At 47.1% G+C, this 576,716-nt stretch overlaps 1 protein-coding gene, 1 long non-coding RNA gene and 2 other non-coding genes across 10 annotated transcripts; 3 read left to right on the top strand and 1 right to left on the bottom strand.

The window, feature by feature from the left end:
* Window positions 1-183,731: 183,731 nt before the first annotated feature.
* Window positions 183,732-186,979, top strand: LOC142558247 (uncharacterized). Its single transcript, XR_012822997.1, has 2 exons — window positions 183,732-183,796; window positions 186,813-186,979. It is a non-coding gene; the product is annotated as an uncharacterized LOC142558247 (long non-coding RNA).
* A 75,903-nt stretch (window positions 186,980-262,882) lies between these two features.
* On the bottom strand, window positions 262,883-546,445 carry LOC142558245 (EGF domain-specific O-linked N-acetylglucosamine transferase-like). Of its 7 annotated transcripts, none has more exons than XM_075670398.1 (16): window positions 546,242-546,445; window positions 544,324-544,490; window positions 519,060-519,157; window positions 515,596-515,704; window positions 512,031-512,131; window positions 481,308-481,412; window positions 478,832-478,938; window positions 438,365-438,468; window positions 403,735-403,821; window positions 392,727-392,798; window positions 390,452-390,535; window positions 390,197-390,265; window positions 387,501-387,587; window positions 384,185-384,276; window positions 383,451-383,553; window positions 262,883-263,108 (listed from the first exon to the last, which is right to left on the bottom strand). In XM_075670398.1, the coding sequence occupies exons 1-16, from the start codon at window positions 546,255-546,257 to the stop codon at window positions 262,968-262,970; spliced, it is 1,542 nt and encodes a 513-aa protein (XP_075526513.1). In that variant the 5' UTR covers window positions 546,258-546,445; the 3' UTR covers window positions 262,883-262,967. The 7 variants fall into 7 exon arrangements, 6 of the variants coding, with proteins under 6 accessions (XP_075526513.1, XP_075526516.1, XP_075526512.1 ...); XM_075670401.1 differs by lacking the exon at window positions 262,883-263,108 and adding an exon at window positions 349,445-349,628 and having other exon boundaries at window positions 546,242-546,444; XM_075670397.1 differs by lacking the exon at window positions 262,883-263,108 and adding an exon at window positions 363,266-363,871 and having other exon boundaries at window positions 546,242-546,443.
* TRNAS-GGA (transfer RNA serine (anticodon GGA)) lies at window positions 516,150-516,224 on the top strand. The gene has a single exon. It is a non-coding gene; the product is annotated as a tRNA-Ser (tRNA).
* On the top strand, window positions 516,431-516,505 carry TRNAS-GGA (transfer RNA serine (anticodon GGA)). Its single transcript has one exon. It is a non-coding gene; the product is annotated as a tRNA-Ser (tRNA).
* Window positions 546,446-576,716: the final 30,271 nt, after the last annotated feature.

Below are 576,716 nucleotides of genomic sequence, written 5' to 3'. Positions count from 1 at the left end.
AGGGACATGAAAGCTAAAAAAACCTCTTCCGGAGACGTTGGCTCAAGAAAGGCTGAATGTTTATTGGGTAGTACACCCAATAACTCAATTGCTGTTTTGTTGTAATTGCTTGAGGCTTGAGAAGTAAAGTAGTCATCAAAACTGCTTGCTAGCTCTTCGCCCCTTGCGACTTGCCACCCACAGGAACTTCCAACTCATCTTCACCGTCTGGTCTTAAAAGCTTAAGTTCACGCTAGGCTGTTTCGCTTTGATCGTTTGCTTGATTAAACCAATGTTCAAAGTATGCACGTTTTGTGCTTTTCAAAAGTTTAGTTACACCACTGCGGCATTTCTTGAATGCTGCTAGAACATTAATGTCTTTTGTTTTCACGAATTTAGCCTATAAAGCATTTTTCTCGCGAATAATTTTGAGATACTCATTCGTAACCCATGGCTTGCGTATTTTAGTGGACCTTCTTACTTGTTTAAACGGAAAGCACCAAGTACATGCTTCCTTCAGAATGCTTATAAACGCATTGTAAGTGTTGTTTGCGTCAGTTACTTCAAGCCCGGAGCTCCAGTTTATATTTTCAATTCTCGTGCGAAATTCCCCTAATGTTTTGCCGTTGATTTGTTGTACGATAAGTGTATCAGCATGATGTGATCTTTAAAACAGTTATTACAACGGCAGAACATATAAATTGGTAGAGGGTCACCTAAACTAGTGACAATCACACCTGAATCTGTACAGTGTTCAGAAGAATTTGTTATAGATACATCTATCAAACTATCAGAGAGATGGCGGATGCGTGTTGGTTCAGAAATAACATTAGCATACAGTGATATGACTCGAGAACCGTTCGCAATTAAGATTTCGGTGTTTGGAGTAAAAAATTGACGTTTAGGTCTCCTCCCATAGTAAGACGCAGTTCGTTCACTGATACAAAGCTGAATAATTTTTCCAAAAAAGAAAAAAAGTATTGGTGTTTCCATCTGGTGGGCGGTATACAACGACGAACACGCATTTTCCACACTGCAGTGCTAGCACTTCATAGCCTTTGGTAGCTATAGAAAAGTCGTAGAGTAAGCTGCACGAAAAGCGCTCTCACACAAGCTGCAACACGCCGCCACCGCGTCTACAAGGTCTGTTGACAAAGAAGGTGTTGTAACCAGACAGGCGCATTACTTCGTTTTCGGACGCATACCATGTCTCGGTAATCATGATAACTTAAAAATGGAAAGAAAATTGATTGAAAAGTGTAGTGAGCTGGTCATGCTTAGCACTCGTAGAATGCGCATTGCAGTGTAGAAAGGTAATACAATAACTGTATTTAGGGGTAACAACGTCGCTGGGTGCGACTGTCACATATAAGAGGGAAGATAAAATAAAATGGTAGACGAAGAAAGGTTTCAAGAACACGACGAGGATGGTGTCAAGAATGACGTGGATTAACCGAAGACGAAAGAAGATAAAGAAGTTCTCAGTGAGGTGACAAGAGATGACTGGTGGAGAAGAAAAAGGAGTATCCGGTGAGATGGAAACCGATGATTGGTGGAGGAGAGAAGAGAGCGAAGAGAAGGATTACGTGGATTAACAAGAAGGCTATAAAAGGGCGAGGAACGGCGAGACACGGAGGGGGCAAGAAGAAAGCAGCGGAGACTCGGCGGGTGAGGGACGGTTCGACCGGAAGAGAGCGACGCCGGCTACTGCTCCGACGTGCTCGTGTTCAACGACTTTGCACCGCAGACTTCCTGCCGTTCCTGAGCCCGTTCCGGGGAGTCCACGGATGACGCTACCACCTGCTACGGCCAGGGGTGTCTCTACCGCTGTTGCCACTCTTCCGGGTGGTGCCCCAACGCCAACATCATCGGCCACACCTCCACGGGCGTTTGGACCGGGAGCGTGTACGACGCAACCAACGACGCCGCCAGCGACGCCAGCCCTAGAACGTCGAACGCCACTCCGACGCCGGCTACGGGACCCACACCACGCCACATCCGCACCGAACCAGACGTAAGCATAGTTAAAGCTCTTTTCCTTCTTCCCTAAAACTCCGATGCCCTCTCATTTCTTCGTAGTTAGTGACGGGCTCAGAAAAACACGCCAGGCCCGAACAAGTTATCGTTAGGCCGCCTCAAATCCCAAGGGCGTCTCTGGGCCGCAACTGTTTCGGAAGCAGGGCCATCGATACCACGTAGTGCGGCCGTACTCAAAGTTTGTCCGCGTGGGAGACTGATGGCCCTCCTTGTCCTTCAAACTTATTGTCTACAAGACAAGGTTCTCCGAGTGCATGTTTCCAAGACGCCGTCGTCCGAATGCACTCTTTACGTGTGCACCGCATTCCTACAGCGTGCACTGTAAGCTGGCCTTCGACACCACACAGGCAGTCGCACCCAACAACAAGGCTGGCGATTGCGTTCCGGACGCGTAGAAGATTACGTCCATGCTCACTGCATGCGGCACGGGGTCAGAGTTGCTAAGCCCTTCTTAACCTCGGCGGCGCCAACACTTAAACTGCGCATGCGCTTTTCCAGCTGCGGCCGCTGCGCCGCGTCGGAAGTGGTTGCAGTGTAGAGCGCCAGACTTGCGCCTGGCGCGGCGTCGCCGACGTGACGTATCCGACCGCAACCGCCGCTCGCCCGCGCGCCGAGAACGTCGGAGTATAACAGAGCCTTTAGGTACTCGGGCGCCAGATCCACAATACCGTGTACAGCGGTCCCTTTCAAGGCTGGTCTGTGTGGACTCGTGTGACCGTCGGCGGACTGCCAACACCGTGCGCACAATACCGACTTCCCGGAATCAGCACTCGCCCTCCTGGCGCCTGCCGCGACGCGTCACCCAACACCGCGCGGTCCGTGACCCCACATAACACAGAAACGGTTGCCCCGCTGAAATGGGGGGGCGGGGAGTGCACCCCCTCTCTATACACACAGCACGTGGCTGATTCGTGACACTTAAGAACACGAACAATCAGAGCGACCTTACACTATGCAAATTGAGGCATGTTGTACCCCCTAAAATTAAACTTTTAATGTACAACAGCCCTCTTACTCCTCATGTAAATTATTGCAATCTCGTATGGGGAACCACTTCCCAAACGAATCTTCACAGACTACTAGTCGTGCAGAAAGAAGCCGTTCGGAATATCATGAATGCCTGTTACGATACTAATACAGCTGCAATATTTCGCTCCCTTAATTCGATTCCCGTACAACACTTGTACGAACCAAATCTTGTTTTAAAGTGCAAGAACAGTCTTCTATAGAACAACATATTTTTCTTAGATATATGCAAATTAACTTTCCCCACACATGTACCGTACAATATGAGGCTAAAGTATGCTTGGCTACTGCCATTTTCAAGACCAAATTATAGATTTACTAGATTAGAATATCGTGTACCGAAGTTACTAAACGCCTTACAGAGTGTTCATATAACCCTAAGTGATATCTCTAAGCGAACGTGGACAGCACAACTTTCAGAATACGGTGCATTTGCGTGGAACCGTTGACACAAACGGTAGAGCAATTTGATTAAAATGTTTATATACCGGTATTTTAATTATATTTCATGAGTATCCTTTGTACGAAACCATGTTGCTGTACTAACTTATACCCTTATGAGTGGCTGTATGAGTTACAATGGCAAGTTTCTGAGAAGTGAATGTTGTAACAATGTTTCAAGAAAATGCTACAGATGTACTTTTCTTTGTTTTTGTTGATGAATATATGCGCACTTTCTTTTTCTATAGCTTATTGTCAAACTAACGGGAAGTTTTCTGGTAAGAGTGCGTGTATATGCATATTATATATACTCTGAATGTATGTACGAATCTGTGCCTGTTGCCAAGAAAAGGGCCAAGGACCTAGTCAAGCTGCTCTAGTGCAGCTTTTAGTTCTTGCCCTAGCGTTCTTCTTCTGCTGTAAAAAAAGAATGCTGAAATAAAATGAAATGAAATGAAACCACCTGCGCTGCCAAAAGCAGCATGCGCGTGCTGAGCATGCGGTCTTGGCAGAAACCTACGAGCGCGGCCAAAATCAGCATGCACGTGCTTATCACGTGGTCTTGGCAGAAAGACCACGTGCGCGCGCTGCCAAAAGCAGCATGATCGTGCTTTGCACGGCATCTTGACAGAAAGCTAACGGGCGCGCGCTCTCAAACGCAGCCTGCGTGTTTTGCGCGTGGTCTTGACCGAAAACTACGTGTGCTGCCAAAAGCAGCATGCGCGTGCTTGGCACGTGTTCTTGGGAGAAAGACTACGTGCGCGCGCTCCCACAATCCGCATACGTGTGCGTATCATGTGGCCCTAGCAGAAAAGTACCTGCGCGGCCAAAAGCTGCATGCGCGTGCTTAGCACGCGGTCTTGACAGGAAGGCCACATGCGCGCGCTTTCAACAGCAGCATGCACGTGCTTAGCACGTGGTCATGGAAAAAAACCACGTCCGCGCCCTACGAAAACCAGCATGAACCTACTTAGCACGTGGTCTTGGCAGAATGGGGACGCGAGCACACGGCCAAAATCAGCATCCGTGCGTTTACCAGGTGGTCTTGGCAGAAAACCACGTGCGCTGCCAAAAGCAGCGTGCGCGTGCTGAGCACGTGGTCTTGGCAGAAAGCCCACGTGCACGTGCTGCCAAACGCAGCCTACGCGTGCTTAGCACCTGGTTTTAGCAGTAAGCCACGTGCACTGCAACAAGCACCATGCGCGTCTATAGCACGTAGTCTTGGCAGAAAGGCCATGTGCACGTGTTGACAAAAGCAGCATGCGCGTTCTAAGCACGTGGTCTTTACAGAAAGACCACGTGCGCGCGCTCCCAGAAGCAGCGTGCACGTGCTTAGCACGTGGTCTTGGGAGATAGACCACGTGAGCGCGCTGCCCCAAGCCGCATGCGCGTGCTTAGCGCGTGGTCTTGGTAGAAAACCACGTGCGCTGCCAAAAGCAGCACGCGCGTGCTTAGCAAGTGGTCTTGGCAGAGACACCACGTGCGCGTGCTAACAGCAGCCTGCATGTGCTTAGGACGTGGTCTCGGCAGATAGACCACGTGCGCACGCTGTCCCAAGCCGCATGCGCGTGCCTAGCACGTGGTCTTGGTGGAAAACCACGTGCGCTGCCGAAAGCAGCATGCGCGTGCTTGGCAAGTGGCCTTGGCGGAGAGACCACGTGCGCGCGCTAACAAAAGCAGCCTGCACGTGCTTAGCACGTGGTCTTGGCAGAAAGGCTACGTGAGCGTGCTGCCAAAAAGAGCTTGCGCGTGCTTAGCACGTGGTCTTGGCAGATAACCACGTGGACGGCGAAAAGCAGCATGCGCGTCCACAGCACGTGGTCTTGGCAGAAAGGCCACGTGCGCGTGCTGGCAATATCAGCATGCGCGTGCTAAGCATGTGGTCTTGGCAGAAAGACCACGTCCGCGCGCTGTCAGAAGCAGCGTGCACGTGCTTAGCACGTGGTCTTGGCAGATAGACCATGTGCGACCGCTGCCCCAAGCCGCATGCGCATGCTTAGCACGTGGTCTTGGTGGAAAACCACGTGCGCTGCCAACAGCAGCATGCGCGTGCTTAGCAAGTGCTCTTGGCACATAACCACGTGGACTGCGAAAAGCAGCATGCGCGTCCATAGCAAGTAGTCCTGACAAAGACCACGTGTGCGTGCTGGCAATAGCAGCATGTGCGTGCTAATCAAGTGCTTTTCGCAGAAAGACCATGTGCGCGCGCTACATGAAGCAGCATGTGCGTGCTTAGCAAGTTGTCTTGGCAGAAAGAACACGTGCTTGAGCTGCAACAAACCGTAAGCATGTGCTTAGCACGTGGTCTTGGCAGAAAACCACGTGCACGCGCTATCAAAAGCAGCCTGCACGTGCTTGGCACGTGGTCTTGTCAGATAAACACGTGCGCTGCAAAAAGCAGCAGGCGCGTCCATAGCACGTGGTTTTGGCAGAAAGGCCACGTGCACGTGCTGCCAGAAGCAGCATGCGCATGCTTAGAAGTGGCCTTGTCAGAAAGAACACATGCGCGCGCGGCAACAAGCCGTAAGCGCATGCTTAGCAAGTGGTCTTGGTAGAAAACCAAGACCACGTGCAGCATGCGCGTAGTCTTGGTTTTCTTAGTCTTGATTCTTAGTTCTTAGTCTTGATGACGTGCAAAGCAGCATGCGCGTGCTTTGCACGTCATCTTGACAGAAAGCCCACGTGCGCGCGCTCTCAAAAGCAGCCTGCGTGTGTTTTGCGCGTGTTCTTGGCTGAAAACCCCGTGCGTTGCCAAAAGCAGCATGCGCGTCCATAGCACGTGGCCTTAGCTGAAAGACCACTTGCGCGCGATGCCACAAGCCGCATGCGCGTGCTTAGCACGTGGCTTAGCACGTGGGCAGCGTGGACAGTGGCGTGAGCGCATTGTCAAACTTCTTTTCTTCAGGCGTGTACGCTGCGGAATCGGTGGTTGCTGCAATCAACGACTCTGGTGCCTAGCTGCTTGCGGTAAGATTGCGGTCCCTGGAACGCATCAGCCCTTCATCTGGACCACGTGGCCTCTTTCCTGGTGCTTGCACGGGATAAAAGGGCGCTCGGACGGCTACGCCGGTCACTTGGCAGTGTGGAGAGTGGCGTGAGCGCATTGTCAAACTTGTGCTTTTCTGGGTTTTGGGGAATGGTTTTACTAATGTTTTCCTTTTGAATTGTGTAACCTTGCTGTCCGTGCTGCCAAGTTCCTGTCGGTTGTTACCATACGTATTTTCTTTATTCATTGTGAAAGACATTTATTGACAATGGCTACTGATATTGGGGACTTGAAAAGGGAATTCCTTAGGGAACTCCGGGAAATGAAATGCAGTTTTGATTTCATAAACAAAGCCTTTAAGGATCTAAAAACCGAATGTAAAGCCCTAAAGACTGTGAACGAGACCCTCAAAGCAACGCAAGCCATGCTTGTGCGGGAGGTTGAGGCACTTAAATAGCAAGTGACAGCTCAAGATCAGTATTCACGTAACAAAAACATTGAAGTGAAAAGAGTGCCGCATAAGAAAACAGAGAATCTCGAGAAGCTACTAAATCAGGTTGGAAGTGCACTCGGTGAGCCCGTCACGAAGGAGGATGTCGAGATTTGTCCCCGCGTTCCTGGGCGCAATAGAGGCAGATCCAGACATAGTGGTTGTTTTCAACCACCGATCAAAACGAGATGTGGTTCTTGAGAAGGCCAGGAAAACTAGGCTAATGACAAAAAACATTGGATTTACCGTAGAGAGACCAGTGTACGTTAACGAACATCTTTGTCCTCAGCTAAAGAAACTACTTGGAATGACCATCACTAAGAAAAAGGAAGCAAACTGGCGTTTCGCAAGGTCTAAGAGAGGCAATGTTTTCGCGCGCAAGAAAGAGGAGTCGCCTGTAGTGCGAATTGCGTGTGAAGCGGATCTGCAAAAAACTGGTAACTAAAGACAGCTAAGAAATCGCATTCAGCCCATTCTTATCTTCTTTATGGTCGCACCCAGCGACGTTGTTACCCCTGAATACAGTTATTGTATTACCTTTCTACACTGCAATGCGCAATCTGCGAGTGCTTAGCATGACCAGCTCACTACACTTTTCAATGAATTTTCTTTCCATTTTCAAGTTATCATGATTACCGAGACATGCGATGCGTCCGAAAACGAAGTAATGACCCTGCCTGGTTACAACACCTTCTTTGTCAACAGACCTTGTCGACGCGGTGGCGGCGTGTTGCAGCTTGTCTGAGAGCGCTTTTCGTGCAGCTTGCTCGACGACTTTTCCATAGCTACCGAAGGCTATGAAGTGCTAGCACTGCAGTGTGGAAAATGCGTGTTCGTCGTTGTATACCGCCCACCAGATGGAAACACCAATACTTCTTTTCTTTCTTGGAAAAATTATTCAGCTTTGTACCAGTGAATGAACTGCGTCTTACTATGGGAGGAGACTTAAACGTCAATTTCTTACGCCGAACACCGAACTCTTCTGAATTGCGAATGTTTCTCGAGTCATATCACTGTTCTAATGTTATTACTGAACCTACACGCATCGCCCATCTCTCTGATAGATGTACTTATAACAAATTCTTCTGAACATTGTGCAGATTCAGGCCTGATTGTCACTAGTTTAGGTGACCGTCTACCAATTTATATGTTCTGCCGTTTTAATCACTGTTTTAAAGATACACATCACGCTGATACATTTATCGTACAACAAATCAGCGGCAAAACATTAGGGGAATTTCTCACCAAAATTGAAAAGATAAACTGGAGCTCCGGGCTTGAAGTAACTGATGCAAGCAACGTTTACAATACGTTTATAAGCATTCTGAAGGAAGCATATGCTTGCTGCTTTCCGTATAAACAAGTAAGAAGGTCCACTAAAATACGCAAGCCATGGGTTACGAATGAGTGTCTCAAACTTATTCGCGGGAAGAATGCATTATATGCTTAATTCGTGAAAACAAAGGACAATAATTTTCTCGCAGCATTCAAGAAATGCCGCAATGGTGTAACTAAACTTTTGAAAAACACAAAACGTGCATACTTTGAACATCGGTTTAATCAAGCAAACAATCGAAGCGAAACAGTCTGGCGTGAACTTAACAAGCTTTTAAGACCAGACGGTGAAGATGAGTTGGAAGTTACTGTGGGTGGCAAGTCGTTAAGGGGCGAAGAGCTAGCAAGCAGCTTTAATGGCTACTTTAATTCTCTAGCCTCAAGCACTTACAAAAAAACAGCAATTGAGTTATTGGGTGTAATACCCAATAAACATTCAGCCTTTCTTGAGCCAACGTCTCCGGAAGAGGTTTTCTTAGCTTTCATGTCCCTGAGAAACAGCAAAGCACGTGATATTAATGGGCTGCAAATAACACCCATTAAATTTGTGCTCGATCTTCTGTCACCTGTCCTCACTCGTATATTCAATATTGCATTACCTACTGGAGTCTTTCCCGAAGCAATGCAACATGATAAAGTTACTTTACTTTTTAAATCGGGGAACAAAAACGAATGTTCATATACAGACCAGTTTCAGTATTACCTGTAATTTCAAAAGGATTAGAAATATCTGTAAAACGGTTATATCATTTTGCGAGAAACATTCTATCATATCAAAGCAACAGTTTGGTTTTCGAAAAGGAATGTCGACAGAGCTTGCTTTACTGTCACAAAAAGAATTCATTCTTAACAGTTTTCAAGATAAAAAGATTACAATAGGATTTGTATTGACTATTCTAAAGCGTTCGACCGGATTAACCAGCTTATTTTGTTTGATAAATTACGACATTATGGGTTCTGCGGCACTCCATGAACACTTATACAGTCATATTTAAGACATAGAAAGCAGTGTGTCTCAATTAAATCCCACCAATCAACTCTTCAAAAAATGTTGCAAGGAGTTCCGCAAAGCAGCGTTTATGGGCCAACATTGTTCAACATCTCATAAATGACATCGTTCATATAAGCAAAAAACACACTTCATCATTTATGCCGACGACAGCAGTTTGTTTTTCCAGTCTACTAGTCTGGCTTACCTTTCGAAAATGGCTCCCTCAGTAAAATGACACCCTCAGTAGTTTACTTAAATGGCGTAAAACTAGCTCGTTGGAAATAAAGAGTACGAAATAAAGCTATTCTGTTTGCTCCACCACAGAAAAAAATTGATACAAACCTAATGTTAAAGCTTGGTGCGGAGAGCATAGCGCTTGTAAAAACAGTAAAGACTTCAGGAATAGTTTTTAATGAGCATTTATTGTGGGATGATCACGTCGCCTGAGTTTCAACGTCCTTGGCCAGGGTTTGTGGCATACCATTTGTGGCAAATGGGATATAATAGGGCTCAGTGAAGTTAGGAGGACAAAAGAAGCATATACAGTGCTAAAAAGCGGGCACGTCCAGTGCTACCGGTGCTTAGCGGAGAGACGAGAACTAGTAGTGGGATTCCTGATTAATAAGAATATAGCTGGTAATATACAGCAATTCTATAGCATTAACGAGAGGGTGGCAGGTCTTGTTGTGAAACTTAATAAGAGGTACAAAATGAAGGTTGTACAGGTCTACGCCCCTACATCGAGTCATGATGACCACGAAGTCGAAAGCTTCGATGAAGACGTGGAATCGGCGATGGGTAGAGTGAAAACAAAATACACTATAATGATGGGCGACTTCAATGCCAAGGTAGGCAAAAGCAGGCTGGAGACAAGGCAGTGGGGGAATATGGCATAGGCGCTAGGAATAGCCGGGGAGAGTTATGAGTAGAGCTTGCGGAACAGAATAATATGCTGATAATGAATACCTTCTTCCGCAAGCGGGATAGACGAAAGTGGACGTAAATGAGCCCGAATGACGAGACTAGAAATGAAATAGATTTCATACTCCGCGTTAACCCTGGCATCATGCAACATGTGGACGTGCGCAGCAAGGTACGCTGCAGTGACCATAGGATGGTAAGAACTCGAATTAGCCTAGACCTGAGGAGGGAACGGAAGAAACTGATACATAAGAAGCCGATCAATGAGTTAGCGGTAAGAGGGAAAATAGAGGAATTCCAGATCAAGCTACAGAACAGGTATTCCGCTTTAACTCAGGAAGAGGACCTTAGTGTTGAAGCAATGAGCGACAATCTTGTGGGCATCATTAAGGAGTGTGCAATAGAACCCGGTGGTAACTCCGCTAGGCAGGATACCAGTAAGCTATCGCAGGAAACGAAAGATCTGATCAAGAGACGCCAATGCATGAAAGCCTCTAACCCTACAGCTAGAATAGAACTGGCAGAACTTTCGAAGTTAATCAACAAGCGTAAGACAGCTGATATAAGGAAGTATAATATGGATAGAATTGAACATGCTCTCAGGAACGGGAGAAACCTAAAAGCAGTGAAGAAGAAACTAGGAATTGGCAAGAATCAGATGTGTGCGTTAAGAGACAAAGCCGGCAATATCATTACTAGTATGGATGAGATAATTCAAGTGGCTGAGGAGTTCTATAGAGATTTATACAGTGCCAGTGGCACCCACGACGATAATGGAAGAGAGAATAGTCTAGAGGGATTCGAAATCCTAGAGGTAACGCCGGAAGAAGTAAAGAAAGCCTTGGGAGCTATGCAAAGGGGGAAGGCAGCCGGGGAGGATCAGGTAACAGCCGATTTGTTGAAGGATGGTGGGCAAATTGTTCTAAAGAAACTGGCCACCCTGTATACGCAATGCCTCATGACCTCGAGCGTACCCGTATCTTGGAAGAACGCTAACATAATCCTAATCCATAAGAAAGGGGACGCCAAAGACTTGAAAAATTACAGACCAATCAGCTTACTGTCAGTTGCCTACAAACTATTTACTAAGGTAATCGCAAATAGAATCAGCAACACCTTAGACTTCTATCAAGCTAAGGACCAGGAAGGATTCCGTAAAGGCTATTCAACAATAGACCATATTCACACTATCAATCAGGTGATAGAGAAATGTGCGGAATATAGCCGACCCTTATATATATTACGAGAAAGCGTTGGATTCTGTCGTAACCTCAGCAATCATGGAGGCATTACGGAATCAGGGTCTAGACAAGCCGTACGTAAAAATACTGAAAGATATCTATAGCAGATCCACAGCCACCATAGTAGTCCATGATAAAAGCAACAAAATTCCAATAAAGAAAGGCGTCAGGCAAGGCGATACAATCTCTCCAATGCTATTCACAGCGTGCTCACAGGAGGTATTCAGAGACCTAGATTGGGAAGAATTGGGATAAAAGTTAATGGATAATACCTAAGTAACTTGCGATTCGCTGATGATATTGCCTTGCTTAGTAACTCAGGGGACCAATTGCAATGCATGCTCACTGATCTGGAGAGGCAAAGCAGAAGAGTGGCTCTAAATATTAATCTGTAGAAAACTGAAGTAATGTTTAACAGTCTCGGAATAGAGCAGCAATTTACAACTGGCACATCTGTTGCAGGAGTGTCACTCGACGAGGTTACGAGTTAGGAGCTCAAAGCTGTGGTCAGATTCCTCGTTGGCGTTCCGTAATTCTCTTCGCACGGGCGCGGTATGTTGCAAAAGTCGCTTTCGCGATCTATCGTCGCGACGATAGATCGGGTTTTTTTATTATGATAAGTACTGAACCACCTGTAGGGCACATGTGGCCGACAGACGGAAGTCTCAGGAGAGCACCTAAGATTGTAATAATGCAGGCGGCGCAGGAACTCCCGGGAACCCAAGGAACAGTGCGGGATCAAAGCTCGAAGCAGAAAGGTACGTAGGTTGGGGCCGCCAAGGCAGGTGTGTGCCAGGGAATGTTCGCACGGACAGCTCCCCTGGCACGTGCAGCGGTGCCTCGCAAGGTCGAGATACATTAAAGGCACCTGCGCCCATGATCCTTCTTTTGCCGTGGTGCAGTGAGGAAGATTAACCAGAATAATATGAAGGGCATCCGGGGTAGTCGCGAATGCGAGTCATGCCAAATGTAGCGCGCGTCGCCTGGCGTGTGTAGTAATATCAGAGTTATGTATGAACTTAATGCGTAATACGGTTTGTTACGGTACCTTAAAGGAATGGGTCTAAAGGACGGTGTAGGTACGCTTTTTCGTACCGCCCTAATCCTATATCCCCCCCCTACAAACATACACACATACCCCCTTTTTTATATCGATGCATACAATTCCTTACCCTGACGAATAGGCCAGTTCAAGATGTCAATTTGTCAGTAACTGTCATAGGAATCACTGTAATAAACACAATTCCACGATCAGATTCTTTACTTTCAGTTTTCATTGTAACACTGAGGACTACATAGAACCTTATTTTCTATATGTGAGAGAAGTATGTGGATATCACAAGCTTAAGCCAATGTGCGCCACACAGACAAAGCAGCGGCTACAACATGAACTGCATTGAGGGCCACACAACACATACGTAATTAAAGATGCAAAATATAGAGGGAAGCTTCAAAATATGCTCTGTAGTGCTGCAAAGTTAACGTATTGTATGTGTACAATAAATGTTCAAAAAAGCAATGCATCAATGTCCCATTTGCCTTCAAGTTTATTATCAAGTTCAAGTTTACTGAAGTTCATTACGAGGATATGTACAACAGGAATCTGCTGACACACCCGCAGTCAAGGTGGCTGTTCGAGGTGTGCTGGCTGCCTCAGTGTAAGAGAAAGCAAGTGTTTAGGTGAATGTCGACACCAGTGCCACTGCTTCTTGCCTCTGACCTGCACATGCCTCCGCGGCATCTTTGTTGGTGGAGTCTGCACAGATGAGCTGGCGTGGCGAGGCATAGGAGTCATCCGAGAGAAAGAGTACCGTTGGCATAGAGAAGTGGCTGTTCACATTGCCTGTCGCTTTCCCTCAATGCTCCCTTGGCGACTAGGGTGACACACCCGCAGTCAAGGTGGCTGTTCGAGGTGTGCTGGCTGCCTAAATGTGAGAAAAATAAAAAAATTAGATGAAAGTCAATACTGGTGCTATTGCTTCCTGAATTACCTGCATTTGCCTCCAAGGCCTCTTGGCTTGTGGAGTCTGCATGAGGGAGCTACTGTGGCTAGGCGTAGGCATTGTCTAAGCAAAAAGAAAAGGTCATTCCAAATGGTGAATTATGGAAATAAATGCATTTCTTATGTCTGCTTCTTGCACTCTTTTTACCTAAAAGTTTTCAAACATAGTGTCCAGAATACACCAGCACTTTGACTGCTTTTGCTTTTTACCTGTAGGTGTTGCTGTGAAACCGTTAGTATGGCTGCATGCAGCATTGTAACACTTGGTGGAGGCATTTGAAGTGGTATCCAAAAATAAAAATAATCATCCTTGTCTGCATGATTGTTTTCAATTTCCAGATGCAGTGGTAACTATAACTATTGGTGCAAGGCCCTCCACATCTATGCGTCAAGTGCCATAGGTCGAAACTGAATTTTTCCTTTAGTGTTTCACAAGGCGTCTGACATGTTCACATTAGATGTGATCCATTTCTTTTTATTTATCCCAGTGTGGAGAGAGCATCATTAAATTGTTTATTTTTGCGTGTCTGGTTCGTTTCTGAATTTATCAAGCACCAGTCTCATGATGCTAAAGTGACTTATTTAATGACAATCAGCAGCTTTTGATTTGCAGAAAAACAACACATTTCCTGACGCATTGTTTGCCATCCCATCACTCGCATAATTTTTCAGAGTATTCTACCTATATTGACTTGCTTGACCTCCACTAAAGTCTGGCATTTTCAAATACAATTCTTCCCTTAAAATCATTCGACACTTCTGATAATTTGTGTACATCGGGCTTCTGATACTACAATTCACCATTTTTGCTTGTTGTTTCTGACTAAAAATGTCTTCTTTAATTCAGAGTTCAAATTTTACCATGGGAACACACAGAAGGGCTTGCCATTGCATATCTGCATAACAGGGAAACGCTTCATTAACCATTTTCAATATCCAATAGAAGATTGATGAATGCAGCTTGCAGTGTGATTTGACTGAATGAGCCATAAAAGTAACTAATCTCACTTGCTAAATTAAAGCACATATTAGTGTGATGTACAACATATGTTACACTAACATGGTGAGCTCTCTTGCTTATACAACAAAATAATCGGTGCGCGAAAAAAAGTTATTTTTTCATACCCCTTGTACACTGATTTAACGAAACTGAGCTGGAGCTGTCCACATGATCTACTGCGAGTATACTCCACAAAAATGCGTCCCAGCTGCTTAGTGGCATTTGAGATTATGTCAGTATTGCATGTGGTGCGTGTTGCCTAAAATAATTGAATGTTTAAATTGCTCGTATGGATCTGATGTGCATATCTGCCGTTTATGGATGCATGTAAAAGACTAATCATCAAGTGCAAGTGAACGGTCCCACAGGCCCGGAGTCGATCATGCAAATAGATTCGCTGCACGAATTTGTGACCAGAAAAGGTATGCCACATCAAATGGAATGCAAGTAAGTGTTGAAGATATTGCACAGTTAATAAAACGCATACGCTATTAATATGTGCGTTCATGCACCCGATTTCGTCCGTATTAAGCCCTCGCCTCTTGATTGCATCGTGACACAGAAATACTCGGCATCAGGCTGTTTTTCAGCTGTGGCCTTTGTAAAAGCATGATTGTTCAAAGTGCAAAACATTCAATGACTTGCTTGTGGATTCGCCAGTACAATTCCGGTGCGCTGGTCCGCCTGTGCAGCAATTTCCTACTGAAGGAAAACCTGTAAATAAAAACACCACTCCGCATGTAAAAAAAAAATGCTCTACTGTGACGCTTCTCAAACGATTGTGATGCATCACAATAGCTGTCTACTCACGTGATGTTCTGAACAAGAAGATACATTCGTTTACTTACATGTGGAGGTATATGCCAGAGTACTTCGGGGCTTTGGTGGCACAAACGGCATGAATGTGCCATAGCGTCCGATGTTGACGCGCGATCGCATGTCAAAGCTAAACTGTACGAAACTACCACGAATCCAAAAAACAAAGATTCGAAACCGAAATTCGTGTCACCCTTTAGTGCATGAATGCGTACGTCGTAGTTTACATAACTCGCGGACTTAGCGATCGCTTTCTGTAAACTTAATATTAACGCATCACCTTCATAAAGCCATAAGGTATGCGATTTTGAAAGACAAAGCATATGGTGACCTGTACTTGCTTTCAGCTCTTTCAATAGTAACTGCGCTGGTCACATTGACCAGCAGCAACAGGGCGGCGCCCTAGAGGTTCCCACTTTTTCGGGCCAACTTTTCCTCTAGAGTTGGTATACTAACTCTATGGTTTGGGGCCCCAAAGAGCTTTGCGGGTGTTAGCGTTGGGGCACGAAGGAGTGAAGAGATTTAGAATAGGGTTTTACGTTTGCAGATAGCGTCTTGCGCTGACAGCGCCACTACGGCGTCAAATAAAAGCTATTAGAAATAATAACATAAAATATACCATTTCATGATAGAAATAGTAATCTTGACTTACGTGTATTTGCGTTTAATTACAATTTGGAGGTTATTCTGTAAGCAGCAAACAATTAGTTGCGCTTAGTTTCAAGCAAACCAACTTTACGTGCCTTCACGAGCCAAGTTTAGCCGTGTTAGGCCTACGAGCCATAAAATCCACAAGCGAATTCGAAATCAGCGGCGTCTAATGAATACGCTAGTTGAGAGAAAGCGATAACCGCAGTCACTTCTCTTAGCTTGCGAACTTCACGCGTTACCACGAATCGAACCTTGTTTAGTGCTAGGTTAGAGCCGTCGCTTCGATGGGTGCCGCCATGTTTGCTGACGCAAAGTTTTTGGGGCCGCTATTTGGGCTCTCGCCAAATCGGTGAAATAGCGTTCCCAACGCAAAAACCAAACGCAGTTTGCGTCTCGCGCATGCGCAGTGGCTTCGACGCTATTTCTTTGGGGCCCCAATACGTTTGGGGCCCCTATTCTAAAACTCTCTAATATGTCAAGCTTCGACATCGTGTCCCTATGCAAGGCAGCATACGAGCGAATTGGCTGCTGCGCATCGGACTGCCGCTATCCGATCGGCGCCAGGATTTGCGCGTTTGTTGTCGTCACTTTACATCGGAAGATTACTAACGCAATAGCGTTTCGCGAGTCCGGTATTAGGGCAAACGCAAGCGCAAGGGGACAGGGTCTGGCCGCTTGACTGTGCCGTAACGGGATGAGCCATGGGATGAGCAGAAGCGCAAATGTGAATGGTCTGCACGGTGCAGCCACCTGGTGGCACAGAGCTCAACCATACACAGTAGCAGTAACGAAGTGTATTCTTCTTTGCTGCTGGTGTGTATTTTTCGCAGGAGTATAATCATCAACACGTTGTTATTATAAATGTTCAAAATGTTTTACACTTGGTTAGAGCAATATTTGCGCTTTCTTTGGCTGGTTAAGCGATGCGCCAACAAAGGGGCTGGACGGTGCAGACCGATCAGGCCGCTCACGTACGTCTACGCTAAAGTTCCTTCATCAGCTTGAGTTTATGCCTCCATTTATTTGCCGAAATGACCAGCTTGCCTGTGGTTACCGGAATACCAGACACCTTCGGCGCTACGACAGAATGCTCGCAACGCACGCTGCTTCGATAGCTCTCGCTTGGGGTCGACGGCCGAGCGGCTAGCGGAGAGGTTTCGCGCGGGCGGGGGCGGGCTCCAAAACAAGCGGAAGTGGACGATGTGACGTCGCATCGTGACGCATAACCAGTGAAGGCGGAGCTTAGCCCCGATCGCTCGGCCAACGAGTTGAGGAGGAAAAGCATGGCTAGGCAAGAGGGTAACTTCTAATCGCTTGTAGCTCCATTAATACGTAACGTTTCACTTAAATTGTGGTGCGAATGTTCTACTTAAGCTCTACCATACGCGCCTACAAAATTTGTCCGAACCGTTTCATGGGCCCTTTAAAGAAAATGGCGAATTTTAATAACACACAACACAGGTAAACAAAAATAAAAAGCTGACCATGGTGGCAACTGCCATCAGCCCGTTTCAAAGGTGGCGCTCCTACCTTCCATCCATCCATCCATACATGGCAATGACGGTATATTGTGATATCGGATTGGCATCGTTCTTGGAGAGCCGGGCATGCCCAACACCTCCTATATACTCAAGGCCTGTTCCCAGAATTTTGACGACACGACAAACCGGCTGAGTCAAGAGCGCAGCTCCTGCGACAGCGACATCACCCGGCTTGCTCTCTCCGCGGCATGGAGGAAGGAAACTGAGGAGAGGCCCTACCCCCTTCGCGCGCTAGGAGAAAAGTGTGGAGGAAATGACGTAGTAGGTTCTCCTCTTTCTTGCTGTTTTTTTTTAATTCTTTGCTGTAGTGGCCCCCGCTTTTCGGGACGTAATGGCGGCTTTGTTATTGTTCTGTGCGCTCACACGTGTAGCTCCGTAGGTTTCGTACCGTGGCAAAGGCGCTGTGCGGGCAGCTTTGCGTTGGTCTCCATGTTTTGTTGCGCTGTGTTATCTGGACCGTGCTCTACCGGATGTTGATATGGCCAGGTGGGACAAGACAAGCTAAAGTTCGTGAAATGAACGCGCATGCAACGCTGTACGCAATGTACCGCGCCATGGCAATGGCTACGGACGAAGGAATATTCGCGGGAAATTTTGCCCTCTTTCGCGGAATCATGCTAACGTGCTAACGATTGCTTAGTATTGCTGCGGAGCGCACGGGTCCGAGCAGCACGGTTGCGCGCAACGCGGCGTGGTTTCGCGAGAAATGTAAACAAGAGAGGAGAGCTGGCCCGATAGGCGGAGCAACGCCATGGGCAACGCCAACTTCTGGCTTCACTTTAGCTTCACAAAGAGTGACGTCAGGACCTGTCCTTAGTTTCCTTCCTCCGTGCTCCGCGGTCATTTCGCTTGGCTGTTAGGCTTCGTTGCTGCCGCTAAAAACGTGGTGTCTTTATCGTGTGTGTGGTACGGTTCTTGTGTCTTGTGCTGCGCTTGTTACTCGGTCGTACCGTCTACTGTGGATATTTGTTCACGTCGTCGTGTCGCGTACAATGCCGAACAAGTGCTGTGTGCCGGGATGCACCGACAATTGCGACACCGGGAAAAAAGTGCGTCTTTTCTTTCCCCAAAGACGAAGACACGCGAAAGAAGTGGATGCGAGCCATTCCACGAAAGGATTTCGCACCAACTGCATAAACTAAGGTAAAGTATTTATATCGATTGTATTTATGCTGCTATTTTTCCTTAGCACGCATTCTTGTATGCAGGAGAATGCCATTCGTGCTCGTACAGTTTGCAAACGATATGAAGTGTTGTGGATTTACCTCATTCCTGACATCGCTGTTGTTATTATCGCCTCTTTCCTGTGTGCAAGGGAATGTTTTTCTGAAACGCAAAATTTTATCTGTGTAGGTATGCGCTGATCATTTCGAACCGAAATGCATCGAGAATACGACGGCATACACCGACTCGAGAACGGGAAAGGTGATAGAAGTGTCATTGCCTGTGCCCCGTTTGCGACAGGGATCGCTGCCGACTATATTTCCCGGCTGTCCTTCGTACCTTTCGCAGGTACAACAGACATCAAGAGAGGCGCCCGTTGTCAGAAGGAGCCGGGAAGAAGCCTCTTAGCTTTCTCGTGCCCTTGAGGATTTCCTTGCTTTATATGCAGAGGAAAAGAAAAAGAACTGTTTTTCAACATTTCAAGAGATGAAAATATGTCTTCAAGCAGTTTCAGTGCCAGAACCTCGGAAAGTCATATATGGGAAAGGGTGTATAATGTTCCTCAACATTGTAAACCAAAATGAACCGTTCCTGAAAGCCTCTGTGACTGTGTTTGAGGACCTCCACGTTAGTGCATGCTTTCAAGGCGCTTCAGTGAAGAGGCTTTGGAACAGTGTTGTGCCTGAAAGTGTTAATGAAATTAGTTCACTTCTGTTTATTTTGGAAAACCTGTGCATGCTTTCTAATGAAAACCAAAGTTGCTAGCACTTGTTGGCTGTCATAAATGAACTTCTTGGGAAAGTTGCAAGTAGTATAGCACACCACAAAAAAGAGAGAGTAAAATTTTTGAAGGACCAGGTGTTGTTGCTCAGTTCAAATCGCATAGAGTATAGCGCACAGCTGATGGTGTATGCTTGCATTTTGTACACAATTTCAGCTCATGCTTACAGGTTTTTAAGGAGCACGAGCAAACTGACCTTGCCTAGTCCAAGCACTATAAGGAAGGTATGGTCCTCCTTTCAAATGTCTCGTGAAGCAGAGGCCTCAGAGAATGCATTTCTGCAATATGTCGCCCACAGGTTCAAGCAGCTGAAACCCCATGAATACCATGTGATTCTGATGCTGGACGAAATACACATCAAGCCATGGCTTGATTACAAGGGAGGCAGCATTTGTGGTGCGGCGGTCAATTCATGTGAAGCTGCAACATCAGTTCATGTATTCATGATACAGAGTATCGTTAGTTCGTTTAAAGAAGTGGCACATATCCTTCCCGTAAAGACACTGAATGCTGACCAACTTCATAACATTCTGAAGAAAGTTATACTGCGCTTGGAGGATATCGGTTACAAAGTTGTGGCAGTTGTCTCCGACAACAATTCGCTTAACAGAAAGACCATGATGATGTTTTCACAGCCGCATAAATTAAGAATTGTTTACCCACATCCAGCAGATCCTTCACGACCACTTTTTTATGTGGTTGATGCTGTGCACCTCTTGAAGAGCATACGAAATAAGTGGATAAATAGAAAAATCCAGGCACGTGCTTGTTTTACCCTCATTTTGACCTTTCGAAAAACAGCGTACATCCAGATTCCACCCATTGCGCATCATTCAAAGATGTAAGAGAGCTGTACAAGCAAGAAGCAACAGAACTTTTGAAGACTGGGTATGGATTAACCTTAAGGGCACTCAATCCAAGCAATTTGGAGCGCCAAAATGTGAAGCTGGCGTTACGGGCTTTCAATTCATTTGTAGCAGAAGGCCTGAGAGCTAACGAAAATGCACCAGCCTTATATCATGCAGAATCCACAGCAGATTTCATCATGACTATTGTTAGATGGAGCATTGTTAACGTAAAAACGCCTTTGAAGGGCATCCACCACCGTAACATATTTGAGCAACCAGTCTCACAAGCTGAAAATGATCCTAGAATTCTTTTCCTTAATTCCATGATAACGTGGCTGGATGTTTGGGAGTTCCTGAAGCATGATGCTGGAGTCCTTACGAAAGAAACACTCACTGCATTGAGGCTGTCTGTGTACTCTCTTTCGGAGTTCGCAAAATACTGCTTGCAGGAGCTTGGCCACAGGTATGTCTTGCTTGAAAAAATTCAGACAGACTGCCTGGAGAGCCGCTTTGGGCAATATAGGCAGCTAGCAGGCAGCCAATACCATATATCTGTGCGGCAGCTATATGAAAGTGAGGGACGAATCCGTCTGCAGAACACTCTGCCTGTAATCGCTGATGAGGACTTGCAGAACATTGAAATCAGCACCTCGAGCAGCACGCGGAGCACTTTCTCGATTTCTGTTACCGAGAGTGACCTGAATGGTTTAAGCTCCCGCATGGCTGTCATTGCCTATGTTGGTGGATACTCACATGCAGCATTGAAAAAACTCAAATGCGACAGTTGCAGGGAAAATTTGGTCACTGCTAGAGAGCAGACTGAAACGGAGGATGATGATGATGATGGCATGCATTCATTAATCAGGCACTTAGATCGAGGTGGTTTGAAATTTCCCTCAGCATTTGTTGTCACTACTGTAATGAATGCAGATGTGATTGTGAAGAAGCTTGCTGAGAAAAAAAATTGTACAGAGTTCCTCAGCGGTTCCGACCAAATGAATCTTGTCAGGACACTCATCGTTGAATCTTTGCCAGAGTATGATGAAATAATACCATGCATCAAAGGGCATTCTTATGAGCAGTTAGCCAGTTTGCTAGAAAACTGTGCGGCTAACATACTCTTGAACAACCTTTGCAAGCAGAGGAATGACTTAGCACGTGTTGCAAAAGAAGAGAGCGCAAAAAAAAGGAAAGCTCGTATCTTCACTGAAAAATAAATATTGGCAAAGCTAAATTGCATATTTGACTAATTTATGGGTGGTAAAACAATCATTGTGAATTTTGCCAACTTACTGCTTTTTTCTGACTTATGCCTGTGTGACCTGTATTCTGTGCTGCTGACAGCAACTAAAAGCAATGCTATCTGTGTACATTCGAGACCTGTCATATTTAACTCTATACAGACTTTTTTTTTCTGCTATAGGAATTTAGGCATACTATGTGAACCCTATTATGCTGGGGCATAGTGTTTAAGGATTGCGCGCATTTGAATGCGCTTTGACGAACTGATAACTGCACATCAAGCAGTAAAGAATCGCTTTGTATCTACTTTATGTTATGACACGTGAATGTTATTGATATGTGCAGATCCCTGCTCCCTATCTGGGCGGCCTTGTATGTACGACTTCATGCAGCAATTTGAATTGCGTCTGATATAGAGCAGCATTACATTTTGGGGCACTCATTCTTTGGCGCTTAATTTGCAAACTGTGCCCTTTTGAATGCACATGTTGTATTGTGTTGATGTTATTATGACTACAGCATTGTGAATACTCAGAATAAACGCTGCGCAATGCGGTTGTCATATAAGTGTATTTTAACGAATGGGCTGATTATTCTGTTATTTAACATGGGCCTTGTTGAAAAACCTTGTCGAACGACCGAGCAAGTAGCGCACGTCGTCTTAATGCTGCGACAGCTTTCGCAACTGAATATCCCGACCCCACTCAGGCACCCCCTCTGCAATTGTTAATTTCTATTTATCTAATGCTAGCGCGGACCACAACAGGGAGTCTGAATTGCTTTTCAAACGAAAGAAAAGCCAAGAAACCGAGCGGTATCACGCACTAAACGCATGAGTCGCACCGCGCCGCGCTCGAGATGGGCCGGAGGGAGCCAGCCGGCGCGGCGGGACGTAGCTGACGTCACGTCACGTGAGGCGCAGGCCTTGACAAGTATAGGAGGTGTTGGCAAGCCCCGTTCCCTCTGTCACAATCATAGAGTTTCTCACTATGACACCTAGAGGGAAATCTGGCGCCACCGTCTATGGGAGTTTCTTAAGGGGACCCTGAAACGATTTTGACGATTTTCTGCAAACGTGCTGAGTCGTTAGAGTAGGTCCTTCTGAGCATTAATTTACGCATCTATGTGCTCTGCGTAAAGCGTGTAATTTATTATAAGGTTTTAAAAATACACATCGCTGCCGATCGCAGCATACTGTGCGGCGGAATTTTAAGCCGCCCCTACCCATATTACGCAAATCACCCATATGACGTCAGTGGGGCGAGCTATCCGACAGGCTGACCAGGGCGCGTGATCGATAATTTTTCAAACTTTATGGTAAACAAATTATTTTCGTAATAGTTGGAATGTTAGTTAATTTGTTTTTGTAAAAAGAAAGTAATATAAAGGGAATGCACAAGAACAATCTTTCAGTACACTTAAGCACTTCCGGCACACACCAAGTGTCGTCTGCTTGTGTTACAACGTGCTCCGTCTTTGACGAGAGCTCCGCCGTCAGTGTCGGTCTGTCTTTTCGCGAGTGCTACGATTCTACTTTGTTGCATTGTGGATTGCAAACCACCCGCCGTGTTTGCTCAGTGGCTATGGTGTTGGGCTGCTGAGCACGAGTTCGCGGAATCAAATCCCGGCCACGGCGGCCGCATTTCGATGGGGGCGAAATGCGAAAACACCCGTGTACTTAGATTTAGGTGCACGTTAAAGAACCCCAGGTGGTCAAAATTTCCGAGGTCCTCCACTACGGCGTGCCTCATAATCAGAACGTGGTTTTGGCACGTAAAACCCCATAATTCTGGACTGCAAACGCAGCGACTGACAATATGTCAAGCTGCGACATCGTGTCCCTCTGCAAGCCAGTAGACGAGCGGACTGGCTGCTGCGCATCGGACTGCCGCTATCCGATCGGCGCCAGGATTTGCGCGATTGCGGCCGTCACTTTACACCGGAAGATTACTAACGCAATATCGTTTCGCGAGTCCGGTATTAGGGCAAACGCAAGCGCAAATGGGACAGGGCCTGGCCGTGTCCCCTTGCGTGTCGTTTCATGGGATGAACAGAAGCGCAAATATGAATGGTCGGCACGGTGCAGCCACCTGGTGGCATAGAGCTCAACCCGACACAGAAGCAGTAACAAAATGTATTCTTCTTTGCTGCTGGTGTAAATTTTTCGCAGGAGTGTAATCGTCAACACGTTGATTTTGTAAATGTTTAAAATGTTTTGCACTTGGTTAGAGCAATATTAGCTCTTTCTTTGGCTGGTTAAGCTCTGCGCCAACGGGTGGCTGGACCGTGGAGACCGATCAGGCAGCTCACGTAAGTCTACGCTAAAGTTCCTTCATCAGATTGAGTTTATGCTTCCACCGTTCAGTCGAAACGTTCCGCTAGTGCATGGTTAACGGAATACCAGACACGTTCGGCGCTGCGACAGAATGCTCGCAACGCACGCTGATTCGATAGCTCTCGCTTGCGGTCGACGGCCAAGCGGTTAGCGGAGAGGTTTCGCGCGGGCGGGGGCGGGCTCCAAAACAACCGGAAGTAGACGATCTGACGTCGCATCGTGACGCAGAACCACTGAAAGTGGAGCTTGGCCCCGTGGCTCGGCGAACGAGTTGAGGAGGAAAAGCATGGCTAGGGAGGAGGGTAACTTGTAATCGCTCGTAGCTCCATTAATACGTAACGCTTCACTTAAATTGTGGTGGGAATGTTCTAATAATAATAATAATATTTGGGGTTTTACGTGCCAAAACCACTTTCTGATTATGAGGCACGCCGTAGTGGAGGACTCCGGAAATTTTGACCACCTGGGGTTCTTTAACGTGCACCTAAATCTAAGCACACGGGTGTTTTCGCATTTCGCCCCCATCGAAATGCGGCCGCCGTGGCCGGGATTCGATCCCGCGACCTCGTGCTCAGCAGCCCAACACCATAGCCACTGAGCAACCACGGCGGGTCGGAATGTTCTACTTAAGCAGTACCCTACGCGTCTACAAAATTTGTCCGTACCCTTTCAGGGGCCCTATAAGGGGGCACCGCGCCGTCATGGGAATGACGGTATATGTGTCTGCGAGGCTCGTGTTGGCTGGTGTTGTGCGAGGCTTCGTCTAAAACACAAATAACGCGTTCTCAAAGCAAAATCTTCATAAAATGTTTCCATTCACGCATATTACATCTTTACTCACCTACAATGCATGACGAAGCGAACAAAAACAAGAAACGACGACAAACTGCTTCAAAGCGATCGCGAACCTTGTTGTCTGTCCTCCAACTTTAGCGGCCCACTGATACTTTTTACGTAACATATAATCATACACGCCATAAGAAGTTTTCATGTTAAACAAAGCATGTTTTTGTGTAATAATAAAACCAAAACAGCTTTTTACGTGCTGTTTTAGTAGAATGTGCTACGGGATAGTATTTCCGATGACGAAGAGCCGAGCAGTAAGAAGACGACGACGACGATTAGAAGCTAGCGCGGGCTGTTGCCTCTGCCAAGCGCAGCGTATTTTCTTGTAAATATATTTGTACATAGCTTTTCGTCTGCGTCTTCCTACGTAACATATCTGGTGGAGGTGGACGTTCCCTGTACCTCAACACGGAGCTTCGCAGTGGACGGTACGTCGAGCCTTCCTTCATGGCTCCCGGCGACGACAACCAGACTCCGCCGGCTCCGACACCTGCTGCCACCTCAACGACCTACATCCTCTCCCCGCTCCCCGTGATCCTGGCGTATTCTCGGGCACAGATGGGGAAGACGTCGATGACTGGATCAGCCTGTAAGAACACGTCAGCCGCAATAACCGGTGGGACCCTACTATTATGCTAGCCAACGTAGTCTTTTACCTCGGTGGCACACCTAGAGTTTGGTATCGCACGCACGAAGATGAGCTCACCAGTTGGGATTCACGTAAGACACAGCAACCCCTACGGTCACCAACTTGCAGCGCAGAAGGCGCTTTCCGGCCGTGTGGAGACGTCAACAGAGCCCTATGTCACGTACATTCAGGACGTCTTGGCTCTGTGCCGCAAAGTTGACACCCACATGACTGAGTCCGACAAGGTTGCCCACATCCTCAATGGCATTGCCGATGACGCCTTCAATTTGCTCGTTTGCAACAACGTAGCGACGGTGGATGCTGCTATAGAAGAGTGCCGCCTCCTGGAACTCGCTAAAAGCCGACGTATTGACCAGCAGTTTGCCCGTCTGCCCAACACCCGAGCGACATCTTTCTGTGCCGACACTCCTCGTTCCAACAACACTGCCGATGTTACCAGGATCGTCCGGCGTGAGATCGAGGCCGCCTATCCGGCTGCCTTCGACTCCAGTCCCACCAACACATCTGCAGTCACGGTCTCACTGATCCAGGCAGTTGTCCGCCAAGAGTTCGAAAACATGGGTCTTCACACCATCTGCTCGGCCCATCGTCCTGCTACCCGCCTGGCTTCTTCGATTCTGCCCCGTCCCGCATCTTGTTACTCACCACGTTTCCGCAACCCATCTGAATGGCGAACTGCTGACGGCAAGCCCATTTGTTTCCACTGCCATCGAATCGGTCACATTTCTCGGCACTGTCGCAGTCGCTGGAGTTCTCCGACCCGGCCTACTTATACTGCCTACTCTCGCCCCCCAGGTGGCCCTTTTCGTCCGTATGCCGCACGCTCCGATAATGCCGCCGCTGATTCTCCTGCACCAAACCGCTCCTATTCTCGTTCGCCTTCGCCCCAACGACGACAATCTCGCTATCCCCAGCCCCGTCGCTCCTATTCGCCGACTCCCTTCGGACGCCGCTCCCAGCCGGAAAACTAGACGATGCAGCGCCTCCAGGCGACGCAGCATTGCTCCCTACGCCGCCAAATCCTCTACTGACGTTGTCCACTCATCTGAACCTTCTTGACGTGCAAGTCGACGTTGTTTCTGTGTCTGCACTCATAGCCACTGGGGCGCATTTGTCCGTAATGAGCGCTGACCCTCGTAGCCAGCTCAAGAAAATTATCACGCCCGCCAGGACGCCTAGCTGTTGTCCGTGTCGCCGATGGCGGAACAGCCCCCGTAATTGGTATGTATGCCACCCGCGTCTCCTTCGTCGATCGCCCAACAATCGTGCTATTCACAGTCATCGCTCATTGTCCCCACATCATTCTCGGCTTAGACTTCCTCTCCGCACATTCTGCTCTCATCGATTGCTCCGCCAGTACTCTCCGCCTCGACCTGCCTGTTCTGGATCCCGCTGAACCGTACTCCAGTCGCCTCAGTTCCGTCGACTTCGTTCGCTTGCCACCTTCGGCACTGACTTACGTTGACTTCGTGTCATCCCCACCAGTCCCCGACGGTCACTACATCGCGGCTCCTATGCAAGACACCATCCTTACACACGGGATCACACTACCTCATACAGTTTTATCTATTACGGCGAATTGCGTCTGCCTGCCAGTGGTCAATTTTGGCTTGACGACACAAGTGCTGCCACGAAGGATGTCTCTGGCCCAACTTTGCTCATTCGAGGATCACTCTGTAGCATCGATTTCGGTAGACTACCATTCAGCCGATCCTCCTCTACCGTCGCAGTCGGCAACTTGTACCATCGCCAACTTACAGAAAATGATTGCACCCGACATGCCTTCCGAGCACGCTCGTGCGCTCTACCGCGTTCTGATTTCCTACCAAGGTATTTTTGACTTTAACGATCGTCCTTTGGCCCAAACAACAGCTGTCAAACATCGCATTAATACCGGCGGTGCCCCTCCTATTCATCGCCGCCAATATCGAGTATCACCGGCTGAGCGTCAAGTTATTCACACCGAAGTTCGCAAAATGCTTGCCAAGAACATTATTGAACCGTCATGCAGTCCATGGGCGTCACCTGTAGTGCTGGTAAAAAGAAGGATGGCTCATGGCTCTTTTGCGTGGATTATCGGCACCTTAACAGGGTTACCAAAAAGGACGTGTATCCCCTACCTCGGATTGATGACGCCCTTGACTGCCTCCACGGTGCTCGTTATTTCTCGTCTATTGACCTTCGCTTCGGCTATTGGCAGATTGCCGTGGACGATCTCGACCGCGAAAAGACTGCCTTTGTAACACCCGACGGTCTTTATCAATTCAAAGTGATGCCGTTCGGTCTATGTAACGCTCCTGCCACTTTTGAACGCATGGACTCCCTTCTTCACGGTTTCAAATGGCCCACGTGCCTGTGCTACTTGGACGACGTTATAGTATTCTCCCCAACATTCGCTACGCACCTCGAGCGCCTCTCAGCAGTCCTGGACGTTTTTCGGCGAGCCGATCTGCAACTCAACGCATCGAAGTGCCAATTCGGCCGTCGCCAGATTACAGTCCTTGGGCATCTCGTTGACGCGAACGGAGTGCAACCGGACCCAGGCAAGATCCATGCTGTTACGCATTTCCCTGTTCCAAAGTGTGTCAAGGATGTGCGCAGCTTCATCGGCCTTTGCTCGTACTTTCGCCGTTTCGTGAAAAATGTTGCGGCCATAGCACGACCACTAACCGAGCTTTCGAAAAAAGACGCCCCTTTCCAGTGGGGCGATAACGAGGCCTCTGCATTCTCGCTTCTAATCGACCTTCTCACTACGCCTCCCGTTCTGGCTCATTTCGATCCTTCTGCGCCTACCGAAGTCCGTACTGATGCCAGCGGTCACGGAATTGGCGCAGTACTGGCACAACGCCAGCGTGGCAACGACCATGCTATCGCTTGCGCCAGCAGCCTCCTCTCATCCTCGGAGCGCAACTATTTCATCACTGAGCGTGAGTGCCTCGCCCGAGTTTGGGTGGTTGCGAAGTTCCGCCCATACTTATATGGCCGACCGTTTTCCGTTGTCACAGACCATCACGCGCTTTGCTGGTTATGCTCATTGAAAGACCCTACAGGAAGACTTGGTCGCTGGGCCTTACGCCTCCAAGAATATTCGTTCTCTGTCACCTACAAATCTGGCCGACTACACAAGGAGGCTGACTGCCTGTCTCGCTACCCGGTAGACGAGCCTGACGACGCCGACAGCAGTACCGCCGATGGCATTTTCTCTGTGTCTGCCTTCGCTAACATCGCCGATGAGCAGTACCGAGACCTATCGCTGCGAGTACTCATCGAGCGTCTGCGCTCTACACCTACCGACGCATCTGTTCGCCGATATGTCCTCCAGGCCGGCATTCTGTACCGAAGGAACTTCCTCGCTGATGGCCCTGATCTTCTTCTTGTCGTGCCAAAACATCTGCGATAGACTGTGCTCTTTGAGATGCATGACGCACCCACTGCAGGACATCTTGGGGTAACCCGCACGTACGAGCGCGTCCGCCGCCGCTTCTATTGGCCTGGTCTCGCTCGCTCCGTCCGACGCTATGTTGCTGCCTGTGATCCCTGCCAGCGTCGGAAAACACCTCAGGTGCTACCTTCCGGTCATCTCCAGCCGATCACCGCCCCTGTGGAACCGTTCTTTCGTGTTGGATTAGACCTCCTCGGTCCCTTTCCCACGTCATCCTCTGGCAATAAATGGGTAGCCGTCGCAACTGATTACGCCACCCGATACCCTGCCACGTGAGCTCTCCCTACCAGTTGCGGCACTGACGTCGCGTACTTTCTCTTGCGTGACATTATCTTAGTGCACGGCGCCCCACGACAGCTGCTTACTGACCGTGGTCGTAACTTCCTCTCGAAAGTTATCGCCGACATTGTGCGTTCCTGCTCTATTCAACACAAGCTCAATACCTCATACCATCCTCAAACCAACAGCCTGACAGAGTGGTTAAACCGTACTTTTACCGACATGCTGTCCAAGTACGTTTCGGAGGACCACCACGACTGGGACGCTACCTTTCCTTATGTCACATTTGCTTATAATTCTTTCCGGCACGACACCGCCGGATTTTCTCCATTTTATCTACTCTACGGTCGCGAACCGACCTTGCCACTTGACACGGTACTTCCTCCTGCTGCGATCTCAACAACCGAGTATGCGCACGACGCCATCGCCCTCGCCGACCATGCACGCCAGCTTGCCCTTGCTCGACTTACGGACTCGCAAACCACGTAGCAGCGTCATTACAACGCCCGCCACCGTGACGTACAGTTTTCGCCTGGTGCACTCGTGCTCCTGTGGTCGCCCTCTCGTCACGTCGGACTTTCAGAAAAGCTCCTTTCGCGATACACAGGGCCCTACCGCGTGCTGCGCCAGGTGACGCCTGTGACGTACGAAATTGCTCCTGTGAGCTCAACCTCGTCATCTACTCTGGCATCTAGTGATGTCGTGCACGTCAGTAGGCTCAAGACCTACTACACTGCTTCAGACTCCGGCCTTTAGTCGCTCCGGGACGGCGCTTTTGCCGCCGGGTGTAGTGCTACGTACGGGATAGTATTTCCAATGACGAAGAGCGGAGCAGTAAGAAGACGACGACGACGATTAGAAGCTAGCGCGGGCTGTTGCCTCTTGGCCAAGCGCAGCGTATTTTCTTGTAAATATACTTGTACATAGCTTTTCGTCTGCGTCTTCCTACGTAACAATATGAATCATTGCGACAGACGGAACGGTGCTTGCCAAGCGTGTCTTCAAGGTGTCCTGTCTCTCCGAGAACGATGACAATCCGAAGTCACAATATACCGGCATTCCCATGCATACCACAGCGCAGCAGCGCCAGATTTTCCACTAGTTATTGTAGTGAGAAACTCTATGGTCACAATGATCCATTTTCTACTAAAACAGCCCGTTAAAAGGTGTTTTAGCTTTATATTACACAAAAGCATGTTTAACTATGAAAACTTTTTATTGCATGTACAGTTATATGATACCTAAAAGTCTCAGGGCGCCGCTAAAGTCGGAGGACAGACGACAAGATTCGCGCTTGCTTTGAAACAGGTTGTCGTCTGTTCTTGCTTTCTTTCGCTTGGTCATGCATTGTAGGTGAGTAAAGATGTAATATGCATGAATGGAAACATTTTATGAAGATTTTACTTTAAGAACACGTTATTTGTCTAGCCATATCCACGTTTTAGATGAAGCCTCTTACAACACCAGCCAACGCAAGCCTCGCAGACACACATCCCGTCATTCCCATGACGGCACGGCGCACCTTAAGAAACTCCCATAGACAGTGGCGCCAGATTTCCCTCTAGGTGTTATAGTGAGAAAATCTATGCATAAAGTTTAACCATCATAGAATTAGTATAACCAGTATAGTAACTCTATGTTAACCATGGAGGAGTTTAATAACAACGAGTTTAATAATATATAACGACTCTGTGGCTGTGACATCAGGTCTTCGGGAGAAAAGGTAGCCGAAAAATTCCGAAAAATTGCCAACTGCGGCAAAAGCTTTAAATAAAACGGACAGACAACCAATTCTCACGGTACCCCACCCCCTATTTTTTGCCATGGAAAGTTTACTTGTGAGAGTGTCTATCATGAAGTGCTAATGCGGAAAATGGCGTGGAACATTTTTTATCAGAATTTTTCAAACTGCAGTGAGGATGTAGTCGTTCACAGGAACCATGCTGGAAATGGTGATAGGTGAGCTCGCTAGCCATAGAGTTAGTATAACCAACTTATAGTAACTCTACGGCTCTAGAGAATATACGCCGGTATTAGTGGGAGGCAGACGGACAAGTGTGGCCAAAGTTATAACGATAACAAGTATGATTTATTTCATCAAGTCGATGTTCCTGCAATTCGTGTTTTACCAATTGCTAAATTATTTCTGCGATAATAGCTATGTGTTTCCGTTAGCTATGTGTTTCCGTGGTTTCCTGTCCAACTGCTTTGGTATTTACCCTGTAAAAACGAAACCAATCGGATTGGAAACGAAACGACGCCTTTACACGTGATACGGAGTTCAGCGTGTTGCCGTAGCAACGCGTGCGTCTTGGTTTCCGAACCATAAAATAATGCGCGAGTGTCTAATAATATGCCAAATTCAATTTTAAGCAATAATTGTGCTTTGATTAATAACAGCTATTCGACTTAAGTGCAGTAATCTCACAGAATACATCCGAAGTACCACGATTTCACTGCCAGGTCTCGCCACTTACTGGTTTTTGAGAAATATGCGGTGGATATTAGCAAAAGGCGATTGGAGGATTGGTGGCTCAAAAGCCACCAATCCTCCAATGCTCTACCAATCATCGAAAAGCACCAGTGGGTTGCATAGAAGCTGTTGTATATGAGCTTCCGCTGTCCTGTGGGAAAAATTCATCGGACAGGCAGGGAGATGTCTTAATGACCGATTACGGGAACATAGCCTAAACGTGAAAAATAAGCAATACAGTCATCTGTCAACTCACTGTCAGGAATGCGGCTGTGCGCCGTTGTATGGATCCTGCCAAGTTCTTGCGAAGCACAAAGATAAAGACGTGCGAGAGATTATTGAGCCTCAGACTATCTGGCGGAATAGTGATACATGTGTTAGTGCCCCTTCGGTCAACTTGTTAGATAAGGAGACGGCTTTTTTGGATGGTTAAGATTTGGATGAGGTGGCGCCACTGTGCATGGGTTAAATAGGTGGATGTTTCCTGAAAATCAAGTTGTTGAAGTTAGCGCATTGGTGGTGTCGTCTCCCTTCCGTCCTTGTTTGCTGGCGCTAAATATGCTTTCAGTTTACCAACACGCCCAACAAATGGCAATCTCTGGACCAACAAAAAGGGGCTTCCGAATTTCTCAAAAAAAGATTAAAAAAGAAGTGGACTCATTTCATACCAAGAAGCTGCTTCTTGCATTCAAATGGCATGACGCGAGGGATGTACATGTCCTAACGTCGATGCATGATGCACGTCTCGAAGACACAGGCAAGGTGGATAGGGTCACAGGCTAGAACAAGCGAAAGCCAGCATGTGTACTGGAATACAATATGTAGGTGGGATTTTAGTTGACAAGATGGACATGATGATGAGTTTCGCTGAAAGCATTAGGAAGAGCCTCAAGTGGAACAAAAGTGTATATATATATATATACATATATATATATATATATATATATATATATATATATATATATATATATATATATATATATATATATAATATATATATATGTGCCTCCTAAATGCCTTCACCCTGTGGTGTGAAAATGGTCGATGCAGAACATTTGGTGAATTTCCCTTGAATGTAGTGTATCGATTGATTCAAGAGTACCACACTGCTTATAGCTTACGCTAGCGACCGGCTAGCGTAAGCTATCACCTGTTCGACTCCGTTTCTCCTCTGGACTAGAACGGCACCGAGGCCTAGGCTACTGGCGTCAGTATGGATTTCTGTATCGGCGTACTCGTCGAAGTGCGCAAGTATCGGCGGCGACTGCATGCGTCGTTTGAGTTCTTCAAATGCGTCGGCCTGCGGCGTTTCCCACTTGAAGTCAACATCACATTTAGTTAGACGTGTCAAAGGCTCGGCGATGCGTGAAAAATTCTTGACAAAGCGCCTGTTGTAGGCACACATGCCAAGGAATCTACGCACTGCCTTCTTGTTGATGGGTTGCGGGAACTGTGCGATGGCAGCTGTCTTTTGCGGGTCTGGACGGACACCAGATTTGATGATTACGTGGCCTAGGAACAGAAGCTCATCGTAAGCGAAGCGGCATTTTTCCGGCTTCAGAGTAAGCCCTGACGACTTGACGGCCTCTAGTACTGTCGCAAGCCGCCTGAGATGATCGTCGAAATTTCCAGCGAAGACGACGACGTCATCCAAATAAACGAGACAGGTCTGCCACTTCAATCCTGCTAACACCGTGTCCATGACGCGCTGGAACGTTGCAGGCGCTGAGCACAGTCCAATTGGCATAACCTTGAACTCATAGAGGCCGTCTGGCGTGATAAAGGCGGTCTTTTCGCAATCCCTTTCGTCGACTTCGATTTGCCAATAGCCAGACTCGAAGTCCATCGACGAGAAGTATTTAGCGTTGCAGAGCCGATGCAATGCGTCGTCTATTCGTGGGAGTGGGTATACGTCCTTCTTTGTGATCTTGTTCAGACGAGGATAATCGACGCAAAAACGTAGGGTTCCGTCCTTTTTCTTTACCAGGACAACAGCGGATGTCCACGGGATTTTCGACGGCTGGATGATGTCGTTGCGCAGCATTTCGTCGTCTTGTTCTCTTATAGCTGCACGTTTTCGCGGCGAAACTCGCTAAGGGCTCTGGCGGAGTGGTCGAGCGCACTTCTCGGTGATTATGCGATGCTTGGCGACTGGTGATTGTCGAATCGTCGATGTCGTCGAAAAGCAGCCTTTGTATCGTCGCAGCAGACTTCTGAGCTGCTGTTGCTTAATCAAGGGGAGACTTGGATTAATGTCGTAGTCTGGTTCGGAAACCATCGTCGTCCGGGTAGATGCGGCGGAATCCGAGAGGACAAACGCATTAGTGCTTTCCAGAATTTCCTCGATGTACGCGATCGCCGTGCCCTTGTTGATGTGCTTGAACTCTTGGCTGAAGTTTGTCAGCAACACTTCAGTTTTCCCTCCATGCAGTCGAGCGATCCCTCTTGCGACGCAAATTTCACGGTCTAGCAGTAGGCCTTGGTCGCCTTCGATGACGCCTTCTACGTCAGCGGGTGCTTCGGTGCCGACCGAAATAACAATGCTGGAGCGAGGCGGGATGCTCACTTGATCTTCGAGCACACTCAAGGCGTGGTGACTACGAGGGCTCTCCGGTGGCATCGCTTTATCTTCCGACAGCGTTATTGACTTCGACTTCAGGTTGATGATTGCGCCGTGTTGATCCAGGAAGTCCATACCGAGAATGACGTCTCGTGAACACTGTTGGAGGATAACGAAGGTGGCAGGGTAAGTCCGGTCATGAATGGTTATTCTTGCCGTGCAGATTCCAGTCGGCGTGATGAGGTGTCCTCCAGCGGTCGGAATTTGAGGGCCTTCCCATGCGGTCCTAACTTTCTTCAAATGCGCGGCGATGTGCCCACTCATGACGGAGTAATCAGCCCCTGTGTCGACTAAGGCAGTGACTGCGTAGCCGTCGTGAAGTACGTCGAGGTCGGTGGTACTTTGTCTGGCGTTGCAGTTGGGTCTTGGCGTCGGATCACGGCTGCGTCGTGTTGAACTGAAGCTGGAACGTCGCGTCGTCAAGTCGCCTTTCGTCGATGTAGTCTTGGCTTCCTGACTTCGTCGGGACGGCGGCATGTTGTCATTAGGTCGTCGAGATGGTTTCTTCGTCGTCTTCGTCGGCGGCGGAGGATCTTCCTCAGTTCGACGAACAGCAACCGCACCTTCATCGGTTGCTGCTTTTAGTTTTCCGGATATGGGCTGACGGACCGGCCCCGGGCTGGGCCAGAGCATGGTCGGCGCTGCGGCGACAGGTAGCGGCCTGGTGACGGAGAACAAGACGGTCGTCGAGGGCTCCATTGAGTAGCGGCGAGGTAGTCGGCGATGGCACGTGGACGCTCTCCAAGCTGTGGACGCGGCGCGTTGACGGCGAACCCTCTCAGTCCCAAGTCGCGGTATGGGCATCGGCGATACACATGGCCGGCTTCTCCGCAGTGATAGCAGAGTGGGCGGTGGTCGGGGGCTCGCCAAATGTCCGTCTTCCTCGCGTAAGTGCGCTGGGCGACGGATGGGCGTGCTGGCGGCGGCGGCGGGGGACGACGGAATTGCGGCGTTACAGGGCCCTGGCGCGGTCGCGGAGGGGGGCCTTGACGGCCTGCGACGGCAGCATAGGTCATCGCTCTTGGCTGGGGCTGCGGTAACTGAGGTTGCACCTCAGGATCTCTAAGCGATCGCTGGACCTCATCTTTCACGATTTCGGCGATCGAGACCACTTGAGGCTGCGACGAAGGCAGGACCTTGCGCAGTTCTTCGCGCACAATGGCCCTGATGATCTCTTGAAGGTCGTCGGAACCCAGTCCTTGGATGGCGTACTGCGGCGTGAGCCCCTGGCGGTTATATTACCGGGTTCGCATCTCCAGAGTTTTCTCGATCGTCGATGCCTCTGTAGAAAACTCAGCTACGGTCTTCGGCGGGTTACGAATAAGTCCGGCGAAAAGTTCTTGCTTGACGCCCCGCATCAGGAAGCGGACTTTTTTCTTCTCCGACATTTCCGGGTCGGCGTGCCGGAAAAGACGGGCCATCTCCTCCGTGAAGATTGCGATCGTCTCGTTTGGCAGCTGCACTCTGGTTTCTAGTAGAGCTTGGGCTCGCTCTTTTCGGACGACGCTTGTAAATGTTTGCAGGAAGCCGCTTCGGAAGAGGTCCCACGTCGTCAAGGTGGCTTCTCGATTCTCGAACCACGTCCTCGCGGCGTCCTCCAATGCGAAATAGACATGTCATAGCTTGTCCTCGCTTGCCCAGCTGTTAAACGTAGCGACCCTCTCTTACGTTTCCAGCCAGCTTTCCGGGTCCTCAAATGTGGAACCGCGGAACGTCGGTGGTTCTCTGGGCTGCTGTAGCACGATGGGGGACGCTGGGGCTGCCATTGGGGTTGCCTTGGTCACAAACTTCTTGGTCTTCTCCGGTAGAAGTCCGTGCTCCGGGGGCAGCTGTTGAAGACGGCGGCTTGCTCGATGCTCCGTGACTACGTTGGTGTTCTCTTGGCTGTCCGGGCTTGGATCACGGCTTGTCGGGGGCGTCCCGTACATGAACGAAAAGCCCCTCCACCAGATGTCACGTGGTGGTGACGTTGAAGAACACAGTAGCAAATACTGTGAAAGAAAACTAACTTTAATTGGTCGAACCTGTGCCAACAAAAACAGGCTACACTTATAGCACAACGATAGCGGCGAACACGGTCGGCGATCGTCGAAAATCTGATCAGCGGGTCAAGTGCGTCGGCTTTTATACAGCAGTCATCGAATGTTCCAGACTAATCGTTGGGACCCACATGCCTTCCACAAAGTTCTACAACATTCGAGTCACGCGATGAAATCAGATAACACAAGGTTCGGCGACAACAGACAGCGCATAGAAGCGTCGATAACTTTCCAGAAACTTCGGATACATGCAGACGCGTCCCGCGCTGTGCGACAACATTTGTTAGGCGGCGAAACGTGGTCGCCCGTTAAATATAAGTACACGTGTCAATATTTCGAAATTTTAAAATTTTGAAAATATAGAAGCACGACATTTACAAAATAATAGCTATGTACCAAGAACAGATATCTCGGTTCTGCAAACGGCAACTATTAGGAAAGTCAATGCTGACGAATTTGGTGTTTCAATTTGTATATTGCGTGAATAGGTTACGTTGTGTACAAGGGTTTTGCAAAAGTCGTATTTCCATAATACTAATTTTTTTAGATTCATGTTTAACATATCTATTTTGTCCGCTGTAGATGTACTATCAGATGCAATTCACAGAATTGTGCTATTATTTTTCATTGTTGAGTTACTGAGCTTTAAACTTGACATGTAGTTCCGTTTTCTAAAAATTTGTCATTTTGGCCAATTTTCAATAAAGAATTGACCGCCTAAATGAAAAATTCGAAACCAACAGTCACTAGAATTTAGGTTTTTCTTTTAAGTTCAACAATGTGAAATTTGGTGCAGTCGTTGCGAGGAAAAACGAATTACCCTTCTACATGAATTTAAATAGCAGCACACGAGCTAAAGCTGCCTCTTAAGGAGGAGGCCGGGCTGCAACATGAGCCTTCCCCCCCCCCCCCCCCGAACGAAATTTCTGGCTACGCCTCTGGGGAGAGGCATTTGCCCTGCAGTGGGCGTAACCAGGCTGATGATGATGATACGTGCACCTAGTAATTAACTTGTTCATTTGGTTTGGGCCGGTGATTTAAACCTTTTTATAAGACAATTAATGTACCACTATACTGAATGTACATCAAGTCAAAACTTTATTACGCTGTATTAACAAGAACTCGCGAAACAATGCAGATTGTATATTCCTGGTATCTCTGCATCCTTACAAGAGAGTCTCCAACTCTGTGGAGTAAAATTATTTCACTTCTACACATTTATTGACACTGTACCATAATCCATGTACGAAGGGACTATGTACATACTGAGTAAGATTGCAACATTTCAGTCATGTAATATTGCCAGTATTTTCCTGCAGCAATAAATATAATGTCCTCATCGACAAGTTCGACAACTAATCATTCATATAAACAATTGGAGTATGTAGGTTTGAGTGAAGCATTTTTGTGCTCTATTTAACCAAGAACAATTAAGTTACTGCATGATGCTCTTTTGCAAATATCAGTGAATTATCAGTGAATATCAGTGAAAAAAAGAGCTCTCGTTACTAATTATAAGCAGCAGACAGCTATTGTCACGAGGATCCCATCCTCGTCGGTGTTTATTGTGGTGCGGTGACCAATGTTGCCTGCCGAGCTTTAGCAGGCCACCTTGCCTGGCGGCGAACGAACATTATACCTGGGGGGCGTCACATGCTTGCTATACCCCCTTACCCCCAGTTTGTTTGTTAAAGAAAAAACAAACGTCGATGTTTTAAATACGAGGCTCTGCCTCCACCCTAGCTCGGTCGACGGTGCCTGCTATTCAGGCGAGTAACGATCAGGTGGCCTCCGCCGTCGAGTACTCTGCCTGGGCACCGGTGCTGATGGGTCGGGTGTGGTAACGCCGGGTGCTGCCTGGGCCAGCCTCGCTTCATCTGGAGGGTCTGTAGGGGTCGGCCTCGTGATTGGTGCTGGACTCGACACCGGTCCGACGGGTGCCGCACCACTGGCAACGGTTGCCGACACCGAGGTGGGTGGTGCTCCGCTGGAAGCGACTGGTGTTGGCGCTAGTCCTCCTGCGGGCTGGAACTCAGTGGCAGTCGAGGGTGCTGGCCAGGACCCAAGGCGAGGCCTGACATGGTCGGCGTGTCTGTGCCACGTGGCCCCGTCTGGCATGCGCACGAGCAGTGATGAGGCGCCGGCAGGAGACACCAGGTGTCCGGCAGACCAGGGTGCGCCCTGACAGAAGTTCCTGGCAAAAGCTGGAGCTCCCGTCTCTGGCAAAGGCCCGGGACGGCACCCTTGGTCAGCAGCCAGCTTCTGCTTCAGCTGCTTCAAGAGCACTGTGGATCGGAGGTGCGGATGCAAGACGTCCAAGGGTGTCTTGACCATCCGACCCAGCAGGAGCTCACAGGGGGCACGGCCAGTGACATCGTGAGGCGTGGTCCGGTACTGAAATAGTATCCGGGCAATCTGCGTCCGGAAATGCCCAGTCTGGCTCTTCATGAGCTTGTCTTTGATGGTTTGCACCACCCGCTCGGCTGCACCATTTGAAGCAGGGTGGTAGGGTGGAACCATCATCCGGCGGATTCCGTTTTTCGTCAGCCAGGCCAGGTACTCTGTGGTGGCGAAAGCAGGATCATTGTCGGACACAATGACATCCGGCAACCCCTGGGTGGCGAAGACCTGTCGTAGCGCTGCAATGGTCGCGCCTGCTGATGGAGTGGTGACAGGTATAACCTCCACCCACTTTGAAAGGGTGTCCACCACCACCAGGAAGTAATGGCCCTTGAAGGGTCCCCCAAAATCCACATGTAGGCGGGACCAGGGTCTCTGTGGGAACGGCCAGGGGGTGATTTCCACACGACGCGAGGCTCGCTGATTCTCCTGGCAGATTTGGCAGCTCTGCACCAAATGAGCGATGTCTTGGTCCAGGCCAGGGCACCAAATATGGGATCGGGCCACCATCTTGGTCTTTTCTAACCCTGGAAGACCCGCGTGCAGCAACTGCAGAATCCTGGACCGGAGACTTTGTGTGATCACCACCCTCGAACACCACAGTAGGCAGCCTTCCTGCAAGCTCAGCTCAGCGGCCTTGTGACTATAGGCCTGCTGCACCAATTCCGCTCCACAGGACACCGCCTTTGCCACCTGAGACAGGACTGAGTCCCGGCTGGTCGCTTGAGATACCGCAGATCTCGAGAGCACCTCCGGGTACGCGTGTTCCAGCATGAACTGTTCAGCAGGTTCTGGAACAGCATCAGGCACCTCTGGCAGGGGCAGGCGGCTCAGGGCATCAGCAGGTCCCATGTCCTTTCCCGGACGGTAAACCAGCTGGTAGCTGTAAGCTGCCAGATTCAAGACCCAGCGTACCACTCGAGGCGATGCCTGCACAGGAACTGCCTTGTCAGGCCCCAGCAGCCTCAACAGCGGCTTGTGGTCTGTGAACGTCTCGAACTTCCGGCCCCACAGGTACTGGTGGAAGCGTTCGACACCGAACATGAGGGCCAAACCTTCCTTGTCCAGCTGGCTGTAACGTTGCTCTGCAGCATGAAGCCGTCGAGAAGCAAACGACACAGGGTGTTCCTGGCCATCTATGTCCCGGTGGGCCAGGACGGCTCCCACACCGTACGGCGACGCATCTACGGTAAGGACGACAGGCTTAGCAGGATCGAAGTGCACCAGCACTGGAGTCATGGTGATTAGCTCCTTGCTGCGCTGGAAAGCCTGGTCCTGCTCCTCCTTCCAGACCCACTGTTGACCAACTCGAAGCAGAAGATGGAGCGGCTGTAGATGCTGCGACAGGTTCGGCAGAAAACTCCTGTAGAAGTTGATGAGGCCCAGGTAGCTCTGAAGCTCCTTCTTGTTCTGGGGCTTAAGTGCCTTGAGCACAGCATCAAGTTTGCGGGGAGCAGGGGCTAGGCCTGCCTGGGAAATGACATGCCCCAAGTACTCAACGCTGGGGGCTAGGAAAACACACTTTTCCAGCTTGAGCTTGAAGCCGGCGTCCTGCAGTCGTGCCAGGACGTTGTGGAGGTTCTGCAGGTGGTCCCCGTGGTCGCTTCCAGTAACCAGGATGTCGTCCAAGTACACCGCCACGTGCCTCATGCCCCTGAAGAGGTTGTCCATCTCCCTCAGGAATATGGCTGGGGCTGAGGCCACGCCAAACGGTAAGCGCGTGTACTGAAAGAGTCCCAAAGTTGTCGATATAGTGACATACTTGCGGGAGGCATCCTGGAGCACCAGCTGCTGGTAAGCATCTCTGAGGTCGAGCTTGGTAAACTTCTGAACACCGGACAATGCTGACCAGAGATCTTCAATCCGGAGCATGGGGTACTTCTCAACGGTAGCGACGGGGTTGATGGTAACTTTGAAATCCCCGCAGATCCTGACACTGCCATCTCGCTTGAGAAGTGGCACGATGGGAGGGGCCTATTCATATGTCTTTACGGGAACCAGAATGCCCTCTCGCTGTAACCGCTGCAGCTCCTGGGTGACCCCGTCCTTCAGTGCGAACGGCAGTGGGCGAGGCTTGAAAAAACGTGGCCGGGCTCCCTCAGGTACATAGATGCCAGCCTTCGTGCCGGCAAATGTGCCGACCCCTGGCTGGAAGAGGGACATGAACTCTCTCTGGAGGCTGGGGACGTCTTGCACCAACATGCAGGCTGGCTTCCTGGTACTCTGGCAGACGAACGCCCAGTGCATGAATCCAGTTTCGGCATAGCAGCGTCGGCGACGACCCCTTCGTTAAGTAAAGGGGAAGGGCTGCCTCCCTGTCGCCAAAGCGAACGCTGACCTGTGCCTGACCCTGGACCTGGGAGAGTTGCCCGGAGTAGCTGCGCAGCATCACGCCCGAAGCCTCGACGGACACGCCGGGGAAGGTACGCTTGAAGAGCTTCCCGGCTATTACAGAGAAGCTGGCCCCTGTGTCCAGCTCCATGGAAAAGGGGTGCCCGCAGATTTCAACGGTCAGCATGTATGGCAGCACAGACGATGGTACAAAGCCTGTGTGCCACATGTCGAAAATCGGCGGGCCCTCGGCCACGACGTGGAGCCTGGCCGAGGAAGAACTTGAGCTTGCTGCCGTATGCCTCCGCCGCGTACCCTTGCGACGGCTACCCTGGCCGCGGGCTTGTGTTGTACCTGGGCTTGAATCAGGCCGCTGCTTGCTGTTCGTCCTCCCCCTTCGGCATTCACGTGCCAGGTACCCAGATTTCCCGCACGTAAAGCATTGCGCTTGAGAGAACTGAAGGGGAGTGGGCACCACCACAGCGACCGCAGGTACTGCCCTTTGTCGCGAACTTGTTGACCGCCGCTTCCGCCGACGGTGAGCCAGTCCTACGGGAAATCTCGCCGGCGTCCTTAGCGCCAGCTTTCATTGCCTGCGCTGCCTTCACAGCGTCGTTCAGCGTCAGGTCGGGAAGCTCCAGGAGTCGCGTCTGCATGGCGGGGTTGTTGATTCCGCAGACGAAACGGTCCCGGAGCAGCGAGTCCAGTTGGTCACCGAAGGCGCAGGCACTCGCTAACCCTCGTAGCGCAGCAACGAATTGCCCGAGGGTCTCTCCTTCCCGGCGGCTCCGGTTGTTGAAGCGGAAACGCTCCTTTAGTGTGAACAGTGCCGGGTTAAAATGCGAGCGCAGTATGGCAAGCAGCTCACCCAGCGTCTTAACGTGAGGCGTGGCTGGCTTGAGAAGGTCGAGCAAGAGGCTGAAGACGCGAGTCCCGCAGCTGGCCAGGAAAATGTCCCGCTGTTTGTCTTTGGGTGTGTCGTTTGCCCGGAAGAACACGTGGACTTGCTCCTCATAAATTTGCCAGGCGGAGCCATCTCCCTCGAACGGCTCGAGCCTTCCGTACAGCGGCATGGCGACAGCAACGGGGGGCGGCGTGGGAGGCTCCGTAGGTACTCGTCGCACTCGTCGCCAGTGTCACGAGGATCCCATCCTCGTTGGTGTTTATTACGAGACGGTCATTTGAGGAATCGCCAGTCCACGGGATTGGCCAGTCGTTTCAGCGGGTGCGAGAGAGAAAATCTTTATTGTGGTGCGGTGACCAATGTTGCCTGCCGAGCTTTAGCATGCCGCCGAGCCTGGCGGCGAACGAACATTATGCCTGGGGGGCGTCACATGTTTGCCACAGCTATATTACCATATTCTGGACATACAATTAGTTGTGCAGATTTATTTTCTATCTGCCAGTTGACAACTGCTACATTAAAGCAATATTGGCCTAAGTTTAAAGCTACATACAGTATAAAAAAGATATAGTACTTTATGCCTATCAAACCGGAATATATATGTACCATTTTGCCTACACCGTTGGCAGATTCAAGTGGAGGGCCCTGGAAGTTTGTCTCTTCCCCTGAGACATGCTGCCTCTAATTCTGACTCATATGACTCTATATCTGTTGTGTAGAAAATCTCTCTCGCCTCGTTTCCGTCTTTTTCTCCTTTTGGAGGAGGACCCCTCTTGATGCTATCCTTGTTCCACTCTCGGCCCGCATCATTTCATAATCGAAGCATGTAAGGCCACAGTTCCTTATGCGATGCAGCTCTGACATCATGCATTCCATACAGAATTGTACATGAGCCTGAGCCCATGCTTAACCATTCTTCTGATCAAATGTTAATTTTTAGACTAACGTACTTTCCTCTTGCATGACAGTTATCTCTGCTGTATTGTTGCTGCTCTCTCATGTATGTATACCAATAAATTATCTTAGTCAATTTCTTCTTGAACATTGAGTCCAATCTTTGCCAACTTAAGTGTGTTTTGAATGTTAATTTTTTTAAGACCTGTCTTCACAATGTGCCTCCACCTCATCCATTTTAGCATCCTCAATTCAGTAACTTCTCCAGACGCGCAAGACGCGCGTCTCAACTGGGCGCGTCTTGCGTCGCATGGCGGCAGCGCGTCTTGCGTTGCGTCGCGTGGCGGCAGACTTGAAGAGTGAACGAGCACTGCACAGATTCGCGGTATTAATCCCCTCTCAAAGAGGCATCGACCCGATGCATGAAAAGAAATAATGCGACTACCAACAAATAAAACGAACCGTGCGAAAATAAAGACAGAGTGTCGAAATACAGCGTCCTTTAACGCGTATCATAGGGCTTCAGGCGGACGACATGAACAACTTCTGGTCGTGCGCGGCGTCGCTGGGATGCAGTCATGGCGTCAGCGATGACTTCATAATCCAGTTCACCTAGCCGACGAAGAACCTTGTATGGGCCGAAATAGCGGCGCAAAAGCTTTTTACTCAATCCACAGCGCCGAATGGGCGCCCAGACCCAGACTTGGTCTCCTGGCTTGCATTCCGCGTTGCGTCTTCGTAGGTTGTAGCGTCTGGTGTCGGTTCGCTGCTGGTCTTTGATTCGTAATCGGGCAAGCCTTCGAGCTTCTTCTGCGCGTTGAAGGTAGGCGGCGACATCGACGTTCTCTTCTTCTGTTACATTGGGTAGCATGGCGTCTAGCGTGGTCGTGGCCTCCCTTCCGTGGACAAGCCTAAAAGGCGTCATCTGGGTGGTCTCCTGCACTGCATTGTTGTAGGCGAAGGCGACGAATGGCAGGATGACGTCCCAGGTCTTGTGTTCGGCATCGACATACATGGCGAGCATATCGGCGATGGTTTTGTTCAGGCGCTAGGTCAGTCCGTTGGTCTGCGGATGGTATGCAGTTGTCCTCCGGTGGGTGGTTTAGCTGTAACGCAGGATGGCTTGCGTTAGTTCCGCCGTGAACGCTGTTCCTCTGTCCGTGATGAGTACATCGGGGGCGCCGTGTCGCAGAAGAATGCATTCCACGAAACATTCGGCGACTTCTGCTGCTGTTCCGTTCAGTAGGGCTTTTGCTTTGGCGTAGCGAGTCAGGTAGTCGGTCGCTACGATGATCCACTTATTTCCAGACGTTGACTTTGGGAAAGGGCCAAGCAAGTCCACGCCGATCTGCTGAAAGGGTCTTGCGGGGAGTTCAATGGGGTTCAGGAATCCTGCTGGTCGAGTGGGAGGTGTCTTTCGTCGCTGACAATCTCGGCAGGTTTTCACATAATGTGCGACATCGGCAGAAAGGCGGGGCCAGTAATACTCTTCTTTAATGCGGCGGAGAGTGCGAGTAAACTAGAGATGTCCCGCTGTCGGCTCGTCGTGGGAAGCCTGTAGAACTTCTTCGTGGAGACAAGCAGGTACAACAAGGAGGTAGGCTGTTTTGTTCGCTGCGAAGTTCTTCTTCATGAGGACATCATTCTGTACACAGAAGGTAGAAAGTCCTCGCTTGAATGAGGCAGGGGGCGAAGAAATGTTGCCTTCCAAGTACTCTATGAGGCATTTTAGGTAAGGGTCCGAGCGTTGCTGCTGGGCAAAAGAGCTGGAGCTGATGAGTCCCAGGAAGGCGCCCTCATCGTCGTCCGGTGGCGGCGCATCTACAGGGGCTCGTGAGAGGCAATAGGCGTCAGAGTGTTTGAGTCCGGAATCGTCAACCACGGTGACGTCAAACTCCTGGAGGCGAAGACTCCATCGAGCGAGGCGGCCAGAGAGGTCCTTCAAATTGGCAAGCCAGCACAGCGCGTGGTGATCGCTGACCATCTTTAACGGTCCTCCGTTCGTTAGGGGCGGAATTTAGACGTAGCCCAGATGATGGCAAGGCACTCCCTCTCAGTCGTCGAATAGTTAGCCTCGGCCTTGGAAAGGGAGCGGCTAGCGCATGCGATGACGTTCTGCAGCCCGTCGCTTTATTAAACGAGGACGGCGCCTAGGCCCGCACTGCTTGCATCGGTATGCACCTCAGTATCAGCGTTTTCATCAAATGCGCGAGGATCGGTGAAGACTGTAAACGGCGCTGGAGTTCTTTGAAGGCTTCTGCTTGCGGCGCTTCCCATTTAAATGACACGTTTGCCTTCGTTAGGTGGGTCAGGGGCTCGGCGATGCGCGAAAAGTTTTTCACAAATCGTAATAATAATATTTGGGGTTTTACGTGCCAAAACCACTTTCTGATTATGAGGCACGCCGTAGTGGAGGACTCCGGAAATTTTGACCACCTGGGGTTCTTTAACGTGCACCTAAATCTAAGCACACGGGTGTTTTCGCATTTCGCCCCCATCGAAATGCGGCCGCCGTGGCCGGGATTCGATCCCGCGACCACGTGCTCAGCAGCCCAACACCATTGCCACTGAGCAACCACGGCAGATTTCACAAATCGTCGGTAATATGCGCAGTCCGAGGAATCTGCGCACAGCTTTCTTATCGGCCGGTGGTGGGAACTGTTCAATAGCGGCTGTTTTCCGCGGGTCTGGGCGTACTCCCTCCCTGCTAACGATGTGGCCTAGAAACAGCAGCTCTGCATAAGCAAGTGGCACTTCTCGGCTTTCAAGGTTAGGCCAGACGACTTGATGGCATCTAGCACTGTCCGAAGTCTTTTCAGGTGTTCTTGAAAGTTCGAGGCGAAGACAACGACGTCATCTAAATATACCAGACAAATTTGCCACTTTAGGCCTGCCAGCACTGTATCCATCACCCGCTGAAACGTCGCTGGTGCGGAACAGAGACCAAATGGCATCACCTTGAACTCAAAGAGCCCATCAGGAGTAATGAATGCTGTCTTCTCGCGATCTCTTTCGCCGAACTCAATCTGCCAGTAGCCGCTCTTCAGGTCCATGGATGAGAAATACTTGGCGTTGCAGAGCCGGTCCAGTGTGTCGTCGATGCGGGGGAGGGGGTAGACGTTCTTCTTTGTTATGTTGTTTAAGCGACGGTAATCAACGCAGAATTGAAGTGCGCCCGTCTTTCTTTCTCACTAGAACAACCGGTGCAGCCCATGGGCTGTTTGATGGCTGGATGACGTCGTCGCGAAGCTTTTCTTGCACTTGCTTCCGGATGGCTTGTCGTTCTCGCGGCGACACACGGTAGGGGCTCTGACGGAGAGGTCGGGCGTGCTGGTCGGTTATGATGCGATGCTTGGCAATTGGCGTTTGTCGGAACTTCGGCGATGACGAAAAACATTGGCTGTAGCTTCGAAGCAGATTGCGGATCTGGTCTTGTCTGTTCCGGAGCGTGGCTGAGTTGATGTCGAAAGTGAGCGAGTTCTCATGGTCAGACGAATCTTCTGCGGATGGGTCGGAGAGGGCGAAGGAATCCCGTACGTCGGATATTTCGTCGAAGAAAGCAATCGCCGTTCCTTTGTTAATGTGCCGGTATTCTTCGCTGAAGTTAGTGAACAGTACTTCGGTCTGGCCGATGCGGAAATGTGCGATGCCTCTTGCGATACCGATTCCTCGGTCTAGAAGCAACTGCGTGTTCCCCTCGATGATGCCTTCAGAGTTAATGGCTTTCATGGCATCTACGGTCACGATAACGCTTGAACGGGGTGGGACGCTCACTTCTTCTTTCAGGATGCTCAGGGCAAAGTGATTTCCCAGAGTTCTCATCGAAGGGATGGCCTTGTTCGTCGAAAGCGTAATCAGCTTGGATCGCAGGTCGATGATCGCCTGATGCTAACTAAGGAAATCCAAGCCCAAGATCACTTGGTGGGAGCATTGCGGTAGCACAACAAAGGTCGCAGGATAGGTGTGTCCTTTGACAGTCACTCGCGCTGTGCATCGTCCTGATGGCGTAATGAGGTGGCCACCTGCGGTGCGAATTTGTGGGCCATCACAAGCGGTCGTGACTTTCCCCAGCTGCGCAGCGAATGTTCCATTCATCACTGAGTAATCGGCTCCTGTGTCAACTATAGCAGTGATTTTCCGACCGTCGCTAGCCACTTCTAAGTCGGATGTCCTGGCTCTTGCATTGCACGTCGCCCTCGGCGTCGGGTTACGGCTTCGTCGCGTATTCGAGTCGCGGGTGGGGCGTATCGTCGAAGCGTTTCTGGGTAGCGGCGTCGTTTCGAAGGCAGTTCGCGTCGTGGTCGGCATTGTGATTTTCTGCGGCGTCGATGGAGCGAGTGAGGCTTCTTCATGCTGCGTATTGGGTGTAGCGCGTCTTCATGGAGCGTTGTCGGTGGAGGATCTTCGGCGTTTCGTTCGTGAGCAACCTCACCTCCAGAGGTTGCCGTCTTTAGTTTCCCCTACGGGGGCTCGGAGACCTTCCCCGTACCGCGGCTGCGTAGCTGTGGCGTGGCGACGCAAAGCGCGACGTTGACGGCGATGGTGAGCGCGAAAGGCGGTTCGGCGTGTACTCCTCTCGACGCAGGTACTCGTCGATTTCCTGCGGACGTTGGCCGAAGCGTGGTCGTGGGACGTAAACGGCAAATCCCCGAAGACCGATACGTCGGTACGGGCAGTGACGAAGAATATGGCCGGCCTCACCGCAATGGAAGCACAACGGCCGGTTGTCGGAAGTCCTCCAGGCGTCGCATTTCCTGGGGCTTGAGCGTTGCTCGTAGGCTGGGCGGGCGGGGGCAGGGAGGCGGTGTCCGGGAACAAGTTGTTCATGTCGGACAGGATGTAGTGGTTGTCGTTGGGGCTGAGGAGTGCGTACTACAGCGGCGTACGTCATGGCCTGGGGTTCTGTGGCCGTCGGGGTGCCAAGTGCCTGTTGCACTTCTTCCCGTACCACATCCATGAGAGTTGCTGCTTGCGGCTGTGCGGAAGATGGCAGTAATCGGCGTAGCTCCTCGCGAACAATTTCGCGGATCACTTCCCGCAAGTTGTCGCTGGTGGTGGTCGTCGTGTCAGGACGGATTGCACAAACAGAGGAAGGGCGGTAGTACTGCCGAGCCCGGACGTCGAGGGTCTTCTCAATCGTGCTGGCTTCTTGCATGAATTCCTCGACTGTTTTGGCGGCTGGCGGACGAGGCTGCCAAATAGCTGTTCTTTTACGCCGCGCATTAAAAACTGAACTTTCTTTTCCTCGGTCATCTCGGGGTCGGCGCGGCGAAATAGGCGCTTCATTTCTTTGACGTAACCACGGACAGGCTCATTTGGCAGCTGGATCCTGGACTCGAGGAGTCGTTCGGCTCTTTCTTTCCTCATGACGCTGCTGAATACCTTCAATAGTTCCCTCTTGAATAGCTCCCATGTCGCTAGGGACGACTCGTGGTTTTCGTACCACGTCCGTGCGGAGCCCTCCAATGAGAAAAATACCTGTCCAATTTTTGCCGCATAATCTCACTTGTTGAACGATGCCACGCGCTCAAATTGGTCCAACCATTCTTCGGGGTCTTCGCCTAGGGATCCATTGAAGGTTGGCGGCCCCCGCGGCTGCTGCAGTATGATCGGTGTCGACATCTTCGGCGAGGTTGCGGTACTCGTAGCGGCGTCTTCTCGCTTCCTGGTGCGGTCCGGCAAGGTCCCGAACTCGGGATCCTCTCCCTGGAGACGTCGGCTGGCTCGCTGAACTGCTGGCTCGTCCTCGGGTGCGAAGCGCTGAGGGCTGGCTTCACGACTTCAAGGACGCGTCCGGAACATGGAAGGCTACCCCGCACCTCCACCAGATGTCACGTAGTGGTGACGGCAGTCTCAGGGACGATGAGGACGGACAAAAGTTTGTCGAAAGAAGACTGTTTATTTGGCTGACTTGCGCCCACAATGCCCTGAATTACCCGGCGACGGCGAGGCGACCAGCGTGCTCGGCGGTCGTCAAACAGAATGCCCGCCGCTGTCGTCTGCGCTCAATTTAAAGCGCATCTTGGCGCGTCTCAACTAGGCGCATCTTGCGTCGCATGGCGGCAGCGCGTCTTGCGTTGCATTGCGTGGCGGCAGACTTGAAGAGAGAGCAAGCACTGCATAGATTCGCGGCAAACCAAGGTATCTGTCTTCTCTATGGTTTACCCTCAAGGCTTCCCTTTCATCTACTCTGACAAATTGGCATGTGGCTATCAGATGTGGGCAGCTTGCCTCACGACACATGCACATGCTCAGCTACTTTTGCCAACCTTTGTGCTAGATGTCAATCAGCATGAGCAAAGCAGCAAAAATGGGGAATTGTGAAATTAAGGCAGAGGTTCGAGCATTAAGGGAAGTCATACTTATGAGGTGAGTACATGTGAAGAAATGTATTCAGAAATGTTGGGAATTTGCAGTTTCCTGTTTATTGGTCTATTAAACTCTCCCTAGCTATTTCAGTTACTTATCATGTGTTGCAATTTTTAGTTGCAATATGTTTTTCTTAAGTGCTGCCACACTTACTACTAGAAGTTTGAGAACCTATATTTCATATTCACTTGGTTCATTCATACCTACTTGCAGCAGTCTTCTCACTTTACATCAGCTATTCAATGCAATGCCCAGATATGTTCTCAGTCTACTTCAGTGGGAGTCACTAATACAGTGAATTATCATGAGTCATGCGTGTTCTTAGAAAGTGCCTTCATGTGATGCAGCTGTAAGTCAAGGTAGGGGATGCTTTGGAAAGCATGTTATGTGGCTTATATGAGAATAATTTTATGCTAGAAAGCACACAAATATTTGTGTTTATTTCTGGTGTTCTTCCTTAATTACTTTCTTGATTCAGCGCATATCATGAAGCAAGAGATCCTGGCTTGTTCTTTCTTTGCATTAGCAAATTACATTAATCATATAATAGCACACATTACATAATTGAGCACACTAAAAGTCACTTGGCGAGCAAAACATGTACTTGTCTTTTTGAATATCCCAGCTTAATGTTTTAGTGTGTGCAGTTTTGAAGTGATTTTTGAGAAGCACTACATCTGCTACAAGTATATGAGGTATAATTACTTGTGTTTAAAAATAATCCTAACCTTCCTTGATAGCTGTCTTTTTTTTACTGGACGATACAAGCATGGTGCTTAATTCCAAGATAAATATGCCTGCTGTAACTGTATGCATCAGTGTTTGACTATTCGATACCTACTATTCCTATTAGAAAAAACCTGATATTTGCCAACCTCCAGTTATTTGCATTGAAGTAGTGAAGAGTTTAACGGCAGCCTGTCTGGTTTGGTGAAAAGAGGCATGGTAAGTAGTTTAAAATTAGATGCCAAACATAAAAATGAAAAATAAGAGCTGGTTCAACTGGAGCTTTCTTCACAATTGTTGTGAACAAGGCTTTCATGTGGGAGCCGAAAGATCTATTTTTTATGCCCGATCTTCATTTGCTTATTATTATTTGAATTTATGTAGCTAAAGAGGTGGCAATATATTTGGAGTACTACTCTTTGCATTTTGTTTCCATTGCTAAGTTTTTTTTAAAAAAGTAACTTCATGCACCACACAAGTACAACTCAAACATTTTCATTCTTTCAAGGACGTCACAACTAGGGGAAGGTATTCTGCACTAACATAATTATTTTGAGATTTGCAGTAAATATGTAGTCCTCATGAAAAGTATCTAAATAATTTTGGCCTAAGCGGTTATACATTAACCATGTAGGCTTCATCAACTTCTGACATCACTTGGTCTTGGCAAACTTATGAGCTGAATGTTTGAGCATGCAGTCACTTCCCACCATATTTGTTTCGATGAAGGTTTACCCTTTGGTGCTTCTGTGGATCTACCCCCGTTTCCTGTAATTACCACTACGGGCTTCAAGGCACACACCCTCAGGAAAACTTTTCATTCACAAAACTGGTTCTTTCACACTTTTACTAAGACAGACATTGAAAGCAAGGATGGCATAGCAGGCATGTTGGTTACAGAAGTACTCTATTAAATAGCTTTATAAGTATTCATCTAGTGGTCATGTCTATATCCTTTTCTGCTGAAGTGCAAATTAGCTGGGGGAGCATGTCTCGTTCTCATGCATACCCCAGCCCAGCCAATCAGAACTTCAGCAGCGGATGAAATGAACATTTCCACTAGGTGGGCACGGAATACATCCCCTGTGCTCTGTCCTATCTTTCCACCCTTCTCCATGTATTTTACTCAGCAAACTACTGGTTCAGCATGTTGGTCACCTTAATCAATCTTCCAATAGCTCAGGACTTAAAAGGTGTACAACACAAATAAGGCACTGTAAACCCAAGCAGTTAGGCTGGCGATTGCTGCTGTTATGCACCATACAGGCTGAAACAATGGCTTCACCGTAGCTTTCCAAGTTAACTTTACTGAACTTTGAATTTAGAGAAGGCAGAATATAAAAACACACTAGCACTTTTCTTATGTGCTTCACCCCTCTGCTTTTTTGTGTTACTAAAATCAGTATATTCAACCTAAATGAAGTAAAAAGAAAAGGAATTGTGACAATAATTTCATTTCACTGTCTTTTTAAAGGTATAGCAAGATCTTTAATTGCATTACGAGTTGTTACTTATGTTTCGATCTTAATGTTCATTTCTCGTGCTCCAAATAGGGCTACAACTGTTCCTTCATCCACAGCTATCAACGCCTAATGGCAACTTTGGAGGCTCTCTGAACTGAGTAAATGCTACGCACTGCATAATTTCTTAATACATTTTCATGGCTGCCTTTAACGTCTATAGTTTCTCATTAAAGCCAGCATCTCTCTTGGGACCACCTTTAACCCTTTGAGACGCTGTCTACACAATTGTTCACAGCAGGAGAGTGCATCAATAGGAAAAGCACTGGTGAAAGTAATGGTATTTAAAATGTGTTTCATACATCTTGAAACACTTATTATTGGAACTGTGCTGCAATTTTGAATAACGTGCAGAATGTTTTAGCAAAATGAGTGGGAAGGTAGATGGCTGGGTGTTTTTAATCTATGTCGGTATGTTGTATGTAACGGTTCACTTCTCTCATTGTTTTTTACAATGTCATGCACCAGGCATAACTTTCAAGTGGCTGGATAAGTGCGTTTCAAGCTTTTCAAAACACGAAATAGTACATGTTCTCATATTTTGTGTTCCTGTAGTGAGTTTTCGCATGGAGTCGAAATTTTGTAAACTTTACAAAATTCTCTAAACAATTGAAAATTCTTAATATTTTCTGCAGCTGTACACTTTCTACGATTCTGAAGATGCAAGAGATGTGGTGAAAGCAACTTTTCAATCAACGGGATAAAGTGGCATCTGAAAAGTTTAAAGAGCTTGTGGTAATGTATGCCTAACAAGAAAGGTGGGTGCTTTGTAGTGCTAGTATGCTCTAAGTATATCGTTTTATGAAAAAATTGCTGACATTCATGTCTGACAAATACCGTATCGTGTTTGCTATTTTTCCTTCTGTTTCAATTTCACTGCATCTATACATTTTACCAGTACAGCAGTAGGGTTCAAGGCTGTTCTTTAAAATGCTCATGAGCACTTATCATGATCAGTTCCGCATATAAGTGGTTTTGCCGAAGAGAATAGAGGAATACAAGCATCATTAGACAACGAGGAATGTGGGTAGGAACACTTTACTTTCAGCACACATTTTTTAAATGAAGTGCCGTTATACTGCTATAATCTGCGCATTTAATAAAAGTACACCACTCTGCTTCATCCCTCCATGCTAAGTGCAAGTATCCTATACCAGGAAGTCAAACCAAGAGATGGGATGTTCAGTCTGTGAAAATAAGAACGAGCTTGAAACATTAACGTGCAAAAACTAAAGCACACTCAAGAAAATAAATGCAGCACAGGAACAAATCCAATGATTCAGAATTACCTTTGAGAGCAAACATATAGTTTCTATGGCACAGTGAAGAAACCTTATTCCTCCGACTTTTTTTGTGCGCGAGAAAATATGAAAGTGCATGCGTTCGCCCCATATTGTGTATCTGTCACCTTTTTCACATACAACAAAGATGTCTCAATGCGCCCGGCTGTCTTTGCATATCCATTTCTCTGCTCTCATACCACGATACCTACAGTTAAAGGCTGTAGTAACGCTTAGCTTGAATGAACCAACACCAGCTTCATGCACTGTGCTGTTGAACATGGCATTGTGAGTTAGATTCATGCACAGCACATTCATGTGCTATAAACATTTGATCGTGATTGTAGGCGAGATAAATAAAAAGAAGGTATGTAAATAGGAATGTTTCCTGGTGAGCTATGCAGAAGTGTTCTCCTGTTTGAACAAAAGCCGAGCCCAACTGCAGTGAACAAGACATCTTACGCAGCATTTGAAATCTAGGTTCTAAATGTGCTACAGATTTTTCTGAACTCATGGTCGAAAATCTAGGTGTTAAAGGTGACAAACATTTAAGCAGGTCTCTGTTCAGACTGATAATGCTATGTTTCGCCCAGTTTGATAAAATGTGCCATATCACTGGTCTCCCAAGCTAAGGCTGCTGTCCAGTTGCAAGTGCAAATCACTCAATTATGTCTAGGGCACGCCTGAACAAGAGGCAGCCAAGATTACTGTGCCACTGAGGTCTATTTCCTGACATCTGATTTCTTCTCAGAAAGCTACCTCTCTAAAAGAAAAACCTTCACAACAAAAAAACCCGAACCTTTCTTGAGAAAAGCCATCACACTGGTCCTTGAACACTAATTACGTAGTGGCTTCTTGTGATGTAATGCTATGTACGTCAGCCCCTTACAAAGTACAGGAAAATTTAATAATGGCAGCATGACAGGTACACAAAAGAGTAAAGGAATAAAACATCACACAGGCTGTCATCAGTTTTCATGACTCCATTTCAATGTGGATGTTTTTAGTAGTGAATACATATTCTCATTAAACTGAGTCATAATATCACAAAAGCGAAGGGCAAGGGTCTTTACATTCTAAACTGACAAATGCGCTTTATTACGACTCACCGCAATACAGGATGTGTTTTGCAGTGACCGGTCATGAAAGGTTTTGGCTAACTACAGCGGCCGTGTCCTGCAGCGAGGCCTCTTATGTATTGCGGTAAAGCCTGTTATTGCGACAAGAGCTAACCTGGCATGTATGGCTTTAGCCAACAAAAGTTCTTAAGACATCATGTATCCTGCCACGAAAATCTGCTTTGTTGAGAGTAGAACATTAGGTTCGTCGCTGACTGAAACCATACTTCCAGATTCTCGTAAATCTTTCCCAATATCGGCATGCTTCACCACAACACAATAATATCTTGCGGTGATAACGGTGGTCGAACAGGCTGGTGCAAATGTTTCGACAGGGGAGCTTGCCTTCATCAGGGCAACTGCTTTCCTTGGCAGTTTTCATATATGTGAGTCTACCCCACTCACAACTGGGGAGATTTAGCTGGACCTTTGCCAAGAGACGTACCGGCAAGCGTTTGGTAGTGGCTGGCAGAGATGTGGCGAAATTCGGTTCCGTAAGGTTAGCTTCACCGCAGTACAAACATGTTAAGCGGTTAGACATAAAAATGTTTTGCGGTGAAACTTAGCAAGGGTACCTGGCCTTTGATGCAAAGCAGCTTCCCAAGAGGCACGGTAATCCCATGGCTAGTTATGCAGTTCCCCGCGTGCGAGTGAGTTCCCCGCATTCGGTGGTTTCCCAGTGGCATACAATATGACATTGATTGACTGTAAATGGGCGACGGCACTATATGCTGATGCAAAAGCGCCGTTTCGCTTTCGAAAACTGCGCTCGGCTAAAGAGAGCATCTTGACTAGCATATGACCAAAGCAGTTGGACAGGAAACTACGAAATCACATAGCTATTATCGAAGAAATCAACAGTTCAGAAAAAATGGCCGTGTAAACATTAACTGGCTTACGAGGTCGACAACCCAACGGTTCAAAGCATCACAGCCACGTCTGAAAAAGCGCTGAAGGCCGCCCAGTACACTTATTAGGCGCCTCGGCGCGCGTAATGTAAGAGGAGACGGCGGGTGCACGAGTACATAATTAAGGAACACATACTATATATGTCGCGTGAAAACGGTGACTTTTCCCTTCTGACGTGCTTCACCGCGTAACTCTAGTCTACTGCGGCGAAGCTGACTTCAGGACGCCGATTTCTTCATCTAGCAAGGCAGGTCCGTTTATCACGCTTGGCAACGTTTGACATTTTCTGCATTAATTTCGTTTGTTCTTTTTTATTTTCTTATCATAGTGACCCTGTATCACGCAGTAGCACAGCTGATGGCGCGTCTTAACTGCGTTAGGAAAGGTAAGCGTGTATGCAGCAGCCACAGCGGCACTGGCTCTTGTTAGTAATGCTGTCCTAACACCATCTCGCTCGAGCGAGATGGTCTTAGAAAAAAAGCGCGATGTGACACAATCTGATGGAGCAGCTCGTCATGCCAGTGTTTTCTTACGTCCTCGTTCTTTCGCGCATCCTTCCCTGAACCAGACTATTCAATAGTTCTGTGCACGCACTGACGATCCTGACGGAGGCAATTCACATGAGCAGCTCTATATGGGATGTCACTGCCCATTCTACAAGCCGGCTGCAATTTGACGCCGCCAGGAGGCAAAATATGAGTTCTAGGTACCCAGCGGTAACGCATCGAACAGCTCACAGCCTCAAGCTGTTATTACACGCATATAGCGCGGAAATATCAATTACTCACGCTCTAAGTGGGCACGGAATACGGACCGCTTCGCAGCGCAACCGGCTCCTTAGACAGACGCCATGTAAACGAACGGATGTGACATCATGGGTTATAGCGAACGTGACGTCATAGGTTAGCGTAGACATTTTGGGCACCTTTCGTCTGCTGTGCCCCGGTCACACCAGACACGGCCTAATGCGGCCCTGTTGTCGTTACTGCACAAGGATAGCCATAGAGTTAGTAGAGCAACTCTAGAGGAAAAGCTGGGCCGGAAAAGTGGGAGCCTCTAGGGCGCTGCCCTGTTGCTACTGGACAATGTGGCCAGCGCAGCTATTATTGAAAGAGGTGAAGAGAAATACAGGTCACCTTATGCTTTGTCATTTAAAACGCATACCTGATGGCTTTTTGAAGGTGGTGCGTTAATACTAAGTTTACAGAAAGCGATCGCTAAGTCCGTGACTTATGTAAATCACGATGTACGCATTCATGCAACGAAGGATGACGCGAATTTCGGTTGCGAATCTTTTTGGATGCGTCGTAGTTTCGTACAGTTTAGGTTTGACATGCGATCGCGCGTCGACATCAGACGCTATGGCACATTCGTGCCTTAAGTGCCACCGAAGCTCCGAAGTGCTCTGGCATATATATCTTCACATGTAAGTAAACGAATGTATCTTCTTGTTCAGAACATCACGCGAGCAGACAGCTCTTGGGATGCATCACAATCGTTTGAGAAGCGTCACAGTAGAGCATTTTTCTACTTGTGGAGCGGCGTTTTTATTTGCAGGTTTCCCTTCTGTAGGAAATTGCTGGACAGGCGGACCAGCGCACCGGAATTGTACTGGCGAATCTACAAGCAAGTCATAGAATCTGTGTAATTGTTACACTTTGAACAATCATGCTTCTACAAACGCGCCACAGTAGAAAAAACAGCCCGATGCCGAGTATTTCTGTTCCACGAAGCAATCAAGACGAAATCGAGTGCATGAACCCACATATTAATAGCTTAGGCGTTTTATTAACTGTTTAATATTTTCAACACTTCCTTGCATGCCATTTCATGTGGCATATCAGTTCTGGTGACAAATTTGTGCAGCGAATCTATTTCCATGATCGACTCCGGGCCTGTGGGACCGTTCACTTGCACTGGATGAGTCTTTTACATGTATCCATAAACTGCAGATATGCACATCAGATCCTTACGAGCATTTTCAAAATTCAATTATTTTAGACAACAGGCACATATGCAATACGGACACAATACCACTAAGAAGCTGGGACACATTTTTGTTGACCATACTCGCACGTAAAATAAGTAGATCATGTGGACAGCTCCAGCTCATTTTCCTTAAATCAGTGTGTACAAGGGGTATGCAAAAATATTTTTTTTTCTCGCGCACCGATTATTTTGCTCTATAAGCTAGAGAACCCACCACGTTAGTGTAACGTGTCGTGTACATCACACTAATATGTGCTTTAATTTACCAAGTGAGATGAGTTACTTTATGGCTCATTCAGTCAAATCACACTGCAAGCTGCATTCATCAATCTTCAAATGGATTTTGCAATGTTTAATGGAACATGTTTCCCTGTTATGCAGCTATGCAATGGCAAGCCCTTCCGTGTGTTCCAAAGATAAAATTAAAGCTCTAATATAAAGAAGGCATTTCTAGTCAGAAACAACAAGCAAAAATGGTGAGTGCATAGTATCAGAAGCCCAAGGTACAGAAATAATGAGAAGTGTCCAATGATTTTAAGGAAAAAATGCTGTTTCAAAATGCAAGACTCTTTAGTGGAAGTCAAGCAAGTCAATATAGGTAGAATACTCCGCAAAATTATGCGAGTGAGGGGATGTCAAACAATGGAACATCGTTCCAGAGCACAAATGAACAAGGACGAGAAGAGAAAGACAACACGAACGCCAGACTTCAACTGAATTTTATTCATGGAAACCAGTGCTTTATGTACACAGGGGGAGGGAGGGGGGGCTGCTAGTGCGCAGGACACCCAAAAATATTTCCATTTTTTAATGGTAAGCTTTAGGTTGCATTTTTTATTCGAATAAAGCAAAAGAATTCTAAGGTTACGGTACTGTTCTATTTATGTTATATTAATGCATAACCATTCAAGACTGCTGTAACCGATCATCTTTTGAAATGACTCGGATTTCACTGTTCTTTCTTTCTATTTTATCTGCTGCTGTTTCTGCCTATTTATCTTACTGTTCTCCTCATAGGTATGAATGTTTTTGATTGTTTGTAAAACATGTAACTATCCCCTCACATACCCATTGGGGCCCAAGGGTGTGATAATGAGTAAATAAATTAACCTGTAAAATGAACTGTGGTGTTCCTTGTACTACACATTTCTTTTAATACCAGGTAAATATACGTGCAGATTTCTTTTATTTCTGATGTCAACAAAAATAAGAAACAGATCTTTTATTTGAGTGTAACAAAGATTTTATTCAAGTGTAACAATAGCCAAACGCAGGCACAATTAAGAGAGAACTAGATATGAGATAGTGCACACGTACATGAGAGATAAATTTAGTGGCAGTGACGCAGTTTAAAGAGCTTCTGCCGTTGCCTTTGTGCTTCCCTCTCCTTGTTGATGCATTTTACAAAAGCCCAAACTTTAAGGAAACATAGAACTTTACAACTACGGTCAAAGCTGGTTTTTCATGCTCTAGGCACCCTATTTGTGGAAACGCCAGTGTATGGAGCTGACCTGAAAAATCACCTAGACTCGCTACATGTAACTTGTTTTTACTAAGGAACACAGCAAAATCATCTTCCATGGCCTTCACAGTGGTTGACAAGGTCTGACTATGATAGACAAGGCCTCCATCGTCAAAATGGGTAGTGCAATATGAAGCAGCGTTGGCACTAGCTTCAGCTTTACTTACGCAAATTAAGCCTGCAGATTTTGGTCAAGAATTTTTGGCAGTGATCTTTCGTGCAACGTACATAACCTGCAGTATACGCGTAGTGCGCGTCGATGGATGCGCCCCTGGTGGCGGCCTTGCGCAGAACACACGGGAGAGGAGCCGGCGAAAACGTGCCGGCGATACGGTTCTGATCATTCCCCGCAAAGCCTCATCAGCGGGAGCAACGGTTGCAAAAATGGATCGTCGATTCGGCGGGAAATTTCTTCTTCTCATTCTTTCCTTTGTCGCGTTGGCGTTTTTTCCACTCGATCATAGTTAGACACGTAGGCCACGAAGTTCGTCTGCAGTGCAGCATGCGGTTTAAAGGCATTTCGCTAAAGCTCGGAATGCTGTTTTCCGCTTTTTTACCGCGTTGCGCTAGCTAGGCAGCAGGACTGCACGAGCGCATTGTGTTGTATGTTAAAGCTACTGAAGTTTGCAAGAACTGAAATTGTTGGTTTTATGTGGCCCGGTAAATCCTCGCACCAGCTGTGCGCACTTCATGTTTTCACATCTATTTTATGCGTGGCTTCGCACATGTTTAACTGTTACTAGTTGCTTCATGCATAACTCTTGTTGATTCTTTTGAGCTGCGAGGTTTTCATCCTACCTCGTTTGTAAAAGGTATAACTCACGCTGTGTCTTATCGGAATGATACCAAGCAAGTGCTTCTTTAACAGCTTTATTCTTTTCGCCCGAGGGCATCTTAGATATTGTGGTTTTTGGGGAAATGTGTTTAGAAAATAGGTAGTTCAGGGGGGGGGGGGGCGAACATTGCTAATAGTTGCTGCATATGGTATTTTTGTTCCATTTTCGCTGAAAAGTTCGCGTCACGTTTGGGAAGTCATCACACCGCGATGCTGTCTGAGCAGACTTGCCACACCGAGTGATTTGTTTGTTTCACAATGTAGTCCCTTTTTGCATGTGAATTTTGTACTCAACCGAATTCTTTCTTATTATGCTTATACCACCGAGGAATGAACCCGGCCTTGTCGCCAGCGCTCATCTACTTTGGCTGGCGCTGCCCTGCCTTTAAATATATCATGTCGCACCTCTCTCTAGTAACATAAAAAAGGTACTGAAAAGTTACTCAGACTTTAGCGTTGTACGTTTCCCACCAGCTTCCTTGCGGAATTTAAAATTTCAAAAACTGCAGCGGGAACGGCAGTTCATCGGCGTATGCAGCAGAATTGCATCGGCGGTACAGCGCTAACACGCGCTTTTATTTACCCGTGCGTTTGGTGACGTTGACTAGTGTACGCGTTTCCATGAATAAATTCGCACTTACTCTTCCTGAGGCGACTTTGAACTTATTCGGCGATGTCACATGTACTCATGGGCAGAAAAATCACAACGGCATATGCAGACATCGCACCGTGCGGATTTGCTTGATATAAGTCTGCACTAACGACGGGTGCTTATTATTGAGGTATAGAAGGAGCATTACGGCAAAAGTATAATCTAAAAAGAACGATCGAGACATCGCATTACTCAACAAAATTTATCGACTATTTAACATGAACTCCACTTCACGTAAATGGGGTTCATGGCGTTTGTCTGTGAGACGCTCCTGGCACGTATGTGGACCATGTTGCCCCAAACACCGGTAACATCGTGTTCATACCCGCTCTCACAGAGGTCAGCTTCTTCCCTACAGCTGTCACCGCAGAAGAAGCAGTCTGGCGCCCGAACAAAGCAGAAAACGCAGCCGCGAACTTCAGCCATCCATGCTGCAAACAGTTGCCGTCTGCTACTGCTCCCGCGCGTACTGTTGGAAGCGCCCGCTAGGTGGCTATCAGTGGCGCCTCTATGGGCGGTGCACGAGGCATATAGTAGTTCAAAGCACTACTGCTAATTTTTTTCTTGTTTTTCTTTTTCCTGGCACTCACGAGGTGCATGCTTAGGATACTCAGGAAATATCGTTAGTATATGGCGTAGGGTTATAGCAGTTGGTGCCAGCCGTTTGTCCGTTCTCCTGGTCATTCTCGCCCATTCTGCCACCGCTTCGTATCAGATGGTGGAGTGAACAAGGATGCACGCCCTTTGTTCGAGCGGTAGCCACTTCTACATAACGGCACAAAGCAGGTCCTCTCCTTGCACTCTCTCTTTAGCTTCGGCGTTTTTTCACCGCCGGTGCATAGTTCTCGTAATGAAGAGCACACAAACACAGCAGCCACGCACTCTCTCTTTGACGACACCAAGAACAAACACGCAACGCTGCAATAAGACAGAAAATGCAAACATAGAAACCAACGCAACTGCTGCGAAACTGATGTGCGAAGCAGACGACACGCGCAGTCTGCACCCACCCGTATGGCAGCCACATCTGCGGGCCACCGTGGGCATTCATTGCAGGCGGCGCCACGCTTTTTCATTGAAAAGAGCGGGTACACGGCACACTAGCCAGTATATTCTAGGCACTATATAAATCACGGAGGAAGGAAACTCAGGAGAGGCCCTGACGTCACTCTTTGTGAAGCTAAAGTGAAGCCGGAAGTTGCCGTTGCTCGTGGCGTTGCTCCGCCTATCGGGCCAGCTCTCCTCTCTTGTTTACATTTATCGCGAAACCACGCCGCTCTGCGCACAACCGGGCTGCTCGGACGCGCGCGCTCCGCAGCAACACTAAACAATCGCGATGTCTCAATGCATTACCGTTGCCGAAGTCGTGTTGAAAGAAGTTAATAATGAACTTCGCAAATTGGGCCGTGAGGTCGAATCGGATGCTTTTACCGGCTTTTATGAAAATAAACATGCTTTATCAGGCCAGCCAAATGAGCTATTCTCATCAACCGCGGATACCGGCCGCTGCCCAGTTCTTGCGCGATATTAAAAAAGGTCACCTTTATCACTGACTTCTACTTGCTTTTCTCTGCTTGGACTTCCTGGGGCGCTCAGACAATCTTGCGAACTAGACGTCTGACGATACGAAAAGAATGTACGCATTCTCACTGCACTGCAAGAAGGCACTGGAGACACGTAGGACACATCGACCCATTTGCAATCCGTTCGGAATTTATGAGCACAACCGCATTCTCGCTTGAGGAATCGTCGTGCTTTATTGAACAAATTTCGGGTGACCGCTACGACAGCGCGCCGGCGAGGAGGCAAAACGTCATCTCTGAATTCGCGTTTAATTGATTGACTGCGCCCTGAGGTGCCTTCTAACCACGGTAAGTGAAGCATCACGGGACCAAAATTTTGCGATAGCTGGCGCACGGTGCAGAACAGTACGTGCGTAGAACCGGCCTACATGCGACCATGGAACAGCCGTTTGATGTGTTCGCAGGCGTGCGTTCTGTGGAGCTTTGCTCACTCTTGCAGCGCATCCGTTAACCTTCAATTCCCTGCGCTTCTCGTGCGCACAGATAAGATACGCCCGCGGTGGGGAGGATCCGTTCCTTAAGTCAAAGCAGTCGCTTCTTTCCCATCTTCCAGGATGACGCGTCGGCTGGCAGACGCACGGTGCCGATGGCAGCAAAATGCACATATTCGGCGTAACGCTCTATCAGCACGTGTATTGAGGTACACATGTGCCGGTGTGCATGAACCTCGAACGCGCTCAGCTTAAAAGACTTCGTACGTGCTGCCGCGAGTACTGCGAGGAACAAGGAACAGTTAAATAACATGTGTTTTAATATGCACAAAAGCAAGTTGCTACTTAACACGAACTATGAATTCATAACGTACGTCTACGTGCCGCAAATGCACCATATGCGCTGTCAAAAGCAGGAATCACTGACCTGCAAGGCGTCCATTGTACAGATTCTGAAACGCATCGGTTTCGGCGTGCGATGGCACGTTATCATGATTCCTCCAAAAGAGCAATATTTCCCGCGGATATTCCTTCGTCCGTTGTCATTGCCGCCGCACGGTACATTGCGTACAGCGTTGCGTGCGCGTTCATTTCACGAACTTTAGTTCCTCCTGTCCCACCTGGCCACAGCAACATCCGGGAGAGCACTGTGCAGATAACGCAGTGCAACAAAACGCGGAGACCAACGCAAACGTGCCCGCGCGGCGCCTTTGCCACGGTACGAAACCTACGGAGCAACAAGTGCACGGAGGAAGGAAACTAAGCAGAGGCCCTGACGTCACTCTTTGTGAAGCTAAAGTGAAGCCGGAAGTTGGCGTTGCTGAAGGCGTTGCTCCGCCTATCGGGCCAGCTCTCCTCTCTTGTTTACATTTATCGCGAAACCACGCCGCGCTGCGCGCAACCGTGCTGCTCGGACCCGCGCGCTCCGCAGCAATACTAAGCAATCGTTAGCACGTTAGTATGATTCCGCGAAAGAGGGCAACATTTCCCGCGGATATTTCTTCGTCCGTAGCCATTTCCGTGGCGCGGTACATTGCGTACAGCGCTGCATGCGCGTTCATTTCACGAACGTTAGTTCCTCCTGTCCCACCTGGCCGCAGCAACATCTGGTAGTGCACGGTCCAGATAACACAGCGCAACAAAACACGGAGAGCAACGCGAACCTGCCCGCACGGCGCCTTTGGCACGGTACGAAACCTATGGAGCAACACGTGTGAGCGAACAGAACCATAACAAAGCCGCCATTGTGGCCCGAAAGGCGTGGCCGCTACAGCAAAGAAATAAAAGAAACAGCAAGAAAGAGGAGAACCTACTACGTCATTTCCTCCACACTTTTCTCCTAGCGCTCGGAGGGGTTAGGGCCTCTCCTCAGTTGCCTTCCTCCATGTCGTACAAAAATCCCTCACGTGACCTGATCCGAGGTGCCTAGGGACAGGATCGTTTAGGGATTTTTGAGAAGGCGCGATAGTGGCGCCGAGAGATGCCGTGGCGTGTTCGTCGCTGGTCTTTATTCTATGTGTTCGTCCTCGTCGTGATTGTCATATGTGATCGTTCTCTGGACCGCACGTTGTTCAACATGTCACTTTACGTACACAATTTCTATGCACAACTGGCTCAGAGTGGAGCGAGACAAGCTCAACGCTCTCATCCGCAAAGTGGTCAAGAGGGCTCTCGGGCTACCCATCAGGACCCATACCGAGGATCTTCTCAAGCTGGGGGTGCAGAACACTGCCGAGGAGATTGCCGAAGCCCAAGAACGCGCGCAACTGACTCGCCTGAGCACCACAGAGGCAGGTAAACACATCCTGGAAGAGCTGGGTTACCACCCTGCGGGGTTCCCGATGGTCAGTACCCCGATCCCTAGGTGCATTCGTGACAAGTTCAAAGTGGCCCCTGTGCCCCGAAACGTCCATCCCGTCCATAAAGAGGGCAGACGCAAGGCCAAAACAGTAGCCATCCTCAAACAGATCAAGCAACGAGACATTAGAGCAAGCTTCGTCGACGCCGCGGAGTAGAGCGATGGGAAGACCTTTGCCATCGTTGTGGTCGACTGCAGCGGCAAGATTTCCAATAGCGCCTCCATTCGCACTTCAGACCCCGGAGTCGTCGAGCAAGCCGCCATCGCCCTCAACCTGCTAGACAGTCGTGGGTCCGAGATATACAGCGATTCCAAAACGGCAGTTAGGGCTTTTCGGAAGGGTTGCTCTTGGGTTGCAGCTGCTCGTCTTCTTAGCAACTCGAGTCCATATGCTCTCACGCATCATTCAACCACTGGTTTCCTGCTCCCGTAGGGTCGGTCGAGGGTGCTCCCCCGAACCTCAGTGAGTCTGCTCACGAGGCTGCGCGTGACCTCACCGACTGCGCTTCCTCTGCAAGAAGCACCGACTCCCCTCCTCCGTACGGCCGCAGGGACGCTCCCGCTACTCACACCGAGATTATTAAATTATTCTGCATGTCTAGAAGGGTCTTTCCACCCCCTCACCTCAAGTTGAATAGGGTGCAAGCCGTTTCGCTTAGGCTTCTGCAGACCAGCACGTATCCGTGTTTGTCTGTTCTCCACGAGGCTTACCCGGCCGTGTATCGCGAGGACGCCTGCCCCTCCTGCGGGCAGACTTCCACTCTAGCGCACATGCTCTGGGAGTGCGGGTCGATATACCCCAAGTTGATCAAGGAGGAGTGGGACTCGCTTCTGCGTAGCCCCGCTCTAGAAAAGCAAATCCTGGCTGTCCGGCGTGCCCGCGACCGGGCCGGTGGGCTAGACCTGCCGGTCCCAATGTGGGACTAGCCGGGTGCGCGACGAGTTCGCGTCCTCGCCGGACCTGCAATAAAGTTCCTTCACTCACTCATTGCTCATATGATTGTGCTTGCGTTGCTGTGTTACTTGGCGGAAATCCGTGAGTAGTGGTGGTGCGGCAGTGCGGCTTTGGCCTCGGTGAGCTCTGGTAGTGCAGAATCTGCGTTGTGTGGCCCGTGCTTCCTTGAGAACCCGCCGGTGGTGACAATTAAAACGTCGAAGTGGCCTAGCGCCTCGGCAACGAGATTCTGCAACCCGCGATGTGGCGTCGCCGTGTCCGACTTTGCTTAACGGACATCGAGGGATGTGCTGCTCGCTGCAAGTCATGTAAATGCAACTGCGTCGATCGCCCACTGTTCAGCGCTGAATGTGTGTTTGGTGTGTTGTGCTTGAAACGAGTGGTGCAGACGTGCAGCGGAGGTGGTAAAGGAGCACAGTGGCTTAGGCGCCCCATTGGCGCGTTCCCAGACATGTGCTTCCGTTTTGGTCTCATTAGCTGCTGTTGCGGGATTGTGGTGTGCTAGCTCCTTGCTTAGTATGAAGTTTAGGATGCTAACACACAGCATGTTCACGTTTTTCCGTGCTATATGTCGTTTGCATGACGACCGTGTGGAAAACGAGACATGTGTCTATGTTCTTTGCGTCTGTGTGTTGTAAATTACTTTCTATTGTGGAAGGTCTGGCAGCCTTATTACGAAAGCAGCGCGAATGTAAACATATCTGTGTGTCTGAAATTTTGAATTACCCATAATACCCTTTACGACTGATAAGTGGGCTACACGGCCTGTGTGAATCAGCTACCGTTTGTTGTGAAGCTCTTGCGTGTGGTGGATTAATGCGTGGTTTCACGTTTATTTCTGTACTGTTGTAAAAACCATTTGTTTATTCACTCAATACAAATGTACGGCTTCTTCGCCGCAGTACATTTTATATACGCGGTGAAGCATACTAAAAGTGGGAGGAGGCCGCTATCACCCAGCGTACTATGTCCACTTAGGCGACCTGAGAGGCGGCGGGTGCGCGAGTGTATAATTAAAGAACTCTTATTATGTCCAGTGATCAGTGGCCCCTTTCCACTTTTAGTATGCTTCACCGCAGTACATTGCCTAGGCTTCACCGCTAAACATCGGAGTATTGCGAGAAAGGTAATAATTAAAGCCCAATTATGCAACGTTTCTTTTGTGGCTTGCTACACCGCAATACAGGGGTGGAAATAAGCATCGGGCAGTAAAGCATACTAAGAGTGGAAAGGGCACATAGCTTAACACTTTGCTCATTATTTTCCATTGTGATATAATTTGCAAGTGTATCTGTGGCAATTTTAGTACATTACAAATTCATATTGCAGGGAAGCTTAATAAAGCACATTCACCATTATGGAACACATTATTCACCTTCAATGCAGGAGCACATCGCAGATTCATGCCCATGCTTTTTGCTGGACTGCACATACTCTTTGAGAATTCATTTGTTGTTCACGCTAATAACATGAAAACGGGCAGAAATTTGGCTATTCATTGGCCCCAAATGCAGGTGCAAGCTACTCTTCCACCAGATGTGTGTTGTCCACAAGAACTGGAGCTATACAAATGCAGATAAGAACAATGATGTTTGAAAGCAGTGTTTTTAGATTTGAACAATATTCCGCACAAGCAGCGCTACCTGCAGTGCTTGTGCCTTATAGCTACAATGTATGGCTGTGCCACCATGCAAAGGCACTATTCGTGAATTAACTTCTACTATATATATTTATGGTGGCCATATAAAGCAAGTACATAGCCGTATTGTGTGCAATATGGTTAAATGATGTCAACTATGATAGCCATTCCTAATCTGAAATGCAATAAAAGAGCAAAAATAGGCAACAAACTGTAATTAAAAAGGACAAGCAGTGCATAGGATAAGTGACAAACTTCCTTTTATTGAAAAAAAAATGTCATGTGCGAGTATGCCACCAGCAGTGGGCAGCAAACTTTCAAGCTTGGGTGACAGAGATAAAACTTAGCAAAAAGCTACACTCTCCTCAAATGGAAAGACGGAGAATGCGGGAGATGGCAATTCAAGACGATGAGCAAAACGTGAACAAGGTGAATGCAGGAGCCAACGTTTCGACAAGTGGACTTGTCTTCTTCAAGGCGACATATGCGTTCCTCGCCACAGTATATATAGGTGGGGTTCTTCTAAAGGGGAGGGGGTGTGAGGCGGGAGCGCGTGGAAACGAGGGAAAGTGTGTTAGCGTGTCGAATTAGTAAAGGAACGCTGTGTACAAGGTCAAAGCCGGGACCCCCCCCTCACCCCAGTCTGTCAACCCACGCCCGTTAGCCGGCGTGTCAGACGCCCTTGACACGCCGGCTAACGGGCGTGGGTTGACAAAAGGGGGGGGTCCGGGACCCCCCCTTTTCCTTTTTCTTCCCTTCTTTTTCTTCTTTTTTTTGTCAGCTGGCGTGTCAGACGCCCTTGACACGCCGGCTAACGGGCGTGGGTTGACAGACTGGGGTGAGGGGGGGTCCCGGCTTTGACCTTGTACACAGCGTTCCTTTACTAATTCGACACGCTAACACACTTTCCCTCGTTTCCACGCGCTCCCGCCTCACACCCCCTCCCCTTTAGAAAAACCCCACCTATATATACTGTGGCGAGGAACGCATATGTCGCCTTGAAGAAGACAAGTCCACTTGTCGAAACGTTGGCTCCTGCATTCACCTTGTTCACGTTTTGCTCATCGTCTTGAATTGCCATCTCCCGCATTCTCCGTCTTTCCATTTGAGGAGAGTGTAGCTTTTTGCTAAGTTTTATCTCTGTCACCCAAGCTTGAAAGTTTGCTGCCCACTGCTGGTGGCATACTCGCACATGACATTTTTTTTTCAATAAAAGGAAGTTTGTCACTTATCCTATGCACTGCTTGTCCTTTTTAATTACAGTTTGTTGCCTATTTTTGCTCTTTTATTGCATTTCAGATTAGGAATGGCTATCATAGTTGACATCATTTAACCATATTGCACACAATACGGCTATGTACTTGCTTTATATGGCCACCATAAATATATATAGTAGAAGTTAATTCACGAATAGTGCCTTTGCATGGTGGCACAGCCATACATTGTAGCTATAAGGCACAAGCACTGCAGGTAGCGCTGCTTGTGCGGAATATTGTTCAAATCTAAAAACACTGCTTTCAAACATCATTGTTCTTATCTGCATTTGTATAGCTCCAGTTCTTGTGGACAACACACATCTGGTGGAAGAGTAGCTTGCACCTGCATTTGGGGCCAATGAATAGCCAAATTTCTGCCCGTTTTCATGTTATTAGCGTGAACAACAAATGAATTCTCAAAGAGTATGTGCAGTCCAGCAAAAAGCATGGGCATGAATCTGCGATGTGCTCCTGCATTGAAGGTGAATAATGTGTTCCATAATGGTGAATGTGCTTTATTAAGCTTCCCTGCAATATGAATTTGTAATGTACTAAAATTGCCACAGATACACTTGCAAATTATATCACAATGGAAAATAATGAGCAAAGTGTTAAGCTATGTGCCCTTTCCACTCTTAGTATGCTTTACTGCCCGATGCTTATTTCCACCCCTGTATTGCGGTGTAGCAAGCCACAAAAGAAACGTTGCATAATTGGGCTTTAATTATTACCTTTCTCGCAATACTCCGATGTTTAGCGGTGAAGCCTAGGCAATGTACTGCGGTGAAGCATACTAAAAGTGGAAAGGGGCCACTGATCACTGGACATAATAAGAGTTCTTTAATTATACACTCGCGCACCCGCCGCCTCTCAGGTCGCCTAAGTGGACATAGTACGCTGGGTGATAGCGGCCTCCTCCCACTTTTAGTATGCTTCACCGCGTATATAAAATGTACTGCGGCGAAGAAGCCGTACATTTGTATTGAGTGAATAAACAAATGGTTTTTACAACAGTACAGAAATAAACGTGAAACCACGCATTAATCCACCACACGCAAGAGCTTCACAACAAACGGTAGCTGATTCACACAGGCCGTGTAGCCCACTTATCAGTCGTAAAGGGTATTATGGGTAATTCAAAATTTCAGACACACAGATATGTTTACATTCGCGCTGCTTTCGTAATAAGGCTGCCAGACCTTCCACAATAGAAAGTAATTTACAACACACAGACGCAAAGAACATAGACACATGTCTCGTTTTCCACACGGTCGTCATGCAAACGACATATAGCACGGAAAAACGTGAACATGCTGTGTGTTAGCATCCTAAACTTCATACTAAGCAAGGAGCTAGCACACCACAATCCCGCAACAGCAGCTAATGAGACCAAAACGGAAGCACATGTCTGGGAACGCGCCAATGGGGCGCCTAAGCCACTGTGCTCCTTTACCACCTCCGCTGCACGTCTGCACCACTCGTTTCAAGCACAACACACCAAACACACATTCAGCGCTGAACAGTGGGCGATCGACGCAGTTGCATTTACATGACTTGCAGCGAGCAGCACATCCCTCGATGTCCGTTAAGCAAAGTCGGACACGGCGACGCCACATCGCGGGTTGCAGAATCTCGTTGCCGAGGCGCTAGGCCACTTCGACGTTTTAATTGTCACCACCGGCGGGTTCTCAAGGAAGCACGGGCCACACAACGCAGATTCTGCACTACCAGAGCTCACCGAGGCCAAAGCCGCACTGCCGCACCACCACTACTCACGGATTTCCGCCAAGTAACACAGCAACGCAAGCACAATCATATGAGCAATGAGTGAGTGAAGGAACTTTATTGCAGGTCCGGCGAGGACGCGAACTCGTCGCGCACCCGGCTAGTCCCACATTGGGACCGGCAGGTCTAGCCCACCGGCCCGGTCGCGGGCACGCCGGACAGCCAGGATTTGCTTTTCTAGAGCGGGGCTACGCAGAAGCGAGTCCCACTCCTCCTTGATCAACTTGGGGTATATCGACCCGCACTCCCAGAGCATGTGCGCTAGAGTGGAAGTCTGCCCGCAGGAGGGGCAGGCGTCCTCGCGATACACGGCCGGGTAAGCCTCGTGGAGAACAGACAAACACGGATACGTGCTGGTCTGCAGAAGCCTAAGCGAAACGGCTTGCACCCTATTCAACTTGAGGTGAGGGGGTGGAAAGACCCTTCTAGACATGCAGAATAATTTAATAATCTCGGTGTGAGTAGCGGGAGCGTCCCTGCGGCCGTACGGAGGAGGGGAGTCGGTGCTTCTTGCAGAGGAAGCGCAGTCGGTGAGGTCACGCGCAGCCTCGTGAGCAGACTCACTGAGGTTCGGGGGAGCACCCTCGACCGACCCTACGGGAGCAGGAAACCAGTGGTTGAATGATGCGTGAGAGCATATGGACTCGAGTTGCTAAGAAGACGAGCAGCTGCAACCCAAGAGCAACCCTTCCGAAAAGCCCTAACTGCCGTTTTGGAATCGCTGTATATCTCGGACCCACGACTGTCTAGCAGGTTGAGGGCGATGGCGGCTTGCTCGACGACTCCGGGGTCTGAAGTGCGAATGGAGGCGCTATTGGAAATCTTGCCGCTGCAGTCGACCACAACGATGGCAAAGGTCTTCCCATCGCTCTACTCCGCGGCGTCGACGAAGCTTGCTCTAATGTCTCGTTGCTTGATCTGTTTGAGGATGGCTACTGTTTTGGCCTTGCGTCTGCCCTCTTTATGGACGGGATGGACGTTTCGGGGCACAGGGGCCACTTTGAACTTGTCACGAATGCACCTAGGGATCGGGGTACTGACCATCGGGAACCCCGCAGGGTGGTAACCCAGCTCTTCCAGGATGTGTTTACCTGCCTCTGTGGTGCTCAGGCGAGTCAGTTGCGCGCGTTCTTGGGCTTCGGCAATCTCCTCGGCAGTGTTCTGCACCCCCAGCTTGAGAAGATCCTCGGTATGGGTCCTGATGGGTAGCCCGAGAGCCCTCTTGACCACTTTGCGGATGAGAGCGTTGAGCTTGTCTCGCTCCACTCTGAGCCAGTTGTGCATAGAAATTGTGTACGTAAAGTGACATGTTGAACAACGTGCGGTCCAGAGAACGATCACATATGACAATCACGACGAGGACGAACACATAGAATAAAGACCAGCGACGAACACGCCACGGCATCTCTCGGCGCCACTATCGCGCCTTCTCAAAAATCCCTAAACGATCCTGTCCCTAGGCACCTCGGATCAGGTCACGTGAGGGATTTTTGTACGACATGGAGGAAGGCAACTGAGGAGAGGCCCTAACCCCTCCGAGCGCTAGGAGAAAAGTGTGGAGGAAATGACGTAGTAGGTTCTCCTCTTTCTTGCTGTTTCTTTTATTTCTTTGCTGTAGCGGCCACGCCTTTCGGGCCACAATGGCGGCTTTGTTATGGTTCTGTTCGCTCACACGTGTTGCTCCATAGGTTTCGTACCGTGCCAAAGGCGCCGTGCGGGCAGGTTCGCGTTGCTCTCCGTGTTTTGTTGCGCTGTGTTATCTGGACCGTGCACTACCAGATGTTGCTGCGGCCAGGTGGGACAGGAGGAACTAACGTTCGTGAAATGAACGCGCATGCAGCGCTGTACGCAATGTACCGCGCCACGGAAATGGCTACGGACGAAGAAATATCCGCGGGAAATGTTGCCCTCTTTCGCGGAATCATACTAACGTGCTAACGATTGCTTAGTATTGCTGCGGAGCGCGCGGGTCCGAGCAGCACGGTTGCGCGCAGCGCGGCGTGGTTTCGCGATAAATGTAAACAAGAGAGGAGAGCTGGCCCGATAGGCGGAGCAACGCCTTCAGCAACGCCAACTTCCGGCTTCACTTTAGCTTCACAAAGAGTGACGTCAGGGCCTCTGCTTAGTTTCCTTCCTCCGTGCACTTGTTGCTCCGTAGGTTTCGTACCGTGGCAAAGGCGCCGCGCGGGCACGTTTGCGTTGGTCTCCGCGTTTTGTTGCACTGCGTTATCTGCACAGTGCTCTCCCGGATGTTGCTGTGGCCAGGTGGGACAGGAGGAACTAAAGTTCGTGAAATGAACGCGCACGCAACGCTGTACGCAATGTACCGTGCGGCGGCAATGACAACGGACGAAGGAATATCCGCGGGAAATATTGCTCTTTTGGAGGAATCATGATAACGTGCCATCGCACGCCGAAACCGATGCGTTTCAGAATCTGTACAATGGACGCCTTGCAGGTCAGTGATTCCTGCTTTTGACAGCGCATATGGTGCATTTGCGGCACGTAGACGTACGTTATGAATTCATAGTTCGTGTTAAGTAGCAACTTGCTTTTGTGCATATTAAAACACATGTTATTTAACTGTTCCTTGTTCCTCGCAGTACTCGCGGCAGCACGTACGAAGTCTTTTAAGCTGAGCGCGTTCGAGGTTCATGCACACCGGCACATGTGTACCTCAATACACGTGCTGATAGAGCGTTACGCCGAATATGTGCATTTTGCTGCCATCGGCACCGTGCGTCTGCCAGCCGACGCGTCATCCTGGAAGATGGGAAAGAAGCGACTGCTTTGACTTAAGGAACGGATCCTCCCCACCGCGGGCGTATCTTATCTGTGCGCACGAGAAGCGCAGGGAATTGAAGGTTAACGGATGCGCTGCAAGAGTGAGCAAAGCTCCACAGAACGCACGCCTGCGAACACATCAAACGGCTGTTCCATGGTCGCATGTAGGCCGGTTCTACGCACGTACTGTTCTGCACCGTGCGCCAGCTATCGCAAAATTTTGGTCCCGTGATGCTTCACTTACCGTGGTTAGAAGGCACCTCAGGGCGCAGTCAATCAATTAAACGCGAATTCAGAGATGACGTTTTGCCTCCTCGCCGGCGCGCTGTCGTAGCGGTCACCCGAAATTTGTTCAATAAAGCACGACGATTCCTCAAGCGAGAATGCGGTTGTGCTCATAAATTCCGAACGGATTGCAAATGGGTCGATGTGTCCTACGTGTCTCCAGTGCCTTCTTGCAGTGCAGTGAGAATGCGTACATTCTTTTCGTATCGTCAGACGTCTAGTTCGCAAGATTGTCTGAGCGCCCCAGGAAGTCCAAGCAGAGAAAAGCAAGTAGAAGTCAGTGATAAAGGTGACCTTTTTTAATATCGCGCAAGAACTGGGCAGCGGCCGGTATCCGCGGTTGATGAGAATAGCTCATTTGGCTGGCCTGATAAAGCATGTTTATTTTCATAAAAGCCGGTAAAAGCATCCGATTCGACCTCACGGCCCAATTTGCGAAGTTCATTATTAACTTCTTTCAACACGACTTCGGCAACGGTAATGCATTGAGACATCGCGATTGTTTAGTGTTGCTGCGGAGCGCGCGCGTCCGAGCAGCCCGGTTGTGCGCAGAGCGGCGTGGTTTCGCGATAAATGTAAACAAGAGAGGAGAGCTGGCCCGATAGGCGGAGCAACGCCACGAGCAACGGCAACTTCCGGCTTCACTTTAGCTTCACAAAGAGTGACGTCAGGGCCTCTCCTGAGTTTCCTTCCTCCGTGATTTATATAGTGCCTAGAATATACTGGCTAGTGTGCCGTGTACCCGCTCTTTTCAATGAAAAAGCGTGGCGCCGCCTGCAATGAATGCCCACGGTGGCCCGCAGATGTGGCTGCCATACGGGTGGGTGCAGACTGCGCGTGTCGTCTGCTTCGCACATCAGTTTCGCAGCAGTTGCGTTGGTTTCTATGTTTGCATTTTCTGTCTTATTGCAGCGTTGCGTGTTTGTTCTTGGTGTCGTCAAAGAGAGAGTGCGTGGCTGCTGTGTTTGTGTGCTCTTCATTACGAGAACTATGCACCGGCGGTGAAAAAACGCCGAAGCTAAAGAGAGAGTGCAAGGAGAGGACCTGCTTTGTGCCGTTATGTAGAAGTGGCTACCGCTCGAACAAAGGGCGTGCATCCTTGTTCACTCCACCATCTGATACGAAGCGGTGGCAGAATGGGCGAGAATGACCAGGAGAACGGACAAACGGCTGGCACCAACTGCTATAACCCTACGCCATATACTAACGATATTTCCTGAGTATCCTAAGCATGCACCTCGTGAGTGCCAGGAAAAAGAAAAACAAGAAAAAAATTAGCAGTAGTGCTTTGAACTACTATATGCCTCGTGCACCGCCCATAGAGGCGCCACTGATAGCCACCTAGCGGGCGCTTCCAACAGTACGCGCGGGAGCAGTAGCAGACGGCAACTGTTTGCAGCATGGATGGCTGAAGTTCGCGGCTGCGTTTTCTGCTTTGTTCGGGCGCCAGACTGCTTCTTCTGCGGTGACAGCTGTAGGGAAGAAGCTGACCTCTGTGAGAGCGGGTATGAACACGATGTTACCGGTGTTTGGGGCAACATGGTCCACATACGTGCCAGGAGCGTCTCACAGACAAACGCCATGAACCCCATTTACGTGAAGTGGAGTTCATGTTAAATAGTCGATAAATTTTGTTGAGTAATGCGATGTCTCGATCGTTCTTTTTAGATTATACTTTTGCCGTAATGCTCCTTCTATACCTCAATAATAAGCACCCGTCGTTAGTGCAGACTTATATCAAGCAAATCCGCACGGTGCGATGTCTGCATATGCCGTTGTGATTTTTCTGCCCATGAGTACATGTGACATCGCCGAATAAGTTCAAAGTCGCCTCAGGAAGAGTAAGTGCGAATTTATTCATGGAAACGCGTACACTAGTCAACGTCACCAAACGCACGGGTAAATAAAAGCGCGTGTTAGCGCTGTACCGCCGATGCAATTCTGCTGCATACGCCGATGAACTGCCGTTCCCGCTGCAGTTTTTGAAATTTTAAATTCCGCAAGGAAGCTGGTGGGAAACGTACAACGCTAAAGTCTGAGTAACTTTTCAGTACCTTTTTTATGTTACTAGAGAGAGGTGCGACATGATATATTTAAAGGCAGGGCAGCGCCAGCCAAAGTAGATGAGCGCTGGCGACAAGGCCGGGTTCATTCCTCGGTGGTATAAGCATAATAAGAAAGAATTCGGTTGAGTACAAAATTCACATGCAAAAAGGGACTACATTGTGAAACAAACAAATCACTCGGTGTGGCAAGTCTGCTCAGACAGCATCGCGGTGTGATGACTTCCCAAACGTGACGCGAACTTTTCAGCGAAAATGGAACAAAAATACCATATGCAGCAACTATTAGCAATGTTCGCCCCCCCCCCCCTGAACTACCTATTTTCTAAACACATTTCCCCAAAAACCACAATATCTAAGATGCCCTCGGGCGAAAAGAATAAAGCTGTTAAAGAAGCACTTGCTTGGTATCATTCCGATAAGACACAGCGTGAGTTATACCTTTTACAAACGAGGTAGGATGAAAACCTCGCAGCTCAAAAGAATCAACAAGAGTTATGCATGAAGCAACTAGTAACAGTTAAACATGTGCGAAGCCACGCATAAAATAGATGTGAAAACATGAAGTGCGCACAGCTGGTGCGAGGATTTACCGGGCCACATAAAACCAACAATTTCAGTTCTTGCAAACTTCAGTAGCTTTAACATACAACACAATGCGCTCGTGCAGTCCTGCTGCCTAGCTAGCGCAACGCGGTAAAAAAGCGGAAAACAGCATTCCGAGCTTTAACGAAATGCCTTTAAACCGCATGCTGCACTGCAGACGAACTTCGTGGCCTACGTGTCTAACTATGATCGAGTGGAAAAAACGCCAACGCGACAAAGGAAAGAATGAGAAGAAGAAATTTCCCGCCGAATCGACGATCCATTTTTGCAACCGTTGCTCCCGCTGATGAGGCTTTGCGGGGAATGATCAGAACCGTATCGCCGGCACGTTTTCACCGGCTCCTCTCCCGTGTGTTCTGCGCAAGGCCGCCACCAGGGCCGCATCCATCGGCGCGCACTACGCGTATACTGCAGGTTATGTACGTTGCACGAAAGATCACTGCCAAAAATTCTTGACCAAAATCTGCAGGCTTAATTTGCGTAAGTAAAGCTGAAGCTAGTGCCAACGCTGCTTCATATTGCACTACCCATTTTGACGATGGAGGCCTTGTCTATCTTAGTCAGACCTTGTCAACCACTGTGAAGGCCATGGAAGATGATTTTGCTGTGTTCCTTAGTAAAAACAAGTTACATGTAGCGAGTCTAGGTGATTTTTCAGGTCAGCTCCATACACTGGCGTTTCCACAAATAGGGTGCCTAGAGCATGAAAAACCAGCTTTGACCGTAGTTGTAAAGTTCTATGTTTCCTTAAAGTTTGGGCTTTTGTAAAATGCATCAACAAGGAGAGGGAAGCGCAAAGGCAACGGTAGAAGCTCTTTAAACTGCGTCACTGCCACTAAATTTATCTCTCAAGTACGTGTGCACTATCTCATATCTAGTTCTCTCTTAATTGTGCCTGCGTTTGGCTATTGTTACACTTGAATAAAATCTTTGTTACACTCAAATAAAAGATCTGTTTCTTATTTTTGTTGACGACATCAGAAATAAAAGAAATCTGCACGTATATTTACCTGGTATTAAAAAAAATGTGTAGTACAAGGAACACCACAGTTCATTTTACAGGTTAATTTATTTTCTCATTATCACACCCTTGGGGCCCAATGCGTATGTGAGGGGATAGTTACATGTTTTACAAACAATCAAAAACATTCATACCTATGAGGAGAACAGTAAGATAAATAGGCAGAAACAGCAGCAGATAAAATAGAAAGAAAGAACAGTGAAATCCGAGTCATTTCAAAAGATGATCGGTTACAGCAGTCTTGAATGGTTATGCATTAATATAACATAAATAGAACAGTACCGTAACCTTAGAATTCTTTTGCTTTATTCGAATAAAAAATGCAACCTAAAGCTTACCATTAAAAAATTTACGCCGCCATCATCACTAGAATAAAAAACAAGTGTATCCTTGTACCTATTGCCTAAGAGGCACGAAGGCGAACGCCTTGTAAAGCCTATTGTAACCCACCCTAATCCTCCTTCATCCACCTTAATCCCCCGAATTCAACCTAATTCACCTCAATCCAATCGCTAATCAATAATTAAATTTTCTAATCATTAATCATCTCTTATACACGGCTGGACATGCTTTGGTTCGCTTCTGGCCTTCCTTGGATCGTGTGATATATTCTGTACCTCACAACACGACCTTGAAACATGGAAATCTAAGGCTTCTGCCTTAAAAATTACGTTTTCTCTTCGCCAGCATAGAAACACATGAGGTTCCCCGCTCGAAGGCGAGCTGAGCTAGCACAAGCTTTTCAAGCAAGCGACCAGCGCTAAAGAAGCCTGTTGTAATCAAAACAAACCCTAATCAGTAATCAGCTAACCACATTTGAACTGTGCTGCTGCTACGGCTTAATAAAAACAAGGCGCAGCAGCCCGCTTGCCGATGCTGTGGAACCACGGCGGGCTACGAAGACCGGATGGTGCCGCGGCACCCACCTAGGGTGCCTCGATGCCAACGGCGGCGCTGGCATCGAGGCACCCTACACCCTGCACCCCTAAAAGCTGAGCATGGTGGCAACTGCCATTACCCCGTTTCAAAGGGGACGCTCCTACCTTCCATCCATCCATCCATCCTACACCCACCTAGAGTTACTGGAAAAAAAATCAGTGACTCTAACACCCACCTGCGCTGCAGTGCTCCTAGCGGCAGCCGCCGGCATTCATTGCATCCGGTGCCACCCGGGAGGCCGCGGACGGCACACTAGCCAGTATATTCTAGGCACTCTATTGTTTGGAAGCGCTATGACCAAAGAGAACAAAAACGCGACTTGATTTTTTATTTTTTTATTTATGTAACTATGTTAGGCGTAATATTGAACTATAGAGACTACCAAGTGCTATCCTCATAGAGTGAATATACTGACTCTAGAGGATAAGCTTCCCATAGGGCCCATGCATTGAAATCGGCGAAATCGGGAACCGCAAGAGCGCCGCCATGTTGCTACGCGCTGAGGTTGCCAGCTCCTGAGACGTTTGCTAGGCTTGGTGACAGTAGTCAGTTTCAATCCGGCAACCGTAGCAGCGTAGCAGCATGGCGTCTCACTTGTAGTGTCGTGAAGTGCTGTGCGTGCAGCCGTGTGTTTGGGCTTTATAAGTTGCTTCTTTATTCTATGTTGCGGAATGGTGTGGGTGCGGTCCATGTTGGCCGTGCAGGTGGCATTTATGCAACCGAAGGATGATCCTGTTGAAGTTTCCGGCGGTGTGCGGTTTTCAGCGGTCACGCCTGTTGCAGTAGTGTCACTCGACGAGGTTACGAGCTCGAAGCTGTGGTCACATTCCTCGTTGCCTTTTCTAATTCTCTTCGAACGGGCGCGGTATGTTGCAAAAGCCGCTTTCGCGATAGATCGTTTTTTTTATTATTATGATAAGTAATGATCCTGCAGGGGGGTGGTGGTGGTAGGGCACATGTAACCGAGAAACTGAAGTCTCAGGAGAGCACCTGATATTATAATAAAGCAGGCGCCGCAGGAACTCCAGGGCACCCAAGGGACAGTGGGGGGATCAAAGCTCGAAGCAGAACGGTACGTAGGTTGGGGCCGCCAAGGTGTGCGCCAGGGAGTGTTCGCACGGACAACTCCCCTGGCACGCGCAGCGGTGCCTCGCAAGCTCGAGATACCTTAAAGGCACCTGCGCCCATGATCTTTCTTTTACCTTGGTGCAGTGAGCACAATTAACCAGAATAATATGGGGGGCATCCGGTGCAGTCGCAAATGCGAGTCATGGCATATGTAGCTCGCGTCGTCGGGCGTATGTAGTAATATCAGAGTTACTTGTATAAACTTTCTGCATAATACGCTTTGTTACGGTACCTTAACGGAATGGGTCTAGAGGACGGTGTTGGTACGTTTTTCGTACCGCCCTAATCCTATACCCCCCCCACTACAAACACACACACATACCCCCCTTCTTTTCTATATGTTTACATACAATTCCTTGCCATGACGGATTGACCAGTTCAACATGTCAACTTATCAGTCACTGTCATAGGAATCACTGTAATAAACACAATTACACGATCGGATTGTTTACTTTCAGTTCTTATTGTAACACTGAGGACTACATAGAACCTTATTTTCTAAATGTGAGAGAAGTATGTGCATATGACAAGCTTAAGCCAATGTGCGATACATTGACAAAGCAGCTGCTACAACATGAACTGCATTGAGGGCCACACAACACATACATAATTAAAGGTGCAAAATATAGGGGGAAGCTTCAAGATACGCTATGTAGCACTGCGAAGTATAACACATATTGTATGTGTACAATAAATGTTCAAAAAACAATGGTCAATGTCCCGTTTGCCTTCAAATTTATTATCAAGTTCAAGTTTACTGAAGTTTATTATGAGCATATGTACAACAGGAATCTACTGACACACCCGCAGTAAAGGTGGCTCTTCGAGTTGTGCAGGCTGCCGCAGAGTAAGAAAAAGAAAGAAATTGGGTGAATGTCAACACCAGTGCCACTGCTTCTTGCCTCTGACCTGCACGTACCTCCGCGGCATCTTTGTTAGAGGAGTCTCAAGAGGTGAGCTGGCGTGGCGAGGCGTAGGAGTCATCCGAGAGAAAGAGTATTGTTTACATGGAGAAGTGGCTGTTCACGTTGCCTGTCGCTTTCCCTCAAATGCTTCCTTGGCCACTAGGGTGACACTACCGCAGTCAAGGTGGCTGTTCGGGGTGTGCTGGCTGCTTAAACGTAAGAAAAAGAAAGAAATTGGATGAATGTCAATACGAGTGCTATTGCTTCCTGACTTACCTGTATTTTCCTCCAAGGCCTCTTGGCTTGTGGAGTCTGCATGAGGGAGCTACTGTGGCTAGGCGTAGGCATTGTCTAAGCAAAAAGAAAAGGTCATTTCAAATGGGGAATTGTGGAAATAAATGCATTTCTTATGTCTGCTTCTTGCACTCTTTTTGCCTAAAAGTTTTCAAACATAGTGTCCAGAACACACCAGCATTTTGACTGCTTCTGCTTTTTACCTGCAGGTGTTGCAGCGAGATCCTTAGTATGGCTGCGTGCAGCATTGTAACACTTGGTGGAGGCATTAGAAGTGGTAGCCAAAAATATGAAGAATCATCCTTGCCTCCATGAATGCTTTCAATTTCTAAATGCAGTGGTAACTATCACTATTAGTGAAAGGCCCCCCACATCTATGCGGCAAGTGCCATAGCTCGAAACTGAATTTTTCCTTTAGTGGTTCACAAGGCGTCTGATATGTCCACATTAGATGTGATGTGCTTCTTTTTATTTTTCACAGTGGGGAGAGAGCATCACTAATTTTTTTATTTTCGCGTGTCTTATTGTTTTTTTTATTATTTCTGAATTTATCAAACAGCAGTCTCATAATACTAAAGTGACTTATGTAATGACAATCATCAGCTTTTGTTTAGAAAAACAACGCATTTCCTGACCCATTGTTTGACTAAGTATGGACAGCTGGGCTAGTTGGTTGTGATTAGCATTATGAAACATCGTTCCAGCGCACAACTGAACAAGGACGAGAAGAGAAAGACAACATGAACGCCAGACTTCAACTGAATTTTATTCATGAAAAACAGGGCTTTATGTACACAGGGGGAGAGGGGGGGGGGGCTGCTAGTGCGCAGGACCACCCAAAAATATTTCCTTGGTCTAGGCAACAGTCATCAGAAGTGTCAAACCAAAAGAAGAAAGGAAGAAAAGCAAAAAGTGAAAAAAGGTGAAAAAGACATTCCCTCTCTTTTTTAAAAACATCACTCAGTACAATCTTGCTCATCTCCCGCCCTACCTAGCTGATCGACAGACCCGTTTGCCCTGAGATAATCAAGTTCTTTTTTCCCGAGTGCAACAGAAGGAGCACTGACACAGTAATCGTCTTCATTGCAGATACAAAATGCTTCCAAAATTTCCCGGTTTTTCTGATTGCTCTACTTGCGCAACACACGTGTTCGTTCGAAAAACGCCTTGCATGCTAGCTTGTGCGAGCAACGGCGAATGTGGTCGGCTAAATGACCAGCGCCACTTAGTGAAGTAGCATTCCTGCGATGCTCTAGCAAGCGTTCATTCAGACAGCGCCCGGTTTGGCCAATATAGCATTTCCCACAGGCGAGGGGAATACTATACACATTGGCACCAGGCACAGGTGCGGGGTGCGTGTTGTGTTTTCAGCACTGGAAAAGCTGGGACGAATTGCAGCCTAGTAAACGAATCCCAGAAGAAGCCCGCCTGCAAAATAAAGCACACCAACGCCCTCGTTGAATGTGACGTCGGTGTTGTGTATAGTATTCCCCTCGCCTGTGGGAAATGCTATATTGGTCAAACCGGGCGCTGTCTGAATGAACGCTTGCTAGAGCATCGCAGGAATGCTACTTCACTAAGTGGCGCTGGTCATTTAGCCGACCACATTCGCCGTTGCTCGCACAAGCCAGCATGCAAGGCGTTTTCGAACTAACACGTGTGTTGCGCAAATATAGCAATCAGAGAAACCGGGAAATTTTTGAAGCATTTTGTATCTCCAATGAAAACGATTACTGTGTCAATGCTCCTTCTGTTGTACTCGGGAAAAAAGAACTTGATTATCTCAGGGCAAACAGGTGTGTCGAATCAGCTAGGTAGGGCGGGAGATGAGCAAGATTGTCCTGAGTGATGCAAAAAGAGAGGGAATGGCTTTTTCACCTTTTTCACTTTTTGCTTTTCTTCCTTTCTTCTTTTGGTTTGACACTTCTGATGACTGTTGCCTAGACCAAGGAAATATTTTTGGGTGTCCTGCGCACTAGCAGCCCCCCCTCCCTCCCCCTGTGTAGATAAAGCCCTGGTTTTCATGAATAAAATTCAGTTGAAGTCTGGCGTTCGAGTGGACGCCAGGTGGCGCCGAGGAGTACAGACGTGTTCGCATCGGCTCCGTCAATAATCTTGCCTAGTAGCGGTCAAAATAATGTGACCACCACGGAATTCCCAGGATTTGTGTAGGAAGACACCGGGAACACGCTGATACCCCCTTTTTTGACAAGTGGACCCGGCTTCTTCCAAGAAGATAAGACCATCGCCCGAGCATGCCGGCCCGCCACGCTAAGCCTAACGGCGTAGCGGAGCGCGGACCCCCGGCAGTCAGCTCCCGGCCCAAGCGTAGCGCCGCCACGGCCCAACTTCCACCGGACAACGACCCGGAACTAGCCCCGGACACCATGGACACGGATGACCAAGCCATCGAACACCAAGCGGGATCTGCGGCCGACGCTGAAGAGGACTTCCTCTCACCTGACGAGGTGATACAGGGGGAATCAACCAGCGACGCCGACGAGAACGAGGAGAAAGACTCAGCAAGGGAAGACGACGAAGCCAAGAACGGTCAGTGGCAACTTGCACTATCTTTGCGAGCACGAAAAGGTTTAAGAAAACAAGTGCGAGCAGCCTCTGATGACAGCGGAGCTCGAGGCGGCGGTGAGGGCAACAGCAGCTGCAACGCCAAGGCGCCTGCGGGAGAGCGAGCTAAACGCGGAGTAGCGTCTATAAGAGCCCGACGTCGAACGCGCGCCGCGCCGCTGCCCAGAAATGACATGAAAATTATCATGCGTCCCAAGCCAGGGCTAGTTGTAAAGGAACTTAAAATCTACGATGTTGCGCGAGCGATAGAACGTGCAAGCGGCGACCCGGAGACCTGCAGGAGCGATAAATTTCTGCTTCGCCTCCGCAACGGGTCAAACATAATCATTGTAAGTACCCCATACGAACAAGTGGCGGAGAAGATCGTGAAGATCAAAACGCTGGAGCTCAATGGCACTAAACATCCGATGAACACCTACATAACCACCCCTGAAGGGTACCTTAAAGGAGTGGTACACGGACTGGAACGCGAAACCCCAGAAGATGAACTTTTAAGTCATCTCCGAGTGCGCACTCAAGGAGTGACAATCGTCCAAGCCCGGATGCTTGGCAAGTCTGAAACCGCAATGATAACGTTCGATGGACCGATAGTGCCACGCTTCGTCTACTATTACGGTGGCGAAATGCCATGTGTGCCTTATCAGCCCACGAGACAATACTGCAAACTGTGCAAAAGCAAGGGACATAGAACGGACGTTTGTCCAACGCCCACGGCAAAGGCGTGCAGCAATTGTTGGCTAAGGGACCCTCCTGAGGACCACACCTGTGAGCCAGAGTGTGCCCTGTGCGGGGGGGCTCATCCCACGGCGGCATCGGAGTGCACCAAGAAACTCAAACGGGTCCCCCAAAGGGGCAGGCCACCACTGTCGCAACGCCTACGCCGACCACAAGCCAACGGAATCCTCAAGAGACGCTGGTTCAGCACGGACCGTGAGGGCTCTGCATCACCAGACGGGGCCCGTTCCAGGTCCCGATCCAGTTCCCGATCCAGGTCCAGCTCCCGAGACCACTCCAACTCCAGGGACAGTGGCCAAGAGAGGGGCCAAACAACAAAACAACAGCAGAAGAGCAAGAAGACGCTGAACAAGGAAGGCAAAACCAAGGTGAGCTGGGCAGCAATCGCCTCCCAACCCCCACACCAAACAACACAACTCACACGCCTAGAACGCGAACTAGAGCTAATGCGAGTGCGAATAGGAGACCTAGAAAGAGAAAATAGGCAATTAAATAAGCAACAAAAGCAGCAACCACAACAAGAACCTAAACCAGTCCAGACAGGACAGAAAGGACAAAAACTACCGAATTTAGAAGGCGACACCGTAATTACCTTGCCGATATTGAAAGAAACCATAAAAGAAGTTATACCCACAATCATAGAGCAGGTGATGATTCAGGTAGATCGAAAACTAGAAGCCCTGGACAAGAAAATCCAGGCACAACAAATAGAATTTACGAAAGCATTGAGAAAACATGCCACAGGCAGTAGCATAAGAGAAAAAGCAGAGAAAGTATACAACAGGCCAGGCCTGTCGGCCATGACCCAGGCGACACACAATGCCTAAACATCAAAAGCACGCTTCCGAAGAGTGCGAAATATGGCAGTGGAACTGCCGCGGGTTCCGGCGTAAAATGGGACAACTGTCGCAGCTGGTGATGACACAAAAAAGGTCACCAGCTATCATTGCATTGCAAGAAGCCGGAACACACCCAAAATTACAGGGATACGAAACCTTCAATACCGAAGGTGAAAACTGGAAGGTCGCAACATTGGTCGACAAGAAAATCACAGCAATATGTCACAAATCCATAGAAGGAACGGACATTCCGCATATAATAACAGAAATCACATATAAAGGCACCAGAGGAAAGAGTGCCTTCATAATTAATGTCTACAGCCCGCCGAGTCAGAAAAGAGCAACGTTCGACAAACTATTTCAAGAGACAGCAAAAATGGCGAAGGGGAGACCTCTAGTGATAGTTGGGGATTTTAATGCCAGGCACTCAAGCTGGGGGTATCCAACCCAGAACAATAAAGGCAAAAATATTATGGGACAAATAGAAGCACTCGGAATGACACTTCTAACAGACCCTGCAATGCCAACAAGAACAGGGAATAGTATCTCCGCAGACACAAGTCCGGACCTAACAATAACCAAAAATTGTCCAAATGCGGAGTGGTGCAACACCCTCGAAAATCTAGGAAGTGACCATTGCATTATAAGTACCACAATCCGCACAGCTCAAATCCGCAAACAAATAGGTACAGCTAAAATAACAGACTGGCGGGCGTACAGAGAATCGCTGAAATAACAAACCACGGACATAAATGATTTAGATAATTGGTGCGAACGCATACGAAATATAAAGCAGAAACATACCAAAACGATCACCAGGACGGACAAAACACCTGAAGTGGACCCTCACCTATTGCATCTGTGGGATGCAAGACGAAGCCTGACCAAAAGATGGAAGCGACAGAAATGCAACCGCAAACTCAAAATGAAAATCAAAGAAATAACCCAGAAGGCCGAGGAATACGCTAATCAACTCACAACGGCCAACTGGGAACGCTTCTGCGGATCACTTAATGGAACCCTAGGGACGGCAAAAACGTGGAACATCCTCAGAGGAATGATTGACCCGCTCAAAACCAGACGCGAAGGACAAAAGAACTTGGAGAGATTGCTACACTCGTACCCAGGCACAAAAGAAGAACTCCTACAGGCAGTCCATAGAAAATGCTTCGGTAACCAAGCTGATTACACCGGACACCCAAACCCAGAAATGGATGAACTCTTCACGGTGGCAGAAGTTAGAGCAGCGATCGCCAGTACAAAACGGAACACAGCGGCAGGGGCGGACCAAATATCAAATACCATGATTAGAAACATGAATGATGAAGCCATAACAGCCCTTACGAACTTTATAAATGACCATTGGGTCAAAGGAACGATACCACAGCAATGGAAACACGCTGTGATAATCATGATTCCGAAACCAGGGAAGAAATTTACTTTAGACAACCTTAGGCCCATCTCTCTTACATCATGTCTAGGAAAGGTGTTCGAAAGATTAGTAAACACTAGACTCCAACGTCATCTTGAAGAAAACAACTTAATGCCTGACACCATGTTTGGCTTCAGACCACATCTGTCAACACAGGACATACTCCTGCTTTTAAAAGAGGAAGTATTGACGAACGTCCCCAAGGCAGGAGAACACATTGTCATGGCTGTCGACATAAAAGGGGCCTTCGACAACGTAAGTCACAAAGGGATACTGGATGGACTTGCAGAGACCAGCTGCGGTCAAAGGACGTACCAATACATCCGAAGCTTCCTCAACCAGAGAACAGCTGTTATCAAAGTAGGAAACGATCAATCTGAAGTCATCCATCCTCCTAACAAAGGAACGCCACAGGGTGCGGTGATTTCGCCTACACTCTTCAACATAGCCATGATTGGACTAGCTAAAAAACTCCAAGAAATCCCCGACGTCCGTCATTCCCTGTACGCGGATGATATAACGATATGGATAACCAAGGGCAACTTGGGAGAGAAGGAGGAAAAGCTCCAACGGGCAGCCAATATAATAGAAAACTATACGCAACAAAGAGGACTGCAGTGCTCTGCGGAGAAGTCAGAACTCATTCGCCTCACAAAAACCAAAAAACAAAGAACTGACCCGAGACTCAAACTCGAGATCAGGCTGGAAGGGAAAATTATTCCTGAGAGGTCAATAGTAAGAGTGTTGGGGATGTGGCTGCAGTCTAATGTCAGATGTTTACACACTTTAAACACGATCAGAAAAACAACGCAACAAATTAACCGGATGATAGCCCGTGTGGCTCACAATCGGACAGGAATGGGGGAACAAGACACCCTCAGACTTGTGAAAAGCCTGGTCATTAGCAGACTAATGTACTCTCTACCTTACCATACCATGAACAGGGAGGAAGAAGAAACGGCTGATAAAATAATAAGGATGGCATATAAGACAGCCCTAAGGTTGCCACGCAACACTTCAAATGAGAAACTTCTAGCCCTCGGCCTCCACAATACATTTGATGAGCTGGCTGAAGCCCAACTCATAGCGCAGAGGAGTCGATTGGCGCAAACGACAGTCGGCAGAGCTCTTCTTCAAAGAATCGGCCTTGGAGAATGCATACAAATATATCAAAACGCCAAAGTTCTACCCTGCCAGATTAGGGCTTTATATGGGGTATCACCAATACCACAAAACATGGATCCGACATTACACGCAGGAAGGAGAAAAGCTAGAGCAGAATACATAGACAAAACTACAAAATACTTGGACACTGCACGATTCACGGATGCTTCACCATATCAGGCCAACGCAAAGAACATGGTGGCAGTTGTCGTAAACCGTAAAGGGAAAATCACGGCCTGTGCTTCGGTTTCCCGAGCAACCATTTTAGAAGCCGAAGAGATAGCCATCGCCTTAGCTATAAGAGAAGGCATAGAGCGCAATGCTCCACTAACAATAGTCACGGATTCTCAGGCCGCATGTAGGAACTATCAGAGGGGACAAATCGGCGCGAAGGCACGCCGGATACTTACCGAAATCAACAGAGACCTTGACATCAGGTATACCCAAACGATAACATGGGCCCCGGGACACGAGGGTGTTACTGGGAACCTCCATGCAGATGAGGCGGCTCGAGGTTTCACTCATTGCCGAGCTGCCCATGGCAACATCGTAGAGGACCCGACACCCATCGATCCAAATTATAAAGCGATCTTGCAACATTACAGGGAATTCAGAAGGCTCTACCCAGCCCCGCATAGGAACCTTTCAGCCGTGGACTCAGCGACGTTACGCAGGCTCCAAACGGACACATACATAAACCTACATAAGTTGCACATATACTACCCAACAGCATACAAGGACATATGCCCGTGGTGTGGGAGCACACCAACGCTCTACCACATCACATGGGAGTGCACAGCTCACACAGAAGAACAAGAAGATAATAACACGAGAGCAAGGTGGGAGGCATTGCTATCCAGCTCCGCCCTCGGGGATCAGCTCAGGCTCGTTCGGAGGGCAGAAAGGATGGCGAGGGCCAGCGGTGCCTTGGAATAGGGGCCCGACCACACGGCGTTACCCCGTTTTAGGGGCAACGAAGTTCTTTCTACTAATAAAGTTTTGTTCTTCTTCTTCTTCTTCTGGCGTTCGTGTTGTCTTTCTCTTCTCGTCCTTGTTCATTTGTGCTCTGGAACGATGTTCCATTGTTTGACATCCCCTCACTCGCATAATTTTGCGGAGTATTCTACCTATATTGACTTGCTTGACTTCCACTAAAGAGTCTTGCATTTTGAAACAGCATTCTTTCCTTAAAATCATTGGACACTTCTCATTATTTCTGTACCTTGGGCTTCTGATACTATGCACTCACCATTTTTGCTTGTTGTTTCTGACTAGAAATGCCTTCTTTATTTTAGAGCTTAAATTTTATCTTTGGAACACACGGAAGGGCTTGCCATTGCATATCTGCATAACAGGGAAACATGTTCCATTAAACATTGCAAAATCCATTTGAAGATTGATGAATGCAGCTTGCAGTGTGATTTGACTGAATGAGCCATAAAGTAACTCATCTCACTTGGTAAATTAAAGCACATATTAGTGTGATGTACAAGACACGTTACACTAACGTGGTGGGTTCTCTAGCTTATAGAGCAAAATAATCGGTGCGCGAGAAAAAAAAAATATTTTTGCATACCCCTTGTACACACTGATTTAAGGAAAATGAGCTGGAGCTGTCCACATGATCTACTTATTAACGCGATAGCGTTAAGGAGCTCGTGTCGCAGAAAAGCCGGTGTCGTCGGCGTCGGTGTCGGCGTCGGCGTCCGCGGCGTTGGCCGTGAGCGATAAATCACGGCAGGCACGGGACGTTACCACTGAGCCACGAGTTCGATGCTTCAAAGCGGTACAAAAGCGCCTCTAGTGAACGCGGTGTTACCTTAGACGGCTCAGGCGTGCGTCGCTTGCTGAGGCGCGCATTTCGTTGTCGCGCCGAACGCTGCGTTGCTTGACGCTCACCGCGTCCGATGCGGGGCGCGTTGTCGCTGCGCCGTAGCCCAATACCCCTTGGCGGGTCGACGGGAACGCTGTCGCGTTCCACTCTTGAAGGCGAAGCTTAAGCGTCCTCCAATTTTTTTACGTGCGAGTATGGTCAACAAAAATGTGTCCCAGCTGCTTAGTGGTATTGTGTCCGTATTGCATATGTGCCTGTTGTCTAAAATAATTGAATTTTGAAAATGCTCGTAAGGATCTGATGTGCATATCTGCAGTTTATGGATACATGTAAAAGACTCATCCAGTGCAAGTGAACGGTCCCACAGGCCCGGAGTCGATCATGGAAATAGATTCGCTGCACAAATTTGTCACCAGAACTGATATGCCACATGAAATGGCATGCAAGGAAGTGTTGAAAATATTAAACAGTTAATAAAACGCCTAAGCTATAAATATGTGGGTTCATGCACTCGATTTCGTCTTGATTGCTTCGTGGAACAGAAATACTCGGCATCGGGCTGTTTTTTCTACTGTGGCGCGTTTGTAGAAGCATGATTGTTCAAAGTGTAACAATTACACAGATTCTATGACTTGCTTGTAGATTCGCCAGTACAATTCCGGTGCGCTGGTCCGCCTGTCCAGCAATTTCTACAGAAGGGAAACCTGCAAATAAAAACACCGCTCCACAAGTAGAAAAATGCTCTACTGTGACGCTTCTCAAACGATTGTGATGCATCACAAGAGCTGTCTGCTCGCGTGATGTTCTGAACAAGAAGATACATTCGTTTACTTACATGTGAAGATATATATGCCAGAGCACTTCGGAGCTTCGGTGGCACTTAAGGCACGAATGTGCCATAGCGTCTGATGTCGACGAGCGATCGCATGTCAAACCTAAACTGTACGAAACTACGACGCATCCAAAAAGATTCGCAACCGAAATTCGCGTCATCCTTCGTTGCATGAATGCGTACATCGTGATTTACATAAGTCACGGACTTAGCGATCGCTTTCTGTAAACTTAGTATTAACGCACCACCTTCAAAAAGCCATCAGGTATGCGTTTTAAATGACAAAGCATAAGGTGACCTGTATTTCTCTTCACCTCTTTCAATAATAGCTGCGCTGGCCACATTGTCCAGTAGCAACAGGGCAGCGCCCTAGAGGCTCCCACTTTTCCGGCCCAGCTTTTCCTCTAGAGTTGCTCTACTAACTCTATGGCTATCCTTGTGCAGTAACGACAACAGGGCCGCATTAGGCCGTGTCTGGTGTGACCGGGGCACAGCAGACGAAAGGTGCCCAAAATGTCTACGTTAACCTATGACGTCACGTTCGCTATAACCCATGATGTCACATCCGTTCGTTTACATGGCGTCTGTCTAAGGAGCCGGTTGCGCTGCGAAGCGGTCCGTATTCCTTGCCCACTTAGAGCGTGAGTAATTGATATTTCCGCGCTATATGCGTGTAATAACAGCTTGAGGCTGTGAGCTGTTCGATGCGTTACCGCTGGGTACCTAGAACGCATATTTTGCCTCCTGGCGGCGTCAAATTGCAGCCGGCTTGTAGAATGGGCCGTGACATCCCATATAGAGCTGCTCATGTGAATTGCCTCCGTCAGGATCGTCAGTGCGTGCACAGAACTATTGAATAGTCTGGTTCAGGGAAGGATGCGCGAAAGAACGAGGACGTAAGAAAACACTGGCATGACGAGCTGCTCCATCAGATCGTGTCACATCGCGCTTTTTTTCTAAGACCATCTCGCTCGAGCGAGATGGTGTTAGGACAGCATTACTAACAAGAGCCAGTGCCGCTGTGGCTGCTGCATACACGCTTACCTTTCCTAACGCAGTTAAGACGCGCCATCAGCTCTGCTACTGCGTGATACAGGGTCACTATGATAAGAAAATAAAAAAGAACAAACGAAATTAATGCAGAAAATGTCAAACGTTGCCAAGCGTGATAAACGGACCTGCCTCGCTAGATGAAGAAATCGGCGTCCTGAAGTCAGCTTCGCCGCAGTAGACTAGAGTTACGCGGTGAAGCACGTCAGAAGGGAAAAGTCACCGTCTTCACGCGACATATATAGTATGTGTTCCTTAATTATGTACTCGTGCACCCGCCGTCTCCTCTTACATTACGCGCGCCGAGGCGCCTAATAAGTGTACTGGGCGGCCTTCAGCGCTTTTTCAGACCTGGCTGTGATGCTTTGAACCGTTGGGTTGTCGACCTCGTAAGCCAGTTAATGTTTACACGGCCATTTTTTCTGAACTGTTGATTTCTTCGATAATAGCTATGTGATTTCGTAGTTTCCTGTCCAACTGCTTTGGTCATATGCTAGTCAAGATGCTCTCTTTAGCCGAGCGCAGTTTTCGAAAGCGAAACGGCGCTTTTGCATCAGCATATAGTGCCGTCGCCCATTTACAGTCAATCAATGTCATATTGTATGCCACTGGGAAACCACCGAATGCGGGGAACTCACTCGCACGCGGGGAACTGCATAACTAGCCATGGGATTACCGTGCCTCTTGGGAAGCTGCTTTGCATCAAAGGCCAGGTACCCTTGCTAAGTTTCACCGCAAAACATTTTTATGTCTAACCGCTTAACATGTTTGTACTGCGGTGAAGCTAACCTTACGGAACCGAATTTCGCCACATCTCTGCCAGCCACTACCAAAAGCTTGCCGGTACGTCTCTTGGCAAAGGTCCAGCTAAATCTCCCCAGTTGTGAGTGGGGTAGACTCACATATATGAAAACTGCCAAGGAAAGCAGTTGCCCTGATGAAGGCAAGCTCCCCTGTCGAAACATTTGCACCAGCCTGTTCGACCACCGTTATCACCGCAAGATATTTGTGTGTTGTGGTGAAGCATGCCGATATTGGGAAAGATTTACGAGAATCTGGAAGTATGGTTTCAGTCAGCGACGAACCTAATGTTCTACTCTCAACAAAGCAGATTTTCGTGGCAGGATACATGATGTCTTGAGAACTTTTGTTGGCTAAAGCCATACATGCCAGGTTAGCTCTTGTCGCAATAATAGGCTTTACCGCAATACATAAGAGGCCTCACTGCAGGACACGGCCGCTGTAGTTAGCCAAAACCTTTCATGACCGGTCACTGCAAAACACATCCTGTATTGCGGTGAGTCGTAATAAAGCGCATTTGTCAGTTTAGAATGTAAAGACCCTTGCCCTTCGCTTTTGTGATATTATGACTCAGTTTAATGAGAATATGTATTCACTACTAAAAACATCCACATTGAAATGGAGTCATGAACACTGATGACAGCCTGTGTGACGTTTTATTCCTTTACTCTTTTGTGTACCTGTCATGCTGCCATTATTAAATTTTCCTGTACTTTGTAAGGGGCTGACGTACATAGCATTACATCACAAGAAGCCACTACGTAATTAGTGTTCAAGGACCAGTGTGATGGCTTTTCTCAAGAAAGGTTCGGGTTTTTTTGTTGTGAAGGTTTTTCTTTTAGAGAGGTAGCTTTCTGAGAAGAAATCAGATGTCAGGAAATAGACCTCAGTGGCACAGTAATCTTGGCTGCCTCTTGTTCAGGCGTGCCCTAGACATAATTGAGTGATTTGCACTTGCAACTGGACAGCAGCCTTAGCTTGGGAGACCAGTGATATGGCACATTTTATCAAACTGGGCGAAACATAGCATTATCAGTCTGAACAGAGACCTGCTTAAATGTTTGTCACCTTTAACACCTAGGTTTTCGACCATGAGTTCAGAAAAATCTGTAGCACATTTAGAACCTAGATTTCAAATGCTGCGTAAGATGTCTTGTTCACTGCAGTTGCGCTCGGCTTTTGTTCAAACAGGAGAACACCTCTGCATAGCTCACCAGGAAACATTCCTATTTACATACCTTCTTTTTATTTATCTCGCCTACAATCACGGTCAAATGTTTATAGCACATGAATGTGCTGTGCATGAATCTAACTCACAATGCCATGTTCAACAGCACAGTGCATGAAGCTGGTGTTGGTTCATTCAAGCTAAGCGTTACTACAGCCTTTAACTGTAGGTATCGTGGTATGAGAGCAGAGAAATGGATATGCAAAGACAGCCGGGCGCATTGAGACATCTTTGTTGTATGTGAAAAAGGTGACAGATACACAATATGGGGCGAACGCATGCACTTTCATATTTTCTCGCGCACAAAAAAAGTCGGAGGAATAAGGTTTCTTCACTGTGCCATAGAAACTATATGTTTGCTCTCAAAGGTAATTCTGAATCATTGGATTTGTTCCTGTGCTGCATTTATTTTCTTGAGTGTGCTTTAGTTTTTGCACGTTAATGTTTCAAGCTCGTTCTTATTTTCACAGACTGAACATCCCATCTCTTGGTTTGACTTCCTGGTACAGGATACTTGCACTTAGCATGGAGGGATGAAGCAGAGTGGTGTACTTTTATTAAATGCGCAGATTATAGCAGTATAACGGCACTTCATTTAAAAAATGTGTGCTGAAAGTAAAGTGTTCCTACCCACATTCCTCGTTGTCTAATGATGCTTGTATTCCTCTATTCTCTTCGGCAAAACCACTTATATGCGGAACTGATCATGATAAGTGCTCATGAGCATTTTAAAGAACAGCCTTGAACCCTACTGCTGTACTGGTAAAATGTATAGATGCAGTGAAATTGAAACAGAAGGCAAAATAGCAAACATGATACGGTATTTGTCAGACATGAATGTCAGCAATTTTTTCATAAAACGATATACTTAGAGCATACTAGCACTACAAAGCACCCACCTTTCTTGTTAGGCATACATTACCACAAGCTCTTTAAACTTTTCAGATGCCACTTTATCCCGTTAATTGAAAAGTTGCTTTCACCACATCTCTTGCATCTTCAGAATCGTAGAAAGTGTACAGCTGCAGAAAATATTAAGAATTTTCAATTGTTTAGAGAATTTTGTAAAGTTTACAAAATTTCGACTCCATGCGAAAACTCACTACAGGAACACAAAATATGAGAACATGTACTATTTCGTGTTTTGAAAAGCTTGAAACGCACTTATCCAGCCACTTGAAAGTTATGCCTGGTGCATGACATTGTAAAAAACAATGAAAGAAGTGAACCGTTACATACAACATACCGACATAGATTAAAAACACCCAGCCATCTACCTTCCCACTCATTTTGCTAAAACATTCTGCACGTTATTCAAAATTGCAGCACAGTTCCAATAATAACTGTTTCAAGATGTATGAAACACATTTTAAATACCATTACTTTCACCAGTGCTTTTCCTATTGATGCACTCTCCTGCTGTGAACAATTGTGTAGACAGCGTCTCAAAGGGTTAAAGGTGGTCCCAAGAGAGATGCTGGCTTTAATGAGAAACTATAGACGTTAAAGGCAGCCATGAAAATGTATTAAGAAATTATGCAGTGCGTAGCATTTACTCAGTTCAGAGAGCTTCCAAAGTTGCCATAAGGCGTTGATAGCTGTGGATGAAGGAACAGTTGTAGCCCTATTTGGAGCACGAGAAATGAACATTAAGATCGAAACATAAGTAACAACTCGTAATGCAATTAAAGATCTTGCTATACCTTTAAAAAGACAGTGAAATGAAATTATTGTCACAATTCCTTTTCTTTTTACTTCATTTAGGTTGAATATACTGATTTTAGTAACACAAAAAAGCAGAGGGGTGAAGCACATAAGAAAAGTGCTAGTGTGTTTTTATATTCTGCCTTCTCTAAATTCAAAGTTCAGTAAAGTTAACTTGGAAAGCTACGGTGAAGCCATTGTTTCAGCCTGTATGGTGCATAACAGCAGCAATCGCCAGCCTAACTGCTTGGGTTTACAGTGCCTTATTTGTGTTGTACACCTTTTAAGTCCTGAGCTATTGGAAGATTGATTAAGGTGACCAACATGCTCAACCAGTAGTTTACTGAGTAAAATACATGGAGAAGGGTGGAAAGATAGGACAGAGCACAGGGGATGTATTCCGTGCCCACCTAGTGGAAATGTTCATTTCATCCGCTGCTGAAGTTCTGATTGGCTGGGCTGGGGTATGCATGAGAACGAGACATGCTCCCCCAGCTAATTTCCACTTCATCAGAAAAGGATATAGACATGACCACTAGATGAATACTTACAAAGCTATTTAATAGAGTACTTCTGTAACCAACATGCCTGCTATGCCATCCTTGCTTTCAATGTCTGTCTTAGTAAAAGTGTGAAAGAACCAGTTTTGTGAATGAAAAGTTTTCCTGAGGGTGTGTGCCTTGAAGCCCGTAGTGGTAATTACAGGAAACGGGGGTAGATCCACAGAAGCACCAAAGGGTAAACCTTCATCGAAACAAATATGGTGGGAAGTGACTGCATGCTCAAACATTCAGCTCATAAGTTTGCCAAGACCAAGTGATGTCAGAAGTTGATGAAGCCTACATGGTTAATGTATAACCGCTTAGGCCAAAATTATTTAGATACTTTTCATGAGGACTACATATTTACTGCAAATCTCAAAATAATTATGTTAGTGCAGAATACCTTCCCCTAGTTGTGACGTCCTTGAAAGAATGAAAATGTTTGAGTTGTACTTGTGTGGTGCATGAAGTTACTTTTTTAAAAAAACTTAGCAATGGAAACAAAATGCAAAGAGTAGTACTCCAAATATATTGCCACCTCTTTAGCTACATAAATTCAAATAATAATAAGCAAATGAAGATCGGGCATAAAAAATAGATGTTTCGGCTCCCACATGAAAGCCTTGTTCACAACAATTGTGAAGAAAGCTCCAGTTGAACCAGCTCTTATTTTTCATTTTTATGTTTGGCATCTAATTTTAAACTACTTACCATGCCTCTTTTCACCAAACCAGACAGGCTGCCGTCAAACTCTTCACTACTTCAATGCAAATAATTGGAGGTTGGCAAATACATTTTTCTAATAGGAATAGTAGGTAACGAATAGTCAAACACTGATACATACAGTTACAGCAGGCATATTTATCTTGGAATTAAGCACCATGCTTATATTGTCTAGTAAAAAAAGGACAGCTATCAAGGAAGATTAGGATTATTTTTAAACACAAGTAATTATACCTCATATACTTGTTGCAGATGTAGTGCTTCTCAAGAATCACTTCAAAACTGCACACACTAAAACATTAAGCTGGGATATTCAAAAAGACAAGTACATGTTTTGCTCGCCAAGTGACTTTTAGTGTGCTCAATTATGTAATGTGTGCTATTATATGATTAATGTAATTTGCTAATGCAAAGAAAGAACAAGCCAGGATCTCTTGCTTCATGATATGCGCTGAATCAAGAAAGTAATTAAGGAAGAACACCAGAAATAAACACAAATATTTGTGTGCTTTCTAGCATAAAATTATTCTCATATAAGCCACATAACATGCTTTCCAAAGCATCCCCTACCTTGACTTACAGCTGCATCACATGAAGGCACTTTCTAAGAACACGCATGACTCATGATAATTCACTGTATTTGTGACTCCCACTGAAGTAGACTGAGAACATATCTGGGCATTGCATTTAATAGCTGATGTAAAGTGAGAAGACTGCTGCAAGTAGGTATGAATGAACCAAGTGAATAAGAAATATAGGTTCTCAAACTTCTAGTAGTAAGTGTGGCAGCACTTAAGAAAAACATATTGCAACTAAAAATTGCAACACATGATAAGTAACTGAAATAGCTAGGGAGAGTTTAATAGACCAATAAACAGGAAACTGCAAATTCCCAACATTTCTGAATACATTTCTTCACATGTACTCACCTCATAAGTATGACTTCCCTTAATGCTCGAACCTCTGCCTTAATTTCACAATTCCCCATTTTTGCTGCTTTGCTCATGCTGATTGACATCTAGCACAAAGGTTGGCAAAAGTAGCTGAGCATGTGCATGTGTCGTGAGGCAAGCTGCCCACATCTGGTAGCCACATGCCAATTTGTCAGAGTAGATGAAAGGGAAGCCTTGAGGGTAAACCATAGAGAAGACAGATACCTTGGTTTGCCGCGAATCTGTGCAGTGCTTGCTCTCTCTTCAAGTCTGCCGCCACGCAATGCAACGCAAGACGCGCTGCCGCCATGCGACGCAAGATGCGCCTAGTTGAGACGCGCCAAGATGCGCTTTAAATTGAGCGCAGACGACAGCGGCGGGCATTCTGTTTGACGACCGCCGAGCACGCTGGTCGCCTCGCCGTCGCCGGGTAATTCAGGGCATTGTGGGCGCAAGTCAGCCCAATAAACAGTCTTCTTTCGACAAACTTTTGCCCGTCCTCATCGTCCCTGAGACTGCCGTCACCACTATGTGACATCTGGTGGAGGTGCGGGGTAGCCTTCCATGTTCCGGACGCGTCCTTGAAGTCGTGAAGCCAGCCCTCAGCGCTTCGCACCCGAGGACGAGCCAGCAGTTCAGCAAGCCAGCCGACGTCTCCAGGGAGAGGATCCCGAGTTCGGGACCTTGCCGGACCGCACCAGGAAGCGAGAAGACGCCGCTACGAGTACCGCAACCTCGCCGAAGATGTCGACACCGATCATACTGCAGCAGCCGCGGGGGCCGCCAACCTTCAATGGATCCCTAGGCGAAGACCCCGAAGAATGGTTGGACCAATTTGAGCGCGTGGCATCGTTCAACAAGTGAGATTATGCGGCAAAAATTGGACAGGTATTTTTCTCATTGGAGGGCTCCGCACGGACGTGGTACGAAAACCACGAGTCGTCCCTAGCGACATGGGAGCTATTCAAGAGGGAACTATTGAAGGTATTCAGCAGCGTCGTGAGGAAAGAAAGAGCCGAACGACTCCTCGAGTCCAGGATCCAGCTGCCAAATGAGCCTGTCCGTGGTTACGTCAAAGAAATGAAGCGCCTATTTCGCCGCGCCGACCCCGAGATGACCGAGGAAAAGAAAGTTCAGTTTTTAATGCGCGGCGTAAAAGAACAGCTATTTGGCAGCCTCGTCCGCCAGCCGCCAAAACAGTCGAGGAATTCATGCAAGAAGCCAGCACGATTGAGAAGACCCTCGACGTCCGGGCTCGGCCGTACTACAGCCCTTCCTCTGTTTGTGCAATCCGTCCTGACACGACGACCACCACCAGCGACAACTTGCGGGAAGTGATCCGCGAAATTGTTCGCGAGGAGCTACGCCGATTACTGCCATCTTCCGCACAGCCGCAAGCAGCAACTCTCATGGATGTGGTACGGGAAGAAGTGCAACAGGCACTTGGCACCCCGACGGCCACAGAACCCCAGGCCATGACGTACGCCGCTGTAGTACGCACTCCTCAGCCCCAACGACAACCACTACATCCTGTCCGACATGAACAACTTGTTCCCGGACACCGCCTCCCTGCCCCCGCCCGCCCAGCCTACGAGCAACGCTCAAGCCCCAGGAAATGCGACGCCTGGAGGACTTCCGACAACCGGCCGTTGTGCTTCCATTGCGGTGAGGCCGGCCATATTCTTCGTCACTGCCCGTACCGACGTATCGGTCTTCGGGGATTTGCCGTTTACGTCCCACGACCACGCTTCGGCCAACGTCCGCAGGAAATCGACGAGTACCTGCGTCGAGAGGAGTACACGCCGAACCGCCTTTCGCGCTCACCATCGCCGTCAACGTCGCGCTTTGCGTCGCCCCGCCGCAGCTACGCAGCCGCGGTACGGGGAAGGTCTCCGAGCACCCGTAGGGGAAACTAAAGACGGCAACCTCTGGAGGTGAGGTTGCTCACGAACGAAACGCCGAAGATCCTCCACCGACAACGCTCCATGAAGACGCTACACCCAATACGCAGCATGAAGAAGCCTCACTCGCTCCATCGACGCCGCAGAAAATCACAATGCCGACCACGACGCGAACTGCCTTCAAAACGACGCCGCTACCCAGAAACGCTTCGACGATACGCCCCACCCGCGACTCGAATACGCGACGAAGCCGTAACCCGACGCCGAGGGCGACGTGCAAGGCAAGAGCCAGGACATCCGACTTAGAAGTGGCTAGCGACGGTCGGAAAATCACTGCTATAGTTGACACAGGAGCCGATTACTCAGTGATGAATGGAACATTCGCTGCGCAGCTGGGGAAAGTCACGACCGCTTGGGATGGCCCACAAATTCGCACCGCAGGTGGCCACCTCATTACGCCATCAGGACGATGCACAGCGCGAGTGACTGTCAAAGGACACACCTATCCTGCGACCTTTGTTGTGCTACCGCAATGCTCCCACCAAGTGATCTTGGGCTTGGATTTCCTTAGTTAGCATCAGGCGATCATCGACCTGCGATCCAAGCTGATTACGCTTTCGACGAACAAGGCCATCCCTTCGATGAGAACTCTGGGAAATCACTTTGCCCTGAGCATCCTGAAAGAAAAAGTGAGCGTCCCACCCCGTTCAAGCGTTATCGTGACCGTAGATGCCATGAAAGCCATTAACTCTGAAGGCATCATCGAGGGGAACACGCAGTTGCTTCTAGACCGAGGAATCGGTATCGCAAGAGGCATCGCACATTTCCGCATCGGCCAGACCGAAGTACTGTTCACTAACTTCAGCGAAGAATACCGGCACATTAACAAAGGAACGGCGATTGCTTTCTTCGACGAAATATCCGACGTACGGGATTCCTTCGCCCTCTCCGACCCATCCGCAGAAGATTCGTCTGACCATGAGAACTCGCTCACTTTCGACATCAACTCAGCCACGCCCCGGAACAGACCAGACCAGATCCGCAATCTGCTTCGAAGCTACAGCCAATGTTTTTCGTCATCGCCGAAGTTCCGACAAACGCCAATTGCCAAGCATCGCATCATAACCGACCAGCACGCCCGACCTCTCCGTCAGAGCCCCTACCGTGTGTCGCCGCGAGAACGACAAGCCATCCGGAAGCAAGTGCAAGAAATGCTTCGCGACGACGTCATCCAGCCATCAAACAGCCCATGGGCTGCACCGGTTGTTCTAGTGAGAAAGAAAGACGGGCGCACTTCAATTCTGCGTTGATTACCGTCGCTTAAACATAACAAAGAAGAACGTCTACCCCCTCCCCCGCATCGACGACACACTGGACCGGCTCTGCAACGCCAAGTATTTCTCATCCATGGACCTGAAGAGCGGCTACTGGCAGATTGAGTTCGACGAAAGAGATCGCGAGAAGACAGCATTCATCACTCCTGATGGGCTCTTTGAGTTCAAGGTGATGCCATTTGGTCTCTGTTCCGCACCAGCGACGTTTCAGCGGGTGATGGATACAGTGCTGGCAGGCCTAAAGTGGCAAATTTGTCTGGTATATTTAGATGACGTCGTTGTCTTCGCCTCGAACTTTCAAGAACACCTCAAAAGACTTCGGACAGTGCTATATGCCATCAAGTCGTCTGGCCTAACCTTGAAAGCCGAGAAGTGCCACTTGCTTATGCAGAGCTGCTGTTTCTAGGCCACATCGTTAGCAGGGAGGGAGTACGCCCAGACCCGCGGAAAACAGCCGCTATTGAACAGTTCCCACCACCGGCCGATAAGAAAGCTGTGCGCAGATTCCTCGGACTGCGCATATTACCGACGATTTGTGAAATCTGCCGTGGTTGCTCAGTGGCTATGGTGTTGGGCTGCTGAGCACGTGGTCGCGGGATCGAATCCCGGCCACGGCAGCCGCATTTCGATGGGGGCGAAATGCGAAAACAGCCGTGTGCTTAGATTTAGGTGCACGTTAAAGAACCCCAGGTGGTCAAAATTTCCGGAGTCCTCCACTACGGCGTGCCTCATAATCAGAAAGTGGTTTTGGCACGTAAAACCCCAAATATTATTATTACGATTTGTGGAAAACTTTTCGCGCATCGCCGAGCCCCTGACCCACCTAACGAAGGCAAACGTGTCATTTAAATGGGAAGCGCCGCAAGCAGAAGCCTTCAGAGAACTCCAGCGCCGTTTACAGTCTTCACCGATCCTCGCGCATTTGATGAAAACGCTGATACTGAGGTGCATACCGATGCAAGCAGTGCGGGCCTAGGCGCCGTCCTCGTTTAAAAAAGCGACGGGCTGCAGAACGTCATCGCATGCGCTAGCCGCTCCCTTTCCAAGGCCGAGGCTAACTATTCGACGACTGAGAGGGAGTGCCTTGCCATCATCTGGGCTACGTCGAAATTCCGCCCCTAACGAACGGAGGACCGTTAAAGATGGTCAGCGATCACCACGCGCTGTGCTGGCTTGCCAATTTGAAGGACCTCTCTGGCCGCCTCGCTCGATGGAGTCTTCGCCTCCAGGAGTTTGACGTCACCGTGGTTGACAATTCCGGACTCAAACACTCTGACGCCTATTGCCTCTCACGAGCCCCTGTAGATGCGCCGCCACCGGACGACGATGAGGGCGCCTTCCTGGGACCCATCAGCTCCAGCTCATTTGCCCAGCAGCAACGCTCGGACCCTTACCTAAAATGCCTCATAGAGTACTTGGAAGGCAACATTTCTTCGCCCCCTGCCTCATTCAAGCGAGGACTTTCTTCCTTCTGTGTACAGAATGATGTCCTCATGAAGAAGAACTTCGCAGCGAACAAAACAGCCTACCTCCTTGTTGTACCTGCTTGTCTCCACGAAGAAGTTCTACAGGCTTCCCACGACGAGCCGACAGCGGGACATCTCTAGTTTACTCGCACTCTCCGCCGCATTAAAGAAGAGTATTACTGGCCCCGCCTTTCTGCCGATGTCGCACATTATGTGAAAACCTGCCGAGATTGTCAGCGACGAAAGACACCTCCCACTCGACCAGCAGGATTCCTGAACCCCATTGAACTCCCCGCAAGACCCTTTCAGCAGATCGGCGTGGACTTGCTTGGCCCTTTCCCAAAGTCAACGTCTGGAAATAAGTGGATGGATGGATGGATAAAACTTTATTGAATCTATTTGAATGTGGTTGGGCTCCTAGACGTCCGGGAGCCCCCTGGCCGACATCTCTAGGCAAGCACGGTCCACCAGCCAGAGCTGGTCATCCGAGCAAGTGGCCCGAAGAGCGGCCTCCCACGAGGAAAAGGAAGGGTTGGGAATAGGCTCTACCGCCATGGGCGTGGGGCAGCTCCACAGACAGTGGAAAAGATCTGCCCGGGGCGCTCGGCAGGTGGTACATTGTGGATTATGGAGACCAGGGTGAAATAAATGTGCCAGATAGGGAGAAATAAATGCTTTGGTCTGGATCTGGCGCCAGATTGAACTCTTATGAGCGGTAAGGGAATGGTGAGGGGGAGGTAAATCTCGTCTGCCATCCCTGTAATACGTGGTAATGTGGTGGTAGGTGCAGATCCCCTCTCCTGGCTTTTCCATGGGGTTGGGTGAGTGGTCTTCCAGGGTCCGGAGGGAAAGACCTCGGACATGCGCATTAACGCGCTCGTTCCCGGGGACACACTCATGCCCAGGTACCCACGTGATAGTCACCTGGTGGGGAAGCGAAGGAATGTTTTGCAAAATGTGTGTGACCGTCTTAGGTGCTACGGCTTGAAGGAAGTAACGGTATGCACTTTGGGAATCGGTGCAGATTTCTGTAATGGCAGAATCCCCAGCCGCATACGCCACTGCTAGGGCTAATGCGACCCCCTCAGCCACATCGGTGCACGCTGTTTTAATCGAGGCAGAGATGTTAATGCGTCCGTCCTCCGTCATGGCAGCGGCCGTGACCGTTCCTCTGAGCGGACCGACCGCGGCGTCGACATAAAGGACGTCTTCGCGATCTTGGTAACGTCGGGTGTAGTAATCAACCCGCGCCTTACGTCGACCCGGATAGCGGTGCGAATTCATGTTTCGTGGCAACAATAAGTGGATCATCGTAGCGACCGACTACCTGACTCGCTACGCCAAAGCAAAAGCCCTACTGAACGGAACAGCAGCAGAAGTCGCCGAATGTTTCGTGGAATGCATTCTTCTGCGACACAGCGCCCCCGATGTACTCATCACGGACAGAGGAACAGCGTTCACGGCGGAACTAACGCAAGCCATCCTGCGTTACAGCTAAACCACCCACCGGAGGACAACTGCATACCATCCGCAGACCAACGGACTGACCTAGCGCCTGAACAAAACCATCGCCGATATGCTCGCCATGTATGTCGATGCCGAACACAAGACCTGGGACGTCATCCTGCCATTCGTCGTCTTCGCCTACAACAATGCAGTGCAGGAGACCACCCAGATGACGCCTTTTAGGCTCGTCCACGGAAGGGAGGCCACGACCACGCTAGACGCCATGCTACCCAATGTAACAGAAGAAGAGAACGTCGATGTCGCCGCCTATCTTCAACGCGCAGAAGAAGCTCGAAGGCTTGCCCAATTACGAATCAAAGACCAGCAGCGAACCGACACCAGACGCTACAACCTACGAAGACGCAACGCGGAATACAAGCCAGGAGACCAAGTCTGGGTTTGGGCGCCCATTCGGCGCTGTGGATTGAGTGAAAAGCTTTTGCGCCGCTATTTCGGCCCATACAAGGTTCTTCGTCGGCTAGGTGAACTGGATTAGGAAGTCATCCCTGACGCCATGAGTGCATCCCAGCGACGCCGCGCACGACCAGAAGTTGTTCATGTCGTCCGCCTGAAGCCCTATGATACGCGTTAAAGGACGCTGTATTTCGACACTCTGTCTTTATTTTCGCACGGTTCGTTTTATTTGTTGGTAGTCGCACTATTTCTTTTCATGCATCGGGTCGATGCCTCTTTGAGAGGGGATTAATGCCGCGAATCTGTGCAGTGCTCGTTCACTCTTCAAGTCTGCCGCCACGCGACGCAACGCAAGACGCGCTGCCGCCATGCGACGCAAGACGCGCCCAGTTGAGACGCGCGTCTTGCGCGTCTGGAGAAGTTACTGAATTGAGGATGCTAAAATGGATGAGGTGGAGGCACATTGTGAAGACAGGTCTTAAAAAAATTAACATTCAAAACACACTTAAGTTGGCAAATATTGGACTCTATGCTCAAGAAGAAATTGACTAAGATAATTTATTGGTATACATACATGAGAGAGCAGCAACAATACAGCAGAGATAACTGTCATGCAAGAGGAAAGTACGTTCGTCTAAAAATTAACATTTGATCAGAAGAATGGTTAAGCATGGGCTCAGGCTCATGTACAATTCTGTATGGAATGCATGATGTCAGAGCTGCATCGCATAAGGAACTGTGGCCTTACATGCTTCGATTATGAAATGATGCGGGCCGAGAGTGGAACAAGGATAGCATCAAGAGGGGTCCTCCTCCAAAAGGAGAAAAAGAGGGAAACGAGGCGAGAGAGATTTTCTACGCAACAGATATAGAGTCATATGAGTCAGAATTAGAGGCAGCATGTCTCAGGGGAAGAGACAAACTTCCAGGGCCCTCCACTTGAATCTGCCAATGGTGTAGGCAAAATGGTACATATATATTCCGGTTTGATAGGCATAAAGTACTATATCTTTTTTATACTGTATGTAGCTTTAAACTTAGGCCAATATTGCTTTAATGTAGCAGTTTTCAACTGGCAGATAGAAAATAAATTGCACAACTAATTGTATGTCCAGAATATGGTAATATAGCTGTAGCAAACATGTGACGCCCCCCAGGCATAATGTTCGTTCGCCGCCAGGCTCGGCGGCATGCTAAAGCTCGGCAGGCAACATTGGTCACCGCACCACAATAAAGATTTTCTCTCTCGCACCCGCTGAAACGACTGGCCAATCCCGTGGACTGGCGATTCCTCAAATGACCGTCTCGTAATAAACACCAACGAGGATGGGATCCTCGTGACACTGGCGACGAGTGCGACGAGTACCTACGGAGCCTCCCACGCCGCCCCCCGTTGCTGTCGCCATGCCGCTGTACGGAAGGCTCGAGCCGTTCGAGGGAGATGGCTCCGCCTGGCAAATTTATGAGGAGCAAGTCCACGTGTTCTTCCGGGCAAACGACACACCCAAAGACAAACAGCGGGACATTTTCCTGGCCAGCTGCGGGACTCGCGTCTTCAGCCTCTTGCTCGACCTTCTCAAGCCAGCCACGCCTCACGTTAAGACGCTGGGTGAGCTGCTTGCCATACTGCGCTCGCATTTTAACCCGGCACTGTTCACACTAAAGGAGCGTTTCCGCTTCAACAACCGGAGCCGCCGGGAAGGAGAGACCCTCGGGCAATTCGTTGCTGCGCTACGAGGGTTAGCGAGTGCCTGCGCCTTCGGTGACCAACTGGACTCGCTGCTCCGGGACCGTTTCGTCTGCGGAATCAACAACCCCGCCATGCAGACGCGACTCCTGGAGCTTCCCGACCTGACGCTGAACGACGCTGTGAAGGCAGCGCAGGCAATGAAAGCTGGCGCTAAGGACGCCGGCGAGATTTCCCGTAGGACTGGCTCACCGTCGGCGGAAGCGGCGGTCAACAAGTTCGCGACAAAGGGCAGTACCTGCGGTCGCTGTGGTGGTGCCCACTCCCCTTCAGTTCTCTCAAGCGCAATGCTTTACGTGCGGGAAATCTGGGTACCTGGCACGTGAATGCCGAAGGGGGAGGACGAACAGCAAGCAGCGGCCTGATTCAAGCCCAGGTACAACACAAGCCCGCGGCCAGGGTAGCCGTCGCAAGGGTACGCGGCGGAGGCATACGGCAGCAAGCTCAAGTTCTTCCTCGGCCAGGCTCCACGTCGTGGCCGAGGGCCCGCCGATTTTCGACATGTGGCACACAGGCTTTGTACCATCGTCTGTGCTGCCATACATGCTGACCGTTGAAATCTGCGGGCACCCCTTTTCCATGGAGCTGGACACAGGGGCCAGCTTCTCTGTAATAGCCGGGAAGCTCTTCAAGCGTACCTTCCCCGGCGTGTCCGTCGAGGCTTCGGGCGTGATGCTGCGCAGCTACTCCGGGCAACTCTCCCAGGTCCAGGGTCAGGCACAGGTCAGCGTTCGCTTTGGCGACAGGGAGGCAGCCCTTCCCCTTTACTTAACGAAGGGGTCGTCGCCGACGCTGCTATGCCGAAACTGGATTCATGCACTGGGCGTTCGTCTGCCAGAGTACCAGGAAGCCAGCCTGCATGTTGGTGCAAGACGTCCCCAGCCTCCAGAGAGAGTTCATGTCCCTCTTCCAGCCAGGGGTCGGCACATTTGCCGGCACGAAGGCTGGCATCTATGTACCTGAGGGAGCCCGGCCACGTTTTTTCAAGCCTCGCCCACTGCCGTTCGCACTGAAGGACGGGGTCACCCAGGAGCTGCAGCGGTTACAGCGAGAGGGCATTCTGGTTCCCGTAAAGACATATGAATAGGCCCCTCCCATCGTGCCACTTCTCAAGCGAGATGGCAGTGTCAGGATCTGCGGGGATTTCAAAGTTACCATCAACCCCGTCGCTACCGTTGAGAAGTACCCCGTGCTCCGGATTGAAGATCTCTGGTCAGCATTGTCCGGTGTTCAGAAGTTTACCAAGCTCGACCTCAGAGATGCTTACCAGCAGCTGGTGCTCCAGGATGCCTCCCGCAAGTATGTCACTATATCGACAACTTTGGGACTCTTTCAGTACACGCGCTTACCGTTTGGCGTGGCCTCAGCCCCAGCCATATTCCTGAGGGAGATGGACAACCTCTTCAGGGGCATGAGGCACGTGGCGGTGTACTTGGACGACATCCTGGTTACTGGAAGCGACCACGGGGACCACCTGCAGAACCTCCACAACGTCCTGGCACGACTGCAGGACGCCGGCTTCAAGCTCAAGCTGGAAAAGTGTGTTTTCCTAGCCCCCAGCGTTGAGTACTTGGGGCATGTCATTTCCCAGGCAGGCCTAGCCCCTGCTCCCCGCAAACTTGATGCTGTGCTCAAGGCACTTAAGCCCCAGAACAAGAAGGAGCTTCAGAGCTACCTGGGCCTCATCAACTTCTACAGGAGTTTTCTGCCGAACCTGTCGCAGCATCTACAGCCGCTCCATCTTCTGCTTCGAGTTGGTCAACAGTGGGTCTGGAAGGAGGAGCAGGACCAGGCTTTCCAGCGCAGCAAGGAGCTAATCACCATGACTCCAGTGCTGGTGCACTTCGATCCTGCTAAGCCTGTCGTCCTTACCGTAGATGCGTCGCCGTACGGTGTGGGAGCCGTCCTGGCCCACCGGGACATAGATGGCCAGGAACACCCTGTGTCGTTTGCTTCTCGACGGCTTCATGCTGCAGAGCAACGTTACAGCCAGCTGGACAAGGAAGGTTTGGCCCTCATGTTCGGTGTCGAACGCTTCCACCAGTACCTGTGGGGCCGGAAGTTCGAGACGTTCACAGACCACAAGCCGCTGTTGAGGCTGCTGGGGCCTGACAAGGCAGTTCCTGTGCAGGCATCGCCTCGAGTGGTACGCTGGGTCTTGAATCTGGCAGCTTACAGCTACCAGCTGGTTTACCGTCCGGGAAAGGACATGGGACCTGCTGATGCCCTGAGCCGCCTGCCCCTGCCAGAGGTGCCTGATGCTGTTCCAGAACCTGCTGAACAGTTCATGCTGGAACACGCGTACCCGGAGGTGCTCTCGAGATCTGCGGTATCTCAAGCGACCAGCCGGGACTCAGTCCTGTCTCAGGTGGCAAAGGCGGTGTCCTGTGGAGCGGAATTGGTGCAGCAGGCCTATAGTCACAAGGCCGCTGAGCTGAGCTTGCAGGAAGGCTGCCTACTGTGGTGTTCGAGGGTGGTGATCACACAAAGTCTCCGGTCCAGGATTCTGCAGTTGCTGCACGCGGGTCTTCCAGGGTTAGAAAAGACCAAGATGGTGGCCCGATCCCATATTTGGTGCCCTGGCCTGGACCAAGACATCGCTCATTTGGTGCAGAGCTGCCAAATCTGCCAGGAGAATCAGCGAGCCTCGCGTCGTGTGGAAATCACCCCCTGGCCGTTCCCACAGAGACCCTGGTCCCGCCTACATGTGGATTTTGGGGGACCCTTCAAGGGCCATTACTTCCTGGTGGTGGTGGACACCCTTTCAAAGTGGGTGGAGGTTATACCTGTCACCACTCCATCAGCAGGCGCGACCATTGCAGCGCTACGACAGGTCTTCGCCACCCAGGGGTTGCCGGATGTCATTGTGTCCGACAATGATCCTGCTTTCGCCACCACAGAGTACCTGGCCTGGCTGACGAAAAACGGAATCCGCCGGATGATGGTTCCACCCTACCACCCTGCTTCAAATGGTGCAGCCGAGCGGGTGGTGCAAACCATCAAAGACAAGCTCATGAAGAGCCAGACTGGGCATTTCCGGACGCAGATTGCCCGGATACTATTTCAGTACCGGACCACGCCTCACGATGTCACTGGCCGTGCCCCCTGTGAGCTCCTGCTGGGTCGGATGGTCAAGACACCCTTGGACGTCTTGCATCCGCACCTCCGATCCACAGTGCTCTTGAAGCAGCTGAAGCAGAAGCTGGCTGCTGACCAAGGGTGCCGTCCCGGGCCTTTGCCAGAGACGGGAGCTCCAGCTTTTGCCAGGAACTTCTGTCAGGGCGCACCCTGGTCTGCCGGACACCTGGTGTCTCCTGCCGGCGCCTCATCACTGCTCGTGCGCATGCCAGACGGGGCCACGTGGCACAGACACGCCGACCATGTCAGGCCTCGCCTTGGGTCCTGGCCAGCACCCTCGACTGCCACTGAGTTCCAGCCCGCAGGAGGACTAGCGCCAACACCAGTCGCTTCCAGCGGAGCACCACCCACCTCGGTGTCGGCAACCGTTGCCAGTGGTGCGGCACCCGTCGGACCGGTGTCGAGTCCAGCACCAATCACGAGGCCGACCCCTACAGACCCTCCAGATGAAGCGAGGCTGGCCCAGGCAGCACCCGGCGTTACCACACCCGACCCATCAGCACCGGTGCCCAGGCAGAGTACTCGACGGCGGAGGCCACCTGATCGTTACTCGCCTGAATAGCAGGCACCGTCGACCGAGCTAGGGTGGAGGCAGAGCCTCGTATTTAAAACATCGACGTTTGTTTTTTCTTTAACAAACAAACTGGGGGTAAGGGGGTATAGCAAGCATGTGACGCCCCCCAGGTATAATGTTCGTTCGCCGCCAGGCAAGGTGGCCTGCTAAAGCTCGGCAGGCAACATTGGTCACCGCACCACAATAAACACCGACGAGGATGGGATCCTCGTGACAATAGCTGTCTGCTGCTTATAATTAGTAACGAGAGCTCTTTTTTTCACTGATATTCACTGATAATTCACTGATATTTGCAAAAGAGCATCATGCAGTAACTTAATTGTTCTTGGTTAAATAGAGCACAAAAATGCTTCACTCAAACCTACATACTCCAATTGTTTATATGAATGATTAGTTGTCGAACTTGTCGATGAGGACATTATATTTATTGCTGCAGGAAAATACTGGCAATATTACATGACTGAAATGTTGCAATCTTACTCAGTATGTACATAGTCCCTTCGTACATGGATTATGGTACAGTGTCAATAAATGTGTAGAAGTGAAATAATTTTACTCCACAGAGTTGGAGACTCTCTTGTAAGGATGCAGAGATACCAGGAATATACAATCTGCATTGTTTCGCGAGTTCTTGTTAATACAGCGTAATAAAGTTTTGACTTGATGTACATTCAGTATAGTGGTACATTAATTGTCTTATAAAAAGGTTTAAATCACCGGCCCAAACCAAATGAACAAGTTAATTACTAGGTGCACGTATCATCATCATCAGCCTGGTTACGCCCACTGCAGGGCAAATGCCTCTCCCCAGAGGCGTAGCCAGAAATTTCGTTCGGGGGGGGGGGGGGGGAAGGCTCATGTTGCAGCCCGGCCTCCTCCTTAAGAGGCAGCTTTAGCTCGTGTGCTGCTATTTAAATTCATGTAGAAGGGTAATTCGTTTTTCCTCGCAACGACTGCACCAAATTTCACATTGTTGAACTTAAAAGAAAAACCTAAATTCTAGTGACTGTTGGTTTCGAATTTTTCATTTAGGCGGTCAATTCTTTATTGAAAATTGGCCAAAATGACAAATTTTTAGAAAACGGAACTACATGTCAAGTTTAAAGCTCAGTAACTCAACAATGAAAAATAATAGCACAATTCTGTGAATTGCATCTGATAGTACATCTACAGCGGACAAAATAGATATGTTAAACATGAATCTAAAAAAATTAGTATTATGGAAATACGACTTTTGCAAAACCCTTGTACACAACGTAACCTATTCACGCAATATACAAATTGAAACACCAAATTCGTCAGCATTGACTTTCCTAATAGTTGCCGTTTGCAGAACCGAGATATCTGTTCTTGGTACATAGCTATTATTTTGTAAATGTCGTGCTTCTATATTTTCAAAATTTTAAAATTTCGAAATATTGACACGTGTACTTATATTTAACGGGCGACCACGTTTCGCCGCCTAACAAATGTTGTCGCACAGCGCGGGACGCGTCTGCATGTATCCGAAGTTTCTGGAAAGTTATCGACGCTTCTATGCGCTGTCTGTTGTCGCCGAACCTTGTGTTATCTGATTTCATCGCGTGACTCGAATGTTGTAGAACTTTGTGGAAGGCATGTGGGTCCCAACGATTAGTCTGGAACATTCGATGACTGCTGTATAAAAGCCGACGCACTTGACCCGCTGATCAGATTTTCGACGATCGCCGACCGTGTTCGCCGCTATCGTTGTGCTATAAGTGTAGCCTGTTTTTGTTGGCACAGGTTCGACCAATTAAAGTTAGTTTTCTTTCACAGTATTTGCTACTGTGTTCTTCAACGTCACCACCACGTGACATCTGGTGGAGGGGCTTTTCGTTCATGTACCGGACGCCCCCGACAAGCCGTGATCCAAGCCCGGACAGCCAAGAGAACACCAACGTAGTCACGGAGCATCGAGCAAGCCGCCGTCTTCAACAGCTGCCCCCGGAGCACGGACTTCTACCGGAGAAGACCAAGAAGTTTGTGACCAAGGCAACCCCAATGGCAGCCCCAGCGTCCCCCATCGTGCTACAGCAGCCCAGAGAACCACCGACGTTCCGCGGTTCCACATTTGAGGACCCGGAAAGCTGGCTGGAACCGTATGAGAGGGTCGCTACGTTTAACAGCTGGGCAAGCGAGGACAAGCTACGACATGTCTATTTCGCATTGGAGGACGCCGCGAGGACGTGGTTCGAGAATCGAGAAGCCACCTTGACGACGTGGGACCTCTTCCGAAGCGGCTTCCTGCAAACATTTACAAGCGTCGTCCGAAAAGAGCGAGCCCAAGCTCTACTAGAAACCAGAGTGCAGCTGCCAAACGAGACGATCGCAATCTTCACGGAGGAGATGGCCCGTCTTTTCCGGCACGCCGACCCGGAAATGTCGGAGAAGAAAAAAGTCCGCTTCCTGATGCGGGGCGTCAAGCAAGAACTTTTCGCCGGACTTATTCGTAACCCGCCGAAGACCGTAGCTGAGTTTTCTACAGAGGCATCGACGATCGAGAAAACTCTGGAGATGCGAACCCGGTAATATAACCGCCAGGGGCTCACGCCGCAGTACGCCATCCAAGGACTGGGTTCCGACGACCTTCAAGAGATCATCAGGGCCATTGTGCGCGAAGAACTGCGCAAGGTCCTGCCTTCGTCGCAGCCTCTAGTGGTCTCGATCGCCGAAATCGTGAAAGATGAGGTCCAGCGATCGCTTAGAGATCCTGAGGTGCAACCTCAGTTACCGCAGCCCCAGCCAAGAGCGATGACCTATGCTGCCGTCGCAGGCCGTCAAGGCCCCCCTCCGCGACCGCGCCAGGGCCCTGTAACGCCGCAATTCCGTCGTCCCCCGCCGCCGCCGCCAGCACGCCCATCCGTCGCCCAGCGCACTTACGCGAGGAAGACGGACATTTGGCGAGCCCCCGACCACCGCCCACTCTGCTATCACTGCGGAGAAGCCGGCCATGTGTATCGCCGATGCCCATACCGCGACTTGGGACTGAGAGGGTTCGCCGTCAACGCGCCGCGTCCACAGCTTGGAGAGCGTCCACGTGACATCGCCGACTACCTCGCCGCTACTCAATGGAGCCCTCGACGACCGTCCCGTTCTCCGTCACCAGGCCGCTACCTGTCGCCGCAGCGCCGACCACGCTCTGGCCCAGCCCGGGACCGGTCCGTCAGCCCATATCCGGAAAACTAAAAGCAGCAACCGATGGAGGTGCGGTTGCTGTTCGTCGAACTGAGGAAGATCCTCCGCCGCCGACGAAGACGACGAAGAAACCATCTCGACGACCTAATGACAACATGCCGCCGTCCCGACGAAGTCAGGAAGCCAAGACTACATCGACGAAAGACGACTTGACGACGCGACGTTCAAGCTTCAGTTCAACACGACGCAGCCGTGATCCGACGCCAAGACCCAACTGCAACGCCAGACAAAGAACCACCGACCTCGACGTACTTCACGACGGCTACGCAGTCACTGCCTTAGTCGACACAGGGGCTGATTACTCCGTCATGAGTGGGCACATCGCCGCGCATTTGAAGAAAGTTAGGACCGCATGGGAAGGCCCTCAAATTCCGACCGCTGGAGGACACCTCATCACGCCGACTGGAATCTGCACGGCAAGAATAACCATTCATGACCGGACTTACCCTGCCACCTTCGTTATCCTCCAACAGTGTTCACGAGACGTCATTCTCGGTATGGACTTCCTGGATCAACACGGCGCAATCATCAACCTGAAGTCGAAGTCAATAACGCTGTCGGAAGATAAAGCGATGCCGCCGGAGAGCCCTCGTAGTCACCACGCCTTGAGTGTGCTCGAAGATCAAGTGAGCATCCCGCCTCGCTCCAGCATTGTTATTTCGGTCGGCACCGAAGCACCCGCTGACGTAGAAGGCGTCATCGAAGGCGAGCAAGGCCTACTGCTAGACCGTGAAATTTGCGTCGCAATAGGGATCGCTCGACTGCATGGAGGGAAAACTGAAGTGTTGCTGACAAACTTCAGCCAAGAGTTCAAGCACATCAACAAGGGCACGGTGATCGCGGACATCGAGGAAATTCTGGAAACCACTAATGCGTTTGTCCTCTCGGATTCCGCCGCATCTACCCGGACGACGATGGTTCCCGAACCAGACTACGACATTAATCCAAGTCTCCCCGTGATTAAGCAACAGCAGCTCAGAAGTCTGCTGCGACGATACAAAGGCTGCTTTTCGACGACATCGACGATTCGACAATCACCAGTCGCCAAGCATCGCATAATCACCGAGAAGTGCGCTCGACCACTCCGCCAGAGCCCTTAGCGAGTTTCGCCGCGAAAACGTGCAGCTATAAGAGAACAAGACGACGAAATGCTGCGCAACGACATCATCCAGCCGTCGAAAATCCCGTGGACATCCGCTGTTGTCCTGGTAAAGAAAAAGGACGGAACCCTACGTTTTTGCGTCGATTATCCTCGTCTGAACAAGATCACAAAGAAGGACGTATACCCACTCCCACGAATAGACGACGCAGTGCATCGGCTCGGCAACGCTAAATACTTCTCGTCGATGGACTTCGAGTCTGGCTATTGGCAAATCGAAGTCGACGAAAGGGATTGCGAAAAGACCGCCTTTATCACGCCAGACGGCCTCTATGAGTTCAAGGTTATGCCAATTGGACTGTGCTCAGCGCCTGCAACGTTCCAGCGCGTCATGGACACGGTGTTAGCAGGATTGAAGTGGCAGACCTGTCTCGTTTATTTGGATGACGTCGTCGTCTTCGCTGGAAATTTCGACGATCATCTCAGGCGGCTTGCGACAGTACTAGAGGCCGTCAAGTCGTCAGGGCTTACTCTGAAGCCGGAAAAATGCCGCTTCGCTTACGATGAGCTTCTGTTCCTAGGCCACGTAATCATCAAATCTGGTGTCCGTCCAGACCCGCAAAAGACAGCTGCCATCGCACAGTTCCCGCAACCCATCAACAAGAAGGCAGTGCGTAGATTCCTTGGCATGTGTGCCTACAACAGGCGCTTTGTCAAGAATTTTTCACGCATCGCCGAGCCTTTGACACGTCTAACTAAATGTGATGTTGACTTCAAGTGGGAAACGCCGCAGGCCGACGCATTTGAAGAACTCAAACGACGCATGCAGTCGCCGCCGATACTTGCGCACTTCGAAGAGTACGCCGATACAGAAATCCATACTGACGCCAGTAGCCTAGGCCTCGGTGCCGTTCTAGTCCAGAGGAGAAACGGAGTCGAACAGGTGATAGCTTACGCTAGCCGGTCGCTGTCAAAAGCGGAAGGCAACTATTCTACGACCGAAAAGGAATGCCTCGCCATCGTTTGGGCTACAGCTAAATTTCGCCCTTATCTTTACGGCAGGCCATTCAAAGTCGTCAGTGACCATCACGCGTTGTGTTGGCTAGCGAATATAAAGGATCCTTCAGGACTGGCGCGGTGGAGCCTCACACTACAAGAATACGACATCAATGTAACCTATAAGTCCGGACGAAAACACTCCGATGCCGATTGCCTATCACGCGCACCCATTGACCCGCCGCCGCAAGATGACGAGAATGACGACGCCTTCCTTGGAATTATAAGCGCGGAAGACCGCTGAATAGCAACGGGCAGACCCGGAGCTAAAAGGCCTCGTCGAATATTTGGAAGGGCACACCGACGTTGTCCCCAGGGCATTTAAGCGCGGATTATCTTCCTTCACGCTTCAAAACAATCTACTCGTGAAGAAGAATTCTCACCAGTCCGCGCCAATTACCTTCTTGTTGTCCCGTCAGGACTTCGTCCAGAAGTATTGCATGCCCTACATGACGATCCGACCGCTGGACACCTCGGATTTTCCCGGACACTATTGAGGATATAAGAAATGTATTATTGGCCGCGCCTGACCGCCGACGTCGCCCGTTATGTCAGAACATGCCGGGACTGCCAGCGACGCAAGACACCGCCGACAAACCCTTCCGGCTTACTACAGCCAATCGAGCCTCCTTGCCGACCATTCCAGCAGATCGGGATGGACTTGCTGGGACCCTTTCCGACGTCAATAACCGGAAATAAGTGGATCGTCGTGGCGACGGACTACCTCACCCGCTTCGCTGAAACAAAAGCAGTGCCGAAAGGTAGCGCAGCCGAAGTAGCGAAATTTTTTGTCGAAAACATCCTGCTGCGACATGGCGCCCCAGAAGTCCTCATCACCGACAGCGGAACGGCCTTTACAGCGGAGCTCACCCAAACCATGCTGAAATACAGTCAGACAAGGCACAGGAGGACAACGGCCTACCACCCGCAGACGAATGGTCTTACGGAGCGGCTGAATAAGACCCTCGCCGACATGCTAGCGATGTACGTCGACGTCGAACACAAGACTTGGGATGCCGTCCTGCCGTACGTAACATTCGCTTACAACACGGCGGTGCAAGAAACAACACAAATCACGCCGTTCAAGCTGGTCTACGGCAGCAACCCGACGACGACGCTCGACGCCATGCTGCCGCACGTCACTGACGAGGAGAATCTTGACGTCGCTACCTATCTCAAGGGCGCCGAAGAAGCCCGACAGCTCGCCCGCCTGCGGATCAAGAACCAGCAGAGGACCGACAGCCGACACTACAACCTCCGACGACGCTTCGTCGAGTACCAGCCCGGCAACCGTGTTTGGGTGTGAACCCCGATACGCCGACGAGGACTCGGTGAAAAACTACTGCGACGATATTTCGGACCCTACAAGGTCATCCGACGTATTGGCGCACTGGACTATGAGGTCGTGCCAGACAGCATTTCGCATTCACAGCGACGCCGCGCACGATCTGAAGTTGTCCACGTTGTGCGTCTTAAACCCTTTTACGGACGCTGACGAACTTCCTTATTTTGTTGTTTTCTTTGCAAGGAGTGCTTTTCTTTTATTACTTTCGTTTGTTTGCAGCATCGATGTTTTTTTGTTTGTTTGCAGGTCGATGCTTTTTAAGAGGGGGGTATTGACACGTGTACTTATATTTAACGGGCGACCACGTTTCGCCGCCTAACAAATGTTATCGCACAGCGCGGGACGCGTCTGCATGTATGCGAAGTTTCTGGAGAGTTATCGACGCTTCTATGCGCTGTCTGTTGTCGCCGAACCTTGTGTTATCTGATTTCATCGCGTGACTTGAATGTTGTAGAACTTTGTGGAAGGCATGCGGGTCCCAACAATTAGTCTGGAACATTCGATGACTGCTGTATAAAAGCCGACGCACTTGACCCGCTGATCAGATTTTCGACGATCGCCGACCGTGTTCGCCGCTATCGTTGTGCTATAAGTGTAGCCTGTTTTTGTGGGCACAGATTCGCCCAATAAAAGTTAGTTTTGTCTTTCACAGTATTTGCTACTGTGTTCTTCAACGTCACCACCACGTGACAATATTTTATACAAAATTCAGGCCGTAAATCGAAATTCCGCTTCCAACAGACGCTATAATTTACCTTCTCTCTCAAATGCAACAAATTTCATTAAAAGCGATTAGCAGGATTATCTCAGAAAAGCGCTTCTGCGTTTTACATGTATTTGAATAGGCCGCGTCGGAGTGAGCCCCAGCTAAAGCTTCCTCTTAAACAATTTGTCGAGGGATCAAATACAAGAATAATAACTGCATTACCATTGTGAAAAATGCTGTAAACGAATTCTTCAATGGTACGGAATGTCCAAACAAGTAAAATGTGTATTTTTTCATAAAAGAATATTCTCGTATGTGCCAAAAATTGTGCCCAAAGTAATTGATGTCAATGCTTCCATGTTTTTGTCTATTTAATAAGTAAAGAAAATATCACACGAACTTTAGAACTATATCAGTTCGAAACTAGCAAAGCAGCGCATGCCACTGATATGAAAAATGAAAAAGCCATGAAATGAACAAGTTGAGGACAAATTTGTTAATGAAACTTAGTCATTCAAGAACCGTGTTTACATTCTTGTATATATGCAATGGCCAGTGAAAAATCCCCATGACGCTGTCATTTGTTCCAATGTATTACGCAGCAGCAGCTGTCACCGGTCGTGAATCCCGAGTAATTGCACCGAAATTGTAGTTGCAACAGAGAGCACGTATTAAAAGCAGGAGTTCTGCAAACCATACGAGGGCGAGTCAAATGAATGTGAGCCAATGGGAATATATGACAAACGGGGTACTTTATTAAAAAGTAGTCTTCATGAGAATTTAGACATTTGCCCCATTGACTAACGAGTCGCGTGATTCCCGTATCATGAAACTCCTTAGGTTGCTGCATCAAAAAGTCTGTAACTGACTCTTTCACGTCATCGTCCGGCACAAATCTTCCGTTGTGCTGTTTTTCGGTTGCCCCAAAATGTGGAAGTCGCAAGGGGACAGGTCTGAGCTGTATGATGGATGTTGCACGGTTTCCCACTTGAACTTTGCTAGTTTTGTATTAACCACATCAGCAACGTGGGGACGGGCATTGTCGAGGAACAAGATGACCCAATTCGTCAATTTTCCACGTAGTTTGTTCTTGATTGCGACACGCAGTGGTTCCGGCGTTTCACAATATCGGAAACAATTGATAGCCTCTCAAGATTGAGCAAATTCTATCAGTAATGGCCCCTGACGATCGAAAAAAAAGTCAACAACACCTTTCCGGCGAAAATTACGGCCTTTGCATTCTTTGGCCGTGGTAAATTCGAATGTTTCGAATAATAATAATATTTGGGGTTTTACGTGCCAAAACCACTTTCTGATTATGAGGCACGCCGTAGTGGAGGAGTCCGGAAATTTTGACCACCTGCGGTTCTTTAACGTGCACCTAAATCTAAGTACACGGGTGTTTTCGCCCCCATCGAAATGCGGCCGCCGTGGCCTGGATTCGATCCCGCGACCTCGTGCTCAGCAGCCCAACACCATAGCCACTGAGCAACCACGGCGGGTTCGAATGTTTCCACTGTAAGCTTTGCCGTCGTGTTTCAGACTCGTAGTAGTGGCAACATGGTTCGTCCCCGATCACAATACCAAAAAAATCGTCATGCTCATTGTGATACCGGATCAGATTATTCAAAGCAGCACCAAACTTCTCCGTCTTCTGGCGGTAGATCAAAATCTTGGGCATCAATTGCGCACACAAGAGCCGATAACCGAGGTGCTCATGAATTATGGCGTGAACCGAGCCGTGACTGATTTTCTGCCGATGAACTGCTCTGCCAGTTCATCGTGGCTTGTCCTCCTTTCTTGTCTCATCAGCTCATCAACCTTTGAAATTGTGCGGGATGTGATTGCACGATGGCATTGGCCCGGTCTTGGAATGTCTTTGCAACTTTCCCATTCTCTGAACCGTTTGCTCCCGTGCTTTACAGTGGCCAATGAAATGCGATGTTCAACGTACACGGCAGCCATACGGCGATTAATTTCTTTTTGGAAAACACCTTTAGCTGTCAAAAACTTCATGACACCACGCTGTTCAGCTTTCGGGGTGTCCATTACGTCAGGCAACAATGTTCAACCCAATTTATGAGAGCATTAAAAACATTTATCCTCACACGTGCGTACCACTTTTGTAAATGAGAGATGCCACTCTGCTAAGCGCATGCCTCGCAGATAATGAACCGAACCATTATTGCGACTCGCACTTCTGCATTAAAAAGGCAAAGATACAATGGGATATACGAATGCGAAGATACAGCTTGATAAATGACAAAATGTGTGACTGGAAACAAAGTTCACTGCACGTATACACGAAACCTCGCAACAAGATATTTAAATATACGTATAAGTCTCCAATAAATCTACGTATCTAAGAAAAAGTTGCTATATATAATGCGTCAAACAAGGCAAATAAACATGTTGCACGATCACAGATTCACATAATCCTAGATTCCGCCCCCAATTCCATCCACTCCCCCTGATGTATCGTGTGCGACGGTAGGCGGCGCGCTTGCTCCCCGCTTTTCTCCTTTGCGCACACACGACTGCGCCACCATCGTCGGCTCGGCCATTCCACGCCCCCCCCCCCCCCACGCTTTCACTCGCACATACAGCATGCGGCACGCGGTCACGATGTTATAACCCTTGGACTTTATACGAAACATGAGAACATGAGGGCGACGGGAGGAATGCGCCTGAAGTGCCCATATAATTGCTATCGCAATAATATAATAAGAGTATCTGGCAACTGAAGCGTCCCGTGGCTCATTACTTTCCACAAAAAAAAGAAGTAACAAAATCGAACTTTCACCATGCGACAATTCGCTCCGCTGCAACAATCTATTCTTTTTTTTTTCCTTCTGTGGGGCGGGGGCACCGAAATGAAAAAAAAACGCATAGGAAAGTATGTTGGCCACAATCGAATGCCTACTTTGGGCACCTAATGTGGCTACGGAAGGAATATCGAAGAAAACATGAGACGCTTGGTCCACTGAGAACGAACTATACGCATACTGCTCGGTATCCTACACCGGCAAGACAAGACTTTCCGGAGAATTTCTGCAAAAGCGAACGCGGTGCAATCCGTCGAGTCCCCACAGTGATGGCGGCGAGCGACCATTGTTTCTTTTTCTCGTCTGCTAGACAGAAAGTGTCCAAAACTCTGCCAGGCGAAAATCCACTCGGCCAGAGAAAACCAGATGGGGCTGCTTGGCGTTATGTGACTCTCGGTGAACGGGCGTTGCCGCGAAATTCAGCACGAGTTCGCTACCTTCGCGGTTAAATGTCTTTTCGAGCGTCAAAAAGACATTCTAGACAGAATCCAGAATGATTTCCGGCGCCGGGGGTTGCTTTCGTCGGCGGTGCATGGACAGCACGAAAACATTTCGGGGAGGGCTGAAGACCCATAAGCCCTAAACCCCCCCCTCCCCTGGCTACGCCCCTGCGTCTCCCATACTTCTCCAACAGCCCCGGTAATTTACTAATTGTGCCCATGTCGTCCCCGCAAACTTCTTAATCTCATCCGCCCACCTAACTTTCTGCCGCCCCCTGCTATGCTTCCCTTCCCTTGGAATCCAGTCCGTAACCCTTAATGACCATAGGTTATCGTCCCTCCTCATTACATGTCCTGCCCATGCCCATTTCTCTTTCTTGATTTCCACTAAGATGTCATTAACTCGCGTTTGTTCCCTCCCCCAATCTGCTCTTTTCTTATCCCTTAACGTTAAACCCATCATTCTTCTTTCCACAGCTCGTTGCGTCGTCCTCAATTTAAGTAGAACCCTTTTCGTAAGCCTCCAGGTTTCTGCCCCGTAGGTGAGTACTGGTAAGACACAGCTATTATATACTTTTCTCTTGAGGGATAATGGCAACCTGCTGTTCATGATCTGAGAATGCCTGCCAAATGCACCCCAGCCGATTCTTATTCTTCTGATTATTTCCGTCTCATGATTTGGATCCACGGTCACTACCTGCCCTAAGTAGATGTATTCCCTTACCACTTCCAGTGCCTCGCTATCTATTGTAAACTGCGGTTCTCGTCCGAGACTGTTAAACATTACATTAGTTTTTCGCAGATTAATTTTTAGACCCACTCTTCTGCTTTCCCTCTCCAGGTCAGTGAGCATGCATTGCAATTGGTCCCCTGAGTTACTAAGCAAGGCAATATCACCAGCGAATTGCAAGTTACTAAGGTATTCTCCATTAACTTTGATCTCCAATTCTTCCCTATCCAGGTCTCTGAATACCACCTGTAAACACGTTGTGAATAGCATTGGCGAGATCGTATTATCCTGCCTGACGCCTTTCTTTGTTGGAATTTTGTTGCTTTATTTATAGAGGACTATGGTAGCTGTGAAACCGCTATAGAGATTTTTCAGTATTTTTACATACGGCTCGTCTACACCCTGATTCCGTAATGCCTCCATGACTGCTGAGGTTTCGACAGAATCAAACGCTTTCTCGTAAGCAATGAAGGCTATATATAATGGTTCGTTATATTCCGCACATTTCTCTATCACCTGATTGATAGCGTGAATATGGTCTATTGTTGAGTAGCCTTTACGGAATCCTGCCTGGTCCTTTGGTTGACAGAAGTCTAAGGTGTTCCTGATTCTGTTTGCGATTACCTTCGTAAATACTTTGTAGGCAGCGGACAGTAAGCTGATTGCTCTATCATTCTTCAAGTCTTTGGCGTCCCCTTTCTTATGGATTAGGATTATGTTAGCGTTCTTCCAAGATTCCGGTACGCTAAAAGTCATGAGGCATTGCGTATACAGGGTGGCCAGTTTCTCTAGAACAATCTGCCCACCATCCTTCAACAAATCTGCTGTTACCTGATCCTCCCCAGTTGCCTTCCCCCTTTGCATAGCTCCCAAGGCTTTCTTTACTTCTTCCAGTGTTACCTGTGGGATTTCAAATTCCTCTAGACTATTCTCTCTTCCATTACCGTCGTGGGTGCCACTGTTACTGTATAAATCTCTATAGAACTCCTCAGCCACTTGTACTATCTCATCCATATTAGTATATATATTGCCTGCTTTGTCTCTTAACGCATACATCTGATTCTTGCCAATTCCTAGTTTCTTCTTTACTGCTTTTAGGCTTCCTCCGTTCCTGAGAGCATGTTCAATTCTATCCATATTATGCTTCCTTATGTGAGCTGTCTTACGTTTGTTGATTAACTTCGAGAGTTCTGCCAGTTCTATTCTAGCTGTAGGGTTAGAGGCTTTCATACATTGGCGTTTCTTGATTAGATGTTTCGTCTCCTGCGATAACTTACTGGTATCCTGTCTAACGGAGTTACCACCGACTTCTATTGCACACTCGTTAAGGATGCCCGCAAGGATGTCGTTCATTGCTTCAACACTAAGGTCCTCTTCCTGAGTTAAAGCCGAATAGCTGTTCTGTAGCTTGATCTGGAATTCCTCTATTTTCCCTCTTACCGCTACATCATTGATAGGCTTCTTATGTACCAGTTTCTTCCGTTCCTTCCTCAGGTCTACGCTAATTCGAGTTCTTACCATCCTATGGTCACTGCAGCGCACTTGGCTGAGCACGTCCACATCTTGTATAATGCCAGGGTTAGCACAGAGTATGAAGTCTATTTCATTTCTAGTCTCGCCGTTCGGGCTCCTCCACGTCCACTTTTGGCTATTCCGCTTGCGGAAGAAGGTATTCATTATCCGCATATTATTCTGCTTCGCAAACTCTACTAATAAATCTCCCCTGCTATTCCTAGTGCCTATGCCATATTCCCCCACTGCCTTGTCTCCAGCCTGCTTCTTGCCTACCTTGGCATTGAAGTCGCCCATCAGTATAGTGTATTTTGTTTTCACTCTACCCATCGCCGATTCCACGTCTTCATGGAAGCTTTCGACTTCCTCGTCATCATGACTGTATGTAGGGGCGTAGACCTGTACAACCTTCATTTTGTACCTCTTATTAAGTTTCACAGCAAGACCTGCCACCCTCTCGTTAATGCTATAGAATTTCTGTATGTTCAGTTTCAGTTTATCAGTTTATAAATAGCAGCTATATTCTTATTAATCAGGAATCCGACTCCTAGTTCTCGTCTCTCCCCTACGCCCCGGTAGCACAGGACGTGCCCGCTTTTTAACACTGTATATGCTTCTTTTGGCCTCCTAACTTCACTGAGCACTATTATATCCCATTTACTGCCCTCTAATTCCTCCAATAGCACTGCTAGACTCGCCTCACTAGATAACATTCTAGCTTTAAACGTTGCGAGGTTCATATTCCAGTGGCGGCCTGTCTGGAGCCAGGGATTTTTAGGACCCTCTGCTGCGTCGCGGGTCTGACCGCAGCCGTGGTCAGTTGCTTGGCAGCTGCTGGTGACAGTCAAGGTGATGATTTTCGCTGTCTAATAAACTTATAAGACAATACATGACCAGCAATGCTGTATGGAACCTAAACAATGTTAATAAAGTCACCTAGAAGTCAGGATGGAGAAGTAACTGAATTGAGGATGCTAAAATGGATGAGGTGGAGGCAGATTGTGAAGACAGGTCTTAAAAAATTAACATTCAACACACACTTAAGTTGGCAAAGATTGGACTCAATGTTCAAGAAGAAATTGACTAAGATAATTGATTGGTATACATACATGAGAGAGCAGCAACAATACAGCAGAGATAACTGTCATGCAAGAGGAAAGGACGTCAGTCTAAAAATTAACATTTGATCAGAAGAATGCTTATGCATGGGCTCAGGCTCATGTACAATTCTGTATGGTGTACATGATGTCAGAGCTGCATTGCATAAGGAACTGTGGCCTTACATGCCTCGATTATGAAATGATGTGGGCCAAGAGTGGAACAAGGATAGCATCAAGAGGGGGCCTCCTCCAAAAGGAGAACGGTAGGGAAACGGGGCGAGAGACATTTTCTACGCAACAGATACAGAGTCATATGAGTCATAGTCATAAAAACCATGACCCAAGGAGCTGCACGACAAGGTATGTAAATTCAAATCTCTATACAGTTAAGCCTCAGTATAACGAAATTCTCGATATAACGGACTATTTAACTTTTCATTACCTGTTCTCCATAGAACACCATGCATTTAGAGCCTCAATATAAAGAAGTGTGTTTGTGTGCAATTTCAATATAACGAAATTTCGCTTCTGCCGCAGAGGAGTGCCAAGACAATCAATGGTAACTACCGCGGACGCGGATAGCCAAATGATTGAATTCGCTTCTGCCGCAGAGGAGTGCCAAGACAATCAATGGTAACTACCGCGGACGCAGATAGCCAAATGATTGAATTACAAGCGGCTGCTTGCAAACGCACCTCTCAAACTGCGTGCAGCGCGACAAGAACAACAGCTTGGAGCCGCATCATGTTCCGTATAAGTTAACGAGTGAAAGAGTGCGAGGGTGAGACAAGAAAGATGGTGGCTTCGTAAGTGCGGCCTTCCCACGCGAGCAATGGCAAAGTGGGGGAGGAAAACGAGCTCGCGGTAACGCGATCAAGCGCGCGCGAGGGTCGGAGAGGGGGGAGCGTAAGTTGGCCCGCGTCTCGGCCATGACTGCGCGTGGCTGCAAGCGCGGCTCAACGCATACGCAGCCGCGCACCTTCATTAGAGGTAATCTGCTGCGTGTGGAAAGAGTGGGTACGCCGAGACGGCGTGGCATCATGTCAGCTGTCTTCCCGCATTTTTAGTATTGGATGTTGCGCAATCTCGAGTTTCGATGACCCGTTATTAGAACGAGAAGCAGACGAAGCATTCGCTCCCAGCTGCGGGCGCTTCTCATGATAGCGTCGGCGCAGTGCGACCGGACGACTCATTGGGGGCGGAGCGTACGCGAAAGCATGGCGTCACTTAATTCGTACCGCTGATGTGAAGATATCAACGTGGCATGAAACCGTATCATTCATCGCTGACTCCTATATTCCTCAAAATAAATTGTTTTCTCATTCAAAGGTGCTTTTTTTATTGCCCAATAATTCGGAAAATTGCATGGGCCCTTTCCGTGCAAAAAAAATTGATCGGCGACTGTACTCATTTGCATAACAGATCGAATTTCAATACAACAAAATTTCTATATAACGAAGCGAATTGCCGATTTTATTTACTTTGTTATATAAAAGTTTAAGTGTATAACGAAATTTCCTGTTCTCTACACGGGGGTGGCAATGTGGGCTTGTTCATTGATCATCATAGAACGGCATGTAGTGTAGAGCAGCAAAAACAAGAACGCAAGAAGAAATGAAACACGGACACAAGCGCCTAATTATGTCTGTGTTTTGTTTCTTTTTGTGTCCTTGTTTTCGTTGCATTACACTACATGCCATTAAATACTTTCACTGTCACATTCATGAGCACTGAAAACCTAGATTCAACTAATATCTTGCCTGATTGCCATAATTAAAGAGAAAAAATGTGGGTATAGTAGGTCTAATTGAGTTCTGGTGATCTTAGTATCACTGACATATAGCTTTTAAGAATGTTTAATCGTTTCTTCTGTTAAGGCAGAGTACATGCTCAACGGTTACAATAAGTGTGAATGTAGGCAAAAACGACATTTTTGGCTCTTGCATCAATTTTATGGTATGTTGCGTGATCTAATCAAGTGGTTTCAATTTGATGAAGTTCTCGATTTAACAAAATAATACCTCACATCCCAATAAAATTTATTAACTAGACTTACTGTACTTTATAACCAAAGTACTGTATAACTATAAGTAGCTACAGCCGTCACGAGGGCGAGCAGAATTGAAATGACATTGCTTTAGTCGAAACACGCCGAGCGCTGCTGCTAAAGTACGAACCACATGCATTGAGTAAGAAAATATCTGCGGGAACCGTGGAACCATACGCAGTAATTCAAAGCAGCACATAAAAGTGCCGCGGACTCAAATTGGTTAGTAAATGCATTCGGAACCAGTCTTTCGATTACTCAATTATTATATCAGCCACACGCTCGCATAGCACGGCCACGTGGCAAACAGCGGCCATGCGGACGGTTCACTATGCGCGTATCTGCTTGTTGCAATATTGGGGCACCCTATGGGTGCATGTTTAAAGCACAGCGTTTTTTGCCTATCGCCTGATCGTTGCAGGTGCTCCGTGGCTGAGTGTATTGCATGGTACAGTATTGGCCCCAGTACCAAAAGTGCACAGGCAGGGCGGTCCGTGCAGACGAAGCGTGAACGCGAGCTCAACACACCCAGTCGTCATTATTCTGTAGCGATTATTTATGCGAAAACGTCAAATGGCCCATTGAGCAAAAAAGCCGGTGTCTGTCGTCTCAACGAAACAGCACCTCAAATCCCATTGGCTGCGACCACGTCACGAGCGCGCCTCGACGGAACAGAGTGTGTGAAATGATACACCTGCTGTCGCTCTAGCGCGCCAGGTGTTACGTGAGGGGAGAGGGCGTCGCCGCGACGCCACGTCATCCTTGCTCTCGCAAGCCGGCGCCCGGTCCGTGTCTCCCCCCTCCACTGGGCTTAGCTGCTGCGCGTGCCTGCCGGCCTTGGTGGCCACTGCAGTTCCTTGTCTCTGGTCGTGCAACACGTCGGTGGCATGCGGTGTTGGCACCGCAGGCTCCTGCTGCTTGCTAGCTCGGGCCCAATGTAGCTTTAGGGTGCATCACTCGCACGCAAAACTCGAAGGACTGCTCAGCGGCGTTCAATTGGGCATTAATGCTTTTGCAATCACAACTCAGATAAGACATGCTTGGCTGTCCTCATTAGTTTTTCTTTAGTTGTCAAGTGGACGCATGATTGTTCACCATTCACAGTCTTCAATCTGTGTCATCATTGCATTGTTATTTCAAATTAGCTGTAATATCACGCAGTTTGATGCTGCCGCCTTCACACTGTGTAGTAGATACACAGTCATTGCCATGCATGCACTCATCATCCTAAAGTCGTTATGCCTAAATCGTGATGACTCTAGAATTGTCATCCCATCGTCGATCATGCCATCGTTGTCACCGCATCAGCATCATACTGCTGTCGGCATTCGACAGATGCATTTCACAGGTTAGCATTCCCTTTTAAGCTTCTAGAACAGAACGCATGTGGTGCTCTACCGCAGTAATATTATAAGAGACACTTGGGTGGAACAATTGCTGGCCTCAGTCGCCAAGCCTCCCTGCCACATCATTTATTTCAATCTCCACAATAATCTTAAATTGTGTCACAAAACTTCTACAGCAAATGTCAACATGGTTGCCATAAGACCTTGTCTCTCATGAAAAACACAACTATATTGTCATGTTCACTAACTTGATCTCCTCCATTGAACTTAGTTCTTGCGTTGAATGGATGCTTTTAGCGTTTTAAATTCTGCTACTTTGTGCCACTGCCTCCTCCTCCTGAATAAGCTAACTTAATATTTATCCACATGCAATTACTAAAATTCACTGAATGCTTTCTTCATGAACAAACACAATTTGTATGTTAACAACTCCAATTCACAAATCTGTCTTTCGTCACTTCTGGCATGCCATAATGCTGAGTGTTTAGGCCCTTGATTTTTCTCATTTTAGATATCGCAAAGAAGTTAACGTAGAAAAATAAACCTTCTGTTGATGACTGTGTGTTTTGTCGTGAAACCACCAAACTCTGGCAGGTCCGTTTCTGATCAAACTAAACAAATGGCCCACTGAGCAATAGAGCCAGCGTCTGTCATCTCACGCGAAATGGAACCTCAAATCCCATTGGTTGTGACCACGTTGTGAGCGTGCCTCTACGGAGCAGAGCAGGCTTGTCAACAAAAAAACTTACTAATTTATTTTACAAATTTTCAGTTGAAACATATCACCTCCTTCTACCTCATTGAGTATGAACCAAAACCTCAAGGTACAGGTGCGAACTTGCCAAACCAATCTTTACTATTCCTGTCAAAGGCAGCTTCAGAACACACACACACACACACACACACATGCACGCACACACATATATATCAATGAGCTACAAGGAGGTAATAAAAATATGTTTCAATTGAGAATTTGTGAAATAAACGGGTAAGTTTTCTTGTTGCCTAGCCAACCAAGGCAAATTTTAATTGTTGATACGCTTGCGGTATGGGAATAAGCAGCTACAATAAAATGTACAGGTTGGTTTTGTATGGCTTCAACTAAATATGAGAGTTGTGTTTTTTGTAGGTATATCCCGGATTGATGAAGCATACTCTAGTTTTGATCTTACACGCATATTATACAGTATATGTTTAAGGGAAGCAGAAGTCCAAGAAAACTTGCAGCACAAAAAGCCATGTGCTCAGTTATTAGCATTACTCAAAAAATTGATATGCATTTGCATTGAAAGATTATTAGTAATATGAATACCTATGTACAAGGAGCCTAAAAAGAACAGAGTATATAATTTTGTAGGTAAATGTGTTAAAAGGACTAGTTATGATGTGAAAATCTCTTCATTTTACTTTTACCACCCCACCTTACCACCATTTTACCGTTACACACACACACAAAAGCAGTTCTGGGTCCGGGTAAATATTCACAGTGAAGTAGGCGCGCGTATGAAGCGGTTTATTTAAACCGCTTCATACGCGCGTTTACTTCACTGTGAATATATATATATATATATATACCATGGCGCCCATTCCGTAACTCGAATGATCCATTGGTTATCTGCCCTTAGCTCAATAAGATAGAAAATTGGACAAGTTGTTGAAGCTCCATGGCAGCTACTTCATGACAGATGCCGACGAAAGTAATAGAACGGGACAGGATGCAGCACTATCAAATAAAGTTTATTGAAAGAAAACAACCAATATATAACACACATCACGTGACCAACACCCGACCCCCTAGCATATGCAGAAACATACCAAAACAACCTTCACATCACCGAATGCATATGTTTTGACAGCAACACACATGTCACGGCTGATTAATCAACGTAAAAAAAACAATTACTAAGGCACAATGCAACTCATTGGCTTTACGTAAGATTAAACACTGGAACCTCGCTATCTTGCAGCGAGATGGATGGCTGGCTAACACAAAGTGAGCCTTTCTTTCTAATGTGATAAGCCTCCATTAATTTATGTGAGAGCTTTTCACAGTGTGTGAACAGCAGAGTAGTACTTTCAAAAACTGGATGACGCCCACTGCTGCAACAATGCACAGAAAGGTGTGAATGCGCAAACACCTTAAAAGAACTGTGGTACTTCTTTCGTCGAATGTTTAAGCACGTTCCAGTCTGACTGATATATATTTTGTAGGCTGCAAGAAAAAGGAATCGAATAAACAACATTTTGTGTGCAACAGACAAACTGTATGCCATATTTCCCTTTGCAGTCCTCCCTGCTCAGACACCCGTTGTGAAGAATGTGCTTGTTTATTGCTTCACATATTCCCTTCAGCTTATTTTTAAATGAAAACCCAATCCTGACCTGGAACTTAGAAGCCACCTTTTTCTGCCTGTGCGACAATTAATAGAGGGGATAACGGCAACTTTGTTCCGCTCTTGCTTCTTAAGCTTCTTCCACCCTGGTTGCACTTTAAGTTCCTTAATTAACGTGTTTCAAGATAAAGAAACCACTGAAACTGAATAACCTGCCTCATTAATCCTTGTCACCAGATTCCTTACACTTTCAAGGATAAGGTAAGGATAGCTCTTGGTTAGGGCATCTCTAATTGCATGAGTGGCAATACTGTATTTAATAAGTTTTGAATGGCTAGACCTATAATCAAGGCGGGACTTAGAAGTTCTCGACTGATATACCCAGCATACGTGATCCCACAGCCTGATATAAGAAGTTGCAGCACATTTTCTTCTGGAACTTCTAATGTGAAGTTCAAATCTTGCTCTTGTTCTCTAAATAGCTTCAGTACTTCGATGACAGCACTGCGAAAGTTATCATTTGCTCATGAAAAACAAATAATCATCCACGTATCTGAAGATTTTAAGAGCAAGCCTACTCAGGTTTTGATTATTTTCTAGTCAACATAACTTAAGATATTACTGAGCACTGGTGCAACACCGAAACCTATGCAGATGCCAGCATTCTGGACACATATTTTACCTTCCCACCAGACCGAAATTGATCTTAAATAGAAATCAAGAAGCTCCAGAAAGCTTGCAACCAGAACTTTGCACCTTTTAGCAAATTCTGGCTAACCTGTTTGATTGTGTATGCAGTCCTTAACAAACTGCAGGAGACGCACCTGAGGCAAAGAATTGTATAGATCTTCTGCATCTATACTAATCCCCGTTCATTTCCCCAGATTATCCTCCTGCAGGAAATGTTAAACACTCTGAGAGCTGGGAGCAAGGAATTGGTCGTTGATTCTCAGCCTGTCAAGGTGTGTCTGCCGAAATTCTGAAACATGAAGCCATGATTTATATTCCGACACAATGGTTCGGAAATGGATTTCCTAAGCTTGTGTGTTTTGCACTGAAGAAGGCGCATAAGAGAGGACCTTTTTCCACCTTAACATCATTTGAGACCGTTGTCAAACCAAACTGATTTAACTTCGCTACAGCTCAACATTTTTTGTCAGCTATATTGGTATAAATTTCATTAAAATTTATGTCAGTGGGTGACACACCCTCCTCTGGAAAAGTGCTTTCCAACATAACAACACAATGCCCTTTTTTATCTCCACGAAACCTCCAAGTTTCTCCCCCATACGTTAGCACAGGTAGAATGCAATGATTCTATGCTTGATAGCACACAATGATATATATATATATATATATATATATTGTATTCAACATCCGGGGCCAGGGAACAAGAGAAGCCAGACACCACTGACCAATTTCTTACTAACAGAGACAGACAGACAATGAACTTTATTTGATCCTGAGGAGCTTCAGCGGAGGCCGCTGTCGGTGACCCGCGGTAGCTGCTGGCCACGTCCAAGTCGGGGCAGGAATACCGTGATGTTCCGCCCTTTCTCGGGCCCTCTGGATTGCCTCTAAAGAATTAATTTTTGACCTTATACATCTTGTTTTTGCTCTTCATGTCCCTCACCTCCATCCAGGTTCCCAAGATTTATATCTAAAAAGCTTGTATATCACCACATACAGGGTCTGTCCTGAAAGTAATGTCAGTAAATTTATTGTGATGTGACTGTATGTCAGAGTGGTCTAACTGGTTGAAACTGGTAGTGACGGAATCCAGCTAAGCAGCGCTTCGTCACTCAGTGTGCTCCGAACATCGGAGAGTGTTGGACGGGCCGGTCCATGAGAGCTGTCTTTCATTTTTGTGCAAGTGAAAATGCAGCGCTCATTAGAACAAAGATTTACGATCAAGTTTTGTGTGAAGCTTGGCAATATCGCGGCAGAAACTGTTGCTATGCTCAAGATTGCTTATAAAGAACATGCCCTGTCAGATCGGCAAGTGTTTCGGTGGCACAAGGCCTTTTGGAAGGCCGGAAAGAGGGTGATGACAAGGACTGCGCTGGATGGCCATCCACGACCACTACGACTGACAATGTGACACGAGTGAGGGAACTCAGGCCAACGATTAAGTGTTCGTTTAATGGCCGACATGTTATAAATTCCGAAAACTAAAGTTCATGAAATTTTTACAAACGATATCGGCATGCAGGAGGCGCGCACAAAAATGGTTCCAAAAGTGCTCACTGACAACGAAAAGTCACGCCGCGTTGAAACGTGCCAAGAAAATCTCAACATCTGCAAACGTGAGCGAAAATTTTTGGACAGCGTCATTACAGATGACGAGACTTGGGTATTCGAATATGACGCGGAGACCAAAAGCCAATCATCTGAGTGGCACATGCACTCTGTCACATATAAGAGGGAAGATGAAATAAAATGGTAGACGATCGAAGAAAGGTTTCAAGAAGACGACGAGGATGGCGTTAAGAATGACGTGGATTAACCGAAGACGAAAGAAGATAAAGAAGTTTCCAGTGAGGTGACAAGAGATGATTGGTGGAGAAGTATCCGGTGAGATGGAGAGCGACGATTGGTGGAGAAGAGAAGAAGACGAAGAGAAGGATTACGTGGACTAACAAGAAGGCTATAAAAGGGCGAGGAAGGGCGAGACACAGGGGGAGAAGAAAGCAGCGGAGACTCGGCGGGTGAGGGACGGTTCGACCGGAAGAGAGCGACGCCGGCTACTGCTTCGGCGTGCTCGTGCTCTACGGCTTTGCACCGCAGACTTTCTGCCGTTCCTGAGCCCGTTCCGGGGAGTCCACGGAGGACGCCACCACCTGCTACGGCCAGGGGTGTCTCTACCGCTGTCACCACATTTCCGGGTGGTGCCCCAACGCCAACATCATCGGCCACACGTCCACGGGCGCTCGGACCGGGAGCGGGTACGACGCAACCAACGACGCCTCCAGCGACGCCAGTCCTCGAACGTCGAACGCCACTCCGACGCCGGCTACGGGATCCACACCACGCCACATACGCACCGAACCAGACGTGAGCACGAACGCCAACCACTCTCAATAGGACGCTAGTGGCAGTGTTACCGGTTCGTGTGTACTGATAGTTTTTGTACCGTGTGTGTTAGTTTTGTTAGGTTTTTGTGCTGCTGTTCGTTTCACGTGGGTTGTATTAAATGCGCGTCTGTGTGAATACACCTGTCGCCTAGTGCATTCTTTCGGCCAGAGTGTTCTCCGGAGGAGATCCGTGACAAAGACAAGTGGCGAGCCTGCCAGGATTCATTTCCTTGTTTCTTTTTGCTTTGTCTCAGATCTTTCCGATCTCTCGACGGCAGAAAGTATGGAGTTGGTAAAAACGCTAGAACTTGCACTCAAGCTAGGGTTAAGCAAGGAAGAGGCGATGCGTCTCTGGGACGAGAAGAAAGAAGAAGCAAAAAGGCAGAGAGAGGAAAGGGCGCAAGCACGCGCAGACGCTCGCGAGGCAGAAGAGCGAGAGGCTAGAAGAGCTCGTGAGGCAGAAGAGCGAGAGGCTAGAAGAGCTCGCGAGGCAGAAGAGCGAGAGACTAGAAGAGCTCGCGAGGCAGAAGAGCGAGAGGCTAGAAGAGCTCGTGAGGCAGAAGAGGAGGAGAAAAGAAAGATAGAACGGGAGAAGGAGCTCCTTTTGTGGAAACAGGCGCATATCGCAGGAGGAGATGAGGGGATCACGGAAGATGATCAGCGTTCCTTAGCGGGTACCGAATCTCCTAGACCGGCCAGGGTTTGTCCAAGAAAGTCAAGGACTCCTTTTGATGACAAAAGAGATAATTTGGACGCGTATCCGCAGCGATTCGAGCGGATAACTCTGGGGCAGGACCAAGCTGCATGCGTTGTCGACTCTCGGGCAGAACTTGTCACACCACCTGAAGTTCCACCGCGGAAAGGAGAACAAACCCCACTGGGAAATGAAGTGGTGAGTGGAGCGCCCAAGTCAAAAGAAGCAATGCCGGTGGTGAGGCAAATAGGGGACCGCCCTGCATTGGTGCTTAGAGACAGCGGAGACAACACAGCTTTGGTTAGGAGAAGCCTGGTGAAGGACGAGGAGCTTACAGGGGAAACATCGACCCTCACTCTCGCAGACGGCACAGTAGGGTACCTTCCTGAAGCCAGAATTCTAGTGTCCACACCATATTATACTAGACAGGTAGTGGCAAAATGCGTAGAGCAACCCATCTATGACCCCATCGTGGGAAACATAACGGGTGCAAGAAGTGTCGAGGACCCCGATCCCGAGTGGAGGATGCTTGACGTTGAAGAAAAACCAAAAGAGGAAAAGTCCACGACAACTCAGGCGAGTGATGGGGCAGTCACTTTCTCGTCGGCAGTGGAGACAAGAGCTCAAGCGACAGGCAGAGCAATGCAGCGTTTGGAAAGAAAGAAAGAGGGTAAGGAGAAGAAGTCCAAAGACAAGAAGCGCCCGAGCAAAGACAAGTCAAGAGACAAGAAGAACAAGAGCAAAGACAAGTCCAAAGACAAGAAGAGTAAGAGCAAAGACAAGAAAAGCAAAGGCAAGGATAGTAAAGAGAAAAAGAAAAAGAAGGGTTTCTATACTTGGCTAAGCAGCAAAAGCAGCAAGAGCAGCAAGAGCAGCAAGAGCACCAAAGAGAAAGGGGGAGGCAAGCGCAAGTCTAAGAAGGCCAAGAAAGGCTCCTCTAAGGAACGCAGCTCGAGATCCAGAAGCAAGGAGAAGGCTGGCAAAGCTAAGTCCAGCAAGGAGAAGGTGGGCAAAGGAAGCAAGGAGAAGGCGGACAAAGGCAGCAAGGAGAAAGACAACAAGGATATGCAAAGTAAAGAAAAGCAACAAAGCAAGGAGAAACACAACAAGGATAAGCACGTAAACAAAGGAAAAGCATAGCAAAGAGAAGCGGAGTAAGGAGTCCAGTAAGTCCAGCTTGGCCTTACAAGAATACTCATTTCAGGTGGAATATATTTGAGGCAGGGATAACGTTGGAGCGAACTTCATGAGTAGAGCCAACTGAGCAGCTCTAGGTATCTCTGGGAGGTATCTTGTTGTTGCTGCTGTGCTATGTATCTCAGGGATGTATCGTGTTGTTGGTGTTTTTGTGGTTGTTACGTGATTATACAAAGGAGTGTGTTGTGGACATTAACATGTTTATTAAGGACACCGTGTGGACAATTGCATTGTTTTGAAATCGCAGTTAAGCTGTGGACATTAACATGTTTAGAACACCGTATGGACAACGGTAGTGATGTGTTAGTGGTGTGCTTTGGTTTGTGCTGGTCGTCGGCGTTGTGCTGTGTGGTGTGCTGGGGCCAGAATCGCCACAGAAGATAGTCGGCTGGCTGGATGGCCTGAAGAGGAGGACGACTTGAGCAGTTTTTCAGGGAAAAACTCTTGAGAGAGGGGGCCCTTGTCACATATAAGAGGGAAGATGAAATAAAATGGTAGACGATCGAAGAAAGGTTTCAAGAAGACGACGAGGATGGCGTTAAGAATGACGTGGATTAACCGAAGACAAAAGAAGATAAAGAAGTTTCCAGTGAGGTGACAAGAGATGATTGGCGGAGAAGTATCCGGTGAGATGGAGAGCGACGATTGGTGGAGAAGAGAAGAAGACGAAGAGAACGATTACGTGGACTAACAAGAAGGCTATAAAAGGGCGAGGAAGGGCGAGACACAGGGGGAGAAGAAAGCAGCGGAGACTCGGCGGGTGAGGGACGGTTCGACCGGAAGAGAGCGACGCCGGCTACTGCTTCGGCGTGCTCGTGTTCTACGGCTTTGCACCGCAGACTTTCTGCCGTTCCTGAGCCCGTTCCGGGGAGTCCACGGAGGACGCCACCACCTGCTACGGCCAGGGGTGTCTCTACCGCTGTCACCACATTTCCGGGTGGTGCCCCAACGCCAACATCATCGGCCACACCTCCACGGGCGCTCGGACCGGGAGCGGGTACGACGCAACCAACGACGCCTCCAGCGACGCCAGTCCTCGAACGTCGAACGCCACTCCGACGCCGGCTACGGGATCCACACCACGCCACATACGCCCCGAACCAGACGTGAGCACGAACGCCAACCACTCTCAATAGAACGCTAGTGGCAGTGTTACCGGTTCGTGTGTACTGATAGTTTTTGTACCGTGTGTGTTAGTTTTGTTAGGTTTTTGTGCTGCTGTTCGTTTCACGTGGGTTGTATTAAATGCGCGTCTGTGTGAATACACATGTCGCCTAGTGCATTCTTTCGGCCAGAGTGTTCTCCGGAGGAGATCGGTGACACACTCGTCCCCTCCCCAGAAGAAAGCGAGGATGGGCAAACGAAGGATCAAGATCATGCTCATCGTTTTTTGTTTTGTTTTTTTACGTCCACGGACTGGTTCATCATGAGTTTGAAGAATCTGGAACCACTGTGAATCCAAATTTTATGTGGATGTCCTCGAAAGACTGAAACGCAGGGTTCAACACATCCGGCCGGACATTGCACACAACTGGAAGTTGCACCACGATAATGTGCTGGCCCACAGTGCCTTCGTCACCGACTAACTAGTCAAAGCAGGGGTGCCAACGATCCCCCAGCCCGCGTACAGCCCGGGCTTGGCTCCCCCCCGCCTTACTTTTTTCTGTTTCCATGCCTCAAACACCCCTGAAAGGCAATCATTTTGGGACAGTGGACGTGATCAAAGCAGCTAGCACCACAGCATTAAAGGCCATTACGGAGGAGGACTACCGCAACGTATTCAAGAGCTGGAATTCTCACTGGAGCCGGTGTATTGACGCAAAAGTAGAGTATTTTCAAGATTTTTAAATTTTTTGTAACAACGAATTCAATAAGCGATTTTTAATCGCCTTACTGACATTACTTTCAGGACAGTCCCTGTACATGTACATTGAAGGCATGTATGTGGAAAGCATTTCAACCTCTGCTTGCTTTTCTGCCATGGAATAAAACGGCCTTTTGTGTCAAAACCATTTACTTTTAAATTATTCCATTTGGTTCATTTTTCTAACTTCTGCAGAGTTGCAGTCACAACTTTCATAGTTAACTGGCTCCGTTTTCATTCTTGCTTCCTAAAATATGCCCTCCTGTCATGCTAATTTGGAAGGCCTTCTGTTAGCAATGGGTATTGTATTTCAAGACTATCAGTGCAATGTTGCACTAAGAAAATTATTCTTGCCGTAAATTATTGTTCAGCTTGATATCATGATACTGCTGCATGGATATTATTTAACTCTGCAAGAGAATGGTCTTTGCGATCCTACCAAGAGTGCATTTCATGGGTATTATTCTCTTTCTTTTGACATTAGCTTATGAGGCTCACAGATATGTATCTGTGTCAACAATAACACCTGGCGTCTAATTTTGTGCAACATTCACTACATTTAATCAGATAAAGGTTGCATGTTTTGTCTCTTGGACCAGTCTGCTCAGTGGTAGGAGGTCGAAACCACAAATGAGAATGGCAGGCCAAGATCTGTGGTGTATGTCCCGTGTTATGCATCTGACAAGATTTCATGGTGGCAAGAAGACATGTCAGACATGATGTGATCTTTTATTGCGCACAGTTATCAGCATGATAATATCCTTAATGCTATAAAGAGTACCTGCAGAAAGCAGTCTATATGTTTATGCCTGTTTGTTGCTTATGGCAACAAAATTAAACGCCCTTTGAAACATGCTCACTTGCTGTCTGATGCACAAAATGAAGAACGCTGTCTTCTCTAAATTTATTAGCAACAAGAAAGCCACCCTGGAAGCAATCATATACGTACACAGCAACACACACTAAAACCTACAAATGGGTGGAATAAAAAGGAACCAGACACCCAACAAGTGTTAAATGTTACTCAAGTATACTCATTCAACCGGAGTTAGAGAGATAGATGGTCGAGTCCCGCACTCCTGCGCATGCGTCTGGATATGTTACTTAAGCCTCAGCAGATCTTTCATAACTATACCCATGTTTGTGAAATCTGGTGCACAACAGGAAGAACTACAATGGCTTGACAGCTGGTTCACCTTTCAGTGAGTTCTATAAGGAGGATGCATCAACACTTCCAGCCAATGTACACATTACCAGATGAAAGCAGCAGCTTATAAACAGCACAACACCATACATCACAAATTATATATTGCCGCATGTTATTAAACTTACATCATTAAAGTAAATTAGAATTAGTGCTAAGGCTGGTGCACAATATATGCATACACTTTAAACAATTATAAATAAGGCAGGAGCTTGGAATATGATTGAATATTGCCACGTGGTGGTGACGTTGAAGAACACGGTAGCAATACTGTGAAGGACAAAACTAACTTTTATTTGGCGAACCTGTTCCCACAAAAACAGGCTACACTTATAGCACAACGATAGCGGCGAACACGGTCGGCGATCGTCGAAAATCTGATCAGCGAGTCCAGCGCGTCGGCTTTTATACAGCAGTCATCGAATCTTCCAGACTAATCGTTGGGACCCGCGTGCCTTCCACAAAGTTCTACACCATTCGCGTCACGGGATGAGATCAGATAACACAAGATTCGGCGACAAGAGACAGCGGATAGAAGCATCGACAACTTTCCAGAAACTTCCGATACATTCAGGTGCATCCCGCGCTGTGCGATAAGATTTGTTAGGCGGCGAAACGTGGTCGCCCGATAAATATAACGTGTCAATACGCCCCTCTTAAAAAGCATCGACCCGATGCTGCAAACAAACGAAAGTAATAAAGAAAAGCACTCGTAGCAACGAAAACAACAAAATAAGAAACTTCGTCAGCGTCCGTAAAAGGGTTTAGGCGCACCACGTGGACCACTGCAGATCGTGCACGGCGCCACTGTGAATGCGAAATGCCGTCTGGGACGACCTCATAGTAAAGTGTGCCAATACGCCGGATGACCTTGTAGGGTCCGAAGTAACGTCGTAATAGCTTCTCACTCAGTCCTCGTCGGCGTATCGGCGCCCATACCCAAACACGGTCGCCGGGCTGGTACTCGACGAAGCGTCGTCGGAGGTTGTAGTGTCGGCTGTCGGTACGCTGCTGGGTCTTGATCCGTAGGCAGGCGAAATGTCGGGCTTCTTCGGCGCCCTTGAGATAGGTAGCGACGTCAAGATTCTCCTCGTCAGTGACGTGCGGCAGCATGGCGTCGAGCGTCGTCGTCGGGTTCCTGCCGTAAACCAGCTTAAACGGCGTGATCTGTGTTGTTTCTTGCACCGCCGTGTTGTAAGCGAATGTTACGTACGGCAGGACGGCATCCCAGGTCTTGTGTTCGACGTCGACGTACATTGCTAGCATGTCGGCGAGGGTCTTGTTCAGGCATTCCGTGAGACTATTCGTCTGCGGGTGATAGGCAGTTGTCCTCCTGTGGCTTGTCTGGCTGCATTGCAGAATGGCTTGGGTGAGCTCTGCTGTAAAAGCCGTTCCTCTGTCGGTGATGATGACTTCTGGGCACCATGTCGCAGCAAGATGTGCTCGACGAAAAATTTTGCCACTTCGGCTGCGCTGCCTTTTGGTAGAGCGTTAGATTCAGCGAAGCGGGTAAGGTAATCCATCGCCACGACGATCCACTTATTCCCGGATGCTGACGTCGGAAACGGCCCCAACAAATCCATCCCAATCTGCTGGAATGGTCGACGACGAGGTTCGATCGGCTGTAGTAATCCTGCTGGCCTTGTCGGTGGTGTCTTGCGTCGCTGAGAGCCTCGGCAAGTTTTGACGTAACGGGCGACGTCGGCGGTCAGACGCGGCCAGTAATACTTTTCCTGTGTTCTCGACAGCGTTCGGGAGAACCCGAGGTGCCCAGCGATTGGATCGTCGTGTAGGGCGTGCAGTACTTCTGGACGCAGCGCTGACGGTAAAACAAGAAGGTAGCTGGTGCGGACTGGTGAGAAGTTCTTCTTCACGAGCAGGTTGCTTTGTAGGGTGAACGAAGACAACGTCGGTGTTCCCTTCCAAGTACTCCACGAGGCCTTTTAGCTCCGGGTCTGCTCGCTGCTGTTTAGTGAAGTCTTCCGCGCTTATTATTCCAAGGAAGGCGTTGTCGTCCTCGTCGTCTTGCGGTGGGGGATCGATGGGGTCACGTGATAAGCAGTCGGCGTCAGAGTGTTTTCTTCCGAACTTGTATATTACGGTGACGTCATATTCTTGCAGTCTAAGGCTCCACCGTGCCAGCCGTCCTGAAGGGTCCTTTAAGTTAGCTAGCCAACACAACGCGTGATGGTCGCTGACGACCTTGAATGGCCTGCCATAGAGGTAAGGGCGGAATTTTGCTGTAGCCCAAATGATGGCGAGGCATTCCTTTTCAGTCGTAGAATAATTGCCTTCCGCTTTTGACAGCAACCAGCTAGCATAAGATACCACCCGTTCAAGTCCGTCTTTTCTCTGGACTAGGACGGCACCGAGGCCTAGGCTACTGGCGTCAGTGTGGATTTCAGTATTGGCGCCCTCCCTCATCGAAGTGTGCAAGTACCGGCGGCGACTGCATGCGTCGTTTCAGTTCTTCAAATTCGTCGGCCTGCGGCGTTTCCCACTTGAACTCGACATCACATTTCGTTAGATGTGTTAGCGGCTCCGCGATGCGTGAAAAATCCTTGACAAAGCGCCTATAGTAGGCACACATGCCAAGAAATCTGCGCACTGCCTTCTTGTCGATTGGCTGCGGGAACTTTGCGATGGCAGCTGTCTTCTGCGGGTCGGGGCGTACTCCAGATTTGCTGATGATGTGGCCTAGGAATAGAAGCTCATTGTAAGCGAAGCGACACTTTTCCGGCTTCAGAGTGAGCCCTGAAGACCTCTCATACTGTCGCAAGCCGCTTAAGGTGATCGTCGAAATTTCCGACAAAGACGACGACGTCATCCAAGTAAACAAGGCAGGTCTGCCACTTCAATCCTGCTAAAACCGTGTCCATCACGCGCTGGAACGTTGCAGGCGCCGAGCACAGTCCAAATGACATAACGTTGAACTCATAGAGGCCGTCTGGCGTGATGAAGGCGGTCTTTTCGCGATCCCTTTCGTCGACTTCTATTTGCCAGTAGCCAGACTTGAGGTCTATCGATCAGAAGTATTTAGCATTGCAAAGCCGATCCAATGCGTCGTCTATCTATGGGAGGGGGTACACGTCTTTCTTCGTGATTTTGTTCAGTCGACAATAATCAACACAGAAACGTAGGGTTCCGTCCTTTTTCTTCACTAAAACAACTGGAGATGCCCACGGGCTTTTCGACGGCTGGATGATGTCGTCGCGCAGCATTTCGTTGACTTGTTGTCTTATAGCTTCGCATTCTCGCGTCGAAACTCGGTAAGGGCTCTGGCGGAGTGGTCGAGCGCACTCTTCGGTTACTATGCGATGCTTTGCGACTGGTGTTTGTCGAATCCTCGACGACATCGAAAAGCAGTCTTTGTATCATCGAAGCAGACTTCTGAGCTGTTGCTGCTTAATCACGGAGAGACTTGGATTTATGTTGAAGTCTGGCTTGAGAACTACGGTCGTCGAGGTAGATGTGACAGAATCCAAGATGACAAACGCATCGCTGGTTTCCTGAATTTCCTCAATGTAAGCGATCGTCGTGCCCTTGTTGATGTGTTTGAACTCCTGGCTGAAGTTTGTCAGCAACACTTTCGTGTTTCCTCCGTGCAGTCGAGCGATCCTTCTTGCGACGCAAATTTCACGGTCGAGCAGTAAACGTTGGTCGCCTACGATGACGCCTTCTACGTCAGCGGGCGTTTTGGTGCCGACCGCGATTACAATGCTGGAGCGAGGCAGGATGCTCACTTGATCTTCGAGCACACTGAAGGCGTGGTGACTACGAGGGCTCTCCGGCGGTATCGCTTGATCTACCGACAGCGTTATTGACTTCAACTTCAGGTCGATGATTGCGCCGTTGTTGGTTCAGGAAGACCATGCCGAGAATGACGTCTCGTGAACACTGTTGCAGGATAACGGAGGTGGCAGGGTAAGTCCGGTCATGAATGGCAATTCTTGCCGTGCAGATTCCACTCGGCGTGATGAGGTATCCTCCAGCAGTCCGAATTAACGGGCCTTCCTATGCAGTCTTAACTTTCTTCAATTGGGCTGCGATGGGTCCACTCATGACGTGGTAATCGGCTCCTGTGTCTACTAAGGCGGTGACTGCGTGGCCGTCGAGAAGCACGTCGAGGTCGGTGTTTCTTTGTCTTGCGTTACAGTTAGGCCTTGGCGTTGGATCACGGCTGCGTCGCGTTGACCTGTGGTTGGTACGTGGCATCGTCAGGTGGTCTTTGGTCAGCGTGTTCTTTCCTGCCAGACTTCGTCGGGACGGCGGTGTGTCGTTCTTGTTATGTCGTCGAGATAGTCTTTGCGGCGTCTTCGTCGGCGGCGGAGAATCTTCGCCAGTTCGACGAACAGCAACCGCACCTCCATCGGTTGCTGCTTTTAGTTTTCCGGATATGGGCTGACGGACCGGCCCCGGGCTGGGCCAATGTATGGTCGGCGCTGCGGCGACAGGTAGCGGCCTGGTGACGGCGAACGGGACGGCCGTCGTGGGCTCCACTGAGTAGCGCCGAGGTAGTCGGCGATGTCACGAGGGCGTTCACGTTTCCGCAAGCGCTGTGCTTTGATGGCGAAGCCTCGCAATCCCAGGTCGCGGTATGGGCATCGGCGGTACACATGGCCGGCTTCGCCGCAGTGCTAGCAGAGCGGGCAGTGGTCGGGGGCGCACCAAATGTCCGTCTTCCTCGCGTAGGTGCGCTGGGCGACGGGTGGTCCTGCTGGCGGCGGCGGACGATGGAATTGCGGCGTTACAGGGTCCTGGCGCGGTTGCGGAGGGGGACCTTGACGGCGTGCGACGGCGGCGTAAGTCATCGCTTCTGGCTGGGGCTGCAGTAATTGTTTTTGCACCTCAGGAACTCCAAGCGATCGGTGCACCTCTTCTTTCACGATGTCGGCGATCGAGGCCACTTGAGGCTGCGACGATGGCAAGACCTTGCGCAGTTCTTCGCGCACAATGGCCCTGGTGGTCTTGCACAGATCGTCCGTGGCCAGTGATTGAATTCCGGCGTAGCTTGTTGGCTTGGTGCGTCGGTCGAATTGCCGGTTCCGCAATCCTAGTGTCTTCTCGATGCTCGTCGCCTTACGAAGGAACTCGTCGACGGTCTTCGGTGGGCTTCTTACCATTCCGGTGAAAAGTTCCGCCTTTACACCACGCATCAGTAGGCGGATTTTCTTCTCCTCGGCCATATCCGGGTCGGCGTGGCGGAAAAGACGGCTCATTTCGTGAGTGAAGATAGCGATCGTCTCATTCGGCAGCTGCGCTCTGCTCTCCAGTAGAGTTTGAGCTCGCTCTTTTCGCACGACGCTTGTAAATGTTTGCAGGAAGCCGCTTCGGAAGAGGTCCCACGTCGTCAAGGTGGCTTCTCGATTCTCGAACCACGTCCTGGCAGCGTCCTCCAATGCGAAATAGACATGTCGTAGCTTGTCGTCGCTTGCCCAGCTGTTAAACATAGCGACCCTCTCACACGTTTCCAGCCAGCTTTCCGGGTGATCAAATCTGGAACCGCGGAACGTCGGTGGTTCCCTGGGCTGCTGCAGGACGATGGGGGACGCTGGGGCTGCCATATGGGTTGCCTTGGTCACAATCTTCTTGGTCTTCTCCAGTAGAAGTCCGTGCTCCGGGCAGGCACGTACCCAGGGGGGGGGGGGGCCCAGGGGGGGCCCGGGCCCCGCTCGAAATCATGTGGCATACCCCCCCTCCCCACCCACACCACCACTACTCACACATTCCTAAAGCGCCGCCAGATCAATGTTGAGACTTGGCAGCTATTCATCGGTCAGCATTATGCTGCCTTTTTCACTCCTTTGAGATGGAGGTAGTTATCGGCATCTCATGTAATGTGAAGGACAGTTATCTCATAGATTCCGTACCCGCGCGATTAACTCGAGATGCATTCAGTTGTCACCATCTATTCAACCGTCACGCGCATATCTGTTGCTTTTGTTAGTTCAACCTTCTTTGTTTAGGCTGATCCTGGGACCAGGAGAGGGATGCGGCTGTTACTCAGCTGGGCTGTACTCTCATGGAACGAGTTGCGGCCGGAGAAAACGCCAATTGCGTTTAACTTTTCCCTTTGCTTCATTATTTCCTTGAGTTACGGCTCGCCGCGACGCTGGCAGATGCCCGGAACCATATACACGTGATATAGGTTAGATAAGGTCGGAAATAAAATAATGTGAAAGAGCATCCATCATGAAACCCTGCAATAACCCTTAAACCCATAAACAAGATCACTGTCGCCCGTTACCTCGTCTGTCTTTCCCTAATTCTATAGCACTTTTCGTGCCAAATTGGGAACTGGAAACAAAAATCGCAAGGAGTTGAGAAATTAGGCGATCTACTAAGAGAGAGAGCCAAGGCAACAACCGAACTGCAAGCAAAAGCGAATAATAAAAAAGTTAAACGTTGTTTATGAGAATTTTTATGGATCAGCATCTTTTTATTTAGAAAGGCAGCAGAGAAAACGCCGCCGGAAATGGAGAACAATTACTTCTTTTGAATGACGCTTCTACAGTTATCGGTCGAACCGCCTCACGTAGCCACTTCTCTGCTGTGCTTATGTGGGTTTTTTTCTAACCTTTCGCGGTGAGCGCAGTACGTCTAGAATCGCATCCTGCGCTCTACGCGGTTGTATGGGACTGGCGGCCGCACAGCGCTACGCATATCGCGGAACTGTGAAAACTGATCAACAAGGCGAAAATAACTGATATTCGAAACTATAACATGAGAAAGACTGAAGAAGCCGTAAAACTGAACGCAGCCTGAAATCAGTAAAAAAGAAACCTGGCATAGGACAAACCATGATGTATGCACTAAAAGATAAGAAGGATAATATCATCAGCAATCTCGAAGATATAGTAAAAGCAGCGGAAAAATTCTAAGCTGACCTGTATATAGTACCCAGAGGAGTCACGATACCTCACTTAGAAACAGTAATGAACAGGATACAGAAACTCTCCTATAACTAGCGATGAGGTCAGAAGGGCCCTGCAAGACATGAAACGATGAAGAGCGGGAGGAGAAGGTGGAATAACAGTCGATTTAATCAAAGATGGAGGCGACATAATGCTTGGAAAACTGGCGGCTCTTTATACGAAGTGTCTATCGATTGCAAGGGTCCCAAAAAACTGGAAGAATGCTGTTGCGTTTCGCCTGCGACACGTGGTTTTGCCGGCGCGACGGCGGCGGGGCGGCGGACATTTTGGCCCGATCGTCGTCACCGCAACACTCATCGCCAGGTGTTTCCAGGCGCGTCTGCGGCGATGCGACCGCCTAGGGATTTCGTTCCAGTCATTGTGCCCGAAACAGGCGAGGCCAAAGCAGGGATCTCCTTCCAGTTATTGGGCCCGAAACAGGCGATGCCAAAGCAGGGATCTCGTTCCAGTCATTGTGCCCGAAACAGGCGATGCCAAAGCAGGGACCATCTTCTCGTTACAGTCATTGTGTCCGACCGGCAGCGCCACGACAGTGTGCTGCGCAGCGCCACGACAGTATGCTGCGCAGCGCCACGACAGTGTGCTGCGCAGCGCCACGACCAGGTGCTACGAGATCGTGCGCAGCGCCACGACATGGTGCTACGGCATCGCTACGACAGTGTGCGTCACCATTAGCCCATTGTACATTCACGTGCTCGTCTTTTGAGGGGTTCCTTCTTGCCCTCAACTGCGAGAGTATAAAAACAGCTGCCCCCGGACGCCAGAGGAGGGCTCCGATTTCTTCTGTTGAGTGAAGTGCTCTCCCGTCTCTCTACTTCGGTCAACCTGACCGCCAACTCTTTGCGATGTTAAAATAAACAAGTTGTTTCGTTGTTACCAGTCGACTCATGCTTTGCCGGGACCTTCGGATGCTTCGAGTTGTACCCCAGGCCGCCAGGCCAACGCTACCCTTGGGGCTTGCGACCCAGGTACAACCACGGGCGTCAGCGCCGAGTTCCCAACAGATCGTACCAGCAGTCCGATCCAAATATCTGGTTGCCAGCGGTGAGATCGCCTACGACTTCAAACAACTGTCTGCCAGCGGCGAGATCGCGACAACGGAGGCCAGCAGCGAAGAGATGCAGTTGACTGTATGCTGAGCAGCTCAACGACGATCCGGGAGCAGTGCAACGAGCCCTGTGTGACGACTGGTTGCCTGCAGCGGAACGACTGCGCGGAATTCCTGCCTGCGAGGTTTGGTGAGTGCGGGACTTTCTTCTTCTGAGCTTTGCCAGGCTTTTTGTTAGTGTCAGAAACAGAGCTGGTAATTGTGGTTGTCGTTGCTGCCGGGTTAGTTTGCGGCAAGACAATAGTAAGCAGTAGAGAAAGCAGCATTCAGAGCAGCCATGGATTTGAAGTCGTTGCGCAAACCGAAATTGTTGGAGCTTGCAAGAGAGTTGGGTCTGGATGTCTCAGACAAACTAAGAAAACCGGAACTGATAACGGCTATTCTTGAGTTAGAGGCTGAGGATGACGAGCTGTCGGAATGCCTTGAGACTATTGAGGAGAGGTCAAAAAGACAGGAGCGCGAACTTAAAGAGCAGAAAGAAAAAGAAGAGCGCGAACACGCTTTGGAAATGAAGCGTCTCGAGGTAGAGATGGAACGCGCTCGTAATGGAAGTCAGGCACACGGTGCAGGAGAACGCGTATTGTTCAAAATGACTGACCTGATGCGGCCGTTTAAGCTTGGAGAGGACATTGGTTTGTTCCTGGTTAACTTTGAGCGAACGTGCGAGAAGCAGGGGTTCTCTCGGGAAACGTGGCCACAGCGCTTGCTCACTTTGTTACCCGGCGAGGCGGCCGACGTAGTCGCTCGCTTGGATAGAGAGGAAGCAGAGGATTTCGACAAAGTAAAATCGAGTCTGCTAAAAAAGTACCGGCTGTCTGCGGAAGCGTTCCGTCGGAAGTTTCGGGAAAATGAGAAAGGCAAAAGTGAGTCATATACAGAGTTTGCGTATAGGCTTATGTCGAACATGCAGGAGTGGCTCAAAGAAGAGAAAGCGTTTGGTGACCACGATAAAGTTCTGCAGTGTTTCGGGCTAGAACAGTTTTATAGTCGGTTACCGGAGAACGTGCGATACTGGGTCTTGGATAGGCCAGACGTGAGTACGGTGGCTAGAGCCGCTGAGCTAGCCGAGGAGTTTGTGACGCGTCGAGCTTGCGGAGCTAAGGACGGTCAAAAGGGTGAATTTGGCTCCAAGTCTGAGAGGCCAAGGTTCACGCCCATGAGATTTAAGGGGGACACGCGTAGTGAGGATGCGAGTGAAAGCAATCCGACCAAACGTAAAGAGACGGCAGCCGAAGCCGAACGCAGAAAGCGGTTCGAGATGAGGCGAGCGGGCGTTTGTTATACGTGCCAGAAGCCGGGTCACTTTTCGGCGCAGTGTCCGGAAACAACACCAAAAGTTGTGTTTTTTTCAATAGGCAGCACGGACGAGAACATGAAGCTTCTCGAGCCTTACATGCGAGACCTCCTCGTAAACGGGAAAGAGTGCCGAGTGCTTCGCGATTCCGCAGCTACGATGGATGTAGTTCACCCGTCTTACGTAGAACCCCATATGTTCACGGGCGAGTGCGCGTGGATCAAGCAAGCCGTGGAAGCTCATAGCGTGTGTCTGCCGGTAGCAAAAGTGCTTATTGAAGGACCTTTCGGAGCGCTTGAGACGGAGGCGGCAGTGTCATCTATGCTGCCACCCCAGTACCCGTACCTATTTTCAAACAGGTCCGATCACCTCCTGCGCGAGAAGGGGCTTTTGTTTGGTGAAGCTAGTGTTCAGGCCTTAACCAGATCGAAGGTTCGGGAGCTCGCTGCAAAGGCGGTAGTTGCGGGGCCGACGTTATCAAACAACGAAAAAGGGTCAGAGGCGCAGCAAGCTGATATTCCGAGCACGCCCGAACTGAATAAACTTGAGTCTGTAACGTTAAAGGCGCCAGATACTGGAGAGGAAAATCCCGACGCGGGAAAGTTAGAAGAGCTATCTACTGATTTGCTCATCGCGCCTACGTCAGACGGACTTGATAGGTTGCTAAAAGTCAGCCGGACGGCTTTGATAGCCGAGCAAAAAAAGGATGGCAGCCTGGAAAACGTGCGCTGCAATGTCAAAGAAGGTATCGCCAGGAAAACTGCGCGTTTTGTGGAAAGAGGTGGAGTCCTGTACCGGAAGTATCTAGACCGCCGAGGAGTGGAGTTCGATCAGCTGGTCGTGCCTCAATGCTATCGTCAGGATCTGTTGCGCTTGTCACATGGGGGTTCGTGGTCCGGACACCTAGGAGTTAAGAAAACTAAGGACCGTCTCTTGCAAGAGTACTATTGGCCAGGGTGTTTTCGGGACGCAGACCATTTCGTGAGGACATGTGACACTTGTCAGCGGGTGGGCAAACCAGGGGACAAATCGAGGGCGCCGTTGAAATTGGTACCTATCATTACGGAGCCTTTTAGACGGCTCGTTATTGATACAGTGGGACCTCTGCCGGTAACAGCCACGGGGTACAGACACATTTTGACTGTGATCTGCCCAGCGACAAAGTTCCCTGAAGCAGTGCCGCTTAAAGAACTCAGCTCAGTTGAGATAGTTAATGCACTACTGTCCATATTTGCGCGAGTTGGTTTTCCTGCAGAAATTCAATCAGATCAGGGCACAGTGTTTACTAGCGCTTTGACGACAACTTTTCTCGAAAGGTGTGGGGTAAAGCTGCTACACAGCTCAGTGTACCACCCACAGTCGAATTCCGTTGAGAAGCTCCACTCCGTCATGAAGTGCGTGTTGAGAGCCTTGTGTTTTGAACATCAAACTGACTGGGAGCTGTGTCTGCCTGGGGTGATGTTTGCTTTAAGGACCGCGCCGCATGCGGCTACGGGGTTTTCGCCAGCTGAACTGGTGTACGGTCGCTCGCTTCGATCTCCGCTTCGCATGCTTCGAGAATCATGGGAAGGTAGGGGCGACGACCCAGTCGTGGTGGAGTACGTGCTTAAGCTCCTCGAACGCTTAAGAAGGGCACAGGAGTTGTCAGGTGAAGCAATGACAAAGGCCCAGCAGAGGGCCAAGGTTTATTATGATCGGACAGCCAGGGCCCGTCGTTTTGAGGTTGGCGATGAGGTCATGATATTGCGCACATCGCTAAACAACAAACTAGACGTGCAGTGGGAGGGCCCAGCGCGAATTGTTCAGAAACTGTCGGACGTTAACTACGTGGTAAGTCTGCCAGGAAAGCGGAAAGCACAGCAAGTTTACCACTGTAATCTGCTCAAACCTTATAGACAAAGGGAAGCAGTGGTGTGCATGATGGTAAACGTTCCTGAAGAGCTTCCGGTCGAGCTTCCAGGACTAGGCTCAGTGACGAACAGGGAAGACACCGGTCAAGTCATTAGTGACCTTATCAGTAAAGCACCGCTGTCGCCTGAGCAGAAAACCGAACTACACCAGCTATTACAAGAGTTTCAAGGTCTGTTCTCTGAGAGGCCTGGTAGGACTTCTGTACTTACTCATGATATAGAACTTACCTCCACAGAGCCAGTACGATCCAAGGCGTATCGGGTGTCACCCCGCCAGAGCGATATTATGGAGGCTGAGGTAAAGAAAATGCTACAGCTCGGTGTTATTGAGGCAGGTGAGAGTGATTATACCTCCCCTTTGATTTTAGTTGAGGTACCGGGCAAGGAACCTCGTCCTTGCGTCGACTACCGCAGGCTTAATTCCATCACTAAGGATCAAATTTATCCGATCCCTAACATCGAGGAGCGCCTTGAGAAAGTTAGTAGCGCTCAGTTTATTTCCACCCTAGATCTTGTCAGGGGTTATTGGCAGGTTCCACTTACAGAAGAGGCTAGTAGGTATGCGGCGTTCATTTCACCAATGGGAACATTCCGTCCTAAAGTGTTGAGTTTTGGTTTGAAGAACGCGCCATACTGTTTTTCAAGCCTCATGGATAAAGTGTTGCGGGGACAGCAAGAATTCGCTTTACCGTATCTAGACGACGTAGCGATATTCTCCGCATCCTGGTCTGCGCATATGACACACTTGCGGGCAGTGCTAACCCGCCTGCGCGAAGCAGGCTTGACAGTAAAGGCTCCTAAGTGCCAGTTAGCACAGGCCGAGGTTGTCTACCTCGGTCACGTGATTGGTCAGGGTCGTCGCCGCCCCTCTGAAATAAAAGTGGCCGCTGTGCGAGACTTTCCGCAACCGCGCACAAAGACCGATATTCGGTCGTTCTTAGGTGTCGCCGGCTACTATCAGAGGTACATCCCTAGGTACTCTGATATCGCGGCTCCCCTGACGGATGCTCTAAGAAAGACAGAGCCTCAAACAGTCGTCTGGGACGAGACAAAGGAAAGAGCTTTTAGCGCCCTAAAGAGTGCCCTAACAAGCCAGCCTGTGCTACGATCGCCAGACTATACAAAAGGGTTCATTGTTCAGTGCGATGCTAGTGAGCGAGGCATGGGCGTTGTACTGTGCCAACGGGAAAATGGAGAAGTAGAACACCCCGTCCTGTATGCTAGTCGTAAGCTGACCAGTCGTGAGCAGGCGTATAGCGCCACCGAGAAAGAGTGTGCATGTCTCGTGTGGGCCGTTCAGAAATTGTCATGCTATCTAGCCGGCTCGAGGTTTATCATTGAGACAGATCACTGCCCTCTCCAATGGCTGCAGACCATCTCTCCCAAAAATGGCCGCCTCCTGCGCTGGAGCCTCGCTTTACAACAATATTCCTTTGAGGTGCGTTACAAAAAGGGGAGTCTCAACGGTAACGCCGATGGCTTAAGTCGAAGCCCCTAACGTAGGAATCAGCCTCAAAATTGTTTGTTACTGATGTTTTTCTTCCTGAGGCAGGATTTTTTTGAACATATTGCTTTTGTTTAGTGTTTCAAAGTGATGATATGCTTTCTAGTGCAATTTTTCAATTTGTGGACGCGTTCTGAGTGATGCTAGACTACTGTAAGGAACTAGGCAGTGGTATAAAAAGGGGAAAGAGCCTGGCAGGGCTTAGTGAGGGTTGTGCCGTGCTTGCTGACTGAGCGGTTGAGTTTTCAGCGTAGTTCTAACGCTTGCCGGGAACGAGAACAAAAATGTGAACTCTCCCGAAGTCACTTTGCAGTGTCCCGTGCGAACCTGAACGAGAGAACGAGGCCTTCTCTGTGCGCTGCGCTCAAGAAACGTCAAGGGACGCCCGACTTCGGTTATGAGCATCATCGAGCGACATCCCTCCGGACAGCGGATGCAGTCCCCTGTCCATCGGGATCTCCTTTCCCCGGCGGGGCGGTCTGTTGCGTTTCGCCTGCGACACGTGGTTTTGCCGGCGCGACGGCGGCGGGGCGGCGGACATTTTGGCCCGATCGTCGTCACCGCAACACTCATCGCCAGGTGTTTCCAGGCGCGTCTGCGGCGATGCGACCGCCTAGGGATTTCGTTCCAGTCATTGTGCCCGAAACAGGCGAGGCCAAAGCAGGGATCTCCTTCCAGTTATTGGGCCCGAAACAGGCGATGCCAAAGCAGGGATCTCGTTCCAGTCATTGTGCCCGAAACAGGCGATGCCAAAGCAGGGACCATCTTCTCGTTACAGTCATTGTGTCCGACCGGCAGCGCCACGACAGTGTGCTGCGCAGCGCCACGACAGTATGCTGCGCAGCGCCACGACAGTGTGCTGCGCAGCGCCACGACCAGGTGCTACGAGATCGTGCGCAGCGCCACGACATGGTGCTACGGCATCGCTACGACAGTGTGCGTCACCATTAGCCCATTGTACATTCACGTGCTCGTCTTTTGAGGGGTTCCTTCTTGCCCTCAACTGCGAGAGTATAAAAACAGCTGCCCCCGGACGCCAGAGGAGGGCTCCGATTTCTTCTGTTGAGTGAAGTGCTCTCCCGTCTCTCTACTTCGGTCAACCTGACCGCCAACTCTTTGCGATGTTAAAATAAACAAGTTGTTTCGTTGTTACCAGTCGACTCATGCTTTGCCGGGACCTTCGGATGCTTCGAGTTGTACCCCAGGCCGCCAGGCCAACGCTACCCTTGGGGCTTGCGACCCAGGTACAACCACGGGCGTCAGCGCCGAGTTCCCATCCGATCGCTCCAGTGTCGCGATCCAAATAATGCAGACATTATACTAATCCACAAAAAAAGGAAACGTTAAAGAATTGAAAAATTATAGGACCATTAGCTTGCTCTCAGTACTATATAAAATATTTACCAAAATAATCTCCAATAGAATAAGGGCAACACTCGATTTTACCAACCAAGGGGACAGGCTGGCTTCAGGAAGAGATACCTTACAATGGATCCCATACATGTCATCAATCAGGTTATCGTGAAATCTGCAGAGTACAATAAGCCTCTCTATGTGGCTTATATAGATTACGAAAATGCATTTGATTCAGTAGAGATACCAGCAGTCATAGAGGCACTACGTATTCAAGGAGTACAGAACGCTTACGTAAAATGCTTGGAAAATATTGCTACATACGTGTGGTATTTGTTTGTTTGAACGAGGTGCGTGGGCGCCATCACTCCAGAAAAGAGGAGGAAGAACGAACTGGGCTCGCGCTGTGAATCTGACCGGTCTTCGCTGCAACCGTTGTTGTAAATATAATATGTAAATAGTTTCTCGTCTTACTGACTCGTCCTTCGCGTAAGAATATCTACAGAGGTTCTACATCTACCTTAATTCTACACAAGAAAAGCAGAGAGATACCTATAGAGAAAGGGGTCAGACAGGGAGACACAATTTCTCCAAAGCTATTCACTGCGTGCTTAGAAGAATTCAAGCTATTAAACTGGGAAAGCTTAGGAGTAAAGATCGACGGCAAATATCTCAGCGACCTTCGGTTTGCCGATGACATTGTTCTATTCAAGAACAATGCAGACGAGTTACAACAAATGATTGGAGACCTTAACAGTGAGAGTGTAAGAGTGGGGTTGAATATTCAGAAGATGAATATTCAACCCACTCTATGCAGAAGATGAATATAATGATAAATAGCCGGGCAAAGGAACAAGAGATCAGGATCGCCAGTCGGCCACTAGAGACTGTTAAGGAGTACGTTTTCCTGGGACAATTAATCACAGGGAACGCTGATCATGAGAAGGAAATTCACAGAAGAATAAAAATAAGTTGGATCGCATACGGCAGACATTGCCAGCTCCTGACTGGAAGCTTACCATTATTACTGAAAAGTAAGGTGTGCATGCAATCAGTGCATTTTGCCAGTGCTGACATATGGGGCAGAGACTTGAGAGCAAGTTAAGGACCGTGCAAAGAGCGATCGAACGAAGATTGCTAGGCATAACGTTAAGAGAGAGAAAGAGAGCGGTTTGGATCAGAGAGCGAACGGGTAAAGACGATATTCTAATTGACATCAAGAGGAAAAAATGTAGCTGGGCAGTTCATGTAATGCGCCGGTTAGATAACCGTTGGACCATTAGTGTTACAGATTGGGTACCAAGAGAAGGAAAACGCATTGAGGACGACAAAACACTAGGTGGAGCGATGAAATTAGGAAATTCGCGGGCGCTCGTTGGGATCGGTTGGCGCAGGACAGGGGTAATTGGAGATCGCAGGGAGAGGCCTTCGTCCTGCAGTGGACATAAAACATGATGATGATGATGATGATCATTGAGGTGGTGGGCCTCCCCCCCCCCCCCCCCGAAAAGAAATCCTGGGTACGTGCCTGGCTCCGGGGCTGCTGTTGAAGATGGCGGCTTGCTCGACGGTCCGGGACGACGTTGGTGTTCTCTTTGCGTTCCGGGCTTGGATGACGGCTTGTCGGGGGCGTCCGGTACATGAACAAAAAGCACCTCCACCAGATGTCACGTGGTGGTGACGTTGAAGAACACAGTAGCAATACTGTGAAGGACAAAACTAACTTTTATTGGGCGAACCTGTGCCCACAACAACAGGCTACACTTATAGCACAACGATAGCGGCGAACACGGTCGGCGATCGTCGAAAATATGATCAGCGGGTCCAGCGCGTCGGCTTTTATGCAGCAGTCATCGAATGTTCCAGACTAATCGTTGGGACCCGCGTGCCTTCCACAAAGTTCTACACCATTCGCGTGACGTGATGAAATCAGATAACACAAGGTTCGACGACAACAGACAGCGGATATAAGCATCGATAACTTTCCTGAAACTTCGGATACATTCAGGCGCGTCCCCCGCTGTGCGATAAGATTTGTTAGGCGGCGAAACGTGGTCGCCCGATAAATATAAGTACACGTGTCAATATTCTCGGAACTGCTTTGATAATACAAAAGTCAAGGCTTTGTTTTTGGCACCACCCACTCCAATTCGTTTTCTTTTTTTTTCCAATTGAAGCATTGGCAAGGTTTGTGCCATGCGCTTCGACCGTGATTCTTCCTTGTTTGCGCACGGCCATGACCATAATACAAGAAAACGCCACAGTAACGCAGTGGTGCCTGCCTACTTTTTCATATACTTTACCGCAATACATTACCGCATACGTATGCTTCAACGCATAACATAACTGTATTGCGGAAAAGCTGATGTTATGGAACTGACATTATGTAACGGATCTTTTGTCATTGTGCTGCTCGCATGAGCAAAGCTCGCAGAACCACAAAACAGACTCGGCTTGCTGCTGGTTGATTTTCTAGCTAACATTTGGAGACGTCCACGTTGTTTACACAAAAATCGGTCAAGTTTCTCGCGCTCGTACGCGCTTCAAAAGGCAGCGTGACCACCTATAATTAAGGCAGTCATAAGCGGCAACGAAATCCACACAAGGTACATCAACTTCCACAAAGCTACTGGACAACACCTTTAATAACTGGCACAGAGGCCACCCAAGAGCTGGCAAACGCTGCGATGACATCCACACAAACCACGTCGCTTTCCACAAAGCTATTGGGCAACACGATCAGTCACAGGCACAGGTGAAGTCCGCAAAACCCTACATGGGGAGAACTACTACGGCCATACTCGATCACTTCGCCACAAGCTCTCACATTTAAAGACATCAAACAGCCACAATCACTTCTCCACAGTCACGGGCACAGGCGAAGCATATGGGCGATGACCGCACATGCATAACGGAAGCACCGATTCAGGGCTCTCGTCGCGTTTAAAACCCCTCCATACACTTTTACCACAGAACACCTATACAAACTTAGAGAAGGGAAACTGTACCTTCCACAGTGCTACGGAAATAAGCGTAGCGGTGGCGTCGTGAACTAAAGTATGCGACCACGGGTGGCGCTGTACAACAGGAAACGGAAACGGGGTTTTGCACAGTTTACCAGGTGTTCTGTGGCTTTACTGGGTTTCTGGCTGCTGCGCCTTGATCGTGCTCCCACAGAACACCTATACAAACTTAGAGAAGGGAAACTGTACCTTCCACAGTGCTACAGAAATAAGCGTAGCGGTGGCGTCGTGAACTAAAGTATGTGACCACGGGTGGCGCTGTACAACAGGAAACGGAAACGGGGTTTTGCACAGTGTGGTCGCTTTACCTACTGGGTTCTGGCTGATGCGCATCGATCGTGCTCCCGCCAGTTAGGTTGTGGTGTGGCAAACGTAGCGCCTACATATGTATGTAGGCGCTACGTTTGCCACACAGCAACCAAACTGGCGGGAGCACGATCGAGGCGCAGCAGAATACATGTAGCACTGAGTCATATCGAGTTAAGGCACACCCTCAACTGACTTTTAAGGGCATCCCGAGCGGTTTTTCGTTTATTACGCCGCCGTTACCCCGAGTTGTGCCGCCGCGCTCCAGCTGTTGCATTTCGTGTAGGGCTACTGACAGAATGCGGTTTCCAGGTGGCACGATGGCCTCGACTGGAATAAACGCTCACGACACCAAAGATTGAGTAAGCCTGAAAATATTTTATTTGCAGTTTACAAGTACAACAAAAAGCACACGTCTACGCATCCACACAAACGCGGTTACATAGTCAAGAACATAGTCAAGAAATGGCTCATTAATAAGGGTAGCACAGACGCACAAGAAAGAAGACCTAAGCTACAAAACGTATAGTCGGCTGCTAAGTATAATAATTTCCCTGTCACCGCGTGTCACTTTTATACAGCATCTTTACAGCACTACCAGGCCGGGTAGTTTGGCGGAAAGAATGCAACAGCTTACGGCCCTCAGCTGCCTCTTCCGTACGGGTGTCATAATTATCCTAATCTCCGCATCAACGTCGTGCAAGTCCGCATACAGGTATCTGTATCTGAACCATATGTGCCAGCTTAATACATGTGTAGTGAAATTATGATAACCACTGCGTCTTATCAAACGTACTGGTTTTGCAAATGCGCATTACAGCTGACGGAACGACATACTGTAAGTGAAGCACAAGAGAACAAGGACAAAAGGAGGATACAACAATTGAAGAAGAAATGAAGAATTAGTAGGCGTACAGAACAAGCGATGACGGAGAACACACAATGATGCATCGAGTGTTCTGTGACATCGGTTTGCGTACTTACGGTGTTATGGAGATCAACGACATAAAAACGTACCTTCAAGCGTACTCCCTCAACCTCCGCCGCATTCGTTATGATAATCAACGCCTAAACAAAATGAGGCACTATTTTTTGCCAAGAGTAGACCTCTTTACAGCAAGTCTATGTAGTGACTCGCAGACGAAACCAGCATGCTTTCGAAAATGTTTTACCGCCGTAGTATTCGAACGCCAACGGCCAGGAAAACACATCGATACCAATAGGCTGTCGGCTGTCGGTGGTTAATCAAGTACAAAAACCTTGACGCTATGACTAAAAAGCAGCTTCAACAATCAAATTTAAAAAAAATCAACTGCCTATTTGCCTGAGGTAAAAAAGCATCCTTAGACACCTCGATTGTTTATGTCAATGGTTTGTGTAAAGTAAAACATTCAGCATGTTCAGCGCCCCTAGCAGAGAAAGCACAAATTAAAGTATTCGACCAAATTACAGTAGCTCCACTTACGCGCTTACGCTGAAACGCGCCTCGATTGATTTTTCGCCCTCTGTGGCCATTTGTTGAACTTGAGAGTGTGCGGGACCGACTTTTACGCCGACCAGGCAGCTTAAGTACCGCCAACCTGCCCTCCTCCTCCACGCGTCTCTCCCACTCACCCCCTTAGCTTCCGGCGTCAAGCGGAACTTACGTAGCTGCAGCTTCCTGTTCCGAGTGGAAGTGACGCTTTGTTTTTTAGCGTTGTTTACTTTCGCGCCTCTGGAGAGGCTTTAACATAGAGTTAGTAGAACAACTCTAGAGGAAAAGCTGGGTCGAAAAAGTTGTTGGGTTGAACCTCTAGGGCGCCGCCCTGTTGCTACTGGTCAATGTGGCCAGCGCAATTACTATTGAAAAAGCTGAAAACAAGTACAGGTCACCTTATAGTTTGTCATCTAAAAACGCATACCTGATGGCTTTATGAAGGTGGTACGTGAATATTAAGTTTACAGAAAGCGATCCGTGACTTATGTAAATCACGATGTACGCATTCATGCAATAAAGGATGACGCGAATTTCGGTTTCGAATCTGTTTTTTGGATGCGTAGTAGTTTCGCACAGTTTAGGTGTGACATGTGATCGCGCGTCGACAGCGGACGCTATGGCACACTCGTGCCTTATGTGCCACCGAAGCCCCAAAGTGCTCTGGCATATACCGTCACAAGTAAGTAAACGAATGTTGAGACTTGTTGAGACTATCACGCGAGTATGCAGCTCCTGTGGTGCATCACAATCGTTTGAGAAGCGTCACAGTAGAGCATTTTTCTACATGCGGAGCGGTGTTTTTATTTGCAGGTTTTCCTTCAGTAGGAAATTGCTGGACAGGCGGACCAGCTCACCGGAATTGTGCTGGCGAAGCCACAAGCAACTCATAGAATCTGTTTAATTGTTGCACTTTGAACATGTCATGCTTCTACAAAGGCCACAGCAGAAAAACAGTGTGATGCCGAGTATTTCTGTGCCACGAAGTAATCAAGAGGCGAGTGCCTAATGCGGACGAAATCGAGTGCATCGAGACTTAGAACGACAGAAAGCTGAGCTAGTTGGTAAGGATTCATTATGCAAAACAGAGGTGAGGCGTGCAGACAGGACACAAGAGTAGAGAAGTGGACGGCGCTCGTGTTGTCCACTTCTCTACTCTTGTGTCCCGTCTGCACGCCTCACCTCCGTTTTGCATAACGAGTGCAGCAACCCACATAATAATAGCGTAGGCGTTTTATTAACTATGCAATATTTTCAACACTTCCTTGCATGCCATTTCATGTGGCATATCTTTTCTGGTCACAAATTTGTGCAGCGAATCTATTTGCATGATCGACTCCGCGCCTGTGGGACCGTTCACTTGCACTTGATGCTGAGTCTTTTACATGTATCCATAAACTGCAGATATTCACACCAGATCCCTGCGAGCACTTTCAAAATTCAATTCTTTTAGACAACAGGCACATATGCAATACTGACATAATCTCAAATACCACTAAGCAGCTGGGACACATTTTTGTTGACCATACTCGCAGGTAAAATAAGTAGATCATGTGGACAGCTCCAGCTCATTTTCCTTAAACCAGTGTGTACAAGGGGTATGCAAAAATAATTTTTTCTCGCGCACCGATTATTTTGCTGTATAAGCAAGAGAACCCACCACGTTAGTGTAACATATCTTGTACATCACACTAATATGTGCTTTAATTTACCAAGTGAGATGAGTTACTTTTATGGCTCATTCAGTCAAATCATGCTGCAAGCTGCATTTATCAATCTTCAATTGGATTTTGCAAATATTTAATGAAACATGTTTCCCTTTTATGCAGATATGCAATGGCAAGCCCTTCCGTGTGTTCCAAAGGTAAAATATAAGCTCTAAATTAAAGAACACATTTCTAGTCAGAAACAAGCAAAAATGGTGAATGCAGAGTATCAGAAGCCCAAGGTACAGAAATTATGAGAAGTGTTGAATGATTTTAAGGAAAGAATGCTATTTCAAAATGCAAGACTCTTTAGTGGAGGTCAAGCAAGTCACTTTAGGTAGAATACTCTGCAAAATTATGCGAGTGAGGGGATGTCAAGCAATGGGTCAGGAAATGCATTGTTTTTCTGGAAAACAAAAGCTGATTGCCATTACATGAGTCACTTTCGCATCATGACACTGCTGCTTGATAAATTCAGAAATAAACCAAAAGACAAGACACGCAAAAATAAAAAACAATTTAATGATGCTCTATCCACACTGGGATAAATAAAAACAAACACATCAAATCTAATGTGGACATATTATACGCTTGTGAAACACTAAAGGAAAAATTCAGTTTCAAGCTATGGCACTTGCCGCATAGATGTGGGGGGCCTTGCACTAATAGTGATATTTACCACTGCATTTAGAAATTGAAAGCATTCATGCAGACAAGGATGATTCTTTATATTTTTGCTACCACTTCAAATGCCTCCACCAAGTGTTACAATGCTGCACGTAGCCATACTAAGGATCTCGCAGCAACACCTGCTGGTAAAAAGCAGAAGCAGTCAAAGTGCTGGTGTGTTCTGGACACTATGTTTGAAAACTTTTAGGCAAGAAGAGTCCAAGAAGCAGACATAACAACTGCATTTATTTCCATAATTCCCCATTTGAATGGCCTTTTCTTTTCGCTTAGATAATGCCTACGCCTAGCAACAGCAGCTCCCTCATACAGACTCCGCAAGTCAAGAGGCCATGGAGGCAAATCAGGTAAGAGGCAAGAAGCAATAGCACTGGTATCGACATTCATCTAATTTATTTCTTTTTCTTTCGTTTAGGCAGCCAGCACACCTCGGACAGCCACCTTGACTGTAGATGTGTCACCCTAGTCGCCAAGGAAACATTTGAGGGAAAGCGACAAGCAATGTGATCAGCCAGTTCATGTAAACGATACTCTTTCTCTCGGATGACTCCTACGCCTCGCCACGCCAGCACACTTGTGCACAAAGATGCCGCGGAGGCACATGCAGGTCAGAGGCAAGAAGCAGTGGTACTGGTGTCGACATTCACCCAATTTCTTTTTCTTACACTGAGGCAGCCAGCACACCTTGAACAGCCACCTTGACTGCGGGTGTGTCTGTAGATTCCTGTTGTACATATGCTCATAATAAACTTCAGCAAGCTTGAACTTGATAATAAACTTGAAGGCAAATGGGACGTTGATGCATTGTTCTTTTGAACATTTATTGTACAAATACAATATATGTTATACTTTGCAGTGCTACAGAGCGTATTTTGAAGCTTCCTCCTATATTTTGCACCTTTAATTACGTATGTGTTGTGTGGCCCTCAATGCAGTTCATGTTGTAGCAGCTGCTTTGTCTGTGTATCGCACATTGGCTTAAGCTCGTGATATCCATACTTCTCTCACATATACAAAATAAAGTTCCATGTAGTCCTCAGTGTTACAACAAAAAATGAAAGTAAACTATCCGATCGTGGAATTGTATTTATTACAGTGATTCCCATGACAGTTACTGACAAGTTGACAATTTGAACTGGTCAATCCGTCCACAGCCTCCTCTATTTTTCAAAAATAAAGGAGGCTGTGATCCGTCATGGCAAGGAATTGTATGTCTACATTAAAAAAAACGGGTGTGTGTGTGTTTGTAGTGGGGGGTATAAAATTAGGGCGGTACGAAAAAATGTACCAACACCGTCCTCTAGTCCCATTTCGTTAAGGTACCGTAACAAAGCGTATTACGCATAAAGTTCATACAACCAACTCTGATATTACTACACACGCCAGGCGACGCGAGCTACATTTGTCATGACGCATTCGCGACTGCACCGGATGCCCTCCATATTATTCTCTTTAATCGTGCACACTGCACCGAGGCAAAAGAAAGATCATGGGCGCAGGCGCCTTTAAGGTATCTCGACCTTGCGAGGCACTGCTGCGCGTGCCAGGGGAGCTGTCCGTGCGAACACTCCCTGGCACACACCTGCCTCGGCGGCCCCAACCTACGTACCGTTCTACTTCGAGCTTTGATCCCCCCACTGTCCCTTGGGTGCCCTGGAGTTCTTGCGCCGCCTGCTTTATTATAATCTCAGGTGCTCTCCTGAGACTTTCGTTTGTCGGTTACATGTGCCCTACAGCTGGATCAGTACTTATAATAATAAAGAAACCCGATCTATCGTCGCGACGATAGATCGCGAAAGCGGCTTTTGCAACATACCGCGCCCGTGCGAAGAGAATTACGGAACGCCAACGAGGAATCTGACCACAGCTTCGAGCTCGTAACCTCGTCGAGTGACACTCCTGCAACAGGCGTGACCGCTGAAAACCGCATACCGCCGGAAACTTCAACAGGATCATCCCTCGGTTGCATAACTGCCACCTGTACGGTCAACATGGACCACACCCACACCGTCCCGCAACATAGAATAAAGAACCAACTTATAAAGCCCAAACACACGGCTGCACCCACACATCACGACACTACAAGCGAGACGCCATGCTGCTACGGTTGCCGGATTAAAACTGACTACTGTCAGGCCCCGCGCACTCTCAAGTTCAACAAATGGCCACAGAGGGCGAAAAATCAATCGAGGCGTGTTTCAGCGTAAGCGCGCAAGTGGAGCTACTGTAATTTGGTCGAATCCTTTAATTGGTGCTTTTTCTGCTAGGGGCGCTGAACATGCTGAATTTTTTACTTTACACAAACCATTGACATAAACAATCAAGGTGTCTAAGGATGTTTTGTTACCTCAGGCAAATAGGCAGTTGATTTTTTTTTATTTGATTGTTGAAGCTGCTTTTTAATCATAGCGTCAAGGTTTTTGTACTTGATTAACCGCCGACAGCCTATTGGTATCGATGTGTTTCCTGGCCGTTGGCGCAGAAGCGTCTCCCCGCAGGCTGGCTGTACCCGGTTTGGAGGCAAACCGGATGTGACGTAAGCCAGTGGCGTACTGCCTGCCCCCAGATAGGTATGTACTTGTACGCCTAGGGAAGGACGCTGCTAGGTGCTGCTGCTAAATCCCTGTGGTGTGTGCCGGCCACATGCCATGCACATGCGGCCACTGCCGGCTCACGTAGGTTCGTTCGCGTGGTCTTGTTACGCCTCGCTGGATCGTGTTCAGTCATGCCGTCCTTGCGCGGCGTCATTGCCGGTGAGTCAGGTTAAATTCTTAAATAGGTCGCGCCTGCGCCTAATTGAGTCTATGAAAGCCTGCACATTCAGTTTTGTGGGCTACAATGCAGTACGGCTGGCGTGAGCTGTCTCCACGATGCGCTTCGAGCGTGTCGATTTCGCCGTTCTTTATGTTGGCGGAAACGACCTTGAAAGCAACATGGATCCACAAGAAATATGCGACAACATCAAGGTAAGTCTACTGAAATCACAAAATTTGAAACAATAAGCGCTAATAGTTGTGTTGTCTTTTGAATTTTAGGCCTTGATTGTTCAGCGAGACGGCCCCCGTCGTGCTGGTTTTCAAGGAGCTCCCTCGCTGCGTAGAACATGCTGATGTGGAACAGAAAATGCAAAATCGTCGCTTGCTCAACCGCAAATTGACGGCTACGCTGAAGCGCATGCCGTGTCTTCGGAATTTGAACCCCGAGGTATGGACCCCCCTTTTTCCAGCGGCATGCCGTTACATACCGTCAGGAACACGCTTGGCTTATTTCTGACTCGGTAAAAAATGTTTCACTTTTTCTCGCTGCTCGCTGCGGAAGAAATGCGGACCGTTTGTCGTAGTTGTGTCTCCATTACAGGGTGGCATTACTGCGGTGAACAAAGCAAGTGTTGCCGTACATACTGTGCGCATTTCACCCTTTGTTGGGCGGTCGGAAAATATTGGTCCCACTTTTCAGGGCAACTTCGCTACTCTGTAGCGGAACTTCGCTACTCTGTAGCGGTGAAGTGTAATTTCTACCATTGAACATTCCTGTGTAGATATGTTTCTGAATCACGTTAAGCACATTTTTTCGTCCATTTCTTTGTTAAACAACGCGATAGAGCGATTGCGCAGGTTGTTTACTTCCCGTTCTACAATGTTTATTTTTCTATCGCCTTCCTTCAAACCACCACAGCGGCAAATGGACTCTTTTTATCGAAATTCCGTGTTTTCATATAAGCTGAATTTTGGTGCGGTTAGGTGTCTAAATTTCTCGTGCCCACAGCTACCAAAACAGGTGATCAAATTATTAGCATCGCGAACAAATCGCATTCCTACATATGCGAGCTGCTACATACGAGCCCTCAAGAATTTTCAAGAAGCATCTTTTTTTCTAAGAACCCTTGTGATATCGGAAAGCCCTGATTGAGGATTCTCATACAAAGCATGCTCAGTAAGTATAATGAAAACGTGCACAAACAATGTATACTGTACTGGGTACTCTGGCTGCTTCTAATCACGTTACAGGTGACCACGAGTAGGTAGAAACGGGCCTTGAGGCTGTATAGTGGGATGTAATATTCCCACTTTTCGCTATTACAGAATCGTAGTCAGCTTTGAGATTTTACGTTATGTGAAAAATACTTCATAAAAAAAAACAGCACTTGTAATGTCTAGGACACAAAGCGGCCTGTTCTCTGCTTGCGTCTATGAAAGGGTTAAGATGCACACACTATTCAAAGGTCGCATTAAGGAAGAAATGAGCGGCACCGTACTGCCTTCATTTCTTCAAACCCTTCAACAAAGCTTGAACAAGAATTGCACGCGAGGGTGTCACTACAGACAGCTGCGGCAACGCTGATGCATGCGCGAGAATATAAAAATGAGGTGCAGCTGTGCGGTGCACGCTGCCGTGAAGTTCGAATTACAGTTTCCCCCTTGCGAAACTACCGGAAAGGATATATTGCAACCATCGGTGTTAATATATTTTCTTGTTTTCAGCCAACATACACATCCCCGTTAAATCAAATAGATCACTGTAGATGGTGGCCACAAGCATATTACAAGAACTGTGAATTGGAAGCTGTTAGCTGCCTGTGGCACAAAGTCATGCAAGGGTACATGTAGTCTTTGTGTGCACATTGACTTCATGTTTTACTAATTTGACTGGCTCCTATTGCACTCTGGCTGAATAGCAATAACACACAGGCCACTTTACGTTCGAACTACTTGAAAGTCTGCGAAAGCTGAAGGTACATTCATAAAAGTTCATAAGTCCATGGCATTAGTGAAAAAAAATCTAAACCTTTTCTGGTACAGCTGTGCGTTGTCAGAAGTGGCTCAATGCATTGCAGTGATTGAACAGGCACATATTGGCTGTACCACTTGGATTTCAGCCTGCATGCGTTGGCTGGACAAGAAATTCTACCATATTTTACCTCCAAACTTTTGCTCACGAGTGGAAAGCGCTGTTTCTGTTGTAAATAGATGTGGCTTGCAAACAAGGTATGTGCATGCTAAGTGTCTTGGTAAAGAAAAGTAAAGGTATGCTGCATGAACAGAAGGTGCTGCAGCCACATAACCTGACCTTTGATCTTCATTATGCTCGCAGATTGAAGGGATGGAACTAAGTGCGTGTCTTTTAAATGCTTGATTTCAGCCAGTTAAATTTGCCAACACGGGGATTCAAACCACTGGTGTCCATCTGCTGTTGGGCTGAACTCTCAATTTAGTGAGAATACTAACCACTGCGTTCATTGGTGCTGACAGATATCAAGTCAGTTGTAGCTTGGCATTACTGTATTACGTCACCAAAATGCTAGAGAACCACTTGAGATCCTTCGATGTCAGCATCCTCATAATCAGTGGGCACCCCATAAGAAAAATAGGTCAATTTTGGATGGTATCCTTGCAAGTGTAAGAAGGCTAGGCCACAGAAACTCGCGTTTCTGATTTGTGCACTATTCAGCCATGTTAAAATGTGGGGAGCCTAGACATCTAAAAGACGAGGAGCAAGCAAATTGAATGCAGCTACCAAGCAAAAAGTGTGGAAGCATAAGCTGTTGATTTTTTTTACTCCAAAGGCACGTTCACACTGAAGACAGAGCGGCTAAACCGGGCAAAGCTCTTGGCCAGGCGGATAAAAGCAGGCGTTAAACGAGGCGGCAAGCCCGATCGCTCGCAGATGACTTGTTTTTCCCGCCCGCCAGAGCTGTCCGCTTTGCCGCAGCCAATCAGAACACCAGACGACGGTGGCGTGTGCGCGATAAGGATGGACGACCGGTGCCACAAGACGGCGACAAGTGCGCCACAAAAACGTTTGGTGCTCCGCCTCGGCGGTGCGGGCAGCCAGGCTAGCCGTCCAGTATACAGGGTGTTACAGCTAATTTGTGCCGAGGCTTTAAAAGAGAAAGACGGAAAGAAACTAGGCCTGCAGTACTCAAATGCAATCAATTCAGTAAACTACCCTTTTGTGCAACTTTAATACTTACAGCTCATTCAGAAACATCTGCTTTATTTTATGAAGATAGCTGCTGTGGTTATTTTTTCAGGACAAAAGAAAGTGCACAAGATCGAAAAAAGTACCATGCAACTATGCACTTTTGAGCAGTGACGAACAAATGAACAATGCGGCATGCAGACAGGATGTAAAAAATATGCAGATCCGACACACTGAAAATTATGTAAGCAGCTTTCTTTGCTGCTTCTGTTCATTGATGGCATTTGGCAGTGATATGTTAAGTGTTACCTTGCATGCACCACTTGTGTTTGTAGTACAGAGCTCACAGGCAGACGTGCACTCCAATGCTCAAGGTGGTGTTGTGCACCATCCATATCCTGTGAGAGTAGTGGTACTGTCATTCCCTTGCATGGCGCATCGCATAGCGGGTGACGTAGAAAAATCCGTTTATTGAATCCTTAGGAGAAATAGTTGCTGCCACGTCCTGTGCCCGACAGAGCAGCGCCTGCTGGCCACCCAGGCTTCCGTCATGCAGCATGGCCTCCCAGTGTTGCAGTGTAGGGACATTGAAGTTTTGATGCTGGACCACCACTTGCATACTGTCGTTTTGACGCCGTGGTGCTGTATTGCAGCTTTGCATCTGCACATCCTGTGTCAATTGCTGGCATGGACACACTTGCCATGTTTATTTTTTCAGAAATAGCATAAACATGCCATACCACACCTTGAACTATCATTATAATATTTTTAGTTTGCCACCACAACTGTCACCATGTCTAGTTGTAGTGTTTTTCTTTTAAAGAGACTCTATACGAAGGATGCTTTCTGATGGCATCTTTACCTTCTCGTATGATCATTCAGCGAGCACAAAGTGCTGCAGCTTCTGCAATGCTTTTGCCTATTCCTTCCAGGCACACTACTCTCAATGTATCATTAGCGCTGAAATAGAATACCACCCGTTGCTCAAAGCAGTTTCAATATAGATTCCAATCGGAAGAATAGGCAGACTTGTGGCAGTATATGACTTTCTATAGCCATAAAAGGCAAGCTAGCATAGTGGGGCATCTCGATGCTTGTAAAAGCATTCAACTGCATGTATCTCGAAATAACTAAGCTCAAGCAGACACTGTCAAAATTCGTGCTTGTCACGGTGAGTTGGTGCGGGAACTTGAAGGTGTCGCTTTTCCTTCATTTTTGTGTGTCTCATGTTTTTGCTAAGGCTCTTGCCACAGCAAAGTTGCACTTGTGGTATTTTAGAAGGGTAATTTACTAATCACCTAGGCGATGTCATTTCCTTCATTTGGTTGCACTTTGTGCATCAGTGTAATAAATAGGTCAAACGGCTTAATACGAAACGTTGCCAGGCCATTTTGGCACAACACTTGTGGATAGCATTTTGGTGTGGCCTGGGCGAGACTGAGAGAAATTGACACATACAAGCACAAAGGCCAGGCACTGTTCCCTTGTGGCCTGCACAACCACTAGAATAGCAGCTAGTCGTATCAATTCATACTGAGTATCACAAAGTGTAACGTTGCAAGAACTGTAGCTTGGTTGATGAGACAAGGCACTTACAGCTGTAGCTGAAACATGTGTGATCAACATGTACAAGGTTACAATACTCTACACCCTTTTTGTATTTAAGTTTTTAACTTTGCCCACAATCTGATTACAGCTTTCCAGAGTTCCTTGGAAAATCCTCCCATGCACCTACCATGTGGCGTGCAAGAAGGCAGCAGCAGCTGTGGGAACAGTTGAAGAGGCGAAGAAAGGTCCACTTTATAATAGGTTGTATGTAAATAAAACTGATCAAACACAACCGACTCGGCTTCCACTTTTGTCAATGCAATTGTCAGCAAAGCAATGGAGCAATTTCAATGGGCGATACTAATAAATAGTGCATAGAAATTCTTGGAAGCCCCGTCAGCTTTCTTGCTGTTAACGGGCTGTGTTGGTGAGGTGGTTTAGGCAGGGAATGCCAATTCACGAGGGATGGTCATGGCCACCATGTTCAATGTATGTGCAGCATTAATCAGTTCTCTAGACCGAGTGCACTAATGTCATGGCAGGCCAGCACTTTGTCACATGATACATTTTCGAACCTCGCATGCTTTCTTTGGGGCTGAGAAAATTAATGAAGCATGAAACTAAAATCGGCATGTTGCAGTTTTCAATTAACCATCACTGCATTTGTCCATTCTTGAAACAAATTTTATTGTACCAAATGCATACAGAATGAGTTTGTCGAATATCCAAGGTACATCTTGCTTGTTTTGGTCAAGCAGCTGGCAGAACAAAACCACAAAGTTCCGAAGCAGAAAGGTAACACTTCTTTTGAAGTACACAATTGGCGAAACAGTGTTGCTAATACACGAGTGCAAAACTTGCAGCCGATTAAAAAAAGAAGGGAGCTGTTACACACCACTTGGTTCCTTGACCATTCATTTTTTTTCTTTTGTGGCTGATTTTTAAAAATCCTTGCTATAGCAAATGCAAGGACATCAGAAAATCAACGCACTACAGATATTGGTGCTATGGTGTAAAGTAATAAAGATATAATTTTGCATGCACATTATTTAGTCTGAAATAGAGGGATACAGCACAAACATTACTCTTCAATCCCAATAAAAAAATATGGAACTCGAGGGCTACGGATAAATCTTGAGGGCCTCGGCTTCTGTAATGTGCAGCTATACTTAAGTACACAAGCATTTTTGGATTCTGCCTCTACCTGGGTGCAGCTTTGTGACCTGGAATGAAAAGCCACAGCCATCGAGCTGCTGCAGTGGCGACATCACAGTAAAAGGTAATAGCGAAAAATTAAAACAATAATATGGCCATGCAACTTGCACATCAGATAGGTCACCTGAAGCTTCTATTTCCAATTTTTCTGGAGTTGCATAGAAGGACAAAAATTTTGAAAAGTGATAGTGCACAGTTTTCATACAATAACAATTATGCATATCTAGCTTTTTTTTTAACCATGCAGATATTTAGCAAAAAGTTTTGAGCACAGAGAGCCCGGTGTTTTTGCAAAGGAGTTTCTAGGTAAGGTGGACACACTTTGCTGGTAATGCGAGTTTCAGAAAATTAATTTTGAAAAATTCAGTCACTTTTTTTATTAGTAACTTGGCGGCAGCCTTCTAAATGGCACATTTGGAGGCAGTTGCATGTGAACGCACACCCTTTCTTTTTCTAAATCTCGAAAATTGCACTTATTCTGAAATATTATCGCGCTCAATTGAGTACAATCAAAACTTGGTGCATCCTCCTCCACATCAGGCGGCAGTGCCCTGTCAAGAAGTGTGGGACAAAGCTTAAATGATAGCCTGACATGGCACACTGACGCACATGCTTGCCAGGCAAAGTGTGTCGTATCAGCAGCTACAATGACTGGCCAAGATGTTTCCATCTGATGAGATAGCGGGACCTTCTTTTCTGCGCTCCCAGCACACACGGTTCCAATATTGCCTCGATTTACCAGTAAAATTCAATGATGAATATCTTGAATTAGGTGCAACTTTCAAGATTTGTAAGAAATGAGAGTGCATTAAAATGTGACTGCCTCCAAATTTGTGGAGTTCCAAAATAGAGGAATTCCTCTGCAAGAATGCCACATTTGCCGCGCTCATAACTTTAAAACAAGAAAATCTGTATGGCAATAAAAGACACCCTGTACGTAACAGTGTGCATTGGAGCATTTCATGCAACCAATATTCAAGCACCTTCTGTCTACAAAGGATTCATAAAGCAAATTTATGCATTAAGACTGGAATCAGTTACGAGCACTGGAAATGCAAACACTGTTACGAACCCTGGTCACATGCCAGGCATTGTGTTGCTGCTCTCTGCGTAGGGCCTATAAATAAAAACCACCTTCAACATCGTACGGTAAGCTACCAATTGCTATGTGTAGGAAGACTTACAGTTCTTCAAATGCAATTATGACCTAGACATTCTAAAGCTTTTCTAATAGTGTACTTTTAGTGAACAAGTACCCCAAACTTGAAAAACTCTGAGGCTATAATGCCATTATTATCTGAAAGATGCACTACACATTTTTTTAACGCAGTAAGGAAACATTCATAATCGACAATGCCACCATAGACATGAGAGTCATATAATATTGCACTGCGTGCAGCAAGGATAGCACAATCTCGCACAAAAGATTAGTCTCTCCCGCAGCCTTTGAGGCCCCCTTTATTATGTCTCGCTTATGATGCCGTGACATGGTACGAAACCATGATGACGTAACTTATGATCATGAGTTACTCTTGAATGAAAGCTTGTGCACACATGCATATTCCTGCATTGTAATTCTGGAGTGCACTTACAGTAAGGACACTGTGAAAAGAAGAAAAGGCCAACAGCAAGAACCAGGCAGCGCAGTGCTATTTGCGCCTTCTCGGCTGTTGTCGGTTTAAGTCACCTTCACAGCAGCAGAGTCGTGTTATGCGGTGAAGCATATTTAGCATCATGCAGTGAAGCATATCTGAAGTTAAAGGGGACACTGTCACGGGGCCCCTGCTGGTGCTTATGGTTACCCGACACTATCAGCTTAAGTACTCGTACTGTGACCTCTTCATGCATTTGGACAATACCAATCGCCATGTGAAAACCTCTGTTCACTGCTGATCTCGCTAAGAGCCTAAATTGTTTCCAAACTACAAATTTCACCAAGTGGCAAACTTGGCAATGCTTCTGGAACCTCATTCTCAAGTACTTTAATACTACCAGGATGCTTCAATGTCAAACTGGATTGAAAACCTGGGATGAGATTGCGCAAGCTTCTAGCTTTCTGACTGTTTGCTTCACCTTCTACATCAGTGAGTAGGCAGTGTTCAATAGGCGCTCCCGCTTCACCAAGCAGATGACCGCTGACGAAAGCACGGTGAAGGCGAATAATGAGAGCGCAAGCAAACATTCAGAATGCAAGATCTCGCCCTTGGATTTAGAGAAAGGAAGGATAATTTCAACACCAAGGAACCCAAGTATGCGTTCAACAACAAAAGCTTCTGAACGGGCCACTTCCACATCAGCACTGCGGAAAGACTGATTAGCTTATCACCCAGCAGAAATTTTCACTCGTGGCAGAAATTTTCACTGCCACAATCGCAGGTTCAAAGATATTTGCATGATGACATTTTGGGCCAAAAAGAAGATCCGTTTGAGTGATGGTGTAAGCGTGGTGCCCACTGTTGGCTCGGCTTGTGAAGAGCGACCTGCTGATACCAGACACTCTAAGCAGCTCTTTTCGATGTCTGAATCGATGGTGACATGCACTAGGTGTCACTGCTCTTTGAACATGTTGAGCTGTTGTCCTTGCTTCATGAGACATTAAGTAACTACAGTTATGACATTGTCAAACAAAAGTGTTGTATTAGAGAATTTTGTTAACCACGAAGCATAATATCCCTGTACATTATTTGCTATGCAGTAAACTATTTTGCACCTCTGGTTGGTGAAAAAAAATGGATTTTTGCAATACCAGTAGTATTCATATTCGAAAAATATTCGCTTCGCACTTCGGTTTCATTATTCAAATTAGCTTTGAAATTGAAAAATTCATATTTCCACACCCATAGTTTTGCTCAAATACCTGGAGCATAAGTCATTTGAGGACGTAACTTCAGGATTAGCAACAGTATGCCACCAAAGAGTCAACACAGTTCAAATTTTTTTACATTCTTTTACAATTGTTTCCTAATGTACATTCATTAAAACCATCTTAAGCCTCAATAATTGACTAAACTTTGATAACAGCTGCATGCTTGGATCGAACGGTGCATGTTCCGGCCACTCTAGGGTAGCAGTTTAGGGGGAAAGATATCCATTACTTAGGAATTCCACTTGGTGACCTTGTGCAGAGAAACCCCGGCTGGACCTTACCATCTGAATCTGCTGCACAATGGCTATCACTGGCTTTTTTGGTGTTCTCGATGGCATCCACTTGCTTGAGAAGCTCGACCTCAATGACGTCTGACCACTGGCAGCACTTATTTCTGTTTATCACAGATGAAAATTGCCTATGAGCTCTTATTTCGCCCAAAACACAGACTTTTGCCACATTTAAGAAAGTGGCACTCTCCAAGTCAGTGTGGTCAGCATGCCTGGCATGCACTTTCATCTCCTGCGTCAGAGTGAGTTACTATCCCAGATTAATGTGCTACAGAGATGACAGAGAGGTTGGCGAAAAAGTTGTGCCCAGACAGATAGAATGATAATATTTATGTCTATTGCAATTCAAAGCCATCTATTAGAGCACCTTGCACCACCAGAGAAATCCTAATGGCTTTCTTTTCTTTCATCTCATAATGTGGGCGGTAACACCCCATTAAATGATCCCTAAGATGGTTTTTGTCAACCCTGAGGAAATCTCTCACAGAAAACTTGTAGACAGTCTTAATAAGTGTTGTCAGATTACTTTTCAATGTGTTCTTTATCATCACTGTGGTGGTCGTAATTTCAATTCATGTGCAGCACTCACACAGTGCGCACTCCTTGCAGACATCTGTAACTAGTGGCAGTTCACCAGCATATTTGAAGGGAGGAAAAAAGAGCGTGGCCACACCAACCACACCACAGCATGTGTATGCATCAGATGACATTGTGGAACCTAATTCTATGTCAGCAGGAAATGCATGGCTGCTGTCGCTATTTCGAGTGCAAATATTTGTCCCACAGGTACAGAGAAGTCATTATGGCAACCACATAATCCAGGCAGCTTAGCGCTGGGCAACTGCAATATTTATGAAGCAGCACACTGCATTCAAAGCCAGGCACTGTCACACTTGTCTGGGAAAATCGGTGCTTGTATACACAGGGGCCGGACCATTTCAAACCACAGTCACATTGGAACTCTGGAACATTGGAACATTGGAACGCTGCCACTGCAGGAATAATTTTCTTCCAACTGCACAAAGAGAAAATTGCAGCAGCAGTGCTTGGTGCAAAGGCAGAACAGCCATGAGCCTTCTCCCATCCACAATTCAGAAATCCGCAACTACATATATGGCTTACAGTGGCATCCCTACAGGCAGCACACACCACCTATATGCCGCCACTTAGTTTGCAACACACTGAGGGTCTCCATGCCTTTATGTAAATGCTCAAATATACTACAGGACAGGATCTTTAGGGAATAAAGGTTGTTTCACGGTCCTCACATCTATGCTGTGACAAAGCCAACTCCAACTGCACAGGTAGAAATTGCTGTGGAAAATTAAATTTTACAGTTCCATGTACCATATTTTCCATACAGTACTATAGTCTGCAGGATCTAATTTGGGCTGAAAAAGCCCCTCTCATTAAGCACCATGGCAAATTTTAGTTATAGGTACATTGGTACGTTGGAAGCCGTCAAGGGAGCATTTTCTCAAACAAATATTTCTAATTAGTTCATTATTAACGGAAATGGAAGAAATTGAAATGTTGCATTTTCACGCTGCCAGGAGGCGAGTGCTAAAAGCAACAGCACTCAACCCCTTTGCCTCCAAGTGATCTTCCTTCGTCATCTTCCCCCATGACGGAGCCAAGGGTTCACGTCACACTCGCATGACAAGCCCTGTCTTTTCTTTCCTTTTTTTCTTCTCTTCCTTTTTTGCTGTGGGGCACACATCCAAGGATGGCATTTAACATTGTTTGGCTTGCGAAAGTCCGTGCCATGGTTGGTGATATTGCAGGCAGCACGTTTTACATAGAGACATTTGTGCATATAACCTTGACTCTGGCTGAAGCAGGGCTTCGTTGCGACCATGATGGCTTTTGTTTAAAATTTCAGCTGTTTTCCCACTGTGCATCATTTTGATAATTTGGAGACAGGATTGTTAGTGTGTGATCTATGCATTGCACTTGTCGGTTTGCAACTTCCAATCTTGGTGAGACGCCTTTTCAAATAACAAAGTGCGACTGAACTTCCTGAAGGCATTTGCCTTCAGGAAGTTCAAGGGAAGCAGCCCACATCCGCATACCTTATTCACAGCTGTCAATTATTTTTTTGCTGCTGCTCCGTATTAAAGATGGGAACCCAAGACTGTGGAAGTAGCGTGGGCTTGGTGGTCTGGAGCTTACCACTGGTTGTCGGATCGAACCGCTGGCACCAATTCTTACAAACTGTGCACCCAGGTGCTCAGGATCGTGCCGCCGACTGCATTTTGCAGCGGCTCGTGAGTCCTCAGGGGGCCAGGCAGGAGATACGGCAACAAGGCAACGAGTAACAATGAATGTTTACTTCACATTGTTACGGAGTGGTCAACTCTGCAAGTTTCCCGATGGAGAGCGACAGACATGCTAGTTTGATCAAAAACTGAAGGCTCAAGTCCATTGGTGAAGACGTCCTGTATAGTGCTTGGAATACCCTTGCTCAAAAGAAGGAGAGAGAAAACACTTTCTACGCTGGCGGCCACCGCTCGATACATGGAAGTGTTCAACAAATTTTCTAACCCCCACTGGCTCAGCAGAAGGAAAGGCACTGACGTGCGCACGCACGCACGCACACACACACACACACACACACACACACACACACACACAGAACGCTGGCACCTTCCCTGCCGAGGACGAAGAGAAAGAGCGAATGCAAACACGAAGCTTAACCGTCCCACTTGCTGAAGGGAGACAGCACTGTGGAGACTACGCAGACATCAGGGTGTTGTGCAAGCCGTGGGTAAGAAGGTGAAAATGCCTGTACAAATGATAAGGTCTTTTTGCTATTGGGGCCTCCTAGGCGTTTTCCAACGGTTGCAGGCGGCTCGGCGTATTTAAAAGGTCCAGCCTTTCACTGTTGCTTTGGCGCCGCGACACAAATCATTGACCACACAGGCGAGTCATAACATCAGTTAGACTAGTTCTTGCGCACGCTCAAGGACACTGAGCTTGAACGACGCCATGAATGCTCTGTCTTTTCAGTGCTATTAGAACTGTTCTTGTATTTTCTGTGTATATGAAGTCGATTATAAATCTCTTAGGCATTTTGCAACGTGGCCTTAGATATCCAAGCACTGAAACGCAGCCACATGATCAGAGTGAGCAGCATTCACTTGCATATCGTGAGTTGCCAGAATAAATTGAAGATATTGTGCTGCGACTATCATTACTGCGTCATGAAGCAACCAGAAATGACAGTACCATGCTTCACAATGCGACTTTCATTTCTCCCCTGGTGCGCTTGTACTTTTCTGGTCCCCTTTCCACTGTGTAGGGCTCCCAGAAAAGCTTTTCTCAAGACAGGGGACCATACTGTGCGCTCAACCAGGTGGCACCCATCACCACAACATTGCCCCAATCAGTCTCACCTTGTCATCTCTCGTCCAGTCCAGTGACGTTTTTCACATTTCAAGGATGAAGGTTTAGCACTGTGTTTCCGATGACTCTCTTTAGAGCTCTGGGACAGCGCTTCCGCTGCCAGGGGTAATGCTACAGAACAGCGATTCCACTGACCCCAAGCAGGTACGCCATGTTTGAAGAGACAAAGATAAAACCTTGTGCAGGCTGTCCGGCATGCATATACATCTTTTTCTGCGCCTCTTTCTAAGCAACAATACTTTCACTGGTGAACAGGAAGGCAGCCTTTGTTTCTTTTTTTCATTATCGTTTCTCAGTTTTACAAGGCCATAAAGAAAAATAAAGAAAACAGGAAAGATTGCAAACCAGCCCTGCAATTTTCCTGAATTATTGGAAACGAATATGTGCGAACAGAGGATGCCAAATGAAATGAACAGCCAGGTGCAACAACAAGTGACAACATTCAGGTGGTGCAGGCGGTTTGGCGGGCCCTAAAATGCCTTAACGAGATTTATTTGAGCGTGAACATGGTGAGAAGGCTGCTTTTGCCTTGCAGTGGTGTAAAGACTGCTGCATGTCTGGAGGTTAAAATGCTCATCATTCTATCATACATGGAAGTATTCCGACTATTTAGTGGAGTCATGGGTAAGCCACTCAAGCCTACATTAGCAAAATGTGTAGTACTGATTACAGCGAACACACTCCCTCCATATTCATGCAACCGAATGCAAACATACTGAAACCTGAGGTGTACCTGACGAGCGTACCTGCCAACAGCCCATAGGACAGGAAAGGCAAATCCCTGTGCACGCATAGTGAATTCGTCACTGCTGTGCATGCTTATTTCGGCAAACTGGCGTAACAGATGAATTGCGAGTGCAATATGTGACTGTAAAGCACGTGGCGCATCTTTGTCACCATAGCTTGAGCTTGGTGAGAATCAAGTGGTTTGATAAATGTACAACAGAGTCAGCAATGGTGGGACAGTTCTTAGAAACTTCACAGCATGCCCGTCTGCCTCTACAATGTAAAAAAAAATTGGCTTTGATCCAAGAGCCAGATCTTTTTGACTGGGAAACATTCATGCACCAGCTTTGTCAGTTTTTTGATGCTCCCACTACTTGTGCTGAGGTCGCGAGAAAAGCCCGGAGAGAGTATAAAATTCGAGAATCATGTACCTCTTACACATTGTGGATGTCCTTGCACTGTGCTAACGCATGAACACCACCACGTCTCAAAATGATCGAATGCGACATATTAAAGGCACAAACACTGTTACCTTATACGTCCTTGGTATGCAGAACCCCAGCACCTCCACCACTTCTAAGGAACCACTTTATTCTTGCCGAGCTAGAGCTATGGCGAGGAAGAAGCGACACACACTACGTACGGATGAGGAAGATGAAGGAAAGTCACATTGCGCTCACAATATCGCTAACGTGGTAGTTTCCCAAAGGAAGCGGTCACACCACTGCATATAAAGTGTATGCACAGGGATTCTCATATGTCTTCCCTGTCCAAGGGACTGGTGGCAAGCACCACAGAGCAGCACTGGTCAGGTGCATTCCAATTAAATTCTTAAGAATTGAGAAAAGGCCGATTCAACACAAAGCAACGATCTGACACCCTTGCCAACAAACCTGTTGCACTGGCATTAAGTTTCAGATATTTGCGGCCACACATAGGTAAACCAATGGGCAAGGTTCTGACTGGTGTTGTAGAAGTCGCGGGGCGCTTTTTTCGTTGCGACGATAGATCGGATTCATTTACAAGTAGTGCTCCAGGAGGGCACATGTAACCGGCAAACAAAGGCCTCAGGAGAGCATTAGAATATAATCAAGGAGGCGGCAGGGTACCCAAGGGGCAGCGGAGGGATCGAAACTGGAAGCAGGGCGGTCCTAAACTGGAAGCAGGTTATGTTGCTCCAACTCACGGACCACCCTGACTCCAGCCTTGTCCGCGAAAGCGGACAGCTGATCTTAAAATGCGTCAGAAAATTCGGAAAGTACGACTTACACACAGCCTACAGACATCATAAATATACTACTAGCACGCGCAGGCCTCGGCGAGCCCCAACCCATGGACCAGTCAGCGTTCTAGCTCTGGTGTCCCCGTTATCGATTTGGTGTCCTGGAGACGCCGCCAATAATATGAAATAGTGACACGTTGTTACTAGTAAAAAACACGATTTAAGCCGCTAACGCTACGTTCAGCACTGCCGCGCCCAACAACTTCTACAACGCCTGTGAGAACTTCACCAAGCAATGGTTGTTCTTGGCAATACTAAGAACTTGTGAATTTTGTGTACCGGTCATGCTTAACTTTGTAGTGCACTGTGGCTTAGTGAAGCACTACGATTGCGTGTAGCATACGTACACATCTTACCTGATAGACGGTGAACAGGGTCTTGTACAAATATCCGCTGAAGAAGAAAAGACTACACCTTCACATGTGTTAAAACATATGCCAAACTTGAAAAAACAGACGTACAATGAACCTCCACACGTTAAAATAGCAAAAGCATCACTTAAAAGGCGAAAACTATTCAAAACTTTGCAAGCGCCATGGCAAGCGCAAATCCGCCATTGCTGCTGATATTGATGTTGATCAGGCTGTCCCCTCGCGATCGAGTCGGCAAGCGCGTGGAAGCGCGTTTCCTTATTCTATGGAAGCGCAATTGGCGCAATGTAGCCAAAATAAATAAAGAAAACTGCATCAACTCCAAATACACACACGCAAAAGAAAATCGTCGGGATTCTCTATAACGACGTTTCCAACCCCTTGACCGATATTTCATACAGCTCGTTGCATTAATTAAAATACCTCCAGTGCATTGTTTTCGTAACGCGCTAAAAAAATTCTGCGCTTAAGCTTACCCGCACAAACACGCGGCGCAAATTCGTAGAACGCCACCAGTGCAGCCCCCCACCCCCCAAGAAAATATATGACTAGTCAATAATAATAGCATACAATTATAACGTCAGCGTCGGCGCAATCAATGGAGAATTCAATTTTATTTGTTATAGAAAATCAAATGCAATGCAGTAAACAATGGATAGAATTAAGCATATATATCTTCCTGGAGTCTAAAAAAAATCTGCCTTGAAACTTGACGCGGTGACGCGGCAAATTGTGAGTATATGATTGAAAATAATTTGTGTTCGTGTATGAGTAAGCTTCTCAAAAGGAGTTTCAAGTGTTTCCATGGTATGGTAAGCTTATATCTTGATTCCTCAAGTTTTTTTTTTATTCATATAGGTCAATTATGTTTAAAAAGCGAATTGGAAATCCCAATGGTTTTGTTTTTTACCGGGGGAACACAGAGTTGAGCCACTGTTTTGAAACAAACTTTTATTTAAAGTAGTTACAAGTAACACCGACACCCTCGCTCATGACAAAACAGCTTTCACTCACTGTGTCCAGACACTTGGTTCAAGTTGCATGTAATGCTTCATCTCCAAGCTTTGCGTGGTTTCTTAAAGGCATTGTGAAATCTACACGGTGTTTTTATTTTACACCTCCTCATCTCATAGCACAAGATCGGAAATGCGTGAACAAGAAGAATCAGGCCAGCACATATTCACAGAAATGAACTCTTCACAGTGCAGTTGACAAGTGCAAAAATTACAGCAGAAACTGCCAGTCATATGATATGAGCAAAACATAACTGTTCTTTTTGCGGGAAAGCCTCAGTCCCATGCCGACATTAACCCATATGGTGGTCATCACTGGCAATGTTTGAAAGATTTTCATAAAATAGAGACTGAATGTCTGGAGTATTTATCATAAGGGAAGTAGAAACTCGCATGTCTTCTAAACAGCCCTTTGCAGTGCTAAATGTATGCTGGCTATTGATAGTAATAAATAGTATGACTGTTACAACTGTTAAACAAGACAAAAGCTCACAGGAACATGAAGGCTTGAAGTGATAAACAGTGTTTGGAGGGAGAATGTAGCTGGAGTGAACCTTTTGACAAAGATTTGTCTCCGTCAGTGCCGCAATTAAGTTCGGCACAGCAATCTTCATGCACCTTTAGCTCACTTTCCCACACCCTCAATGTAGGATGAAGAGGAGAATAAGATAGTGCGTAGAATGAAGTTGAAGTGTAGAAAAGAAATGGGGATAGAGAAGGTAGGAGCACTGTTGTAGATTATTCTTCCAAGGTTACTCTTCCAAAAGAAAGAAAGAAAAATATTAAATGTGTAAGGAAGCATTGCCAATTGTTATTATGCCTACTCAAGTAAGAGATGCACCATAAGGGATGCAATATAAAACTGATCTGATATGTAGGGTGGCCTAAAGCTTTCTGCATAGTCTTTACAATCATTATGACACTGTCTGCTGCAGCTAAATATGCAGAAGTTTTAATTGAGTGCTCATGACCAGAGCAACTTATCCAGACTGCACACAATACCACTGCATATGCCCTCTATTTTGGTAATCTGAAAAATAAAAGTTTATTCAAATGGGCAATAAGAACATCACATGGAACACAAAATCTAGATCGAATTATGAGACATGCCACAGTGCGGGACTCAGTATTATTTTTGACCACCTTGGGTTTTGTGATGTGCACTTAAATTCAACTACAAAAAATTTTTTTTTCATTTCACCACCACTGAAATGCAGCCACCTTTGCTGGGATTGAACCCGCAAGCTCGAGCTCAGCAGTGCAACATCATAACTACTGCGCTACTGAGTGTTTACACAAATTTATAAGTAGCAAAACACATTGGAGGCTTTTGCACACTGAAGCACTACACACCATCCAATGCATTTCCTTACATCCATGTACAGACATACTTACCAGCGGTTCATATGACAAGCATGGAGGCGTGCTCTAACACACTACCATCCAACAGCTGCCACATGACCACTGGGTTTGTACCTATTTTCACAGAACACTTACCAGCAGCTCATACAACAAGCATGGTGGCCTCTCTCGTGCTCTAACACACATACCATCCAGCTGTGACATATGGCTGCACACCACAGACAAAAACAGACGGGCTAATCATCAGAGACCACATGTCATGATTTGTTAACATGCGAGCCCTCAACCTGCTTCAATAAGGCATGACAGCACAGCACTACTGCACCACTTCTCTCTTCCTAACTGCACTGGAGGCTTGTTACCAGTAATCGTGCCCTGCTGACGTGGTTATCTCTTCAGTTTCTATGTTGCTGTCCCTAAGCTGTTATTTAAGGACTTCCTTTTGAGCTTCAGTGGGCCTTGAAAGGCTAGATGATGGCTGCCACAATTTAGGGTTTTTTGTAGAGTGAAATCTTAACAGGCGCACAACTTTTTTGTTGGCTGGTTTATTGAATGGTCTGGCATCTTTCTTTTTGGGTCACTTTCACTTTCAACAAGCATGAAAACTGGCTCAAACAAATTGTTTGCCTTCTCAGCCACACCCTCAGAGACTTCACCATCTGATATTGCCTGTCTGACTAGAGTCCATTTTTGCTCTTAAGAGTGCTGAGCTTGACACTGCTTTGGCTGCTTCCAGCTTTGTTATACTCTGTACAATGTGCAATGCCCGACTTGCCTCACATGCTTCTTCGGGTGAGCTCTCATGGGCCTTGTTGCTGCTAGTTGGATTAGCGATGACCACACAGTGAATGTGCTTGCACACTGTAAAGTGTATAAGATGGTCATAGCAAGTGCACATATAAGTATGCACACACACTGCGCATTCCTTGCACCTCAAAGGACAGCAAGCACCATCTCCCACTTTTGACACTTTATATGAGAGCCCTTTAATAGACTGAGATGGCACAGTCCATATGCCATCTTCATTTAATTTGGCACAAGCTGCCATTTCACTGCCAGACCTGTGATTCTTCTGAATTCTGCTCAGCTTCTTACCTTTTGCGCCTTTCATCATCTGGATAGCCCTTTTCATTAAAAAATGATTTGTGAAGTCCATGAGGGCAGAAATTAGTTTGTCACCATGCTTATTCTGTTTTCTCTCCAGCATAGTATGCTTTAACGTCCTGTGCTTGCTCTCAACGTGCATGTTAGTGTTGACAGCTGCTCTAGTCCTAAAGCAATAGGCCCACTCTTGCGGCCTAACTGCATAGTGGTCATTGAAGTACTTCAGGAAGTCCCTCAGTTTTTCTTCCTCACTAGAAAGGAATTGCTTAAAATAATCTTCAAATGCCTTTTCCACGAGGAACTCTAAGAGTAGCCACACACTATGGTAAACATGTGGCCTTAGCTGTTTCTCTACACACTCGAGTATCTTCTTACGCCAATTGTTATCCACATGCCAGGCACAGAGAAGTTTCTGTTGTGCAGCACCCATGACCATGGACCATGCTTTGTAGAATTGTGACGCATCATCAGATATCAATGTCTTAGCAGCCACTTTTTTGGCCATGGCTGACTCCAGATATTTGAAGAATGCTGTCAAAGTTTGCTCGTTCATCCGGTTGCAGATGAAATAAGCTATAGCTACACCTGATCCTACTTTAGCTAGCACCAGAAGAGTGGTCAGCTCAAACTGGTACTCTGTAGTTCCATGTGTGGATTCAAGACATACAGTACCTGCAGGGCCCAATTTTTCTAGTAGCTCCTTCTGAGGCTCTGTCATCAGAACAAGAGCAAAGTCTGCTGAAGTAAATGTACCACTTGGGTCCACTGCACCTTGTGCCTTGTACAGGCGGACAAGTGTTTCACCTTTTTCTTTCATCACAAGCACCCACGTGTCTACACTGATAGCGTCATTAGTGTGACAATGTTATGGAGCAGCAATGTTAAACTGCTGTTTGATGTTATGCAGGGTTGAGCACTCTGCCAAGTGCACTGGCCTCAGCTTGGATGCCACAGATGTTCTTACCCGCTTTAGAATGGTTTTCATGGGCACACCCCTTCCTAGGTTCTCTGCTACACTGGCCTTTTCCTTGTCACTCATTCTCAAGTGCTGAATTTCTGGCTTATGACCGTAATGGTTTCTTTGATACGTGACTTTTATGGTGGTGCCTTCAGGTGTCGGACTCTGAGTATTGTCCATTGTGACGGTAATAAATGAAAGACATATCTTACCAGACCTACAGCTCCCCTGAGTTTTCTCCCGACGGTCACTATGACCTTCCTTTTTCCTTGCCTCGCCTGATCTATTACAGTAATAGTGGATCTTTGTTTCTCCACTGGCCAGCTTTTTGGGGTCCCTGGGCAAAATGAACCAGCAGTTTTGGCTACCCTCTTCTTCTGCTTTCCATTCATGAAATTCTGTAATAAAAGCACAAAATAGCATTAGATAGTGACAAGTACTATTGGGAGAGAGATGCAAACAAAAATAATCACTCTGAAGGCTTTGGACACGGGCTAATGTAGCATTTATTTTACTCCCTCACCTTCAACTCGACTGTGTCATGAGGTTACCCTTGATACTGCTCAAATTTCTGTTAAAATTGAATTTCAAATATGCCATGCGCCATAACTTCAAAAAATTTATCATATTAGTTTTGTTTTAATAAGAAACAAATATGAAACTTAAGCATGATCTATGCTCACTCCTTCCTCAATATTGAATCAGACTGTACATTCACAGCAATGCTGTTACAATAAGACAAAGACGAACTGGGAGCACGTGGTGCAAGCTACGCCCCAGAACAGTGTGAATCCCTTCCCTCAGTTTCTTCTTGAAAAGCTCCTTCTTTTCAAGAAGAGCTTGATTTTTTACTGTACATAGGGGCTTGGCGAGGGAGTGTTCCATCGTCACGCGGTTATGATCTGGCTTGGGCATGCGCCTGGTTCGAAGAGGCAGCATTATGTGCGATTTCAATAAACCAGTTGCTAGTCTGCGTTCGTCCTGTCTTCTTGTACGTTGGTGTCTTTTCCCAAGCGCAGTTTACGTTCACAAAAAGATGTCTTACCAAGTAGCCTCCTAACACACTCTTCTTAAAGAAAAAAGGATTGCGCATGCGTCAAATTTCGCTATACTTTATGAAATCTACAACCAGAGTCCTTCAATTGAAGGACTGTGGTACTACTAAAGAATTTTCCCAAAGTACGCCGGGAGACCAAGCCGCTGACAGCCGCAATTGCAAGTGTGGTCCTGGACCTACGTCGGCCTCCATTCGGACCTATTGCGGCCTGCACTGAGGCGAAGACTACACCACGCACGCAAGTAGCGCAGAGCAACGTCAGAACGCAGAGCAAATTCCTCCTCTCGTTTAAGTAAAAAAAAAGGGGGGGGGGGTTGCGCGAGCGTCACATTTCGCTCTATTCTATGAAATGTACTGCTAAAGAGCTTGCCCACAATACGCTGGGAAACCATCCCGGCGACATCCGCAAATTCATGTATGGTCCCGGTTCTGCGTCTCTGCCGCATTGCAACGTGCACTGAGGCGAAGACTAGGCCACGCACGCATGTGGCACAGAGCAACGTCAGAACGCAGAACAGCTTACTCCTGTCGCTTAAAAAAAATAAGAACATGTACAAACGTCAAATTTCACTCCAGTTGCTGTGCAGGATAGCAGACAATGCCAAACGTATGTCATGTAGCGCATCGCTGGGAGCGCACACACATGACTATACTATAGATGGATAAACAAACAAATTATATTTAACGAGGACACAAACTTCAAAATACCCCAAGGAGATAAATTAGGCACCTGCGCAAAAGCTGCTCTTCGCGAAACAGATGGAGAAAGAGAAAACAAAGGCCCGCAAAGCATAAACAACTGCCTTTTTGGAAGCACACTGCGCAACAAGAAATTAAAAAAAGTCCAAGATATAATATTGCGTTTAAACGTCATTTGCTCACGATGACTGAGAATAAATTTAATAAAACTGTTCCTCACCCTTATGCACGTCAGCCTCGAAGTTGTGCGCAGCGATGTGGTGCACCGAATACTTCTCCATTGTAGGCAGGGAAGTGCCACATACGTCGCATTTCATCAATTTCTTGACATCCACGGCCATTTTGTGAACGTTCCTGATGTGTTGCAGCATGTTCTTCCTCTGTATGAATAGTTTGCTGCAAAATTCGCAGCGACGATCGTCATCGCCGATGGCAGCTCGATCACAGACGCGCGCCATTCCGAAGCGGAATAGGCGGCGTTTGGAAGCACATGGTTTTTGTGTCATTGCACGCACTACAGCAATACAGAAGAAGAAAACTCCCCAATCACGTGACACACTAGGTATTCAGTGGCCCCATAGGGACAGTTGGAAACCAACTTAGTGAACCAACATCCGGGAACGCAGGGTCACGTGGATGCTGCCTTCTATTGTTCACCGGCCTCAGCCGGCCTGCGGGGAGATGCATGTGTTGGCGCAGGCCCCGCACACTGTCAAGTTCAACAAATGGCCACAGAGGGCGAAAAATCAATCGAGGCGCGTTTCAGCGTAAGCGCGGAAGTGGAGCTACTGTAATTTGGTCGAATACTTTAATTTGTGCTTTCTCTGCTAGGGGCGCTAAACATGCTGAATTATTTAATTTACACAAACCATTGACATGAACAATCGAGGTGTCTAAAGATGTTTTTTTACCTAAGGCAAATAGTCAGTTGATTTTTTTTAAATTTGATTGTTGAAGCTGCTTTTTAGTCATAGCGTCAAGGTTTTTGTACTTGATTAACCACCGACAGCCGACAGCCTATTGGCATCGATGTGTTTCCTGGCCGTTGGCGTTCGAATACTACGGCGGTAAAACATTTTCGAAAGCATGCTGGTTTCGTCTGCGAGTCATTACATAGACTTGCTGTAAAGAGGTCTACTCTTGGCAAAACATAGTGCCTCATTTTGTTTAGGCGTTGATTATCATAATGAATGCGGCGGAGGTTGAGGGAGTACGCTTGAAGGTACGTTTTTATGCCGTTGATCTCCATAACACCGTAAGTACGCAAACCGATGTCACAGAACACCCGATGCATCGTTGTGTGTTCTCCGTCATCGCTTGTTTACTGTACGCCTACTAATTCTTCATTTCTTCAAGTGTTGTATCCTCCTTTTGTCCTTGTTCTCTTGTGCTTCACTTACAGTATGTCGTTCCGTCAGCTGTAATGCGCATTTGCAAAACCAATACGTTTGATAAGACGCAGTGGTTATCATAATTTCACTACACATGTATTAAGCTGGCACATATGGTTCAGATACAGATGCCTGTATGCGGACTTGCACGACGTTGATGCGGAGATTAGGATAATTATGACACCCGTAAAGAAGAGGCAGCTGACGGCCGTAAGCTGTTGCGTTCTTTCCGCCAAATTACCCGGCCTGGTAGTGCTCTAAAGATGCTGTATAAAAGTGACACGCGGTGACAGGGAAATTATTATGTTATTATGTTATTAAAATGCAAATAAAATATTTTCAGGCTTACTCAATCTTTGGTGTGTGCGTTTATTCCAGTCGAGGCCATCGTGCCACCTGGAAACCGCACTCTGTCAGTAGCCCTACACGAAATGCAACAGCTGGAGCGCGGCGGCACAACTCGGGGTAACGGCGGCGTAATAAACGAAAAACCGCTCGGGATGCCCTTAAAAGTCAGTTCAGAGTGTGCCTTAACTCGATATGATTCTGCGCTGTTTGCTTTACCATTGCTCCCGCTGAACCCAAGGGCTTCAAGGAGGCCAGTGGTGCCTAAATCGACCGCTGGATAGACGTCTTCACATTCTAATAAAATATGCTCCGTCGTTTCCCTATAGCTTTACCGCAGCAAGCACATGCTTCTCCTTCCTTCTTATATCTCGCTTTATAGGTGCGTGTTCTAAGGCATCCCGATCTCGCTTCGAAAAGTAATGAGCTTCCCTTTGAGTTATCATAAATGGTTTCTTTCCTAATTTCGCTTTTTCCCCTTAAGTAGTTACTCATGGCAGGTTTCTTTTCCATTGCCGCCACCCATGAGATTAATTCAGCCTCTCTGACTTTCCGCTTGACCTTCTTTGTTGCTGTGTTGCCCACCTCACAGGCCGCATACTTGCTGGTAAGCTTCCTAGTTCTTTTCCTCCACTGTGAATCAATGTTTTGCCTGTACAGATACCTGAACACTCTCCCAGCCCATTTACTTTCCTCCATATTCCTCAGCCGTTCTTCATACTCAATTTTACTGCGAGCTTCCCTCACTTCAAAACTAGTCCAGCCCATATCCCCTTGCACAGCTTCATTTGTAGTCTTCCCGCGAGCGCCCAATGCGAGGCGACCCACTGACCTTTGGTTCCCGTCGAGTCCTGATTGTACCCCTGATTTAAAGCAAACAACCGCATTTCCAAAAGTAAGTCCTGGAACTATTACCCCTTTCCACATACCTCGGAGGACCTCGTACCTATCGTATCCCCATAGCGCTCTGTGCTTCATTATGGCTGCATTTCTCTTCCCCTTGACTGTTATGGTTTTTTCCTGTGTTTCCATATATCCGTTGCCTTCGTTTATCCATATACCAAGGTATTTATATTCTGTTACCCGAGGTATTTCTTGGCCCTGTATCTCCACTGTCTGTTCACTGTTTTCATTGAATACAATAACACCTGATTTTCTAACACTAAATTTCAAACCTAAATTGTTGCCTTCCTGTCCACAGATATTAGCCAGACGTTGCAAATCACTTTGCTTGTTTGCGAGCAACACAATGTCGTCCGCATAAAATAAACCTGGGAGTAATGCATACCACATACCTTGCATACCACAGCGCAGCAGCGCCAGATTTCCCTCTAGGTAATGTAGTGAGAAACTCTATGGCCCGGGGCACAGCAGACAAAAGGTGCCCGAAATGTCTACGTTCACCTATGACGTCACGTCCGCTATAACCCCTGATGTCACATCCGCTCATTTCCATGGCGTCTGTCTTACGGAGGCGGCTGCGCTGCGAAGCGGTTCGTATTCCGTGCCCACTTAGAGCGTGAGTAATTCATCTTTCCGCGCTGTATGCGTGTAATAAAGGAGTGGGGCTGTGAGCTGTTTGATGCGTTACCATTAGGTACCTTGCGCGCATATTTTGTCTCATGGCCGCGTCAAATTGCATCCGGCATGTGGAATGGGCCGTGGCATATCTTATATGGAGCTGCTCATGTGAGTGGTATTGCTTCCGTCAGGATCGTCAATGCGTGCACAGAACCATTCAGTAGTCTGATTCAGGGGAGGGTGCGCGTAAAAACGAGGACGTAAGAAAACACTGGCATGACGAGCTGTTCCGTCAGATCGCGTTACATCGCGCTTTTTTTCTAAGACCATCTCGCTCGACCGAGAGGATCTTAGAACAGCATTACTACTGCTTTTTTACAGCTTTGCTGCGGCTCATTTTAGCATCACTTGCATTCTTTTAATAATACAAATGGCATCGCTGCGCGGAAGAGCGTCTCTTGAAGTTTCCAAACAAGAGCCAATGCCGCCGTGCCTGCATGCATACACGCTTACCTTTCCTAACGCAGCTAAGCCGCGGCACTAGCTCTGCTACTGCGTGATACAGGGTCACTGTGATAATAAAATTAAAAAGAACAAACGAAATTAATGCAGAAAATGTCAAACGTTGCCAAGCGTGATAAACGGACCTGCCTCGCTAGATGAATTGAAGAAATCGGCGTCCTGAAGTCAGCTTCGCCGCAGTAGACTACGCGGTGAAGCATGTCAGAACTGAAGAGTGACCGCTTTCACCGACATATATGTGTTCCTTAATGATGTACTTGTGGACCTGCCGTCTCCTATTACATTACGCGCGCCGAGGCGTCTAAGTGTACCGGCCTTCAGCGCTATTTCGGACGTGGCTGTGATGCTTTGAACCGTTGGTTTGTCGACCTCGTAAGCCAGTTAATGTTTACACGGCCATTTTTTTCCGAACTGTTGATTTCTTCCATAATAGCTACATAATTTCGTAGTTTCCTGTTCAACTGCTTTGGTCATATGCGAGTCAAGGTGTTCTCTTTAGCCGAGCGCAGTTTTTGAAAGCGAAACGACGCTTTTGCATCAGCATATAGTGCCGTCGCCCTTTTACAACACAGTCAAACAATGTCATTTTGTATGTCACTGGGAAACCGCCGAACGCAGGGAACTCACTCGCATGCGGGGCACTGCATAACTAGCCACTGGATTAGCGTGCCTCTTGGGAAGCTGCTTTGCATCAAAGGCCAGGTAACCTTGCTATAATTCACCGCAAAACATGTGCCTAACTGCTTAACATATTTGTATTGCGGTGAAGCTAACCTTACGCAACCGAATTTCGCAACGCTTTTTAGACTCCTGTATCTCTACCAGCCACTACAAACGCTTGTCGGCACGTTTCTTGGCAAAGGTCCAGCTAAATCTCCCCTGTTGGGAGTGGGGGAGACTCACGTATATGAAAACTGCCAAGGAAAGCAGTTGCCCTGATGAAGGCACGCTCCCCTGTCGAAACATTTGCACCAGCCTGTTCGACCACCGTTATCACCGCAACATATTTGTGTTGCGGTGAAGCATGCCGATATTGGGGAAGATTTACGTGAATCTGGAATGTATGGTTTCTGTCAGCGACGAACCTAATGTTCTACTCTCAACAAAGCAGATTTTCGCGGCAGGATGCATGATGTCTTGAGAACTTTTGTTGGCTAAAGCCATACATGCCAGGTTAGCTCTTGTCACAATAATATGCTTTACCGCAATACACAAGAGGCCTCGCTGCAGGACACGCCTGCCGTAGTTAGCCAAAACCTTACGTGACCGTTCACTGCAAAACACCTCCTGTATTGTGGTGAATCGTAATAAAGCACATTTGTCAGTTTAGAATGTAAAGACCCTTGCCCTTCGCTTTTGTAATATTATGACTCAGTTTAATGAGAACATGTATTCACTGCTAAAAACATCCACATTGAAATAGAGATATGAACACTGATGGCAGCCTGTGTGATGTTATATCCCTTTACTTTTATGTGTACCTGTCACGCTGCCATTATTAAATTTTCCTGTACTTTGTAAGGTGCTGACGTACATAACATTACATCACAAGGAGCCACTGTGTAATTAGAGTTCAAGGACCAGTGTGATGGCTTTTCTCAAGAAAGGTTTGGGTTATGTTGTTGTGAAGGTTTTTTTTTAGAGAGGTAGCTTTCTGAGAAGAAATCAGATGTCAGGAAATAGACCTCAATGGCACAGTAATCTTGGCTGCCTTTGCTCAAACGTGCCCTAGACATAATTGAGTAATTTGCACTTGCAACTGGACAGCAGCCTTAGCTTGGGAGACCATTGATATGGCATATTTTATCAAACTAGGTGACACATAGCATTACCAGTCCAAATAGAGACCTGTTTGAATGTTTGTCACCTTTAACACCTAGATTTTTTACCATGAATTCAGAAAAATCTGTAGCACATATAGAACCTAGATTTTAAATGCTGTATAAGTTGGCTTCTTGTTCACTGCAGCTGTGCTCGGCTTCTGTCCAAACGGGAGAGCACTTCTGCACAGCTTATTAGGGAACATTCTTATTTACATACCTTCTTTTTATTTATCTCGCCTACAATCACAATCAAATGCTTATAGCACATGAATGTGCTGTGCATGAATCTTAACTTACAATGCCATGTTCAACAGCACAGTGCATGTAGCTTGTGTTGGTTCATTCAAGCTAAGCATTGTTACAGCCTTTAACTGTAGGTATCATGGTATGAGAGCAGAGAAATGGATATGCAAAGACAGTTGGGCACATTGAGACAACATCTTTGTTGTGTGTGAAAAAGTGACAGATACACAATATGGGGCGAACGCATGCACTTTCATATTTTCTCGCGCACAAAAAAAGCCGGAGGAATAAGGTTTCTTCACTGTGCCATAGAAACTATATGTTTGCTCTCAAAGGTAATTCTGATTCGTTGGATATGTTCCTGTTTTCTTGAGTGTGCTTTAGTTTTTGCACGTTAATGTTTCAAACTCGTTTTTATTTTCACAGACTGAACATCCCATGTCTTGGTTTGACTTCCTGCTACAGGATACTTGCACTTAGCATGGAGTGATGAAGCAGATCAGTGTACTTTTATTAAATGTGCAGATTTTAGCAGTATAACAGCCGTTCATGAAAAAAACATGTGTGCTGAAAATAAAGTGTTCTTACCCACATTCCTCGTTGTCTATTTATTTATTTATTAATACTGTCAACCCTCATAGAGGGTCATAACAGAGAGGACAATACAATTACATAAATCAAATATGGACAATGTCAATGTACGTAACGTTGCCTAACACTTGTCAATTCACTCTGAATAAGATGTTCACTTGAATGCTGTTCAGCACACTTCTGACATTTGTCAAAATACGTACAATGAATATCAAGTCACACATATCACTTGGCACTTCAAAACTAATTCGAAAACTCCCCTAAATATGCTTCAGCAGCATCTTCAAAGTCGGTGACATCTTTTAGGCTAACAATAGCGTTTGGCAATTGGTTCCACATTTCTATCGTATCCAGGAAAAATGAGTATCGATATGTATCACTGTTGGTACAGTCCGGCTTTATGACGTAGTCGTGGTTAGTTCGCGGGTATCTTTTGCCTGGAGCATGTAGATATTTGAGCTTATCAATCTAAAGTTGATCCTGCATTATTTGATGAAGCACCTTCAGCCTATATTTTTTCCTACGTACCTCAAGAAGATAGAAGTTGCAACGCTGTAACATAAGCGTGACCGATTCCTTCCTTCGCTATGTCGAACAAATAAAACGTGCCGCAAGACTCTGTATCCTTTCCAACTTCCTCTTAAGCGTCACTTGATGGGGACTCCAAACAACGGCTGAATATTCTAGTATCATCCTAATGAAGGCGGTGTATGCAATAAGTTTTACATTACGCGATGTGTGTTCCAGTTTTTTTTCTCAGAATATATAACTTTTGATAGGCAGTCATCCAGACGTTATCTATATGTTGGTTCCATGTCACTTTTGCTCGTATTCCTGTATTCTCATCAGCAAAACCACTTATATGGGGAACTGATCATGATAAGTGCTCATGAGCATTTTAAAGAACAGCCTTGAACCCTACTCATGCACTAGTAAAATGTATAGATGCAGTGAAATTGAAACAGAAGGCAAAATAGCAAACATGATGCAGTATTTGTCAGACAATCATGTCAGCAATTTTTGCATAAAACAATTTACTTAGAGCATACTAGCACTACAAAGTTCCCATCTTTCTTGTTAGGCATACATTACCACAAGCCCTTTAAATGTAGTCACAAGAGAGATGCTGGCTTTAATGAGGAACTATAGAGGTTAAAGGCAGCCATGAAAATGTATTAAAAAATAATGCAATGCATAGCATTTACTCAGTCCAGAGAGCTTCCAAAGTTGCCATAAGGGCTTGATAGCTGTGGATGAGGGAACAGTTGTAGTCCAATTGGAGTATGACAAATGAACATTAAGATCGAAACACGTAACAACTCGTAATGCAGTTAAAAAAATCTTGCTATACCTTTAAAAAGACAGTGAAATGAAATTAGTGTGACAATTTCCTTTTCCTTTTACTTCATTTAGGTTCAACATACTTATTTTAGTAACACAAAAAAGCATAGGCGTGAAGCACATAAGAAAGATGCTTGTCTGTTTTTATATTCTGCCTTCTCTAAATTCAAAGTTCAGTAAAGTTAACTTAAAAAGCTACGGTGAAGCCATTGCATCAGCCTGTATGGTGCATAACAGCAGCAATCGCCAGCCTAACTGCTTGGGTTTACAGTGCCTTATTTGTATTGTATACCTTTTAAGTGCTGAGCTATTGGAAGATTGATTAAAGTGGCCGACATGTTGAACCAGTAGTTTACTGAGTAAAATACATGGAGAAGGGTGGAAAGATAGGACAGAGCACAGGGGATGTATTCCGTGTCCACCTAGTGGAAATGTCCATTTCATCCGCTGCTGATGTTCTGATTGGCTGGGCTGGGGTATGCATGAGAAGGAGACATGCTCCCCCAGCTAATTCAGCAGAAGAGGATATGGAAATGTCCACAAGATGAATGCGTACAAAGCTATTTAATAAAGTACTTCTGTAACCAACATGCCTGCTAGGCCATCCTTGCTTTCCATGTCTGTCTTAGCAAAAGTGTGAAAGAACCAGGTTTGTGCATGAAAAGTCTTCCTGAGGGTGTGTGCCTTGAAGCCCGTAGTGGTAATCACAGGAAACGGGGGTGGATCCAGAGTAGTAACCAAAGGGCAAGCCTTCATCGAAACTAATATGGAGGGAAGTGACTGCATGCTCAAACTTGTCAGCTCACAAGTTTGCCAAGACCAAGTGATGTCAGAAGTTGATGAAGCCTACATGGTTAATGTATAACCGCTTAGGCCAAAATTATTTAGATACTTTTTATGAGGAATACGTATTTACTGGAAATCTCAAAATAATTATGTTAGTGCAGAATACCTTCCACTAGTTGTGATGTCCTTGAAAGAATGAACATGTTTGAGTTGTACTTGTGTGGTGCATGAAGTTACCTTAAAAAAAAAACTCAGCAATGGAAACAAAATGCAAAGAGTAGTATTCGAAATAAATTGCCACCTCTTTAGGGCTTGATGAATTCAAATAATAATAATAATAAGCAAATGAAGATCGGGCATACAAGATAGATGCTTCGGCTCCCACTTGAAAGCCTTGTTCGCAAAGATTGTGAACAAAGCTCCAGTTGAACCAGTTCTTATTTTTCATTTTTATGGTTAGCATCTAATTTTAAACTACTTACCATGCCTCTTTTGACCAAACCAGACAGGCTGCCGTCAAACTCTTCACTACTTCAATGCAAATAATTGGAGGTTGGCAAATACATTTTTCTAATAGGAATAGTAGGTAACGAATAGTCAAACACTGATACATACAGTTACAGCAGGCATATTTATCTTGGAATTAAGCACCATGCTTATATTGTCTAGTAAAAAAAGGACAGCTATCAAGGAAGATTAGGATTATTTTTAAGCAAAAGAAATTATACCTCTTATATTTGAAGCAGATGTAGTGCTTCTCAAGAATCACGTCCAAACTGCACACACTAAAACATTAAGCTGGAATATTCAAAAAGACAAGTACATGTTTTGCTCGCCAAGTGACTTTTAATGTGCTCAATTATGTAAAGTGTGCTATTATATGATTAATGTAATTTGCTAATGTAAAGAAAGAACAAGCCAAGATCTCTTGCTATATATATGTGCGCTGAATCAAGAAAGTAATTAAGGAAGAAGAACACCAGAAATAAACACAAATATTTGTGTGCTTTCTGGCATAAAATAATTCTCGTGTAAGCCACATAACATACTTTACAAAGCATCCCCTACCTTAACTTACAGCTGCATCACATGAAGGCACTTTCTAAGAACACACATGCTTCATGATCATTCACTGTGTTAGTGACTCCCACTGAAGTAGACTGAGAACATATTTGGGCATTACATTCAATAGCTGATGTAAAGTGAAAAGACTGCTGTTTGTAGGTATGAATGAACCAAGTGAATAAGAAATATAAGTTCTCAAACTTCTAATAGTAAGTGTGGCAGCACTTAAGAAGAACATATTGCAACTAAATATTGCAACACATGATGAAATAACTGAAATAGCTAGGGAGAGTTTAATAGACCAATAAACAGGAAACTGCAAATTCCCAACATTTCTGAATACTTTTCTTCACATGTACTCACCTCATAAGTATGACTTCCTTTAATGCTCGAACCTCTGCCTTAATTTCATAATTCCCCATTCTTGCTGCTTCGCTCATGCTGATTGACATCTAGGACAAAGGTTGGCAAAAGTAGCTGAGCATGTGCATATGTTGTGAGGCAAGCTGCCCACATCTGGTAGCCACATGCCAATTTCTCAGAGTAGATGAAAGGGAAGCCTTGAGGGTAAACCATAGAGAAGACGGATACCTTGGTTCAATGATAACTGAAAACACCAACATGGAAAATTTGGACAGCCCACAGAATCAGCAGAATTGACATAGTTTGGAAAAACTGAAAAGATGCATTATCATATTTATGTTACACAGGTTCCAGTCAAGATGAAGATTTTCACTGTCTAATAAACCTATAAGACAATACATGACCAGCAATACTGTATGGAACCTAAACAATTTTAATAAAGTCACCTAGAAGTCAGGATGGAGAAGTGACTGAATTGAGGATGCTAAAATGGATGAGGTGGAGGCAGATTGTGAAGACAGGTTTTAAAAAATTAACATTCAACACACACTTAAGTTGGCAAAGATTGGACTCAATGTTCAAGAAGAAATTGACTAAGATAATTGATTGGTATACATACATGAGAGAGCAGCAACAATACAGCAGAGATAACTGTCATGCAAGAGGAAAGGATGTCAGTCTAAAAATTAACATTTGATCGGAAGAATGGTTATGCATGGGCTCAGGCTCATGTAAAATTCTGTATGGTACGCATGATGTCGGAGCTGCATTGCATAAGGAACTGTGGCCTTACATGCCTCGATTATGAAATGATGTGGGCCAAGAGTGGAACAAGGATAGCATCAAGAGGGGGCCTCCTCCAAAAGGAGAACGGTAGGGAAACGGGGCGAGAGAGATTTTCTATGCAACAGATACAGAGTCATATGAGTCATAGTCATAGAAACCATGACCCAAGGAGCTGCACAACAAGGTATGTAAATTCAAATCTCTATACAGTTAAGCCTCAGTATAACGAAATTCTCGATATAACGAACTATTTAACTTTTCATAACCTGTTCTTCATAGAACACCATGCATTTATAGCCTCAATATAAAGAAGTGTGTTTGTGTGCAATTTCAATATAACGAAATTTCGCTTCTGCTGCAGAGGAGTGCCAAGACAATCAATGGTAACTACCGCGGACGCGGATAGCCAAATGATTGAATTCGCTTCTGCCGCAGAGGAGTGCCAAGACAATCAATGGTAACTACCGGCCATGACTGCGCGTGGCTGTAAGCGCGGCTGAGCGCACATGCAGCCGCGCACCCTGCTCTAGAGGTAATCTGCTGCATGTGGAAAAAGCGGGCATGCCAAGACGGCGTGGCATCATGTAAGCTGCTTTCCCGCACGTTTAGTATTGAAGGTTGCGCAATCTCGAGTTTTGATGACCCGTTGGAACGAGAAGCAGACGAAGCATTCGCTCCCAGCTGCCGGCGCTTTTCATGATAGCGTCGTCGCAGTGCGACCGGGCGACGCTTTGGGGTCGGAGTGCACGCGAAAGCATGTGGCGTCACTTAATGCGTACGTACCGCTGATGGGAAGATATATCAACGTGGCATGAAACCGTATCATTCATCGCTGACTTCTATATTCGTCAAAATAAAATGTTTTCTCATTCAAACTTGCTTTTTTTATTGCCCAATAATTCGGAAAATTACATGGCCCCTTTCCGTACGTGCAACAAAAATCGATCGGCGACTGTACTCATTTGCATAACAGATCGAATTTCAATACAAGGAAATTTCTATATAACGAAGTGAATTGCCGATTTTACCTACTTTGTTATAACAAAGTTTAAGTGTATAACTAAATTTCCTGTTCTCTACACGGTGCGGCAATGTGGGCTTGTTCGTTGATCATCATTGAACAGCATGTAGTGTAGCGCAGCAAAAACAAGAACACAAGAAGAAATGAAACACAGACACAAGCGCCTAATTATGTCTGTGTTTTGCTTTTTCTTGTGTCATTGTTTTCGTTGCATTACACTACATGACATTCAATACTTTCACTGTCACATTCATGAGCACTGAAAACCTAGAATCAACTAATATCTTGCCTGATTTGCCATAATTAAATAGAAAATGTGGGTATAGTACGTAGGTCTAATTGAGTTCTGGTGATTTTAGTATCACTGACATATAGCTTTTAAGAATGTTTAATCGTTTCTTCTGTTAAGGCAGAGTACATGCTCAACTGTTACAATAAGTGTGAATGTAGGCAAAAACGACATTTTTGGCTCTTGCATCAATTTTATGGTATGTTGCGTAATCTAATCAAGTGGTTTCAATTTGATGAAGTTCTCGATTTAACAAAATAATACCTCACATCCCAATAAAATTTATTAACTAGACTTACTGTACTTTATAACCAAAGTACTGTATAACTATAAGCAGCTACAGCCGCCATGAGTGGCGAGCAGAATCGAAATGAAATTGCTTTAGTCGAAACACGCCGAGCGCTGCTGCTAATGCACGCGCCACATGCATTGGGCAACTACGGGAACCGCGGTACCACACACAGTTATTCAAAGCAGCACATAAAAGTGCTGCGGACTCAAATTGGTTAGTAAATGCATTCGGAACTAGTCTTTCGATTACTCAATTGATATATCAGCCACACACTCGCATAGCACGGCCACGTGGCAAACGCGGCCATGCGGACACTTCACTATGCACGGATCGGCTGGCTGCAATATTGGGGCACTCTATGGGTGCATGTTTAAAGCACAGCGTTTTTAGCCTATCGCGTGGTCGTTGCGGGTGCTCCATGGCTGAGTGTATTGCATGGTACAGAATTGGCCCCAGTACCAAAAGTACACAGGTAGGGTGGTCTGTGTAGACGAAGCGTGAACGTGAGCTCAACATAACCACGTCATAATTATTCTGTAGCGATTATTTATGCGAAAGCGTCAAATGGCCCATTGAGCAAAAAAGCCGCCGTCTGTCGTCTCAGCGAAACAGCACCTCAAATCCCATTGGCTGCGACCACGTCACGAGCGCACCTCGACGAAACAGAGCGGGTGAAAGGGTACACCTACTGTCGCTATAGTGCACCAGGTGTTGCGTGAGGGGAGAGGGCGTCGCCGCGACGCCACGTCATCCTTGCTCTCGCAAGCCGGCGCCCAGTCCATATCACCCTCCCCCCCCCAATGGTCTTAGCTGCTGCACGTGCCCAGTGGGGCAATGTCTCCACTAATGTCTCTTCGGAGTGCCATCACTATTTAAAAACCTAACATCAGTACCCTAGCAAAAAAAAACTGATAGAAATTTCTACAAGTCTCTTAGGAATATGTATAGGTTGTACAGGTCCTTCTAAGAGTGATATATATTCCTACCTGACCCATAGAACTCTTTACCAGACTGGCAGGCAGCAGATAGATCTCACTGTGCTGCCTACAAGACCAAATAGCATGATGTACGTATCAGTCTTTTAAACCCAGATAGAGACCATCATATGACATACAGAAATCTGATTGAGGCACTGATAAAACATGTTAGAAATAGCACACATGCTGGTGCCCACACGCCTGAAGAGACGTTTTTAAAATGAACTGAATATACAACCCTGAATGCATTGCCTGCCACGTGAACAGATTAACAAACGCAGTTGGGATATTAGAGTATGAAATAAAAATGAAGTGTGCAAACTGTGCAATTATCAAAACCTTTTACAGCTTGTATGCAGATATATTATCCTAAACATGTTTCAACATAAATTAAAGCACACGTTTTCAAAGCACAGCAGTGTTACTTAGCCTGTGAAACTACATTGGGGAAGTTGCATGAGAAAAGTATCAGTCCATCTTTGTAGCAGGTGTGCTCCAGTTCTTTTAATACAAAATTACATTTACAAATTTTGCAAGACGGATGTGCAACATTTAATGCATATCCAAAACAGGATTACTGTCATCATCATCATCATCATCATCATCATTATATTTATGTCCACTGCAGGACGAAAGCCTCTCCCTGCAATTTCTAATTACCCCTGTCCTGCGCCAACCGATTCCAACTAGCACCCGCAAATTTGCTAATTTTGGCGCACCACTTAGTCTTCTGCCATCCTCTACTGCACTTCCCTACTCTTGGTACCCCTTCTGTCACCCTAATGGTCCAACGGTTATCTAATCTGCGCATTACATGACCTGCCCAGCGCCATTTCTTTCTCTTAATGTCTATTAGAATATCATCTATACCCGTTTCCTCTCTTGTCCAAAATGCTCTCTTTCTGTCTCTTAAAGTTATACTTAGCACTCTTCGTTCCATCCCTCTTTGCACGGCCCTTAACTTGTTCTCAAGCTTCTTTGTCAGTCTCCAAGTCTCTGCGCCATATGTCAGCACCCATAAAATGCACTGATTGTATACTTTCCTTTTCAATGATAATGGTAAGCTCCCAGTCAGGAGCTCACAACGTCTGCCATATACGATCCAGCCTATTTTTATTCTTCTGTGAATTTCCTTCTCATGGTCAGGCTTTCCTGTGATTAGTTGACCTGGGTAGACGTACACCTTCACAGACTCTAGAGGCTGACTAGCGATCTTGAACTCTTGTTCCTTTGCCCGGTTATTTATCATTATCTTTGTCTTCTGCATATTAATCTTCAGCGCCACTCTTACACTCTCCCTGTTAAGGTCCTCAATCATTTGTTGTAACTCATCCGCAGTGTTCCTGAATAGAACAATGTCATCGGCAAACCGAATGTTGCTGAGGTGTTCGCCGTCGATCCCTACTCCTAAACCTTCCCAGTTTAATAGCTTGAATACTTCTTCCAAGCACGCAGTGAATAGCACTGCAGAGATTGTCTACTTCTCTGACTCCTTTCTTCATAGGTATCTTCCTACTGTTGTAATAAAGTTTATTTACAAAAGCAAAACAAAGCACTTTCAAGACTGTGGATACTAACTGTAGCTCTAACATGTCCGGCTGAGTTTGTGATTGCCATAAATTAGACACTACCAACGTGATTTCATTAAAGCTACTTTCTGGGCTAGTTTGTGCATACTTGATTTTAAAATTATAACAACGCTAATGCATCCATCCACAAAGGAACAAGGACAAGACACAAGCAACATGACTACAAACATGACTAGGGTTCATTTTACACTCCACTATCTAAATAATAAGCAAGCAACTTTAGCCACATTTAAACAAACACATAAGAGGAAGAACACAGACTGAAGTACCAACTTCACCAAGCCCATTTGTGCTCACAGATGCTGTATAGAACACCAGGTCTATTTGGCATATGCTCTTATATTAATACAACTTCATATGAAGCTATTTTCTCTAGACTATGCATTTTTGCATTCACCCCAAAAGTGTTGTGATATGTGACAGAACACAAGTGAGCTTGTGCAAAAAGAACAAACTGGCATGGCACACTGACAGGAAGCAAGGAAACAAGGCAAGCATCGCTATTGGTACAAGATCTACAGCAATATATCAGAACATGACAACACAGCAATATAATTTAAGCAAAAGTTAGTACAGATCTGAGAACTTATTCAAGTAAGAACATGGATTTACCATTTTTAAAACCACATAATCATGAACAAAAACAGCTAAACATCAGTGCACATATTGCAAAATCAGAAGACACAATTCTTCACTGGGTGCTAGTTCAACCACCGCACGTCGAAATGTGTAAAAGTAGTTTAACCTGCGTAGCCATCAGCATGCGAAAGCAAAGAAGACTATCAGAACAGGCTTCATATATAGTGTTTGGAGTCTTTGATTCAAACCGTAATACACTGTTAAAATAAAATTTCAGAGTTTGCTTGTTTCATTCAGAAAAAAGATAGTGTCTTAGTCATGCCGCCACAGTTAACGGATAAACTTGCACCAGCTACATTGAGTCAAAGGAGTAAATAGAGTGAGGCAGACAGATGCATGGTGTGAAAATGATGCTGTTGTATCAAGTAGCATAACTGCTCAATTAACATTCAGCTGCTTTCCATGCCTCTGCATACAGACTGAGAAGCTTTACCTCTTCACCATCTGCTAGTGAAACACTGTTTGTTCACTGTGATCACCCACTCAAGGCAGTCACGTTGTTAAGTAGGGCCCTTCGCTACATGTAAGGACACCGACCCGAAACTGTGCATAAGTCCTGTAAAATATTGTCATTTTTTGGCTACTGCAGCTGTTCATCAGCAGCTGCATCACTACTGCCAACTTGCAGACCATGCAATTCCCCAAGCACTTGCTCAACAAGACTACAGTAATGAAGAGTGGCAAATCAGGCTAGCTGGTTCATTAGGAAAAGAAGAAGCTATCGCAAGAAAAAATAAACAGTCTAGAATTTTGATGGCTCTGGCTTGTTTAATATATTCAGACATCAAAAATCTGATTATTACAGAATGCCATAAAGCGTGGTGCACTGTTACCAACTGTTGTTTGTTAAAGCTATAACCTGTTATTACCAGACATTCATGTACCATGGCTGAAGACATACTGTTCATCATTACCATGTCTTGAGCACGGGAATTAGTCTCTTTCATAAAGGTTTGGTATTGTCGCTACAAAAATATTGTGGTATATATCCATAAACACGCAAAGGTGCATAACTTCACTGGGTGTTACATAAACTAGTGGCCCCTCTCTTCTGACACAGACTGAAAGATGCTTTGCATAGAGAAGTTCAACAAGAAATTGTTTCTGGCATTGCAGAATTATACAAGAATTTGCTCGAGTAAGAATTCTACAAATGAGAAAAAACACACTTGAGAAGCTGACAAATGCACTGTTTTTAGTCTTTATAGTTCAAGTGTACTGGAGAGAGTGGAATGTTTGTTGGTTGATGACCATTCGCTAATATTCAGTGACACTTGTAGAGTCACAGCAACGGTTGTGGACTACAGCCTGTTTTTCACTTTCATCCAAGTTCAGGCACAGCTTTCCAGTGCCGAACAAAACTGTCTGCTGACCAGCTCTGCTCTCCTGTACACCAAAAAAAACTACTGCTTCTGGTGAAAGCTTTAAACTAGCTTTAGCTGCCTGTAACTTTCGAGCAAGTAGATAACGTTCCAATATCTGCAAAGGAACATCATTAGCTCCGCTGACCAATTTCACAAGAAGTTCATTTCCGCCTTCAAATACAAATACAAAATACAAATACTTCAATACAAAATACAAATACTTCAATACAAAAGCCGCACTTTTAGGAAGATGCAGGATTTGGTGTACATTGTATCTCATTGCACCCAATCCAAACAAAGCCTGTGCTCTCACAACAAACTCCGAGAGAAGATCAGATGATCTCATTATGGTCATCTGAAGTGACGGTGTCTAGTAGAAGTATATAGACACCCTCCACAAGCAAACTGGTATGTCTGACATACTTATCTGGCAAAAAGCCATGAAGGCATGGTAATGAATAATGAAGAACCCACCACTTCCATTCACTAGTTTTCAAGATTGTGAAGTCTAATAATCTTTGTGGTGTACGTGTGAATCAATTCGGTGGCTTGATTGCCAATAACCTCCTGTTTAAAGAGGCAAACTTTGTTGTGAACCAATCTAAACATCTTTTCTCTTTCAATGTGATCACATTTTTATTCTTTTTAAGCTGTTGTATGGTGTATATTTGTTCCAACAATCTTTCCTTTCTGAATCCTGGGCTTCATATTTGATTTATATGTATTGTCTTTTCTGATAATATAAATGCATTATTTCTGACTCATTTTTTGGGCAAATGAGGAGGCTTGCTTCTCCTTGAAGCACATTACACCTATATAACACACATAGATACTGATAGACTACAGATCTGGCAAACTAATATGAATACACTATTACACTAATAAAAACAATACACTAGTAGACTTGTACAAGCAGAATAGCACAGATACGTCCAGAATACAGCTAAAAGTAATTTTATCAGTGTATCACTTGTATCGTTTCATAATGCAATATAAAAAAACTGATATAGTCTTTATTAGGTTGCCCTATCAGATCTTTTGCTAGGGATCTTTGAGGCTAAATGCATATCAAATTTTTGACTAATGCTAATAACTGAACACATGGCTTCTTGTGCTGCAAGTTTTCTTGGACTCCTGCTTCCCTTAAACTTAAACTGTATAATATGCTTGCAAGATCAAAACTGGAGTATGCTTCATCAATCCGGGATACACCGACAAAGAACACAACTCGCATATTTAGTTGAAGCCATACAAAACCAACCTGTACATTTTATTGTAGCTGCTTATTCCCATACCGCAAGCATATCAACAATTAAAACTTGCCTTGATTGGCCAGGCTTGTCAACAAAAGAACTTACCCATTTATTTCACAAATTCTCAATTGAAACATATGTTATTACCTCCTTGTATCTCATTGAGAATGAAGTACAACCTCAAGGTACAGGTGCCAACTTGCCAAACCAATCTTTACTATTCCTGTAAAAGGCAGCCTCAGAACACACACACGCACACACACATATATCAATGAGCTACAAGGAGGTAATAAAAATATGTTTCAATTGAGAATTTGTGAAATAAACAGGTAAGTTTTCTTGTTGCCTAGCCAATCAAGGCAACTTTTAATTGTTGATATGCTTGCGGTATGGGTATAAGCAGCTACAATAAAATGTACAGGTTTGTTTTGTATGGCTTCAACTAAATATGAGAGTTGTGTTTTTTGAAGGTATATCCCGGATTGATGAAGCATACTCCAGTTTTGATCTTACAATCATATTATACAGTATAAGTTTAAGGGAAGCAGGAGTCCCAAGAAAACTTGCAGCACAAAAAGCCATGTGTTCAGTTATTAGCATTACTCAAAAAGTTGATATGCATTTGCATTGAAAGATTATTAGTAATATTAATACCTATGTAGAAGGTGCTTAATAAGAACAGAGTGTTTAATTTTGTAGGTAAATGTGTTAAAAGGACTAGTTATTATGTGAAAATCTCTTTATTTTACTTTTACCACCCAACCTTACCACCATTTTACTTTTACACAAACACACACACACACACACACACACATATATACATATGTGTGTGTGTGTGTATATACATATATATATATATATATATATATATATATATATATATATATATATATATATATACCATGGCACCCATTCCGTAACTCTAATGCTCCATACGATAGAAAATACGATAGAAAATTGGGCAAGTTGTTGAAGCTTCATGGCAGCTACTGCATGACAGATGCCGACAAAAGTAATAGAATGGGACAGGATACAACACTATCAAATGAAGTTTATTGAAAGAAAACAACCAATATATAACACACATCACATGACCAACACCCGGCCCCCTAGCATATGCAGATACATACCAAAACAACCTTCACATCACCGAATGCACATGTATGACAGCAACACAGATGTCACGGCTGATTAATCAATGTAAAAAAACAATTACTAAGGCACAATGCAACTCAGTGGCTTTACTTAAGATCTAACACGGCAACCTCGCTATCTTGCAGCGAGATGGATGGCTGGCTAACACATAATGAGCCTTTCTTTCTAATGTAATAAGCTTCCATTAATTCATGTGAGAGCTTTTCACAGTGTGTGAACAGCAGAATAGTACTTTCAAAAACTGGATGACGCCCAATGCTGCAACAATGCACAGAAAGGTGTGGATGCGCAAAAACACTTAAAAACTATGGTACTTCCTCAGTCGAATGTTGAAGCACCTTCCAGTCTGACTGATATATATTTTGTAGGCTTCAAGAAAAAGGAATCGAATAAACAACATTTTGTGTGCAACAGACAAACTGTATGCCATATTTCCCTTTGCAGCCCTCTCTGCTCAGACACCCGTTGTGAAGAATGTTCTTGTTTATTGCTTCAAATATTCCCTTCGGCTTATCTTTAAATGAGAACCCAATCCTCTCCTGGAACTTAGAAGCCAGCTTTTTCTGCCTGTGCGACAATTAATAGAGGGGATAATGGCAACTTTGTTCCGCTCTTGCTCCTTCCACCCTGGTCGCACCTTAAGTTCCTTAATTAACGTGCTTCAAGATAAAAAAACCACTGAAACTGAATAACCTGCCTCATTAAGCCTTGTCACCAGATTCCTTACACTTTCAAGGATAAGGTGAGAATAGCTCTTGGTTGGGGCATCTCTAATTGCGTGAGTGGCAATACCGTACTTAACAAGTTTTGAATGGCTAGACCTATAATCAAGAAGGAGCTTAGAAGTTCTCAACTGATATCCCCAGCATACGTGATCCCACATAAAAGTAAGCCTGACATAAGAAGTTGCAGCACATTTTTTTTCTGGAACTTCTAAAGTGAAGTTGAAACCTTGCTATTGTTCTCTATATAGCTTTAGTACTTCGATGACAGCTCTGCAAAAGTTATCATTTGCTCATGAAAAACAAATAATCATCCACGTATCTGAAAATTTTAAGAGCAAGCCCACTCAGGTTTTGATTATTTTCTGGTCAACATAACTTAAAATATTACTGAGCACTGGTGCAACACCGGAACCAATGTATTCTGGACACATATTTTACTTTCCCACCAGACCAAAATTGACCTTAAATAAAAATAGAAAGTTTGCAACAAGAATTTTACACCTTTCAGCAAATTCCAGCTAACCTGTTTGCATATGTATGCAGTCCTCAACAAACTGCAATAGACGCACCTGCGGCAAAGAATTGTATAAATCTTCTGCATCTATACTAAAGCCTGCCCATTTTCCCAGATTATGCTCCTGCAGGAAGTGTACAACAGTCTGAGAGCTGGCAGCAAGGAATTGGTCGTTGATTCCCAGCCTGTCAAGGTGTGTCTGCAGAAATTCTGAAACATGAAGCCATGATTTATATTCCGACACAATGGTTCTGAAATGAATTCCCTAAGCTTGTGTGTTTTGCACTGAAGAAGGCGCATAAAAGAAGACCTTTTTCCACCTTAACATCATTTGAGACTGTTGTCAAACCAAACTGATTCAACTTCGTGACAGCTTAACATTTTATGTCAGCTATATTCGTATAAATTTCATTAAAATTTATGGCAGTAGCTGACACACCCTCCTTCGGAAAAGTGTTTTCCAACATGACAACACAATGCCCCTTTCTGTCTCCAAGAAACCTCCAACTTTCTGCCCCATACGTTAGCTCAGGTAGAAGGCAATGATTCTATGCTTGATTGTACAAAATTATATATATATATATATATATATGTAACTTTGTATTCACCATCCAGGGCCAGGGAACAAGAGAAGCCAGACACCATTGACCAATTTCTGACTAAAAGAATTAATTTTTGACCCTATACATCTTGTTTTTACTGTACATGTCCCTCACCTCCATCCAGGTTCCCAACATTTATATCTAAAAACCTTGTATATCACCACATACAGGGTCTGTCCTGAAAGTAATGTCAGTAAATTTATTGTGATGTGACTGTATGTCAGAGCGGTCTAACTGGTTGAAACTAGTAGTGACGGAATCCAGCTAAGCAGCGGTCCATCAGTCAGTGTGCTCCGAACATCGGAGAGTGTCGGACGGGCCAGTCCATGAGAGCTGTTTTTCATTTTTGTGCAAGTGAAAATGCAGCGCTCATTAGAACAAAGATTTACGATCAAGTTTTGTGTGAAGCTTGGCAATATCGCGGCAGAAACTGTTGCTATGCTCAAGATTGCTTATAAAGAACATGCCCTGTCAGATCGGCAAGTGTTTCGGTGGCACAAGGCCTTTAGGAAGGCCGGAAAGAGGGCGACGACAAGGACTGCGCTGGATGGCCATCCACGACCACTACGACTGACAATGTGACACGAGCGAGGGAACTGTTGAACTCAGACCAACGATTAAGTGTTCGTTTAATGGCCGACATGTTAAACGTTTCGAAAACTCAAGTTCATGAAATTGTTACAAACGATATCGGCATGCGGAAGGCGTGCACAAAAATGGTTCCAAAAGTGCTCACTGACAACGAAAAGTCAAGCCGCGTTGAAACATGCCAAGAAAATCTCAACATGTGCAAATGTGAGCGAACATTTTTGGACAACGTCATTACGGAAGACGAGACTTGGGTATTTGAATATGACCTGGAGACCGAAAGGCAATCATCTGAGTGGCACACACACTCGTCCCCTCCCCAGAAGAAAGCCAGGATGAGCAAATCAAAGATCAAGATCATGCTCATTGTTTTTTTTTTTACATCCACGGACTGGTTCATCACGAGTTTGAAGAACCTGGAACCACTGTGAACTTCAAATTTTATGTGGATGTCTTCGAAAGTCTGAAACGGAGGGTTCAACATATCCGGCCGGACATTGCACACAACTGGAAGTTGCACCACGATAATGTGCTGGCCCACAGTGCCTTCATCGTCACCGACTACCTGGTTAATACAGTGGGGCCAACGATCCGCCAGCCCCCGTACAGCCCGGGCTTGGCTCCCCCCCGACTTTTTTCTGTTTCCATGCCTCAAAACACCCCTGAAAGGCAATCATTTTGGGACAGCGGACGTGATTAAAGCAGCTAGCACCACAGCATTAAAGGCAATTCCAGAGGAGGACTACCACAACGCATTCGAGAGCTGGAAGTCTCGCTGGAGCCGATGTATTGGCGCAAAAGGAGAGTATTTTGCAGATTTTTAAACTTTTTGTAACAACAAATTCACTAAATGATTTTTAATCACCTTACTCACATTACTCTCAGGATAGACCCTGTACATGCACCTTGAAGGCATGTATGTGGAAAGCATTTCAACCTCCGCTTGCTTTTCTGGCATGGAATAAAATGGCCTTTTGTCTCTAAACCACTTACCTTTAAGCTATTCCGTTTGGTTCTTCTTGCTTCCTAAAATATGCCCTCCTGTCATGCATAAATTGGAAGGCCTTCTGTTAGCAATGGGTATTGTATTTCAAGACTATCAGTGCAATGTTCCACGAAGGAAACTATTGTTGGAGTAAATTATTGTTCAGCTTGATATCATGATACTGCTGCACGGTTGTTATTTAGCTCTGCAAGAGAATGGTCCTGCCATCCTACAAAGAGTGCATTTCATGGGTATTATTCTCTATCTTTTGACATTAGTTTATGAGGCTCACAGATATGTATCTGTGTCAACAATAACACCTGACATCTAATTTTGTGTAACATACACTACATTTAATCAGATAAAAGTTCATGTTTGGTCTCTTGGGCCAGTCTGCTCAGTGGTAGGAGGTCGAGATCGCAAATGAGAATGGCTGGCCAAGATCTGTGGTGTATGTCCCGTGTTATGTATCTGACAAGATTTCATGGTGGCAAGAAGACATGTCAGACATGGTGTGATCTTTCTAATTATTGTGCACAGAGTTATCAGCATGATAATATCCTTAATGCTATAAAGAGTACCTCCAGCAAGCAGTCTATATGCTTATGCCTTTTTGTTGCTTATGGCAACAAAATCTAACATCCTTTGAAACATGCTCACTTGGTGTCTGATGCACAAAATGAAGAACGCTGCCTTCTCTAAATTTATTAGCAACCGGAAAGCCACTCTGGAAGAAATATATACATACACATGCAACACACACTAAAACCTACAAATGGGAGAAAAAACACAAACTAAGCTAACAATAAAACAAACCGGACACCCAACAAGTGTTACATGTTACTCATGTAGGCACATTCAACCTGAGTTAGAGAGATAGATGGTCGACTCCCGCACTCCTGTGCATGCATCTGGATATATTAAAGGGCCCCTGAAACGGTTCAGACAAATTTTGTAGACGCGTAGGGTACAGCTTAAGTAGAACATTCGCACCACAATTTAAGTGAAGCGTTACGTATTAATGGAGCTACAAGCGATTAGAAGTTACCCTCCTCCCCAGCCAGGCTTTTCCTCCTCAACTCGTTCGCCGAGCGAGCGGGGCTAAGCTCCGCCTTCACTGGTCCTGCGTCACGATGCGACGTCACATCGTCCACTTCCGTTTGTTTTGGAGCCCGCCCCCGCCCGCGCGAAACTTCTCCGCTAGCCGCTTGGCTGTCGACCTCAAGCGAGAGCTATCGAAGCAGCGTGCGTTGCGAGCATTCTGTCGTAGCGCCGAGCGTGTCTGGTATTCCGTTAACCACAGGCAAGCTGGTCATTTCGGCAAATGACTGGAGGCATAAACTCAAGCTGATGAAGGAACTTTGGCGTAGACGTACGTGAGCGGCCTGATCGGTCTGCACGGTCCAGACACTTGTTGGCGCAGCGCTTAACCAGGCAAACAAAGCGCTAATATTGCTCTAACCAAGTGTAAAACATTTTAAACATTTATAAAAAACAACCTGTTGATGATTACACTCCTGCGAAAAATACGCACCAGCAGCAAAGAAGAATACGCTTCGTTGCTGCTACTGTGTATGGTTGAGCTCTCTGCCACCAGGTGGCTGCACCGTGCAGACCATACACATTTGCCCTTCTGTTCATCTCGGCTCATCCCGTTACGGCACAGTCAAGCGGCCAGACCCTGTCCCCTTGCGCTTAAGTTTGCCCTAATACGGGACTCGCGAAACGCTATTGCGTTAGTAATCTTCCGGTGTAAAGTGACGGCCACAAACGCGCAAATCCTGGCGCCGATCGTAAAGCGGCAGTCCGATGCGCAGCAGCCAGTTCGCTCGTACGCTGCCTTGCAGAGGGACACGATGTCGCAGCTTGATATACTGCCAGTCGCTACGTTTGCAGTCCACAAGGCAACAAAGTCGAATCATAGTGCTCGCGAAAAGACTGAGACCAACTCTGACCGCGGAGCTCTCGTCAAAATTGAGTACGTTGTAACACAAGCAGACGACACTTGCTGTGTGCCGGAAGTGCTTAAGTGTACTGAAAAATTGTTCTTGTGCATTCTGTTTATGCTACTTTCTTTTTATAAAAACAAATTAACTAACATTCCAACTATTACGAAGATCATTTGTTTACCATAAAGTTGGAAAAATTATCGATCACGCGCCCTGGTCAGCCAATCGGATAGCTCGCCCCACTGACGTCATATGGGTGATTTCGGTCATATGGGTAGGGGCGGCTTAAAATTCCGCCGAGCACTGCGCTGCGATCGGCAGCGATGTGCATTTTCGAAACCTTATAATAAATTACACGCTTTACGCAGAGCACTTAGATGTGTCAATTAATGATCGGAAGGACCTACTCTAACGACTCAGTACGTTTGTAGAAAATCGTCAAAAGCGTTTCAGGGTCAGCTACTCTTTCTGTATCATAACTATCCCCATGTTTGTGAAATCTGGTGTACAACAGCAAGAACAATGATGGCTTGACAGGTGGTTCACCTTTCCATGAGTTCTATAAGGAGGATGCATCAACTCTCCCAGCCAATGTACACATTACCACATGAAAGCAGCAGCTTATAAACAGCACAAACCATACAGCAGAAATTATATATTTGCCACGTGTTATTAAACTTGCATCATTAAAGTACATTAGAATTGGTGCTAAGGCTGGTGCACAATATATGAATATACTTTAAACAATCATAAATAATGCAGGAGCTTGGAATATGATTGACTATTCTCGGAACTGCTTTCATAATACAAAAGTCAAGCCTTTGTTTTTGGCATCACCCACTCCAAGCATCAACCAATCCAATTCGTTTTCTTTCTTTTTCCAATTGAAGCATTGGCAAGGTTTGTACCATGCGCTTCGACAGTGATTTTTCCTTATACAAGAAAATTGCCCAGTAACGCAGTGGTCCCTGCCTACTTTTTCATATACTTTACCGCAATACATTACGTATGCTTCACAGCATAACATAACTGTTTTGCGGCAAAGCTGATTTTATGGAACTGACATTATGTAACATTGTCCTTCTGCTGCTCGCATGAGCATGAGCTCGAAAAACCACAAAATAAAGACTTGGCTTGCTGCTGGTTGATTTCTAGCTAACATTTTGAGACGTCCACGTTGTTTACAAAAAAATCGGTGAAGTTTCTCGCGCTCGGACGCGCTTCAAAAGGCAGCGTGACCACCTATAATTAAGGCAGTCATAAGCGGCAACGAAATCCACACAAGGTACATCAACTTCCACAAAGCTACTGGGCAATGCCATAAATAACTTGCACACGGGCCACCCAGGAGTTGGCAAACGCTGCGATGACATCCACACAAACCACGTCGCTTTCCACAAAGCTATTGGGCAACACGATCAGTCACTGGTGAAGTCCGCAAAACACTACATGGGCAGAACTACTACGGCCATACTCAATCACTTCGCCACAAGCTCTCACATTTAACGACATCAAACAGCTACAATCACTTCTCCACAGCCACGGACACAGGCGAAGACCGCACGGGCAGAACGCAAGCACCGATTCAGGGCTCGATCGTCACGTTCATCGCTTTAGCGCCACCTATTTAAAAATAATATACGGAGCCAAGCCAAACTATTATTCAGCGTCTATTTGGGTGAACCTACGCTTTCGGGCCCTAACCATTCGAAGGACCAGGGCACTATAACGCTTACCCCCCCCCCCTTTCCACTCCTACGACCAGGTCGCAGGAAGGCAGCCAATGACGTAAGCGGCGAAGCGGACGGTTCGTATTCCGAACCTTTATAAGCATAGAGTTTCGCACTACATTACCTAGAGGGAAATCTGGCGCTGCTGCGCTGTGGTATGCATGGGAATGCCGGTATATTGTGACTTCGGATTGGCATCGTTCTCGGAGAGACAGCAAACCTTGAAGACGCGCTTGGCAAATACCGTTCCGTCTGTCACAATGATTCATTTTCTGCTAAAACAGCACGTGAAAAGCTGTTTCAGCTTTATTATTACGCGAAAACATGTTTTGTTTAACTATGAGTACTTGTTATTGTGTGTACGACTACATGTTACGTAAAAAGTATAAGCGGGCCGCTAAAGTTGGAGGACAGACGACAAGGTTCGCGCTCGCTATGAAACAGTTGGTCGTCTGTTCTTGCTTTTCTTCGCTTGGTCGTGCATTGTGGGTGAGTAAAGATGTAATATGCGTGAATGGAAACATTTTGTGAAGATCTTACTTTGAGAACGCGTTATTTGCGTAGCCATATCCACGTTTTAGACGAAGCCTCTTACAACACCAGCCAACACAAGCCTCGCAGACACATATACCGTCATTCCCATGACGGCACGGTGCCCCCTTAAGAAACTCCCATAGACGGTGGCGCCAGATTACCCTCTAGATGTTATAGTGAGAAACTCTATGGTTATAAGCTAAACCATAAGCATCACCGAACCTTTTCACTTCGAGATATCCAGGCTTAACCTTAGCTAAGCCCCAGCCATTTTTTTTTGTTGTTCAGGTTTCAACCATTGGTTTCTAATATCGGTCACGGGGAACTCATGAAATGAAATTCCTCTTGATGCTCGGCCGCTTGACTTTCACAACGGTATGCAGAAGTAAACCATCGTGCATGAAGAAGCCGCAAACGCGAAAGCCGGCGCCCACGGGGCTGAGAATCACAGTGTCACTGAAATAGAATCTGGTAATCAAGATCTAGCGACACCAGCAGATTACCATGCACTCAGCTAATCGATTGTTTCGCGCGCGTGCGTTTGCGTACGTCCTTCCGTGCTCTCGCTGAAAATGCTTGCTGCCCGTGCGTGCGGCCGGCCACGGGGTCGGGGTAAGTGGGGGTAAAGCCCCTCAATTTTTCAAAAGTAGCGCCATTCTTAGATCTTTCCGCCACCCCGCTCACCCTGGCGAGTCCTCCTCCACGCTTCCTGCCGCCCCAGCCTCCTCCGCTCCTCCATTGGCCAATCTGTGTCACGTGGAAGCAAGCGCCGCGCTTTTATATATTTTTTCTTTCCAGCGCGGAGCAGTCGCCGCGCTTTTGTATATTTTTTCTTTCCAGCGCGCGTCGACCTCCATTGTTGGGCCTGCGCGACGAAAGTACGGCAGGCGGACTGACGGAGTGCGTTAGCGTAACAGAATGTGTAGGGCCGAGAACTTAATTGCGATGCCATGCTGCTGCGCCTTCGGTTGCCGCAACAGACACAGCGAGGGCAGAAAGCTTTTTGCTTTGCCGTCCGGCGGGGGCAACGCAAAAAGAAGTGTGGATTCGCAGGATCGGGCGGGCTGACTTCAAGGAAGTGGCAAAGAACGCACGGCTGAGTGAAGTAAGGGCCACGGCTACTCACAACCTCTTACTTTGAGCCTAGTTCACGCCTTCCGCTTCGAAAAAGTGTGTGTTCATGGTCTGAGTGGATTTTAGCGCGTTGTTTGACTTTTTTTTTCGAATGTGCTCTCTTTGTTTCGTAGTTTCGTTTGCCGTAAAATGCACGCATCTGCAGCTGGCCTGTGACATAAAAGCGACTTTATTCAGGGTGTCTTTTGAGCTCCACCAGGAGTTAGCACATTCTCGACGCTTTTGCAATGCTCACTATGACTTACCATGCAGTCTTTTAGCCTCGAATGTACGCCCGCATGTATTGATTTGGTTTGTGGTGATTAACGTTTTTAACGTTCCAAAGCGACTAAGGCTAGAATGGAGGTCGTAGTGGATGGCTCCGGATAACTTTATCTAGCTCGCCTGGGGATGTTTAACGTGTACTTTGATCGTAGAGTCGTACGTGGGCCGGTAAATTCCTCGTTGGCGTTTCATAATACTCGCGTGCTAGCGCTGCTTTAGAAGTACGTTGGCGCCACGGCGCGATTGTATTTCTTCAATAAATTTTATTTACTAGTTGTAACAACTTGTCATTATTCCGTATTATTGATGGCGCCTCCAGGGCACCAAAGCGGCAACGGGAACACCAAAGCTAGAACCTGGGCTGGATGGGGCTCGTCGAAGCCTGTGCATGCCAAGGGGGTATAAGATCGCGGACAGCCAATTTTGTATGCGAAACCTCCCGGCGACGCCTGCATTATTTAACGTCACGTGCTCTTTAGAGGCCACCGTTAGCCATTACATGTGCCCTCGTGGAGCAGTACTTGAAAAAAAAAAACATATCGTAGCGGTTACCAAAGCACCCCGCAATGAAAAAAACGGCCCTGTTGCCCGGGATTGCTGGCCGCACACAGCCGGAATATCTCACGCGCCGGCCGAACAAAAGTATCCTGCAGGTACATAAATGAACCTACGAAACCACGCACACACACTTTCACGCTGTCAGCACCTGAAACTTTGGTAATTACGCGCGTGTTTGAGTACACCGCGTGCTTGCGACGTGTTTCAGCAACACGAACTCTCAACGTCGCGCGCTTTACGCCTTAAAGGGCCCCTGAAACGGTTCGGACAAATTTTGTAGACGCGTAAGGTACAGCTTAAGTAGAACATTCGCACCACAATTTAAGTGAAGCGTTACGTATTAATGGAGCTACAAGCGATTAGATGTTACCCTCCTCCCTAGCCATGCTTTCCCTCCTCAACTCGTTCGCCGAGCGAGCGGGGCTAAGCTCCGCCTTCACTGGTTCAGCGTCACGATGCGACGTCACATCGTCCACTTCTGGTTGTTTTGGAGCCCGCCCCCGCCCGTGCAAGATCGCTCCGCTCAACGTTACTAGATTCCGCTAGCCGCTTGGCCGTCGACCCCAAGCGAGAGCTATCGAAGCAGCGTGCGTTGCGAGCATTCTGTCGTAGCGCCGAACGTGTCTTGTATTCCGGTAACCACAGGCAAGCTGGTCATTTCGGCAAATGACTGTAGGCATAAACTCAAGCTGATGAAGGAACTTTAGCGTAGACGTACGTGAGCGGCCTGATCGGTCTGCAGGGTCCATACACTTGTTGGTGCAGAGCTTAACCAGCCAAACAAAGCGCTAATATTGCTCTAACCAAGCGTAAAACATTTTAAACATATATAAAAACAACGTGTTCATGATTACACTCCTGCGAAAAATACACACCAGCAGCAAAGAAGAATACACTTCGTTGCTGCTACTCTGTATGGTTGAGCTCTGTGCCACCAGGTGGCTGCACCGTGCAGACCATTCGCGTTTGCCCTTCTGCTCATCTCATGGCTCATCCCGTTACGGCAAAGTCAAGCGGCCAGAGTGTCCCCTTGCGCTTGCATTTTCCCTAATACCGGACTCGGGAAACGCTATTGCGTTAGTAATCTTCCGGTGTAAAGTGACGGCCACAAACGCGCAAATCCTGGCGCCGATCGGATAGCGGCAGTCCGCTGCGGAGCAGCCAATTCACTCGTATGATGCCTTACAGAGGGACACGATGTCGCAGCTTGGCATATTGCCAGTCTCTACGTTTGCAGTCCACAAGGCAACAAAGTCGAATCATAGTGCTCGCGAAAAGACTGAGACCGACTCTGACCGCGGAGCTCTCTTCAAAATGGAGTACGTTGTAACACAAGCAGACGATACACGCTGTGTGCCGGAAGTGCTTAAGTGTACTGAAAAATTATTCTTGTGCATTCTCTTTATGTTACTTTCTTTTCATAAAAACAAATTAACATTCCAACTATTACGAAGATCATTTGTTTATCATAAAATTGGAAAAATTATCGATCACGCGCCCTTGTCAGCCAATCGGATAGCTCGCCCCACTGACGTCGTATGGGTGATTTCGGTCATATGGGTAGGGGCGGCCTAAAATTCCGCCGAGCAGTGTGCTGCGATCGGCAGCGATGTGCATATTTAAAAACTTATAATAAATTACACGCTTTACGCGGAGCACTTACATGTGTCAATTAATAATCAGAAGGACCTTCTCTAACGACTCAATACGTTTGTAGAAAATCGTCAAAAGCGTTTCAGGGTCCCTTTAAATACGCTTTGAATAATGGTCCTTTTCACAATTTCTTCCGCCATTCCAACACGAAATTCTAAAGGCCAGTTAGCAACTGACGAAGAAAGATCTCGATTGAAAAAACTGCTCCGCAGGGCTCGAACGAACTTTTTTGCGAATTTCCTCCCGTAGCGTGTTAGCCGTCGTCTGCTACGGCAGGCCCACCACCGGCGGCGCCACCGTCGAGGCCGCGCCGAGCGGAGGAGGAGGGAAGCGAATGGCGCTACTTTGGGAGATTGAGGGGCTTTAAGTGGGGGTGAGCACTAGCGCCACTGTTCGCGGCGGCGGTTTGAAAAACTAAAAAAAGCCACACAAGCAAAAGCAAATCAGCGGCGCTGGCGCAGCGCCGCACGCCTAGAGGGAACCTTAGAGGGAAATCTAGAGGGAAACCTAGAGGGAAATCTGGCGCTGCTGCGCTGTGGTATCATAAGTTTTTGTGCATGCTTTGAGCTTGCTTCTGTTTTTATTTGCTGGTTTTTTTTTGCTTTTAAATAGTAATTGGGCGTGCGTGCGCTCCTGTGTCGAGGCTTCAGCGACTTCGTTCGTAGCTAAGTACTCTTTTTTTCTTCTTATTAGCTGATGTTTTTGAAGTGTTTTATTTTGCATGGAGCAGGAGCGCAAATTTTGAATTCGTGGTAAGCGTGGTAAACGTAACGGCCTTGTCTAGGTCTGGCGGTTTCCCTCGTTAGGCCTAGGTGCTAGGCGGGACCTATTTGATAGGCCTATTTAACTATCTCAGCTAGCTCTTCGGAGTGATTTGGCGGACGTGCTCGTTGAGCCTAAGGACGTAGGCCTAGCGATGAAACCAAAGAAAGGGAAGGCCGCGGGGGACGCGGAGCAAGTGCAGTGCGACGAGTGCCTGCGCTGGTGCTCCCTCGACGAGACCAGTTTCCAGAGCTTAGCAGACGCGGAGGAGTCTAGCTTTACGTGCAGGCTGTGCGAAGAGGTCAGGGAAGCAGTCCAAAAACTGGAAGGAAATTGGACAGCCAAGTTCGAGGAGCTGAAAGCAGACCTGAGGGAGGAGCGGGAGAGGCGGTTAGCTTTGCAGGCGAAAGTCGCCGAGTTGGTCAAGGTGGAAGCGGTGCAGGCCGCGCAATTAGTAAGAACCGTGGCCGAGCTTGGAGAAGAGAGGGAAAGGAGAGCAGAACTGCATAGTCGTCTCGATGCGCTTGAGACGAGCGCAGCGGAGAATGATGGATCGGGACACCAAGCCGGTGGCAAAAGCATAGAAAGTAGGGTAGACCCTACATGCGAAGTCGGGGGCAGGGTGGCAGAGCAAGCGGTAGTCAGCTCGCCGCCGGTGAATCGGCGTAGTTATAGCGAAGCAGCGCAACACGCCCCGCGGGAGGCGACGCTGCAGCCACAGGGGCGCCAGCGAGCGCGAGGAGAGGAGGGGAACAAGCTAACCCCAAGGAATGAGCTCATAGCCAATGATAAGCATAACCTGGAAGTTAGGAGGGAGGGAAAGAATGCCCTAGTACTTATCGGTGGTGATTCAAATATGAGGAGGTGCAAAAGAGCTATAATGGAGCGTGCAAAGGGTGATAAGCGGGTAGCAGTCGGGACGTTCCCAGGCAGGAGAATGGACGCAGTACTGAGAGAAACAAAAAGCGAGCTTTCTGAGACTGTTGCAGAGCGCAATTTGGTAGTGGTAGCGGCGGGGCTAAATGATGTGTTGAATGGTGAAACTGCAAAAGTAGTGGAAAGATTAGCGGAGGGAGTTGACGATTTAAGGGCGATAGCACAGCAAGTCCAGATCGTGGTATGCACAGTGCCGGAGGTGCAAGGAAGGAACGGAGCAATTGCCAAGGACGTTGTGGCTGTAAATTGTGAAATAAGAAAGCTAAGCCAGGAGAAAGGATTTGAAGTGGCAGACATAAACAGAGAAGTGCATAGAGCAGGCTTTGGCGGAGGCTTTACACGAGATGGCATCCACTTTAATGGAAGGCTAGGAGCCGAGATCGGCTGGCGCCTGGCAGGTCGGGCAGTAGCTTTTTTAGGGGGTCCACTGCGCCTCAGGGCGTAGGGGTAGGTAGAAACAGCGTAGAAAGTGCAACAATAGAGGCTGCATGACGCCAATAAAATGGCCACTAGGAGGTCCCGGAAGAAAACTACAAATAAATTTAACACCAGGATCAGTCAGGTACATAAACATGCAAGGCGGTAGAAAGAGAGCGAGGTGGTTAGAAATAGAACAGCAGTTCAAGGACGAAGAAGTAGGTGTATACGCGCTATGCGAAACACACCTCAGGGATCTAGAAGACCCACCGCTTATTGAAGGCTACGTCTCGGAAGGTAGCAACAGAACAACAACGGAGAGGAAGGGAGGAGGAGTAGGTATGCTTATACACCAAAAGGAACAAATTTGCAAAGAATAAAGTTAATTTGCAAAGAACATGTCTGGGTATCAGGTACAATTGCCGGTAAAAAGGCATGGCTAGGAGTAGTTTATTTAGGGACAGGGGGCAAATACAGGCAAGAGAACAAAGATCTAGTGAAGTGTCTCGATGACGATATAAAGCAGTTTGGAGAAGGTGCCGGTATTTGTCTGCTGGGTGACATGAATGGCCACATCGAGGATCTGGATGGATACACAGATTGTAATGGGAAGTTGATGCTAGACTTCTGTGAACGACACAACCTATAGTTATAGTAAATAGAGAAACTAAGTGTGAGGGACAAATCACGTGGGAGTCCCGTAACAGACAAACGATCATTGACTACTGCTTAATGTCGCAGGGATTGTATAGCAAGCTAGCAATAATGGAAATAGACGAAGAGGAGAAGTACAGCCTCGGAAGTGATCATAAGCGTATTAGTCTACAGTTGGGAGCCCTACTCAAAAGAGACATAAATGCAGGGAGGCCAAAAAGAGTACGCAAAATTAAATGACGCGCAAATAGCGCAAATAGCGGCTGGCATAGAGGAAGCAATTAAGAAACATCCCATGGAAAGGTGGGATTATAATCAGTTAGAACTACTCATTAGTACAAAAATAAAGGAGGTAAAAGGAGTAAACCGCTGGAGAGGAAAGGGGAAGCCACGAAGTTGGTGGAATAAGGAAATTAGAGAGGCCATCGAACAACGACGGTGGGCATCTCGGGAACACAAAGAAGCAAAGAGGGCGCAGTTATCTGAAGAGGAAATAGGCCAAAAATGGGAATATTATCGACAAAAGAAACAACAAGTGCAGGTCCTCGTCCAGGCTAAAATAAAGCAGTCCTCTGATCGCTGGCTGGCTGAAGTTCGCGATGCAACTAAAGGGGGGTCAAGAAAATTCTGGAACCATATAAGCTGGCTGGGAAAAACTAATCACAGAAAAGAGGAACAGATTCACGATGCCGAAGGAAATTGTTTAGAGGGAGATGACGCTGTGACATTGGTTCAGTTATAACAGAGTCATTTAGGAAAGACGATAGGGTAATCGCCCCAAGTGAGGGAGCAACACAGAATATCATAATAGAAAACAGCTTAGAATTGACCAATCTTAACTCGAAAAAGGCGGAAGCAAATGTTCCAAAATGCACGTCCGCGGGGATAGACGAAATTCCAATCAAGTTAATTAATGAACTTGGCCCAAGAAGCAAGGAAACGCTGATAAAAGCATTGGAGGCAGTCATAACAAATAACCCAGGTAGCACACAAAGTCTTAAAAACGTCATATTAAGGGATTCAACGTCTGAAACGGATTTTTGACCAAAATCGACGCATCAAAGATGTTCCAAACAAGATAGCTTAAAAACGAGGGGTGAATACGTCTTGATAACGTTGGAAGCCAGACAGCTTAAAAACGAGGGGTGAATACGTTTTGCAAACGACTCAAAACGCCACCGCCACGCCACGGCGCGTCAGCCTCTTTAGCGGCTTCTACAATATTCAACAACCCATCAACGCGATCCAACCTTGCGCAAGGTGGCGATACCATCGTCAAATCATGTGACCAAGGTGGCCACGTGATTCGTGATGCCGGGCGAGCCGGGCGTAGTCGCGTCGTCATGGCGTCGTCGCGTCACCGCACTCGCATTGCGCTGTGGTGTGTTTGCGGCTGTTCTGAACGTGCTGCCGCTGCCCTTTGCTATGTCAGTGTTGCAGTGTTTTGCTGTCAAGAAAACGATATTCTGTGGTCAGTTTGGGTTGTGCGATATGTTTGTGTAGTTTTAATTTGGAAATCAGTAGTATTTTCAATTGTTATGTGACCAAGGCGGCCACGTTATTCGTGAAGCCGGGCATAGTTGCGTTATCGCACTCGCATGGCACTATGGTCTGTTTGCGACTGTTCTGAATTTGCTGCCGCTGCCCTTTGTCATGTAAGTGTTGCAGTGCTTTGCTGTCAAGAAAACGACATTCTGTGATTATTTTGGGTTGTGCCATCTGTTTGAGCCGGGCATAATAGCGTTATCGCACTTGCATTGCGCTGTGGTATGATAGCGGCTGTTCTGAATGTGCTGCCGCTGCCCTTTGTCATGTAAGTGTTGCAGGGTTTTGCCGTCAAGAAAACGAAGTTCTGTGATTAGTTTGGGTTGTGCGATCTGTTTGTGTAGTTTAATTTGGAAATCAGTAGTGTTTTCAATTGGAGGGCGCGGAGTGGAGGGCACTAATCAGCTCTTCAATTTCATTGTCATGTTATGTGAGGCGCCTTTTCACTGACGCTGTAATTAAGGCGTTAAGGGCAGTATAAGGACGAAAGTTAGAGGGACGAAATCGTGCCTGTGTGTCCCTAGCGTCGGGGTCGGCCGCTATGCGTGATCCTAACAAGAAAGCATTTTGCAGAATGCGAAGAAAGGCGGCAAAATTTCTGTCTGTGCGCACCTTGCCGATCTCCGCAATGGAGCCGTCATCGTGGTATTTTAGTCTCCCGTTTAGCAAGAGTGTTGCAGACAAGGGAACTGGTTCAAACAGGCTTTTTTTTAATGATTCAGTACTAGTGCGGTATCCCAAAAGGTGAGGTGAAATGCTCGCCCTATTTTCTTCCCTCGCGCTACAGCGCACTGACAGAATTTTGCGTGCACCATACCGTGCTTTTATCGTTTGCGCTTCAGGTTCTCGATTGTGTTTTCGCCCCCTTTACCCACGTGATGGGCATTTCATGGTATTACCGGGTACCATATGTGTCTATATATTGACTCCAATATATGAAACGGCCAAATTCGATTTTATTTGACGCCTCAAATGGTAGTAATGTATTGAGTCCCTTGTTATCAATTTTACTATTTGGCGAATGGATACAGCATGTACGCTGCATAACTCGCTTGTGGATACTGCATACGTGAGTCGAGTATGCCTTTGGTATAAAATTAATTGCATGCTTTAGGTAGTACGATTGTTTGCAGTTTGGGACATGTGTCGGAATGTACGCAGTGCGCCCTTCGCGCTTTACGGCGGCCTGCCGAGTTCGTGCGGGTGCCATGTGTGCGCATGGAGTTCGCGAAGCGCTCTCGCAGTTTATATATATATATATATATATATATATATATATATATATATATATATATATATATATATATATATATATATATATATATGTACGTGTTCTGTTCGCGCGCTTCGCACAACAGGGCATGTCGCAGTTCTTTGTCCTTGTGCAACACATTTTCCTAGCGTACGTCTGTGCCTTATTTGATACCGGTTTCACACGGGGCTCTTTTAGCCGCTATCCAGTCCGTTACAAATCGAATTTCTCGGTCGTGATTGGCTCCTCTGCGCGAGCTACGAGAGTGAGCCAGTCGCATCGATAATTTCGATCCGGATCGGGCTTGATCGCGATCGAGGGTGGTCGTGTGACACCGGTTTTACACATGGCTCCCACATAGGGAGCACTTTAAGTTCAATGCTACTGAGTGAAGAGCAGGTGCATATATATGCCAGTGGTGGTATGTGGGCAAGTCTTTCTGGTGAAGCCAATACTTGTGCATTCAAAACATTTCAATTACCAGCGTAGTGCTTCAATGTGTCTACTTCGACAAAATGGGGCACCGGTGCAGATATCTGAGCATACCTGTCCAGGGCAGCAAGTGTGTCTACATTGAAACCACTACCAGCATGTGCGGCAGTTCTATTTCCAGCAGCGGGACTGCACAATGATCAGTAGGGTGCTCTCAAGCTGTTTATCTATGAAGCTCTGCCTGGTCAGTGTGCCAAATATTTTTGGATGTGAAAGTGTGAGTGAAGTGGCAAAGAATTTGCTCTGGGCTACATGTGTTAAGCGTTTTTCTCATTAAGAGTGCTTTTTTTTACTTTAGGAGACTGGAGATGTGCGCAAAGTGTGACATGTGAGTGTGCTAATTAATGTATTTGCTGGTTTGCAAATTATTCGTTGCAACTTTATTTTTGCCAGAGAGGTACAACTTTGCCTCTTGTAAAGGGCTTTTTAGATAAAACACTTACTATTTATTATGACCATTGCTTCCTTTGTTACACAAATGCAGCTTCCAGTGCATTCCAGTTTATTTCCATGTTTATGTAAGTTTCTAATATGAGGCTTGCATATTCATTTCTCACGTTCTGGAGTGGCAAGATGCAGCATTACTGTCTCATCGTTCGCTGTACTACAGTAGTGTTCACTTGTTACACTGAATCCCCCGTTTAAGTATTCTGTACTAATTTCACTTTATTGCTTTTTTGTTGTATGGTTATTTTTTCTGGCCATTACCTTCTTTGATATATCCTGAAGGCAATATTTCCAATTTTGCATTGTTGCCATTTTTTTTATTTCTGTCACAGGATTGTTTTATGATGGTATGCGGTGGTATTTCTTTTTGTGCTTTTTTCAATCTTCTAGATGATTGGTAACTTTGCTTGGAGGCAGTTACCATCCAATTCATACTCTTGCATTTTTCAGTCTACTTCCATTCGCTCCGATGTCACTTCTGCAAACTCTAGTCCATCTAATAGCACGCGCACTTTACTATGATAAATTAGACACTTTAGTACACTTCAGGTTTTTCTGTTCATTTTTGTATGTGTACTTGGAATTTTGTTTATGTGCTAGTGAATGTTCACTTTCGAGTTCATTACGAATCCTTTCTGCGACTTTTGTCATTGTTGATGTACTTTTACTTCTATTTGCATTTCTCACACAGTTTGTTCGAACCTTGCATAAGCATTACATTTTAAAAAAAGTGTTTTTGCTTTGTCACAATGTTCTCATTTCATGCACTCTTGGCATGAAGGGCTTGGTCTGGCCACCTGCCAAGACGTGGCCATTTGTTCTTTGCAGGATGGCATTCCCATTGTGGTTGTAAGCATCGTAGCTTACTAAAGGCGGTATTAAGGATTTATTATTCCTAACAGGCTCATTTTCGTGCGACTTGGTAGAGGATGCGCCGGCCATGTGGGGAACAGTGCTTGGCACTGCGCCATGGCTCTTACAGTCAACACCGACGCTTCTACTCATCTGGGGCGCGATTGGAGATCGTTGTTCGAAACGCCCGATCAGTTTCACCTCACGCGATTGGCCTAGGCCGTGCCAACGGGTGCGGCTGACGACGTCTGCGCGGCATAGGCCAGTCGCGTGAGGCGAAACTAAACGCGTGTTTTGAACAACGATGTCTGATCGCGCCCGTCACCCGCGAAAATTAGCTTCAGATGATCGTAAACCTTTCAAGACCGCTTCTAGACCAGCTTTTTGATAACGTCCTAAAAACGTTTAGAAATTGGTTACGAATAGTTTTGGCAAAGGGATTATTTGTGTCTTTCCCAATCCTATTCCTAGACCAGCTTTTCGAATACGTCTTGCAGACCTGTTCTAGATCGTCTCAAGAAAGTAATTAAGCCGGACATTAGCAGAGATATACGACGTTTTCCCGCCGAAGTTCTCTCATTCGGGTCTTCTTTAACCCGTTTTTATCGTCTTGGATAAACGCTACGAAAACGTTACGTATCTCTTTTGTGCTACCTGGGAAGCCATTTCCGCACAGTTGGAAACAGAGTAAAATGAATTTGATTTATAAAGGGAAAGGTGATAAGAAGAACATAACATCTTTCCGACCAATTACGATAACATCAGTTATATATATATATATATATATATATATATATATATATATATATATATATATATATATATATATATATATATATATATATATATAAATATATATATATATAGGCTGGCGATGCAGGCGGTGAAATTAAAAATGCAGTCATGGGTAGAAAGTAATAGAATACTTGGAGAACTTCAGAACGGGTTCAGAAGTGGTAGGCGCTTAGATGATAGCCTGTTCGTGCTTACCCAGTGCATAGAAATAGCTAAGGCGGAAAATAGACCTCTGTATTTAGCCTTCCTGGACATAAGTGGTGCATACGACAATGTGAACAGGGAACTCCTGTGGAACATATTAAAAGCTGAAGGTATCGGTAATGAGGTAATTGATTTTCTACAGGAAGTATATCGAGAAAATAATGTTGAAATAACATGGGAAGGAATCAAGAGTACGACAACTGTCGAGGTTCACAAAGGATTAAGGCAACGTTGTCCTCTATCACCGCTGCTGTTCATGCTTTATATGATAAGCATGGAAAGAAGGTTACAACGAAGCAAACTAGGGTATAATCTGTCGTACAGATTAGGCAAAAAGGTTGTGGAGCAACGACTACCGGGTTTAATGTACGCGAACGATATTGTACTGTTAGCAGATAGCCAGGAAGATTTGCAAACTCTGGTTAATTTCTGTGGGGACGAAGGAGACAGTTTAGGTTTCAGTTTTAGTGCAGCTAAGTCCGGTGGGATGTTTTTCAACGATACAACTGATCAGGAGCTTACAATACAAGGCCACGAAATACCCCGAGTGGCCGAATACAAGTATCTCGGGGTATGGATAAACAAAGGGCAGATGTACACGGAAAAGCACGAACAGTCTCTACTAGCAAAAGGGCGAAGAGATGCCGGGATAATGAAACATAAGGTATTGTGGGGTTACAACAGGTATGAGGTACTGAGAGGCATTTGGAAGGGAGTAATGGTGCCGGGGCTTACTTTCGGGAATGCGGTCCTGTGCTGAAGGGCAGATGTTCAGTCGAGACTAGAAGTAAATCAGAGAGCTGTGGGAAGATTAGCACTAGGTGCCCACGGGAAAACCACAAACGAAGCAGTACAGGGAGATATGGGCTGGCCATCATTCGAAGCACGGGAAGCTCAGTGTAAAATCCTATACGAAAAACGTCTGAGGAAATTGGATGATAACAGGTGGGCAGCTAAAGTGTTTAAATACCTATACAGAAAGAGCGTTGACTCACAATGGCGGAAAAGAACTAGGAAGCTAACCAGTAAGTATGCCAGACACGAGGACGAAAAAGGACAGAGCACTAAACGACAGGTTAAAAATGCGGAAGGTAAAAATTGGATAAATTCAATGGAAAAGAAGCATAGTGTAGAACTATATCGATACTGGAAACAGCAGATCAGGAAGGAAGCGTTTTATGATAACTCAAGAGGCAGTGCCCTACTCTTTGAAGCTAGATCAGGATGTCTTAGAACGCGGAGCTATAAAAAGAAATTTAACGAAGAAGAAGGCACATGTACTGTGTGTGGTAAATATGTAGAAACGATGGAACACCTCATACTAGAATGTGATGGTATCAATCCCGATGTCGATGCGGCCACAGTCACCCTTCCTGAGGCCCTAGGGTTCAGAGATGATAGTCATGTAAATAAATATGCGGTGGAAATTAGCAAAAGGCGATTGGAGGATTGGTGGCTCAAAAGCAGAGAGGTGACATAAGGTTAAAAGGGTAGGAAGACGTATTTAAAGAAAATCGAGAAATTCAATAACGCACAACACAGATAAAAATAAAAGGCAAAATAAAAATCTGAGCATGGTGGCAACTGCCATCGTCCCGTTTCAAAGGGGACACTCCTACCTTCCATCCATCCATCCACGCGCAGGTCGCCTTGTACAGTAGGTCGTGCATAGAGTTTCTTAAAAAAAAAAAAAAAAAAAACTCTATGAGGTCGTGGTATGGTGGCTAGTCGTGGGACGAACACGCCACGGCCGCCACGGCGTCGCTCGGCGCCAGCATCGCGCCTTCTCAAAAAATCCCTAAACGATGCTGTCCCTAGGCACCTAGGATCTGGTCATGTGAGAGATTAATATAGACCACGATATAGACGAGAAAACCATGGCCAGGCGGCGCTACTGCGCCTCCTGACAGCGCCCCCAATGTGGAAGCGTCAAGCCGCGCGGTCGCGCCGTGGCGCAGTCTCCGCTTTGTTTACATTGTGTTGTCCGCGCTTTTCTTCGCTGCTCGTGCTCACGGCGCTCCGTTTTCGACGGCGGCAGATCGCCTGCTTGCGCAACAGCGATGCAAAGATTGCCGTGCGGTTTCAAGAAGGCTGCCGACGCCGACAGCTTTTTTTCGTGGCGGCAACCTCACGATAGGGGAGCGTCTGCTTCCGAACGTGTACGGCGTTGAACAAATTGTGGACGGTGATGTGATAGTGGAAGCCAAGTGCGTGTCACAGGTGTCCGACAAGATCGCAGACGACGTCGAGTTAGAGGTACGCACCATGTTCAGAAATTTAGCCACTTTTATTTCAATTACAACATAAGTCACACTGGCAGCAGGAACTTCTGTTGTCATACTACTCGATGACTGCAGATCCATTGGGCTGCTTCTTGACGGTTCCGTCACTTCACAAAGGCTTTTTCTGGAGTCTGTTTCACACGTGTCTTGCCGCTGCTCAAGAGCTGCGTCGCTGCAGTACGAAAGCAGATGTCCCGGTGGTGCTGACTGCTGAGAAGACTGTTGTGATTGCCATTGGTCTGTTTGGCACCGCTTCCACCTGCATCGCATATGAATGAAACAGTATGGGTGCCTATTTGTTGTGGGGATTAAATTACTCCCAATAATACGTTTGCAAAGGTAACGTTCCTGTGATTGTGTGCATATATTATTCTACAAGAGCGGTACCACTACAAGTTATGGTACTTGCACACTTAGATACTTAGAAAGCATGGGAAAACAACAAACATAACGCGCACGTCTCGAGCGGCTGCTTTCCGATCTGCCGCTTCCCGACGCACGCGACGACCGCGGCTTGCATTAAATACGGTCTGCTACCACACAAAAGTAGCGCGCGGCCCCTTTCGTTACCTGCACAACTAGTAATTTAAGTTGCAGCGTTTGGAAAAGGGAAATAATTGTCTTGAGCTCGTCCATGCCGATCGCGAGGGAAGGCACAGTGCAATCAAATAAATTCAGGGGTTCTAAGCGCCAAAACCATGCCAAAACCACGAAATCATTATGAGGCCCGCTGTAATGGGGAGTCTCAGGAATAATTTTAACCTCTCGGGGTTCTTTAACGTGCACAAAAATCAAAGCACACGGTAACAAGGGTGTTCTTGCATTTTGCCCCTATCGATATGCGACCGCCGTGGCTGGGAATCGAGCACGCGTCGTAGAGCTTAGCGGCGCAACACGCCTGCATTTACCGCTAACAAACGGCGGATGCCACCACAATTCAACAACGCGACACGACTAAACAAACGGCCGTGCACTAACAACAGGCATATGACTATTCCGCTTTCAAGATATTACACGCGAATGCGAAAGTATGAGACTTACTTGACTCGGCGCATTGCAGTTATCCATGCTTGTCGTCTGTCCTTCTCGTACCACTTCCCAGGAAATCTGTAGAACTTCACGGGCGGCGTACAACCTTTCGTGTTTTCGAGGCTGCTGTGGCAATCAACAACACATCAGTATTGCGTGCCACCTTTCCTGGCTGATGAGGTCGCACTCGGCATCGCAAAAACCACGCGCACGAGCGCTCCCGCCGTACAGAACACAGGCGCGCGCTAGCGCAGCGACGACCCTCGAAACTTCCATCGGTCCGCTAGGGGAGCATTCGGCGCTGGTGCCGCGCGGGCAAACTTTAGGTTGCCTCGTCTATAGACGCACGCACCATAGTAATTTCGTACAATGGCGGCTGTTTCGTCCTGCTGGCCCTGTTAAGTTTTTGTCGAAAGAACAGAGCTGCTTGTGCAGCGCCCAACGTGGACTTGTAGCGCGGCAACACACCCACTTACAGCGTGACCTAGCACATACGCGCAGAGCGTTTAATGTCTGGGAAATGGTATCATATCAAGAGGACGTCGTCGCAACAGCTGCACCGAAACTAGCAAGCGGGGTCATACGTGGGCGTCGGTAAGCCGACAGTTGTGCTTCGCCATTCGAACGTTGGGACTTCGCCGCTCCCTTGAGGACAAGCGTGTTTACCGAAGTTCGTAAGTCGCACGGAATCGCCAGGCGTGAAAGGGGGCACCCGTTGTGCCTATTCGACTGCATGGTCGGTATAACGTAAAGTTATATGTCAACGCTGTCGGGAAGTAGCGAACGTTCTACAGGCGGCGGAACTTGTGTCGAGAAACGGCTGCAGATGTGGAATATCTGAAAGCTCCGCAGGTGCGAACTGACTGCATGTTTGCAACAAGTGCCATTACTCTGCGGCCGACCGCGAACGACATCGCCTATCTTGCTTTCAGCGGACGTCAGCAGTGCCTGCCTGTTTTTTTCTTCGTTCGCCGCGCGATCGAGGCTGCCTTGGAACTACAGGCGCCTAGTTGCGCGCCCGCGAAAATTCAAAGCTAGAGTTTCTCTGTTGGGGGTACAGAACTGTGTGTCCGGATATATCTTTGCATTGTTAGTGCTTTACCGGATGCCTAGCCACGGCACACAGAGCTCCGGCATTGGAATAGTACTGTGTGTGGGGTTGCTTTGATCCCCATCAGCGGGAAGGAAAAAAGAAAAGTTGCTGCGCAGCGGCGCTGAGCCGTGCTCCTACCAGAGGATTCAACGCCTTCCCTCCTCTTACTAAAACCACACATCGTCAGAGTGTGATGTTGCGGCACACAACCTTTCTATCTGCACTGGCTTGCGCTGTCTCCACGTCCGGCGAAGTACTTGCTCCGCAACTTCGGATAAGCGTAAGTTGGGAGTGACGTGTTGTGTTATTAAATGCTTCCTTCGGAACCCTGTAGTTGTAGGGTTATCTGAGCGGGCAACTCGAAAAAGAGGCGTTACATGGGTGATTGTGCTTGCAGCTGGCATCTGGTTGGAACCTGCCACCCCCAGCAGCAGTGACCAGCATCTTTGGCTATGAATCATGGCGATGATGGCATCATCTATGACAGCAGTAGGAGTTGCCACGGTCACCATTTGAGCTCCTGTCACAAACCATGCCATGAAATCTGACTTTCTTTCGTGCTGCAATTGCGGATGACTACACTGTTCATCAGTGGCCATTGCTTACTGTCACTCTCATCACTTTTATCCGCTACATCCTGTAGCACATATTGGGAAGCATGTGCCCTGATGTGATCTAATTTGGTCCATGAGAGGCATGAATTTCTGTCTTTAGAGGCTTTATTTTGTGATTGAATTGTATCAAGTTCTGCTCTAGATCTCTTTTTTTTATTCTTTTGAATAACTTTATCAAGCAATTTGTTCTTTCGGCAGCTCCACCATTTGATTGTTGGTGAAAAAATGCCAGGCACTGCAGTGCATGCAGTGCATACTTGGCAAACCCCCAACTTGCGAACTGTGCTGTTGGAGTTGTTGGATATGCTGCCACATCAAAGTGGCCAATTATACTATGTAGACAGCTTAATGTGCCTGTTATGTTTCATAGGAGTAGTTTTTATTCATTTGGAGTTGCACATCAACTAGAACCAGCCCTGTCTTGCTTGCCACGTGACCTTCAAAGTTTATATGAATATGAAACTGCTTGCATTTTTGGTCAGTTTACAGGCATCAGGCTGACTGCTTATGCATATTTTCTATGCAATTTTTGCAATTGGCCAGCTGTTCTGTGTCACAGTGAAGTCCCATTTACTAAGACAAAAAGTGTGTTACAGCTTTCATAGCTGATTATCCTTGGTGTGTTTCTTGCAGAAATTGGAGCTTTGTGGCATGGCTTGGCATGATATGCGACTTCTGCAGTTCACAAGGCTCTAAGGTAAAAACAGTTCTAGCTTATGTTTCTGATATGGCAACAAATTTGGCTGTGCAGTTTCCTGGCTTGGTGGCCACTCATGCAACAGGTAATGATGCACTTGATGCAATTTTGAGTTCACAGTATGGTGTCAAATTGAACCCAAACCAAAAACTGAACAGAGAAAAATAACGGTTACCGGTTTGGCATGAGACACTTCAAGAATATAGTGTGCTCAGTGGATAAGAGATTTAACAAAGTATTTACTCCTTCAGTTGCAAACCCCTAGCAGATTGCTACGACTCCCGAGTTGTGTGCGAGAATGGGATTGACCTAGGCAGAGGTGCTTGCAGTTCCGCACTTGACCACGCCACTTTTGACCCACAGTCAAAACGTTTAAGGGGCACTGCAGACTCACCGTTTCTGTTGAAGTTCCCAATTCAGCAGTTATAGGTTAGCTTGCTACTATCTCTAGACAAACCGTAAGATGCACAGGCTAGTATATATGGAGAGCAAAAATGTCTGTGTTCTTGAGAAGGGAAAAAAAGAAAGCCAAAGAGTTCATCAGCATGGCTACTTGTAACAGTAACACTGTGTTCGCTAAGGTGAAGGCCGTCACCATCCCGGCGCGCAGCAACAACGATGCTTAACAGCATGAGAAACTCATTTTTTGCAGCGTGCTATGGTTCTTCGTGCGCTTGACCCTCCAAAGCAGATTGCAATGCTCTTCGACTTTTCAAATCTTTCCGAGGGCACAGTGTGTGATTTGGACTACTTTGTCCACACCTAGTCACCGCAACACTGCCCCATGTCCACTTGCGTAAGAAGGAATGTTGCAGTATTTAGCACAAGCTGTCCTTGTTCACCTAGTTCAGGGTGCTTACCTGATTTTAAAAAATGCAGAGAATTGAGCGAGATGTCAATTGCTAACTTCTTTTTTTGCTACAAAATAGAAGTTTGGAATTGTAATTTATAGAATACAATGTGAATGTTGTGCTCTCTGTGCCTCCTAACCGCAGTGCCGCTGATTGCGTTGTCGGCATCTCACTGCGATTGAGATGCCTAACTCCGTCGTTAGGCAAGATAGAAAAACCAAGAGCCTCCATTTTAGAACGCAGCTCTTCTGTGCTCGTTCCTGCGGTGAGTGGTGGTGTCAGCGAAACCGAATGAATGAGCACAGCAAAAGATGAAAAAGCGAATGTGGAGCGCAGCGGCGGATGAGAGACACGAGGAGGAAAGCGGAGGAGAAGACTGTGGCGAAAGGGTAAGAAGAAAAGCATGGTGCTGTGACGATGGCTATGAGATGGCGCCAGAGTAGCACGTGTTTTCTGGGAGGTCTGTTGGCGGTGGATGCTGTGAATCGTGCCCATGTGTGAACTCTTGCGATCCCCAGATTAGCAAGGCGTTCTTGCCACACTTTGCTCCATTTGCAACGTGCCGCACAAGGCAGGTTGTCCGTACCAGCCAATATGTTGCGAAATGAACACATGTATAAAGCTGCGCTCAAATTTCACATTAGGAAATATTGTAATCGTCAGTTAACGTTAGTGTTAGTCACACTCATGCGACAGAAAATGAGGCCAGAGAAAGCATAAGGGAAGGTAATTGTTATGTTTAATTGAAATGTAGAAATAACATCAGAAAATATCAGTGGAACAAAAGATAACTTCCCGCTGTTCTCTTTTTGTCCACTTTTATATTTATTGCCTTATTATTTGTACATTTTAGTTAACTATTAGCTTCCTCCATGCTTTCTCAGGCCTCATTTCCTATCACTTCGTGCGAATGCGACTAGCAGTATTAAGTGGTCTGATGGGATTAGAAAGTTTGCAGACAGGATGGAGCAGGCTGTCACTGTGAGAAAGGTTCATTCTGCACTGGACATAAAAGTAAGCTTGGGACAAAAGTGATTGTTGCGGATAGCTCCCAAAGACTCAAACGCATGGTTTTTTTTTTTGAAGGAGTTGAAATATGTTATACAGCCCCTGACCACGGCTCTAAAACCTTTGGCTGCTTGTTTCATGTGCTCTAACACTGTCCTACCCTTTGTGGTCAGGGCGGGACTCCCGCTGTGAGCTGCACCAGTTCGGATGCCTGGTTTGGCACCGGAGGTGAGAGAGGAAGAGGCGGCCACAAGTGGAAAGGGATATCGTGGATTCGAAGGAGTGTGACAAAACGTCAGTTGCCATGCAAACTTCGATCGAAAGTGTTGGGCTATCTCTTGTGAGGACCAGGTTTATTAGGTTTAATTAAATTAAATTATTACTGCCAGTGGACTCACTTCCCATTGGCATTCACTTTCACAGACGTAATCTGGTGCACTGCTTCTGACTTTCTTGCCATGGGCTTTGCAAATGGAAGGCCAACAACTCCACTCTTCAAATGCCTCGCCAATGATTGTGAGGTGAATCCGCTCCGGTAATGGGATCACCACAGTTGACTGCAAAACGTCATTGAATGCCTACCAAAGAAATGTACTGTACTTTTAAGTCATGTGACTCACCAAAGAATACCGGGAACATCAAACGCTTTTCTCAAGGGCATAGACAGCAGTAATGCATGCTCGATTTGCAAGCTTGCAGAGTCAGCTTGACGCCCTAATGATGAAATCGAGCCCCCAGTGCAGGATGACAAGACAGAGAATGAGTGTCTCTAAGTCTAAAATACAGCAAACGCATCATGTCCTGCCTAGTGTGACTGCAACACGAAATGGACAGTTCTACTACAGTGCCAACGCCGGCAACAGTCGGACTAGTGAGGGATAGCGCCGCCACCCATGCAACAATGTCAACAAGGCCGAACCTTCCTAAACTAAAGTTGATCTGGTTCAGTGGACGGCACAACCCTTTTGGGAGGTGTTGAAGCTGGTAGTGAATGAAATTGAAGAGTTAACGCAAATCTGCAAGTTTCGCTACTTGACATCAGTCATGGACAATGCAGCAGCTTCTCTTGCCAGCCTTCCATTGACTGCTTGGTGCTACGGCAACGCCATTCAGCTGCTGAATAAGCGCTTTGGGAAGAAAGAACACTTGTACAAGAACACCTGAAGAACTTGATCGACACCAAGCCAGTGCACTCTTTGAAGGATGTTCGTGGCCTTCGCCATCTTCGTGACACCTCGGCTGCGCACATCAGGGGCCTTGAGACTCTCGTCGAGAAACAACACTCTTACAGCTCCATGTTGCTTCCCATCATGCAGGGGGCAGTGCCGCGGGACATCCTTTTGACTTTAGCCGAAAGTGCATCATCAACACAGATGGCTCCGCCAGGGTTCAGTAGGGCTCAGTCACCGATAGCTCCTCGCAAGCAGATGAAGGCAAAAGGAGAGTGAGTTCATTTTCAAAGCTCCTCTCATTCTTGAAAATCAAAGTTGGAAGTAGAGAAAGTCGGCCACACTACAATGCATGAATTTCAAGCAGCAAGCAGAAGAAGGCCTAAAGGATCACGCAAAGCAGCATGCGAAAACTCCCAACATGCATGGACCGTCGGCTGAAATGCCACGCGGAAATGTGACTTCACAGGCCTGCTTGTTCTGCAACACTAAGGGCCATCAAATGCAACACTGCGATGCCATGAAAACAACAGATGAAAAGAACGTGCTGCTGCACTCGTAGGGCAGAAGTTTCATATGTATGAAATGAGGACATGTATAGAGAGATTGGCAAGTGAATGTGTGATGAACGAAGTGCCAGCAGAAGCATGCAACCACCATGTGCAAACCATCATACTCTACTGAAAAGATTTTGCGCCAAAAAACAACACACACAAGAAAGACGATGACACCACGGGTGCTTTCACTCATATGTCGAGTGCTTTCACCCTCATTAAACAGTTGAAGTAGCGCCCGTGGTGTCGTCGTCTTTCTTCTTGTGTGTGTTGTTTTTTGGTGCAAAATCTTTTCAGTATGCAAGATCACCAACTAGCCCAGCAGTTAACTCTTCTAAAGTATACATCATACTTTACTAGGCCGCCAGACGCAAACCATGCTGTCACATATAAGCTACCCTTGAAGCTACAAGCACAGGAAACTGCACTGCTCTGAAGAGGACAGTTTTCTTTCAAACTGCGACAGTGGGGTGTAATGGAGAGGCTAGCGAGGTTCAGCTGCAAGTTCTGTTTGATGGAGGGAGTCAGCATTCCTACATCACTTCTGACACTTTGCAGAAGCTTGGATGCCAATTGCTTGAGCATGAACTGCTAACCTTCGGTGTGTTTGGAGGTCACCAAGAAGAATGCGTGCTCCGTGGAGTAAGGGTGATGCTAAGAATGAGAATTGCAAACTAGACGTGTTGGAAGTGAGTGTTACCTGTGGCCAGTTAATTCCCACACTACCGACTAACATAATGGAAAGGTTTTAAATTTTCGGGACTATGAAGCTGCTGATTCCAGAAACGACAGCAGTTCCAAAGCCATTGATCCGCTTGTCTGGTCCTATCAGTTCTGGGATCGGACTACTGGCCAAAGCAGCTGAGAGGTGTGGAAACGGCAATAGAATAGGCAGTTCAACGACCAGCCGAGGGTGATATCGACTACAGTAACTGCACTCAAACCGTTGCTCTGTGAACCTCGGTGGTAGAGAGAAAGGCAGCTGACATCTTGACCAAATTCTGGACATCAGAATCCATTGGCATGAATGAAATCTAGAAGAAAATGTGCCCAGCAATTGAATCCTTCGAAGATAATATCAAAATGGCTGACAGTCACTACAAAGTTTCATTGCCTTGGAAAGTGGAGATTCTATTAGAGGATAAAGATATTGCTCCGAAGAGGCTGTATCAGCTAATGAACCGTTTCAAAAAGTCCTTCCAGCTGCTATAAAAGTATGACACCACAGTGAGACAGTACAGCATACTTGATACAGCAGAATGTGGCAAAGCCTGTACAAAGGACTCCAATGTCGCATTATACCTGCCCCATCAGGCCGTGATCGGAGATTCAAAGAAGCTCTGAGCTGTGTTTGATACCTCTTTACACCACCACTTCAATGCAAGCAAGAACGAGTTTCTTTCGACTAACGCTGTCTGAAACGAAGCCTTTATGTGAATGACCTGTTGACTGGTGCAAACAGCGAAGAAGAGGCTGTACATGGAGGCCACCACAATATTCAGTACCACCTCTATGAAGCTCCACAAATGGTCTTCACATAACGAGAGACAATGGCTTCGGTTAAAGGGGACTGCCTTGCAGCTAAACAATCTTGTATTATTGCTCGGCATGCTGAAAGCTTTGGTCCAAGACCGTCAAAATATCAGCTGGCTTTTGCTTCCTGTGTTAACAGCACCAAGCTCAGAAAAGTGACACCAGCGTTCCATGCTATGAATGAAAGCGCGGATATGAGCTACTGGGATGGTTGTTCCCATTCCTCCTACAAGCTAAAATGTTATTTGAAGAGCTGTGGTTTATGTTGAATTCCAATGGCGGAGTCGGAGCAAGTTTTTTTGCTCGTTTCGGAGCAAGCTTGTTCCAATGGCAGAGTGAGGGCGGGAGTAAGGTGTTCCAAAGAGAGAGTCGGAGGGGATTCAGAGCGGGAGTCGCTCCGTGGAGCAGAAAAAGATGCTCCGCCAAAATCGGCGGAGTGGACCGGAACTCTGCGTGACGTATTTCCTTTACCACTTTTGTCTGCTGGGAGGCGCCACCGGTCACGACTCGCGAGGAAGCAAAAGCTGCTGCACGCTTGGCGAGATATCCATTCCGCACTTTTAACAACAACAGGTGAACGGCGCTGAAGAGACAAGTGATCGGTGCGGCGGGGCTGGAAGGAAATGACAACACGCAAGGTATCCTGGGTACCTCTGTGATAGAACTTCCGCTTCGCCCTTGCTCCGGCGGCGCAGGTTGTGTTCCACTCGCGGATCTGGAGGCGTTGCTCTGCGCCAGAGTCGAGTGCTCGCTCGCGGAGTCCGTCGGCTGCTCCGACTCCGCCATTGGAATTCAACATTAGAAATGTTCAATAGCATGACATCCTGCCGGACGACGTCAATGAAGAATGGAGGGCATGGAAAGACTGAACTGAATAAATGGAAAAATTGTAGCAATTGCTACGAACGGGTGGATGTCTGATTTTCCCTTTATTCATTACTTCTCTCCACCTTGCGGGTTTCCACAGAACTACTACGTTAAACTCTTGCCTTTGCTTCGTGTTGTCGACAAATTCGACTTTTCCCTGCCATCTGCTAGCCGCCTGGTTAGCTCAGCTGGTAGAGCGGCTGCCCCGGAAAGGCGGTGGTCCCAGGTTTGAGTCCCGGACCAGGACGAATTTTTTTTCAACTATGAGGCTTTTCTTTCAAGGAACCCATATGAGTTTCCTTTGTAGCAATTGCTACAGACGGGTGGATGTCTGATTTTCCCTTTATTCATTACTTCTCTCCACCTTGCGGGTTTCCGCAGAACTACTACGTCAAAGACGGAACTGCAGCACACTCCTAAAATACAAGTTCCATGCTAGCACGGAGCGAATGTGAGCAGACAGCCATGACATGCTTACACATCTTTGCAGATGTTTTGGCACGGCATGGAAAGACGGAACTGCAGCACAGTCCTAAAATACAAGTTCCATGATAGTACGGAGCAAATGTGAGCAGACAACCATGACATGCTTACACATCTTTGCAGATGTGTTGGCATGGCATGGAAAGACGGAACTGCAGCACAGTCCTAAAATACAAGTTCCATGCTAGTACGGAGCGAATGTGAGCAGACAGCCATGACATGCTTACGCATCTTTGCAGATGTCAGCCCCAAAGTCTACAGTGCAGTGGCATACTTTGTTATCAAGACAGAAGAGGGAGTGACCTCGACAATTGCTGTGAGCAAGTCCAGAGTTGCACCTGTAAAACCATTGACTCTAGCAAGGATGAAGCTGCCTTCTTGCGTCTCAGCTATGCAGCTACCTGCTGACAACCCTTGAAAAACATCTGGTGCACGTTGTTCTGCGGATTGACTCGGCCATCGCTCTATATTGGATATGTGCAGAAACACAGAGGTCGCAGCCATTTGTGGACGACTGCATCCTAGAAATACAAGCAGGCACCGGGAATCATGCTTGGAGATACTGTCGAAGAAAACTTGGCAAACTTCCTAACTTGTGGCCTTGCCGCCTCCTGTCTAACAATGAGTAAGCTGTGGCGGACAGGACCAGTGTGGATTCGTTAGCTGGAAAGTGAGTGACCTCAAGGATTTCAAGAGATTGTGTTTAAAGAGAAGGAGACCTAGGTACTGCCATGCACAGTATCGTTAGCTCCATGCAGTGATTTCTTGGATGTCAAATGGTTCAGCTTCTTCACAAAACTTATCTGGGTTACTGCTTGAGCACTTCTCTTTGTCTTGAAGGTAAGAAAGGAAAGCAGTAAATGTGGCAGCCTAGCAGCCACTGAATTAAACCAAGCTGAGCTATTGTGGATCCGTCACAAGCAGAAAAAGGGACAGCCTGGGGAGTTGAAGTGTACCCAAGATCAGCAATGCCTTCCTGTGGAGTCACTGCTGAGGATTGTGACACTAATCATTGATGAATACGGAATCCTAAGTATTGGTGAACGGCTACAGCACAGCAACCTGGGGAGATATTGTGTAAGAGTCTACCTAGTGGACATGTCCATTCGTCTGCTGAAGTGCTCATTGGCTGTGGTGCCTCGCTGCCGCTGCTGTGCAGCCCAGCACAGCCAATCAGCACTTCAGCAGTAGACGAAGTGGACATATCCACTAGGCGGACACTTACGGAGTAACTCTTCTGAGCTGTGAGGCCAAACACCTGGTGGGCTGCCTAAGAAAAGTTACAATGCAAAAGGTCGCCTCATTGAAAAACTCCTATTGTCGACAGGTACCTGCCTCTTCCATAAGGAGGAGCTTACCATCTCAAGCGCTAGACACAATATGTACCCTGCAATAGACTTAGCAGTCAGTTCTCCTTGACTTCTACCACATTTCTAATGGTCCGTATAGAAGTGATCAATATCCTAGTGTTCTCAATGCGGCAGAACAGTAGGGCATAGTCCTTGTCTGCCTTGGTGCAAGCTAGAGAGTGCAGACGGGGAGCAATATCAGGAACTTTCATGCATTTCTCAGTTTCAGTTTATTATTCTTTAAATACAATGTATTGGTAAGATACAATATACAGACGAGGGTCCCAAAATTCTATTTAACGTAAGTATAAATGATGTAGTCTCATTTGTTACTATAATAGTTGACACGGTGATAAACTGTATAGAGCAGACACACGGTTCTGCAACCAAGAAACTTGGTCGCAGAACCATCACCCTTGACTCTTGACAACCAAGAATCCCTTGGTGGAATGATGCGTGTAGGAATGCGTGGAAAAACCAAAATAAAGGTTGGGGCCTCCTGCGTCGTCCCTTAATGGCAGAAAACCTTACAAACGTTAGGCAAATGAAATGAAAAGGGCGGCACACGATGTCAAGCACGCAGGGAAAGTTGGGAAAGGTTCCATTTAGGAAACAATTCTTACTCAAATGAGACTTTAATGTGGAAGAGATTGAGAAATTATATGGCCGACAATCGAATCCACTTCCTTTAGTGAATGACCAGGGGGAAAGTTCGGCAGACCAGGCTGACGCCCTTATTTTCACTTTGAATATGTATCTAGTTCGGCACACTACTCCAAGTCCTTCCTAAAATGTATACCTATAGCCGAATAAAAGCCACCGAATCATAAAGGTGGATGCTATGAACCCTACTACCATCCTTTTACTCTTGCAAAACTGCAAGTCTGCAAGTCTGCACTCAGCAGCTGTAGCAACTCCAACTGGAGGTGACAGTTGTATATGACATGATAAAGTACCTTAATGCTGAAACTCAAATGACGTTACTTTCCCTTTCAGTAGAATCTGGGCTGCTGGATACATACCTTCCACATGGGAGGAAGCTACAGTAATTCCTGTCCTAAAGACAGGAAAGGACCAATCTTTAGTATCCAGCTATAGGCTATTAGCAACCACAAGTTGTATCTGTAAGCTTCTTGAGAAAATTATTAATCGACGGGTATTATCTGGAAAATAACAATGCGCTAGATACATATCAGTGCGGGTTTACAGAAAACAGGTCAACTGTTGACCACTTTGTTTAAATAGAAGCAATTATGCGATATGCATTTGTCCACAGCCGATATTCTTTATTGGTGTTTTTAATATGGAGAAAACGTACAATATGACATGGCACTATGGAATTCTGCAAGACATATCTTCTATGGGGGTACGAGGCAAGATGTTGAATCTTGTAGAAAGTTATCTCTCAAACCGGACTTTCCGTGTTAGACTTGGGAACACATTGTCAAGAATTTCATTCGGGAAACTGGTGTACCCCAAGGAAGTGTCTCGAGTTGCACATTGTTTATTGTTAAAATTAACTCTCTTCGTTCTACCATAGCACCAAAAATTTCTTACTCTGTTTACGTCGACAATACCCAGATAGGTTTCAAGTCTTGCAATCTGGCCATCTGTCCAGCTTGTTTTTAACAAAATGTCGAAATGGGCAGACGGGAATGGCTTCAGGTTCGACTCTCAAAAAAAGCACTTGCGTGTTTTTCTCCCTAAAGAGGTTGTTAGCTGCAGATCCTGCCATTGAGCTGCACGGAGTGCATCTTGCTGTACTTAGCGAGCACAAATTTCTTGGAGTATACCTTGACTCAAAGTTAACATTTATCCCCCACATTAAAAACCTCAAGGCAGAGTGCCTAAAAATAGCCAATATATTAAATATATTGTCACAGGCTACTTGGGGCAGTGACAGGAGATGCTTAATGAATCTTTATGGGACTCTCGTGTTCTCGCCTGGATTATGGGTCAGTCGTATATCAATCTGCAACACCAAGCGTGTATGAAGTTTAGAGAATATTGTGAATAAGAGGGAGATAAAGAAACGCTAAATAAACTGTACTTGGTGAAGTCTCAAATAGGTAACTGGGCCAGTGGAAAGAAAGCAAGATAAACTGATGTGGCATTCACCTGACTGAAAATAGGACACACATTTTGGACACACCTCACTGAAAATGAAGCCCCCACCTGCAGCATGTGTAGGGAAATACTCTGCTCACTGTTGTATATGCCCTAATAGAATGCAAGCATTTAGAAACATTTAGAAAAAATTGTTTTCCTCAAACTTGTAAGGAGTGTATACCGCTACACCTTGCGCTGTTCCTTGGAAGAGAACCACATTTTAAAACAAGCACAGTGACGGCATTCCTCAGTGAAGTTGGCACACTGCAAGTTATGTCTACAGAGGGCCATTAGCTACTATGAGATGTTTGCAGCCTTCTCCTTTACATGGAAGGGAGGGATTGCTGTCACCTCATAATTGTCACTGATCTCGCTGCACCTGCTTCAGCAGGTGCACGACTATTGCTGAGACCAAGCGATAACCTCCAGCCTTGCATAAACAGACAGCACTTGAGACTATCCCGTGATCATTCACAGGCACTGTTCTTATCTCCAACCGCTGTCAACTCAAACATTTAACGCCTCACAGTGTGCACATTTATGCTTTCATTGCATAGTTTCTTGGAATGTTGAGGTAATTTTAGGCCCATTTACAGCCATGCTACATACATCACCTTACATCTTGCATAATACTATCTCGCAACATTAAGAATGTTCTGGTGCTTTTGGGCCACAGTTGGCACTTGTGCCATAAAAGAACCATGCATCATCACGATCATCAATATCCAAAGGGGCCTACAAGCACTCTGGCATGTTTTACACCCAATCCCCCCATTTCTTTTCTATTTGAAGTTAGCCATGCATCAGAGCAGTTGATGTGGCTTTGGGAAATGCTTATAAAAAATGAAATCTAGCAAATCACTATCATAGTCTGAAAAGCAGCAAATATTGTAGAGTGTGCAGTTGCATTTTTGGGGCAAAGGGGGGGGGGGGGAATGTTTTCATGCAATGATGACTACCATCAGACGTGTGTGTTCCTTCTTTAATGTTGCATACCCAGCACTTTTATGTCAGGAATGGCATATGCATCTGAGTCAGCAACCCATGGCATTCCTGTCAGAAAAATACTGGATGCAGTATTTAAGAAAGGATGTGCATACTTGATTGGTGGCAATTATTGTACAAATGTGCGATTCTGATGTCTGTTACCCTGCCCCTGTTATGGGATGTGGTATTCCTGTTTGTATTCTTTGAGTTATATATATTTTAGTTCTAAGAAATGATGAAAAGCTAAATCAGCAGGTGTGTGAATCCTTTTGTTAGTTTTATGATGTCTGCATGTTGGGGTAAGCTTTTTATGGTCTGGTCAAGTTTGGTGTAGTGTTGCCTTTGAGGTGTAGATGGTCAGAGTGAGAAGACCATAGCATTGAGGACATAGGGTTTTCCATCTTTTTCGTACACTATGCATTTGTAGTCTCTGAACCTGAAAAATCAAGTTTAACTCTGGCCAAACATTGTTTACATTTGGTCACATGTTGGTAAGCATCAACTAACATAGCCTACATTTTTGCAGCATTATGACATTTTGTACATTGGGTTGTACAAGCACCTTTAGATTGGTTTGTTCATTATGTAGAGGGTCTCGGGTTGTACCTTTTGATGAAATTTGCTTTCTTTAACAGTTTGGAAGTCTTGTTGCTTGTTTGCTTTGGGTCTCACAAGAATAGACTTGCAGCGCATGACAGCAGAACAGACAGAGAAATCTACAGTCATGTTCAATAGGAACTGCAACACGGTGCCCATGGTCAAAGGGGCTCCAAGATTAAATGGCGACAGTGGCGTACTAGAAATTTGTTTAATGAATGCCACTAATTGGAATGGCGTTTACTTCTCAAATTTTTCGTATGTTGGTTCTGCCATGAAGTCTTAGCACCTCTTCGACCGCAGGCAATGTGTTGCGGCTCATATTGAATGTGAGTGTACATACATTGCGAGTAAAGTTGAAATGTGAAAGGAAGAATGGTGACAAACCAACAGGCACAGACAAGCACCAACTTCCAACAAAATTTTATTTTAAAAGAGCATCATTATGTGCATGCTCCCTTTTTAAATTGGGCTGTTTAAACAAAGCTTTCATTAGTGCTTGCCCACTTGTCTCTTTTATCCTTAGTTTTTCCTTTGTGCTTCAACTGTACTTGTCATGGTAAACCAACTACCTCACTCTCAAGCCTTGCAACTGAATCTTAATTAGAACATTGTAATTTTATAAAACAAAATCACAACACTTTCTTGGTCACCGACTGCTGACATTACAATGCTGCGTAAAGGTACCTAACTGAAGGGCTGCTGACACAGTCATTCTTGTGCTGTTCTGTTTCAAAAGCTTCTAGCGTCTCCCTGGTTAGCATCCAGATAAGCTAACAGGGTGTGAAGCTTTAGTAATAGAGCAACACAAATCAATTGTGTCAGCAGCCTTGTCTTGTTGATGTTGTTGTCGATGAGGTGCGGGACCAAATGTTGATTGATTGAGACTGTAAAAAGCAATCTTGCTGTGAAATTTGAGTGAAATTAAAACAGTGGGGAGCGTGAAATCTTCTTGTAATGTTAAACGCATATTACTGTTGGCATTGCGCTGCACCTTTTGTCATTGCTCGGAGTGAAAAAATGGTGGGATGGCAGCACAAACTGAAGGCTTGCTGTATTGTAGCAGTCTTTGTGTTGTACTTAAGACAGTATGGACCAGTATATTCTCTTTTGAGAACTGAGTTATCTGTTGTGTTAACAACCCTGGTATACTACAGTACTGTGCTCTCAGTGTATTTGAAAAGTTAAACACTCGTTTGTATTTTTCTCTTTCAGTTCTGAAGTATGTATTCCAAGAGGATGTCACTTGCAGATTCTGTCAGCACTTTTCCTGGTTTTTCTTCTCTCTATGTGCTACTGCAATTTAATTGTTAAAGTTGTTTTTTTAACAACACTGATATGGGTGCTGTTGCATAGATGGCATATCTAAAAGAACATGTGTATGGTAGCAATGGCTTGACTGAACCATGACTTGTTCTGCTTAGACTTTTTTTTGTTTTGGCAAGCTTGTATACTGTAAAATATTAATTCAACTGCAGTGGAGTGTGCGGGAGCAAATGTTGAATGATTGAGACTATAAAAAGCAATCTTACTGTGAAATTTAAGTGGGGAGTGTGAAATCTTCTTGTAATGTTAAAGTAAACGCATGTTACAGTACATCTGTTGCATTTATGTAATTAGGTGCAACCATTTCCTATTTGCACAAATGCTTATACGACAGTCTCTGTATGTGACATTCTTTCATGGCCTTGTCCTTGCGTTAAGTGTAACTGCAACTTGGTCTGCCGATGAGGTGGCCATATTGCCTTGTCTCGTGGTACCTCTGGTGGGTGATGCATAGCATTCCATGTATCATGTAAGGACTGCTGCCACGAGCTGCATGATAAGACTATTGCAGCAGCATTGCAGCTAAAGGACAAAGAATGGTTTACCTGCTGATGGTCTGCTTCGGTGCTATGACTTCCCATCAACCTTCAGCCTTTTCTCTACATTTTGTGTGTACTGTAGCAGTGTCTGGTCCTTGCCAAGGATATACAAATGCGCAAATTCTTATAATTGACACTGGTCCTGTGTGACACAGTGGTGCACTGCAATATTTTTTCCATGGTTTGTATTAGTGGTGCACGTTGAACTTCGACATGCCCTCTGTTGTGAGGTGCAAGGCATCTGTGCCATAGCTCTGAGGACACCTCCTATGCATGCAAGACTTCAGCGGAAAATACTTGCTCTGCAAGCCTGAGACTGAAAATGCCCAAAAAAAAAAAAAAAAAGTTTGGTTATGCAGGTTATTAAACACAAGGTGTACAGGCCAACTATGCCAAGACCTGAGACCTTGCAAATGCTTTAGACCAATAAGTTTGTTTAAAACAAGTTATTAAACAAAGTGTGTGCAGGGCAACAATGCCAAGAATAACGTAATTGAATGATGTACTGCAAAAGGTTGATGTGTGGGTGTTTTGAATGCAACCCTTGCAAAAGTATATGAAATTTAATTGCATTTCAGCGAAAAGTTTATTGGATGTAGCAAAAAGGTAAATAGAAGTGCTAGATAATTTTTATAGTGACTTTTGTAAGAAAGTTTAGTTAGGTTAGCCCAATTCAGTTTGTCAAAATGTGATGGGAATCTGGCAAAATTGCTTTTAATTGAGTGTTTCAATTAACAAATAGTGCCAAAAGAATAAGCCTCCTTTTAGGACTTTTGTGCCTGATAATATTAGGCACACACAACAGCCAGATAATAGCAGAAGTCAAAAGTGCCTAGTGTTAATGAAGGACTTAGCTTCTAGACTTCTATTGAGTATTTGAGAATATGAAGGAAGAAACAGTGAGGTTAACAGTCAGTCAGCTTTAATTGAAGATTGATCATGCAGCATGATTATGTGTTAGTACTGTTCCACTAATTGCCTTAGTAATGCTGAATGACAAGTGTGTGAGCAGCTACAGTCCATGCAGTGAGAAGTTATCAGGAAGAGTCTGATCAAGCATGTTTGTTGAGCAGATTGCAGTTAATTATGCATTTTGTGGTACGGCAGTCATGATGCCAAAACAGGAAAAAGAAGGCGCACCTCGAGAAACGTGAAATGGCGCAGACTTGGCAACACTGATGTTGACCAACATGCACACGGATCCACAGGTTTAACAAGTGTTGCACGACTATCATGGAACAAAAATTCAGCAAAGAAATCTCGGTGTATCGCGAGATAGGACAGGCGGTACAGCTATTGCTATAAAAGTTGCAGGTATAAAATGGTAGCTTGAATTGCTGTACAGTGCTACAAGCTCATTAATGCCAGCTGGTAAAAGAACTAGTAGGCGATGCTTATAGTGCTGTGCACGTCCCAAGTCTCTGTGCTGTTTACCTACAACGTGAACTGCAACAGCAGTACAGTGCTCTCTGCTTGTTTCATTCTATTTGCTTCTATATTGTGCATTTGACAGGCTCCGCTCCCCTTTAATTATGAACTGATGCAAGCTGCAGCCAGGAAGGGGTGGAGTTGATGACATCACATTAATGTTTGCAGATGCTGGCAGGATTTCGCCCATGTCCTCATTGCAGTGTATCACCAACACTGTATTGAGCACATAGATGAAATTTGGCAGCTGCCTGTGGCTACTGCCTCATTGTGGGGCTGTCATAAGGGTACGTAGAGATGCTCAGAATGGAGTCGCATTCTAGTGCAGCAACATCATTAAAAAAAGAAAAAGAAAAGGTACTGTGCTCAAGTTCCAAGTTGACTGATTCCTGGCTTGTAAAGCAGCTCAGAAGCAAAGTTTGAGCAAAGCAAGGGGAAGAGGAAATATTCCTTTAGGAAAGGTGAGCCAGCTGGATGCAAGTGCTATGGAACATGATGTTTTTGGCACAGGTTTAGACTAGGAATGTGTGAATATTTGAAAATTTTTAATAGTCATTTGTAATTTTATAATATGTCAACACATAAACCGTGTGTAATGAAACACGGATCAAATTTACTATACATTTCATCCCCGTGTGCATAGCACAAGCATAGAACATGTCAACTCACAAGCTACATCACTCAAGAGGCAAGACTTGATTGGCTACACGGTGATCATTCACATTCTCTGAAAAGTCCTGTGTATGCTGACAAACTGCTTATTTATTCCTAATTCTTCAACTTTATAAACAATGCAAAATAACACTCAAGTGTAGTGAGAGAAACGTGCCAACATTATGAATAGTAGGTGTGATCACCGTTTATATTAGTTGTGAAAATGTCTGTGCATTATTTGAAAACTGTTAAAAAAAAAGCTTTCAATTTTTAATTCGTATTCGATTTGGTCTAAAGAAAGGACTGTTTGCACATCCCTAGCTAAGAGAAGACGGCGTGCGGTGCACAGCACAGGTGCCCAACGGCTGTCCAACCCACAGCTGTGCAGAGTGTGCGTAAAGACCTGTTTGATGACAACGGTGTGCAGTGACAATTTTTTTATGTGCTTCCCAGGCAGCAACTCTTAGTTAAGTATCACTCTGCTTTATTAATAATGACCAATTGAAGTTCAGCGTTTCTCTTGTATACCTTGATGTGCCCCTTCTAAACTTGCGCTGGAAAATCATGTTCTGTAGCAAACTATTCAGGAGAAGTAGCGGTGATGGCAGCCATGCCATAAACAGGCAGGCAGGCAGACAAAAAAGCATTAGGTGAGCCCGATACTGCTTCAAGACAGTTTGTCTACTCTGTACATAGTAAAGATGCAGACAGTCCATGTCTCATTGTTGCCGCACTGTTTTTGTTCAAAATACCATCTGCTCCTGTTGCAGTAAAGCGACACCAACACCTGCCTTGTGCAATGCTGTCGGTGGACATTTTTACGTTTATGGCAGATGCCAAGTTATGAAAGCTATGCCTCGTATGTCCGGTTTCATCCCTAGGCTAAATGCACATAATTATGCCACTTGGTTTCCTGCAAGCTGTTCTTAGTGCCAGCATAACTAGGCTCGCTTCCATTAAATACAAGCAGAGAGACAAGGTACACAGGGATTTAGGTCCCATTAATTAATATCATTAATTGACTATCAGGCACTTGTGGCACATTGGAGTATGTGAAGTACTTAACGTCACCATTGTAAGATTCACAAAGTTTGAAATGTCCATGAGCTGGAGACGAGATTGCAAGATTCACAAAGTGTGAAATATGCATTAGCTAGAGATGGAGATAACATGATGTAAACAAATCGGGAAATGCATTTCTCTTGTGTAAAAGGAAAGGTTGAGCCTCTGGGGTGAACCGTGATAGCAGCCAAGCAAAATTGGGGCAGAGGTGTTCGGTGAGCCGTGTACTAATGCCACAATGCACAGTACAAGCACATGGGTATTGCATTGCATGGTGCCTGAGAATTTGACATGCCTCTTCGAGTCGTGTGCTTTCGACTGGAGGCACACTTGGCTGAGGCCACTTAAGTGTGCTATCTGGCACAACATTGCTAGCCACGTTTATACGAATGCAGCAGAAGCATACAATTTCAATTTCCAAGCTTTTCTTGTGTCCCCAGTGTCCCCGGCAGCCATTTGCTGTGGGTATCGTATTTCAATTGCCGAGCACTGTACGAGTAGAGATGGCTGAGCTCGGCTACCACTGCATGAAGCAGCATCTAAGGTCAGCTTTTAAGTGCACTGGCATAGATTGTGTAGATTTGTTCAGGCTGGCAAAAGCAAAAAAGGCATTAGAGTATAATGCAAAGTTTGAAAATGGCAGGCTTGGCAGAAGCAATGCGGACACTGTGAATGCATTTTCTCTGCTGAACTTCCACCAACAGAAGTGTTCTTGCTATCTGACAAATGCAACACGACAAGGTCGTGCAGGAAATTTAGTGTACATATGCTGGCGATAAAAAAAAAAAAAAATACAGACGCCAACCAAGGCGAAAAATTATTTAGAAACCTGCCATTTTGACCCCCACACGGGAGCCTTGTTCAGCATGAAGCTGGGCCAGACGCGTGGCATGCACTGCCCCTGCATCATTTGACGCATGCGCTTGGTCTTTGTCACTACCAGTACATGGCGCTGCACGGAGCATGAGCCACGCACTTGCATCTTCCCTCCAACAGTGTACGCACCCGTATATGTGTAGAAGATGGGCGCACATTTGGGTGATTGAAGGGGCATTTGTGTAGGAAATTGAGTGTGCATATGCTCGTGATAAACAAAACAGACGCCAACCAAGGCGAAAAATTATTTAGAAACTTGCCATTTTGACCCTCACACGGGAGCCTTGTTCAGCATGAAGCTGGGTCAGAACGTCAAGTTTTGAAATAATTTTTCACCTTGGTCTGCATCTGTTTTGTTTCTCGCTGTAATTCTTCCCAACCAGTGATGATTTGCTGAGACACTTGTGCATATGCTGTTAGTGCTGTTTAGTTTGTATGCCAACTATTTCTACTTGCTGCCATCCCGGGGTGTGGCCTTGAGAGTGACATGCCGCGCTTCCTCGTTGCTACAGGTGAGGTGGGTTACACGGAGTCGGTGTACCAGGAGATGACGAGCGCCTGCCGAGGAGGTGAACTGCATACTTACCAGTGCAACGTGTGTAGCTACAAAACCGAGCGCAAGCCGCACATCTTGCGCCACCTACGCAGCCACACGGGCGAGAGGCCATTCGTGTGTGCTTACTGCGATCGCTCCTTTGTGCATAAGCACCACCTGGACCGACATTGCAGGACTGCCCATCCATTCTACGAGCAATGAGCTGTGGCATCAGCGGCAGGGTGCTTCTTGCATCAGGAAGTGCAAACTGACAGGCCAGTTTGTTTGGCAAACTGTCAGCTGAATTGTGATACAGGAAACAGCATGTGAAAGGATGAGGTGTAATGCTGACTATAAGTTATTCTTTTTCACAGATTCAAACTGAGAGAGGTTTACAGGAAAATGGAGGCTCAAACGGATTAACACTGGTTGAACAAGAAATGTCAGTGTAGCCAACATTTCGACAAGGCAAACTAGTCGAAGACAAGTACCCGTGTTGAAATGTTGGCTTTAACAACATTCCGTGTTCTACCAGTATTACCATTTGTTGGGCGTGTTGGTAAACTGAAAGCATATTTAGCGCCAGCAAACAAGGACGGAAGGGAGACAACATTTCTCAGATAGCAAGAACACTTCTGTTGGTGGAAGTTCAGCTGAGAAAATGCATTTACAGTGTCCGCATTGCTTCTGCCAAGCCTGCCATTTTCAAACTTTGCATTATACTCTAATGCCTTTTTTGCTTTTGCCAGCCTGAACAAATCTACACAACCTATGCCAGCGCACTTAAAAGCTGACCTTAGTAGTGCATTGTGGTGTCGTCTCCCTTCCATCCTTGTTTGCTGGCGCTAAATATGCTTTCTGCTACCAGTATTAATCACGTTTTCTCTGAGCTTTACAGACTTCACAGCAATATTATGTAATGTTGCATCTGCTGTTAAAGGGAACATGCGAGCGCGTGCCTTGGGCTGCATACAACACCACGCATAAGAAGTGGTGAAAACCCAGCGCATGCGTGAAACAACGCAAGGCAGTGCATGCTGCACGTCGTTTGCTACTGAACCACCCCTTCGCTTTGCTCATAGGTGACTTCCCTGCTGTGCAATGACACGTCAAAGCCTCCCGTCTAACAAGGAAACATATCATTTCCTGCACTGCAACCTGTGAGAAAAAGAAAGCACCCAAGTACACTCACTTCTGCTGCAGTGTTTTAGAATGCAAACAAGCAGCAACTGAAATATTTTGTTTCGGATACAGTATTTTTGGACATGCCACACAATGTCGGCATGCTGTGTCTTGCGTGCACATTCCACTGATGGAAACGCATTCACAACACGATCAACTGACAATCGTTCCGTCTCTGATTACATCACTCCCTCACTGGCAAAATATTGGAAGAGATATCTTCGAATGATTTGGGTTATAAATATATAATATATATATGTATATATGTTCATGTTTGTGATTCGCCAATGGTAACTTAAAATGGCATTTCGTAGCCAGACATCACTGAAACATGCCGTACACAACAGTGACGAAAACAAACTGTTGTGTGACTTGTGCTCATTTCTGTTGAGTCATATGCCATGCTTCATCCACGAAATGAAAGTTTCTCAGTCTGTCATGTGATTACATCCAAATGCGACGTTTCCACCAGAAAAACAGGGCTTAATGTTGCCATGAATGTTCTTAAAGGTCGGTAATTTTCATGCTCTTAGATGGCTAACAAGTCGGGGTGCAACTTGTCACCTTTAAATTTTGTTCAGCACAATTGTGGCTCAAGACGTGCAATCGCTCAGCCTAACGGCTGCACGCCAAGTGCAGACGAAGCAAAAGGGTGGTTTGGCAGCAGACGACATGCGGCATGCACTGCCCCTGCACCGTTCTGCGCATGTGCTTGGCCACTTCCAGTACATGGCGCTGCGCAGAGCATGAGCCACGCACTTGTGTGTTCCCTCTAACAGTGTACACACCTGTACATATATAGTGTAGAAGATGAGCGCACACTTGGGAGATTGAAAGGGCATTTGTGTGGGTTGGTGCATAATCGTTTATTTTGAGCAGCAAAGAAAGCTTCCTGTGCAGTGAAAATGAAGCTGCATGGTGTTGTCAACAGTGTTTGAACACCATATTGGTTGGTTCAAACAGTGATAAGTTCCCCAGCCCTTTCACCTCCACAATTCTCTGATATATATGTACATGTGTCACTGGGAAAATAACAGTCGGTAGTCTTTGGTGTGTCCCATCCCTTTGATCTATCTCCCCTTTCACAGTTCAGCTGACAGCCATAACCAGATTTTACAGTGGCACAGCACATCCTTGACACTTAATACAAGACTGAAAAAAAGAAAGGCATATCCATTGTTAAACTATGGCTTGCATATAGGGCACCTATGAGCAGGGGTGGTGCCAGGATTTCTATTTTAGGGGCAGCGCATAATTCTCCATTTTCATTGGGGCTGCAAGAGGGGCACTCAATCACATGGCACTTCAAGTTGGTAGGAGGGGTGAATTTAGGGGCAAGAGGAAATGCTAGGGGTTAGGCCCCCTCCCTCCTTTTCCTGTCCTTATTTGGGCCGCTCTCACCCATGAGCAATTTGTGGCTTGGGAAGAAACTTGGGGCTGTGGAGTGGATGGGAAAAAAATAATAAGCCCATAATAATAAGCCAATAAGCGACATCTTGTCGCCGCAGTGAAAACCATGTCTAAAGTCTGCTGCAGCTGTAAGGTGGTCTTTCTTGAGAGCGAAGGACGCGTAGTTTGTTCAGAGTGCGCACACGAGTACTATTTCGGAAAATGTGCGGGGCTGGCGGAAAACTCTTCCAAAGGAAAATCTGATGCTGCAAAGAAAGCGTGGCGATGCCAAGATTGTTGGAGCCCGGCGTCACATGGTAGCTGCAGTGATGAAAGCAAGACCGATGCAGATGTAAAGGCTATCCTTACATCTAATAATCTGAAGCTTGAAAGCCTACCAGCCCTCGTAACTCGAGTGGACGCCATAGAAGAATCTATCATGCACATGTCTGCCATTTTTGAAGATTTACACAATCGGTGTGCAAGAAAATGAGATTAGAGTGCTCAGAAAGAAGGTGCAAGAACTGAAGGAAAGGGATAAAAACAACTTATCAGCTCAGGTACAACTTCGACGAGAAGTAAATGATCTTGAGTTTAGAAATAGGCAGCTTAATTTGGAAGTTCATGGTGTTCCTTCTCTGAAAGATGAAAACTTGCTCACAATATTGAATGAGGTTGCCGATAAGCTCAAGGCGCCTCATCTCGCTGAACAGGACATTGTCTCAGCACACAGGCTGCCCGCTCAGAAAGATAAGATACCCGGCATAATCGTGCGCTTCACAAGGCAGGCGATCAGGGAATCGTGGTTGAGTAAGAACAACCTAAAAGACAGTAAGCCAAACATCTTCATCCAAGAAAACTTAACCAGACACAACCGAGAGCTGCTTCTGGCAACAAAAAATTGGGCGAAAGAGGCCAAGTTCAAGTATCTATGGTGTAACCATGGGAAAGTTATTGTGCGAATGACGGATGGGGCAAATGCAATCCATATTAAATGCCTCGAGGACCTTCATCGCCTTCAGCCAAAATGAAGTGTGTACTGAGTGCTATACTTAAGGAAAGAGGGCAAAGATGTATGAGCACACCTTTTACTCACCAGACAACCTGAACATTATGGTATCTAATTTTAGGTCTTCCGTACTAAAATGTGCACACCTAAACGCCAGATACCTCAAAAAAATATTTTCTTTAGAAGAATTCTTCACTAAATTTTCTTTTAGCTTTTCTGTTATTATGTTCAGCGAAACATGGAGCAGGAACGAGAGTGACGTTTTTAGAATGAAAGGCTACAATACGTACTATATCAACCGCCGTTGTGGTCGCAGAGGTGGCACTGCAATTCTCACTTTGGAACAAATGGTCTGTGAACTGCTTGATTCATTTAGCATAGTGACTCCAGACTATGACGTGTTAACTTTAATTGCAGATAAGGAAATATATTCGGTCTGTTATCGGCAGCCAAATGGGCATATTTCAACATTTTTTTATTTTTATGAAGGTTTTCTTTCATTTGTTGTAAAAAACGAGTATAAGCTGATTGCCGCAGGTGATTATAATATTGATATGGGTGTTAACACACTTACTAGTGCAAATTTTAACAACCTTCTCTTGTCATATGGATTTGACGTTATTAAAGAACCAACCAGAATAACAACTGAATGTGAGTCAGTACTAGAAATCTTCATAACAAACCTTTCATCGCAAGATATAATAGCTGGTGCCCTATCATGTTCCATTAGTGATCATCTTCCTGTGTTCCTTTGTTTACAAGTTGCCCGCACTCTAAACTGTTCGTCTGCTGACAGTCTTTACCAGCCAGTAACCGATACGGCTCTTAACGCGTTTAGGAATGAGCTGCTTCAAATAGACTGCCGTAAAGTCCTGAATATACATGATGCTAACAATGCCTACAATGTTTTTTAGATACCTTCAAAAGATTGTACAATGCGCATTTTCATGTTAAAAGACGTAAAAAGAGTAGAAAAATTCGAAAGCCATGGGTCACACATGAACTGTACCAACAAATGAGAGCAAAAGATAAACTCTACAGACAGTTCTTAAACACCCGCAATCCTGATGATTTGGCTGTCTTTAAACGGTATCATTGCAATGCATGCTCATTGACCTGGAGAGGCAAAGCAGAAGAGTGGGTCTAAAAATTAATCTGCAGAAAACTAAAGTAATGTGTAACAGTCTTGGAAGAGAACAGCAATTTACAATAGTTAGCGAGGCACTAGAAGTGGTAAGGGAATACATCTACTTAGGGCAGGTAGTGACGGCAGATCCGGATCATGAGACGGAAATAATCGGAAGAATAAGAATGGGCTGGGGTGCGTTTGGCAGGCATTCTCAGATCATGAACAGCAGGTCGCCATTATCCCTCAAGAGAAAAGTGTATAATAGCTGTGTCTTACCAGTACTCACCTACGGGGCAGAAACCTGGAGGCTTACGAAAAGGGTTCTACTCAAATGGAGGACGACGCAACGAGTTATGGAAAAAAGAATAAGTGTAACGTTAAGAGATAAGAAAAGAGCAGATTGGGTGAGGGAACAAACGCGAGTTAATGACATCTTAGTTGAAATCAAGAAAAAGAAATGGGGGGACATGGGCAGGACATGTAATGAGGAGGGAAGATAACCGATGGTCATTAAGGGTTACGGACTGGATTCCAAGGCAAGGGAAGCGTAGCAGGGGGCGGCAGAAAGTTAGGTGGGCGGATGAGATTAAGAAGTTTGCAGGGACGACATGGCCACAATTAGTACATGACCGGGGTTGTTGAAGTGTGGGAGAGGCCTTTGCCCTGCAGTGGGCGTTAACCAGGCTGATGATGAAACGGTATCGGAACCAACTAATGAAACAACTGCGTATTGCACGCAAAGAGTACTTCTCACGTTTTTTGAACGACAAAAATGTGCCGAGTGAGTTGCTCTGGGACAAATTAAACACGCTATTGCGTCGCGATAACCAACGTGCCTGCATTTCTAAACTAACGATTGATGGCAAAGTTTTGCACGAGGCGAAACTGGCTGATGCTTCCAATATTTTTTTTACAAATATTAGTACGCCAGGAAGCTCCTCAAATGCATGTCAATATATCAGCACGCGGACTGAAAAATCAATATTTCTACAGCCAGTGAATTTACAGGAATTAATTTCAACAATAAAAAATTTAAGGAACAGCAGCAGTTCAGCAACGCGAGGTAATGATATCTTAGTTGAAATCAAGAAAAAGAAATGGGGGGGAGGGGGGGGCATGGGCAGGACACGTAATAAAGAGGGAAGATAACCGATGGTCATTAAGAGTTACGGAATGGATTCCAAGGGAAGGGAAGCGCAGCAGAGGGCGGCAGAAAGTTAGGTGGGCGGATGAGATTAAGAAGTTTGCAGGGACAACATGGCCACGATTAGTACATGACCGGGGTAGTTGGAGAAGTATGGGAGAGGCCTTTCCCCTGCAGTGGGCGTAAACAGGCTGATGATGATGATGAGCAGTAGAGATATCGACGAAATTCAAGTAAAACCAGTAAGGTATGTCACACATGTTATTGCGCCAGTTTTAACGTATATTTATAATAAATGTTTGACGACATCAACATTTCTAGTGCAAATGCGAACCGCAAAAGTAGTAGTGCTTTTTAAAAAGTGAAGGCGAAATGAATTGGGCAATTACCATCCGGTGCCTATCTTACCTATATTTTCTAAGCCCCTTGAAAAAATAATACACTGTAGCCTTGTAAATTTTGTTCATCACTGCGAAATAATAACGAAACACCAGTTTGGCTTTAGGAAGAATATGTCTACAGAATTATCTCTGCTTCACCAGAAAGAGTATATTTTAACTCAGTTTGAACGCAAGGCAATAGTACTCAGCCTATTTGTCGATTTTTCCAAGGCGTTCGACCTGGTGAATCATGATGTTCTGCTGCAGAAGCTGGACTTTTACGATATACGAGGGTGTGGATTACAGTTATTGCAATCATATTTATCTCATCGATGTCAAGTAGTCCAAATAAACAACACGCAATCACGAGTGCTGCCACTGCCCCGAGGCAGCATATTGGGCCCCTTGCTATTTAACCTGTATATAAATGACATTGTTAACATTAACCAGAACGCCAAATTTAATATATATGCAGATACCAGCATATTTCTTTCTGGTAATAACATCGATAAACTTATCACTGATTGCAATGATACCCTAGTCAAACTGCAGCAATGGTCCTTATCCAATTACATGAAGATAAACGAAAATAAAACAAAAGCAGTTGTCTTCCGGCCGAAAAATAAACCTGTTCCTCCTCATGCCAATATTGTTTTAAACTATCATCCTGTTGACATTGTTGACCAGTTTAAATGTCTAGGTGTTATATTCACTGCCAATCTGTCCTGGGAATCACATATGAATTTTGTATTAGCCAAACTTGCTCGAATAACCGGTGTAGTCGGTCGTCTCTGGTACATGCTTTCTACTAAAACGAAAATATTGGTCTATAATTCACTTTTCTATCCACACGTCAACTATTGCCAACTTGTCTGGGGCACAACTACTTTCTCTAACACACAAAAAATATTCCATATGCAAAAACAGTATCTACGCCACGTGTACAATGCTCGTTATAATGCAACCACTGCAGAATTCTGTCACAGGGCGCGTGTTATTACAGCTCACAAGCTATACCGCTACCGTTTGAGTGCTTGATTTAAATATGAAGTGAAAAAAAAATATTCATAGCCTCGCTGCTTTGGCACATTTAGAAAGAAATGAGAAATGTTATAATACTAGACGTGGAGAAAACTGGAAGGTTGCTGTACCACGCTTGAATTCTGGTATGGAGCGTTTCTGTTTTTCTCTGCCATCTCTTTTAAACTATTATCAGTCACTGAATTTTGATTTATTTAGTTGTTCCACTGTTACACTTAGAGACCTGTTCGCTCATTGACTAACGTGATTTCATCTATTCTGGTGTTTGTTTTATTTAGCTCAAGACTTTTTCTTTTCTTCTGCATTTATCAAGTGTCTTGATATGGCTTATCGCTTGTTCATTCTTTTGTGTTGACTGTGTTTGATTTATCTGGCTCAGGACTTTTTCTTTTATTTTGCTTTGATCAAGTGTCTTGATTTGTTTATCGCTTGTTTATGCTCTGGTGCTGTCTAGACGCTGTCTTATATATGGGTCTGCGGACTCGTCAAGCCGTCAAGTGGCAGCTTTTTTTCCGTAGCCCCTCCATCTGTAGCACCTAATGGAAATTAAAGATTTGATTTGATTTGAAGATTAAGAAACATGAAGGAAGCTTTCTTCAGCAAATGTGAGTAGCTGAAATGCTACTATAGGGATTAAAATGTGGAGTTGCGCAGGTCATCTGCTAGATAGAGCAGATAACCAGCAGTCTCCTGGAGTAATACGAATGCCAGTGGAAAGAAAACACAGTGAAGGACAGTAGAGTAACCCTTGGACATCTTCGGCTGTGGAGTACATTTGCAGGGAGATAAAAAAAATGGCCGATTTTCAACAAAGGTAATTGGAGATTGCTGGGAGAGGACTTCATTCTGCATTGGACTTGTGGAAGTTGATGATGATGGCTGACTTTTTTGGGCAACGTTTTGCCATTCTAACTTGACCTACATGATGTTGCACCATTTTCTGGCAAACTAGTAATGTTGTCATGGCTACTTACGCAACGAGGACTTGAAGAGGTTTAGTGCCCTAAGGGTCTAAGTAGTTGAAGATAGTGTAATTGGTGGCTTTAGACTTTATTTACTACCTAGAATCTTTTAATATGCACCTACAACTGAGCACTTGTTTTTGTTTTGCTTCTGTGATATTGGTCATGTTTAAACTATGGACTTTTCATGATCTTGGGCTGTTGCCTGCTCTTGGTAGCAAAGCTAGGCTATTTGCCAAAGAGTACAGATGGGACAAAGAATCCTTTGTGTAGGGTGTGGGAAAGCAGCTGAAGTGGAAAGAGAACATTGCTTTAGGATGAGCCAAACCAATAAAGTTGAAATGTGCAACACCTGCTTTGTGCAGGCCTTCAGGAGCCACTTTTCTGGCTCCTTGAACATGTATGTTTGACCAGCAAGCAAACACATAATGCTAGCTAGATGGGGACACAATTTATGTAACTTCTCCGACCGGGTATGTGTGTCATCGTTGCAGTTTTACCTTAAAATTGTTTCCTAGATCTGCAGTGAAGCAAGTTTTTCCAAAGGTAGCCCTCAAGGACCTGCATGAGGAAGTGATGTGCAGCGACTAACTTTTAGTGCAAAAAGGCTCGCAGACAGTTGATGCAACTGCTGAAGTGTTCCATGTAGTGAATTGTGGCTTGGTACAGCGAAGTGCAAGTGCTTGTGCGACCAAGTTCTGGATGGGGCAAGAAAGGCACTGCACAACGGGGACCCTGTGTGTTCGTTTGTGATGTAAATGAATATATGGATCCAATCACCCACACAGACCCAGCGGTGGACTCTCTTTTTACAACAAAGCTGTATATGGCTAGCTGATTTGTCCATCTGTCTGCCTGTCTGCCTTTCGCCTGTATGCCGAAAACTTCTGCGGCGCAACCCCATGTGCGTGTGCGAAAAAAATGCGGAAAGAGATGCCCGCAATCGATTGACTGCACTAGTAGTGCGGTTGTTGCTCTCTGTTGCAGCCGAGCGCGCGTATAGCAATTTCTCTCCGGCTCCAAAATAGGCAGGCCATGTGTCATATGTACTCTGAGGAGCTGACAGCTTTCGATCAGCAACGCTGTGAGCAGAACCAGGAACGAGCTCGCCTATGCCGTGCTGATGCTGCAGCCCTGGCACAAGAACAGGCTTGTGCAGCCGTGTGCAAGCAGCAACTGCCTACCAAGGATCCAGCAGCCTTCCAAGCCATCGTTTAAGGAACCGTCAGGATTAACCCAGTGACAAACATGGGGGACAAAAGGAGACGAAATATCTGATCAAGAAACGCCAATGTATGAAAACCTCTAACCCTACAGCTAGAATAGAACTGGCAGAACTTTCGAAGTTAATCAAGAAACATAAGACAGCTGACATAAGGAAGTATAATATGGATAGAATTGAACACGCTCTCAGGAACAGGGGAAGCCTAAAAGCAGTGTAAAAGAAACTAGGAATTGGCAAGAATCAGATGTATGCGTTAAGAGACAAAGGCGGCAATATCATTACTAATATGGATGAGATAGTTCATGTGGCTGAGGAGTTCTATAGAGATTTATACATTACCAGTGGCATCCACGACGATAAAGGAAGAGAGAATAGTCTAGAGGAACTTTAAATCCCACAAGTAATGCCGCAAGAAGTAAAGAAAGCCTTGGGAGCTATGCAAAGGGGGAAGGCAGCTGGGGAGGATCAGGTAACAGCGGATTTGCTGAAGGATGGTGGGCAGATTGTTCTGGAAAAACTGGCCACCCTTATATGCAATGCCTCATGACCTCTAGTGTACCAGAATCTTGGAAGAAAGCTAACATAATCCTAATTCATAAGAAAGGGGACACCAAAAACTTGAAAAATTATAGACCGATCAGCTTACTGTCCGTTGCCTACAAAGTATTTACTAAGGTAATTGCAAATAGAATCAGGAAAAGCTTAGACTTCTGTCAACCAAAGGACCAGGCAGGATTCCGTAAAGGCTACTCAACAATAGACCATATTCACGCTATCAATCAGGTGATAGAGAAATGTGCGGAATATAACCAACCTTTATATATAGCTTTCATTGATTACGAGAAAGCGTTTGGTTCTGTCGAAACCTCAGCAGTCATGGAGGCATTACGGAATCGGGGTGTAGATGAGCCGTATGTAAAAATACTGAAATATATCTATAGCGGCTCCACAGCCACCGTAGTCCTCCATAAAGAAAGCAACAAAATCCCAATAAAGGAGTCGGGCAGGGAGATACGATTTCTCCAATGCTATTCACAGAGTGTTTACAGGAGGTGTTCAGAGACCTTGATTGGGAAGAAATGGGGATAAGAGTTAATGGAGGATACCTTAGTAACTTGCAATTCGCTGATGATATTGCCTTGCTTAGTAACTCAGGAGACCAATTGCAATGCATGCTCACTGACCTGGAGGGGCAAAGCAGAAGGGTGGGTCTAAAAATAAAGCTGCAGCAAACTAAAGTAATGTTTACCAGTCTCAAAAGAGAACAGCAGTTTACGATAGGTAGCGAGGCACTGGAAGTGGTATGGAAATACATCAACTTAGGTCAGGTAGAGACCGCGGATCCGGATCATGAGACTGACGTAATCAGAAGAATAAGGACGGGCTGGGGTGCGTTTGGCAGGCATTCTCAGATCATGAACAGCAGGTTGCCATTATCCCTCAAGAGAAAAGTGTATAATAGCTGTGTCTTACCAGTACTCACCTACGGGGCAGAAACCTGGAGGCTTACGAAAAGGTTTCTACCTAAATTGAGGACGATGCAACAAGCTATGGAAAGAAGAATGATGAGCATAACGTTAAGGGATAAGAAAAGAGAAGATTGGGTGAGGGAACAAACGCGAGTTAATGACATCTTAGCTGAAATCAAGAAAAAGAAATGGGCATGGGCAGGACATGTAATGAGGAGGGAAGATAACCGATGGTATTAAGGGTTACGGACTGGATTGCAAGGGAAGGGAAGCGTAGCAGGGGGCAGCAGAAAGTTAGGTGGGCGGATGAGATTAAGAAGTTTGGAGGGACGACATGGCCACAATTAGTACATCATTGGGGTTGTTGGAGAAGTATGGGAGAGGCCTTTGTCCTGCAGTGGGCGTAACCAGGCTGATGATGATGATGATGATAAAACACCAGTGCCGCGCGTTTCTGCTTCGCTGGTTAACCATGTGTAGGGAGTGCTTGGGAGGTGTTCTTTTTTTTTTCATAAGCTTATGCGCAGTAGAGTAGCACCTCTGGCATCAGGCTGCACGAAGCAAGCATTCTTGAACAAATATGGCCCAGTGTTTCTGGCTTGGCTTTCTGAAAAGCTGGCATAACTATTCATGTGTGCAAATGCATCAGGATCAAAGCTGCACCATTTAATACGTAAACCATGTTGGGTAATGTTGGAGCAGCCGTCCGTGTATGCGTTGCGTACGCGTCCTTGTGTGTTCGCTGGTATCTCCTCTTCAAGTTCATCACATGCCAACTGGCCCAAAAGTTTGCGCTAATAGGAACAGGTTCCATGTGCAATGCTGTAAAATTTATGTATCATTATTTAGCTGATGTGCCTTATTAGATTACAGCCGCTGTCGGGAGTGATCCTTGACAAATAAGGATGTAAGGGTCTCATGTAATGTAAGTAAAGTCTTAATATAACGAAGCTATAAAATTCAATTCGTTCGATTGATATTTAGTTCTACTAAAATACTGTATGTTCGATAAGGGCTGCACTCCTAAATTAGGGGTAAGATATTTCAGAAAAAGCATTTCTGAGATTATTCGTGCATGCGCTGCACCTTTGTTTGCCAATCACAGATTAAGGCTTTCTGCACTTTGTGCGTGCACGTTTGTGCAGTAAGCTTTCATATCTTTCACACCACCTGAAAAGAAAGCAAGCATTGCCAACTGCAGAAGTCTGTTCATGTTTTGAGTGAAGAATGCACTAGTTTTCTTCAGCACGCCATCTTACGCGTTTCATGGCATCCAAGAGCACCTTCACTTTTGAGCAGCATGACATCTGCATGATCATGGAAAGTGCTGTATCAGTGTTTTGGATTCGTCGTGGTTTAATTGGGGTCAAAGGGAACACGCAAAAAAACGGAAGGGGACGGACAACGGCACTGTCATGACGGAAAGACTATTTTAATGATACAAAATAAGTAGATCAAAACAGTTTTTGTGAATGCTAAAATATACAGACAAGGAATGACAAAGGGGCAGCACAAAGCATCGCTAATCATGTGCCTTTTAGCGAGACTCTGTCTTTGGCAGACGAAGCAACAACAAATGAACATCCAACGCAGGCATTTACCTGAGCATGCCCAATGGTTGTGCCATGTCCTACAATTGACGTAAGGTGGAATTCCTGAATTATTGTCTTCATGCGATCTGTTTGTCATCCAATTTGGGAAGGAAAGATGCAGGGATGGTTTGGGAGTGGTGAAGTGTGCGGATTATAATAATAATAACAATTATAACATTATAATAAGGAGTGTGCGTTATAATAATAATAATTATAAATTGGAAAGTATTGGTGTCCCTACTTACCTTGTTAATTGGATTAATGCTTATTTAAAACGCAGGACACAGTACGTAGAGGTTAATGGTTGTAAATCTGAAGTGTTTCCAGTTAAGTCAGGTGTACCCCAAGGAAGCGTTTTAGGCCCGCTGCTCTTTTTAATTTATATTAATGATTTGTCGGCTGCTATTTCCGAAAATGTCTCTGTCAGGCTTTTTACAGATGACTGCATTCTTTTCAAGAGCATAAAGGAGCATAATGATCATTACCCCTTACAAAACTCACTATTAGCCGTTCATCAATGGTGCCTTAAATGGAATATGCAACTTAACCTAGATAAAACTGTCCTCTTGCAAATTTCGTGCAAGAAGCAGGTGTCTCCTTTCTCTTACAGCCTTTTAAATCATTCTATTATGAAGGTCACACATCATAAATACTTAGGGGTTACAATAACAAACGATTTAACCTGGTCTGCACATATTGCAGACATTTGTTCCTCATCATTTTCCAAGCTGTGCTTTCTGAGGCGGAAGCTTAGACGCGCTCCAAGTAAGCTTAAACGTCTTGCATACATAACATTTATTGGACCAAAATTCGAGTATGTGTCGGTCTTATGGGACCCGTTCATAAAGAAGGACATTTACCAGCTTGAGATGGTGCAAAGGAAAGCGATTAGGTTTATAACAAATACAGAAGGTGTGACTCACCTACGACACTAATGAAAACAAATAACATTCAACTACTTCAAGCACGTTGGAAAATGTCCCGTTTTTTGTTCATGCATAACCTTTTAGCACCTAAACTAAACATTTCGCCCCCCACAGTACTTAAACAGCTATCGTCTAGACAAGCACACCACACAGGAAGTCATTTACTGGAACCAATTTTTGCAAGAACTGAAACATTCAAACAGTTTTTTCCCGAGGACCGTTTCCGACTAGAACTGTCTTCCGGGGGCCATTTTCCAGTCCCCTAATTTTGTTAAAGCTCTAGAAGAGCACTTGTTTGAGTGAATGAGTGCTGTATATGTGCGTGTACATGTATATATGTATAAATATGTATATGTGTGTACATATTTTCTGCTTGTTTATTAGCGGCAATCTCTTAAACTGCCGTTTTTTTCTCTTTTATGTCACAGTGTATTTCCATGCCCTGTATAGCCCCTCCTGCATGGGCCATAACTGTTGGCCTGCAGTATTCTGAAATAAATAACACCATGAAGTTACTGTCGCACAGTTAATCAGCCCTTAGCGCCCAAAAATAAGGACATCCCTTCAAGTGATGTCCTCGTTCTGGAGAGCCTGGGTGCTTAAGTTTGCCCCATAGTTTCGTTCCCCTTCGAAGTTGATTCCAGCGGAAGTGATCGCTATTTATAAAGGTGTGTCCAGAAAAACGCTGGAAGGACAGCAAGGTGACAAGGCAACCCAGGCCATGGGGAATAATTTTGAGCCTGTCTGTGCTCAGCTAAGTAAAATGCATGACGACGTGCTGATGTTCTTTTCTGTTAAAGCCCATAATACAGCGCCTGACTAATGGCGCCACGGTATCTTGCGCAGTACGCGGACACGTGGCAATGGAGAAGCCGAACCAAGCCTGAGCATTGCATTCACTGCTGTAGCTGCTCTTGGTAAAGTGGCGCGGACCATTTGGGAATGCCGCTACATCACATGGACGTGGCATTCTCAGCTACTTTCAGTTTGTGTGAGTTTCGCGAGGCAGCAAAACTAGCGCAGCACTATGTTATAACGAAACTACTCAAAACGTGAAAGCTCGGGTGGCGCAGAATGGAGAAAACGAAACCTTTCGGCCACCCATGTTGAAAATTAAGTCAGTGAGTATTTCTTTCTTTCTTTATGTGTCAAATAGAGCAAAACTAGTAGCACGTTTGCGTTTTTATAATACAATACAATGGTCTTTTTATTAAGAGTGGTTGAATACTAGAGATTAAATTCTAATGAGGAGTGCTTTCGTCATTGTGCTAGTACTTGAATTTCCCGGGGGAACCCACATATTACTCTCTTGCAAACCGATCCTTTTCGTCAATAGATCTTACTATAGTCTCCCCGTCTGTACTGCCTGAACTTGAATGGGAAGTTACCGACAACCCTTACGGTAGCGACCACTTCCCTATACTGCTAAGATCACATAAAGAAAACGAATATCCACCACACGCTCCTAGGTGGAAGATTGAGACAGCTGATTGGGAGAAATTTCGATCTCTAACTAGTATCCCATGGGCTGACCTGTCTTCGTTAGAAATTGACGCTGCAGTCGAGGTTTTTACAGCATTCATAATAGATGTCGCATTTAAATGCATATCAGAAGTAAAAGGCTTGGCCTGCAAACGGCGTGTCCCATGGTGGAACGACGATTGTAGGATCGCTCGTAAAAAACAAAACAGGGCGTGGGGGTTGCTACGCGCTTCTCCCACTGCAGAGAATCTAGTCAACTTTAAAAAAGTAAAATCCGAAGGTAGGCGAACCCGCCGACAGGCCAGACGAGAAAGTTGGCAGAAGTTTCTATCGAGTATTAACTCGTTCAGAGATGAGGCGAAAGCCTGGAACAGGGTCAATAGGATAAGAGGGCGACAAGCACATGCACTCCCTTTGGTAAACACAGAAGGCGATACCCTACAAGATCAGGCGGACTCACTTGGGGTGCACTTTGAGAGCGTGTCAAGTGCCAACCATTACTCGCAATCCTTTCTGAAATATAAACAAATAGAAGAAAGTAAGCCACTCATGAGAAAATGTCAACAGAATGAACCATACAACTGTCATTTTAGCATTGCCGAGTTGAGAGCTGCCTTGAGCGCATACAAGAGCTCTGCACCGGGATCTGACAGAATCATGTATGAAATGATCAAAAACTTACACAATGACACGCAGGTTACACTACTCACACTTTTCAACACCATTTGGGATGCAGGGTACCTTCCAACCGCGTGGAAGGAAGCCATTGTGATCCCGGTTTTGAAACAAGGCAAAGATCCTTCCTCAGTGGCAAGTTACCGCCCGATAGCCCTGACAAGTTGCCTTTGTAAGGTATTCGAAAAAATGATTAATCGGCGACTCGTTCATTTCCTTGAACAGAGCAAAATGCTTGATCCTTATCAGTGTGGCTTCCGAGAAGGGCGCTCCACAACTGACCATCTCGTACGTGTAGAAGCAAATATCCGAGACGCATTTGTTCGCAAACAGTTTTTCTTATCCATATTCCTTGATATGGAGAAGGCGTACGACACGACGTGGCGTTACGGAATCCTAAGAGACTTGTCAGAAATGGGCATCCATGGTAATATGCTAAACTTAATAGAAAGCTATCTGTCCAGTCGTACCTTCCGGGTAAAAGTCGGTAATGTACTTTCGCGTCCTTTTACGCAAGAAACGGGTGTACCCCAAGGAGGCGTGCTCAGCTGCACACTCTTCATCGTGAAGATGAGCACGCTTCGCGCTTCATTACCACCGGCAATCTTTTATTCTGTTTACGTGGACGACATACAAATAGCTTTCAAATCCTGTAACCTCGCTGTATGCGAGAGACAGGTACAGCATGGCCTGAACAAAGTGTCAATGTGGGCAGACAGGAATGGATTTAAGATCAATCCTAACAAAAGCTCTTGTGTCCTTTTTACAAGAAAGAGAGGAATGACCCCAGACCCTTGCTTAGAAATGGGCGGACAACAAATACCTGTAAACAAAGAGCACAAGTTCCTAGGTGTTATACTTGACTGCAGACTCACTTTCGTCCCCCACATTAAACATCTTAAAGAAAAATGTCTGAAAACAATGAACATAATGAAACTTCTATCCCAGACTACATGGGGTAGTGACAGGAAGTGTTTAATGAATCTCTATAAAAGCCTCATTCGATCGCGACTTGACTATGGTGCCGTGATTTATCACTCTGCCGCCCCGAGCGCACTAAAGATGCTAGACCCAGTGCACCATCTAGGAATCCGACTGGCCACTGGCGCTTTCAGAACGAGTCCCATACAAAGCTTATATGTAGAATCGAATGAGTGGTCACTTCATCTGCAGAGAACATACATCAGCCAAGCATATTTTCTGAAAGTCCACTCAAATCCTCAACATCCGTGTTTTAATACCGTTAATGACACGACATATGCTACACTTTTTCGCAATCGTCCCTCAATAAGACAGCCTTTCTCGCTGCGTGTGAGGGAGCTTAGTGATGAAATGCATGTCCCACTCCTCGAGCTCCGCCTAATGCCTCCAGCTAAGCTGCTACCTCCTTGGGAGTGGCAGATGATAAAATACGATATATCTTTCATGCAGGTTACAAAACACGCTCCAGAGATTGAAATCCAGATGCATTTTTGGGAACTGCAATACAAACACTCCTGCACGGAGTTTTACACAGACGCATCGAAGTCACGCGAGGGGGTGTCATATGCAGCCATCGGTCCATCCTTCTCGAAATCCGATTTACTGCATCCTGAAACTAGTATCTTCACGGCTGAGGCCTACGCAATATTGTCGACCGTGAAGCATATAAGGAAATCAAAACTCAGAAAATCAGTTATATATACGGACTCCCTTAGTGTTGTGAAGTCTTTGATGTCGTTCTGTAAGCACAAAAATCCTATAATAATCGAACTCCATTCCGTCTTATGTAAAGCATATGTATCTAACCAGCATGTGATTATATGCTGGGTGCCTGGCCATAGCGGCATCCAGGGTAACGTTCTAGTGGACCAGATCGCCACATCAACTGCATCACACACTGTTAATTCTACCGCTGCAGTCCCTGTCACAGACCTGAAACCTTTCTTAAGAAGGAAACTGCGAAACTACTGGCAACGCTTGTGGGACCTGGAAACAAATAATAAGCTGCATGTAATAAAGCCACAATTAGGTTTCTGGCCTCCTGTAACAAAATCACGCCGGACAGATGTCCTATTCTGTCGTCTAAGAATAGGACACACTTTTGGCACGCATAACTTTTTACTCACTGGAAATGAGCCTCCAACCTGCGGTAGATGCGGGGAGAGGCTGACCGTCCTCCACGTCCTCCTGGAGTGTCGGGAAGCCGAATATGACAGAAAGAAACATTTTCCCTTAGCATACCGGCAGCAGATCCCCCTTCATCCTGCAATGCTACTCGGCCCAGAACCGCTATTTGACACCAATGCAGTCCTAAGTTTCCTGAAAGATGTTGTGTTGCATGTTGTTAGCCCCACATGTTCGTAGCGTCTCCTCTCTTCGGAGGATGGCGCTGTGATAGCTCTTTTGTATAGCACGTGCCTCTAGGCCCTTGTGTTTCAAGGGCTCCGGTGAGGCAACAGTGCTCCAGGTATTTTAATTATCTCATATATTTTCTATTCTGTGTCATTCTTTTACGATGGATTTTATTGTTCATATTATACGTCATTAGTCATCGCCATAATTTTATAGCAAGTAGATTTTACGCACTTTACAGTGACTATTTTTAGGCCACTTTACAGCCAAATCACATCTTCCATAATACATCGTCAACTTTACCACTTGTCATGGCGCTCTTTGGCCAAACCTGGCCCTTGCGCCACAAAACACTACACATCATCATCATCATCATCCCGGGGGAGTCTCTAAGCGTGTTCTGCATTTACCTCAATTGTTCGATTACTGAAGCTCTGTTCGCAATAATATTGGCTCCTTAGACGTTCTGGAGCGCTAATCTATCACTTTAGCTTCACCTTATATTTGCCTTTAGTGTCCCTTAATGTGTTGCACAAGGCCGACCGGTTTCCTAAAGTCAGTTTCGCCGCAATGTAGCGGTGTTACGCAGTATGTGCACACAATTGACACGAACACGGTTTGGTTTCGTATCCGATTGCACCGCGCATGCAATAGTCGTCCTCCCAAGCAAAAAGAACTCGGCGGAAGATCGGGCCCGTGGCCAGTTAAAAAGTGGACGGCCCGGTCTCGGCCATCTGGGTCGGGCCGAGTTTGGGTGTTTGCACGTGGCCAGCTCGTTCGCCGGCAGACGGTGCACCGCGTCGTGACCGCCGTTCGTCATGACCGCGTTCGGCCGACACACGGGCCGGCGACTTTCCCACGACGGCGACATCATGGCTTTTCCGCGGCAAGCGTTCTTTTGCTGGCAGTCATTTTCAGGTTTTCATCTTTTTCAAGTCACGTATACGGGGTCCTTTTTCTTGTCGATTTTTTAAAGGCCCTTTGTCGCATATACCAGCGTGTTGCGCTTCAGGGTTACCTGAAGTGGTGGACATTACATTCTTAAAAAGTTGCAAGTGCAGCAGCATCTAATTGAAAAAATCGCGCTAACTATATTTTTAATTAATTGCTTTAAGGCACACGCTGTAATGACAGAATTAGAGGCAGTGAACGTGCAGGGCATATTCATTCGGAACAAATTTTTGTAGCACCAATTTCGAGATATACGAAGTCAGAGTCGGCAAAATGAGTTGGTGTTCTGATTACTTCCCATGAGCATTGCATATATTCGCAGTGCAACAAGAAAATAGCTGACACCAAGGCATTAATTTTTTCCCGTGTACTTTGACGTATATCTTGAAACTGGTTGGTTCCAAATGAATAGGCCCTGCATGCATGTTAACGAATTCATTTCCACTATTGCAAAATGTGCACTAAAGTTCATATCAAAAAGATAGGTGGCAAGATTTTGTCAATTAGCAGCTTATGCACAACTACTGATTTCGAAAATCCACCTGTTAAATGTAACCTAGATGAAGAAGCAAGAATGCATGGTATCTGCAACATGAATGTTAAAAAAATTGACATAAGACTTGGTTAAAACACGTTGGCGGGCTAGTTGGTTAGAATCCATGGTAGAGTGTATAAGCGCGACTATACGGAGGACGTAGAAGCAGACACACAGACACAGCGCCATCTGTTCCTTTCTACATCCTCGTCCAGTCGCGCTTATGCACTCTACCATGACCCTGTATAATGCGCGGTTTAACTCATGCACACGTTTGTGCCTTAAAGCATGCTACAGAAGGCTTTGTAGGCAAATCATCACTACAGTTCATCTTTTGTCATTTTATTGAACTGTTTCGCGCAAGCACAACAGAAGTTGGAATACTTTGTTGTCAGATGCTGTAAAAGTGGATTAGTGGTTGTGCCATAACATGTGAATTAATAAATGGAGTTGTATGGGTACTTGAAGATGTCTTTTCTTGAATTGCATAGTTCCATTCACCGGAGAATGTGCAGCCAATTCACTGCTTCTGCTATGGTCCCGCTCTGGTATCTGAAATAAGGAAGTGTACTATGTAAGTTCCATATATTGGACATGTATAACTATTGTTTCGGTGCTGAATATTGGACCAGACGCTTTGTGGTTTCCCAATAACTTTTGGGCAATGTACTTATGAACAGGTCAAGGTAAATATACCTGATAGCGAAGCTTCAATAGGAGCCCATACGTTCAAAACATGGTGGTTCATCGGCGGATGGATGGGTTGGTATTATGGGCGTCCCCCTTGGAACGGGGCGGTGGGCTGCGCCACCAAGCTCTTGCTATTATACTGCCTAATGTCCTACCTAAGTTAAACAATAAAAATATTAAAAAAATTAAAAATACACTATGAATTCCCACACCCAAGTTTTCTGATCCCCTATTACTAACTGTGCTTTTGTACGCCTCCGTTTTTTTTTTTTTTTGTCGTTTCCCTACTTTTCGTCCACCAATCCTCCAATCGCCTATTGCGGACATGTTTACTTTTCCACTGCTCCCGCGTAACCCAAGGGCTTCAGGATGCCAGTGGTGCCTAAATCGACCGCTGGGTAGACGTCTTCACATTCTAATAAAACATGCTCCATAGTTCCCCTAGCTTTACCGCAGCAGGCACATGCTTCTTGTTCCTTCTTATATCTCGGTATATAGGTGCGGGTTCTAAGGCATCCCGATCTCGCTTCCAAAAGTAATGAGCTTCTCTTTGAGTTGTCATAAATTGTTTCTTTCCTGATTTCGTTTTTTCCTCTTGAGTAGTTACTCATGGCGGTTTCCTTTCCATTGCCGCCGCCCATAAGATTATTTCAGCCTCTCTGACTTTCCGCTTGACCTTCTTTGTTGCTGTGTTGCCCACCCTACAGGCCACATACTTGCTGGTAAGCTTCCTAGTTCTTTTCCTCCACTGTGAATCAATGTTTTTCCTGTACAGATACCTGAACACTCTCCCAGCCCATTTACTTTCTTCCATATTCCTCAGTCGTTATTCATGCTCAATTTTACTGCTAGCTTCCCTCACTTCAAAACTAGTCCAGCCCATACCACCCTGCACAGCTTCATTTGTAGTCTTCCCGTAAGCGCCCAATGCGAGGCGTCCCACTGACCTTTGCTTCCCACCGACTCCTGATTGTACCCGTGATTTAAATCAAACAGCCGCATTTCCAAAAGTAAGTCCTGGAACCTCGGAGCACCTCGTACCTATTGTATTGCCATAGCGCTCTGTGCTTCATTATGGCTGCATTTCTCTTCCCCTTCACTTTTATCGTTTTTTTCTGTGTTTCCATATATCTGTTGCCTTCGTTTATCCAAGGTATTTATACTCTGTTACCCAGGGTATTTCCTGGCCCTGTATTGCCACTGTTTGTTCACTGTTTTCATTGAATAGCATAACACCTGATTTTCTAACAGTAACTTTCAAACCTAAATTGTTGCCTTCCTGTCCACAGATATTAGCCAGGCGTTGCAAATAACTTTGCTTGTTAGCTAGCAACACAATGTCATCAGCATAAAATAAACCTGAAAGCTGCTGCTCTACTACTGTACCCGCCTGTTTGTATGAGAGAGTAAAACCGATATTGGGGGGTGTGGGGGGGGGGGGCTTCCTTCCAACGCCCTCTCCATCTTCACCATGTACATCATAAACAGCAATGGGTATAAAGGGCCCCCCTGCCTCAGGAAAAAAACAACGAGTCAGCCGAAGTGAACGGACGTGTTGTCAGCGCGTCCGTAACCACCGAGACGACGCGACCTTCACCGACCGCCCTTGCCCGGGCCGCTATCGTCGGGAGTCGTATGGGAAGCGGCCTTCTCGCCGTTTCCCTCCGACCGCCTTTTTGAAGCGGACACTGCCTACGCGGGAGCTGCGTTCCGCGCAACGCCTGCTGTCGACGCCGCACGATTTCGCCGCCTACGTCGGTACAGCTCACACGCCGACATGGAATATCAAGTCGCAGACACCTCCATCAGCCCTGCCGAGTTTGAAGCTGACTCACGCTGGATCCGTGCCGTGAAAGCACACCGTGCAGCCGCGGCCCACCAGCCCATCGTCTCGCCACCGCCTGCCTCGACACCATCCAAGTATGCCTGCACTACCACTCTCCGTCGTCACGATCCCCTGCCTCGCCTCCCAGCGGAAGACTTCAAGATCGTCTACAGACCGGGACGAGGGCTTGACCTCAGCACAAGCACTAACGGAGCCCTGCTCCAAATCCTTTGCACTCGTGCGACCATCGACTTCGCCACCGCACGCACCGCCGACCATGTACGGATAAATCCGTACAACTCGATATCCCTCACTGTCAGCACCCCATCTGAGCCGCGCGCTCGCTTCTACCTCCGGGTCTCGGAACTCCGCCTGGGTGCCATATCTTACCACCTGCGTGCCTACATGGCCGCAGATCGTCCAAGACCTACAGTCAATGAACGTGAACATCCCCTACGCCATCGCTGACGCACGCCAGATGGGGCGCTCCCAGTCCATCTTCATCACCTTCGTCGGCGCTTCTACTCTTCCCTCCACCATCGTCTTCAACTGCGGGGTCTACCGCTGCCACCCGTTCCGCCCGAGAGCCGAGGCCTGCACAAACTGCTGGGCTCCTGGCCACCGAGTGGATGTCTGCACCAAGCCCAAGTCCGCCCTCTGTCACCGCTGCGGCCAGGCCCACAAGCCAGTCGAGCCCCCGACCTGCGTCCCCTCCTGCATCCTGTGCAAGGGAGCCCACGTCACGGGCTCGCGCCCGTGCGGGCTCTGCTTCGAGCGGAACGGCCCGTCATCGCCCCAGGCCACCTCCAAGCACCAGCCTCCCCCACCAGCGCCACCCACCGTGCCCATCGATCCTCAAGACCTCCCGGCCTTCCCGCCCCCGCCGCCACTCTGTCTCCCGTGGTGCCCAGTCTGCCAGCCGCCACCGCTCCGTCTCCTTCCCGCCTCTGCCTAGGTCCGAGGCGTCCACCGCCCCCGCCACCACCATCACATCACCGGTAAGCTGGAAACCGCAGCTTCACTCGTCGGACCCCCAAACCGCGGCCCTCGAGGCCACTATCGCTGCCCAGCAGCTCCAAATTCAGGAGCTGTCGCGCCAGCTGCAGGCCGCGCTAGTGCGTCTGTCTTCCCCCGCTCCTCCTCCTACTTCCCCAGCTCCCGCACCTCCACAGCCGCGGTCGCTAGCTGTGGAGCCGATGAATACGGCATCCTCGACTGCATCATCGCGCGCCTCCTCTCCCAACCGCAGTCCCCCGCTCAAACGCCGATCACCTTCCTCCGACCCCGTCGCGCCCGAGCGTGACGTGATTCGCCAAACAACTTCCTTCTTTGAGGCGTTTGAGAAGCGCGTCATGGCCCGCTTTGCGCGACTTGAGGAGCGCGTCGCCAGTATCGACACCCGTGTGGCCGCTATCGAATCCCACCGTACCGCCCTAGACACCAGGGTCGCGGCCTTAGAGACCCGCCAAAGTGCGGCTGAGGCCACCGTCGCATACCTGTCGCTCCCTGCCCCACTCACCCCGGCACCTACCCCAACTCTGTCGGGGGACTCCGCCGTCCATCATGGCCAGACACCCCACGCACCTTAATTTCTGGCAGTGGAACTGTCGGGGGTTCCGCAGCAAGCGGAACACCCTGCAGCTCCGCCTCCAGAACATCCCTCCCGACACTCTCCCCTCCGTCCTAGCACTCCAGGAACCCCTAACTCCCGTGAAACTGCGCGACTACACCTCCTTCCATCCTTCTTCTGGGGTCCACCCAAACGTTTCCACACTGGTGCAGCGCAACCTTGCTGCGGTGCAGCACCAGTTGGACGTTTCGGAGTGTGCCCATCTCCTCCTTGAAATCCTTCCTCGCCGTCGCACTGAGACAAGCCTCTTTGTTCTCAATGTGTACAGTCCTCCCAAAGCCCCTTCAGCTCCTCTCCTCCTCGTCCTCCGCAGAGCCCTCTCCTGCGCTGGCCGCAATGCTCTGGTCGTTCTTGGCGACTTCAATGCCCCACATACCAGCTGGGGCTACCCCCAGAACACTCGCAAAGGCCACTCACTCTGGACTTTCATCCACAACGAGTGCCTTTCGGTCCTTAATGACTTCGCTTGCCCCACCAGGATCGGATCTAGTGTTCAACGAGACACCAATCCGGACTTTACCCTCGCCAAAAATGTCGCCAATTCGACCTGGACTAATACAGGGGTCTTCCTCGGTAGCGATCACTACGTCCTCTGTACAACTTTCCCACTCCCCTCCCTTGCTCGCGCCTCTACTCGTCTGACCCAGATAGTCGACTGGGACCGCTTTCGCTCCACTCGTCTCCCTACTTCCTCCTCTGCTCCTATCACCGATCTCTCTGCCTGGACCGAGACCCTTTTGGCGGACGTCCACACTGCCACATCCACACTTCCTACAGCACCACACTCCACTACGGCAGACAGCAGTCTGTTGCACCTTTGGGAGGCCTATCACGCTGTCCACCGCCGGTGGCAGGCTCAGAAATACAATCGCCGCCTGCGCCTCCGTTTGGCCCGACTCGCGTTGGACATGGAGGAGCACTGCGCCTCTCTCGTTATACAACAGTGGGGCCAGACCTGCGATCGCATGGCAGGCAACCTGGGCCTCCGAGACACGTGGTCGCTTCTCGGGGTGCTGCTAGACCCTACACACACTAAAGCTTCCCAGCGCAAGGGTATCTCCCATCTCCTTCATTCCTCCCCACTCACCGATACTGACTTCCTGGCGGCCCTCCAGGACCACTACCTCTCCACTGACCTACCTACTCCGCTTCCCACCTACTCCGGCTCCCCAAACCCTGACCTTGAGGCGGACGTCTCCGTGGGCGAGGTTCGTGAGGCGCTACTCACACTCCGCACCACCTCGGCCCCGGGGGCGGACCGCATCACTAACAAGGTACTCCGCAACCTAGACACCCCCTCTCTTGAAGCCCTTACTGATCTCCTCAATACACATCGGCAGGCTGGCACTTTTCCATCCTCCTGGACCCATGCACGTGTCTCATTCATCCCCAAACCCGGCAAACCTATTTCCCTCGAACACCTCCGCCCCATCTCTCTCACCTCCTGTCTGGGCAAGCTGTTGGGCATGTCATCCTGGCCCGCTTCCAGACCTATCTGGATGATCATGACTTTTATCCGGACTCCATGTTCGGTTTTCGTCCCCAGCTGTCCACCCAGGATGTCATGCTCCAACTTTCCGAGGATGTCCTACACCCCTCCCACCACAAACGCACTCGAGCTATCCTGGCGCTGGACCTTACTAAAGCATTCGACAATGTACACCACACCGCCATCCTGGAAGCGTCGCTCTCTCCTCCCTCCATGTCGGACCCCGTGTCCATGCTTACGTCACCGCGTTCCTCGCCCACCGCACAGCCGAAATCTCATACGGCCCACTTTCTTCTCCTTCCTTCTCCCTTGGCAACAAGGGTACCCCCCAAGGCTCTGTCTTGTCCCCTCTTCTGTTCAACATCACCCTCTTCCCGCTGGCACGTGCTCTACGAGCTATCCCAGCTCTGTCTCATGCTTTCTACGCCGATGACATCACCCTCTGGGTGACCACCGGCAATCTTGGCGACATGGATACCGCTCTACAGGCAGGTGTGGACGCGGTAGCAACTCACGCCCGGGCCATCGGGTTGAGCTGCTCCCCGACCAAATCGGAGCTTTTGCTCCTTCAGCCTGGGCGGATGGCCCCCCTGTCGCCTTCTCCACTCACCGTCTACCTTGATGGCACACCCATTCCTCTCGTCTCTACCCTCCGCATCCTCGGACTCTTTCTTCAGTCCAATGGCAAGCACACCACCCTCATCACTCGACTCACAAACACTACACCACACTGCCCGCCTCATACGCCGCATTGCAAACCGCCACCACGGCATGCGCGAACACGACCTCCGCCGCCTGGTCCAGGCCTTTGTTCTCAGTCGCTTCATTTATTCTCTTCCGTATCTCTACCTTTCTCGTACCGAGGAAGACAAAGTCAACAGCCTCATTCGCCACGCATATAAGTCAGCCCTGTCCCTTCCCAGATCTACGTCGACGGCTCGGTTACTGTCGATGGGCGTCCGCAACTCCCTGATGGAGCTGACGGAGGCCCATCGCACTGCCCAGCTCCTCCGTCTCTCCCGCACCCGACCGGGTCGCACACTTCTCTCCACCCTTAATCTCTCCCCTCTTATTCCTCTTCCCACATCACTGCCCATCCCTTCCCATGTCTTCCCCCTCCTAACCGTTAATCCCCTCCCTAAAAATATGCATCCCGAACACCAGCCCTCCCGTAGAGCAGCGCGAGCCTCCGCGCTCTGGCGTCAGTACGAACGGCAGGCCGCCGTGGCTTACGTAGATGCTGCCCCGTACCGCCGCTACCCAGCACATGCCCTCGCCCTCACTGACAATTCTCTCCAACCCGCTCTTACTGCCTCAGTATACACTTCTACCTCTGTCGAGGCCGAGGAGGCAGCTATTGCCCTTGCCATCACGCAAACCTCCGCGAAGTACACCTTCAGCGACTCCAAACCTGCGGTCTACAACTACGCGGTTCGACGGGTGGCACACCCGGCCATCGGAATCTTGCGTTCCGATACCGTTCCTTAATAACTTAATAAGAGGTACAAAATGAAGGTTGTACAGGTCTACGCCCCTACATCCAGTCATGATGACCAGGAAGTCGAAAGCTTCTATGAAGACGTGGAATCGGCGATGGGTAAAGTCAAAACAAAATACACTATAGTGATGGGCGACTTCAATGCCAAGGTAGGCAAGAAGCAGGCTGGAGACAAGGCAGTGGGGGAATATGGCATAGTCACAAGGAATAGCAGGGGAGAGTTAGTGGTAGAGTTTGCGGAACAGAATAATATGCGGATAATGAATACCTTCTTCCGCAAGCGGGATAGCCGAAAGTGGACTTGGAGGAGCCGGAATGGCGAGACTAAAATGAAATAGACTTCATACTCTGCGCTAACCCTGGCATCATAGAAGATGTGGACGTGCTCAGCAAGGTGCGCTGCAGTGACCATAGGATGGTAAGAACTCGAATTAGCCTCGATCTGAGGAGGGAACGGAAGAAACTGGTACATAAGAAGCCGATCAATGAGTTAGCGGTAAGAGAGAAAATAGAGGAATTTCAGATTAAGCTACAGAACAGGTATTCGGCTTTAACTCAGGAAGAGGACCTTAGTGTTGAAGCAGTGAACGACAATCTTGTGGGCATCATTAAGGAGTGTGCAATAGAAGTCGGTGGTAACTCCGTTAGACAGGATACCAGTAAGCTATCGCAGGAGACGAAAGATCTGATCAAGAAACGCCAATGTATGAAAGCCTCTAACCCTTCAGCTAGAATAGAACTGGCAGAACTTTCGAAGTTAATCAACAAGCGTAAGACAGCAGACATAAGGAAGTATAATATGGATAAAGTTGAACATGCTCTTAGAAACGGAGGAAGCCTAAAAGCAGTAAAGAAGAAACTAGGAATTGGCAAGAATCAGATGTATGCGTTAAGAGACAAAGCCGGCAATATTGACACGTGTACTTATCTTTATCGGGCGACCACGTTTCGCCACCTAACAAATCTTATCTCACAGCGCGGGACGCGCCTGCATGTATCCGAAGTTTCTGGAAAGTTATCGATGCTTCTATCCGCTGTCTGTTGCCGCCGCACCTTATGTTATCTGATTTCATCGCCTGACGCGAATGGTGTAGAACTTTGTGGAAGGCACGCGGGTCCCAACGATTAGTCTGGAACATTCGACGATTGATGTATAAAAGCCGACGCGCTTGACCCATTGATCAGATTTTTCGACGATCGCCGACTGTGTTCGCCGCTCTCGTTGTGCTATAAGTGTAGCCTGCTTTGTGGGCACAGGTTCGCCCAATAAAATCTAGTTTTGCCTTTCACAGTATTGCTACTGTGTTCTTAACGTCACCACCACGTGACATCTGGTGGAGATGCTTTACGTTCATGTACCGGACGCCCCCGACAAGCCGTAATCCAAGCCCGGACCGCAAAGACAACACCAACGTCGCACAAGAACACCGAGCAAGCCGCCGGCTACAGCAGCTGCCCCCGGAACACGGTTCTACCAGACACGACCAAGAAGACAGTCCAAGAAGATCGTCCAGAAACGACCAAGAAGACATCCCCAATGGCAGCCGCAGCGGCCCCAATATTTCTTCAGCAGCCCAGGGAACCACCGACATTCCGCGGTTCCACATTTGAGGACCCGGAAAGCTGCCTGGAAACGTATGAGAGGGTGGCTGCGTTTAACAGCTGGGAAAGCGACGACAAGCTGCGACATGTCTATTTTGCATTGGAGGACGCCGCCAGGACGTGGTTCGAGAAACGAGAAGCCACCTTAACGACCAGGGACCTGTTCCGAAGCGCCTTCTTGCAGACATTCGCAAGCGTCGTACGCAGAGAACGAGCCCAAGCGCTATTAGAAACCCGGGTGAAGCTACCTAATGAGACAACCGCGATCTTCACGGAGGAAATGAGCCGTCTATTCCACCACGCCGACCCTGAAATGCCCGAGGAGAAGAAGGTCCGCCTACTCATGCGTGGTGTGAAGGAGGAACTTCTTGCCGGAATGGTACGTAGCCCACCGAAGACCGTCGACGAGTTTCTTCGTGAGGCCACCAGCATCGAAAAGACACTCGAGATGCGAAACCGGCAATTCGACCGCCGCACCAACTCTACAAACTACGCCGGAGTTCAGTCACTGGCCTCCGACGACCTACGCGAGACAATCCGAGCTGTCGTGCGGGAGGAGCTGTTCCCATCATCACAGCCTCAAGTGGCTTCGATTGCCGACGCCGTGCGTGAGGAGCTCCAACAACAACTTGGGGTAGCCCCTGAATCGCCGCAGCCTGAGCCGCAAGCGATGACCTACGCCGCCGTCGCACGCCGTCAAAGTCCCCTCCGCGACCGCGCCAGGGCCTTGTCACGCCGCAGTTCCGTCGTCCGCCGCCGCCGCCGCCAGCACGACCACACGTCGGCCAGCGCAACTACGGGAGGAAGACGGACATTTGGCGCGCTCCTGAGCACCGCTCGCTGTGCTACCACTACGGAGAAGCGGGTCACGTCTACCGACGATGCCCATATCGGGAGATGGGACTGCGAGGTTTCGCTGTCAACGCTCCGCGCCCGCGGCAAGGTGAACGCCCTCGCGATATCGCTGACTACCTCGCCGCTACTCAGTGGAGCTCTCGACGACCGTCGCGTTCGCCGTCACCAGGCCGCTACCTGTCGCCGCAGCTCCGACCATACACTGGCCCAGCCCGGGGCCGGCCAGCGAGCCCATATCCGGAAAACTAAAAGCAGCAACCGATGGAGGTGCGGTTGCTGTTCGACGAACTGACGAAGATCCTCCGCCGCCGACGAAGACGCCGAAGAAACTACCTCGACGACATAACGACACGCCGCCGTCCCGACGAAGTCTGGAAGCAAAGAATGCGACGACGAAAGACGACCTGACGACGTCACATACCAGCCACAGGTCGACGCGACGCAGTCGTGATCCGACGTCAAGACCGAACTGTAATGCAAGACAAAGAACCACCGACCTCGACGTGCTTCTCGACGGCCACGCAGTCACCGCCTTAGTCGACACAGGGGCTGATTACTCCGTAATGAGTGGACACATCGCCGCCCAGTTGAAGAAGGTTAAGAGTGCATGGGAGGGCCCTCAAATTCGCACCGCTGGAGGACACCTCATTACGCCGACTGGAATCTGCACGGCAAGAATAACCGTTCATGACCGGACTTACCCTGCCACCTTCGTTATCCTCCAACAGTGTTCACGAGACGTCATTCTCGGCATGGACTTCCTGAAGCAACACGGCGCAATCATAGGCCTGAAGTCAAAATCGATAACGCTGTCGGAAGATCAAACGATACCGCCGGAGAGCCCTCGTAGTCACCACGCCTTGAGTGTGCTCGAACATCACGTGAGCATCCCGCCTCGCTCCAGCATTTTTATTTCGGTCGGAACCGAAACACCCGCTGACGTAGAAGGCGTCATCGAAGGCGACCAACGTCTACTGCTAGACCGTGAAATTTGCGTCGCAAGAGGGATCGCTCGACTGCATGGAGGGAAAACTGAAGTGTTGCTGACAAACTTCAGCCAAGAGTTCAAGCACATCAACAAGGGCACGGCGATCGCGTACATCGAGGAAATTCTGGAAATCAGTAATGCGTTTGTCCTCTCGGATTCCGCCGCATCTACCCCGACGACGATGGTTCCCGAACCAGACTACGATATTAATCCAAGTCTCCCCGTGATTAAGCAACAGCAGCTCAGAGGTCTGCTCCGACGATACAAAGGCTGCTTTTCGACGTCATCGAGGATTCGACAAATACCAGTCGCCAAGCATCGCATAATCACCGAGGAGTGCGCTCGACCACTCCGCTAGATCCCTTACCGAGTTTCGCCGCGAGAATATGAAGCTATAAAAGAACAAGTTGACGAAATGCTGCGCGACGACATCATCCAGCCGTCGAAAAGCCCGTGGGCATCCCCTGTTGTCCCGGCGAAGAAAAAGGACCGAACCCTACGTTTCTGCTTCGATTATCGTCGTCTGAACAAGATCACGAAGAAGGACGTATACCTCCTCCCACGGATAGACGACGCATTGGATCAGCTCTGCAACGCTAAATACTTCCCGTCGATGGATCTGAAGTCTGGCTATTGGCAAATAGAAGAAGTCGACGAAAGAGATCGCGAAAAGACCGCCTTCATCACCCCAGACGGCCTCTACGAGTTCAAGGTTATGCCATTCGGACTGTGCTCGGCGCCTGCAACGTTCCAGCGCGTCATGGACACGGTGTTTGCAGGATTGAAGTGGCAGACCTGTCTCGTTTATTTGGATGACGTCGTCGTCTTCGCCGGAAATTTTGACGATCACCTCAGGCGGCTTGCGACAGTACTAGAGGCCATCAAGTCGTCAAGGCTTACTCTGAAGCCGGAAAAATGCCGCTTCGCTTACGATGAGCTTCTGTTCCTAGGCCATGTAATCAGCAAATCTGGTGTCCGTCCAGACCCGCGAAAGACAGCTGCCATCGCACAGTTCCCGCAACCCATCAACAAGAAGGCAGTACGTAGATTCCTTGGCATGTGTGCCTACTACAGGCGCTTTGTCAAGGACTTTTCGCGCATCGCCGAGCCGTTGACACATCTAACTAAATGTGATGTTGAGTTCAAGTGGGAGACGCCGCAGGCCGACGCATTTGAAGAACTCAAACAACGCATGCAGTCGCCGCCAGTACTTGCGCACTTTACGAGTACACCGATACAGAAATCCATACTGACGCCAGTAGCCTAGGCCTCGGTGCCGTTCTAGTCCAGAGAAGAAACGGAGTCGAACAGGTGATAACTTACGCTCGCCGGTCGCTGTCAAAAGCGGAAAGCAACTATTCTACGACCGAAAAGGAATGCCTCGCCATCGTTTGGGCTACAGCTAAATTTCGCCCTTATCTTTATGGCAGGCCATTCAAAGTCGTCGGTGACCATCACGCGTTGTGTTGGCTAGCGAATATAAAGGATCCTTCAGGACGACTGCCGCGGTGGAGCCTCAGACTACAAGAATACGACATAACTGTAACCTAAAAGTCTGGACGAAAACAATCCAATGCCGATTGCCTATCACGCGCACGCATTGACCCGCCGCCGCAAGATGACGAGAATGACGACGCCTTCCTTGGAATTATAAGCGCGGAAGACTTCGCTGAACAGCAACGGGCAGACTCGGAGCTAAAAGGCCTCGTCGAATATTTGGAAGGGCACACCGACGTTGTCCCCAGGGCATTTAAGCGCGGATTATCTTCCTTCACGCTTCAAAACAATCTACTCGTGAAGAAGAACTTCCCACCAGTCCGCGCCAATTACCTTCTTGTTGTCCCGTCAGGACTTCGTCCAGAAGTATTGCACGCCCTACATGACGATCCGACTGCTGGACACCTCGGATTTTCCCGGACACTATCGAGGATACAATAAAAGTATTATTGGCCGCGCCTGACCGCCGACGTCGCCCGTTATGTCAGAACATGCCAAGACTGTCAGCGACGCAAGACACCGCCGACAAGGCCAGCCGGCTTACTACATCCAATCGAGCCTCCTTGCCGACCATTCCAGCAGATCGGGATGGACTTGCTGGGACCCTTTCCGACGTCAATAACCGGAAATAAGTGGATCGTCGTGGCGACGGACTACCTCACCCGCTTCGCTGAAACAAAAGCACTGCCGAAAGGTAGCGCAGCCGAAGTGGCGAAATTCTTTGTCGAAAACATCCTGCTGCGACATGGCGCCGCAGAAGTCCTCATCACCGACAGAGGAACGGCTTTTACAGCAGAGCTCACGCAAGCCACTTTGCAATACAGCCAGACAATTCACAGGAGGACAACGGCCTACCACCCGCAGACGAATGGTCTTACGGAGCGGCTGAATAAGACCCTCGCCGACATGCTAGCGATGTATGTCGACGTCGAACACAAGACCTGGGATGCCGTCCTGCCGTACGTAACATTCGCTTACAACACGGCGGTGCAAGGAACAACACAGATCACGCCATTTAAGCTGGTCTACGGCAGGAACCCGACGACGACGCTCGACGCCATGCTGCCACACGTCACTGACGAGGACAATCTTGACGTCGCTACCTACCTCCAGCGCGCCGAAGAAGCCCGCCAGCTCGCCCGCCTGCGTATCAAGAACCAGCAAAGGACCGACAGCCGAAATTACAACCTCCGACGACGCTTCGTCGAGTACTAGCCCGGCGACCGTGTTTGGGTATGGGCCCCGATACGCCGACGAGGACTCAGTGAGAAACTACTCCGACGCTATTTCGGACCCTACAAGGTCATCCGACGTATTGGCGCTCTGGACTATGAGGTCAGGCCCCGCACACTCTCAAGTTCAACAAATGGCCACAGAGGGCGAAAAATCAATCGAGGCGCAAGTGGAGCTACTGTAATTTGGTCGAATACTTTAATTTATGCTTTCTCTGCTAGGGGCGCTGAACATGCTGAATTTTTTACTTTACACAAACCATTGACATAAACAATCGAGGTGTCTAAGGATGTTTTGTTACCTCAGGCAAATAGGCAGTTGATTTTTTTAAAATTTCATTGTTGAAGCTGCTTTTTAGTCATAGCGTCAAGGTTTTTGTACTTGATTAACCACCGACAGCCGACAGCCTATTGGTATCGATGTGTTTCCTGGCCGTTGGCGTTCGAATACTACGGCGGTAAAACCGGTAAAACATTTTCGAAAGCATGCTGGTTTCGTCTGCGTGTCATTACATAGACTTGCTGTAAAGAGGTCTACTTTTGGCAAAAAATAGTGCCTCATTTTGTTTAGACGTTGATTATCATAATGAATGCGGCGGAGGTTGAGGGAGTACGCTTGAAGGTACGTTTTTATGCCGTTGATCTCCATAACACCGTAAGTACACAAACCGATGTCACAGAACACCCGATGCATCATTGTGTGTTCTCCGTCATCGCTTGTTTGCTGTACGCCTATTAATTCTTCATTTCTTCAAGTGTTGTACCCTCCTTTTGTCCTTGTTCTCTTGTGCTTCACTTACAGTATGTCGTTCCGTCAGCTGCAATGCGCATTTGCAAAACCAATACGTTTGATAAGACGCAGTGGTTATCATAATTTCACTACACATGTATTAAGCTGGCACATATGGTTCAGATACAGATGCCTGTATGCGGGCTTGCACGACGTTGATGCTGAGATTAGGATAATTATGACACCCGCAAGGAAGAGGCAGCTGACGGCCGTAAGCTGCTGCGTTCTTTCGGCCAAATTACCCGGCCTGGTAGTGCCCTAAAGATGCTGTATAAAAGTGGCACGCGGCGACAGGGAAATTATTATACATAGCAGCCGACCATACGTTTTGTAGCTTAGGTCTTCTTTCTTGTGCGCTTTAAACCCTTCTACGGACGCCGACGAACTTCCTATTTTGTTGTTTTCTTTGCTACGAGGGCTTTTGTTTATTACTTTCGTTTGTTTGCAGCATCGGGTCGATGCTCTTAAAGAGGGGGGTAATGACACGTGTACTTATCTTTATCGGGCGACCACGTTTCGCCGCCTAACAAATCTTATCTCACAGCGCGGGACGCGCCTGCATGTATCCGAAGTTTCTGGAAAGTTATCGATGCTTCTATCCGCTGTCTGTTGCCGCCGCACCTTATGTTATCTGATTTCATCGCCTGACGCGAATGGTGTAGAACATTGTGGAAGGCACGCGGGTCCCAACGATTAGTCTGGAACATTCGACGATTGATGTAGAAAAGCCGACGCGCTTGACCCGTTGATCACACTTTTCGACGATCGCCGACTGTGTTCGCCGCTCTCGTTGTGCTATAAGTGTAGCCTGTTTTGTGGGCACAGGTTCGCCCAATAAAATCTAGTTTTGCCTTTCACAGTATTGCTACTGTGTTCTTAACGTCACCACCACGTGACAATATCATTACCAATATGGATGAGATAGTTCAAGTGCCTGAGGAGTTCTATAGAGATTTATACAGTACCAGTGGCACCTACGACGATAATAGAAGAGATAATAGTCTAGAGGAATTCGAAATCCCATAGGTAACGGCGGGAGAAGTAAAGAACGCCTTTGGAGCTATGCAAAGGGGGAGGGCAGCTGGGGAGGATCAGGTAACAGCAGATTTGTTGAACGATGGTGGCAGATTGTTCTAGAGAAACTGGCCACCCTGTATACGCAATGCCTCATGTCTTCGAGCGTACCGGAATTTTGGAAAAACGCTAACATAATCCTAATCCATAAGAAAGGGGACGCCAAAGGCTTGAAAAATTATAGACCGATCAGCGTAGTGTCCGTTGCCTACAAAGTATTTACTAAGGTAATAGAATCAATCAACCAAATAGAATGAGGAAAACCTTAGACTTCCGTCAACCAAAGGACCAGGCAGGATTCCGGAAAGGCTACTCAACAATAGACCATGTTCACACTATCAATCAGGTGATAGAAAAATGTGCGGAATATAACGAACCTTTATATATAGCTTTCAATGATTACGAGAAAGCGTTTGATTCAGTCGAAACCTCAACAGTCATGGAGGCATTGCGGAATCAAGGTGTAGACGAGCCGTATGTAAAAATACTGAAAGATATCTATAGCGGCTCCACAGCCACCGTAGTCCTCCATAAAGAAAGCAACAAAATTCCAATAAAGAAAGGCGTCAGACAGGGAGATACGATCTCACCAATGCTATTCACAGCGTGTTTACAGGAGGTATTCCGAGACCTGGATTGGGAGGAATTGGGGATTAGGGTTAATGGAGAATACCTTAGTAACTTGCGATTCGCTGATGATATTGCCTTGCTTAGTAACTCAGGGGACCAACTGCAATGCATGCTCACTGACCTGGAGAGGCAAAGCCGGAGGGTAGGTCTAAATATTAATCTGCACAAAACTAAAGTAATGTTTAACAGTCTCGGAAGAAAACAGCAGTTTACGATAGGTAGTGAGGCACTGGAAGTGGTAAGGGAATATGTCTACTTAGGACAGGTAGTGACTGCGGATCCGGATCATGAGAGAGAAATAATCAAAAGAATAAGAATGGGCTGTGGTGCGTTTGGCAGGCATTCTCAGATCATGAACAGCAAGTTGCTATTATCCCTCGAGAGAAAAGTGTATAACAGCTGTGTCTTCTGCCCCGTAGGTGAGTACTGACTCACCTACGGGGCAGAAACATGGAGGCTTACGAAAAGGGTGCTACTTAAATTGAGGACGACACAACAAGCTATGGAAAGAAGAATGATAGGTGTAACGTTAAGGGATAAGAAAAGAGCAGATTGGATGAGGGAACAAACGCGAGTTAATGATATCTTAGTTGAAATCAAGAAAAAGAAATGGACATGGGCAGGACACGTAATGAGGAGGGATGATAACCGATGGTCATTAAGAGTTACAGAATGGATTCCAAGGGAAGGGAAGCGTAGCAGAGGGCGGCAGAAAGTTAGGTGGGCGGATGAGATTAAGAAGTTTGCAGGGACAACATGGCCACAATTAGTACATGACCGGGGTAGTTGGAGAAGTATGGGAGCGGCCTTTGCCCTGCAGTGGGTGTAACCAGGCTGATGATGATGATGACCGTTCCCTCTCGCCCCATCCAAATCATCTGGGTGGCCGCTCACGCGGCCCATCCTGGTAACGAGGCGGCCAATTCCATCGCTCGAGATTCGACTGACCGAGCAAGCCCGCCCTCGCCGGGAATGGATACGCGCGACGCGCTCCTCACGTACCGCGATATCACGCAGGACTATCGCCTCTCTCGTCTCACCTTCCTCCCTCCGCATCAATCCCTTTCCCAGCCCCACCAACACTTATGGCGCCACCTTCAGGCCCATACCTATCTTACTCCTGTACGTCTTGCCCTCTTCCATCGCGGGACGCACTCGCCGGCTTGCCGCTTATGTGACGGCTCCCGCGCCGATTACGCTCACGTCCTATTCTCCTGCCCGGGGGAGGCTGCTTTGTCCAGCACCGAGCCGGATATCCAACTCCGCTGGTGAACTGGGTGGAGGACGTCGCGACTAGGCATGGCCTGGACGCCACAACCGGCAGCCTGAAGGCCGCCCACAACGCTGCTTTTTAATTTGTTTGTACTTTTGGCCTTCTCATCAATAAAAGTTTTTCACCACCACCACCACCCCTGCCTCAGTCCCTTTTTGATATCAACTTTCTCCTCGCTCCTCATCCCTTCCCATTCAAAGCAAACGGTATTTTCTACGTAAATCTCTTTCAAAAACTGTAGACAATCGTCACCTAAACCTTCCACTTCCAAAATATTCCACAAAATGTTGCGGTCTACGTTGTCATAAACTCCTGTAATGTCTAAAAAGGCCTCATATAACGGTGTGCTTTCTACTTTTGATATTTCAGTACACTGAGTAAGAACAAATAAGTTATCTAAACGCCTTCCTATTCTGAAGCTATTCTGAAGTTCTCCCGAAATACCATAATACTCTGCCCATGCTTACAGCTTTAATTTGATAGCCTGCATTGCTAGCCTGTATATTACCGATGGTCTATACGAGCGAATTCTATCTTTATTCCCCTTACCTTTATAAATTAAATTAATTCTACTTTGTCGCCAACTGTCTGGTATTCGCCTATCTTTTTAAGTTTTTTCCACTGCTTTCACCAGAGCTTCCTTAGTTTTTGGTCCTAGTTCATTAATCAGCCTAACGGGAACCTCGTCTAGCCCCGTGGCTGTGCGTTTAGGAATTTTCTCTTCGGCTTTCTTCCAGTTGAAATTTCTAAGCACCAGTTCCTTTTCCACCTGGGTGTCTTTCATGCTCTTTTTTTATCTTTAAATGCAACCTCGTCATTGCCTTGGAAAGATTCGGCTGTTATTTTTCGGATGTAATTTATTGCCGCTTCTCCTTCCAATCTGTTTCCATCTTCGTCTAGGATATGTTCTTGTATTGTTGTTGACTTCCAGCCTAATAATTTCATGTGGTTCCAAAATATTCTAGGTGTGGCCTTCTTTTTCTCAGGTATTTCCGACAACCAACGTTCACTTTCACCTTTTATCATTGCTTCCACCAGTATTTGAACTACAGACTTTTTCTCCCGGTATATTTCCCGTTTACTGGCTACTTCATCCTGCGGCAACTGCGCCTTCTTTGCCTTCCTGTGCTCTTGGGATGCTTTCTGTCGTTCGGCGATCGCTTCTCGTATCTCCCTGTTCCACCAGCTTTTCGATTTCTTTTTTCCTATCCAACGAACATTTTGTTTCTCTTTCGTATTTCTATCATTATTACACTTAGAAGCTCACTATATTCCCACTCTTTATTTGGCCATTTGCCAAGTTCTTCCTCGACTCTAGTGACTATATTTGTTATTTGTTCAGCGTTCAAATTTGGACTCGCCACATTGCACTCCTTGCTCTCTTTCCCAACTACATATCCCATTTTCAACATCATACGTTTATGTTCACTCCCTATGCCGCTATACCCTTCCTCATCAATGACCATTTCTCTCAACTTATCAGTAATTCCTTCTGTCATCAGACAGTAATCAATGGTTGATTGCCGGTTTCCCACTTCCCACGTGATCTGCCCATCACACTTTGGCCCTGTATTCACGACAACGAAGTTATGTTGCTCACAAAGGCCTATCATTGACTTCCCGTTGTTGTCAGTATAGCCATCTAAATCCTGTATGTGGGCATTCATGTCACCTAATAGGATAATTTCAGCCACCATTACCAAAACCCTTAATATCAGCGTTTATGCATTCCACTAACTCTTTATTCTTCTCTGTGCAATTATTTCCGGTCCACAAATACGTTGGCCTCCGCTCTAAGTGACAGCATTAAGCAGATAAACGAAAAATTCTCGCTTTTCCAAAGCAACATGACGTCCATGGAGGAGCGCACTAATCAGCCGATCAGAAAAATGGAATCCATCTTAGAAAACGTTGTAGCACCTGTGCTGGTACCTAAATCTCCTACGCCCCCAGCAACAGCATCGACTAGTAACTGCTCGGTGGCGATCGGCGCTCCGAAGGTTAGCACAGCAACTCAAGAGCAATACGATGGCCACTCAAACTAGCTCATTCAAGATGTGGCAATGGAATTTCATTTCAATTCATTTATTTGCGCTCAGGGCCGTTCGGCGTTACAGAGAGGAGTGGGTATACAAAAATGCAAATGGCTATGCACGAATACATTTTTAGTAGGCAGGTTAATGAAGATGACCATATACAGTAGACGTGAAGACTTGGGTTACTGCGATGGACACGGCGGAGGCAGGAAGGTGGTTCCAGTCCGCGCTTGTCTTCGGAACAAACGAATCAAAATAAAGATTAGTCCTGCAGCTTGGCACGCCAACTTTGAACCGGTGGTCTGTGCAGGATGAAATGTAAGTAGGAGTAATAAAGAGTGGTTGCTTATGAGTATCAGTGGTGAAATATATATTGTGAAAGAGGCATAATCGAGAAATACGATCGCGTAAGGAAAGGTCGGGAATATCTAATGTTTTCTTTAGCGTTACATTGGCTGAACGAGATTAATTAGAGAGTATAAAACGAATTAAGAGAACGATTTTGGATGGATTCGATGGCTTGTATGAGTGATTTGGTGTGAGGATCCCAAACGGAAGAATCATATTCTAGTTTCGGGCGCACAAGAGTATTATATAGAAGTAGATTTAGGGACACAGGGGCAAGGGAAAAATTACGGCGAATGAAACCAAGTGTGCGGTTAGCATTATTAGTGATATGTGCAACGTGCTTTCTCCATGATAGGTTGGCAGTAATGTATACGCCAATATACTTATAATCAGAGACTGAAGTTAAAGAAGAGTTATTAAGGAAGCAGGTGCATGAAGACTGGTTAGGCGTCCGCGTTATTCTCATTGCTTTGCACTTACCAATATTTAGTTTCATAGACCAGGTGTGACACCAAGTGGAGATGTTATCCAGATGAGATTGAAGAATGGCTGCGTCAGGAGGTTTAGATATTTGTCTGTATATTACGCAATCATCATCATAAAGTCTAATTTGTGAGTCAATGGAATCAGGAAAGTCGTTAATATAAATTAGAAAAAGCAGAGGCCCTAGTACGTGTTATGTATCTCCTGGTGCCCCCTACAAATCCGACAGTTTTAATAAAGGCTAGGCTGGTCGTGGCCGCCAGAGTTCTTCTCAGTAATGGAGTCTGTCACTCGCGGCTTCGTGCCGTCGCATGTAAGGTCTCCTCGATTTGGCTGCACTTTTTGCACTAGTTCAGAAAAGTGTCGTGCCAGTGCAGCGCCAGTTCTTCAAGTGTAAGCGTAGCGCGACACTAGCGCTCTCAGTGTAGCGGTCAAATCGAGGACAGAAGTGCAAGAACGTACAGGCCTTCGTCTGCTGCGACTGGGCGGCTGTGGCTTTTCTTTTGTTGGTGTGTGCCGCTAGCTTAAACGTGTGCGCAATGGCCTTTTTGGTCCTGTGGAAAGAATTTATGTATTAGTACCTAGAAATTAGTTCAACTTCGGCATCATTATTCAGAAAGCATGACCGAGCGCGGTTTCCACACATTTCTGAATCATATATGGCACAACGTTTCAAACGACTGACCGATGTGGTTTTTAACGTCGAGGTAGCGGTAAGCTCGTGAAAACTAATACAAACGACTGTGACCTGAGGGAAAATCCCGGCCTTCAGTGCACTTAGCAGCAGCTGAACCCGGAAAGCGCCCTTAACAAGATGCTGCGTACACATCCTGAAGAAAACTGGCGTCCGTGCTGCGTTACTAATAACAGGCGCCGTCGATGCCTTCTACCAACACCCGCATGGCCACGGAGGCGCATGTGTCGTCTGCTATCAAAAGCCTTGCACTACGTGCACGAGAAAAGAACTTGCGGAGAATCTAGTGCCGAAGTGTACATGAACTCGTGCAGCACGACGTCAAATCGAGTGCCGAAGTGCAGGTGGCGCTAGCTGCACTGGCAAATCGAGTGCTAGAGTGCTGCACTCCCTGAACTAGTGCAGAAAATGCAGCCAAATCGAGGACACCTATGAACTGGCTTGTGAGTACAACACTAAGCCTAAATCAGCGCGGAAGGTATTGTTGCTTCATGTACTAGGCCCGCATGCTCGTCGCATCCAGACCCTGCCGCCGGAAACGAAGACGCAGACCCAGTGAAATGCATACTTGACAAGTTTGACGAGTTATACGTCCCTACAAGAACGTCATACAAGCAGCGGCGGTGTTCATCTCGATGGTACAAAAGCCAGGTCAGTCAATTGACGATTTTGTTACTGACCTTCGACGACAGGTGCAGAAATGCGACTTCGGTGCCAAGTGCGGCAGACTCATCGGCGACCGCGTGGTAGTTGGAATCCTCGATTGAGCTCTCCGCGGGCGGCTCTTTCGGGAGCGCGACCTCACTCTGGAAAAAATCGTCTCAGCGTGCAAGGCAGCGGAAATATCAAAGAAACATGTGCAAGAGATCGTAACCAGGGATCAGCAGCCAGAAGTGAATGCCGTTCACACGTATAATCGGAAACCCACGAAGACAACTGGTCATCCGCTAGGTATCTACGAGCCTCAGCAGCCTCATCGCTCATCTCAAAGGTCTAATCGTGAATGTTCTCGCTGCGGAGCCTCGCAACCTCCACAACAGTGCCCAGCTTTTAGCAATAACTGTTACAACTGCGACAAACTTGGCCATTTCGCGCACCTGTGCAAGCAGCCACGTCGGCAGACAGCAGCGCATCGACCGCGAGTTGGACTGCTTCATGAGCATCCACAACAAGACTCGCGGGAGGAATTATACTTGGGCTGCTTGACTACGTGCAGTGTCAATGCCGACGCAACAGACTGGAGCGAAAGTGTCAGTGTTAATGGACACGAAGTGACATTCAAGTTAGACACCGGTTCGAACGTCAACATAATTCCAGAACATATGTTCGAGCAGTGGCCGTGCAGACCAGCAACCAAACCAACCACAGCTAAAGTGACTACGTACAGTGGCCACCAGCTTCCAATAGACAGTGAATGTGAACTGTCTTGTGCGGTAAACAACGAGTGCCGTCTGAAATTTCTGCTGGTGAAGGAGCCACTCAAGCTGATACTAGGGGCCGCTGCATGCACAACTCTGCACTTGCTTTCCCGTGTGAAGACCCTTCAAGCAACGACAAAGTCCACTGACACAGTGTTGCAAGAACAGTTTCAGAAATCACTGAATGATTTCCCTGACATATTTGTAGGAATTGGCCAGCTTCCGGGACGTTATAGCATCCAGCTGCGTGAAGGTGCAGTGTCGACAGTTTGTGCTCCTCGCAGAGTACTTAGTGCACTCGAGGATAAGGTCAAAGCAGAGCTGAAGCGCATGGAGAAGAATGGCGTAATCACGCGAGAGTCAGAACACAGTGACTGGGTCCATCCCGTGGTGGTGATAACCAAGAAAGACGGAACTGTTCGGTTGTGCCTTGATCCACGGAACCTCAATGCAGCACTGAAAAGGCAACACTACCGCATACCAGTACCAGAAAAGCTTTTTGCAAGCCTGAATGGCTCAACAGTCTTCACTGTCCTTGATGCCAAGAGGGCTTTCTGGCAACTGACTTTGGATCAACCAAGTTCACGTCTTTGCACATTCGCAACACCATGGGGCCGTTACCGTTTTCTTCGAGTACCGTTTGGGCTCGCGACAGCCCCCGAGCTGTTCCAGCAGGCCATTGACAAGGTATTTGGAGGACAGGCCGTTGTGAAGCCGTATTTTGATGACATACTGGTTGCCTCAAGGACTCCAGAAGAACACAAATTCCATCTCAGAATTGTTCTGACCATAGCTAGACAAAACAACCTGAAGCTTAAGAAATCAAAACTGAAGTTAGGACTTTCAGCCATTAAATATCCGGGTCACCAGCTCTCCTCAGATGGGCTACCCCAGACCCTGACAAGGTCAGATCGATTGAGGCCATGTCACTTCCATCAAACAAGTCAGAACTGCAAAGATTCTTAGGAATGGTGACATATCTCACGAAGTTCATCCCTAATTTTCCGGCAACTACCAGTCCTCTGCGTCAGCTTCTCAAGGCATCTGATGTAGCGTGGCACTGGACAAGCCAGCACACAGACTTTCAAGCTCATCAAACAAGCTCACAACAGCACCTGTGTTGCGTTATTTTGACCCATCCAAGCCGATTACAATTTCAACAGATGCCAGCTCATACGGCCTGGGATCGGTTCTTTTGCAGGAAAGCAGACCAATCGCATATGCTTCTGCAGCCCACCTCCCCCAAAACGTTATGCTCAAATAGAGAAAGAACTTCTAGCTGTGGTGTTCGCATGTGAGCGGTCCCACATTACACTTTTGGACGCTGTGTAACAGTGGAAACATACCACAAACCTCTTGTTGGACTGCAGACAAAGGATCTAACAAAAATGTCACCAAGACTGCAAAGACTTTTGCTCCGGCTACAGTGCTATAGCACTAAACTAGCGTATGTACCGGGGAAACAGGTAACTGTGGCTGATGCCTTGTCAAGATCCCTAAACCCCGAATCCAAGATGGAAACTGCAGACAGTCATCCAGGACTGTCGGTGTCCAATCTGGTTTAAGCGTCGCCCACCAAGCTCAAGCAGATCCAGGAAGCAACAAGTCGGGATCCAGTTTTGTAACAACTAACCAAGTACATTCAACAAGTACATTGCGCATCGTAAACCACGGTGCATCGACGCAGCTGTTCACTGTGACCGCTACGGACGGCGCTTGCGTCGACTTCTGGCTCACGTGATACCTGATTCGGTACCTGCTAGCGGCGATCAGCTATAAAAGGGCCCTGTGGATTGTGCATCGTTGGGATTTGCGGCGTTTGTGAAAAGCGCTAAACATCGTTCTTCTGCCTTTTATAGCGATACCGTCGACGTCGCTGCTTGACCTGTTGGGATCTCGGGCCACGAGCTTCGTACTGCGGCTGTGATCAGCGCATCGTAAACCACGGTGCATCGACGCAGCTGTTTACTGTGACCGCTACGGACGGCGCTTGCATCGACTTCTGGCTCACGTGATACCTGATTCGGTACCTGCTGGCGGCGATCAGCAATAAAAGGGCCCTGTGGATCGTGCATCGTTGGGATTTGCGGCGTTTGTGAAAAGCGCCAAACATCGTTCTTCTGCCTTTTATAGGTGAGTGCAGGTTCATAGCGTTGTAAACTGTACCTCAGTGCACGCCGCAAATCCCAAACCTAGTGCCTATGATTATATGTGTACAGTATGGGTGTTGACATTGTCACATATCGAGCGCGGATAGGTAGCCATAGCCAACGACTGCAGTGTAGCTGTAGTGAAGGGCTTAGTTTTCATGCCGCTGCCGGTTTCTTTGCTACATGGTGCCCGAGAGGGCGACTGATCGTTCTTATGTTTTCTGCGGCTCATCTGCTAATCTGCTGCGGTGACATTGAAGTCAATTCCGGCCCTGACAAGATAGACAAGGTTCTTGATACGCTAAAGGATGCCGAGTCTGCGCGTGAAAAATTTCACAAGGAAATTAGCAGTAAGATGAAGGACATTTTATCGGGTATAACTGGCCTTAAGAAACGCCTTTCGAAAGTGGAAGCTTCGCTAGACGATTCTTTGGGAAATGCCACATCGTTATTCGAAGTCAAAAAAGGTGTCGATGACATCAAAAGCGATCTTTCATCCTTTTCTGATAGGCGGGATTCTGAACCTATAACATAGTTGAAATCGTTGATGACATCAACAATCGCATGCGAAGAAAAAATTTGATATTCAAAGGCTTGCCCGAAGCAGAGAAAGAAGACTACGAGACTTCTCAAGTTGTCATTGAAAGCTTCTGCAGAGATCACCTTGGCGCCGAGGTAACGGATATTGAACGGGCACATCGCATTGGATCTCGCAGGCAAGGGCAGCACCGGTCAGTTATAGTGAAGTTTCTGCACTACAAGACAAAGTGCAGCATTCTGGCTAATTCGTTCAAGCTAAAAAATTTGAAATTAAAGGTTTGGATAGATGAGGACTTTTCACCTCGAATAAAATTCGTGCGCAAACAGCTTCGCGACTTTGCTCGAGCGAATTGTCAAACCGATGAAAGGTTCAAGCTATCTTTCGATAAGCTAAAGATAGGCAGGAGATTATATCGGTACCAGCATTCCGAGGGCAGGGTCATGGAATGTGTCCAGCGAAATGCAAACCCATGACGCAGTCGCCACATGCAGAAAGACTGTGGGACACCTACATTCTCTATAATTTCCGCCAACTTTCGTAGCATCCTTAACAAACAAGATCAGATTACTTCCCTCATTCACGCTTGTAATGCAGATGTTACAATCGGAACGGAAACGGGGTTAACTCCTGAAGTTAGCAATTCTGAGTTACAAATTTCAAATTCATTCACTGTTTTTCGTAAAGACCGTGTGAATAGAAAAGGAGGCGGTGTCGTAATAGCCATCAGAAAGCATATAAAGGTAAAATACATACTTACTGACAGCAGTCTTGAAACTATTTGGGTTGCATGCTATTTACCAGCTGTAACTTTGGTTATTGGAGCATGCCATAGGCCACCTGACTTTCTACAAAATTTTTCTGAGGAACTGCAGTGTGTATTAGGCTCCATCCAATCCGAATATAATAACTCTCCCATAATTTTGGCCGGCGATTTTAACTTTCCAAGCACAGAGTGTTCTGCTTTAAAATTCCCTAGCACGCGCCAGACACGCGATTGTGCAGATTTTGTTGACCTTTTGGAATATTTTCAGTTGTCTCAACTTATCGAAATCCCTACGCGGCAGAATGCTATTCTCGATCTGCTTCTAACAACACAACCCGAACGTGTTACCGTGGATGTACTAGAGTATATCAGTGACCATCGTGTCATACATTGTACCTTTAAAACGCAGACCATGAAGAAACCGCGACAAAAAAGAAGATTTATGGCTATTCTAAAGCAGATCCCGAAAGTTTCAACTCTGAGCTTTTTGAATTTCACCTGTCATTCATGCAAACGTATGAAAACTGTTCGCTGCAAGATAACTGGGTTCGTTTTCGTGACGAGTTAAGACTCCGGGAGAAATACATTCCAAAAAAAAAATGAATCTATGAAACAGCAGACAAGCCATGGTTTACTCGCGAGATTAAGCGATATCTGAATAAAAAGAAACGTTTGTTTCGAAAGGCAAGAAGCGCAAAATCTGTCGAAGCTAAGTCAGAATATTTATCGTTTTCTAAAGAATGTGCATTAAATATTGAGGCTGCCAAATATAAATTTTTCAACGAGAATATTTCGCAATTCCTAAAAACAGATCCCAAAAAATTTTGGACAGTCATTTCTCCCGCACCTACAAAAGAGTTACGTGTTTTTGACACTGAGTCTGGTGCTGCAATTGATGTCATGGATGTTGCTGAACGGTTTAACTTATTCTTTTGTAGTGTATTTAGTGAAGAAAAGCCCCTGGATAAGTCAACAAATTTTTCTGGTAGTTCTCCATTTATGGAATGTATAACTGTGACAAGTGACGGTATCGTGAAAGCTATTGAGCGTTTACCATCGTTTTCTAGTCCAGGTCCTGATGGTATTTGTACTAAGCTACTAAAATGACAAAGCACACTTCTGCTCTTATACTTACACTATTGTTTCAACAGTCTCTCGGCACCGCCGAAATTCCAGACGACTGGAAATTGGCACATGTAACAAAAATATATAAAACCGGCGACAAAAACAAGCTAACAAACTATAGGCCTATATCCCTTACGTCTGTTGTATGCAAACTATTTGAACACTTATTATCTTGTCAAATCATACAGTACATTGCTAGCAACCACATTCTATTTGCAAACCAGCATGGTTTTCAACGAGGCCGGTCATGTGAATCCCAGCTTCTTGAACTAACTACAGACATTCACCTCAACCTTCACGAACTTACACAAACTGACGCCATATTTATAAATTTTGCTAAAGCCTTTGACCGTGTGGCTCATAACCGCCTCATATATAAAATGAAGCTGAATAATGTTGACGAAAAAGTAATAAACTGGGTTAAAGAATATTTAAGTAACAGACGACAAGCTGTCGTAATCAATAATGTCCGTTCGTCATTTCAACCTGTTCAGTCCGGTGTGCCTCAAGGTTCCGTTTTGGGACCCACTCTATTTTTAATTTATATAAATGATATTCATCAGGGTATAGATTCAGAAGTCCGGTTATATGCCGACGATTGCGTTCTGTATCGGCCATTAAAATGTAAGGGTGACTGTGATAAATTGCAAAATGACTTGAACAGGATTGAAAGATAGTGCTCAGACTGGCAAATGAGCGTAAATACCTCGAAAACTAAACTTATGAGATTTACTACTTGCAGTGAAATTACGAAACACACACATTTTCTTAATGGTGAGGCTCTAGAAAGTGCAGAAACATTTAAATATCTAGGTGTTCATCTTTCTCCGACTTTGTCTTGGCATAATCATATGGGTTGTATTGTTTCCGATGCATGCAAATCTCTTGGCTTCATTCGTCGAACGCTTCGTCAGGCTAATAGTAATACTAAGCTTCTTGCATATACCACCGTACTTCGTTCAAAGCTTGAGTATGCCTCATTTATATGGAACCCGCACCAAACGCATCTTATTAACAAATTAGAATCCTTTCAGAACAAGGCAGCGCGATTTATTACACGTAACTATTCACAACATTCAAGTATCACCAAAATAAAACATGACCTAGGACTCATCCCATTGCAGACTAGAAGAAAGATATCTCTGCTAACTTTCTTCCATCAGCTTTTTCTTAACCCAAATATATTCTCTCAGGCGCACATCTTACCAGCCAAAAAAATTCTCACGAATTGATCACGAATTTAAAGTCGAACAACTATTTGCACGTACTAAACTATTGCAGTTTTCATGTCTGCACTTAGCCATTTCGGAATGGAATCATCTCCCAAGTAATATAGCTGAAATAACTGACCATATTATATTCAAAGAAGCACTTAATGAAACATTCATTAATTAATAACATTAACATTTCTTCCTGCATTTCTTCAGATGTCAGATTATTGTTTGTATAATGTAAGAATTACTGGCGTATGATGTTGTCGAATTAGAAGTGATGTAAAGGTTATATAGCATGTACTACTTCATATAAGGATATTCTACTTACAATGTATATTGTATATTATTGTATATTGTATATCAATTGTTCTCCCCCCCCCCCTATGTAATGCCCAAGCTGGGCCTTTAGGGTAAATAAATCGAAAATGGAAACAAGGATGGCCTGATCGCCCTAGTGATGTTCATCCTATGGCAAGACCATACTTTCACATAAGGAGTGAACTGTATATCACAGACGGCTTCATTTGCTGTGGTCAACGGCTTGTCATTCCAGCAGTTCTCCAGGCTGATGTTCTTGAGGAACTCCATCAGGCACATCGTGGCATAGTGGCTTGTGAAGGGCTAGCAAGCCAGAGTGTTTATTGGCCCATACTCAACAAGCACATTGCCACCCTTGTCTCAAGCTGTGACACCTGCCAATCCACCCAGAAGGCAAACCCTCAGCAACCATTGCTTGACAGAGATCTGCCAGCACGACCACGGGAAAAGTTGGCCATTGATTTCTTTCGCTGTCAAGGCAATACATATATCCTTGTTGTTGACTACTTTTCAAAGTACGTTGAAGTGAAACGTATGGAAACCACTATGGCAACTTCAGTTATTTTAGTCCTGAAGGACATCTTTTCACATTTTGGACTCCCCAATGTGCTTATCTCTGATCAGGGACCACCGTTTGACTCGCAGGCATTCAGAGCATTCCTGCAAGAATGGGATATTGCTCATGAACCGTCATCACCCCACTACCCGAGGTCCAATGGGCAGGTCGAGAGAACAATACAGACTGTTAAGTCCATGCTGATCAAGTCGCACAGCGATGGCAAAGATCTGTCTTTGGTTCTCAACTACCGTGCCACCCCAACCAATGGAGCATCTTTCCCAGCAGAGTTGCTAATGGGCAGGAAATTGAGAACGTTTATACCGACCTTGCCCCATCATCTGAAACCACACTACCCCACAGATGCACATCAGAAGCTCCTCAAACGCAGACAGAGTGCACAGCACAGATATGGAGACAACCACACTCGCATACTTGCACCTCTGAAGAAACATCGACCTGTATGGGTGAGGCGCAAGAATGACTGGAAAAAAGCAGTCGTCACACTGGTTGGTCGTCAACCAAGGCGCTATACAGTGCAAACTACAAGTGGAGCGCATCATGTAACCGCACAAAAACAAGGGACAAAGAAGGAACACACAAGACAGGCGACAGGACAAGACAGGATCTCACCTTTGTCAGGAGCATTGCAGCGGTCAAGTGGACGAACCTCGGGGTAGACTTTGGTAGCGACCATTATATCTTGGCCACCCACCTCCAAGTCGAGCAGAAGAGACAGCGCATGTTCCAGTACACAGACTAGGACAAATTTCGCAAAATTAGGGAAGAGCGAACGGAGAGTGAGGACAAGCCTAGCCTCGAACAATGGCTTGTACAGGTTAAACACGACATCAAAGCTACCACCAAAGAGGTTTGTACCGACCTCCCAGTGGAAAAGATGGACAGCCGTCTGGCTCACCTGTTGGAGGCCAAGCAGTCCCTCCTCGCCAGGTGGAAAAGACAACGGCTCAACCGCAGGCTCAGAAAAAATATATTGGAAATCAACAGAACTATAGAGGAACACTGCAGAGCCCTCTCTAAACAGCAATGGGATGAGGTGTGTAGCTCGATCGACGGGCAGATGCGCAACGGGGGCACCTGGAACCTCCTAAAGCATCTCCTCGACGAGACGAACACTAAAACCAAACAACGCAACACACTGGCGCGCACTTTACATACAGCCAAGCGAGAATATTCGAGCAAGGAAATTTTATCCAAACTCGTGAAGAAGTACCTATCAGTCGCATCGGGCCACACACCACCTTCCCCTGATCGCGAAGGCTCCGAGAACCCTGAGCTCGACGCAGAATTCGGGATTGAGGAGATCAGGTAGACGCTCCACGCCCTCAGCGGCAGATCGGCTCCGGGTCCGGACAAGATCACAAACAAAGCTCTACGGAACCTGGACGAGACGTCCATCGAATACCTAACGGACATCATTAACCAAGCGTGGAGCAGTGGTAAAGTTCCGGAAATGTGGAAATCGGCCAACACCATTCTCATCCACAAGCCAGGCAAGCCACCCAGCCTCGATAACCTCCGCCCAATTTCGCTCACATCGTGCGTGGGGAAAGTTGCTGAGCACGCAATCCTAAATAGGCTTTCACGCTACCTGGAAAACCACATTTACCCACACAACATAATCGGCTTCAGGGTCGGACTCTCGACGCAGGACGCGATGAAGCTCATCAAGCATCACATTATTGACTTTAATACGCGGGACACGAGAGCCATACTAGGTCTAGATCTGGAAGAGGCATTTGATAATATTCTTCACTCGATCGTTTTAAACACAATCTCCAGCCTTAACCTGGGGAAGCACTTTCATTCCTACACGAGATCTTTCCTGTCAGACAGAGAAGCCACCCTTAAGATTGGGAACCTGACTTCAGACATGATCAAGCTGGGGTCTAAGGGGACGCCACAAAGGGCAGTCATATCCCCAACCCTCTTTAACCTCGTCATGACTGGTCTACCCAGGACACTCTCTGCTATCGACGGTATCAGTCATACCATATACGCAGACGACGTTACCATCTGGTGTACGGGAGGTAGTGACGGACAGGTAGAGACTGGCCCTGCAAGAGGCGATTGATGCTACCGAGAGATACCTTGAGTCCACGGGCCTTCGGTGCTCACTGCTACTTTATCGACTCAAGCGCAGAGGCCCGAAACCAAAGGGATGGAAGCCACTCGCCGAATGCGACATAAAACTGCGCACAAACGACGGAGGCTATATTCCGAGGGTGGATGCTATCCTGATTCTCGGCATGATGGTAGAGTCGAGTGGTTCAAACAACCAGGCAGTGCTGCGGCTCACTAAGAAGACGGACAATGCCATCAGACTAATAAGAAGAGTGGCCAACCGGCAACAAGGCCTCGGAGAAGATAACCTCGTGAGGTTGGTACATGCGTTCATAATGTGTCATTCCACTTACGCCGCGGCCATGCACAAATGGCAAACATCGGAGCGGGATAAGCTCAACGCATTAATCAGGAAGGCAATCAAGAGAGCTCTCGGCCTCCCCATATACACTCACACGGAACGCTTACTTCAACTTGGCATGCATAATACGCTAGAGGAAATAGCGGAAGTACAGGAGAGAGCCCAGTTCGCCAGGCAATCTACCACACAAGCTGGAAGACACATCTTACAGGAGCTGGGCGTTCCCCCCACAGTAATCAACATAAAGTTCTGCAGCATCCCTCGAGAGCAGCGGGACCGCATCACTGTCGCCCCGATACCACGAAACGTCCATCCAGAACACAACGTGGGAAGACTTCGGGCGCGCACGAAGGCTCTCCCGGAAAAGGCTCGTGAACGGGCTTCGGAGAACAGTTTCGTAGACGCAGCACGCTACGCCGGCGGACAGGCCTTCGCTGTAGTTAGCGTAGATCATGAAAAGCAAATGAATGCAATCTCGATTCGGACGACGTCCTCTGAGATCGCAGAGCAGGCTGCAATAGCGATGGCCTTATTGGACGACAAGAGGACATCAATCTACAGTGACTCGATATCATCTGTTAGGGCATTTGCCAAAGGAACCATATCCGAGCTGGCCCTAGGTATACTAGGAAGCAAGGAGATCAAACCACACACATTGATCTGGTTTCGAGCCCACATGGGCGTCTTGCGCTGGAGTTTGAGGTATAGTAGCGGCGCCTGGTGGCGGCGCGCGAAACGTTATCTGGGTAGTACCGTCTTGGGTATTATGGCGAAGCACGTTTCTAGCCCGAGTTTTGCGTCGATTCGCACTTTTTTCTGCCCTGTTGCGAGTGCGAAAAGGCTCGTTACTTCTCACAGACCACGCAGACCACGCTGCGAGCTAGCCGCAGCCCATAGTTTAATGAAAATGGACTCTCGATCCGTGAGACGTAATGCTGGAAGCAGAAGGAATCGGCGACGCCGATCCGGGGAGACCTAGCTCAGCCTCAAAAAAGCGTCACCTTCATTACTTCTGCGTCGTGGGCTGCCACGAACAAAAAGGCCTAAATCCCAACATCAGATTCTACCGTTTTTCTTCAAGGCCCCACGAAGCCGAGCGTTGGGCGCGCTGGATAGCTGCAGTTCGTCGCGCTGGGTAAGCGAAACTTCGCGCCATGCTGACTGCTTCGCCTGTCTTGAAGCTTGCTTGATTATCTGCGTTGCTAAAATTCGGTCTTTTGCACCTACATTCACGACGGCAGACCGACGTAGCAGCAGGCATGGCTGGTGATTCACGATTCGAGACCCGGCCACAGCGACAATTAACAATTCGACTGGTGCGAAGTGGTGAAGTGACCAGGTGTGTGCAAATGACCACAAATGGTCGGGCTGATTCGGCGACAATTCACTACCCCACTACGAGCGATGCAGGTTAGCTAGTTAAATGTGCTCATCCATGACTTCAAGCCAGCACGTTGAGGCAGCGCAGCAAGATAGTATTGATTGCAGCACATCTTTGTTCGAGCGCTGTCATTAAAAGCTACATCAAGCTAGCAGCGCACGAGCTCGCGCTGCAGCGCGATTCGCACGTCCGTTACTGCGAGCTCATATGCATTGCATCAGTTATTATGAGTTGCTAAAGGGACAGATGGCCGCTACTACAATGCAGGCATAACTACTTGTCTAGCGGCATGCAGTCAACAAAGATTGCAGGAGGCCCGCCGTTTCGCGGCATGTCGAAAGACCGTTGCCGTCGCGGCGCGTACGATCGTGCGCTCGAGCAGCTCGTACATCGCGGCACTTACCGTCGTGCGCTCGAGTAGTTCCGTACACATGATGTCTGCTTATCGCTGCTGTGAATTCATTTATAGCAAGCATTTCCTCGCGTTTGTGCGCCTTAATCTAGCGGCGTGCAAACCGTACCTGAAGTTCAACTTCGTACGCAACTCGCTTCACTTGCGATTGACACCGCGCTAAAACTTCGCCGCTTATTTCTTCAACGACGTACACGTATTCGGCGTTGCATAATTTATTGCCTCTACGCAGCGTGCCACCCCCGAAAAAATTTTCGGCGCCCGATATTTGCTGCAAGCCGTGGTACAACAAAACCGAAAGTGGCGGGTCCATATTGTAAACTTGCTTTCCGAAGCAGACGACCGAGCTTGGTACTACCCAGTTCAGGACAGAGGGCGCTTTTTAGCACCATTTTCGCAGCGCCTCCTGGGCAATGCAAGAGCCCCATGGGACAGATCGAGGGTGCCCCGCCCAACCTCAATGAGCTGGCACACGGAGCTGCGCGAGGGATCATCAACCGCGTAGCTACTGGGCAGCGTGACGCTGGGGGTACTGACAATCGGGACTCTCCTTCCTCGTGCACCGAAATTACTAAGCACTTTTACTTGGCTCGGAGGAACTACCCCGTCCCACTTTGCAAACTCAATAGACCTCAGGCTTTGACACCAAGGCTTCTACAGACAGGGGAATACACAAACCCCCTACTTCTTCACAAGATGTACCCCGAAGTTCAGACAACAAATGCATGTGAACTATGCAGTGATTAGCGAACTTACCTCACTTGCTCTGGCGATGCCCCGCGTTACGCGGCGATGAAAGCAACACTTCTTCACGCTGGGTTGCGGTCCTACACAGCCCAACCTTGAAGAACAGTTATGGGCTGTCCAACGGGCCCGCGGCGCGGCGGAGAGGCTCGGCCTCTCCGTCCCGACGTGGGAGCGGCCAGCTGCGCCCTAGTGCGCGCCCTAAAGGACCCTAATAAAGTTTTTCATCCATCCATCCATCCACAAATACGTAACGCCCAGCCAAGTTTTTTTTCCACTCATTGTACCTGATAACCAAAGATGCACCTGACACTTTGAATTTACTTTTTTCCATTTGGCTCCCTGATGAATGAGCATTCCAACTTCCCCTCCCTTTCTTTCCGACTTAGTTCTGTTCCACCCTTCCCAAACATAATTATCTATCACTGGCGGCTCTTCTGAGTCTCTAAGGTGCATTTCTGTCACCGCATACACTCCTATTTGTTCGCTATTTAACTGCTCCTCAATCTCTGCCCACTTTTCCTTTCTTCTGCCGCCCTGTATGTTTATGTAGCCTATTGCATGGCGAGCTCTCTTTGTTGCTTTCCTCCTTTTTCTGTTATCGACGGCGATGCTCTTCTGAGGTTCCCCTAGGGAACCTTCTTCATTACCACCTACTCTGGCCTCCTGAGTGCCCGTGGGCCCATTAAAAATGCAACAGCACGACCACCAAGTCGCCAGCCCACTTCTTGTGCCAGCCTGTAGTTGAAGTGAATCCCGTCTCGTTCAAAACCACCACAACTTCTCACTTCCCTGTTTACTTCGACAACCTCGAAGCCTTTTTCTCGGCTTATTTTTCATATCGCCTCATTAGCAGCCACTGCGGCTCTTTGTACGCGACTGTCACGTACAGGCACCTCCGGCACCGTGCACAGCACGATCTGCACCTGTGGGGATAGCTCGCGCAAGTCGTCTGCCCCCTTCGCCAAGCGCTGGGCTAGTCCTGGCCCTTCCCTGTTTAGGACGTCATTTAGCCCACCTGCTACTATGACAAGGTTGCGCACGTGGGTATTTTCAGCGAACTTTTCTTTTGCTCGCTTCATGACAGACCCCAGTGTCCGCCCTGGAAATGTCCCTACCGTCACTCTTTTATCGCCTTTCACCTTCTCCACAATTGCTTCTGAGCACCCAGCCAGGTTTGAGCCGCCAGCGATAGTCACCCTTTCATTCTTTCCTACCTATCCCTGCTTCCCTTTGTCCTTTTCCGCGTGATTCGAACTCGACAAGAGGTACTGTCCTCTGTGCCCCTGCTTTTTCCGTGTGGCAGCCTGAAGGTAGATGCTGCTCTTTCCAGCTAACCCTTCACCACGTTGCACGCATTCGAAGTACTTTTCTTACTCTCCCTCTCCTGTCTCGTCGGGGGACTGCGTTCCATTGTCACGCACATTCTCGCCCACAATGGCGGCCTTGTTCACTTTTTCCTCGGCTGCTTCAGTTCTTTTTTCAACTACCTTCTGTGCAACACGCTCCCTGTTTAGGTCATTTTTGAGCTCTTCCACCGGTTTGACAAGCTCTTCCTGGAAGGCCTCCATTTTCTGTAGCCTAGTATCGACATCACAGTGTGTGCCGGTTGACTCGATTCCCTCTCCATTCTCATCCGTGCCCTCATCTGCCTTGAGGGAACCCCCGCGCACTGCCTGCTTTCCTGGCTTTCTTGCCATGTATTTCACAGATTTTTGTGATGCAAATACTTTAATAATATACTAATGCAGAGCGCGTGCCTTTTAGCAAAAACCGATACGCACAGGATCCAAATCCTCAAAATGTCGCAAAGCAACTCTCATCATTATTTCAAAAGCAATCAATACTGCGGAGACCCAAGATATGACACGCTCTCGCACGCGCTGAACCACGCGCCCACGCTCCCACTTTCCTACCAAAACACGCACAGTAAAACCACTAATAGCTATTAGTTTCTCTAATAACTCAACGTCCCCCCCTGACTGCACGTGTTGAAGCACGTGGAGCGAAAGGGTGCTCTAACCATCCTGCAAATCAAATGTCCACGAAACACACCCGCGCACACGAAATACGAGAGACAAAAAAAAAAAAGAAAAAAGGAAAACCACTCAATTTTTATCATTTCATAATTTATTTATTAGTAAAAATACAGATAATTACATGTCCGTAGTATACATAAGGAAATCCCATAGTCAAAGACTGTATCGGGACCTCCTGCTAAAGACACTTATGATGTTATACAATGTCTAAAGCAACAGTAGTACAGATGAGAGCTAAGAGTAATATCAAAACATGTTTATAGCATATGAGTAATAAGAACACTTGTTAATAGCAGGACAAAAATGTATAAAAAAACGGAATAAAATTGAAAATAAACAAGGAGAGTTTCAGTAAGTATTTGTTAGGAAGGTTTTTAGTTCTCTTTAAATTTTTTGCATTTTTGATGATAGGTGGTAGAGTATTCCAAAGCGATATTGCGGAAAATTCCACAGTCTGTTTACGGTAGTTAGTTCGCACTTTAGGTAGAAGAAAATTATTATTGAGTGCAAATCTAGTGTGACTATGAGCTATTAGGTCACAAGGTAAGAAGCAGATTGATGGTAGCTCCTTAGTCATATCTTTGTAGAATAAAATTCCTCGAATATAGTTGGTGAGTTCTGAAATGGTTAGGATGTTGTTTTCATGTAGTACGGATTTTCCATTAGCAAAGCGTGAACATTTTGTAATTATTCTTATGGATTGGTTCTGGATTACCTGGAGGGATGCCAAGTGAGTGTAATAAGTGTTACCCCAGCATAGTATGCCGTAGTTAATATGAGAGTGAATGAATGAGTGGTATAGCGAGATTATGTGTAAAGTAGGGACGAGTTTTAATTAGAACGCGAATACCGTATGCTATTTTCTTTTTGATGTCAGAAATGTGATCTTTATATTTCAAGCTTCAGTCAACAGAAATTCCAAGAAAAGATGAGCATGTACTGGGAGAGATAGAGTGTGAGCCGAAAGTTAAAGAAGGGGAGAATGCCGAATGTTGTTGGTGTGAGGAAAATACAACAAATTTAGTCCTGGTGGCATTAATAGATAATAGGTTGGCATTACACCAACTTAAAACATTTTGTAGATCAGTATTTAGCTTGTTGATAAGAAGTGACATGTGTTTATCAGAGGAAAATATGGTAGTATCATCAGCGTACAGAATGCACTTATTAGAGGACAAACAGTTAGGTAGGTCATTTATATAAATAAAGAACAGTAGTGGTCCTACGATGTATCCTTGAGGGACGCCAATGTTAGTGGTTTGTTCTTTGGAGTAGGCATTAGACACAGAAACTATCTGAAGCCTGTTTGATAAACAAATTTTTATTTCAACGCATCGTTCGACGCATCGCAGCCTAATATAGTGGGGCGTTTCCCAGTCGGCGGTCATTTGGCAGTGGCGGCAGCATCTGGAAACGCGTCTAACCGTCGTACTCTGCTGTTGCAGGTTAGTAATTTTCAGCTTTCTTTTAAAGTCCTGCGGTTTTCACTTATGCTGTCGCTGCTGCCACTGCTGCCACTGTTGTAGAATCGTACAGTTGTGCAAGCCAATGACTGGTTTACTGTAGTTCCTGGTTGCTGGTTTTTCCTTGCTTTCATTTATTTTTGCCTTCTTTTTTGCGCTATGTCTGAGATTTGCTTAACGTGCCAGCTAGCTGTACAGGACGAAGGGTCTGTGAAATGTAGTGAGTGTTTATACATGCATCATTTCGGGAAGTGTGCTGGTTTGCAAGAAAAGTCCTACAAATCAAAATCTGAGGCGGCAGAAAAGGCCTGGAAATGCGCGATATGCAAGAGCGCTGGCTTGCGGGCTATTCGCAGTGAGGATGACGTTGCCATAAGCCTGGCTTCAATCAACGAGAAGCTCGAGGGCCTGCCGACTCTGGTAGAAAAAGTGAACAGCATGGAACAGGCAGTTCAGTTTCTGTCACAATTTGACGAATTTCAGGAAAAGATCTCTAAGCAGGAGAATGAAATCAAAGATCTAAGAAAAAAAGTGACAGAACTGGAAGAAAAAGAAAAGTTGCATGCGTCCGCAGAATCAAGCCTTCAACAGCAGGTGAATGACCTAGAGTTCCGGAGTAGGCGACTGAACTTAGAAGTCCATGGACTCCCTGTTAAGTAGAATGAAAACTTGATGTCTTCTCTCAATGAGGTTGCTGATATGCTACAGATACCTCAGCTTGTAGAGGCTGACGTTGCATCCGTGCATCGGCTGCCCGCAAGGAGAGACTACGTGCCGGGAATTATTGTTCGTTTCACAAGGCAGGAGACCAGAGATGCATGGCTTAAGAAAAAGAACGACCTTCGGGATGAAAAACCGCGAATTTTCTTTCAAGAAAATTTGACTCGGCAAAACAGGGAGCTTCTACGATCCGCAAAAGAAGTGGCACAAGAGAAAGGGTATAAGTTTGCTTGGTACGTTAACTGCAAGGTGCTTGTTCGAAAGACCGAGGGAGCTCATGCCTTTCACATTAAGGATAGGGACGAACTGGAAGAGCTATAATCGATAGTTTTTTTGTGTATGTGATAAAGGAAGGATGCAAGAGGAGGTGAAGTTTCCCTTGCCCAATGATGTAGATGAAATTGTCGCAGCATTTTCTGCACCCTGCATCAAATGTATCCACCTGAATACGTGATCTGTGAGAAATAAGGTGCCATGTTTGGAGGAGCTGTTCACCAGGTTTTCTTTTGAATTTTCGGTTATCATGCTAACCGAGACATGGAGTACTAATGACTGTGATGTTTTACGTTGCCTAATTATAATACCTATTATTTAAACAGGTCACACTCGGGAGGTGGTGGAGTAGCGCTGCTCATTGCGGGTGATGCTGAATGTGAAATCATTGAGCCTTATACCGTAATGTCTCCAGATTATGAACTGTTGTCATTGTGCACAGATAAGCATGTATTTTCAATGTGTTATTGGCCACCGTCCGGTGATATATCAGCGTTTCTAGAGTTTTTTGACCAATTTCTAGCATTTGTGGCTCATAATCATAATTCTGAGACAATAATAGCCAGTGAAGATTTTAACATTGACATGAGTACGAACAGTTATTTTTCAAACGCTTTCAACATGGTTATATTATCAAATGGTTTTGTCAACTTAATTAATGTACCAACTAGGGTTACACCGGAAGGCGAGTCAACCCTTGATTTATTTATCACTAATTCTATGCAGTCAAACGTTAAATTTGGAGCATTATCGTGTTCAATCAGTGATCACCTGCCGGTGTTTCTGTGTGTAGAATTAAGCGAGTCAAAAGGAAAAAGTTGCCACCAGTATTGTACCAGCTAATTAAAAATAAAGCACTGAAGTCTTTTAGCGACGTCCTGATGTCAACAAAATGGGACACTATCACTAACCTTACAGATGCCCATGAGGCTTACGACAAGTTCTTGGACATACTAACCCAACTGTACCACAATAGCTTCCCTTTCAGAACACGTAGAAAAAGTAAGAAAACGCGGAAACCATGGATTACTCCTGAATTACTCCATGAAATGAAAATTAGGGACAAGTTATATCAACATTTCCTTCAGACACAACCAACCGATGACCTTGTCGCATTCAAAAAGTATCGCAATAAGCTAACAAAAAAGCTGCGACATGCACGCACAGTATACTATTCATCTTTGCTGGACCTTGAATGTCGTCAACATAGTTTGCTGTGGTCAAGGTTGAACACTCTCCTAAATCGAAATCACTCACACAGGCCTTTAACGAAATTACACATTAATGGCAAAGCTTTATCCGGTGTTAAGCTCGCTGACGCATTTAATGATTTTTTCACAAGTATCGGTAAGACTCGGTCTCCATCCCCTCAGGCTAGTAACTACGTATGCGCTCATAATGACAAAACAATGTACCTTCATCCTGTAACACTTAATGAAGTTGCGTCCGTTATAAAAGCCTCGAACAACAGCACCAGTTGTGACACAGACGGTCTTCAAGTTGGCCCTATTAAACACGTGGTTGACATTATTACCCCAGTACTCGCTCATATTTTTAACACGTGCTTGCAATCAGCAATTTTTCCGGCGAAAATGCAGTGTACAAAGGTTACTGTTATTTATGAAAAAGGAGATCGTAATGATCTGGGAAATTACAGGCCGGTATCCATTCTAACCGTGCTTTCAAAAGTGTTTGAAAAAAATTTTGTGTTCAAGGATGACAAACTTCATTGAAAAACATAACTTGTTAACACCACATCAATACGGTTTCCGTAAAAACAAATCAGTCGAGTTAGCATTACTAGAAGAGAAAGAATATATACTAACAGAGTTCGAGAACAAAGCAATAGTTGTTGGTATTTTCGTAGACTTTTCAAAAGCATTTGATTTAGTTGACCATAATATTTTGCTGGAGAAATTGCAGAATTATGGGATATGAGGACAGTCACTATCTCTTATAAAAATCCTACATTTCCCACAGAACCCAAGTTGTTAAACTTCAAAAGCCAGGACTGTCCACAGCGGAGTGCCCCAGGGAAGTATTTTAGGCCCTATACTTTTTAATATTTATATTAACGATATCGTCAACATAAACCCTCAGGCAAGATTTATTATCTATGCAGATGACACCAGTATTTTTTTCGCAGGTAATGACATCCATACTCTCATTAAACGATGTAACAGTACAATGAAATCCTTAGAACAATGGTCGAAACTTAATCTAATGAAGGTAAATGAGAGCAAAGCGAAAGCTGTTACATTTAAGCCGAAAAACAGACATATACCTCTGCATCAAGATATTAAATTAAACTCGTGAAGTATTGAAATAGTCCAGAATTTCAAATGTCTGGGTGTCATCTTTTCCGCGAACATGTCTTGGGATAATCATGTCAAAAATGTTGTAATCAAATTGAGCCAAATAACAGGTGTAATAGGCCGCTTAAGGTATATTCTTTCTACGCGCATCAAACTCTTGCTATGTAATTCCCTTTCTTATTCACATGAACTATTGTCAGTTAGTGTGGGAAAACACGACATCCAACAATGTAGAGCATATTCACTTAGTACAGAAAAAATATCTCCGACATACATACAATGCTCCCTACACTGCATCGACAATAACTTTCTTCATGAACACCGGTGTAATTCCAGCGTATAATCTGTAGAAATATCGATTAAGTCGTGTCTATAAGGCAGAAGTCTATAGGAATATTTTTAATCTGCATAAACTCGCCCAATTGCAAATTAGAGCACCAAATTATAGCACAAGACACTTCGAAGACTGGGCAGTAACGACACCACGGTCAAACTATGGGAAACAGTGTCTGAGGTATACATTGCCCACATTCCTGAACTATTACAATTCCGTTGGTTTCAATCTCTTCTCTTCGTCTCTCAGTGAGCTCCGGCTGATGTATGTGATTGATTTGTAATACTTCTATGACCATTATATGTGTATTTTTCCTTGATGATCTTCGTGACATTTTGAGTAATGTATATGATGTGCAATATTATGTGTGTACGGTATACATGCGTATATTTGAATGAATGAAAGAATGTGATGCTGCCTCTGCCCAAATGAGGGATGGTGGACTTGTCAAGCTGTCCAATGGACAGCTTTTTTTCCTCCACCCCCCATCTGTATCTTACAAGATCTGTACCTTACAAGATGGAAAATAAACTTTCATTTCATAATGAGAGCGCAGGACCACGAACACCGATAGCCTCAAGCTTAGCAAAAAGAGTGATATGGTTTAAGCAGTTGAATGCCTTTGTTAGATCAATGAAAACTGAACCCGCAAATAGACCATCGTCAATTATTTTTTTAATTGGTCAGTTAGATGTATGAATGCCAAATCTGTGGAGTGTCCATTACGAAAGCCAAATTGGCACGAAGAGAGAATATTAAATTTAGTGAGATATTTGGTTAGACGCAATGCGATTAATTTCTCCAGAACTTTGCCGAAAAAGGGTAAAATACAAATAGGGCGGTAGCTATGTATTATTGTACTGTCACCTTTTTTAAGAACTGGAATGACTTTACCGCGCTTAAGCTCGTTAGGAAACACACTAGTCTTGAATATCGAATTAGTAATATGAGACATGATATCAGAAATTAGGTGGGCAATCATTTTAACGGTAGCAGGTAGAACTTCATCTATTCCAGCACTGGTGGGTTTTAGGTGACATATAACGTTATATATTTCTTCTGGCGTTGTGGGGAAAAGAAAAAAAAATGTGTGAGGGAGACGATTAAGTTGAGTTGCTTGTGAAGGAGGGGGTGTGTCATTATAAAAAAAATAGGAGCTGAAGGCGTTGGCTATTTGGTTAGGGGAGTTAAACTCTGAGTTGTATATAATTTTTGATAGATGTTCTGGTTCAGAATTCTTGTTTAGAAAGGAGTTGACGATGTTCCATTTCAATTTGCTGTTATTGCCGGCTTGTAAAATTTTTTGTTCAAGATATAATCGTTTTGCCACTTTTAACTGGTTGTTTATAGAGTTAGGTAACGTTTTATATCGGGCAATAAATTTCGTATTAAAATGCTGGTTTTTAGTTTTTTTGTACAGGTTATCGCGTTTACGCAAAGCTGCTAATAACTTTTTAGACATCCATGGATTGTGAGAGAATGCAATGATTTTTTTACATTTCCTTTTAAAGTGAATTTATGAATAAGTGATATAACTACAGTAAGAAATTTAGAAAATGCTTCCTGAGGATCATTAAATGTTTTTATTTCGGACCAGTCAATATTAGCAATGGCAGTTATGAAGCTCTCGTTGTCCAGACGTACTTGAAGTGAGAAAAAGGGCAAGGACTCGAGTTATGTTTAAAACGTAGAAGCGATGGGTAATGATCTGTTATGTCCTTATCAAGAACTTTTGCCTCTGGTGAAGTTGTTAAGTTAGATAGGACATGATCAATTAGCGCCCCTGTGCCACTAGGAACCTGTCGTGTAGGCACATCAATTAAGCATTCACATCCGTAGCTTTGTAGTAGACTGGTGTAAGAAATAACTGTTGGTGATGTGTCATTGAGTAGGTTAATATTAATATCACCTATTATAATGACATTTTTATTTTCTAGCGAAAAAATATGTAAAGTATGATCAAGATTATAAAAAAAGTCGTCGACTGATGATGAAGGCGAACGATAAATGCATCCAAATATGAAATCTCTGTTATCATTAGAGGGAGAACAATTAATTATTTTAATCCAGACAGATTCGCAATTAGTGATGGGTAAGTGTAGATCATGTCGTCTGCGATAAGCAAGATCAGGAGAGATATATATTGCCGCACCACCATGACTGCTAGTTAATCTGTTACAATATTCTGAATTGTAGTTGAGGAAGCAATAAAGATTTTTGTCATCGTCTGACAACCAAGTTCCAGTCAAGACAATTAATGAGGATGCGCTAGAAGATGATAAAAGGAAATGATCAATCTCCTCAAAGTGTTTGCGAAGACTTCTAGCATTGAAATGAATGACGGAATGAAAACCACTTATGAAACAGTCAACTTGATTAGGTTCCAGGAAAGAGGCCATGATAAGCGGTGAGATTATGAACACTGGTTGCTATGGTATTAGTCTATTCTAGTCAAGTCGGAATGATCACGGATGCGCAGAACTCTGCTGTTAGTAGTCTTTCTAGCCTTGATTTGACAGTTGTCAGTCCAAAGAAACATCCACTTCTTTTCTTTCTTCAGTGATAGGACTTTGGAAAACAGGGCCTTGTTACATGGGGTCAGATGATCGTTTACGAAGATAGGTGCGTTAGAAATGCTAGAGAAGCCTAGACCACTGACACAAAGCTAGGCCTTACGTGCTTTACTGGTGAAGTCATATTTTTTAGTTCGAGAGCAGAAACGTGCAATGATGTTCTTTTTGTCAGTAGACCGTGTGGGCACGCGATGAACAATGTTGAGATCATCAGGTAATATTGTTACGTGTAGCTGACGTACGAGTCTACAATATATTTACACGTAGACAAGCGGTGGCAATGATGGCGACGCTATATCAAGCGGTGGCCACGTCGTCTTCCTTCTCCTCAGTGCAGCCACACTGTGGCGGCTGTTCCGTAGCATCACCCCCGGCAGTAGAAGCGCCGTCCCGGTGCTTAATCTACACATCCGCGGCGAAAGGTGTGTGATATGGCTTGAGTCTCGCCACGTGAACGATGTCACTTGCAGCCGACGATGACGCTGAGAGGCTGGCGGGGATGACTTCATACGTGACATCGGTCACTTGTCGCACCACACGGTATGGGCCAGTGTAGCGGGACAGCAGCTTTTCGGAAAGGCCCACACGTCGAATGGGGGACCAGAGAAGCACCAGAGAACCCGGAGTAAATTGTACGTCGCGATGGTGGCAATCATAGAGGCGTCTCTGATGCTCCTGCGAGGCCTCGAGACGGGTGCGGGCGAGCTGGCGCGCGTGGTCGGCGTGTGCGATCGCGTCGCGGGCGTAGTCAGTGGTTGAACGTGTGGCCGAGGGCAACAATGTATCCAAGGGCAACGCGGGTGCTCGGCCATATAGGAGATAGAATGGTGAATAGCCGGCGGTGTCGTGACGAGATAAATTATACGCGAACGTCACATATGGTAAGTGAAGATCCCAGTCGTGGTGGTCGGTGGCGACGTACTTGGATAGCGTGTCGGTGATGGTCCGGTTGAGGCGCTCCGTGAGGCCGTTGGTCTGTGGGTGGTAGGACGTGCTGAACTTGTGCTTAGTCGAGCAGGAGCGGAGGATGTCCTCGACGACTGCCGACAGAAAGCTGCGGCCACGGTCAGTGAGTAATTGGCGCAGGGCACCGTGCACTAAAATGATGTCATAGAGCAGAAAGTCAGCAACGTCAGTAGCACAACTTGTCGGGAGGGCTCTGGTGATTGCGTACCGCGTAGCATAATCAGTAGCGACGGCGACCCATTTATTTCCGGAGCCCGAGAGAGGGAACGGTCCAAGAAGGTCTAGACCAACACGGAAAGAGGGTTCCGGTGGAATGTCGATCGGCTGAAGACATCCAGCTGGAGGTGTGGAGGGCTTCTTCCGGCGCTGACAGGGCTCACAAGCGGCAACGTAGCGCCGCACGGAGCGAGCGAGACCCGGCCAAAAGAAGCGACGGCGTACACGGTCGTATGTGCGCGAGACGCGCAAGTGTCCAGCCATGGGAGCGTCGTGAAGTTGTTGGAGGACAGTCGACCGCAAGTGGGATGGAATTACGAGCAGAAGGGCACGGCCGTGTGGATCGAGATTGCGGCGGTATAGTGTCCCTTCCTTAAGGAGAAACATCCGGAGAGAGGCGTCGCCAGGCGTTGACTCCAGATGGTCGATGAGGGCTCGTAAGGAAGGATCGCGGCGTTGCTCATTGCCGATTTCGAGCAACTTGGACACAGAGAAAACGCAAGTGATGGTGTCCGCATCAGCCGGGTCGTCGACGGGGTAGCGGGACAAACAATCGGCATCCTGGTGCAAGCGTCCCGTCTTGTATACCACGGAGAAGGTATATTCTTGCAGGCGTAACGCCCAGCGAGCGAGTCGTCCCGTGGGGACCTTGAGCGAGGATAGCCAGCAGAGCGCGTGGTGATCAGTGATGACACAGAAGGGGCGTCCGTACAAGTATGGGCGAAACTTGGCAACAGCCCACACAAGAGCGAGGCACTCGCGCTCTGTGATTGAATAATTGCGCTCGGCGGGTGATAGAAGTCGGCTGGCATAGGCTATAACGCGATCATGTCCACGCTGGTGTTGTGCTAATACTGCTCCTATGCCGTGACCACTGGCATCAGTTCGAACTTCCGTGGAAGCAGACGGGTCAAAATGGGCCAGAATTGGTGGCGTGGTAAGGAGAGTAGTGAGCTGCGAAAAAGATGCGGCATGGTCAGGTCCCCAAGAAAATAGGGCGTCTTTCTTCAAGAGGTCGGTAAGGGGACGGGCGATGGTCGCAAAATCCTTCACAAAGCGTCGGAAATATGAGCACAGCCCTACGAAACTACGAACGTCCTTGGTAGACTTCGGAACAGGAAAGTTCGTAACGGCGCGAATCTTGTCCGGGTCAGGTCGCACGCCTCTGGCGTCCACGAGGTGTCCAAGGACGGTGATTTGGCGGCGAGCGAAGTGACATTTTGACGAGTTCAACTGGAGACCGGCGCGGCGGAACACGTCAAGAATCGCTGAAAGGCGGTCTAGAAGCGTGTCAAATGTGGGTGAGTAAACGATGACGTCGTCCAGATAGCACAAACAGGTGGACCACTTGAACCCCTGAAGCAGAGAGTCCATCATTCGTTCGAAGGTGGCGGGCGCGTTACAGAGACCGAAAGGCATCACCTTGAACTGATAAAGGCCGTCAGGGGTAACAAATGCAGTCTTCTCTCTGTCCATGTCGTCGACGGATATCTGCCAGTATCCGGACCGTAAGTCGATAGAAGAAAAATAAGTGGCACCGTACAGGCAGTCTAGAGCGTCATCAATACGTGGCAAAGGGTACACGTCCTTTTTTGTGATTTTGTTCAGGTGGCGATAATCTACACAAAAACGCCACGTTCCATCCTTCTTTTGACAAGTACGACGGGAGAAGCCCAGGGACTACAGGAAGGCTCGATAATGTCCTTTGCAAGCATCTTTTTGACTTCCTGTTGGATAACAGCTCGTTCTGACGCAGAAACACAATATGGACGACGGTGAATAGGGTTCGCATCGCCAGTGTTTATGCGATGGGTCACGACGGACGTTTGACCTAAGGGTCGATTGTCAAAGTCAAAAATGTCGCGATAGCCTTCAAGAACGCGGCAAAGGGCTGCAGCTTGAGCAGGTGTAAGGTCAGAGGAGACCATCTTCTTCATGTCGACGTCAGTACTGTGCGATGACGTCACGGTATGGGCTGAGCTGTAACGATCTTTCACTGTGAATGGCTCGACCTCATCATCCTGCAAAGCGCGAATTATAGCCAAGGAGATCCCCTGAGGCAGAACTTGCGCGGTTAGCGCGAAATTGACGAGTGGAAGGCAGGTGCGGTTACCAGTAATTTTCAGCACAGTGTGCAGCACGATAACACCATGTGTAAGCATAACGGCCGGAATTGGTGCGGCCACGTAATTGCCGTCAGGTACAGCTGGTGAGGACAACAAGTCTACGTGTGTCATAGAGTGAGGTGGTAGGCGAATAAAATCTATGCAGCTCAGATGGCTGGGAGGCGGGTCCACAGGGTCGGCAAGAAGAGGCAAGTCAAGGCGAAGTGAGCCGGCCGAACAGTCAATGAGGGCAGAATGATGGGCAAGAAAATCCAGACCGAGAATGAGTTCGTGAGGGCAATGCTCGATGACGGTGAAGAGAACGACGGTGTGTCTCTCAGCAATGGTGAGTCGGGCAGAGCACATGCCAACAATAGCGACAGTCCCTCCGTCGGCGACTTGTACAAATCGGTTCGGGGCAGGCGTCAGAACTTTCTTGAGCCGACGGCGAAGAGCAGCACTCATAATGGACACATGCGCCCCGGTGTCAATCAACGCGCACACAGGAACATTGTCGACGAGAACGTCCAAAAGATTCTTGTTCGTCGGTAAGGTGAAGCGAGGATTTTGAGCCAATGTCGTCTTTGCAGCTCCACCTCCAGAAGCTGCGCCGTCTAGTTTTCCGGTCGGGGGTGCGGCGAGTAGGTCGGAGAAGGAGCACGGCGAGACGGGGGCGAGCGAGATTGACGACGGGAGGGAGAAGGCGAGCGGGAGTAGCGGGGTCGTGTCAAAGGCGTCGCAGGGTCAGATGATGGGGTGGGCATAGAAGGGGCGAAGGAAAAGGACGCACTAGAGGGGCGAGGGTGGTAATTAGGAGAATAGCGTGTGGGGGAAGTCCAGCGGCTGCGGCAGTGGCGAGCGACATGTCCAATGCGTCGGCAGTTAAAACAGATCGGCTTGTCGTCCACGGTTCGCCATTCGGAGGGGTTGCGCTGTCCATAAGAGGAAGAAGGGCGCGGTGGGGCCGTGCGTGGAGAGAGAGGTTCCGAGCATGTGGAACGAATGGAGTGCAGGCCGACGTTGGATAACTCTTGACGGACGATGGCCTGGATCAAGGAGATTGTCACCGGAGAATGATCAGGTGACGGAAATGGAGGGGCCGCCGGTTGTGCCGCTTCGACCTCACGACGAATAATGCGGGTCAAGTTGTCACATCGCGACGGCTGGTGGAAGAGGTCGTCACAGGATGACGTAGCAGCTGTGTTGGGAAGTCGCGTGATGTGCTGGGATAACCGGCGGCTTTTAGCATGCTCAAGACGGCGGCACTCCTTGAGGATCGTATCGATGCTGGTGACGTTGGTAAACACCAGTAAATTGAAGGCGTCGTCAGCAATCCCTTTGAGGACGTGATTTACCTTATCGTCCTCAGACATGGTCGGGTCAGCCTTGGCACAAAGGGCCAAGACGTCGAGAATGTAGGACACGTAGGACTCGGTCGACGTCTGTACACGTGTGGCTAGGGCTTTCTTGGCATTGACTTGACGACCGAAGGGATTGCCAAAAAGGTCGCGGAGCTTCTCTTTGAAGAGATCCCAGCTCGAGATCTCCTCTTCGTGAGTCTGGAACCATGCAAGTGGAGCTCCGTCGAGGTAGAAAACAACGTTCGCGAGCATAATAGTCGAATCCCACCTGGGACTGGTGCTGACACGTTCGTATAAGCGGAGCCAGTCGTCAACATCAGGACTGCCGACTCCGTTGAAAACACCAGGATCCCGAGGTGGGGAAATGGCGACGTAGGTCGGGGCTGCAGGCGGAGACGGTTGCGTAGAGGAAGTGCCGCCAGCAGGAGCCGAAGTTGCACTGTCGCCGTTGCGACCGCTGCGAAGTCCATGACGGGTACGGGGAACGTCCACCTCCACCAAATTAATGTTACGTGTAGCTGACGCACGAGTCTACAATATATAGTCTACGTAGACAAGCGGTGGCAATGATGGCGACGCTATATCAAGCGGTGGCCACGTCGTCTTCCTTCTCCTCAGTGCAGCCACACTGTGGCGGCTGTTCCGTAGCAATATGGAACGTCCAGCCTTCTCCCCTAGCATTTCCATGATTGCGACGCAGTCCTCGCCTTGGGAACAGGGAACGCCCTTGATCTCAACATTGCTGAGGCGTGAATATTGCTCAAGTTCTTCTATCTTGCGAGTGAGTGAAGAGTTTTGAGATTTTAGTTCGTTATGCTTATTTACCAATGAGGTTTTTTGGCCCCGTAAGTCCTCGACAAGTTGATTCAAGTGTTGTGCACTTGATTAAAGGGACTCAACTTCCTTTTTTAACTCCGACACATCAATGCCAGAATCTTTCGTTTTTAGCAAGAGTCTGCCGAACACCTTATCAGAGGTGTCTTTAGCTAAACTGTTAAATTTAGCCTCAAGATCCTAGATTTTTTTAGAGTTCAGCATTAGTTGGCATGGTATAAAAATAAAATACAAACTCGAACACAAGCAGGAGGAGCACACAGTTGGTGGCAGCAGTGGCAGTGGTATGGAAAAAGAAAAGTAAAAGAAATAAGAGTTGGTAAGAATACCTGCGTAAATGATGAAGTTTTTAAAGATGTGGCTCATGCAACGCCTCTGCTGCCAGTGAAGGGTGGTCGTCAGTGCGTGCTTAATTAAAGGGAAGCTGCTTCGGGCAGCGACCTCCAGTGGTAGTCTTGTTGATGATGTCAGCAGGCCACGATGAATCAGCGTCCGGGAGGGCAGTACGTCGATGTGTCACCACGAAGATCGATTTTGAGACAGAGGGGGGTGGGTGAAAAGTGTCCGGTTGTGATGCCTCTAATATGGGGCAAAGGTTCGTGTGCTCAATGGTTCGGTTAGTTCTCTTAGGCGGAGCCTCCGAGAACCCAATTGAGGACAAAGCCGTTGGTTTGAACACACACACAAACTTTTAATGAAACAAAAGAAAGCTTAGAATAAGTAGAAGAAAATAGAAAACAGAAAACAAACACTCAAATAGGCATAATCGCAGATAGAAACACACATGGAGCTTGCATGCGGTTAACGAGTACGCGAGTCCGGGCTTGCCAACGAGAGCAGGGACGCGTAACAGTCTCGACGCGGCGACGCGGCGACAGGCTAGCGAAAGGAGTGGTGCCGGTCTCACCATAGGTCGCGGTACAAGCTGATCGACCGGGCGAGCGACATGAGCGCGCCAGCTCTGGCTAGGCGAGGTAAAGCAGGCGGCACGACAGACGGGGCGGCGTTCTGGCCGGGCAGCTGGCGTAGAACTCGGGCCCGTAGTCCGACTGTTCTCGTCCTGCCCACTGGCGCAGAAGCTCACCGGCGTTGAGGAGCTGACGGCACGCTCGGGTAGAAGGGCGACGCACAGGAACAGGTTGGCAGGAGGCCCCGGTTGGGTGAAGTCCTGGTGGGCTCGGGTCCAGAACCCGACGGCCCGTCTTCAACGCCCGCTCCGGTGGTTGACCTCCTCCTAGCGTAGCTTCCTGCGACTCTCCTGGCGTCTCCCCGGCGTCTCCCTGCGTGGCCTCTCCTTCTGCCAGCGCATCACTTTGGCATTCTCGGATTGGCTGCCTGACACCCCGTGGTCATTTCTAATTGGTTGCTTTTCTTGTTATTTTTCATGCGCCGCGCGTTCTCGTGCCGGACGCTCTTCGGCGTCGTTGTTTTCCTTCTTCCACCTCGGCGCGCGTGCACTCAGTGTCGTCTGCTCCGTCCCTATCACCGCACCGTGTCGCGCACCACACATCACACCGGTCAGGGTATCTGCGTAAACTATGAACTTTTTAAAGATGTGGCTTATGCAATGCCACTGCTGCCAGTGAAGGCCGGGCGTCGGTGCGTGCTTATTTAAAGGGAAGGTGCTCCGGGCAGCGACCTCCAGTGGTAGTCTTGTTAATGATGTCAGCAGGCAACGATGAATCCATGCAGTCGCAGCTTCACCACGTGGCGATGATTCAGCGTCCGGAAGGGCAGTACGTCGATGTGTCGCCACGAAGATCGCCGTTTGAGACAGAGGGGGGTGGGTGAAAAGTGTCCGGTCAGGGTGTCTGCTTAAACGATGAATTTTTAAAGATGTGCCTCATGCATAGCCACTGCTGCCAGTGAATGGCGGGCGTCGGTGCATGCTTATTTAAAGGGAAGGTGCTCCGGGCAGCGACCTCCAGTGGTAGTCTTGTTGATGATGTCAGCAGGCCACGATGAATCCACGCAGTCGCAGCTTCACCACGTGGCGATGATTCCGCGTCCGGGAGGGCAGTACGTCGATGTCTCCGCCACGAAGATCGCCGTTTGAGACAGAGGGGGGTGGGTGAAAAGTGTCCGGTCAGGGTATCTGCGTAAACGATGAACTTTTTAAATTTGCGGCTCATGCAATGCCACTGTTGCCAGTGAAGGGTGGGCACCGGTGCGTGCTTATTTAAAGGGAAGGTGCTCCGAGCTGCGACCTCCAGTGGTAGGCTTGTTGATGATGTCAGCGGGCCACGATGAATCCACGCAGTCGCAGCTTCACCACGTGGCGATGATTCAGCGTCCGGGAGGGCAGTACGTCGATGTCTCCGCCACGAAGATCGCCGTTTGAGACAGAGGGGGGTGGGTGAAAAGTGTCCGGTCAGGGTATCTGCGTAAACGATGAACTTTTTAAAGATGTGGCTCATGCAATGCCACTGCTGCCAGTGAAGGGTGGGAGTCGGTGGGTGCTTATTTAAAGGGAAGGTGCTCGGGGCGGCGACCTCCACTGATAGTCTTGTTGATGATGTCAGCAGGACACGATGAATCCACACAGTCACAGCTTCACCACGTGGCGATGATTAAGCGTCCGGGAGGGCAGTACGTCGATGTGTCCGCCACGAAGTCGCCGTTTGAGACAGAGGGGTGGATGAAAATTGTCCGGTCAGGGTATCTGCGTAAATGATGAACTTTTTAAACATATGGCTCATGCAATGCTATTGCTGGCAGTGAAGGGTGGGCGTCGGTGCGTGCTTATTTAAAGGGAAGGTGCTCAGGGCGGCGACCTCTAGTAGTAGTCTTGTTGATGATGTCAGCAGGCCACGATGATTCCACGCAGTCGCAGCTTCACCACCTGGTGGTGATTCAGCGTCCGGAAGGGCAGTACGTCGATGTGTCACCACGAAGATCGCGTTTGAGACAGAGGTGGGTGGGTGAAAAGTGTCCGTCAGGGTATCTGCGTAAGCGATGAACTTTTTAAAGATGTGGCTCATGTAACGCCACTGCTGCCAGTGAAGGGTGGGCGTCGGCGCGTGCTTATTTAAAGGGAAGGCGCTCCGGCTAGCGACCTCAGTGGTAGTCTTGTTGATGATGTCAGCAGGCCACGATGAATCAACGCAGTCGCAGCTTCACCACGTGGCGATGATTCAGCGTCCGGGAGGGCAGTACGTCGATGTGTCACCATGAAGATCGCCGTTTGAGACAGAGGGGGGTGGGTGGAAGGTGTGAGGTCAGGGTATCTGCGTAAACGATGAACTTTTGAAAGATGTGGCTCATGCAATGCCAAGGCTGCCAGTGAAGGGTGGGCGTTGGTGCGTGCTTATTTAAAGGGAAGGTGCTCCGGGCAGCGACCTCCAGTGGTAGTCTTGTTGATGAAGTCAGCAGCCCACGATGGATCCACGCAGTCGCAGCTTCATCACGCGGCGATGATTCAGCGTACAGGAGGGCAGTACGTCAATGTGTCACCACGAAGATCGCCGTTTGAGAAGAAGGGGGTGGGTTAAAAGTGTCGGGTCAGGGTATCTGCGTAAACGATGAACTTTTTAAACATGTGGCTCATGCAACGCCCCTGCGGCCAATGAAGGGTGGGCGTCGGTGCGTGCTTATTTAAAGGGAAGGTGCTCCGGGCAGCGACCTCTGTGGTAGTCTTGTTGATGATGTCAGCAGGCAACGATGATTTCACGCAGTCGCAGCTTCACCACGTGGCGATGATTCAGCGTCCGGGAGGGCAGTACGTCAATGTGTCAACACGAACATCGCCGTTTGAGACAGAGGGGGGTGGGCGAAAAGTGCCCGGTCAGGGTATCTGCGTAAACGATGAACTGTTTAAAGATGTGGCTCATGCAATGCCACTGCTGCCAGTGAAGGGTGGGCACCGGTGCGTGCTTATTTAAAGGGAAGGTGCTCCGGGCAGCGACCTCCAGTGGTAGTCTTGTTGATGATGTCAGCAGGCCACTATGAATCCACGCAGTCGCAGCTTCACCACGTGGCGATGGTTCAGCGTCTGGGAGGGCAGTACGTCGATGTGTCACCATGAAGATCGCCGTTTGAGACAGAGGGGGGTGGGTGGAAGGTGTGCGGTCAGGGTATCTGCGTTAACGATGAACTTTTTAAAGATGTGGCTCATGCAATGCCATTGCTGCCAGTGAAAGGTGGGCGTCGATGCGTGCTTACTTAAAGGGAAGGTGCTCCGGGCAGCGACCTCCAGTGGTAGTCTTGTTGATGATGACAGCAGGCCACGATGAATCCACGCAGTCGCAGCTTCATCACGTGGCGATGATTCAGCGTACGGGAGGGCAGTACGTCGATGTGTCACCACGAAGATCGCCGTTTGAGACAGAGGGGGGTGTGTGGAAGGTGTGCAGTCAGGGTATCTGCGTTAACGATGAACTCTTTAAAGATGTGGCTCATGCAATGCCATTGCTGCCAGTGAAAGGTGGGCGTCGATGCGTGCTTACTTAAAGGGAAGGTGCTCCGGGCAGCGACCTCCAGTGGTAGTCTTGTTGATGATGACAGCAGGCCACGATGAATCCACGCAGTCGCAGCTTCTTCACGTGGCGATGATTCAGCGTACGGGAGGGCAGTACGTCGATGTGTCACCACGAAGATCGCCGTTTGAGACAGAGGGGGGCGGGTGAAAAGTGTGCGATCAGGGTATCTGCATAAACGATGAACTTTTTAAAGATGTGGCTCGTGCAATGCCACTGCTGCCAGTGAAGGGTGGGCGTCGATGCGTGCACCTTCCTAGGCTAGAGCACCTTCCCTCCGCGAGCCCGACGCGTCACAAACTCCTCGGCTAGCTCAGGGGCTCTAGCCACCGTACTAACGTCTGGCCTATCCAAGACCCAGTACCGCACGTTCTCAGGTAACCGACTATAAAACTGTTCCAGCCCGAAACACTGCAGAACTTTCTCGTAGTCACCAAACGCTTTCTCTTCTTTGAACCACTCCTGCATGTTCGACATAAGCCTGTAGGCAAACTATGTATATGACTCACTTTTGCCTTTCTCATTTTCCCGAAACTTCCGACGGAACGCCTCCGCTGACAGCCTGTACTTTTTTAGCAGACTCGATTTCACTTGGTCGAAATCCTCTGCCTCCTCTCTCTTCAAGCGAGCGACTACGTCGGCCGCCTCGCCGGGTAACAAAGTGAGCAAGCGCTGTGGCCACGTTTCCCGAGAGAACCCCTGCTTCTCGCACGTTCGCTCAAAGTTAACCAGGAACAAACCAATGTCCTGTCCAAGCTTAAATGGCCGCATCAGATCAGTCATTTTGAACGATACTCGTTCTCCTGCACCGTGTGCCTGACTTCCATTACGAGCGCGTTCCATCTCTACCTCAAGACGCTTCATTTCCAAAGCGTGTTGACGGTCGCGCTCTTCTTTTTCTTTCTCTTTTTGTTCTTTACGTTCGCGCTCGTCTTTCTCTTTTTGCTCTTTTTGCGTCTTTCTCTCCTGAATGGCCTCAAGGCATTCCGACAGCTCGTCATCCTCAGCTTCCAACTCAAGAACAGCCCTTAGCAGTTCTGGTTTTCTGAGTTTGTCTGAGACATCCAGACCCAACTCTCTTGCAAGCTCCAGCAATATCGGTTTGCGCAACGACTTCAAATCCATGGCTGCTCTGAATGCTGCTTTCTCTACTGCCTACTATTGTCTTGCCGCAAACTAACCCGGCAGCAACGACAACCACAATTACCAGCTCTGTTTCTGACACTAACAAAAGCCTGGCAAAACTCAGAAGAAGAAAGTCCCGCACTCACCAAACCTCGCAGCCAAGAATTCAGCGCAGTCGTTCCGCTGCAGGCAACCAGTCATCACACAGGGCTCGTTGCACTGCTCCCGGATGGTCGTTTTGCTGCTCAGCATACAGTCAACCGCATATCTTCGCTGCTGGCCTCCGTTGTCGCGATCTCACCGCTGGCAGACAGTTGTTGGAATCTCAGTGCTGACACCCGTTATTGCAATCGCACCGCTGGCACGAGTTGTTGCAAATGGGTCGCAAGCCCCAAGGGTAGCGTTGGCCTGGCGGCCTGGGGCACAACTGGAAGCATCCGAAGGTCCCGGCAAAGCATGAGTCGACTGGTAACAGAACAACTTGTTTATTCTAGCATCGCAAAAGAGCGGGCGGTCAGGTCGACCGAAGAGGAGAGACGGGAGAGCACGTAACTCAACTGAAGAAATCGGAGCCTCTCTCTTGGCGTCCGGGGGCAGCTGATTTTATACTCTCGCAGTTGAGGGCAAGAAGGAACGCCTCGTCAGAGGCGCACGTGATGCGCCGCTCGGGCACGTTGAGACGGGCCGGCGCCGGTCAGACCTCCTCGCTTCACAGTTCAGGGAGCTCCTCTCCCCGGCTGCCGCGCTTTGACAAGCGTGGGCACCAACATGCACACACACACACACGCGCACACGAAGACACGTGGCATTGAAACATGCCTGGACGCGCTTGGCGGGGAGGCGTATCGGCGGCGCTCAACGGGCCAAAATGTCCGCCGCTTTGAACGAAGCCCCGGCGTCCGTTGCATCCGCGCCGGCTATACCGCGCGTCGTAGGCGAAACGTAACACGCTTTAATGCCGGTGTCCATCCGACGGAAGCTTTTAAGGCCTGAAATGGTCTGGCGCGGGCGCTCTGTAATGGATCCCGTCTCCACGTCGCGGTGCTTGGGCACACCTGGAGGAGCAGCGATTACACCCACGTGCAGTATGGAGGAGCAAACAGGTTCGCCAGCAGATGATAGCCCAGGGTCGTAGAATTCTGTCAAACGTGGAAGAATGCTTCAGCAAGCGAACACTTGGACCGCAACCGCTGCCGCTTTAATACCGGTGTCCATCCGACACAAGTTTTTAAGGCCAGAAATGGTCTGGCGCAGGCGCTCTGTAACGGATCCCGTCGCCACGTAGTAGAGCTTGGGCACACTTGGAAGAAAAGCGATTACACCAACGTGCGGTATGGAGGAGAAAACAGGTTCGCCAGCAGATGATAGCCCACGGTCGTAGAATTCTGTCAAACGTGGAAGAATGCTTCAGCAAGCGCACACTTGGACCGCAACCGCTGCTGCTTTATTGCCGGTGTCCATCCGACGGAAGCTTTTAAGGCCAGAAACGGTCAGGCGCAGGCGCTCTGTATGCGTTCCCTTTGCCACGTAGCGGAGCTTGGGCACACCTGGAGGAGCAGCGATTACACCCACGTGCGCTATGGAGAACAAACAGCTTCGCCAGCAAATGATAACCAAGGGTCAAAGAATTCTGTCAAACGTGGAAGAATGCTTAGCATGCGGACACTTGGACCGCAACCGCTGGCGCATTAATGTCCGTGTCCATCCGACGGAAGCTTTTAAGTCCTGAAATGGTCTGGCGCAGACGCTCTGTAATGGATCCCGTCGCCACGTAGCAGAGCTTGGGCACACCTGGAAGAGCTGCGATTACACCCACGTCCGCTATGGAGGAGAAAACAGGTTCGCCAGCAGATGATAGCCAGGGTCGTAGAATTCTGTCAAACGTGAAAGAATGCTTCACCAAGCGCACACTTGGACCGCAAGCACTTTAATGCCGGTGTCCATCCGACGGAAGCTTTTGAGGCCAGAAATGGTCTGGAGCAGGCGCTCTGTATGCGATCCCGTCGCCACGTAGCGGAGTTTGGGCGCACCTGGATGAGCAGCGATTACCCCCACGTGCGGTATGGAGCACCAAACAGCTTCGCCAGCAGATGATAGCCCAGGGTCATAGAATATTATCAAACGTGGAAGAATGCTTCAGCAAGCGCACACTTGGACCGCAACCGCTTTAATGCCGGTGTTCATCCGACGGAAGCTTTAAGGGCCTGAAATGGTCTGGCGCAGGCGCTCTGTAATGGATCCCATCGCGACATAGCGGAGCTTGGGCACAGCTGGGGGAGCAGCGATTACGCCCACGTGTGGTATGGAGCAGCAAACAGCTTCGCCAGCAGATGGTACCCCATGGTCTTAGAATTCTGTGAAACGTGGAAGAAGGCTTCAGCAAGCGCACACTTGGACCGCAACCGCTGTAATCCCGGTGTCCACCCGACAGAAGCTTTTACGGCCTGAAAGGGTCTGCCGCAGGCGCTAAGTAATGGATCCCGTCGCCACGTAGCGGAGCTTGGGCACAACTGGGGGAGCAGCGATTACGCCCACTTGCGGTATGGAGCAGCAAACAGCTTCGCCAGCAGATGATAGCCCACGGTCTTAGAATTGTGTGAAACGTGGAGGAATGCTTAGCACGCGGAAACTTGGACCGCAACCGCTGCCGCTTTAATGCCGGTGTCCATCCGACGTAAGTTTTTAAGGCCTGAAATGGTCTGGCGCGGGCGCTCTGTAATGGATCCCGTCTCCACGTCGCGGTGTTTGGGCACACCTGAAGGAGCTGGGATTACACCCACGTGCAGTATGGAGGAGCAAACAGGTTCGCCAGCAGATGATAGCCAGGGTCGTAGAATTCTGTCAAACGTGGAAGAATGCTTCAGCAAGCGCACACTTGGACCGCAAGCACTTTAATGCCGGTGTCCATCCGACGGAAGCTTTTGAGGCCAGAAATGGTCTGGCGCAGACGCTCTGTATGCAGTCCTCTCGCCACGTAGCGGAGTTTGGGCACACCGGTGGAGTAGCGATTACACCCACGTGCGGTGATCAGCAAGCACCTTCGCCAGCAGACGATAGCCCAGCGTCCTAGAATTCTGTGAAACGTGGAAGAATACTATAGCAAGCGCACACTTGGACCGCAACCGCTGCCGCTTCAATGCTGGTGTCCATCCGACGGAAGCTTTTAAGGCCAGAAATGGTGTGGCGCAGACGCTCAGTATGCAATCCCTTCGCCACGTACCGCAGTTTGGGCACAGCTGGGGGAGCGGCGATATACGCCCACGTGATGTATGGAGCAGCAAACAGTTTCGCCAGCACATGATAGCCCATGGTAGTAGAATTCTGTGAAACGTTGAAGAATGCTATAGCAAGCGCAGACTTGGACCACATCATTGCCACTTTAATACCGGTGTCCATCCGACACAAGTTTTTAAGGCCAGAAATGGTCTGGCGCAGGCGCTCTGTAACGGATCCCGTCGCCACGTAGTAGAGCTTGGGCACACTTGGAAGAAAAGCGATTACAGCAACGTGCGGTATGGAGGAGCAAACAGGTTCGCCAGCAGATGATAGCCCACGGTCGTAGAATTCTGTCAAACGTGGAAGGATGCTTCAGCAAGCGCACACTTGGACCGCAACCGCTGCTGCTTTATTGCCGGTGTCCATCCGACGGAAGCTTTTAAGGCCAGAAACGGTCAGGCGCAGGCGCTCTGTACGCGTTCCCTTTGCCACGTAGCGGAGCTTGGGCACACCTGCATGAGCAGCGATTACACCAACCGCAGATGATAGCCAGGGTCGTAGAATTCTGTCAAACGTGGAAGAATGCTTCACCAAGCGCACACTTGGACCGCAAGCACTTTAATGCCGGTGTCGATCCGACGGAAGCTTTTGAGGCCAGAAATGGTCTGGAGCAGGCGCTCTGTATGCGATCCCGTCGCCACGTAGCGGAGTTTGGGCGCACCTGGATGAGCAGCGATTACCCCCACGTGCGGTATGGAGCAGCAAACAGCTTCAACAGCTTCGCCAGCAGATAGCCCAGGGTCATAGAATTTTATGAAACGTGGAAGAATGCTTCAGCAAGCGCACACTTGGACCGCAACCGCTTTAATGCCGGTGTTCATCCGACGGAAGCTTTAAGGGCCTGAAATGGTCTGGCGCAGGCGCTCTGTAATGGATCCCGTCGCCACATAGCGGAGCTTGGGCACACCTGGGGGAGCAGCGATTACGCCCACGTGTGGTATGGAGCAGCAAACAGCTTCGCCAGCAGATGGTACCCATGGTCTTAGAATTCTGTGAAACGTGGAAGAAGGCTTAGCATGCGGACACTTGGACCGCAACCGCTGGCGCATTAATGTCTGTGTCCATCCGACGGAAGCTTTTAAGTCCTCAAATGGTCTGGCGCAGACGCTCTGTAATGGATCCCGTCGCTACGTAGCAGAGCATGGGCACACCTGGAAGAGCAGCGATTACAACCACGTGCGGTATGGAGCACCAAACAGCTTCGCCAACAGACGATATCCTGGGGTCGTAGAATTCTGTGAAACGTGGAAAAATGCTTTAGCAAGCGCACACTTGGAGCACAACCACTACCGCTTTGATGCAGGTGTCCATCCGACGGAAGCTTTTAAGGCCAGAAATGGTCTGGCGCAGGAGCTGTGTATGCGATCCCGTCGCCACGTATCGGAGTTTAGGCACTCCTGGATGAGCAGCGATTACACCCACCGCAGATGATAGCCCAGGGTCGTAGAATTCTGTCAAACGTGGAAGAATGCTTCAGCAAGCGCACACTTGGACCGAAACCGCTGCCGCTTTAATGCCGGTGTCTATCCGATGGAAGATTTTAAGGCCAGAAATAGTCTGCCGCAGGCGCTCTGTAATGGATCCCGTCGCCACGTAGCGGCGCTTAGGCACACTTGGAGGAGCAGCCATTACACCCACGTGCGGTATGGAGGAGCAAACAGCTTCGCCAGCAGATGATATCCCACGGTCTTAGAATTCTGTGAAACGTGGAAGAATGATTAGCAAGCGGACACTTAGAGCGCAACCGCTGCCGCTTTAATGCCGGTGTCCATCCCCCGGAAGCTTTTAAGGCCAGAAACGGTCTGGCGCAGGCGCTCTGTAATGGAAAACGTCGCCACGTAGCGGAACTTGGGCGCACCTGGAAGAGGAGCGATTACACCCACGTGCGGTATGGAGGAGCAAAGAGGTTCGCCAGCAGATGATAGCCAGGGTCGTAGAATTCTGTCAAACGTGGAAAAATGCTTCAGCAAGCGCACACTTGAACCGCAACCGCTGCTGCTTTAATGCCGGTGTCCATCCGACGGAAGCTTTTAAGGCCAGAAATGGTCTGGCGCGGACACTCTGTATGCGATCCCTTCGCCACGTAGCGGCGCTTAGGCACGCCTGGAGGAGCAGCGATTACACCCACGTGCGGTATAGAGCAGCAAACAGCTTTGCCAGCAGATGGTAGCCCAGGATCCTAGAATTCTGTCAAACGTGGAAGAATGCTTCACCAAGCGCACACTTGAACCGCAACCGCTGCTGCTTTACTGCCGGTATCACTCCGACGGAAGCCTTTAAGGCCAGAAATGGTCTGGCGCAGACGCTCTGTAAGCGATCCCGTCGCCACGTAGCGGAGTTTGGGCACACCAGGAGAATCAGCGATTAGACCCACCGCAGATGATAGCCCAGGGTCGTACAATTCTGTCAAACGTGGAAGAATGCTTAGCAAGCGGACTCTTGGACCGCAACCGCTGCCGCTTTAATGCCGGTGTCTATCCGACGGAAGATTTTAAGGCCAGAAATGGTCTACCGCAGGCGCTCTGTAATGGATCCCGTCGCCACGTAGCGGAGCTTGGGCACACCTGGAGGAGCAGCGATTACACCCATGTGCGGTATGGAGCAGCAAACAGCTTCGCCAGCAGATGATAGCCCAGCGTCGTAGAATTCTGTGAAACGTGGAAGAATGCTTTAGCAAGCGCACACTTGGAGCACAATTATTGCCGCTTTGATGCATGTGACCATCCGACGGAAGCTTTTAAGGCCAGAAATGGTGTGGCGCAGGCGCTCTGTATGCAATCCCGTCGCCACGTAGCGGAGCTTGGGCACAGCTGGGGGGCCAGCGATTAACCCACGTGCGGCATGGAGCAGCAAACAAATTCGCCAACAGACGATAGCCCAGGGTCGTAGAATTCTGTGAAACGTGGAAGAATGCTTAGCAAGCGGACACTTGGACCGCAACAGCTGCCTCTTTAATGCCGGTGTCCTTCCCACGGAAGCTTTTAAGGCCAGAAATGGTCTGGCGCAGGCACTCTGTATGCGATCCAGTCGCCAAGTAGCGGAGCTTGGGCAAACCTGGAGGAGCAGCGATTACCGCTGCCGCTTTAATACCGGTGTCCATCTGACCAAAGATTTTAAGGCCAGAAATGGTCGGCCGCAGGCGCTCTGTAATGGATCCAGTCGCCACGTAGCGGAGCTTGGGCACACCTGGAGGAGTAGCGATTACACCCACGTGCGGAATGGAGGAGCAAATACCTTCAATAGCAGATGAAAGCCCAGGGTCGTAGAATTCTGTGAAACGTGGAAGAATGCTTTAGCAAGCGCATACTTCGACCGTATCATTCCCACTTTAATGCCGGTGTCCATCCAACGGAAGCTTTTAACGCCAGAAATGGTGTGGCGAAGGCACTCTGTCAGGGATCCCGTCGCCACTTAGCGGAGCTTGGGCACACCTGGAGGAGCAGCGATTACACACATGTGCGGTATGGAGCAGCAAACAGCTTCGCCAGCAGATGATAGCCTAGGGTCGTAGAATTCTGTGAAACGTCGAAGATTGCTTCAGCAAGCACACACTCGGACCGCAACCGCTGCCGCATTAATGCCGGTGTCCATCCGACGGAAGCTTTTAAGGCCTGCAATGGTCTGGCGCAGCCGCTCTGTAATGGATCACGTCGCCACGTAGCGGAGCTTGGGCACACTTGGAGGAGCAGCCGTAACACCCACGTGCGGTATGGAGGAGCAAACAGCTTCGCCAGCAGATCATAGCCTAGGGTCGTAGAATTCTGTCAAACGTGGAAGAATGCTTCAGCAAGCGCACACTTGGACCGCAACCACTTTAATGCCGGTGTCCATCAGACGGAAGCTTTTAAGGCCTGCAATGGTCTGGCGCAGGCGCTCTGTAATGGATCCCGTCGCGACGTAGCGGAGCTTGGCCACACCTGTAGGAGCAGCGATGACACCCACGTCCGGTATGGAGGAGCACACACCTTCGATAGCAGATAGCCCACGGTCGTAGAATTCTGTGAAACGTGGAAGAATGCTTTAACAACCGCACACTTGGAACGCATCATTGCCACTTTAATGCCGGTGTCCATCCGACGGAAGCTTTTAACGCCAGAAATGGTGTGGCGCAGACACTCTGTAAGGGATCCCGTCGCCACATAGCGGAACTTGGGCACACCTGGAGGAGCTGCGATTACACCCATGTGCGGTATGGAGCAGCAATCAGCTTCGCCAGCAGATGATAGCCCAGCGTCGTAGAATTCTGTGAAACGTGGAAGAATGCTTTAGCAAGCGCACACTTGGACCGCAGCCGCTTTAATGCCGGTGTCCATCCGACGGAAGCTTTTAAGGCCTGAAATGTCCTGGCGCAGGCACTCTGTAATGGATCCCGTCGCCACATAGCGTAGCTTGGGCACACTTGGAGGAGCAGCCATTACACCCACGTGCGGTATGGAGGAGCAAACAGCTTCGCCAGCAGATGATAGCCCACGGTCTTAGAATTCTGTGAAACGTGGAAGAATGATTAGCAAGCGGACACTTAGAGCGCAACCGCTGCCGCTTTAATGCCGGTGTCCATCCCCCGGAAGCTTTTAAGGCCAGAAACGGTCTGGCGCAGGCGCTCTGTAATGGATAACGTCGCCACGTAGCGGAACTTGGGCGCACCTGGAAGAGGAGCGATTACACCCACGTGCGGTATGGAGGAGCAAAGAGGTTCGCCAGCAGATGATAGCCCACGGTCTTAGAATTCTGTGAAACGTGGAAGAATGCTTCAGCAAGCGCACACTTGGACCGCAACCGCTTTAATGCCGGTGTTCATCCGACGGAAGCTTTTACGGCCTGAAAGGGTCTGCCGCAGGCGCTCAGTAATGGATCCCGTCGCCACGTAGCGGAGCTTGGGCACAACTGGGGGAGCAGCGATTACAGCCATGTGCGGTATGGAGCAGCAAACAGCTTCGGCAGCAGATTGTAGCCTAGGGTCGTAGAATTCCGTGAAACGTCGAAGATTGCTTCAGCAAGCACACACTCGGACCGCAACCGCTGCCGCTTTAATGCCGGTGTCCATTCGACGGAAGCTTTTGAGGCCAGAAATGGTCTGGCGCAGACGCTGTGTATGCGATCCAGTCGCCAAGTAGCAGGAGTTGAGGCACGCCTGGAGGAGCAGCGATTACACCCACGTGCGGTATGAAGCAGCAGACAGGTTCGCCAGCAGATGATAGCCAGGGTCGTAGAATTCTGTCAAACGTGGAAAAATGCTTCAGCAAGCGCACACTTGAACCGCAACCGCTGCTGCTGTAATGCCGGTGTCCATCCAACGGAAGCCTTTAAGGCCAGAAAAGGCCTGGCGCAGACGCTCTGTATGCGATCCCGTCGCCACGCAGCGGAGTTTGGGCACACCAGAAGGAGCAGCGATTAGACCCACCACAGATGATAGCCCAGGGTCGTACAATTCTGTCAAACGTGGAAGAATGCTTAGCAAGCGGACTCTTGGACCGCAACCGCTGCCGCTTTAATGCCGGTGTCTATCCGACGGAAGCATTTGAGGCCAGAAATGGTCTGCCGAAGGCGCTCTGTAATGCATCCCGTCGCCACGTAGCGGCGCTTAGGCACACTTGGAGGAGCAGCGATTACACCCACGTGCGGTATAGAGCAACAAACAGCTTTGCCAGCAGATGATAGCCCAGGATCGCAGAGTTCTGGCAAACGTGGAAGAATGCTTCAGCAAGCACTTTCACCAAGCACTTGGACCGCAACCGCTTTAATGCCGGTGTCCATCCGAGGGAAGCTTTTAAGGCCTGAAATGTTCTGGCGCAGGCACTCTGTAGTGGATCCCGTCACCACATAGCGGAGCTTGGGCACACCTGGAAGAGGAGCGATTACACCCACGTGCGGTATGGAGGAGCAAAGAGGTTCGCCGGCAGATGATAGCCCACGGTCTTAGAATTCTGTGAAACGTGGAAGAATGATTAGCAAGCGGACACTTAGAGCGCAACCGCTGCCGCTTTAATGCCGGTGTCCATCCCCCGGAAGCTTTTAAGGCCAGAAACGGTCTGGCGCAGGCGCTCTGTAATGGATAACGTCGCCACGTAGCGGAACTTGGGCGCACCTGGAAGAGGAGCGATTACACCCACGTGCGGTATGGAGGAGCAAAGAGGTTCGCCAGCAGATGATAGCCAGGGTCGTAGAATTCTGTCAAACGTGGAAAAATGCTTCAGCAAGCGCACACTTGAACCGCAACCGCTGCTGCTTTAATGCCGGTGTCCATCCGACGGAAGCTTTTAAGGCCAGAAATGGTCTGGCGCGGACGCTCTGTATGCGATCCCGTCGCCACGTAGCGGCGCTTAGGCACGCCTGGAGGAGCAGCGATTACACCCACGTGCGGTATAGAGCAGCAAACAGCTTTGCCAGCAGATGGTAGCCCAGGATCCTAGAATTCTGTCAAACGTGGAAGAATGCTTCACCAAGCGCACACTTGGACCGCAACCGCTTTAATGCCCGTGTCCATCCGACGGAAGCTTTTAAGGCCTGCAATGGTCTGGCGCAGGCGCTCTGTAATGGATCCCGTCGCGACGTAGCGGAGCTTGGCCACACCTGTAGGAGCAGCGATTACCCCCACGTGCGGTATGGAGCATCAAACAGCTTCAACAGCTTCGCCAGCAGATGATAGCCCAGGGTCATAGAATTTTATCAAACGTGGAAGAATGCTTCAGCTGGCGCACACTTGGACCGCAACCGCTTTAATGCCGGTGTTCATCCGACGGAAGCTTTAAGGGCCTGAAATGGTCTGGCGCAGGCGCTCTGTAATGGATCCCGTCGCCACATAGCGGAGCTTGGGCACACCTGGGGGAGCAGCGATTACGCCCACGTGCGGTATGGAGCAGAAAACAGCTTCGCCAGCAGATGATAGCCCACGGTCTTAGAATTCTGTGAAACGTGGAAGAATGCTTAGCAAGCGCACATTTGGACGGCAACCGCTGCCGCTTTAATGCCGGTGTCCATCCGACGGAAGCTTTTAAGGCCTGAAATGGTCTGGCGCGGGCTGTCTGTAATGGGTTCCGCCGCCACGTAGCAGAGCATGGGCACACCTGGAAGAGCAGCGATTACAACCACGTGCGGTATGGAGCACCAAACAGCTTCGCCAACAGGCGATATTCCGGGGTCGTAGAATTCTGTGAAACGTGGAAAAATGCTTTAGCAAGCGCACACTTGGAGCACAACCACTACCGCTTTGATGCCGGTGTCCATGCGACGCAAGCCATTAAGGCCAGAACTGGTCTGGCGCAGACGCTCTGTATGCGATCCCGTCGCCACGTAGCGGAGTTTGGGCCCACCTGAAGGAGCAGCGATTAGACCCACCGCAGATGATAGCCCAGGGTCGTACAATTCTGTCAAACGTGGAAGAATGCTAGCAAGCGGACACTTGGACCGCAACCGCTGCCGCTTTAATGCCAGTGTCTATCCGATGGAAGATTTTAAGGCCAGAAATAGTCTGCCGCAGGCGCTCTGTAATGGATCCCGTCGCCACGTAGCGGCGCTTAGGCACGCCTGGAGGAGCAGCGATTACACCCGCGTGCGGTAGAGAGCAGGAAACAGCTTTGCCAGCAGATGATAGCCCAGGATCGTAGAATTCTGTCAGACGTGGAAGAATCCTTCAGCAAGCACACACTTGGACCGCAGCCGCTTTAATGCCGGTGTCCATCCGACGGAAGCTTTTAAGGCCTGAAATGTCCTGGCGCAGGCACTCTGTAATGGATCCCGTCGCCACATAGCGTAGCTTGGGCACACTTGGAGGAGCAGCCATTACACCCACGTGCGGTATGGAGGAGCAAACAGCTTCGCCAGCAGATGATAGCCCACGGTCTTAGAATTCTGTGAAACGTGGAAGAATGATTAGCAAGCGGACACTTAGAGCGCAACCGCTGCCGCTTTAATGCCGGTGTCCATCCCCCGGAAGCTTTTAAGGCCAGAAACGGTCTGGCGCAGGCGCTCTGTAATGGATAACGTCGCCACGTAGCGGAACTTGGGCGCACCTGGAAGAGGAGCGATTACACCCACGTGCGGTATGGAGGAGCAAAGAGGTTCGCCAGCAGATGATAGCCAGGGTCGTAGAATTCTGTCAAACGTGGAAAAATGCTTCAGCAAGCGCACACTTGAACCGCAACCGCTGCTGCTTTAATGCCGGTGTCCATCCGACGGAAGCTTTTAAGGCCAGAAATGGTCTGGCGCGGACGCTCTGTATGCGATCCCGTCGCCACGTAGCGGCGCTTAGGCACGCCTGGAGGAGCAGCGATTACACCCACGTGCGGTATAGAGCAGCAAACAGCTTTGCCAGCAGATGGTAGCCCAGGATCCTAGAATTCTGTCAAACGTGGAAGAATGCTTCACCAAGCGCACACTTGAACCGCAACCGCTGCTGCTTTACTGCCGGTATCACTCCGACGGAAGCCTTTAAGGCCAGAAATGGTCTGGCGCAGACGCTCTGTAAGCGATCCCGTCGCCACGTAGCGGAGTTTGGGCACACCAGGAGAAGCAGCGATTAGACCCACCGCAGATGATAGCCCAGGGTCGTACAATTCTGTCAAACGTGGAAGAATGCTTAGCAAGCGGACTCTTGGACTGCAACCGCTGCCGCTTTAATGCCGGTGTCTATCCGACGGAAGATTTTAAGGCCAGAAATGGTCTACCGCAGGCGCTCTGTAATGCATCCCGTCGCCACGTAGCGGCGCTTAGGCACGCCTGGAGGAGCAGCGATTACACCCACGTGCGGTATAGAGCAACAAACAGCTTTGCCAGCAGATGATAGCCCAGGATCGTAGAATTCTGTCAAACGTGGGAGAATGCTTCAGCAAGCACACACTTGGACCGCAACCGCTTTAATGCCGCTGTCCACCCGACGGAAGCTTTTAAGGCCTGAAATGGTCTGGCGCAGGCACTCTGTAATGGATCCCGTCGCCACGTAGCGTAGCTTGGGCACACTTGGAGGAGCAGCCATTACACCCACGTGCGGTATGGAGGAGCAAACAGCTTCGCCAGCAGATGATAGCCCACGGTCTTAGAATTCTGTGAAACGTGGAAGAATGCTTAGCAAACGGACACTTAGAGCGCAACCGCTGCCGCTTTAATGCCGGTGTCCATCCCCCGGAAGCTTTTAAGGCCAGAAACGGTCTGGCGCAGGCGCTCTGTAATGGATAACGTCGCCATGTAGCGGAGCTTGGGCACACCGGGAGCAGCAGCGATTACCCCCACGTGCGGTATGGAGCAGCAAACAGCTTCGCCAGCAGATGATAGCCCAGGGTCATAGAATTTTATCAAACGTGGAAGAATGCTTCAGCAAGCGCACACTTGGACCGCAACCGCTTTAATGCCGGTGTTCATCCGACGGAAGCTTTTACGGCCTGAAAGGGTCTGCCGCAGGCGCTCAGTAATGGATCCCGTCGCCACGTAGCGGAGCTTGGGCACAACTGGGGGAGCAGCGATTACAGCCATGTGCGGTATGGAGCAGCAAACAGCTTCGGCAGCAGATTATAGCCTAGGGTCGTAGAATTCCGTGAAACGTCGAAGATTGCTTCAGCAAGCACACACTCGGACCGCAACCGCTGCCGCTTTAATGCCGGTGTCCATTCGACGGAAGCTTTTGAGGCCAGAAATGGTCTGGCGCAGACGCTGTGTATGCGATCCAGTCGCCAAGTAGCAGGAGTTGAGGCACGCCTGGAGGAGCAGCGATTACACCCACGTGCGGTATGAAGCAGCAGACAGGTTCGCCAGCAGATGATAGCCAGGGTCGTAGAATTCTGTCAAACGTGGAAAAATGCTTCAGCAAGCGCACACTTGAACCGCAACCGCTGCTGCTGTAATGCCGGTGTCCATCCAACGGAAGCCTTTAAGGCCAGAAAAGGCCTGGCGCAGACGCTCTGTATGCGATCCCGTCGCCACGCAGCGGAGTTTGGGCACACCAGAAGGAGCAGCGATTAGACCCACCACAGATGATAGCCCAGGGTCGTACAATTCTGTCAAACGTGGAAGAATGCTTAGCAAGCGGACTCTTGGACCGCAAGCGCTGCCGCTTTAATGCCGGTGTCTATCCGACGGAAGCATTTGAGGCCAGAAATGGTCTGCCGCAGGCGCTCTGTAATGCATCCCGTCGCCACGTAGCGGCGCTTAGGCACACTTGGAGGAGCAGCGATTACACCCACGTGCGGTATAGAGCAACAAACAGCTTTGCCAGCAGATGATAGCCCAGGATCGCAGAGTTCTGGCAAACGTGGAAGAATGCTTCAGCAAGCACTTTCAGCAAGCACTTGGACCGCAACCGCTTTAATGCCGGTGTCCATCCGAGGGAAGCTTTTAAGGCCTGAAATGTTCTGGCGCAGGCACTCTGTAGTGGATCCCGTCACCACATAGCGGAGCTTGGGCACACCTGGAGGAGCAGCGATTACACCCACGTGCGGAATGGAGGAGCAAATACCTTCAATAGCAGATGAAAGCCCAGGGTCGTAGAATTCTGTGAAACGTGGAAGAATGCTTTAGCAAGCGCATACTTCGACCGTATCATTCCCACTTTAATGCCGGTGTCCATCCAACGGAAGCTTTTAACGCCAGAAATGGTGTGGCGAAGGCACTCTGTCAGGGATCCCGTCGCCACTTAGCGGAGCTTGGGCACACCTGGAGGAGCAGCGATTACACACATGTGCAGTATGGAGCAGCAAACAGCTTCGCCAGCAGATGATAGCCTAGGGTCGTAGAATTCTGTGAAACGTCGAAGATTGCTTCAGCAAGCACACATTCGGACCGCAACCGCTGCCGCATTAATGCCGGTGTCCATCCGACGGAAGCTTTTAAGGCCTGCAATGGTCTGGCGCAGCCGCTCTGTAATGGATCACGTCGCCACGTAGCGGAGCTTGGGAACACTTGGAGGAGCAGCCATAACACCCACGTGCGGTATGGAGGAGCAAACAGCTTCGCCAGCAGATCATAGCCTAGGGTCGTAGAATTCTGTCAAACGTGGAAGAATGCTTCAGCAAGCGCACACTTGGACCGAGACCACTTTAATGCCGGTGTCCATCAGACGGAAGCTTTTAAGGCCTGCAATGGTCTGGCGCAGGCGCTCTGTAATGGATCCCGTCGCGACGTAGCGGAGCTTGGCCACACCTGTAGGAGCAGCGATGACACCCACGTCCGGTATGGAGGAGCACACACCTTCGATAGCAGATAGCCCACGGTCGTAGAATTCTGTGAAACGTGGAAGAATGCTTTAACAACCGCACACTTGGAAGGCATCATTGCCACTTTAATGCCGGTGTCCATCCGACGGAAGCTTTTAACGCCAGAAATGGTGTGGCGCAGGCACTCTGTAAGGGATCCCGTCGCCACATAGCGGAACTTGGGCACACCTGGAGGAGCTGCGATTACACCCATGTGCGGTATGGAGCAGCAATCAGCTTCGCCAGCAGATGATAGCCCAGCGTCGTAGAATTCTGTGAAACGTGGAAGAATGCTTTAGCAAGCGCACACTTGGACCGCAGCCGCTTTAATGCCGGTGTCCATCGGACGGAAGCTTTTAAGGCCTGAAATGTCCTGGTGCAGGCACTCTGTAATGGATCCCGTCGCCACATAGCGTAGCTTGGGCACACTTGGAGGAGCAGCCATTACACCCACGTGCGGTATGGAGGAGCAAACAGCTTCGCCGGCAGATGATAGCCCACGGTCTTAGAATTCTGTGAAACGTGGAAGAATGATTAGCAAGCGGACACTTAGAGCGCAACCGCTGCCGCTTTAATGCCGGTGTCCATCCCCCGGAAGCTTTTAAGGCCAGAAACGGTCTGGCGCAGGCGCTCTGTAATGGATAACGTCGCCACGTAGCGGAACTTGGGCGCACCTGGAAGAGGAGCGATTACACCCACGTGCGGTATGGAGGAGCAAAGAGGTTCGCCAGCAGATGATAGCCAGGGTCGTAGAATTCTGTCAAACGTGGAAAAATGCTTCAGCAAGCGCACACTTGAACCGCAACCGCTGCTGCTTTAATGCCGGTGTCCATCCGACGGAAGCTTTTAAGGCCAGAAATGGTCTGGCGCGGACGCTCTGTATGCGATCCCGTCGCCACGTAGCGGCGCTTAGGCACGCCTGGAGGAGCAGCGATTACACCCACGTGCGGTATAGAGCAGCAAACAGCTTTGCCAGCAGATGGTAGCCCAGGATCCTAGAATTCTGTCAAACGTGGAAGAATGCTTCACCAAGCGCACACTTGGACCGCAACCGCTTTAATGCCGGTGTCCATCCGACGGAAGCTTTTAAGGCCTTAAATGGTCTGGCGCAGGCGCTCTGTAATGGATCCCGTCGCGACGTAGCGGAGCTTGGCCACACCTGTAGGAGCAGCGATTACCCCCACGTGCGGTATGGAGCAGCAAACAGCTTCAACAGCTTCGCCAGCAGATGATAGCCCAGGGTCATAGAATTTTATCAAACGTGGAAGAATGCTTCAGCTGGCGCACACTTGGACCGCAACCGCTTTAATGCCGGTGTTCATCCGACGGAAGCTTTAAGGGCCTGAAATGGTCTGGCGCAGGCGCTCTGTAATGGATCCCGTCGCCACATCGCGGAGCTTGGGCACACCTGGGGGAGCAGCGATGACACCCACGTCCGGTATGGAGCAGAAAACAGCTTCGCCAGCAGATGATAGCCCACGGTCTTAGAATTCTGTGAAACGTGGAAGAATGCTTAGCAAGCGCACATTTGGACGGCAACCGCTGCCGCTTTAATGCCGGTGTCCATCCGACGGAAGCTTTTAACGCCAGAAATGGTGTGGCGCAGGCACTCTGTAAGGGATCCCGTCGCCACGTAGCGGCGCTTAGGCACGCCTGGAGGAGCAGCGATTACACCCGCGTGCGGTAGAGAGCAGGAAACAGCTTTGCCAGCAGATGATAGCCCAGGATCGTAGAATTCTGTCAGACGTGGAAGAATCCTTCAGCAAGCACACACTTGGACCGCAGCCGCTTTAATGCCGGTGTCCATCCGACGGAAGCTTTTAAGGCCTGAAATGTCCTGGCGCAGGCACTCTGTAATGGATCCCGTCGCCACATAGCGTAGCTTGGGCACACTTGGAGGAGCAGCCATTACACCCACGTGCGGTATGGAGGAGCAAACAGCTTCGCCAGCAGATGATAGCCCACGGTCTTAGAATTCTGTGAAACGTGGAAGAATGATTAGCAAGCGGACACTTAGAGCGCAACCGCTGCCGCTTTAATGCCGGTGTCCATCCCCCGGAAGCTTTTAAGGCCAGAAACGGTCTGGCGCAGGCGCTCTGTAATGGATAACGTCGCCACGTAGCGGAACTTGGGCGCACCTGGAAGAGGAGCGATTACACCCACGTGCGGTATGGAGGAGCAAAGAGGTTCGCCAGCAGATGATAGCCAGGGTCGTAGAATTCTGTCAAACGTGGAAAAATGCTTCAGCAAGCGCACACTTGAACCGCAACCGCTGCTGCTTTAATGCCGGTGTCCATCCGACGGAAGCTTTTAAGGCCAGAAATGGTCTGGCGCGGACGCCCTGTATGCGATCCCGTCGCCACGTAGCGGCGCTTAGGCACGCCTGGAGGAGCAGCGATTACACCCACGTGCGGTATAGAGCAGCAAACAGCTTTGCCAGCAGATGGTAGCCCAGGATCCTAGAATTCTGTCAAACGTGGAAGAATGCTTCACCAAGCGCACACTTGAACCGCAACCGCTGCTGCTTTACTGCCGGTATCACTGCGACGGAAGCCTTTAAGGCCAGAAATGGTCTGGCGCAGACGCTCTGTAAGCGATCCCGTCGCCACGTAGCGGAGTTTGGGCACACCAGGAGAAGCAGCGATTAGACCCACCGCAGATGATAGCCCAGGGTCGTACAATTCTGTCAAACGTGGAAGAATGCTTAGCAAGCGGACTCTTGGACTGCAACCGCTGCCGCTTTAATGCCGGTGTCTATCCGACGGAAGATTTTAAGGCCAGAAATGGTCTACCGCAGGCGCTCTGTAATGCATCCCGTCGCCACGTAGCGGCGCTTAGGCACGCCTGGAGGAGCAGCGATTACACCCACGTGCGGTATAGAGCAACAAACAGCTTTGCCAGCAGATGATAGCCCAGGATCGTAGAATTCTGTCAAACGTGGGAGAATGCTTCAGCAAGCACACACTTGGACCGCAACCGCTTTAATGCCGCTGTCCACCCGACGGAAGCTTTTAAGGCCTGAAATGGTCTGGCGCAGGCACTCTGTAATGGATCCCGTCGCCACGTAGCGTAGCTTGGGCACACTTGGAGGAGCAGCCATTACACCCACGTGCGGTATGGAGGAGCAAACAGCTTCGCCAGCAGATGATAGCCCACGGTCTTAGAATTCTGTGAAACGTGGAAGAATGCTTAGCAAACGGACACTTAGAGCGCAACCGCTGCCGCTTTAATGCCGGTGTCCATCCCCCGGAAGCTTTTAAGGCCAGAAACGGTCTGGCGCAGGCGCTCTGTAATGGATAACGTCGCCATGTAGCGGAGCTTGGGCACACCGGGAGCAGCAGCGATTACCCCCACGTGCGGTATGGAGCAGCAAACAGCTTCGCCAGCAGATGATAGCCCAGGGTCATAGAATTTTATCAAACGTGGAAGAATGCTTCAGCAAGCGCACACTTGGACCGCAACCGCTTTAATGCCGGTGTTCATCCGACGGAAGCTTTTACGGCCTGAAAGGGTCTGCCGCAGGCGCTCAGTAATGGATCCCGTCGCCACGTAGCGGAGCTTGGGCACAACTGGGGGAGCAGCGATTACAGCCATGTGCGGTATGGAGCAGCAAACAGCTTCGGCAGCAGATTATAGCCTAGGGTCGTAGAATTCCGTGAAACGTCGAAGATTGCTTCAGCAAGCACACACTCGGACCGCAACCGCTGCCGCTTTAATGCCGGTGTCCATTCGACGGAAGCTTTTGAGGCCAGAAATGGTCTGGCGCAGACGCTGTGTATGCGATCCAGTCGCCAAGTAGCAGGAGTTGAGGCACGCCTGGAGGAGCAGCGATTACACCCACGTGCGGTATGAAGCAGCAGACAGGTTCGCCAGCAGATGATAGCCAGGGTCGTAGAATTCTGTCAAACGTGGAAAAATGCTTCAGCAAGCGCACACTTGAACCGCAACCGCTGCTGCTGTAATGCCGGTGTCCATCCAATGGAAGCCTTTAAGGCCAGAAAAGGCCTGCCGCAGACGCTCTGTATGCGATCCCGTCGCCACGCAGCGGAGTTTGGGCACACCAGAAGGAGCAGCGATTAGACCCACCACAGATGATAGCCCAGGGTCGTACAATTCTGTCAAACGTGGAAGAATGCTTAGCAAGCGGACTCTTGGACCGCAAGCGCTGCCGCTTTAATGCCGGTGTCTATCCGACGGAAGCATTTGAGGCCAGAAATGGTCTGCCGCAGGCGCTCTGTAATGCATCCCGTCGCCACGTAGCGGCGCTTAGGCACACTTGAAGGAGCAGCGATTACACCCACGTGCGGTATAGAGCAACAAACAGCTTTGCCAGCAGATGATAGCCCAGGATCGCAGAGTTCTGGCAAACGTGGAAGAATGCTTCAGCAAGCACTTTCAGCAAGCACTTGGACCGCAACCGCTTTAATGCCGGTGTCCATCCGAGGGAAGCTTTTAAGGCCTGAAATGTTCTGGCGCAGGCACTCTGTAGTGGATCCCGTCACCACATAGCGGAGCTTGGGCACACCTGGAGGAGCAGCGATTACACCCACGTGCGGAATGGAGGAGCAAATACCTTCAATAGCAGATGAAAGCCCAGGGTCGTAGAATTCTGTGAAACGTGGAAGAATGCTTTAGCAAGCGCATACTTCGACCGTATCATTCCCACTTTAATGCCGGTGTCCATCCAACGGAAGCTTTTAACGCCAGAAATGGTGTGGCGAAGGCACTCTGTCAGGGATCCCGTCGCCACATAGCGGAGCTTGGGCACACCTGGAGGAGCAGCGATTACACACATGTGCAGTATGGAGCAGCAAACAGCTTCGCCAGCAGATGATAGCCTAGGGTCGTAGAATTCTGTGAAACGTCGAAGATTGCTTCAGCAAGCACACATTCGGACCGCAACCGCTGCCGCATTAATGCCGGTGTCCATCCGACGGAAGCTTTTAAGGCCTGCAATGGTCTGGCGCAGCCGCTCTGTAATGGATCACGTCGCCACGTAGCGGAGCTTGGGAACACTTGGAGGAGCAGCCATAACACCCACGTGCGGTATGGAGGAGCAAACAGCTTCGCCAGCAGATCATAGCCTAGGGTCGTAGAATTCTGTCAAACGTGGAAGAATGCTTCAGCAAGCGCACACTTGGACCGCAACCACTTTAATGCCGGTGTCCATCAGACGGAAGCTTTTAAGGCCTGCAATGGTCTGGCGCAGGCGCTCTGTAATGGATCCCGTCGCGACGTAGCGGAGCTTGGCCACACCTGTAGGAGCAGCGATGACACCCACGTCCGGTATGGAGGAGCACACACCTTCGATAGCAGATAGCCCACGGTCGTAGAATTCTGTGAAACGTGGAAGAATGCTTTAACAACCGCACACTTGGAAGGCATCATTGCCACTTTAATGCCGGTGTCCATCCGACGGAAGCTTTTAACGCCAGAAATGGTGTGGCGCAGGCACTCTGTAAGGGATCCCGTCGCCACATAGCGGAACTTGGGCACACCTGGAGGAGCTGCGATTACACCCATGTGCGGTATGGAGCAGCAATCAGCTTCGCCAGCAGATGATAGCCCAGCGTCGTAGAATTCTGTGAAACGTGGAAGAATGCTTTAGCAAGCGCACACTTGGACCGCAGCCGCTTTAATGCCGGTGTCCATCGGACGGAAGCTTTTAAGGCCTGAAATGTCCTGGTGCAGGCACTCTGTAATGGATCCCGTCGCCACATAGCGTAGCTTGGGCACACTTGGAGGAGCAGCCATTACACCCACGTGCGGTATGGAGGAGCAAACAGCTTCGCCGGCAGATGATAGCCCACGGTCTTAGAATTCTGTGAAACGTGGAAGAATGATTAGCAAGCGGACACTTAGAGCGCAACCGCTGCCGCTTTAATGCCGGTGTCCATCCCCCGGAAGCTTTTAAGGCCAGAAACGGTCTGGCGCAGGCGCTCTGTAATGGATAACGTCGCCACGTAGCGGAACTTGGGCGCACCTGGAAGAGGAGCGATTACACCCACGTGCGGTATGGAGGAGCAAAGAGGTTCGCCAGCAGATGATAGCCAGGGTCGTAGAATTCTGTCAAACGTGGAAAAATGCTTCAGCAAGCGCACACTTGAACCGCAACCGCTGCTGCTTTAATGCCGGTGTCCATCCGACGGAAGCTTTTAAGGCCAGAAATGGTCTGGCGCGGACGCTCTGTATGCGATCCCGTCGCCACGTAGCGGCGCTTAGGCACGCCTGGAGGAGCAGCGATTACACCCACGTGCGGTATAGAGCAGCAAACAGCTTTGCCAGCAGATGGTAGCCCAGGATCCTAGAATTCTGTCAAACGTGGAAGAATGCTTCACCAAGCGCACACTTGGACCGCAACCGCTTTAATGCCGGTGTCCATCCGACGGAAGCTTTTAAGGCCTTAAATGGTCTGGCGCAGGCGCTCTGTAATGGATCCCGTCGCGACGTAGCGGAGCTTGGCCACACCTGTAGGAGCAGCGATTACCCCCACGTGCGGTATGGAGCAGCAAACAGCTTCAACAGCTTCGCCAGCAGATGATAGCCCAGGGTCATAGAATTTTATCAAACGTGGAAGAATGCTTCAGCTGGCGCACACTTGGACCGCAACCGCTTTAATGCCGGTGTTCATCCGACGGAAGCTTTAAGGGCCTGAAATGGTCTGGCGCAGGCGCTCTGTAATGGATCCCGTCGCCACATAGCGGAGCTTGGGCACACCTGGGGGAGCAGCGATTACGCCCACGTGCGGTATGGAGCAGAAAACAGCTTCGCCAGCAGATGATAGCCCACGGTCTTAGAATTCTGTGAAACGTGGAAGAATGCTTAGCAAGCGCACATTTGGACGGCAACCGCTGCCGCTTTAATGCCGGTGTCCATCCGACGGAAGCTTTTAAGGCCTGAAATGGTCTGGCGCGGGCTCTCTGTAATGGGTTCCGCCGCCACGTAGCAGAGCATGGGCACACCTGGAAGAGCAGCGATTACAACCACGTGCGGTATGGAGCACCAAACAGCTTCGCCAACAGGCGATATCCCGGGGTCGTAGAATTCTGTGAAACGTGGAAAAATGCTTTAGCAAGCGCACACTTGGAGCACAACCACTACCGCTTTGATGCCGGTGTCCATGCGACGCAAGCCATTAAGGCCAGAACTGGTCTGGCGCAGACGCTCTGTATGCGATCCCGTCGCCACGTAGCGGAGTTTGGGCCCACCTGAAGGAGCAGCGATTAGACCCACCGCAGATGATAGCCCAGGGTCGTACAATTCTGTCAAACGTGGAAGAATGCTAGCAAGCGGACACTTGGACCGCAACCGCTGCCGCTTTAATGCCGGTGTCTATCCGATGGAAGATTTTAAGGCCAGAAATAGTCTGCCGCAGGCGCTCTGTAATGGATCCCGTCGCCACGTAGCGGCGCTTAGGCACGCCTGGAGGAGCAGCGATTACACCCGCGTGCGGTAGAGAGCAGGAAACAGCTTTGCCAGCAGATGATAGCCCAGGATCGTAGAATTCTGTCAGACGTGGAACAATCCTTCAGCAAGCACACACTTGGACCGCAGCCGCTTTAATGCCGGTGTCCATCCGACGGAAGCTTTTAAGGCCGGAAATGTCCTGGCGCAGGCACTCTGTAATGGATCCCGTCGCCACATAGCGTAGCTTGGGCACACTTGGAGGAGCAGCCATTACACCCACGTGCGGTATGGAGGAGCAAACAGCTTCGCCAGCAGATGATAGCCCACGGTCTTAGAATTCTGTGAAACGTCGAAGAATGATTAGCAAGCGGACACTTAGAGCGCAACCGCTGCCGCTTTAATGCCGGTGTCCATCCCCCGGAAGCTTTTAAGGCCAGAAACGGTCTGGCGCAGGCGCTCTGTAATGGATAACGTCGCCACGTAGCGGAACTTGGGCGCACCTGGAAGAGGAGCGATTACACCCACGTGCGGTATGGAGGAGCAAAGAGGTTCGCCAGCAGATGATAGCCAGGGTCGTAGAATTCTGTCAAACGTGGAAAAATGCTTCAGCAAGCGCACACTTGAACCGCAACCGCTGCTGCTTTAATGCCGGTGTCCATCCGACGGAAGCTTTTAAGGCCAGAAATGGTCTGGCGCGGACGCTCTGTATGCGATCCCGTCGCCACGTAGCGGCGCTTAGGCACGCCTGGAGGAGCAGCGATTACACCCACGTGCGGTATAGAGCAGCAAACAGCTTTGCCAGCAGATGGTAGCCCAGGATCCTAGAATTCTGTCAAACGTGGAAGAATGCTTCACCAAGCGCACACTTGAACCGCAACCGCTGCTGCTTTACTGCCGGTATCACTCCGACGGAAGCCTTTAAGGCCAGAAATGGTCTGGCGCAGACGCTCTGTAAGCGATCCCGTCGCCACGTAGCGGAGTTTGGGCACACCAGGAGAAGCAGCGATTAGGCCCACCGCAGATGATAGCCCAGGGTCGTACAATTCTGTCAAACGTGGAAGAATGCTTAGCAAGCGGACTCTTGGACTGCAACCGCTGCCGCTTTAATGCCGGTGTCTATCCGACGGAAGATTTTAAGGCCAGAAATGGTCTACCGCAGGCGCTCTGTAATGCATCCCGTCGCCACGTAGCGGCGCTTAGGCACGCCTGGAGGAGCAGCGATTACCCCCACGTGCGGTATGGAGCAGCAAACAGCTTCGCCAGCAGATGATAGCCCAGGGTCATAGAATTTTATCAAACGTGGAAGAATGCTTCAGCAAGCGCACACTTGGACCGCAACCGCTTTAATGCCGGTGTTCATCCGACGGAAGCTTTTACGGCCTGAAAGGGTCTGCCGCAGGCGCTCAGTAATGGATCCCGTCGCCACGTAGCGGAGCTTGGGCACAACTGGGGGAGCAGCGATTACAGCCATGTGCGGTATGGAGCAGCAAACAGCTTCGGCAGCAGATTATAGCCTAGGGTCGTAGAATTCCGTGAAACGTCGAAGATTGCTTCAGCAAGCACACACTCGGACCGCAACCGCTGCCGCTTTAATGCCGGTGTCCATTCGACGGAAGCTTTTGAGGCCAGAAATGGTCTGGCGCAGACGCTGTGTATGCGATCCAGTCGCCAAGTAGCAGGAGTTGAGGCACGCCTGGAGGAGCAGCGATTACACCCACGTGCGGTATGAAGCAGCAGACAGGTTCGCCAGCAGATGATAGCCAGGGTCGTAGAATTCTGTCAAACGTGGAAAAATGCTTCAGCAAGCGCACACTTGAACCGCAACCGCTGCTGCTGTAATGCCGGTGTCCATCCAACGGAAGCCTTTAAGGCCAGAAAAGGCCTGGCGCAGACGCTCTGTATGCGATCCCGTCGCCACGCAGCGGAGTTTGGGCACACCAGAAGGAGCAGCGATTAGACCCACCACAGATGATAGCCCAGGGTCGCACAATTCTGTCAAACGTGGAAGAATGCTTAGCAAGCGGACTCTTGGACCGCAACCGCTGCCGCTTTAATGCCGGTGTCTATCCGACGGAAGCATTTGAGGCCAGAAATGGTCTGCCGCAGGCGCTCTGTAATGCATCCCGTCGCCACGTAGCGGCGCTTAGGCACACTTGGAGGAACAGCGATTACACCCACGTGCGGTATAGAGCAGCAAACAGCTTTGCCAGCAGATGGTAGCCCAGGATCCTAGAATTCTGTCAAACGTGGAAGAATGCTTCAGCAAGCACACACTTGGACCGCAACCGCTTTAATGCCGGTGTCCATGTGACGGAAGCTTTTAAGGCCTGAAATGGTCTGGCGCAGGCGCTCTGTAATGGATCCCGTCGCCACGTAGCCGACCTTGGGCACACCTGGAGGAGCAGCGATTACACCCACGTGCGGAATGGAGGAGCAAACACCTTCGATAGCAGATGATAGCCCAGGCTCGTAGAATTCTGTGAAACGTGGAAGAATGCTTTAGCAAGCGCAAACTTGGACCGCATCATTGCCACTTTAATGCCGGTGTCCATCCGACGGAAGCTTTTAACGCCAGAAATGGTGTGGCGCAGGCACTCTGTAAGGGATCCCGTCGCCACTTTGCGGAACTTGGGCACACCTGGAGGAGCACCGTTTACACCCACTGCGGTATGAAGCAGCAAACAGGGTCGCGAGCAGATGATAGCCAGGGTCGTGGAATTCTGTCAAACGTGGAAAAATGCTTCACCAAGCGCACACTTGAACCGCAACCGCTGCTGCTTTAATGCCGGTATCACTTCGACGGAAGCCTTTAAGGCCAGAAATGGTCTGGCGCAGACGCTCTGTAAGCGATCCCGTCGCCACGTAGCGGAGTTTGGGCACACCAGGAGGAGCAGCGATTAGACCTACCGCAGATGATAGCCCAGGGTCGTACAATTCTGTCAAACGTGGAAGAATGCTTAGCAAGCGGACTCTTGGACCGCAACCGCTGCCGCTTTAATGCCGGTGTCTATCCGACGGAAGATTTTAAGGCCAGAAATGGTCTACCGCAGGCGCTCTGTAATGCATCCCGTCGCCACGTAGCGGCGCTTAGGCACGCCTGGAGGAGCAGCGATTACACCCACGTGCGGTATAGAGCAACAAACAGCTTTGCCAACAGATGATAGCGCAGGATCGTAGAATTCTGTCAAACGTGGAAGAATGCTTCAGCAAGCACACACTTGGACCGCAACCGCTTTAATGCCGGTGTCCATCCGACGGAAGCTTTTAAGGCCTGAAATGGTCTGGCGCAGGCACTCTGTAATGGATCCCGTCGCCACGTAGCGTAGCTTGGGCACACTTGGAGGAGCAGCCATTACACCCACGTGCGGTATGGAGGAGCAAACAGCCTCGCCAGCAGATGATAGCCCACGGTCGTAGAATTCTGTGAAACGTAGAATGCTTAGCAAGTGGACACTTGGACCGCAACAGCTGCCTCTTTAATGCCGCTGTCCATCCCACGGAAGCTTTTAAGGCCAGAAATGGTCTGGCGCAGGCACTCTGTAAGCGATCCAGTCGCCATGTAGCGGAGCTTGGGCACACCTGGAGCAGCAGCGATTACACCCACGTGCGGAATGGAGGAGCAAACACCTTCGAAAGCAGATGAAAGCCCAGGGTCGTAGAATTCTGTGAAACGTGGAAGAATGCTTTAGCAAGCACATACTTCGACCGCATCATTCCCACTTTAATGCCGGTGTCCATCCAACGGAAGCTTTTGAGGCCAGAAATGGTCTGGCGCAGACGCTCTGTATGCGATCCAGTCGCCACGTAGCGGAGCTTAGGCACGCCTGGAGGAGCACCGATTACACCCACGCGCGGTATGAAGCAGCGAACAGGTTCGCCAGCAGATGATAGCCAGGGTCGTAGAATTCTGTCAAACGTGGAAAAATGCTTCAGCAAGCGCACACTTGAACCGCAACCGCTGCTGCTTTTATGCCGGTGTCCATCCGACGGAAGCCTTTAAGGCCAGAAAAGGCCTGGCGCAGACGCTCTGTATGCGATCCCGTCGCCACGTAGCGGAGTTTGGGCACACCTGGAGGAGCAGCGATTAGACCCACCGCAGATGATAGCCCAGGGTCGTACAATTCTCTCAAACGTGGAAGAATGCTTAGCAAGCGGACTCTTGGACCGCAACCGCGGCCGCTTTAATGCCGGTGTCTATCCGACGGAAGATTTTAAGCCCAGAAATGGTCTACCGCAGGCGCTCTGTAATGCATCCCGTCGCCACGTAGCGGCGCTTAGACACACTTGGAGGAGCAGCGATTACACCCACGTGCGGTATAGAGACACAAACAGCTTTGCCAGCAGATGATAACCCAGGATCGTAGAGTTCTGGCAAACGTGGAAGAATGCTTCAGCAAGCACACACTTGGACCGCAACCGCTTTAATGCTGGTGTCCATCCGACGGAAGCTTTTAAGGCCTTAAATGGTCTGGCGCAGGCACTCTGTAATGGATCCCGTCGCCACATAGCGGAGCTTGGGCACACCTGGGGGAGCAGCGATTACGCCCACGTGTGGTATGGAGCAGCAAACAGCTTCGCCAGCAGATGGTACTCCATGGTCTTAGAATTCTGTGAAACGTAGAATGCTTAGCAAGCGGACACTTGGACCGCAACAGCTGCCTCTTTAATGCCGGTGTCCATCCCACGGAAGCTTTTAAGGCCAGAAATGGTCTGGCGCAGGCACTCTGAATGCGAACCAGTCGCCACGTAGCGGAGATTGGGCACACCTGGAGGAGCAGCGATTACAACCTCGTGTGGTATGGAGCAGCAAACAGCTTCGCCAACAGACGATAGCCCAGGGTAGTAGAATTCTGTGAAACATGGAAGAATGCTTTAGCGAGCGGACATTTGGACCGCAACCGCTACCGCTTTAATGCCGTTGTCCATCAGACGAAGGATTTTAAGGCCAGAAATGGTCTGCCGCAGGCGCTCTGTAATGGATCCCGTCGCCACGTAGCGGAGCTCAGGCACGCCTGGAGGAGCAGCGATTACACCCACGTGCAGTATGGAGCAGCAAACAGCTTCGCCAGCAGATCATAGCCTATGGTCGTAGAATTCTGTCAAACGTGGAAGGATGCTTTAGCAAGCGCACACTTGGACCGCAACCGCTTGAATGCCGGTGTTCATCCGACGGAAGCTTTAAGGGCCTGCAATGGTCTGGCGCAGGCGCTCTGTAATGGATCCCGTCGCCACGTAGCGGAGCTTGGGCACACCTGGAGGAGCAGCGATTACACCCATGTGCGGTATGGAGCAGCAAACAGCTTCGCCAGCAGATGATAGCCCAGCGTCGTAGAATTCTGTGAAACGTGGAAGAATGCTTTAGCAAGCGCACACTTGGAGCACAATTATTGCCGCTTTGATGCATGTGACCATCCGACGGAAGCTTTTAAGGCCAGAAATGGTGTGGCGCAGGCGCTCTGTATGCAATCCCGTCGCCACGTAGCGGAGCTTGGGCACAGCTGGGGGGCCAGCGATTAACCCACGTGCGGCATGGAGCAGCAAACAAATTCGCCAACAGACGATAGCCCAGGGTCGTAGAATTCTGTGAAACGTGGAAGAATGCTTAGCAAGCGGACACTTGGACCGCAACAGCTGCCTCTTTAATGCCGGTGTCCTTCCCACGGAAGCTTTTAAGGCCAGAAATGGTCTGGCGCAGGCACTCTGTATGCGATCCAGTCGCCACGTAGCGGAGCTTGGGCAAACCTGGAGGAGCAGCGATTACCGCTGCCGCTTTAATGCCGGTGTCCATCTGACCAAAGATTTTAAGGCCAGAAATGGTCGGCCGCAGGCGCTCTGTAATGGATCCCGTCGCCACGTAGCGTAGCTTGGGCACACGTGGAGGAGCAGCCATAACACCCACGTGCGGTATGGAGGAGCAAACAGCTTCGCCAGCAGATGATAGCCCACGGTCGTAGAATTCTGTGAAACGTAGAATGCTTAGCAAGCGGACACTTCGACCGCAACAGCTGCCTCTTTAATGCCGCTGTCCATCCCACGGGCTTTTAAGGCCAGAAATGGTCTGGCGCAGGCACTCTGTATGCGATCCAGTCGCCACGTAGCGGAGATTGGGCACACCTGGAGGAGCAGCGATTACACCCACGTGCGGAATAGAGGAGCAAACAGCTTCGCCAGCAGATGATAGCCCACGGTCGTAGAATTTTGTGAAACGTAGAATGCTTAGCAAGCGGACACTTGGACCGCAACAGCTGCCTCTTTAATGCCGGTGTCCATCCCACGGAAGCTTTTAAGGCCAGAAATGGTCTGGCGCAGGCACTCTGTATGCGAACCAGTTGCCACGTAGCGGAGCTTGTGCACACCTGGAGGAGCAGCAATTACACCCACGTGCGGTATGGAGCAGCAAACAGCTTCGCCAGCAGATCATAGCCTAGGGTCGTAGAATTCTGTCAAACGTGGAAGAATGCTTCAGCAAGCGCACACTTGGACCGCAACCACTTTAATGCCGGTGTCCATCAGACGGAAGCTTTTAAGGCCTGCAATGGTCTGGCGCAGGCGCTCTGTAATGGATCCCGTCGCGACGTAGCGGAGCTTGGCCACACCTGTAGGAGCAGCGATGACACCCACGTCCGGTATGGAGGAGCACACACCTTCGATAGCAGATAACCCACGGTCGTAGAATTCTGTGAAACGTGGAAGAATGCTTTAGCAAGCGCATACTTCGACCGCATCATTCCCACTTTAATGGCGGTGTCCATCCAACGGAAGCTTTTAACGCCAGAAATGGTGTGGCGAAGGCACTCTGTCAGGGATCCCGTCGCCACTTAGCGGAGCTTGGGCACACCTGGAGGAGCAGCGATTACACACATGTGCGGTATGGAGCAGCAAACAGCTTCGCCAGCAGATGATAGCCTAGGGTCGTAGAATTCTGTGAAACGTCGAAGATTGCTTCAGCAAGCACACACTCGGACCGCAACCGCTGCCGCTTTAATGCCGGTGTCCATCCGACGGAAGCTTTTAAGGCCTGCAATGGTCTGGCGCAGCCGCTCTGTAATGGATCCCGTCGCCACGTAGCGGAGCTTGGGCACACTTGGAGGAGCAGCCATAACACCCACGTGCGGTATGGAGGAGCAAACAGCTTCGCCAGCAGATGATAGCCCACGGTCGTAGAATTCTGTGAAACGTAGAATGCTTAGCAAGCGGACACTTGGACCGCAACAGCTGCCTCTTTAATGCCGGTGTCCATCCCACGGAAGCTTTTAAGGCCAGAAATGGTCTGGCGCAGGCACTCTGTATGCGAACCAGTTGCCACGTAGCGGAGCTTGGGCACACCTGGAGGAGCAGCAATTACACCCACGTGCGGTATGGAGGAGCAAACAGCTTCGCCAGCAGATCATAGCCTAGGGTCGTAGAATTCTGTCAAACGTGGAAGAATGCTTCAGCAAGCGCACACTTGGACCGCAACTACTTTAATGCCGGTGTCCATCAGACGGAAGCTTTTAAGGCCTGCAATGGTCTGGCACAGGCGCTCTGTAATGGATACCGTCGCGACGTAGCGGAGCTTGGCCACACCTGTAGGAGCAGCGATGACACCCACGTCCGGTATGGAGGAGCACACACCTTCGATAGCAGATAGCCCACGGTCGTAGAATTCTGTGAAACGTGGAAGAATGCTTTAACAACCGCACACTTGGAACGCATCATTGCCACTTTAATGCCGGTGTCCATCCGACGGAAGCTTTTAACGCCAGAAATGGTGTGGCGCAGGCACTCTGTAAGGGATCCCGTCGCCACATAGCGGAACTTGGGCACACCTGGAGGAGCTGCGATTACACCCATGTGCGGTATGGAGCAGCAATCAGCTTCGCCAGCAGATGATAGCCCAGCGTCGTAGAATTCTGTGAAACGTGGAAGAATGCTTTAGCAAGCGCACACTTGGAGCACAATTATTGCCGCTTTGATGCATGTGACCATCCGACGGAAGCTTTTAAGGCCAGAAATGGTCTGGCGCAGGCACTCTTTATGCGATCCCGTCGCCACGTAGCGGAGCTTGGGCACACCTGGGGGAGCAGCGATTAGACTCACGCGCGGCATGGATCAGCAAACAGTTTCGCCAGCAGATGATAGCCCAGAGTCGTAGAATTCTGTGAAACGTGGAAGAATGCTATAGCAATCGCACACTTGGACTGCAACCGCTGCCGCTTTAATGCCGGTGTCCATCCGACAGAAGTTTTTAAGGCCAGAAATGATGTGGCGCAGGCGCTCTGTATACAATCCCGTCGCCACGTAGCGGAGCTTGGGCACAGCTGGGGGGCCAGCGATTAACCCACGTGCGGCATGGAGCAGCAAACAAAGTCGCGAACAGACGATAGCCCAGGGTCGTAGAATTCTGTGAAACGTGGAAGAATGCTTAGCAAGCGGACACTTGGACCGCAACAGCTGCCTCTTTAATGCCGGTGTCCTTCCCACGGAAGCTTTTAAGGCCAGAAATGGTCTGGCGCAGGCACTCTGTATGCGATCCAGTCGCCACGTAGCGGAGCTTGGGCAAACCTGGAGGAGCAGCGATTACCGCTGCCGTTTTAATGCCGGTGTCCATCTGACCAAAGATTTTAAGGCCAGAAATGGTCGGCCGCAGGCGCTCTGTAATGGATCCCGTCGCCACGTAGCGTAGCTTGGGCACACCTGGAGGAGCAGCGATTACAACCACGTGCGGTATGGAGCAGCAAACAGCTTCGTCAACAGACGATAGCCCAGGGTCGTAGAATTTTGTGAAACGTGGAATGCTTTAGCAAGCGGACACTTGGACCACAACCGCTGCCGCTTTCATGCCGGTGTCCATCTGACCAAAGATTTTAAGTCCAGAATTGGTCTGCCGCAGGCTCTCTGTAATGGATCCCGTCGCCACGCAGCGGAGCTCAGGCACGCCTGGAGGAGCAGCAATTACACCCACGTGCGGTATGGAGCAGCAAACAGCTTCGCCAGCAGATCATAACCTAGGGTCGTAGAATTCTGTCAAACGTGGAAGAATGCTTCAGCAAGCGCACACTTGGACCGCAACCGCTTTAATGCCGGTGTCCATCCGACGGAAGCTTTTAAGGCCTGCAATGGTCTGGCGCAGGCGCTCTGTAATGGATCCCGTCGCGACGTAGCGGAGCTTGGCCACACCTGTAGGAGCAGCGATTACACCCACGTGCGGTATGGAGGAGCACACACCTTCGATAGCAGATGATAGGCCACGGTCGTAGAATTCTGTGAAACGTGGAAGAATGCTTTAACAACCGCACACTTGGAACACAATTATTGCCGCTTTGATGCAGGAGTCCATCCGACGGAAGCTTTTAAGGCCAGAAATGGTCTGGCGCAGGCACTCTGTATGCGATCCCGTCGCCACGTAGCGGAGCTTGGGCACACCTGGAGGAGCAGCGATTACACCCACGTGCGGTATGGAGGAGCAAACAGCTTCGCCAGCAGATGATAGCCCACGGTCGTAGAATTCTGTGAAACGTAGAATGCTTAGCAAGCGGACACTTGGACCGCAACAGCTGCCTTCTTAATGCCGGTGTCCATCCCACGGAAGCTTTTAAGGCCAGGAATGGTCTGGCGTAGGCAGTCTGTATGCGATCCAGTCGCCACGTAGCGAAGCTTGGGCACACCTGGAGGAGCAGCGATTACAACCACGTGCGGTATGGAGCAGCAAACATCTTCGCCAACAGACGATAGCCCAGGGTAGTAGAATTTTGTGAAACATGGAAGAATGCTTTAGCAAGCGGACATTTGGACCGCAACCGCTGCCGCTTTAATGCCGTTGTCCATCAGACCAAGGATTTTAAGGCCAGAAATGGTCTGCCGCAGGCGCTCTGTAATGGATCCCGTCGCCACGTAGCAGAGCTTAGGCACGCCTGGAGGAGCAGCGATTACACCCACGTGCAGTATGGAGCAGCAAAGAGCTTCGCCAGCAGATGATAGCCCAGCGTCGTAGAATTCTGTCAAACGTGGAAGGATGCTTCAGCAAGCGCACACTTGGACCGCAACCGCTTTAATGCCGGTGTCCATCCGACGGAAGCTTTTAAGGCCTGCAATGGTCTGGCGCAGGCGCTCTGTAATGGATCCCGTCGCCACGTAGCGGAGCTTGGGCACACCTGGAGGAGCAGCGATTACACCCACGTGCGGTATCGAAGTGCAAACACCTTCGATAGCAGATGATAGCCCAAGGTCGTAGAATTCTGTGAAACGAGGAAGAATGCTTTGGCAAGCGCACACTCTGACCGCATCATTGCCACTTTAATGCCGGTGTCCATCCGACGGAAGCTTTTAACGCCAGAAATGGTGTGGCGCAGGCACTCTGTAAGGGATCCCGTCGCCACATAGCGGAACTTGGGCACACCTGGAGGAGCAACGATTACAACCACGTGCGGTATGGAGGAGCAAACAGGTTCGCCAGCAGATGATAGCCCAGGGTCGTAGAATTCTGTCAAACGTGGAAGAATGCTTCAGCAAGCGAACACTTGGACCGCAACCGCTGCCGCTTTAATACCGGTGTCCATCCGACACAAGTTTTTAAGGCCAGAAATGGTCTGGCGCAGGCGCTCTGTAACGGATCCCGTCGCCACGTAGTAGAGCTTGGGCACACTTGGAAGAAAAGCGATTACACCAACGTGCGGTATGGAGGAGAAAACAGGTTCGCCAGCAGATGATAGCCCAAGGTCGTAGAATTCTGTGAAACGTGGAAGCATGCTTTAGCAACCGCACACTTGGACCGCAACCGCTGCCACTTAGATTTGATAAAAGTCAATGCACTTTTGGCGTCAAATGTTTAAAACAACATTAAACCTCATATTTATACTTTTTGTGCGCAAACAGGGACGAAGAATAGGGGCAACACAAGGACGAGCGCTTTACACGCTCGTCCTTGTGTTGCCCCTATTCTTCGTCCCTGTTTGTTTGCGCACAAAAAGTATAAATATGAATATGTTCCAACTAGGCAGACTCGCAGTTATGCTTCAGAACATTAAACCCACAAAGTTCCGGAAATGAAAATCTAAAGTATGACTTTGGAAATGTCACTGGATCTTTCGCATGAAAAGTTTATTGTGAGAGGATCTTTCGCATCAAAAACAATAGTGAGAGGGACGTATTTAGCACAATCCAGAATAACTCATGTTCTTGAGGTAAATACTTAAAGGATGTCACAGCAGTAACTGGGACATTGTACTTGTAAGGAAAAGAACAGCCACGATGAGGATAGACACTTATTGCTCTTAAAAAGACACTTTATTGCTCTTAAAAAGCAATAAGAAATATTGTCAAAAGCACTAGTTTTCATCACAGAGTGGTCGAGGATTCAAAATGTTCAAGCAGCAAGTCTATTGTTGCCACTTGTACACCACAATCGCTGGCGACACACAAAATATAACGCAGCGTATGTGTGAGTGGATTGTTCTTTATGTTTTAATTTTTTCTTGGGGGAGAGGGGGGTTGGCACAACCACATGCCATCATTTAATGGTTGAATAATTTGGTAGGCTAAAAGTGATGAATCCATACACATGCAAACTGTGTTGCAGTGTCCAATTCCAGTAAAACTGGCAAACCCTTTTTGTTGGAACAAGCTCAATTCCACAGATGACACAAAAACCTGCACACAAATCAAACATTTGGCTCCAACTATTTAAGCTATGCCATCACTGGTGGAAGTGTCAGCTGTAATGCAGATCAGTGCTTTAAACCTGGGGCAACGACGAATGACTCAAGGAAATCCTCTGGGACCATTTTAGACGTTTCCCAGTGATGATCATCATCCATTGGGAAAGTGTGCAATACATAGAAGTGAAAGAAATTTTTGGCAAGCTGTCTGTGTAAAGAAGCTGAGTTTTGCACATAGTGAGAAAATGCAATACTTTAGACTTGTGAGATGTTAAACTCGACATTTAACTTCGTCTTATAGTAAATGTCAGGACCATAGCTTTTGGGGCACATCACCCTATCCCGCTGGTTGTTGACTATGGCTTGTGAAGCAATGCATTTTAAAGGGGCCCTGAAACACTCTTCTAAACTGATTAATCATCAAATGGCCTGAGTATTAAAGGGCGTCAACTTTTTCTAATATTTCCAAGTATAAGTGGAATTATCACATCGAAATGCCAGGTTCCTCTTCTACTCTCTGCTAGCGTGCTAAAGCTACACAGGAGAGAAGCCAAGAAGGCAGAGCCTTGCCCAAAAGTTGAGTGTCAGGGCAGTGAAAGGGCTCGTTGCATCGCTCTGTGGTGACTGCGGTAGACTATGCGACGCAGCACGCCGCTGCTGTCTTGGAGACCACACACACCATGCGCAGCTGCATGCAACTGTTGTGTGTAGATTGACAGTGCAAAGGTTACATAAATTTTTTTTCTGGCTTTTTGAGATTGCAGGTATACATATGTTTCATTTATTTAACTAAAATTCAGCAACTATGTGTTAGTGAGAATGTTCTCGTGATCATGAAATTAGCCAATAGCTGTTGGGGGGTCCAGCTGCTTGCGATGACACTGCATGACAACATTCAAGAGCAAGTGATTTCTCGCCACTTTTGACACGAGGTTGTAAAGTCCCTGCTGCATGCAATGCAATAATATTTGGCTCATGTTTTTGCAGTAGCCTTTTGTACAGGTTGGCAAGGTTTTCTTACTTTGTTAAAAAACAGTGTTCAGAGGCCCTTTAAGAAACATTCCCGGCAGCAGCAGAAATGTTTTGCAGCAATGTTTTACATAGGGTCTTGACACTAGCAGTTTTGATTCTTTCAGATAGCATACGAGGGTTTATTGGCCAGTTACCGTCTCCTAAGTTCACATATAATATTGTCACGGCTCACTGGAGACGAGAGCGGAAAGCGGTATTTATTCGAGAGAGTTAGGGCTAGCACTCAGTCCAGACTTCTTCTCTAGCGCCTCGCTTGCACGGACGAGGTCGTCGTCTTTTTCGTCAACGTGGTTGGGCACAAATGGTGTCGCGGCATTTGCCCCTCTCCAGAAGGAGCATCGTCCCGATGCTCGGCGGGTAGCATCCGGTGTCCAGCAAACCACAGAGTGTCCATGTCACTCAGAAAAACAAGGTTTCATGCGCACCACGTGCACAGTCTCAGGCAGGTCGTGACGGCGCCTCGAGCAGGATGGGCTGTCAGGAACGACTTCATAGTTGACGTCGCTAAGGCGTCGTAGAACCTTGTACGGCCCGAAGTATCGGCGCAGAAGTTTCTCCGCGAGGTCTCGGCGGCGTACTGGAGCCCAAACCCAGACTCTCTGGCCGGGCTGGTAGACGACACATTGATGGTGTTGATTGTAACGTCGGGCATCACGGTCTTGCTGGCTGGCTATGCGAACGCGCGCGAGCTGTCTTGCTTCTTCGGCGCGCTCTGTAAAATCTGCGGCGTCAGTCTCGGAATTGCTGGAATCATGAGGAAGCATAGCCTCCAGCATTGTAGTTACTTCTCGACCGTGGAGGAGACTGAATGGCGTCATTCTTGTTGTTTCTTGCCGAGCCGTATTATAAGCAAACGTTACATAGGGTAATATTTGATCCCAGTTCTTGTGTTCCACATCGACATACATGCACAGCATGTCTGCGAGAGTCTTGTTGAGGCGCTCCGTAAGTCCATTGCTTTGCGGGTGATAGGCGGTCGTCCTTCTGTGTGCCGTGCCACTGAGGGTGAGTACATTTCGCAAAAGTTCAGCCGTGAACGCGGTTCCCCTGTCGGTTACGATGACCGCTGGAGCACCGTGCCTCAGGACGACGTTTTCGATGAAGAACTGTGCGGCCTCGGCTGCTGTGCTGCTAGGAAGTGCCTTGGTTTCAGCATATCGCGTGAGGTAATCTGTCGCAACTATGATCCATTTATTTCCGGCAGCAGATATTGGGAATGGACCCAAAAGGTCCATCCCAATTTTTGCAAACGGCGTTTCCGGTACTGGAACGGGATGTAATAATCCGGCAGGTTTTGTAGGTGGCACTTTTCGTCGCTGACAGTCAAGGCACGTTCGAACGTAGTGCTTCACCTGTGCTGCGAGCCGTGGCCAGTAATACTTCTCTTTGATCCGTGCTAATGTTCTTGTGTAGCCTAAGTGACCTGAGGTAGCTTCGTCGTGACAGGCCTGCAAAATTTCATTGAGGAGAGTTTTAGGGACGACTAGCAGATATGTCTTCCCTGTTGAAGAGAAGTTCCTCCTAAAAAGAACACTGTTGCGTAGGCAGAATGATGACACGTGCCTTGAGAACAATCTGGGCTTGTTTGTGGTGCGGCCTTCTAAGAAATCAATAAGTGACGCGAGCTCCTGATCCTCTTGCTGTTGTTGAGAGATGGTGGCCGCATGAACACTCCCAAAAAACCTGCGGATTCGTCATCGTCTCCGCCTGACGACTCGATCGGCGATCTGGAAAGGCAGTCAGCGTCCAAGTGCTGCCTTCCCGATTTATAGACCACTGTCATATCGTACTCTTGAAGCCGTAGGCTCCAGCGGGCCAAACGTGCAGATGGATCTTTCATGTTGGTCAACCAACAGAGAGAATGGTGGTCATTTATAGCTTGAAATGGGCGGCCGTATATGTACGGGCGGAACTTGGTAACTGCCCATACTACAGCCAAGCATTCCTTCTCTGTGGTGGAGTAGTTCGACTCGGCACGTGACAATGTTCTATTCGCGTAAGCGATGACTCGCTCAGCGCCATCTTGCCGCTGAACAAGGACGGCGCCTAGACCTACGTTGCTGGCATCGGTGTGGATCATAGTCAGCGCATCCACGTCAAAGTGGGCAAGAACAGGCAGAGTTTGTAGGCGGTGCCCCAACTCGTTAAATGCTGCCTCCTGCTCCTCGCCCCACACAACCGTGACATCTTCTCTAGTTAAGCAGGTGAGCGGTGAGGCGATGAGTGAAAAACCCGCAATAAATCGCCGGTAATATGCGCATAGGCCCAGGAAGCGCCTGACTGCCCTTTTGTCTCTAGGCCTTGAAAATTTTGCGACGGCTGCGATTTTCTCAGGATCAGGTCTGACACCTGTGTGACTTACTACGTGGCCCAAAAACTGTAGTTTTTCATAGCCAAAGTGGCACTTTTCAGGTTTTAAGGTAAGCCCAGCGGACCGTATGGCTTGAAGAACCGACCGTAGCCGTCTGAGATGTTCATCAAATGTGGCAGAATAAACAATGACATCGTCTAGGTAGACTAAGCAAGTCTTCCACTTAAGGTCTGAGAGAACAGTATCCATTAGTCTTTGGAACGTGGCTGGGGCGGAACACAGACCAAAAGGGTGAACTTTGAATTCATAGAGCCCATCAGGCATTACAAAAGCCGTCTTTTCGCGATCCCGCTCATCGACCTCTATTTGCCATTATCCACTCTTTAAATCCATCGACGAGAATTACCGTGCATGCCGTAGCCTGTCGAGGGAATCGTCGATGCGTGGTAAGGGATACACATCTTCTTTTTTTGTAACCCGATTGAGCTTGCGATAATCGATACAAAACCGCAGGCTACCATCCTTCTTCTTAACGAGTACTACGGGCGATGTCCAAGGGCTTTTTGACGGCTGGATGACATCATCTTCTAGCATTTTCTTGACTTGCTGCTGTATTGCTTCCCGCTCTTTCTCAGCCACGCGATACGGATGCTATCGGATGGGTATTGCTGCTTCCTCCGTAATGATGCGGTGTTTCGTCAGTGGAGTTTGACGTACTCGGGAGGTTGTAGAGAAGCAGTCCTTAAAATCATCAAGCAGTTCCCTGAGACTTTGTTTCTGTTGCGGCGCTAGGCCTGGGTCTACATCGACGACGGGTGCATGTGGCATCGTATCGGTGGTCGATTCCTCTTTTACAGCAAAGCAGTGTTGAACGTGGTCAATTTCATCAAAGTACGCCACAGCGGTGCCTTTGCTGATGTGCCGGCGTTCATTGGTAAAATTTGTCAGACGTACCTCTGTGCGACCACCGATTAGGCTGACGATACCGCGAGCGATGGCAACACCTTGATGGAACAGATGTGCAGTTAGTTGTTCGGCTACACCGTCCTTGTTAAATTGTTCTCCGCAACTGACGGAGACAAGACTGCATGATAGTGGTGGTATGCAGACGTCGTCGTCGGCGACATGTAACGATGTACGTTGGCGCTCTTCGTCTTGGCTCGTGTCTGTACTAGTTGACAAGGTTATCTCGCCGTCCCGTATGTTAACCACGGCGCCGTACTCCCGCAAGAAGTCCATTTCAAGGATGAGGGATCTGAAGCACTCTTTTAAAATAATAAAACTGGCGACAAAAGCTGTATTTCCTATCTGGAGTCGTGCAGTACATTTTCCTATAGGTGTCATTATCTGGCCCCCGGCATTTCGAATATAAGGGCCCGTCCATTGCATTTTGACTTTGTTAAGCCCGTCTGCCAACTGCTCACTCATTATCGAAAAGTCTGCGCCAGTATCGACTAAAGCTGTCACGTCGAGCCCATCAATCGTTAAGAGTAGGTCGGCATCCACAAATTCGCCGGCGTTCCGTTTCTCCGGGTTGCTCTGCTCGTTTCTCTGTAATGTTGGGGGACTTTCTGCGGTTCGACGAATTGCAACCTTCCCCCCGGAGGTCGCCGATTTCAGTTTCCCCGCCGTGGGCTTGGAGAGCGGCCTCTCACCAGGTCGGCGAAACTGCGACGGTTCGGTGAAGAATAACGCAAAGGAGACGGCGAGCGCGACCGGAGATTAGCTGAGCTGCCTTGTTCCCGAGTGACACTGTCGTCGAAGCGTCGATGTCTCTCTGGAAACTGTCGCGGAGTGGCAGGTGACATTTCCTGGGTGCCACCCTGGCGATGAGGGCAAAAACGATAAATATGCCCTGGTTCGCCACATTGAAAACACAATGGTCGGCGATCAGCGGTGCGCCATACGTCGGTCCTGCGAAGCTGGGGTCGCCTGAAATGCTCCCTCTGTATCGAGGCAGCAATGGGCGGCCGCTGGTGGTACTGCTGTACTGGCCCGGTAGAAAGCGGGCGACGAACAGCGTCTGCGTAGCTGCATGCGCGCGGCTCGAAGCGTGGCTCGGGACACGGTTCAGGGAGTGGCTCAGGTGATGCAAATGCTTGCCGGATTTCTTGGCGGACAACTTCAGCGACCGAAGCAACAGTGAACTCCTTCGGTGTCGCAGTTTGCTTCGCAATCTCCTCGCGCACAATGCCTCTTATTAGTTCACGCAGCGAGGTCTCGTCTGTCACTGTCAGTACTGCGGCTCCTGCAGGCGCATCGTTAGTCAGGCGTTCGTATTGCCGGCAACGCTGCTGCAGCGCCCGCTCGATTGCTGTGGCTTCCTTAATGAACTCATCTACTGTTGTAGGCGGGTTACGTACAAGACCAGCGAATAGCTGTTCTTTGACGCCGCGCATCAGATGGCTCAGCTTCTTCGAATCCGGCATGTTGGGATCCGCGCGGCGAAACAAACGAGACCTGTCCTCGGCAAACATCGAAACACTTTCGTTGGGCTTCTGAATGCGCAACTCGAGAAGGCGTTGTGCATTATCGCGGCGATCAGTGCTTCCGAAAGTGTCAAGTAGCCGACGGCAAAATTCGTCCCACGTTGTCAAATGTGCCTCGCGGTTTTGGAACCACGTCCTTGCGCTACCTTCAAGAGCGAAGTACACATTGGAAAGCTTCTGGTCCGGACGCCACTGATTGACCTTAGCTACGCGTTCGTACTGGTCCAGCTGCAGTCTTCGGCGTCTTCATACGTGTCACCGTGGAAGCTAGTGGGGACTAGATTGTTTTGAATAGTCACCTGTGTTGGACTTGCAAGCGCCATTTCCTGAGTCGGTGAGGTCGCTGACAAAGTTCCTTGGAAGAGGCCGAATTCCGGGCACAGACCTTGCAGGCGGCGGCTTGCGCGGTGCACAGCTAGGTGTCTCGACGCGTGGATGATGTCTTGAAGGGCTGGAGGCAGGGCTAGTCGCAGGAGTCGTCCCTATCATTACGCGATGAGACGATACCCCGCGCCTCCACCAGTGTCACGGCTCACTGGAGACAAGAGCGGAGAGCGATATTTATTCGAGAGAGTTAGGGCTAGCGCTCAGTCCAGACTTCTTCTCTAGCGCCTCGCTTGCACGGACGAGGTCGTCGCCTTTTTCGTCAACGTGGATGGGCACAGATGGTGTCGCGGCAATATGTGACACCTGTAGTAGAAAGGATGCTCCACATCTGCCACCCTGGCCTTAGTTGTGGTGCTGGCCAACACTTCCAGGGCTAGGTGACAGTGCACATATAAGGCACCATAAAGTGGATGAGAAGATGGCACTGCAGTAGCTCAATTGGCAAGAGCATTACGCGCGTAATGCGAAGACATGGGTTCGGATCCCATCTATGACAAGTTGGTTTTTTGTTTACTTTAATTATCTCTTTACTTTATCATTTCTACATTTCCATTAACAAAAACAAATAGTTTACCCTATGCTTTCTGTCTACTTAAGTACATCCATCGTCATAAATTGTTCTTTTCTTGTCCAGATAATTCCAGCAGCCGATATGCTTTTCGGACGAAACATAAGCTTGTTCCAATCACACGAACCAGTTATGGCAAGCAAACACGAAGCTACCAAATTCCCACGGTAATAAATCAATTTCTCTTTCAAAGTGAATATTACCTTCCATAAACATGTTTTAAATCTATTATTAAAAAATACCTATAGGAACAAACCGAATGAGATATTTCTTTAGTCGAAGGAATTTGTATTTATTTTACTACCTTTCAAATGTTTTTTCTCTAACGCACATGTTGCAAACTTTATGTTATTGTTTCTGTGTTTTAGCACTGTCATTTCTATGTTTATAAAAACTTAAGTATCTTTATACTGCTCATACGATAAGTTGTGTATGCGATTCATTATTTTCTAGTACAAATCTCATGCATGTTAACTTACTGCGTCATGCTTTTGACAACACTTGAGAAATTCATTGTGAATTTGTTATGAAGTGCTAGTGCACAATGCCAGCAGTTTTACAGGTGACCAGGACCTTGTCAGGCTCTTGCCTTTTGTCGTGGCGCCCTCTTTTCATTGAAAATAAATACACTTTCACTTTTGTGTTGTCCACTTCTCTTCCCTTGTGTCCTGTCTGCACACCTCACCTTTTTGCATAATGAATTTCACTTTTGTCAGTTTCATTGGTGGCAGCATATCATGCGATTTAGAATGATAGCTATTATATGAACTTTCCAGCTACACCTGCGGCATCGTTGCAAGCCATTGTTGCCAGCCTCCCCAACAGCAACCACTGTCATGTCATCTTAAGAACAGAAAATGTTTCCAGAAAGCAAAGAAAAGGCACTTGAGCTGGCATCAAGTCTCTGAATTTGATATGCCAAGTGCGTCCGGAAGACAGCCATGAAGTCGGATCACAAAAAGCACCACTGCCTCATGCAGTTGACATTTCAGGCCATAACGGATGCATGAGGTGATAAGCCAGGTTTGATATCAAATAGATTGCACAAATTTGATGAAAAGGTGGAAAGTTGGAATAGGAAAGAAAAAGCAGAATTCATTATCTCAAGCGAATTGCTCGTGTGCAGCAAAAATTTTTGCGACTCTAATAAGACAGTCATTATCTGAAGCAAATGCAACAAAGCCACATTGTTTTGCAAGGGGAGAGTCAGGTGAGAAAGAGTGCGATTATGGAGATAATTGTTCATGTGTGGCAGGCAAACATTTTATTAACCTGATGCTCTGTGAAACAGACTTCCTGGCTATCACTGCCACTACTCTGCCAGTCTGGCCAAGGGCCATTTTTAATCTCTGTGGCCTTAAATTACCATGCCTTCTTCTGTGCACACTTATGTTAAGCAAATACTAATAACATTGCAAAGGGCAGTCTTTGAGCGACCTTTTCATGAGCCAAAGGGTCCCCAATGCATAAAAATCAACACCACTACCGCCGTTAGCAGTTTTCACAAGAGCAGAGAGTTGGGCTGGTCTGTACAGCAGTGTTGGAATTAAAATGCACACACAAATAACACGACCAAATGTGAGAACAGGACACCGGACACCACAGTGTGTTTCTAGTGTCCATTTCTGTGACTCAGTGTGCGTTGGAACTTCAGTCATAACAAGGCTCTGCTCACTGCATTCTGCCTAAAACATGACACAGGTGGTGATGTTGATAGAGAGAGAATACCTAATGCAAGCTGAAGATGTCAGCTCTGCTACATGCAGAGTTTACTATATCAGCTAGAGGTGATTCAAATGATTTGAAGAAAAAAAAAAAGAGTTAAGAAAATGAGCAACAAATAAAACTTGGATATACAAAGGTCAAGAAGTGCTAATGGTGATAAGTAAAGCAGCAAGACCTTTGAGGCTTTGTTATTGTCCCCATCTTTTTCCCTTGTCGCAATTTTTGTCTCATAACCCTAGGAAATGTGAAAGGTCAAGTGCCAGCTGTAGGTTGCCTGCAAAAGTGCCAACACTACCACCAATAGTGGCCTAGCTTTTCCTTCTGATATAGTATGTTGCATACAGGGACATTGTGCACATTGTAAGCGAAGGCACAGTGCATAACACAATTCAAGGCACAGTGTTTCACACCTAAAATTGCAATACAAAGCATTCTAGTTATCAGTGCTTATCTTCATTTTAAAACTGCAGCGCTCAAAAGACAAAGACCATCTTTTACAAAAGTAAACTGAGTTGCAAGCCAGTGCTTGTTTGTTAACTTGCCAGCATCCTTCATTAGGGCTCACCTGCAGTTTAAAACACTGAACCAGTTGTACCAAGTTGCCCAACTTTCAGTTCTATTACAGTGCTGATCTGCTCCTAAAACCACACTCAATCCTTTGAGGGTCGATTCTTTTCGCCATATGCGACCACCCAGGGTCTATTTTCTTATTGCAGATTCCAATTCTTCTTAGGGACTTATTTCGAAAAAAATTTACCGTAATTTTTCTAGGGTGACCGTAAAGTGAGAAAAAAAATTTTGCGTTTGTATATATGTACTCTTCATTCATGAATGACAACCATAAAAAAGGAAATAAACTTATAAGAATTAAAAGTTTGATGCATTGTTATAGTTCAAGGCTTTGAAAATGCGCACTTTAGAATATTTTGCAAGACTCAAATGTTCCTCCTCTTACACTAATATGCACATCCATAGCGTAATCGAACTGCATAGGTGCATGAACTCAAGAAAACTGCGTGGTTGTGTGCGCGTCAAAAAGCTAAATGTGTGACAAACTACCGCTAATCTTCATCTTATCACCAACCAGAAGCAATTAGTTTTCATGAGTCTCAAAAAAAAAAAGAAAGAGAGAGAGCAACAAAAAACATGCACGGCGGCATCCTTCCCATGCGCACCCCTGTGAGCACTAAACGAGCGAGAAACAAGCGGTCGCCCCTTGAGCGACTAGTAATGAGATAGCCATAAGTTTTGCAAGCGCAAGAAGCCGAAACTGCTCGAGGAACAAAACCCAAACCGCCGCCCGCTTGCGCGCGTGCCAGTGTATGAGCGGTAGTATATAGATGCGCGGGAGCAAACTAGCGCTAAAGCAAACCATGCAATGAAAACTGAGAGAGGGGGGTACACGAAAAAAATTCCCTGTATTCCCACATAGTTTCAGCACATGATAGAAAAGAAGAAGTTAGGAAATTGGCGTGCTTTCAAAACGTACAGACGATGCCGTAAATATACGGCATCGACCATTTTGGACTTGTTCGCGGCGCCGTATATTTATGTCATTGACCCTCAAAGGGTTAAGCAAGGTTCCAACTTGAGGGTACACTGGTACATAGGGGATGCCTGTGATGGACATGCCCCATGTACCACTGTACTATCAGCAAATCATACTCTGAAGACACTGTGGCAGAAGCTTCAATTCTGTGCCTCAAGGAGTGGCCCCCATAGCAAACACAATAAAAGCACCTAAGAATAATAGGTTACAAATTTAACAGTGCGCTAAATGTGCTACGATGCATCCCATAAAACCTACAAAAGCAGTAGACAAACATGTTAAAGCACGTAACTCTGTCGTCGTTAAATGTCACCGTATATTGCGTACTGAACCATTCTCAGGCATTAAAACTTTCCTACGAAGCACTGCAGCAGCAACACACAGATTGGCTGGTCTCCCCAGCAGAACCACCTTTGGCAAGCAGCAACGCTGCAGTGCATACTCTTTCCTCCGTTATGCCATTACATTTGAATCAAGCACCCACAATCACAGAAATGTGCCCTTCTACCAAGAACACACAGAACAATTGAAATGTGAAGTATACATGGTTCTCATTGTACCGTCAGTGAGGAATGCCATGATGTTCGTGTTGTTTGCATCCATCACCTTGATGACCTGGTCACTTATGCAGTGTAGTTATTCTGCAGTTCAGTAGCAGAGTAGCAGAGCCTTTTTCAAGGCTGCTGACTGTTTAAAGGCAACATTCTCTGATATAATACATTCTAGCATGCCATTAACAAAACAAGCATACAGTACTGCATCTGATGCAAATTGCCATGTTTTGCGTGTGGTACCTGTACCGAGAATTCAAGAAACAACTTCGTAAAGTGGAAGTGAGGGCAATTCTTCCTTTGGGAGGGGCTTTACCACAGTATACTTCGGAGTGTACTGCTCTGAACTCTTCGACAAGGAACAGCAGGGAAAGTTGTGGTGACTGAGCACACAATATTGTTGTTGTCCACTTCTCTACTCTTGAGTCCTGTCTGCACGTCTCGCCTCATTTTTGCATAATCAATATACACAATTGCTTCTAAAACTATGGTGTGCTGACAATTGTGCCACATTATTTTTATGAAGAATTGAGTCACAGTGTGCCATTATTTACATGGGCTACACGTAAGTTGCATGTGCACATTATATAGCAGCCATTTCTACGGAGACCTTTAGGTAATATTTAAGGATAGCCATTTTCAAATGAAAGGACCGTTCCTTCTGAGACATGACGTCAGTGGTCGTGATCAGGGATTGACAGGTGATAGGTGGTAATTAGTTCCTAATGAACAAAAAGTTAATTAATGAACTTTTAATATTCCAGTTTCAGTGGGGTCATAGTAATTGGAAAATTGCAAATGCAATCAAACTGAACCTAGGTAATGCTGTGAAGAAAATCTGAAGTGCTCAGGGAGTGCTTTCTCTTGGAGCTGAGTACGAGGGTGCAACCAGCCAAATGCACTCTCATCCCTCTGCAACCACCTAAACATGGGGCCACATTTCAGACTGCTTTGCAATGTTCAAAAACCACCAGCCAAAGATCCCATAAAGCTTTCTAGCTCACGAGAAAATGAAAATGAAACATTTCATGCATCTTTTCTCAGAGAAGAATGAAAATGCAGTACTGCAAACACAATTTGGTGCGCTGCTTGTCACTGCCTCATTCGTGCATCTCTGTCAGCGTGATGCCAAAGACAACATTTTATGAGAGCATTCAGGACATCTCAAGAGATGAGAGTATGGCATTATTAGAGTGATTTGTGCTTGGGTGTGTTTGCGCCTTGCTAGGCTCAGATTTTCAGCCTAAACACATGTGAACAAGCTAGTGAAATTAATCTCCCACTTAGTTGCCAAGGTCAGAGCAGTATTGAAAACTGGGCAATGCCAGATTGAGAAATAAATGCGAGATTTCCTAAACATGCAGAGATCCATGTTTCTGCCAGAGGCTGTCTTGCATGTCGGGCAGTATGAATGGTTGCACAGCCACGAAATATCAATAAATTGCTGCTCTATTTGGATCTGCTTTTTCATATGTTTAGTTCGCTGCTCACCTCAACAGTTGCACTGCTGATACCTGCTTGACCTCATGGTAACAAGCCAACATTTGTTGGCCATGTAATACACTGGATGTTTTCATGCCAACAAAGCCAATCAGGAATGGGCTTAGGAAGGCCCCATGGAAACAGTGAGCACTAATTTGTTTGTGCCACAAAATAAGTTACACATCCACCTTGAGTGAGTGTCTGTAATCACAGATAAGCATACATGCACACAAATAGAAACACCAATTAAATAATTACAATGCCGATATCACCAAAAAGGATCAACAGAACAAACAGTAGCAGCTGCTTGATCGCAGCATTAACCATACTGTGATTGGCTTGTGCGACCACAGACTGCCCTAACTGCTTGTGCATTTCCCTAGGGAAACATAGCTCTATTGCCATATAGTATTTTCGAAATATTGAAGAGTGCGTGCTTCCAAGTCTTGGGCCACAGGCATTCCACCTGGGGGGCACCCGTTGTCAACAAGCGAGACCTTTTATGCTCATCGGGTTGGGCTCACCATTCAAAATGCAAGAACTGCTTATGCGAATACTAGGCACCAGCCAAAAGGCAGGCAAAAAGAGCGTAATGGTGCCATTCATGCCAAATAGTTGCTAAAGATGAAATAATTTTTGAATGCAACATCAGGGACGTATTCTGCAATGACGTAAGATTTACCTAAGTGTAGGAGAAAGCTACAAGGAAATCCCAGAGGAGTTTCATGGAAAGACGTCACAGAAAGGGCATTGGCCATGGATTAGATCTTTAGACGTGGATGAATTTCTCAAACTGCAAAGCTTTCTTTCTGAGAAACCTCTTTCCTTTGTAGTCTGGGGTGCCTGACAATTTTTTTTCTTTTATGAATCCTCCTCCACCTTTCTGCAGAACCGATTTGCCATTCTGCAAGGATCCATTTATTTTTGCAATCTTCTGACCCATTTTATTCCTGGTATTCACAGCTCGGTGTAAAGGATGATGAGCAAAGAAGAATGGAAAAAGAAGTGAATCATTGCAGAATGCAACATCTGCATACAATATTACAATTCCTGATGACCTGCTGTGGGCTGTGCCCCTTTGGTGCTCAGCTTATCGGTGACAGCCTGCGGGCGTGCTTCCTTGACGTGGCCGATGGCCATGCCGAGAAGTCGAAGAAACTCGTTGACACTGAAGTGGTAGTTCGTGAACTTGGCATGTGCTCCAAGTGTTGGGTGGTGGCCCTAGCGAAAATCATGCGAAACAATGTAAAGGTTGGGGCCTTTGTGCTAGGTACAGACAAAACTGTCAGGGTTGATGGCTATTCTCGTAGCAAAAGCAGGAACATGGACACGAGACGGCCTGAATACATGCACACAGTGCTAACTTCCAACAACAATTTATTCTGAGAAACCAGCCACACTTGTACCATCCACCGAAACGTGCCACAAAAGCATGTGCACAAGTGTATAAAAAGTTTGGAGGCCTCTCAAGCTTTGCCTTTAAACGTGGAATGCGATAGCATTCAAAGACCCCTGACTGCTTCTCAGGCTTCCCGGCAACTGCAACCTGCAGCCTTCTTGGTCCCTTACTCTTTCTGATATACATTAATGACATGCCCAATCATGCATCATGCATGCGCATTTTCGTTGACGACTGCATTATCTATCATTCTATTAACACCTCCGATGACCACCTGATCCTGCAAAATGATCTTAACCAAATTATTAATTGTTGTGACACCTGGCTAATGACTATAAATTCATCAAAATGTAAAGTGATGTCCTTCACCCGCAAACGCACTAACTTGGACTATTCCTACTGTATTAAAAATGTCCCATTATCTCAGACCTCATCCTTTAAATATCTAGGCGTAAATATTTCAACAAACCTCTTCTGGACTTATCACATTACCACCATTAGTTCATGAACTTGGAATGTGCTCCAAGTGTTGGGTGGTGGCCCCAACACTTGGAGCACATTATTATCAAGTTTTCATCATTCAAAACAAGAGAAAAGATCCTGTCACCGAAAGGCCTACTAAAGGCCACAAAAGTATCGGTGGGAGAAGATTTGTGCAGGGCTACACCCCAATCTCGAAAGCAACTAATTGAATTCGGAAAAGCCAGCGGGCAATCATTTTCTTTGCGGACAAATAAATTAGTCATGAACAAAAAAACCTATGTGTATTCTTCTGTCACCGATACTATCTGCGAACTTCATTCTTCCGATTTCGCCGCTGAAGTAAATAACGATGCCACAAGTCTTAACAATCCTTTTTCTCATTCTGTATAGCTATCTTCGAGTCGACCTTGTCAAAATAGCGTGTCTGTTCTTTTCACTAATGTGCATAGCGTTTCCAACAAGCGAACAGCTTTAGCTTCAACTATCGATACTTGCTCCGCTGACGTCATTGTCCTTACTGAAACTTGGCTTTCCACGAAAATAAAGAACAGTGAAATATTCAAGTGTGAAAGTGCTTATAACATCTACAGGTGTGACCACGACATCCGGTCAAGAGGGGGCGTTTTGATTGCCATCAAAGATAGCCTAAATTCATCTGTTATTGACATTACATCACCCCCAGAATTAGTCTGCGTGCGCGTGAGCATTTCAGACTGTCCCTTTATATTTTGTGCATGTTATAGACCACCAAATTCGTCCTCTACATTTTGTGCAGATTTCCATGATGTCCTTAACAAACTGATTATTAGGTTTCCCAACTCTCCGTTATTCATTTTGGGGGACTTTAATTTTCCAGATATAGTATGGGAGAGTGACTGTTAATTTTAAACGTACTTCAGCCGAGTCCATTGAATTCTTAAATTTGTGCTTTGACTTGAACTTAACACAGCTGGTCCACAAACCAACCCGAGTCACTCCAACATCTTCTAACACGCTTGACCTAGTGCTGTCTACTACCCCCGACCTAGTTTCCTCCTTAACTTATCTTCCTGGGATAAGCGATCATTCATTGCTGCAGTTTGATTTAAAAACACGCTTTTCTTACACAAAGAAAGTTAAGACAATTCACGATTATTCCAAAGCTGATATTCCCGCAATTACGCAAGAAATGGAGCATTGTATGGATGTAGTCATGCCCGATTTCGACCAACGAACACTTGAGGAAAACTGGTCCCTTTATAAGTGCAAGCTTTTATTCCTAATTCGAAAATATGTTCCCCAACGAAAAGCACACTGTAATCCCCAGTCACCTTGGTTTACGGCCGCCTTGCGCTGTCTTCGGAACAAGAAAAAATGGTTATTTCGTTCCGCAAAAAACTCTAACAACCCGGTTCGTTGGCCCGAATATCACCGCATCAACGATGAATATTGTAGCGCCATTTCCCAAGCTAAGCAAACCTTTTTCAACATTACATTACCATCATACTTACATGTCAACCCACGTAAATTCTGGAATGTTGTTCGTGGTAATACACCAGCCACAATACAATTGTCCCAGTCTAACATCCCTGTTCAAAGTGATCAGTGTTGCACAATTTTTAATAATATCTTTGCTTCCTTTTTTCATGACGCTGCACCTATGCTTTTGCCACCTTCAACGAAAGTTTATGATACTCCAATGGATTCAATTCTTATAGACTGGGTGGGCATTAGAAAACTAATTGGTAATTTGAAAATATCTTCGTCGGCAGGTTCAGATGAAATTAATTCAAAAATACTCAAGCGTACCGAACTGTATTCATCAATTATTCTGTCTAAGATATTCCAACAATCATTACACTGCCCATCACTACCAAGCGACTGGAAGGTGGGGAAGGTGGTTCCTGTTCACAAATCAGGTAACACACATTGTCCCGAAAACTACCGTCCCATATCATTAACCAGCATTCCCTGTAAGATTCTGGAGCACATAATATATTCCCACATAGTTGATTTTCTTGAGACGAACTCTTTTTTTAACAACAGTCAGCATGGCTTTAAGAAATCCTTCTCCTGCGAAACGCAACTAGCTTGCTTTACTAACGACCTCTTTTCTAACACCGACTTACGATTTGACACCGATTACATCTTTATCGATTTTGCTAAAGCCTTCGATACCGTATCCCATAACCTACTAATCTATAAACTTAGTCTTCTTAACATTGACCCACTAGTACTGGACTAGATTAAAAACTTTCTTGCTAATAGAACACAATACGTAATCGCGAACAATTCGTCATCTGCGCCCTTTGCGGTAACGTCAGGAGTGCTGCAAGGGTCGGTTCTCAGTCCTCTGCTTTTTCTAATCTATATTAATGATCTTGCTTTCTGTGTGAAATTTTCAACTATTAGGCTTTTTGCTGATGACTGCGTTATATATCATAAAATTACTGACCTCAATGATTCTCGTAAACTTCAAGACGACATTAATAACGTTCTGTTATGGTGTAACAAGTGGTCTATGAAGCTTAACTTAAGCAAATGTAAATGCATGCGGGTATCACAGCGTACCAATACTACTAATCTGCATACATATTTCCCAAATAATAGCCCTCTCTCAGTTGTCTCGTCGTGCAAATACCTTGGACTAAACATCACCAGCAACCTTTCCTGGCACATGCATGTCGACATTATATGTAGCAATGCCAATCGCATGTTGGGCTATTTGCGCCGAAACTTCTCATCCGCACCATCGTCACTGAAACTAACACTCTACAAAACATTAGTTCGCTCCAAACTAGAATACGCATGCGCCATTTGGGACCCGGCTAACATTACACTCATAAACAGCATAGAAGCCATTCAAAATCGTGCAGCGCGTTTCATTTTATCAAACTACTCCCGACATGCTAGCGTTACCTCAATGAAGACAACACTTAACTTGCCAGAACTTTCTTTTCGTCGTAGATGCTTCCGCCTTTCGCTATTCCATAAAATCTACCACCACAACCCTTTGTTGAAAGAACAGCTTATCACCCAACCATCATACATATCATCTCGCTCTGATCACAGTTTCAAAGTTGGTGTGCCGTCTTCACGTACTAAACTTTGTAGTACAGTCAACGACCGATTTTTCGGACCCTCTAGGGAACGTAACAACATCCGAAAATTCAGGCAGTCCGAAAAAATGAATGCATGCAAAAACGCACTTTATTCGTCTTTTTTTCTCGGATCTAGAGGTAAAGGGCGAAGTACCAGGTTTCCGAAACCCTGCCAAAGCATCAGTGAAGTGGCTATAAAAAAACGCATTAAAAAACTCTATGCAGCCGACTGCCGGTTTATTATGTACATGTGCATCGTCGGGCAGCCGGTTTTATTGCTGCAGTGGCTTGAAGAACTTGTTGATTGTTGTTTGGACGGCGTTCCGGTTGCATGCGATCATATTCACCTCGATCTGAGCAAGGGTCATGTCAGCACTGTACACCGATGAAAGTCAACAGTGCTCGCATCAACTCGGTGCTTGTAGGCGGCGCAGGCATTGGCTCCTCATTTTCAACATCGGAGTCTTCTGAATCCCCCACAACCTGACTCCTTGCTCCATGCCGAACTCCTTGCTCACGTCAGCCTGCGATGGGCCACTCACGACTTGCTTAATAATGGCGGCTTTCTTCTCCATCATTGGGCTTCTTCGATTTCCCACTTCTGGCTACCCGCGGGCTGCCAGAGCCAGCCAGAGCGTCTTCGTTTTTCTCGGGTTGCTCCGCCCACCGCGCTACGCACTTCCGCCGGGCGTTCGTTTTGCTCGCGCTGGACGGTTCTGGCTACCCGCGGGCTGCCAGAACCTGCCAGGACGATTTTGGTCTGGCTGCTCTCTGGAAGTTCTCTGGCTAGCAGACGACTGAAAGAGGCGATGGGCGCTTGCCGCCATCTTTACGGGGACTTCGGGGATTGCAACGCGGGCGTTGAGGACTTAAATTTACCTCGCTCAGCCAACTGTCTACGGTCATCTTCGGATTTCCTTACTTCTAGCGTTATCTTTTTAGGTGCTAACGCTCCGTTCCGCATCGCGAAGCGGTGTGGTACGAGCCGTGGTGAACCGTTTGAAGCTTTTGTGTGTGTATGTGTGTGTCCCCTGATTGCTCCTTCGCGGCAGTGAACAGCGCGCCACACGCTCATGCGTGCATGTTATCTGCATCGTGTTCCACACAAGTTGTAGATGCTCATTCACACATTGCAGTACATTTTGGGTTCGTATTTCTCTGGTGGCGTTCCTTTTGACATATCTCGCGTATGTATATCTCTCCTTTCTCTGCAGCTAGCGAAGGCTTTGCAGCTAGCCCGTGTTCGCTCCGTCTCTGCGTCGTATGCTTCGGTGGCAGCTCGAAACCGATATGTGTTTGAACTGCAGGCCGTTGATCTAAGAATACACTAATTGCACATCGGTACATTTAGACACACGTACATTGGCTTACTGCTCTTATGATTGTGACTAATGTTGTTTTTCATGTGGAATGTTTTGCTGGTCACAGGCGACGTGCATTTTCACGCGCCAGCCGCGTCCCCAGCTCCTTAAATGAGAAGCACCATCAGCCGCAACAAACTTTCTGAAATCGAAGCCCAAGCAGGTCGGCGCGAAATTTTATGCGTATGAGACGTGCCCGATAACCGGCTTTTTCATGTCTTGTGATGAAACAACGCTAACTCATCAATGTCACCGGTGGTCGACGTGATCGCTGCGAGCAGGGATCCTCCAGCCATCGCTTTCGAGTATACAATCACGATTTCGCATGTTGTCATCCACCGCGTCGGCGTCGGAGGCCATCTGTTGCGCTGCGCAAGGCGAGGTTGGCCGAGTATGCGTCCTGCGCCGAGTCGCGCGAAAGTGATCGTATCCCTGAATGCAACTATATATTTTCAAGCTGGCAACGCATAAATGGGCCGACTACGCCAAGCGCGCGCCGGCCTCGCCGGGCGCTGCCATGCTGGTAGCATGTTTACATTTGGCCAGCTGTACCGGCGTTCGATTTTGTAAACTTCGGGCAGGTTCGGGTTGTCTTGGGATCCCAGCCCACGTGACTTCCTGTCAGAACCGGAACTAGCTGGCTGCCATCTGGCTGCAGCGGGCTGCCAGAACTCCGAAAATCGAAGAAGCCCAACGAACTGACGGTACTGCTTTCCGCGCTTCGATGCTATCGGCGAGGACGACGAAGACGGAGTTGGGGCCATCGAAGGCAAGTGAAATCCTCAAGTTGCGAACAGTGGAGTTCGCAGACGAGCGTCGAAGTACCTAGGCCTAGCGTCGCAGAGCGCACTTGACAACAGCACAACCACACACCACGCTAGCCAAAACGTGGCCTAGGGTGCTATTCTCGACACGCATGGCGGCTGCACGGCCGCCATTATCCGCCATGTTTACTCTCTGATTGGCTGTGGAGAGCTCACGTGCCTTAAAATTTGTGCCGGGAAATGGAAGTTTTGCGAAATGTCATTTTGCGTTTTCATCAAGATGACGAAACGTGACGTGGAGCAGCATTTTTTTGCTCCTTGGCAAATATATTGTGATGTTAGCGCTTCAAAAAGAATGTGAGCGGTAGCGTGCAGAAGCCAGTGCAATGCATCTGCAGTTGCGCGAATATGTGGTGGCGATCCAAGATATGCGCCATGCCAGCTTGCTGATTGGCTGAAGGAATATCTCATGAGGAGCGTCATGCACAGGAAGGGCTGTTTCGTAAACGTCATTTTGACGATGCGTGACATTGCGCTGGGCCGCCATTGCCGAGATTTTCCGCCATAATTTTTGCTGCGACGAGCCGCGCGAATTATGCTAATGGACAGCCATATGTAATGGCAGCCGAGAGGAATGCATATCGCCACATTTTCCCCGTCGTTTGGCACCACGAAAGTCTTTTGTTCATACCGCGTGCTCATAGTATTTGCATCGCTCTCGGGTGGTGTTGGCATTTGTGTTTGGGGCCATCATTTTTTAAAAGAACGCGTTTATACGAAATAATATTGGTTGAACATAGCAAACTTTCGGCAATGTTGTCCACTTTTCACTGCTGCATTTGTGTTGTAATTAAGATTAATGCCTTTTTGCACAATCAAAAGTTAGGACAACGGGCTCTTTCTAATTTATAAAAAGAAATGTACGCAAGGTGGCGCCTTGAAGTTTCCTCCCGCGGTGCGAGAACCAGTGAAATGAACAAGAGATGGCAGCACCGGCGCTTGCGTCGCACTAGTGGATATCTCTGGCGCGCGCAACGCTATCGGTGATATTCGGCCGTTTCTCCGCTAGCCGAGTCGGGCTGAGTCACTTGCGTTTCACAAGATAGCGATAACGTGGCCCAGAATGTGCGCGCATCACCACTGGTAGGTCGCTTATGTTGTCTCAAGCAAGAAAACAAGCGAGTTGGCGCCAACATGCGATGACTCGTTCCATTTTCCGGGGACACGCATCCTAGTTATTGAAGCAGACGACGTCTTGTACTCAGCAGACGACGAAAGCGAGAAGCGTTTTCGACCGAATAATCATATGCTTTGAGATAGCTGCTTTATTTTTACTGCGGAGGAAAACTGTTTTTCTTTACTGATAACGCTACATTCAGTGCCTTCATTTCAGTTTCTTAGGCAAAACGTCAAGTTAGCATCACGTTACGTAAGCAAAACTGGGCCACCAGCGCCATTTTGTTTGCGTCGCGCCTACGTAACGCACCGTAGAAAATGGCGGAATGTCCAGAATAGCGCCCCTACGCAAACAAATGAAATGGCGCCGCTCCGGAAACTCCGCCGGAGGCGGGAGTGGAAGTGCGGCGATGAACAGAGCCAGCGTGGCCAGACCAAATTGGTGTGTGACGGCTAGATTTGGCTACTTGTGGTTCAAAGCGGTGGTACGCTGCGGCTGCAAGTCGATTTTCTGCGCAAGGGCGCTGCGCGAGGAGCCAAAGGACCTTCCGTCGCGTCAAAAAGTCCGGAAAATTGGACGGCGGGGGGTTCGAGCGTCCGAAACTTCAGATGTCCTTAGACATTGATTCTATGGGGCTTGTGGCGGTGCCGCGAAGACGTCCGAAATATCAGGCATGTCCGAAAATTTGGGCGTCCGAAAATTCAGTCGTTGACTGTAATGCATTCATCCCTAGCACGAGCAATGATTGGAACCACCTTCCCGCCACCGTTGCAGCCATCCTGGATACCGACACCTTCAAAACTAGCCTTCATGAAACGCCACGTTGAATATGTCATTGTATATTGCACAAATGTTTTGTTATGTTCACTCACTCCTTTCTGCAATGCCTTCGGGCCTTGAAAGTATCTTAAGTAAATAAATAAATAAATAAATAAATCTGTGCCAGTGCTTCTTGATCACTGGGTTACCTGCGACGTAACCTTCGAAACTCACCTCCACTTATCCGCAAACTGGCATTTCAAACATTTGTTCGCCCTCGACTTGAGTTCGCCGCTCCAGTCTGGTCTCCCCACCAAAATTACTTAACATGCTGGAATCAATCCAAAATAGAGCCGCACGTTTCATTTCCCGGAATTATGACTACCGTTCTAGCGTAACTCAAATACAGATTCACCTTTCACTTCAGCTGCTAAGTAACCGTCGCGACATAGCCCTTTTGTCATTGTTTCATAAATATGCCCACCACACTAACAAACATTCCCTACACCTAGAAACGTCATCGCACACGTCGCCCAGATTACACAATCATCATAGCTTCAAGCGCATCTATGGTAAAACAGAAGCATTTAACTCGTCTGCAATACCATGTGCCATACGGCTCTGGAACAACCTCCCCGACAACATAGTTGTGGAAACTGACCGTGAAAAATTCAAGCACTCGCTCAACTCGCTTAACCCTTGTTAACCATTAATATCACACTCACCGTTCTGTGTTATTTTTTCTACCTTTTTCTTGCACTGTTATACGTTTGTTACAAACTTATAGAGTTCCTTTTTATTGTACTCATATGCAGCTTTATGTAGCTAATATGCTTCTCTGACTGTTAGGCTGTGCATTTGGGTGGTGTTTTCTTTTTGTTATTATTGTTACTAGATTGTATGTACTTGATTCTATGCCTACCTTACTCAATCCCCATGTAGGGGCCTTGTAAGGTATTTTACAAATAAAAATAAGATGTAACCGTAACGTTTACCAGGAAAAGCTGGCGGCGAACACTGTGCACAAAGGCAAGATTTCTGGTAGAAATGTGGCCTCTTGTGTGGGCCACGATGTGGCAGAAGCAAGCGCCATCTGGAGCTGTTCTAGGAACTAGGCATGCCGCTTTATAGCCTTTGAAAATTTGTGAACGGGGTTTGTGTTTTGAGTTTCCTCGCAATAGAATTATGTTTTCTTGTATAGTATACTGAAATTAAAATCCGATGCTATCATGTCTGTAGGTTGTGTGTAAGTCGTACTTTATAACTTTTCTGACATATTTTACCTTGAGAAATCGAAACAGTTTACTAACTTCCTTGTGATACATGGAAGGCTCGCATGGTTGAGTATCTGTGGTTCGAAAAGTTTTTTTCCAAAACAACGGTTGACGCTGGATGTGGGACGCCGAGGCCGGATGCTGACGCTGGATTTTCTGCGACACAGGGCATTTAATGCTATCGCGTTAAAACAAACAAGCAATAAAGAATAAGTTTGGCCAAATAATTGCCATGCCCCCTCACAAGTCCATGAGAAGCCTGCTGTGTAGACTAATTTTATACCTTCATTAAAACTTCTTTCTAGGCAAGTTGGTGCATACTTGATTTGAAAATTGTAACAGCGCTAACACATGCATGCACAACGTAACAAGGACGAGACACAAGCGCTTGTGTCTCGTCCTTGTTACCTTGTGGATACGTGGGTTAGCGCTGTTACAATTGTCAAATGATTTTATAAGCATGAATGCATGCTGCAAAAACACGAGTATGTTCAAATGAAAGCCAATGTATACCTTTTCAGCCAGTCTCCCAATCCCATGACCCCTTGAAAGGTAATACGTTCACCCTGGTACGCCACAGATTGGAAAATGCTTGTGAGGGCCCACGGTGGGTTTAATCTAGTTGTTCTTGGATCGATCCCAGGTTCTGGCACTGTGCAGTAAACCTCAAGTTCAGCTGGCTACCACACTCTCTGGTTCAAGAACGAGACTGCATTGTCTGCTAGGTGAACGAAAGAAGTTCCAACAGGGTGCATTGTTTGAATGTTCAACAGTGGTCTAAGCAACAGAGAAGCATTTTCAGTCACTGTGCTACCAAGTTACTGTTCCAGTATCTCATCTTTGCTTTTTAATAAGGATATATGCACATGCCCTCATCAATTTGCGCATCTCGCTCTTTTGTACCAGTGGTGTGTTTCCCAACCTTTAATGTGATTAACAGTCTTTGCCTACTTCAGCTGTTTTGAGCCTATCTATCTATCTAGCTTCCTATGCCGACCCAGTGTTCAAGTAGTCTACCTGTTGGGTCACTAGGAAGCGTTTGATTCTGTTGAAACCTCAGCAGTCATGCAGGCATTACGGAATCAGGGTGTAGACGAGCCGTATGTAAAAATACTGAAAGATATCTATAGCGGCTCCATAGCCACTGCAGTCCTCCATAAAGAAAGCAACCAAATCCCCATAAAGAAAGGGGTCAGGCAGGGAGATACGATCTCTCCAATGCTATTCACAGCGTGTTTACAAGAGGTATTTAGAGACCTGGATTGGGAAGAATTGGGGATAAAAGTTAATGGAGAATACCTTAGTAACTTGCGATTCGCTGATGATATTGCCTTGCTTAGTAACTCAGGGCACCAATTGCAATGCATGCTCACTGACCTGGAGAGGCAAAGCAGAAGAGTGGGTCTAAAAATTAATCTGCAGAAAACAAAAGTAATGTTTAACAGTCTCGGAACAGAACAGCAATTTACAATAGGTAGCGAGGCACTGGAAGTGGTAAGGGAATACATCTACTTAGGGCAGGTAGTGACGGCGGATCCGGATCATGAGACAGAAATAATCAGAAGAATAAGAACGACCTGGGGTGCATTTGGGAGGCATTCTCAGATCATGAACAGCAGGTTGCCATTATCCCTCAAGAGAAAAGTGTATAATAGCTGTGTCTTACCAGTACTCACGTACAGGGCAGAAACCTGGAGGCTTACGAAAAGGGTTCTACTCAAATTGAGGACAACGCGACGAGCTATGGAAAGAAGAATGATGGGCGTAACGTTAACAGATAAGAAAAGAGCAGATTGGGTGAGGGAACAAACGCGAGTTAATGACATCTTAGTTGAAATCAAGAAAAAGAAATGGGCATGGGCAGGACATGTAAGGAGGAGGGAAGATAACCGATGGTCATTAAGGGTTACGGACTGGACTCTAAGGGAGGGGAAGCATAGCAGGGGGCGGCAGAAAGTCAGGTGGGCAGATGAGATTAGGAAGTTTGCAGGGACCACATGGCCACAATTAGTACATGACCGGGGTTGTTGAAGAAGTATGGGAGAGGCCTTTGCCCTGCAGTGGGCTTAACCAGGCTGATGATGATGATGGGTCACTACGTATGTCCTTGTGGTCATGATGCTGTTGTGGTCGTTCTATTGTCCTCATTCCAGCTTCGTGATATGATTCTTGCCATGTCATCATCATCACACCTTTTTCCCTGACCCCAGTGGCCCAAGTTGTCTAATAGCTTGGGCCACTAGGTGTGCTTGTGGTCATTGCATCATCGTCATGCCATCATCATCATACAGTCGTCATGCATTTGCTGTCACAATGCCATGGTAATGCCTGTTGTGGTTGCTCAATTGCTGCCATTACAGCTTTGTGGTCTGACTTGTCATGTCGTCGTTGTCATCCCGCCTTTACTCTGACCCCTTGGGCCAAGTTGTTTAATAGCTTGAGCCGCTAGGTATGTGCTCACGACTGTGATGCTGTTGTGGTTGTGCTTGTTGCATCGTCGTCATCACAGCTTTGTCAGCTGACTCTGCTGTGCCGCCATCGTCACACTATCATCATCAACTGTTGTTGTGCATTCATTGTTACAACACCCTCGTGATGCCGTTATGGCTGTTACATTGCCATCATTCTAACTTTGCCATCTGGCTCTCGTCACACTGTTGTCGTCACACCATCATTGCCACACAGTTGTAGTCATACCATTGTCGTCATTGTAACTTTGCCATCTGACTCTCATCACATTGTTGCTGTCATGCCATCGTTACCACAGTTGTATTCATACCATCGTCATCATACCGCCTTCGTCGTTCTGCTGATGTCAATATTTTTTTCAGCATTCTATCGTAATTATACTGTCGTCATTCAGTTGTGACTATGCAGCCGTCGTCATGCTGTCGTGCTCATGCCTATGTCATCACCCTATCGCCATCTTACAGGGTTCATGATACAGTCGTAATCACGACATTGTCATCATATACTCATCGTCATCCCATTGTCCTCATACCATTGCCATGCCATTGTCATCATACAGTCGTCGGGATGAATTCATTGTCATACTGTTGTCAAGATGCTGTTGCATCTTGACAACATAGTCGTCGTTTCATAGTCGTCATTATAACTCCGACATCCCATCCTCATCATGCTGTCCTCGCCAGCCATCATTCTCATGCTGTTGTCATCACGCCGTCATTTTACCATCGTCATCACTTCAGTATGTCAATTGTCGTCATGCCTTTGTCGATCTATTGATGTCATTCCTTGGTCATCATTCTATTGTCATATGATTGTGATTATGCTGCCAATGTTATGCCATCGTCGTCATTGTGTCATCATCAGGCAGTCGCTATCATGGATCCATTGTCACATCATCATCACCATTCCAGCTTCGTCATACCATCGTTGTCATGCCATTATCATCATAAACTCATTGTCATCTCACTGTCTTCATGTCGTAGTTATACTATTGTCATCATTTAAGGATTGTCATATCATTGTCATCACGCCATAGTCATTGTACCACCTTTGTCATTCCATCGATGTCCTTCCTTCGTTGTCGTCAATGTGTCGACGTCATACAGTCGTCGTGCCGCCATGCTCATTGGTGACCTTTGCAAGTGAGTGCCATAGGCAAAGTGAGACATATTGGAGTACGTCCCATACAGCTGTAGCAGCAATACTCTCAGAATGATTACTACGCATGTTAAATAAACATGATTTCAGGAATAAGGTGTGTCGCTGCACTGCTCGAATGCTAATTGTGTTACTGTTGACAGTCATTGTGAGATCAGTTCTGCCATAATTTTTCAGATTGTGCACTCCCTATCACCGGTCCACTGCATGAAAAAAACATGGGCAACATGTGATTCCCTTTCTAGCATACATTTATGTCTCCCATGGGGGGGAAAAAGAATGACAGAACCCAGCAGCTCTGAGTCAATGACTGTGCTATGACCAGTTCCACTGCAATGAACCCAGCATTGAACCTAGGATATAAACAAACATTTACATAAGCGATGCTCGAGATTGGCCCACACTTGAGCACCACTGTGCACTGCTCAGTAACTGTTGTAGCTTTGTGCCCCTGCCGGCGGGTAAATTCATCATACCTGGCGGTTTTGGTTATTGATTTGGTGGAGTTTGTAATTATCCGAAATTTTAGACGAAGAAAAATGGGAAGAACTCTGGAGGAGTTTGGTCCATTTCTTGTCGTTGATTTGGGTAGCACCTGTTTAATTTCACCATTCCCTAGAGAACAGAGCCGTTGATTGATTTGATTGATTGATGATCGATGTTTAATGGCGCAAAGGCGAGGTATGGCCAAAGAGCGCCATGTCCTTGGTGATGTGTTCGCAGTGTAATTATGAGTTCTATGAAATCGGTGTGACGTGGCTGTAAAGGGGCCTTAAAAATAGTCACGCTAAAGTGCGTAGAATCTGTATAATAAGATTACGGCGATGACGTATGATGTGTGCTATGAACATTAAGATGCATTTAGGAAAAATAATACGATGTGTAAAAATATATCAGGTTATAAGATATGCTAGAGCACTACTGCCTCCTTAGAGCCCTTGAAACACAAGGGTCTGGAGGCATGTGCTGTACAGTACAACTATCGCAGCGGCATCCTCTAAAGAGGATGCCGCTGCGTCCTCAGCATCCTCAAGAAATTTTGTGGGGGTTGATTTTAAACCCATTTTCGTCTGCCCACTTAGATATCTTGTTCAATCCCTGCTGTACTTGTCTTTCGCACACTGCAAAACCTATTTGTATGTCATCTACGTAGACGAAATAAAATATAGCTGGTGGTAATGAAGCGCAGGGTGTGTTCATCTTAACTATAAAGAGGGTGCAGCTGAGCACACCTCCTTGGGGTACACTAGTTTCCTGTATAAATGGACGTGAAAGTACACTGCCGACTTTCACGCGGAATGTACGGTTGGACAAATAGCTTTCTATTAGGGCGAGCATATTGCCATGGATGCCCATTACCGACAAGTCTCTCAAGATTCCGTAGCGCCACGTTGTGTCGTACGCCTTCTCTATATCGAGGAATACGGATAGGAAATGTTTATGTAGAAAGGCGTCGCGAATATTTCCCTCAATGCGCACAAGGTGATCGGTTGTGGACTGCCCTTCTCTGAAGCCACACTGAAAGGGATCAAGCATTTGGTTTAATTCCAGGAAATGTATGAGTCGCCGATTAATCATTTTCTCAAACAGCTTACAAATGCAACTTGTGAGAGCTATCGGGCAGTAACTTGACGCCAATGAAGGATCTTTACCTTGCTTCAGAATGGGAATCACAATCACTTCTCTCCATGGAAGTGGAAGATATCCAGCAGCCCAGATAGTGTAGAAAAGTGCAAGTAAAGTCAGTTGTGTATCAGTGTGTATGTTCTTAATTATGTCGTACATAATTCTATCAGGTCCTGGTGCAGAGCTCTTGCATGTGATCAAGGCAGCTCTCAGCTCGGCGATACTAAAGTGACGGATGTAAGGCTCATTCTCTCGACTTTTTCTTGTGAATGGCTTACGTTCTTCTATTTGTTTATATTTGAGAAAAGATTGTGAATAATTGGTTGAACATGACACGCTCTAAAAATGCTCCTCAAGTGAATCTGCCTGGTCTTCCAGGGTATCACCTTGTGTGTTCACCAAAGGGAGGGAGTATGTTTGTCACCCTCTTATCCTATTAACCCTGTTCCAGACTTTGGCCTCATCTGTATACGAGTTGATACCTGATAAAAACTTCTGCCAACTCTCTCTTCTGGCCTGTCAGCGGGTTTGCTTGCCTTGGGATTTTACTTTTTTAAAGTTGATAAGATTCTCCGCAGTGGGGGAGGCGCGTAGCAACCCTCCCACTTTGTTTTGTTTCTTATGAGCGATCCTACAATCGCCGTTCCACCACGGGACACGCCGTTTACATGACAAGCCATCTACTTCTGATATGCATTTAGATGCAGCATCTATAACGAAGGCTGTAAAATACTGCACAGCAGCATCAATTCCTAAAGAAGACATGTCATTCCATGAGATACTAGTGAGAGTTTGGAACTTCTCCCAGTCGGCTGTATCGATCTTCCACATACGAGCCTGTGGTAGATATTCGTTTTCTTTATATGTTCTCAGCAGTATAGGGAAGTGGTCACTCCCGTAAGAATTGCTGGTAACTTCCCATTCAAGTTCAGGCAGTATAGACGGTGAAACTATGCTGAGGTCAATTGAAAAAAATGTTCTGTTTGCAAGAGAATAATATGTGGGTTCCTTATTATTCAGAAGACAAGCACCAGTAGAGAAAAGGAACTGTTCAACAAGACGACCTCGCGCATCTATTCGAGAGTCGCCCTACAGGCAGTTGTGCACATTGAAATCCCCAAGAACAACATAAGGTTCTGGCAATTCATCTATGAAGGACTGACATTCATGTTTGCTTAGTTTGTAGTGTGGGGGTATATAAAGCGAGCAAATAGTGATAAGTTTGTTTAGCAAAACAATATGGCCCACCACTGCTTCGAGGGCCGTTTGTAACTGTAAACATTGATAAACTATGCTTTTTTGAATTACAATTGCAACACCGCCCGATGATGCGATTGCATCATCACGATCTTTGCGAAACGTTACATGCGGTCGGAGAAAGTTTGTGTGTTGTGGTTTTAGGTGTGTTTCCTGTACACACAGCACTTTTGGATTGTGTTTTTGGATAAGCTCTTGCACATCATCAAGGTTTCTAAGAAGACCTCTGACGTTTCATTGAATTATTTGTGTATCCATATTGGAAGTAAATAGGTGCAGTGTGTATGGAAACGGAAGTTATGCGTTAGATTACAAAGCTTTTTCGAGGCCCTGTAATCGGGGTTTTGCCCTTTCTGAAGCGTTCGAGGGAGCCTCGCCGCTCCTTAGGTGTTTGGTGCGCCTTGAGGACAGGTGTAGTGTCCATTGCCTCTAGTGAGGCTCCGGACACATGCTCTTGCGAGCAAGAAGTTACCAGAGAGAGTCCCGCCTTGGAGGGCAAGACCCCTGCGCTCACCAGCCCGGGGTCGATGGGGCTCCCTGAGCGATTTGGCTACGCCGGCTGTTGCCAGCGCTGGAAGGGGCCGGGGAGGTTGGGGCAGCCTCGGCTGCGCCCACCTTCGGTGTCGATGGTCCCTTCTGCTCGGTTGGCGGAGCAGCGCTTGCTGCAACCGCCGTGGGGGCAGATGGCGTAACTGCCGACTCACTGGTTGTGGGTCGGACAGCCGCCGGTAGCCGTTGTGTCGCTGCCCCGACGCGTCACATCGGCAAAACTTTTCTTGGGCAGGTATGCTACCCGCCTGCAAGCCTCCTTGAACGAGATATTCTCTTTTACATTGATCGTTACGATTTCTTTTTCTTTCTTCCAGGATGGGCACGACCGCGAGTACGCGGCGTGCTCCCCGTAACAGTTTACACAGTGGAGAGGATTCTCAAAAGCTTCAGAGGTGTGTTCGTGGGCACTGCATTTCGTGCAAGTTTGGCAGCCTCGGCAGCTCTGCGAACTGTGGCCGAAGCGCTGGCATTTGAAACATCGGAGTAGATTGGGCACGTACGGCCTAACACGGAGCTTGATGTAGCCGGCCTCGATTGACTCAGGCAGGACACTTGAACCAAAGGTGATTATTAGGTGCTTGGTTTGGATCTCTTTACCATCTCGCCTCATCTTAATTCTTCTGACATTGATAACATTTTGCTCACTGAAGCCCTGCAGGAGTTCCGCTTCAGTAAGCTCAAGCAAATCATCCGACACAACACCACGGGTGGTGTTCATTGTATGGTGCGGGGTAGCTGTTATGTGGGTCTCCCCAAATGACACTAGTTTTGGTAGTTTCTCATATTGTTTCAGATCACAGAGCTCCAAGAGGAGGTCACAGCTTGCCATCCTCGACACCTTGTAACCTGGTCCAAAAACATCGGTCAAAGACTTTGAGACAAGGAATGGTGAAATCGTTCGCACTGCTTTGTTTGGCTTTTTGGAGTGAATAACGTAGAAGCGGGGGAAATTCTGGATTTGGTGTCCAAAAAACTTGAAGACATCTTCGGTGCGCCCTCGTTTCTGAGGGCGATCAACAAGGGAGGGGAAAGAAGTTTCCATGGAGATATGTGTACATTCGGCAAAAGCGCCGACCGCCCACCACGGAGCCCAACGAGGGGATGTGGCAGAGCTTGCACGCAAGTCTGCACGACGCCAGTCGTACGCCGCCACTATAACCGAATATGGTGTACCCAAGGTTGGATAGCCACACAGGGTTAACCCTTGCCACCAAGGAGAAGGAAGTAAATAGAAGAGAGAAGGAGACAGGAAAGGTGGAAAGTAAGGGAAAGACGAAGGTTGTAGGAAGAGAGAGACAGGAAAAGGCGACTGCCGATTTCCTCCAGGTGGGTCAGTCTGGAGGTGCCGTCTATGTGAAGCCGAGGCCGAAGAGGTGTGTTGCCTCCGCCAGGGGGCCTTAAAGGTCCAAACACTCAGCAACGGCTCAACCCCCAGGATCCCCTTTTCCCCAGACATGGCTAAGCCGCGCACGGCTACACACGGGAGGGTCCAACCCTCATGTGCTCGGGTATGTGGTGTCGCAACACACCAAATGCCTGCTTGCGCAGACGCCCCTGCGGGGCAGAGCCGTTAACCAGCACATCTGATGCGGTTTTATAGGAGGTATAGCAGTTAGCCAAAGAAAGCAATTTGCTTTAAACACAGTCTGTCCACTCAAGTAGCTAGCATAACTTTCTGTGCAGACATAAACTTCACAAAGCACTTGCAATAACATGGAAGGAGGTCTGGTCCCACCTCAACCAGGAGAGGCATCGTTTACGGCAGAAGTTTCTCGAAGTGTGGGCTCGCCCTGCCTTGATTTTTGATGAGTCAGGAGGAAAGCTCTCCATGAAGCTATACTGTATGCATTTAAGGCCGCTCGACTCGGCCGTGTGTTATAGTTGATCCACGTGTTTTCGTTTGCTTTTGTGGAATCCAGAGCCAGAACTGGCCGTGGCACATCTGAATAAAGAACTGATCGTGTTGCTCCGAGGATGGCTTTTGTGTTAAGGCAATCCGAGGGTCTGTTGGGCTCGTGTCTCCAACGATTGACAAGGCCGTTTGTGTGTTGAGTGCAGATGCTCAGTTCGTTCTGCCCCACAGTGGCCTCCTCATCCGGGAAGGATGGTAGGCCCAAACCAAAGCTCTTCGCCCTGTCAACTTGGATAGCGGTGTGTGCTGGGGTCAATGTTCAGAATGGTTATGGGTTGATAAGTAAATGTAAGCTCTAGGACGCGGCACCTATGGGCGTCCTCTTCCCACCTCACAACGGCACATTAATTATTTTTCTTTTACAGAATACAACCATGCTTGTTCATTTAATTTTTTAGACATATAGTCTTCACAGACACTATAATATCAGGACATGATGTGCATGATTAGATGCTTGTTTTAAACCCATTCACATTGCTTGCTGCTCTGTATCCCACACAGCAGCTCACTTGCCATCACTGAAATCCTATCAATTTTTTTTTTTTTTGCATGAACTACATATTCTATGATTCACTTTAAAACAGAACACCCATTTACCTAGTACTTGGCTACCGAATTAATTAATCTGCAGAAAACCAAAACCAAAGTAATGTTTAGCAGTATCGGAAGAAAACAGCAATTTACAATAGGTAGTGAGGCACTGGAAGTGGTAAGGGAATACATCTACTTAGGGAAGGTAGTGCCGACGGATCTGGATCATGAGACGGAAATAATCAGAAGAATAAGAATGGGCTGGGGTGCGTTTGGCAGGCATTCTCAGATCATGAACAGCGGGTTGCCATTATCCCTCAAGAGAAAAGTGTATTATAGCTGTGTCTTACCAGTACTCACCTACGGGGTAGAAATCTGGAGGCTTACGAAAAGGGTTCTACTTAAACTGAGGATGACGCAATGAGCTATGGAAAGAAGAATGATGGGCGTAACGTTAAGGAATAAGAAAAGAGCAGATTGGGTGAGGGAACAAACGCGAGTTAATGACATCTTAGTTGAAATCAAGAAAAAGAAATGGGCATGGGCAGGACATGTAATGAGGAGGGAAAATAACCGATGGTCATTAAGGGTTACGGACTGGATTCCAAGGGAAGGGAAGCGTAGCAGGGGGCGGCAGAAAGTTAGGTGGGCGGATGAGATTAAGAAGTTTGCAGGTACGACATCGCCACAATTAGTACATGACCGGGGTTGTTGGAGAAGTATAAGAGAGGCCTTTGCCCTGCAGTGGGCATAACCAGGCTGATGATTGTGATGATGGCTACCGAATGCGGCTTGAATATTGTATGAAGGCACGCAGACTATTCTTTGATGCATAGATGTGAGCCTAACACATCCTACAAGACATTTTTTTATCTCTATAAAGCGCAAGTGTTTGAGTCAGTATGTTGGTTTTGTTACTGGTTAAGTGTCCCCTTGAACAGTGGACCATACTGAACATGCTGCACAGTAATATGTTGTGAACTCATGGTGTGCCTTACTTCATCTTCAGGGCGAAGTTTTGTGGTGTTTTCCCACGTGAGATACCTGACGCCACGAAGTCGTGCCAAGTCCTTGTAGCACACGGGGTCATCACAGTTGTAGCTGCAAAAGAGTGATTTATTTATTTATTCATATACCTACAGCTTCATGTAATGCTTAAAGAGCATTACAGTAGAGGGTTTAAGATATTTAAACAAGAGAAAAATGTCGCAGCGAAAAAAAGGAAACCAACAATAACCAAGAATACAAAACATACAGAAAGATTGCGTAACAAAAATGCAAGAAATCCAAAATATGACAAGAACATGGTCAATTACACGAGGGGAGATTGAGGAGTGATGTTGAACAAGATAGATATCAGTCATGACATTACCATATGTGCATAGTATAACAATTTAAATAGACATTTCGATGACTCATGTGCAAAAAATGCTATAGAAGAAGCTAGGAAGAAGAAAGTTCCTTATTTTACTTTGTCATTACTCTGATGCTAGTCACAAGTGGTCGCCTGTCAAACACCAAGAATGACTGGTGCTTTGATACTGTCACTGCCAAGCCATCATGCTTCACACATCAACCTGCTACAGCCTTGTCACCTGACCACCTGACTACCTGACAATGCAAACATCACGAAATATGCTCATCAGTTCACAGGTCCTGTAGCAATGAATACAGTGCCATACTGAAGTAACATTTATTTCCACACGTCTGGCTGAGTAAAAGCTGCACTCACATCTCGAAAAGGACGGCCCAGTCTGGCTGGAACAGCACATGTGTCAAACCAGCACCGTGCATTCCGATGAGCACATCAGTGTTTGCCATTACCTGTAAATGTCAGGGGGACAACGTGAAGCCTTCTTTTTCTGTTTTTTTTTTTTTTTGCATCCACAAGACATGTCTGCACATAACAAGAAAACTAAGGAAAACTTAGGCTGGAATACACTTCAAAATCATAGAAAGACATTCAGATTAAAATTTTTGCAGAATATATATTATTCTAAAACCAGCCTCAATTGTGATAGCTACATAAAGGCACCAGAGCACACATCTGCAAGGCGCGATCACCCACTTAAGATTAAAGAGTATAGATGTATAACAGAGCTTTTTAAGTTGTCTTTTTTTCCTAAGATGGTCAGTGAATGGAACAGGTTGCCTCAGGATGTTGGATCACTATCTTCAAGTGATGCCTTTGCTTCAGCTGTGTGATTTGCATTTTCTTTCTGTACTTTGTGCGTGCATCACCAGAACTGCTTTGTTTCACTTTCCACATGTATGATTATGCTCTGCTTATCCTTTTTTGAGTCAGCGATTTGCCCTGAACTGTAATTTTTCTCTTCATGTGTTCTATTTTAACTGCTTTTATTTGTCAATGATATATGTACTCTCCCCCCCCCCCCTCCGCACTCTAATACCAAATTGGGACTGTGGTTACTGTGACAAAATAAAATAAACTTACACACCCCAATTAGAACATTAAAAGAAAGAAAAAGAAGAAAAAAAACGAGAAAAAATCTACAGACGAAGTCGACATTCGAGCAAAACTAGTAATGAGAAATGCGTTAGGCCATACATATTAAAATGTAAAATTTACAAACATTCACATTTTTCATCAGCTGTCGAGTTACAGAATAGGCTGCCAAGCGATGCTGTAAACGGTAACACCACAGACAAGTTTGTCAAAAGTGTCCAGCCATACCTTCACTTGTTCCCAAAAAGAGATGTTTTTATATATAGTTGTTTCATAAAATGCTGCACCAACCGAGACCTCTGGTTTTTTATTATGTTGCTTATAGCTTGTCTAACAAAGTGCCGCATCACTTTTCTGTTGAATGCTATTTTGAATATTGTAACTATGTAGTCCTATGAATATTTCTTCCCCCTTATACATGTATGTACTCACTCATTTGTTCCAAAGACTAATACCTGTGTTCTACTGTATGCCTAAATAAATAAAATAAAGAACAGTCTTTTATTTTGTATTTATTTGCTAACCAACATGCTCATTCGTGCAACCATGCATCTGAATTAATAGATGAATTTTAAAATTATGGGGTTTTACGTGCCAAAACCACTTTCTGATTATGAGGCACGCCATAGTGGAGGACTACAGAAATTTAGACCAGCTGGGGTTCTTTAACATGCACCTCAATCTAAATACACGGGTGTTTTCGCATTTTGCCCCCATCGAAATACGGCCGCCATGACCGGAATAGATGAATTTTATTTTGCTGTTCATGTGTGAATATTAACTGATGCAATGTTCATTTCTTTCTCGTAAAAATATGAGAGGGTTCACCATATTTGTTTAATAATGTAACTAGAATGTCTGAACATCACAGGAATGTTGCTAAATGAAATACTAACTCCTTATGTAATCATTATCATTAGCGCCAGCATCTGTAGTGTCCCATTTTAGAGTAACACTCAAAGTGCATGCTTTAAAACATTCTCACACAGGGATAAGATTTGATGTGGACAAAGTCAAGGAATTGAAGAGGAGTTCTGCAAAATTTCAAGGTCATAAGATAATTAACAACATTTTAATTATTTGCTGAAAATGAGTTAACCTAAGGTACCAAGTGAAGCATGGCTATTCTTGAAGTAACTTTTAGTGCAACAGAGTTTCAAGGTGTTGCTCTCACTGATTTCGCTTTACTGTCCCTAGAAAGTCAGTCACTGTCATTGTGCCAATGGCACTGTTGTTATCATGCTATCATCATCGTCATTATTGTTGTCATGCTGTCATTGTGAAAGGTGTGACAAGGGGTGTAGACACCACAATTGAAGTGTTCAATACATAAATTTTCACCTTTTTTCCAGGAATGAATCTACAGTGCACACATCAAATGTAAATATATTCCTTTGCCTGCAATTGAATGAAATTAACAACAATAATTTCACTTATTGAGCCCTTCATAGTAAACCATAATCAGAATGAAGTTTAGTAATTTTGAGGTTTGTTACAAAATATAATAATTTATATACGAGTTCCCAAAGTCAGAGAGTAATGGGACCAGTTCAAGGATTCCAAAGTTGTCTTGAGTCCTTTTTCCTGGTTCTTGGTGCACTCTTGTATTCAGTTAGAACAATCTGATGTTTCGCATAATTTTTCTGTTATGATAACAATGTCTGCCTACTTATCAGTGCTCTTTTTATTGTTATTTGTATTTATATTTGTAGATTATTTGTTATTTATACAAGCTCCGCTCACAACTTTTTCATGGGCTCCAGGGTTCACCTGAATAGAAAATGTCATTTTCCTTTTTTACATGAAAATAATTTGATTTTGATTGTGAGTGTTTGGTTTAGCACATGTATTATGCAATTGCAAAGCATTAGAGGGTGTTTTGCTGCTACCGTGTCCATGTTTTCTTTTTTTTGCTATCAGTGATTTCATTATGAGGACATTTGGCATACCTATGCCCTCACCTATGTTCCAATGATTCGCAACTGAGAAAACAAAAAGAACTCGTTCTTTCTCTTAAAGATTTTTTGCCACGTGAACCATGTTTACTGCCGCTGTTGTTTATCAATACCGGTAAAATTACCAAAGGGCCGAAATTTGTAGTGACGCCTTTTCTGATGCTATTCCTTTTTGCACTTTGTCAGTGGTCATAGCAACGTGCACCTAAATCTAAGCACACGGGTGTTTTCGCATTTCGCCCCCATCGAAATGTGGCCACCGTGGCCAGGAGTTGAAGCAGATGTATGCAAGTTTATACAGTCGATGAAACTACTGTCCTTACTTCGTGTAGCTGTCTACACATCTGCTATCGCAGTAGATGGTTCGCATTTCGGGCGAAACCGACTTTTTAGAGGTGGCCGCGGAAAAAAAAATTGCTCGAAATTTTACCCCGCATAATGAACATACTCCCCAACTTGATGCATACTTTTTGGGAAAAGAAGTTTGTTCATTATGCGAGTAAATACGGTGCCCTTTGCATGCTGATATTGGTGAGACTGAGTGCACTATGCTCACATTTATGCGTGGATGCCAGGAATGCAAGGATGGAGAGAGCGAGAAAAACAAAGAAATCTGGTGAGCCAACCTCAATTTGGTGACGAAAGTCAGTCGCATGGTTGAAGTGGACCCTCTGCACAGATGCATCTGGAAGCTTCCTAGCTGCTGCAAGCAGCTGCAGCAACAACAATGAGGAAATGATTGGTGGTGCACTATAAAAGTACAAAAACTCATGTCGCAGAAGAAGTAACATCTTCTCATTATAACACATGTATTGTATTTACCAAAATTCAGGTTGATGTATACTTTCTAGCAGCAGTGGCAAAGTACTGCTTGTCCAACACATGTTTGCTTGCCTGCGACATGACTGCTACCATCTCTTTTACTCTCTACAAAGATGTTTGGCTTAATTCTGACCATCTCGATCATTCAATATGCACTCGAAGCCTTTCTGCATTTCACCCTGACTGCGACGTGGTCGCTGCAACTGGAAATCGAGCCCGCGGCCTCACATTCATTGGTAAGGAAGCGATCTCTGCTCATTGACTCATGCTGATGATTTCATGTAGAAGGCCCTAGTTGACTTTAGCTCGCCGTAGTGATGTAATGACTTTATGAGGGTGCAAGCAGTCACCTGTGTGCTGGAGATGGCAATGCTAAAGCAGAGCATTGAATTGGCAATCAACTGAATAACCACCCTGGCACAAAATACCAATGGCCAGCAAATATAACAAGCAAATAAGAACCACACCCCTGTTGTAATTTTTGGCATCTGCCTCTTGAGGCATCAAGAAAAAAGACTTAGAAAGGCAGTTTAACTTATGACGGAAGCAGCACAAAAATTCTTAAGGAAGAAAAAAAAGAAAGGAGGCAACAGCGCAGAGTGATAATTCCAGGGCCGTACCCAGGAATTACTTTTGGGAGGGGTCTTGCGGCAGCGGCGGCTATTTTGAAATGTTCAAATGGGTTATATAGGTGTATTTCCTGAAAATCAAGTTGTTGAAGTTAGCGCATTGTGGTGTCGTCTCCCTTCTGTCCTTGTTTGCTGGTGCTAAATATGCTCTCAGTTTACCGACACGCCCAACACATGGCAATGCTGAAATGTTCGCTTACTTTTGCATATGAATCAAGCGCATCGCCAAGATATATTGGCAAAATAGTTCCACGGAATTCGGCTAGGTGGAGGAGGTGTCATGCGAGGAAAAATCGTCATCTACCTGAATGTAGCCAGAAGATACAAAGGAAATCCAAATCCAATGGTATAATGGTGGATGAGATACAATGGTATTGACATGTTATATATTTTGACATATACATATGAGATACATGTAAGTTGTACTAAATATATTGCCGCAGTGATAACTTTTGGCGATAGTCAAGGGTAAAACGGGTGCCAACCAAAAGCATTAAAAGAAAAGGAAAACAAGACATTTCGGCTTTCATACGGGGGCCTTGTTCCCCCGTATGGCACCCGTATGGGAGCTGAAATGTCTTGGTTTCCTTTTCTTTTAATGTTTTTGGTCGGTGTCCGTTTTACCCTTGACAATGAACAATTCCGACCAGATGAGTTTTCACTGAACACTTTATTTCAACAATGTCAGAACCCCTAACCCTCACCCTGATTACAACCCTAGCAGCTTCCACCATGTCTGTTCCCCAACTAGCCCAGCAAATAATACTGCAGTATAAATATTTCACGTGCAAAAGTAACCTTGATACCTATACAAAAAACAATGAGACCACTACATTTCTGAAAAAAAAAGAAAAGGAAACATGTACCTATCTATAGCAGTGCAGCAAGAACCACACACCATACCAGCCAGTACTCCTGATAAGGTCTTACTTTCATTTTTGTCGCTGATGCAGACATCCAATGTGAATGCAAATACAACAGTGTGCAAACATACATATTACCACAGTTAGAATTCGCCTCATCAAAATTACCTAATCAATATGACGGAAAGGATACAAAATAGAGCAGCCCAGTTCACATCACTTAACTATGGTATAAACTCACGCATTACACAAATTAAACTAGACCTTCTACTGCCGCCATTAGATATCCGCCGCAAGATTGCTCTTCTGTGCTTATATTTACACTAATAAACGAACTGGGTTACAACTCCAAATACCCCACTCTTTTTCATGCAGATTACATAATCAATTCAGTTTCATGTGCATATATGGTAAAACAAATGCATTTGATTTATCTGCACTAACTTGTGCCATTCGTCTTTGAAATGACCTCCTTGATAACATAGCCTCCATATCTAACCCCGACACATTCTGCTGTCAGTTACTCAAGCTTTACCCATTTAATACCGTTTATGAATGCCCAGTCTAGAGCATTTGATTGCGCATTTTTGTAATGTTGTATATATTATTTTCATAAACAGTATTCCTTTTGCTCTGCCAATGGTAACAAGTGTTCATGTGCCTTCAGATATTTTTTTGTATTTCCTGTGCCTTGAATATTGTATAACACGACAATCTTTTTATAGCACTGTTCCTGTTGGAAATTATTAGTTTTTATATCTTTACTGTTTATAATGCCCCCCTTACTTTATGCCCTGCCATAGGGCCTGTAAGGTTCTTTTGAATAAATAAATAAGTAAACAGTACAATATTGGGTGCGACTTGGCAGGCGAGCTTAAACAACATGGACATAGCTTTACCACAAGGTCGGCACTAACTGACACCCAACAGCAAAGTTGTATTTCTGCCAGTAATCAAATGGCCAAACAATTTCTTTGCACAGGTACAGAAAATGTGGCTTTCACATACCTCGTCTTCATTTAGAATGCGACGGTGCTTAGTTCCCCTAGATAGCAGCGTAACACGTACATAATCTTCCTGGAATGAAGAGAGGCAAATTATTAATAGCTTTGTGATGGTTAAGTTGGCAAATGTTGTTCACAGGAAGAATTCCTGTCGAAGCTCAGGCGGCTTTACTTTAGATGCGAACAGCACTGCGTACGCAGTTTTCACTGTTTTCTATTACAAAACAGCCCGGTCCATAAACACTTGCAAGCAACTAACCGGTGGGAGCACTTTAACATCAAGCTTGTGCAGCACGTGGCGATTAAAGGCTTTGAACGCCCCGCTTGAATGACAGCCAGGAACCTGCAAGGGAGCACACCAACACGCACACGAATTGGACTCGTGGCACTCACCAACTGGTAGCCATACGATGAGCTACTACGTAACTGGCCAGCTAATATACCAGGCTCTGTGAAGACTGGATAGGGGATTCGTTGCAACTACCTTTTAACCGGTAGTAAATTTTAAGCAGATATGTATTAACAAGGTTTTACTGCAGTAGCTTATGAGCGATGGTTGTGCTGAGTTGTTCTGTTTGCGTATTTTTTCCTTTTTCCTTTGTTGTCCAATGACATACATATTGATCACGGGCAATAAAACCCTCAGTTGTTAGTAGCGTCATGTTCTTGTCTTTTTGTACATGATGTCATACCAACTAACCCGCCACTTTATCCTTTTGAATTTGATAGCAAGAGAGATCGTGAGTTGGAGTTTAAAACACGCCAGCATTGCTTTTCTTTGTAACTTTGAACTGGCATTGCAAGAATGCAATGCCAGTTCTGGCATCAGTGTGCAATTTGGCCAGCTTGTTTCAGGGAGACCACCCAAGAGTGGCTTTGACATCCAGGACATCTGCATTTAGAATAAATGTGGTATGCCAGTGCTTCGACAAGGGCTTTCACTTTAGGGCTGCCTTCCTCAATGAAGAGAAGTCCCCTTGTCGAAACAAGCTCCAGTGATATCAGTTTTTTGACCACTGTCAACTGTTACAATGTCTGAGCTTTAGAACAACAGTAGCATGTAAATTGAATCAAGCCAAAGTAGGGGGATGTTATACGGCACAACCAGGACTGATCATCACATCAGACATGAAATACATTCTGCAGATGATCAGTGCATTCACAATCTATCGCTATTATTATCAACAAAAAAGGCAATGTTTCTCAAAACACGTGCCATGGGTAGCGGGTGAATTGTGTTTTACGGCAACTGCTTTGGTTTCAATCGTTTTTTTTTTTTTTTTGCTTCAGTGCATGCAGATACATGTACACATTCATGGTTATATTGTGCTCAGTTTTACACAGACGATATTAAGGAAGGTCAGGACGTGGACGGACGTAGCGCAATCTGTCCTCGTCCTAAAAAGAAAAGTGCGTAAGCACTCCGTCCATCGTACTTATCAAAGCTGAGGTCGAGTTTGCCAGGGCGAACGGGTGCAAGTGAACGATGTATGCCTGACCCGAACTATGATAACATTTCGTCAACTTGTCGTATCTTTTATACCCCCCCTGCGCCATATCTCCTTGTATGTAAGTGCGTTCTTTAATAATAATATTTGGGGTTTTATGTGCCAAAACCACTTTCTGATTATGAGGCACGCTGTAGTGGAGGACTCCGGAAATTTTGACCACCTGGGCTTTTTTAACGTGCACCTAAATCTAAGCACACTGGTGTTTTCGCATTTCGCTCCATCGAAATGCAGCCGCCGTGGCCGGGATTCGCCAGCAGCCCAACACCATAGCCACTGCAACCACGGCGGGTAAGCACATTCTTTAACAGTATTAAACAGTTGGTAGTTTGCGCTACGTCCGTCCACGTCCTGTCCTTCCTTAATATCGTCTGTGTAAAACTGAGCGCAATATAACCATGAATGTGTACATGTATCCGCATGCACTGAAGCAAAAAAAACTAACTAGCCGCCTTCATTGCTTTACTACATGTGCACACAGCTGGTTTTTAAATAAAGTCATGCCATATTATAATGAAGTTGCATTTGACGTGATAATGCGGCCGTTAATACTCTATAGTTATTATTAAGCGTTATGTGCTAATATCAGATAGAAGAATGTTATATTTACTTAAGTATATTTGATAATTTGTTGCATCCGTGTTCACTATACAGTTGAACATCGATGTAACAAATTATAAGATATAATGAGGTAAATGTAAAATGTTCAGTGCCAATATAAGCATGTAAACAAATAAATGCATACAAAACGAATACCAGATATAACGACGGCATTTTTTGTCAAATGCTACTATGTAATAATTACATTCAACAACATCATCAATTGGAAGTCGGAACTTGTGTGCTTTTGTATGCTCCGAGTTTCTGGCATGCCCGCCAAAGTGTGTTTTCTGCTACTATGGCAAAAAAGCCCACACATGTGGTTGCTTCCCTATGTTACCTCTAACAGTGAAGCTCATGGATTTGTGCTCAGCTGATGTTCCCAATGCCCTTAGCCACCCACTGAAGAGTGAATGTTGCTCTCACCAGAGGAAGGTTGTAGTACATGCCGAAGATCATGCGTGGCAGGAAGGCAAACAGTGCCTCTCGCAGACACACCTGCACGCAACAAGAATAGAAGACCAGCAGTGTCACAATAGGAACCCTTTCTGGAATGTTGTTAGTGCCATAGTTTACAAAGAAGGCTGGACAACAGTTTCAATTACACAGCCACTTTAGCTTCTACAGTTGTCATAGCAGCAGCCTTTCTGGCTGGCGCTTTGTGTGTGCGCAGCTCGAGTGCCCGCTGTGCTTTGTTACAAAGAAAAGCAATGCTGGCGTGTTTTAAACTCCAACTCACGATCTCTCTTGCTATCAAATTCAAAAGGATAAAGTGGCGGGTTAGTTGGTATGACATCATGTACAAAAAGACAAGAACATGACGCTACTAACAACTGAGGGTTTTATTGCCCGTGATCAATATGTATGTCATTGGACAACAAAGGAAAAAGGAAAAAATACGCAAACAGAACAACTCAGCACAACCATCGCTCATAAGCTACTGCAGTAAAACCTTGTTAATACATATCTGCTTAAAATTTACTACCGGTTAAAAGGTAGTTGCAACGAATCCCCTATCCAGTCTTCACAGAGCCTGGTATATTAGCTGGCCAGTTACGTAGTAGCTCATCGTATGGCTACCAGTTGGTGAGTGCCACGATCATTTTTTTTTTTTGCATAAAGGCTAACTGTGCCAACTCAACTTGTGGTTTGGCCAACACCAAGCCATGCCGCAAAAGATCTTCGGCCTTTTCGGAAAGTAGAGACCAGATGGCCAAAGATTTCCGCTTCGGAGTGAGTGCGGCCGTGCCTAGATGGATAAGCATTGGATATGCATGAAAGCGTGGTGGAGGCCTTGGCAAAGAATATAACCACTGATGGGCTTGCCTCCACGACTTATCACTGCCAACCTTATCACAATAAGCATCTTCAGCTATCTGCTCAGCAGTGTGCTGCGTCGTAGTAAGCCTACTGCACACTTTTAACTGCCATTCTCTGCAGATTCTTTGAGTGGGACTGCTTCAAGTGCACGTTGCTTGCAGAAATAAAAGCAACTAGCTATTGCCTCAACAAGGTATGTGCCACACCCGTGCGTAGCCAAAGGGGTGCAGGCTCAAAGAAACCTCATGACATTCGAAATGGTGCTGGCCTGCCAGCAAACATGCATGCGTATGGTACAGGTATATATAACATTGACCCTTTTCGTGGAGCAGTTTGTTCTAGAGAAACAAAATGGCACCTTCTGCAGTGCACCGCACGTAGCCTCAACGACAGAGCACAAATATGAAACCACTACCATTTCTACCTTGCTTCTGTGCGATCAGCTGTCAGAAATGCGACTGAGTTTTCGCTAAGGCACTATGCTCCAATCATGCCAGATTGAATTATGTGGATTGAAGATGTGTGCAGCAGTTGGCTGCAAAAATTATGACTGACATATTAAGGGATGGAATGAATCTGTGTAGCCAAGTTCGTGGACCGATGCTGCAACTGACTGTACGTGTTACCGGCACTTCGAGATGTACGGCTTTGCTAGAGGATACAGAAATTTGCTCATCCGCCAGCATTGTACCGCTAACCTTCAAAGAAAGTGCTTCAGCCCTGGAATGTTGGCGAGAGTGAGTAGCGCTCGTTAAACAATGACAAAAGGAGTAGTGCCGCTTTCTGTTATAGTAAGTTTCGCGCAAAGTATCAACACACATTTACCCCAACTGGCATGGAAAATTGCGCCCACTCTTTCGCCAACGTGTCAATGATGAGTGAATGGGCACATACTTCAATATATGCGCTCCATATAAGCGTGATAAATGACGGACTGCACCAATAGCATACAAATGGTCGAAGCTGAATGTTGTGTGACGGTCCACAAGAGTAAGCAACTTACTAGCGATAATACATCTTTGCTACAAGCTATTGCAAGGTACAAAACAGCTACGTTTCAAGCCTTGGATGTACGAAGAACAAATCTATCGGAAGTGAGCACACCTCGAGTGATTAGGCAGAGAATAATCAGATAGCGACCGCACCGAGGAAGTCAGGAATGTGACAAGCCACTGTTTCAAAATATTTGCCAAATAAAGAACGAAGAGCAAAACATACTCATCCTGATTCACTTCATGAGTGGAAAGTTTGGATAGCTTGGAAAACATATTTGGCCCTGCTTTTAGAACAAGCATGATATACGCTGCTGGCGCTGTTTGGACATAGCTTAATCAGCTTCCAAAGCACTTTTGCATGTTTGCTGAAGCTGTGGTCAAAGCTTTGTTTCGTCCACCCAGTCACCGTCTACGATATCTCCCAAAACAGAGGTTTGTTAAGCTGCACTGGCATCATAGAAACCCATTGTAAACATGGAGGCAACGGAGGCAGCTGAGGCAACCAGTGGACGTGTCATCGTGTGATCAAACATTGCAGCACCCATAGGATCGGCGCGAAAAGGGTGAATAGTAATTCTGGGGTGATCACTTTTACAAGACTTCGCGCTGGGTGCGTTGAAGGATATGTCCGACAGTGCTCGTGGCACTGTGCAAAGATAGCGAGCATGGCACAGAGCCAGAAAGGCTTGTCATGTGAAATCTCATGAAACTTAAATGATACGTCTGAAAGATATGGTCAGAAAGTACTGCCCCAGCAAGCGTCTTGGCACAGTGATGGCGGGCACTTAGTAGGTGACGCGCTGCACACAAATCATAAGGGGTGATCGGCCCCACATGGCACTGCATTTCAGCGAAGTGGTGCCAGTTTTGCGGAGCAGCCGATCCCTTTACAAACGCACCATTACACATCGAGGAAATCTGGACGACTCGTACGCACTGCCTTCACATCTGCCACTGTGTTCACCATCAATATTTTAAATGCCTTTCGAAAAGAGCCCGAATATTTTTAGTGCTTTAGAAAAAAAACAAAGAAAAAAGCTGCATAGTGCAAATTTTGGCCAACATTTACTGTGGCATTTACTTCAAATTTGTACTTGGTCGTTAGTGCATACAATTGTCTCGAGCATAGTTATGCCGTATTTTTGCCAGGTACATATTACCAAGGTTTCACTGTATTGGAAAAGAAACATGATTTATTTTTATGACAAAGATACAGCCTGGCAATTGACACAATTATCACTTCTGTTAATCTCCACGCCTAAGGAAATCATCTAGAGGAATAGTAGAAGCTGTAGGGATTAACAAAACATGTGATACTTGTGTCATTTATGCATCCGTATCTTTGTCAGAAAAAGAAATCATGTTTTTTCCCGAGAGTGGCCTCTGACAGGTTGCTCGGTTGCTTTGTGTATTTTTCCTCTTTTCTTCTGTCGTGCAATGACATATAGTATATAGATCACGCACAATAAAACCCTCAGTTGTTAGTAGCACCATGCTCCCATCTTTCTGTTGCCTTGTTTGCACTACACTTGCTCATGTGTAGCAGTGGTAGCTGCAAAGCATTCATTTGGAATTTCAATGGAGTTGAAATTAAAGGATAATCCGAAGGAATTCTGGAAACATGCAAAGAGAAATGGAAAAGACACTGTGACTATACCACCGCTTGTGTCTGGTAACAGCTTTATTGATGATGACGTAGGAAAAGCTGAGTTCTTTAATACGTATCTAAGCTCTGTTTTCTGCTGTGCATTGCAACATAGACATGATATGAGTACCTTGAATTTCCAGCCAGTGGTGAGTGATATGGATGATGTTGTTATTAGCATTAATGGCACAGAGTCTCTGCTGCAGAATCTGAAGATTGGTAAGGCTGGGTGTCCTGATGACTTGCCAAACAAGTTTTATAAATTTTGTGCTCAGTCGGTTGCACCGTACTTGAAGATTATTTTCTAAAAATCGCTTGAGGAATCCTGCCTTCCAGATGACTGGAAAATCACAAGCGTAGTGCCAATTCACAAATCTGGTCCTCGTGACACCGTCTCAAATTATAGGCCAGTATCACTAACTTCAGTTGCGTGCAGGACTCTTGAACATATTTTGAATATACTAGTATAGTAGCACATAAGGACGCACATTCATTGTTTAATCCTCGGCAGCATGGTTTTCGAAGGGGCCTATCTTGTACTACGCAGTTGAGTGAATTCGTGCACGAGCTGGCAGAAGCACTGGACAGGCGTCTTAGTGTGGACTGTGTGTTCTTGGATTTCAAAAAGGCATTTGATACAGTGACGCACTGTTTACTAATTAAAAAAAATGGCCTTTTACAATATCAGTCCTCAAGTAATATCATGGGTAGAAGATTACCTACGTTTACGTCAGAAGTTTGTGGTGGTGAATGGTACTCAGTCACAGAAGGTGCAAGTTGTGTCCGGTGTTCCGCTATTAGTTGTGTTGGGGCCGCTATTGTTCTTGCTGTACGTGAACGACATTAGTGACGGAATAGTGTCTCAAATGCAGTTATTTACGGACGACTGCGTTCTCTATAGAGTAGTCACTTGTGACCGTGAAGCTGAGATCTTTCAGGAAGACTTGAACAGAATCTCAGAGTGGTGCGTCAAATGGAATATGAATTTGAATTTGTCTAAAACTGTTCATATGAAATTTACGAGAAAGAAAAATCTTGATATGCAACCGTATGTTATTAGGAATGTAATGTTGGAACAGGTATTCGAATTTAAATATTTAGGTGTGTATTTTACTCCCGCTTTGAATTGGCGCCGTCAAGTCGATTATGTCACTGCTAAAGCATGTAAAATCCTGGGATTTCTTCGCCGAAATGCAAACACTTTTCCACAGTCATGTCAGGACATTTTGTATAAGACTTATGTGAGGTCAATTCTGGAATACGCGTGTACGGTTTCGGACCCGCATACTCGTAGAGATAAAGATAAGCTGGAGCGGGTGCAGAACATTGCTGCTCGTTTCGTATCTGGCATACGCGGGGCTCAATACAGTGCATCGCGTACGAAGGAAGCACTCAACTGGGAATTACTAGACATGCGCCGTAAGAAGTTGAGGCTGAAGTTTTTCCATGCTATTTATTATTCAGCTGTTCGGGTTGATCGTGAAAAGTTTGTGCAAGAGCCTTTTTATAGATCCAATCGTGTTGACCATGATTTTAAGGTCCGTGAATTTGCGACAAAAACTGAATTGTTTAAAATGTTTTTCTTTCCTAAAACCATTAGGGAATGGAATAGACTGCCGAGTGATGTTGTGAGGGTTGAATCAAATGATGCTTTCTTTTTGATCTTGTAGATTGTAGATGTGCATTGCTAAGGGCTTTGCCTTTTTTTTTTCGTTTTTCCTCTTTTGTTATCACATTTAACACTGTACAGGAGCAGAGGTGTCGTATGTATGTCTTCTTGTACCCCCTCCCCCCCCCCCACTGTAATGCCTTGGCGCTGTGGGTTCCTTAATAAATAAATAAAATAAATAAATAAATGTGAATGGCCAAATGTTCAATGTGGCCAAGCTTCCCATCACTCCATTCATAAATAGGTACTGCACAGTTTAATTCCAAATTGGAGCATGGCCGGTAGAAACTAGTCAAGCTCAATAGGCACCGACAAAGACCTGTTCTGGGTGGCGAATCTGTCTGGCCACAACAGCGTATGCGGGCGGTGTGATAGCATCATGCTTTGGTGAGGAGGGAATGCAGTTTTGTTGCATTATGACAGATGATGCAGCAGACATGTTCACACCATTTTCATGCTCTTGTATACAGGACACATAAAAATTGCGGTATCATCCCATATTTTGTAAATTTTCCTGATTTTAATCAACAATGTCAAGAATGAGGAGTGACGGACATTTTAGCAGCAGTAATTGCTTAGTACTGCTCAAATTACATGCCGCACTGCCCCTGAAATGAGCTACCAGCGAGTTCCCTGAGCAGATGACATCTGCTGGCCCACCGAATAAACACACTTGCATGCGGAATTTTTCTTTTCACTATTCAGGAATGACCCTGCATTGCCCTTGGACATTACAGCAGCAGGTGTTACAGCTCAGATATGAACAACTCCTCATTTTGGCAACATACTTGCTCATCAGGCAGCTTGTTCCATTCTGCTATGCACTTTGGAAAGAAGGAACTAGCAAACAGGCATGTCCTGGGCCGGTACTCACATACTTTTAGGGTATGATTGCTGTGCTTGGAGATGCAAAGTTTCTTTAGGTAAGTTTCCATATTAATTCCAACGTTATCATAGAATACTTGAAAAATAAGCTTTAACCTTAGTTTTCGTCGGCGTAAAGACAGCAATGCTCAACTCAATTCTTGCTTCACCATGGTAACACACTCCGTTTTTGTATACAGGCCCAGGACAAACCTGGCCACTCTGCTTCGAATACATTCTATTTGAGAAATCAAAGTAGTTTCCGATGAATCGGAACCATAGAAGGATCCATCTATGCATGCGTGTATAGGTGACCTTGGGAGGCAAAGCTTGGATTATACATGGCACAATGTATTCAGACTAGCAAACTGTCATAGTTTTCATGATTTACAGGCTTTCTGACTCTCATGATTTGTCATATTTCCGCAATGTGCCAGTGGCGCCGATTTCTGACACTGCGCATGCGTTTTTCATGTTGCTACAAAACTGATGTGCTTTCCATCCGTGCATTTGAGGATGGGATGGAAATATGTTGTGCTGAACTCCAGCAGTGGCTACACATCCTGCAAAGAAAAGGTAATTACAGCAGTGGCTACACATCCTGCAAAGAAAAGGTAATTACAGCAGTGGCTACACATCCTGCAAAGAAAAGGTAATTACCTTCAAGGCTCCTAGTGACCCGGTATGGTTGCAAGCGTGGGCTCGTTCAATCCTAAGCAATGATAGCTAATGCCCTGCAACTATGTGTTGGCGAGAAACACTTCTTGGAGAGCGAAATGGAGAATATGCAGAGTTACGATCGGCCTGCAAGGGTACTGTTCTGCAAAGCTATTTTAGCCTGCTGCACGTGCTTCGATCGACCCGCGGTGGTGGCGCCCTTCAGAGAGCCAACGAGGACGACAGCGCTAACCGACCATGAACTTCCTTCAGAGAACTGCGGACTATGGCAGTGTTAATCCACCATGCGCCTCGTTCAGAGAATCGGCGACGGCAGCAGGGAGGGCCACATTTGGCGCCCAACGTATTGTTGGTTGATTTGCTGGGTCTTTATGATCTCTCTCGGCAGCAAGAAGAGCTTCCCTAACAAAAGGGTGCTTTGCGGTACGTGGGCCCCAGGATTCGTCACAGTCTGCTGACACTCGTGGCGACTACAGGAGAAAGGCAGCTCTGGAATTTAGAGGCGCAAGACAATGGGCAACCGGCGGCCGCGCTGTGGGGGTCAGCTCGGGGAACCGACGCGCCTTTCAAGACTCAAGATAATGGACAACAGGCGGGTCGACTGCGTTGACGTTTTGACGCTGCGAATTGGCGGTGAACTGCCGTTTTTCCTTCACCTAGGGATCTAGGGAGCACGGAGTGTTTATAAGCGGCTGTTTGTCGCTGCTAGAGTGTGCTCGTCGTCGTGCTCTGTACTCGTGCTCGTGAGCTGTGTGCTTGTTTGCTGTATGCTTCATCTTGTGCGCTCCATTTGGGAGCCACGCTAGACTGTCTATGTATTTCTTGTTTAAAACGTAAATACTGTAAATAAGCCCAGTACGCCTAGTCCTATCCCCCCCAAGTTCCTCTCTACGACCTTCAACCCTTACAACTGGTGGCAGCAGCGAGATCGTCCAACAACTCCTACAGCGGCATTATGGCAAAGTCCTTCTAGTTAAGCTGAAACGGCCTGTTTTGTTCTCAGATGCTGTGCTGTCGAATTTCTCTGACTGTCCCAGCTACTTGTATTTTATTTGCAAAAGATACCAAATAAATGCGACATGAAGTACGTGAAGCGTGAAGTGTGACGGAAACTTTGGTCGGTAGAGGTACCAACCTACATGCTGCTTGTGACGGTGAGCAAGGTGAGATGAGGCACCTTGCCACCTCCAGTGTTTGCAATGAATTTGTGTGTTTGTGCCACTGCTTTGAAATTTGGGGACGTAAGTGCTGGTATCGGAAACGAGCACATTTATTCACGCATGGAAGCGTCGGATGGTCCATGATAGCTCTGAACCAGCCGTGCACGCCCTTCCTTTATGAGCTGACTCGAACAATAGAGGGCATGTAGGTGCCATGCTCTCTGCCACGACTTTACTGGGATGCTGAAGCAAGTGCTGTTTCACCTACCACGGATGGAAGCGGTCACGGAAGTCTTGGAGCAGCAAATTTGGCACAATGGAGCAGGTTTGGAGCACGAACTGTCTATTTTGGAGCAGTAGATACACGTTTTGAAGCAGCTTGGTAAAGTTCAATATGAGTGACATACAGGCATATGAAGAAAGGGTGTTCCTTATTTGACTTTGCAGCACACCACTACATTATGGCAGACCAGTTCTGTGGAAGCCTTCAAGGTGAGTAAAATTAATGACAGGGAAAAATTGTCATCCACCCAAGTAGGGCATGAAGCTACAAAGGAAACTCATACAGGCTTCTCAGAAACCCCCATTAAATTACATACCGGACTTGCCAACTAAATGTGGTGAAGAAAAAAATAAGCAAGGGCTTTCTATGAAAGACACCCACTCTATGTTGATAGGCTTATGTTAATGCTGGTCAATTTGTTCTTCTTCATTGTGAACAAGCAACCAATATTTAACTTTACTGAACTTACATTTAGTACCCTACTTACTCAATAAGGTGCCAATACATTGAGAAATGACTGATAACAGCGTATATAGCGAACTAGCTAGGTCATGTGCAGTCCTTTTTTGCAAAAAAAACAAGGATAAGAGAACAAAGCCTGCAAAATGTTACTAAAAATCCATGTGACAATGTGTCCCTGCACCTGTAATATAAGTGGTCTCAGGCGTAAACGTCATCATGAGCGCACCGTGTATACATATTACGAATGTGCAAACCTGGGGCAAGGTCTTGTAACGGTTCAGAAAGTGAACTGTTAAAAGATTGCGCTACTTCACATTTGGTAGGAATCGAATATGCACAGCAAAAACTGCTGACACGTCGAGAAAAAAGCCCAGCAGCTCACTGCCCCTATCTGACGAAGTTTCCATAAAGATTGATGCAATATTTGGTGCACATAAGCATTGTCACAGTCAGAGCGGTTTATCTTAGAACGGGCTTTCTTCCTCGTTAAAAAAAAAGTCTTCACGAATCCCGAGTTGTTTTAAATGCTGTTATCGGTCATTTGTAACTGTCACAAAGAACTTTTTCACTGACATCTCGCTCGATTAGGTATATTTATCAATTTAGCTAATTAAACATATTCGTGCACAATGAATGAGAAATATTTACAGAGGCCACCATGAACAACACTCTTCAAGGTACAGTGAATGCTGTTCGAGTAGCACCCTTTGATAATTTTTAGTTCTAGGCGACCTGCAGTTAAGATAGCAGTATGCTGCAGAATAAATGTGAAGCGACGTGTTGGTCATTGCAGATTTGCCAGTATTTCACATCACTTGCAGAGAAAAAGCTCTAACATATTCATGAAAAAATAAAGGGATAAAAATGTTTACTGGCTTTCCGGTTTTACGTCGTAGACCAATATTCCAAATAAGCTGGATTATTCGAGCTTATTAACGGTTATGCCACAGGCACCATAAAGCCAGTGTAAAACAACAATCCTTTATTTTCATGTGCTGAATGATGCTTTATTAAAAGTTTTGGACTCGGTCTGCACAAGACGCAACATGAACATTGTTGCTGCAAACGCAATTTCGGAGGCTTGCGTTTTCACATAACCTTTATTTAGGACCACCATTTGGCTGCTAAGGTTCTTATTTGTTTTATTTTATTGTACCCTCAAGACCGAAGTATTACAAGGGGGGTGGGTAAAAACATACACAAGTAAATAACAAACCAGCAAGAAATGGTTAGTTATTACAGCAATTGATTAGTTAATTGTATCCGGGAGTGATGACCTCTGATAAGGCCGAACGAAACGTTGAGTTGTCCTTGATTGCGACAACTGCGCCGGGAAGGTGGTTCCATTCCTGAGAGGTCCTAGGAATAAATGATTCATTACAGGTTCTGGTGCAGCATTGAATGATTCCAACCTTATGGCTATGATCAATGCGAGAGGAAATGTAGGTAGGAGATGATATAAGATTATTGCACAGGTAGAAATTGTGGAAATATAGTTTATGAAATAAAGCAGGGTTGACTAAATACAAAACTACATCCTTGGCTTCTCTTCTGTGGCGGCAAAAATCTTATTTTGTGTGGTGTGGCCCTGCAGAAAATAGTGTAGCCTGAGTGCAAATTTGAGTGACGATTACAGTTTCCGTTGGATATTTGTGACCAGGAAGCTTCATGAAAACAAGCAGGTCGTTTGTCGGTGTGCCACACTACCATCCCTGTATCCGGACGTGGTGCACATGCGAAATAGATTTAGAATGTCACAAGCACGGCCTATTAATCGACTGAGATGTGCCAGTAGGGCACAAAATTGAGTGCTAAAATGTATAACGAAACTGATAGGCTACACACTGAGCAGACTGTACAACCCTGTTCATTCAGCGTGGCTTTCCTTCCCAGCTGCCCCCATGAAGTTCAAATCATCTTTAGCTGGTCTGCATATATAGAAGAGCTCAGCAATTTTATAAAACATTTGTAATACATTCTGTAGCACAAAACGGTTTTCATTTTCTTGTGCCCTAGTTATAATTATGCCACCAAACACACCCACACTCCAAAAATGCTGATGCTGAAATGGACTGCTCAGGCTTTGAATGCAGGGCTAAGCACTATCCAATGCGTCTATGGTCTGTGAGTTGCCGCTGAACAAACATATCCTACTAAATTTGGCAATATTGGCACAGGTTGGAACAGCTCGTGGTTTGGCTGGTGCAAGTGGCGCAGCACTTTCATTCCTGACCTCATGAAAGATTCCTGCTAGGTGCCTATAGGCCAGGCGGCCATCTCTTCCTTGCACTACCCAGGTAAATGACTAATTCGTAGGCCCTGGGAAGTCAAGATGAGGACCAAATCCAAAATACGCACCTTCTTTCCTCGAAACTCGGACAGGCTTCTCAGCTTTCCCGAATGGAATGCTGACCACATTGGCAGGAATGTGCCCTTGTAAGGGAGCTGCAATACAATCACAGCATGTCAGATGTGAAGCTGGGCTAGTTGCTCTTCATCAAACACGATGAACGTCGTAGGAGGCGTTTTTCTTTTCTTTTGATAGCTGGCCGAGCAACTGGCTCAGATATGGCTGCCCTCGTGCGTGTCTATGCTTGCCATGTTCTACATGTGCCATATAGATATACTTAATGAATCTGCATACTAATCAGCTGACAGCATATTTGTACTGTTTGTACATCTCGTCCTGTTGCCTGTACTGTTTCCCATATTGTCCAACACATATTTAGAGAGAAAGAATGTGAGAGCTTATATGATGAAATCAGGTACTGTGATAACACGAGACAATTTGCAGGCATACGATGGAGCCAGTGCAAGACAGCAGTAACTTAAGATCGCTTGGAGAGGCCCTTGCACTGAAGTGGACTTAAAACGCACTGATTATGACAATGAAGGTCTCAATGTAGTGTTCAGGTATCTTTCCACCAGCAGATTACAAGGCACAGTGGTTTCACTTGTGCTTCCCTGCGCTTAGCACCTAGTCGTCCATTACCCTAACAGACTACTGGTTATCTAGATGACCCACCCAACTGCACTCGTTAATCTCAAACAAACCATTAGCAATTTTAGCTTGCTCTTTCATCCATACTGCGGTCAGGCTGTCTTCTAGCATTATACCTACAATATTCCGTTCCATTGCTCATTATGCAATGAAACACCATAGTGCCTTTTCAATTTTCCTTGCTTTCATTCAAGTTTCAGCCCCAGAAGTTAGCACTAGAATTCACAGAATGCACTTTTCTTTTTAAGAATATGGGAGAGCTGCTGTTCTTAATCTGGTAATGCCTGTGCTCCAACTCATTATTTTTATTCATCTGAAGGAGAAGGAGGAGACAAAGGAGAGGAAAGACAGGGAGGTTAGCTAGTGTAAGTACCGGCTGGCTACCCTGTGCTGGGGAAAGGGGTTAAGGGAATAAAAGGAGAAAGAAGAAGAAGAGGAAAAAAATGGAAAAAAAAGAAAATTCACACAGTAACGCGAAACTACGCACTGCAACGTTCAAAGGCGGTCACACAATTCGCATGTCCTTAAAAACTTCAACAAAGCCCTTAAGGCCTTGAGTGCCGAAGCCCGTCTGGACCAATGTCCTAGAGCTTTTTCCTGTGTAAAGGGGCGATTGTCCAGTTTTGTCCAGTTGCCCCTATTTTTCGTCCCTGTTTGTTTGCGCACAAAAAGTTTTAAGATGAATCTGTTCCAACTAGGCTGACTCGTAGTTATGCTTCAAATGCAACAAAGTTCATTTAACTCAGTCAAGCTGTTGCCTCATAAAAGCATTTCTATATTTTACATGCTTTTGAATGGGGAAATCAGAGTAGGCCCCATATAAGCTTTCTCTGAACACACATGGGACTGTGGGAGGATGCACAATAAAACCAGCTGCTGCCATTAGCCACGTTTCCTTGCTGAAGCATCCTGGGCTGATGCAACCAATAACATAACCAAAATGGATTCTCCAGAACAGTACCCTCTGCAGTGGCTTAGCAGCTATGGGTTGCGCTGCTAAGCACAAGGTTGCGGGATCAAATGCTAGCCATGGTGGGCTCACTTCTATGGGGGGGGCAAAGTGCAGAAAACGCCTGTGCATTGGGAGCACATTAAAAATCCCCCTGTGGTCAAAATTAACCTGGAGTCTCCCACTACGGCTTGCCTCATAATAAATTGTAGTTTTGGCACGTAAACTACGCCACAGTTCATTCATTCCAGAACAGTTTGAAAAATTGGTACTGGTGTATTATTCTTCTACGCAGCTATGCTTAATATTACTGGCTTTCTTGTTCAGTGATGCAGGTGGCATGTGTAACGTGGCACAGTTCATCATCATCATAATTTATTATTCCCTTAAGGGTCCCTTCCGTGACATTACATAAGGGGGGGAGACAGCGATGGGAAAGTGCCACACATCAGCTAAATAAAAAAAAAAACAAATTAACAGAAAAATAAATAATAACCTGTGTAGGAAACATCAGGTATAAACAGAACATTGAAAATATCTCAAACTGAGTAGCAATAAATTAAAAGAAAACTGTACACGTAAACGTGAAAAACGCTAAACATAATTGGCAAAAAAGGAGAGAAGGAAAAATAGGCAATGACACAAGCAAGTCGGATTGCTGGGAGAGGAAACGTGAGGAAAAGTGGCTATTTTGGGCTGAAATGGTCTGATAGTAACTGTCTAAATTTGGAGGGATTTGACTCTAAAACCACGGCTTCTTGAAGTTTGTTCCATTCTTTTATGGCGATAGGGAGGAAGGATTTGTTGAAGGCATTGGAAGAACTATGGAAACATTGTATACTAAGGGAGTTAAACAAATGGTGAGATGAGCATAACGGAGCAAATAAGTTCTCGTGCAGTGCGGGAAAGAAAGTATAATTTATGAAAAAAAGCAGAGCACTGCAAGTTTCTGGCGGAGTGCTAGGGGTTCGAGTCTGAGAGACAATTTCATGTCAGTAATGCTGTGCCAAGGTGAGTACTGGGAAGTTATGAAGTGGGCTGCCCGGTTCTGAATGGTTTCAAGCGACTGAATCAAGTAAACCTGGTGAGGGTCCCATATGGCTGAGGCATACTCCATTTTAGACCGGACGTATGTTTCGTATGCTAGTTGCCTGATGGATGGAGGGGACATAGCCAGAGATCTTTGGATGAAACCAAATGGTCTGGAAGTGTTAGCACAATGTTTCGTGATATGGTCCACCCAAGTTAGCTTGTTAGTTATTTCGATTCCCAGGTACCTGTATGAGTTTGTTACTGATAACGCTGTGGAGTTCAGTGAGTACGGGAAAAGGGTAGTGGAATGTTTACGTGAGATGCGCATGCATTTACATTTCGAAATAGTAAGCCGCATAAGCCAGTCAGAACACCATTTCTGGATTTTGTTTAGGTCGTCTTGTAATGATTCCAGGTCGGTAATATCGGAGATGTGGCAATAAATGACGCAATCGTCTGCAAAAAAACAAACGGATGACGAAATCCCAGATGGCAGGTCGTTGATGAAAATTAGGAAGAGAAGCGGAGCAAGAACAGAACCCTGGGGAACTCCAGAGACAACTTCAGTAGTTTCAGACACATGACTGGCGATGACGGTGAACTGTGAGCAGTTAGTTAAAAAGCAGCGAATCCAGGATAAGATAAGAGGGTCGAGTGATAAGCATGCATGTTTACACAATAGACGTTGGTGAGGAACGCGGTCAAATGCTTTTGAAAAATCTAAGTATATAACGTCTGTTTGGAATGAAGAATCTAAATTAAGGTGAAGATCGGTTGGAAATTCGAAAAGTTGGGTTTCGCACGAGAAGCCTGCCCTGAAACCATGCTGTTTGGGAAAGAAGAAACAATTGTGATCGAGGTGATTCGCAATATGGGAGTAGAGTATATGTTCGAAGAGCTTGCATGAGATGCATGTTAATGAAATGGGATGATAATTAGAGGGGTCAGCACGGACTTCGCTCTTAAAAATTGGCACAACCTTGATCGATTTCCAGTCGTCCGGAACTTGACTGGTATTGAGGGACTGGGCAAAGATGAGTGGCAGGAATTGGCTTGTGAAATGTTTCGTGCCTTTAAGTATTTTAGCAGGAATATTACCAGGTCCGGGTGAAGTGGACGGCTTGAGGTTATCAATGAGCTTTGAAATTCCCTGAGATGTGATGGTTACGGGTGGTATTGGAATAAAATTTAGGCTCGTTAAAGTAATGCTCTTATCCACTGGCTCGTGGGTTAAAACTGAGGTGAAGTAGGAATTCATCGCGTCTGATCGCTCGTAAAGCGGAACGTCTGTGCCGTCTTGTCTTTTCAAGCATATGTTATAGGAACTGTTCTTGTTGGGCATTAGCAAATTCCAAAATTTCTTGGGGTAAACACACAATATTTTTAGAAGATCGTAAGTGGTAGAATTTTCTTTTGAATGACCGCAATAATCTAGTGTATTTGCGAAGGATGCCGAAGTATTTTTCCCATTTTACAAGCGATCCGGAGTTCTTGGCATTACAGAAGAGGCGCTTCTTTTTTCGTGATAGCTTATGCAGAGAGTTAGAATACCATGGCTTTGTGGCATCCCCGCAGATGCAGATTAGTGGGACCTAGGTGTCCATGAGTGATAAGATTTTGTGCTTGAAAAGACACCAATTTTCATTTATGGATCTCGTAGCCATGGACGCATGAAAGGTGGTGAAAAAGTGTTCGAGGTCGGAGTTTGTGCTCGAGAAATCAGCTTTACCGTATTCACGGGTGTATTTGATGGACGGTTTAATTTTAATTTTTTAATTGTGGGGTTTTACGTGCCAGAACCACTTTCTGATTATGAGGCATGCTGTAGTGGAGGACTCCGGAAATTTCGACCACCTGGGGTTCTTCAACGTGCACCTAAATCTAAGCACATGGGTATTTTCACATTTCACCCCCATCGAAATGCAGCCGCCGTGGCCGGGATTCGATCCCGCGACCTCATGCTCAGCAGCCCAACGCCATAGCCACTGAGCAACGGTTTGATGGACGGTTGATGGGGGGGGGGAGACTTCAATCATCAGGTTAAAGAACTCAGCCCACTGTAACATGAAAAGGATTGAAATAGCTCAGGACTGGAAACAAGAATAAGGTCAAGAATATTTGAGCCTCGTGTTGGCTTGTTTACTGCTTGGAAAAGGTTTGAAGTGAGGACCATTTCAAGGAAATCTTTAGATTGGCGAGATGACGCAGTAAAAGCCTCCCAGTTGATGTCCAGGTAGTTAAAATCACCATAAAGTATTAGATTGGCATGAGGAAATCGGGATTGCAAGTCTTGAACTACAGAGTGACGGTCCGTAATAAAAGAATGATCCGTGTCAGGTGCTCCATAACATACAATTAGTATATTGGTACAAAAGGGAAGGCTAATTTTCAGACACATTACTTCGCTGTGGCTTTTTATCTCGAGTAAAGTGGATGAAAAACTTGAATTCACAAGAGCAAGAATGCCGCCTCCATGGTGACCTACTCGATCTCGCCTGTAGATATGAAAGGACCGGTTGCTGTGGATCAATTCTGAATCGTTAATATCAGGTGTTAGCGAAGATTCAGTAAATAAAGTGATGTCAGTGCTATAGCCTTTCTAAATGGTCTTTCGAAATGGTCTTTTGAAAAATGGTTCTTTGTGAGTTCTTTGCGCGCCAACCTGTGGGCTCGGTGGCTGTGCCACGATACAGTCCACTAAACCGCTGTTGTTTAATACGCCGGTGTTCATCATTGCACCGATTGGCGCAGCTCTGCCCGCTACCATCTCGGCCATCCCACACGCAACTTCAAACTGCATGGAACCGTGTTTTGGCCATGCCCCTGCTGTCTCTCGCCAAGTCATGCTAGTCCCCCCTACGCTTCTACTAGCACCGCCTGTGACGAGCGTGATCAGCCCTACCACCAGGAAGCTGCCTACGTCAGCAACATCCGTCGGCAGATCGCCTATAAAAGAGCAACGCCTTCGCGCGCCAACCTGTGGGCTCGGTGACTGTGCCACGATACAGTCCACTAAACTGCTGCTGTTTGATATGCAGGTTAGTCAGTGTTATAGTCTTTACACTAAGAAATCAAGCAACTATGTTTTGGTACTGCTGCTGAGCCCCAAGTGTCTGTTTGCCATCACAATGAATTGTATTCATGTCTCACGCTCTTTGCTGCTACTGTTGGGCGACATAGAAATTAACCCCAGTCCTGACTCTAACGCTGTACTAAGTGAACTAAAGAAGCTGTCCGCTGGGCAATTGCAGTTAATTAATGAGATTAAAGGCTTAAAAAGCGAACTAGTAGAGACTAACAATTCGATTTCCGAACAAAACAGAAGGATGCATGCCGTCGAGAGCCACTGTCAACACATTGAGGACCTGCAGCGGCAGGTTGAAACATTTAAGACTTCTGCAGCCGTGACGACATGGGCAACCTCCGATATTGAAGCGCGCATCGATGAAGCAGAAAACCGAGCCTGCCGTAGCAACCTTATCTTCTTCGGTATCGCCAACCCAAGTGCATCCGAATCCGCTGCTCAGGCAGAGGAAGAAATCATTCGGCTTTGCGCAGACCAATTAAACATGACCGTGAATCCTGAGGAGATTGAATGTGCGCATCGTCTCGGCCGCCGTTCTGATAATCGAAACCGTCCTATAATCGTAAAATTCCTTTTTTATAAAACAAAAGAAAAAATTCTGTCCTACGGCTGCAAGTTGAAAGGGACTAGCTATAGCATTCATGAAGACTACTCTCGTACTGCACAAAATGCCCAGTAACATCTTTCGGCTTTTGCGAGGACCAAATTGGCTCCATTTTCATTACGCTACAAAACTCTGTTTATAGGATCTGCTAAGTACATGTACGACGAAACTACAAAATGTGTAAAAGAAATCCAATAGCAATCGCTGCATCACCGTCATCCAACAAACCGTTCAATAACGACAACCCGCCCTAACACTACTATTTCAGCAACCTATTCTAACATACGAAGCTTTCTTTCCAAACGTCACATTGTATCTAATATGGTTTTATCATCTGGATGTAACTTGTTGATACTTACCAAAACCTGGCTAATCGCTGATGTATCCGACACGGAGGTCATGGATGACCTACCCAGTTTCTATGTTTTCTGTAATGGTCACCAGCCCTCTAGAGGCGGCGGGGTGCTCATCGCCGTTAGTAATCTCTGCTCCGTCGTTCACAACCCAAGTAACCTGGAAATATTATGGCTACTCTTTCGTGCAACCCCGCAAACTATTTTACTTGGTGTTTGCTACCGCCCCCCGCAAGCAGACACTAGCTTTACTGACAAGCTCAACTGCATCTTAAATGAACTAATGAAAAAGTACACTAATGCTCAGATTTTGCTTTCGGAGACTTCAATTTCCCTAATATCAATTGGGATAGCTATCCACCATCGTCACATAGTACAACCGAAAATGATTTCCTTGAAGTCTGCTTTAATTTCAACTTAACCCAGCTAGTTTTAGAACCAACACGTGCAGTGAATGACTAGAACAACATTTTAGATGTCAAATTAACTGTGACGAAGAAGATCGGCAGGCTAAAAAGCCCCGTTGCCATCGCGTGGCTCGTACCCAGCTTGTTCGCTGGCTGCGCCCTACCTGCTGTTGCCGTGTTGGTCGCTGCTTCTCTACGACCCGAATAAACCCCCTTTACAACTGGTGGAGCTGCTGGGTACAACCGGAATTCTGGAACTTCGCAACCGGACACTGCAGCCTATCTTCATTATGCCGGAAGAAGGACCACCGCAACCACAACCCGCCGCCCCAATGACTACCGTGGTCTGCCCCGGCCCGTTGCGTCAATGCGACCCACCCATCTTCAGCGGTGCCGAAGACCATGACGTAGAAGACTGGCTCGCTGACCACGACCGGGTGAGCATCCACAACCACTGGGACGACACCAAAAAGCTGAATTACGTATCCTTTTATTTGAGCGGTGTCGCCAGCGTGTGGCACCGCAACCATGAACGTGATTTCATGACGTGGCCAGCCTTCAAAACTAATGTGACGGAGGTATTCGGGCGCCCCGCCGTTCGCAAGCTTCGCGCCGAGCAACGTTTGCGCAGTCGTGCGCAACAGTGCGGGGAGACATTTACAAGTTATAAGAAGATGTTGTCGACCTCTGCAACCGCGTTGGCGTCACAATGGCTGATGCCGAGAAGATCCGCCATATCTTAAAAGGCATTGAAGACGACGCCTTCCAGATGCTGTTGGCGAAAAATCCGGCGACAGTCTCTGAACTCGTCAGTCTCTGCCAAAGCTTCGACGAACTCCGCAAACAACGCCTAGCCACCCGCCAACCTCCTCCTCAGGCGACTTCAATGTCGAGCTTGGCTGTTTCCCCGGATAACACGTCGCTACTGCTACAGATCAACGAGTTCGTCCGTGAAGAGGTGGCTTTTCAGCTTTCTCTGATTCCCCTTACACACGGCCAGTCGAATTCTCCGTTGGCACCCGCTCTCCAATCTGTCATCAAGGAGCAGGTAGCCAACCACATTCCACCTTCTCTCCAGCAGGCTCCGGTTGCCGCTCCCCTGACGTTCGCCGAAATCGCTTCGAGGCCTGCACCATAGACCTATGGTCCCCTTCGCCCGCCTTTGCGCCCGCCCGTATCCGCTCCAGTCCGGCCACTGGTGCAGTATGCACGACCTCAAGATCATTGGCGCACGGAAGACAATCGCCCGATTTGTTTTTGTTGTGGCCGTGCTGGACACGTAGCACGTCACTGTCGTCTCCTTACACCGAACGTCTCTAACAATGTGCGTCCATATGCGCCACGTTTCCAACAACGCCGTAACTATTCGGACACCTTTGAATCTCCTCCTGTTGTCGACACCGCATTCTCCACCGCTCGCCGTTCACCTTCTCCTCGCCGCCGCTCGCTTTCCCCCATGCACCGGTGTCGGAGCCCTTTGCACCAGGAAAACTAAATATTGCAGTTCAGGAGACGAGAACTGCGGTGCCAGCGAAATGTATAAGGCCTCACACTTCCCCGAAGAATGTTATTGAAGTCGCAATAGAAGGAACATTGACGCTAGCACTTGTCAACACTGGCGCTGCACTTTCAGCGATAGATGGCCGTATTTGCCGCAAAATAGGAAAAGTGACGACGACGCTTTCTGGACTGTCTTTTCGAACTGCCAACGCGCAGCACGTCGAGCCATCCGGCGCCTGCACTGCTCGTGTCGTAATTCAGGACGTCCTCTATATCATAGAATTCATCGTGTTGCCATCATGTTCACACGACGTCATATTAGGTTGGGACTTTCTCTCCACACATCATGCGATCATTGACTGCGCCCGCGCCGAAATAGAGCTGTTTCAGTTTTCGACTGATATTATAACTGACCATAAGGACCATTGCCGCAAGATCTGTTTCAGAAGACACCATTATACCTGCCTGGTCTTCTACCCTTGTCAGTATCTCATGTGACTATGTAGATGACGGCACAGTACTCTTAGCTCCGTCTGAACTCTTAGTTCACCGCCGTTCACTACCACTGCCGTTCGCTGTCCTCGAGTTCCAAGCTGGCGCCTCTCTCATGTGCGTCTCAAACCCATCGGCTGAACCAATTACTTTACGCCGCCGTGAAAGCCTTGGTAGAGCAGAGCCACTGACCTCATCTTCAATATTTGACACGATGGACGACTCCACTTATATTGCTGCTCTCGAGGCATCGCGTTCACAGTCACTACCGCGTTCTTTTACGCCAGCTATTGCCAGTGACCTTACGACGACGCAGCGCGACGAACTTCTTCGCTTGCTCCAAGGCTTCTCTTCCTCCTTTGATTGCCAAGCAACATCACTCGGCCGCACAACAACTGTTTCGCACACTATCGACACTGGGAGCCATGCACCAATTCAACAGCGTCCCTACCGAGTATCGGCGACTGAAAGACGCGTTATCAATGACCAGGTGAACGATATGCTCAATCGCGGTGTCATCCAGCCTTCTAGTAGTCCTTGGGCATCACCAGTCGTCCTAGTTAAAAAGAAAGATGGCACCATACGATTTTGCGTCGATTATCGAAGGCTTAACAAGATTACCCGAAAGGATGTATACCCATTGCCACGTATTGACGACGCACTTGACTGTTTGCAAGGAGCGGAGTTTTTTTCCTCCTTACATCTCCCCGCTATGGCTACTGTCAGGTGCCCATGGCTGACGCTGACTGTTCTAAAACCGCGTTTGTAACACCAGATGGCTTGTATGAATTCACTGTGATGCCGTTCGGTCTGTGCAATGCGCCCGCCACCTTCGAATGCATGATTGACGGCATTCTACGTGGCCTGAAGTGGCATACTTGCCTCTGCTACCTCGACGACGTTGTCGTCTTTTCCCCTGATTTTCCGACCCATCTTCAGCATTTACATCAAGTTTTGACCTATCTCTGGAATGCTGGTCTCCAGCTTAACTTAAGAAAGTGCCGATTTGCAGCTCGAAAACTGACTATATTAGGCCACGTTGTCTCCAAAGAAGGCATTCTTCCTGATCCTGATAAACTTCGCGCCGTATCCGAATTTCCAAAGCCCACTAACTTGAAAGCACTACGCAGCTCCATTGGCCTATGCTCCTATTTTCGATGTTTCGTTCGCAATTTTGCTACAGTGATCGCACCACTTAACCAACTTCTTCAAGGCGACAATGAACTTTCTGCTTGGTCGGAAGCCTCTGATGATGCCATTACGACTCTTCGTCACCTCCTCACGTATCCGCCAGTCTTGCGCCATTTTGATCCAAGCGCACCTACAGAACTTCACACTGAGGCCACTGGTGTCGGCCTTGGTGCCGTGCTCGCACAACGCAAGAACACTAATGCCGAATACGTAGTCGCTTATGCTAGTCGTGCCCTCACGAAACCTGAGGCCAATTACTCAGTCACAGAAAAAGAGTGCCTGGCTATCGTATGGGCTCTTCAAAAATTTCGTCCATATCTCTACGGTCGACGCTTTGACGTGGTGACGGATCATCACGCTCTTTGCTGGTTGTCCAACCTAAAAGACCTGTCGGGCCGCCTCGCTCGGCGGGCCCTCCGAATCCAGGACTATGATATCCGTGTCGTCTATCGTTCTGGATGCAAACACTCTGACGCCGATGCCCTCTCGTGCTCCCCAGTTACTTCAGACAGCAGCACTTCTACTTATAGACATGACATCTCCCCACTTGACATCCTGGACATGGCATCGGAGCAACGAAAAGACCCATGGATAGTCATGATATTCGACTTTTTGTCCAATCCTCCGGCGACTTCAGCACCTCGAGCGTTACGCCGACAGGCGCAGCATTTCACAATCCGCGACGGACTTTTATACCGCCGCAACTACCACAATGATGGCCGCAAATGGCTCTTACTAGTGCCTCGCCACCTACGACAAGATTTATGCTCCGCTTTTCATTCTGACCCGCAGTGTGGTCATGGCAGAGCGTCAAAAACCTACACACGGCTTCGCCTACGATATTATTGGCGAGGAATGTACACCTTCGTCCACAAATACGTGCGCTCCTGCATTGCCTGCCAGCGACGCAAATGTGCCTCGCATCTCTCCACCGCACCTCTCCAACCACTTCCCTGCCCAGCTCAGCCATTCGACCGCGTCGGCATTGATATATACGGGCCTCTTCCATCTACTGGCGCTGGCAACCGATGGATTGTTGTGGCCGTAGATTATTTGACACGGTATGCTGAAACCGCCGCCTTGCCTGCTGCATCAGCAAAAGACATCGCCTCGTTCATACTAAACAACTTCATTCTCCGCCATGGCGCCCCTCGTGAACTGTTGAGCGATTGGGGTCGCGTATTTCTCTCAGACGTCCTGCAGTCACTCCTATCTGAATGCCAAATTATTCACCGCACTACTACTGCTTATCATCCACAGACCAATGGCTTAACAGAACGATTCAACAGAACTCCTGGTGACATGCTATCAATGTATGTTGCATCTGACCACTCTAACTGGGATCTTGTACTTCCGTTCGTCACTTACACATATAACACTGCCTCTCAAGCCACTACTGGATTCTCGCCATTCTTTCTGCTTTACGGCCGTCATCCCTCCAGCACCATCCCTCCAGGACCCTGCTGAATGCTCACCTGTTTCTGCAATTGCTCAGCATGCCGAGAAATGCCAACAACTGGCCCATTCTTTGACGTCTGCTCAACAGTGCCGCCAAAAAGAGCGCCATGACCTCAATCCTCCCCCTCACCCCTTCCCCGTCGACTCACTCGTGTGGCTTTGGGTCCCGCCTGTTGCTGCTCCTGGTCTTTCGTCCAAGCTCCTTCCGAAGTACCACGGGCCCTACCGCGTGGTTGCAAAAACATCACCAGTGAACTATGTGGTCGAACCCGTATCGCTATCTCCCGATCTCTGTCGACGAGGGCGAGAGACTGTACACATTGAGCGGCTGAAGCAGTACTACGATCCGCCCACCTCTTCCTAGGTCGCCAGGATGGCTACTCTTCAATTCCGGGGGTGATTGTAACGAAGAAGATCGGCAGGCTAAAAAGCCCCGTTGCCATCGCGTGGCTCGTACCCAGCTCGTTCGCTGGCTGCACCCTACCTGCTGTTGCCGTGTTGATCGCTGCTTCTCTACGACCCGAATAAACCCCCTTTACATAAATAACAATCCATCTCGCCTATCTTCGATATCTTATCTTCCGGCAATTAGCCGTAGTAATCCCCACTGTCTTTAACTTTACCTTTCCAAAACGAGAATCATGGAATAAAATAATATGCTCATACGACAAAGGCAACTACGAAGCCATTAACAACAAACTTAAGTCCTTCTACCCCCCTTTCAGTGCTGAATTCCACAACCGCACACTTCAAGTAAATTGGTCAATCTTCCAACAAAAAATCACCGACCTTTCTACTAACCACATTCCAGTTATTTCAGTACCGACTAAGAGCAATAAACCTTGGTTCACAAAAAAATTATCAATTTTAGAAAACAGGAAAAACTACTTTTTCGGTCGGCAAAGCAAACCAATTGTGCTGTGGCCTGGGACATATATTATGAGGCAGAGAAAGTTTATCTTTGAGCTATAAACCACAAAAAACACTCCTTTTTCTAAGACACGTTGCCCCATATACTAAGCACTAACCCCTAGAAGTTCTGGCAATTTCTAAACCCCAAACCAATGGATGCTATCACTATCACCGACCATAACGATATAGCAATCCCCAAAGAAGAGTGTGCCGATGCATTTAACCGCTCGTTTTCATCAGTATTCACCACTGAACCTGATGATGCTCTGTTACCTATACCATCTTCACCTGTGCAATCTGTTATGTCACCGAATCAATCGAATCAATCAATCACCGTATCAAATTCACAGAACATGGCATAACGGCAATAATTGAAAAGCTAAAGCTCTCATCGTTATCAGGGGTGGATGGCATCAACTCTAAACTGTTAAAAAATACTAAACTCATCTGCACATCGTACTTTAGATTAATCTTCTCACAGTCTTTATCCTCCTGTAGCATCCCTGTCAACTGAAAGAATGTGCAGGTCGTTCCAATCTACAAATCAGGTAATAAAAACTTGCCTCTTAACTACAGATCGATTTCCCTAACCAGCGTACCCTGCAAGATAATGGCGCACGTCATTTTCACCCAAATTATGCACTTCCTTGACACTAACAACTTCTTTCACCCATACCAACGTGGTTTCCTTAAGGGTCTCTAGTGTGAAACCCAACTTGCTATGTTCGTCCATGACTTACACGTTAATTTCGATGCTTATTATGCAAAAAAGAGGTGAGGCGTGCAGACAGGACACAAGAGTAGAGAAGTGGAAAGCACGAACGCCGACTATCAACTGAAGGGAGCACTGAGAAAAAAGAAAGAAGACACAAAACTCATCTGTGCATTCTCAGGAATGGTATCACCATACGTCAGTCGGGTACATGTGCTGGTCTACTTAATCTCTTCCTTATGTAAAGTAATCGAAGGCTGACTCACGCATGCACTTCCACCATTATAGATATGCGATGCCTCTACCATAACATCTTGTGTCCTATCTGCACGCCTCACCTCTTTTTTGTATAATGAATCTTTACCAACTAGCTCAGCTTTCTGTCGTTCTAAATTTCGATAGTAACAGCCAAATCGATGCCATTTTACTGGATTATTCTAAAGCACTTGATAAATTACGTCACCAACACCTAATACTCAAGCTCTCCCAGATGAACCTGCACCCTGACATCTTAAATTGGGTTACTGAATTTCTCACTAACCGATCACAGTCAGTGCATGTCAATAATCGCACCTCCTTGGCCCTCCCTGTAACATTTGACGTCCCACAAGGTAGCATTCTAGGACCCCTACTTTTTCTTGTTTATACCTTCCTCTTAATGTTTCCTCTCAAATCCATATGTTCGCCGACGACTGTGTCATCTACCGCATAATGACCTTAACAAAGTGCAAGACTGGTGCAATGACTGGTTAATGCACCTTAACCCCAATAAATGTAAAGTAATGTGCTTCACTCGCTGCCACCAGCCCTTAGACTCACCGTATAATATTACTAATACTACCTTAGAATAGTGGACACATTTAAATACCTCCGCGTCACCCTTTCATACGACTTAGACTGGTCTACTCAAGTAACACGCATTATTGCCTCCGCTAACCAAACACTGGGATGCCTAAAACGTCATCTGCGCCATGCACCGCAACATGTCAAACTACTAGCATTCAAGGTGCTCGTAGGTCCGAAAATTGAATCCCCCATCTGGTCACCACATCAAACTTACCTTATCAATGCATTTGAAAGAATTCAGAATTGTGCGGCAAGATTCATTCATTCTTCGTATTCTTACAACACTAGCATATCACTACTAAAGGCACAATCCGCTTAAACACGCTATCATCCCGGTGTCACATTAATTCGTTAATCCTCTTTCATAAGTTTTATTACAGTTCGCTCCATCATGCACCATATGTGTTGGCCCCACCCCCTCGCCATTCCCTACGTACGTACAGGGCATTCCTTGCAAGTAACCCTTCCACGCAGCCATACTACAACCTTCTCTGCATCCTTCTTTTGCCGACCATCAACCGATTGGAACGGCCTGCCCCGTCACATACCCGAAGTCACCTGTTCATCGACGTTTGTTGATAAGCTTAATACTAATATTCTTCATTGAACTCATGTGGCCACTAATTAGAATAAACAACATTTGTAAACCCCACCCCTTATGTAATACCCCCATTGAGGGGTCTTGAAGCAAATAAAAGTGAAGTGAAGTAATGTTGACAAAGTTCCTGCATATGATGTTCAAAATGTAGTTTTGTATGGCGTAGCTGTTGTTTCTTGTGGTGTTTCGAGTTTGTAGTGGAATCCTCACATCAATATATCTAAGGATATTCTTTTGTCAAATTGGCATTGCTTATTCAGACACGCTGCATTTTTTTTTTGTCTGATTTGTGTAGCATTCGTGTCGGTAGCAATTTGTAAAGCTTATTTTACTATTACTCCACCCTGTATCAGCGTTTGGGCTAGCAGTACCAATCAATAAATAAACAATAAGTAAATAAATCATTGCAGCAGTGGCATAGAGGTAGAACATCCGCCTCGCGTGCAAGAGGACCGTGGTTCGAATCACGGTGCCACGCAATTTTCCACTGGATTAAAAAAAAGAAACAACGCATGTTGATAAAATTGCATAAACAGGCCTGGAATGCGGCCTGATCCCGGTGACCAGAACCGGTAACGCACTCCCTCACCAGAGCAGGATTGGCCACCCTGGTGCAGTACTCGACCACAACCTCCTATATCAACACACCAATCAAACCCCGGCCCTCAGTCCCCAGCAGCTGCGAAGAAACTGGCCACGGCGGCAGTCAGAACTGCGACGCCGCAGAGGGTGCTAAGAATCCCTGGATTCTGACAGGCCGCCATTGGAATCTGAACTTAGCAATGTTTAACGCTAGAACGTTATTTAGTGAGGTGAGTCTAGCAGTGCTATTGGAGGAATTAGAGGGCAGTAAATGGGATATAATAGGGCTCAGTGAAGTCAGGAGGACGAAAGAAGCATGTACAGTGCTGAAAAGCGGGCACGTCCTGCGCTACCGGGGCTTGGCGGAGAGACGAGAACTAGGAGTCGGATTCCTGATTAATAAGAATATAGCTGGTAACGTACAGGAATTCTATAGCATTAACGAGAGGGTGGCAGGTCTTGTTATGAACCTTAATAAGAAGTACAAATTGAAGGCCGTACAGGTATACGCCCCTACATCCAGTCATGATGACCAGGAAGTCGAAGGCTTCTACTATGAAGACGTGGAATTGGCGATGGGTAAAATCAAAACAAAATACACTATACTGACGGGTGACTTCAATGCCAGGGTAGGCAAGAAACAGGCTGGAGACAAGTAAGTGGGGGAATATGGCATAGGCTCTAGGAATAGCAGGGGACAGTTATTAGTAGAGTTTGCAGAATAGAATAATATGCGGATAATGAATACCTTCTTCCGCAAGCGAGATAGCCGAAAGTGGACGTGGAGGAGCCCAAATAGTGAGACTAGAAATGAAATAGACTTCATACTCTGCGCTAACCCTGGCATCATACAAGATGTGGACGTGTTCGGCAAGGTGCGCTGCAGTGACCATAGGGTGGTAAGAACTCGAATTAGCCTAGACATGAGGAGGGAATGAAAGAAACTGGTACATAAGAAGCCAATCAATGAGTTAGCGGTAAGAGAGAAAATAGAGGAATTCTGGATCAAGCTACAGAACAGGTATTCCGCCTTAACTCAGGAAGAGGACCTTAGTGTTGAAGATATGAATGACAATCTTATGGACATCATTAAAGAATGTGCAATAGAAGTCGGTGGTAACATCATTACACAGGATACCAGTAAGCTATTGCACGAGACGAAACATGTGATCAAGAAACGCCAATGTATGAAAGCCTCTAACCCTACAGCTAGAATAGAACTGGCAGAACTTTCCAAGTTAATCAACAAGCGTAAGACAGCTGGCATAAGGAAGTATAATATGGATAGAATTGAACATGCTCTCAGGAATGGAGGACACCTAAAAGCAGTGAAGAAGAAACTAGGAATAGGCAAGAATCAGATGTATGCGTTAAGAGACAAAGCCGGCAATATCCTTGCTAATGTGGATGAGATCGTTCAAGTGGCTGAGGAGTTCTATAGAGATTTATACAGTACCAGTGACACCCACGACGATAATGGAAGAGATAATAGTCTAGAGAGATTTGAAATCCCACAAGTAACGGCGGAAGAAGTAAAGAAAGCCTTGGGAGCTATGCAAAGGGGGAAGGCAGCTGGGGAGGATCAGGTAACAGCAGATTTGTTGAAGGGTGGTGGGCAGATTGTTCTAGAAAAACTGGCCATTCTGTATATGCCTGACTGACATGACTTTGAGTGTACTGGAATCTTGGAAGAACGCTAACATAATCCTAATCCATAAGAAAGAGGATGCCAAAGACTTGAAAAATTGTAGACCGATCAGCTTAACTGTCCGTTGCCTACAAAGTAGTTACTAAGGTAAATGCAAATAGAATCAGGAACACCTTAGACTTCTGTCAACCAAAGGACCAGGCAGGATTCCGGAAAGGCTACTCAACACTAGACCATATTCACACCATCAATCAGGTGATAGAGAAATGTGCAGAATATAACCAACCCTTATATATGTAGCTTTCATCGATTAAGAGAAAGCGTTTGATTCAGTCGAAATCTCAGCAGTCATGGAGGCATTACGGAATCAGGGTGTAGACGAGCCGTATGTAAAAATGCTGAAAGGTATCTATAGCGGCTCCACAGCCACCGTAGTCCTCCATAAAGGAAGCAACAAAATCCCAATAAAGAAGGGCGTCAGGCCGGGAGATATGATCTCTCCAATGCTACGCACCGTGTGTTTACAGGAGGCATTCAGAGACCTGGATAGGGAAGAATTGGGGATAAGAGTAAATGGAGAATACCTCAGTAACTGGCGATTCGCTGATGATATTGCCTTGATTAGGAACTCAAGGGACCAACTGCAATGCATGCTCACTGACCTGGAGAGGCAAAGCAGAAGGGTGGGTCTAAAAATTAATCTGCAGAAAACTAAAGTAATGTTTAACAGTCTCGGAAGAGAACAGCAATTTACAATAGGTAGCGAGGCACTGGAAGTGGTAAGGGAATACATCTACTTAGGACAGGGAGTGACCGCGGATTCGGATCATGAGACTGAAATAATTAGAAGAATAAGAATGGGCTAGGGTGCGTTTGGTAGGCATTCTCAGATCATGAACAGCAGGCTGCCATTATTCCTTAATAGAAAAGTGTATAATAGCTGTGTCTTACCAGTACTCACGTACAGGGCAGAAACCTGGAGGCTTACAAAAAGGGTTCTACTTAAATTGAGGACGGTTGTGGGTATGTGCCATGGTAATGCGTTTCATAATTTTTCTGCTCCGTGTTCGTGAATGATTTTGCAGCATTTTCTTGCGAATTGTGGCCTCATTTTTACACCAGTCGATCCGTGAAGATACCAGGACTCCGTAGACGCCTCATATTCAGGTGGGATACTCCATTTCCCTGTGCTACGGACATTTTCCTGTGCTGCAAACGTTTTTGTGAATCGCCTACGCCGCCCCCGCGCGTGCACGCCGGGCGCCGGATGTGCGGCGCGCACTCGAGCGAGCTACGTATCACCGATCAAGTTTCTCTGCCCCAGCAACGGGCATGGACCTCGAAGTGGCCGCCGAGACGGGCTGGCGAACAACTCGCCTTCGCCAACCGGCGAAGCTGAGGGACGACTCTTCACCCCAAACTGACTCCACCCAAACCTCACGCACTCGTTCTCATTCCAAGACCAGGCCACCAGTCAAAGCACAAGTTCTCAAGGCTGGACGCATGCCTCCGCTACCTTCCAACCAAATCAAGATTATCATTCGCCCCAAGGGAGCCCTCAACATCGCCAAAATTGGTAGTCCTACCGTGACTACAGCCGTTCTCCAAGCCGCACAGCTCAGCCCAGCTGATATTCAACAAGACACTGTGTGCCCCAACACCCAACAAAACATTGTCGTTGTCAGTACGCCAAGTCTGCAGAACGCCAACCGGTATGTCTGCATAAAATCCATTCAAGTCAATGGAGTCACGCACGATGTTAACGCGTATGAGACGGCCGCCGAGGACACCACGAAGGGAGTCATCCGCGGAATCCCCCTCTCTGATACCCCACAGCAAGTCAACGCCAATATCGTCAATACTCGCAACCCCCTCGCACTAGCCGCAAAACGCATTGGAACGACAACCACTGTTGTTATCGCCTTCAGTGGCCCCGACGTGCCATATCTGGTCCATTACGGAGCTACCTTAATCCCATGCTCATTATTCCGCAAGCAAATAGAAATTTGCTACCAATGTGGCCGCCTCGGACACTGCATGGATGTCTGCCCTTTTCCAAATAACAAGATCTGCAGAGGTTGCGGAGTCCGCAACCCACCTCCCGATCCCACTTGTAACCCCAAATGCTCACTGTGCAGCGGCCCTCATCTTACAGCGGACAAATCGTGTACGGCTCGCTACAAGACACCCCACGTTATTCGCAAGCGCATTGGGGAACGCCGAGCTGCAATGCAAGCCACCCTTCAAGAAAGCGACTTCCCGCCCTTGAACTCCAGGCCCCGCTCCAGATCCCGGACTCCATCACGCTCGAGGCAACATTGTTCCCGGACCCCTTCACGTTCGAGACAGTGCCGTTCCCGATCCAGATCTACTTCTGCCCCACCCGCCAAGTCTCCTACTAACAAGGTGAGCTTCGCAGAAGCCCTAAAGGGCGCCTCGCGAGAGGGTCGCAACACACCTTCTCCACAGTCCACGAACACCAATGATAACGCAGAAATAGCTCACCTCAAAAAAGAAAATGCCATTATGCACGACCTAATTCACAAGCTCTCGCAAGAGGTTCGCGATCTTAAACAATCCAAGACACCCACTCCTACACCACCTGCCGAAGCGTCCCACTCCTCTAGCCACGACGCTCCACTGACACCAGCCCCCAAAGAGCGGGCCCTCCATGAGGAAGCCACGGGCCAAGTGCGCTCAGAGGTTAAGGACATGCTAGTCGCACTTCAAAGCACGATGACCACACTCCAGAACGCAGTCGAATCCATGCAACACGCCATTCTCGCACTGGCACAGCGCGTCACAAACATTGAAACCCACCTACAAGTTCTCCCCATGCCCGCTCCTCCTACCCTCCAAACCCCAGCACTGCCCCTGACGGCATCCCCCAATCCCCATCATGGCCCACACTAAGAGAGATACACTTATCTGGCAGTGGAACTGCAGAGGCTATCTCCGCAAACAGCCAGTCATCCGTCAACACCTTCGTACCGTCACCCGGCAACCGGACGTCATCATGATTCAGGAAACCCATATCGATTCGGTCACCCTCCCAGGTTACCAACCTTTCATCCCGTCACATGCTTCTCGCCGCCTCTGCACTTTCGTCCACAAGAGAATCACCGCCATCGAACACAATCTCCACGACCGAAACATCGAACACCTTCTCGTTGAACTTATCCCCACCAGGAGACGTAAGGATAGTATTTTTCTCCTTGACGTGTACAGCCATCCCTCTGCCAAAGTTCGAAGCCGTTTTCTCACCCTCTTCAAGAAGGCCCTTAATGTAGCTGGCACCAACCCCCTCGTTATCGGTGGAGACTTCAATCTCCCCCACACGGTATGGGGATATGGCTACTCGACGACGGCGGCTCAAAACCTCTGGAAAGACTCCCAAGACCTCGGCCTCACTTTCATTACAGACCCCACGTTCCCCACACGCCTCGGTAGCTCCACTTCCCGCGACACGACCCCCGACCTGACATTTACCAAGAAACGTCACCAACGCCCAATGGAGCAACACACAACATGATCTGGGTAGTGACCATTGCATCATTGCCATACTTATCCCTCGGATAGCTGCAGTTACTGCCAAACCCCGTGAGTTCACTTGGGTTGACTGGGATGCATTTCGCAAGCATCGATCCGCTGACCAGCACGCGGAACGCATAGCGGACATTGATGCATGGGCCCGAAATCTCCACTCCGATACCAATGCAGCCACGCACACCGTTACCACCGATGCCCCCGTCGAGCGCATGGACAGTAGACTGGCCCACCTCCTCGCGGCTAAAACATCCATCCTATCCCGCTGGAAAGGGCAACGTCTCAACAGGCGCTTCCGCGCTAAAATAGCCCTCCTTAATAAGGAAATCGAAGCCCATTGCCTCACTCTGAGCCGTCAGCAGTGGACTGAACTGTGCAATACTGCTGACGGACAGATTCATTGTCCCTCTTCTTGGAAGCTTCTCAAACACCTCCTCGATAGTCAAGCCACCCGCTCTTCCCAACAAGATCGCCTCACTAAACTTCTCTATACAGAAAGGAAGAAACAGGGCCGCGCCCAAGTATTAGACTACCTCACCAACAAGTATCTCCCCGTGGGCCCAGTGCAATCTCAGGGCTCCTACACCGGGGCCCCCAACCCCCCACTGGACGAAGACTTTAGTGTCGCTGAGATCCAAGCTGCCCTGCATAAATTAAACAGCCGTTCTGCCCCTGGGCCCGATGGGGTCACTAACAAAGCCCTCCGTAATCTGGATGATGCCTCCGTCACCCACCTGACAGATTATATCAATGACTGCTGGCATAATGGTGCCATTCCGCCGGCCTGGAAAACAGCAAAGGTCATCCTTATTCCGAAACCTGGCAAACCTTCTAGCCTCGATCATCTTCGCCCCATCTCACTAACCTCATGTGTGGGAAAGGTTATGGAGCATGCCTTCCTCACGCGAATTAACACCCATCTGGAAGACACTGCAGCGTATCCTCACTCTGTCATTGACTTCAGGGCCCACCTGTCGACCCAAGACGTCATGCTACAACTTAAGCACCATATACTAGAAGATAGAACACGTACTACTAAAGGTATACTCGGCCTCGACCTCGAAAAAGCATTTGACAGCATAGCTCATTCCACCATTCTTGACCGCATCTCACGCCTTAATATCGGTGCGCGCGCTTATAATTACGTCAGAGACTTTCTGTCTAATCGCATGGCCTTCCTTTCGGTGGGGGATCTCCGCTCCAACGGCCAGACTTTGGGCAGCGCGGGAACTCCCCAGGGCTCCGTTATCTCCCCAATGCTTTTTAATCTTGTCATGATCGATCTTGCCAAGGAGTTGCAGCAAGTGGACGGTGTCACCCACACCATATACGCTGACGATATAACCATCTGGGCCCACAAAGGCAGTGACGGCGAAATAGAAACGGCACTACAATCCGCCATTGAAACAGTCGAGACCTATATCCAAGGCACGGGGCTTCGCTGCTCCCCTGCGAAGTCCGAACTCCTTCTCTACAGGCCTACTCTCCGTGGCCGCCGTCCAAAATACTCCACCGCTAAACGCCATTACGAAGACATTGCGCTTCATCTCATGGATGGCAGCCCCATACCCCTCGTCACCAATATCCGTGTGCTCGGCTTGCTCATAGAGGCGAACGGAGCGAATGGCATGGCCCTCGCCAAAATCAAGATGAATACAGCCAACACCATGAGACTTTTGAAGCGGGTCTCCAACCGCCGTGGGGGTATGAAAGAGGAGAATCTGCTCCGATTAATCCAGTCATTCGTAATTTGCCACATCACCTACGTTGCTGCGTATCTAAACTGGTACAAGGCTGAACAAACCAAGATCAACATCCTTATACGCGGTGTCTATAAACAAGCCCTCGGCCTCCCCGGTTGCACCAGCACTGGCCTCCTCCTTCAACTAGGCGTCCACAACACACTGGACGAGCTCATCGAGGCCCAACGTCGCTCTCAGCTGGAGAAACTCACTCTCACAGCGACGGGTCGCCATATCCTCACCTCGCACGGTATCGCCTACCACCATCAACACGGCCATAAGCACCAGATCCCCTCCACCATACGAGCTTGGATTCACGCCAATCCTATCCCCAGAAACATGCACCCCGAATACAACCACGCACGTCGCACAGCACGTGCCACGGTTCTCACCAAATCCCTTACTCGCCACGACGGTGTGAGTTTCGTCGACGCCGCCGAATATCCCCACGGTACCCGCTTTGCAGCCGTCACCACGCGTGAAGGCTCTCTCCACCATGCTATCAGCCTAGTAACCCCACACGCTGAGGAAGCTGAAGAAGTGGCCATCGCGCTAGCCACACTAGACCCAACATGCCATACCATCATCTCTGACTATCCGCTCCGCCATTATCAACCATATCAACGGCCGTATTTCACACCAAGCCTTGCGCATCTTGCAACAAGCGCCCCGCTCAACCGACCATCAGGTTACACTCGTCTGGTTCCCGGCTCATGTAGGCACCGTCCACCCGCACCTCCCCAACCTCAACGAGGTTACCCACTCCCTAGCGCGAGGCCTAGTTAACCGCGCAGGAGAAGGGGAGGCTGCCCCCACCGGTAGGGATCGCCTGACACGCTACAATGATCTTGTGAAGTCCTTCTACTTAGAGCATAGAACCTTCCCCGGCCCACACAACAAACTATCCCGAGTGCAGGCTACAACTTTCCGCCTGCTACAAACCAATACTTACCCCTCGTTACAACTTTATAACAAGATCTACCCAGACATTTACCCCAATCCCACGTGCCATATCTGCAAGACACAGCCAGCCACACTTCCACACATGCTTTGGGACTGTACACACCAATACCCCGACACTAACCCCACGACCCTCTCGTCGAGATGGCACGCTGCCCTGCGTAGCCCCAACCTTGACGACCAACTCTGGGCGACCCAGCAGGCCTGCGAGGCGGCGAAGAGGCAACACCTCGACGTCCCCACGTGGGAGGCCTAGGCCCAGCCACCATCTCTTGCTGGTTTCAATAAAGTTTATTCAGTCAGTCAAATTGAGGACGACGCAACAAGCTATGTAAAGAAGAATGATGGGTGTAACGTTAAGGGATAAGAAAAGAGCAGATTGGGTGAGGGAACAAACGCGAGTTATTGACATCTTAGTTGCAATCAAGAAAAAGAAATGGACATGGGGAGGACATGTAATGAGGAGGGAAGATAACCGATGGTCATTAAGGGTTACGGACTGGATTCCAAGGGAAGGGAAGCGTAGCAGGGGGCGGCAGAAAGTTAGGTGGGCGGATGACATTAAGAAGTTTGCAGGGACAACATGGCCACAATTAGTACATGACCGGGGTAGTTGGAGAAGTATGGGAGAGGCCTTTTGTCCTGCAGTGGGCGTAACCAGGCTGATGATGATGATGAAATAAATCTGCAAGCTACATTTAGTGCCATGGCTACTAGAAATATCCCTCTCCACTCCTTCCAACGCACGAGGAAAAGAATGAACAAACCTGTAGGCATCATCATTAACAGGGAGTCACGATGTAATGCACTGCGTCCAAACTTCTGCAGAAATTTTGCTGAATGACATTAGCACAACCAATTCAACTGGTAATGGCGGCAACATAACAACTGCTCACGGCACACCATCAGGCTTTACTGGCATGAAGTGGTCCTCGAAACCACCACAGCAGCCAGAAATGGTGGCCTTTCCCATCACAGCATGCATGTTAAGCATTGCATTGTGGACTAAACAAATGGACTCTTCTTGTCACCTTTGTAGTATGTGTGATAACTGAAGTTTTTATGAAGGCTTCTTTTGCAACTCCCAATAAAAAATATTGATATACTGTTAGCAGGGATAGAATGGGACTCCTTCGTCATACTGCTGGCCCCCAGAAAGTGCTTACACATATGCTTGCATGTATTGTATTGGTGACCATACAATTAAATTAAAAAGCAAGACTGATGTGCACCTTCCAGCAACCACTATCCGCAACGTAGCGGCAGCTGTGAGGAAAAATAAAAGTGAGCTGCGCATTCGTTGGGAATGTGCACCACGTGGGCCCAGAAGCATACATCGACAGAAATGTCCCAGCAAGGAGCACTTTGGTAAATGCCTCCCAAGTTTTCCCACTACATCTGGCAGCCTGATCAGTAGACAATGTTGGCTCTGCTGGCGCGCATCTGTTGAAAGGAGCAGTCATCTGAACGCTGGTCATCAAGGAAAGTGCCAGGTTAAAACACGTTGGCGAGCTAGTTGGTTAGAATCCATGGTAGAGTGTATAAGCGCGACTATAGGCATCATCATTTATCGATGCGTGCGAAAATAAAATCTGTAGTTGAAAGTGAAGCGCTGTGTCTGTGTATCTGTTTCTTTCTATGTCCTCGTCCAGTCGCGCTTATACACTCAACCATGGAAAGTACCAGACTGCAGTGATGTAATGGCGCTGCCTTTGCCAACTTTACCGGTGCCTCAGTGGTGGCATTTTTGCACTGCGTGGTTGCTTTTAATGCGATTAGCATTTTTGGGGAGCTGCACAGACTTTTTGGTAGCTGACCCCTTTCCCGCCCGCTTGGACCACTGGGCGTGTGCGATGGGGCATGTGCCACTGGGTGTGTGAACATTCTTGGCCAATCCTTCAAAATGAGTATGTGGTAGGTGCCCAGACTAACAACAGGCCAGAAGCGAAAAAGTCACCATCGGGGGCAGCCGAGTGTGGAGACCAAAGTGAAGGGAGCACAGTAGGACCATTGAGCGAGGAGTGCCGAGCCAACGAGAAATGGAGAAGGTGCGGGGACACAGAAATTGGCTACACGGAAGTGAAGAATTCGGCAATATAGAGTGTTGCAACACTGCTTGAATGCTAATTGCATTGGTTGTGAGACAAGTTCCACCAGAACTTTTTTTTTAATCACGTGACAGTGCTCAGCGAATGGTGGTGTGAGCAATATCAGGAAAACAGATGTGCTACTCTGGCTCCCTACAGGAGTCGTGTACGATAACTCTGCCACCTATATCAAACGGCACTAGGCAGGAAGGCTGGCACTTGAGTTTAGCCAGCCGAGGAGGCTGACGGCTCGCTAATAAACAGGCATGCGGCAGACTGTATGCAATGTGACAGTGCTGCCTTGCCACGCTATGGAGCTCAGTTGTGACTAGTATCACAAACAATTCTGTTGCGCTGTTAGCATACAAAACTGTTGTTCGTCTGAAACTTGAGTACACAAGTGCAATTTATTACTCTTACCAACTAAAGTTAATTAAAACACTTGAATCACTCCAGAATCGCGCTGCTAGATTCATATTAGGTGATTATTCTTATAACTTTCATATTCTTGGCACTAATATTGCAACTTTCTTTATTTTTGTATTCACAGTGCTCTTAAAGGTGCTCAGTTGACGGTATTACACAAAAGCAGGGGGGGCAGGCAGGAGCACTACAAACATAAAAGTTATTACAATGTAGTAGTAACAGGACAAAGTATATGCTCACAGAGTTCAGCTAGTAAGAAACAATAAGCGTAAAAAATAAGAAGAAGAAATACAAAAACTGGGGAATGCAAAGAGGGCAATAATACAGTCTATCCCCAATATATCGAACTCAAAGGGGATCGCGAAATAGTTCGATATATCGATAATTCGAAATATAAAATATGCATGTCAAAAGCTTCTCTAACCACTCCACACATCTCAAGGCAGTTTCCCGATATCGTGACTAATGGGAACTTACTGATCTGTGCCTCCAAGGCACGTAAAAAAAAAGAATAACACAGCACGATGACCAGAGCACTTTATTTCGGCAGAAAAAATCCGTGACATTTGCTTGCTTTTTCTTCTGCACCATCAAGTTTATTAAGCTGTCCTCAAGCTTGCTGACAGTGTCCAAATGAGAAAGACCAGCTCCTTCCATTGTGCCACAACAGCGGTGAATGACACTGAAAGCTGATACAAGTTCAGCTGCAGTGCATGGTGGTTGGTCGTCTTCGTCGGAACCTTTGCCGCTGCTCGAGTCTGCGTCCTCGTCACCCATGATGTCAGCCACAACCTCAGCGCGATCCGCTACAGCTTGCACGCCTTCAGCTTAACATCGGCTTTATTCTTGAGGATCGTACTCAGGGTATTGCGGGGAATTCCGAACGCTGCGGTGACCGACAACTTTTCCTTGCCAGCCTCCACCCATCGAATGATGTCCGCCTTTGTTGAAAAATCCAAATTCTTGCGTTTTTTTTGCGACCATGGCTCCGGAACACGTGCCAAAAGCAGAAAGAAAAATGCACTGCACCACACAAGTCTCAAGCCTGCTCGTTGGCCTCGTGAATAAAAGGAACAAAGCGAATCGAAAGACGCATAGCTCCGCGTCTCCGCACTACCACAAGTCCAAGCTGCACTGACCTCGATCGTCTCATTGCGGCAGCGGTGTCAGCCAACCAAAACACAGGAAACGGGCGCCTGCGGTCAGCGTGGTTTCTCCCTTCCGCTTCCCTTTCACACCCAATCGCACTCCAAGTGCTCCTCGTTACGTGCCTTTTACCAACACGACCCTTTCTAAGAGTGCGGGGCGGCGCGCATGTGATCGCGGGAACATCGCGAGAGCTTCGTGAGGAGAAGCGCACTTGCGGGGGTAGGATGCGATGGGAGAAGCGAACTTGCAGAGGTGGGGTTTGGTGGGAGGAGCGCACTTGCCGGGGGGCAGCTCAGCACGGAGTTCGATACATCGATATTGCCACGTGCGTTCATTTCGGCTTGTAGCGATGTGAGCGACGCAGCTCGCGTCGCTGTGTCGCGACCGGCGTCGCTGCGACGCAGGCGCCGTCACTTGACACGTTTCGATCATGGATGCGAAATGTATAAACACCGTTTGCGCTGTCTCAGTCCGACGAACGCCCCAGACGTCCTTGCTGCTTTCGCTGTCACTAACTTGTTCGCTTGATTTAAGGCACAAGTTCGCCCATTAAACTCTCTTTAAGTCTACCACCGAAGCAGTGTCCCTTTCTGTCTGGCTGCGTGCCAGGTAGCTCACCGTCACCTACGTGACATCTTGGTGGAGATGCTTATGCTTCGGACACCCCCTCAGAGCCGTGAGACCAGCCCAAGTGTATCTGGAGCTGGCCACACGGAAGACAGCTCCAGAGAAGACAAGAAGGAAGAAACCCGGATCAGCTGCCGACTACAAGGACTGCCAGCTGAATTGGGACCACTACCTGCAACTGGTTGCCGTGTGAACCACCGCTCGAAGTCATCAATGCAAGCCGCCACCACACCTGCACCGCTCGTCGTCCAGCAGCCGCGAGTACCTGCGCTATTTAGCGGTTCCACTTGCGAGGATTTACAAGATTGGCTGGAGTGTTACGAACGAGTTGCAACCTTCAACAACTGGTCTGACGAAGACAAACTTCGTAACGTCTTCTTCTCTCTCGAAGACTCTGCTAGAACCTGGTACGAGAACCAGGAGCTGTCCTTGACAACGTGGGAGGCTTTCAAGAGGCGCTTATCTGCAACTTTCGCAAGTATTCTGAGCAAAGAACGAGCTGAGGCCTTGCTCCAAACTCGCCAGCAGCATCGAAGCGAGTCCGTAACCGTCTTTGCGGAAGAAATGAAGAAGCTCTTCCACCATGCGGACGCCAACATGACTGAAGACAAGAAGCTTCAGTACCTTATGAGGGCCGTCAAGGAGCAACTTTTCGTTGCTCTCATTCGCAGCCCGCCGAGGACCATCGCCGAATGAATTAGCGAAGCAGCCACTATTGAGAAGACGCTCGAGCTTTGTGCAAAGCAGTATGACCGCAACTTACGCGCTCTTCCGTCAGACTGCGACGACTCCCGAAGTGCCTCCGCAGCGGCCCTTCGAGATACCATCTGTGCCATCGTGCGCGATGAGCTGCGCAAGTTGCTACCGGGTGCGCAACCACGAATATTCTTGCTCGCCGACGTCGTAAGGGACGAGGTACAGCAAGCGCTGGGCACAGTTGATCCTACCGAAACGGCACCGACCTATGCGCCACCTTGCCAGGAGCCACGCGTTTCAACTTTCAGCCGTCACTCTGCAAAGCCAAGCGAGGCCAACCAGCTGGCGACAGGAAACGTACACGCCACCTCAACGCAGCCAATCCTACCAGCCACCGTTGTGCCCGCAGCAGGCCGTCCTTTCAAACACGTTCCGGCAAACCCCTACGAGGAAGACTGGCATCTGGAGAACCCCAGATCGACGACCGCTGTTTTCACTGTGGTGAAGCCAGCCACCTCTATGAGAGTGCCCCTACCTTCAGATGGGCCTCCGCAGGTACAACCTTGACGCCCCACGACACCTTCCTGGCCAATGGCCTCGAGAAATGGAGGCCTATCTTCGAGCGACCGAAGATGCCGCCCCACGTCACTTCAGATCCCCGTCACCCTATCCACGCCGTTCGTCTTCGCCGTACCAAGGGTACGCGAGGGAGAGGTCACCGAGCCCTTGTAGGGGAAACTAAAGCCAGCGACGTCGGGAGGTGATGCCGCTCTCAAGCGAAGACCGACAAACCCTCCTACAACCACGACGAATTCCAATGCCTTGATGCATTCCGCCGCTACAATGCGACCCGATGACGACACGACCCAATGCTACGCCGCTGTGAACCCACACAGCGACGCCACAAAACACGAAGCCGCGACCCGACACCACAAATTTGATGGCGCAGCTGAAGGACATAGCAGCCCCTTGCCACGAGGCTTCCACCCAATGCAGCTGCGACCGTGCGAAGCGGCAGACCGCACAGTCGGTGACCAACCGACCGACATCGAACCCGAACACCAAGTGCTGACTTACAAGTTAACCTAGATGGACATCCTGTCGTTGCACTCATCGACACCGGGGCCGAGTACTCCGTCGTTAGTGGACGATTTTTGTCACAACCCAAGAAAGTCAAAACCGTATGGGAGGGTCTTCAAATACGCACATCAGGAGGCCGCCTCATAACCTCAATGGGATGATGCACTGCGCAAGTGGCTGTTCACGGTCACACCTACCCTGTGAACTTCATCATCCTACAGCACTGCTCTCACGACGTAATCCTCGGAATGGACTTCCTGAACGAAAATGGTGCGGTGATCAACCTGCAGATGAAAACCATAGTACTGACGACAAAACGGTCAGAAAGAATACAAGGCAATCATTATCATCGCACCGCGTTCACCATCCTCGATGATCAAGTGAGCCTCCCGCCAAATGTTAGCGTCATGGCACTCGTGAAAACAGACGCATTCTCAAGCGGCGATGTGATTGTCGAAGCGAACTTGCAGCTGCTTCTAGATCGCCAAATTTGCATCGCACGCGGTGTCGCCCATCTGCGTGAGGGCAGGGTGATGCTTTTTCACAAGGGGGGGTAATGCCACATGCATTTATTTAGGCTTGTAGCAACGTGAGCGACGCAGCTCGCATCGCTGTGACGCGACCGGCGTCGCTGCAACGCAAGCGGCGTTGCTTGACGCGTTTCGATCATGGACGTGAAATGTATAAATACGGGACCACCGCTTGCGCTGTCTCAGTCCAATGAGCGCCCCAGATGCGCTTGCTGCTTTCGCCGTCAACAACATGTTCGCTTGATTTAAGGCACAAGTTTGCCCATTAAACTCTTTTTAAGTCTACTGCCGACGCAGTGTCCCTTTGTCTGGCTGCGTGCCAGGTAGCTCACAGTCACCTACATGACAATATGCCGGTGCACAGGAGTTCTACATACGTGAACAATAGCGCTACACTTTTGCATGGGATTCCTAAGGGGATTTTTCAACTGTTCGATATAGGCAATAATTCGATATATCCGGGATTGACTGTTTTGTGAAAATATTCACGCTCACATAGACTACAACACTGATATGTACAAGTATTTAATTGTGACTTACAATAAACAAACAAAAACCAGTAAAAAGGAAATGTCATGAAATTTTACAGGGTCAGGTTCAGTGGCAATATCAGAAAGAAAGTTGTTGCATTCAATGATGGTGCAGCATATAAAAGAGCATGCATATCGTAACGGTTGGCACGCTATGCACTTGATTTTGAAATGGTTATCTTGGCGTAGAAAGATGACAGACAGTGACTGAAAAGAATCGCTGTGAAGTATGATGATAAAGCTTGTGAAGCAGGAAAAGGTGCACTGGCTTTCAACGAAGGCACAGCGCTTGTAAGCCAGCACATGCTTTTAATAAGGAAATGATACTGTAAGATGAATAGTTGAAAAAAATGAAGCGAGCTGCTCGGTTTTTAACAGATTCAATGTTGTTGATGATGTATGTCTGACCACGACCGCATATTGTCAATGCGTATTCGAGCTTCGGGCGGAATAGTGTAGCCAATCACCCGCCCTGACCGATCACTGCAGAATTTCTAGACTAAATCTTTATCACACATTTCTTCATCCACTGCAGCCAGACAACAATCTCGTAGCACCTGTTCACAGTGTCGTCCATCCACATGTGCATACCACAACATTCCAACAGTCCTTTTTTATACGTACTGCACATGACTGGGATTGCCTTGCGAGCCATACTGTTACGTTCACTGACCCTGCTGGCTTCAAATCTGCCATCGCAGAAACTGTGAGCATTGTGGATAAATCATAGAAATTTACTATGTATCTACTGTGCCCACAATTGTCACTGTTTTCACTTTGACTGTACCAACCACTCATGTGATGCCCCTTGAGGTAATATACATAAATAAATAAAATAAATTACATCTTCATTCCACAGGAATCCTTGCCCACCGAAAGGCCATCTACGATGGCTTGCTGCTGTGCCTATAAATAAGCAAGATTTAATACTTGGGTTGCTTAGACGTAATTATGTAGCCTCCTTTTTCTTTCCTTTTTAATGAACACCTTTGTTATTTAATGCTAATAAACAATATCGTTTTGAGCATCATAATCTTCGAACCTTCCATTTGACTTTGCCAGTTCAGGTTCAAGCTGTTGCTGTCATACCTCGATATGACAAAATTCCATATGGAGCAAAATTTTTTCATTATCTAATATTCCCTATAAAGAAATAAACTACATTAATGCAAAAAAAAAATCTGCAGTCAGGGCTATGCAACAGAGCTACGTGTGCAAAACTGCTAACATACCGGACTTGACTAAGTTTCAACATTTCATTCGCTCACGACTTGTCGACTAATCTTATATTTATTCTTTTTTTTTTTACTTTTAGAGTGTTTTTGATGTTTTTTGGTGTTTTTCATTGCAGTTGCCTTATGTTCTCCTAATATGTACTAATGTTTTCTCTGTAATAATTGTGACTTAATTATCTTGCATATTATTTATGCTTCACTGTATTATTACTTTTGTTACATTCTCTCGTTTTTAGTATGTACAAACTGTGACCAGTGCCTGTGATCGCCCCCCCCTCCCCTCATGTAATACTCTCATAATGAGGGCCTTTGGGGGTATTTTGGAATAATAATGATAATAATAATACAAAAATAAGCAACTGATTTGATTTCCCCGATCGTGACCTCCAGGAAGTTGTCGCCATGTCGCAGCACCGACTGAGCGTTCATGGTGAGGAAATGGCCCACAGATGGCGCTGCGCCTGTTTCGCCTGGACTTTCCACAAGGAATAGCACTGGAGAAGTTTTACATGAGAAGTGGCTGGGAAGGTTATCTCAAGGCAAGAAGAGGGTGCACACCCTTTCAAACTTGGCATGCAACGCTGTGGAAGCTACACAGGAAGTTCAGCAATCAAAAATGTATCCCTCTGCATGCTTCGTGGTCAATTTTTGTGCTCACAGTTGCTTGCAAGAGCCTGCCTTAGTGTTGCAGCAACGAGTGAAATACCCGACAAGAAAAACAACGAAAAGCACAATAATTTAAGACAAGTTATTAACAGCAGCATAACACAGTTTGTTCATCTTTAAAGATTAAAGTTTCTTGTTTTCATTTACACTGCTTACTACTGAGTGTGAAAATGTCTAAATAAAGATGAGCTTCATAATTGCTGGCAAAAAATGCAAAACCATTGCTTGGTGCGAGCACATGTACTGCAAGAAGCCTTGCTAGCCTCTGCAGCGTTGCCTGCCAAGTATGACGCAACAGTTTTGGAGCAATTTCTGAGCGATTTCCACAAACAGCCATGACTAGCTACTGCTGTACCACAAACCAATCCAGGCCTACCCAAGCTTTTGCACTAGACATGCTCAGTCTGCTGTCTATTTATTGTGTCAGTCACCAAAACATATTCCTTGCGTTGATAGCCTCAGCCTACAGAGGAACGCATTCAGAGTTATCTTTGCAGGCATTTTGCCTTTCTGCTGCTGGCTTGCGTAGTATTTTGGCTATGGGCAAACAAAAATGTTAGCCGGATTCCACGTTTCCAGTTTCATTATAGAAGGGGAACGCTCATTGAAATAAGGTATAGGCAACCAAATTTAGTTTCATTTTATTATATCTGACATCAGTTTATTATATCGAGGTTTAACTACATCAGCCATAAATTCTGCTTAGAGTCAGTGGTGCACACACCATCAGATGTATTTTATGTGGCATTGTAACATTGACAGCAACTTTGAGATGTTAGGCATTCTCACTTAGCTTTGATTTGCAGAACTTTAAACTGAAATCAAGCATTGCCTAGGTGCTTCTCGCCAGCCATGTATTAACACAATAGCGTTAAGGGCCCCATGTTACAGAAAAGCGTCGGACATCGCTTCAGCAAAAAGAATTTGAAACAAATTTTGAACTACGCATACCCAACCACTACTCTTCTACCACCAAATTTGCTCATACCTTGTTTTTCATTCCTTACAAAGTTATTCCTCGAAATTTTGAGAACGGCAGCCCACAAACAAATGTAATAGAAAAAAAAAAGAACAACAGCGCATACCTTTTATGTTAGCTTTTCTGAGAATGAAATAGTAAAAGTGCAAAACAATAACAGGAGATCAGCCAATGCAAGAGGCCGCATTTCTACCAGAAAGCTTGCCTTTATGCACAGTGTTCACCACCAGCGTTTCCTGGTAAACGTTACAGTCACAAAAGCTGCAGTTGCCGGGAAGCATGAAAAGCACTCAGGGGTCTTTGAATGCTATTGCATTCCACTCTTAAAGGTGAAGCTTAAGCATGCTCCAAATTTTGAGAATGCAATACTCTTAATACTAAGAGATGTAAGGTACAATTTAATTATATAGCCATGAGAACTTGCATCCACACTCATTCAAGAAATTCCTGATGAACAATACTCAACAGCTTTGAGAAACCACAGATGGGCTCAGTGAAAGTTATAACAGTCATCTACCAAAGAAGTGCTTGCTGGATGACTCAAATAGCCTGGCTGTACCTTACACAAAGCATGGAATGTCTGAACAACTGAATGCCACAGAAAAGAGTGTGATGTTCCACAGATATTAAATTACGTATTTGTTCAGCACCTAAACATTCACAAGTGGAAAAAAAATATTGCCACCAATGACCGGAAAAATAAAGTGAACTTGATAGCTTAGCCAGTAATTTTAGAGCAGTTATTGTTAAACAGGAGCTGCAAAAGCTTCCCAATGTCAACTCTAAAGAAGCATAGCTTATGAAGGCTTGGCAAAAATAACAATTATAGCAACTTCATAATTATCAGCAATTGTTTTAACTAGAGTGCACATCTTCTTCGTAGGATCCCAATAATGTCACTTTAATGAGCACATTGGAAGCAGTGCGAAACTTAGCTGCCTACTTCGTACAATTTAATTTTCGCCATACTGCTGACTTGTCTGTCCTGCCATCACACCATAAATGTTCCAGCTTATGCCTGTTTCACAAGCTTTGTCACACCAATTCATGTTTAAAAGATGAACTACTGCTTCAACCAAACCATATTTCTTCTCGCAGTAATATCACTTCGAAGTGAGTGTTGCCACAAGTCGCCCTACCACGCATTATGATTCTTTCATCCTCTGGACCAGCATTGAATTAAACCAGCCTCCTTCTTCCACTGCTACCATCACTGTCGGAGCCACCTTAAAAAATGCTGTTACTGATATTTTGTAACTCCCCTCCTCTCTGTGATGTCTTCAGGCCCCAAGACTATGAAAATAAATAGATAAATAAATAAATAAATACATAAATAAATGTCCTATTGCATCAGGTTAGCCTCACCGTGTCCCAGATGAGGATGTCGAAATCACCAGCGAGGCTATTGTTGAAGTGCATGGTCAGGTAGAGGTTGAGGAAGTCGCAGAAGTGGTGGTACATGTTCACAGCTAGAAACAAAATGGACGAGTGCAAATTAAAACATTGTATAACAGCAAACATTCAAAGGGAAATGAGAATGTAAAGATGCCACAGGAAAAAGTACCCTTACACAATTACAAGCACTAAAGCAACATTAGGTTGGACAGCTTGAAAAGAACACTATACCGGCAACAAAAAAGCAAGCTCCTTTTTTTTTTGTCATTACTGCACACAAATGAATAATGAAAAAAGAAATGCAGAAAAGGCATCAGCAAGCTAGTCACTGAAACCAATTGAATTATGAATTGAATTTTGGGGTTTTACGTGCCAAAATCACAATCTGATTATGAGGCACGCCGTAATAGAGGACTTTGGATTAATTTTGGCCACCAGGGGATTTTTAACGTGCCCCCAACGCACGGGACATGGCCATTTTTGCATTTCACCCTCATCCAAATGCGGCTGGTATTTGATCCCGTGACCTTGCACTAAGCAGCACAACACCAACGCAACATGCTAAGCCACCGCGGTGGGTTAATGACTGAAACCAGCTGCTAATCAGTGGCATACGCTAATTTTTATATTGCACCAACGTCTTTTCTTTTTCTTGTTATTCCGTTTTTAGAGCAGGTCTAAGAACACGCTGAGGCTGAAAGTGAGCATGTCCTGACGGGGTTGTTGGCCCCTGTTAAATGCCTGCAGAAAATCAGCTTCTACATGTTGCAGTTCAACAAACACTATTGCAACACAACATGAAGCTGCATATTGACACGTGTACTTGTTTATCTTTTCTGCGTGACCACTTGTAACCGCCTAACAAATTCTATCGCACCTCGGAGGATGCCCCTGCATGTGCCTGAAGTTTCTGGAATGTTATTGATGGTTCCATCTGCTGTCTGCCACCGAACCTTGTGTAATCTGATTGCATGTATGCGGGACGCTAATGGTATGGAACTTTGTGAAGGCACGCAGGTCCCGGCGGTTGCTTTGGACCGTTCGGCGACTGATGTGTGGGAGCCAACGCGCTTGGCCTGCTGAATGGATTTTCGACGATCGCCGACTGTGTTTTCCGCTATCATTGTGCTTTGAGTGTAGCTTATTCTTGAGGGCACAGGTTCGCCCAATAAAACACTAGTTCCGCCATTCACAGTTTTGCTGCTTTCTTCGCCGTCACTACCACGTGACATCTGGTGGAGGTGCTAGTTCGTTCATGTGCCGGACGCCCTCGACAAGCCGTTATCCAAGCCCGGACCGCAAAGACAAAACGAATGTCGTCTCGGATCATCGAGCAAGCTGCCGACTGCAGCAGCTACCCCCGAAACATGGACTTCTACCTGAGACAATCAAGAAGATCCTGGCCAAGACAACCCCAATGGCTGCCCCAGTGTCCCCCATTATTCTGCAACAACCTCGGGACCCACAGACCTTCCATGGATCAGTGACTGAAGACCCGGAATCCTGGCTGGAGACCTACGAACGAATTGCGACTTTCAACAACTGGGACTTTGACTGCAAGCTGCAGCATGTATACTTCACCTTAGAAGATGCCGCCAGAACCTGGTTTGAGAACCGGGAGTCGACCCTGACAACATGGGACCTGTTCCGTAGCGGCTTCCTGCGCCCCGTTACGAGCGTCATGAGCAAGGAAAGGGTTGAAGCTATGCTGGAAGCCCGAGTGCAGCTACCTAACGAGAACGTTGCCATCTTTATGGAAGAAATGGACCCTCTGTTCCACCATGCTGACCCGGATATGCCTGAGGAGAAGAAACTCTGCCTACTCATGCGTGGTGTGAAGGAAGAACTTTTCGGCAGAATGATACGAAGCCCACCGAAGACAGTCGAAGAGTTTCCTCGCGAGGCCACCAACATCGAGAAGACACTCGAAATGCGGAACCGGCAATTCAACCACCGCACAAACTCTACAAACTACGCCGGAGTTCAATCACTGGCCACTGACGATCTGCGCAGGACTATCAGAGCGGTTGTATGGGTAGAGCTGCAGAAGTTGTAGCCAAGGTCGCAGCCTCAAGTGGCCTCAATCGCCGAAATTGTTAAAGAAGGGGTTCAGCGATCGCTTCGAATTCCTGAGGTGCAACCATAATCGCCGCAGCCCCAGCTGGAAGAGATGACCTATGCTGCCGTCACCCGCTGTCAAGGTCCCCCTCCGCGACCGCACCAGGGCCCTGTAACGCCGCAATTCTGACGTCCACCGCAGCCGCCGCCAGTATGCCCACCTTTCGCCCAGCGCAGCTACACAAAGAAGACGGACATTTGGGGCACCCCTGACCACCGCCCGCTTTACTACCATTGCAGGGAAGCAAGTCACATTTACCGCCGGTGTCCTTACTGTGAGATGGGATTGCGAGCGTTCGCCGTCAATGCATCGCGCCCACAGCAAGGTGAACGCCCACATGACATCGCCGATTACCTGGCCACCACTCAGTGGAGCCCTCGACGACCCTCCCATTCACCATCACCAGGCCACTACCTGTCACCAATGGTACACTGCCCCAGCCCGTGGCTGCTCCGTCTGGAAAACAAAAAGCACCAACCGATGGAGGTGCAGTTGTTTGTCGAAATAACAAAGATCCTCCGCCACCACCAAAGACACTATCTAAATGACATAACAATGACACGCTCCCATCAAGACAAAGCCTGAAAGCAAAGAATGCACCGACCAATGACCTGACGACACGATGTAGAAGCCACAGGTCAGTGTGACACAGCCATGATCCGACGCCAAGACCTAATTGCAACGCAAGACAAAGAACCACCGATCTTGGCGTGCTTCTCGACAGCCACGGAGTCACCACTTTAGTGAATACAGGACCTGGCTACTCTGTCATGAGCGGACCCACTGTCACCCAGTTGAAGAAGGTTAAGACTGCATAGGAAGGCCCTCAAATTTGGACTGCTGGAGGACACCGAATAATGCCGATTGGAATCTGCACCGCAAGAATTACAGTTCAAGACCGGATCTACGCTTCGTTATCCTCCAACCATATTCACGAGACGTCATTCTTGGCATGGACTTCCTGAACCAACACAGTGCAATCATTGACCTGAAGTCGAAGTCGATAACGCTGTTGGAAGATCAAGCGATACCGTTGGAGAGCTGTCATAGTCACCATGCCTTGAGTGTGCTCGAAGATCAGGTCAGCATCCCGCCCCGCTCCAGCATTGTCATTTCTGTCAGCACCAAAGCACCTGCAGAGGTAGAAGGCGTTATCGAGGGTGACCAACGTCTACTGCTCGACCATACAATTTGCGTCGCAAGAGAGATCGCTCGACTGCACGGAGGAAAAACGAAAGTGTTGGTGACAAACTGCAGCCAAAAGTTCAAGCACATCAACAAGGGCACGACGATGGCACACATAGAGGAAATTCTGGAGACCAGCAGAGCGTTTGTCCTCTTGCATTCTGCTGCATCTATCCCGACGACCGTAGTTCCCGAACCAGACTTCGACATAAATCCAAGTTTCCCCATGATTAAGCAGCACCAGCTCAAAAGTCTGCTCCAACGATACTTTTGCTCCAACAACACTACTGATTTTCAACATCATCGAGGATTTGACAAACACCCGTCGCAAAGCACCACATAATAACAGAAGAGTGTGCTTGACCACTCCGTCAGAGCCCTTTCCAAGTTTCGACGCGAGAACGTGAAACTATAAGACAACAATTCAATGAAATGCTGTGCGACGACATCATCCAGCCGTCGAAAAGCCCATGGGCATCTCCCGTTGTCTTGGTGAAGAAAAAGGGCGGAAGCCTACGTTTCTGCGTCAATTATCGCCGACTGAACAAGATCACTAAGAAGGACGTATACCCCTTCCCACAGATAGACGACGCATTGGATCGGCTCTGCAACACTAAATACTTCTCGTCAACGGATCTTAAGTCTGGCTACTGGCAAATAGAAGTCGACGAGAGAGATCGTGAAAAGTCCGCCTTCATCACGGCAGATGGCCTCAATGAGTTCAAGGTTATGCCATTTGGAGTGTGCTCGGTGCCTGCAACGTTCCAGCGCGTGATGGACACGGTTTTAGCAGGATTGAAGTGGCAGACCTGTCTTGTTTACTTGCATGACATCGTCGTCATTGCCGGGAATTTCGACGATCACCATAGGGGGCTTGCAACAGTACTAGAGGTTTCCAAGTAATCAGGGCTCACTCTGAAGCCAGAAAAGTGCCGTTTCACTTACGATGAGCTTCTTTTCCTGGGCCACATCATCAGCAAATCTGGAGTCCGCCCTGACCCACAGAAGACAGCCACCATCGCCAAGTTCCAGCAGCCCACCAACAAGAAGGCAGTGCGTAGATTTCTTGGCATGTGTGCTTGTTACAGGTGCTTTGTTAAGGACTTTTCATGCATCGCTGAGCCTTTGACGCATCTAACTAAATGTGATGTCAACTTCAAGTGGGAAACGCTGCAGGGCGACGCATTTGAAGAACTCAAATGATGCATGCAGTCACCACTGGTACTTGCACACTTCGACGAGTACGCCGATACAGAAATCCATGCTAATGCCAGTAGCCTAAGGCTCGGTGCCATTCTAGTCCAGAGGAAAAACGGGTGATAGCTTATGCTAGTCGGTTGCTGTCAAAAGCAGAAGGCAATTATTCTACGATCGAAAAGGAATGCCTCGCGATCATTTGCGCTACAGCGAAAATCCGCCCTTACCTATATGGCAGGCCATTCAAAGTCATCAGCGACGATCACGTGTTGTGTTGGCTAGCGAACTTAAAGGACCCTTCAGGACGGCTAGTGCAGTGGAGCCTTAGACTGCAAGAATTTATTATCACTGTAACCTACAAGTTCGGAAGAAAATACTCCGATGCCGATTGCCTATCACGCGCCCCCATTGACCAGCCGCCACAAGATGACGAGGATGACGACGCCTTCCTTGGAATAATAAGCTCAGAAGACTTTGCTGAACAGCAACGAGCAGATCCGGAGTTAAAAAGCCTCGTCGAGTATTTGGAAGGGCACACCGACATTGTCCCTAGGACATTTAAGCGAGGATTGTCTTCGTTCTGACTTCAAAACAACCTACTCATAAAGAACTTCTCACCAGTCAAGAAGAACTACCTTCTTCTTGTTCCCTCAGCGCTGCGTCCAGAAGTTCTGCATGCCCCACATGACGATCCAACCGCTGCTCACCTCGGATTCTCCTGGACGTTATCGAGGATACAGGAAAAGTATTACTGGCTGCGCCTGACCGCCGACGTTGCCCGTTACATCAAGACATGCCGAGACTGTCAGTGGCGCAAGACACCACCGACAAGGCCAGCGCGATTACTAGAGCCGATCGAGCCTCCTTGCCGACCATTTCAGCAGATCAGGTGGATTTGTTGGGGCCCTTTCCGATGTAAACAACCGGAAATAAGTGGATCATCGTGACGATGGACTACCTCACCCACTTTGCTCGGTCACCCGCTTCGGTCAGCTGAAAGAAAAGCTCTGCCGAAAGGTAGCACAGCTGAAGTGGCGAAATTTTTCGTCGAGAACATTCTGCTGCGACATGGTGCTCCAGAAGTCCTCATCACCGACAGAGGAACGGCCTTCACAGAGGAGCTCACCCAAGCCATTCTGCAGTGCAGTCAGACAAGGCACAGAAGGACAACTGCCTACCACCCACAGATGAATGGTCTTACGGAGCACCTGAATAAGACCCTCACCAACATGCTAGCCATGTACGTCGACGTCAAACACAAGACCTGAAATGCTGTCCTGCCATACATAACCTTTGCTTATAGCATGGCGGTGCAAGAAACAACACAGATTACGCCGTTCGAGCTGGTTTTACGGCAGGAACCCAATGACCACTCTTGATGCTATGCTACTGCTCGTCACCGACGAAGAGAATCTTGACGTCGCCGCCTATCTCCAGCACACCGAAGAAGCTCGACAGCTCACCTGCATACTGATCAAGAACCAGCAGTGTACCGACAGCTGACACTACAACCTCCGACAACGCTACGTCAAGTGCCAGCCCGGTGACTGCGTTTGAATTTGGACCCCGATACGCCAACGAGAACTGAGTGAGAAACTATTGGGACACTATTTCGGACCTTACAAGATCATCTGACGTAGTGGCGAACTGGACTATGAGGTCGTGCCAGACAGCATTTCGCATTCACAGCAGCGCTGCGCACGATCTGAAGTGGTCCTTGTGGTGTGTCTTAAGCGCTTTTACACGTGCTGACGAACTTCTTCATTTTGTTGTTTCTTTGCACTGGGTGTTTAGTTTATTACTTTCGTTTGTTTGCAGCATTGGGTCAATGCTTTTTTTTAGGAGGGGGTATTGACACATGTACTTGTTTATCTTTTCTGCGTGACCGCTTGCCACCGCCTAACAAGTGTTATCGCATGGCGCAGGATGCGCCTGCTTGTGTCGGAGGTTTCTGGAATGTTATCGATGGTTCCATCCGCTGTCTGTCACTGAACCTTGTGTAACCTGATTGCACATATGCACCATGCGAATGGTGTGGAACTTTGTGGAAGGCGCACAAGTCCCGGCGGTTGCTTTGGAGCGTTTGGCGACTGATGTGTGGGAGCCGATGCGCGTGGCCTGCTGATCGGATTTTCGCCGATCGCCGACTGTGTTCACCACTATCATTGTGCTTTGAGTGTAGCCTATTTTTGAAGGCACAGGTTTGCCCAATAAAACATTAGTCTCGCCATTCACAGTTTTGCTGCTTTCTTCACCGTCACTACCACAGGACAATATCATAAAATAGTCTTAATCATAGACAAGAATGGCTGAAGAATTCGAAAGCTTGGTGCAGTTTAAGTTAGATTGGAAAGGTTAGAAAAAGAAGAGTTGATAAACAATGCTGTTTGACTGAAGCTATGGACAAGGCAGCTGAAATGTTTTCTGCTAAGTTTAACAAGCTTTTGGCAAAGGTTGCTCATCACGACACACAAAAGGTGTCAAAAACATCTGAAGAGCTAACATAAAAATTAGCTGCAACATTAAACAAAATAGTTCAGTTGAAAGACACTGTGGAAACCATGGAAGTGTACACGCAGCATAGTATTATTGAAACACATGAAATTCGTTAGGTGCCTAACGATGAATTATAATGCACATTGACAGAAGTCAGCTCGACGCCACAGTTTCCAGCACCGAAACACGAGGAAGTTGAAGCGGTGCATTGACTACAAGCACAGCTTGACAGAATTGTGTCAATCCTTGTTTACTCCAGGAAGAAGACTAGGGACACATGGCTCTCAGAAAGAAAAGCATTAAAGCGTGGTAACATTTCTATCAATTAAAATATGACAAGAAACCAGAAGTGGCTGTTTTGGCAACAGCTTGCTAAGCAGGAAGACTACCATTACGTATGTATGCAGAACGGATGAATACTAATCACGACACCTGAAGGCATGCTGAAAAAAATACATCAGGACAGAAGGGGATCTTATTTTCACGACGTAATGGCTACATTTCATAGCTCCAGGGACTGCAATGCTCATGTAAGTGCTAAGAGAGGATGAAGGGTTGCATGTAAATCTAAATCTGCTGGACATAAATAGATGCAGTTTGAAAAAAGATTTGAGATGAAGTATGTTTATGTTTAGAACAAGCAGTTATTCCGACTGACGGTATTGTTTTAACTGAAATAAATGTACACATGCCTTCTGTAAACAGAAGGCATACGTGATGCATGCATGATGAATCGAATAGTATACAAGTAATTTTTAACCATTCAGAAGTGGTGGGACTGTCTATAAGTAAACAAGATTGGGATTATACATTACGCACAACATACAGGCCCCCTAATATAAACGACAATGTTTTTCCAGACAAACTATGTATATTTTTTCAAAAAACATTAATAAAGTGCAGTTAGCTTTAGTTGGAGACATTAACACAGACACAATGAAGGAATCTAGTCTAGTTGTAATAAATTACCTCAATTTATTAGCAGAATTTGGCCTAGCGCATGTTATTGAAGAATATGTGCGAGAGGAATACCTTGGTTTGAACATGAGAAGATCCTGCACAGGTCACATTATAGTTAACTTTGCAAATTAATGCTATAGTTCTGGTATCATAAAGCAAAAGTTAGCTAATCATTATGCTGTGTCGAGTGCAGTTATGACAGATAAACACAGTAAAATTAGTCGTGATCACATTATTATAAAAGAGGTATTAGATAACAATGTAGTAGATGTACTCGAAATTTTAATTGGATATCCCTGTTACGATTTCGTCACATAAGTTTGTAGCAAAAAATAGCAGAAATATTGCGAAATATATATTCCAGTCAAAAAAACTAGTAAAGGTTAAAATAATAAATGCTCACAGTAAATGGATGACACATGAGCTAGTTCGTTTATGTTGTCCGAAAGATGAAACTTGGAAAAAGCGCAAGAAAGAGCCAGAAAAGCTGTCATACAGAGATAAATAAGAAACCTTGTAACTGCAAAGATTTGTCAAGTAAAACAAACGCAACTCATGTGGAAGTTTACATTTAAAAAAAGTGGTGGCAGAAAAACTTTGGAAATGGCAAACGAAATGATGGGCAGATCAAAGAAGGCATCTTGAAGACGCACTAAATAAAAATTTTCCCAGGGAAAACTTCCACGCTTGATGTGACAGATTCAATACAACCTTCACAAGTGTAGCAGATGAACTAAGACGACTGAACTCTGATAAAGTGGTTGCATGGTTGAAACGTGGTTGAAATGTGGTGGAGACGTGGTGCGCATATTCTGCATATGTGCTGCCTGTTTTTGAGCCTGACCTATATGCTATAATGTGCCAGATGAGAAAGCACAATAGGTTGTTGGAAAAGTTAAGCTTTTTGGGCTTTTTAAATGAGTTTTGCAAAATCTTTAGTAATTATTTTAAAAATAGAGTACAGTGTGTGACTTGGTGACGTTTACGCTGACCTTAAAACGGTAGAGCATGAAGTACCACAGGAAAGTACGCTCAGAGCATTGCTTTTCAATATAGCATACGTATACGACCTGGGTCTATTAATAACTAATTTGAAACTGTTTCAATATGCAGATGACACATCACTTGCCCTCAATGTATCTGAATATAAAGTAAAGAATCAAGCCTTTCAACAGGATATTAGCAATGTACTAGATTGGTTTTCAGAAAATGCAATATTTGCAAATTTAAATAACAAAATAACGCTATTATGTTTCAGATACCTATATAAGAATATTTCTCTACAGCTGCATTTATATTTGCACGGCTTGACGTGTTCCCTGCGTAAATGCCTGGTTTTACGGTACAGACCAGTTGTTCAAAGTACCTGGGTGTTCTTTTTGACCAACGCATTACAGGGACTGAATGTGTTAGTACCTATATTTCTTAAAGGATAAAGGCTGCTGCAGCAATGAGGTACAACTTGCGATGGAAAATCCCACTGAATTTGAGGATAATCATATACAAAGCATTATAGTCAAATCTAATAATGTATGCAATAACATTATATGTCCCTTGCTCGCACTGTAAGAAACAAGCTTTGGACAATACAATTCAACAAATTGTGAACACAATACCTTGCGGCACTCTAACGCAATCAGCTGACATATAAAAAAAACATATGTTCTTCTTGGTGTACTACAAACACATTTTAATTTTGTTATGCTTACGCAGTATTATTTCTCTAATAATTTTGAGATACCTGTTTGCAAAAAGGTAAGATTATGTACAACAGAGTGCTTCATTAAACCATGTAGATATACTAATTATGATAACAAGACACGTGAATATTATGTCCCAAGTCTTTTTAATAAAATGGAAGATGACCTGCTCAGAATTACCTTCAAACAAAAAATGCATAGAAAGAGTAGAAAATGGTGTGTGACTGTAAGGGCCAATATATAATGTTCATAAGGGTTCTTTCATGTACTGCAATACCCTTGACATCAAATACACATTATTTTGCTTTATTTTTATTTTTTAAGCCTTTTTTCTTTAATAACACAAAATAAATTTATATGTATAAAATTTGGCTTTTGTAAGATGCTGCAATACAGCACCTCTAATGTCATTTGCTTTTTAGCTTTCGTTCAGATGAATGTTTCGAATTTGGAAAAATAATGTGCAGCATCTGATCTTGCTACATTAACTCTGTGGCACAAGCTCTGTTACACAGGTATTAAGATGTCCCATCTACTGCCCGGTTTGTCGACAAGTGCACTGTGCTTAGGCCTATCGATTCAATACAGTTTTAACAAAGTGATGACCATGCTCGAATTATTTTGTTATATCGGGAAGTTCGGAAAATCGAGTAAGTGATTTTTCAGTCCATCGAAATCTAAAATTGTAGCTTAGCAACACCCACAACATACCACGACATTGTATTTGCCGCGAACCCATGCCTGCACCACCGCCCCTAGCGCCATCTGGTAGGCAAGAACGCTAGCGACTGCCGAGTCCGCTGTTCCGTGCATGGGTGCAGCGTGCAGTCTCGATGGTGCCGAGATGTTTTAACGCAAAGTGTTAGAGCACACGCTTGAAGAAAAATCCGTCGGCGTCAAAATTAGAAAGAAGTCCCAGCTTTTTTTACTCATTTATTTCTGGAAAAGCTTCGCTAAATTGGGTTTAAAGCAAGCTAGTTTCGTTAATTCGGGTTGATGACAACATTGAAATTTATGGGTACTTGCCGGGGAATGGAAGTTTCTTTGTTAGATCGGGAACTTCGTAAAATTGGATTTTGTTAGATCGAATTTTAACCGTAGTACTGTCTTTAATATTTTTAGAAATAGAAATTACATCGAGTTGAATTGAATCATGCTTGCACCGGCACAGGTATGATTTTCACATTACAGTGCAAAGTAGAAAAGACTGCAAACATATTTTCTAAGCAAAATACTCTTCGATGTACCTGAAAGAAAAGCCCTGAGCACTTCAAAAAATTTACGATTTTCTAAGTCTGAAAATGGCATAGTAGTATTATTATTTTAAGCGTCGAAGGACCACTATGAACTTTTAAGGAGTAATTCCATGAAAGTGCTAATATTCTCATGATAGGATAATGGAAGCATTACCAGCTGTTTATACACATGAAAAAAAATTAAAATAAGAAGTAAGTTGCACATTTCTTTACTGTATGCAGAATAGCCGCAGATGCACACAGAACATAGGTGCCTGTACAGGGTGCCCCACCGAAAGTTAGCGAAGCTCTTAAAAATAAAATGCAGAATACACGACGAATCAACCAATGGTATTCTGTCATCAGTGACATATCGCACCATGAAGATGCTTTTCATAATTGAACTATCAATAATTAAATCATATTAGTTAGAAAACTTTCTAATTACCGAATTGAGGGCGTAAATTTTGATAGGAAAGTAATAATTGTGGTTTAAAACATCCGGGTCAGTTGTTCCTAGTGTGCTATGTCTCGCATAATTTCTTTTTTTTTTATTACGAAGAAAACGTGCAAAGCATGAAAATAGCTGCATGATTGCGTTTGCACATTACTTTAAAAACGACTTTTTCATTTATATATTGCCACTTCTTAGTGATGTTGAAGAACACAGTATACCAAACTGTGCATAATGAAACTAGCGTTCATTGGGCAAACCTGTGCCCACAAGAACAGGCTACACTCAAAGCGCAATGATAGTGGCGAATGCAGTCGGCGACCGTTGAACCCTGATCTGCGGATCAAGCACGTTGGCTTTCATACATGACTCGTCAAAAGTTCCAGGGCAATTGCCGGTGCCCACATGCCTTCCAGAAAGTACTACACAACTCGCATCGCACATGCAATCTGATTACACAAAATTTGGCGAGAACATGCAGAACACCTAGAATCAACGATAACATTTGAATAAGTTCCAATCGTACATGCAAGTCTTGCATTGAGCGACAACTTCAAGTTGTTAGCGGGAGCAATGGAGTCCCCGAGTAAAGGATAAATAAGCACAGGTGTCAATATTCATCCAAAATTTTCACTTAGATATAGCTAAGGTTGTTGCATTTTGGTTGTGTATTTCTTTATTTCTTTAGCGACACCACTCTACTATCTTTCGAGGCACTGACTGCGCCTTCGTCCACATTATTCTGGCAGCGGCGGTGAAGCAGACTGGACGTGTTCTAACTGCTTCGTCGTGTATTTACAGCTTCTGCGCAGAACACAAGCAATCATGATTTACGCTGTTCTTCTTGGGTGCAGATGAACCTGGCCATAACACGTCACTATCTTCCATTGACACCCCATTCAAGCGAGTGCAGCGACACCACTCTACTATCTTTCGAGACACTGACTGCGCCTTCATCCACACTATTCTGGCAGCAGCGGTGGAGCAGACTGGACGTGTTCTAACTGCTTCGTCGTGTATTTACAGGTTAGTTCTATATTTCAGAACTTTTCCGCTAGTCCTTCCTGCCGCCGCTGCCACCAGAGAGTGTCAGTGTTTTCCATTTGCAGAGAAAAATTACCATGACGCGTGACGTTTGCCTTTCATGCAAGAAGACAATCGGCAATGACTGTAATAGGATTACTTGTTCCGAATGCGATTACATTTATCGCGCAGGAAAATGTTCTGGTACAAATGAAACATTCTTTAAAGGAAAGAATTAAGTTGCTCGAAGGATGTGGAAGTGCCCGACATGCTGCTCAGCAAGGGTAGCTCAGCAGCTGCGAACACGACGACAGACGAGAATGAAATTCAGGGTCCTACCGCACCGACAGGTAGCTCCAATAGTCAGAGTGTGAATGCACTTACCTCCAGGCTGGATGAATTACCTATACGTCTGGACCGTCTTGCGCAATTACCAAACCAGGTCATTGGCATGGAAGAAAGCATGAAGCTTATGAATTCCAACTTTGAATCTCTCCTCAGCAAATGTGATGAAATAGTGAAGGAAAACGCAACCTTGCGCAAAAGTAACAAGAATCTGAAGCGACAAAATGAAGAGCTGTTAAGCCGTGTGATGTCCCTGGAGCAATATTCAAGGGGCAACAACAGCGAAATGAAGGGTATAGCTATGACACAAAATGAGAACTGTGAATTACTAGTCCAGAAGATAGGAGAGCAAATTAGTTACCCCATTGATACCAAAGACATCGATGTTTGCCATCGTGTGTCTCTTGCGCACAATGCCACTGAAAAAACATAATCGTTCGTTTTGCTTCAAGGAATGTCCGAAATGAATTTTATCAGCGAGCGAAAAAAGCGCGGCTTTCCATGGATGCGCTGGCCTTTTCTTCTGTCAGAAAACAGGCAATCTATGTAAATGAGCATCTCACACGTGAAAAGAAGAAATTGTTGGCTGAGGCACTGAAGCGAAAAAGGGAAAAGAAGTGGATGTTTCTTTGGACAGATCGAGGTCAAATCAAAGCACGGAAAGCAACTGATAGCCCTGTTGTACGTGTTACTTGTGAGGCTGATCTTAGTTGTATCAGCTAGCTAGCAAATCACAGACATCATGGCATACATGTCAGTAGACGATTTCAATCAAAAGACAGTTTCTGAAAACGTGCTGCTAAGTGCACACTTCAATGTGCGCAGTTTACGGAAAAACCAGGACCAAATCCATAATTTTATTAGCCTATTTAGCAAAAAGTTCTCCTTTATTGGCATATCAGGGACATGGTTGACGGAAAATGAAGTCGGACTTCACAATAAACGTGGTTACAAGCTAGAAGCGAACTGCCGTGCAACCTACAACCAATCTGGCATCGCCCATGGTGGTGCTGCCCTGTACATAGACGATAGCATTACGTACAGGAGACGATACGATACTGAATTTAAAACACCTCATTGTGAATCAGTATGGATTGAAGTGGATAAAAGTCATTTGCAGCCGTCACAGAGCCTTATTGTGGGCGTTATATATAGGTCCCCATCTGCATCTTATCACGGCTTTTGCAATGACCTTGACTGTATATTTAATGCTTTCTCGAGTTCTAATGCTCGTGTGGTAATAGTGGGTGATGTTAATATCGATGTAAGTGACATTGATTCTTCTTGTTATGCATATGTGTCTTGTTTTACTAGTTATAGTTACTCATTGCTTGCAGACAAACCAACACGTGTAACAGAACACAGTAGTACACTTATAAACCACGTGTTGTCTAACATTCTTGTTTGCAAATATGTGGAAGTTTTAGATGTTAGTATTACTGATCACTACCCTGTGCTTTTTGTAATGTCAAACTGCCTGAACTCAAGCAAGAAGTGTTTTACGCGGACATTATTTAACGCTGACGTATTTGCAAATAATGTACGTGCAATTGATTGGTCACGTGTATACTCTTCGAAAAATTCTAACAATAGTTACGACATGTTTGTAGACATGTTTACTAAGGCGATCGCCACCGCCTCCACCACTTACTGTGTGCGCAATAGACATGCAATCCCGCGAGATCCTTGGGTAACGGGCGCGCTCTTGCATTCTATTAAAACAAAATATAACATGTATAGGAAATTAAAAAGGCAACCTTACAACACTTCCTTGAAGGAAAGATATTCTACGTATTCGCAAACTCTTAATAGAACAGCTTATGCAGCAAAGAAAGCTTATTTTAGCAATCGCATTGAACAGAACGGGAAGGATTCGAAAAAAAACTGGTCTCTTCTCAACCAATTTCTAGGGCGAGACGTAAAACCACATCCTCCAGAAAAAATAATATACAATGATGTTGTGTACACTACAACGGAAGGTATCTGTAATGCTTTCAGTGCCTATTTTTCGTCCAACATTAACTCAACTGGTAAGGATTTTGATGCAACGTACATTCCACGTACAAATGCTTCTTTTTACCTTTACCCTACAGATGAACTTGAGGTGGCTTCAGTTATTTCTAATTTGTGCAACACAGCCTCTGAAATTGACAATGTTCCGGCACATGTTGTTAAACTTGTAACTGACATCGTGTCACCAGTTCTCGCGCATATCGTCAATGCTATATTCGTCACGGGTGTGTTTCCAGAACGGATGAAAATTGCCAAGGTGCTGCCACTTCACAAGTCAAAGGTCAAGCATAGAATAGAAAACTACCGTCCAATTTCAGTGCTATCGTTCTTCAGCAAAATACCCGAAAAAATATTCACGAGGCGCCTTAATGACTACCTGCACAAGCACAACATTCTTTCTCGGCACCAATTTGGTTTTAGAAATGGCCTTTCCACACAAACTGCAGTCTCAACATTTACAGACTTAATTAGAAAATCAATAGACAGTGGTTATGTGGTCGCGGGATTGTTCATAAATTTCGCGAAAGCTTTCGATTCCCTCAATCATATTATATTCAGCGATAAATTGCTTCGCTAGGGAATTAATGGAATACCTTTGACGTTAATTCGCAGTTACTTAGAAAATTGTCAACAAAGTGTTAAAATAGGTGATTTTCAGTCCAACAGCACCGTTATTAACCTTGGCGTTCCCTAGGGATCCGTACTTGGACCTTTATTTTTTTTTACTCTATATAAATGACTTGCCTTCGCATCATTCCCTGTACTCTACCCCTGTACTCTATGCAGACAATATTAACCTTATTATAGCCCCCCTCCCAGATTATGAAGAATGCAACCTAATTAATAAGCTTAACTCTGAATTACGAATTTTGCACCGTTGGTGTACAATGAATGCCCTTCACTTTAACCGAACTAAGACAGTTTTTATCTTATTTCACTATGAAAGAAAGGAAAACGGCTATTCATTCAGATGTCGTTTACAATAACCATCCGATAAAATAATCTAGTGAGACAAAATTTCTTGGTGTTATTATCGATAACCATTTAAAATTCCACCTTCATGTGCATTCCGTAGTTCAAAAGGCTTCATATGGCTTGCATGTGCTGTTGAAATGTCGAAACTATGTTCCTCCCCACATACTTATCAATCTTTACTACGCATTTGTTCACTCTCACATTAATTACTGCTTAGCGAGCTGGGGTTGCGCATGCAAAACTCATCTGTCACCAGTGTTTGCACTTCAAAAAAGAGCTCTTCGCATTATAGCACCCAACAGTATGCATATTAAGAGTGAAGATTTATTTAAAACCCTTAACATTCTCAACATTTACGATTTGACAACATGCAGCATCGCCTCCGTCATGCATCAAATAGTTAATGAAAAACTGGCCTTGACAACAGTCTCGCTCCATCCCTCACTTCGCCATGTTGGAAGCACATCTCGCTGTCATTTTTTATTGCCTAAGGTAAATACTAATTACGGTCGCTACAGTTTACAGGTACCTCAGTTTGGAATAAGCTTGATAGTGGCCTAACCACTCTAAGAACATTGCATACATTTCTTAAACAATTAAAACTCTCAATTATTAACGATGCGCAGCACTGCGCATGCTTGCACATGCCCTCACTTTTCTTTCTTTTTTTTCTTTTCCTGTGCCGATGTTTTCGATGACGTAACAAAGAAAATTGTTAGAAAAATGCATCTCATTTGTGAAACGTTCCCTACTACGGCATTTTCTTGCTTTACTTATTCAGCTATTTAGGTTTTATATGATTTTGCAGTATAAAAGAAATACAGCTGCCATAGCAGTGTTTTTTTCCTAATAACAATCGGTAGGAACCCTTTAACAAATTTGTTGGGTTCCAAAAGCGTGCACTTTGCAATTGTATAGGTTCATTATGTTAAATAAACTTTCAAACTTTCAAACATTGTTATATTCTGTACAAGAATGTAACAAGAAGTGTACTGAATATGCTACAGTAGAATCTTAATTAGTACTCCAAGGGGACCGAAAACATTACGGCAGAACTCATCTCATGATGAGTGTCGAGGGTAATGAGAATAGCAATAGAACAATGTAGCGACAGGTCATATTTCTGAAGTCAGATATATTTAACACGTGTAGTGGTAATTATGATACTTTGGTTGCTTTGGCTATCATCCCATTTCGCTATGGCACTGGCTTGCCAATGTTGCCCATCAGCATGGAGGCAGAACGACAACTGTACGACGCCAACAGTGTTACAATGGAATGACGAATTAGGAATGATATTGATTTAACGACAAAGGCGCATAACGACGATGGCATGATGACAATGAAATATTATTAACTAAATTATGACGATGGTATGACGATGGCAACATGACGATGATGACATAAGGACAATGAGATGATGATGATGGTGACATGAAAACGGTATGATGACAACTGGAAGAAGAAGCAGTAATGATGATGATGGCAAGACCGAGATTGCTTGATGACGATGGTGGCACAACAAATACATGATAGCGCCCTTGTGACAACGAAGCAATGATGATGATGGCAAAACAATGGTGGCATAATTACGATTGAATGACAACAGCATAATTACTACAGAATGAGAACAAGGAATGACGTTGATGGATTGATGAAGGCGGTATGTTGACAACAGCATGACGACAATGGGATGACGATACTGAAGTGATGACAATGGTGAAACGACGTGATGACATAGCATGATGACAATGGTATGGAGTGACGCTTGACGCTTGGAGTGATGCCTGACACCAGCAAAAGATGCCGAGAGCTAGTGGGGCTATCCTAATTCTAGTACAACCAAATTAGGAAGGCCCACTAAGCTTGAACAAAGACACTCCCTGATCAGAACAGAATTGGCCTCCCTGGTGCAGTATTTGGCCACTACCTTCCTGATGATTCCTACAATTAACCCATGGCCATCAGACCCAGAAGCTGCGAAGCACCTGACCAAGGCGGCGGTTAGACCTGTAACACAGCAGACGGTGCTAAGAATATCTGGGTCTTGACAGGCCGCCAATGAAAACTGACCCTGTCAACTTTTAACAGCCAAACACTGTCAAGAGAGGCTAGCTTAGCAGGACTCTTTGAGGAACTATCAGACATTGTTTGGGATACCATCGGCCTTAGTGAGATTAGAACTGGTGTGGCTTATACATTGTTGAATAACAGCCATATCCTCTGCTATAGAGATCTCCCAGATAAGAAGCAATATGGGATAGGATTCCTAATTCATAAGGACATAGTGGGCAACATTGACGAATTCTACCGCATTAATGAGAGGGTAGCAGTAGTCGTAATCAAACTTAATAAGAGGTATAAATTAAAGGTAGTACAAGCCAGCGCTGCAACATCCAGTCACGACGATGAGGAAGTAGATCAGTTTTATGAAGATGTTAATTTAGCGATGAGAAAAGTGCAAACGCGATATTCAGTAGTAATGGGGGACTTCAATGCAAAAGTGGGAAAAAAGCAGGCGGGTAAACAGGCAATGGGCAACTATGGTGTCGATTCTAGAAACGCTAAAGGAGAGATGCTGGTCGAATACGCAGAAAGGAATAGGCTGAGAATAATGAACACCTTTTCAGTGTTCAAAAAGTGGACCGGGAAAAGCCCTAGTGGTGAAACAAGAAATGAAATTTATTTCATACTTTCTGCCGATCCCAGCATAGTGCAGGATGTAGAAGTGATAGGCCGGGTAAAGTGCAGTGATCATAGGTTAGTGAGGGCTAGGATTCACCTCAATTTGAACAGAGAAAGAGCAAAATTGGTCAAGAAGAAACAGGTCAACCTAGAGGCAGTAGGAGTAAAAGACAAATTTAGGCTGGTACTTGCAAATAAATATGCAGCCTTATAACAGAGATAATGATAATGATTAAATAGAGGTAATGAATAATTGTAGTGAGAGCAGGCATGTACCCAGGATTTTTTTTCAAGGAGGGGGGGAGGGGGGAAGGGGGGAATTGCAACCTTACGTAACTTTTCTACGCAAATGAGGGGGGGGGGGTACCTTTACAAGCATAAATGTGAATAATGCCTGCCGTTCACCATAAAGGCGCGTAAACCAGCAAAAGAGAAATGAACTAAGGTGTATCTCAAGGGTACACCTGTGAGATACACCTCTTCTTGGCAAACAAGGAACCACGTCGAATGAACTCGGGCAGGAAGAACACTGCCAAGAACAAGTAAACAAACTAAAATGCAAAATAAAGGTTTCTATCATCATCATCAGCCTATTTTATGTCCACTGCTGGACAAAGGCCTGTGTAGTAGCATACAACTTAAAAAAACAGCAGTTGGCAACCTAGGCACACAGACCGTGCGGGGTTGCGTTACTCTGCCAGCCAATCACAGGAGCAAACAAAATCGTCGTCATATGGCCTTTTCAAAATGGCGCCGTACTTCATACGTCCGGAGTGTCTGCTGTTCTTGAAGAGTCTTTTCGTCGACGGAAGCAATGAGGTGTGCAACAGAAATGGACAAAGCGTATGCAGTCTAGGCCTTTCACTCTTCAAAGTCTACCCGCAATGGTTGCTTAATGGCTATGGTGTTGGACTGCTAAGCACAAGGTCGCGGGATTGAATCTCGGCCACAGCCACCGCATTTCGATGGGCATGAAATGCAAAAATACCGATTTACTTAGATTTAGGTGCACGTTAAAGAATCCCAGGTGGTCCTAATTTTCGGAGTCCCCCACTACAGCCTGCCTCATTAGCAGATTGTGGTTTTGGCACGTAAAACTTCATAATTAATCAGATCTTCAAAAGTTAATTTCACTGCTGAGCCCGTTTTACTCACGAAATTTCACTACCAACTGAAGTGAAACTTGACAATAAATAGTTGCAGCGAAGCAAGCATATTATTTCACTTCAATAAAGAATTTGGCTTACGCAATTCCACTATGATAGGCGAGGGAAAACGTATAAAATTACATGCTAATAATTTTATTTTTGTGGTTACCGCCTTATTTGGGTAACAGGAAAAGTTTGAAATACGAATTATTTGCAGCCTCACGGAGCAACAGTGGCTGGCAGTTATGAGGGCATGCACGGGGCTTCACTGCCGACTCAAGTTGTATCCGACTATTTTCTTTTTAATAGCTCTGGAAGAATTATAGAGAAATATATATTTGCATAACAATCTTTTGGATCCCTCATTTACTGCTCTACTAAGTGAAGTGTCAAAATCGACTTGTATTGTTATTTGGAAAGTTGGATAATGATGTGTGGCCGCCAGTCCCATACAACAGCGTAGAGCGCAGGATGCTGCGGTTTTAGACGTACTGCACCCGCCACGGAAGGTTAGAAAGACACCTACATAAGCACAGCAGAGAAGTGGCTATGTCAGGTGGCTCGACTGATAACTGTAGAAGTGTCATTCAAGATACACAGAATTGTTCTCCACTTCGGGCAGCATTTTCTCAACTTCCTTTTTAAATAAAAAGATGTTGATCCATAAATATTTTCATAAACAACGGTTAAATTTGTTCACTTTCACTTTTCCTTCCTGTTTGGCTGTTGCCTTGGCTCTCTCTTTTAGAAGATCGCTTAATTTCTCAACTCCTTGCGACTCTTGTTTCCCTGTGCCAGTTTTGCCCAAAAAGTGCTGTACAATTAGGGAAAAACCAGAGGAGGTAACGGGCGACACATATTGCTTATGGGTTTAAGGGTTATTGCAAGGTTTGATGGTGGACACTGTTTCGCATTATTTTAATTTGCACTTTATTTAACCCATATCGCGGGTATATGGTTCCGATGATCTGTCAGCATTACGGCAAGCCGCCACTCGAGGAAATAATAAAGCAAAAGGAAAAGTTAAACTCAACTGGTCTTTTCTCTGGCTCCAAATCGTTCCTCAAGCATACAGACCAGCTGAACACAAACCGAATCTCTTTCCTGGTCCCTAAATCGGTCTAAACAAAGAAGGTTGAACTAACGAAGCAACAGCCATGCGCGTGACCGATGAATAGATGGTGACAACTGAGCACATCTCGAGTTAATCGTGCGGGCATCGAATCGATGAGAAAACTGGCCTTCACACCCCAGGAGAAGCCGATAAATACCGTCATCCAAAAGGAGTGAAAAAGGCAGCAAAATGTTGACCACCGAAAAGCTGTCAAGTCTCAAAATTGATTTGGCGGCGCCTTAGGAATGTGTGTAAGGATTTTATGGCGTGGGCAAGGAGGGGGCCCCCCCCCCCCCTGGGTACATGCCTGAGTGGGAGGCAAGGCACCGAGGCAACCAGTAGGCAAGATCTCCCAAGTAACAAAGGACCTTATAAAGAAACGACAAAGAATGAAAGTGTCCAACTCAAGAGATAAGATAGAATTTGCAGAACTGTCAAAACTCATCAACAAGGCAAAAACAAGTGGCATGCAAAGCTATAACGTGACAAAGGTTGAAAAAGCCATAAAAAAACGGACGCAGCCTGAAATCAGTGAGAAGGAAACTTGGCATTGGAGAATCCAAGATGTATACACTGAAAGATAAGTAGGGTAATATCAGCAATCTCAAAGGTATAGTAAAAGAAGCAGAAGAATTCTGCACTGACCTGTACAGTACCCAGAGGAGTCAGGATACCTCTATTAGAAACAGTAATGAACAGGATACAGAAACTCCTCCTATAACTAGCGATGAGATGAGAAGGGCCTCACAAGACATGAAACAAGGAAGAGCGACAGGAGAAGATGGAATAACAGTTGATTTAATCAAAGATGAAGGAGACATAATGCTTGGAAAACTGGTGGCTCTTTATATGAGGTATCTATCGACTGCAAAATTCCCAGAAAACTGGAAGAATGCAAGCATTATACTAATCCACAAAAAGAGAGACGTTCAATAATTGAAAAATTCTAGGCCCATTAGCTTACTCCCAGTAATATATAAAATATTTACCACAATTACCTCCAACAAAATGAGGGCAGCACTGGACTTAAGTCAACCATGGGAAAAGCCTGGCTACAGGAAGGGATACTTCACAATGAATCACATCCATATCATTAATCAGGTTATCGAGAAATCTGCAGAGTACAATAAGCCTCTCTATATGGCTTTCATAGATTTGAAAAGGCATTTGATTCAGTAGCGATACCAGCAGTCAAAGAGGCATTACGTAATCAAGGAGTACAGAATGCTTACATAAATACCTTGGAAAATATCTACAGAGGTTCTACAGCTACCTTAATTCTACACAAGAAAAGCAGGAAGATGCCTATAAAGAAAGGGGTTAGACAGGGAGACACAATCTCTCTAATGCTATCCACTGCATGCTTGGAAGAAGTATTCAAGCTATTAAACTGGGAAGGCTTAGGAGTAAGGATCAACGGCGAATATCTCAGCAACCTTCGGTTTGTCGATGACATTGTTCTATTCAGCAACACTACAGACGAGTTACAACAAATGATTGATGACCTTAACAGAGAGAGTTTAAGGTTGGGCTTGAAAATTAATATGCAGAAGACAAAGATAATGATGAATAGCCAGGCAAGGAAACAAGACTTCAAGATCGCCAGTCAGCCTCTAGAGGCTGTGAAGGAGAATGTTTACCTAGGTTAACTAATCAGAGGGAACCCTGATCATGAGAAGGAAATTCATAGAATAAAAATGGGTTGCATTGCATATGTCAGCTCCTGACTGGAAGCTCACCATTATCATTGAAAAGGAAGGTGTACAATCAGTGCATCTTACCGGTGCTGACATACGGGGAGAGACTTTAGATTGACAAAGAAGCTTGAGACCAAGTTAAGGACTGCGCAAAGAGCGATGGAACGAAGAATGCTAAGCATAATAATAAGAGACAAAAAGAGAGCAGTTTGGATCAGAGAACAAGTGGGTATAGCCAATATTCTAATGGACATTAAGAGAAAAAAATGGAGCTGGGCAGGACATGTAATGTGCAGGTTTGATAACCGTTGGACCATTAGGGTTACAGAATGGGTACCAAGAGAAGGAAAACGCAGTCGAGGACAGCAGAAGACTACGTGGGGCGATGAAATTCGGAAATTCGCGGAGGTTAGTTGGAATCGGTTGGTGCAACATGTGTCGGCAGCGGCAGGCAAGCGGGGGGCCCCGACCGGGCGAACGCGCGGCTAGCGCCGGCCCAGGAAGGAGACACGGAGCAAACTGCTCCCGATGAAAACCGGAACGAAGACTCGGCCGACCCACGGCCGTTTATTACTTATAAAGGCTTCACACGCTAGATGACACCTCCAGATTGGCCCAAGCTCGTCACATGACAGAAGGGGGGTGCGCCATCTAGCTAAACAACTACAAAACATACATGTACGACGACACCGAAATCTGACAGGGGGCGGCACTATACTACACAACACAGAGGTAATTGGAGTGGAGATCGTAGGGAGAGGTTTTCGTCCTGCATTGGACATAAGATAGGCTGATCATGATGATGATGATGATGGAGCGTCTGCAAATCTCCCATTGTCGAAGCAGAAAGCTCGGTGGGGATGGAGCCACGAAATAAGGAAATTCGCGGGCACTAGTTGGAATCTTTTGGCACAGGACAGGGTCATTAGAGATCGCAGGGAGAGGCATTAGTCCTGCAGTGGACATAAAATAGGCTGATAATGATGATGATTATGACGATGACGACAATGAATGGCATGACGATGGCATGACGAGAAGCTGATGTCAAAGTTACAATTACAAGCATGAGGGTATCCTGAAGATGATATGACAATGAAATCATGATGACAACTGATAGACAACAATGCATAACTATGATGGCATGACAATGGCATGGCGACAACAATGACAAGTGCTGATGACAATGGCGTGGGGATGACTGCACCATGAACTGTAAGAGGACGATGGTGTGACAACGGCATGACAAGAGTTGGATGAGGAAGCTGGAGTGACGATGATGGCAAGACTATTACGGCATTATGACGATGGCCTGACAATGGAGGCATTGTAGCGCCTATCTGAAAATTATCGTATGACAAAGGCGGCTTAATCACGATTTGATGGCAACGAAACAGGAAGGCGGTGTGACAACGATGGAAACACTGCATTGAAGTGATTACAATAATAAAATGACAGCATGATGACAATGGCAATAGGAGAGTTGGATGATAAAACTGGAATGAAGAACCAACGACCATGACTGCATCATGACCCTAAAAACATATACAGTCGATCCCGGATATATCGAATTATTGCCTATATCGAACAGTTGAAAAATCCCCTTCGGAATGCTATGCAAAAGTATAGCGCTACTGTTCACGTATGTAGAACTCCCGTGGACCGGCATATCGATGTATCGAACTCCGTCCTGAGCTGCGCCCCGGTAATTGCGCTTCTTCCACCATACCCCACCCCTGCAAGTGCGCTTCTCCCATCGCATCACACCCCCGCAAGTGCGCTTCTCCTCACGAAGCTATCGCGATGTTCCCGCGATCTCACGCGCACCGCCCCGCACTCTGAGAAAGGTGTGTGTGGGTAAAATGCACGTGACAAGGAGCACTTGGAGTGGCGCGGGAGTGCGATTGGGTGTGAAAGGGAAGAGGGAGGGAGAAACCACGCTAACCGCAGGCGCCAGTTTACTGTGTTTTGGTTGGCTGACACCGTTGGCGCAGCGAGACGGACGAGGTCAGTGCAGCTTGGGCTCGTGGTAGTGCGGAGACGCGGAGCGGTGCATCTTTTGATTCGCTTTGTTCCTTTTATTCACGAGGCCAACGCGAAGGCTTGAGACTCGTGTGGTGCAGTGCTGTCACGATCCACCCGGGTTCGTGAACAAGGGAGGGCTCGAGGCACCCTCCGTTAGACGGACGCTCCGCAGCGTGGTGGTGCTGAACGATGACTGACCGCCAGGCAGCCGTGCTCGTCGGTGTTACAGTGTGCTAGAATAGGGGCAGTGTGTGCAAGAAGCGCTTGCCGCTGAGGCACTTTATGTAGATAGCACGAGATGGCGCTGTAGGAACATGGGCTGTAACAGCCGAATCAGTAACAAGTAACAGCCGAATCTTTCCAAGGCAAGGACGAGGTTGTATTTGAAGAAAAAAGGAGCATGAAAGAGACCCAAGGGGGAAAGGAGCTAGTGCTTACAAATTTAAACTGGAAGAAAGCGGAAGCGAAAATTCCTAAGCGCACAGCCACAGGGCTAGATGAGGTTCCCGTTAGGCTGATAAATGAACTGGGACCAAAAAGTAAGGAAGCTCTCGTGAAAGCAGTTGAAAAAACTTTAAAAGATAGACGAATACCAGACAGTTGGCGACAAAGTAGAATGAATTTAATTTATAAAGGTAAGGGGGAGAAAGACAGAATTCACTCGTATAGACCGTTGACCATTACATCGGTAATATACAGGCTAGCAATGCAGGCAATCAAATTAAAGCTTCAAGCATGGGCAGAAAATAATGGCATTTTGGGAGAGCTTCAGAATGGCTTTAGAATAGGTAGGCGTTTGGATGATAACTTGTTTGTTCTTACTCAGTGTATTGAAATATCAAAAGCAGAAAGCAGACCGTTGTATGTGGCCTTTTTGGACATTACAGGAGCATACGACAACGTAGACCGCAGCATTTTGTGGGATATTCTGGAAGGGGAAGGCTTAGGTAACGATTGTATACAGCTTTTGAGAGAGATTTACCTAGAAAATACTGTTTGCGTTGAATGGGAAGGGATGAGGAGCGCGGAGAAAGTTCATATCAACAAGGGACTGAGGCAGGGGTGCCCTTTATCCCCGCTGCTGTTTATGATGTACATGGTGAGGATGGAGAGGGCGCTAGAAGGAAGTAATATCGGGTTTAATCTCTCATACAAACAGGCAGGTACAGTAATAGAGCAGCAACTCCCAGGTTTATTTTATGCGGACGACATTGTGTTGCTCGCAAACAAGCAAAGTGATTTGCAACGTCTGGCTAATATCTGTGGACAGGAAGGCAACAATTTAGGTTTGAAATTTAGTGTTAGAAAATCAGGTGTTATTGTATTCAATGAAAACAGTGAACAGACAGTGGAGATACAGGGCCAAGAAATACCTCGGGTAACAGAATATAAATACCTTGGTATATGGATAAACGAAGGCAACAGATATATGGAAACACAGGAAAAAACCATAACAGTCAAGGGGAAGAGAAATGCAGCCATAATGAAGCACAGAGCGCTATGGGGATACAATAGGTACGAGGTCCTCCGAGGTATGTGGAAAGGGGTAATGGTTCCAGGACTTACTTTTGGAAATGCGGTTGTTTGCTTTAAATCAGGGGTACAATCAGGACTCGACGGGAACCAAAGGTCAGTGGGTCGCCTCGCATTGGGCGCTCACGGGAAGACTACAAATGAAGCTGTGCAAGGGGATATGGGCTGGACTAGTTTTGAAGTGAGGGAAGCTCGCAGTAAAATTGAGTATGAAGAACGGCTGAGGAATATGGAGGAAAGTAAATGGGCTGGGAGAGTGTTCAGGTATCTGTACAGGCAAAACATTGATTCACAGTGGAGGAAAAGAACTAGGAAGCTTACCAGCAAGTATGCGGCCTGTGGGGTGGGCAACACAGCAACAAAGAAGGTCAAGCGGAAAGTCAGAGATGCTGAATTAATCTCATGGGTGGCGGCAATGGAAAAGAAACCTGCCATGAGTAACTACTTAAGGGGAAAAAACGAAATTAGGAAAGAAACCATTTATGATAACTCAAAGGGAAGCTCATTACTTTTCGAAGCGAGATCGGGATGCCTTAGAACACGCACCTATAAAGCGAGATATAAGAAGGAAGAAGAAGCATGTGCTTGTTGCGGTAAAGCTAGGGAAACGACGGAGCATATTTTATTAGAATGTGAAGACGTCTATCCAGCGGTCGATTTAGGCACCACTGGCCTCCTTGAAGCCCTTGGGTTCAGCGGGAGCAGTGGTAAAGCAAACAGGTCCGCAATAGACATCAGTAAGAGGCGATTGGAGGATTGGTGGAAGAAAAGTAGGGAAACGACAAAAGACGGAGACGTACAAAAGCACAGTTCGCAATAGGGTATCAGAAAATTTGGACGTGGTAGTTCATAGTGTTTTTTTTTTTTTCATTGGTTAATCTAGGTAGGATATTAGGCAGCATAGTAGCAAGAGCTTGGTGGCGCAAGCCACCGCCCCGTTCCAAAGGGGACGCTCATAACATCCATCCATCCATCCATCCTGTACGGAACCTACGACGCAGTGCCAGAGCTGCACGCTGATATTTTGATAATCGTTTTCTGTTGCAATCAAACAGACGTGCAAATGCTCGGCGGATGTTAAGATGCATCCCCGAAACTCACTACATATAAGAGATGAATTGTATGCGCACTCCTAGCGCATCTCAACGCCCATTAGACGCATTTATTAACCTGATAGCAAAGGTTTTGCAGACACCGAAGTAATGGCGTAAAGCCGTTAAATTTGTTTTGAGCCACGTTGCCACGTAACCAGAAATTATTCGAACGGAAAATTCAGCTGCAAATAATGCCGTAGTAAAGGACATCGAATTGATTTAAACCAACTCGGATTCCAGGTGCACACATTTTCTTTTGCAGTTCGCATTCATAAAAAAACGGCCGCGGCATCCGCGACCTAACGTCAAGCGCTTAGTTCCTCAGCCGCTGTTCTAGAAGAGAAGGCAAAACAACATGCACGTACATAGCCCAAAGTCAAAGAGCTTCCCTGCTTGGCATTTACCTTCTTTCGCGACAAACATTTGTCCCTCGTTCTGTTTCGCGAGTCCCCCGCAACTACATAAGTTTATTCGTGATTTTTTTTTAATTACATCATGAAGTGTTCCTGAACGTCAGGCTCATCTGCGAGTATGAGACACACCGACATCCTAAATTTCTATGGAAGGAAAAAAGCAGGTAGGAAAGACGCTAAGTAAAAGGCATCCCTGCAAAACTACACACAGTATGCCAGAACACAGAAAAACAGTGCAAGTACATTCCTACCCAAACAATGGAGACCTACAGCAGAATTAATATGCGCAAATAAATTACTTCATTCATTTTTAATTATATTGACAAAATTAGCTTTTTGAATGCACCAGAAAAAGTTGTGCATTCAGATGAAAAAGACAAAGAAGGGTCAGCATGCATATGTTGCACCAGCCTGCTAAGAACAGTATCGCTAACTTTAGAGCCCAATTTCTTGTTTCGCATGCTTCTCTTCACTGATTAACACTTTTTACGTAAAAGTGCAGCCTTGTTAGGACATAAAAACGCACAACTGCTGATGTGAAATCATCAGCATGTAATTTGCAGCATATATGGCATAGCCAAATTTAAAGCTTTCACTAGAATCATGACATCAACTATGCTGTCGCTGCAAAGCTCCTCTTTGCGGAAGAAGGTTGTAAATATATTCCCTCAGGTTTCTTTAGTGCTTCGAAAAGCAACTTGGATGGATACAGCAATCCTCCCCTGTCACAAATTTTGTGAATTTTGAGACTGCTACTGACACTAGAGTTCTGCAAAAGAAGAGAGCGGCAGTCCTCACATTTCTTGCGAGCAAAAAATTTCTGCGCGACATACCCTGCCATATATAACGGATGAGGCGGTCACCGCTCCTTTCCTCCACATAAGCCCGGTGCTCTGCCGGAGTATTGTTTAGCCTTTGCTCTACCAGCGTAAGATTCTCGTCAATTGTGACGCAACGTCCCCTTCCTTGTCAGAATTATCAGGCGAGTGAAGTAGCGATACCAAATGTTTACTGACCTCTGTGTTCACTGTTTGCATTGCCTTCGCCAAGATATAAAAAGGCAATTCACAACAATTAAAGATTGAGGCGGCGTTGGGTGATCATTGGATCCGCACGACTACCCCCCCCCCCCCTCACAAGAAGTTCGCCAACTTTTATTGGCTTAGTCTAGATGTCAATAGGTATTTAAAACCCTCTCCTTCCAAGTATTCTAACAGAGCAAAAGTGCTGCACAATGTCACACGGAGCCCATCTGTCATCAACTGGCTCAAGCCGCAAAGTCCTTTTGCAATGGAAAGCATATTTAGCGCCAGCGAACAGGGACAGAAGGGAGATGATACCACAATGCGCTAACTTCAACAACTTCATTTTCAGGAAACACCCACCTATTCAACCCATGCACAGTTAAATAGGCGGGTGTTTCCTGATAATCAAGTTAAAGTTAGCGCATTGTGGTGTCGTCTCCCTTCTGTCCTTGTTTGCTGGCGCTAAATATGCTTTCCAAGTCAGTCTACCAACACGCCCAACAAATGGCAATCCTTTTGCATGTGACTCTGAATGAGACAGAAACTCGAGGAATTCCTTCAGAGCCCTTAGAGCAAGCACACAGCAAGCACGCTGCAACTGGCCGCAACACCACAGAATGCAACACACGGAGAACGCGTCCATACAGCCCGTGCAACTGCAGCGCCGCCGCATACATCCGGGACCTGTCTACGCTCCCGGCTTCAAAGCGGTGCGTGGCGCGCTGCGCCGTCTGAACACACTGCCCCTATCTGGTACACTGTATCGGTGTTTATTGCAGTGCGGTGACCAATGTTGCCTGCCGAGCTTGGCAGGCCACCGAGCCTGGCGGCAAACGAACGTTATGCCTGAGAGGGCATCACATGCTTGCTACAAGTGCGTTTTTCTTTCCGCTTTTGGCACGTGCTCCGGAGCCATGGCCACGAAAAAACACAAGAATTTGGATTTTTCAACAAAGGCGGACATCATTCAATGGGTGGAGGCTGGCAAAAAAAAGTCGTCAGTCGCCGCGGCGTTCAGAATTCCTCGCAACATCCTGAGTACGATCCTCAAGAACAAAGCCGATGTTAAGTTGAAGGCAGTGCAGTCCAGTCGCCCTGGAGCATGTCGTGTACGCGTCCTAACCTTTGACAAGGTCGAGAAGGCATTGTACGCCTGGTTTTGGAGACACGTGCCAAGAACATACCTGTGGACGGCCAAATGCTCATGGAGAAGTCCAAATGGTTTGCTGTGGCCTTTGGAGAAGAAAGCTTCACTGGTGGCACTGGTTGGCAGCAGCGATTTAAGAGTCGCTACAGCATCGTCGGAAAGACCCTTTCGGGTGAAAGCGAGGCGACTAGCACAGGTCACATAAAGAAGTGGTTGTCCGAAGAGTGGCCAAATATTTCAGACAGCTTTTTGCCATCGCAAATACTCAACGTAGATGAGACGGCACCATTTTTGCTCGATTTTGCTTACTGCAAATATGGATGCGTCATGCAAACTATGGCCGTTTGTTATCGGTAAGAGCAGGTCGCCACGCTGCTTTAAGAACGTGAAAGGCCTCCCGCTTCAATACGTGTCAAATAAGAAAGCTTGGATGACACGCAATTTTTTCGTTGAGTGGCTACAGGTGTGGGATGCCGAACTGGAGAAGTCTGGCCGCAAAGTTCGTCTTCTTCTTGACATTTGTTCTGCCCATCATGTTGCCTGCCCATTAAAGCAGATCACCCTCAAGTTTCTGGCGCCAAACACAACGGCAAAACTTCAGCCTCTCGACCAAGGCATTGTGAAAGCGTTTAAGGTTGGGTACAGACGATGACTAATGCAGAGGCTCCTAATCAACGTTCGATTAAGAATCGAACTCAAGGTGGACCTCCTCGGAGCCATTCAAATGCTGGCTGGTGTTTGGAACGACGTGAAGAAAAGCACAATTGTGAACTGCTTCCGCAAAGCAGGCTTTGTGGTAGCTGCAGACGACGGATGTCTTGACAGTGAAGACAATGACACTGGATGCCTGGACAGCGAATTTCGCAAGCTTTCAGCATTCCCAGGCAGCGTTACAGCATGCGATTTCGTCAGCGCTGACGGTGTGCAAGCTGTAGCGGATCGCGCTGATGCGGAGATTGTGGCTGACATCATGGATGACGAGGACGCAGACTCAAGCAGCAGCGAAGGTTCCAATGAAGAGGACCAACCACCATGCACTGCAGCTGAACTTGCATCAGTTTTCAGCATCATTCGCCGCTGTTGTGGCACAATGGAAGGAGCTGGCCTTTCTCATTTGGACACTGTCAACAAGCTTGAGGACAGCGTAATGAACTTGATGGTGCACAAGAAAAAGCAAGCAAAGGTCACAGATTTTTTTTTTCTTCTGAAATAAAGTGCTCTGGTCGTTGCACTGTGTTTTGTTTTTTTACTCGCCTTGGAGGCACAGATGGGTAAGTTCCCGTTAGTCACGACATCGGGAAACTGCCTTGAGATGTCTGAAGTTGTTAGAGAAGCTTTTGACATGCATATTTTATATTTCGAGTTATCGATATATCGAACTATTTCGTGATCCCCTTCGAGTTCGATAAATCCGGGATCGACTGTACCTAGTGGCTTAAGCTATTTGACAACTTCGACCACTGGGTCAAAGTAGAAGGACCGACAATGGCAGCACGACGAAAGTCAGATCATGAGGCTGCAATGACAGCAATTGAATGATCACAGCGGTATCACTACAGCAGTGTGACAACGATGTGTTACGACTGTGTGCCATGACAATTGTATGCTAACAACGGCATGAGGAGCGTCGAATGACAAAGCTACAATGACGGTGAGCATGAAGTAACGTGAAGAAGCATGTTGGGGGCTCTTCTTGCTTATTTTAAACCAGATTTAAAAGGAGGGCACATGCTGCTCTGCTTGCTCCAGTTCGGTGTCCGCTTCCCGTGCCATCTCTTTTCTTGTCATTTTTATGGCATGTGACCTTACTGTAGCTAGCAACGCATTGAACTTTGGGCTTTGGCTTGGGTTTGTCTGACAAGTGGTGCAGGGAGCGAGAGACTTTGCTCAAAATAACTGTTGCATGGCTTTTAGAGTTTCAATATGCAGGAGTTTTTCTGCATTCAAATAAGCAGGACTTTTCCGCGACCAACAGAGCGGTTCAATTTAACTGTCAATTTGAATGAAGAGATTTTGAATAATCGGGATTTCACAGTACTTGGTAATTTTCATTTATTATACGTGAGCACCATATCTGTTACAAATATGTGCATCGAACCGGCTTGTTATAACTGCACATTGAGATACTGTTATGCAGAGGTATACGCCTCATTCTTCACTGTATAAATTATACATCATACAATCATATGCCCACCTGCTATGGTATCGAAATGAGACTGGCAGTACTGAAGATAAATAAATAAATGTCAGAATTTCTTTTTACAAGAATGACTGCTGCTGTTGGAGGCGCCATTCACCAAGTGAAAGCATGGTTCAGCTGAATTTTTTACAACAGCCTGCAGCCTTATAGACTGACTGCAGATCTATTATACCTCTACTGTTTGCAAAATTATATTCTTCCTTTAAGTGCATCACCATGTTTTCATCACACATGTGGTGTGTGGTGTCGCACAGCATTGAGTAGTACACATTGTCGGGCTAAGCGGTGAGAGTTGTACAACAGGTTAGCTCCAGCACAACATAGACAAAGACAATAACCCAATGCACTGCTGAAAATTGATGCATTTCGCCGCAAATTCTGAGTACATATTTCTTATACATGGTGCTGAGCATAGGGTTTCTGCTAACATTACTGGTTGGCTTAAGCTCTGTGATTGGTACATGTGCACTACTGCCAACTAATTACAAGTAAAATTACTGGAAATTTGTTAATTAGCCAACATAACTCCACAATTTGACTCGCATGTAGTAGTGTCCATCATTGGCATACCCACAAGGGGTGTGGGGGGTCGACCCCCCCCCCCCCTCTGCCCATTTTCCCACAGTACAGAAAGGCATGTGGTCCCATTCCCTTTTCTGTGTCCTGTGTGGGTAGCACTGTTTTTAAACATTATAGAAAGTTTCAGGGGGTGGGTCCCAAAAGAGCGACATAGATGGCAAGCTTGAATGTGAAAGCAAGGCGAGAGCTAGTGGCGGTCCGAAGGGGGGCGAGGGGGTTGTCATGGGGAGTGATCCCCTCTCCCATAAACAGAACATTGCAGCCCCACTCATGGTGTGCCTCTACACCATTCCAGATCATGCTGAGGGGGGGGGATCAGCGCTAAAAATTCCACAGACAGATAAAGATGGGACGAGCATGAGCATAAAACTTTGTGGCATTGGTTGCTCCCCACAAAGCCTTCATGTCATTGAAGTGCTGCTCATCTCTGGTAGTTGACCAAATCGTCGACCATGCTGCGCGTAAGAGAAGCATTCCGAAAATATTTCGACTTGCTTGTCTAGGATACACATAATAAGCACTTCCACCCCTTCTTTTTCTTCTTTTTCTTTCCCTTGTTTCTGACTTTCATTATGTTAATAAACTTGAGAAGAGCTTGCTGTCAGGCTAGTTTGTACATGATGGTAAGAATGAAAATGGGGCAAAAAACAGGACAAGAAAGAAAGATTTACAGAACGCTGATTTGCGAATGGCAAAATATATCAAGGACAGGGGTGCTGGGCCAGGGAAGCTAAGAAACCGCCACAAGCAACAGGTGGGAGGGCAAGCTGGTGAATGGCCTCGAAGTCCATTGAAAGGCCATAAACAAAAATATAGGAATGTTAGGGTCCGCCGCGCCATTAAACAACCCCGTGAATGTTGAAGAGCATGACAGTGACGAACAGAAATGAATTTTAAGGAGGAGAGTGGGGTGATGGATGGGGGGGGGGGGGGGGGGGAGGTGCACCTAAAAGGCGTCAAGATTGAAGTCGGTGGATAATTATGGACATAGGAAGAGCATCCGAACACTCAACACCAGATGGCCGTGGCCAGTCGCCTAGCTGAGGCTCACCTACCCCATCGTAACACATGCTGCTTGCTGCAGAGAGCCCATCTTAACTAAATGTCAGGCAATTTTCTGACTAGACAGGTGTGAAGAGACACGACACTTTCAAATCTATCAAAGCTACTGGCTCTTATTTTGCTGCGAACTACAGATGCCGTCATTTTCACAAAGGCTTCTAAACAGAAAGCGGCCCTGCTTTGCACTGTCTGCCTCGTCAATTCCTGAATGTGATCAAATAACAATATGCGTTCCACGATGATTACAATACCATGATCGCAAGTTACTTCCAAACATCTCTTCAAACAAGTTGGACAGCAGGTCACTAAAAGTGAGTGACACTTGCATCATATGATACCATCGAAGTTGTAGCACAAAGCTTCGTTCCTGTATAATTAAATCCAGAACCATAGAGCATGCCCACAAGGCCAAAAGCACGATTGACTGATAGGCAACTTGACAAATAGTGCCTGCCCTCTTCCGTACATAGCCATGGCCATATCACTCGGTAGACGAACTGGGCTGCAACAAGTGTGGCCTGTAAACAAGAAGACGCACAATAGTGCACTGTCTTGATTAGGCTTGGCCCCATCTTTTGTGCTGTTTGTTTTTCAAAGTCATGTACCAGCTAGGTCACTGACATACATTACATTACAGTCCGCTGCAAGACCGATTAGTACTCCCTTGGATACAGTTACCCTAGCTTATAGTTGTGCTGAAAGCATATTTTTTGCTCCTACAGATGAAAATGAAATATACAGCACATTCATGAGCATAAAAAACAGTAGATCATTGGATACAAACGATATTCAAATTAAACCTGTTAAGTATGTATTAGAATTGTTAACGTATGCCCTTGCTCATATCTTTAATCTTGTCCTTGAGGCAGGTATATTTCCAACTTCCATGAAGTGTGCACAGGTATCTGCATTGTACAAAGGCGGCGATCACAACCTTATGCCCAATTACCGTCCCATTTCCGTCCTCCCAGTTTTTTCAAAGGGATTGGAAAAAATTATTCTTTCTCGCATTACAAACATTTATGATAAGCACAGTATTTTGACAAACTCACAGTATGGTTTTAGGAAGGGGCGGTCGACTGAAGCCGCCTTGTTAGCGCTTAAGGAAATAATTTTGGAAAATATTAATAATTTACTGACAGCCGGAATTTTCCTCGATTTTAGTAAAGCATTTGACTCCATTGATCACAGTATTCTCATTAGTAAGCTCTCATCATATGGAATTCATGGTACAGCTTTGGCTTTAGTTAAATCTTACTTAAAAAATAGGTACCTGTGCGTGTATATTAACAACCAAAGATCATCATTCTAACCAATTGCATGTGGATTTCCACAAGGAAGTATATTGGGGCCCCTTTTATTTAATACTTTTACCAATGATATCATAAATATTGACACCACAGTAAAATTCGGAATCTATGCTGACGACAGCACCTTACTTATTTCTGGGAGTAATAGCACACTAGAGCCAAAATGCAATGATATCCTTACTAAACTATCGGCATGGACTAGAGTAAATAAAATCAAAGTAAACCCAACTAAATCCAAAGCAGTTATTTTTCATGCTCAGAATAAAGCAGTTCCTCCTGTGAATTTATTCATTTTTCAAGACCAGCATATAGAAATAGTCACTAAGCACAAGGTTCTCGGTGTGTATTTTTCTGCCCATCTAAAATGGGACACTCATGCTGTTTACAGCTCCAGAAAACTGTCTGCAGTTACAGGTGTAACCTCACGCTGCTGCACATTTCTTCCCACAAGCACTAAACTACATATATATTACGCCCTATTCCTTTCTCACATTAACTATTGTACACTGGTATGGGCTACAAAAGGTAAAAGAAATATGAACAAGCTTCTTGTATTGCAGAGGCAAATTATTCGCCTTATCGTTAACATTGAACCAACGTCGAGTGTTAATCCCAAAATAGTGTCATTCAATTTGATCCGTGTAGATAATATATATGAATTTCGCTTGTTATAAATGACATACTTTTCTTCCACAGGTATGAGTAATTTCCTCGCACAACTTGCTTCCCTTGAATATTGTACACCAATAGTTAACACTCATTGTACTGACACTTGGTCCTTACCACAGTTTAGAACCGATTACAAGCTGCAATCCTCCGCTCACAATCTGCCATTTTTTCTCAATAAACGTAAAGATACTGCTGGTTTTAGTCAAAAACAACTGCGAACATACTTTGTGCACATGTAATCCGTATTTCTTCATATGTCGTTTAAGAAAACTTCTGTGTTATTGCTGTACTTGATTTGATGCTGTACTTGATTGCTGTACTTGATTTGATTTGATGACTACTTCTGTATTGCTATTGTTATTTCGTTCTGTCTGCTGCTGCCATGTAATGGTTTCCTGGGCCTTCGTCAAGCTGTTCGTATAGCTTTTAGCCCAGGTGACCATCCAGATACTTGCTGGAGAATAAAAATATATGATGATTTGATGATATATGCATCAATTCGTAAACAAAATTTTAGTTTGCTTCCATATCGTCGTTTTTAAATGTAGCATAAGGATGATAGCATAAATTGATGGAAGTGGCTGCACACATTAGCAAGGAAAAACTTTTGTCAAAAATTAAGCGAAGTGTTGTTTCAGCTACCCAACACACACACACACACACACACACGCACACGCACACGCACACGCACACACACACACATACATACAGTCGATCCCAGATACATCAAACTCGAAGGGGATCGCGAAATAGTTCGATGTATCGATAATTCAAAATATAACATATGCATGTTTGATCGAAAGCTTCTCTAACCACTCCACACATCTCAAAGCAGTTTCCCGATGTCATGACTAACGGGAACTTACCCATCTGTGCCTCCAAGGCGCGTAAAAAAACAAAACACAGCGCGATGACCAGAGCACTTTATTTCAGAAGAAAAAAATCAGTGACCTTTGTTTGCTTTTTCTTCTGCACCATCAAGTTCGTTAAGCTGTCCTCAAGCTTGTTGACAGTGTCCAAATGAGAAAGGCCAGCTCCTTCCATTGTGCCACAACAGTGGCGAATGATGCTGAAAGCTGATGCAAGTTCAGCTGCAGTGCATGGTGGTTGGTCCTCTTCGTCGGAACCTTCGCCGCTGCTCGAGTCTGCGTCCTCGTCACCCATGACGTCAGCCACAATCTCCGCATTAGCGCGATCCACTACAGCTTGCACGCCTTCAGCTTAACATCGGCTTTATTCTTGAGGATCGTACTCAGGGTGTTGCGAGGAATTCCAAACGCTGCGGTGACCGACAACATTTTCTTGCCAGCCTCCACCCATCAAATGATGTCCGCCTTTGTTGAAAAATCCAAATTCTTGCGTTTTGTTGTGACCATGGCTCCGGAACACGTGCCAAAAGCGGAAAGAAAAACGCACTGCGCCACACGAGTCTCAAGCCTTCTCGTTGGCCTCGTGAATAAAAGGAACAAGCGAATCGAAAGATGCACCGCTCCGCGTCTCCGCACTACTACAAGTCCAAGCTGCACTGACCTCGTTCGTCTCGCTGAACCAGCGGTGTCAGCCAACCAAAACACAGGAAACGGGCACCTGCAGTCAGCGTGGTTTCTCCCTCTCGCTTCCCTTTCACACCCAATCGCACTCCAAGTGCTCCTCGTCACGTGCCTTTTACTCACACGACCCCTTTCTCAGTGCGGGGCGGCGTGCCTGATATTGTCATGTGGTGGTGACGTTCAAGAACACAGTAGCAATACTGTGAAAGACAAAACGAACTTTAATTGGGCGAACCTGTGCACACAAAAACAGGGTAGAGGGTATAAGTGCGACTGGACGAGGACGAAGAAAGAAACAGATACACAGACACAGCGCTTCACTTTCAACTATATATTTTATTTTCGCACGCATCGATAAATATATACCGTGCGAGCGGAAACAAACGTGACAGCAAAAAGGAACATTGAGTGGTACATTTCCTTGAACCGGACACGTGTGCAAGGCAAGGGAAAAAAAGAGAAAAAAAAAAAAACATGTACTACAATCGTCACGAAGACAGACCAAGGAATCGTATCTCCTTTTCCGAAAGTGATACCGAAGGCTTGCTTACGCACTTTTGCTGTAATTTTGCTATCTCGTATGCCTCTACAATCTCCCTCGTCTTCCTGCTATGAGCCTTATACAGAACGGAAGTGCTTTCAAACATGGGCTTGCAGGAACAATCTCGGCAGTGAATACCCAAGTGACCCGAGATTACCTTATTGACATTGTATTGATGCTCCCTTAATCTCTCGTTGATGCATCTGCCGGTTTGACCAATATACGTATTTCCGCATGAAAGTGGGATGGCATAGACAACGTTATGAGTACAGGTTACAAATTGTTTGCGATGTTGGGTAGAACACGAGGGCCTTTTGTTATTTTCTGTGTTAACCTGTTTGCATAGCTTCTGTAGACGCTCAGGGGCAGAGAAAACTACATCTACTCCCGATTTCGCCGCTATTCTTCTGAGATTATGAGATTTTCTCTGCCCCTGAGCGTCTACAGAAGCTATGCAAACAGGTTAACACAGAAAATAACAAAAGGCCCTCATGTTCTACCCAACATCGCAAACAATTTGTAACCTGTACTCATAACGTTGTCTATGCCATCCCACTTTCATGCGGAAATACGTATATTGGTCAAACCGGCAGATGCATCAACGAGAGATTAAGGGAGCATCAATACAATGTCAATAAGGTAATCTCGGGTCACTTGGGTATTCACTGCCGAGATTGTTCCTGCAAGCCCATGTTTGAAAGCACTTCCGTTCTGTATAAGGCTCATAGCAGGAAGACGAGGGAGATTGTAGAGGCATACGAGATAGCAAAATTACAGCAAAAGTGCGTAAGCAAGCCTTCGGTATCACTTTCGGAAAAGGAGATACGATTCCTTGGTCTGTCTTCGTGACGATTGTAGTACATTTCTTTTTCTCTTTTTTTCCCTTGCCTTGCACACGTGTCCGGTTCAACGAAATGTACCACTCAATGTTCTTTTTTGCTGTCACGTTTGTTTCCGCTCGCACGGTATATATTTATCGATGCGTGCGAAAATAAAATATATAGTTGAAAGTGAAGCGCTGTGTCTGTGTATCTGTTTCTTTCTTCGTCCTCATCCAGTCGCGCTTATATCCTCTACCATGGATTCTAACCAACTAGCCCGCCAGCGTGTTTTAAACAAAAACAGGCTACACTTATAGCACAACGATAGCGGCGAACACGGTCGGCAATCGTCGAAAATCTGATCAGCAGGTCAAGCGCGTCGGCTTTTATAGATCAGTCGTCGAATGTTCCAGAGTAACCGCTGGGATTCGCGTGTCTTCCACAAAGTTCTACATTATTCGCGCCGTGCACACATGCAATCAGATTACACAAGTTTTGGTCACAGACAGTGGATGGAACCTTCGATAACATTCCAGAAACTTCCCACACATGCAAGCGCTTCCTTGCGCTGTGCGATAACATTTTTTAGGCGGTGAAACATGAAGCCCGATCAAGACAAGTGCACATGTCAATATCGCGGGAACATCGCAAGATCTTTGTGAGGAAAAGCACACTTGCAGGGGGTGGGGGGGGCAGCTCAGCACAGAGTTCGATACATCGATATGCCTGTGCACGGGAGTTCTATATACGCGAACAATAGCGCTATACTTTTGCATGGGATTCCTAAGGGGATTTTTCAACTGTTCGATATAGGCAATAATTCTACATATCCGGGATCGACTGTATGTACAGAGAGAGAGAGAGGGGAGGAGTGCTGGCTGTCGGTGGAGACTCCCCCTCGAAACAAGTTTCTTGCTATGCCACTGGTGTTCAGCTCTTCAAGCAATCCAGCTAATGCCACAGGATGGCAATATCTACCAGTGGAGATATAAGTCTGTTTCCAGTCTGTTTCGAAAACACTTTGTATAAGTAGCAACTACTTTATCCCTCACTGTGATTTTGTATTTTGTTGCAATTTTGTAACTACTCGCTCTGTTAATGCATTTTGCCTTCTGAGGGTATAATAAATAAATAAATAAAAATAGATAACTTGTACACACTACGTACTACACACATTTAGGTCCTTTTCTTAATGATAATAACAGACTCTTTCAGCCTTGCATAGGTACAATACTATATTTACTATAACAAATTAAACTGTGTGCATTGAGTCACATGTAGCTCCTGCACTTCATCACTATTATTATCATGGCTACACAAGATGACATCTCACTTCTTTTGTTTCTCATTCACAGGCTACCTGCTTGGCTTAACTTTCAGCTGTCAATGATGTTACCTGCACTTATAAGTGTTCATTTTATGAGTTGAGTCTGTCCCAACCTTTTTTATACCTATTCAGAAGAGATGAAATATTCAGCATTTAGTTATTACATATTAGACCCACATTTTCTAAACACTAGTATTCAATTAAAAAAAGGTCCCCAACCAAGCCCCCCCCCCCTTTTTTTTAGCAATCACTGGATTCACTTTGATGAGGCTTCTAGCATTTAGAAAAGTTAGAATTCAATGACTTTTGAAAAGATATTTTATTTGAGTTAATAATATTTTGGCGGAAGTTCCCGTAAACTAGGAAAATATAGAAATAAAAAACTATGTTGTCAAGTTTACAGCTCTAATTCATCAACAAATAATGTTATCATACTTTGCAGAATGCAGCTCCTGGGAGACCTAAAGTGGACAAGTTTGATATACACTGCTGTATATATTCTGTGACTAATCTGTCAACATAATTTTTGCAAAACTCACTAAACAATGCAGGGGTTTCACAAGAGGCTACAAATTAACGTATCATATATGTCTGCTTTAGATAATTTAACAGACAGTTCAGACAACTGCAATATCTGTTTTTGGTGCAAAAGACTGATGGGAGCTGAGGGACTTGATTTTTTTTTTGTTAGTGAGAATTACATGAATGCACGCTTCAGTCAGTCAACTGGCACACCTGCACACAAATTCTCTTTCAATGAACAAAGAAGCCCTGTTAGCTATGGCCCACTGAGCTTACTGGCATCGAGCTTCATGATGACCGTTGGCCGACCCAGGATAACATCACAGCCACTTTCCTGGGAAGGCAGCTCTGTGAACTCTTCAAAGTGCTCCAGTTCAGCGTACCTGTTGAGAAGCAAGTCATCGCCAACAGACAGCATTTGTGAAAAGACGTAGCTTGTATGCAAAGCCTCAGACAAAATAGTTGGCTACAGCCTGAGCAGCTGGCACACAAGATTACAACACGCATAAATTGATCGCACATCCATCTTTTGGAGCTGATTAGTGACATTAATGTGATCAGCAACACTTCACTCCACTGTATAGGCCTTCGAGTCAGTCCTTTTCTAGTAAAGATCAATCAATAAATCAATCAATCAATCAATGAAGATGATTATGAATTACGTCTGTTTCAGCGATGCAAGTTGGTCGCTCGCATCTGCTACATGTGATTGGTGTGGCCTTAGTGCTAGTGTCATAAAGTTGGCCATGAAGCGGCAACTGTTGTAACAGGAGCAAAAGTAAGAAATGTAGTTTTTCTGGCACTTCAAAGGCTGCAACACAAGGAATAATTGTGCACTACACGAGTGAGAGATAAGAGGGAAGGTCATTGAAAAAGGACCAAACTGTGTGCCCAATAGATTTCGAAAGTGAAAGTACACGAGACAAATGCAGCTATGCACAGCTATGACACTTGCTTCAGAAACAACGGGTATGTTGCAGCTTGCCAGATTCATTCCCCCACCGTGTGAGTTAATTGTGTCTCAATTATGCCTGGGAGTGTGTGCAAGTCAACCAAGCTTTCAAAGACTTCAATAAAATCTTTAATGATAACAATTATTTACAAAAAGAATTATGTAAAGCCACGAAACTCTTCTCAGAGTAGTATCAGGGGGATCCACAGATCAAGAAAAAAAAATTTTTGCATTACGAAGCAGCCACATAAGTAAAGAGCTAATTAAAAACAGAAGCTACTATAAAGTTAATGTGAGAAAAAAAGTAAAAAAAAGAGAACTGAAGCTTTAGATAACTAGTAAGTTGCAAAACAAATGACAAATGCTCACCAATATCCATTACACATTCAAGTGTATGAACTGCTTGTCTAAACCACGAAACAATATCATTGAGCTGATGCCCCCCCAGCTTAGCACTGTATTTACCCAAATCTGATGCACCCCCGAATCAACACACACACAATTTTTGTGGGCTAAAAGCAGGTAAAGAAAAATGCACCTTAATGAAACCTGCTGTTTATACAGAACATGCACACACACACAGCATGGCCATCAGGAGAAACAAAAAGTGCAGAATTTATTCACAGGTCGGAACTTATTTTTAATGAGCTTTCATTATGAAAGCGGCACATCATTATCGCCCTTTGTGTTTCATTAGCCACAGATATTAAACACACAGGGATGGTATTGTCATGAGATCACTTTATACACTGCTATCACTTTTGCAAGACTATGCATCGGACTTGTCGAAGTATACGGCCAACAGAGTTCCTGGCATTGTGCGCAAATAGCGAGCTTGGTGAAGTGCCAGAAACACTGGATGCCAATTACACCTATGCATTCGGTGTCAAGTCAAGTGAAACCTCATGGAAGTGATAGTATCCCCAAAGTTATTGGCCAAGAAAACTGCTCTAGATCAGCAAAACTGCTCTAGATTGTAGTCGCACACAAAATGAACCAACGGTAACCTTCGCAGGAATGTGCCCCTAGGCAATTTTATGATGATGATGATGATGATGATGCATTTGATGGCTCTTACAGTAGGCTGTTGCCAACAGTGCGAACAATGCTTTGGTTTTATATCTGATTGTAATGCAAAGTCAATTTTTTTACTAATTTTTTTTTAAAGAAAGGTGAACGTTATATTTAGGAAAACATGGTAACTTGTAGCATATGTCGCAGTATTGTCACAAGAGCATTCAGTGAGGCTTTTCAAAGTCCTAGAAAGCCTGCAAGTTTTCCTTCCCAAAATGTTCTCAATGAGGTATCATGAAAGTCGCAGAGGGGTCAATGGGTACTTTCAATGACTGCGAGCTCACACTGAAAGATGCACAGTAGCATGTGAACATTTAAGAGTACATTGAACAGCAACAGTCCACCCTTCAACAAAGATGTCGTAAAGGCCAACGAGACTGCCAAGAGAAGAAATATGTCAAGTGGTGACAAGTGGCTTGAGCACATCTGGAGGCCAGAGATGACTCTGTCTCTGAGTCCATTGCTTTGGAAGCCGCAACATTGTTTACATTCACCCAGAGATAAATACTGTAGACTGCTCTTGGTACTATGCATTAAAGTTTTACGAAACAAGCACAGTCATTTCTTCCTAGTAAGAGTCATTTGAAGAGTCCAGGCACGCAATATAGTGCTATACTGTCAAGCCACACTTGGTATGAGCCAAATGGCTTTTCAAGGTATCTTTGGGTTTGGCATAGAAAACATGTACTCTGTGAAACAACTAAAAGTTGGGCACATTCTACTCACCATGATTGTAAAGGGCTCTTGTGGTCCCCTTCAAGGTGAAGAGAGTCTTTGTCGAGCCGACAGTAGCCGCCAACAAGGGCAGGGCCCAGGATGTCCTCTCGGTACCTGAGTCAAGGTGGACCGCACAGGACCTCACATTTGTGGACTTCATCACAAACAAGACCGAACTGAAAACCACAAGCATCGTAACAGCTGACTGACAAGTGAGACATCATTGTTACCCACCTAGGAATGAGCAAAGAAGTACCGTATTTACATGATTGTAAGTCGACCTCTTCTTTAAAATTTGGAAATCTGAAGTATGGGGGGTCGACTTACAATCAAAACCAAAACATGGCACCGCAAAAAAAAAAAAAAGCGAGACCAACCGGATATCAGGGGAGCTACAACGTAGTTCCAATTTTATGTTTGCTCTATGCCCCCCCCCCCCATCCGTAGCTTTCCGCTATCCCGCACATTTGTTCGCTTTTCGGAAGGGTTTTTCAACAATTTTTAGAGTTTTACAGCGCACACAGCCCTCATGTGGGGGTGTGCCGCTGTTCCATTTGTGGCGGCACCCTCAGAACAGCAGCACTTGCGGGGAGTATACAGATAGTTCATGGAAGAGCAGACACCACTCGCGGGTCGTGTGTTTCTCTCAAGGTCGATCCGAACAGGTTGCAAAGCTTCGGGCAAAAAGCGGTTCAGTACAAATTGTCACTGACATCAGCAAGGGTGGTTATGAGAGCAGCGATTGAAGCGCAACTATGTTTTGAGGGAACAAACACTGGGAAAGAAAAAAGCATTTTTTAATTCAAGGGAGACACAGTTAGATTCATTCAACGAAAATAAGATTCCTGGCCAACTTTATATATTCATGACGAGTTAATAAAATACAAGTTTGCTTAATTTTATTATTAACAAATACATTACTTTTCAGCGCCCATCGTTACAGGGGGCGCTGACGCAGCTATCACTCGTAATGCAATGCAGCTCTTAAAATGTGTAGAAAGGCGCGCTCGTAAATTGCACCTATTGAAATACGCCCCCATCACACGTTGTGCTTTTTTGCTTGTCGAAGTTTGTCTGAATTTGGCGACGCGGGTAGCTTCATCGCGTCTTAACCTGTTCAGTCAAAAGTAATAATAATATTTGGGGTTTTACGTGCCAAAACCACTTTCTGATTATGAGGCACGCCGTAGTGGAGGACTCCGGAAATTTTGACCACCTGGGGTTCTTTAACGTGCACCTAAATCTAAGCACACGGGTGTTTTCACATTTCGCCCCCATCGAAATGCGGCCGCCATGGCCGGGATTCGATCCCGCGACCTCGTGCTCAGCAGCCCAACACCATAGCCACTGAGCAACCACGGCGGGTGTTCAGTCAAAAGTAGTGAGTTACGATCGTCAGTTAACTGTGTACTTGTTTTCGTGCGACTGCGCTGGCGATGGGCTTGGCATCCGACAATAGAATCAGCACTCTACACCTAAAGCTTTCCTCGGCCTCCAAAGATATTCTGTGCAGGGGTACAATTTCGACAACCGTACAGCTGGCCTTTTCCTGCATAGCTTTCCGCACTGAAAACTCGAAATGCCCATCAAGTCGAACGGCGGAGAATTTGAATATGTAGCTCTAAAGGCAGACCAACAAAAGAAATTTCGCGCCTTCAAAAAACAAAAGGATGTCACTTCTGTTTTTAACGGATATGGTGTCAAATTATTTTTTCTTCTGCCGGAAGTGTTCCCTCCACATAAAGATGGCGCTAAGTCCCATGAACTACCGATGAACCGCCATGTTTTGAACGTATAGGCTCCTATGGAAGCTTCGCTACCAGGCATATTTACCTTGTTTCTCTTTCCCTGTAGCTCTTTTTTTGACTGCCGGCCAAATGCTACTTCTGCGCTTCCTCAGTCGTCATGAGTGCTCCGAGTCCACTAAACGTTCAGCGCTCGTTCACAGCGGCGTTGAAGAGGGCTGCCATCCTTTACGCTGAAGAAACAAATAAGTGCGCAGCGTGCCGCAAGTTCGATGTTTCTTAAGGGTGGTGCGAGAGTGGCAACGGCAGCGAAGCCAAATTTTCACCTGTGATGGCTAGCAAAGAGGTTTCCAGGGGCTGAAGTCAGGACACTTTCGAGAGCTGAAGGCCAAGCTTGCGGTGTACATCGCCGAAATGCGTGATCGGTCCCTGTCAGTGACATGCGACATGGTCATGAAACAAGCCTGGATGTTCGCCTTTTAAGAACCTGCTCTGCCGTGAGTACAAGTGGCTGGAGGCAGAAGACCGCAAACTTAAGCCAACAGGCCACGTCAAAAGAGCATCCCTAATGGCTCTGTGTAGTTGGGTGCTTTCACCGTGGACTTACCGTATTTACTCGCATAATGATTGCACTTTTTTGTCAAAGAAATTGACGCAAATTCAGAGGTGAGATCATTACGCGGGTTAAATTTCCCACGAAAAGAAACCTTTTTCTTTCTCATCCCGCATTTGCTGCGGGATAACAAGCAGGCGGCTGCTGTTGTCAGTACGGGACACCAAAACAAAAATGGCGGCCGGAGGAGCAAGCCGAACGCGCCGAATGCAATTATTTTTTTTTCGTGAGTACATTACCCGCATTGAAACAGCTTCTTCCGTATCAGTAATGAATATTATCATTAATGTCGGCAAGTTTGCAACAGTAACGTAGCCATGTCCAGTGACAGAAACAGAGACTTAGCTGCCAGTGACATAGAAACACATGGCAGGCATGCTACAGAAACTGCAGCATTTGTTTTCACTGCTATTCTAATGTGGTACATTTCTGCTAAGGGTGAGCGAATATCTTGGCTGCGTTACAAGCGTCGGTGCATGAATAGGGTATACTTCTAATGAATCAGTGTAAACTTGGCCACTATCATTGCTGATTGCGATTTATTGTGTGCCCACGAGTGCAGACGAGAACCGAAAGGTGCCCTTTATGTTGTTGTTGACCAAAACCATTATGAAGCTTACAAATAATAAAGCCGAGGCAAGTTTGGTTGTAGCTTTTTTTTTTTTCATGGAAGTGTGGCAAGTGATGAAAGGAATGAAATGGGGCCTCTGCTTAAGAATGCTGGGTGCGTGCAGACCGCTTGGTATGTCTTCAAGAGTCATTCACGTAGCATTCGACAGATGGTAAACGCGATCATCATTAGCTAGACTTGGCACATGACATATCGCTGTGACAAGTGCAGGGTGTGATCATTACACGGGAAAGAAAAAAGTCGAATTTTGACGACAAAATTCAGGGGTGCAATCATTACATGAGTGCGATCATTATGCAAGCAAATACAGTAAGTATGTATGCAAATGCACTTAAGTATGCAAATGCAGAATTTCACTGGACGGCAACGTGCTTCGGGACCGTAGCAGCAATGACGATAGCAGCACTAGTGAGGAGTAGTAGTCCAGTGTCGACCATAATAGTCCAGCAGTAGACCATAACTCAGCCAAATGGTTATACTGTACACCTGGGTATTGTATTACATGCTGTATTTGCCATGGTGCGACTATCAGTGCATTCCCCAAAATGTACTTTATTTTCTTTATCCTGTAAATATATTGTCGCTTGTATTGTGACCTACCACTCCTGTAATAGCTCAAAGTTGGGCTGACAGTATCAATAAATGAAAAAATGAATGACCATGCCAGCTACAAATAAATTTTCGTTATGGAATGCACCCACGGGTATGCTCTTCTTTTTTTTCCCCTGTCACAAGCAATATTTGGGGGTCCACTTACATTCGAGTCGACTTACAATCGTGTAAATACGGTAGTAATGAAGAAAAGTGCTTCGCTCCCAGGTCACACAGCTCATCAACACAGCGGAACAGCAAATTAATGAAGAGGCTAACAGAGAACAGTTGCTCACAATGCAGGCACAGATTAAGGGAATAAGTGAAAGCCTGACGAACGCCAATGAACAAATGGAGAAATTTCTAACAGAAGTTACTGCCGAAGCTGAATTCAAAAGAATAATAGAGTATGACATGGAAATAAGGACGATCTTGTCTACAATAGAGTTCAGAATTTTAGAGCCTGTACAATTGGATTTGAACAACAGAACAAAGCAGGCAGCATCACCAAGTACAGGACAAGACACAAGCAGCATCACCAAACTACCTAAGCTGGAAATGACAAAGTTTGGTTGAAGAGCTTTGGAGTGGAATCGTTTCTGGGCTCAGTGCAAGTCAGCAGTTCACCTCAGACATAACATGAGCAAGAGACAACAGTTCAATCATTTATTAGCATCTCTTAACCGGAAAGGCAGCATCTACTATAGAAGGGCTTCAGTACCCTGCAAACGAAAATTATGATGAAGCGATAAAAATACTGTAAACAACATTCGAATATCATGAGCAATCAGTGTAGCTGCACATAAACTAATGACACATAAACTACACATAAACATAAGCTATTGAGCCTAGAGAAACTGATGCACTAGGCAAGCTAGTGCCAGAGTGCAGGTCAACTCACCGGCACTCAAATCACTGAAGGTGGAGACCGAGAGCTTCATGTTGATGTTGTTGACAGCATTGAAAAGAGCGATCTCACTGGATTTATCAGCACAGCTCGAGTCAAAAGAAGCAATGAGAAACAGCTCAGCCATGGAAGCTAACGCACAAAGCAACACAACAGGAAAAGAATGTGAGGAAAAGCTGGACAGGTTTATGTCATTTCTGCGAAAGCAAATATCTTTTTGGGAACAAACACAATGTGAACAGGAGAGGATAGCTACGAAGCCAAGGGATAACAGCTGACAGCTTCGAACAATTTCAAGCTTTTATAGCTCAGAAAACAGAAGCTGCCTGTTCTGCAAGCAGAACAACTATGTGACTGAGGACAGTCATTGGAACATTCCAATGACAGAAAAAAAGGCCATTCTCACCAAGAATAGCGCATGGTGGAGGTGGGCTTGGTGGCAGTGCCACAAACGAATCATCTAACCTTCTGCGTTTCCCCATGCAGGCCAATTTCCGAACTACCCTACTGCTGACGCTTCTTCCTGGCTGGGTAGTGGTGTCATCATGCGCAGTGCCTTCTCAGGCGCCATCACTCTACGCTGATGGCGTTCCTGCAATACGCCTGTGCAAGCTGCCTACAACCACTCTTGCTGCACCTCTATGGTTGCCACAAGCGCAACCACTGATCCTCATCCCACCCTGGCTGGCCCCATCGTCAACGACAATCATCTTGGTGCCTCCTATTGTTCCGTGGTGGTGACGTTGAAGAACACAGTAGCAATACTGTGAAGGACAAAACTAACTTTTATTGGGCGCACCTGTGCCCACAAAAACAGGCTACACTGATAGCACAACGATAGCGGTGAGCATGGTCGGCGATCGTCGAAAATCTGATCAGCGAATACAGCGCGTCGGCTTTTATACAGCAGTCATCGAATGTTCCAGACTAATTGTTGGGACCCGCATGCCTTCCACAAAGTTCTACACCATTCGCGTCACGCGATTAAATCAGATAACACAAGGTTCGGCGACAACAGACAGCGGATAGAAGCATCCATAACTTTCCAGAAACTTCGGATACATTCAGGTGCGTCCCGCGCTGTGCGCTAAGATTTGTTAGACAGCGAAACGTGGTAGCCCGATAAACATAACTACATGTGCCAATACCCCCCTCTTAAAAAGCATCGACCCGATGCTGCAAACAAACGAAAGTAATAAAGAAAAGCACTCGTAGCAACGAAAACAACAAAATAGGAAACTTCGTCAGCGTCCATAAAAGGGTTTAAGGCGCACCACGTGGATCACTTCAGATCGTGCACGGCGTCACTGTGAATGCGAAATGCCGTCTGGCACGACCTCATAGTCAAGAGCGCCAATACGCCGGATGACCTTGTAGGCTCCGAAATAGCGTCGTAATAGTTTCTCACTCAGTCCTTGTCAGCGTATCGGGGTCCATACCTAAACACGGTCGCTGGGCTGGTACTCGACGAAGCGTCGTCGGAGGTTGTAGTGTCGGCTGTCGGTACGCTTCTGGGTCTTGATCCGTAGGTAGGCGAGCTGTCGGGCTTCTTCAGCGCGCTGGAGATAAGTAGCGACGTCAAGATTCTCCTCGTCAGTGACGTGCGGCAGCATGGCGTCGAGCGTCGTCGTCTGGTTCCTGCTGTAAACCAGCTTAAACGGCATAATCTGTGTTGTTTCTTGCACCGCCGTGTTGTAAGCGAATGTTACGTACAGCAGGACGGCATCCCAGGTCTTGTGCTCGACGTCAACGTACATTGCTAGCATGTCCGCGAGGGTCTTGTTCAGGCATTCCGTGAGACTATTCGTCTGCGGTTGGTAGGCAGTTGTCCTCCTGTGGCTTGTCTGGCTGTATTGCAGAATGGCTTGGGTGAGTTCTGCTGTAAAAGCCATTCCTCTGTCGGTGATGAGGATTTCTGGGGCACGATGTCACAGCAGGATGTGCTCGACGAAAAATTTCGCCACTTCGGCTGCGCTGCCTTTTGGTAGAGCTTTAGTTTCAGCGAAGCGGGTGAGGTAGACCGTCGCCACGACGATCCACTTATTCCCAGATGCTGACATCGGAAACGGCCCCAACAAATCCATCCCAATCTGCTGGAATGGTCGACGACGAGGTTCGATCGGCTGTAGTAATCCTGCTGGCCTTGTCGGTGGTGTCTTGCGTCGCTGACAGTCTCGGCATGTCTTGACGTAATGGGCGACGTCGGCGGTCAGACGCGGCCAGTAATACTTTTCCTGTATCTTCGACAGCGTCCAGGAAAATCCGAGGTGCCCAGCGGTTGGATCGTCGTACAGGGCGTGCGGTACTTCTGGACGCAGCGCTGACGGTACAACAAGAAGGTAGCTGGCGCGGACTGGTGAGAAATTCTTCTTCACGAGCAGGTTGTTTTGTAGCGTGAACGAAGACAACCCGCGCTTAAATGCCCTAGGGACAACGTTGGTGTTCCCTTCCAAGTACTCAACGAGGCCTTTTAGCTCCAGGTCTGCTCGCTGCTGTTTAGTGAAGTCTTCCACGCTTATTATTCCAAGGAAGGCGTCGTCGTCCTCGTCGTCTTGCGGCAGGGGATTGATGGGGGCGCGTGATAAGCAGTCGGCGTCAGAGTGTTTTCTTCTGGACTTGTATATAACGGTGACGTCATATTCTTGCAGTCTGAGGCTCCACCGCGCCAGCCGTCCTGAAAGGTCCTTTAAGTTAGCTAGACAACACAACGCGTGATGGTCGCTGACGACTTTGAATGGCCTGCCATAGAGGTAAGGGCGGAATTTCGCTGTAGTCCAAATAATGGCGAGGCATTCCTTTTCTGTCGTAGAATAATTGCCTTCCGCTTCTGACAGTAACCGGCTAGCATAAGATATCACCCATTCAAGTCCATCTTTCTTCTGGACTAGGACGGCACCGAGGCCTAGGCTACTGGCGTCAGTGTGGATTTCAGTATCGGCGTCCTAGTTGAAGTGTGCAAGTACCGGCGGTGACTGCATGCGTCGTTTCAGTTCTTGAAATGCGTCGGCCTGCGGCGTTTCCCACTTGAACTCGACATCACATTTCGTTAGATGAGTTAGCGGCTCCGCCATACGTGAAAAATCCATGACAGAGCACCTATAGTAGGCACACATGCCAAGGAATCTGCGCACTGCCTTCATGTCGATTGGCTGCGGGAACTTTGCGATGGCAGCTGCCTTCTGCAGGTCGGGGCGTACTCCAGATTTGCTGATGACGTGGCCTAGGAATAGAAGCTCATCGTAAGCGAAGCGGCATTTTCCTGGCTTCAGAGTGAGCCCTGATGACTTGATGGCCTCTAGTACTGTTGCAAGCCGCCTAAAGTGATCGTCGAAATTTCCGGCGAGGACAACGACGTCACCCAAGTAAAGGGGACAGGTCTGCCACTTTAATCCTGCTAAAACCGTGTCCATCACGCGCTGGAACGTTGCAGGCGCCGAGCACAGTCCAATTGGCATAACCTTGAACTCATAGAGGCCGTCTGGTGTGATAAAGGTGGTCTTTTCGCAATCCCTTTCGTCGACTTCTATTTGCCAATAGCCAGACTTGAGGTCCATCGACGAGAAGTATTTAGCGTTGCACAGCCGATCCAATGCGTCGTCTATCCGTGGGAGGGGGTATACGTCCTTCTTTGTGATCTTGTTCAGACGATGATAATCGACGCAGAAACGTAGGGTTCCGCCTTTTTCTTCACTAAAACAACTGGAGATGCCCACGGGCTTTTCGACGGCTGGATGATGTCGTCGCGCAGCATTTCGTTGACTTGTTGTCTTATAGCTTCGCATTCTCGCGGCGAAACTCGGTAAGGGCTCTGGCGGAGTGGTCGAGCGCACTCTTCGGTTATTATGCGATGCTTTGCGACTGGTGTTTGTCGAATCCTCGACGACATCGAAAAGCAGTCTTTGTATCATCGAAGCAGACTTCTTAGCTGTAGCTGCTTAATCACGGAGAGACTTGGATTTATGCTGAAGTCTGGCTTGAGAACTACGGTCGTCGGGGTAGATATGACAGAATCCAAGAGGACAAACGCATCGCTGGTTTCCTGAATTTCCTCAATGTAAGCGATCGTCGTGCCCTTGTTGATGTGTTTGAACTCCTGGCTGAAGTTTGTCAGCAACACTTTCGTGTTTCCTCCGTGCAGTCGAGCGATCCCTCTTGCGACGCAAATTTCACGGTTGAGCAGTAGACGTTGGTCGCCTTCGATGACGCCTTCTACGTCAGTGGGCGTTTCAGTGCCGACCGAGATAACAATGCTAGAGCGAGGCGGGATGCTCACTTGATCTTCGAGCACACTCAAGGCGTGGTGTGACTACAAGGGCTCCCCGGCGGTATTGCTTGGTCTTCCGACAGCATTATTGACTTCGACTTCAGGTCGATGATTGCGCCGTGTTGGTTCAGGAAGTCCATGCCAAGAATGACATCTCGTGAACACTGTTGCAGGATAACGAAGGTGGCAGGGTTAGTTCGGTCATGAATGGTAATTCTTGCCGTGCAGATTTCACTCAGCGTGATGAGGTGTCCTCTAGCGGTCCGAATTAACGGGTCGGTCGAATTGCTGGTTCCGCAATTCCAGTGTCTTCTCGATGCTCGTCGCTTCACGAAAGAACTCGTCGATGGTCTTCGGTGGGCTTCTTACCATTCCGGCGAAAAGTTCCTCCTTTACACCACGCACCAGTAGGCGGACTTTCTTCTCCTCGGACATTTCTGGGTCGGCGTGGTGGAAAAGTGAAGATAGTGATCGTCTCATTCGGCAGCTGCGCTCTGGTCTCCAGTAGAGCTTGGGCTCGCTCTTTTTGCACGACGCTTGTAAATGTTTGCAGGAAGCCGCTTCGGAAGAGGTCCCACGTCGTCAAGGTGGCTTCTCGATTCTCGAACCACGTCCTGGCAGCGTCCTCCAATGTGAAATAGACATCTCGTAGCTTGTCGTCGCTTGCCCAGCTGTTAAACGTAGCAACCCTCTCATACGTTTCCAGCCAGCTTTCCGGGTCCTCAAATGTGGAACCGCTGGACGTCGGTGGTTCCCTGGACTGCTGCAGCATGATGGGGGATGCTGGGGCTGCCATTGGGGTTGCCTTGGTCACAATCTTCTTGGTCTTCTCCGGTAGAAGTTCGTGCTCCGGGGGCAGCTGTTGAAGACGGCGGCTTGCTCGATGGTCCGGGACTACATTGGTGTTCTCTTTGCAGTCCGGGCTTGGATCACGGCTTGTTGGCGGCGTCCGGTACATGAACAAAAAGCACCTCAACCAGATGTCACGTGGTGGTGACGAAGAACACAGTAGCAATACTGTGAAGGACAAAACTAACGTTTATTGGGCGAACCTGTGCCCACAAAGATAGGCTACACTTATAGCACAACGATAGCGGTGAACACGCTCGACGATCGGCGAAAATCTGATCAGCGGGTCCAGCGCGTCGGCTTTTATACAGCAGTCATCGAATGTTCCAGACTAATCGTTGGGACCCGCGTGCACTCCACAAAGTTCTACACCATTCGCGTCACGTGATGAAATTAGATAACACAAGGTTCGGCGACAACAGACAGCGGATAGAAGCATCGATAACTTTCCAGAAACTTCGGATACATGCAGGCGCATGATTGATTGATTGATTTTTACAGTTTATTGGCGCAAGGGCCAGATGTGGCCAAAGAGCGTCAAGTCAATGATCCGTGCTTGTCAATGATATGTGAGTGTTGATTGTGGGGAGTATATGATACATGGCTGCATAGTGGCCTAAAAGTATACACTAAAAAGTGGAAAATATACATATGGTGCACTGTGGCTGTAAAAGGGCCTAAAATTTATTCGCTCTGAAGTGCGTAAAATACAAGCATAAAAAAATGACAGTGATTGATCGTGTCTGCGATGAAAGTAGATGTTTCACGAGATATGGATCTGTGAAATCTGTGAAATCTGTGACCTTTGCTTGCTTTTTCTTCTGCACCATCAAGTTCATTAAGCTGCCCTCAAGCTTGTTGAGTGTCCAAATGAGAAAGGCCAGCTCCTTCCATTGTGCCACAACAGCGGCGAATGACGCTGAAAGCTGATGCAAGTTCAGCTGCAGTGCATGGTGGTTGGTCCTCTTCGTCGGAACCTTCGCCGCTGCTCAAGCCTGCTCCTCATCACCCATGATGTCAGCCACAATCTCCGCATCAACGCGATCTGTTACAGCTTGCACGCCATCGTCGGCGCTGACGAAATCGCCTGCTGTAACGCCACCTGGGATGGTGCCTGGGATTGCCGAGAGCTTGCGAAATTCGCTGTCCAAGCATCCAGCGTCATCGTCTTCACTGTCAAGATATCTGTCGTCTGCAGCTACCACAAAGCCTGCTTTGCCTTCTCGACCTTGTCAAAGGTTGGGACGTGCACACGACATGCTCCAGGGCGACTGGACTACACTGCCTTCAGCTTAACATCGGCTTTGGAGGATCGTACTCAGGGTGTTGTGAGGAATTCCGAACGCCACGGCGACCAAGAACTTTTTCTTGCCAGCCTCCACCCGTCGAATGATGTCCGTCTTTGTTGAAAAATCCAAATTCTTGGGTTTTTTCACGGCTATGGCTCCGGAACATGTGCCAAAGGCGGAAAGAAAAACGCACTGCACCACACGAGTCTCAAGCCTTGGCGTTGGCCTCATGAATAAAAGGAACAAAGCGAATCGAAAGACGCATAGCTCCGCGTCTCCGCACTACCACAAGTCCAAGCTGCACTGACCTCGTTCGTCTCACTGCGCCAGCGGTGTCAGCCAACCAAAACATAGGAAATGGGCGCCTGTGGTCAGCGTGGTTTCTCCCTCCCGCTTCCCTCTCACACTCAATCGCACTCCAAATGCTCCTCGTCACGTGCCTTTTACCCACACGCCCCTTTCTCAGAGTGCGGGGCAGTGCGCGTGAAATCGCGGGAACATCGCGAGAACTTCGTGAGGAGAAGCGCACTTGCGGGGGTGATATTCGATGGGAGAAGCGCACTTGCAGGCGTGGGGTATAGTGGGAGAAGCACACTTGCCAGGGCGCAGCTCAGTACGGAGTTCAATACATCGATATGCCGGTGCACAGGAGTTCTATATATGCAAACAATAGCGCTATACTTCTGCACGGGATTCCCAAGGGGATTTTTCAAATGTTCGATATAGGCAATAATTCGATATATCCGGGATGGACTGTATAATGTGACAACAAAGGACTCATAAGAGAGAAAGGACGCTTGCACTATAGCCAAGAATCAAGCCGGCAAGTCATCGTACTTCCAAAGGATGGGTATTTCATGGAACTAATGAAACGTCACGTTCATCAAATAATATTGTGCGGCGGAGTTCAAGCAATGCTAGCACAACTGCGGGCTAAGTTCTGGATATTGTGGGGTTCCCAAGTTGTAAAAAGAATTTTAAACAAATGCATAGTCTGCATGAGCAAGAGCGGCCACTCAAATTATGCTTCGGATCCCGGTGGACAGAGTCAACGAATTGGGGCCTTTTCAAGTCATGCGAGTTTTGAATTCAATAGAATTTGTTGACAGTTGACTTCACCAGAAAACTTTATGTGAAAAACAAATACGAGATTGTAAAACAATACGTAGTAATTTTCACCTGCGCGGTAACTAGAGGAGTACACTTGGAGATAACAACATGTCCACATACAGCTTTTTACAAGCTTTCCGCCAATTCACAGCACAGCAGGGTATACCTGCCATAGGACAATGCCAGGACCTTTACAAAGGCCAAGAAGGAAATCAACAGAATGCTTGAACCTGTTGGGCACGAATAGCTGAAGGATTACTGCAGTATGCATCAAATATAATGGAAAACAATAGCCCTGAGGTGGAGAGGATATTACGAACGCCTCAAACAAAGCCTGAAGACATCGATGCGAAAAATCATTTCAAGGAGAACAACTTCTGTGAAGGAGCTACGCACATTTGTAGCAGAAGTTGAAGGAGTGTTTAACAGTCGACCGTTAACTTACGTGTATGGCAAACTTAATGAGCCCATACTACTGACGCCTTCAGACATCATAGGCAGATGGCCACAGCTTCAAGATGAACAAGGCCATACAACGGAGATGTTGAAGAAGCATGGTGAAGTGGACGCAAATTCATGAAAGCTTGGTGGAAAAGATGGCATTGTGAATATCTCAAGGAAATAGGAGCTAATGTCAAAGCCAAGATGCAACAAGTGAAACCATTGTCCAAAGGTGATGTGGTGTTAATTGAAGACCGGGGTCCAAGAACATTTTGGAAAACATGCCAAATTGAACAAAGTTACCCTGGATGCGACGAAATAACAAGAGCTTGCCTACTTCGGACAGGCAACAAAGAATTTCTCAGAAGATCTGTGAATAACATCTACCCTCTTGAAGGGTGCTTCAAAAAGCCAGCCAAAGCATATCTCTGTAAGTTGGGAGGGCGGTAGCCCGTAAAATATCATCATCAAGGTACCCGAAGATGAAGAGCAAGAGACTGGCTCCTTGTCACGAGTGCGTGCTACTTTACTTCAATAAACTGTTTATGTATGAAGCAGTCACCAGGCTCGAATGTTTTAACAACTTTGAATAGGGCTTGTTCTGAAAGTGCCTGTAGACAGGCGGCTACCTACATGGTGGACAGGATCCAACACCTTTAATGCACTCAGTATGGCAGAGTGATTTACTACGGCTGCATAACCCAAACGTGATCAGACAAGGCTGTTGTAAATTTTAGTAAGCAATTCCTGTCACTGCCCCATGTTGCGTTAGAATTTTCAGTAAGTTCATTGTTTTTCGCCTTGAGATATGAAGCGGTATGAGCCTTCGAATAGAAGATGAAGAAGCGCAGGAACCGGGGGACAGGAGAAGAGAAGAATGAAGTTAGAATAAAAGGTAGACCAGATGGACGCCAGTTCCACAGCCATGCTTTACGTCTATTGTGTCCTTTAACTAGGAACGCCATATTATTTTGGCACAGCCGACAACTGACTCCAACATGTGGGTGACATTTTTCCTCGAGGAGACCTCCGCAGAGGAGATCATCTTTTCGAGATACCAAGCTCAAGACAAACCAGCGGTGGAACTACCTCGTGAACTCAACTCGGCAGAACTCGTGAACCTGGTTTTAGAGAAGGCTTCCATGGACACTGCTGAACTACGTCGGAAGGGTGCTGTAAAAGTGAACTTGCGTCTGGCGATCTTTGACGAATTAGTTCTTCAATCGATGTGTTGAAAGGACTCTGGATCACGGTCTTCGACAGAAGAGGTGAGCCTCGTTTTGAAAGCTCTTCAGCTACAACAAGAACAGATTGCGCAACAAAACCAACTGGTGACATCGCTTATAAGCTCTCTAAGCACTGAGAAGCCGGTAACTAAATTTGCAGAACCCGATGCGTTCGATGGGATGTTTTCAAGTCCAGAAAGTTGGCTTGAATTCTATGAATATGCTGCTGGGAAGAACAACTGGCGCTCTAATGGGACAAGATTACTAACATGCGTAGTTACTTAAAAGGTGCTACACGGAAGTGGTATGATGTGCACATTACTGAAGATACTGGCAACTCTTGGAACCAGTGGAAGGAAAAATTTTTTAACAACATTCCGAAGCAACCCAGTGCAAAAATGGGACGCTGCGCTTAATTTCAAATTCAAGCAGGGCTCCCTCGTCGAGTGTTTCTTTGAAAAACACTGCATTTTGAAGCTCGCCAAGCCTATGCTTCCTCTTTCTGCCGTAGTAGCCCTAATAATGCACGGACTGCAAGCGGATGTCCTGAAGCAACTGCAAGTACGATCACCTAAAACTATGGACAGGCTCCTGGAGTGCCTTCACGACATACCATCTACTTCAGAAGAAAATATAACTGCTAGCTCAAGCAGTCACTTCAGACGGACCGGCGCGGATTGGTCAAGCCGTAATCAGCGAGAACCAAGCCACCTTGCTGGCAGCACAGAGAGCTTGAGTTAGCGCACTCCCAGAGGTTGGGTGAATAAGGTTGACAACGACTCTGTCCCCCTACTTTCGGACGATCAAGAGTCTCCGACGACAAAGAACTAATAAACATAGGTGATCAGTCCGACCCGATGACCGCAACTGACACTGTTTATTTAACTTGCTCTAGCCTCGTTCACTTTCTTGTCAAAGTGAGAAACAGACATATGATGGCTTTGGTTGACAGCGGTGCTTCTGTGTCTATAATAAATGCCAAGCTGGTAGATGCAAGTCACCTGCATAGTGGAAGAGTACTACGGGTGCAAGGTTACGATGGAAAAGTGACAAGGCATGATCAGTGGGCCTCAGTAAACATCTAGTTCCAAGGTCATGAAATAGAGAGTGAAGTACTGGTGATAGAAGGGGTGACGTACGACTTTCTGCTATCCAGACCAGATATAAAGAAACTAAAAATCAACGTATACTAGGACGACGCAGTTTTAGTGGAAGGACTATCAAGGGAAGAGACAGCAGGATAGAAAAGATAACCTGCGAGTTGTCAAGTGCGTGGAGGATCTTGCAACGACCTACCCTGAACTGGTATGCATAGGAAGCTATCCACAAGCGATGAAGTCACACAAGTTTCATTATGCAAAAAAGAAGTGAGGCATGCAGACAGGACACAAGAGTAGAGAAGTGGACAACACGAACGCCGACTATCAACTGAAAGGAGCACTGAGACGAAAAAAGAAAGAAGACACAAAACTCATCTGCGCATGCTCAGGAATGGTAACACCACGTGCCCGTCGGGTACACATGCCGGTCTACGTGAGAGATAACTTTTAAGGCACTTAATCTCTTCCATATGTAATGTAATTGAAGGCTGACTAACGCACGCACTTCCACCATCATAGATATGCCATGCCTCTACCATAACACGCGTATCTTCATTCTTATCCCTGTACAATATTGCGCATTCATCTAACTCTGGTGTGCAGTTACAATCTCGGCAATGTAGCAAAAGATTAGAAGGTGATCCACCGGTGAACGACCTTTTATGTTCCATTAGCCTCTGATTGATATACCACCCCGTTTGCCCTACGTAGAACAGGCCACAGCTAAGGGGAATTTTATAAACCACACCCATACAACAGTCAGTAGTAAGATCTTGATGAGGGCTAGTTGGTTCATACTTAGAACTGAGGTGAAACAACGTGAAAAAGACGAGGACACAAGGAAACAAATACCACAGACAAGCGTTGTCTGTGGTATTTGTTTCCTTGTGTCCTTGTCTTTTTTGCGCTGTTTCACCTCAGTTCTAAGACAGTAAGTAAAACTGTTGTTCTTATTGTGCTTCACTGGACAAATATCTGTTCGTTTTTTGCCTTTTACCCGCTCCTCTTTATTCTGTACGGCGGCGCATATCTTACCTAGCTTATTGGGAGCAGTGAAAGCAACATTAACATCATATCTACTTGCAACTTTTTTAAGCCTGTGCGACACTGAATGAATATACGGAATAGCCACTACTCTTTTTTTGCTATTACTACTTTCTGTAATCACGTCCGTCCCTCTCGAAACCGACTTCTTTAGGCGCTCAGCCACAGTGGCCACTGCTACACTAGGATAACCTGCTTCTAATAGGCGCTGGACCTGCGCATTAAAACTGGCACTTATTTTGTACATGCAGGATCTGGTGAGGGAAGACTTAAGCCACGACATGACAATTCCGTTTTTTTCTACTTTGGAATGCTTGGATTGAAAGTTTAGCAACGGCTTTGAAGATCTTGGGGAATACTGCCAACAAACATTATTTTGTTCGAAGATCAAGGAAATGTCAAGAAACTGAATTACGCATCGCTGAGGAAATTCCTTGGTAAACTTTAATCCTCCCCCATAAAGTTTAAATTGCTCACTTACTGAGGTAGCAGCGGAATCGAATTCTTCCCTATTGCAAAAAATCAGGTAATCATCAACGTAACGAAATATCTTGATAACGCTATCACCTAAGGCTTTCTCGAAGCAGTTGTCCACCTTACTCAGGTAAATGTTGCTAAGAATAGGGGCAACCTTTGAGCCAATACAAATGCCTGATTTCTGCAGAAAAACGCCACCTCTCCACCCAATCAGTGTCGACTTCAAGTACATAGAAAGAATTTCTAGAAAAGCTCCCGTGGAAACACCGCATCTGTCAATAAAAGCCGGCTCTTGCACTTGTTCATTAATGCACTCATTTACGGAATTCAGCAACCCGTCATGCGGCAAGGAATAATACAGGTCTTCGATAGTCATACTCAAAGCTGTACAATCACCAGGATTTTCCTCTCTCAAATACTGAACTAGTGCCTGAGGATTACGTAAGCAAAAGGGGTCTGAAAAAACTAGTGAAGCTAAGCAGTTATGTAGTTAACTAGCGACACAGACCTGCCACGTCCCTTTCTCTGACACTATAGCACGAAAAGGAATTTCTCGTTTATGGGTCTTGGCCGAAAAAAACAGTTCTAAGGTGAGGGATTTAGCTTTCTTTGCATAACAGCAAGCCTATCAAGATTATGTCTCGACAAGAGGTCAACCGCACGTTGCTTAACTACCGAAGGCTTGAGTTTTACTGGCTGTACATTCTTTTCTATGGCTGAAATCGCTTTTTCTGAAAACATGTCATCTGGTGTTTGGATCCCACCGATGGCATCGGTTGTTGGGAACTCGGCGCTGACGCCCGTGGTTGTACCTGGGTCACAAGCCCCAAGGGTAGCGTTGGCCTGGCGGCCTGGGGTACAACTGGAAGCATCCGAAGGTCCCGGCAAAGCATGAGTCGACTGGTAACAACAAAACAACTTGTTTATTTTAACATCGCAAAGAGTTGGCGGTCAGGTTGACCGAAGTAGAGAGACGGGAGAGCACTTTACTCAACAGAAGAAATCGGAGCCCTCCTTTTTGGCGTCCGGGGGCAGCTGTTTTTATACTCTCGCAGTTGAGGGCAAGAAGGAACCCCTCAATAGACGAGCACGTGATTGTACAATGGGCTAAGGTGACGCACACTGCCGCCGGTCGGGCACAAAGACTGGGAGGAGAAGGTAACTTCGGCTCTCGGAGCGCCTCTGGTCGGGCACAATGACTGGAAGGAGAGGGTGACCCCCTGCTGTCGCATCGCCTGGTTCGGGCACAATGGCACATACACTCACACACGCACATGAAGACACGTGGCACCGGAACATGCCTGGAAACGCCTGGAAACGCCTGGCGGGGAGCGTTGCGGCGACGCCGAACGGGCCAAAATGTCTGCCGCCCCGCCGCAGTCGCGCCGGCAAAACCGCGTGTCGCAGGCGAAACGCAACAGACCGCCCCGCCGGGGGAAGGAGATCCCGATGGACAGGGGACTGCATCCGCTGTCCGGAGGGATGTCGCTCGATGATGCTCATAACCGAAGTCGGGCGTCCCTCGACGTTTCTTGAGCGCAGCGCACAGAGAAGGCCTCGTTCTCTCGTTCAGGTTCGCACGGGACACTGCAAAGTGACTTCGGGAGAGTTCACATTTTTGTTCTCGTTCCCGGCAAGCGTTAGAACTACGCTGAAATTCAACCGCTCAGTCAGCAAGCACGGCACAACCCTCACTAAGCCCTGCCAGGCTCTTTCCCCTTTTTATACCACTGCCTAGTTCCTTACAGTAGTCTAGCATCACTCAGAACGCGTCCACAAATTGGAAAATTGCACTAGAAAGCATATCATCACTTTGAAACACTAAACAAAAGCAATATGTTAAAAAAAATCCTGCCTCAGGAAGAAAAACATCAGTAACCAACAATTTTGAGGCTGATTCCTACGTTAGGGGCTTCGACTTAAGCCATCGGCGTTACCGTTGAGACTCCCCTTTTTGTAACGCACCTCAAAGGAATATTGTTGTAAAGCGAGGCTCCAGCGCAGGAGGCGGCCATTTTTGGGAGAGATGGTCTGCAGCCATTGGAGAGGGCAGTGATCCGTCTCAATGATAGACCTCGAGCCGGCTAGATAGCATGACAATTTCTGAACGGCCCACACGAGACATGCACACTCTTTCTCGGTGGCGCTATACGCCTGCTCACGACTGGTCAGCTTACGACTAGCATACAGGACGGGGTGTTCTACTTCTCCCTTTTCCCGTTGGCACAGTACAACGCCCATGCCTCGCTCACTAGCATCGCACTGAACAATGAACCCTTTTGTATAGTCTGGCGATCGTAGCACAGGCTGGTTTGTTAGGGCACTCTTTAGGGCGCTAAAAGCTCTTTCCTTTGTCTCGTCCCAGACGACTGTTTGAGGCTCTGACTTTCTTAGAGCATCCGTCAGGGGAGCCGCGATATCAGAGTACCTGGGGATGTACCTCTGATAGTAGCCGGCGACACCTAAGAACGACCGAATATCGGTCTTTGTGCGCGGTTGCGGAAAGTCTCGCACAGCGGCCACTTTTATTTCAGAGGGGCGGCGACGACCCTGACCAATCACGTGACCGAGGTAGACAACCTCGGCCTGTGCTAACTGGCACTTAGGAGCCTTTACTGTCAAGCCCGCTTCGCGCAGGCGGGTTAGCACTGCCCGCAAGTGTGCCATATGCTCAGACCAGGATGCGGAGAATATCGCTACGTCGTCTAGATACGGTAAAGCGAATTCTTGCTGTCCCCGCAACACTTTATCCATGAGGCTTGAAAAACAGTATGGCGCGTTCTTCAAACCAAAACTCAACACTTTAGGACGGAATGTTCCCATTGGTGAAATGAACGCCGCATACCTACTAGCCTCTTCTGTAAGTGGAACCTGCCAATAACCCCTGACAAGATCTAGGGTGGAAATAAACTGAGCGCTACTAACTTTCTCAAGGCGCTCCTCGATGTTAGGGATCGGATAAATTTGATCCTTAGTGATGGAATTAAGCCTGCGGTAGTCGACGCAAGGACGAGGTTCCTTGCCCGGTACCTCAACTAAAATCAAAGGGGAGGTATAATCACTCTCACCTGCCTCAATAACACCGAGCTGTAGCATTTTCTTTACCTCAGCCTGCATAATATCGTTCTGGCGGGGTGACACCCGGTACGCCTTGGATCGTACTGGCTCTGGGGAGGTAAGTTCTATGTCATGAGTAAGGACAGAAGTCCTACCAGGCCTCTCAGAGAACAGACCTTGAAACTCTTGTAATAGCTGGTGTAGTTCGGTTTTCTGCTCGGGCGACAGCGGTGCTTTACTGATAAGGTCACTAATGACTTGACCGGTGTCTTCCCTGTTCGTCACTGAGCCTAGTCCCGGAAGCTCGACCGGAAGCTCTTCAGGAACGTTTACCATCATGCACACCACTGCTTCCCTTTGTCTATAAGGTTTGAGCAGATTACAGTGGTAAACTTGCTGTGCTTTCCGCTTTCCTGGCAGACTTACCACGTAGTTAACGTCCGACAGTTTCTGAACAATTCGTGCTGGGCCCTCCCACTGCACGTCTAGTTTGTTGTTTAGCGATGTGCGCAATATCATGACCTCATCGCCCACCTCAAAACGACGGGCCCTGGCGGTCCGATCATAATAAACCTTGGCCCTCTGCTGGGCCTTTGTCATTGCTTCACCTGACAACTCCTGTGCCCTTCTTAAGCGTTCGAGGAGCTTAAGTACGTACTCCACCACGACTGGGTCGTCGCCCCTGCCTTCCCATGATTCTCGAAGCATGCGAAGCGGAGACCGAAGCGAGCGACCGTACACCAGTTCAGCTGGCGAAAACCCCGTAGCCGCATGCGGCGCGGTCCTTAAAGCAAACATCACCCCAGGCAGACACAGCTCCCAGTCAGTTCGATGTTCAAAACACAACGCTCTCAACACGCGCTTCATGACGGAGTGGAGCTTCTCAACGGAATTCGACTGTGGGTGGTACACTGAGCTGTGTAGCAGCTTTACCCCACACCTTTCGAGAAAAGTTGTCGTCAAAGCGCTAGTAAACACTGTGCCCTGATCTGATTGGATTTCCGCAGGAAAACCAACTCGCGCAAATATGGACAGTAGTGCATTGACTATCTCAACTGAGCTGAGTTCTTTAAGCGGCACTGCTTCAGGGAACTTTGTCGCTGGGCAGATCACAGTCAAAATGTGTCTGTACCCCGTGGCTGTTACCGGCAGAGGTCCCACTGTATCAATAACGAGCCGTCTAAAAGGCTCCGTAATGATAGGTACCAATTTCAACGGCGCCCTCGATTTGTCCCCTGGTTTGCCCACCCGCTGACAGGTGTCACATGACCTCACGAAGTGGTCTGCGTCCCGAAAACACCCTGGCCAATAGTACTCTTGCAAGAGACGGTCCTTAGTTTTCTTAACTCCTAGGTGTCCGGACCACGAACCCCCGTGTGACAAGCGCAACAGATCCTGACGATAGCATTGAGGAACGATCAGCTGATCGAACTCCACTCCTCTGCGGTCTAGATACTTCCGGTACAGGACTCCACCTCTTTCCACAAAACGCGCAGTTTTCCTGGCGATACCTTCTTTGACATTGCAGCGCACGTTTTCCAGGCTGCCATCCTTTTTTTGCTCGGCTATCAAAGCCGACCGGCTGACTTTTAGCAACCTATCAAGTCCGTCTGACGTAGGCGCGATGAGCAAATCTGTAGATAGCTCTTCTAACTTTCCCTTATCGGGCATTTCCTCTCCAGTATCTGGCGCCTTCAACGCTACAGACTCAATTTTATTCAGTTCGGGCGTGCTCTGAATATCAGCTTGCTGCGCCTCTGACCCTTTTTCGTTGTTCGATAACGTCGGCCCCGCAACTACCGCCTTTGCAGCGAGCTCCCGAACCTTCGACCTGGTTAAGGCCTGAACACTAGCTTCACCAAACAAAAGCCCCTTCTCGCGCAGGAGGTGATCGGACCTGTTTGAAAATAGGTACGGGTACTGGGGGGGCAGCATAGATGACACTGCCGCCTCCGTCTCAAGCGCTCCGAAAGGTCCTTCAATAAGCACTTTTGCTACCGGCAGACACACGCTATGAGCTTCCACGGCTTGCTTGATCCACGCGCACTCGCCCGTGAACATATGGGGTTCTACATAAGACGGGTGAACTACATCCATCGTAGCTGCGGAATCGCGAAGCACTCGGCACTCTTTCCCGTTCACGAGGAGGTCTCGCATGTAAGGCTCGAGAAGCTTCATGTTCTCGTCAGTGCTGCCTATTGAAAAAAACACAACTTTTGGTGTTGTTTCCGGACACTGCGCCGAAAAGTGACCCGGCTTCTGGCACGTATAACAAACGCGCGCTCGCCTCATCTAGAACCGCTTTCTGCGTTTGGCTGCCGCCGTCTCTTTACGTTTGGTCGGACTGCTTTCACTCGCATCCTCCCTACGCGTGTCCCCCTTTAATCTCATGGGTGTGAACCTCGGCCTCTCAAACTTCGAGCCAAATTCACCCTTTTGACCGTCTTTAGCTCCGCGAGCCCGACGCGTCACAAACTCCTCGGCTAGCTCAGCGGCTTTGGCCACCGTACAAACGTCTGGCCTATCCAAGACCCAGTATCGCACGTTCTCCGGTAACCGACTATAAAACTGTTCTAGCCCGAAGCACTGCAGAACTTTATCGTGGTCACCAAACGCTTTCTCTTCTTTGAGCCACTCCTGCATGTTCGACATAAGCCTATACGCAAACTCTGTATATGACTCACTTTTGCCTTTCTCATTTTCCCGAAACTTCCGACGGAACGCCTCCGCAGACAGCCGGTACTTTTTTAGAAGACTCGATTTCACTGTGTCGAAATCCTCTGCCTCCTCTCTATCCAAGCGAGCGACTACGTCGGCCGCCTCGCCGGGTAACAAAGTGAGCAAGCGCTGTGGCCACGTTTCCCGAGAGAACCCCTGCTTCTCGCACGTTCGCTCAAAGTTAACCAGGAACAAACCAATGTCCTCTCCAAGCTTAAACGGCCGCATCAGGTCAGTCATTTTGAACAATACGCGTTATCCTGCACCGTGTGCCTGACTTCCATTACGAGCGCGTTCCATCTCTACCTCAAGACGCTTCATTTCCAAAGCGTGTTGACGGTCACGCTCTTGTTGCTCTCGCTCTTTCTGTTCTTTACGTTCACGCTCTTCTTTTTCTTTCTGTTCTTTAAGTTCGCGCTCCTGTCTTTTTGCAGTCTCCCTCTCTTCAATGGTCTCAAGGCATTCCGACAGCTCGTCATCCTCAGCCTCTAACTCAAGAATAGCCTTTAGCAGTTCAGGTTTTCTTAGTTTGTCTGAGACATCCAGACCCAACTCTCTTGCAAGCTCCAACAATTTCGGTTTGCGCAACGACTTCAAATCCATGGCTGCTCTGAATGCTGCTTTCTCTACTGCTTACTATTGTCTTGCCGCAAACTAACCCGGCAGCAACGACAACCACAATTACCAGCTCTGTTTCTGACACTAACAAAAGCCTGGCAAAGCTCAGAAGAAGAAAGTCCCGCACTCACCAAACCTCGCAGTCAAGAGTTCAGCGCAGTCGTTCCGCTGCAGGCAACCAGTCATCACGCAGGGCTCGTTGCACTGCTCCCGGATCGTCGTTGAGCTGCTCAGCATACAGTCAACTGCATATCTTCGCTGCTGGCCTCCGTTGTCTCGATCTCACCGCTGGCAGACAGTTATTTGAAGTCGGAGGCGATCTCACCGCTGCCAACCAGATGTTTGGATCCCACCGATGGCATCGGTTGTTGGGAACTCGGCGCTGACGCCCGTGGTTGTACCTGGGTCGCAAGCCCCAAGGGTAGCGTTGGCCTGGCGGCCTGGGGTACAACTGGAAGCATCCGAAGGTCCCGGCAAAGCATGAGTCGACTGGTAACAACAAAAGAACTTGTTTATTTTAACATCGCAAAGAGTTGGCGGTCAGGTTGACCGAAGTAGAGAGACGGGAGAGCACTTTACTCAACAGAAGAAATCGGAGCCCTCCTTTTTGGCGTCCGGGGGCAGCTGTTTTTATACTCTCGCAGTTGAGGGCAAGAAGGAACCCCTCAATAGACGAGCACGTGATTGTACAATGGGCTAAGGTGACGCACACTGCCGCCGGTCGGGCACAAAGACTGGGAGGAGAAGGTAACTTCGGCTCTCGGAGCGCCTCTGGTCGGGCACAATGACTGGAAGGAGAGGGTGACCCCCTGCTGTCGCATCGCCTGGTTCGGGCACAATGGCACATACACTCACACACGCACATGAAGACACGTGGCACCGGAACATGCCTGGAAACGCCTGGAAACGCCTGGCGGGGAGCGTTGCGGCGACGCCGAACAGGTCAAAATGTCTGCCGCCCCGCCGCAGTCGCGCCGGCAAAACCGCGTGTCGCAGGCGAAACGCAACACTGGCATAATTTTGAAATAACCCTCCTTGTCAGATATTACTGGTCTAAGTTTATGCTCCACAAGGTAATCAACTAACGGTCGGACAGGGTCAGGCATCTTAAAATGAGAATTTGTTTGTTTAATGCCAGCAACGCAATCCGAAATACAGCGTGAGCGTTCTTCTTCCGGGACGAATCTGGTTATGCAGCGTGGTATGCTTAAAACGTCAACGGGTTTTATGTTAGCCTTAAAACAGTGCTTAGGACCTAAAGCAAGGGTTCTTCTATGGTCATCACTTACGATGGCGTCTCCAAGAACCAGTATGTTATTTGGTGGTGAATTATTAGAAAGGTGTTTCCTCTTACTTTGTTGAAGCTCCGGAAGTTTCATCCTCCATAGGAAGTCCGCGTGCTGCACGGCTAACTTATTCCAATCGGCATAGGGGCAGCTCCAATGGCGACCGTCTCCCAGGGTCGCGCAACGGACCCTTAGAGACTCCTGTTAGAACCTTACTTGGTGCCATGATTCAGCGGAAAGAATAGCTCCAATCCTCCTGGCATGCCCAGTTGATGGTTGAAGGAAGCCGCACATCATTTGAACTTCCAATGGGACGACATGATTACGACTAAACCACGACATGGTTCTAGCGCGGAACATACATATCACAATTAAGGAAGCTAATGAAGCAGGATTGTGCAGATAAGCAGGTAACATGGAAAAGGGCTCAGAGTACTAGAAATAAAGCTTAGAATGACAAAAGTTCGAAACGACTTAGTTCGAAAGGCACACAAGGTGCCTTTCGAACTGACAAGACTGTCATCCAAAAATCACCTTATAACATGTCAAGAGAACGTAAGATGTGGATGAAGAAAAAATTGCAGGAGATGCTAGACGCCGATATAATCTGGCCTTCGGTGTCACCCTTCGCCTTTCCCATAACTATTGCGCTGAAGGAAGATGGAACTTTCAGATTTTGCACAGATTACAGGGTTCTCAATCGCCAGACAGAACTTATACCATTTCCCATGCCAAAGATAAACACGATTACAGTATAGATGAGACAGATGGTTGCCGAAGTTTTTCACGCATTGACTTGTGCAAAGGTTTCTGGCAGATCCCGCTAACCGAAGAAACAAAAATGTACACTGCTTTTATCACGCCCTTTGATCTGTACGAGTATAACCTGCTTCCTTTCAGCTGGAAAAACTCGCCAGCATGGTTCCAGAAGATTATGAATGAAGTCCTGAAGCCTTTTCTAGATGTCTTTTGTAATGTGTACATAGACGATATTATCGTCTTCTCCAAAACAGAGGCTGAGCATCAGGAACCCCTGTCTCAGGTATTAAATGCCTTGAGCTTGGCACACCTCAAGGTTAATTTTAATAAAAGTGCATTCTTTCAAAGAAAAGTTGTGTTTCTTGGAAGAGTCTTTGATGAGACTACCAAAAGCATGCAACGAGAGTCCATCGAGAGGATATCCCAACTGGTAAAACCATGTGAAGTCCACTCAATGCGTGTGTTTTCGGGATTAGCAGGATGTTTCAGACCTTTCATAAAAGACTTTGCTATAAGAACAAGATGCCTCACGTGCCTAATGCAGAAAGAAGTTCCATTTGAGTGAGATGAGGAATGTGAGAGAGTCTACCATGATCTGGTGCACAGAATCTCTGCTGACCCTATTCTACGCATACCAGATTTCGCTTTACCCTTTAAACCGAATACCAACGCCTCGCAACATGGAACAGGTGCAGTCTTGTACCACAAATGACCAGAAGTATCCGGCGGAGAAAAGCCACTTAATAGGTTACTACAGCTACACCCTCAAGCCACCTGAAGTCAACTACACCACTACTGAAAAGGAAGCTCTTGCCGTCCATAAAGCAATTCAGTACTTCCCTACGTACCTAGAAGGTACGAAGTTTACTTTGTTCGCCGATCACCAGGCCCTCACTCATCTCTTGAATATGACCTAACCAAAGGGAGGTATTGCCAGATGGGTGAACTATTTGCAGCAGTTTGATTTCACCATCTTTCACAGACCTGGACCCCTTTTGACTGATGCAGATGCATTGTCTAGAATGATGAACAAAGAACTATTGGAAGAAATCAATGAAGTAAAATTGTGGGAAGGCACTGAACAATTGATTTTTATGGAAGGTCGCTATCAAGTCCCGCCAATGCTGGTTTCCAAGGTGCTTTATTTGTACCACGATAGCCCAGAATCTGGAGGACACGACAGATTTTGGCGCACCTGCAACAAGCTAGTCAAGAGATTTACGTGGCCTCACATGAAAGATGTCAATCAATACGTTCGTTCATGCTACATTTGTCAAGTCACCAAAGTGAAATATGAGCAGCCTACGGACGCCATGATAATACCTTTCCACTTGAACGTGCCTTTGGAAGTATACACCTGGATTTCGCCGAGCAAATAAGAAATGAGAAGGAGTAAAAAAAACGCAAGCTTTTCTTCTGGCCATAGATGAATGCACCAGGATGGTTGCGGCACGGGCAGGAAAAGAAGGTGCAAATAGTGTCATCGCCCTCCTCCAACGAGATATGTTTAGGACAACCAGTACGATCGTATGTGACAACGGTCCAGTGTTCAAGAGTGAAAAACTAGCGGGATGGGCTCGAGACCACAATATATATCAATGAAATTCTGTGCGCCATACCATCCTGCAGCGAATGGACTTGCAGAGCGTGCTATATGAGATGTGAAACAATACATCAGGATGTACGATAGTTTCCCTGGTGGATGGAAATGCTCTTTAGAAGCAGCTGTAAGACATCACAATCTCACCTACACCAGTGGCTTGGCATGCAGCCCGCAGTTCGCTTCTTCAGGAGAAACCCCTATTCTTCAGGCGGACCGTGAACTGGGGCTGTTAGAAAATCGCAAGATCATCGAGGAGAGGAAACGAAAATCGCAGGAGGAGAGGTACCATAAACAAGTGAAAAAAAATTTTGACAAGAAACATCGCTCAGGTATCTCAGACATTCAAGTCACTGACCTCATTCTAGTTAGAAAAGGAGTAAGAGAATCCAGTGCAAAATTTTATGGTCCTTACTCTGTGACAAACACAGCCACTCAGAAAAGAATATTGAAGACTGTGTGGTACATTGGTGAACGGGGCTCAGTTGAATGTGCTTCGATTGGAAACGTTTTCAAGTAGGTATTACCCCAGGAAGGGTTAGCAAAAGAAACCTGGAAGGGTGAAGCAGTATAAGCCTTCGAATAGAACATGAATAAACGCACAAACCGGAGGATAGGAGAAGAGAAGAATGAAGTTAGAATAAAAGGTAGACCAGATGAATGCCAGTTCCACAGCCATGCTTTATGTCTATTGTGTCCTTTAACTAGGAACGCTACAAGATATTTGATATGTGGAATGAAGGTCAGTTTTGAATCAAGCATGATGCTTAGAAACTTGTGCTCCTTGTTCACAGGTATTCGCTGCTCGTAAAGTTCAGTATGAGGACCCAGAACCTGCCCTCTCTTTCTTGAGAAAAGGACACAGGAACATTACTGGGGTTAAATCTGAATCCGTTTTCTACTGCCCATTTCGACACTTTGTTCAGGCTATGCTGCACTTGTCACTTGCAGACTGAAAGTTTACATGATTTGAAGCCTAATTGTACATTGTCTACATAGACAATAGATCATTACTGGAGGTAGCAATCCACGGAGTGGGGTGATCTTGACAACGAACAGCTGAGGATGCCTCCTTGAGGAACGCCAGTTTCTTGTGTAAATGAGCGCGACAATACATTGCCAGTTCTGATTTGGAACGTACGGATGGTAAGGGAGCTTTACATATTGTTAGGCATATTTCCTCGAATGCCCATCCCCGAAAGGTCTCGTAACTTCCCGCAGTGCCACGTCATGTCGTACATCTTTTCCATGTTGACGAATATGGACAAGTGCTGCTTGCAAACAAATGCATCCAAGATGTTTGCCTCAATGCGCACAAGATAGTCGGTTGTAGACCAGCCTTCTCCAAATCCACATTGAAATAGGTCAAGCGTTTTAGTGAACTCTAGGAGATGCATGAGACGGCGATTGACATTTTTTTTTTTCAGAAAGCTTACAGAGGCATCTCATAAGCTCAATAAGAGGGTAAATGGTCACCAATGAAAATTTTTTACTGTGCTTCAAAATTGAGATAACAATAGTTTCTTTCCATGTGAATGGCACATATCCATAGAGCCAGATAGTATTGAAAAGTGCAAATAGCGTGATTTGGGTATAGGGGTAGAGGTGTTTGATCATGCCATACATGATTCTATGAGGTGCAAGTGCAGAGCTCTGACATGTGGTTAATTAAGGAATTTCTAAGCTCGCCAATGCTGAAAGAATGATTATAAGGTTTGTTTGTGCTACATTTATGTTTTAGTGTCTTCTCTTCTTTTTCTTTGTAGTATTTAAGAAAGGACTTTGAGTAGTGGATTAAGTTAGACATGCACTCGAACTGTTCACCAGGAGTGTCAGCCAGGTCTTTCAACTTGCTTCCTTCCTCATCTACCAGGGGCGATGGATGGACTTGCTGCCCCTAAGACTTCTTAAACCATTCCATAGATTTGCCTTCTGTGTATGCTAATTAATGGCTGAAAAGAACCTCTCCGAGCTTGCCCTCCTAGCTTGCCATCCTGTCCACATTCCCTGTGATTTAATGTGTTTGAATTCGATCAAATTTTCAGCAGTTGGCAATCGACGAAATATGCCCCAAGCTTTTTTTTTTTTTTTTGCACCTGCTTGCAGTCGTCATTCCATCAAAAGACTTGTCTTTTGAAAAAGTTACCACTTCCTTGTAGAATGCATTTCTCTGCTGTGTCAATGTTAAAAGGGACAAAACACCCATTAGTGTGTCTCTATACTCATTTCACTAAAACCTTGTGTTAAAGTTATACAGATACCACACACTGTGGGAATCAATGTAAACGAAGCTTTTTGTGCTGTTTGCTTTGATTGACGATAATTAGTGGTTGTGTTGATGGCAAACGTTTAATTTCTTCAGCATTTAGTGCGATACGAGGGTGGTGAGTTGATGTTAAACATTACCTTGCATGCTCCACTGCTGTTTGTCTGCTTAGCACACAGAACACAGAGCGAGACGTGTTTGCTTGAGGCGCTGTCGTGCACCATACTTCATAACCTCTGAGAGAGTTGAGCATTGTCATTGCCTCACAGGGCACATTCCATCGTGGCAGAAGTGCTAAACTTTATTTGAATTGTTGGGATGTATTTGGCCAAAACCTCAATTAGATCATGAGGCACGCCATAGTGGCAGACTCTGGATCAATTTTGACCCCCTCGGTTTCCTTTTAGCGCACACCTAAATCAAGGTACATGGGTGTTTTTGCATTTCAGCCCTGTCGAAATGTGACTACCCCGGTTGGGGTTGAACCTGCCACCTCGAGCAATGCAATAGCTGCAAACCTACTGTGGCGGGCACAGTAGTATTGATTGACATGCGTCTGCTTCTGTACTGTTGCTTAGATGCTAAGGTGCTTTAATGTGGCCTTTAAGCCCCCTTCCCCCTCTGCCCCCCCTCTCTCCCTCGCTCCCCACAAGTCTCTTAATAATTACACATTAAGACACATGTGGCAGCGCATTGTCAACTGAACCTCATTGTGATTTTACAAGCTCATATACAGACACACGATCCCGAATGTACATGACACTCCGTGTCTATCTTTTCGCCGAGTCTAGCAAACATATTTCTTTTTGTGACATCGAAGCGGATGGAATACTAATGCATATAGAACTTTCTTTGATTATACGAAGAATGATTCACACAATTGTAGAAAAGGAAAACCTTTCCAAATCTTATTATTATTCTTGCTTCTTTCCTGATTATGGCTTCTGCTTCTATAATTTACCATTTACGTCTTTGTGGGGCCCATTAGGCTGCACATAAAGAAAGTTAAGGAAGACAAAGTGAGTGTCTTGCAGCTTTGGGTTAATGTGCCCATATACGAATGCACAAGATTGCAAAAAGCCTCAGTGCACTCCCTTACATCTTGGTGTGCCTCACAGTCTGTGTCTCATACAGTGCATCGCCACCCAGCACAGTCAGATCTTGTTATGACGAAGTTGCAGACAACATGAAAATACCCTCTTTGTATTCTATATTTGCTATAAGAATAGTTTCGTTACACATCGATATTGGTGATAAACAATTATAAACAAATAATTGATAAACAAATAACCATGAACCATCAATTTAGATTTGCTTTCTTACATCCAATGACTTGTTATGCAGTAGAACATCAGTAATTCGAAGTGAAGTTGTGGTCTCATCATTGACACATGGTGGTCAATGACCTTTCCGTTGACGCTGCGAACCACTCCAATCCACATCATTTCAACGCTGCCATTGAGTCCATATTCCACTGAAGTGGTCACCCATCCCTCATGTAATACCCCACACTGGGGCCTTTGAGGTAATAATAAATAAATAAATAAATAATCAAGTGTATTTAAAGGTGAGAAAACACCTGGTAATTCAGCTTCCCAAACAATACGAACAGATCTTCTGTCCCGGACAAACTGAATGCAACACATCCCGAACCACCCTTCCGGCAGCAGCGCATGAACACACATGGTGGTCAGGCCCAGTGGCAAGCCAGTCATTGTTACCACAAGGGTTGCGCGATTGATCACATGGTGACTGCAATACTGATAGTCCTCAGCCATCAGCGAGTCTGGTAGCTTGGTCAGCGAGGCACAGTTTTGGCATATGTGTGTTGTGGTGTGTGTAGGCTTCATGTGGAGTGTAGTACAATGCCATGTGAAGTTAGTGGGCAAGTTTCATGCAATCTTTGTCAAGTTTTGAAAGATGAGCTCACATCACCGATTGTTTTCAATCGTGATGTGCCTTGTGCATGGAAAGAAGTTGCCGACTGATTTTTTGGGTCTGCACAATTGGTCCTGCAGGTATTTTAATAATGAGCATTCCAATTAAACAGTAGCATGCTGCAGAAAACCAGACCGAATACCTTGGAGCAGATGCTGCAATTATAAAACATCCCAGTCAGCAGAGTTCGATCCAGGACTCACTTGACAAGTCCAGTCATGCTCAGCAAGCGTTGGAAGTCCAGACGTATGTTCTTGGCCCGACAGAGTTCCATGTGACGGACACATTCCAGCAATGAAGCACCCTGCACAAGTGCAGCCAGAAAGTAAATGGGTTGTCATAGCAACATACCCTTAAGAATAGCAAAAGGTACACTCTTTTCAACAGCTAATGCCAGCAACATTCAACAGAGGGATTTTGCATACTGTTACCACTTTACCTGAAACTCGGATGTTAGCAGGAAAGTGTGGGAAAGATCTAAAGATAGTGCAACCTAAGCATTGGAATGGAAAATGGTAGACAGTCGAACAATAAGTCAGAAGTGTGCACCTTGTGTGGTGACATCATACAAGAAAATGTCAATTCAGCAGAAATGGAGTGCTGGTGTTATCTCTCATGGTAATGTTGAAACAGGGTGCACGCTGTGTTTCACTTTAAGAATGATAGATGGCACAACCATTGCGCAGCAGCCAACAACGCATACTTCTGAATTATTCTATACAGTACTGGCAAAATACAGTTGAACACGTTTAAGACAAACTCGACAGTTCCTTGAAAAGTGGTCATTGTATCAGGTGTTCATTGCATGTAAACTCACCTTTCAAAATGCAAAACAATTAATGACACTGTAGCTGGTGTTGGCAGCTACAATTTAACATCACCTTCGTCTAAAAATAGGACTTTCAGTACTTTCATTCTTGTTCCCAGCACTTTCTCGCATGTAACTGCAAGTTTTCAAAAAAATGAAGCGCCAACGGTAACGGCACACAAAGAAGGAACAAAAAACAGGACAAGTTTCCATTAAAACTGTAATCTAAAGAGCTAAGTGCGGCTTTGCAGTCCCTCCGAAATTGTGTGCAGCCGATTCCAATCCCCTGCCATTTGCCGCCAGTGCTGGCAATCAGCTGCCAGCGCATCCGCTGGCATTTTTTCTTCGAGAGCTTGCGATATATTTTACTATCAGTGGAATACGAGTGGATTCTACATAGGTGCAATAGCAAAACGTTCTAGTTGGCTGCAAGCAGAAAATACTGCAGCATGCTGTTATGGCTGCAGCATCGACTACACATGCGCAAGGAGACGAGAAGTTACGTTTACTAAAGTTTCTTCGGCCGAAAAAGCACAAAGTTCGAAAGGTAGAACACCCTGTTATCAGCAACAACATAAAAGAAGCATCTACAAACCGTAACCGCCAACTCTTTATAACTTTACGTGGCAGCGACGTGTCCTGCTGCGTTCACACCTACTCGGGTTGCGTGGATGTCGATAGCAACGCTTTAGTGGCTGTTGGTTCAATATTGGTCAAAATTGTCTGAATAGTGTACATAAAGTAGTGCACGGGGTGCCGCACGAAGAAGTGCACAAGATTGAGAGTGCTGCTGCTCTAGCTTCTGAGAACGTCCGCAGTGCCATCGAGGTCTCGTGCCCAATCTAGAAAACCCTACACTAGTGTGCCGCCATTGTGGCCTTCGAGATTGGAGGCCACAGGCGCCATGCACTGTACTGCTTCATCCCGAAGCACGCTGGAGACATGTCTTGAAAACACGGTTGCCCTAACATAGAGCAGAGCTGAAAGCAAGTGACCCCAGCGTCTGAAATCTGCGCACGGTGGTGGTCGAATTTTCTTAGCAGTTGGATGGGGGGGAGGGGGGGGTTGCACTGACATGCGCCCTCATTTTACAGCGACCTGGTTTGAAGTGTTTGTTGTAACAGTACGCCAATTTTCAAAAATGTTCGTTATGTTTTGATGCAGTATCAATAGGTAGGATTGGAAAATTGTAAATGCTGCAAAATGTGGTCATTACAACAGATGAATTATATACAGTCAAACCTCGCTATATCGAACACGGATGTATAGAATTATTGTTTATATAGAACACCTTCTATATCACCTGGAAAATCACATGCATTTGTTATTTTGAAAAGGGTTGGACGTAAAATGGCTATATCGAACTTCGCCACCAGAGACCAGGTACGCTCTGTTGACAGGCGGCGAGCTTTCCCGCAACGCCTTCAAAGATAGCGATGGCATGATGAGTGTTCCCGACTGCTGCGCACTATAGCTGCACACGTAGAAAGCGGCAAGGGCACTATTTGAACATAGCGGCCTATGCATGCCGCGGCTTGGCTAGTTCAACAACATCAACGACGCATTGCATTTGGCGCACTGACTCCTCGGTTGCCTCCTCGACTCCATCCCTTGCCGCGCTCTGTACCTGCCGCACGTTGCAAGGGATGGTGGTTTGCATCCACAAAGACGCGTGACAGTGCACGCTCACTCATGACGCCTTGGAAGATGCCACTTCATACTCTGTTATTGACAGTGTCTCAAAATGGTTCGATTGACGGGCATGGAGATCGCAGCGGAAGTAGCAGCCAAACTTGACAAAGCCAAAGTTGATCCCACAAGCGTTGATGATGTCCCGCTCCCAACTTCAGCTGAGTCTGCAGCTGCTTTGGCCCTTCTTTGCCACTACTGTGGCACAATAGAAGGCACTGGTTTATCACTTGTGGTTCGTTTAGACTATGGGTGTGTTCCAATTATAACCAGTATCAGAGACAGTCTACGTAGACAGCTGAGACAGCTTCAAAGCTATGTAATGGAATGCGTTTCTAGCTGTCTCAAACATGCACGGAAGATGCTTCTGCAACAGGATGCCACCTCGCGGTGACAAGAAGAAGTTGCGAAAAGCACACATAATTTCTGTGTCTTAAGTTTTTGCGCCTGCAAACCTATGAAAAACATGATGCAGCTTACATTAAGAGCGTAGGGTAGCATATTTACATTTTCTTGTGCGCGGACAACCTTCCTGCCAACTTTCCAAGCGTCCTGCTCAGCCGCCATCTTGTTTGGACAGGAAAGTAGCCTACATCGTTTTTGATTTTGATTATGTCTTCACGAAGCTACCTACTTTGATGTCTTCGCAAAAATTGGAATGAGACTTAAGATGGCAACTGTCTGCTTAGCCGTCTACTTATCAATCTACGGCAAGTATTAGAACACAGCCTATATTGAGGACACCGTGGTTAAGCACACGGCTACTAATAAGAAGCAGGCTACACTGCTGCAGTACTTTGAGCCGAAGAAATAAATACTTTGTGTAAAGCTTCAAATGAGCATTTACTGTGCCACGATTGGGGTGCAATTGGGGATTGTTCTTTGGAGCGCACGATCGGTCGCATCGCGTGCGATTGACCTAGGCCGCGCCGACTTTGGGCGGCTGACGAAGTCGGCACAGCCTAGGCCAATGGCGCACGGCACAACCGAATGCGCGCTCCAAGCAACGATGCCCAATCACACCTCTCGTTCATTCATTGATTTGTACAAGTTTCTGACGCATTTCTTACGTAACTTTACATATCGAATTCTGGCTATATTGGACTATTTTGCAATTACCACACTGTTCGACATATCGAGGTTCGACTGTATCTGCGATCTGTGTAAGTAGGTTCAACTGCATTGTACCCAGATGTCACATATGCACTACGAAATGCCCCTTCTGTGCAAAATTTGAGTGTAAACAAGCCAATTTCTGTGAAGAGCCTCACCGGTTTGTGCGGCCGACAGAGAATGGCGAGAGTCTTCTTACGTTCGCGGATGAAGCCAAAGTCACCCTGGTTGAAGAAAAGCTGCTCTTGCTGCTGTTTGTTTGATGCCCTGCAGGGAAGAGAGCGCCAAGCCATTTCGACTGCATTCTTCCGAGTTTATTCTGGCTTACACGAAGTACAGCAATGCCAGACGTCTGTTGTGCAGCCATTCCATTGACGTGATTGCACTTAATAAGAACCAGTGATTTCTATACTTTGTTTCAAAAGTGGCACACAGTGCTATGAAGGCTAGGGAGGTTTCTCTCGCTGGTAGCATGTGCAGACAGGGGATAGTGAGCCACAGATGAAGGTAAGCTTGCATGTGCCATGCAATTTGATGTAACATTAAGCCTCGAATAAAGGGAAAATGAGACATCCACCCGGGTGGATGTCTCATTTTCCCTTTATTCATTACTTCTCTCCACCTTGCGGGTTTCCGCAGAACTACTACGTCAAACTCTTGCCTATGCTTCGTGTTGTCGACAAATTCGACTTCGCTCTGCCATCTGCTAGCCGCCTGGTTAGCTCAGATGGTAGAGCGGCTGCCCCGGAAAGGCGGTGGTCCCGGGTTCGAGTCCCGGACCAGGACGAATTTTTCTTCAACTATGAGGCTTTTCTTTCGAGGAACCCGTATGGGTTTCCTTTGTAGCAATTGCTACGAACGGGTGGATGTCTCATTTTCCCTTTATTCATTACTTCTCTCCACCTTGCGGGTTTCCGCAGAACTACTACGTCAAACTCTTGCCTATGCTTCGTGTTGTCGACAAATTCGACTTCGCTCTGCCATCTGCTAGCCGCCTGGTTAGCTCAGATGGTAGAGCGGCTGCCCCGGAAAGGCGGTGGTCCCGGGTTCGAGTCCCGGACCAGGACGAATTTTTCTTCAACTATGAGGCTTTTCTTTCGAGGAACCCGTATGGGTTTCCTTTGTAGCAATTGCTACGAACGGGTGGATGTCTCATTTTCCCTTTATTCATTACTTCTCTCCACCTTGCGGGTTTCCGCAGAACTACTACGTCCAACATTAAGCCTCATACTTGTATATAGCAAAATACAATGTAATTATTACATGGAAGGCATCGCAGATTTCAGTCTATTTATTACTAGAAGGAAGGAAGGTGTCCAATCAGTGCATCTTACCAGTGATGCCATATGGGGCAGAAACTTGGAGACTGACAAAGAAGCTTGAAAACGAGTTAAGGACCGTGCAAAGAGCGACAGAACGAAGATTGTTAGGCATAATTAAGAGACAGAAAGAGAACAATTTGGATCAGAGAGCAAACGGGTATAGACGGTATTCTAATTGACATCAAGAGGAAAAAATGGACCTGGGCAGGTCGTGTAAAGCGCCGGTTAGATAACCGTTGGACCATTAGTGTTACAGAATGGGTACCAAGAGAAGGAAAACGCAATCGAGGACGACAAAAGACTAGGTGGAGCGATGAAATTAGGAAATCCACGGGCGCTAGTTGGAATCGGTTGGCACAGGACAGGGGCAATTGGAGATTGCAGGGAGAGGCCTTCATCCTGCAGTGGACATAAAACAGACAGATGATGATGACTACTGAACATGTGGAGTGTTACAGTTTTCTGAATAGCAGTGACAGTGCGCAACTTTACCTCATGACAAGAAGATAGCGGCAGCACAAAGGTGTGTGAATAATATGTGGCTGCACATGACCTTGTGTCTTCAAATTGTAGTTGTTATTCCATTGAAAGCATCTCAGATCAAAGACAACTGCACTGTGAAAAGCATGGAGTGAGACTTCTACAACTGCACTACTTGCATAGCTTCCGTTGCATTGGTTGCTTAGTATGAAACAGAGTACCTATATACTATATCTGCCCAAAGCTAATGCACACCCTTTCTTCCGAGAAAATGGGTCAGGAAATTGCCTGCGCATTATATTTGGATACGAAATAGAAAACCACGTTCATGGCATTGGTAGAGCCCTACTGTCACAGCCATCAGGTGTCACTGCCATCACAAAAGGTCGACCGAGCATGTTTTTGTGAAGGTTACTGTGGGTTCATTTTGCACTCGACTATGATCTGAAGCAGTATTCTCAGTCAATCACTTCAGGAGATACCATCACTGTCGCTAGAATTCATGTGACTCGGCACCAGATGCATACAAGGCCACCACCGTTTCTCACACTGTGCCAAGCTTGTAATCTGCGCACAGTGCCAGGAACGCTGTCAACTGCATACTTTGACAAGTCTGACGCAGAGCCCTGTGAAAGTGATCGCTCCAGTGTACAACCCCGTGTGCTTTGTACATGTGGCCAGTGAAGTGCAAATTTAGATGACGATGTGCTGCTTTCATTACGAAAGCGCATTATAACAAACAATTCTCTTGAGTGTTTTGTAAAGGGCAATTGTCACATCTCATTTTTTCCTGATTGCGAACATGAGGAGCATGCTCTTTCTTCTTTTGAAAGAAATCGGCATCACGTTACATTCAGGTGCACTTTTATTTTCTTATTTTAAACATGTGATAATTGGGTGTGTGTTAGATTCAGGGACATGTTAGAATCAGGTATATACAGTAGGTGCCACTGATATGGTGCAGATAGCTAATCATCACTACGTGGACACTGAACTGTTTCTTTCCAACAAGCATGTTTGAGAAGCTGGCAGTGCTGTCTCTCACATGCTATCACAAGGACCTACACTGCACTGCCTGCAGAATAACGTCTTCCACAGAAACAGCTGTGAAAATAGATAGGAAATATTCCTCACTCTCAAGGGACTGCGGGAAGAACTTTTGTAGGCATGTCATGATGACCTGAGTGCCAAACACTTAGATTTTGCCAGATCATCAGCACAAAGGACAACTGATTGCAACTTCTCACTTGCAACAAATGTTCTGGCAACAACTCCACTCGATGATCACTTCTGTGCTGAGTGTTTTCTTTGGCTATTGTATTTAGCGTGTAGTCTATGCCCTACCAAGTGGAATGACCATGTCCCACAGTGGAGCAATGATGTAAAGATAAGCTTCCAACTGCAGTTGCTAGCCACAAGAAGGAAAAAAAATTTTAATTATGGGGTTTTACTTGCCAAAATCCCTTCCTCATTATGAGGCATGCTGTATTGGAGGACTACAGAAATTTCAACCACCTGGGGTTCTTTAACGCGCACCTATATCTAAGTACACGGGTGTTTTGGCATTTCACCACCATTTAAATTCGGCCGCCATGGCCAGGATTCGATCCTGCGACCTCGGGCTTAGCAGCCCAACAAAAGAAGGAAGATGAGTGTGCATCAGTTCATACCTTTCTAGTGTAAATTTTAATTAACATAAAAATCATTTCACAATCCCTAATATTTCGACCGCATATGTTGTCAGGCACCAGTCGGCCGTCAGTGAATGAAGTAGGAACATGGTGATCCGCTGAGAAAAAGGCATCCACAACAAGACTTACCACCCAGCTGAACCTTCAGGACAGGCGGCAAGACAGTATCTGTGTTGTGCCGAGCAGCCAGGTTCGTATCCCCAGCAGGTTTTTGCATTGAGGAAATGCTGCAGAAAATTCAGACGAGGATGCCAAAAGGCATTAGAGAGCTGCAAGCTGTAAAAAACCGCCACCACAAAAAATTACAATCAGCACCAGTGCTTGGCAACAGAACCAGCATGGAAAATGTATTATTTATCAAACAAGTCCTGTTGTAGTGGAACCTACAAGTCTAGAGTGAAGAAGATGAAAGTGCAGTTGTGAATCATTTAGCTTTCGATCTTCATATGACCAAACTCTAAACGGCATGTGCTGCAATATAGGCGTGAGTCGATAGAACTCATGAATATTTGGGTCCCTTCATCCTCATTTTCATAACACAAACATTCTGTCTAGGCATTATAATCACATATCACATGAAATACCGTATTTACACGATTGTAAGTCGACCCATTTATTTTTTAATTTGAAAATCCGAAGTGGGGGGGGGGGGGGTCGACTTACAATCGAAACCAAAACATGGCACTGCCAAAAAAAAAAACTACACCAATGAGATATCCCGGGAGCTACAACGTAGTTACAATTTTATGTTTGCTCTATGGCCCTACCCGTAGTTTTCACTATCCTGCGCGTTTGTTCGTTTTTCGGAAAGGTTTTTCAACATTTTTTTAGGGTTTTACAGCACCAGCAACAGCGCACACAACACTCATGGGGGGTTTAGATAGTCAATGGAAGTATGGAAGATAGTCGAAGGAAGATAGTCTCGGGGTATGGATAAGCAAAGGGCAGAGGTACACGGAAAAGCACAAACAATCTCTCATAGCAAAAGGGCGAAGAGATGCCAGGATAATTAAACATAGGGCATTGTGGGGGTACAACAGGTATGAGGTACGGAGAGGTATTTGGAAGGGAGTAATGGTGACTGAGTTCCAGTCGAAACCTCAGCAGTCATGGAGGCATTACGGAATCAGGGTGTAGATGAGCCATAAGTAAAAATACTGGAAGATATCTATAGCGGCTCCACAGCCACCGTAGTCCTCCATAAAGCAAGCAACAAAATCCCAATAAAGAAAGGCGTCAGGCAGGGAGATACGATATCTCCAATGCTATTCACAGCGTGTTTACAGGAGGTATTCAGAGACCTGGATTGGGAAGAATTGGGGATAAAAGTTAATGGAGAATACCTGAGTAACTTGCGATTCGCTGATGATATTGCCTTGCTTAGTAACTCAAGGGACCAATTGCAATGCATGCTCACTGACCTGGAGAGGCAAAGCAGAAGAGTGGGTCTAAAAATTAATCTGCAGAAAACTAAAGTAATGCTTAACAGTCTCGGGAGAGAACAGCAATTTACAATAGGCAGCGAGGCACTGGAAGTCGTAAGGGAATACATCTACTTAGGGCAGGTAGTGACGGCGGATCCGGATCATGAGACGGAAATAATCAGAAGAATAAGAATGGGCTGGGGTGCGTTTGGCAGGCATTCCCAAATCATGAACAGCAGGTTGCAATTATCCCTCAAGAGAAAAGTATATAATAGCTGTGTCTTACCAGTACTCACCTACGGGGCAGAAACCTGGAGGCTTACGAAAAGGGTTCTACTCAAATTGAGGACGACACAACGAGCTATGGAAAGAAGAATGATAGGTGTAACATTAAGGGATAAGAAAAAAGCAGATTGGGTGAGGGAACAAACGCGAGTTAATGACATCTTAGTTGAAATCAAGAAAAAGAAATGGGCATGGGCAGGACATGTAATGAGGAGGGAAGATAACCGATGGTCATTAAGGGTTACGGACTGGATCCCAAGGGAAGGGAAGCGTAGCAGGGGGCGGCAGAAAGTTAGGTGGGCGGATGAGATTAAGAAGTTTGCAGGCACGGCATGGCCACAATTAGTACATGACCGGGGTTGTTGGAGAAGCATGGGAGAGGCCTTTGCCCTGCAGTGGGCGCAACCAGGCTGATGATGATGATGAATGGTGCCGGGGCTTACTTTCGAGAATGCGGTCCTGTGCTTAAGGGCAGAAGTTCAGTCGAGACTAGAAGTAAATCAGAGAGCTGTTGGAAGATTAGCACTACATGCCCACAAGAAAAACCCCAAACGAAGCAGTACAGGGGGATATGGGCTGGGCATCGCTCGAAGCATGGGAAGCTCAGAGTAAAATCCTATAAGAAAAACGCCTGAGGAAATTGGACGATAACAGGTGGGCAGCTAAGGTATTTAAATACCTATACAGAAAGAGCGTTGACTCACAATGGCGGAAAAGAACCAGGACGCTAACCAGTAAGTATGCCAGACACGAGGACGAAGAAAGACAGAGCATTAAACGACAGGTTAAAAATGCGGAAGGTAAAAATTGGATAAATTCAATGGAATAGAAGCATAGTGCTGAACTATATCGAGACTGGGAACAGCAGATCAGGAAGGAAGCATTTTATGATAACTCAAGAGGCAGTGCCCTACTCTTTGAAGCTAAGTCAGGATGTCTTAGAACGAGGAGCTATAAAAAGAAATTTAAAGAAGAAGACACGTATACTGTGCGTTGTAAATCTGTAGAAACAATAGAGCACCTCATACTAAAATGTGATGGTATCCATCCCAATGTCGATGCAGGCACAGTCACGCTTCCTGAAGCCCTAGGGTTCAGAGATAACAGCAGTCATGTAAATAAATGTGCGGTGGAAATTAGCAAAAGGCGATTGGAGGTTTGGTGGCTCAAAACCAGAGAAGTGGCAAGGTTAAAAGTGTGGGAAGACATTAAAGAAAATGGCGAATTTTAATAAGTTACGACGCAGTTAAACAAAAATAAAAAGCTGAGCATGGTCGCAACTGCCGTCACCCCGCATCAAAGGGGACGCTCCTACCTTCCATTCATCCATCCATCCATCCATCCATCCATCCATCCAGTGCCACTGTTCCATTCGCGGCGGCACCCCCAGGCAGTGCTTGCAGCAGGGAATAACGCTCCTGTGATCGAGGCTTCAGCAACTTCGTTCATAGCTAAGTGCTCTTATCTTTGTTAGCTAGTGTTTTGAAGTGTTTTCTTTTGCATGGAGTAGGGGCGCAAATTTTGAATTCTTGGTAAGAGTAGTAAACGTAGTGGCTTTGTCTATGTCTGGCAGCTCCCCCGATAGGCCTAGGTGGTAGGAGGGACCTATTTGATAGGCTTACTTAATTCTTTCAGCTAGCTCTTCGGATTCTCACATGGGGTAGGGAGTGATAATACCTTATTTTTTGGGGGGATAGCGGTCGAGGTCGGCTTTGCTCGAGTGATTTGGCGAACTTGCTCGTTGGGCCTAGGGACGTAGGCCTAGCGATGAAATCGAAGACTGTGAAGGCCGCGGGGGACGGGGAGCAAGTGCAGTGCGACGAGTGCCTGCGATGGTGCTTCCTCGACGAAACTAAGTTCCAGAATTTAGCAGACGCGGAGGGGTCTAGCTTCACGTGCAGGTCGTGCGAGGGCGTCAGGGAAGCCGTCCAAAAACTGGAAGGGAATTGGGCGGCTAAGTTCGACGAGCTTAAGGCAGAACTGAGGGAGGAACACGAGAAGCGGGTAGCACTGCAGGCGAAAGTTGACAATTTTGTCAAGGTGGAGGCGGCCCAGGCCGCGCAGTTAGTAACCGTGGCCGAGCTTGAGGCAGAAAAAGAAAGGAGCGCCGAACTGGAAAGGCGGCTCGACGCGCTGGAGATGCGGGCAGCGGAGAAGGTCGGGTCAGGACAACAAAGTGTTGGCAAAAACTCGGAAAGTACGGTAGACCCTACAGGCGAAGTGGGAGGCAGGGAGCCAAAGCAAGCCGTCGTCAGCTCGCCGCTGGTGAATCGGCGTAGTTATAGTGAAGCAGCGCAACACGCCCCGAGTGAGGCGACGCTGCAGCCACAGGGGCTCCAGCGGCGGTGAAGGGCGGGGCAGCGGACACAGGCTGGAGGTGAACGGTTCGCACGCAGAAGGGTCCCGGTGATAGAGGACTCCAACATGGGGAGGGCCGAACAAGTCGTGATGGCGAGAGTGAAGGCGGATGGGCGAGTACAGGTGGAAGTGCAAGTGGGCAAGGGCATGGCGGAAGCAATGACCAAGGTGCGGGAAGTGGTAGGGGACAGCACGGAAAGCGACAGCTTGATCATTATGCATGCTGGGCTCAATGACATACTTAAGGGGAGAAGCCAGGACCTTGAGAGGCACATTGAGACTGGGCTGAGTAAGCTTAGAGAGGCCTCCGGGAGGGTGCATACGAGCATATGCACTATCCCAGAGGTCCAGGGCCAGACTAACCAGGTAGAAAGGAGGGTGGTTGAGGCCAATCGGGTCATTAGGAGTCTTAGCGGACAATTCGGGTATAGCGTGATGGAGGTCAACAGGGACGTGTACGGAACCGACTTCCGGCCTTTTGTGCGGGATGGCATTCACTACAGTGGTGCCACTGGCAAAAGGATAGGGGGCAGGATGGGTCGCCAGGCAACAGCTTTTTTAGGGGGACCCAGAGCCCTGAAAGAAGCAGTGTAGGTGTGGACGATTCGAGGCAGGAGCCACAAACAAGCAAACATCGATACTGTAGGAGAGGCGACAGGAATAAGCACCAGAGCCAAATTAAGCCAGACATAGGGTTCATTAACATGCAAGGTGGCAGAAATAGGCTAAAATGGGAGGAAATCGAAGAACAACTACGGCCGGAGAACTTAATGGTTTATGGGTTTGTAGAGACACATCTTAGGGACATGGAACAACCGCCCTGTAACCCTGATTATGCATGGGAATACTGCAACAGAGTGAAGGGCAGCAGAAAGGGCGGGGGGTTTAGGGCACTCATTCATAAAAATACAAATTGGCGAAGGGTCAAACAGGAATGCAATTTATGGCTAAAAGGAAAAGTAGCAGGGGCAAAAACACTTCTAGGCTTTGTATACCTTTGGACAGGATCAAATGCTAAAGAGGAAAACAAAAAAAATGTTGAACTGTATAGCAGCGGACATCAATGAGCTAGGAAAAGGATGTGAGATATTTGTATTAGTAGACATTAATGCGCATGTTGAAGATATGGATGGGTACACAGACTCCACAGGCAACATGCTGCTGGATATGTGTGAGAGGCTTAACTTAGCTGTCTGTAACTCTACTGAAAAGTGTGACGGGATCATAACGTGGGAGGTAGGGGGTCGACACTCGACAATAGATTATGCGTTAATGTCACATATGATGTACGATAGATTAGGAGCCATGATTATAGATGAACAGGGCTCCAGAAGTATAGGTAGCGACTACAAACGTATCAAGTTGAGTTTTAAGAGGGAAACTAAAGCACGAACGACGCGTGAGGAAATGCCAGATGTGATTTTTTACTCAGAAGACCAAGTGGAAATAGCGGCCAAACAATTGAAGAGGAAATACAGAGGGTACTGAAACTGATTGGACTTACCCAAAGCTAATGAGACTATTTTAGCTTGAGCTAGGTAAGGCGCGAGTCAGGAAAACAAGGCAAGGGATACGAAAACTCAAGAGCTGGTGGGATGAAGAGGTTAAGAAGGCCATAAAGAAACGCCAAAGACTTGAAAAATTATAGACCGATCAGCTTACTGTCCGTTGCCTACAAAGTATTTACTAAGGTAATTGCAAATAGAATCAGGAACACCTTAGACTTCTCTCAACCAAAGGACCAGTCAGGATTCCGTAAAGGCTACTCAACAATAGACCATATTCACACTATGAATCAGATGATAGAGAAGTGTGTGGAATATAACCAACCCTTATATTTAGCTTTCATTGATCACGAAAAAGCGTTTGATTCAGTCGAAACCCCAGCAGTCATGGAGGCATTACGGAATCAGGGTGTAGACGAGCCATATGTAAAAATACTGAAAGATATCTATAGCGGCTCCACAGCCACCGTAGTCCTCCATAAAGAAAGCAACAAAATCCCACAAAGAAAGGCGTCAGGCAGGGAGATACAATCTCTCCAATGCTATTCACAGCGTGTTTACAGGAGGTATTCAGAGACCTGGATTGGGAAGAATGGGGGATGAGAGTTAATGGAGAATACCTTAGTAACTTGCGATTCGCTGATGATATTGTCTTGCTTAGTAACTCAGGGGACCAATTGCAATGCACGCTCACTGACCTGGAGAGGCAAAGCAGAAGGGTGGGTCTAAAAATTAATCTGCAGAAAAGTAATGTTTAACAGTCTCGGAAGAGAACAGTAGTTTTGATAGGTAGCGAGGTACTGTAAGTGGTAAGGGAATACATCTACTTAGGGCAGGTAGTGACCACGGATCCGGATCATGAGACTGAAATAATCAGAAGAATAAAAATGGGCTGGGGTGCGTTTGGCAGGTATTCTCAAATCATGAACCGCAGGTTGCCACTATCTCTCAAGAGAAAAGTGTATAACAGCTGTGTCTTACCAGTACTCACGTATGGGGCAGAAACCTGGAGGCTTACGAAAAGGGTTCTGCTTAAATTGAGGACGACGCAACAAGCTATGGAAAGAAGAATGGTGGGTGTAACATTAAGGGATACGAAAAGAGCAGATTGGGTGAGGAAACCAACGCGGGTTAATGACATCTTAGTTGAAATCAAGAAAAAGAAATGGGGGCATGGGCAGGACATGTAATGAGGGAAGATAACCGATGGTCATTAAGGGTTATGGACTGGATTTCAAGGTAAGGGAAGTGTAGCAGGGGGCAGCAGAAAGTTAGGTGGGTGGATAACATTAAGAAGTTTGCAGGGACGACATGGCCACAATTAGTACATGACCAGGGTAGTTGGAGAAGTATGGGAGAGGCCTTTGCCCTGCAGTGGGCATAACCAGGCTGATGATGATGATGATTATGATGATGATGAAAGAAATGTCAGGAAGCCTCCAGGGAACACAGGATTCCAAAATTAAGGGATAACCTGAAGCAGAAGTAGAGAGGAAGTGGGTAAACTACATAAAATGCAGAAGGGAAGCATCTTATTTGATCCACGAGAAAATCAAGACAAAGGGGTCCCAATGGCTGTCAGAAATAAGCAATAAAAAAGATATACAGGCAGCTAGGAAATTCTGGCAACATCTGAACTCCTTGGGTAATAGGACAAGCCTAGAGCAGAGGTATATAGTAACAGCTCAAGGTACTCAGTTAGAAGGAGAGGAGGCAATAGAGCATATAGGAACCATGATGAGGGAAAAATTTACAGAACAGAGAAATGGTACATGCAGTATGTCGGAGAGGGATAGCCCAGTCTATCCACTGCTTTCGCTTGGACAAAGAGAGTGGGAAAGGGCCGAGAAGAGGGTACCAAGTAGCACATCGGCAGGCCCCGATGGTATTCCAATTATGTTAATAAAGAAATTGGGCCCGAAATTTAAGAAAGCATTAAGGGAGGTGGTGAGCAAAATGCTAATGGATGGTAAAGTACCTGACGAATGGAGGCTAAGTAGGATGAGAAAGATATATAAGGGAAAGGGGGACAAAGCTGACATAAATAGCTACCAGCCTATAACAGTGACATCAGTGGTTTACAGGGTGGTTATGCAGATTATAAAGGACACACTGCAGGCATGGGTAGAGAACGAGGGGTACTTGGAGAGCTACAAAATGGGTTCCGGAAGCATAGGAGGATATAAGACAGTCTGTTCTAACACAGTTCATTGAAATAGCTGAAAAGGAATGCACACTCTTATGGCTGGCTTTTTTGGATATCAAGGGAACCTATGACAGTGTACTTCAGGAGGGCTTGTGGGGCATTCTGGAAACTTTAGGAGTGCAAGATGGAGTAACCAATTTCTTAGATGATATCTGTAAGTGTAGCCAGGTGATTATACAATGGGAAAAGCAGGTTTCGGAGCCTGTAATGATTCGGCGGGGGCTTAGGCAGGGGTGCCCATTGTCACCTCTGATGTTTATGCTGTACCTACCGTATTTACACGATTGTAAGTCGACCCCTTTTTTTAAATTTGAAAGTCTGAAGTTGGGGGGTCGACTTACAATCGTAACCGAAACATGGCCCCGCCAAAAAAAAAAAAAAAAAAGCGATACCAACGGGAGCTACAATGTAGTTACAATTTTATGTTTGCTCTATGGCCCTACCCTTATCTTTTCGCTATCCCGCGTGTTTGTTCGCTTTTCGGAAGGGTTTTTCAACATTTTTGAGAGCTTTACATTGAATGCAACACTCATGGGGGGGGGGGGGGGTGTCGATAGTTGATGGAAGCGCCGCTGTTCCCATTTGCGGCGGCATTCTCAGAACAGCGGCGCTTGCGGGGAGTATCGGTAGTTCATGGAAGAGCAGACACCGCTCGCGGGTTTCTTTCACTGTTAAAGGGAAGCTGAAACGGTTTTCAATTTCCATGAATAGCTGGGATTGGGAAGAACAGACCTAATAATTTACGGTTCCGTAATTTTTTTCTTCGTTTTATTAATATAAGGGGCGGAAATCGCTTTCTAAATCACCCCCGCGGACACGCCCCCATCGCTTCTCGGCGCGCCGGGTGAGGTGGTCGCCGGAGGAGAGAACCGGCGAGAGTGACGTCACTGGCGGCGACCGAGCTGCCGGATCGGCGTGCTGGCATGTGCTGGCATGCCTCTTTCCGTCCTGCGCTTTACTGAACGAGATCTGCCGCCGCCGCCGCTCACGTTTGTTTTCTTTTGCGATTTTCGTAAACTGTTCTTTCCTTCTGTGCTGCGTGAGTGCCTACAGCCAAGGGTGCCCAACATGCCCTCGTTCTGTGCAGCATTCGGCTGTGCGTACACAGGCGGGCGAGACGATGTGGTGTTTCACAGGTTCCCGAAGGAAAAGAAGCTTGCAGCGCAGTGGGTCTGTGCGGTGAGGAGAGATAAGTTCGAGCCAATGAAATCAACTGTGCTGTGCTCTTCATCTTCCATCAATACGGAGCACATGCAGGTGCACCTAGTTTAATGAAAGCCTGATTAGGCCCACATTGATGCACTCGAGAAATGCGAACATTCGCAGCCATTAACGTCTGGTAACACAGTTTTAGCGTAGCCGGATAGCCTTACGACAAATGCGGAAACGCGTTGTTGCTAGCGTTGCTATACTCCGTTTCATGCATCAGGTGCAACGCTGTGGAGGCTTGAGATGCTTCTTGCAGTGGCTGCGTTCGCACTTAGAAAAAGTTCGGTGTTTCTTGACCCGATTTTTGAGAACATTTTCCATATATAAGCTCAGTTCAGAATGAAAAAAGAATTTACCCATAGAAACAATCCGTGTACTTATACGGCTGCTAACACGTTCTCTTGAATCAATTTTTTTTCGGTATTTTTTTCATTGCAGCCCGTCGCGGCAGCTTCACGTGCATGCTCGCGCGAGCAAACGCCGCTGGCACGCTGCGAAGCATAGACGGAAACGCGCGCAGTAATCAATTTTGGTGACCGGACTTCGTGCGTAGCTTCCACAGCGTTGCACCTCAGGTATGAAATGGAGTATAGGCTTGCCTAGTGACATTCGACTTACGGTTGCAGTTATCGTGTTTACCACACGGCGGTGCTAAAACTGCCTAATATCTTTATGTCAACACTAGCATGGAGCACGCATACCGATTCTTGATCGAGCCACAATCGCAAAGTCGTCGAACCATAGTATGAATATTGCACATATAATACCTCTGGCCATCTCTGGATTTGTATGATAAGCAACTTCCATGACTGTACCCCGCAGCACTGCATGTGCGCGCTTTGAAACGCGGAACTTATGTTCGTGATCGTGTATCAACACTAAAAAAAACCACGGGACTTTAGACAAGCAGCGGCAAGGTGCTTGACATCGCGGAATTACACCCGTGTTTACAATCTAATGAGAAGTTAGTGCTCCGGCACTCTTCCTGCGGCTAGTTCCCAGTGACACTTTAGCGCATTTTTTCTCCCGGCATTGGAACCTGCAGCTACATGAAAAAAAAAAAAACATACGTACCAGCTAAGATTTCCAACGCGCAAGAAGGTGCACACATCGCTCTCGCTGTTGGCACACTCAACATCGTCGTTGCCGCCGTTGCCGCCATCGTTTTCCGTATCGGCTATCGGTTCGAACATGTACAGGCGCCCAAATCTTTAGCTGGCGTGCGCGAGCGGCGACTTTTCTGTGCGTCAGCGCCGTATGACGAGGCGAGGCTAGAAACAGTCTGAGGCTAAGCGCACGGCGCCAAAGCGCGCCCAGCTGGGCCCATCGTCTGCTAGGCTGTTTCCAACCTCGCCCCGTCATACGGCGCCGACGCATGGAAAAGTCGCCGCTCGCGCACGCCAGCTAAAGATTTGGGCGCCTGTACGGCGCAAATACAAGCTGTCCGAGACAGCGAGAACGTTCCATAATGCTTACAACTCAGCTATGAAGCCAGAACAGAACAGCGTGCTACGCTCTGAAACGGCGGCGCCGACGGGAGACTGCCGCCAAAGACGTCACAGCGGCCCCGACCAATCACTGGCAATAGCGGCGTTCGCGCGATGCCCTGAGGCGCTGGTGCACGTTTTCTTGGAAAAACAGCCGCTTGCGTTTGTTTCCACCCTTTTTGAACCAGATATTCGTGTTCAGGGGACTTAAAACTGTAGAATGCCGCAGAGAACTCATTTTTTTCGAAAAGTGTTTCAGCTTCCCTTTAAGAGGCATTGGTATTGGTTTGACCAACTTTTTGACGCGTTCCACTTGACTGCCGGCTACGTGCTACTTCTATGCTTCCCCAGTCGTCATGAGTGCTCCAGGCCCACTAATCGTTCGGCACTCGCTCACAGCAGCGTTCAAGAGGGCTGCCATCCTTTGCGCCGAAGAAACAAATCACTGCGCAGCCGGCCGCAATTTCGATGTTTCTGAACGGGTGGCGCGAGTGGCGACTGCAGCGAAGCGAAATGTGACGGCAAGTGAGAAATTTCCCACGTGCCGAAGTCTGGACGCTTTCCGGAGCTGTAGGCTAAGCTTGCGGCGTACGTCGCTGAAATGCGTGATCGGTCCCTGCCAGTGAAGTGCGACGTGGTCATGAAACAAGCCCGGACCTTCGCCTTAATTTTAAGGTTCTGCTCCGCCGTGAGTACAACAAATGGCTGGCGGCAGAAGACTGCGAAATTACGCCAACCGGACCTGTCAAAAGAGCCTCTCTGACGGCTGCGTGTGGTTGGGTGCATTTGGCGTGTACTGCTGTTCTGCAAGATGTCCTGGTGCGGTGGTTTGCCAAATTTGAAATTTCGCTGGACCACGATGCGCTGTGGGACAGCAGCAACGATGACGATGGCAGCACTAGTGAAGTCGAGTAGTCCAGTGACCATGTCGGCTACTAATAAATTTTCGTTATCGAATGCGCCCTCGGGTATGCTCGCTTATTTTTTTTTTTTTTTTCGGTCACGCGATATGGGGGGGTCGACTTACATTCGAGTCGACTTACAATCGTGTAAATACGGTACAAGGTTTAGAGGCCAAAATACAGCAAAGCGGACTCGGCTTCAACCTATCATTTTTCAACAAGGAAAATTGATTGAACAGTCATTACCAGGACTAATGTACGCAGATGATATTGTATTAATGGCTGACAATGTAGAAGATCTGCAGGGATTGATGGGCATATCTGGTACAGAAGGAGACCAGATTAGCTTTGAAGTTTAGCAAAGAAAAATCAGCAGTCATGATTTTTAACGATAACATTTGCGGTGAGCATAAGATGCAGGAGGCCATGCTTGAGATAGTCGATAAATACAAGTATCTTGGTGTGTGGATAAATAATGGCATTGAGTATCTGACAGAGTACGAAAAATATGTAATGACTAAAGGTAACAGAAGTGCAGCGATTATGAAGAGTAGGGCACTGTGGAACTACAATAGGTACGAGGAAGTACGAGGCATATGGAAGGGGGTAATGGTTCCAGGCCTAACTTTTGCCAATGCAGTTCTATGTATGAGAGCAGAGACCTGGCAACAGTTGGAAACTAGGCAACGTGGTGTGGGTAGGCTCGCTCTGGGAGCACATGGCAAGACACCAAATCTTGGGGTGAAGGGGTATCTGGGATGGTCTTCTTTCGAGGGCAGAGAGGCTAGTAGCAAGGTAGCATTTGAGGAGCGATTGAGAAAAATAGGGGAAATGCGGTGGGCTAGTAAGGTTTTCAGTTACTTATACACAAGGAATGTTGACACAAGGTGGAGGAAGCGAACTAGGAAATTGACAAGCAAATACTTGGGCAGCAGTGGGGGAACAGGTAAAGAATCATCCGTCAAGAAAAAGGTTAAGGAGACAGAGAGGGGTATGTGGAAAACAGAGATGCAAACCAAATCAGCATTAGAGACATACAGGACGTTTAAGCAAGAAATAGACAAAGAAAATATTTACGATAACTCTAAGGGAAGCTCATTATTGTTTGAAGCCAGGAGAGGTGTACTGCGGACTAAAACGTGCCGAGCCAGATACCAGGAGATAGATTTGTTGTGCGGGGCGTGTGGAGAGGAGGAAGAAACGGCGGAACACCTGATACTTGCTTGTAAACAACTTCACCCTGCAGTTGAATGTAACGGGGAACTATGCTGTGATAACAGAGCGACGTGACTGAGTTGGCTATCTTGTGCGCATGTCTTCCGTGTTAAACCCGTCGCACGTATGCCGATAAGCGATACATCGTGCCTACATAAATCCTTGTTTTTTGTGCAATAAAGGAATCTTGCAAAAGCTGCTGCTGCGTCCACATCGGTTATTACACTGGCAACGAGGCACGGTTGTGCCCATGCGGGGAGGGCGTTTCCAGCAAGATGGCCTTCGGCGTCTGTATCGGCGAATTTCACTTAAATGGTAACTCTTCATGAGAGGATTACGTCGAGCGCATAGAGCTATACTGCACTACAAACAAGCTCAAGGAAGACGCCGACAAGAGGGCACTATTGCTGAGCTGCTGTGGGGAGGATACATACTCCCTGATAGCTACCCTCGTCAAGCCTCTCCGACCACCGAACGCTGAAAAGCCGTGAAGAACCACATCAACCCGAAGCCATCCGAGCTATATTCAAGGTACGTGTTCTCGAAGCGAGATCAGCACAACGCCGAATCTGTCGCAGACTATGTTACAGCTTTACGTAAGCTAGCCGAAAACTGCGGGTTCAACGACCACCAGCTTCCTCTTCACGTAATGCTAAGGGACCGGTTGGTTTTTGGAATCTCTGACAGCATTGTGCAGCAACGTTTGTTGGCCGAGAAAGACCTAACTTTTAAGACTGCCTACGATCTAGCAGTGACAACAGAGGCTGCTGCAAAACATCAAAGGGTTATGGGTGGCCTACGTCAGGACGTCCCTGATTTGACAGCTAAAGTGGACAGGCAACCCATGAAGCCGCATAAGAATGGGCAAGATGTAAAAACTTCAAGCGAGCAGTTGAAACGGCAGTGTTTCCGGTGTTTGGGCAACCACGCTGCGTACCGTTGCAGGTTTAAAACCGCAGTATGCTTCAACTGTTCCGTGAAAGGGCACTTGGCCAAAGTGTGTCACAAGAAACAAAGAGGTCAGGTTAACCACCAGTTAGAAAATATGTCAAACTCGGAGCAAACTGAGTATGATGACATGCTAAATATTAGTCAAATGACTAGCGGTTGCCCCAAGTTTATGTTGGCCGTAAGTATAGGCGGTGAAATAGTGCCCATGGAAGTCGACTCAGGAGCAGCTAGGTCGATTATCAGTGAAAACACGTTCAGCAAACTAAAAGTGGCAAGGCGCATAAAGCTTGAAGAATCGGACACCAAGCTCGTAACTTGGACTAAGGAAGGATTGGACGTTGTCGGAAAAGCCACACTTCCGGTCAAATTCAAGGAACAAGACTTCGAGCTGCCGATACTCGTTGTAAGAAACGAAGGTAGCACGCTTTTGGGTCGTGATTGGTTCAAGGTACTGAACATTAATGTCACTGGGCTTCACAGCATCGAACAAAATGCAGAAGCCCTTATCAAAAAGTTTCCGGATGTTTTTGACGAAACATTTCCAGGCGCTGCTCTGCCACTTCTACACATCGAGCTGAAGGGAGACGCCCAGCCCAAGTTTCTAAAATGCCGCAGCATTCCGTTCGCACTGAAGGATGACGTCATCACAGAACTGGAAAAATTGGTACGTCAAGGTGTTCTGCAACCGACGCAGTACTCAGAATGGGCCACCCCTGTGGTCATCGTCCGTAAAAAGGATGGGTCATTAAGAATATGCAGCGACTATCGAAGTACAATAAACCAAGTGGTAAGGAACAACGTTTATCCTTTACCTACTAGCAAGGAACTTTTAGCAAAGTTGGGGAAAGGCCGTATTTTTTCTAAACTTGACTTGACGCAAGCGTACCAGCAGCTTGCAGTTGATGACGCTACAGCAGAAGTGCTCACAATAAATACAGTAAAGGGCCTGTACAAAGTGCGACGTTTGCCGTTTGGTGTCACGGTAGCACCCGGATTATTTCAAAGAGCAATTGATACAGTGCTTGCAGGTCTATGCCAGGTGGCGGCATACCTCAATGACATCCTTGTGGCCAGCGAAACAACAGAGGAGCACCACGAAATCCTCATGGAGGCTCTCAGGCGACTGTCAAAAGCAGGACTGCGTATACAAGGCATCAAGTGTCAGTTCTTCAATGAGAGCCTGGAGTATTTGGGACACCGGATAGACGCCACCGGCATCTACCCGTCAAAGGCTAAAGTCGAGGCGATTCACAAAGCACCTGTACCAAAGAACAAGAAGGAGCTCCAAGCTTTTCTAGGTATGGTGAATTTCTACAATCGTTTCCTAAAGGGTCGGTCCGAAGTTGCAGAAGTGCTCTACTGCCTACTGGACAGCGACAGCACGTGGAACTGGAGTGAAGAGCAGCAACTAGCTTTCGAAAGACTAAAGACGTTGCTGACATCCGAGTCACTTTTAGTGCATTTCAACCCTGATGCACCCTTAATTCTGTCTTGTGACGCATCACCTGTGGGTGTGGGAGCTGTATTAACTCACCGCGATGCTCAAGGACGCGAGCACCCTGTTGCTTATGCATCAAGAACACTCACTAAGGCGGAACGTAATTACGCCCAGATTGACCGCGAGGCTCTAGCTATTGTCTATAGCGTCCGTCAATTTCATCAGTACCTCTGTGGGCAAGAATTCCGCATCTTGACAGATCATAAGCCACTACTTGGTATCTTTCAACGAGACAAGCAGATTCCCGTTGTTTTGTTACCGCGCATGTTGCGATGGTCTTTGTTGTTATCTGCTTACGAATACAAACTGGAGTATAGAAGGACGCAAGATCATGCACACGCTGACTGCCTAAGCAGGTTACCGATACCCGGTGACAGCAGGGACATCGAGCCTCCTGGCGACGTGCTTTTGTTGGAAGCAGTGGAGTACCCTCCTGTGAGCTCAGCAGACGTCTCATCAGCCACTATACGTGATCCTTGCCTGTCGCGGGTGAAGAAATGGGTCGCAACTGGCTGGCCAGAACAAGGTGTGCCCCCAGAATATGCTGCCTATCAGGTGAGGCACGGAGAGCTGTCTTTTCACCATGACTGCCTTCTGTGGGGTAACAGGGTCATACTGCCACAAGAACTGAGACAAAAAGTCCTCGCCATTCTGCATGCAAATCACCCTGGCATAACGGCCATGAAAGCTCTGGCAAGGTCATATGTGTGGTGGCCGAAGATCGATGCCCAGATTGAAGATTTCGTGCGTCATTGCAAACTCTGTCAAGATAACAGGCAAAGTGAACCTAAAACGCCTGTGCATTTTTGGACGAAACCTGAAAGCCCGTGGAGCAGAATTCACATAGATTTTGCAGGGCCAGTTAAGGGCGTTTTCTTTCTTGTTGTCGTGAACGCGCTATCAAACTGGGCCGAGATCGAGGTAATGCCATCGCTTCATTCCTCAGCTGTGATCGAAAAACTGCGAAGAATGTTTGCTTCATACGGATTGCCGGAGTTGGTTGTTTCTGATAACGGCACAGCCTTCTCGAGCTACGAAATGCAATCTTTCTTGAACAAGAATGGCGTGCGCTACATGTATACCGCTCCATACCATCCCACAAGCAACGGAAGGGCTGAACGCATGGTTCGCGAGCTAAAGTGTGCGCTTCGAAAGCAGAGCCAGGGCACAGTGGCATGTAAAGTTTCTCGTTTTTTATTCAAGCAGCACTCCACGCCCCACTCGGATACCGGAAGGATGCCAGCAGAACTCATGCTGGGCAGGAGCTTCCGCTCTGTCTTGTCGAGTCTTCACCCTGGCGCAAAAGGCCCTGGATGTACGAAGCCGCCATCCTCGAGGGAGTTTCTGCAAGGTGACCCCGTGTATGTGCGGAACTTCTGTCATGGTCAGAAGTGGCTGGCCGCACGGATACTGCGTCGCTTGGGCCACGTCATGTACAAAGTACAGACTTCCAAAGGCTCAGTACACCGACGTCATCGCAACCACATGCAGAGGGCATGGGATGCTATACCGATAGTCTCTCATGCTAACCCCAGCTTCAAGCTTTCAGCAACGCAAACTGCAGTGCAGAGATCGCCTAGTCCACAAGTTCCGCAAGCATGCCATAGATCTACTCGTGTACGTCGCCCAGTGCTTCGTTATGGCATTGACTACTAGGTGGGAAGGGATGTGATAACAGAGCGACGTGACTGAGTTGGCTATCTTGTGCGCATGTCTTCCGTGTTAAACCCGTCGCACGTGTGCCGATAAGCGATACATTGTGCCTACATAAATCCTTGTTTTTTGTGCAATAAAGGAATCTTGCAAAAGCTGCTGCTGCGTCCACATCGGTTATTACATATGCAAAGCTTTGCGTTTTAATGACAGTGAAAGTAAAATAGACTTTGAACAGGTAGAAATAACCAAACGGAGGCTAGGCTATCTGATTGGTGGATAATACCGACGCAAAAGTAAAGGAGTAAATACATAGGTATGCATGCATATAGTACCATTCAAGGCTAGGTGGTGCCCTGCCGCCGCCCGATTCAAAGGGTTGAGCCTCAATCATCCATCCATCGATAGTTCATGGAAGAGCAGACGCCGCAACACGTGTTTCTAGAAAGAGCGTAGGTTAGGGCGTGTTGGTGTTCCTTAACTGAGGTTTTTAGCGTACGAAAAGGGACGAGAGACAATGGCAATATGCATATTCGGCACTCATTAGCACTGTGTCCGCATATTGCTGCTGTCTCTCGTCCCTTTTCGTGCGCTAAAAACCTCAGTTATGTGTTACTATTTCCCTGTAACTCTTAGTTTGACGCATTCGTCTCGACTCCCGGCTACGTGCTACTTCCATGCTTCCTCAGTCGTCACGAGTGCTCCAGGCCCACTAAACATTCGGCACTCATTCACAGCAGCGTTGAAGAGGGCTGCCATCCTTTACGCCGAAGAAACAAATCACTGCGCAGCGGGCCGCAAGTTTGATGTTTCTGAACGGTTGGTGCGAGAGTGGCGACTGCAGCAAAACAACATTTTCACTTGTGACGGCAAGCGAAGAATTTCCCCCTAGTCGAAATCGGGATGCTTTGCAGAGTTGTAGGCCAAGCTTGCGGCGTACGTCACTGAAATGCGTGAACGGTACCTGCCAGTGAAGTGCAACATGGTCATGAAACAAGCCCTGAAGGACCTGCTCCCCCGTGAGTACAAGTGGCTGGCGGCAGAAGACCGCGAACTTACGTCAACCGGACCTGTCAAAACAGCCTCCCTGACGGCTGCGTGTGGTTGGGTGCATTCGGCGTGGGCTGCTGTTTCACATGTCGTAGTGTGGTCGTTTGCCAAATGTGGAATTTCGTTGTATGACGATGCACTGTGGGACCGTAGCAGCGATGACGATGGCAGCACTAGTGGAAAGTAGTCCAGTGACCCCCCCCCCCATGCCAGCTACTAATAAATTCTCGTTATGGAATGCGCCATCGGGTATGCTCTTTTTTTTTTCCCTGCCGCGCGATATGGGGGGGTCGACTTACACTCGAGCCGACTTACAATCGTGTAAATACGGCATTAAACACATTCCACATCAAAAGAAAAGGTCCAATGCATGAGCCAAGCATCAATTTCACATGATAGTGAGAACAAATTTGCTTTCTTGACAAACATGTGTACTGTTCCCTCAATCATTGTGACCTTTCAATATGGCCTTTTCCATTTCTTTTTCTGTTGTATTTTGGGCTATCTGTAATGAATGCATACATATTCTTTGTGTCTTCCAAGTCAACCTAATTTTGAGCGAGTGCTTGTGTCGAATGGTTGCTTGTTTGGCTAGTTGGTTCAACGCAACTTATGTAACAGCGTGAAACACGAGGAAGGGACGACGATGCGTTCTTTTCACTCGGTCTCTATAGTCATCCCTTCCTCATGTTTCACACTATTACGTAAGTTGCTTGCGTCATCGTCCTTTCTTCATGTCTGTCTTCCTTCACTATGGCATTTCACTGTCAGCAGTTGTCAGGTGGTCAGGATGTCTCATCTCAGCCTTGGACTTGAGCCTTTCACATCAGGTTCATGTAGATGAAGGCATTTCCATGCTGGCGGTGTACACTGAAAACAATACCAAGTTTGCCTACAGTATTCTTAGTGTTAGACTACAAGCAGCAGGTACGTTCATGAATGTTATCAATAAGGGAACATGCTAACAATCTCAACAAGAAAGCCACAAGCAACTTGGCTGATCACTGTGGGCCCTGCAGCTGCTCGCCATTGTTTAACAATGGTGATATTTTCTTGCACCACAGGAGTAAGGCTACCTGGGAAGTTGTGAAAGCATGCTATATCTCTAAGGGACACTTAAAAGAATATATTAAGTTGAACTAGTGTGGTGTACTGGAATGGGGCAGTGTGTCATCCGTACAGCAAAAGAATGGCAGGACCTGGGACGCTTCTACGATGACGCCACCAGTAGGGCACTGCGATCGACCGGCGTGCCTAGCAAGCGAAATTTAAACATGCTGTGCAAAACTTTCTGCATTTATAAACTAAAACGCTTTAAAAACAATTGAAATTAACATAATTCACAAGAAATAAATACTACAAACTGTTAGGATATATCAAAACGGCATCTAAGCTTGCACGTTTCCAACCACAGATCATGCAGTGTGCCTGATCGTCTGCTCAGCATTTTGGTTGCAGAAGACAAACAAACACTCATCTACTCTTCGGTAAGCATGCATATGTTTTTAGTATTTCGAATCACACAACGATAAGAAGCCCGGATGGAGCACCTGCATTGTGCTTGGTGGGTTGCATATGATTCCTTTCATGTTGCATCAGCCAGAAAGGTGGTTGCCAAGTTTCACTGGAGAATGATATTCCCACAGAACTTTTTGTTGGGCTAGTTGGTGCATGTTACTGAAGTACTAAAGTGCCAGACGACACAAGAAGAGACACGGACGAGCGCTTATCCGTTCGTGTCTCTTCTTGTGTTGTCTGTTTGGCGCTTTAGTACTTCAGTTCACTGAAGAAATGCACATACACACACAGAGATATTTAGAAATGCAGCGCTTCCCGTGCACATAAAGAATGTATAGGGCATGCACTGTTTGTGCTACCTTATCAGGACAGCACTGATATCACACGTGCGTTTGACTATTTAAGAGCATGCCAATAAACCCTTCGCTACTTCTTGTTCCTGCCATCATGTAGTTGCCTCAATCTTTACCAGACACACATCGCACACGTTACATGGTGTCAGAATTGGGCACTTTGGGTCAAAGCGTGGATCTGGTGGAGCCCCAACGAAGGAACTACTGAAGGCACCACCACCATTGCAACTTACCGGCAATCTCTCTGAGCAATGGAAGCACTTCAAACAGAAGTTTGATTTGTTCATAGTGGCAACCACGACGAAGGAGCAACCCCGCACGGAAGCTGCAAAAGCGGCACTCCTTCTGAAAGTGGCTGGTGATGAAGCACTTGACGTGTTCAACACGTTCAAGTCTGAAGCACAAGAATCCAAGGATCCAAGGAAGACTATGCAACAATCGTTGAAAAGTTTGAGTCTTACTGCTCTGAGGTAAGCAACGAAGTGCATGAGCGATATCTGTTTCGCTCGAGGAAGCAGGCAGATGGGGAACCGTTCGAAAAATTTCTTCGTGACCTAAAAAAGCAATCTGGGCAGTGCAATTTCGGAGAACAGCGTGATTCAATGATCCGGGATCAAATAGTGTTTGGCAAGAATAACCCAAAGTTGCGCGAAAAAATGCTTCGTGAACAACAGTTGATTCTAGTGAAGGCGGAAGAATTTTGCAAGGTCGCCGAATCTGTGGCGCAACGAAACGAGGTCCGGAGGGCCACGGACAGCCATATTGACGCTATTGCAGGGCCCGCAACTGCATCGAAAAGCAGAAACGCCCAAGATGGCAACAAGCAATACCGCTGCACAAAGTGCGACCGGCGGCACAGACCAAGGCAGTGTCCTGCATACGGAAAGAAATGCAATATATGCCACTTGCCCAATCATTTTGCGGTGTGCTGTCGAGAAACGTCCAAAATTGCCGAAGTCAACAAAGACGATTTTGACAACAACTTCGACATCCTAGAAGTTGGTGTTGGGAATAGAAATGCCAAAGACTGGATAGTGGAAGCTGAGGTCAAGGGCAAGAAGGTCTCCTTCAAGGTAGACACCGGGTCACAGGCCAGCTTACTGCCGTTTTCAGCATACCGGAAGATGCATGCGGAGGGACCGTTGCCTGCTGCTACCTCGGTACTACGGGCCTACAAGGGAGGCATCATAACACACTTCGGAGCAACGTCGCAGGAAGTGACGGTGGGAAATACTCCCGCCACAGTCCAGTTCTTTGTTGTAAAACACGGCAGTCAAGCCATACTAGGACTGGAAGCGAGTGAAGCCTTGGGCCTTTTTCAATGCACAGTGGCCACTGAAAGCGCCTCAACAGACTACGAAGCAGTGATGAATTTCCAGCACCTCTTCCAGGGATTATGCTGCTTGAAGCAACCATACATCATGGTCCTGCAACCAACAGCGGTTCCTTTCGTTCAACCAGCGCGGTGTATTCCCCTGTCCCCCCGGGGCCCTCTTCGGGAAGAGCTGCGAAGACTGGACCGCGAGGCCATCATTGTAAAAGAGAACGACCCCACGGACTGGGTAAGCCCTTTGGTTACCGTCAAGAAAAAAGACGGCAGAATTAGAATTTGCATGTACCCCCGGAAAATTAATGAGAACATAAAATGAGAACACTTCCAGCTCCCAAGGCGCGAAGATATAGAAGAGGAATTGGCCAGCGCAACTGTATTTAGTTGCTTGGACGCAAACTCCGGCTTCCACCAGATCGCACTTGACGAGCAGACATCAAAAATATGCACTTTTGCTACTCCTTTTGGCAGGTACCGTTACCTCCGATTGCCCTTCGGCATCGCCTCAGTGCCTGAAATCTTTCAAAGGACAATGACTCAAGTATTTGAGGGCCTTCCCAGTGTACATGGGTACATTGACAATATTATGGTATGGGGAGCAAACAAACAGCAGCATGACCAGAGACTGGTTGCGGTCTTGAAAGTGGCCGAAAAAGCCGGCTTAACGTTCAACGCAAAAAAATGCCGGTTTGCTGTTGCGGAAATACAATTCTTGGGCGATATCATTGGACGTGACGGCATCTCGCCAGACCCGAAACTTATCAAAAGCTTGCTTGAAATGCCGGAACCCAAAACCAAATGTGATGTTCAGCGCATGCTCGGTGTAATCAACTACTTTGCAAAGTACATGCCACGGCTTTCTGAGCGGACTGCGCTTCTCCGAGCGCTTATCAAAACACACGCATTATTTGAGTGGACTGAAAATCACAGAAAAGAGTGGAGAGGTATCACTCAAATTCTAACCATGAAACCCGTACTCGCCATCTTTGATCCCCAAAGGCAGTCTAAAATAACATGTGATGCATCAAAAGATGGAATGGGTGCAGCACTCTTGCAGTGTCACGATGGTGATAAGTGGCACCCAGTGGCATATGCATCCCGTGCGCTAACACAAACTGAGCAGCGTTACATGCAGATTGAAAAGGAGACTTTCAGCATTTCGTTCGGCTGTGAGAAGTTTCCCCACTTCGTGTACGGGCACAAAGTTTTTATTGAAACTGACCATAAACCATTGCTATCTATTGTTGCAAAAGGGATCTGCGACATGCCTCCCCGCCTTCAGAGGTTTTTTTTAAGACTTCTGAAATATGATATCGTTTTGCAGTACGTACCAGGAAAACACCTCGTCTTGGCCGACATGCTGTCAAGATCGGCTCCGGCTAGTCATGAGGACATCGCTGGCGCCGCTGACGATGTGGAAGTGCACGCAGTGCAAGTCCTGGGCTATTTGGTCACGGGTTCTACGCGACAGAAGCTGGTGCAAGAAACTGCACGTGACGGTTACTTGAGCACTGTCATCTCCAATTTGTCAAGCGGTGAGAGCCTGCAGGGTGAACTCAAGCCGTTTTCGTCAGAGCTTTCCATTGTGGACGGCATATTGCTGAAAGGAACAAAAGTGGTCATACCCAAAAACATGCGACGTGAAATCCTAGGACGAATTCATACTGGGCACCTAGGATTGCAGAAATGCAAAGAAAGAGCACGACGTTTTGTTTTTTGGCCTGGGCTCAGCAGCGACTTATTCCTGCTGATTCAGAGTTGCTCTACTTGTCGGAAGTTTTCATACAAGCAACCGAAAGAACCGTTACTCATGCACCCAGTCCCATTATGCGCATGGGCTCGAGTTGGTGTAGACATTTTTTCTTTTGGGGGAAGTTTGTATGCCGTAGTGTTTGACGCGCTTTCAAACTTCCCGGAAGTCCAGAAGCTCCAGGACACCACTGCAAGAGCAACAATTTCCACACTTAGCGCAATGTTCGCCAGGTATGGCGTACCTGTGGAGGTGTCCACCGGCAACGGGCCGCAGTTTTCAAGTTATGAATTTGCAGAATTCGCAAGAAAATATGACTTCGCTCATGTCACATCCAGTCCGCGCTTCCCATAGTCTAACGGTCTGGCAGAGAAAGGGGTACAGATCGTGAAACGCCTCTTGAAGAAAAGTGAAGACTCACGCGAAGACTTTTGCCTAGGCTTGTTGGCCTACCACTCTACACCGCTTGTGGACGGCCGATCACCTGGAGAACTTCTTCAAGGCAGGCATCTCAGGTCGATGTACCCGATTTTGGCGACGTGCGGCCTACGCCACTAAAAAAACATCGTCAGAACAACGGCGGAAAGCATTTGTCACCCTTGGACAAAGGGTCGATCGTAAGGCTCAGGGACACAACATGGTCCCCGAAATGTATTGTGATGGGTAGAATGTCCCCGAGGTCCTACAACGTGGAAACAGAAGGTGGTCAGGTGTTTAGACATAACAGACGGCATCTCCTTCAGACTCGCGAACAGTGGACAGCAGACGAGAGTGATGATGATGACTGCGGTTCGTCTTACAGCTTGTGCACTGACTCTAGTGCAAGTAACTCCGTTGATGTTACACCGTGCCAGCCTACACACCCGCATCCACAAGCGTCGTCCGCCAATGGCCCGGCACCAACTACAGCGCACCACGTGCTATCTCCTCCTAGGCCTACGCTAGTCCCAAGAAGGTCGGGTAGCACCGGTAGGCCACCGCAGCGGCTTCGGTACGATGCGGCCTTTAATCAAGTAACCTGAACTGTTGTGCTTCTTCGTTACCCATCAGAGGATGTATCGGGCATGCGCTGTCTGCGCTGCCTTATCAGGACAGCACTGATATCACGCGTGCGTTTGACTATTTAAGAGCGTGCCAATAAACCCTTCGCTGCTTCTTGTTCCTGCCATCGTGTAGTTGCCTCAATCTTTACCAGACACATGTCGCACACGTTACAAGAATGGGCAAATGCGGCAGGAAAAACCACAACAAGCAATTGGCGAGCGCCATACGTACATGCATGACCTCCGCGACCACCATAACTGCCAATCCCGGAGGCCCTGTGTTGCACCATTATTTTCCCTTTTGCCAGCAATAACTCCAAGCTGCAGTGATGGGTGGCGCTGTAGTAGACTAGCGTGCTCCAGCACCCCTGGGCGTCATCGCAAAAAGAGGCACGTTTTCGCCGCCAGACAACAGACTACCATATTTCAGTATACCATAGAACTAGATTGAAAGATTAGGCTTCTGTAATAAAATTCATCATTCGTAGCAAGATATCCTCTGTAAGCAAGATAAATGACAAAAATGGAAAATTGAAGTGGCGCCACCCGTTGTTGACAATGGTATCGCTAATGACCTCAGCAAAGGCTGATTCATAGAGAATGGCATAGAGGGAGGTCACATGGAGATTATGTCAACTTGTATGTTTAGCACGTGCGGTTCAAGTTGAATAGCAGGGGGGGAGGTGGTATTCTGTAGGGTGTTCACCTAATGGGCTGTCCATTACGACCGCTGCTGAGTGGATGAAGCTGTATGAGAGAGGAGGAGACGAGTGGCCCTAGCCAATCAGCAGCAGCCAAAATGGAGTCCACTAGGTGGACCCTTACAGAGTACCCTCCCAGCAGTGCGACTTTCAGATGAAAATTTCTATGCAACAAAGCAATATATATTGGCCAACCATATTATGGTTGTTTGGCCAACCAAACAACCATAGACTTCTCGATGAGTAATCATCGATGTAGCTCAACTCAATATTTTCCTTTGCTGTTCCTATAAAAACTCGTGCCAGCTGTTCATCAGTTGCATTATATGCTAAAGCGATATACCTTTAGGAAGGCAAATGATTGTTGTTTCAGGCAACTTCATTCCTTGCGTGGACTTTTTGCATGCGAAGCATGAGAGGGTATACTTATTTATTTATTCAAAAATACCCCTAAAGGCCCTCAGAATAGGGGCATAACTGATACAACTAATGAGTGAGATATGCAAATATACAATTAGGAAAATTACATTTTCTAAAAAGCTTGACCAGAACACATAATTAAAAATATAAGATAGGTGTCAGGAGTAGTCTGAAATTAAATGACAAACAATACAATGTAAAGGAGAGAAGCAGACAAAGGGTCGTGTCGTCGGACGCCTCGTTTACTTCCGCTTCTTCGTCGTCTCCCCTCATGACTGCAGTCCTCGTGCCCGTGGCTAAGTGCGCCTCTTTGTCTTCATTACAATAATTACAGTTCGAGCTACATTTGCGCACTAGAGTGAAAAAGCACTACGGTTGTTTGGCGCTGCTTATTTGTGTGGCCTTAATAAAGTCTTTCAGCTGTGAGCTAGTACCACTGTCCTCTTCCTTTTTTGTTCTGCTGGGCACCTGAGGCATGAAAATGGCTGTACTCAGTTTCCCAGCAGGCACGCTAGTATGTTTCCTCGCTACTTACCTTGTGCGGGCAGGCAGGTTCCTCCCGACAGCTGCGCGCAGCTTCAGGGCTGTTGTGAAAGAACATGCCCATGTGTTCCTCTGGTAGCCGCACGTTGTAAGGCTTCTGGCCGCACACCTCGGGCAAGTAGTAAGCAGCTATTGTGGCCGTAGCAGCCACAAAATAACCTGAGGGCGAGGGAATATTAACAGAATGTGATGCCAAACAACATTGTATGCTAGTATGCTACTGTAGGACGTTGGTACCAGTACATTAAAAGAACTACTGCTGCTCTGCTTCAGCCCAAAACAGCAAAGTGCAAGACATACAGAAGGCTGGAGCAGAGCTGTGCTGTTTTATATTTTGCACACGCACACAGTGGTGACTGAGCAGTTATTGCACTAAGAGAGTAGGACAGAGCACAGCTAACTTTATTACCCAGTGAGCTAGGATATAAATGAAAGAATGAAAAAAAAGGAAAACTTGAAGATTGTAACTTCCGAGAGCAAAAGAGAAGCAATGGTAATAGCCAAGAGGAACCCACAATTTGTATGACGTTTGTTTACACAACCACTTTACAACCCAGTTATGCAATTTGGAATGCATTAACACAATTAATATTAAGATATATACATACTACTTCACATTCAAACACATTCCATATAACAATTTAGAGTTTCAGGTGTATTATTCATGTGATTATCTGGTGTATTATTATTCAAACAAATCTGAATTTTCATTTGCCCACATGCAATCTAGTGCTTGCTACATGGACTCTTCTATGAGAAGCATGTGCAAAGTGGCGCGTCCCACACACTAGAGCATTCCGGTTGAAGGTGTTGAACACGTGCTTTCTCGCAGTTGTATGTCCCTGGAACAGCTAAATAGTGAAATTGTCTTCGTGCATGAATAGCTCCAATTCCAAACCACACATTGTAAGTGCAAGTTCTTAACATTCTGTAACCTAACTCTGCTCATTCCATGTTCAGCGAGTGTAGTATAATTCAAACTATACTGTCTTACTTGTTTTCACTTTTTTATGCATGCAATACTCTGACTTTTACATGTGAATAGCTAAAATTGGATAAATGGGAACAACTCTTATGTTAATCTCCCCCCCCCCCCCCTCCTCTTCTGTGACCGCTCCACCCTCTGGTTCTGGAGGTACTGTACATAAAATAAATAAATGGATAGCGTCGCTGAGCTCGATCCCGGCCGCGACTGCGACGGGGGCAAATCGCAAGGACGCCCGCGCACTGCGCGCACGTTAAAGAACCCCAGGTGGTCAAAATTAATATACGGAGTCCCCCACTTGGCGTGCTTCATATTCAGATCGTAGTTTTAGGTTTTTGTACGTAAAACCCGAAAATTAAAATTTTGAATTAGCGTGGGTCGAGCAGCAGTGCCCACTCCCACTATTGTCGCCTTCACTGCCTTGGTTATAGAACCTCGCTCGCAAATTCAAACTCACGAGTTGCATCTCTTCTGAAAGCAAGCACTCTGCACAGCGTCTTTTTTGACACAAACACACATCCTGCCTTTAAGTCCTCGTAAATAGACCACGCCATTAAAGTTAAAAGAGAGAATACCCAAGGAGAGAGGTTTAACGCTTGAGCGGAGGTTCGCCTCAGCTTGACAGCTTAAGCAGGGTAACCTAACCGTGCAACAAGCAGTCGCAATCCGGTAGCGACGACCCAAGAGTGGGTCGTCGCTACTGGATTTCTACGACGACCCAAGTGTCATGTAAGCTTGCAGGCGACCCTCACGCTCGAGAACCAGGCACGAACACTGTCAAGCGACTTCAACGACTCCCAACGAGCACAAGTGCTCGGCCATGTTCCATAGGCGTGTTAACGACATGTAGCACGACAATGAAAGAAGATCTAACCAACTGTCAACGGAGCTGTCAATCGTACGAATAGCTAGCCTCCCGACTTACAACACGCGAGACGCATTGTGCTAGAAGGTTCGTTCAGGAGATCTCGCAGGCGCGCCTCTTTTCAGTACAAGGACGGGCTCTTTTTGGCGTCAGACACAATTTTCATGACAGCTGTAATTCACATGGCGAGAAAACCGGCCGGAGTATAGACCGTTTTTTCGTAGGCGCCGCCATATTGTGAGCGCAGTGGCGCCGCCTATGAGCAGCGCCATACTGGCTTGGGTGAAAGCGGTCTTTTGCATGGCAGGTATACGCTCGGCGGCAGGTTCTGGCGTTTGTTTTCGCCGTCGTGCGGCCTTAGTATTACGTGTGTCTTCTACGTGGTAAACGGTTCTGTGAGACGTGCTGAAGTGGTTTAAGGCGTCATGGCCGGAATTTCTGCTGGCGTTGAGGTGAACGGAACACGCAGCGCGATGTGTGCGCGCATATTCGAGTCTACAATCAGCCTCGGAGATGAATTGTGTATTTCTGAATGTTCCAGTCACTAATGTGACCTCATTGCAGTATTATCCTCTATTTCTAAGCTGCGGTTTAGGAGCCATGAAACATACGCGACGATCGTAACAGCGTGAGCGTGGGTACCGTTCTGCTACGATAGGAGCTGTGATGTTATACTTTGACAAGCGTTCAAACTGTTCGCTGCAGGTTACATTGCGTGACTACTTGGTTCGATGGATGAGGTTTCCGCCCCTGAATAAAATAGTTTTGGCAAGTGATAGCAGCATACCTTGCAGTCTGAATTACGCTTGTCCAGCAGAGGGACTGTTTACGGACTGCGCGAGCGTCCTAAGCAGTGGTAGGTGCTGGATTACATATATATTTGTTCTATACACAGCATGGTCCAAGCATACCGCATCGGCGGTTATATATTTATAAACGTTGCGCGGCGTAACTATGCGAGGCCCTATTGCGGCGTTAGCCCGTTTTCTCTTGCTTTTTCGAGAAAGAGGATGATAACCGAATTTCTTTTTCGGTTGTGTTCGTTCCGTTCTCTACGACGCACTCACACGCATTACGGAAATTTTGTCCTCAAAAATAGGCATCGCATTCTTTTTATGCGATCCCTCATATATTATGGCTGTATACAGGCGAAAAAGGCAATGGCGAAGCACACAGCTTATATGTGTATCGTGCTGGCTCACCAACCGCTGTGATCGCTGTTTTGAGCAGCGCCATCGGCCTCATGCAGGAAGGGTAGCGTAGACATATGGTAATTTGAAGCCTACTAGACTTGAAATGCGCGAGAACGATGCCGGTGCATCACAAATATTTGATTGCGCCTGCCGCTTAGATGCTTCGTGGTTGCCTTAGGTTGGCCGTGCACGAGCATGCGCTCTTATGCTTTATGTTTTACTCCCTACGCCAAGCGATCAGATATTGAGCAGATTTACCATTTCATGCTGCTAATACAGAGACACCGCTTTTCTTTGTTGAATTAAAACCGATATAAGCAAAATGGTTCACAACACATACACACACCGCGACTGATAATGTGCGTACACCGCGGCTGATAAAACGCGTCACATTTTTACGCCCCCAAAAGATATTTCCGCCTACTGTAGTCACCGATGCACCGAAAGGCTTCCCTGACGACCTTGTATGAACGGACATGGCGTAAATTTCACAAAGTACCATCTAAAACATCTCGAAATCGTTCCGCAGCACGCGACAGCAATACTTTCAAGCAGCGCCGCGCCGGATCACCCAAGCCAGAGAGGAGGAAAGGCTCTCCGCGCGCCCTATCCTCCTCGCCCGATGAAACGGTCTATAACGTGCTGTCTGCTTCGCGTGCGTCTAATTGTCGTACAAAAATCCCTCACGTGACCTGATCCTAGGTGCCTAGGGACAGGATCGTTTAGGGACTTTTGAGAAGGCATGATGGTTGCGCCGAGCGACGCCGTGGCGTGTTCGTTCTCGGCGTGATCGTTCACCGGCTCGCGCGGACCGCGCGTTGTTCAACGTTGCTTATGTGATTGTGCTTGCGTTGCTTGTGTGTTGGTTGTACGTACTTAGCGGGAAAGCCGCGACTAGTGGTGATGCGACAGTGCGGCTTTCGCCATCTGTGCTTTCGCCTCGGTGAGCTCTGGCAGCACAGAATCTGCGTTGTGTGACCCGTGCTTCCTTGACAATTGAAATGTCGAAGTGGCCTAGCGCCTCGGCAGCGAAGTTCTGCGAACCGCGATGCCGTCGCGTGCGTTGAATCTTCGGCCCACGCCGACCGCTGGTCGTGTGTCTCCGCAGTGGGATCAGTACTTGTTGGCTAAAAGTCGCGCAGTAGTAGTGGTGTGGCATGTCGGCTTTAAGTCTCGGTGAACTCTGGTGGTGTGAGATCCGTATTTCTGAAGAATTCATTGGTGCTGACGATTGAAATATTCAAGTGGCGTAGCGCCACGGCAATGCAATTTGCGAACCGGCGCTGTGCAGCAGCGTCGTCGTGTTCGCCCCTTTTCGGCAGCGTCATCACATCGCACATGCACTTTTACTTGACGGGACTCGTAGGCGGAGGTATTGCACGTGTTTTTCGCCACGACTTACGTAAGTAATATAATGCATAAGGTGGTGTTTGCTCACAACTGTTCACGCGTCCCTGAAATAGGGCAGCGCATGTTTTCAATCGTGTTCAGCGCTAGTGCACTATCCGTCACTTCATGTGATTTACTTTTATCGTGGGCTTTACGACAATTATCGCGTAGTGCTGTGAACAAAACGGAGCTTTAGTGATGTCACATGATCTGCCAGAGTTCCACGAAATGCAGAGTAGATGTTTAATATTATTCGTACTAAGGGCGCGATAAGCACAGTGAGGTGGAGCCTAATACTGTGCCCTGTAATCTTCAGCTGCATTTGTGCCCGTTTTTCGCGCTCTTAGTTTTAGCAACGGGACGCAGGGTTCGGTGCAAAGTTGGGACGAATGAATGTGCATATACGTCTGCAATAACTTCACCGCAACACATTTGTTACCTTGAACATACTGCCCCGCCCGCTTTACTATAATCTCAGGTGCTCTCGAACTCTCTATTTGCCGGTATTTTTATTTTAACGTGCTGAATGGTCCTACCGCAATACATATATATAGTGAGGTGAAGCTGATTAATGTTGCCAAGTGCTTTGACAGTGTCAGATCTAACAGTTATAGAATGACATGGCCAATAGAACAGCTCATACCTTCACTTTAACAATTCTATTAGGACTGTCAAACTAATCTTACAGCACAGAAAAGCAACGTAAACACCTCAAGAGTTGATTAGCAAGTAATACTGGAAAGTTCAAGTCTAGTGACCAAGGGTGTGGTGAAGTGCTTTAAACATTCAACCAACACACCTTAAGTGCTTAAAAATTTCTAGCATATTGATGCAGGCTGATCAGACTTACTTTGATATTGGTTGTTTTACAATGAAAATAATAGTACTGCATAAGAGGACGCAAGCGACTCGTGTGCTGCTTGGTTATGCAAACCACATGGGTGCCAGAAATACCCAAACATGGTGCTTGTTTACACACGCTGCTTGCGTCCACTAATCTAACGCTCTCTAATGTCAGCAGTATAAAGAGAGGCTGTAAAAATATGGCTTTGAATTTCACAACTCCAATTTTGTTTCTTCTGTACTTGTACAACCTATGGTTTTGTGACAGCATCTGCCTAGCTCATTGCCACATTTTGCGACAAAAGCAGTGATGATTCAATCAGAGTTGCCTGTCCTAATATTACTCCAATAATTCTTTAAACAGTTCATTTTTTAAGCACAAAGCATGTCATGCCCAACTAGAAAATTAACCATGCAATAATCTACTAGAAGTGGCTAAAAAATCAGCAGTCTTCTGAAGTCAGCTTGATTTGCAGCTGCTAAAATTGGCTTTTATTGAATTAGGGCAAGGAAGAAACGGCTTGAATAAACATATGTCTCATCAGAAAGTTGCGGTGGTGTGCTGCAGGCTAAAAGCCGTTTTGGCATTGGTCTACCTCTGTCCCAAAACCAGGCACCACAGCCAAGGCGACTTCACTTGGCTTCGACAGCTTCAAATTCGCTTTCACAAGCACGTAATACTCAGTCAAGGTGAGCTCAATGCACATCACCCGCACTGGGGATGCAAAGACATACGGCCAAGAGGATGCCACCTTGACGAAGCAGACACCACAGAGTGCACATGGCAAAGATGGAGTAATTTTTCAGATGTTGAGGAATCTTGCCGAAACAAGGAAGCAAGCACTATTGCTTGTAATCAATGAAATCTGGAATATTGGAATTCCCCACAGAGTGAAAACACTTGGTCATGATGCCACTACCGAAACCAGGCAAGAAACCTGACACCATAGACAACCTTTGATCAGTCTCACTCACATTGACAGTGTGCATATTGACTGAAGGAATGTGCCTCGCGAGGCTGAACCAGCATCTGGGAAAGACAATAGCCTCTTTCTGCATCAAACCATCGTCAATGCCAGCCGCTTTGGAGGAAAGATGTATGGGTTCTTAGTCACAGTCCAACCAAGAAGGATGTTGAGCACAGTCTGCAATGAGGAGGTACTGGTGGCCTTTCGTGAAGCCTGCCCAGTCATTAGTGGTGTGAAAGCCTCTAATGCAACCATATGTTTGAATATGAAGTTATAGTAAACAGCCAAAGACTTTTACCAACTGCACAGGTGGAAATGCAGGTAAAACCCGGACCAGCACACTTGGTTGCAGGGGTGATTTGCTGATGAGGTAAGAAGGTGACTTAACAGTTGGTGATAAGGTACACCGAATGCAGGTATGCGCAATATGTATACATACTGTTAGGCTGAAACAGATTAACTTTCTCCAAAGCAATATCAAAAGCTCAATTTTGTTTAGGATGCCACTCATGTGCTTTAGGTAAGTGTGGACATCATCATCATCAGCCTGGTTACACCCACTGCAGCGCAAAGGCCTCTCCCATACTTCTCCAACTACCCCGGTCATGTACTAATTGTGGCCATGTTGTTCCTGCAAATTTCTTAACCTCATCCGCCCACCCAACTTTATGCCGCCCTCTGCTGCGCTTCCCTTCCTAGCAGTGTGGACAGGGTTATATACAGCGGCATAGGCAAATGATACAACTAGATACAGCTGTTATGCGTAATATTTTCTTCTGGACTAAATTCTTGCTCCTTGAATTCATTCGAGATCATTAACTGTAGCACCAAAGTAGTGGAACACTACCAGAACAAAGGCATGTAGCGTGCACTTCTCAATTCTTCTTATGCCAGTCTTCTTTTTTACACCAATAGCTGCTATGGGCCAACTCCCCTGGTTCTGATGTCTACTGGTGTTGTCACTCTAATTCCCAAATTTATTGCTAGAATATTGCAGATAAAGTTCTCATTGTGATTCATTCAAACATATGATCAAAAGATTGGCAGTCCACAATTCTACATTTCAGCCACTCTCCTGAAGGTACAGTCGTGGCGAATACCGATCCTGGAGAGTGCGATCTAGCCAACAGGTGCCATGATTGGCTAACACCTGTTCAATGTCTGCGTGCTGTATATAGAGCTGGCGTCCACGCCTTCAAATTCTTACTCATCACTTTCCCCACTTGTGAAGGCAGTACTATGTTAATTTTTCTTCTTACATGTAATGACAGTGATTGGGTGCATCTGCTTTATTAATCTTCTAGTGCTTGGTTTCTCAGATTTGCTGGATGGGGCTGGTTGATGGGGCAGAGCGCGAGACCTAGCAATGGGTAGCTCAAATATAGCTTTGAGAAAACCAAATTAATTCAGCAGTAAGAAGCTAAAGGGTTGTTTTTCTGGAGACCAGAGACCAAGTCTGGATGTGAAAGAGGAGGAAGAAAACTAGTCTTTCCACTTCAACACTGGGAGGCACAAATCCCACTTATTTTACTTCTTTAAAGGAGATTACTGACTTGCACTGGCAAGTGTTCACTTCACAAACACCGAATGAAGCAAGCTTCCTGCGCATATTTCACCATTTATTGCATCACTTTCACAGTATGAGTGGAACTCCAATTTTCTTTATGCCACAACTTGCCCAATCTTGTGTTTTGCAGTAGGATTTTAGCAGTGCTATTAAGGCACTTACATATTCGTGAATAGTAGTAGAGAAAAAAAGTAAGAAAACAGTGACTCTTCGTGCATCGACTATGCATGCACCTGGTGCTCTCATGTCCATTTTTTCCGCTATCTGCTAAACCGTTCTAAACAAGAAAAGCTCATACACAATTATTTTGCAGAGTCAGACAACTAAACCAGTATCCTTGGTAAGCAAGGTTTATTTATTTGGTGACATTTTCTGTGGCCCTGCTATTGGGCTTTCTTTTCATCCTTTTCCGCTGTGCAGATTCATTAAGAAGTGACAAGACAGTTTGACAATTTTAATCATTGAAAGACTTAGCGAAACCTTTTTTGGGTTGTTTTTCCTTGCTTTCAGACTCTGCACATTGCCTTTTAAGGCATGTTTTAAGTGTTTCTTTTTTTTATGGAGAGGGCATGTTAACATCTTTTACACCATGTCAATTATGTGGTGCCATAGTGCATTCTTGGATGGAGTCTTGCCCTTTCATTCAGTAAAATATAATGTTTTTTGTGTCATAGGCCGTTTTACATTTGAGTATGAGTGTAGCATTTCGCTAAGTTTTGCCTCTGTCACCCAAGCTTGCTACCCACTGTTGTTGACATGCGACTTTTGTTCAATAAAAGGAAGTCTGTCACTTATCCTGTGCACTGGTTGTCTTTTTGAATTACGATTTGTTGCCTATATTAGTTCTTTTGTTGTATCTCAGATTAGGAATGGCTATCAAAGTTGACATCATTTAATCATATTGCACACAATGTGGATGATATGTACTTGCAATATATGGCCACCATAAATAGAAGTTAATTCAAGAATAGTGCCTTTGCATTGTGGGGCAGCCATGAATTGTAGCTATAAGTTACCAGCACTGCAAGTAGCACTGTTTGTGCAGAATATAGTTCAACTCTACTACTTTCAAACATCATTGTTTTTATCTGCATTTGTATAGCTCCAGTTCCTGTGAACAACACGCATCTGGCGGAAGAGTGGCTTGCACCTGCAGTGGGGCCCAATGAATAGCCAAATTTCTGCCCGTTTTCATGTTATTAGCATATTAGTTGAGGCAGTCGTTCTTATAGTAAACTGTTTGCGCAGTGTAGAAGCCACTGCGGGTGTCAGGATCTTGTACACATCTTCAGCTTTGCAGGGAACACAGCATCTGGCACATAGTTTGTCACAGGCCATGTTTTTGGGGCAAGTTGGGTTTACTCACTTGCAAAGAGAGAACCAAGCTTGTTGGATATGAATTAAACCGCCTGTACACTCGGTGGCCTTCTTCATTTTGTGTGACATATATGGTTATAGCTACCCTTGCTTTATGCACTTCTTGTCCGGCAGCAGTTTTGCTTTGAAACACTCAGGATAGCTTTCAGCAAGCTGGACAGGAATAGCACTGAAAAACCAGCAGATGTTAATTGTTGCACTTGTCATGCGAAGCTTCCTACAGTATGATGAGGACGGAAATTAATGAAGGTGTTCCTCAAGGCCTTCTAGCTTGTCATGAGTTTGGAGCAACGTGATGTATAGCACTTTTCTGATCGCATACTATAGGTTCAGCAGGTGTGGCCATGGTTGAAGTGCAGTGCAAGGTCAAGAAAACAGATATCTATGAGCAGCACACTGGTAAAGGAGACGCTGGGAAAACTAGTGGGAAGCCTGTTGAACATCTAATTGACCAAGTTGCTGGCTTCATCAGGCAAACTGTGATAAAGAGAAGGAAGTCATCAACACATCAGAAGGTTTTTGCGTATATACACTGCTAAGGTTCTCAGGCACGTCTCTTGTAACACGCCAACAAATCTTAGTGCGCAGGCTATGCATGACCAACTACATATGCCTTCTGTTTGGACAAAGAACTGCTCATTGTAACTGATGAACATGGAGTGGACAAAAAAAAACGGCAGCTCCACTAATCTGGTTTCACTGGTATTAGCAGTGCTTTGTAAGTATGCATCGCCATACTCCCCACTGCCTTCTTGGTTGACATCAGCAAGGACCGGCTTGAGGCAAGGGGTAATAGACATCTTTACAAGCTAAAAATGCATGCATGCATGGAGAGCACGTTGTGTCCAAAAAGTAGGTACTTCACAGGGGCATTGGAGAAAAAACAGATTATTGACAGTGGCCAAAGGCAAGCTTATCTGCTACTAAACACCCAACACTGTTGCCATGTGACACCTCTGCAACAATCCTTCTGAAAAAAGAAATCATCCTTGTGCATCCATAAAGAGGGCGGATAGGCAAAGCCCCTTCAGCAATGCGGCCAGCTTCAAAAGGCCCACTTGGCACATCCTGAATGCTTCCTTCTTAGACTTTGATGGGTGCAAGCATTCTACTGTCCAAAAGTTGTCATTGAGAGCACTGTTGGTTTGGTGGCAAAACAGTTCAGAAGCGATTGCAAGAAACCTTTCTTCCGAGTTGGTCTGGAGGCTCATGGTGCTCACAAAGCGACACCATGAGACAAGCAAGGTGACCGGATGCCTCCAAGCCCTTGTTCGTGTATCACACTGTTCTGTTAGTAACAACCATCAGATCTGAAACCAACAAGCTCAAGTTCAGCACTCGTGTGGTTACTGTGGAGGATCCATAATAGAAAGTACAAAACAGAAAACTGAAGGGAAAGGATAAGGCACCACTTAACACCTAGTATTGCTGCAGCCCATCCCCTTTTATTTTGTCTGGTCATGCTACATTTTTTTCTATATATAGGCATGAACTTATCCCGTGCACAGCTTATTGCAGAGAGCATAGGTGATGTTCCCAATCGGTGTCCGATTTTTATATACACTATATGCTGGCTCAAAGAGGCTCGAAACACTGCAATGGAAGCTTCTAATAGAAAAGGTGCCTGGAAGAAAAAAAAGCTGTGCTGCAACCATCTTGGCAACATCTTGTCCCCTTAATAAAAATTGTGCTTCCGTATAAACTTCAGCCCTCCAGTTTAGAGTAAAGTACCAGTGCACTTATGCAAAACGAATCAATTCTCAAAGAGCATGTGCAGTCCAGCCAGAAGCATAGGTATGAATCCGCATTGTGCTCCTGCATTGAAGGTGAATACTGCGTTACAAAATGACGAATGTGCCTTAGTAAGCTTCCCTGCAATATGAATTTGTAATGTACAAAGAATTGTCAATTAAGCTTACCAAGAGCACAGATGCACTTGCAAATTATATCACAATTGAAAATAATGAGCAAACCTATGTGCCCTTTCCACTATTAGTATGCTTTACTGCACAATGCTTATTTCCACCTCTGTATTGCGGTGTAGCAAGCTACGAAAGAAACGTTGCATAATTGAGCTTTTTAAGATTAACTTTTTTGCAATACACCTATGTTCTGCGGTGAAGCCTAAGCAATGTACTGCGTTGAAGCATACTAAAAGTGGAATGGGGCCGCTGTCACTGGACATAAAAAGAGTTCTTTAATTATACCCTATGATTATACACTCGCGCAACCGCCGTCTCTCAGGTCGCCTGAGTGGACATACTATGCTGTGTGATAGCGGCCCCCTCCCACTTTTAGTATCCTTTACCGCGTAACTAAAATGCACTGCGGCGAAGAAGCAGTACAGTACAGTGAATAAACAAATGCTTTTTACAACAGTACAGAAATAAACGCGCACCATGCATCAGTCTACCACATGGAAGAGCGTCGCAACAAAAGGTAGCTGATTCACACAGGCTGTGTAGCCCACTTATCAGTCGTAAAGGCTATTCTGGGTAATTCATAATTTCACACACACAGAAATATGTTTATATGTTTACGTCCGTACTCCTTGCGTAATAAGACTTCCAGAACTTCCACAACAGGTAGTAATTTACAACACACAAACGAAAACAACAGATACATATGCCTTGTTTTCAACTCGGTCGTCATGCAAATGACATATAGCACGGAAAAACGTGAACATGCTGGGTGTTAGCATCGTAAACTTCATACTAGGCAAGGAGCACACCACAATCCCGCGACAGCCGCTAATGAGACCAAAACGGGAGCACATATCTGTGAACGTGCAAATGGAGACCCTAAGCCACTCTGCTCCTCCACCACCCCCGCTGCACGGCTGAACCACTCGTTTCAAGCACAGCACACCTAACACACATTCAGCACTGAACAGTGGGCGGTCGACGCAGTCGCATTTACATGACTTGTAGCGAGCAGCACATCCCTCGATGTCCGTTAAGCAAAGTCGGACACGGCGACGCCACATCGCGGTTCGCAGAACTTCGCTGCCGATGCGCTAGGCCACTTCGACATTTCAATTGTCAAGCAAGCACGGGTCACACAACGCAGATTCTCTACTGCCAGAGCTCACCGAGGCGAAAGCCGCACTGCCGCACCACCACTACTCGCGGCTTTACGCCAAGTAACGCAGAACCACAACCAACACACAAGCAACGCACGTACAATCACATGAGCAATGTTGAACAACGCGGGGTCCAGAGAACGATCACGCCGAGGACGAACACGCCACGGCGTCGCTCGGCGCCAGCATCGCTCCTTCTCAAAAATCCCTAAACGATGCAGTACCTAGGCACCTAGGATCAGGTCACGTGAGGGATTTTTGTACGACAAATAGACGCACGCGTCTAAAACCCCTTAAACTTCGTAAAGTAGTGCCACGCTTTGAAGAACGCCGCCTCCTCCTCCAGCGCTCTGGCCGAAGCCGACGCCGCGTCGCTATTCGCCTAATGGCATCACGTGGCCCCTTGCGCCGGCTTCGTTTGTTTACAGTCGCGCTTCAGTGCCATCTTTGCTCGAGAAGCGGCGCTTGTTGGCGGCATTCCTTCCGTTCCTATTCTGTGTTGTTTTGATCTTGTGAACGCTTTGAAGGATGTCTTGTTGCAAGTGCGACGTCGCTTCACGTCATTTTCTGTTACCATGACCTGCTGCGCGTTTGGATGCCAATACAGTTTTAGCAAAGGCAAGAATATGTTCGCGATACCGTTCGGTAAGCGCAATGAAAGACATGGCTTCACCGAATCGGGAGGGAGAACTTCCGACCAACTTCCTCCGCGCGACTATGTGATGTAAGTTGTCGCTCTCTCAGAGTATTGTATGTGCCAGGCTTGCGTATTGTGCTGCGAGCAATAACGTAGTAGATATTGCACAGTTCACTGTGCATGTTGTCATTTGTGCGCACGCTTTAACATGATTTTTACGCAACGTCTGCTTTGCTTATATGCGCACTAGATGGTCGTGTTAGTCATATTCGGTGCGCTTAATCGTTTTGAACGCCAACCGGCTTGAGTTCGCGGGCACGCGAGATTGCGTACGATAACGTGATTACGAAATTTTGAAGATTCAGCGCAGTCTTTTTGATAAAATTTCAGTCTCGATCATGAAAGCGCCTCAGGGGAGCAACTCACTGCCTTTTGTGGTTACTTACTAGCCTTCTTTAGATAGACTAGCTTTGTTTGCCACATTTGTTCGTGTTCCTCGTTGGCGGTCGCCCGGTGGATTTGCGATACAGAGGCACCGATGAAAAGCGTGCGTGCTCTCCCGAAACGCGGTGCGTTCGTCGTCGAGCGACCGCATCATAGGTAATTGAGACATATGTGCTAATTCGCGTGAGCTTTAAAGTCAAAAGCGTGGCAGTTTGGGCGAGTTGGTATGTCAGTGTCAGTGTCAGTTGGTTAAAGTGTCCGAAGCTTAAGATGAGGCGGTGGGGCACTCGCAAAGAAAACGTGTGGTCGCCCGCCCGTTCCCTGGCTGGTTTAGTCGTCGTTCGTGCTTAGTCGTTTGCTCGTTCGTTCGCACGCTCGTTTAGTGGTTTGCGCGCTCGTTTAGTTCGCGCGCTCATATACTAGTTCGCTTGCTCGTCTATGCCACTATTAGTTTCTACAGTCATTATGCCTAATTGAGACGCGCTTGCTGTAGGACTCTTAGGCTGGTGCGTTTATTTACGCAATGAGACAATAAATGGTGCACACGGACTTGTGACTGCAAAGGCAAATCTGTATCTATGTGAAAATAAACTGTTAATTTGCAACTCGAATGCCGTTTCATATCATTTTAACCTATGGATAAAACTTCATTTCACTTGCGGCAATTTCGGCCGCGTCATGGCGGGGGGATTCTTTGTGCGATCATGACTTCACTAATAAAGCCATGTCTCGCAAATGTTACTTCGAAAGGAGTGCAACCGTCCTGAATGCATGCACCTCAGTGCAACTCGGTTCGCGACAAGTACGTCACTTAGTAAACGGACGAACCAACGCACGATGAAGTGTTATTCGTGATAAGTCATTAACCTGAAAAAATTACTGAAGGCCACAGTGGTCTTGTTTGAGATTGAGTCAAGCATTGTTATCGCGCTCCCGCTTCGCGCACGAATGCTAAAAACTCACTTTATTTTCTTGTGTACGCACAGTCCCGACTCGATGATCGGCCGCGGTATTTATGTCGGCGTTGAGACACGAGAAACATAATAGCACCAGCGCCCACCTCTGAGGCTTTGCGCGCGCTTAGATTGGCAAGCACGCACGTTGGCGGCACTGTAGCTTGCAATACACTTTCGAACCTCCACAGCAATGATCTCCGTCAGCCTTTGTACGTCATAGCTCATACGCGCCGCGAATTCACATGGTTAGGGCGGCGCGGATTCTTTAGGCTGAGGGCTTGCTGGAAGCCAAGAGGTTGTCATTCGATGGTAAACGTGTTATTTACAACCATTTGCAACAAGATATTGCGACACGCCCTTGACAAATGTTGCGTACTTAATTGTAGGGCACGCGATACATTCGCAGTCGTCAACGCACAGCGTTAACACTCCTTCAGATACTTTTTAAGACATAGTTATCAAAAAATGAAACAAAAGCTGCCGTTACCGAAGTTTTACAAGCATCCGACTAGAAATTCTATGCTGTACACGAAGTTACGCGGTGCTGGAAAGCCAACGTGAACGCCTAAAGAGCTCTGCCTTGCTATGCGTGCATTCACTCTTCGAAAGGTCGTCTGCTGCGCTCGAGCATCGTAGGCGGCGCCATGGTCGAGGAGGGAGCGTGAAAGAGAGGAGAAACGAGGAGTGAAGGCGGAGGAGGAGAGTGGCAATACTTTACGAAGTTTTAGGGGCTTTAGAACGGTCTGCACGGTGCAGCCACCTGGTGGCACAGAGCTCAACCATGCACAGTAGCAGCAACGAAGTGTATTCTCCTTTGCTGCTGGTGTGTATTTTTCGCAGGAGTGTAATCATGAACACGTTGTTTTTATAAATGTTTAAAATGTTTTACACTTGGTTAGAGCAATATTAGCGCTTTGTTTGGCTGGTTAAGCGCTGCACCAACAAGTGCATGGACCGTGTAGACCGATAAGGCCGCTCACGTACGTCTACGCTAAAGTTCCTTCATCAGCTTGAGTTTATGCCTACAGTCATTTGCCGAAATGACCAGCTTGCCTGTGGTTACCGGAATACAAAACACGTTCGGCGCTACGACAGAATGCTCGCAACGCACGCTGCTTCGATAGCTCTCGCTTGGGGTCGACGGCCAAGTGGCTAGCGGAGCGGTCTCGCGCGGGCGGGGGCGGGCTCCAAAACAACCGAAAGTGGACGATGTGACGTCGCATCGTGACGCTGAACCAGTGAAGGCGGAGCTTATGCCCCAACCACTGGCACGCGCCGGAAAGCTTCGGCGCGCGCCGAAGGGTCAAATGCGTCAAAGCGTCGGTCGGAAACGCGGCGAAGCGGAACGTCGCGCAGCGATTATGTCTACTGCCGATGCTAGAAGTTTGCCGACGCGCGCCGGCGTGCACCAATGAGAGGCTGCGACGAGTCGCACGCGTCAACCAATCGAAGGCTGCGCAGCCTCCGGCTGCTATGCCTGTAATGGCTGCCCAAGCGGAGGCTCCGGCACCAACGATCGTCCGAGTTTTTTGGACGCACGACGCGCGCGACAGTGTTCCTGAAAGACAGTGTTGTAATAGTAGGCCGACAACGACACGACCGACCGACCGACGACCGTGGGTTGTGGCAGTGCAACGTGGATCCGAAGCGACCTCGAACGACGCCGACTAATCCAACCTGCCCACTGGGTTCCGCCGGGCTCAGTGCGATCGTCTGCTAATATAATATAATATTTGGGGTTTTTACGTGCCAAAACCACTTTCTGATTATGAGGCACGCCGTAGTGGAGGACTCCGGAAATTTTGACCACCTGGGGTTCTTTAACGTGCACCTAAATCTAAGCACACGGGTGTTTTCGCATTTCGCCCCCATCGAAATGCGGCCGCCGTGGCCGGGATTCGATCCCGCGACCTCGTGCCCAACAGCCCAACACCATAGCCACTGAGCAACCACGGCGGGTGATCGTCTGCTAAAACAGCCAACCGAATCACGATTACCGCAACGTCTGTGCTTGTTGTGTGTGTATTTTGTTGTGCCCAAAACGAGTGGAAACATGTTTACGAGTTCCGAAGTCTGGATAATCAGCACTCGCCTATCGCCGATGTTGTTTACGTTACGCGTGGGCCTAGCGGGTCCATCGAGTTCGTAACTGACGAGTGAACGAGGCCAGCTAAGAAACTGTCGAAGGAAGTGAATTTTCAGGTCGGTTTGGTGCTGCAGTGATTTAAAATATGGCACTCCTGACTTCGTGTGATGTGTGATGTGGTGAATGAACCGTGTGGAAGTTGGGTTGGTCAACCGCGGCGTGTTTCGTGTGGTGTCGGTTGACTCAAGTGTCACGGCCAAGCTCTGCGCTGTTTCCAGTGGTAAAGATAACTTCCGAAAGCGAAATACACTAGTAGCCGAACTATTACAAGTACTTACATAATCAGCCGTGCCGCCTGTTTCAGCTGACACTGCGCTCTTCTATTCGGCATGTGAATCCAGTTCAGTACAAGTTCACTGTACTCATTCACTCACTTCTTTCTAGTGCGTCCGTCTTTTGGGCTAGTTGGGCATAAATCGCTCGTGTAGCAATCAAGAACACTGACGCACTGAAGCATACGTGACAATGCAGTCATGTTTGAGTCAGTGTGTCGTTATAGTTGAGCACTGCAAAAAGAAATCTGTTTGCAACGTGTGCCCTGTGTGCAGTGCATAACAGGACCTGCATCATGCAAGACCTATGCGTGTAGCAGCGCATACCATGATTGCTTCAATGCCCGCTTCAGAAGCAGCAATTACTGAGTCAATGAAACTGTAATTGATTTTTTATCTCACTTTTTGCTTATGGAAAGTGTAGATGGTGTGAGTGCATTGTGGGGAAGGTGAAAAGGTGTCGTCAGTGTTTTGTGCAGTCAGTATGCTTAAACTGCTGGAATCCCTTCAGCTTCTACTAAAATGTTTCTTGCTGCGATACTATAAATTGTAGTCAGGACAAAGATCTACTCAAAACCAAGTTACTAATGCATCTGCGCAGAATGTGTTTGATTAACAAGTTAGCGCTTCCACAACAACAATATGCCGATGCACAGCATATGTGCTTACAATAAATACATTCCGTAAAGGTGAACGACTGGGATCAAACTTTGTAGTAGCACCGTAAAAAGTGCTGCCATGCGTATCAGCCACAACGAAACTGCTGCACGTCAACCTTCTTCCTTGGAGGCACTTCTATAAAGACTGTTCGGGCCCTTCCCATTCTGGGTGTAGCATTTAGCTGTTCTCTCAACTTTTCCGCATATGTCACCAGCACTTCCAGAAGAGGGTTATAGCGCCGAAAAAACACAACACACAGCAAGCGAGACGGGACAGGCGCAACTTCCAACTGTTTATTCACCGCGTATGCGAATGAATATGAGGTCAAACAAAGATGGATAGCAAGAACCACACATGCGCACGAGGTGTCCCGTCTCGCTTGCTGTGTGTTGTGTTTTTTCGGCGCTATAACCCTCTTCTGGAAACATGCACCAACTAGCCCCCCAACAAGTATTACTCAGTCACCAGCACTGTATGTAAGCACCGGCCCTTTCTTGGGTTTGTGTCGCGTGTCTCCCTTCCCTGATGACCTAAGGTTTTCCGAGCACTCTACACTTCTATCATTCTGTCACGACTTGAGTACTGCTCATCAGTATAGTTCCCGTACCAAACTCGCGACGCTAACAAACTCAAGCTTGTTCAGCGCCGGACAATACGCACCCTTTACTCCCGTCTTTTCGGTTGTCACAAGCTCATGCCAGCCTTCGAGGATTGCCTCAAACCCCTCAAGTAGCACACCCTGCAATACCAGCACAACATTGCACTAGTCTATACTGCAGGGTGCTTGACGACTCTCTGGACAGCACTAATATTTCTTCAGTTCATCTGAACAAGTGGTCAGCACAGTCTGAGCCCTCATCGCGCCTCTATGGCCCGACACCACAACTCCATGATTATATCTGGCATGCAGAGCTTTCTCTCCACCCCCCTGGCGATTTGGATTCTCCTTCCTTGGAACCAGACTGAATTGGCACTCGTGTGTGTTGTGCACCTGTGAAATGTGTGTGTGTGTGCCGGGCTGTGTTATTGAGCAAGTGTGTGTGCACATGGAGAGGAAGGAAGTGTCTTCTGCATCCTGCAAATTCCTGCTCTAGATGGCTGGTTATCAGATGCTCTAACATACAGGCATCAGCCTTCTTTTTAGTCTAGTGTGCCAAGTTACCACTAAGATTATTATTGTTGTTATTATTATTATTATTATTGTTATTATTAGAATCATCACTTTGACCACGTTGATTGTGTTGAAGCCAGCGTGACACATAATTCAAAATATTTCTGGAGCTTTGTGGGCTCTCCCTTCTAAAAAGAGTGCCAAAGATGTACGTCTTCTTCATGAAAATAGTGGTGTTGCCTCGAACACTGCTGATGCCTTTGCAGAACATTTCTGTTTGCTATATGGTGTGAAATATGCTTCAAGTAACCTTCCTTCTCAGTCTGGCGCAGTGTATGCTAACAGTCAATGAAAACCTCGTTTCCAAGTATATGAAGTGCCTTAAACTTTGCCTTAAACTTTCTTGTGGTGCTGATGGTATTTCCTCCACAGAGCTTAACCCTTTGAGACGCTGTCTACACAATTGGGTACAGCAGGAGCGTGCATCAATAGCAAAAGCACTGATGAAAGTAATGGTATTTAAAATGTGTTTCATACATCTTGAAACACTTATTATTGGAACTGTGCTGCAATTTTGAATAACGTGCAGAATGTTTTAACAAAATGAGTGGGAAAGTAGACGGCTGGGTGTTCTTACTCTGTGTCAGTACGTTGTATGTAGCGAGTTCACTTCTTTCATTGTTTTTTACAATGTCGTGCACCAGGCATAATTGTCAAGTGGCTGGATAAGTGCTTTTCAAGCTTTTCAAAACACGATATAGTACATGTTCTCATATTTTGTGTTCCTGTAGTGAGTTTTCGCATGGAGTCGAAATTTTATAAACTTGACAAAACTCGCTAAACAATTGAAAATTCTTAATATTTGCTGCAGCTGTACACTTTCTACGATTCTGAGTATGCAAGAGATGTGGTGAAAGCAACTTTTCAATCAACGGGATAAAGTGGTGTCTGAAAGGGTTAAGACGTATGGAAGCATACTTGTTCCTCGTTCTCACAAGCATCTTCAATAGTTTCCTAAAGTCTAGTACCTCTTCTAGCACTCGGAAGGTAGCATGAGCATTGCCCATGCACAAATCAGGTGCTGGATGTGCAGTTACTAACTGCCGACCTATATCTATGCTCTTCAGTGCATCAGGTGTTTGAATCGATATGGGATTCCTCGCTTTCTGTTAGTGCTAAGAACATTTTAATAAATGAACAGCATGACTTTGTGTGCCGACAACTTAAAAACTATTTCAGACTGTCAACAGTGTTCACCACTGCATCGACTTCCAAAAAGACATTTTTTCACTCTCAAACTGGTGCAGAAAAAATAAGTACTCTTAAATGCTTCCAACACTAGGGCATTAAGTTATATGCACAAAACGCACCATGTGAAATTTTGATACACCCTACGTGATGCTCCACTCCTTAGGGTCGATGAAATGAAAGATCTTGGTGTGTACTTCGACAAAATGCTAAGCTTCTCTTCACATAGATAATTACACAAGATGCCCTTCACGCTCTTGGAATTGCTTGCCGTATATTGCATGATTTCCACTCACCTGTTGTGTTTCTGAAATTCTGCTGTGTGCCTCCAACTACTAGAGTATGCCTCTGTAGGAGGGGGGTGCAATGAGCAAATCTAATTCTGACCTCATTGAACGCATCCAGAATAAAATGATGTCTATCTTCAAGCACCACTTTTGCCATTCTGGCAACCACAGTTGAGCCTTCTCAAATATACTTCAACTCGCACCTCTAGATTCAAGTCTTAATTAATCGCACCTTTTGTTCCTGTATAAGGTGGTCCATGACATACATTCCTTAAAGCTCGTTAAGTGCACCAGTACAAAGGCTCTCTAGCTGTTCCTGGTCACTACAATGAAAATTTGAATGATTGATTATTATCGTAGTATAAAATTGTGCTTTTTAAGTATGTACTAGTATACTATTTTAGTGCAGTAGCTTTTGTGCAATTAAACAAAGGGCATGAATTAAGAAGACAGAGAGAAAATGATAAATGAAAGGTAGGGAGGTTAGGAGGCACGATGGATGCTGACCTTGTTAGAGAAGGACGCCTGTGGTCGTCGTTCTGGCATGAATTAGGAAAGTGCAATAATATGCTATGTGCCTGATCATATGCATTGTGCTATTAATTTCTTCTGAGTTTTAATAATGGCTGGCTACTGTATGCAGTTTTGTGCAATAAAATATGCCACAGCGATTATTGCGTGCCTCGCAGAACAAATTGAATATATCTTTCTCAGTCAAGACATCATAGCAGGCTGAAAACAATAAACTGCAATTTTTCTTTTTGTGGTGACGAAGTGTATAAATTGTGAAAATAACCTGTTTATATATTTCTTATACTATGCAAATGAGCTGCTCCCATACATGCGAATAAGTGCTTCAATAGTACGACTTGGCAAAGGGCAACAAAAGACTCCTATTAAAACCCTCTAATTCTCAAGCTTGTGTTATCTGACGGTATGTCATTTCATTAATGTAAAGAAAGGCAAACTTGATATGTGGAAACCAGTTACAATAGAACATGGCCCTTACACTGTGAAAATGTTTTGTAGCAATAAACTCAATGTGAAGGCCTCCAGATGCGGTGTTGATGCATCAAAACAACCTAGAATAATAGAGGTGCTCCATGGGCTAGGTTTGGCAGAATCAAGAATTGGGGGGAGACAAGATACGAATTACATACATTTTAGCTATTCTAGTTTTTTTTTTTTTTGTGAGTGCTACAGGTGTTTCAATTCTGTTTTGCTGATTTTCTCAGAAGCCACTTTTTCACGTTTCTCTCATGCACCAACAAGCATAATTATATTGACACGGATGCTTTATCTGTGTCCGGTTACCGTATTTCACCGGCTAAAAAATGTTAAAACGTTATCGCTCGGTGCAGGATGCGCCTGAACGTATCGGAAGTTTCGCGAATGTTATCGATGGTTCTGTCTGTTGTCGACGAACCTTGCTAATCTGATTGCATACGCGACACGAATTGTGTTGTAGTTTCTGGAAGGCGCGCGGGCACCAGCGAATAGGCTGTAACTTTCGACGACTGACGTATGCAAACCGACGCGCTTGACCCGCAGATGAGATTTTCTACGATTGCCGACATTGCTCGCCGCTATCGCTGCGATTGAGCCGGCACTATTTATTTACCTACGTGGCAATATTTCCAACACAGATTTTTTTCAGTTATACCATTGCACGCCTAATTCTTACATAGCTGGCTGTGCAATAAGCTACCAAAAAATGAAATGGTACAACAGTTTTTGATATATGGCATCGTCGTGCAGGTGTTTGCAAAGCGATCTTGCAGACAGACGACGCGCGAGCGCTGATGTCGATATTTTGTACACTATTGTTACTTCAAAAATAAAAACGAACTGTTGCAGCAGGTGTATATTCATTATGCAAACGTGTTTTTTGTATCTAAAAGCACATACAGATCACAACCTTATTGTTTCAAGCTTAGTTTACAGCAGGCTGTTTTAGGCCGGACTTTGACGGATGAAGACGGAATAATCCAGCAACAGTGCGCCGCAGCCGAGGAGCGAGCTTCGGCGCGCGTCGGAGCTTGTCTCCAGTGGTTGCGCGCCCTTTCCCTCCAGCCGAAGCGAAGCGACGCGTTCGCTTGCCAGCGCGCGCCGGAGCTTTCGGCGCGTGCCAGTGGTTGGGGCATTAGCCCCACTCGCTCGGCGAACGAGTTGAGGAGGAAAAGCATGGCTAGGGAGGAGGGTAGCTTCTAATCGCTTGTAGCTCCATTAATACGTAACGCTTCACTTAAATTGTGGTGCGAATGTTCTACTTAAGCTGTACCCTACGCGTCTACAAAATTTGTCCGAACCGTTTCAGGGGCCCTTTAAGGGCCGGCATTGCGCGTACCCGGTGGTTCGAACAGGTGCGTTGCGTTCACCGTGTTGCTCTAACGCCCTCGCTGCGTTCACCCAAATAGCCAACGCGTGCCTCTATTTGTCGTACAAAAATCCCTCACGTGACCTGATCCTAGGTGCCTAGGGACAGCATCATTTAGGGATTTTTGAGAAGGCGCGATGCTGGCGCCGAGCGACGCCTTGGCGTGCTCGTCCTCGGCGTGATCGCTCTCTGCACCGCGCGTTGTTCGACATTGCTCGTGTGATTGTGCGTGCGTTGCTTGTGTGTTGGTTGTAGGTTCTGTGTTACTTGGCGAAAAGCCGTGAGTAGTGGCGATGCGGCAGCGCGGCTTTGGCCTCGGTGAGCTCTGGCACTACAGAATCTGCGTTGTGTGACCCGTGCTTTCTTGAGAACCCGGCGGTGGTGACAATTGAAATATCGAAGTGGCCTAGCGCCTCGGCAGCGAAGTTCTGCGAACCGCGATGTGGCGTCGCCGTGTCCGACTTTGCTTAACGGACATCGAGGGATGTGCTGCTCACTGCAAGTCATGTAAATGCGACTGCGTCGACCGCCCACTGTTCAGCGCTGAATGCGTGTTTGGTGTGCTGTGCTTGAAACGAGTGGTGCAGCCGTGCAGCTGAGGTGGCGGAGGAGCAGAGTGGCTTAGGGGCTCCGTTTGCGCGTTCACAGACATGTGCTCCCGTCTTGGTCTCATTCGCGGCTGTCGCGGGATTTTGGTGTGCTAGCTCCTTGCCTAGTATGAAGTTTACGACGCTAACACACAGCATGTTCACTTTTTTTTTCATTGCGATAAAGACTTGCCCTTAAGGCATAATTCTTGGTGCGTATATATGTATTATATGTGTGCTGTGAGGCCTGTGTTGTGTATGAATTGAAGCAGTGTTTTGAGGAATCTGTTGTCATGTATCCAGCGGTCATAGCTGGTTGTCACACTGTAGCGGAGGCCGGCTTGCAGTAGGAGACGCAAGCGTTCCGATTTTAAACCAGTACACGTCCATATTAGGTGGTATGTATATGCTTCCATCATAGGAACGGAGCAGTATGGACACGTAGCACCCAGTGGTAAATGCGACCAGTTCCACCTTGAGATAACGGCCGGTGTAAAGGCCACCCCGGCCCGAAGCCTCCTAAGCACAACTTCCTCCGCCCTAGTAAGGTGAAGGGGGAGGGAACAGACACACGGTGGGATAAGAGCGCGTGTCCTGCCGGAGAAAATTTTCACGGGCTCGGAGCGAGTTAAGGGGTTGAGCTGGGAGCAGAATAGGCGGAAGATCAGGATTAGGAGGGCAGTGTGCCTGCTAATCAGCAGCAATGTTGTGAAGGTTCACTGAATGGCCCTGAATCCAGTGTACCTTGACGCAAATAGCTGTTTTACTATTCATAGTGCGTATTGTCTCGCAGATTTCCATCGCCTTATCAACCTTCTTTAGTTCCTGAATAGCCGCTAAGAAGTTGCTTGATGGTAGGCAGCTCAGATGTCGCATCTTGCACAGTGTCGTGGATGGCTTGAAGTTCCATTACTAGAGAGCTGGCTTCCGTAGATAAATATCGCTGGTGGCCGCTGATGAAATTATGCGTAGTACTCAAGAATGATGTCCTTCCGCCGTCTGGGAGAATGCCAGCACCCGTATAGACTTTGCGGGTGTTAGCGCATGATGCATCGAGGATATTGTGTTCGTCAGTAATACCTGTTGTATCGCTGCGTCGTAACTTCGTTGGCTTATTAGTTGTGATGCTAATGAATTCCCAGGGAGGCATTGGATAGGGCTGCGTGTCAATCCGAGAGCAGCATTGAAAATGAGCATGCAACGCAGCGACAGCTGGAATAAGTTGCTTTTTTATTTCACGTTGCAAAATTAGCTCTGTAATTGTGTTGAGCTGGCCATGTTCCTGTAAGGTTGGTATAGGAGCGATGCGGGGCAGTGCTGTGATTGTGCGCATAGCATCGCGATTAATCGTCTCCAACTGTGCCAGCTGTGCCAAAGTCAGCCGTTGAAATTGTGCCTGATATAAAATTCGTGGCTGCAAGACTGCGCGCACCAACCGTCGAGCTACGTCAGTACGAGCTCCAGCTGCTTTTCCTGCAATGCGACGAATAAGGTGAAGTGTTTTTGTCGAACTCTGTCTGGTTTTACGGAGCCAGTGTGCACCACTGCTGGAGTGGTGAATGATGCGGACATCAGAAGCCTCAGGGATAGTCACTGCGCCCAGTCTAAATGTAAAGGGGTGCTGCGTGATTCTTGTGCGTCCTTTCTTGTTGGCCACCACAACATAGCTTGATTTTTGGGCGGAAATGTCCAACCCTGCTTTCCGAGCGTAGTTGTTCAGAACATCAAGGGCTTCTTGAAGCTGTTGAGTTTGTCTAGATATATCTTCATGCACGGACCACAAAGTGACGGCATCCGCATAGATTAAGAACCTCAGGTTTGGAATCCGATGTAGTTGCCAGGCTAGAGGTATTAGAGCAACGTTGAAGAGAAGAGCCAAAACGGAACCTTGTGGGACTCCTCTGTTCGATGTGAAATATCTTTCTTGCCTTCCATCTACTCTAATCGCAAATGTGTGATTCTGAAGGAATGAGTAGATGAATCTTATCACCCGCAGTGGAAGTCCCAGGTCGACGAGGTTGGCTATAATGATTGCACGGTCTATATTGTCATAAGCTTTCGTTATGTCTGTGGCTACTACCGTGCGCACAGCGTGACTGTGTGGTGAAACCTGTAAAACATCGTCTGATAAGATAGAAAGTCCGCCTTCAGTTCCGAAGTAAGAACGGAATCCAATTTGAGCAGGAGGATATTTATCGTGGCGTTCAAGCCACCAGGAAACATGTGTGGCCAGCATCTTTTCAGCAAGCTTGCAGACAGTTGAGGTTAGTGAAATTGCGCGTAAAGACTGCAGGCTATTTGGAGTCTTTCCTGCTTTCAGAACCATGACAGCAATTGAATGCTTCCAATCAGGTGGAATGTTTCCAGTCTCCCATACTTTATTAATAGCCTGAAGAAGTGCGTTGAGAGCTACTCCTTCCATGTTCTTGAAAACCTCATAAGGAATACCATCGGGACCAGGTGTTTTTCGTTGCTTCGAAGTTTCAATTGCCGCTATTAGTTCAGCCATGCTGAAAGGGCTGGATATTTCGGATTTGGAAGTTGTCAGACTTTTTTTTTTCTTCCAGGCACCTTTTCTACTTGAAGCTTCCATTGCAGTTTTTCGAGCCTCTTTGAACCAGCACATAGTGTATATAAAACTTGGGCTGATTGGGAACATCGCCTAAGTTGATGCCTATCTATAGTAAAAAGATGTAGCACGACCAGACAAAATAAAAGAAGGGGGTGGGCTGCAGCAATACTAAGTGTTAAATGGTGCTTTAGCCTTTCCCTTGAGTTTTCTGTTTTTGTGCTTTTTATGGATCCTCCGCAGTAACCACGCGAGTGCTGAACTTGAGCTTGTTGGTGTCAAGTCTCGTGGTTGTTACTTACAGAACAGTGTGATAAACGAGCAAGGGCTTGGAGGCATCCGTTCACCTTGCTTGCCTCATGGTGCTGCTTCATAAGCACCGTGAGCATCCAGGCCAACTAAGAGAGGAGGTTTGTTGCAATCAATTCTGAACTGTATTGCCACCAAACCAACAGTGCTCTCAATGACAGCTTTTGGACAGTAGAATGCTTGCACCCAGCAAAGTCGTAAGAAGGAAGCATTCAGGATGTGCAAATTGGGCTTTTGAAGCTTGCAGCATTACTGAAGGGGCTTTGCCCATCTTCCCCCTTTGTGGATTCACAAAGATGATTTCCTCCTTAAGAGGGATTGTTTCAGAGGTCGTTACATGGCAACAGTGTTGGGTGTTTAGTAGCTTGTCTTTGCCCACTGTTAATAATCTGTTCCTTTTCCAATGCCCCCGTGAAGGGCCTACTTTTTGGACACAATGTGCTCTCCATGCATGCATTTTTAGCTTATAAAGATGTCTATTACCCCTTGCCTCAAGCTGGTCCTTGCTGATGTCACCCAAGAAGGCATTGGGGAGTATGGCAATGTACACTTACAAAACATTGTTAATACCAGTGAAACCAAATTAATGGAGCTGCTGTTCGTTTTTTGTCCACTCCATCCTGGTTAGTTACAATGAGCACTGTCCAAACAGAAGGCATATGTAGTTGGTCGTGCGTAGCCTGCGCACTAAGACTTGTTGGCATGTTATGACCTTAGCACAGTGTTTATATGTAAAAACCTGATACGTTGATGACTTCCTTCTCTTTATCATACTTTGCCTGATGGAGCCAGCAAGTGGGTCAACCAGATGTTCAACAGGCTTCCCACTACTTTTCCCAGGGTCTCCTTTACCAGGGTTCTGCTCATATATGTTTTCTTGACCTTGTACTGCACTTCAACTATGGCCACACCTGCTAAACCAGAATAAAGAGAAAATCAGACATCCACCCGTTCGTAGCAATTGCGACAAAGGAAACCCATACGGGTTCCTCCACCTTGCGGGATTCCGTAGAACTACTATGTCAAACACTTGACTTTGCTTCGTGTTGTCGACAAATTCGACTTCGCCCTGCCATCTGCTAGCCGCCTGGTTAGCTCAGATGGTAGAGCGGCTGCCCCGGAAAGGCGGTGGTCCCGGGTTCGAGTCCCGGAACAGGACGAATTTTTATTCGACTATGAGGCCTTTCTTTCGAGGAACCCATATGGGTTCCCTTTGTAGCAATTGCTATGAACAGGTGCAAGTCTGATTTTCTCTTTATTCATTACTTCTCTCCACCTTGCGGGATTCCGCAGAACTACTACGTCACCTGTTAAAACTATAGCATGCGATCAAAAAAGTACTATACATCATGTTGCTGCAAACTCGTGACATGTGCTACAAGGCCTTGAGGAACACCCTCGTTTATTTACGCCCCCATCATACTGTATGAAGCTTCGCATGATAAGTGCGACAATTAACATCTGCTGGTTTTTCAGTGTTATTCCTGTCCAGCTTGCTGAAAGCTACCCTGAGTGTTTCAAAAGCAAACGACCGCTGCTGGACAAGAAGTGCTTAAAACAAGGGTCGCTATAACCACATATGTCACACGAAATGAAGAAGGCTACTGAGTATACAGGCGGTTTACTTCATATCCAACAAGCTTGGTTCTCCCTTTGCTAGTGAGTAAACTCAACTTGTTCCAAATACATGGCCTGTGACAAACTATGTGCCAGATGCTGTGTCCCCTGCAAAGCTGAAGATGTGTATGAGATTCTGACACCCTGCAGCGGCTTCTACACTGGGCAAACAGGCTACTATAAAAACGACTGCCTAAGCTGAAGATGTGTATGAGACCCTGACACCCTGCAGCGGCTTCTACACTGGGCAAACAGGCTACTACAAAAACGACTGCCTTTACTAATATGCTAATAACATGAAAACAGGCAGAAATTTGGCTATTCATTGGACCCAACTGCAGGTGCAAGCCACTCTTCCACCAGATGTGTGTTGTTCACAGAAACTGGAGCTGTACAAATGCATATAAAAACAATGATGTTTGAAAATAGTAGAGTTGAACTATATTCTGCACAAGCAGTGCTACCTGCAGCGCTGGTACCTTATAGCCACAATTCATGGCTGCACCACCATGCAAACGCACTATTCTTGAATTATTAACTTCTATTATATTTATGGTGGCCATATATTGTAATTACATATCAGCCACATTGTGTGCAATATGGTTAAATGTCAATTATGATAGCCATTCCTAATCTGAAATGCAACAAAAGAGCAAATATAGGCAACATATTGCAATTCAGAGAGACAAAAGACAACCAGTGCACAGGATAAGTGACAAACTTTCTTCTATTGAAAAAGAAATGTCACATGTGTCATGCCACCAGTAGTGGGTAGCAATCTTTCAAGCTTGGGTGGCAGAGGCAAAACTTGGCAAAATGCTACAATCACGCTATATAACGGCCTTGGACACAAAACAACCGACATCATATTGTACAGAATGAAAGGGCAAGACTCCATCTAAGAACAGTCTGTGGCACCACATACTTGACATGGTGTAAAAAATGTTGACATGCCCTACCCATAAAAAAAACAACCCGAAAAATGTTTCGCTAAGTCTTTCAACGATTGAAATTGTCAAACTGTCTCATCACTTCTCCTGCACAGCTGAAAAGGAAGGAAGGAAAGTCCAATAGCAGGGCTGCAGAAAATGTCACCGAATAAGTATACTTTGCTTACCAACGATACCTGAAGTTTAGTTGTGGTCTGTGTATAAACTTTTCTTGTTTAGAATGGTTTAGCGGATAGGGAAGAAATGACCATAACAGCACCAGGTGTATGCATAGTCTACGCACAAAAAGTCATTGCTTTCTTTCTTCTTTTCTTTCTCTACTACTATTCATGAGTAATTCAGTGCCTTAATAGCACTGCTAACATCCTACTGCAAAACACAAAATTGGGCAAGTTGTGGCATAAAGAAAATTGCAGTTTCACTCATAATGTGAAACAATGATGCAGTAGCTGGTGAAATATGTGCAGGAAGCTTACTTCATGCAGTGTTTGTTGAAGTGAACACTTGCCGATGCAAGTTGGTAATCTCCTTAAAAAAGTCAAATAAGTAAGAGCCATATTTATTTGTGGGAGTTGTGCCTCCCAGTGAAGTGGAAAGACTCGGCTTTTCTTCCTCCTCTTTCATATCCGGACTTGGCCACTGTCTACACCAAAACAACCCTTTAGCTTATTACTGCTGGATTCGTTTTGGTTTTCTCAAATCTATATTTGGGCTAGCCATTGCTAGGTCTTGCGCTTTGCTTGAGGAAAACAAGACACCAACAGCTCCATCCAGGTCTCGCACTTAATCAAAGAATGAATCAATGAAATGAATCAATTCTCAAAGAGCGTGTGCAGTCCAGTTAAAAGCAGGGGCAAGAATCAGCATTGTGCTCCTGCATTGAAGGTAAATAACACGTACCATAATGGCGAATGTGCTTTAGTAAGCTTCCCTGCAATATGAATTTATAGTTTACAAAGAATTGTCAATGAAGCTTACCACGAGCACAGATGCACTTGCAAATTATGTCAGAATTAAAAATAATGAGCATAGTGTAAACCTATGTACCCTTTCCACTCTTAGTATGCTTTGTTTACTGCACAATGCTTATTTACATTTCTGTATTGCGCTGCAGCAAACTACAAAAGAAACGCTGCATAATTGGGATTTTTAAGATTATCTTTCTCGCAACACACTAATATTTCGCGGTGAAGCCTAAGCAATGCACTGCGGTGAAGCATACTAAGTGTGAAAAGGGGCCACTGTCACTGGACATAAGAGTTCTTTAATTATACACTCGCGCACCCGCCGCCTCTCAGGTCACCAAAGTGGACATACTATGCTGGCTGATAGCGGCCCCCTCGCACATTTAGTATGCTTAACCGCGTAACTAAAATGGACTGCGGCGAAGAAGCCGTACATTTGTATTGAGTGAATAAACAAACGGTTTTTACAACCGTACAGAAATAAACGCGCACCATGCATCAGTCTATTACACGGAAGAGCGTCGCAACAAACGGTAGCGGATTCACGCAGGACGTGTAGCCCACTTATTAGTCGTAAAGGGTATTATGGGTAATTCAAAGCTTCAGACACACGTGTTTATGTTTACGTTCGCACTCCTTGCGTAATAAGACTCCAAGAACTTCCACAACAGAAAGTAATTTACAACACACAAACGCAAAGAACACAGACATATGTCTCGTTTTCAACTCGGCCGTCATGCAAATGACATATAGCGCGGAAAAAACGTAAACATGCTGTGTGTTAGCGTCGTAAACTTCATACTAGGCAAGGAGCTAGCACACCACAATCCCGCGACGGGCGCTAATTAGACCAAAACGGGAGCACATATCTGTGAACGTGCAAATGGGTACCCCCAAGCCACTCTGCTCCTCCAACCCCCCTGCTGCACGGCTGCACCACTTGTTTCAAGCACAGCACACCTAACACACATTCAGCGCTGAACAGTGCATGGGCGGTCGACGCAGTCGCATTTACATGACTTGTAGCGAGCAGCACATCCCTCGATGTCCGTTAAGCAAAGTCGGACACGGCGACGCCACATCGCGGTTCGCAGAACTTCATTGCCGAGGCGCTAGGCCACTTCGATATGCGAAGCGGGCTTGACAGTCAAGGCTTCCAAGTGCCGGTTAGCACAGGCCGAGGTTGTCTACCTCGGTCACGTGTTTGGACGGGGTCGTCGTCGCCCCTCTGAAATAAAGGTGGCCGCTGTGCGAGACTTACCGCAACCGCGCAAAAAGACCGATATTCGGTCGTTCTTAGGTGTCGCCGGCTACTATCAGAGGTACATCCCCAGGTACTCTGATATCGCGGCTCCCCTGACGGATGCTCTAAGAAAAACAGAGCCCCAAACAGTCGTCTGGGACGAGACAAAGGAAAGAGCTTTTAGCGCCCTAAAGAGCGCCCTAACAAGCCAGCCTGTGCTACGATCGCCAGACTACACAAAAGGGTTCGTTGTTCAGTGGGATGCTAGTGAGCGAGGCATGGGCGTTTTACTGTGCCAACGGGAAAATGGAGAAGTGGAACACCCCGTCCTGTATGCTAGTCGTAAGCTGACCAGTCGTGAGCAGGCGTACGGCGCCACCGAGAAAGAGTGTGCGTGTCTCGTATGGGCCGTTCAGAAATTGTCATGCTACCTAGCCGGCTCGAGGTTTATCATTGAGACTGATCACTGCCCTTTCCAATGGCTGCAGACCATCTCTTCCAAAAATGGTCGCCTCCTGCGCTGGAACCTCGCTTTGCAACAATATTCCTTTGAGGTGCGTTACAAAAAGGGGAGTCTCAACGGTAACGCCAATGGCTTAAGTCGAGGCCCCTAACGTAGGAATCAGCCTCAAAGTTGTTTGTTACTGATGTTTTCTTCCTGAGGCAGGATTTTTTACATATTGCTTTTTTTTTAGTGTTTCAAAGTCATGACGTGCTTTCTAGTGCAATTTTCCAATTTGTGGACGCGTTCTGAGTGCTGCTAGACTACTGTAAGGAACTAGGCAGTAGTATAAAAGGGAAAAGAGCCTGGCATGGCTTAGTGAGGGTTGTGTCGTGCTTGCTGACTGAGCGGTTGAGTTTTGGCGTAGTTTTAACACTTGCTGGGAACGAGAATAAAAGTGGCAAACTCTCCCGAAGTCACTTTGCAGTGTCCTGTGTGAACCTGAACGTGAGAACGAGGCCTTCTCTGTGCGCTGCGCTCAAGAAATGCCGAGGGACGACCGACTTCGGTTATGAGCATCATCGAGCGACATCCCTCCGGACAGCGGATGCAGTACCCTGACCATCGGGATCTCCTCCCGGCGGGGCGGTCTGTTACGTTTCGCCTCCGACGTGCGGTTTAGCCAGCGCGGATGCAACGGACGCCGGGGCTTCGTTCACAGCGGCAGACATTTTGGCCAGTTCAGCACTGTCTCAACGCCTCCTCCAAGCGCGTCCAGGCATGTTTCAATGCCACGTGTCTTCGTGTGTGTGCGTGTGTGTGTGTGCATGTTGGTGCCCAAGCTTGTCAAAGCGCGGCAGCCGGGGATAGGAGCTCCCCAACTGTGAAGCGAGGAGGTCTGATCGGCGCCGGCCCGACGGATGCGTCCCTTCTTGTCACAACGTGTCCGCGCCCCGCCGTCACGTGCGCCTCTATCGAGGAGTTCCTTCTTGCCCTCGACTCCGAGAGTATAAAAGCAGCTGCCCCAGGACGCCAACAGAGAGGCTTCGAATTATTCCGTCGAGTAACGTGCTCTCCCCTCTCTCCACTTTGGCCGACCTGACCGGCCGCTCTTTTGGGACGCTAGAATAAATAAGTTGTTCTGTTAGCAGTCCACTCATGCTTTGCCAGGACCTTCGGATGCTTCCAGCTGTGCCCCAGGCCGCCAGGCCAACGCTACCCTTGGGGCTTGCGACCCAGATGTTACAAAGGAAACACGGGCAAGACAGATGACGATTGTTGTTTTGCGACAAGATA

The sequence above is a fragment of the Dermacentor variabilis genome, chromosome 9 (assembly GCF_050947875.1).
Source record: "Dermacentor variabilis isolate Ectoservices chromosome 9, ASM5094787v1, whole genome shotgun sequence".
NCBI lineage: Eukaryota > Metazoa > Arthropoda > Arachnida > Ixodida > Ixodidae > Dermacentor > Dermacentor variabilis.
This window is presented reverse-complemented; position numbering and strand designations above follow the sequence as displayed.

Excerpts from the sequence above, each read along its gene's own strand:
- LOC142558245 (XM_075670397.1), bottom strand. Across the intron at positions 512,132-515,595 it reads TCTGTCGGCCGCACAAACCG|GGTGCTTCATTGCTGGAATG; the intron begins GTGAGGCTCTTC and ends GCACTTGTGCAG. Across the intron at positions 383,554-384,184 it reads TGGGCCGTCCTTTTCGAGAT|CTACAACTGTGATGACCCCG; the intron begins GTGAGTGCAGCT and ends ACTCTTTTGCAG.